Below are 576,716 nucleotides of genomic sequence, written 5' to 3' on the forward strand. Positions count from 1 at the left end.
AGTACCCATGGAATTATTTTGCAGAAGATCAGGATTCTGTCTGGCGTTCTGACCAGTATATATCTCTCAATCAACACTTAAAAATAAATGATCTGGTGATTAACACATTGCTGTTTCCTTTGTGCAAATTGACAGACATGTTTACCTTACTGTTGGGCAGAAACCAGTGTTGTAGCTGTACTGGAGCAGCTTGGCGAGGGTCACAGCTAATTCTGGAGCACAAGTCTTCAGTACTACTGGGTTGTTGTCATGGCTCATAAAGATTGCTGAGCCCAATGCCTACAGCTGTTTCTTGATATCACATGGAGTGAATCGAACTGGATGAAAACTGACATCTGTGAGGAGGGGGTGTTTAGGAAGAAGCCAAGATGGGTCATCCACTCGGCCCTTCTGGATGAAGATGGTTACAAATGGTTCAGCCTTTTCTTTTGCACTGATATGATGTGACTCTACCTTTAAGAATGGAGATATTTGTGGAGCCTCCTCCAACTCATAGAATCAGGAGAATCCCTGCAGTTCAGAAGGAGGCCATTTGGCCCATCGAGTCTGCACTGACCCTCCAAAAGAACACTCTACCCAGGCCCACACCCTCGCCTTATCCCTAGAACCCCAGATAACCTTGAGGGCTCTAAGGGCCAGTTTGGCATGGCCAATCCACCTAACCTGCAAATCTTTGGACCTTGGGTGGAAACCATGAACGCCCGAAAGAAGCCCCCATGGACAGGGGGGGGAACGTGCAAACTCCACACAGTCACCCAAGGCTGGAATTGAACCTGGGTCCCTGGCGCTGTGAGGCAGCAGTTCTAACCACTGTGCCACCATGCCGCCCTGTTGCTTGTTTAATTGTCCACGACCATTCGTGACCAGAGCTGGAAAATGCAAAGATTTTATATGATCGTTTTGGTCATGGGATCACTTAGATCTATCTATTGCATGCTGTTTCAATCTTGTAGCGTGTATTTGGTCCTGCGTCATAGCCTCGCCTCATATTTAAATATGCTTGACATGCTGTCCTGCACTCCTCACGATCCCCTGGCTTGATGGTATTGGTAGAGTGAGGGGAATGTCAGGTCTTGTATTTACAGATTGTGGTTGCCTACAATTCTATTGCTGTTGCTACTGCCCTACCAATCTATACCACTGTGCCAATATGTCTGGTGGGGCTGTCCGTCCAGTGGCACAGGATATAGCCAGAAATAGTGATGGAGAAGCCTGGGACATTGGCTGTAGGTTATGGACGTTCCCAGATGTTAGTGAGGGTGGCTTTCCAGATCGACTGGAACCACATTGCTATGGGTCTGGAGTCCCATGTTGGCCAGACCAGGTGAAAACAGCAGATTTCCCTCCCGAAATGGAGTTAATTAGACAGCTGTATCTGTTTAGATACTCTAGTATGTTTCATGGTCACAATTACTGAGATTAGTTTTTTATTCCAGGTTTATGATTTAATTGAATTTAAATTCTACCAGCTTCCATGGAGGGATTTGAACTCAGGTCTCCAGAGTATTAGTCTGGGCCTTTGGATTATTAGTCCAGTAACATTACCTCTCAGATACTGTTCCCATAAATTCTACATTAATAAACTTAACATGGAAAAACTGCTGATGACATTTTTTGCTCCAGTCCATCAAGCCATTTTTCTTAATAGGAGGAACGATGAGAGCAGCACATGATTGTCTTTTGTGCATTTTGTATATTTGTTTGAAACAAGATCTGTGGATTACACAGTGTCTTCATGCAAATTCCAAGATGTCTAATACCACAGCTGTCATTTGCCAATCAAACGTTTACCTTTTTGGTGAGTGTGCAGCCTCAGCATTGAATCAATAATCCTGGCTCATCACAAGGCATCAATGGCATTGATCTATCTTCATAGATCAGTGAAAATAAGACAGAAAGCCATTGTAAACCTGATCACCTGCTTAGTGGGGCTTTTTCGGGAATGATCAGGAAATCAATGAAAACTCATGCTTTGATATTTTGATCTGTTGGCACAATGAAGAGTGATACAATTATTTTCACTTGCTTTATTCCTTGCTGGAACCGTTCACATGATAAACTCCTGCTCGTGTTGTCTAAAAAGGACATTCAAGTGAAAAATGTGAAATCACACTGATTTATGAGTCAGTCAATGATTCATGGGATATTTTTCTGTTGACTATTTTTTCGGAGGCAGCTGATACGAATAGATGAAGGTGAACACGGAGTACGTGGCACAGGGATTTCAGAAGAACATAATGAAGCATTCATACTAATATCACAGAGTGTGATCTCAATGTGTGTGCGCCTGAATGCCAGAGGAAAGGAAGTGCAGCCATCATAAAATGTTTGTACGTATTGCAATCCTGTGGCTTCGTCTGGAGTGTGGACATCTGACTATTCCTTGTTCAGGATAAAGGCTTACTGGACTATGCTATAAAATTAAATACATGCCACATGTGGCAGGGTTAGATGTCCTGCTCTATGATTTCAAGTGCTAGAAAACATTGCCATTACAGAGTGTGTGAGTTCATCACCATTCCCATGTGAAAACACAGGTTTAAAGCAATCAAAATTCTATTCTGCAAAAAATATTTTCATCATGCTTATTATAAAAATATAAGTATTTCCAGTCCAAATTGCATTAGTGACAAGCCTTCTACAATTGCTCACGATGAACACTATGTGATAGGCAGAAAGATATTGCAATAAAGTACAAATAGATGTTAGCAGTTACAGTGGAACTTCATACATCGCAGTCTTTCTAGCTTCAATGAATCCTGAACACTGGATTCGAACACAAACAACTACTTGTGCTGGGTGATGTCAAGAGAAATAAATAATACATGCTTAGTACGATGAAAACATAATGATATGTATATAATTGGAGCATTTCTCCAAACCAAGCTCAGTTAACTAATTGGTTACACACTGTAATACCATGCATCATATACAGATGGTCCACATTATTCTAGTACCTCTGGTGCAGCAAAATACTTTGATTATCTGCACATTTGTAGAGACAATATTGTAGCAAATTTCAAATGCACCATTTGTAGATGGAAAATAATAGAAGAAACAGCGTTATAATTTTCAAGGATATATATAAATGATATACTATTTTTCATTTTATTGACAACATCCTCAGATTTGAAGGAACATAATGAAAGCGTAACAAGTTGGATTTGTGAAATGGATGACATACAAAAGCAGGCTGCAAGTTAAAATTGCATGATTCTAGCCCATAACTAACAAAGCACACAATGGTCTTCTAAGTTCTGTTTGCTGAGCACAGTCAGCATTTTTGTGATATATATTCCCAGAAAGATTCACTTGTGGTGGCTTGCTTACGTGTGGTCTGTTTGTTCCTGATATGGTACATTCTTGATTGCTGTGCAGCCATACACGCGCATGGCTAAGAGGGAACAGTGACTGCAAAGCTTCTGAAAAATATTTACGTGTATGTGTATAATACTGTAATATCAGTGAATGGAATACAGTTTGCACACTCTTTTGTAACTCTTCTTTTCGTCTTCTCAACATTTTTGTCTCCTCTTTTGATGGGTGAACCTCATATCGGAGTAAGTTCCACTGCCGCCTGCTAAGTGTTCAGTCTTCATGTATGAACCAATATGCGACTATAGCCAAGCCCAATGCTGCTCTCACCTATTCTCCACACCCACACCCACACACACATACATTTTCCAGCTGAAGGGAACAGAAGCTGGCACATATAAGTAACAGCAGGAACCCCAGCTGTTTTTTTCTCTCTTTCCTAGTCTATAGATTCTAGAGCTAATTATAGCTCTCCAATTAGGGACCTGGTGAAGATCTGCTCAGGCAATCGGATCAACCTGGAATGTTCCACTGATATGGCTCAGTGTCAGACCATTGGAAGGAGAATTAGCTTACTTCGGGAAAAGAAATACTTTGAACACATTTGAAGGAATTCACTGCCACCATCCCACTGGAAATATTGACCAGATCCCAACACCTCGGAAGTAAAGAATAATTCAGAATGGAAGTGAACGCAGTTTGGACTGGCAACTGAAATTTACTTATTCACGTTCATAGCATTGTTCGGCGTCTGTGTATTTTACCATTTTCAAGAATGTGCAACCTTTTCTTGGTTTTGCTCTGTTTGGAGAAGGTTTTCTCCACCATTCTGTAAATTCTTTGAATCAGTCTATATGAAAGCTTAATGATATATTGAAATTTGAATGAAGTCACTGTAATATAAGGGTCTCGCAAAGAAAGGTTTCATATGGGACTGGCTACTGTACCTTCCACACTGATATAAAGGAATACATGACCTGAATCTAGAGGGCAGTCTTGGACTGGACAGACATCTGTGTAGCAGCCAGTATGAAGGCGTGATCAATGTCCAGCAATCTCAGCACAACATGGCGGGAATGTCCATCCCTGCCGCCACGTGTTTTGCAGCGGCAGAGGCATCCTGCCATTGGCTGGCGGTTGGACTTTCCAATCTCACCACTGTCAATGGATTTTCCCATTGTTCACAACCTCTGCCACCAGGGAACCCCACGCAGGAAGGTTGCCATTGACAGGACAAGGACATCCCGCCAGCGGGAATGTCCAGAAAATGTCAGCCGCTGTTTTAATTGCAACCGCGTGGGTCACTGCAGAAAGCTAAGCAAAGCTGAAACCAGACACAGAGGACTCCAAGGTGACTCACGAGGTTCGGATACCACACCAAGAGGAAGTACACCCACGCTTCTTGGGCGAGGGGGTCAAAGATCAGGGGCTAGATTCTCTGTCCCGCCAGATTTCTGGTTCAGCACTCCGGCGGGATACTCCATTTCGCTGGCTGGTCAATGGGGTTTCCCATTGTGGGGCAGCCTCCCGCTGTCGGGAAACCCCTGTGCTGCCGGCAAAACGGAGCATCTCGCCGGTGGAGAATCCAGCCCCAGGGATTTTCATTCTGGAACATGAACATCTTGGTTATGTCACAAACGTTAAATTGGACACGGGACACAGTAGGCGGGATTCTCCGCCGGTGGGATTCTCTGTTTTGCCGGCGCCCGGGTGATTCCCGATTGCGTGGGGCTGCCCCACAATGGGAAACCCCATTGACTGACCGGCGTAACGGAGAATCCCGCCGGCGGTTCGAGGCAGAAATGTGGCGTGGCGGGGCGGAGAATGCAGCCCAGTGTTCATGTCCTCTTGGGCAAAGAATCTTGGCTGGCAACCCAACAGCCGGCTACCCAGAACACAACCGTACGCAGCAGGCAGCATCAAACCCCTGGTCAACGGTATTCTGCAGGCGACACACAGGCAGAAAGGCAAAAGAATACGAGAGACCTTTTTCATTGTCCACAACCAAGAAAGTTTCCTTTTAAGCAGAAAAGCCTATGTCAACCTCAACTTTGTACAGGCAATTGATGAGGTCAACAAGGTCTGGGTTCCAAATTTAAAAAGCAGTTCCTGAAACTCTTTACTTGACTGGGGATGACTGAGGACCGGATAGAGGATTACACTGAGGGACGATGCTCTGCCTATGTGCCTGTTCATGGCACAAAAAAAAATACCCCACCCACTCATAAAACAGTGCAGCAACAGTGGTTGAACTATGCAAGACTCGGAAACGCTTCATGAGACCTACAGAACCACATACACAACATCTTACAACAATCATTGGGTCTTATTCTAAGTCAGTGCCACTTTTATTAATCCTTTCCCCCTGCAATCCTACTTTCTTGAATTTCCCTGAGGGCCTCTACATGTGTGAGTTCAGGCACAAAATCATTATTATTATGCCCCATGACCTGTATAAGGACCCTGATGTAACGTTTTAGAGCAAATGAATGGAGCATGCACTAGTCTGCAAAGTCTATCCCACAATGGTGATGGTATATATTCTACTCAAACATGGCAAAGGATCAACATTTTGTAGAGAAACTCAGAAGGTGAGATATGGCAGACAATATTCACCAAATTCCTGACATTTCATTCTTAAAGTATTTATGGAATATATTAAAGATTTGCTCAATAATCCTACCAAAACTTCCATTTCATTGGTCTTTTCAGCATTAATTCTTGAGTATATTGGTTAGCACATGGGAAGTTTAGGAACTGGTAAGCATCATTTCCTTGACAGGCCCATTGCTTTTGATAGATCGGTCCCACTTGTTCACCTTCTGAACATGCCCATCAATCTTTATGGGCTCCCGAAGTATATATCTTTAATTCCCTCAGAATTCTTTCTGACTAAGCTTTTCTTCTTACTGTCTATATCCTACCCTGGTAAACACCGGCTCCTGCTAAAGAGTGTATCTAATTGGTGGAACAATCAGTTTAATTCCACACCAATTGTTTACAGCTCCAATTTAGGTCTTTCAAGCATCCCGATTTCAATTGGACTACCATTGGTGAGGGCCTTCAGCTGCCAAAGCCTTAAGCTCTGAAATTCACTCTTTAAACCCCTATGTCTCTACTTCATTTTCCTATTTCAAAATACTCTCAAAAGCTTACCACTTTGACCTGCAGTGTTCTTTGTGATTCTTGTTCTCAAAATGAATGTTGTAGTGTTCACAAAGACCACAAAAAGCTATGTTCATAAACAAAGCTATCATTTATTCACACTACTTAAATTAAGCTCGACCACTTATTCCTAAAGTAAACAATAATCTAATCTACAATCTATACTCAACTACATAGTCTCGACACTCTATTTAATACTCAACTGAACTCTCTCCAGCTCTCTCCCAGAGATCTGTGAGTCACTGCCTTACATACTTCTGTAACTAGCTCCATCTAGTGGTTATCTATATCATTGCATTAACTCTTTGTTATCGGTACATTTCCTATAATGTCACATGACCAAGCTTTCGGTGACCTGCCCACATATCTCCTCATGTGGCTCCATAACAAATTATTCTTGATGGTGCAGTTTTGAACTATCGTTGCAAATTTTACTATGTTTACATGTCACCGTTGTGACTGGATCATTTCTATTTAAGGCATGATTCTCCGTCCATTCACGGCAGTGGGATTCTCTGGTCCCGTTGCAGTGAATGGGCAATTTGGCTGAACACCAAATTCTCCGCTCTCGCTAGCAGCGGTAGCAGAGCGGACCCGCAACGGAGAATCCCGGCCTTAATGTTTTGTTTGCCGATTGGCGGCCCGCCCATATGGATGAATCATAGATCATAGAATTTGCAGTGCAGAAGGAGGCCATTTGGCCCATCGAGTCTGCACCGGCTCTTGGAAAGAGCACCCTACCCAAGGTCAACACCTCCACCCTATTCCCATAACCCAGTAACTCCACGCAACACTAAGGGCAATTTTGGACACTAAGGGCAATTTTATCATGGCCAATCCACCTAACCTGCACATCTTTGGACTGTGGGAGGAAACCGGAGCACCCGGAGGAAACCCACGCACACACGAGGAGGATGTGCAGACTCCGCACAGACAGTGACCCAAGCCAGAATCGAACCTGGGACCCTGGAGCTGTGAAACAATTGTGCTATCCACAATGCTACCGTGCTGCCCATCCTTTGGTCTTTTGGAACATTCAGAGTTGTGAACTGCTAAAAAATAAGTGACTCTTCATGGAAGTTATAAGAAAGTTTTTAGATCAGGCAGCAACACATTCAAACTCCTGCAGGTTTCAGGGGGTGTCCTTCAAGCTGTGCAATTCTTGTGGAGTTTAGACATTTAGAAATCAAAGTGTTGATACATTCTTGACTGAAGCAAACAAACTGTTTAAGTAGACTAATTTGTGACTAATATTTGTAACAGGAAAGAAAAAAACTGCACTGCATTGTACTTTGGAGAGTGAAAGCTGACAGCATCAATCAGATTGTTTCTGCTTTTGAGTTTTGAAATGGGTTGATGCCAGCGAGGGAACAGAGTTGATCAAAATATTTTATGCCACAAAGCAGGTGCTGATGAGATAGACTTTCAGCTTCACATGTTTTGAGATGTTTATTTTCAAGCTCCCCGCCAAAAGACATGCTTCTCAAAGTAAGCGTTCTGCGCAATGTGCTACTGAAAATGGGGCCAATATAACTGAAGCAAGCAGGGTGGACAAAGGGGGCTGGATTCTCCGCACCCCGATGCCGAAACCGCGGCCAACGCAGGGGCGGAGAATCAAGACTGGCGCCGGTTCCCCGATTCTTCGGGACCTGAAAAGCTGCCTCGGACCTCCCTGGGGCCATTGCCATCCGCCATTCTCCGCCCCTGACCGGCCGAAGTCCCGATGGCGTGGGTCTAATGTGGTCCTGTAGGTCGGGATACTAGCGTGGCGGCTGTGGACTCAGTCCTTTGGCCGATTGGAGAGCAGGGGGGGGGCCTTATACGCGTCCAGGAAATGTTTGGGCGGGTGGACAGGGTTGGGCGGGCGGCCGATCGGGTGGCCTATTTTCAGGGTCCAGCTCCGTGGTCCAGGTCTGCCATGGAGCATGGCGCGGCCGCTGGAGGCCACCGCTGTGCGCAAGCGTGGCCTCCGACCCGGAGGTGTGGGGGTCTGTATTTGCAGCAAAAACTTCAAGGTCTACGCCGGGTCACTGCTGGCCCCCTGCAAGGCTCGGAATATGTGGCCCTTTCATGACAGTTTTTCTGACGTGAAAGTCCACAGTTTTGACGCCGGCGTGGGGACATAGTCCCAATAACGGAGAATCCAGCCCGGGGGTCCAATCCACAATCACATATTTTCGCACCACTGACAATGTTGAATTTCACCTTCCTTGTCTAAGAAGTATCACTTTGCACTTCCACACATCCGTCAGTTGTGGCATTTCAGCGCCACCACTGGAAGAAGGGCAGCATTACAGTTTGACTAATTTATATAGGCAATTTTCAACGTAAGTGTGGCAATTGGAATTTAATATCAGTAATGTTGACATGAAACGTGCATAGATGCACAATTTTAATTATATGCTGAATATGTTGCTTTCATTTATTGCAGTAGAATATTACGTGTTTGTGTTAACTTTCTTTGGATATGAATAAATGGGTGGTACGGTGACACAGTGGTTAGTACTGCTGCCTCACAGCGGTAGGGACCCGGGTTCAATTCCAACTTTGGGTGACTATCTGTGTGGAGTTTCTTCCCGTGTCTGCATGGGTTTCCTCCGGGTGTTACGGCTTCCTCCTACAGTCCAAAGATGCGTAGATTAGGTGGATTGGCCATGTTAAATTAACTCTTAGTGTCCAAAGATATGCAGGTTAGGTGGATTGGTTGTGCTAAATTGCCCTTAATTACGGGGATAGGGCGGGTGAGTTGGCCTGGGTCGGTTCTATATCAGAGGGTCGGTGCAGACTCAATGGGTCAAATGGCCTCATTCTGCACTGTAGGAATTCTATGCTTCTGTTACTTGTACAGGCAGGAAATGGAGAATATTTTTTATTATAACAAAGCAACCCCTATCGTACATTGGTATTTAGATATAACAAGAGCATGGTATTGTGTAATGCACAAACTGCTTGTAAATATACAGCCTTTATATTAAATTATAGTACAGCTTGAGGAATTCAGAAGTTCATTATCGATTTTTACCAAATTCAATTTTTTGAAGCAAGTGCATGAGAGTTTTATCTACTCCTGAAATGACTGAGTGACTCACATTTTCGAAAAAGCAAGAATGGGAGTCAGGGAGATATCATTTGATTCTATTCAGACTGCAGCAGGCATTTCAGTGAGAAAATGTCTTGCCTGATATAGGAAAGAAAAGAAATGTCTTGCTTTATGTTCCAAAATCACTCAAGAGGGCTTTGAAATCTTGTGGAATTCCCAATGCACCAGCATTGATTCAGGCCTCGATTCAAAGCGAGGACTCTCCTGATTACATTTTAGACCTTGGAGATTAACTTAACCGCAGATGTCCCTGGGTTTAAATTACTGCTAATTCACTTTCTATTGTGTGGTAACAGAAAGCTGACGTGGGAAGCCAAGCACTCTGAATTGTTAGCAAGACTCGCCTCTAGTAGTTTCATTTGCAGCTGATCTTTCTGTAAATCTGTATTTCTCTTTCAGTCTATAATTCCCTATTGTTACCCCTTTGCGTGTTCAACTTCAATAGTGGCCCATTGCTACTAGTTGTCAGGCTTCCTGCTAAAAATGGCCATCCATCTTACATCCATCTGGTAGTTGAGACACTGGATGGTCTAAAAAGTGATACATTGGATAGACCGGCTTTGCTGAAAGTTGATAAGTCACCACGGCTGTCTGCAATGCATCCAAGGAGACTGAAGAAAAGGTGGAAATTGTCACCATAATCTTCCGATCGTCTTTTGATCCAGGGGTGGTGCCAGAGGCCTGGATAATTGCAAATGTTGCACCCACGTGCAAAGCAGGGTACAAGCAGTGCCATGGATGCTTTCAAAGGTTTTTCCCCAAAGATGGGGATTTCCCATCGATGTAGGGCTGCCCACAATGGGAAACCCAATTGGCCAACTGGCGGGACGGAGAATCCCTCCCAATGTATTTGTACGTGAGTGTGAAGGTACACTCCTGGAGGCTTCTTAAGTTGAACAAACAAACTTTATTTACACAGTTGCTTCATTAGCTGCATGTTTCGAGCTATTCCATAGAACACTCCTTCTAACTAGGAAAAGCCCTCCGCTGAGAGAGTTCCTGTTCTAGCTGTTGGTTCAGACCACGTGACGCTTCCTCAGTAAGGCTGATCTTAAAGTGACAATCACCACAATCAGTGTGCACATTTTACCCTTGGTGTGAGTCATTCAGTTTAAAATAACTGAGCAGCAAAATTCTATTTTACTCAAAAGGAAAAGGTTTTAGTAAGGACACAAAGAGTCCACTATGAGTAAGAATAAAGAACTTTGATTTATTTACAGTTTTGTTATTTACAACTCTTGGTAGATCCCTACTGAGTCTCTCCATTGACTGATCTTTTATACACAGCTGAATGCCCGCACCCCATAGCGGGGGAGCTCGTACTCCGCGAGAACCACGGGGAAGAAAATCTTCCCGTAATTTCTGTGTGGGATATGACAGTCCTCCCCTCCCTCACCCCCCCCCCCCCCCAAAGTCTGAAGACACCCTTGACGGCCGATGAGGAGGAGAAGGAGGAGCAGGTGAAGGACGTTGGACGCTCTTCAGCTCTGGTGAAACGTCGAATCCCCGGAGCACCGGATCAAGTGGCGGAAACCTCGAAGGGGGCCTGCAGCCGGAATGCCATGGTAGACAATTGGCAGGAGTCAACTGAACAGTTGAATCTGCACCCTGGACCTCAGAAGTCTGCGTCTCCATGTCTGAATCCGAAGATACTATGTCGGGCATGTTGGCGTCACAGCAGGCTGATTCAGCAATGGAGTTGGAGGATCCAGGACAGGATTGTTCTGAGGAATCGCACGAAGGACCAACATCCGCGAGCGAATATGATCCAAATGCCGTCTCATTAGTTCACCCGGACCCGAACTTGGTAAGAGACTGGTCCTATTTGATGGCCGCCAACTCCAAAGAACCAGCGACCATCGTTGGTGAAGTTACGAACAAACACCGTGTCGTCTGGGGTGAAGCGCCGGAGAGGTCGTCATTAAACCGGGCAATGCCCTTGCGACTCCTGGTTATGGCGCACCTTCACACCGATGTCTGGGAGAAGCAAACTAAGTTGGATACGAAGCCGACGGCCCATGAACATATCAACGGGTGCCACCACAGTTATTGAGTGCGGCGTGGTCCTGTACGTTAACAAAAAATGTGCCAGCCTGGTGTACATCGAGCCTGAGGTCTGCTTCTTTAGCCCCCGCTTAACCATCTGCATGGCCCTCTTTGCCAAGCCATTTGTTGCTGGATGGTATGGGGCAGTGCAGATATATCGAATCCCACTGCCCTTCATTAAAGCGACAAATACTTCACTCGTAACAGAAACCCCATTATCTGTTCCGAGCACCTCTAGGATTCCATGGGTCGAAAAAGAAATGCGCAATCGCTCAATGGTGATCAGGAGGTGATCGGCGCCATCTAGTGGACTGCCAGCCACTTGGACTGGGCGTCCACCAGGACGAGCCATATCAAACCCAGGACTAGACCAGCGGAATCAACGTGTCACCTTGTCCAAGGGTGCCCCGGCCACTCCCACTTTCCTAGTTAGAAGGAGTGTTCTATGGAATAGCTCGAAACATGCAGCTAATGAAGCAACTGTGTAAATAAAGTTTGTTTGTTCAACTTAAGAAGCCTCCAGGAGTGTACCTTCACACTCACGTACAAATACATTGGGAGGGATTCTCCGTCCCGCCAGTTGGCCAATTGGGTTTCCCATTGTGGGCAGCCCTACATCGATGGACAAGAGCTTCTGGTGCTCTTGACAGGTGGAGCACTGTTGAGCCAATGTCTCTCCATCCGTGTCCAAACCCGGCCACCAGACATTTAAAAAAAAAAAGATTTAGAGTACCCAATTATTTTTTTTCTAATTAAGGGGCAATTTAGCGTGGCGAATCCCCCTAACCTGCACATTTTTGGGTTGCGGGGGTGAAACCCACGCAGACACGGGGAGAATGCAAACTTCACACGGACAGTGCCCCGAGGCCGGGATCGAAACTGGGTCCTCAGCGCCGTAGGCAGCAGTGCTAACCACTGCACCACCGTGCCACGCCCCTTGGCCACATAACCTCTCGCCAACATCTTCATTTTGGGCATTCCTGGGTGCTCGTTGTGAAGGTCCTTTAACACGGTTTCCTGGGTGTGGGCCATGAGAATCGTCGGGGGTGCCGCTTTCAACAGCCCTCGACCGGCGTGGCGACGATCCCGCGAGCGCCCGAAAATCGGCGGCGGAGAGTCGGCGAGCCGGCGCCGGGGCAGCGTGGCGCGATTCTCGCGCTCCCCCGGGGGTTCTCCGACAGGGCACCAGAGAGCCCGGCCATGAACTGATAAAAATCTAAAAACCACATGCAGAAGAAAGTTTTTTTGAAGTGAACACGGCTTCAAGGTTAGGCAGTTATTCTTTTCCCCACATAGAGGATCTTTATGCTACAGTGGCCGGTGGCTGCACATTTACGAAATTAGACATGAGCAACGCTTATCTGCAGCTGGAGCTCGATAAGTCCTCATGGAAGTATGTCATGATCAATACGCACAAGGGTGTCTATGAGTACACCCAACTGCCCTTTGGAGTATCCACAGCACGCGCAGTCTTTCAGCGCGTAATGGAGAACATCCTGCGCAGTTCCGCGTGTTGCGGTTTACTTAGATGATCAGCTAGTCACGGGGAGCACGGACCAGGAGCATTTATGGAACCTTGAAGAGGTGTTGCAGTGGTTTTCCGATTATGGGGTCGGCCTGCACTGCGCGAAGTGCGCATTTCACACAAAAGAGGTCGTCTACTTGGGGTATCGGGTAGACTGAGACAGTCTGCACCTGGTCACTGTGAAAGTGAGAGCCATCCAACTGCCCCCCCCCCCCGCCCTGAGAGATGCCACAGAGCTTTGCTCTTTTCTTGGATTGGTCAATTATTATGGCAACTTTGTTCCGAATTTGCCGATCGGCCTGGCTCTCCTTCGCTTGCTCATCAAGAAGAGAGTGGAGTAAAGCCCAGGATGAGGCATTTAAAAAAGTGAAATGGCCATTGTCTGCTTCGTGATTGTTGATGCATCTTGATCCTTCAAAGCCATTATACATCACATATGATGCAATCCCAGTGTGGGATTGGGGCAGTCCTATCTGGCCGGATGAGCGATGGCCGTGAATTCGCCTTTGTCTCGCGGACGCTAGCTGTAGCACCAATGGGCCACTCAGTTTAACCAGTGGCGGGGATGTTTCTGGAAAAAATACTTTGAGACAAAAGTAGTGGTTGAGAATGAGAGGGCACAAATTTAAGGTAATTAGCAAAAGAAGCAATGGAGACTGTGGTGAACATATTGCTGCTACAATTCACCACTGTATTGTACTGTACTATGTTGATGCCCTTGTGGGCTCCATCTGTGGCTCCGCCCCCTCGCAGGTGGTATATAGATCTGCAGCCTGTAGGCGGCACTCAGTACAGAGCAGTCGCAGGCAGGCACAGATCTAGCTTATTAAAACCACTATTCATTTCTGCTAATCGTCTCGTGTGAATTGATGGTTGCATCAATTTAATAAGCTAAGATATCGCAATGGAAGCCACCCTCAAACCTGATCGACTGGAACTCGACCCACAGGCAGCTGAAGCAAAAGGAATCTTTTTACACTGGCTCCGCTGCTTTGAGGCCTACCTCGCCGCCTCCTCCTCGCCCGCCGCCACTGAGGCACTAAAGCTGAGTCTCCTCCACGCCCGGGTGAGCCACAGAATCTCTGTACTAATTGAAGATGCGACCACGTACGCAGACGCGGTCGCGATCCTGAAAAGACATTACGTGAGGCCGGTAAACGAAGTGTTCACACGGCATCTCCTCACCACTCGTTGTCAATGCCCCGGGAATCGCTGGAGGAATACCTACGCGACCTGAGGGTACTCGCTCAAAACTGCAACTACAAGGACGTCACGACTTCGCAGCAGATGGAACTCGCCATCCGGGACACCTGTGTAGTTGGAGTCCGGTCCAGCTATGTCAGACAGCGCCTTCTCGAAAAGGGCGCCTCGACCTAGAAGAGACGGTAAAACTATCCACCTCGTTAGAGGTAGCCTTCCAGAGCCTAAATGCTTTCCCCTCCGACCACGCGATTTCCTCGTGGGAGCCGGAGGCGTGACCATCACCCGACCCGAGGGTGTCCCCGGCCTGTGCCGCGTGGCTGCCCGCCCAAACCGGGGGGGCTGCCTTGCTATTTCTGCGGTCAGAACCAGCACCCCAGGCAGCGTTGCCCAGCTCGGAACGCGACTGCGACTGCGGCAAGAAAGGACATTTTGCCAAAGTCTGCTTGGCCCGACCCAAAGTTCCAAAATCGCAGGCCTGACTCACAGACTCACAGGCCCGCAGAACTCGCTGCGCGGCTGTGTGCCTGCCGTAATGCCCCCTTCTGACGCATCATCCGCCACGTGCTATCCGTGGGGGCCGCCATCTTTAACACTACCCGACACGTGTGACTCATGGGGGCCGCCATCTTCAACGCCACCTGACACGTGCGACCGACGGAGGCCGCCATCTTGGCCGCCATCTTCAAGGCCGCCCGAATCGTGCGACCGATGAGGGCCGCCATCTTGGGACCACCTCGCTACCACTGACCACGCCGGCTATCCGCAGCTCGGCGCTGTCACTCTTGACCAGTCATGGCCCAAGCACCCCAAGAACTCCATGATGACCGTTCGGGTCAATGGGCACAAAACGCCCTGTCTGTTTGACTTTGGGAGCACGGAGAGCTTCATCCATCCGGACACGGTAAGGTGCTGTTCCCTCCAGATTTCTCCCGCATCCCAAACAATCTCCCTTGCGTCCGGATCACATTCAGTGCAGATCCGGGGGTACTGGGTGCCGAGTACGCCGATTTTAAACTCCATGTCCTCCCCATCTCTGCGCTCCTCTCTTGTTAGGACTGGATTTCCAGTGCAACCTCAGAAGCCTGACCCTGAAGTTCGGCAGACCCCCACCCCCTCTCACCATATGTAGCCTCGCGACTCTTAAGGTCTCCCCTCCCTCGCTCTGCGCGAACCTCACCTCCGACTGTAAACACGTCGCCACAAGGAGCAGGCGGTACAGTGCCCAGGACAGGACTTTTATCAAGTCGGAGGTCCAGCGGCTCTTGAGGGAGGGGATCATCGAGGCCAGAAATAGCCCTGGAGAGCCCAAGTGGTGGTCGTCAGGATCGGGGAAAAGAACCAGATGGTTGTAGACTACAGCCAGACCATAAATGTTACACGCAACTCGATGCGTACCCCCTTCCCCACATAGCGGACATGGTTGCACACTACTGGGTTTTCTCTACGGTAGATCTGAAGTCCGCATACCACCAGCTTCCGATCCGCCCGGTAGACCGCCACTACACTGCCTTTGAGGCAGACGGCCGCCTCTTCCACTTCCTCAGGATCCCCTTCGGCGTCACCAATGGGGCCTCGGTTTTTCAAAGAACGATGGACCGAATGGTTGACCAGTAAGGGCTGCGTGCCACGTTCCCGTACTTGGATAACGTCACCATCTGCGGCCATGATCAGCAGGACCACGACGCTCACCTTCAGAAGTTCCTCCAAACCGCCCAGGCCCTCAATCTCACCTACAACAAGGAAAAATGCGTTTTCCGCACAACCCGACTAGCCATCCTCGGCTATGTCGTGGAAAACGGAGTTCTAGGGTCCGACTCCGACCGCATGCGCCCCCTCCTGCAACTTCCCCTTCCCCACTGCCCCAAGGCCCTGAAAAGATGCCTGGGGTTTGTTTCATATTATGCCTAGTGGGTCCCCAACTATGCGGACAAAGCCCGCGCACTTATCAAAGCCACCATCTTTCCCCTGACGACTGGGGCCCGCCAGGCCTTCAGCCACATGAAGGCAGACATTACCAAAGCTGCAATGCACGCAGTGGACGAGTCCATCCCCTTCCAGGTGGAGAGCGACGCGTCGGATGTTGCCCTGGCCGCTACCCTTAACCAGGCAGGCAGGCCCCTGGCCTTCTTTTCTCGCACCCTCAACGCCTCCGAGATTCGACACTCCTCTGTCGAAAAGGAAACTCAAGCCATTGTGGAAGCTGTGCGGCATTGCAGGTACTACCTGGCCGGTAGGAGGTTCACCCTCGTCACCGACCAACGATCGGTAGCCTTTATGTTCAACAACACACAGCGGGGCAAGATCAAGAATGATAAAATCTTGAGGTGGAGAATCGAACTCTCCACCTATAATTACGATATTGTGTATCGTCCTGGGAAGCTCAATGTGCCCCCAGGTGCCCTGTCCCGCGGCACATGCGCCAGCACGCAAGATGACTGACTTCGGGCCATGCACAATGACCTCTGTCACCCGGGGGTCACCGGGCTTCTCCACTTCATCAAGGCCCGCAACCTGTCCTACTCCACCGAGGAAGTCAGGGCCATGAGTCCGACCCCCTTGTTGAAAGGGTGCAGCTCCTACATGCGAACCCTCAGTTTGCCTCCGTGGCGCACTGCAACGGCCGACAAGATACAGTCTCCCTCCGGGATCTGGCACCTGCCGGTTTCCCAGCGACCATCACCTACGCCCCACCCCCCTACACCGAACACCGCCCCCACCCCTACACGGCCTTCACCCCCCCGCCCCCCATCGCCGACCCACCGTGATGAAGCTCCAGACGACATGCTCCCGGAGTCAACAAGCCCAACACCCGTGCCCGCAGCGAAGCCAGAGCTGAGGCGATCACAGAGAACGATCAAGGCACCGGACAGACTCGATCTGTGAGCCCACTTCACCCCCGCTGGACTTCAATTTTTTAACAGGGGGTGAATGTGGTGAATGTATTGCTGCTACAATTCACCACTGTATTGTATTGTATTATGTTGATGCCCTTGTGGCCCCCGCCTGTGGCTCCGCCCCCTCGGGGGTGGTATATAGATCTGCAGCCTGTAGGCGGCACTCAGGACAGAGCAGTCGCAGGCAGGCACAGATCTAGCTTATTAAAACCACTGTTCACTTCTCCTAATCGTCTCATGTGAATTGATGGTCACATCAGAGACATGAGAAACCTTTTCACGCAGCGAGTGGTTAGGGTTTGGTATACATTGCCTAAAAGTGTGGTGGAGGCAGATTCAACGGAAGCATTCAAGAGGGGAACTGGGTTATTACCTGAAAAGGAAGAACGTGTGCAGGCTTATGGGGAGAAGGTAAAGGAATGGTACCAGATGATTTGCTCATTCCGAGAACCGGCACAGAAACGGAAGGACGAATGGCCTCCTTCTGTGCTGTAACAGTTCTGATATACTGTGAATTTAGGAAAGCAAGCATATATTTATTCGGGGTAAATCATGTTTAATTAACTTTTTTGAGTTTTTTGGTCAGGAAACTGTGAGGGTTGATGAGGTGTACATGGACCTCCAACAGGTATTTGATAAAGTATCATGTAATAGACCTGCCTGCAAAGGTAAAGGCCACAAAACAAACGGTTGGCTGGATGACAGGAAGAAGAGAGTAGTGGTGAATGGTTGTTTTTCAGACTGGAGGGATCTATGGCCCCAGTGATCATTATTAGAACCGTTATTTTTCTGAATGTATATTAAAGATTTTGGTATCGAACTGATTTTGTTCAAGATTTGAAAATGAAACAAATCTTGGAAGTAGATGTGAACCGTGAAGAGGCTAGTGATAAACTTCAAGAGGACATGGTTGATAAAGCAGATGGGACCACAATTTTACAAATAGGGGCATAGAGTTCAAAAGCAAGATGATGAACCTGTATACATTCCTGGTTTGGCCTTAACTGGAGAATCACTTCAGGAAAGATGTGAAGGCACTAGAAAGGGACCAGTATAAATCTACAAAAATGGTTCCAGGGATGAGGGACTTCAATTACATGGATAGAGTGGTGAAACTGGGGGTATTCTCCTCGGAGAAGAAAAGATTAAGAGGAGATTTGATGAGATTTTCAGAGGGCGACGACTTAAAATGATTGGCAACAGAACTAACGATGGCATAAGGAGAAACGTTTTTTAAACAGCTTTTGTTTAGGATCGGGAACGCTCTACCTGAGAGCGTGGTGAGATTCATCTGGGGCCTTCAAAGGGGAACTGAATGGGAAGTGAAAGAAAATTTGGAGGTCTCAAGGGGAAGAGTCAGGGGAGTGGAACTAGATGAACTGCTCTTCCAGAGGGCCAACATGAACACGGTGGGCCAAAAGGTCTCCTCCTGTGCCATAACCATTCTATCAACCTATATTCCTTTGCTACTATGCGGCTTCTTGTTAACATCCATCTTACAAACAATGATCACCAATGCAGAAGCATGTGTCGTCATTCCATCATTGTGCATGTTTGCATGACAAAATCCAATTCTCTCTCCTAATATTGAACTATTCTAGATAAAATATGATAAAGTGTAATTTTTTGATTATAAAAAAAGATAAAGAAGAATCCCGAAGAAGATTTTCACCCCTGCAGGTTATAGGCAGATGGTCGGGAGAGGCGGAGTGTTTGCTACGAGCACAAAATACACTCGTTTCATTTGAAGCCTGAGGTATTTCAGTTGCTGCCCACCCAAAACTGATGGAAAACAGCAGGTGTTTGGTAGGTAGGTGGCAATTGTGCATCTTTGAGGGGGTGGGAGTGGTGCTGATACTCTGAAATTGCTGTGTCTGTAGAGGCTCATTTTATTGGTATGAGCATTGTGGAGTGAATTATTTTTGTGCAGCCTTCCCACGTTCCGTCTGACTATCACTGTGACTTGATACTTTCTACATTTGTAGCACTAACCTTGTGGAGCCAGTTACATACTTTGATCGTCACTGCTCTGGGTCATGATTCAAACATGTGGCCATTCACAATCGGCTCCATGCATTTCCCTGGCAGAGCAAGTTGCCTAATCTGCACGGTCATGACAAACTTTAGGTCTGCAAAATCTCCAGAGGCTCTTTGCAATTGTTAGTTTCTCAACAGCAAGAGAACAGTGAGGCCGCCAAGGCAGTCTCTCAAAGAAATATCTTGGTTGAAATGCTTTGCAGAGCTGCTGTGTGAGCCTGGTATCTTTCAGTGAATTTTCACAATCCTCAGTGAGCAGTTTGGAATGAAGCATGTTTTTTTTTACAACTTAGCAGTGGCAACATCACGTTACCGTGTGGCCAGATGCAAAATGTTTCCTTTACTTTGTCAAAAAAAGTTGCCTGGATTTTCCAAGTAGCTTTGTATTAACCCCACTCTGAACCTGTTTAAAATAAACGTGTTAATAGAAGTGTTACAATGATGTAGAATTTCACTCAGCTATTCTGCCAATTGGAAATGGTGCCAATGATGGAAATTGGAACTAAAACTATTTTGTTTCCCAGCAATCTTGAAGGCAGAAATTCAGCAGAGCGATACATCTGTAAAATCGGATATTGTTGAGAGATAAGTAATTGAACAATAATATTCTAATATGCTTGATGAGCACCCTATCCACCACCTTAAACAGTCACTTTCTCCAATGTGACAGTGGTGTGTACCAGCTACAAATTGTACTGCAGCAAACCACCAAGGCTTCTTAAACCCACAGCCTCTACCACCTAGAAAGGATAAGGGCAGCAGCTCCAAGTTCCCCTCCAAGTCACACAACATCCGGATTTGGGAATAGACTGCTGCGCTTTCATTGTCGTCAGGCCAACTGGAACGCCTGATTTAACAGTACTGTAGGTTACCTTCATCATATGGACTGCAACGGTTCAAGAACCTGACTCACCACTCCATTCCTGATGGAAATTAGGAATGGGATATACATGCTGGCCTTGCCAGAGATGCCCGCATCCCATGAATGGATTTTTAAAAAAAAATTGTGACAACTTCAAACATTTTTGAAATTATTACACTTGGGTGGTACACTCCCAATGTCTGTTAACCCGGGCCGCTGCAAGTGTAGAATAAAGTCTGTGATTTAATCGTGCAGACGGGAGGGATTCTTTTTTTCACAGCTCAAGTGGCTATCATATCAAAATTTCACACCCTCCTACTGAAATGCAGGTGAGAAAAATATTGATTGTGTGGCCAGGTGCACATTTCACACATTTACCATGGCACGTTAGGAAGATTCTAGTGTCAACTGCTCAGAAGGTAGGCCAGGAGTAAATACAGGTTGGAGTCCAGTGACACGAGTCCAGAATTCTTATTAATGAAAGTGTTTTAATTATAGTCATTGATGCCAGCTTTGCCTGAGAGTTTATACCACAAGTTCAATAGGAATGGAAACTGCAGAAGCTGATGTCAAATATTGGAACAAAACTGCCTTCAATTTTCAGAACTGCTTGTGGTGTGGTGGGCACTGGGGTGTGAGGGCAATACATTCTATTCAGAAATCTTGCTCAGACTGCTTCAGCTAGCTCATTTCCAATTTATCCAAGTTCTGATGAAATGTAATTATTCAAATTTTATCACGTATGAGGCAAATCAAACCTAAACCAATTATTGCAAGGCTGATCTTTCTTCCCGGCTTTCTCAGTCTTCTTTGGAAATATTCAAGTAGATTTTGACCATCCAGCCATTGACGTGCGCTGATTTGCTGTCCGTTCCAGCCGCAATGGAGCCCTGTCACTTTGAGGCCCAGCCTGACTGAAAGTCGGCAGGCATCCTGCCACAGCTCGCCCAAACTGAGGGCTGAAAATTGAGCCTGAAGAAAGCTTCTGCCAGCCAGATAAGTTGTGTGGGAGTGGGGGAAGAGGGATGTGTTTGTTCCCAAGCCAGCCAGCAGTCACTCAGATCATTTTTCCAGGCCTGATAGGGGGACACTTGTTTAAAAATTATTCTTTCATGGTATGCGGCCATCGCTGGTAAAGTCATCACTTGTTGCCCACCCCTAATTGCCCCCAAACTGAGTGACTCACAAGCCATTTCAGAGGGCAGTTAAGAATCAACCACCTTGCTTGCTCCTGAGGGTGTCTTTCATCAATGGAACAAATTAGGATGACCAATTCCTATCTCAAATGGCAATTGGAAAAAGACACTTATTTTTATAGTGAAAGGGACTATTGCCTATGATAGGTGGCCACTTAACATATCCAATGGTAGGTCTCTTTCAAAATGGAGCCAGCCACATCTTTAGATTTGATAGGTTGGGATGATTATTTTTGCTCCCGAGTTTTCTTGGCAAGGTCTCATACTTCACTCCAGATAAACATCTAACTTGGGTTAATAAATGCTGAACTCATTTCTTTGGTTGGGTGGTCCTTTGTTTGACATGATCGGGATGTCACTTTTGGGCATTTGGGTCATCCTCTTGATGACATTAGCGGGCATTTTCTTGATAAATTAGCATACACGTAGATTGTTATCGTCGAGTCCTTGTAGTCTCTGCACAAAAATTGTGAACAAGCAGCTAAGTGTAACCATGATGACCATGTCAGGGATGTTCGAGTCCGCCCTAACTTAGTGGCTCCCAGTGCTGGCCCACATCCTTTTCTCCTGCTGGTCATCACAACACCATCGTACTCTATTAGATGAGCAGCACCGGCCCTTCCAATTCGCCAGTGCTAAAGTGCTTAAAATAGTGCCAGCCATTCTGGGAAACTGCAGCAAATATTCATCCAGCTGGTAAACAACTCACCATCCAGGTGGACAGAATCATGACAAGCATGCAGCATAATAACCCAATAGCTGGGATCTATGTCTCCGAATGCCCTCAAAGTCAGTGGACAGCACTCAACCAAATTCGCAAAGTGGAAGGTGAATCATGACCTGAAGTGCAATTTTATTTTATTCATCGGATGCGAGTGTCTCTGGCTGGGCCAGCATTAATTGCCCATCCCTAATTTCCCTCCAACTGATTAATTAACTTAGCAATTTCAGAGTCAACCACATTACTGTGGGTCTGGGATGACACACGGGCCAGCACATTTCCACCCCTAAAGAGCACGAGTGAACCAGATGGGTTTTTACAACAATCGATAATGATCCCATAGTCATCATTCGACTCTTAATTCTTGATTGCTATTGAACTCAAATTTCACCATCTACCATGGTGGGATTCGAACCAGGGTCTCTGGACTATTCGTGCAGTGACAATACCATTTTGCCATTGCCTCCCAAACTGTGGCAATGAGCCCCAGACTATGGAACACACCTTATCAACCTGCCTGTTAAGATCTGTTGTTGGAAGCATCTCATTCCTCCAACTGGCAAGGGAGGAGGTCATTGACTGGATGGTCAAGCTAGACATCCCATTATCAGCTTTCCCCATCAAATGAAAGTAGTGGTATAGGATGGGAAGGCTACCAACTCTATTCTGAGGTTGATATCAAGGGAAGACATAGAAAATCAGCCTCACACTTGTCTAATCGATAGGACCCTCAAAACCCCCAATTATTTTTCTCGGTGATTCGAATAATTGTACAGCAATATCCCCAAAATTTGTATAATTTCTTGGATTTATTTTCAGTCACATTATAATAATATTTAAAAGCCACTTCCATTTCATGTTAAAATAATAAAGTAGTTTCTGTCTATACCTGGAATCTGTTCTACAGCACATTGTTCTGTTTAAATCAAAGTGATTACTACATATAAACTGTTCCACTCATAACAGTTGCTATGAGGGGCAAGGTCTATAGGGCTGCAGTTTTAATACCACTTTGACATAGAAGGGAAGCAGTTTTTAGGGTGTTCGATGAGTAAAAGACAGCATCATGCCAGAATCAGGTCCAGATCTCCAAGGCTGGAGTGCACTCCAAGGTAACTAGTAGCAAGCCCCCTCCAGGAGTCTGTTCCACACCATAGGGACATGGTGCAGTTTCATGTCCCTCATGGTGTGAAGCCAGGCTCCAAAAGAGCTCACGTGGCTGAGAAGTCTCCCGAGTGCTTCATAACCTTATTGAAGCATGGTTCTGAAGGAAGGTGGGAGCCCACACCCACAATCCCCACAGCATTGAGCTCTGCTCTCTCCTGTTGGGCAGTCTAACTCAAGGCCCAGTTGTTGCCAACTATACATTGCACGGGACAGTGACAGGTCCTGGACTGGTAGTAACTGCAGCTGAACACACATCACAGGTTCTTCATACGCTGCAATGTAACTCAGGAGAAAAGATACACATGCTTTGTTCCAAATCTCATATTTGCAAACAACTTTGTAGAAGGCATCATCATCAGTTCTCTGCCTGAGGATGGCTGTGGAGATTATTCACTGAACCACAGCTATACATATAATACTCTAAGTGTCATGGTTATTACTGCAGAATGGGCAAGGAGGCAGTCTCTGAGTCTATCTCAGCTGGAGTGAAGTTCGAACGCCGTGCTGTTGGTGTCAATTTGAACCGCAATCTAGCCTATTAACCGACACCCCCCCCCCCCCCCCCCCCCCCCACCTTGTAGGAGGCTTAACACTGGAAATAATCAGCAGCCGGTGAGCTTCTGACCTGTCCAAAGAAATGGCCATCAATGTTTCATGGAGATGTCAGCCAAGGCTCATAGATTTCATAGAATTTACAGAGCAGAAGGAGGCCATTCAGCCCATCGAGTCTGCACAGGCCCATGGAAAGATCACCCTATCTAAGCCCACAGCTCCACCCTATCCCCGGACCCCAGTAACTCCATCTAACATTTTTGGACACTAATGGCAATTTAGCATGGCCAATCCACCTAACATGCACATCTTTGGACCGTGGGAGGAAACCGGAGCTTCCGGATGAAACCCACGCACACACGGGGAGAACGTGCAGACTCCGCACAGACAGTGATCCAAGCCGGGAATCAAACCTGGGACCCTGGAGCTGTGAAGCAACTGTGCTAACAGTGCTAACCATGTCACCACTTGTCTCTGAATCAGGAGGTTGTGGGTTCAAGCCCCAGAGATTTTGAGTATAAAATCTAGGCTGATGCTTCGATGCAGGACTGTGGGAGAACTGCATTGTCAGAGACGGGTCACATCAATGCCCTTTCAGATAGGGCAGTATTTCGAAGTGCTGCTTTGCCGCTATTTTGACAAAGAGCAGGAGAGATCACCCCAATGTCCTGGCCAACATTAATCCTCAGCCAGCATCACTAACACAGATTATTTGGTTATCATCTCGGTTAATTGTTGGACCTTTCTGTGAGTAAATTAGCTTGTGTTTCCAACATTACCAAGGTGGCCACAATTTGTAAAGAACTTCATTGGTGCAAAGTATGTTGGGATGTTCTGAGAACATGACAGATGCTATATAAATGCAAGTTCTTTCTTTAGTTGATGAAACAGGCTGCACACAGTGCAGTCACTGGGGTGGATTCTCCATTGCCCGACACCGGCCGAAAAACAGGAACGGCGCCGGTCGGCAGTAGCGAGCTACCCGCACCGACAGTACCATGTAAAACATCAATTTGCGTGCATTTAAATAAGATGGACAGGTTGGAAGCCCGGGGAGTCTCCAGTTCCCCGTGATGCTCCAGTCCTCACAGTCGGGATTCACACGGGAGTGATTTGGTGAAAGTATTTACCAGCGGGGCCCGGGCATCATGGTCAATGACGAGGAACAAGGGGGTAAGCAAACTTTCCAAGCTAGCTGGAGGGTGTATGCCTGGATCTCAGGGAGCAGCGGGGAACAATTTGGTGGTACGTGTGGGGACTGGGGGTGTCCCCCTTGGGATCGGGGAGCTCTGGCTGAGACCCCCATTGCTACTGCATAAAGTCATTTAAACCCTCCCCCTAGCTGCAACTTACAGGCTCTTGGCGGTGAAGACTGCTGACAGTGTCCTGGAAATGCTCTGAGGGCTTCTGGTCATGTGGAATGCCACGTAGCCCACCCATCTTGAAACCCTCATACCCCAGCAGTATCATCAAGGGGGTGGGCGTGGCCATGTCCAGTCGCCGTCCCGCCAGGTTTTGGCACATCTCAGAAGTGCAGCCCCTCCGCAGAGGAAGCAGAGGATTAGCAGAACTCACCCCAAGCAAAGCACACATACACCTTGGCTGCTGGATTCCTCCCTGGCCCTCAGCCCCTCTCAGAGTAAAGCCTCACCAGTGACATTATCAGATAGCCCACCCCTGAAAATCTCGAAATGTCTCCTTGCCCTGCCTGTCCACCGTATACCTGATCCCATCCATCCCACCCCCAGCCAGAAAACCTGACCAGCTCCCGTCACAACCTGTGTGTTAAATGGAGGCTCTACATCACTCTGCAGCCAAGGTCCCAGCAAACGCACACATCCTTCGCTCACCCCCATCTGTCAGCCCTGCCCGCACACCAGGCTCCGCCCTGCCCGCACACCAGGCTCATAGCATGGGGGCGAATAGCTCCGCAGTATGAACGTCTCCACCACACAAGCAGCTGCCACCCTTCTGGTGGGACAGCACAAGGCCCAGCCAGTGAGGAGACTCACAGTCGGCCACACTGGGAGAAACAGGGCAGGGCCACAGAGCCTATCGCTAAGGCCGGTTATGGCAGCCACTGGTACCCTGTTGGCAGGAACGGGTGGTGAGGCTAGAGGCCCCCCATCACCGGCCAGGTACCAGTCACTGATGGAGACAGGGATGCAGTGCTGAATACATCATCTGGAAGGGGCCGGAGGAGGGGAGTGAGATATATTGGAAGTGACGCAGCAGAGCAGTACAACTCAGGGTGACCATGGAACCTGGTGGCATTGGATGGTCAAGGGAAACCTTATTTTGTTGACATTCTCTGTCTCTCTCCCCTCCCCCGCAGAGACATGGGGCACAATCTCTCCCCTCCCCCGCAGAGACATGGGGCACAATGTAATGGACAAATGTTTAAATCTGCTTTGGGTGCATTTAACGGGGTGTTTACTCGGCGACTGCGCCATGGAACAATGTTAGAAGCAGATCGGCAGGTGGTGCAGAAGTGTTTAATTATGGCTATTTACAGTATGTGTGCCATTCCCCCTTACTATCGACTATATACTAGACCCGCACCAACTTAAGTCTCATCTATCTTTCTAACCTTCTGTGGCCTTCTAGGTATTACCACAGACAGCACATTTTTTAAAACTCATGTATGGGATGTGGGCGTCGCTGGTTAGGCCAGCATTTATTGCTCATCCCTATATGCCCGTCAGAAGGTGGTGATGAGTTACCGCAGCCTATGTCAGTGATAGGTTCTGCGGCCCCTGTCCTGTTCCCCCAGTGGGGTCTCCGGTGGATTATTCACTGGTTGGGCCGTCTGTTGTTAGTCAGTAGGGTAGCACCAGGTTGTGCACTGGCGGGGGGGGTCACAGTGTGCCACCAATCACCTTCATACTTCGAGGTTTGTTGTATGATTTTAAGAACTTTGCTTAGTTCCATTCTCTCCCTCAGAGGTCATGGCGCCCAGACCTTGCTTTTCAATACCTGTTGTGAACCACGCCTGCGGCACTTCCGTCTGAGACGGGTGGTGAATCGCGGAGGCCCGGAGCATACAGGGTCAGTCCCGTTAATGATATGTAAACACATGCAAATGATGGATTTACATGCCGACACCAGCACAGTGTAAAGTTTGTGCGGTCCCCAACAGGGTGGGCCCGGAACATGGGGCTGGATTCTTTGATTCTGCGGCTATGTCCGGAGAATGCGTCTGATCTTACAACCAAAACGTTGGCGCCACCCCAGCACCAATGCTCCGCCCAGTGGGGGGCTCGCAGCCGCGCCATGTAAAGTGGCTTTACCTGCCGATATGGACACAGAATGGCTGGGTCCGTGGCCGCGCATGTTGTACAGCGCGGCCGCTGCTGTACATCATGGCGCCGACCGCGCACAGACTCAACCTGCCAAAAACTGCCCCCGTCACCCCCTCGCCACCCCCGGACCAACCCCCACCAGTCCCACCAGTCCCTGCCGAAGCACCCCCCCGGCCACGGAACGGCTCCCCCCCTCCCCGACTGTGGCGCCGCTGGACACAGACCGCAGCCGCCATGGCAGGTTTACGAAAGTTGAGAGGACACGCGACCAACGCCATCGGGAAGTCAGCCCATCGGGGGCAGAGCATCGGGGGAGGGCCTCAGGTGACATCCTAAGGCCGTCTCAATGGCATGCAGCGTCCTCCTCGAGTACGTCGTTTATGAGGGGGCGGAGCATCTGAAAAACAGCGGCGTCTCCATTTCGGCGTAAAAATTGATTCTCCGGTTGATCGCTGAATGCGATTTCGACTTCGGCAATCAGAGAATCCTGCCCGGGGCGTTCAGTTCAGCACCGGGCGTGGATCTCGATTTTGTTGGATGCCCAATTCTCCACCTGATCGCGGATCGCTTTCCTGCCAACACTAAGGGCTTTCAAATGGTCATTGGATAGACATATGGACGATAAGGGAATAGTGTAGATGGGCTTTAGAGTGGTTTCACAGGTCAGCGCAACATTGAGGGCCGAAGGGCCTGTATGCTGTAATGTTCTATGTTCTATGTAGTCGAGCGGCGGAGGATTTAGCACTTAGTCTCCCAACGGAGAATTGTACATTCAGATTCACGTATGAGACTCCAACCTCCAGTTCTCTGACCTGCTGGTAAAGTGGCAATTGGAATTCTATCCAAGATAATTCCCTATTCCCTATCCCCTTTCTATTTTTAAAATGTTTTGTTTTGTGTTCTAATCACACTTGCCTTCTGACATTTTCTTTATATAAATATTGACTTGCTGTAGTAAATGGTGCATGAGGGTACAAGCATACTCTTGAACTTACTCACGGAAAAGCTTTGCAACAACCATTCCCCAGAGATCCAGACATTTTCGTTGGGATGTTAGATTGTTAATATTTCATAAAGAGGTTCCATCTGAACTGACATGGGATCTGAATGACATTTACACTGTTGTCTGGTTAAGGTAATCCTAAAACCCCTTTGTATTGTACACTATTAAGAAGGTCCAGGAAGAACACCTGTAAATAATCACAAGTATAATTTATAAAGGGCTGGACCTTGCACTTAGCACATGCTGAATTCTTGCTGTTGCATTTCTTACTGGACCCATGATCCAGCATTAATCTGTCAGCTGTATAACATATCCTGAACTGGGCAGCACGGTGGCGCAGTGGCTAGCACTGCTGCCTCACGGCGCCAAGGTCCCAGGTTCGGTCCCGGCCCTGGGTCACTATCCGTGTGGAGTTTGCACATTTTCCCCATGTCTGAGTGAGTCTCACCCTCACAACCCAAAAAAGATGTGTGGGCTAGGTGGATTGGTCACGCTAAATTGCCCCTGAATTGGAAAAAAAATAATTGGGTACTCTAAATTTATTTAAAATAATATATTCTGAATTAACCATTTTTTTAAAGATGGAAATACATTAACTGTTGTTAGGTGATACCGGTGAGCACAAATAAACACCCCATCAATGGATATTAGGGGGCCTAATTTGTGAAAGCTTTGTAGAAATTCATGATAACTTGCTGAGAATTTAGAAATTTCCCACAAAAACTCTCCCTCCATAATTGCAAAATGAGCGGGGATAGCGTGGAAGATGCTCAATAATCGGTACGTGATTCAAATAGAGATGCCACTGTTCGTCTCATGAGGCATCACAGCTATGCCTGCCTAGGATAAAATGCTCTTTTCAAGTAATGCATACATTGAAGCTTGGATCCCTATCACGATCCTTTGAGGACTAAGGAACCTTTTCCTTCTGCTGTGAAATCCATCCCTTTCTTCACCCTGAAGTGACTTGCTGTAAAATCTTACGGTTGGCACTGATAGAGCAGACTGAGAACCATGTGTGGAACACATGGACTAGGGCTGCAATTACTGCACACACGGAAGGAATTGGAAACTTCTAATCTCGTATTATTTTTGGACACAGTACAAGATAAATACTCCCTCAGTCCAGAGTGGATTAGTGGAAAGAAGTGCACAAGTGCGCAATGAACGTTTGTGTATGACCCTGCCAATCCAAGCCACAAGCTATAGAGATGACATTTTTTCAGGAAATAGTCAAACGCTTTGACTAACCGTACTGTGATCTGCATGTTGTGCGTATTAATAATGTAGACATAAGACAAGAGCAATGGCAAGCTGTTGTGACAAAAATAGATAAAAAATTTAATGTAGATAATACATATTTCACAAAATTTTCAATACTGTGGGGGAATCAGATCATTTTTGAAAAAAAATGAATTAACATTTGAGCACGTGTGAAATTGGGTTACCTTGTATAGGCTAATGTTTAATGATCATCTGTGCACACTCCAACATGGCAGAACAATAGGAAACGTTGGGAGGGGTCTTCCCTTTGACAGCAAAGTCTAAAATATGGGCTATTAATTGTTTAAGACATAATGCCATAAGATATTCATTAAACTTTCCATTCACCGCGAGATATCTATTGCCAAACTTTATCGGATTTGTTTTAGGAAATAATTTAACCAGTTTAAAAACTGAAAGCCACACTTAAGCTTGCATCCCGTCTGCTGCTTCAAACTCATAGATTGGCTTATCAATGTCCAAAAGTTCATTTATCTCTCTAACTATAATATTTTTTTCTTTTAATTAAAAAAAAGAAATTCCTTTCTTTCCCATGACAGATTTTAACCAGATTATCTTCTGCTGCCTGCCGATGAAAGGTTTTAAGATTCTAATTTTCTTACCATCATAAATAATACTTAAACATACCACCTTTTTTTAAATATATAAAAAAGGTAGAAAACACAGCCATCATTCCTTTTTTTTTTAAGGCATTTACATTTATAGTTTGACAGTCTTTCATACACCACATCAACTGACCAAAACGATTTTCCATTTTGTGGCCTCCATATTATTATCAGTCCCCATACCATTGTGGTGTCATTCTCATTGGTTAAATCCCTTGATGCACAAAGACTTGACTTGAAGTTTACACTGCAACCGGACTGTTCTTTGTGTGTGTTTCCAGTTGCTTAATGCTGCTCACTATCTTTTTCTGATGTCCAGAAAGAGTAACGCCCAGCTTCATTATATCACTGAAAGAGAAGACACACAGTCATGATTTTCCTTTTTTAAACTTTGTTCCTTTTTCCCCCACAACTGAATCAAAAGATTTATGTTCCACTGCATACATTTGTTACATTTCAAATGTGTTCTACGTTCATAGCATAATCCTAAATTAATAGTATTATGGGCCCAGTCATATCAACATGAAAGTGGCAAAATGATTTCAGGGGCATGGAAACACATAAATAACTCTCAAGACTGATGCACACTAAAAGCGGGAGTTATGAGTTTTCCTGTGTCAGGAAATAGTGATCAAATTAAAAAGAACAACAAGGAATCCAATAATTGAGAATGTGTTCCAGTGGTTGTATGTTTAAAGATAACAAAACTATTTTAAAATGGAAATTGTACAAAGATAGATTGGCTGGGTGATGGAATTAAAATTTATGATACGCTGATCAGCCTAGCAACACTGGAAACGGGCGAGATTCTCCGACCCCCCGCCGGGTCAGAGAATCGCCGGGGGCTGGCGTGAATCCCGCCCCCGCCGGTTGCCGAATTCTCCGGCACCGGATATTCGGCAGGGGCGGGAATCGCCCCCCCCCACGATTCTCCGGCCCGGACGGGCCAAATCCCGCTGATAAAATGCCTGTCCTGCCGGCGTAGATTAAACCACCTACCTTTCTGGCGGGACAAGGCGGCGCGGGCGGGCTCCGGGATCCTGGGGGGGGGGCGCGGGGCGATCTGGCCCCGGGGGGTGCCCCCACGGTGACCTGGCCCGCGATCGGGGCCCACCGATCTGCGGGCGGGCCTGTGCCGTGGGGGCACTCTTTTCCTTCCACCTTCGCCACGGTCTCCACCATGGCGGAGGCGGAAGAGACTCCCTCCACTGCGCATGCGCGGGAATGCCGTCAGCGGCCTCTAGCGCTCCCGCGCATACGCCGTCCGGAGATGTCATTTCCGTGCCAGCTGGTGGGGCACCAAAGGCCTTTCCCGCCAGCTGGCGGGGCGGAAATTCGTCCGGCACGGGCCTAGCCCCTTAAGGTTGGGGCTCGGCCCCCCCAAGATGCGGAGCATTCCGCACCTTGGTGGCGGCGCGATGCCTGACTGATTTGCGCCGATTTGGGCGCCAGTTGGCGGATATCGCGCCGATACCGGAGAATTTCGCCCCAGATGTTTACCGAAGACAGTTTGGTAACAGTGGAGATCGTGTCAAGAATTAAAGTAAAGATGGTAAAAGTTCAATAGAGAAGATGGGGATGAACTGCACACTTATATTCCAAAAGGTGAACATGTAATAAAGGTAATTAAGAGTGAATTCTGAGAAGGTTAGTTCAGACAAGGGAAGACCAAAAGAAAAGGAAGGCATATCAGAAGGAAGATCACCCTATGCAAAGGAACTGTTTTGAGATTGTGGTTAAGTGCAGTGAAATCACATGCTTGAGTGATTGGAATGCATTGAGTGGTTGGAATGCACTTACCTCTCTTTGATGTGGTCAATGTTTACAAACATTGGGGTTTCACCATTTAGGTCACTGAATGGTGAAGGGAGATGAATGAGTCAAAGTTGCAGATGGTTTGTAGAAACTGTCAATCACAGACCACTATTAGAAATTTATAAATGGCTTGCAGCCAATTGGCCTGTGGGAGCCAGAGGCAGGCACAGCTGTTCTCTATGGCGGAATAGACACATGGAGTTTCAAGGTAAATGTTATAGCTGTAATTCTTTCCACTGCCCTTGTCTGGACTGCTCTCTAGCTTCCAGACAGGGGTCTATTTTCTGGAGGGGGGGTCCCTCTAGGCAGGGGATGACCCTATTGCAGGGGTTCTTGTGAGGTCTCCCTATCATATGGTTCCTTGTGGGGGTCACCCTATTTCAGGGGTCCCTGGGGAGGTCACCCTATAGCATGGGTTCCTGTGGAGGGTCCCACAATTACAAGGGCCCCTGAGGGGGGTTTCTCCATTACAGGGCCCTTTGTGGGGATGTCCCTATTACAGGGGCCCCTGTGGGGGGTCCCTTATTGCAGGGGTCACTGTGGGGAGTCTCGATATAACAGGGGTCCGTGGGGGGGGTCTGATCACCCCTGTACTTGGGGGTAGGGGGGCGCCCAGGCAATTCAGTGTGTGGGGGATGCTGGGCGCTGCAAGAGTGGGAGGTTCGAGGTTGATTCGCTGTGTAGGGGAGGGGTTCCGGCCCGATCTGTGGTGCGGTGGGGGGTTCGGGATGATTTGGGGTGTGGTGAGGGTGTGGCTGGCGGCGGGACCTTGCTAGTGAGCTGCCCGCTCAAGCTGGGAATCGCTCGTATTCCACGCCGTGCATATATTTGCAGGGCATGGAACACTGAATTGCTTACTGGTTTGAGCTCCCAAGGAGACCGTAAACCAGTTGTAATTCAGCTCCGGCGGGAGGACATAGAGTGGGATTCTCTGGTCCGCCAGCCGGGTTTTACTGGGCGGCGTGCCCTCACCAGCTGCAGGGTTCTCCCTTCCCGCCACCTGCGAATGGGATTTCCCATTGTGGCCATTCCACGCCGCTGGGAATCCCAAGGGCGTGGGTGCGCTGCCGGCACGTCAGAGAATCCTGCCCGTGGAGAATGCCGCTTATAGTCTCCCAAATAGAGATGCCAGCTACGCACAGTTAGCCATTAATGTTGTTGAGTGTATTGTTAGTTGACTTACTTGTGTGTTTTACTGCTTAATGAACATTTATTTTGCTTAAAATCATCACAAACCCGTCAGGGATATCCTTCACTCAACTTAACAGATTTTCTCACATTATTACTTGCAGCACGGTAGCACAGTGGTTAGCACAGTTGCTTCACAGCTCCAGGGTCCTAGGTTCGATTCCCGGCTTGGGTCACTGTCTGTGCGGAGTCTGCACATTCTCCCCGTGTGTGCGTGGGTTTCCTCCGGGTGCTCTGGTTTCCCCCCCACAGTCCAAAGATGTGCAGGTAACGTGGATTGGCTATGCTAAATTGCTCTTAGGTGTCCAAAATTGGACCCTTTGCAGGTCCACCTAAAAATCACGTCAGGCCGATGTGCCACTGTCAATTCCTCTGAGCTCTTTCTGGGGAGACTGGGCCTGACCCCGGTAAAGAGACATCCCTTCGCCCAGAACTCCCACCACCAACACTCGGAAAAAAAGATCGAACATGTGGGCACCTTCTCGCAAGTGGGATTTGTGGAAATGGGAATTTTGCTGGCTCTGCACTGCTGACTTGGGAATGAAAATTAGGCCCTCTGAAGGTATCTCAGTTGTACTTGGTCTGCTGGCGGTGGGATTTTTGATCGGGCCAGCAGCGCACCCCTGCCTGTGGGTTTCCTGGCCGCATGGGGCGGTTTCAATGGGAAATCCCATTGACAAGCGACGGGAGTAGAGAATCCTGCCGCCAGCGAACGGCGTCGCCAAATTCTCCATCCTCGCTAGCAGTGGTACCGGGGTGGACACGCAAAGGAGAATCCCTCCCCTGATCTGGGAATACTGGAAATGTGTGTAACAATGCTATTCACTGAAAATGAGGCGCAGAATAAAATGAGGAAAAAACAAAAACAACCTTGTGCAAAAACATAACAATCATCTGTTTTGGAAATGAACTTATCGTAAGTTATATATGTTTCTTGCATGACTTCTCTTTCGATAATACTGTAATCGGATTCTTTATTGAAAACAAACTCTGCCTTTTGAGCCAGATTGGGAAGGATTACTTCCTTCTAATATAGTACAGCTTGGAGCAGTTGGTATGAGCCTGTTGTTTCCCGGTTACAGTCAGGGACGAAGCTCAAACTGTTCAGTCTTGGCCCAAAGAGACAAGTTTCCAATTTCCATCACTGCTAATAATTCTTAATTTCCAACAGCGGTGTTTATTCCTGCCAAGGGGAACTTTTGGCACTGCAGTAAACTCCCAGGGCTCCCTTTGTGAGCTGCAAGTCCTCAATCAGAAGTTGTTAGGTACAGTAGCAGGCACTTCCTGTTTTGAATTTGCTTGGTCATGACCTGTTTGCCTTTTATTTTTGTTTTATAGACTCGCCAATTAAATTGCCATTCGGTTGTTTTTTTTAAACAATCAAGAAAGATTAAACATTTTTGTACATTAGAAATTCTTACATTTTCTTGACCCATAGTTACAGTTTTGGAAACTAACCGATCACTTACCTATTCGAACAAATCCAACAAGAAAAGTTACAGTTTTACTAAGTCAATGCTGGAGGCGAATATTTTATGCTTAGAAAATTATATTTCATGACATTCTTAATTTTAGCACAATAATGTGTCACTATCTCAGCATGTGCGTTTTCAGTGAGAATTCGATTGTCATCTTATACATTTCCCAATAATCTAGAATGTAGGTCACAAATATAGGTTAAGAAGCAGTAGATTTAGAACTGAGATGAGGAGGAACTACTTCTTGCAGAGGGTGGTAAAATTGTTGAACTCACTTCCCCATAGTGCAGTGGAATCTGAGTCATTGAATCATTTCAAGAAGGAGATAGATATATTTCTGATTTTCAAAAAGCGGGTTCAAGGGATATAGGGAACAGGTAGTGAGGTGGATTTCGAGAACAGGAAGAGATCAGTTATGATCTGATTGAATGGCGGAGCAGGCTCTCGGGACTGATAGGAATACAGGGCAGAAGTAGGCCTATGTTCCTGGTGGCATTAGATCTCAGCCAAGCAACTTGCCCCATTCATCAATACAAATATTAAAGGTAGGCGATGCATTTGCTCTGATTTGAATTCAGGGCTGGACTGAATCAGGTAGGCTGGTTAAATAGGAAGCCCCGATTGCTAGCATAAGACCCAGATTAAAACAATCTCTTCAGAAGGCTGTGAGTTCAAGTCATACTCCAGATACTTGAGCACAAAAATCGAGGCTGACATTCCAATGGAGTAGTAAGGAAATGCTGCACTTTCAGATGACAGACTAAGCTGAGGTCCCATCCTATCTCACAGGTGTAGGTAAAGCAGCCCATAGTACTATTTCTAAGACAGCAGGGGACTTAGCCCCAATATCCTGACCAATTTTTATCAACATCACAAAAATGTATGATTTGGTCATAACATTGCTGCTATAGAGCTTGCTATGCGCAAATTGGCATTTCCCACACTACAACAGTAACTGAACTTCATTGATTATAAAACACTTTGGGACATCCTGTGATCTTGTGAGACAAATCTTTCTTTCTTTCTTGGGTTGATGGCCTACAGTACTTGGCAAAGTGCCCAGCGTACGTGAGTAGAGACCGGTGCTCCAGATCTGCTGAGAAAGATGAAAATGAGGACTTCAGACCGACTGGAAAGATGAAAAGTATTTGCCTCTCGCAAGGAAGTGATATGAAATATTGAAGACCTGCCAGGAAGTCTCAGCATTAGGGCTGGTTGGAGGTACGAGAAGCGTTCAGCCAGCCTGCGTGATATGGGGCTGGATTCTCTCGTCCCCCAGTCGCGTGTCTCACGGTGGCGTGCCATTCGCAGGTGGCGGGATTCTCTACACCCGCCACTTGTCAATGGGATTTCCCATTGAAGTCACCCCATGCTGCCGGGGAACCCACGGGCAGGGGTGCACTGCCGGCGGGAACAGGGAATCTCAACGACCGGAGCATTCCGGCCATTATCTCACACAGTATCAGCCCTGTGCAGCCTACCTTGGAAAGTGCAACCAGCTCCAGGAATGCTACAGTTAGGCACGCACTACAGGAGGCAATGATAAAAGTCCTTGGGAACTGCCCATGCAGGTTCTGAACTCCAACTTGGAGAGACATGTGTCCACCTTGGACCAAAGAGATAGGCACTTTCAAAGAGTTACATTAGATCCAGTGAAGAAACTTGCTGGCCCATTGAGAAACCACCCATCGAGACATAATGCCGGGCCAGGCGACCCAGGTAGAAGCAGCCATAGAGCTGCAACTGGTTACTTGGCCCTCACAGGCTCAGGCATCCAGAATTCATCCAGTATCTCAAGGTCTTCTTGTGGCTGTAACATGAGGAACAGAAGCAGCAGCAGCAGTCTAATGACAGCTTTGCTGGGAGCACTGGGGGATTACCTCAGCGTTAGGAAAGCTGCTTATAAGAAAGGCACATGGATTGACAATTGGATGAAAAAATGAATGGAAAGCAATCATTATAATTGAGTCTGAAATTCATCATCTTTATGACTTTTGGCATTTGACCTGCAGTGTCGTTTTATAGCAGCTTCTGATCTGGATTAACTGTGTATCATTGATTTAGAAGTTAGCTGTATAGTTTTATGTTCTTTAATGCAGGTTTAAGGATCTGGTGAAGAATGTGCCAATTATTCTGTGTATGGACTTCATGCAAGTTGTCAGTGCAGGAGAGTAAACAAGTTATCCAAATTGCTGCATAATTAATATTTCTCACAACTCGTTGCTGCAGATTGCTGATGTCACCCTCTTTCTTCTGCTGCTTTTTTGCCTTGCCCCTAGTCTTCCTAATTTGTTCAGGATTACTGCTGCCTTCTCCAAACGCAGGCCAGGTTGTGCAGTATGCGCTGTAATATTTTTGTTCTTTCGTGGGATTTGGGTGGTGCTGGATATCATCCAGGTCTTGCTGCATTTGGACGAACACTTTCAATAACTGTCAATTCGTGAATGGTGCTAAATATAGCGTAATCAATAGCGGACACCCCACTTCTGATAGTATGAAGGAGAGAAAACCACTTAAAAAACTGTTGATGATGGTTGGGCTTAGGACACTATCCTGAGGAACTCCTGCAGTGATGTCCTGCGACTGAGACAATTAGCCTTCAATAACCACAGCCATCTTTCTTTGTGCCAGGTATGACTCCCACCAGAGGTGAGTTTTCTCCCGATCTCCATTAACTTCAATTTTGCCAAGGCTTCTGAATGCCACATTCGGTCAAATACGCCTTGATGTCAAGGACAGTCACTTCCACCTAACCTTTGGTGTTCAGCTCTTTTGTCCATGTCTGGACCAAGGTTGTAATGAGTTCAGGAGTTGAGTAGCATGAGTGAGCAGGTGTCTGCTATTTAAGTGCCACTTGATAGCACAGTTGATGGTGTTCCATGTATAAGGACAGTAGCCTTCTGCAGTATCCGTCTCAGGCTTTATTTAACTGGTCTTATGATGTCTGCCTCATGACATAGTCACATGTCTACAGGAAGCCAGATATGTCAATCAGACTGGTTACCTTTCAAAACTCAAACATCCCCCTCTTCATTTGACCCCACTTGGGCCATCTGTTCCCTATTCCACATCCATTTGACACACAGCTCACCTTTGTTCTGCCAATGAAACATTCTATTCTCTTTATGTGCCACTATCAGCATCTTTCTTAGCCTTAATCACCCCCATTTACATTCCCTTTGTCTTTCTGTTCACAGCATCTTTGTCAATCTCCACCTATTGCTGGCCCTCTATCCAACGCCACTGCTCCATGTCCGCCTCCCACCCACAACAGTATATATCTGGCCCTATTTCCAGTTCTCTCCAGCTTTGATAAAGTCATCCAGACTTGAAACGTTAGCTTCCTCCTCCCTCCACAGATGCTGTCGGACCTGCTGAGATTGTCCAGTATTTTCTGTTTTTGTTTCAGATTCCAGCATCCGGATTAATTTGCTTTTATTCCTCTTTTCATATCGAACAAAGAAACAGTGAGCAGAAAACACGTTTGTATGTACGATCCTGTGTGACTGTGAGTTGCCCACGTTACTCAATATACACCCACTGTTCTCATTAACATTTATTCTACTAGTCAATTACTGCACATGCATTGCACATAAATCAAGCAGGTCCCTTAATGGTCCCTGTAAACATTGACATTGGTTACACGCGTGGATGATGTTCCCAGCCTGGAATGTTTTTGCCTTGGTGACTTGCTGTTCCATTGCAGTTGTTGAGGACACGTAGATCTCTAGGATTGATGGCAGTTCTGTACTCAGTACAATTGATGAGATCCTTCTCCCCAATGGGCTGATTGCAGTGAAGGAATAGCTTTACTCATTGAGCGTATATGTCTATGATTGCACCTATAATTCGGGTTGAGTTTTTTCAGCCTGCTTTGAATGGCCAACTGGGGAACTGTGGGTCATTCTTTCCTCCTGGTACCTTTGTGCTGCCCCTGAAATTTGTTTAGTCCGATCTCCTACAGCTTGGTTCATTGAAGACTTTAATTTATCGTACTTTTTCACTGGTATATACTCAGGTGGAATCTTACCTTTCACCACTTCCAGTTCAGCTTTGATGTGAACATTCACCTTTGGCTCAGGCATTTCATTGCATTGACGTGGTTTCCCTCTCAAAGAACAAGAAGAAAGAAAAGTACAGCACAGGAACAGGCCCTTCGGCCCTCCAAGCCCGTGCCGACCATGCTGCCCGTCTAAACTAAAATCTTCTACACTTCCTAGGTCCATATCCATCTATTCCCATCCTATTCATGTATTTGTCAAGATGCCCCTTAAATGTCACTATCGTCCCTGCTTCCACCACCTCCTCCGGCAGCGAGTTCCAGGCACCCTCTGTGTAAAAAAACTTGCCTTGTACATCTCCTCTAAACCTTGCCCCTCGCACCGTAAACCTATGCCCCCGAGTAATTGACCCCTCTATCCTGGGGAAAAGCCTCTGAGTATCCACTCTGTCTATGCCCCTTATAATTTTGTAGACCTCTATCAGGTCGCCCCTCAACTTCCGTCATTCCAGTGAGAACAAACCGAGTTTATTCAACCGCTCCTCATAGCTAATGTCCTCCATACCAGGCAACATCCTGGTAAATCTCTTCTGCACCCTCTCTAAAGTAGTGTGGCGACCAGAATTGAACACTGTACTCCAAGTGTGGCCTAACTAAGGTTCTAAACAGCTGCAACATGACTTGCCAATTCTTATACTCAATGCCCCGGCCAATGAAGGCAAACATGCCATATGCCTTCTTGACTACCTTCTCCACCTGTGTTGCCCCTTTCAGTGAACTGTGGACCTGTACACCTAGATCTCTCTGACTTTCAATACTCTTGAGGGTTCTACCATTCACTGTATATTTCCTACCTGCATTAGACCTTCCAAAATGCATTACCTCACATTTGTCCGGATTAAACTCCATCTGCCATCTCTCCACCCAAGTCTCCAAACGATCTAAATCCTGCTGTATCCTCTGACAGTCATTATCACTATCTGCAGTTCCACCAACCTTTGTGTCGTCTGCAAACTTACTAATCAGACCAGTTACATTTTCCTCCAAAACATTTATATATACTACGAACAGCAACGGTCTTCGCTGTGGCCTTCTGTCACCCTCGCTCGGGATTATTTTGTTGCCCTCTGTTGGCACGTTCAGGATTACCAGCCCAAGCTTCAGACTTGCTCCTGCTGAGATGAGTGGCATTTGCATCCCAGTTATAATCTTAAATTCAAGATCTTCCTTCTTGCTCCTGCATTGGGCTGTCAGACTAATTTGTCCTCTTGAAATGTGCATCATGCTATGAGTCTCACATATAGTTTCAATCTTACATTCACGAGTTTCATTTTGGATCTCCATTTTGAGTCACTTCACACAGAATGTTATACCTGTGACGGTTATGTTGCATGACGCACCAGTGACTATCTGACACTTGCTCTCTTGATACGCTCCCTCTCCATGCATCATTATAACAGTCCATTTTGTCTCCTTTATACTTGACTGAACCAACCTGTTGTATCATGTATAACTCTTCATCAGGTTCAACAGCTGAGACCTCATCCATGGCTATCTCCATAGAATCCATAGAATTACTACAGTACAAAAAGAGACCATTCGGCCCATCGGGTCTGCACCGACTCTCTGAAAAGGCATTTCCTCCGCCCTATCCCCATAACTCCACCTAACCTGTACATTTTTGGATACTAACGAGCAATTTTAACTTGGCCAATCCAGCTACCTGCACATCTCTGGACTGTGGGAGAAAACTAGAGCACCCAGAGGAAACCCACGTGGGTACGCGGGGAATATGCAAATTCCAGACAGTCAACCAATGGTCCCTGGCACTCTGAAGCAGTGCCACCGCGCCGCTCCAAAATTGAATTCAAATTTCTTCATTTGCTCTGGTGGCATTTGAACCAGAGTCTCCAGATCACTAGCCCAGTGACAATACCACTATGCCTCCACTTGTTTTGCTTTATTCTTGCCAAACACTTCTGCCAAAACACTCCTTTCACCAAGCTGAACAATCATTCTTTTCCAGTGCATGCTGTTCTCTGCAGTATTTTCATCCTGCGCTTTGTCTGTGATTGCTCTGTTCTTTTGGGTTGAATTGTTACTCAGCATGATGGATCTCCGGATCTGCTCTGCCCGACATATTCTCTAGCTGACGTTTCACAACTTTGGCATTTTGGCACATGGCTATCATTTTCTTTAGCGTCTGTTTATCATCCTTCAGTAGACTCGCTCTCACCAAGGGGACTCTCACACCTAAGACTAATCTATCTTTAATCAGATCATCTTTTGGCTGTCTGAACTCACATGGTTCTGCCAGCTGCATTCACGTACTATTCACTGGCCTCATTTTCACGCTAGCGTTGAATACATAACATTCATATGTAACATTCGCTCGGGATTCAAAACATGAGTTCAAGGCATTCAAAATCTATGCCATCTGTTCTCTTTGCTCATCAGATAGATTTAGGATGGTATAGCAGTCGCTCCTCGGCATTGTTAAAAGTGTACTTACTCTTATCTTTTCAGGCTTGTTAATTTGATGCACTCTCATAGGTTTGCCATTGTAAGTGAAAAAGGTACCAGTTTTCGGCTGGAGATGGGAACGGAAAATTTTCCAGCAGCTGTTTTTACTCACTCAGTGATTTACTTGAAACCTTTGTTTGTGTTCCTTAATTCTTTCATGTCTGCTTTTCCTTAGCCGTTTTGCAATAACTGTCCAGAGTTTGGAACTTTTCTGTGAGCCTTACTTAGCCGTGCTTTTTCCTCTGCAGCCAATATTTCATTTGCAGCCTGCGAGTGCTTTTCTCTTGTCCTTACCTTTCGACCCTTTTATGCAGATTTGGGCCCTTTGGTGTGCCTGGGTTCTCAGCATCTTCTCCGCAACATTTCCAAGGTTCCAAAATCTAGTTATCTTCACTTCTTAACACCATGTTTAATGTACAAGCAATATCTGTCTCAATGAGAGGCTTTATTGAACTGGTCTTAAGATGTCTGCCTCCAGAAGTAGACGCATGGCAAAGTCACATGACTACAGAAATTGAAATGTGTCAATTGGACTGATTACATTTCAGAACCCAAAAAGACAGCACCTTCCCTCACTTTGCTGCTGATCGAAGGAAGGATCGATAGGGCTGATATTGGCCAGGTTGGATTTGTCTTGATTTTTGTGGAGAGGACAGGTCTGGATGATTTTCCATAATGTTAGGTAGATACCCATGTTGTAGCTGTCCTGGAACAGTGTGTCTATGGGGTGCAGCTAGCTCTGGGGCATAAGTCTTCAGTTCTATTACCAGGATGTTCTCAGGCTCCTGGGAGTAGGCCGAGATAGATCACACACCTGGTACTTCTGGCTGAAGATGGATGTAATGCTTCAGCCTTCCACTGATTTTCTGGCTTCCTCATCATTGAGGATAGTGATATTTATGGATGCTTGAATTTCTGCTTTGGCAGACCTCTGGTATGCTCAGTATTCACCATGGTGGTTTTGGTTATACCCGTGTTGTTCAGGCACGAGGAGTGTCATGAGCCATGGGTGCAGGAGCCTCCATTGTCCTGCACTACTACCTTGTCATGTTAGGGAAAATATTAGGGTAATGGTTGAGTTTGTGAGGATAAAGGCATTGTGCCAGCCACCTAGATACCTTTCTGTCATCGGAGACCAGCCGAACATTAATGGAATGGGAGCCTTTTCTATCAGCAAATGTTGCCGACTGGTAACAATCAATAGGCTCCTGGACATGAAGGTATCCAGCGACTACCGCAAATTCCCAAACTTTATGGTGTTCGTGGTCAATGGGCAAGATGATATATCTCGGTCAATTCTAGAGAACAGGGCATTGAAGACCTGCTAGATTTAGCTGTGCTTTCCAGACTGGGAAATGGAACAGAAAGGAACGAGTTCGTGGCAAAGATGTTAAGCTGACTTAGGCAGTCTGGTAGACCATGAGCCCCTGTTCCTGCTGCAGGAGAGGTCACAACAAACTGCCTGGGGAATTACAATCTCTCGACCAATTACTCACCAAGAAACAGAGCAGAATTTTATCAGACCTAAGGGTGACCGTTTAGGAAGCGGGAGAGCTGGGAAAATAGAGGGGAGCCATGTCGGAATGACTCCCCAGCTCAGTCTGAAAATCAAGAATGTTTCTGAGCGGCGGGACTTGGCTGCCCACTGATTGCAAGTGGACAGCCAATTTCTATAACTAAAGGCTCAAGAAAGGCTGATTTTCCCAGGCCGCCGACATTTTAGAACCCTCCCCCACCCCCCCCCCACCCCCGCAAGCTGGAGGGGTTTTCTTTCCATTCACCAGGGTCTGCCTGATTAATGTTTTAAAAAGTGAAGTAATGCTCAGCTTTCTGAGAGTGCCTCCATTTTGAGAAGGCCTTGCATTCTGCGAGCAGCCTGAGCAACAGGCACTTGTCTCAATGGGACAGGTGAGGCTCCAGAAATGTCAGCCCTCTAATTGGATAGGCAGTGTGGTCGACCGGCTCTCTGTTGCCTCCTCAGTCTATTAGCCCTTCATTGTCCTCACCTGGCAAAGTTATGGGAAAAATATCCCTTCACGTCCATTGGACATCTGACTTACCACCCCAACGATGGAAAAATCTCACCCACTAACTCTCCTCACCTGTACATATCATAGAATGAACAGTCCCCTCACTTGCTGTGTTCTTACAGGCACAGCTGTTATTGTCACTGATAACCGAAGCTACTGTTCCTCTTCCTCCAAGTATTCCTCCATCCAAGTGTAACTGTCAGTAGGAAAGCTCACGATAAGAAAGCAAGGGGCGCGATTTACTCATGCCGCGCCGTATGGGAGTATCGCCGTTCGCGCCATTTTTTCCCGTGGCGCCGGTCCTACGCTGGCAGGCGATTCTCCGAGGAGCGGAGAATCGGCGCCATTTGCGCCAACACGTTTGGCGCGGCGCTGGTCGCTGTCGGCGGCCAGGCCACCGATTCTCCAGCCTTGATGGGCCGAGCGGCCACGTGGAAACGGCAGAGTCCCGCCGGTGCCGTTCACACCTGCTCGCAGCCAGCGGGAACTCTACGCGTAGGGTCGGGGGGGGGCGGGGGAAAAGCGCTCCTTCACCGGGGGGCCTCCGATGAGGTCTGGCTCGCGATCGAGGCCCACCGATCAGCGGGCCGGCCACTCCAGCCCCAGCCCAATTTTATTACGCGGCCGGCCCCTGAACTCCCACGCCATGTTGCGTCGGGGCCGGCATGTTGGGGAACCCCCCTGATCATTCGCGGGTAGACGCAGCACGGTAGCACAGTGGTTAGCACAATTGCTTCACAGCTCCAGGGTCCCAGGTTCGATTCCCGGCTGGGTCACTGTCTGTGCGGAGTCTGCACGTTCTCCCCGTGTGTGCGTGGGTTTCCTCCGGGTGCTCCGGTTTCCTCCCACAGTCCAAAGATGTGCAGGTTAGGTGGATTGGCCTTGCTAAATTGCCCTTAGTGTCCAAAATTGTCCTTAGTGTTGGGTAGGGTTGCAGGGTTGTGGGGTTAGGGTGGAGGTGTGGGGCTTGAGTAGGCTGCTCTTTCCAAGAGCCGGTGCAGACTCGATGGGCCGAATGGCCTCCTTCTGCACTTTAAATTCTATTAAAACTGCTCATGCGCGGGTTGGCGCGGCGCCCAGTTGGCGCCGGGAAGGGAGGCTGGAGCGGCGTGAACCGCTCCAACACCCCCCTGTGGGGGCTAAAATCGGTAATGCCCGCGGCCGTTTTGCGCCGTCGTGAAACGCGACGGCGCGAACACTCTGCCTCCATTTTGGAGAATCCCGCCCAAGATTAGCAAGGGAGAAAAAACAGCAAAGAAACGTGAGGCAGTTGTGATCTGGGAGCTGGAAACTGGAGTCCAGATGGCACGATACACATCCTCTGACCCAAGTACCACTTTCTGAGTCACCCTTAACCACTCCAGTTGTCTCTATGAGGCCAGTCCTGCTAGTTTTATTGACAAATTGGCGCTGGACTGGGTGATGGGATTTAGCATTAAAATCACTTTGGGATCCTAATTGCCTCACAGAACAGAAGTTAAGAGGTCCAAATATTTCTCTTGGCGTGTTAAAATGGTGGCCTGTGGGAAGGCAGCAGGAAAGGAGCAATAAGTCTTCTAAAACAATTTAATCACCTACCTAAGCTGTTCTTGCTCAGAGGCCTTGGTTACAAACCCACTTGTAATTCAACAAGTGACTTAATTTGAACTGTCGTAGAATTTAAAGAATGGTGCTGAGATGATGATTTATTTCAAGAGAATTGCCTGGACTTACAGAGTCAATTTAAATCTCTTAGCTGAGTGATACCATTAAGCAGTCAGCACCAAATGTAAGGCAGGTTTTATGACTTGCACTTAGCAAGTGATTCTATTTCATTGATATCTGATGTTCCATCCATGTAATAATAATAACGACCATTTCCTCTGAGCTCAGCATCCTTATAAACAGTATCAGTTCACCAAGAAATCTGATCCCTCGATTTGGATAACCAGAATCTATGGAGAAAAATAGTTCATTCACTCGTTGCACCACAGCCGATTTTCCACATACACGTGGCAACTCAGTCTAAATGCGGCACAGTGGTTAGCACTGCTGCCTCACAGCGTCAGGGTCCCAGGTTCGATTCCCAGCTTGGGTCACTGTCTGTGAGGACTCTGCACATTCTCCCTGTGTCTGCGTGGGTTTCCTCCAGGTGCTCTAGTATCCTCCCACAGTCCAAAGATGTGCAGGTTAGGTGGGTTTAGGGGAAAAGGATGGTGGAAGTGGGCCTGGGTAAGGGTGCTCTTTCGGAGGGTTGGTGCAGATGCGATGAGCCGAATGGCCCCCTTCTGCACTGTAGGAATTCTTTGGGTGTCGCCACAGTCCGGCGTCTGTTTGGGTACATAGAGGGAGAATTCAGATTGACCAATTCACCTAACAGCACGTTTTTCGGGACTTGTGGGAGGACACCGGAGCACCCAGAGGAAACCCACGCAGACGCAAGGAGAACGTGCAGCTCCGCACAGACAGTGCCCCAAACCAGAAATTGAACTGGTGCCCTGGAGCTGTGAAGCAACAGTGCTAACCACTGTGCGACCGTGCTACCCCCCTGCAATAATGATTAGTGTTCTGAAGTGTGCTTGTGCTCTCAAGTGAAGTCTAGCAGTGAATTTGCACTCTACTGAGTATTAAAAATGTCAAACATTTCATGGCTGGGTTGAGATTACCTATTAAACCTCAGGGCTGGTTTAGCTCAGTGGGCTAGACAGCTGGTTTGTTATGCAGAACAAGGCCAGCAGCACGGGTTCAATTCCTGTACCAGCTTACCTGAACAGGCGCCGGAATGTGGTGACTAGGGGCTTTTCACAGTAACTTCATACTTGTGACAATAAAATATTATTATTATTATATTTGGGTGCAGAGAGAAGCAGTGGGCAATGGTTTAATGTACTGCAATTTATATTTAGATCCAATACACGATTAAGTCGAATCCACATTTAATGTGGTAACGCTATATTTTGCTCCATTTGTTTTACAGATGGTTTTCCTTTGCTGCTCAAACTGATGCCATTGGCCGCTCAAGGAAAAACAAAAGAGCAATTGAGAAATTGAACTAATTCCCAACTTCCTTCACCAATGAGAGAACGGACTAGGAAGGTTTCCACATCTGATTCAATGGGGGAGATTTTGAGGATTTTCAGCTGGCAAGTGGTGGGCCACATTTTATTGCTCCACTCCTGTTGACAGTCTCCTCCCCCACTCCAAACCAGAAACCATGGATACCGGACAGGCCACTTATTATTACGGTGGCCGAGAGCTGAGAACTGCTTTGAGACACTCACTGTTCCCCCGCAGGCCACTGATCCGAATAAGGCTCTGGCCTCAAAATAAATGGAGAGAAGGCTAATCAAATGTTACATTCACTTTTGAGAGTTGCTGCCAGTATTTATTAATAAAACTATAGACATTTATGGTAAAATCAATCAGTTGTTTCGCAAGGCAGATTTATTGGGAGATCAAGATGCCATTGAAGAAGAATGCTTTTAAAGAAAAATAATTAAAGAAAAATAATTTTAAAAATCGAAGAGTCAAAAAGAATGCAGTAAGAGTCTGAGGCAGCCCAGACCCACAAAGGCCCTGGGGTTTCATGTTCAATCAAGAAAACAAGTTCCTCTATTTAAGTTTGTATTGATTATGGAAACATACTGTTAGTTGATGTTTTCACAGAACGTAGAGGGTTAAATGTGCCAATCTGAGCTCCTTTATTAGAATTGCAAAGCCCATGGCCGGGATTCTCTGAGCCCGCGCCAGGTCGGAGAATTGCCAGTGACGCCGGAAATTCCTGTCACGCCTCTCCGACACTGGGACGAGATTCCCCAGCGACCGGAGAATCGGCGTCAGTCGCCCGCGCGCGGTCGAGGCGGCGCGTCGATTCTCCCCAGTCGGCCGGCTGAGTTCCTGCCGAGTTCCGCTGCCGTGGCTCCAACCTGGTACCACGCGGCCGCGGTGGCCATCCTGCTGGGGGGGGGGGGGGGGCGATCAGACTCCGGGGAGGCCTGCACGACGGCCAGGCCAGCGATCGGGGGCTACCGATCGGCGGGCGCGCGCGGTCTGGAGGGGGCCAACCTCCTTCCGCACGGGCCCGCTGTGTCGCTATGGGTCACCACGCACATATGCCGGCGCGTAAACGGCCACCACGCACATGCGCCGGCGCGTAAACGGCCACCACGCGCATGCACGGACCCGCGCCGGCAGTGCAGGGCCGCGTATTGGCGCTGGAGCAGCGCGCAGCACTCCTGCGTCGTGCTTGCCCCCTCTAGACCACTGAATCGCTGGGCCAAGAGGCCCGTTGACGCCAGCATGAAATACTCCGGTGTTTACTCCGGCGTCAACACTTGGCTGGGATTTTGGAGAATCCTGGCCCAGGACGCTATCTTAATGTCTCTGCAGGTGTGCACAGCTGCCCTGGTCTTCTGCTTGCATCGGTGAAGAAGCAGTGAAAGGCAGAGCTAATAGGGGAAGATTCTGTGTGTGTGCTTATGTGCATACAAAGTTACAGTGACTGCACTTCAAAAGTGCTTCATTGGTTGCAAAGCGATTGGGAATATACTGAGGATAAGGTTGTGGAAACCTTTATCGCTGTATAAAAATTACAGACCTTCAGATTTTTCAACAGCATCATAGTATTAGGGACTCTATATCCAATAGATTGCTGCCAAAATGTCACCTCTGTAAATGGCCCTAGCCAAAAGATTTCAGTCAATGCCAGTCTACCTGGCTGTTGTACATTTATGTGAATAATCTGGGTATAGATTTGCTTCATTTCATTGGCTGGAAAGTGCTGGAGGTCCACTCTGCACTTGCCCAAAGGTTGAACTTTGATTGGGAATTCATGAACACAAGCCCATCTCACGCTATTGGCAGAGTAAAAATAAGAGAGAGGAATTCAGAACTGAAAAATCTGTCAAATATTCTATTGCATTTACAATGAGAGCTGTTACAATGGTGCAACAGAACGTATTCTTAAATGATGGGTTCATGGAAATCATTCTTTTGCTGCTTATCGCTTAATTACTTTCAAGTGTTCCCATTTATGATATATTTGCACCGTCAAATTCTGCTGCTCTTCTTTCATCGGTGTGCTGGGGAAAAGATCTGGAAAAATCTAAATCTTCTCTCCTGGTTTCAACTTCCTGGATATGGTAGACAACAGGCTTAGCCATTCACTATCACTTCTGGTTGGGCCACATGAAACAATATCAGGCCCTGTGCTCTCTCAGCTACTAAATCTGCTCAATATCCCAGGATCATCCTGCAAAGCAAAGATTATTTCCCTTCTGTTGTCTCCTTAAACCTCTCCCTCCAGTCCCCTCAACAATAAATGCAAAGACTTCTTTGTCACGAAGATTAAGACCATCCAATAAGCTGCCTCCACCCCATCCTACCCTTCCATTAATCCATTGGGACAAACCTCCTTCCTGGCCTAGCTCTGAACTTGTATCTTTTTCTAATTTCTCCCCTATTCTCCTCTTGTCCTCTCGGAGCTCTTCTTGTCCAGGAGACCCACCGCCTGCTCCCTCAACCTTATTCCCACTAAACTGCTGATCCCTCCCTGGTCTGGGTGACAGTCAATATTGTTCATGATTCTCTCTCTTCACACGTTGAGCTTCTATCCTTTAAATCAGTCATCACTCCTCTCCTCAAAACATCAACCCTTGATCTCACCACCCTTGCAAACCTTTTTTCCTCTCCAAATTCCTTGAACGCGTTATCATCTCGCAAATAAAGTCCCATTTTTCACGGAATTACAGGTTGAAATCACTCCAATCCGGTTTTCACCGCCTCCACAGTATTGAAACAAACCAAAATCACAAATGACATTCTGCTTGGCTGTAACAAAGGTAAACCATCCCTCATCCTTCCCAATCTTTCTTTGACATGGTTGAGAACATCATCTCCTTCCAACGTCTCCCACTGTCGCCTGGCTGAGTGGGACTGCTCTCCCATGATTCCATTCTTATCCATCTAATTGTATCCAGAGAATCACTTGCAGTTGCTGCACTTCCTGCTCCTGCATTGTTACCTCTGGTGTCTCCCAAGGATCTATGCCTAGCCTCCTCCTATTTCTCTTCTACATGCTGCCCCGCAATCATCATCTGGAAGCACAGAAATCCTCCGGAATTCACCAGCCGTTTGCTGGCAGTGGGATTCTCTGATCCCGCTGACAGAGCACTCTCGCCCGCAGATTTCCCAGCAGCGTGGGGTGGCTTCAATGGGAAATTTCATTGACAAGTTGCAGGAGTAGGGAAGCCCGCCAGCAGCGAAGAGTGTGGCCTAAACTTTAGTCCTCGCTGGCAGCAGTAGCGGGGCGGACTTGCAACGGAGAATCCAGCCTCACATGTACTCTGACCTCACCAGCTCGCCTTCACCACAATATTTTTCAACTGTTGCTAAATGATCACACTGCTTATCTGAGATTCAATGCTGGCTGTGCAGAAATTCCCTCCAATTAAATATTGGGAAGATTGAAGCCATTGATTTTAGTCCCTGCTCCAAATTATGTTTCTGGCTACTAACTCCAGCCCTCTCCTTGTAACAGTCTGAGATTAAACTAGTTTGTTGAAAGCCTTGGTGCCACATTTTATCCCTTCCACGGTTCCTCAGACACTAGCCATTCACTTAACTACTGAATGCTCTTTAATTTTAGTTTATTCTCTCATGTGATGTGGGCGTTGCTGACAAGACCAGCATTTGCTGCCTATCTCTAATTGCCGAGCTTGCCAAACTATTTCAGAGGTCTGCAAATAGTCAAATATATTGTTGTGGGTCTGGAGTCACAGGTAGACCAGTAGATTTCTTTCCTTAAGTGTGGGTTCTAAACAACGATCAATAATGATTTCATGGTCACCATTACTGATCTAGTTTTTCAATTCCACGTTATTAATCAAATTTAAGTTCCAGCTGCCATGGTGGGAATTGAACCCTTGCCCTCGGAGCATTAGCTTGAGTCTCTGGACTATTAGTCCAGTGACGTTACCACTAAAGCACTGTCACCTCAGTATTTTAAAAGCTATCACAAGAGCAAGGTATCAAATGATTCCAATTTGTTCCAGCACTTCACAACCTTAAGCATTGGCATTGACTTGCCTCAGTATTTCTATCATTAAAGCCAGATAGGGAGCCTCATTAAGATCCAATTGTCTAGAGTTTAGCGCTTCAAGATGCTTGCAAATCCAAAGTTAATATGACACGAGCAGTCGGATGCAGGCATCCCAGCACTGAATTCACATCTGGACCATAGCACATATTTCTACAGCTTGTTTAACTTCTTCAAAATGCTGTACTGTCACTTAAAAAGAAAAAAGTGTCTTACTCTGAGGCCAATTTTGCCACCATGTCGCAGGAGCTGTACCCTGCCCCCATGAAGCTATCCTTGTATGGTCCCATCCGGACACCGTCAAGCCAGTCACCCACGGAGCGGAAGGCTGTAACGTCTGTGTTGCTCCGGTCAAGCAGCAGATTTGATGGCCTAATTGGAAGGAAAGCAGGAAGCCAGGAATAAGTACAGAGCATTGTGTGTGAAAGCAACAACTTGTAACAGCAGGGACTTCCAGGCTGCACGCAGCTTTTCAGCACGGCCATGGAATTTGTCTGTCACTCTAACTTCATCTGTTCAAGCTGTTAGATTACAGCTCGATGGACCACTGTGCAACCGACAAGTTTGAAACTAGCCAGTTTGTGCCTGCATTCTACCGAAGCAAAATGTCCAGATGAGGGCATTAACAATACATGCATGAATTTGAAAATAAAATATGTTTATGCCTCGCTATTGCCTCGTAATGGGCATAACTGCAATATGCAAGTGGATAGACTGGGCCCAGCCAGTGGAATTACCCATTGCCTCCAGCTGGCTACAGTGACTAGCTAATAAAGATGCAAAAACCAACCTGAGGGAGTGCCGCCCTGCCAATATTTTTATTGTTGACTATAGCTGAGCTCTTGACTCTGAAACACATTGTCTGGCAACTTGTCAACTCCAACTGACCTGTTCAACCGAATCTGGAATTTGATACTGGGCCAGAACGGACTGATATTAACCCTGTTCATCTATAGTGGAGGTTAGACGAAAGGCCAAGTAAAATGGACGCAGCAACTTTATTTCCTCTAGTCTTAAATGGGTTGCAGCGCTACTTTGCACATTTAAGTCATGAGTGTTGGTCATCTGATGGAAGCTATAGGGAATTCTATAGGGTAGATTGGCCAAGGTCTCTGCAGCGACGTCCTGGGAGTTAAAATCTCTCCTGCCTCACCCGGAGGAGGGCTGGAGGGTTTAGCACCTGTCTCGGCAATCACCCACATGACACCCACATGTGGGCAGCATGTAGTTTAGTGGTTAGCACTGTGTCTTCACAGTGCCAGGGTCCCAGGTTCGATTCCCTACTGGGTCACTGTCTGTGCGGAGTCTGCACGTTCTCCCAGTGTCTACGTGGGTTTCCACCGGGGGCTCCGGTTTTCTCCCACAGTCCAAAGATGTGCAGGTTAGGTGGATTGGCCATGCTAAATTGCCCTTAGTGTCCAAAAAGGTTAGGAAGGGTTATTGGGTTAGGGGGATAGGGTGGAAGTGAGGGCTTAAGTGGGTCCGTGCAGACTCGATGGGCCAAATGGCCTCCTTCTGCACTGTATGTTCTATGTTCTATGACTCCCACCAAAGTTAGTATTCATTCTTAGGTCACCCACTTTGCAACATATGCGAGTTTCCTATAACCGGCAGTAGACTTTAGCATTGTCGATGCTGCATTCTGCACTTAAAAAAAACTCAAAGACATTTGCTTTAATGAAAAGTAGTTGGCAGTGCTCCCAACTTTGAATCAGATGGCTGTGTGCTGAGGTCACACTGCGACCCAATTTTTATTCTGTGCAAGGGAGTTAAAATCTCGCCACAGAATTTGAACACAAACCTTTAAGGCTGAATCTCCAGTGTGGTACTGAGGGAAAGCCACAATGTCAGTCTTTTGGTCGAGGCCCTGTGTGTCCCCGCATGTGGATGTAAAAGTTATGGTACTATTTTAATGAAAATTAAAGCAAATGTCAATACCGTGGGAGAACTGAATTTCAGATTATTTTGCAATGCATTAAAGGCTTGTGTATTGCTGCAAGTAAATGGGGCAGAATTTATGATGAAAGAAATTTATTCCTTTTATAAACATTTTTTATTCTATTCCAATGCAAAATGTGACATGATAAAGAAGCTAGGATTATCCAAATTAAATGACTGACTGTGAGTTCCTAGTAAATGACGCCACAGGTCTTTGAAATTCACTGAGATACCTTTTCACAACATTCTTCAGTTAACAATGTGGGATCACAAAATAATTTATTCTTATTATTAGATCTCCTGTGGCTCTGTTCATGAGAGATTGAATGACAAGCTGTATTTTAATGACAGGCGTTTACATGCAATATGTAACTTATTATTCTGCTGTAATGTATATAATGCTGCTCACGTGAAGCTCTGTTAAATGTGGACTATCCCTTTAAGACCGTAATACCTTCTGGCAGCAACCATCCTTGGGACAATTGCAGGTTAATTCCTGTGGTGAAGGAAATTTGCAGAATGATGGTGCTTGTAACTGCCTGACTCCTGGCCATTTTGCAGACGTGTCTCAGCAAAATCAATTAACCTTAATTGACCAGAGTAAGAAGTAGCTGTGTATCTTTCTCTTTCGTTTCACACTTTAGACATTCTGAGGTGGGACATCTGCAGCGTGACAGATGCTCAAAATACTTTTCCGTGGACTAACGGGTCTCCCCCATTGGGAGTCCATTGTGGCCCAGTTGGTAGTGCTCTTAACTTTGAATCAGAAGTCTATGTGCTGAAGTCACACTGAGGCTCAATTTGTACTCTGTGCTCGTGAATTAAAATCTCGCCACAGAATTTGAATGCAAACATTTTAGGCTGACTCTTCAGTGCAATACTGAGGGAAAGCCGCACTGTCAGTCTTTTGGATGAGGCCCCGTGTGCCCCCTCAAGCGAACGCAGAAGATATCATGGTACTATTTTGAAGGAAAGCAGGTGAGCTAATCCTGATGGCCTGGCTAATATTTATCCCTCAATTGACATCATAAAAATAGCTTATCTTGTCATTACATTGCTGTGTGTGGGAGCTTGCTGTTCAATGATTGGCGGTCACATTTCCGGCATTATAACTACACTTTATAAGTGCTCCATTGGATACAGAGTGCAATGGGACATCCCGTGGTCATGAAGGTGCTATATAAAAGCAATTATTTTCTTTCTTTGCTCACAGTGAATCAGAGCAGACACTAAAGTGCAAGGGGGCGAAGATGAGCAACAATGAAACGGCAGACCACTATATACCACATCTGATTTTCTTCAGTGACTTCAACGGAAAAGAAAAGCAAGCCATCAACCGGCTTTAAGCCAGTGTTGCACTATTCAACCATGGCAGCTAAAGTGTGACAGGAAGTAAATGCGAGGCTTACAGGAAGCACTAGTATTGACCTCTTAAAAAGGGACTTCAATTGACTGGGATAGAAGGGCGATTGGCTTGTGAGGTTCCGATGCAGGAAAAGCAGAAAACATCTGGCAACAGCAATCACTGCACTGCACAAGATGCAGCTTCTCCTTAACAAAGTGAACAAGTTGCAAATGAGCAATTACCTATATATTATCTGACTGAAGAGACTTAAAAAAGGTCTGCGGAGGTAAAAAGATAATAAAGACTACAGGATGCTCCTCATTTGGGGATTCCAATTACCTTGGCTTTCTGCAGCATTGAAACTTTAGGGTTAATCGATAGTAACCTCTTTCCATGGACTAACGTGACTGCAAATGTTTGGAAAGTTAGTTATTATTGTCTGGAGACAATGGCAGCACGGTGGCACAGTGGTTCGCGTTACTGCCTCACGGCGCCGAGATCCCAGTTTGATCCCGGCTCTGGTCATGTGGAGTTTGCACATTCTCTGATCACTGTCCGTGTGGAGTTTGCACATTCTCCCCGTGTTTGCGTGGGTTTCGCCCCCACAACCCAAAGATGTGCAGGGTAGGTGGATTGGCCACCCTAAATTGCCCCTTAATTAGAAAAAATGGATTGGGTGCTCTAAATTTTTTTTTTAATTGTCTGGAGACAGGACTAAGAAATGATAAAAATCAATGCATGAATTAAACACTTTCCAATTCCCACTCCTGACGTTTTCCAACATGATCTTATGTACTGATCATCCTATTGCAAAAAAAAGGCAAATCCAACATATAAAGGAACCAGAGCTGACTGACTCCATGTGAAAACAGTGGGGTATTCTGAAAAACACCCGCCAATAATCAATCTTTTTTGGAATTTACACTTGATTGTTCCCGAAAGTCAAATCTGAATTAGTTTTAAAGTAATTATTTACATAAATTGATATGTAAATGTGGATTGGTTGTTAAGAGGATAGTTGAAGACAAGAAGTGATTTAAATGTTATTCTTGATGAGTCCCAGAATGTTTGGATACAATTTTGTTCTTTAGGCTATTGATCTCCATCAGCAAATAGTTTGCCTAATTTTGGAGACTTAACATACATGTGGAGGGGGAGGCGATGGTGCAGTGGTATTGTGGCTGGATTAGTAACCAGAGACAGAGGGGTAATCCTGTGGGGAACCGGGTCCGAATCTCACCATGACAAATGATGGAATTTAAACTCAATAAAACACTTGGAATTAAAATTCTAGCGATGACCATGAAACCATTGTCGATTGTCATCCAGTTCACTAATGTCAATAGGGAAGGAAACCTGCTGTCTGGTTGGCATACATGTGACTCCAGACCCACAACAATGTGGCTGATTCCGATATGGCCTAGCAAGCCATTCGGTTGTATTCAGGTGCTACAAAGAAAACACAAAGGAATGAAACTGGATGGACCACCTGGCATTGACCTAGGCACTGGAAAGGACAATGGTAAACGGATCTTTCTTTGAGGTCCTCAACATTGACTCTGGACCCCCCCCCCCCCCCCCCCCCCCCCCCCCCCCCCCCCATGATCTAGGTCATCAGCAGCAGCAGAACTGTACTCCAAACAAAATCTATAACCTCTGGCCTGGCATCTCTGCCAGTCTACCACCAAGCCAGGAGAACATGCCAGGAGCAACACCAGGCACACCTAAAAAAGAGGTGCCAACTTGGTGAAGCTACAACACAGGACTACTTGTGTGCCAAACAACATAAGCAGCAAGTAATAGACAGAGCTAAGCAATTCCATAACCGACGGATCAGATCTAAACTTTACAGTCATGCCACATCCAGCCTTGAATGGTGGTGGACAATTAAACAACTCACTGGAGATGGAGTTTTCACAAATATCCCCGCTTCAATGATGGAAGAGCCCAGCATACCTGTTCAAAAATTAAGGCAAAAGCATTGACAGCAATCTTCAGCCAGAAGTGCTGAGTGGATGATCCATCTCGGCCTTCTCCGGGAGTCCCCAGCATTACAGTTGTCGGTCTTCAGTCAATATGATATAAAAATGGCTGAAGGTACTGGATATTGCAAGGGCTATGGGCCCTGACAAAACAAAATTCTGGCAATAGTCCTGAAGGCTTGGGCACCCCTCTACACCTCCCGCTGCCTTGGGAAAGCAGGCAGCATAATCAGAAAACCATGCCAGGATATTCTCTCTTCCAACATCTTCCATCGGGCAGGTGATACAAAAGTCTGAGAACATGCATTAACAGGTTCAAAAACAGCTTCTTCCCCACTGTTACCAGACTCCTGAATGACCCTCTTATGGATTGAACTGATCTCTCCACACATCGTCTCTACTGAGTAGTACTACACTCTGTATGCTTCACCCGATGTCTATGTCCATGTATTTACATTGTGTATGGTAGCACAGTGAGTAGCACTGTTGTTTCACAGTTCCAGGGTCCCAGGTTTGATTCCCGGCTTGGGTCACTGTCTGTGTGGAGTCTGCACGTGGGTCTGCGTGGGTTTCCTCCCACATGTCCCCAAAGACGTGCTATTAGGTGAATTGGATATTCTGAATTCTGTGTACCCCAACTGGCACCGGAATCTGGCGACTAGGGGCTTTTCACAGTAACTTCATTGCAGTGTTAATATAAGTGTTAATAAAGATTATTATTATTTATCGTCTGTCCTGTTTCTTCGTATATGTAACGATCTGTCTGGACTGTACAATATTTTTCACTGTACCTCGGTACACGTGATAATAAATCAAATCAAACCTTAGCCAAGCTGTTCCAGTACAGCTACAATACTGGCACCTACCCCCAATGTAGAAAAATGCCGAGGTATGTCCTGTATCCGACCCAGCCAATTACCAACCCAACAGTCTACTCTCAATCATCAAGAAAGTGATGGAAGGGGTCATCAACAGTGCTATCAAGCGGCACTTACTCAGCAATAACCTGCTCACAGACGCTCAATCAGCGTTTCATCAGGATCACTCGGCTTCTGACCTCATTACAGCCTTGGTTCAAACATGGACATAAGAGCTGAATGCCAGAGGCGAGGTATGGGTGATTGTCTTTGGCATCAAGGCAGCATTTGACCAAGTATGGCATCAAGGAGCCCTAGCAAGGCTGGAGTCAATGGGACCTATGGGGGAAACGTTCCTTTGGTTGGAGTCATACCTAGCACAAAGGAAGATGGTTGTGGTTGTTGGAGATCAGTCATCTCAGTCCCAGGACATCATAGAATCCCTACAGTGCAGAAGGAGGCCATTTGGTCCATCGGGCCTGCACTGATCCTCTGAAATAGCACCCTCCTAGGCCTAATCCACCACTCTATCCCTGTAACCCAACCTAACCTTGGACACTAAAGAGCAAATCAGCATGGCCAATTGATCCAACCTGCATATCTTTGGACTGTGGGAGGAAACGTGAGCACCTGGAGGAAACCCACGCCAACACAGAAAGAACGTACAAACTCCACACAGCCAGTCACTCAAGGACAGAATTGAATCCAGGTACCTGGTGCTGTGAGGCAGCAGTGCTAACCATTAATCATCGCAGAAGCTCCTCAGGGTAGTGTCCGGGCAAAACCATCTTCAGCTGCTTCATTAATGACCTTCCTTCCATCATAACATCAAAAGTTGGGATGTTCGCAGATGACTGCACATGTTCAGCACCATTCACAACTCCTCAGATACTGAAGTAGTTCATATCCAAATGCAACAAGACCTGGACAATATCCAGGCTTAGGCTGACAAGTGGCAAGTAATATTTACACCACACAAGTGCCAGGAATTGACCATCTCCTATAAGAGAGGATCTAACCACCGCCCCTGGACATTCAATGGCATTACCAACAACTCAAGAAATTGAACACTATCCAGGAGAAAGTGGCCCACTTGATTGCTACCCTTCCACACACATTTACTCCCTCAACCACCGATGACTTGTGTACCACCTACAAGATGTACTGCAGGAAATGAAAAAATGAAATGAAAATCGCTTATTGTCACAAGTAGGTTTCAAATGAAGTTACTGTGAAAAGCCCTTAGTCGCCACATTCCGGCACCTGTTCGGGGAGGCTGGTACGGGAACTCATCGAGGTTCCTTAAACAGCACATTCCAAACCCACAGCCACTGCCACCTAGAAGGACGAGGGCAGCACATACCTGGGAACCCCACCACCTGGAGGTTCCTCTTCAAGTCACTCAACATCCTGACTTGCAAATATATCACCGTTCCTTCACTGTCGCTGGATCAAAATCCTGGAATTTCTTCCCTAATATGCAGCTTGTGAAAATTATATTCAAGTGAGAAGTTAGATGGGAGTTGTGTGTTCTAGTCACGGCTCCTTGACTAGAACACACAACTCCCATCTAACTTCTGCCAGACCTGGGACGGGATTCTCCACAAACTGGCGCGATGTCCGCTACCCGCCGCCAAAAATGGCGCGGATCACTCCAGCGTCGGGCCGCCCCAAAGGTGCGGAGACTGGCTAGGCCCGCGCCGAATGGTTTCCGCTCCGCCGGCTGGCGGGAAAGGCCTTTGGCGCCATGCCAGCCGGCGCCGAAAGGACTTCGCCGGGCGACGCATGCACGGGAGCGTCAACGGCTGCTGACATCATCCCCGCGCATGCGCAGGGGAGGGTGTCTCTTCCGCCTCCGCCATAGTGAAGACCATGGCGAAGGCGGAAGAAAAAGAGTGCCCCCACGGCACAGGCGCGCCCGCGGATCGGTGTGCCCCGATCGCGGGCCAGGCCACCGTGGGGGCACCCCCCAGGGCCAGATCGCCGCGCGCCCCCCCCCCCCCCAGGACCCCAGTGCCCACCCGCGCCGCCTTGTCCCGCCTTTCACAAGGTGGTTTAATCCACACCGGCTGGAGAGGGTTGACAGCGGCGGGACTTCGGCCCATCACAGGCCAGAGAATCGCCGGGGGTGGGCCCGCCGACCGGCGCAATTCCCACTGACCGGCGCGGCGCGATTCCCGCCCCCGCCGAATCTCTGGTGGCGGAGAATTCGGGACACGGCGGGGATGGGATTCACGCCAGCCCCCGGCGATTCTCCGACCCGGTGGGGGGGTCGGAGAATCACGCCCCTGGTATCTGTTTAGTCAGCAATCTTATGTATTTTACAAAAAGGAGAAGCGATCAGTCTTAATTTCAGGCCCTGCATCAAGCATTCCAGCTCAGTTATAGACAACATACATGCAAAACACACATACAAATATGTATTGGTTAACTAATTCAAAGTTGCGACTTAACAAAGAGATCTGCCAGTGATTTTAAAACCTCAGTATTTGCATCTCGTGATTGCTTGATATATCTGTCAGTGGCCCTTAGCTATGAACGTTTAGGTTGTTTTGTTTACCATATATTAAACTGAGCACATATTGGAACATAATCCTATTGTCACACATGATTTCTTTGATGTCTAACTGAATTTAGGTCATCATCGTTTCCATATGCTGTGTCTGTCAGCTTTATATATATTATTTGTTCAGGAGAGGAAGGATTAGTCATGATTCTGATATATACCAGCTCTCCCAGTTGGCTGCGCCGTATCTTTGGCAGCAGACTGGCAGAAACCCCATTCACGTGGTGCTACCAGGATTTCTGCTAAACTTTCACTAATTTGAAGGCCCCTTCCCCCAGCCGGCACTTACCCGAGGAAACTCCTGTACTGCCAGAGTCATCCTGAACCAGATTTTAAGGATTATGCCATGCATTAACTTAACATGTCTCCACGTGAGCTATCAGTAATGAAATGTTAAAATTGGATTGTTTGTCATGTGTTTTGCTTGGAATCTGCCCAATCATTTTTATGGAATTTTATCAGAATACATTGCACTCAACATTACTACAGCAGGGTGTGATTTCAACCCATCAGTGTAATGGTTGACATGGGATTTCACACCATTTGAGTGGTAAGAGCTGAAAATCCCTGCTGCTGTCATTTTGTAACCTTTAAGAAATAGACTCATAATATGAAGATGTGTAAAATATTTGCAGGATTTCTTTGTCAAAAAAATCTCTTACACCGGAGAGTCTTAACCTGAGAAAGTGGGAGAGGGAGCAAACTGCATGATAGCACAGTGGTTAGCACTGTTGCTTCACAGCGCCAGGGCGCCGGGTTTGATTCCCGGCTTGGGCCACTGTCTGTGCGGAGTGTGCACATTCTCCCCATGCCTGCGTGGGTTTCCTCCGGGTGCTCCGGTTTCCTCCCACAAGTCCCGAAAACGTGCTTATGTGAATTGAACTTCGGAATTCTCTCTCGGTGTACCCGAATAGGCGGCGAAGTGTGGCGACTAGGGGATTTTCACAGTAACTTCATTGCAGTGTTAATGTAAGCCTACTTGTGACAATAAAGATTATTATTATTAAACACACAGCAAAACGGAGTGATCACATTAATATCCAAGGAAAATCCTGGTTTGAATCAATTTTATGTTTCCCCTGACACCAGTTTATTTGCAACATGAATACTGGATCCTCCGTCCTCCAGCAAAATCAAGGGAAAATCAAACTTATTTTTTGATTCATAGGACGAGTGGTGTTGGTGTTTTGACACTAAAAGTAAGTTGCTGCTGCTCGTGTCCAATTTATATTTATTTACCTTTGCCGGGACAGTCAGGGCTGGAAATTCCAATCCGCAATGTTATCTACATTCACGTGCTTACAGCAGATGCCTTTCCCCACTATTAACCACCTTATTACCAATAGCTTTATAAACATTTTCGAACAGCAGAGCGACAAATTCCATTCGAACGAGCCAAGGGTTTGCACAGTAACATTGCCTCTTGTAATTTCTAACATTCACTGTTGAAAACGGGAAAATGGATGAAAAATTAAACAGTTATGAATATTTATTCGTAAAAATATGCAAGGGGATCCAGCAAGACAATCTAATTTTTTTTAAATACAGCTTTTTGAATTGGGTGAATGTAAAGAGGGAACTTTGAGACATTGCAAAGTATACAGCTACTTAAATGTTGATGTTACGCATCCAACCCAGGCTTAATTTGTTTGAGCTTATGAATAAGATGTAAAATTATGAGGATGCTCCTCGAGGATACCATCTCCTCCCCCCCCCGCCCCCGCCACCTAAAACCTGAAACCCTGCCCTGGTGATTGCAAAGCTATTGGTTGTTTGTTTCATCCTGAGAAAGGACATCTGGACAATTTAGTAATCCAAAGGAATTTGGATCTGACTGTGAAGAGCCTGTGATGTCTCAGTGCGAGATCTCGGGAACGGTGGTATTCCGGAACAGTTGCACGCATCAGCTTGTGACCTGGATGCCTGTCTGTGGCCTGGACCATGCAATTTATTGGCTGGGTCATGAATCCTATTAATTCATACAGGAACAGACAAATTAGGTGTGTTTTATACTCTGTTGTTGTTGCAGGCTGAGTAGCTGGCTTGCTGTTTCCTACCAGGCCGTTAATGCCTTTCATAAATCACCAATGCTCAGCTTCTGGTGGTGTTGGGGGAGTGAGGGGTTGGGGGGTGGAAGCATAAACCCATTTTCTCGACAAGAATTCTCAGCGGCTACCTGAACAAATCTGCAAGATGTTAAACATTAAAGGTCTTAATGAGCTCAGTCTTCACTTTGAACGTCAAACTTTCACAAGAACTCAGCTTATAAAATGCACCACATCTCCCAGCAATGAAACGAACAGCACAGAATCTACCCTTGCAAGGACACTGTATGCTCCCTATGTGAAGCGAGAAGTGTGGTGTTAGCCATTATGTGTGTGCAGCATTACAAGTACACCACCAGAATCTGGCTCCTTTACTGAGAAACCAAATCCCTGCCCGGATCTTCCAGTCCCGCTGAAAGACAGTTGGCTGGCCCGCTGCGGGCATCCTGCCCTGGCAGGGCTGGAAAACCCCACCCAAGTCCGCAACTGATTACTGATGTTACACCCTTCCACCCAACCCCCATTTAATTGGCTGCAGTTGAAACACTGGGCGGAATCCCCCCCCCCAACGCTGGGTGGGAGAATCGCCCGGGCGCCACGCGAGTCCCGCTATGCCGCCCCAACGCGATTCTCCCAGCCCTCCCAAACCGGCGCGGCGAGAATCACAGCTGGCCGCTGGGAGAATCGCTGCTTGCCGTTGGTAACGGGCGAGCGGCGATTCTCCGGCCCAGATGGGCCGAGTGGCCTGCCCAACATGACAGGTTCCCACCGGCGCCGTCCACACCTGGTCGCTGCCAGCGGGAACAGCGCGGGAATGGTTGGTGGGGGCCTCAAAAGGGGTCTGCCCCGCGATCGGTGCCCACTGATCGGCAGGCCGGCTTCTCTGAAGGAGGGCCTCCTTTCCTCTGCCACCCTGCAAGATTCATCCAACATTTTCTTGCGGGGCGGCCGCGGGGAGGACGGCAACCGCGCATGCGCAGGTGATGTCATTTACGCAGTGCCGGTCGCGTCACTTACACGGCGCCGCTTTTAAGTGGCGCCAAGGCCTGCCGCGTGTAAATGATGCGGCGCCGCTCCTAGCCTCCCGGGGGCGGGAGATTAGGGGGCTGGGAGCGGGCTCCGACGCTGGAGTGAAACACTCCGGTTTTCACTCCGGCGTCGGGACTTAGTCTCCCGATGGGAGAATTGCGCCCACTATGTTCATCTGCCTTTTGGATTTAGCTGGCCACTCTGGCGATTTTACGGGGTCACTGGTGGAATACTCCATACAGACTCTGCATTACAAGCCAACGCTGGGATAAAGGTATTATGGAGGAAGACTTGTCCTTGTCATCATAGAATCCCTACAGTGCAGAAGGAGGCCATTCAGCCCAGTGAGTCTGGACCGACCCTTCGAATGAGCACTCTATCCATGCTCACTCACTTATCCATCACACCCTATCCCCATAACCTAACTTGCATAAGGGGCAATTTATCATGGCCAATCCACCTAACCTGCACATCTTTGGACTGTGGGAGGAAACCAGAGCACCCGGAGTAAACCCACGCAGACACGGGGAGAACAAGCAAATTTCACACAGTCGCCCAAGGACGGAATTGAACCCGAGTCCCTGGTGCTGTGCTACCCACTGGTGCTACTGTATCGCCCTGGCCGTGCTGTCATGGCCAGTACTGGTGTGTCATATTATGAACTTTCATGCACTACGTTTTAATAGTGGACACAATTAAACCCTTAATATGGGGTGGGAGGGCATGGGTGGCCTTTGCACTCGAGGCCGTGTCTGCCCAGCCATGAAACATGTCTGGGCCAGGACGGGCAGGATCCCAGACCAAATCCAGTCACAAAAAGCTAGTATGCAGGTACAGCAAATGATTAGGAATGTAAATGGAATGTTGTAATTTATTGCAAGGAATATAAAAGTAGGGAAGTTATGCTACAATTATACAGTGTTGGGGAGACCACATCTGGAGTACTGTGTACAGTTTTGGTTTCCTTACTTAAGAAAGGACATAACTGCATTAGATGCTGTTCAGAGAGGGTTCACTCATGGGAATGGAGGGGTTAATATTTAATAATCTTTATTGTCATAAGTAGGCTTACATTAACACTGCAATTAAGTTATTGGGAAAAGCCCCTAGTCGCCACATTCCGGCGCCTGTTTGGGTACACGGAGGGAGAATTCAGAATGTCCAAATTACCTAACGGAGCTTGTGGGAGGAAACTGGAGCACCCGGAGGAAACCCACGCAGACACAGGGAGAACGTGCAGACTCTGCACAGTGACCCAAGCCGGGAATCGAACCTGGGACTCTGGCGCTGTGAAGCAACAGTGCTAACCACTGTGCTACCGCGGTTATCTTATGTAGAGGTGGTTCTATTGAAATTCTGAGGGGACTTGACAGGATGGATGCTGAGTGGATGTTTTCCCAGTGGAAGAGACTGGAGCTTGAGGGCACAATTTTAAAATAAGGAGTTACCCATTTAAGAAGGAGGTGGGGCAAATTGTTTTTTAAAATTATTTCAGAGGGTTGTTAGTCTGTGGAATTCTTTCCACAGAGAGCATTGAAGGAAGTGTCACTGAATGTTTGGAAGGTTGAGTTCTTACCAGAGCAGGTTTGAGGGGTTGAATGGCTTACTCCTGCTCATAATCTTTTAGAATGTTTTAGAAGCATTATAAACCAAGTATGAAACTGAGCCACAAAAGAGGCATTAAGTCAGATGACCAAAAGCATGGTCAAGGATGTATGTTTTAAGCATGGTCGTAAAGGAGGAAAGGGAGGTAGAAAACAGAAAGATGTAAGGCAGAAATTCCAGAGTTAGGGCTTATAAACCGGAGGCTTAGCCACCAATAGTGAAGCAAGTACGATTGAGAATTCGCAAGAAGTCAGAAGAGCCCAGATATCTGAGGGTTGTGAGGTTGGAAGACATTACAAATGAGGCCATCTAGGGATTTGAAAACCAGGGTGAGAATTCTAAAATCAAGACGTTGTTCGACCAGGAGCCCATGCAGCTCAGCGAGCACTGGGGTAATAGGGGAAACAGAACTTGCTGCAAGACAAGGGCAGCAGCATGTTGGATGAAGTCAAGTAGTTGGCAGATAGAATGCAGTCAGGACTGAATTGGGATAGTCAAGGCTCGTCAGACTGCTTATTTAACATCCAGTATTGGATGAGCAGAAATTTCCTCTAATTAATTATTGGTAAGACTGAAGTGATTGCTTTTGGTCCCCACTCTAAACTTTGTTCCATAACCACAGACTCCATCGATCACTCTGGCAACAGCCTGAGATTATGTCACTCAACTCACAACCCTTGCTTTCAGATTTGATCTTGAGATGAATTTCCAACCTCTTACTTGTGCCATCTCTAAGACCACCTTTCTCATCCCTGTCTCAGCTCAACTGCTGTTGAAACTGTCATCCACACCTTTAGGATGCAAACGGAGGCCTTTAGTGCAGAGGAAATGGCAAGGTTTTTTTAAAAAAAATATTTTTATTAAAAAGGTTTTTAACAACACAATTTTTCCCCTTACAAACAATAACTCCCCCCCCCCCCGTAACAAAATAACGCAAAATCACCCTGAGCAAGATATATACATGGCAAGATGGTATATTTACATAGCTTTATACACTGGCTCTTGGCTGCACGTGCCATTTCTCCCCACCCTCCATGCCATCTCCCGCTCGTCCATCCCCTCAAACAATCTCTCGTTCCCCCCCCCGCCCCCCAGGGTTGCTGCTGCTGCTGACCGACCTTCCTCTAACGCTCCGCGAGATATTCTAGGAACGGTTGCCTCCGCCTGTAGAACCCCTGCGCAGACCCTCTCAAAGCAAACTTAATCCTCTCCAATTTTATGAACCCCGCCATGTCGTTTATCCAGGCCTCCAGGCTAGGGGGCTTCGCCTCCTTCCACAATAGCAAGACCCTTCGCCGGGCTACTAGGGACGCAAAGGCCAGAATGCCGGCCTCTTTCGCCTCCTGTACTCCCGGCTCATCCACTACCCCAAATATTGCTAGCCCCCAGCTTGGCTTGACCCGGGCTTTCACCACCTGGGATATTACTCCCGCCACTCCTCTCCAGTACCCCTCCAATGCCGGGCATGACCAAAATATATGGACATGGTTCGCCGGGCTCCCTGAACATCTTTCACATCTATCCTCTACCCCAACGAACCTACTCAGCCTCGCCCTCGTCAAATGCGCTCAGTGAACTACCTTAAATTGTATCAGACTGAGCCTGGCACACGAGGAGTTGGTATTAACCCTACCCAGGGCGTCAGCCCATAACCCTTCCTCAATCTCCTCCCCCAGCGCCTCCTCCCATTTACCTTTCAACTCTTCTACTAGCGCTTCCCCCTCTTCTTTCATCTCTTGGTGTATTTCCGACACCTTGCCCTCCCCGACCCATACCCCCGAGATCACCCTATCTTGAACTTCTTGTGCAGGGAGCAACGGAAATTCCCTCACCTGTCGCCTCACAAAAGCCCTCACCTGCATATATCTAAAGGCATTTCCCAGGGGTTACTCAAACTTCTCCTCCAGTGCCCCTAGGCTCACAAATGTCCCGTCAATGAACAGGTCCCCCATTCTTCTAATCCCCGCCCGATGCCAGCTTTGGAACCCCCCGTCCATCTTCCCCGGGACAAGCCGGTGGTTACCCCTAATCGGGGACCACACCGATGCTCCCGTTGCACCCCTGTGCCTTCTCCACTGCCACCACCGGGCTTGTGGTGTATTTTGTCGGCGAGAGCGGCAGCGGTGCCGTTACCAACGCCCCCAGGCTCGTTCCTTTACAGGACGCCATCTCCATCCTCTTCCATGCCGCCCCCTCTCCCTCCATGACCCACTTGCGGATCATCGCCACATTTGCTGCCCAGTAGTAGCTCCCTAGGTTTGGCAAAGCCAACCCTCCTCGGTCCCTATTGCATTCCAGGAACCCTCTCCTAACCCTCGGGTCTTATTTGCCCACACAAACCCCATAATACTCCTACCTACTCTCTTGAAAAAGCCCTTGGTGATCACGATGGGGAGGCACTGAAACACAAAAACCTCGGAAGGACCACCATTTTGACCGACTGCACCCTACCCGCCAGCGAGAGCGGGAGCATGTCCCATCTTTTAAAATCCTCCTCCATTTGCTCCACCAACCTTGTCAAATTCAGTTTATGTAGGGCCCCCCAACTCCTGGCTATCTGGATCCCCAGATACCGAAAACTCCTCTCCGCCCTCCTCAGCGGTAGGTCCCCTATCTCTCTTTCTTGGTCCCCTGCCTGTAATACAAAAAGCTCACTCTTCCCTACATTAAGCTTGTAGCCCGAGAACTCCCCAAACCCCTTCAGAGTCTGCATGATCTCCACCATCCCCTCCATTGGGTCCGCCACGTATAGCAGCAGGTCATCCGCGTAGAGCGATACCCAATGCTCTTCTCCCCCGCGGACTATCCCCCTTCATTTATTAGACTCCCTCAGTGATATGGCCAAGGGTTCGATCGCCCATGCAAACAGGGGGGACAGGGGGCATCCCTGCCTTGTCCCTCGGTACAGCCGAAAGTACCCCGACCTCCGCCGGTTCATCACTACACTCGCCACCGGGGCGCTGTAAAGGAGCTTAACCCATCTGATAAACCCTCCCCCGAACCCAAACCTGCGCAATACCTCCCAGAGGTACTCCCACTCCACTCGGTCAAAGGCTTTTTCCGCGTCCATAGCTGCCACTATCTCCGCCTCTCCCTCCTCCGATGTCATCATTATCACGTTTAAGAGCCGCCGCACATTGGTATTTAACTGCCTGCCCTTTACGAATCCCGTTTGGTCCTCATGAATCACCCCCGGGACACAGTCCTCAATCCTGGTGGCCAATACTTTTGCCAAAAGCTTACCATCCACATTGAGGAGCGAAATCGGCCTGTACGATCCACATTGCAGTGGATCCTTGTCTCGCTTTAGAATCAAGGAGATTGTCGCCTCCGACATTGTCTGGGGCAGGGTTCCCTCCTCTCTGGCCTCCTCACTAGTAGCGGGGCCAGCAGGTCCACATATTTTCTATAGAACTCCACCGGGAACCCGTCCGGCCCCGGGGCCTTCCCCACCTGCATGCTTCCCAAACCCTTATTCAACTCCTCCAACCCAATTGGTGCCCCCAAACCAACCACCTCTTGCTCCTCCACCCTCGGGAACCTCAGTTGGTCCAGGAATCGTCTCATCCCCCCTTCCCCCCCCCCCTGGGGGCTGGGATCTATACAGCTCTTCATAGAAGGCCTTGAATACTTTATTTATTTTCGTTGCACTTCGAACCGTGGCTCCCCTTCCATCTTTGATTCCCCCTATTTCCCTCGCTGCCACCCTCTTACGGAGCTGGTGCGCCAGCATCCAACTAGCCTTTTCCCCGTACTCGTAGGTCGCCCCCTGCGCCTTCCTCCACTGTGCCTCCGGCTTGCCCGTGGTCAGCAGGTCAAACTCCGTCTGGAGCCGTCACCTTTCCCCAAGTAATCTTTCCTCCGGGGCCTCTGCGTATCTCCTGTCCACTCGCAAGATCTCCCCCACTAACCTTTCCCTTTCCATGCCCTCTGTCTTCTCCCTATGAGCCCTGATTGAGATCAGCTCTCCCCTGATCACCGCCTCCCATACCACCCCCACTCGCACCTCCCCGTTGTCGTTGGCCTCCAAGTACCTTTCAATACACCCCCTCATCTTCCCACACACCATCTCATCAGCCAGCAGTCCCACATCCAGCCGCCACAGTGGGCATTGGTCCCTCTCCTCTCCCAGCTCCAGTTCCACCCAGTGCGGGGCATGGTCCGAAACGGCTATAGCCGAATACTCCGTCCCCTCCACCCTCGGGTTGAGCGCCCTACCCAGAACAAAGAAATCTATCCGGGAGTAGGCTTTGTGTACATGGGAGAAGAAAGAAAATTCCCTGGCCTGCGGCCTTGCAAACCTCCATAGGTCCACTCCCCCCATCTGGTCCATAAAACCCCTGAGCACCTTGGCCGCCACCGGCCTCTTTCCCGTCCTTGATCTGGAGCGGTCCAGTGCTGGGTCCATCACTGTATTGAAGTCCCCTCCCATTATCAGTCCTCCTACCTCCAGGTCCGGAATGCGCCCCAACATGCGCTTCATAAATCCAGCATCATCCCAGTTCGGGGCGTATACATTTACCAACACCACCCACGTCCCTTGCAACCTCCCACTCACCATCACATATCTCCCTCCATTATCCGCTATGATAGTCTTGGCCTCAAATGACACATGCTTTCCCACCAGAATTGCCACCCCTCTATTTTTTGCGTCCAATCCCGAGTGAAATACCTGTTTTACCCATCCCTTTCTTAACCTGACCTGGTCCGCCACCTTCAGGTGTGTCTCTTGGAGCATTGCCACGTCTGCCATCAGTCCCTTCAAGTGCGCGAACACTCGAGCCCTCTTCACCGGCCCATTCAGGCCCCTCGCGTTCCACGTTATCAGCCGGATTGGAGGGACTCTCACACCCCCCCCCCCCCCCTCCACCCCCCGCCGACTAGCCATCTCCTTTTCTGGGCCTGTCCCTTGTCCGCGTCTCCCTCACTCTCCAGTCCCCCAACCGGGGGACCCTCGTCCCAACCACCTCTTCTGTGTCCCATTCTCTTTTGGCCAGTGCAGCAGCAACCCTTTTTCCCCCCCTTTCACCCCCTCCCTCCTCCCCTCCCCCCCGCTAGATCCCCGTCTAGCTTTTTTGCTCCCCCCCCATATCCCTCCCGTAAGTCAGCTGAAACCTGCTGACCCCGGCTTCCCCCGCCATCGCTTTGACCCCCCCCGTGTGGGAGTCTCCCAATCAGTGTACATTCGTTTGTTCCCCTTCCCGCCTTTCTTGCCGCGCGCGGGAAAGAAAACCCTGCGCTTTCCAGAGCCTGCCCCGCCCCCTATGGCCAGCTCCTGTCGTGGCCTTGTCCCTCTCCCCCAGGCCATATGGCATTTCCTGCGCGTGGTTGACCCCCTATATACAACAACCATCATACTTCAACCCTCAAACACCCCCCTCCCACACAAACCCTCAATTAGAGTCCAACTTTTCAGTTTGTATAAAGGTCCACGCCTCTTCGGGCGTTTCGAAGTAGTGGTGTTGGCCATTATGTGTAACCCACAGTCGCGCTGGCTGCAACATTCCAAATTTCACTCCTTTCCGATGCAGCACCGCTTTGGCCCGGTTGAAACACGCTCTCCGCTTAGCGACCTCCGTGCACCAGTCCGGGTATATTCTGATCTCTGCATTGTCCCACTTGCTGCTCCGCTCCTTCTTGGCCCATTTCAGGACCCTCTCTCTGTCCGTAAACCGGTGAAACCTCACCACCATCGCCCTTGGCGGCTCATTTGCCTTGGGCTTCCTCGCCAGCACTCGGTGCGCCCCTTCCAGCTCCAGCAATCCCAGGGGGGCCTCCGCACCCATCAGCGTTCCGATCATTGTGCCCGCATGTGCCGCGGCATTGGCCCCCTCCACTCCCTCTGGGAGACCCAGGATCCTCAAATTGTTTCTCCTCGACCTGTTCTCCAGGTCTTCGAGTCTTGCCGCCCACGTCTTGTGTAGCGCCTCGTGCCGCTCCACTCTCTCCGCCAGGCCCACAAGCTCGTCGTCGTTCTCACTCACTTTTTCCTGGATCTCCTGGATCTTCACCTCTTGGGCTTTCTGGGTTGCTCCAAGTCCTTCAATTATTGCCAGCATAGGCGCCACCATCTCCTTGCGCAGCTCCTCGAAGCAGTGCTTGATGAACTCCTGCATCTCCTTTGTCCGTGGGCGCCGCCATTTTGCTTTTTTTCTCTTTCTTCTCCCGCTGCTCCAGGGCCGCTTTTTTCGCCGTTTCGCTGCGGGTCCGGTCCATGCAGGTTAGTAGGGGACCTCTCGCCTTCCTTCCCCACGGGTTGTCTGTATCAAAAGTTCCGTTGGGGCTCCGTTAGCGAGCCCAAACGTCCGTCTTCGCAGGAGCTGCCGAATTGTGCGGCTTAGCTCCGCATCGCCGCAACCGGAAGTCACGAAAATGGCAAGGTTTGACATAAAAATGTAAATAACAAGTGCAGGTGCATATGCCATTTATTTGGATAACATGCTGAAAATTCTTATCAGTGGCAGTCAGTTTTGAAGAGTGGAAATGTAATGTTATTATTACCTTTGCTGTTTCTCTTCCCGCACTTAGTGGGGCACAAGACTTTCATCTCTTCCCAAAGCAAGGTTTGTCCTGGAACAGATCACTAGCCTGTCACCAGAGGCTTATAGCTTGTGGGGTGCCACTCTGCATCAATTATGGCTGTCCGGTAGTCTTTCCACCTGCCATGGTGTGTTGGATGGATTTTGTAGGTTGATAAGCAACCTGTTGTTGGCTGTGTTATGAACGCATCTGCCTTACATCGCACAGGACTTATGAGGTGGGAACGATTGTTTTCCCCATGTCCCTTGCGGAGCACAAGCTCCCTTGATAAAGGGGGGGGGAAACTTATGTTATATATAAGGTCGGCCAGTTTGGCACCGCCCTGTTAAGATCTGGTGGGGAACGAGCAGGAGCTGTGTATCATAGCCTTGTCAATGAACCCAAGTTTCTTTGATACAACTCTATCTGGATTCTCTGTGACATCCTAAGAGCACCTTCCTTGACCCTCAAGTCCTGGGATGGAACGCGAACCCGGAGCTTCTTGCTGAGAGGCAGGAATGCTATTCACTGTGCCACAATACCTCAACTTATTACCTTGAGTTAAGGTTTGCGGTTGTGTGATGCTATTTATTTAGCTCTCTCCTCATTATTTTGATGGTTTGAAAGGTCAGTCTTTTAAGTTTTGTTTCTGATCAATAAAATGGATGTTCCAGTTGAGGATTGGTGAGACTGGAGTGCCATATTATCAGGTGATTGAGATATCTACTCAATTCAAGACTCTGAACCAGAAGGAGGTGCTCACGATATGGTAATTCAGAATTAGCAGCGAGGGCTATTCATCCCTAATTGATACACAGGTTCCCTAAATATATTAGCATAAACAAAAAAGTAGTAATTCCTTGTGAATCAGGAGGCACTGATTTCAACCCCATTTAGATGCCACACAAGCACATTAGGAAGCAGGAGCCTATTGTTTGTGGGTTTATTTCACAAACTGAGCTACATGCAAATGAATAATCGTGTTTGATCATGGCAAGCCTCTGACGCTAAATCACATCGCATTATGCGTTATTCATAACTGATGTACTGCCACACCACCAGACTGCTTATACACCCAAGGGAGACTACTTAAAACTAGCTTCATTTATGGATATACAATAATCCTTAAATCATTTTATTCAAATTACAACAAAAGTAATAGTGGAGTCCAAACAGCAATTTGGGATTTGAGGCTTAATATTTTTATAATATATTAACATTGTTTGAACAATCTGGTGGAAACATAGAAAAGTAATAAAATGGCACAGGAGGATGCCAGTCAGTGTGTCCTGTCTGTGCCCACTGAAGTAAGTTTATAGAATCTAATTCTACTTTCCAGCTCTTGTTCCATAGTCCTCCAGGTTACAACATTTCAAGTACACATCCAAGAACTTATTAAATGCATTGAAAGTTTCTGCCTTTGTGGTGTTTTGTAGCTAAAATGAATATGTCCCGTAACACCTGATGGCAACAGGGAAACAGCAGAGACAATTCTGGAATTGTCTGAAGACCCAGCTCATGATAAAAATATGTTTTAGGGTGGGTGTGATTCACCTCATTGCCACCCACCCCTAAGCCCTTGTCTGCTGCATAACAATGCCTCTTTAATTTTCTCAGAATGAATTATAATGGTGTCGGACAAAGCACGAGTTGCCACTTGTTGCCACTGGATTCAGACTATGAGTGGGTAAATCAAGTGGGTGTTGTTCTGGGTACTATTGAAATAGCCTCTGACGTCCCTGTAGTCTGAGAATGGCCGGCATCGTTCACCTTTTAGCACACCAAAACACAATTGTGTTCAATTGACTGGGACGGAAGCACCAACGGGCCAATCCTGGCCTCGTTGTATTTTTTAAAAAACGGAGTTCACACATGTTTTTTTTTTTAAATGAAAGAACCAATCCTTTGTGTCACCTTGCTGCAGTATTAGCGATGATCTTCAGGCTGCTGGGGTTCCGAATCAACTTGTCCAGGATGCTGACAATCTGTTCAAACTTAGGCCTGTTATTCCTATCCTTCTGCCAACAGTCCAGCATCAGCTGATACAGGGCAGCTGGGCAGTCCATGGGGGGCGGCAACCGATACCCTTCATCAACCGCTTTAATTACCTGAGTGAGCAATCAATAGAGGACAACATCAGTGAATCGCTCTATCACAATAAAATACTACTCTAAGGAATGTGGTCAAATCAAGCAATAATTAAAGGGGAAGTGGGTGCTTATCATGGATTTTAACACAATAGAGACATGAAGCAAGGCTTTGCTGAAACAAGGGCTGGTATGTTAAACCCAGATAAATGTACATTTTAATACTCATTGTGCCACAAATTTGCAGCTAAATAGAACGACCTGGTACAAACCCAAAAGGAGTTTTTCAGGCTTTATGCTATAATGTGAATCGGGTAACAGCAGACGGCCAACTATTGCCACTTTTCCCAATTCAATTCGATGGAAATAAAATTCAGGAGAGATGCAAAAAACCGACTGCCTGCTCACTGCTGCCCATCTCATTGTACAAAGTAAAAATAATTCCCAATCACTCCGGTCATTCATAAAATCACTTCAGTGCAGAAGGAGGCCATTCGGCCTATCGAGTCTGCACCGATCCTTGGAAAGAGCCTAGGACATACCCTAACCTATCCCCATAATCCAGTAACCCACCTAATCTTTTGGACAATAAGGGGCAATTTAGCATGGCCAATCCACCTAACCTGCACATCTTTGGACTGTGGGAAGAAACCGGAGCACCCGATTGGAACCCACGCGGACTTGGGGAGGAAGTGCAAACTCCACACAGACAGTCCCCAAGGCCTGAATTGAACCCGGGACCCTGGTGCTGTGAGGCTGCAATGCTAACAACTGTGCAACCGTGCCGCCCAAAATAAAACCTACTGGAACGAACATTTGTACTTCATTTAAATTTGGAGAAAAAAAAAAAGAATTTGGATGTAGACCCAAGGGACTGCACCTGAAGTTTTAGATTCAGTTCCAAGTTTGACATTTCAATTCACATGATTCAGAGTCTGGATATTTCTGAGCTGATTGCACTTGGAAATCGTACAGAAGAATTTAAACTAAGCCAGGTTTAGTCCAGAGGAGACTTTGGCGCCCATCGCTAGCCATCTCTTGAGCTCTCAGCTGCTGTGAGCAGCGAAGGAGGGGAGTGGCACTGGGCTGATGGAACTGCCTGATGTGAATCTCCTACTGTTTTGTGTGAAAAATGAAATGCAGCCAGTGCTGAGGGTGTGTAATTTAATACGATTGCTGCGAACACAGAATCTGACCAGCTCTCAGCATAAACACACAGATCATATTCAGCTCGGACCATCTTGATGAATGTATTGCATGTGTGTGTGTGTGCGTGCACACCCATATGTTTGTGTTCGCAAAGTGGGTATTGTGCAAATGGTCCTGAGATTACTATTCCATTAAAGGTAGTTTTGATCGCTGTTGATTAAAGGGACAGTGCAGTGGGAAACTTTGGGTCATTTTCCAGGAACTTTGAAAATTGGTCAATCAGATAAAGATGAGGAGGAGCTATGTCCCACAAATTAGGTAGCATATTTTGATTTCTAACACGCCACTTGGAGAAAGTGACGGGCAATCCAAATGTGAATGCTGATGCTTCAACTTACTTTAATGATTTTGTGTGCATGCACCCTGTTGCACATTGCTCTCTATAAAGATTGTGGCCCTGTATACAACTGCAGATGCACGGCATTGGCAGCAAGTGCAGCCTTTTTAGACTGCATCTGAAATTTCTGCTCAGGAGCGTTAAACCAGGAAATTGGATGTACGGTTAAAGGAAATAAATTTACATGGCTATGGGGATAGAATTGGGTAATGGCACTGACTGGATTACTCTGAGGGGACACGGTGGGCAGAATGGCCTCCTTCTGTGCTGTAAATGATTCAACAGTCAGAATTTAATGCTCCCCAACATGTGGGTTATTAAGAAAAGGTGGAGAGTGTAATAACTCCATGGGGCCCATGGGGATATTCTAATTAATCTCCCGATGGGATTCGTGGAATATGAACTTCCCCACTAGTGGGCGGAGGCCTGCCCATCTGAGGCTCATAATTATCTTGTATAAAGGCCGCCCAGGCAGGGACCGGCATGTTGGTGGTCCCAATTGGGACTGATATTGTGCATATTTGACCGTGAACAAACTAGCGTTTACTTGACGACTCAGCCTCCTGGGTCTTGATCGGAGCATGAAATTGCAGGAATGGGATTTCCTCTGGGCTCCTGCCCACTTTGACCCACAGAGATTTTACTTTGGGGTAGGCAAAGCCTCAGATGGGAAGCCCATCTTTGCCCAACTTGAGGCCCTTAAGAGCCCATTAATGGCCATTTAAAGGCTATTTCCCACCCAGCCTCAAATTTTAGCATTATATCTGGCCATATGAATTCTCACAATGTGTGTTACATTTTTTTAAGACATGAATTATTGAAAATTACTAAAACTTAAAAGGCAATACAGCGTGTGTGGGGAGGAGAGCTTTGAACAGAGTGAGACTGGCAGGAGAAAGGGAAACAGAATCAAAGGGCAGTATTTAATGGAGACAATGGAAATCTCGCCCTCTGGCTACAGAGCAGGCAAGCGCCCTTTATTGCCTCCTGTAGGGAAAGCCCGTCGCATTCTGTGCCACTCAGGCATGTAATTGGGCAGGCCTTCTCTGGGATCAAGGGCAGAAGGCCGACAGCTCTTCATTGAACAGCAGCGCCACTGGGGAGCTGTGGCTGCTGCCAGTATGACACCCACATGAGGCCCAGGGTCATCACTGCATACCAGGTCACAGGTGAGTGGTGGCAAGAGGGTTAATGCATAATCATTATTGTCACAAGTAGGCTTACATTAACACTGCAATGAAGTTACTGTGAAAATGCCGTAGTCGCCACACTCCGGCACCTGTTCAGGTTCACAGAGGGAGAATTCAGAATGTCCAATTCACGTAACAACACATCTTTCGGAACTTGTAGGAGGAAACCGCAGCACCCGGAGGAAACCCACGCAGACACGGGGAGAACGTGCAGACTCTGCACAGACAGTGAATCAAGCCGGGAATCGAACCTGGCACGCTGGCGCTGTGAAGCAACAGTGCTACCATGCTGCCCATAATGAGACAAGAGAGTCATGATGGGAATGGAAGAGGAGGCCAAGTTGCAAAAAAAAATAAAAAAAATTTTAACAATGATATGTCGGAGAGCTGATTCTTGCAATTTAAAAGGTAGAGCACATCAAGATTTGGTTTAATCTGCTATCAAACAGTTATTTTGCCAGCAAAGAATATGATGGACGGTGAAAGATCCCAGTTTCCCAAGATTATATCACGTGCTTTGAATTGCAATGAACCCCAGGTTCTGTATGAGCAAGAGATATTGCTCCTTGTGTGCATTATAATCGCATTTACATGCACCTCAGAGTGAAATGCATGGACTATATTCTGTACGATGCAGACATTAGATACATGTAAACAATTTATGATGTTACAATTCTGCTTTGCAGTACCACAACGCTGTGATGTGTTGTCACATCTGGGTATATTTTCCAACCCTCTAGGACTACATAATTTATATGTACTGAATCTTTCTGTGTACTTTTTCAACACGGGCATTAGCCAGGTGGGAACACACACCTCATTTATTTGATGGCACCAAACAACAGTTAAAGCTGCTGAATATTAACTTCCAAGTTGAAATATTGGAATTCTACTGAGATACCCAGGAGGAAATGACCTATGTGGGTGAGCACAAAGACCTTTTCACCCCTGTCAGAAAAAAAAATACATGCAATCCAGAAAAACACTTTAACGCAACTTTGACACTGAAGCGTACTCCCACTCTGCATTTTTCCCCCAGCAACTTGAGGCTAGTATTGCATCATGTGCAGAATTATAGACATTAACTTATGATGTGTTGTATTAACGGACATGAATTCTGCATGCCTTCTTCCCTATAGGATACATTGTTCACTGTTAACTAGTGCTAACTGTTTTTCAGGAATTACAGTGAACAAATTATATATTTCCTCCAACATTACAGCATATAGGTTTCCTGATTTTCATCTTTGCATCCGTGATCATTTTTCCCTGGCCTTTTTCACTCCTATATTACTTTTTCCAATTTGCAATTTTTCTTTCATACAAAGTGTACTTGCCAGTAAAATGTTTGAACTACCCCTTCCGTGCTGCACATTTTTTTTTGTACGCCTTCTCTGTTTCTTACAGTGACACAGAAAAGCCTGGCCACCTGGCATTCCCATGCTTGACTTCCTCACCCAGCGTGACTCATTTACAACAGAAGATACTCACGTCCTGATTGGACATTTCCCAGTAAGGCCTCTCTCCATACGACATCACCTCCCATAGAACAATCCCATAACTCCACACGTCACTGGCTGAGGTGAACTTGCGGTACGCGATGGCTTCTGGCGCCGTCCATCGGATGGGGATTTTTCCACCCTGAAAAAGATTTTATTTTATAACAGTGGTTAGGCGTGAGCGGTACTTTTGGCACCTTGGGGGTCGAGGGGGGAGAAATAAAACTTTCTAACAGATGAAGCCAAGATATTCGGGTTAAAATTGAATTCAACAGAATTAGTAACAAATTATGAACGTCTTTTGCCTGCTGATTTAATCCAGGAATAAATCCATATGGGGGGATTAGAAATACACTTGAGGATAATATTAGCAGCATGATTTAGATCTGATGGTTTGAAGGCAGGTATTCTCTTTACTAGGCTTATTACCAAAAAACCATAGTCACATGCAATTTATTCATGCAGGTATTCCACAGTTGGCCGCATTTCCAGCCAGATCAAAATACCATGGAATATCAAACAGCGAAGATCCTTATGGTATCACTCAGGCATCCTCAGTAGAAGTTCAAATGTTTCCTAAAGTATATTGGTTTCATCGTGCAGCTGTGTTTTGCGCATTGAAGTTAGGACAAGGTCAATCATACAGCTTTTGTGAGCTGCAACCTGCAATTAGGAGCTCAAATCGAAGTTCAAAAGGACACCACCACCAGCCTGTCAAGGTATGGGGAATTTTGCCACTTCTTGGTCTACCCCTTTCTTCTGAACTGAGGCATTGGCTAAAATCTTCCATCCTCACTCATAACTGGGATTTTCCGGTGCCATTGAAAGTGAATGGAGTTTTGGCTGAAACGTCAAATTTTTCCGTTCTAACTCGCGATGTGTCTTGTCCTCTCACCCTTTAGCCGGAATTCTTCGGCAACGCACCCCCACCCACGGGGTACCCAGCGGTGTCGGATGGCTTCAATGGGAAATCCTATTGACCAGCGAGAAGGAAGAGAGAATCCCGCTGCCAGTGAATGGCACGCTGCCGAGAAACACACGGCTGGGGGAACCAGAGAATCTCACCGATTATGTCACTCTCTCTAGCTATAGGCTCCGACCACCAGGGTGCAATCTGTTGTTTGAGAGCTCTTGTCCCATTGCCTTGTCGTGCACAACTGTCACACAATCTGGCCTCTTCTACCATGTAGTGCTGATGATGACCATGCACTTTCCAGACTGGACTCTCATTCCACTTGCAAAGTATCTTTGCTGATACTATCATGACTGACCATTCTATGCAACACCATATTGCCAATTACCCTGACCATCCATCCTTTTGCAGCAATGCACCCAGTTTTGTGGCAGCACTACATGATTGCACACCACCTCTGCGAACTCCATCCAGGCTGCGTTGGTCAAGCAGGAACGTCTTCCATTGCCATACCTCAGGAAGAGCACCTCCCACCGTTTCCGGACAGCCAGGTGGAGAACCTGAAGGGAGGCATCACTGAACTGTGGGGCCATTCGTTGTTTGGAACCTGACATGTTGCTGATGGGAGACGGGGCAGTTGCGGGGAGTGATGGTGAGCCCTGGAAGATGATTGCTGCAGCGGAGAGGGTGGAGTGAGGGGCTTAATTGAGGAAAGCTGCAAAGGGGCTGCAGGCTGTGGTTCAAGAAACAGTAGGCATAATTTTCCTGAGCCCCACCAGCAGGTTCAATGGCAGCCAAGGGGGTAAGAATTCGAAGGCAAGGCCCAAACATTGGCTTTATATCAGTTTGAATTTCCGTTGGGATCTTCCACTGTGGATGCCCACCATGGCGGATAGGGAAACCCCCTGGAGACCAGTGTGAAATTGATTTGCGTCCTGTTGATGGAATGCAGATGAAGGCTCAATCACCCATGCCAGGTTTCTGCAATGCTAATGGGAAAACACATGGGTGCGAAGTGCACCTGGAATAACGTGATGTGCAGATGTTGTGACTTACCTGAACAGTGCCTGGGGTTGCTGCCAGAGTTCATCTGGCAACCCTGGATCCTGGAACACCGCAACAGTGGGTGGGGGGGGGGGGGGGGGGGGGGGGGGGGGAGGCATCTGTAGGTGGACCTTCCAGATTTGTTATCATGAAGGGGGTCCATGTTTCAGCCTTGTATTTTCCTGCAGATCCATTTTCTTTCTCAACAGGTCCACCGTCTGGCCTCAGTGTAGTCCCAGGGATCCATTTTCATTTTCAGGTGGTCCACCTTCTCCCTTCAATAGTGGGTCAGTGCTTTGGGGCACTTGTTCAGTATCATACCCAGATAGGGCTTCATACCCCCCCCACCATATACACACACCTAACCCCTTATGGAAGTTGGCAGGTTTGGGAACAGAGACAGCAGAATGGCGCACAGGCCATTAGGAACATTTCTTTTTGTTGCCCACCTCTATGCTAACCCGATTCGTCGCACAAAAATCCAGACCCAGGTTTCAGCTGGCAAGGGTTCACTTGAGGCTTTGTAAACACGTACTGGGTGTTAATTCTGTTTTCCTGTCGCTGTCTGCCGGTTATACTGGAGATCAGACTTTCAGAGCCTTAAAGCGTGAACTGCCTTTTCTTTTAAAAAGCGGGCCTATCAGATGCAAGGTAATATTTAAATTTTATAATCAGCATGTTGCTTTCCTTGTTAATAGTTTTTTTTTAAATCCCATTAAGGGGCAATTTAGCGTAGCCAATCCACCTACCTGCACATATTTGGGTTCTGGGGCTGAGTCCTACGCAAACATCGGGAGAATGTGCAAACTCCACACGGATAGTGACCCAGGGCCAGGATCGAACCCGAATCCTTCACGCCATGAGGCAGCAGTGCTACCTGCTGCTCCACCATGCCAGCCATTCTCCTGATTTTTCAAAGTGATAAACCGAAACATGGTGTCAAAGCCGAAAGTGCCGCAAACTAAGGCAGAGAAATAGGCTTCCTTTGCCAGCTGTTTTGATGGAAATATTAACCCATTTATTTTCTAAAGCATCTTGATAACTTCATTTAAATGGCGTGCTGAGATTTTTCATAAAGCACGCTGACATTAATACCTGACACAATTTGACTTCAAACACAGAACAGAACTAAAGGCCAGGTGAATCACAAAGTGATGATCAGATGATGTTAAAGTCGGGCCGGAAACAGTGATGGGCAAACTTGGCAGTGAGTGGGCCGCATGAGTGACCCTCCTTCATCCCAGCGAGCCGCAAGATTGAAATCAGACTTGTTCACTAATCATGAATAAGATTAAATACATTTAATACATGCTGAGTTATAGAAAATGCTTAATCAGTTATATGCTAATTGAACACACATCAGCTTCAAATGGTAAAAACAAAAGAAATATTCACATTTTGGACACGGGGGCGCGCACAACTCTCACAGTCGATGTTGTGAGCAATCAGCATGCACGCTACTTGACTTGTCCTTGCTTCACGAGTGTATCACTTCAGTCATACCGGAAGGAAAAAAACTTTGTGGTCAGCAATCAGCTGAATGTGGAAGCCCCGCCCGTGGACAACGGGCAACAAAATGTCTTGTGGGCCACACTCAGGACGCAGAAGGGCCACACATGGCCACCAGGCCACAGGTTGCCCACCCGCTGCCCGAAAGCCTGCGTCATGACAGAATTATTGATGACTCGGGGAGGTAGACTTTTGCAGATTCGTGGTCCTGGGGAAGAATGAGTTTGTGGAATTAAATGCTGCTGGAGCAAACACCTCAGCCTGATGTTTGTGCGGAGAATCCTCTGCCAGCTCTCAAATGTAGAAGATAAAATCACAATACGGCAAGGATAACACAGCTGGATGTCAAACTGACTAAATCAATTTGAATATTTTACAGATCTGCCAACTATTTATTTCTCCTTCTGAAGCAGTTTATTCCTCTTTATTACTGCTCCTCAAAGAATTTCAGCCTAATTTAAACAGAACCACTATTTTACATAGTAATTAGATACAAGGCTATATTTAAATGAGAATGTTATAATCAGTGGTCTGTTTTACTTTTTATAGTTGAAATTCTTTTTTCGCGCAATTCAGGGGCAATTTAGCGTGGCCAATCCACCCACCCTGCACAGCTTTGGGTTGTGGGGGTGAAACCCACGCAGACATGGGGAGAATGTGCCAACTCCATACGGACAGTGACCCAGGGCTGGAATTCGAACCTGGGGCCTCAGCACCGTGAGGTAGCAGTGCTAACCACTGCGCCACCATTCCGCCCCTGCTTGTTAGAGTTTTAACCCATAGACAGCAGGTCCAAAGAAAGCGTCTGTTCATCAGGCCAAACATTTTTTTTAAGCTATTCATTTACACATTGTTGGGCTAATGCTAACATTATGGTAAGAAAGCGGTTCTACTGCCAGGGGTAGATTTATTACTGTAACCTTGGCCCTAAGCTATAAAAATAAATGCTTCGAACAATTTCAATAAAATTTAATTTTTTTTAAAAACGAAGCACATCTTAAGCACTTCCTATTTTCATTTCCCCCAATCTCTCTCTATTTGTTATCGTTTCAACTTTGCTGTTTTTCTTCCAAATTAAACCTATTTTTCTAGCCCCTTTTACACCCCGCTCCAACCCCCGCCTCCCAAAAAAACATCATAATGTATGGTCCAAAAATGTTCATTGCACTAAAGGAAAGGGCAAGGCATTTTTCTCTCAGGGAGTGACAAAATGGAGAGAGAATCAGAAGACAGTGCAGCCTGTATATAAATGTGATCTGTGAGAATGGGGCTTCATGAGTAGCAATGGGTCAGGCACATCCGCAATAACGATCCTCTAACACTTCTCAAGCAGCTAATGAGGCGCTTAACCACAATAAATGTCAAAAACCTCAATAATCCAGCTATGAAGTATGGATCGTTGAAGAATGCGTCTGGCCATGGAGGACGTTAAAAGAAAATAATTCAGTGGCAACGTCCTGGAGGTGCAGGTGAGAACGAGAATGGATTTGTGCAGATGTGTTTTCAGTGGAAGAGACGGGCCATTATCATGCAGGTCGGAAACAGGGCAGTTCATTGTTGCATGGTCAACACCATCTCACCATGCAGAGCATTTGGAAAAAGATCCAGAAAAAGGTGCATGACTTAAAAGAGGGCCTGGCAGAAATGTGACCCTCTTCGGAGCACAGGACATACAGATTTGAAAGGTAGCAACAGTTGTAAAAGATGTTTTGAAACAAAAAGATTCTCCTGCTGCAGATGACACACCAGCAAGGACATGGTAAGTAAATGTGCTGGGAATCAAAATAGCTGGGTGATGTTCATCTTATTGTGGATGTCAGGTTGGCAGGAAGAATGTACTAGACAAAGCCCTTTCCTTGGGCCAAATCACGGTGCTTCAATCTCCATTACCCTTTTGTTTGAAAGCAAAGTTTTTGGATCGAACAGGCTACATCAATATACATTAAAACACTTCAGGGTTTGGAAATCACTGCCACTGAGAACATTGGATAAGAGGTTAGAGCTACTGGTATGCAACAGATATTCATAGAATTTACTGTGCAGAAGGAGGCCATTCGGCCCATCAAGACTGCACTGGCTCTTTGAACGAGCACCCTACCCAAGCCCACACCTCCACCCTATCCCCATAACCAAGTAACCCCACCCAACACTAAGGGCAATTTTGGACACTTAAGGGCAATTTAGCATGGCCAGTCCACCTAACCTACACATTTTTGGACTGTGGGAGGAAAGCGGAGCACCCGGAGGAAACCCATGCACACACGGGGAGAACGTGCAGACTCCACACATACAATGAACCAAGCCGGGAATCGAACCTGGGACCCTGGAGCTGTGAAGCAATTGTGTTAACCACCATGCTACTCTATTCTATGACTTGAAAGCTGTATTCCATCAAAACAGGGACACTGGCCGGAATTCTCCTGCCGTTGGGATTCTTTGGTCCTGTCGGCAGCGCAACCCTGCGTGTGGGTTTCCAGCGGCGTAGGGTGTCTCTAATGGGAAATCCCATTGACAGTGGTGGGAACAGAGAATCCCGCCATCAGTGAACGGCACGCTGCTGAGAAACACGAGGCTGGGGGACCAGAGAATCCAGCCCACTGTTTCTGGACAAGCACAGAAAGTGCAGGTAAATGACAATACAATATCCAAATGAACAAACATGCTTCTTCGATAACAAAGAACATAAGAACTAGAAGCAGGAGTAGGCCATCTGGCCCCTCGAGCCTGCTCCACCATTCAATGAGATCATGGCTGATCTTTTGTGGACGCAGCTCCACTTTCCGGCCCGAACACCATAACCCTTAATCCCTTTATTCTTCACAAAACTATCTATCTTTATCTTAAAAACATTTAATGAAGGAGCCTCTACTGCTTCACTGGGCAAGGAATTCCATAGATTCACAACCCTTTGGGTGAAGAAGTTCCTCCTGAACGCAGTCCTAAATCTACTTCCCCTTATTTTGAGGCTATGCCCCCTAGTTCTGCTTTCGCCCACCAGTGGAAACAACCTGCCCGCATCTATCCTACCTATTCCCCTCATAATTTTATATGTTTCTATAAGATCCCCCCTCATCCTTCTAAATTCCAACAAGTACAGTCCCAGTCTACTCAACCTCTCCTCGTAATCCAACCCCTTCAGCTCTGGGATTAACCTAGTGAATCTCCTCTGCACACCCTCCAGTGCCAGTACGTCCTTTCTCGGGTAAGGAGACCAAAACTGAACACAATACTCCAGGTGTGGCCTCACTAACACCTTATACAATTGCAGCATAACCTCCCTAGTCTTAAACTCCATCCCTCTAGCAATGAAGGACAAAATTCCATTTGCCTTCTTAATCACCTGTTGCACCTGTAAACCAACTTTTTGCGACTCATGCACTAGCACGCCCAGGTCTTTGTGCACAGCAGCATGTTTTAATATTTTATCATTTAAATAATAATCCCTTTTGCTGTTATTCCTACCAAAATGGATAACCTCACATTTGTCAACATTGTATTCCATCTGCCAGACCCTAGCCCATTCACTTAGCCTATCCAAATCCCTCTGCAGACTTCCAGTATCCTCTGCACTTTTTGCTTTACCACTTATCTTAGTGTCGTCTGCAAACTTGGACACATTGCCCTTGGTCTCCAACTCCAAATCATCTATGTAAATTGTGAACAGTTGTGGGCCCAACACTGATACCTGAGGGACACCACTAGCTACTGATTGCCAACCAGAGAAACACCCATTAATCCCCACTCTTTGCTTTCTATTAATTAACCAATCCTCTATCCATGCTACTACTTTCCCCTTAATGCCATGCATCTTTATCTTATGCAGCAACCTTTAGTGTGGCACCTTGTCAAAGGCTTTCTGGAAATCCAGATATACCACATCCATTGGCTCCCCGTTATCTACCGCACTGGTAATGTCCTCAAAAAATTCCACTAAATTAGTTAGGCACGACCTACCCTTTATGAACCCATGCTGCGTCTGCCCAATGGGACAATTTCCATCCAGATGCCTCGCTATTTCTTCCTTGATGATAGATTCCAGCATCTTCCCTACTACCGAAGTTAAGCTCACTGGCCTATAATTACCCGCTTTCTGCCTACCTCCTTTTTTAAACAGTGGTGTCACATTTGCTAATTTCCAATCCGCCGGGACCACCCCAGAGTCTAGTGAATTTTGGTAAATTATCACTAGTGCATTTGCAATTTCCCTAGCCATCTCTTTTAGCACTCTGGATGCATTCCATCAGGGCCAGGAGACTTGTCTACCTTTAGCCCCATTAGCTTGCCCATCACTACCTTCTTGGTGATAACAATCTTCTCAAGGTCCTCACCGGTCATAGCCTTATTTCCATCAGTCACGGGCATGTTATTTGTGTCTTCCACTGTGAAGACCGACCCAAAAAACCTGTTCAGTTCCTCAGCCATTTCTTCTCATCCTCTAAAGGACCAATATTTACCTTAGCCACTCTTTTTTGTTTTATATATTTGTAGAAACTTTTACTATCTGTTTTTATATTCTGAGCAAGTTTACTCTCATAATCTATCTTACTCTTCTTTATAGCTTTTTTAGTAGCTTTCTGTTGCCCAATAAAGATTTCCCAGTCCTCTAGTCTCCCACTAATCTTTGCTACTTTGTATAAAGGAAGCAGAACAGGTGGATAACCAACCACCTGAACCTCAATCAACCCCATCCATATTTGAGGTTACAATCAAATCAGAAACACAAACTACAGGAGAGAACATGGGAACGCAAGGAACAGGATCGATGACCCGTCCACCATTCTATGCGATCTTCAGCCACATTTACCCACCCACTCCCAATATCCCACATTTCACTGAGGGAGCAAAGACCCGTCCAATCCAGTGATCCAATGATGGAGCATTTACAAACCCTTTGGGGTGGAGAATTCCAAAGATTCACAATCCTTTGAATAAAGTAATTTTTCTTTATCTCTAAATGTCTGCCCCCACCCCACCGCCGATAGGAGACAGCAATTGATGATGAACCGCTCAGTGAGGCATGAACATTATTGAGTAAAGAGTAATAGGAGCTTCAAGGAGACGATGAGCTTTGTTCAGATTGCTAGTTTCATGAGCTCCTAAGAGGATTACTTTTTGAAGAGGTTTTTGAACGGCTGTTTGTTTATTTCGACAGTTTTATGTCCATTTAAGAAGATGAAGGGTGGGATTTCCTGGCTCTGGAGTCAATGGACCTTTGGCTGGCTCACCGCATCCATCGTGGCAGCATCCACCACATTGGGACCAGAAAATCCTGACCTATATTTTTTCCAATGTAGTTTCAATGACCGTGTGTTTGAGAATTTCATGTGCCCCGAAGAGATTAGGGTCTTTGAAGGGATTTTTGAATAACTGTTCATTTTCTTAATTTTATAATCAGTTAAGGTGATTAAGGACTTTTCAAGTGGAGTTTGTATGTTTGATTGACAATTTTATGAGCTCCTGAAGAGGTTTATGGTTTATTGAAAAGTTTTTCGAATGGATGTTGGTTTATTTTGATAGTTTCATGAGTATCGCAAAGACTTCCTGATGTCTTGGATTGGATTTGTTTATTGTCACGTGTACCGAGGTACAGTGAAAAGTATTTTTCTGCGAGCAGCTCAACAGATCATTAAGTACATGAGAAGAAAAGGGAATAAAAGAAAATACATAATAGGGCAACACAACATATACAATGTAACTACATAAGCACTGGCATCGGATGAAGCATACAGGGTGTAGTGTTAATGAAATCAGTCCATAAGAGGGTCATTTAGGAGTCTGGTGACAGTGGGGAAGAAGCTGTTTTTGAGTCTGTTCGTGCGTATTTTCAGATTTCTGTATCTCCTGCCCGATGGAAGAAGTTGGAAGAGTGAGTAAGCCGGGTGGGAGGGATCTTTGATTATAGTGCCCGCTTTCCCCAGGCAGCGGGAGGTGTAGATGGAGTCAATGGATGGGAGGCAGGTTCGTGTGATGGACTGGGCGGTGTTCACGACTCTCTGAAGTTTCTTGCGGTCCTGGGCCGAGCAGTTGCCATACCAGGCTGTGATGCAGCCTGATAGGATGCTTTCTATGGTGCATCTGTAAAAGTTGCTAAGAGTCAATGTGGACATGCCGAATTTCCTTAGTTTCCTGAGGAAGTATAGGCGCTGTTGTGCTTTCTTGGTGGTAACGTCGATGTGGGTGGACCAGGACAGATTTTTGGAGATGTGCACCCCATGGAATTTGAAACTGCGAACCATCTCCACCTTGGCCCCGTTGATGCTGACAGGGGTGTGTACAGTACTTTGCTTCCGGAAGTCAATTACCAGCTCTTTAGTTTTGCTGGCATTGAGGGAGAGATTGTTGTCGCTATACCACTCCACTAGGTTCTCTATCTCCCTCCTGTATTCGGACTCATCGTTGTTTGAGATCCGGCCCACTATGGTCGTATCATCAGCAAACTTGTAGATGGAGTTGGAACCAAGTTTTGCCACGCAGTCGTGTGTGTACAGGGAGTAGAGTAGGGGGCTAAGTACGCAGCCTTGCGGGGCGCTGGGGTTGAGGACTATTGTGGAGGAGGTGTTGTTGTTCATTCTTACTGATTGTGGTCTGTTGGTCAGAAAACCGAGGATCCAGTTGCAGAGTGGGGAGCCAAGTCCTAGGTTCTGGAGCTTTGATATGAGCCTGGCTGGGATTATGGTGTTGAAGGCGGAGCTGTAGTCAATAAATAGGAGTCTAATGTAGGAGTCCTTGTTTTCGAGATGCTCCACGGATGAGTGTAGGGCCAGGGAAATGGTGTCTGATGTGGACCGGTTGCAGCGGTATGCGAATTGCAGTGGATCAAGGCGTTCTGGGAGTATGGAGGTGATGCGCTTCATGATCAACCTCTCGAAGCACTTAATTACGACTGAAGTCAGGGCCACTGGTCGGTAGTCATTGAGGCACGTTGCCTGGATCTTCTTTGGTACCGGTATGATGGTGGTCTTCTTGAAGCAGGTGGGGACCTCGGAGTGGAGTAGGGACAGGTTAAAGATGGCCGTGAATACCTCTGCCAGCTGGTCCGCGCAGGCTCTGAGTGCACGACCAGGGATCCCGTCTGGGCCCGTCGCCTTCCGAGGGTTCACTTTCAGGAAGGCCAATCTGACTTCGGAAGCTGTGATGGTGGGTATGGGTGAATTATGGGCTGCTGGGGCACTCGCCAGCGGATTGTTGGTTACCTGCTCGAACCGGGCATAGAATGCATTGAGTTCATCGGGGAGGGGTGCGCTGCTGCCAGAGATACTGTTCGGCTTCGCTTTGTAGCCCGTTATGTTGTTTAGTCCTTGCCACAACCGCCGAGAGTCTGTCTGTGACTCTAGCTTGGTTTGATATTCTCTCTTGGCATTCCGGATGGCTTTGCGGAGGTCGTACCTGGATTTCTTGTATAGGTCAGGGTCGTCTGCCTTGAACGCCTCAGATCTGTCCTTCAGTAGGGAGTCAATCTCGCGATTGAGCCATGATTTCCGGTTGGGGAACGCACCTACTGCTTTCTTTGGCACGCAGTCGTCCACACATTTGCTGATGAAGTCTGTGACGGTGGTGGTATACTCATTTATGTTGGTCGCCGAGTTCTTAAATATGGACCAGTCCACTGTCTCTAAGCAGTCACGTTAAGAGCTCTTCTGTCTCCTCGGACCAGCACTGCACAACCTTCTTCGCTGGATTCTCCCGCTTGAGTTTCTGCTTGTATGCCGGGAGAAGGAGCATCGTCTTATGGTCTGATTTCCCAAAGTGCGGTCGGGGGATGGAACGGTAGGCGCCCTTGATTTTTGAGTAGCAGTGGTCAAGGGTGATGTCGCCCCTGGTGGGACAGGAGATGTGCTGGTGGAATTTTGGCAGTACACTCTTGAGGTTGGCCTTGTTGAAGTCTCCGGCCACGATGAACAAGGCCTCCGGGTGTTCTGTTTCGTAGTTGTTTATTACTGTGTATAGTTCGTCCAGCGCCTTCCTCACTACTGCCTGGGGTGGGATGTAGACCGCTGTGATAATGGCTGAAGTGAACTCACGTGGAAGATAATATGGGCGGCTCGTCAGAGCTCAAATAGGGTTTGAGCTTTGTCCATAGTGGATTCTGGACATGCGGGAATGGGGAGGTATGGAGGAGGCATGGGAAGTATCAACAGAGCATGGGGATGGGCGAGGACTGGATGGAGGTGAGACACAAGGGGGAGGTGCTGAATGCTCATGGACAGAACTGGGTTAATGTTCCAGTGAATGGATACGGGCCTTCTAACTGCCTGCCTCAGCAACTGTCCATCTCTATTCCCAACTCAACTCTGAAGGTGGCAGATCCAACTCCAGCCCATCCTACCAGGAAGAGAGTGTGGGTGGGCATAGTTGGGCAGGAGGCAGGAATATGACGTCCAGAGATCTGCTGACTTGCGATTCTTTCCTTAAAGGGGAATATCTGACCCTATGACGATGGGAATGGACAGTCAATCCCCAGCCATCATTGGGAAAGCTCCCCGATGAAAGGAATGTGTCGAGGATCCCCCCCGATGGAGTTCCCTTCCATTTTCTTGCCACTCCCCTTCCCCCTGCTCCCTGCTCTTCCATTCAAAGCCTGCCACCAATGTTCTGGGAAAATCCAGCATGTGACCATTTCTCAGTGAATTCCTGGTGAGCCTGCACCTCCTCATGTACTGCTCCTCCACTATGTCCATGTAATTTTGAATGGTTTGGTGCATTCTCTCCCCTCTTGTGAACAGAAACAATTCTCTCCTCCTCCCACTTCACTGCAATTAGCCACTACACTCATGCTCTCAAACAGTAACATTCTCAGTACTACTCAATTCTCTCACTGCTCTGGCTAAATTAGGAAAGTTTCTCTGCTGTGACTCAGACAGCGAATGATAAATATAACATTTTAGCCCGAGCTCTGCAGCTATGAAATACCAAATAAGCACATTGGTATAATTTTTAATTATGGTTTTAATAAGTTAATGGACATGATCTACTGGCCTCGTCGCGCCAGACTCAGGACACGACGAAGCCATTGAATCTCACAAGAGGCCTCTCATGAGATTTATGATGCTTGTTACGCCTCGCAAGACTTCCAGGCTGCCAGGATATATCACTGCCAGGGTGCCCAGGTGGCATCTTGCCCACACTGGGGATCAGACCCGGGGGTGTCCTCCCCTTGTGAGGTGGGGTACGAGGAGGGATCGAGGACCCCCTAATTGGTAAGTTGGATTGTTAGGAGGGTCAAGAAGCAGCAATGGAGGGTCCTGAGATCCAGGCGCCATTTTCCTGCACTGGTGAGCTGAGCTCATTTGTGCAGGAAATTAGCCTTAGTGTGGCCTCATTGGGGCGTTCCTCACTGAGGCCAAATAAAGAAGCAAAGTCCCGTTTAATAAACGAGTCCAAAATGGGACTCTATTTCCTTTCCATTAAATTGTGCCCAATTTTTCTTTCTTTAATCTTTTCCAACCTTTCATACTCTTATTGTTGAGGGGCAGGACTGCTGACAACAACTTAGGATGATTCATTAAGCGTTGCTTTCTCCAGCATCCCACCAGTCTTTCCTTTGAAACTACGAATTAGGAGGAGTAGGCCATTCAGTCCCTCAAGCTGCCCTGCCACTCAATAAGATCATGGCTGATCTGATTGTAACCTCAACTCCATATTCCTGCTTACCCTAAATAACCTTTCACCTCCTTGTTAATCAAGAATTTATCTAGCTCTGCCTTAAAAATATTTAAAGATTCTGCTTCCACTGTCTTCTGATGATGAGGAAGTTCCAGAAACTCAGGGCCCTCTGATAGAAAACATTAGTCTTTTGGGTGGCATGGTAGCAGACTTGCTAGCACGGTTGCTTCACAGCTCCAGGATCCCAGTTTCAATTCCCATCTTGGGTCACTGCCTGTGCGGAGTCTGCACATTCTCCAGTGTCTGCGTGGGTTTCCTCTGGGTGCTCCGGTTTCCTCCCACAAATCCTGAAAAATGTGCTTTATAGATGAATTGGGCATTCTGAATGGACGGCAAGGGAGCACAGTGGTTAGCACAGTTGCTTCACAGCTCCAGGGTCCCAGTTTCGATTCCTGGCTTGGCTCACTGTCTGTGCGGAGTCTTCACATTCTCCCAGTGTGTGCATGGGTTTCCTCCGGGTGCTCCGGTTTCCTCCCACAGTCCAAAGATGTGCAGGTTAGGTGGATTGGCAGTGACAAATTGCTCTTAGTGTCCAAAAAAAGGTTAAGTGTGGTTACTGGGTTACGTGGATAGGGTCTGGGCTTAGGTAAGGTGCTCTTTCCAAGGGCCAGTGCAAATTCGATGGGCCAAATGGCCTCCTTCTGCACTGTGAATTCTATGATTCTAAATTCTCCCCGGAGAGTGGCGACAAGAGGATTTTCACAGTAACTTCATTGCAGTGTTAATGTAAGCCTACTTATGACTCTTACTCTGCTAAGCTCTAGTGGCTACAAACCTCACCTCTCCAATCTTTCCCCATAAAGCAATCTTGCCCATTCCTGGTACTAGTCTAGTGAACCTTTTCTGAACTGTTTATAACACATTTACAGCTTTCATTAAATTAGGAGACCAGTACTGTACACAATACTCCAGATGGGGACCTGGATTATCTGTCCTGGACACTTAAGTTCTTCCACCAGTGTAGAATCGGGACTGGTCTCCACTGATGCTGGGAGCGGGGTCCAGAACGGCATCCAGGTGTGAGTCTTTCTCCTTAATCATGCAAATATGTGCATTGGGAGAGCTCGCCAGACTCCCTCAGAATGCCAGTATCAGTCCGCCATATTGATTGGGCAGCCCGATCCCAATATCCGACGGCAGGCCCAATGCCCTCTCACAACGCTAATCCTGCCCAACCACCACAGGAATAATGGGTCATCCCCCCCCACACCATGCACGCATGAGGGTGACACGCCACCCCCTTCACTGACCCCCGCCACAGCACCCCCATCAGTCCCCATCCATCAGAGACCCCCATCAGATGCCTCCATCAGTCGCCCCCATTAGAGGCCCGCCTCAGAGACTCCCTTCCGTCACTCCCATCAGACCCCCTCATCTGTCACCCCTATCAGAGACCCCTGCCTGAAATCTGAAGAGCTGTCCAGACAGTACAGTGGAAGTTCATTGCATATTCACTTCCCCTTCCCTAGTGTCTGCTGCCTCAGAAAAGTGTTTAAAGCAGCACCTGTTGCAAGTGTCAGAGCTTTCCTCAAAAGCCAAGTACACTTAAAAAGGCTTCAAATCCCGTGACAGCCTTCGAAATGCAAAACTCCCATTCAATTTCACACAGCAACACATTGCACTAGCCAGTGATTTACAGCTGTATTGCTCCAAAGTACGGTGCTTGGAGGATTGTTTATCTATCATTCCCTCATCTATCTTTCCCTCATTCCACCCCATTAATTAAATTGAAATGAATGCAAATCGCTGATTTGAATCCTCCTGCCAGCGTGGGGCAGGTATCCCGCTGAAGCCGGCGGTGGCGTTTCGGAGCATCGGAACTGGTTACCCGTTTTCCCGGTGACATTCCATTCTCCACCTGATCAGGAATCCCAATCACATCATCGGGCAATGGAGAATTCACTCCGTGGTCTCACCAATGCCCTTTACAACTGAAGCATAATCTCCCTACTTTTGTGATCGATTCCCCTCACAATAAATGCTAACATTCTATTGGCTTCCCTTCTCCAGTTGGATTAGGGAACAGAGAAATGTTTTGCCATGATTTATTTGTCGCTTCCCTCTTTTCGTCCAGCTCCTGCCTTCCATTTCAGAAGTGGGAACAACTTCCATAAACAAAACAGGCTTTATTTATTTAAACCTGCTCTGAAAGACTTTTCCACAGATAATCAAGAGCTCAAAGGTCAGAAGCCAGTCTGGTAATCTCGATCACATGTTCAGCTCAATGTTCAAGCGTAACATGCCATCAAACGCCACGGGTTATGGAGATAGACTCAAGAAGTTGGGACTCTTTTGCTTGGAGTAAAGGCGGCTGAGAGGAGATATGATAGAGGTATTCAAAATCACAAGGGACCTGGATAGGGCAGATAGGGAGAAATTTCCCATTGGCGGAAAGGTGGAGAACCAGAGTGCACAGATTTAAGACAATTGGTGTAAGAAGCAAAGCCAAATGAGAAAAAAAGAGTATCACACTGCATACAGCCTGGGTCTAGAATGCACTGCCTTAGAGTGTGGTGGAGGCAGGTTCAATCGAGGCATTCAGGAGGGAATTAGATAATATTTTGAAAGGGAAAAATGTGCAGAGTTACAGGAAGAAGGCAGGGGAATGGTACTCGGTGAAATGCTCATCCAGGGAGCCAGCGCAAATACGATAGGCCAAATGGCCTTCTGCTGCCCTGTAACAATTCTGTGATTGTGAGAAAATCAAGAAGGGGTATTGATCGACGAGTAATCTCATCAGTGCCCCAATCTTCAAGCCACTCAGATAAATAAATAAATCTGTGGTATGGATTGATCGGATCTGAGAGAAAAAAAAAGACTTTACACCGCCGTTGTTATATTAGCTCAAGTGGAAGGAAGAATAAGGAATCAACACTACAGAAATAAATCAAAGTGCTAATTATTGTCATCACCTTCATCACTACTAACTTCACTCCAGATGTCATCCTACTTCTATTTAGTTTTTTTTATTTCACCATAACTTTGTTTTGTGCTTTGATAGTTTGAAATTCTCGGCTAACAACTTAACCTTCATTTAATAGCAGACTCAAGAAATTCCGTTCTGTTCTCTTGGAATTAAAGTATTTGTTTCCGCTATCATGCAGAGCGATTTCAACTTGTGAATGGCAGAGTACAACGTTGCAGCTCGAGGCATCTGTAGTGACGACAGACACCTCGGGAAAAGTGATCTCGCTGGCTGCTATGAATATTTGGAGATGTTGTTGGCGTGATACTATTATCGCCTTGCTTAGATCTATGTCCAAATGGAGTGGTAATTGGTTAAGCATTTTTAAAATGACAGGTTGGAACAGTGTGTGTTGGAACAGTATGTGTATCACTCGAGCTTATCCAGAAGTTTCAATTCTTCCTGTCTGCATTTTACAGCAGCGATTCTATCTGAAAGTTATCTGTGGCAAATGTGACAACAATGGATTTCAAATCTGCCCTGCTCATGCATCTTCTTCAATCGAAGCTGAACAATCTGAACTGTTTTGGGGTTCTTGTTTAACATGTGTTGAAAGCATTCAAATGACAGCAAGCTCCACTGCTCTACTGACATCTCTTTGTATTTTTATGTGTATTTCTGACTCCATAAACCTGATATAGGGGAGTGATAGGAGAAGAAAATATTATAAGAAATGTTTAAATCATGCGAAAGGGCAGTTACACAAGAACGTAATACCTTGCTGTTGTATTAATATCATCATTTTTGTCGGTTTCTTTAATATTGCTAGCTGGTAGGCAGAAAGCTCAGAGGTCTCTCCTCCTGCTGACTGAGTGACTGGTTGAGCACACTGTTTTCAACGAGATTCGTGTATACTTGATCGAAAATTATGCTCTAAGTCCTCGTTCCAACATTGAGACCTGACCAAGGACAACTGAGTCATGTGCCAAAAGACAGAGACAAATTGCAAAACTGAGCAATAATGAGGTGCAAGACAACTGTTGGTGATTTACACAAAACCCAATTAACAAATCGTGAGCCCTGAACTGTAACACTTGATCAATGTTATTGATACAGGTATCTGACTAACTGTGCTAGATTCTTTCGGTGATTATCTCTGCTGTACTCATCTGTACATCCTATGTAAATGTTCAGCAACTAATCCAAAAGCCTACAATATGATCTTAAAGATGCTGTGTCATCTTGCAAAATTTTCCTGTAGGAAAAAATCTCCTCTGGGTAGGATTCTACTTGTACACTCTTAGGTTAAAAATATCCTGAAGACTTTGCTGATATAAATTCTCATGAGAATCTTCCCCAAATGAGCCGTACCAAATACAGTGCTTCAATCTAGCACTCATTTTTATAATAATTATGATTGTGAACTGTTTCAAATGGGTGATTTGAGAAAAAGTTTCAACTGCAAGTTTTACTGAAGCAGACTAGAGAGGAAATTGCTGAGGCCTTGACAGAAATCTTTGGATCCTCACTGTCTTCAGGTGACGTCCCGGAGGACTGGAGAATATCCAATGTTGTTCCTTTGTTTAAGAAGGGTAGCAAGGATAATCCAGGGAACTACAGGCCGGTGAGCCTTACGTCAGTGGTAGGGAAATTACTGGAGAGAATACTTCGAGACAGGATCTACTCCCATTTGGAAGCAAATGGACGTATTAGCAAGAGGCAGCATGGTTTTGTGAAGGGGAGGTTGTGTCTCACGACTTGATAAGAGTTTTTCGAAGAGGTCTCAAAGATGGTTGCTGCGGGTAGGGCAGTGGATGTTGTCTTTATGGACTTCAGTAAGGCCTTTGACAAGGTCCCTCATGGCAGACTGGTACAAAAGGTGAAGTCACACGGGATCAGAGGTGAGCTGGCAAGATGGATACAGAACAGGCTAGGTCATAGAAGGCAGAGAGTAGCAATGTAAGGGTGCTTTTCTGATTGGAGGGCTGTGACTAGTGGTGTTCCGCATGGATCAGTGCTGGGACCTTTGCTGTTCGTCGTATATATAAATGATTTGGAGAAAAATGTAACTGGTCTGATGAGTATGTTTGCAGACGACACAAAGGTTGGTGGAATTGCTGCTAGCGATGAGGACTGTCAGAGGATACAGCAGGATTTAGATCATTTGGAGACTTGGGCGGAGAGATGGCAGATGGAGTTTAATCTGGACAAATGTGAGGTAATGCATTTTGGTAGGTCTAATGCAGATAGGGAATATACAGTGAATGTTAGAACCCGCAAGAGTATTGACAGTCAGAGAGATCTAGGTGTACAGGTCCATAGTTCACTGAAAGGGGCAACACAGGTGGAGAAGGTAGTCAAGAAGGCATACGGCATGCTTCCCTTCATTGGCCAGGGCATTGAGTATAAGAATTGGCAAGTCATGTTGCAGCATTATAGAACCTTAGTTAGGCCACACTTGGAGTATAGTGTTCAATTCTGGTCGCCACACTACCAGAAGGATGTGGAGGCTTTAGAGAGGGTGCAGAGGAGATTTACCAGGATGTTGCCTGATATGGAGGGCACTAGTTATGCGGAGCGGTTGAATAAACTCGGTTTGTTCTCACTGGAATGACGGAGGTCGAGGGGCGACCTGATTGAGGTCTACAAAATTATGAGGGGCATAGACAGAGTGGATAGTCAGAGGCTTTTTCCCAGGGTCAATTACTAGGGGGCATATGTTTGAGGTGCGAGGGGCAAGGTTTAGAGGAGATGTACGAGGCAAGTTTTTTTACACAGAGGGTAGTGGGTGCCTGGAACTCGCTACCGGAGGAGGTGGTGGAAGCAGGGATGTTAGTGAAATTTAAGGGGCATCTTGACAAATACATGAATAAGATGGGAATAGAGGGATATAGACCCAGGAAGTGTAGAAGATTTTAGCTTAGACGAGCAGCATGGTCGGCACAGGCTTGGAGGGCCGAAGGGCCCGTTCCTGTGCTGTACTTTGTTCTTTGCAGCCCTTATTCTACTATGTGGAGGAATGAAGGCTGACAACTACTGCTGGTAATGTTCTAGCTTAACGTATTTGTACGACATTCCAACTGGTATTTCACCCAGTTTTCACTCAAATAATGACCAACATGAACTCATTGGGTGGAATCTTCCAGGGTCTGGGGAGACAGGTTTGAAGGCAGGACAGCTAACAAATTCCAAGAGTCGCAACTCAGGTTGCCTCCCTGCTGTATTTCCCCCTCCAAGTGATCTTGCCGTAGGCGGGTGCACAGCACTTGAGAGACTAACTGTGGGCAGGAGGCCGCCGTTGGGATCTTCTAGTTATCAGTTCTGGCTGTCAAACAGGGCTCCTGGTTAGGCCAAAGTTGGGCAGGATCTTGAGGCAGCCTCCTGCCAGCAGTTGGGGGCCAATAACGTCTCTTCTACCCCCCCCCCCCCCCCCCCCCCCACGTATTCCAAATCTATGGGAAACAGAAGGCCAGAGCCATGACCACAAGTAATCCTGTGAAGCTGCAATCATTCTCAATTTTAAAATTTCCAGAAAACTCTTCCACCCTCTCCAGGCAGAGCTGCCAGCCATTCACATCTTCAGATCCCCTGATTGGGCCTCCAGTCTTGGGAATCCACCCACTGTCCCCAATTATATGGTGGAGGGAGAGGTGGTCACTTAGCTACATCTGGGAAAATCACAAGGGACAGATGGAATGCACACAATTGGGGTTGGGTTCTGGAAACCCTCTCAAGATTTCCAAACTTCTCATATGTTTGTGGAGTATTACTGAATCAGTGCTAATATTGTTATTACAGATTAAGAGTAATTATTTCAATGATAGTGTCCCAAGCACAGGATCCATGGAGTTTGCACTGAAGAATTGGCAAAGCAAAACAATGTTCATTAATCTGAGATCTGATGAAGGATATATTTTACTTTTCTTATCCAGATAATTGTTGGAAGGTTATGTAAGCCAGTGGAGTTAATGAAGTTCAAGCAATTTTCTCAGGTCACAGTTCATGTACCTGAACTTTCCCATGGATAACACAAAAGGCTAATTGGTAGTACACTATTATGAAGCATAGGAATTATGTCTGGGTTTGAGGTGATGCACCACGTGATATTGTTATATTCTGATGAAAGGAAAGTAGTAATAGATTTATATCTATGCAGATTGAAAATGTTCATGAAGGAATTAAATATTTTGAAATTTGTGATCCTTGCTACCTCAACACACAAAGGGAAATACACGGGATATTAAACATTTATGTTAAAAAAAAGTTACCTTTGAGCTTTTAGTGAATAGGTCATATGTTATGAAACCTCTTGTGCCATATGTGCAGGAGATGTTCATTGTAATAGAGGGGTACAACATTTAAATATCCAGCCAATGAAGACTAGCTCCACCATTATTAATACAGAACATGACTTTAGGTTGACAAGCTTAAGTGAATGGCCAGCTCAATTGTGCAGTACACAAACAAGCCTGAAAATGGCGCAAAGTAAGAAATAATGCTGGGTACGGTCAGGTTTGAATTTTCAAACGCTGTAAAGAAAGGAAAGACTGAGGATCTCAGGATACCAACAATGTTTAGGCTGCCAATTGTCTGGGCTGGTAGTGGTTTGGTAAGGGAGTGCTGCACTGGACAGAGAGTGGCCTTTCAGGTGAGGAGTGAAACCAAGATATCACCTACCCTCTCAGGTTGATGCTAAATACTCTGTGGCACTATTCGAGGAAGGGCAAGGAAGCTCTTCCTACTGTCCTTCCTAACAATTATCCCGCAACTAACATCTAAAACAGACAATCGGGTCATTAATTTAATTCTATTTGTACTATGCACCGACTGACCACTGCATTTCCTTCATTGCAACAATGATTATTCATCAAAAGTGTTCCAATGGATTTAAATCACTTTAGACCTGGGGTCATTAAAGATGTTAAATGCACATGCAAGTCTTCTTTACGTTTTCTTTCTCTCCGAGAAAGAATGCAAGTGGTCGACCTTTACTGCCCTCTCAAGGGCAATTAGGGATGGGCAACAAATGCTGGCACAGCCAGCGACACCCACCTGCCATGAACAAATTTTTTAAAAGTCAAAGGTGGTGTGATGACTCTTCATTTGAACAATCTGATGCAATAATATTCGCATCTTGTGGCGCAGTGGTAGTGTCCCTACTTTTGAGGCAGAAGCTCCAGGTTCAAGTCTCTGGCACTTGCTAGCCATGGAAGGCGAGTTTATTAAGTGGCCAAACAGGTCGACTATCACCATGTAAATCTTTCCAATACACCTATGGCAATACACCTATGATAAGAGCCTCCTGGTCAGTCAGGGCGCACAGAAGATAATGGCAAACCCACTGCACTACCCTGCCAAACATAACCATGAGCCAACACATGGAAGTCTGTGACTGTCAATGCCCTGTTAGGCATTGGTACCTGAAAAGGGAGAGAGAGATGCAGCAAGGAGGAGGAGATTGTTGCACACTTGCAGCTTGGAAGGATCGACAGAGGAAAGCTTAGGGAGCACACACCACAATGCTATCAATAAATGAGAGGATGACAGGTGAGATTGCAGTGTACAGAGAGAGAGGTTGGGCCTGGAGGTGAGAGAGGAATTGCACAAAGAAGATAAGCTTATTTTGTACTTAAGATTATGTATCAGTTGTGCTTTTGCAGTTGGCATGTAATCTTATTCCTTACAGCAAAGAGACACAGGTCAAAAACACAATCTTTTAGGGCCACATCACTTGAGTGAACCATCAGCTTCTACCCGCTCTATGTCTTGATTATTTATCTAGATATGAAATATTACACTTGTATGTAACAAGAGACAGGATCAATGGCATGAGCTGGGAAGAAGGATGGTTTCTTACCCGTGTTGTGTACGCAGCTTCAGGGTCATCTTCAAGGACCCTGGAGAGCCCAAAATCAGACACTTTACACACCAGGTTGCTGTTGACAAGGATATTGCGAGCAGCTAAGTCCCGATGCACGTAGCCCATGTCAGACAGGTACTTCATACCAGAAGCTATCCCCCGAAGCATGCCGACAAGCTGGATGACTGTGAACTGGGCATCATGCTTCTGAAAGACAATGGATAAAGTTTTTCAGTGAAGTTTGAAGCGTATGAGTAGGATGTTCATTTGAACTGCTGCACCTGATGAGTCATCAGTCTGCTTACCCTGAGAAAACTGTCCAAGGAACCATTTTCCATGTATTCTGTAACAATCATGACAGGCTTACCTAAAGGAAAGAAGCCACAAATAAAAGAAAAATGCAATATGATATATGTTGGAATTAAAATGTATTATCCTGTTGATGGCATTGTGGCAGTTACTGTGCCTTTAACAATAACTACCCTAGAGTACAGTGGATGCTGGGACAGTGAATACATTTAAGGAGGAGTTAGACATATTTTTTAATTGGTAAGGGGTTGAAGGGTTATGGTGAACGGGCAGGATGATGGAGTTAAGGGCAGGATAAGATCAGCCATGATCGAATTGCGGAGCAGACTTGATGGGCTAAATGGCCTAATTCTGCTCCTATATCTTATGAACTTATGAATAAACAATAAAAAAACAAAGTCTCTTTGAAAGCTGGGTCGATTTGCACAGGACTCTTTTATTTGTTAAATCATGCCCATGATTTTAATTACATTTGGCAGAGGGACATTAGCGACATGATGCATTGGTCTCTGGGAAGAAAGCTATGTTAGGGGCTGGTTTAGCATAGTGGACTAAACAGCTGGCTTGTAATGCAGAACAATGCCAGCAACGCGGGTTCAATTCCCGTACCGGCCTCCCCGAACAGGCGCCGGAATGTGGCGACTAAGGGCTTTTCACAGTAACTTCATTGAAGCCTACCTGTGACAATAAGCGATTATTATTATGTCAAGTTAACCACGCTGATTCAAACTCTTCCAGGACTAACTCTGAGGGAAGATTTCCCTAATGCACTCGCATAATCGAACTGCTGGCTTATTATGGGAAAACTGCGCAGGGATGCATGTTCTGCGCAGAACATGTGCATGTTCTGTTCATCAATGGAATTGGATGGGAAAATGAAGATGGTCCTCGAACACAAATTTTCCTGTACTTGCTGTGCCCATGTGTTCCAATACCCACAGGAGCTGGAACATGAGAACCCGACCCGAGATGTCTTATGTCTTCTCAAAACTAGAGCTGTAAAATACCATCTGAATCATCAAACATATACTTTGAAATCAGCAAGTATAATGTTTCCTATGTTCACACTTGGTTTTTTTTTTTCGAGGTGTGTACATTTACTTTACTGGTATTAAGTGACCAGTTCGGTTAACATGTACAACCAACTGAACAAAACAGTAATTGAGTTGAATTGAATTGGATGTTTTTCCACTGTCTTCACCTGTTAACACAAGCCTGGTGGACATGGAGCAACCAAGGAAAGATAAACTTGCAAATCAAATCCCTATAAAGGACAATGAAGAAATGCAGGATTCAGAAGATGAGGCGAGACTTGGAAAAAGTAAACCCAGCATTGGTGCACGAATGAGATCAGTTTGGGACATTCCTTTGTTTTAAATGGCATTCCATGGTAAGTGTTCATGTCAGATCAGTTAGATACGTGAAAGTGTTCAGAATGCATATGGCTTTGGTATTGGCAATGAAGTGGGCAAATGGTATTAATAAATTCTGACATCCTCTATTCCACAGTCAAACATTTCTTTACATGCCATAGGGAAGTTCATTTGCTCACTTGTGTCCAACTGAAGACATAAGGAGAGTTTTTTTTTAAACGTTGGTTGTATAAAAGTCGATCCCTTACTTTTTGTCACCACTCCTTCCAGATGAATGATATTTGGGTGATCAAATTGTCCCATAATGCTTGCCTCACTCAGGAAATCCCGCCTTTGTTTCTCGGTATAACCAACTTTAAGTGTTTTGATGGCTACGGAGATCTCCTTTTTGGAGGGTAGCTTCAGACGTCCACTGCACACTTCTCCAAATTCTCCTGCAGTATAAAAAAAATGACTGTCAGTACTTTCAAAATAAAGCTCAAAATTCCATTCATTTGGCATCATATTAAAAGAGTTATTCAAATCAAGAATTAGTCATGCTTCCTCTGATATACATTTTGATCCAGTTTAAAAACGACTCTCAGACAATGTTGGATAGCTGATGGCACTCCTGCAGTATACTCAAGGTGGCAATTAAAGCCATGTATGGGTAGCTAGTGTGAATGGGGTTGGGCACCAGTACACAAACTGAATCCCTGTTTCAAGATGCCCTCATATTTTGATTTACAGGCTGTCCATAATGCAGCCGAATGTCTGTGCCGTGGCAACTGAATGGGAGACCTTCCTTAAAAACCAAATAATTTTGTTGCTTCACAGCGACAGGGTCCCAGGTTCGATTCCTAGCTTGGGTCACTTCCAGTGCAGAGTTTGCACGTTCTCAGTGTGTCTGCGTGGGTTTCCTCCGGGTGATCTAGTTTCCTCCCACAAGTCCCGAAAGGCATGCTGTTAGGTGAATTGGACATTCTGAATTCTCCCTCTGTGTACCCGAACAGGCACCAGAGTGTGGCGGCAAGGGGATTTTCACAGTAACTTCATTGCTGTGTTAATGTAAGCCTACTTGTGACAATAATAAAAATGATTATTATTACTCCCTCTGTTTCTAGCACTATCTTATGCACATTTACCCTACCCCATAGCACAGACTGGGCAAGCAGATGTCCTCTAGTTCATGCACCCAAAATTCCGGGTGCTAAAAATGCATCAGGAGCGATAAGACTCAAATGACAGAGAATTATGTAAATGGGTTGACCTATCTTTTGTGCACAGATCAATCGGTGCCTGGACAACATTGACATAACTGCTTGCAGTTATGTCATAATATGTGGAATTTAGTACCTGCGCCAACAACTTTATCAATAGATATGGAGGAAGAATCCAGTTCCTTGGCAAACTCATGGACTGCTTGGCTGGGGTCCTCATAAGTGTGTGGATCCACATATGTGCGTAGGCCTGGAAGTTTAACTGTTCACACAAAAGTTGAGAAATATCACACACAGCCATGACATTAACACAACTTAACAATATTCACAACATTGCTGCTTCCACAGATAATCATTGAGGAGAGAACAGATACAAAAGATGTTTGGCAACTTCTCCTGTTGCCTCAAACATTTCCGATTCAGTAGTGTTACTGAATAATTTCAAAAATGCTTTGTAGTACTTATAAAATCATATTTTCCATTTTCCTACTCCTCCATATTTTCATTTCCCACTCCTCCATTTATCATTTTTCCTCAATTCGACTGTGAAAATCGCTCTCTAACCAGTCCACCTAAGGTATATAAGAGCAGACTAGGAAGATTCACTCATCCTCCCTCTACAAAAGCACCTTGTTTTAGTGCAACACCTCTCTAAGACATAGGCATGTATGGTTATACAGGCAATAGTGATTAGGCAGAGCATACTTTTCAGTTTGCTGTGACAAAGACCAATAGGTGGTTCATGTTAAGTCCAATTTAGAGATCTAAAATACAATTTCTATCAATCAATGTTTGATGGAAATATCTTCCAAGTTGCATTTGATCCTTTTTCTATTTCTTCTTCTGTCTCTATCAAGGATTCTGACTGATTCTCCTGGTATTTGTTCCCCTCTCTGGATAGCATACTTACAATAAAACTGTAGGCTTGGATTATTTTTAATCTAACCCTGACAGGGTTATAGAGCAATCATCCCCTTGATCTGTCCAGGCAGTAGAATTCTGCTTCAGTCTGCCAACTGTATGGTGTAACAGAATTTGAGTGAAGGCATGAACTTTATTGCATTCCTGTTTAGGGAGTTTTTCATTGCTGTCAATAGTTAGTCTTCTAGGAAGAAGTCTAGAATCTGTTGCAACTAACCAACCAGCCTGCCGCAAGCAAGAAAAGAGGATGCTGGAAAAGTTCAGTAGGTCTGGCAGCACCTGTAGGGAGAGAGAGCACCGAATTGAGGACGAATCTCTGCTCTCAGTGGTGAATCTTTGGGATTCTTTACCTCATGAAGCTGTGGAGGCCAAGTCCTTGAACATTTCCAAGGCTGACATCGATCAGGCTTTTAACCAATAGGGGAATTAAGGGTTACAGAGATGAGACAGGAATGTGGACTCAAGTGAGTGTTGATCAGCCATGATCTTATTAAATTGATGGAGCAGGCTCAGAAGGCTGAATGGCTGATTCCTGCTCCTATTTCTTATGGTCTGATGGTCAGGGTTAATGTGCGTCTTTTACTTATTGTATTTTACTTACAACCAGTTTACCTGCACATTCATGCCGTTCTGGTGCCTGACTGAAAGATGAAGCTATTGTAATTGCTGCCAGGTGTAATCTGGTTATGCTTGAGGACAGTGTGACAAGGAAAGACTGGAAAGTACTTTAGCTTTGAAAAGGTTGTACAAGAGAGATAATTTGATAGAAATCTATTAAATAATAAATGATATACAAAAAGTAAATTTGAAAAGTTATTTTAAACAAAGTTGCGACACTGGGACATGGGGCACACACTCAAAGTAGTTCAAGATAAGAACTGATAACCAGAAAGTTATTTTTCACACAAAGAGTGAGCAATATATGAAACTGGGTGGCAGGAGGGGTGCAGGAGGAGAATTGTTTTAGGGGCAACTTGATGACATCATGGAATCTATTGATGTTGTCTGGATGGATGAACTATCAAACACGTAAAAATATCCTCAAGCATGATCATGTGATTGTTTTACATTAATTAGTTTTGGTGGTCCAGCATATACTTGCACAAAGATTGCATTCACCTATTAAGACCCTTAAGTAGCCACTTAATAGCCACTTGGAAAGTTCTTTACGCATAGGGTGGTTGGTGCCTGGAATGCATTGCTGGCGAAGGTGTTAGAGGCGGGCACGATAGCGTTATTTAAGATGTATCTAGACAGATACATGAATGGGCAGAGAGCAGAGGGATACAGATACTTAGAAAATAGGCGACAGTTATAGATAGAGGATCTGGATCGGTGCAGGCTTGGAGGGCCGAAGGGCCTGTTCCTGTGTTGTAATTTTTCTTTGTTCTTTGAGGGCCGTATCACACCCAGCCTCATTCTTTAGGCTGGCGGAAGCGGGTGCAGGGAGCTTGGGAATGTGACATTTGTACTTTTCCGCATCTCAGGTGGGATGTGTGGGGTAGGGTGCCTCACTTTGAAAGCACCCTCAGAGATGGGACTCCGGAACCCCTTCCCACTTGGCCAACCCCCTACACTGCTTGCCGCCCCCCCTCCTTACCCCCCTAGATGTATCCTATATCCAGCCCATGGGGCACCTGGAGGGGCGGGATTCTCTGACCCCCCGCTGGGTCGGAGAATCGCCGATGTGAGGTGCGAATCCCGTCCCACCGTCCCGATGCCGGCTGCCGTATTCTCTGCTGCCATTTGTCAGGCGGGGGCAGGATCGCCACCACGCCGGTTGGGGGCCGTTGACAGCGGCAACCCCGGCGATTCTCCGGGCCCCGATAGGCCGAGCGGCCGTCCATTTTTGGTCAGTCCCGCCGGCGTGAATCACTCAACTCACACACTGGCAGGACCTGGTAGGTGAGTATGCGTGGGCGATCTCGGGGGGCGAGGGGGGAGCCCGGCTCTGAGACTTACCTGTTCGAAAGTCCCGCGACATATAGGTCGGGATCCTCCCTTCTGGGGACTAAGTCCCCACACCGGCGGGAAAACTGTCGCCAATGACTCAGGAATTCTCACCTTTCCAGGGAGCTAGGTTGACGGCGGAGGGGTTGGCGCCTCTCCAGCCAGCGGCGAAGGGACAGCGCGGGTTCGCGCATGTGCGGAATGGCCGGTGTGATTCTGCGCATGCGCGGACCGGCCGGGGTATTCTCACGCATAAGCGGGGGGTTCTCTTCTCTGCGCCGGTCCCCGGGCAATATGGCAGAGCACTACAGGGGCCCGGTGCGGAAGGAAGAAGTGCCCCCACGGAAAAAGCCCGCCCGCAGATCAGTTAGCCCCGATCGTGGGCCAGGCCACAATGAGGGCCCCCTGGGGTCGTATCCCCCCGCACCCTCCCCGAGGACCGCCCATGCATACTCACCTGCCAGGTCCCATCGGTGCGTGAGTTGAGAGATTGAGAGATTCACGCCGGCGGGACTGGCCAAAAATGGACGGCCGCTCGGCCCATCGGGGCCCGGAGAATTGCTGGGGGGGGGGGGGGGGCCGCTGGCAACAGCCCCTGACCGGCATGGCAGCGATCCTGCCCCAGCCCGAAGACCGGCGTCGGGGCAGCGGGGCAGGATCCCCCACTGGGGATTCGCCCGCCTGGCGGGGGGGTCGGAGAATCCCGCCCATAGTTCCAGGCAGAGTGCTGTAGGACCACCTCTGGCCACTACAGTACTGTGCCTGGCCGGGTTTAAGAACTAATAGCAAATCTGATTGACCGACAGCTCTCACAGGCGTTTCTTCCTTCCAAGGGCGGACAGAAGTCCTGTCCACTGTCAATCAGTGCTCAAACTAGCATTAAATGGCAGTGGGAGTGTGTGAGTCGCTGCCAACACTTTCAGGAAGGTGAGTGCCAATAGCTCGCCATCCTTAAAATTCTACCCATGGGTTTGCTGTTAGACCTTCATGGCTATATTGGTGCTAATAGTGAGGCCCTATACTTTGTCAAAACTGCCATCTGGTAAAAGTGTTGTCCAATCCTTTCCTGCTGTCTCGTTTCCATGGTAAAGTGTTTCGCAGATCTTCCCGTGCTGTATTAGTCGATCGCAGACTAATTACTGTAACAGGTTACACCGATGTTGGCCAGCAATGATCCAGTTGCATAAAAATTCAATGCCGTGGTTACCCTCATTCAGTGTGGGCAGGGGTTGCTTTGGGATAAATGCTGTTGAGGTTGGAATTGAGGACATGCCATAACTCTTGCAACAGCAAAGGGAAATTTCTTCAACCACTGGCTGGGTCTGAAAACTTTAGCCCTAACCTAAACACCCTGACATTAAAGGGGCAGGTTCAGCTCATTTCACATCACTACCCCTAACACCCCAAACTTTGCACTCTTATCAATTTGAATGGGGAGTAAAATTGGATGGGTCTAAAACGGGTGTCAGATGTGAATTTGCCCTATTTCCACGCAGTAGATTAGGTTATACCCCTTGGTTCCTGGGGCAAGTTCAAGTGTTTGCACCAGTTCTATAGTATCAGTCCATGCACTAAAGGAGTTGTTGTGTTATTCACCCTGGGGTAACACGGACAGCAACACGATGCAGTTAAATGATCAAGCATACACCAAACGTTGGTTCAATAAGATTTATTGAACTTCAGTAACGAAGCACACAGCTGCCTGTGGGTTGACTCTCTACTACTCTCAGTAAACTAACATTAACTATCTAGACCAGACTAGCTCTGATCCACGTGTAGAAGGTGGTGAAAGATTTGTACACCCTGACTGTCACTACAGTTGTCACCTGTGGAAAGAGGCAGAGTGCTGATGCCTCATGTGTTTTATAGTTGGAAGCCCCGCCCCTCTGGTGTTCTGTCTGGTGATTGGTCGTGTTCTGTTCTGTATGTTGATTGGCTCATCTGGGTGTCTGTCACTGCCTGCTTTTACCTCATGATGTGCATGGGTGCATATTATGACATCCCCCCTTTTTAAAAAACATTTGTCGGCTGCTTCGAGCATATACGACATATTTACAAAAGTAACTATATACAATTGGTGAGTGAATGGATATGTACATGTAAGGTGTCTAGCGTGCAGAAACATAACAGTATATGTACAAAGGAACTATTTATAAGTCCAGTCGTTGGGGCTGTCGTCAGATTCTTGTGGACCGCCTGAGAGGTGGAGGCAGGGATGATGGTGTCTTGACCGGTTGGCATGCAGTCAGATTGGTGGCCTCGTGGAGCTAGGTGTCCGGATAAGGCAGAACGACATCTGGGAATGGGAGATCGCTGGGTGGTGGGCAGGCAAGTTTGCGTAGTGCCCTTCTGTTGCGCCTGACAATACATCCTCAGCCATGCGAACCACAAACGACCTGAGAGCAGCCTGTCGAACAACAACAACTGGAGCTGACCAGCCTCCACCAGGCAACTTGATGCGAACAGCGTCCTTCGGAGAGAGCACGGGCAGATCAGTAGCATGAGCATCGTGTGTCAGCTTTTGCCGGGTTCTGATCTGCTGCATCTTTTGCAGCACTGGAAGGTGCTCCAGGTCAGGTACATGAATGGCCGGAATAGTCGTCTGCAGGTTACGATTCATAAGGAGCTGTGCCGGAGACATACCGTTGGACAGAGGGGTTTCCCTGTACGCCAGAAGAGCAAGATTGAAGTCCGAAGCTGAGTCCGCAGCCTTACAGAGCATCTGCTTCATGATGTGGACCCCTTTTTCGACCTTCCCAGTAGATTGCGGGTAATGCGGGCTCGAGGTGATGTGCTGGAAGTGGTATGGCTTTGCGAAGTTGGACCATTCTTGACTATAGAAACAGGGACCGTTGTCGCTCATAACCGTGAGCGGGATTCCATGCCTGGCAAATGCCTCCGTGCAGGCCTTTATGACAGTCTTGGATGTTAGGTCAGACAGTTTCACTACCTCGGGGTAACTGGAGAAGTAATCAATTATCAGGACGTAGTCACGCCCGTTGGCGTGAAAAAGGTGAACTCCGACCTTAGACCACGGAGAGGTCACGATCTCATGCTGCTGGAGCGTTTCTTTGGGCTGAGCAGGCTGGAAGCGCTGGCAGGTCGCGCAATTGAGGACCATGTTTGATATATCCTCATTGATGCCGGGCCAATAGACAGCCTTCCAGGCCCTGCGCCTGCACTTCTCAATACCGAGGTGTCCCTCGTGTATCTGCGTGAGCACCAAGCTCTGGAGGCTGTGCGGAATGACGATGTGATCCAATTTCAGGAGGATCCCCATGACAACAGTTAGGTCATCCTTTACATTTTAGTTCTGGGATCATTGCCCTTTCTGCCAGCCATTCGAGAGGTGATGTATGACCCGCTGCACAAGAGGATCCTTGGCGGTCTCTTCTCAAATGATGACGAGTCGTTTGTGGGATGTCGGGAGGGTGCTGGCACACAGTTGCACCTGTGCCTCAATGTAGTGTATGAAATCTACCTGCTCACATGGCGAGGTGATGGCACGCGACAGGGCATCCGAGATGATTAGCTCCTTTCCAGGTGTATAAACCAGTTCAAAATCATACCTGCAGAGTAGAAGGAGAAAGCGCTGGAGCCTGGGTGTCATGTCATTTAAGTCCTTGTGTATAATGTGCACTAGGGGGTCTGTGGTTCGTCTCTACTTTAAAGGTCGGGAGACTATAGACATAATCGTGGAATTTGACGATGCCCGTGAGAAGGCTCAGGCATTCTTTCTCTATTTGAGCATATCGTTGCTCAGTGGGGGTCATGGCCCTTGACGCATAAGCCACTGGAGCCCAGGACGAGGTGTCGTCCTTCTGGAGGAGCACTGCCCCAATGCCGTCCTGCCTGGCGTCTGTGGAGATTTTAGTCTCCCTCACTGGGTCAAAATAAGCTAGAACAGGAGCGGTGGTTAGCTTCGCTTTCAACTCAAGCAACTCTGCTTGATGTGCGGGTAGCCACTGGAAAGTGGTGGACTTCTTCACCAGATGCCTGAGAGCCGTGGTGTGTGACGCGAGGTTGGGTATGAACTTCCCCCCAAAAAAATTTACCATCCCCAGGAAGCGGAGGACCGCCTTCTTGTCCTCTGGGGTCTTCATTGTGTTGTTGGCCTTGACTTGGTTGCACGCCCTGCTGGGAGATCTGATTACCCAGAAACTTAATTGACGACATGCCAAAGAGCATTTGGTTTTATTTAATTTCAGACCGTTGGCATGTATGCGCCTGAAGACTTGTTGCAGATGAGAAATATGTTCCTCCGGGGTCGTGGACCATAAGATGACGTCGTCAACATAAACCCGCACACTGTCAATGCCCTCTAGCATTTGCTCCATTATTCGATGAAAGATTTCGGAAGCCGAAACAATACCAAACGGCATGCGGTTGTAACAATATCTTCCGAAGGGTGTATTAAACGTGCAGAGCTTCCTGCTGGACTCGTCCAGTTGTATCTGCCAGAAGCCACGCGATGTATCCAGCTTTGTAAAGGATTTGGCATGCACCATCTCAATCGTCAGCTCCTCCCGCTTCGGGATCGGGTAGTGTTGGGATCAATACAAATGCGCAGTTCTCCAGAGGGCTTCTTGACACAGACCATCGAGCTGACCCAGTCAGTTGGTTCCGTCACCGTGGATATTATTCCCTGATCTTGGAGCTCCTGTAGCTGCGCCATTAGACGGTCTTTCAGGGGTGCCGGCACCTGGCGTGGCGCATGGATGACAGGCATGGCATCAGGCCGGAGCAGAATTTTATAGCGGTAGGGCAGTGTACCCATCCCACTGAACACATCTGGGTATTGCAATAGTAGCTCCTCAATGTCGGCCTGAAGAGTGCTGTTGGCAGAGGACATGGCATGTACGCGCTGGACGAGATGGAGTAGCTTGCATGCATGGGCACCAAGCAGAGAAGCCTTGTCGGGCTTGACGATCTCAAACCGCAAAGTGGCCTTGACTGCCTTGTTAGACACATGCAGGTGACAGGACCATAACGCAGTGATGGCATTCCCATTGTAGTCAAGCAGCTGGCAGGCCAGTGGAAGAATTGTTGGCTGCCTTTGGATACGAGCAAGATCTGCTTGGGAGATTTGATTGGCCGAAGCACCGGTGTCCAGCTTGAACCGGATGCTACAATCGCTGACTTGTACTCTGGCGCGCCACTCGTTCCGCATAATCCACATTAAGGGGGGGGGGGGGGGTGTGTTGTTGAATGCGAGGAGGCCTTGTCATGCCTGGTGATGATGCCCACTCTATATGGGGACTCCAGGCAGCCTTCCTCTGGATCCGTGACGGGATCAGGTTCCAAATCCAGCAGCCCTTGCTGCACACTTCGAACGCGTCTGCGTTGGAACTGGGATCGCTGGGCCCCTATCGGAGGTGCAGACCTGCACAAAGTCGCATAATGGCCAAGCTTCTTGCAGTTGAGACATCGCCTGCCTCTTGCAGGGCATTGCCGCTTTAAATGGGCGGTGCTGCAGTTGGGGTACGTCATCACGTCGGCGTTGTGACGCTCGGTGAGTCGTCGCACATGCGCAGTGTAGTCTTCGGCCGCTTAATTCTCCCGACCGTGATGCGCATGCGTGGGCCCCCTGGAAAAGCGGGCAAAATGGCCGCCTTCATTGATGCTCGGGCACCGCATTCGGGCGATGGCCTGTATACGCTCAGCCTCGTGGGAGACAGTTTGGTCCTGCTCTGCTGACTTAAGGCGGGAATAGCGACTTTTCACCTGTTCATGGACTTTGCCTGTCTCGATGGCCACTGGCAGGGTCATATTTTTTACTTTTAGGAGCTGCTCCCGCAGGGCGTCGGAGTGGACGCCAAACACGATCTGATCCCTGATGAGGGAGTCAGTGGTGTTTCCGTAGTTGCAGGATTGCGCTAGAATGCGAAGATGAGTGAGAAAAGACTGGAAAGGCTCGTCCTTACCCTGAAGGCGCTGCTGGAAGACATAATGCTCGAAGCTTTTGTTCGTCTCGACCTCACAGTGACTGTCGAATTTGGCTAAGACGGTCTGGAACTTGGTCTTGTCCTCACTGTTTGCAAAAGTGAGCGAATTGAAGATTTGGATGGCCTGGTCCCCCGCAGTCGACAGTAGCAGCATGATTTTTCAGGCATCGGACGCACTTTCGAGGCCCAAGGCCTCAAGGCATAGACTGAATTTCTGCTTGAAGACCCGCCAGTTGGCGCCAAGGTTCCCAGAGATCCGGAACTGTGGAGGTGCCTGGGTCTTTTCCATGCCGCTGGAAGGCAGTTGCAGGTCGTCAGTGAATTTTCGAAGGTAAATTACTTAGAAGCAGTAGCCACTCCTGGTATCATGTCGTGTTATTCGCCCTGGGGTAGCACAGACTGCAACACGATGCAGTTAAATGATCAAGTATACATCAAACGTAGGCGTTGGTTCAATAAGATTTATTGAACTTCAGTAACGAAGCACACAGCTGCCTGTGGGTTGACTCTCTACTACTCTCAGTAAACTAACATTAACTATCTAGACCAGGCTAGCTCTGATCCACGTGTAGAAGGTGTTGAATAATTTGTACACCCTGACTGTCACTACAGTTGTCACCAGTGGAAAGAGGCAGAGTGCTGATGCTTCATGTGTTTTATAGTTGGAAGCCCCCCTCTGGTGTTCTGTCTGGTGATTGGTCGAGTTCTGTTCTGTATGTTGATTAGCTCACCTGGGTGTCTGTCACTGCCTGCTTTCATGATGTGCATATTATGACAGGAGTCTTTTGCAATGTTACAGCAATAAACAATAGAAGAAAACAATGCTTCAAAGATAAAGCAGTAACTGCTGTGTGAAAAGTCCCCCAAAAATTCAAGCTCACATTGCAATAGCATGAGTGAGCTCTCTGAGCGCATACCGAGGTGAATTCCTCCTTTATATCACTGCTGTAAAGTCAAAGAAAAGGGTGTTCTTGGTGGGTGGCACATTGGCGCAGTGGTTAGTACTGCTGCCTCACAGCACCTGAGTTCAATTCTAGCCTTGGGTGACAGTGTGGAATTTGCACATTCTCCCCATGTCTGCGTGGGTTTCCTCTGGGTGCCCCAGTTTCCTCCCACAATCCAAATAGTGTAGCTCATTTGGATTGGCCATGCTAAATTGCCCCTTGGTGTTCAAAGATATGCAGGTTAGGTGGGGTCACGCAGATTGGGCAGAGAGTGGGCTCAGGTAGGGTGAACTTTCAGAGGGTCGGCGCAGACTCGATGAGCTGAATCGCCCCCTTCTGCACTGCAGGGATTCTATGGAATTCTTGTGTTGAAACAAATATTTGGAATATAATCAGTGCAAGTACCAGCCTCCCCGAACAGGCGCCGGAATGTGGCGACTCGGGACTTTTCACAGTAACTTCATTTGAAACCTACTTGTGACAATAAGCGATTTTCATTTCATTTCATTTCAAGTGATGGAAGGATTGTACTTTTAAAATATTAGTGGATGTACATTTAGCCTGTTTCTATGGCTGAGATTTTCGAGTCATTCCTGCCAACAGGAATGTACGGTCTCGGCGATGGCGACCATCCGCTGCGGGTTCCCTGGTGGTGAAGGGTGTGAACAACAGGGAAGGACCAGAAGGTGTCATCGTTGACCAATGGCTAATGCCTCCGCTGCTGCCAAACACCCCACGGGGATATCCAGCCCTCTGACCTTTCTTGAAAGAGCAATAGGAACTTTCATTTATATTCAAAAAGATCATTGCTCACCTTCAGGATGTCCCAAAACACTTCCTAGCTATTAAAATCTTTTAGACGTGTTACCTCTTTTGGAATGTGAACAAATGCTACATTAGTGAACAGTAAAATCCCAGAAACAGTACAGAAGTAAATGAGATGCTGCCTGACTTGCTGAGTTTTCTTTGTGGTAACTATTTGTAAAATATTTGCAGTTCACTACTTACTGTGACCATTTGGGTAATATATTCTTTTGTCATCAGAAATATGCTTTGATTTGTTATATCCACAGAATCTGCAAAAGGAATCAAAGAAAATCAAACACTTGGATTAATCAAACATTTCATTATTTCACTGCACTGAAAGATTATTTAACTTTCACGGTGCCAAATGTTTCATCAACAAGTGTTCCTTTCATAGAAATTTATAAAGCTCTGAGCATACTCCAAAATGTCAACTCTAGGTATTTTTCCAACACTGCTTGATGTTCCCCTTGTGGTTTACCTTGCCGCTTCCAGTGATTATTACACCATGATTCCATATATCTGCGACAAGACTGAACTGTGATTGATTGTTGGCATAAGACAACATGTCTTGATTCCATTTGTAAGCTCAGACAAGGTTGGGAAGTAATTCTATACCTTCTCCCTGTACTATTTCCTCTTTACCCCTTATATTTAATGTTTGATGAATAATTCTTATCCCTCTGGTTAGAGTAACCCGTGCTCACTTATTAAGACATCTGACTGGTTCTATTGGATTGCAAACCAGTATAAGACCATAAGATACAGGAAAAGAATTAGGCCATTCAGCCCATCGAGTCTGCTCCACTATTCAATCATGGCTGTTACTTTCCTCATCACCCTTCTCCTACCTTCTCCCCATAACCCCTGATCCCCTTATAAATCAAGATCCTATTTATCTCAGTCTTAAGGACACTCAGTGACTCCACAGCCTTCTGTGGCAATGAGTTCCACAGATTCACAGAAAAAGACAATGTGCGGAATTCTCTGAAAATGGGGCTATGTCCCCACGCCCGCGAGAAAACGGGCGCGAAGCACTCTGGACTTTTTTTCTAGAAAGTCCCGAGTGATTCTCCGTTTCGAAGGGGGCTTGCAGGGCCCCGGAATAGTCCACGCAGCTACGGCTGCCAATACGGGGTCCTGCACATACGGCCGCAGGTCCGCGCATGCGCGCGGTGGCCCTGCGCAACATGGCAGACCCACACAGCAAGCTGACCCCAACAATATAGACCCCACCCCAGATCGCGCCCGCCGATCAGTGGCCGCCGATCCTGAGCCTGGCCGTGCTGGAGGCCCCCCCGGTGATGGATCCTCCGCCCCCCCGCCAGATCGCCTGCTGACTGGGTCCATAGCCGCCACTCTGAGCTCCCGCCAAGTGGAGCCATGAGTGAACCATGTCGGCAGGAAATCGGTCAACTGCCGGTGGAGAATCGCCGCGGGGGCCTCTTTCAATGGCCCCCGACTGGCGCCGCGTCGACCCCGCGTGCGCGACTGACAGCGATTCTCCGGTCAGCGGAAAATCGCAGGAAGGCGTTGGACCCGATCGTGGGTCTTGCGCCCCATTCTCCACCCCCGCACCGAGCGCGATTTCGGTGAGGAGGCTCAGAGAATCCCGCCCAATATCCCAGTGGAAGTGGTGGGATGTGTCTTCCGGTGATATCCGGCAGAGCACATAGAATCAGAGGGAGGAGGCTTTATTCAAATATTCCATGCATTCCAGCATTCCTAAGAACTCATCTCGGGTGCCTCCACTAGCCTACCCCTAAGATGGCGAGGGCCACGAAATCTAATGGAGGCTGCCCATTCCCATGGAGCCGGGGCAGGGGGGGGCGGGGAACACATTGTAAGTGTTCAGCTCAGCTCACCAGTTCAGGAGGACAACTCGTGGATCAGGACTCCACTTTTAAAAAGTCAGCCCCTTCTTTCGACCACCTTCTGTGCCACCACCGCAGCCTCAGGACCCCCCCACTTCACCCAACATACCTCTCTTGGGGTCCTCGAGCACCCTTCACTCCAACTCTTATGGGCAAGGCCCACTGGCCTGACCCCTGACACGAGCAACATGGCACCTGGGTACCCTGGCACTGCCAACCTGGCACCTTGGTAGTGCCAAGATGGCAGTGCCAAGGTGCCCAGATGTCAGGGGAGTGCCAGGATACCACTCTGCCCTGTCCACGACCACCAGGGGGAATCAACTCCCCAGCGAGACCCCCATGGTGCTGTATCGACTGGTTCACGACTTTGTGAGCCAGTACCAAACGGCGCCCGGTTGATGCCTCGCTGGCAAGACTGGTGAATCCCAGGCCCCGGGTGAATTGGGCGAGCATATATTTAAATGAGCCTAATAGCTCATTTAGATATGTGAGCCTGGATCTCGCCCAGCGAGAGTGAGATCCAGATCACAACTCGCTCCGAGATCCTGTTGAATCTCACGAGACCTTTTGAGCATCGCGAATTCCGATCAAGGTCTCTCGCGAGATTCAATGACCTCGTCCCGACACCAAGTCAGACGTGACGGGACCACTGAATCAGGCCCAAGTTGCTTTTTGAAGAAGAGATGGAAATTCTCCCTGTCCCCTGCCAAAAATCCATTGCTCTCTGCATTCTCCTGTGCCTCACGCTCCTGAGGTCCAATCAGTTTTCTGTTCCCCGCAGCTCCCATCTGTATTACTCCTGTACGGAGTTCAAATCAGGATTTAGGAATTGGAAAGCCAGTCAGTCTGATAGTTTATGGTTTACAGTGAAGAGGATTCAATGCCAATGCAACTTGTTAATGTAGCACTTCTAATAATAAACTGAGTTTGTCATTAAAATGCAATTTGGGCTGGATTCATTCGGCCCAACCACCAGAAGAATGCCACGGGCGAGCCACGGACAATGGACAAGTCCATCGACCTCGGATGGGATTCGCTGGTCGCCGGGTAGATGCGGCCACAGAATCCCGCCCATAATGTCACTATCTCAACAAAGCCAGTTCTGTGGTTAAATCATTTTTTGGTAGTTCAAAGAGCTTCAGTTTCAAAGGATATTGTTTAAGCCATGGTAAATTACCTCTTCTTCGACATTAACATACCAATCACATGACAGGTCGACTGGTCCTATATTCACTGGAGTTTAGAAGAATGAGAGGGGATCTCATTGAAACGTGTAAAATTCAGACACACTGGATGCAAGAGTGTTTTGTCCTCTGGGTGGGGGTGAGAGGAGGAGGCCTAGTACAAGGGGTCACAGTCTCAGGATATGGGGTATGCCATTGAGATGAGGAAAAACGTCTTCACTCAGAGGTTGGTGAACCTGTGGAATTCTCTGTCACAAAAGGTGGTGGAAGCAAAGCCTCTGAATGTATTTAAGAAAGAAACAGATGGACTTTTAGACTCTAAAGGCGCCAGGGGATAGCGAGAGTGCTGAAGTATGTCAAAGAGATAAAGGATCAGCCATGATAATATTGAATGGCGAAGCAGAGTCTTAGGGCTAAAATGGCCTATTCCTGCTTCTATTTTCTATGTTTCTCTGGCCTGGCATAGATTGGCGGAAAGAAACATGGGGCGAGTTTCTCCGTTGTCCGATGCCGATATGTAATCAGCAATCGGGCGGAGAAAGGATTCCAATGCCGGAATCGGGGCTGGCGCCGGTTTGACGTTGGTTTGCGATTCCCCACCCACTCCGAAATGGCATCATAGTGACGTGCGGCGAGCGCAGTCGCAATGCCGTTGGTGCCTCATCGGCCGGCCTACTCGCGATGCTCTGCGCCCGATGGCCCGAGTTCCCGACGGCACGGGACGCATATCCTCACACAAATCGTGAACCTGGCATGGCGGTTGCGGATCGTGTCCAGTACCGCCACACTCGGCCGGGATCCGTGCTGTTGGCCGGGGGGTGGGGGTCGCTTCTGAGAGGGCAGGGGGGACTGATGGGGGTTTGCCAGGGGGTGGGCTGTGGGGTCGCGGATGGTGGGTCGGGGCCGCGCACGGCCAGCGCCATGTTGTATGGCGCGACCGCTTTAGGTCATCAGCCATGCGTATGCGCGGCCTGGAACCTGGCCATTCTCCATCCTCACTAGCAGCGGGTGCAGGGCGGACTTGCAATGGAGAATCCAGCATTTAGGAGATGCAGATCACCAGGAGGCTAAGTATGTTACATCTACTACTCGCAGACTCGTAAGACATGTGCCGAATACATCACTTCCTGCAAAGGCAGTAGTTTAAGACATTCTTCAAAAGGTACATGCACATCACATCACAACAACAGGTGGGGAGTAAAATTGCTTGGGAAATGGTGGTTTCAACACAGAACATAATGTCCAACTAACCTCCCAATTATAATGTACATCACCACTGTGAGGAGGACGATGGCGACAGCTGCCGATATGGCAATCATGACAACCTGGCTGTTCTCACCAGCGATGGAAAAGGCTGAAATGCAAAGAGATTTTGTTTCAAAACTTGTGTTGCGATGGAACTTGAACAGAACAGAAAGAATACAAACTCTGCAAGAGTGGCTGGCTGAGGAAAATTATATTTCATGTCGAGGGGTTCACATCATATCATAAAGTGCAACAGCATTAATCATTGGCCGAACTCTGTGATGAAATTACAGCAGTGTGATCATTGCCTAAACTCATATTTTGCCAATTGCTCATCCCATCTCTTAGCTGATAGATTCCTCACAATGGGACACTTTTCAATTTAATAAAACTAACGCTCACTTACAGTCAGGATTGGTCTCAAATTCGAACTTGCGGCTGCTGGTCCCGTAACCAGCCGCAGTCCGGGCCCTGATCTGGAACAGGTAGGTCGTCTCAGGTTTCAGCCCATTGATGGTGACATTGATGCCCTTTGATCTCATGATAGTGTAACTGGTCTCCTGCTCCTGCTTCAAGACAAACAAAACAAGGCAAAATAGTTAACTATGGTTCACTTCTGCTTCCGCTCGGAGACCTTTTATCATAATCATTAAAAGAAGGAAAGAACTTCATACTGGACTGTGCCGCCATGTGTGATGGTCAACTGACGATCCTAATCTCCTTCGCGCGTCAGTTTTAGACAACAAGTGTTGAAAACTTGCACTTATCTCTCACTTTTACAATGTCAAAACACCCTGAAGTGCTTCACAGAGAGATGCAATAAAAAAATGGACTTCAAATAGGAGACAAGTGTTTACCGCTGTGAAGGCAAAGGGGAAATCTCACGGTATCTTCCATCCCCGGAGTAAGTAATTGTGCATCCAGGGGCTTTGTACCCTCCTTCGTGGCAGAGTGGGCTTATAGCGTGCAATCCACCATCATACCTGGGTGCCATATTTAAAATGCCTCAAAAATCGCTGGCATTGAAGAAAATCACGTTTAAGAAAGAAGGCGGATCTCCAGAAACACTCTGGAGCTGGACCCCTTCGAAGACACTTAAGCTGGAAGATCCATCTGATAGATGCCCCCGCCCACTGCTGTGGTGTTTCAAGGTCCAGGGTGGCTGGTGGCCTTCATCCCAAACTCCAGAGGCAGCACCAGGCCTTCTTCAGGTTAGTCCCGAATTTTCTGGACTTGCATGTTTTGCTGCTAGCCTTGTGGAGGCATTGGGGGGTGGGGGGGAATATTCTGTTTAGGTCTTCATCAGCGTCCAATTAGCTGGGTTGCAATGGGATGCAAAATGGTTTCACGCTGGCCTCCAGCAGGATTCTTGATCTGCCATGGCGGGCAGCATCAGAAAATCATTCTATAGATTCACGTTGGCATTAAAATTATTTTTGGCCCAGGTTTTACCCCTTTGCCCACTATTGGTCCCTCCAGCAGGGTCATGGGAAAATTCCGCCCATAAATCTTGAAGAGGAATTTGAAAGAGGAAGGCAGGGAGGTGAAGGGGCTTAGGGATAGGGAGGGGGGCTTGTGGATTTTGTGGGCCAGCAAAGCCTGGCCCGAACCACCTTCTCACAATGCCATACACGTGCACTTTATCAGGTATTGGTGGACAGTGATCAATGTCTGGATAGTTAGATGAATGTTCCTCTTCAAGCCTTGTAATACTACTATTGTCAGAGTTGCCCGAACAATAAGATATTTGGAAAATATGCCAAACTTTGAGGTTAGTCCAAATGTAATTGGATGATCCCAGGAATGGTAGGCCTAACATACGATGAACGTCTGAGGATCCTGGGATTATATTCATTGGAGTTTAGGAGGTTGAGGGGAGATCTAATAGAAACTTACAAGATAATGAATGGCTTAGATAGGGTGGACGTAGGGAAGTTGTTTCCATTAGCAGGGGAGACTAGGACCCGGGGGCACAGCCTTAGAATAAAAGGGAGTCACTTTAGAACAGAGATGAGGAGAAATTTCTTCAGCCAGAGAGTGGTGGGTCTGTGGAATTCATTGCCACAGAGACCGGTGGAGGCCGGGCGTTGAGTGTCTTTGAGACAGAAGTTGATAAATTCTTGATTTCTCGAGGAATTAAGGGCTATGGAGAGAGAGCGGGTAAATGGAGTTGAAATCAGCCATGATTGAATGGTGGAGTGGACCCGATGGGCCGAATGGCCTTACTTCCGCTCCTATGTCTTATGGTCTTATGCCATGATGGAAAAGTCAGCACACAACAGTCGGGTTTTCATCTCCTGAACAACAATTTATTTTGTTTATGACTTTAGATATGCACTTCTGGTTACCCTTTCACAAGAGCAACATTATTGACCTTGAGATGGTACAGAGGACAATAACTAAGATAATTACTGGTGCGGGATTTTCAATCGTTCACAGGGGCGGGGTTAGGTGCGAGCTCGCTCTGAAAATAGCGCTTTTGGGCGTGAGCCAATCTTCCAATATCTCAGTGACGCACTGGAATTTATAAAGGGAGGGAGGTGAGCCTGCAACCGGTATGCTTCCAATTAATTTGCTGTTAAGCTCATTGAAGAGCTTGTTAACAGGCTGGAGAAGGACAGAAATAAATTTTCAAAGCTGGTAACAGGAAGAGCAAATGGTCAGGGACACATTAGTGCACAGCTGTCAGAGGCACAACGGGGAGCCATTGCTGATTGCGGCTGATGATGAAAAATCTTGGATAAAAAAGGGTAATCGAACTGAAGTGCTCATGCAGTGGCATGAAGTTGCCCTTGTTTCAACATTGTGGCACTTGAGCAGTGAGTGTTTTGGACACTTGGGTGGACCATGAGCTGCTGGGCCTCTGCTCTCTTGCATGCCCCATTCACCCATGCAACAGCACGCCCAGTGATGGCTGTTAACAGTGCCCTTCAGAACCAACTGCTGCCTCCCCACTGTGTCCACTGCTCCTAAAATGGGCACTGAACCCGCCCATGGATCAATTATCTTTTTCCTTGAAAATTGCTTCACGTGACTGACCTGGTGTGGGGTCAGGCAGGACCCAGAAAGGGCTCCGCTACCAGGTTCCAGAGCCTGGACTGAAAAGTCAGTCCGCTGGTATCAGGAATTTGACTGGTGAAGGACGTTTAAGGAAATTGAGCTTCTTCTGTAACAAGAGACTTTGCAGTGGTTTAAATAAAATTGGAACAACAGTGACCGCACTTCAATAGCACTTCACTTGGTCTAAAAGTGGCTTAGAATATCCTGAGGATTTAAATAGTGCTTTATACATTCTGAAATTCTTCTTTAGACACAATCAGGTGAATAGCTAATATCAGCATATTCATGATGAACCAGTTGGTCAGACTCTTTGCAGTAATTTCTATGAATGTGTAGGTTTCAAATAAATGTCGGGCCCTGCCAAATTGCTGACAGCACAACTCACAGGCATTGGCACTGGAGGCTCAATTCAATCAGGTGCTGCTGAAAATTAAGGAAGCTTTTCCTGTTGCCAATTCTAGGTTAGTCAGGAGCCTTATTTGAATTATTCACTTTCCTTATAGTCAAAACAGTAATCCATTCCCTCGGACTGACATTCCTCACTCAAATTAATACAAAACAATCACCACCTTTAAAAAATTCCTAAAGGATTCCAGATCAAATCTTTTCATTGGGTCCTTCTAAAATTGAACTGCCACAAAGTCTGACAGTTGCATATGTTCAGGAATCACTTTAGCTCCATTCAAGTTACTCTAAGGCTTCAATTTAGGATAACATGTCACTGCATTTTTGAGGGGTTCCTGCACAACCAGAACTGCTGCCCTTGCAGAGGAGATGCAATCCCACTCGGACTCCATTGTATTGTTCAAGGAGCAACAATGAGTTCTCACCATGTTCTGGGCAACATTTCTGCAAAGAAAACAGCAGATTAACCGGAATCACCTCATACGTTGGATGTGCACAAAGGTTTACTTTATTTGCTCTGTAACAATAGTGTCAGCATTTCAGTGAAGCATTTTCAGATAATCCAAGGGCATCAAAAGGTGCCATAGAAAGGAAAATTCTCGATTTCCTGTAATCTGAAGTGTGTGGAAACTCCTTATTCAGTGCTGTCATCATACATCTTTAGAATGTTCCTAGGCTAGCTATCATATGGTGCTTCCCACATTTTGAAATGAAAATCGCTTATTGTCACAAGTAGGCTTCAAATTAAGTTACTGTGAAAAGCCCCTAGTCACCACATTCCAGCGCCTGTTCGGGGAGGCTGGTACGGGAATTGAACCGTGCTGCTGGCCTGCCTTGGTCTGCTTTTAAAGCCAGCCAGTCCTGTGCTAAACCAGCCCCTTTTTTGGTGATATGTTTTAGCTATTGTGACTGTTTGGAGTGTAACATAAACATCACAATTTGCAGCTTCTGTGAACTGCACTTTGTATCTTTAGATGGTAACACTTTACTTTTGTTTCCAGAAATAACAAACAGTAAGATTTAATCTTGAAGAGAATGCACTGAAGGCTTCCGACGTGATTAAACATAATAGCAAGGATGTATAAACCGAATCAAAACACAAAGATTCTGCAACAATCTTGCATGTTTGTTAGCTTCTAATGAACGTAAGCAAGTTGTTTGGAAATTCTTGTCATTTCTATCTTAGATCTCGGGTTTCCTTGCTGATATTGGGAGAAATATGATGCTGCTGTAAGTGATAGCAAGAATAAAATCCGTTTCGCATGTTTTTGGATGCACGATCAATTGCACAAAGACTAAAGTTGGGTACAACTGTGGCTTTATTACAGTCAGATGCGTGGCCTCCTGCTGCAGCTGGCGAAATGGCAGGGCACTGGAGGTCATGCATATTTATACAGTTCTCCGTGGGCAAGGCAGGCGGTAGGAGCTACCGGCAAACCTGTAGTGCAGGTCCTACCTTACATCTCCTATTACAGTGGTTCACCACATTCACCCCCTGTTAAAATGAGTCCGGCGGGGGTGACGTGAAACTATATACAATTAGTGCAATTATGTACAGTGGTAGGGAAAGAAAAGTCCATGTTGACGGTCCGGAGTCCGTCAAAGGTTCAGCTGGTGTTGGTGCTTTGTTGGGAGCGGCGTAACGGTGGCGGCGAAGTCAGTGCTGGCGATGGTGGAGGTGGCACCAATGGCGGTGGTGGCGGTGCTGATGCTGGCCAGTCATCGGGGAACTCCGGGAGCGTGCAGAAGTCCTCTTCGTCCTCTTGTGCGGAAAAGGGGAGGGGGTGGGTGGTCTGGTGGGGTCAATATTGGCGGCGCGGTGGGAGGTGGGGCGCATTGGTTGGGGGGGGGGGGGGGGGTGTTGGGGTGGAACCTGACGGTGCCAGGTCCCCGAGTGAGACAGTATCTTGGCGGCCGTCGGGGAACTCAACGTAGGCATATGGAGGGTTGGCATGGAGCAGGTGAACCCTGTCCACCAAGGGGTCCGCCTTGTGGAGTCGGACGTGCCTACGGAGAAGGACCGGTCCTGGAGCAGCGAGCCAATTCGGGAGCGACACCCCGGATGTGGACTCCCTGGGGAAGGTAAAAACACGTTCATGGGGTGTGTTATTAGTGGCGGTGCACAACAGTGACCGGATGGAGTGCAGAGCGTCAGGGAGGACCCCCTGCCAGCGAGAGGCTGGGAGGTTCCTGGACCATAGGGCCAGCTGGACGGCCCTCCAAACCGTCCCATTCTACTTGCCCATTTCCCCGGGGGTTGTTGCTGGAGGCTATGCCCCTGCTGAGCAGGAACTAACGCAGCTCATCGCTCATGAATATGGATGTAGGCGGGGAAACCGAACAGAGCGAAGATGGTGCTGAGGGCCTTGATGATGGTGGCAGACGTCATATCGGGGCATGGGATGGCGAAGGGCAATCTGGAGTACTCATTGACCACACTGAGAATGTACGTGTTATGGTCGGTGGAGGGGAGGGGACCTTTGAAATCCACGCTGAGGCATTCAAAGGGGTGGGAAGCCTTCACCAGGCACGCACGATCCGGCCGGTAGAAGTGCGGCTTGCACTCCGCACAGACCTGGCAGTCCCAGGTGACTGTCCTTACTTCCTCGATGGAGTAGGGCAGATTGCGAGCTTTGACCAGATGGTACAATCGAGTGACCCCCGGGTGACAAAGGCTGTCGTGCAGGGCCCGGAGTTGGTCCACTTGTGCGCTGGCACATGTACCTCGGGAGAGGGCGTCTGGGGGCTTGTTGAGTTTACTGGGGCGATACAAGATCTCGTAATTATAGGTGGAGAGCTCGATTCTCCACCGCAAGATTTTATCATTTTTGATCTTGCCCCGCTGTGTGTTATTGAACATGAAGGCTACCGACCGTTGGTCCATAAGGAGAGTGAATCTCTTTCCGGCCAGGTAATGCTTCCAATGCTGCACAGCTTCAACGATAGCTTGGGCCTCCTTTTCGACGGATGAGTGTCGAATTTCCGAGGCTGAAGGCTGCGGGAAAAGAATGCCATGGGTCTGCCTGCCTGGTTTAGAGTGGCGACAAGGGCGACGTCTGAAGCGTCGCTTTCTACTTGGAAAGGCAGTGACTCGTCCACTGCGCGCATCCCGGCCTTGGCGATGTCTGCTCTGATGCAGGCGAAAGCGTGTTGTGCCTCGGCTGCGAGGGGGAATTGGGTGGACTGGATGAGTGGGCGGGCCTTGTCCACATAGTTTGGGACCCACTGAGCGTAGTAGGAAAAGAACCCCAGGCAGCGTTTGAGGGCCTTGGGGCAGTGGGGGAGGGCAAGTTCCATGAGGGGGCGCATGCGGTCGGGGTCAGGCCCGAGAAGTCCGTTTTGGACTATATAGCCGAGAATGGCTAACCGGGTCGTGCTGAACACACACTCTTTGTTGTAGGTCAGGTTGAGAAGAGTGGCAGTGCGGAGGAATTTATCGAGGTTGGCATCGTGGCCCTGCTGGTCATGGCCGCAGATGGTGACATTATCGAAGTACGGAAAGGTGGCCCGCAAATCGTACTGATCGACCATTCGGTACATCTCTCTTTGGAAGACCGAGACCCCATTTGTGACACCGAAAGGGACCCTAAGGAAGTGGTAGAGGTGACCGTCTGCCTCGAAGGCAGTGTATGGCCGGTCCGACTTCCGGATGGGGAGCTGGTGTTAGGCGGATTTCAGGTCAATTGTTGAAAAGACCCGGGACTGCGTAATCTGATTGACCATATCAGATATGCGTGGGAGGGGGTACGCATCGAGCTGCGTGTACCGATTGATGGTCTGGCTGTAGTCCACGACCATCCTGTGTTTCTCCCCAGTTTTAGGCACCACCACTTGGGCTCTCCAGGGGCTGTTGCTGGCCTTGATAATACCCTCCTTAAGAGGCCGCTGGACTTCGGACCTGATGTAGGTCTTGTGTGGGTACTTACTGTCTGCTCCTAGTGGCAACGGGCTTGCAATCCGCAGTTAGATTGGCAAAAAGGGAGGGGGGATCGACCTGGAGGGTCGGGAGTCCGCAAACGGTAAGGGCCCGCCGAGTTTGAGGCTCTGGAGGTTGCACTGGAGATCCAGGCCCAACAGGAGTGCAACGCAGAGATTAGGAAGGACATAGAGGCGGAAGTTACTAAATTCTACGCCCTGGACCATGAGGGTGACTGTAGAAAAGCCTCGGATTGGGACAGAGTGGGATCCGGAGGCTAGGGAGATCCTTTGATTGGCAGGGTGGACCGCGAGGGAGCAGCGCCTTACCGTTTCTGGGTGAACGAAGCTTTCGGTGCTCCCGGAGTCCAGCAGGCACGAGGTCGCGTGGCTGTTGATTTTAACCGTCGTCGACGCAGTGGCCAGGTTGTGCGGGCGAGATTGGTCCAGCGTCATCGAAGCGAGCTGCGGGTAGCCATCGGATGCTTCGGGTGGCGAGCGTGTGCGATTCCGAAGTCGGGATGTCCGGAGACCCTGTGGGGGACAAGATGACGGCGCCCATGGTGCGCACATTGCGGGGTCGGGACAAGATGGCGGCGCCCATGGCCGAAGGGGGACAAGATGGCGGCGCCCATTGGTCGCACATGGACCCGGGAGAAGATGGCGGCTCTCATTGTGCGTCTGGTGTGGGGGAGGGGGCAATAGTGGCCGCGATCGCAGCGACTACGCGGGTCTGGCACACCACCGCGAAGTGGCCCTTTTTACTGCAGGCTTTACAAACTGCAGTGCGTGCCGGGCAGTGTTGGCAGGGGTGCTTCTGCTGACCGCAGAAGTAGCAGCGGGGACCCCCGGGGTGCGCGGATCGGCGTGCGGCGCAGGCGTATTGGGAAGGCAGGGCCCCGGCTGAGCTCGACAGCGGGGTCCCGGAGGGGTAGGAAGGAGTAGAAGGGTGGGCAGCACGGCAGGAGGGGTACGATTGTACGTTACGGGATGTGACCGTCATGGAGAACGCCAAGGTTTTCATCTCCGCCAGTTCGAGCGTGGCCCCTTCCAGTAATCGTTCTTGGATGCGGTACGACGCAATCCCAGTCACAAAGTCATCGCGCATGAGGAGATTCGCGTGTTCGGCGGCCATAACGGCCTGACAGTCACAGTCCCGGATGAGTGGAATTAGGGCTCGCCAGAAGTCTTCGCTGGACTCACCAAGTAGTTGCGAGCGGGTGGCAAGTACATGCCTGGTGAAGAGCGTGTTCGCCTTCTGCGCGTGGTGTTCCTTAAGGAGATCCATTGCTTTTGTGAAATTCGTGGTATCTTGGATCAACGGGAACACGCTGGAGCTCAGTCTGGAGTACAGGACGTTTATCTTCTGAGCCTCCGTTGGCTCGGGGTCCACAGCCTTGATGTACGCCTCAAAACATGCTAGCCAGTGAGCTACCGGCGAACCTGTAGTGCAGATCCTACCTTACATCCCCTATTACAGTGGTTCACCACAAGTTGCAATAAAAATTAAATAATTCTGGAGGAGACTAGGGGGTGGGGGAGGGGGCAAAGAGAGAGACGCTGTGGCGAATGCAACTGCTCCTCATGCCCGAGATGTGCCACTGGTTGCCAACCCTCCAGGATCACCCTGGAGTACCCAGGAATTAAATAGTAAACCCTAGCAAATAATCCAGCAGGACAAAAATAATAGGGACATAGAAAAAATCGGTTTGCTATGAAAACAGAATTGGAAATGGGGAAAATGGCATTTTGGCTAGGTGTGTCAGGTTAGAGGTGGGAGGTCAGGTCAAGAAAACTCTTGAAATACATTCAAACAGATTTGGCAAGCCTGGATATTTCTGTGCTCCACAGAGTGAGGCCAGTTTGTTAGCACAGTTCCAACAGAGCTCATAGTTGACATGCGTTGCCAGAGCTGAGGCCAAGAGACAAGAGACTGGATTGTCTGGGCGCACATTGAAGGCACCTCACGCCACTGGGAAACCCGCGGGCGGCAGTGCGCTACCAGCGGGAAAAGAGAATGACCTGATGACCGGAGAATTCCAGCCAAAATGTTCGGCAACAGGAATTTGAAAGAGCCTGCTGGCAATTTTTAAGATAGGTGCCACATCCGCAATGTTGCTGGAGGAGGATGCTATGATTGGGCGTTGGAGATCATGGAAAATGAAGTCCTTTACTGATGGATCAAAGGTCAGCTAGCAAAGTCAAAAATGAACGTGATGGCTGTCATTCCTTGATGTGCCCTTTGCAAATGACACACGTGAGTTCCTAATACCCTATTTAGGCAGGTTAGCCGCATTGTGAGAAGAAACCCAAATTTAGAGAAAAGCACATGAGCAGGTGCAGCCACTTTACATCACTCCAGCAACCCCTACTTCCACGTTGACTATTATTAACATTGTGCTAAATTAGTACTTTTATGATTCCCTCAGAACTGGTGAGCAGGTGGAACTTTCTGATCTATGAATTTACCAATGCAGCATATTGAGGAAATTTTCCCTCATTGAGGTATTTCTGTTAGTGTAGTCGAGTTAATTTTCATAGCAGAAACCTTCATTTAAAGAGCACACATTTTTTTTTTTTTTTTTTAAAAAGGCTTTACATTTATTTTTGGGTTGTAGATGGGTCAAGAAACAAACAAAACAGGAAAATTAAAAAACAAAGCTCCTTCGTCAGCACCTAAAAGATAAAAGGGGCAGCACGGTAGCATTGTGGATAGCACAATTGCTTCACAGCTCCAGGGTCCCAGGTTCGATTCCCGGCTTGGGTCACTGTCTGTGCGGAGTCTGCACATTCTCCCCGTGTGTGCGTGGGTTTCCTCCGGGTGCTCCGGTTTCCTCCCACAGTCCAAAGATGTGCAGGTTAGGTGGATTGGCCATGATAAATTGCCCTTAGTGTCCAAAATTGCCCTTAGTGTTGGGTGGGGTTACTGGGTTATGGGGATAGGGTGGAGGTATGGACCTTGGGTGGGGTGCTCTTTCCAAGAGCCGGTGCAGACTCGATGGGCCAAATGGCCTTCTTCTGCACTGTAAATTCTATTAATGTTCACCAGAACCAATTTATTTAGTTATTCGGTTCTGACGGGCATTGACCTGAAAAGTTAACTTTGGTTATCACTTTGGCTCAGTGGTTAGCTCTCCTTTATGTCAGATGTTGTTGAGGGTTTATTACCCCACTCGGATAGAATGCTTACAGTACAGAAGGAGGCCATTCAGCCATCATGCCCATTCAGGCTCGATGTAAGAGCTACTTCAGCCCGTGTCTCCCTCCTGTCTTCTTCCGTACAAAACTCTGCAACCTTTTTCTTCAGATATTTATCCAATTACCTTTTGGATGCACTTTCTATCCTTGTATCACGTAATATAAAATCTTTGACACCCTCACACATTACTTATTGACCGTTTGGTGTCATCATGATGGTTTCGACCTGGCAGCACGGTGGCGCTGTGGGTTAGCCCTGCTGCCTCACGGCACCGAGGTCCCAGGTTCGATCCCGGCTCTCGTTCACTGTCCGGGTGGAGTTTGTACATTCTCCCCGTGTTTGCGTGGGTTTCGCCCCCAGAACCCAAAGATGTGACAGGTAGGTGGATTGAACAGGCTAAATTGCCCATTAATTGGAAAAAAATGAATTGGTACACAAATTCTTTTTTAAAAATGATGGTTTCGACCTAACAACCTTTGAGCAAGGCAATGAAAAGAGTTACCACTAATTGATGCTGGTGGGCGAAGGGATGACTCACTCCATGAACTGGCTCAGCTGCTCATGGTGAAATGCCATCCAAGCAGTGCGTGTCTAATACAGGAGCAAGAAATACTGCTGGAGAGAGAGAGGGGCAAGAGATGTTAGAAATCCGAAATAAAAAAACAACAGGAAAGGCTGGACATACTCAACAGGTCGGCAACATATGTAGAGAGTCAAGGGAGTGGAGAATTAACGTTTTGGGTCAGTGACCTCTCATCAGAGATCCAAGCAAGTATTAGGAGGAGTGTGTTAGCATTGAGGAGGCGGCCTTGGTATTGACGGGCATCCTGATTTAGTTGGCGTGTTTGAGCAAGTCTCTGCAGAGGCTTAAGCACCAAAGTCTTTGCTCTTGCTCATGTGCAGCACAGTTAGAGATTCTGATGTTAAACCAAGGCTTCATTTGCTTCTCCAACTGGACATTAAATGACCCGTGGCACTACTTCAAAGAAAAGAAGGGAGGTTATCGAAAATGTCCTGGATAATATTTATCCAACAATCAGTAATACTAGAACAGATTATCTGATTATTAATACAATGCTGTATGTGGGAGCTTATTGTCTGCCAATTGGTTGCTAAGTTTCCTACCGGCACGCCTTTGGGTTTTTCTGCCTTATGTTTTGACACGAGTAAAAAAGTGAAGGAGCGGGTCCCCAACGAAGCCTGCTCCACCTGAAATTTAGACTTTTAAAAGATTGGGTCAAGGGGCACCTCAAATTTTTCAAAAAAGGAACACCCCACAAAAACCACTTCCCCCACCCTTTCCCGGACCTCCCCCTCTGCCATGGCAACCCCCCTCCCCAGCAGGGAAACCCCCTGGCCCCCCACCATAGAAATCCCCGGCATTGCCCCTGGTGCCACACCCTATACACCCTAGCACCACTCAATTCTCTGCCCCTCCGCCGTTCCGAGACCCCCCAATAACGGGAGCAGAAACCCCGCCCCCAACTCCCACGGCTGGATACGAGTACCCCTGCAGCATACTAGAAGGTGCCTCAGTTGGGAAAGGAACCAGTCAAAGACTAAAATTTAAATGGTCGGCCAGTGCACTGGAAGAGCCGAACAGAAATGGATACACAGCAATGGGAGTGGAAAGAGGAAAGAGCACAATTGTGAGGTCCATGGGCAGCTTAGTTATGGTAAAACCAAATCTGATACCAAAGCAGAAAATACTGGACAATCTCAGCAGGTCTGACAGCATCTGTGGAGAGAGAAGGGAGCTAATGTTTCGTCAAAGCACCATCCAGATACTTGACATCCAAATAGCAAAGAGTCATCCATATTTGAAACTTTAGCTAACTGAGTTATGGTGAGTGGTTAACCGTTAGACTGTACATTGATAAATTGCAGTTCTTCAAATTACAAGTTATCCCATTGTATTTGTATTGCAATATTAATTGTGAAACCACAGGCAAAGTTATTACCGTCTAATTATATTGCCACGCATAAATTACATGGTAAATGCTACCCTTGAGATCTACAGCTCTCATTTGAATCCTTAAAGCAAGGCCCAGACTGTATAATTAAGGAAACCATCTATGTAGCATAATCTCCAAGAACGTGAGCAGATGCAGTAGAATAAGGCAATTGGAATCATCAAGCTATTAAACGACAATTTGCTTGGCGTTCTTTGAGTGCAATGCATTGTACATGCAAAATTGCACATGCGTTTCCAGAGTATGCATTGATGATTTGACTGCATATGGCATGCAGAGGAGAAATCCTCTCCATTGGGAAGGTACCGGAAGTAGGTCCACTTCTTTCCCACTGATCCCACAACCTCAACACCTAGTCAATGTGTCACTGCCTCATCCGAAGACCATTTTGTGATATCAGATCAACTGTTCTGAACCAAAACATGCTTTGGAAAACTGATCAAAACTAAAGGGCAGCTCGGGCTCTAAAGCGTGTTTGCCATGTGAGAAATTAGTCGCAGGAACTCCAGGAGAAATAGACGCTCCTTGAAATATTCAGAGATCATTTCCAACACCGCTCTGCTAATCACTCCACCTTTTATTCATTTTCCCACCTTCTCGTAGAACTTGACCTCGTAGTCCAATATGATCCCGTTCGGATGTTCTGGCTCTTTCCAAGAGAGAGAAATGCTGTTTCGGGATGTCCACTCCTTCTTAATGACAGTGACCAGAGATGGAGCTGAGAAAGAGCAAAATACAATTAGAGAATAGTTTGCACAAACCTGTGCCAACTGGAATCATTTCTATCCAAAGCAATCTCTAATTGATGGTGTCCCTGTGGCAAGACTGAGCAGCTGGGAACACTGTCTTTGAACACATTTTGGAAATGATAACTTTAACAAAAGATTAGTCTGTATTTTACAATGTTTAAACTCCTTCAAGTGGAGACTACCACAACCGTGAGCAATCTGTCACACTCCTTAACCAAGCGCGCAGTGTGTATCTGAATGAGAAACTCACAAGCCTCGCATATGTCAGCCTAAAGCTTGCCAACATTCTACCTGGTTCAGCAACCAGTCATTTACAATTAAGCAAATTGCTGATATTTATCAACACCGACACACAGAATTATGGTAAAAACCGTGTCTTGCACAGACTCATCCGCACCTTTAATCACATTTATTGTTGTGTTTCTTATTTTTGAAAGGATTGGTAGTCAGACCCAATCCTTGCAATAAGCAGCTACAGCCTGCAATGGCAGAGGAGGTGCTGGGTTTATATTTCAGCAGATGCCGCATCGATCCTTTTAAAAACAGGGTTTTTTTCAGTTTTATGTTCACCGTTCTTCCGCTGAAGGGGTAGCTTCCTGACTGTCAGCAGTTCTCTGCTACAAGAGAGCTTGCCCAAGTTAAATGTTCTTCCTTTGTGACTATTGGCAAGCTAATCAAGTATGGGGCCCAACATTTGTTCAACCAGCATTCACACTTCATATGGAGGCATTTCTGAATGTTGATCAACTGCAGAGATTGCTTTTCCCCCTTCCTAGTCTGGGAACACTAAGCCATTTTGATTATTCCCACAGCTACATTGGCTGACTCAGAAAATACCAGGGACCAAATCTGGGACTTGCTAGACGAGGATGGATCAGTACACAGCATGAAGTGCGTTTCCCCAATAAGCAGTCAGTGGAAGAATAAGACAAATATTATTAATGGAGTCTTTATTATGGGGGTGGTTTAGCACAGGGCTAAATAGCTGGCTTTTAAAGCAGACCAAGGCAGGCCAGCAGCACGGGTTCAATTCCCGTTCCAGCCTTCCCGAACAGGCGCCGGAATGTGGCGACTAGGGGCTTTTCACAGCAACTTCATTTGATGCCTACTTGTGACAATAAGCGATTTTCATTTCATTTTTTTTTATTATACATTCTTTTCAACATTTATTGAAACTAAAATAACCCTAAAATCCTCCATAGCTGCGTGCACACTGCACACAACTTTTCACCCATTGCAGAGGCTTCAGCACAGGAGCAGGTAATCCAGCCCAACAGATCTTGGCTGGTGTTTGTACTCCACATGAGCCATCTCCCTCTCGAATCGCCTCTTTCTACCTTGGTTCAAGATTGTTTTCTCCCTCAAGTATGCATTAAACCTCCTCACAAATGTTTTCTCCTTCAAACACTCCACCAGGCAGAAAGTTTCACATTCTCCCCAATCGGTTGAAAAAAAAAATTCCTTTTAAATTCTTCATTTGACCCGTGAACGATGATCTTGTCTTTGTGACCCTTCGTTCTGGACTCAAACACAGGTTTCTCCGCATCCAACAGATCAAACTTCTTCATAATCTGAAAGAACTTTATCAGGTCTCTTCTCAACTCTTCTCTTTTCCTGAAAAAGAGGGCCCCAGATCTACAATCATTTCTGATATCTCCATTCCATACGTGTGATGGCCCAAAGGCAGGTGCTTGGCTCATTGTCTTTTGATGCTGTATCCTGAGCCGTTTTCTTGGCAGCTTTGCCAGTGTTGTCCATTCTCAGGGGCAGGGGTAAGGAGGCAGGTCCCAGGTCTACCTCAGCTGAAACAGGAATCAAACCTACACTGTTGGGTGTTTTAATCTGGATCACACATCAGCCAACCAAACTAATCAGTCCCCTGGTTTCCTGATATAGTCACATCCTTTCAATTCTGGTAATATCCTTGTAAAGCTAACTTTATAAATTGAGCTCCTTGCATTCCGTCAGCAGGATCTGCACCCTGTTCTATCCTACATTTTTGGTTCCGACGTAGACCACGACAACAAGTTCTTCTCCGTGCTCTTCCAATACTTTTCTATGATGTGGAGATGTTGGCGTTGGACTGGGGTGAGCACCGTAAGAAGTCTTACAACACCAGGTTAAAGTCCAACAGGTTTGTTTCAAACACTAGCTTTCAGAGCACTGCTCCGTAAGGAGCAGTGTTCCGAAAGCTAGTGTTTGAAACAAACCTGTTGGACTTTAACCTGGTGTTGTAAGACTTCTTACAATACTTTTCTAGTTGCTTTAAAATGTCCCTTTGCCTTTCATCCTGAATCTCCTTGCTTCCCTGTTTGGGAAATCATGCATAATGTGTATCCAAATTGTGTGAGACTCCCCGCTGAAAGTCGAATTAAATCTAATAAATTTGTAGCACTAGAAGAGATTGTGATGAGAAATCATCACAGATTAATGCTTTATATCCTTTTTGTGTAAAAGAGCAAAGTGCCTTACAAGTAATCCTGATGTGACAATATTGCACTTGTAACAGTCGGTATGTTGTTTAGTTAATGGTGCAATGAATCATGAAACATACATAGAAACATACATAGAAAATATATGCAGGAGGTGGCCAATTAGCCCTTTATGCCTGATCCACCATTCATTATCAATAAATTCAACACCCTAATCCCGCCTTCCCCCCCAAATTCCTTGATTTCTTTAGCTCCAAGAGCGATATTTAATTCCTTCTTGAAATTACACAATGTTTGGCCTCAAATATTTTCTGTGGTGGTAAACTTCTCAGATTCACCATTCTCTGGGTGAACAAATTTCTCCTTACCTCAGTCCTAAAAGGTTTTCCCCTTATCCTCAAACTATGACCCCTAGTTCTGGGCTCCCCCACCATGAGGAACAATCTTTCTGAATCTACTCTGTCTAATCCGGTTAGAATTTTGGAAGTTTCTACAAGATCCCCTTTCACTGTTCTAAACTCCAATGAATATAATCACAACTGACTTAGTCGCTCCTCATATGACAGTCCCACCATCCCAGGAATCAGCCTAGTAAATTTTTGCTGCACTCCCTCCATAGCAAGAACATTCTTCTTCAGATAAGGACACCAAAACTGCATACAATACTCCAGGTGTAGCCTCACCAATGCCCTGTACCATTGCAGTAAAACATCCCTATTCCTATACTCAAATCCTTTTGCTATGAAGGCCAACATACCATTTGCCTTCTTTACTACCTGTTATATCTGTGTGCTTACTTTCAGCGACTGATGCAAAAGGACACCAAGATCTCGCTGAGTATCCACATCTCTCAATTTACACCCATTCAACTATTCATCTGTCTTCCTTTTTTGCTACTGAAGTGGATAACATCACATTTATCCACATTATACTGCATCTGTCATGCATATGTCCACTCACTCAACCTGTCGAAATTTAGACGCTGAAAGTCTAAATTAACCACATCCATCGGTTCTCCCTGGTCAACTCTACTAGTTACATCTTGAAAGAATTCGAGTAGATTTGTGAAGCACAAGTTCCCTTCCGTAAATCCATGCTGACTTTGTCTGATTATACCACTGCGTTCCAAATGCTGTACTGTGAAATCTTTGATAATGGCCTCTAGCAACTTTCCTACTACTGACGTTAGGCTCACTGGTCTATAGTTCCCGGTTTTCTCTCTATCTCCCTTTTTGAATTGCATGGTTATATTAGCGATCCTCAAAGCAATACTGAAGCAAGCAACACTGGACTGAATTTTACAAGGAACCATGGTCCTTGCTCTTGGGGCTAAAAGATCCATATCTGGGGGTGAGGAGGAAGAGGGTGGAGTGGGGCACTGATGAGACTGCCAAGCAGATGATTGGCTGTTAACAGGCTGGCAGTGAGACTTTCACCCTCAGGGATAGTAGCTCCCTCCTCAGAGCTGACAGGAGTGGCAGCCACTGTTGGGACTGCACTTGGAACTTGATGAAGTGAGTTGTGCTGGGTCATGTTGTCAGTATTTTGGGGTCTCACATTATACCATGTTAGAAAGCCACAGCCAAGGAAGATGGAGGTCAGAGTTTAAGAGACCAAGAAGGGTAGGACGAAGTGGTAACACCTTCGAGGAGCTACTCCCATGTGCCAAGGGGCCCAATAAGGATGGATCAACCCCTGCCCACCACCAGTGGAAAATTGCCCAGGGGAGGTCCTGTACACAAGAAACAGGACAAATCCAACCCAGCCAATTATCACCCTACCATTTTATTCTCCATCATCAGCAAAGTAATGGAAGACATCATTAAAAGTGCTTTCAAGCAGCATTTACTCGGCATAACCAGCTCATGGATGCTCAGTTTGGGTTCTGCCAGGGTCACTCAGCTCCTGACCTCATTACAGCCTTGGTTCAATAATCATAAGGTCAGAAATGGGGATGCTCGCAGATTGCTGCACAATGTTTCGCACCATTCACGACTCCTCAGATAATGAAGAAGTCGATGTCAAAATGCAGCACAACCTGGACAATATCCAGGCTTGGGCTGACAAGTGGCAAGTTACATTTGTGCCACACAAGTGCCAGGCACAGACCATAAGACATAGGAGCGGAAGTAAGGCCATTCGGCCCATCGGGTCCACTCCACCATTCAATCATGGCTGATTTCAATTCCATTTACCCGCTCTCTCTCCATAGCCCTTCATTCCTCGAGAAATCAAGAATTTATCAACTTCTGTCTTAAAGACACTCAACGTCCCGGCCTCCACCGCCCTCTGTGGCAATGAATTCCACAGACCCACCACTCTCTGGCTGAAGAAATTTCTCCTCATCTCTGTTCTAAAGTGACTCCCTTTTATTCTAAGGCTGTGCCCCCAGGTCCTAGTCTCCCCTGCTAATGGAAACAACTTCCCTACGTCCACCCTATCTAAGCCATTCATTATCTTGTAAGTATCTATTAGACCTCCCCTCAACCTCCTAAACTCCAATGAATATAATCCCAGGATCCTCAGACGTTCATCGTATGTTAGGCCTACCATTCTTGGGATCATCCGTGTGAATCTCCGCTGGACCCGCTCCAGTGCCAGTATGTCCTTCCTGAGGTGTGGGGCCCAAAATTGCTCACAGAAATCTAAATGGGGCCTAACTAATGCTTTAAAGCTTCAGAATTACATCCCTGCTTTTATATTCCAAGCCTCTTGAGAGAAATGACAACATTACATTTGCTTTCTTAATTACGGACTCAACCTGCAAGTTTACCTTTAGAGAATCCTGGGCTAGGACTCCCAAGTCCCTTTGCACTTCAGCATTATGAATTTTGTCACCGTTTAGAAAATAGTTCAAGCCTCTATTCTTTTTTCCAAAGTGCAAAACCTCGCACTTGCCCACGGTGAATTTCATCAGCCATCTCTTGGACCACTCTCCTAAACTGTCTAAATCTTTCTTCAGCCTCCGCACCTCCTCAATACTACCTGCCCCTCCACCGATCTTTGTATCATCGGCAAACTTAGCCAGAATGCCCCCAGTCCCGTCATCTAGATCGTTAATATATAGAGAACAGCTGTGGCCCCAACACTGAACCCTGCGGGACACCACTCGTCACTGGTTGCCATTCCGAAAAAGAACCTTTTATCCCAACTCTCTGCCTTCTGCCTGACAGCCAATCGTCAATCCACGTTAGTACCTTGCCTCGAATACCATGGGCCCTTATTTTACTCAGCAGTCTCCCGTGAGGCACGTTATCAAAGGCCTTTTGGAAGTCAAGATAGATAACATCCATTGGCTCTCCTTGGTCTAACCTATTTGTTATCTCTTCAAAGAACTCGAACAGGTTTGTCAGGCACGACCTCCCCTTACTAAATCCATGCTGATTTACCCTAATCCGACCCTGCACTTCCAAGAATTTAGAAATCTCATCCTTAACAATGGATTCTAGAATCTTGCCAACAACCGAGGTTAGGCTAATTGGCCTATAATTTTCCATCTTTTTCCTTGTTCCCTTCTTGAACAGGGGGGGTTACAACAGCGATTTTCCAATCCTCTGGGACTTTCCCTGACTCCAGTGACTTTTGAAAGATCATAACTAACGCCTCCACTATTTCTTCAGCTATCTCCTTTAGAACTCTAGGATGTAGCCCATCTGGGCCCAGAGATTTATCAATTTTTAGACCTCTTAGTTTCTCTAGCACTTTCTCCTTTGTGATGGCTACCATATTCAACACTGCCCCCGGACTCTCCTGAATTGTTGGGATATTACTCATCTGCTACTGTGAAGAATGACGCAAAGTACTTATTTAGTTCCTCAGCTATTTCCTGGTCTCCCATCACAAGATTACCAGCGTCATTTTGGAGCGGCCCAATGTCTACTTTTGCCTCCCGTTTGTTTTTAATGTATTTAAAGAAACTTTTACTATCATTCCTAATGTTACTGGCTAGCCATCCTTCATATTTGATCCTCTCTTTCCTTATTTCTCTCTTTGTTATCCTCCGTTTGTTTTTGTAGCCTTCCCAATCTTCTGACTTCCCACTACTTTTTGCCACATTATAGACTCTTTGCCACATCATAGGCTTTCTCTTTTGCTTTGATGCATTCCCTAACTTCCCTTGTCAGCCATGGCTGCCTAATCCCCCCTCTGATAACCTTTCTTTTCTTTGGGATGAACCTCTATACTGTGTCCTCAATTACTCCCAGAAACTCCTGCCATTGCTGTTCTACTGTCTTTCCCATTAGGCTCTGCTCCCAGTCGATTTTCGTCAGTTCCTCCCTCATGCCCTTGTAGTTACCTTTATTTAACTGCAACACCTTTACATCTGATTCTACCTTCTTTCTTTCAAATTGCAGATTGAATTCTACCATATTATGATCACTGCCTCCGAAGTGCTCCCTTACTTTAAGATCTTTAATCAAGTCTGGCTCATTATATAACACTAAGTCCAGAATGGCCTGTTCCCTCGTGGGCTCCATCACAAGCTGTTCCAAAAAACTGTTCCCTCGTGGGCTCCATCACAAGCTGTTCCTCCTGTAAACATTCAATGAATTCCCTTTCCTTGGGTCCACTGGCAGCATGATTTACCCAGTCCACCTGCATATTGAAGTCCCCCATGATCACTGTGACCTTGCCTTTCTGGCATGCCCTTTCTATTTTGTGGTGCATTTTGTGCCCCTGTTAGGAGGCCTGTACATAACTCCCATTATGGTTTTTTTGCCTTTGTGGTTCCTCAACTCTATCCACACAGACTCCACATCATCTGACCCTATGTCGTTTAGTGCTATTGATTTAATTTCATTCCTAATTAACAAGGCAACCCCGTCCTCTCTGCCCACCTCTGTCTTTTCGATAGGTTGTGAATCCCTGGATGTTTAAATGCCAGTCCTGAACCCCCTGCAACCACGTCTCTGTGATGCCTACCACATCATACCTGCCAGTCACAATCTGGGCCACAAGCTCATCTACCTTGTTCCGTACACTGCGCGCATTTAAATATAGCACCTTTAATTCTCTATTGACCGTCCCTCTTTGTTTTCTTAGTGTGGTGGACCTTGGTTTACTGAGCCTTTCCATACACTGTCTTATTTTGTGGGATGGGGACTATCGTAACCTCTCCCGAGTTGTGTCCATCTCTTTCAAGAGAGAATCCAACCATTGCCCCTTGACATTCAATGACATTACTATCGCTGAATTCTCCACAATCAACATCCTGGGGGGTTACCATTGATCAGGAACTGAACTGGACTAGCCACATTAATACTGTTAATATTAATAGGAAATCCTATTCCTATTATACCCATATCTATCCTAAGTCTGATGTCCCACAATACTCCAAGTATGCATCCTACAACATTGACAGTGTCAGATATTCCAAATGAATATATCTTGTCCAGAGGATTACAGATACAATACCTCAAAGCCGGCACCCTGGGGACTGAAGTCGATCTGAATTTCTGATATTGTCGGATTTAGCGTCGGGTGGTTCGGGGAGTGGGCAGTTTGAGTCAAGCTGGGTCAGCTGAGGGGGGTCAAGGATTGCTTGGAGCATGGAATAGAGCAGGGGTTTTCAAACTCAGGGTCGCGACCTGCAGGTGGGTCGCGGGTGGGTGTCGGGAGGGTCATGGAGCGATCCGTTGTGGCATTCACGATTGCGGGAAGAAGTTCCCAACTGCCGTGACCGGTTTTAAGAATGTCGGCCGCGGGCAGTCCCCGATTGGTTGCGGCGTTTGAGGAGGCGGGTGGCGCGAGGATGGGCTGTGTGCTGGTCACCGCGTGCTGAGCGGTGGCGGGCGGGGGGGTGCTGGGCTGATGGGCGTCCATGTGGATGCAATGTTAACAGTGGTGGCCCCAGCTTGGACATCCGCTCTGGTGCTTGTCCTTTGCACGGTGCTCGGCTCGTCCCCCGCCACTGATCGGCAGTATGCAACTTGCGGATACTTGGTCAATCCATTCAACAGCCAGCGCAACGTCCGTTTGCACTCCCACAACAGAAAGTGCTGGTCGGGAAGTGGTCTGTGACTGGGGTGGGTACACGGAGAGGAAGCCAGGCCAGGTTTCTCGGAATACTGATTAACTGAGGCCAGTCAATGGGGCTGACATATGTGAACACTGGAAGAAACCTACAGTCATCACTTTGTGTCGACACTCTCTGGAAACTAGGAAGTCAGAGCTTTTGGTGAGAATGGACCAGGAGGTGACTTGGATGTTTGGATAGTGCAATGCAGTGGAACCAGTAAGAAATTGTGTGACATTGTGTGTGTTTGACACATTACAAATCTGCCCTAAAATCGGAGTTTGTAAAGTAAAAATAAGATTGTACCTTGTAAAGTAAAAATAAGATTGTACCTTTTTCTGTAGTTGGTTAAATTTCGAAAGAAATGTTAATATATATAAAACAAAGTTTGTGTGTAAATGTAAGGATGTACAAATTCAACTGAAGTTATTTTAATTTTTAGCAATAAAAAGCCATAAATTTGGAAAAATTACATCTTAGGAATAAAGCTTCAAAATTTAAAAAAAGAATGCCGGCTGCGACCGGCCTTTAAATATGAACGATGAGTCTTTCTGCAAGAGAGAGCGGCAGAGAAAAGGCCATGCGTCCGGCACATCAATGCTTTGGGTGCAAAATCAGAGAGGAAATACACGCCAGGATCTCACAATTAAATCTGCTGGAAAGTGCTTCTCGGGAGAGTTCACGGTAGGACAAGGCACTGCTGGTGTGAGTTGTAGCCCGAGCTCCAGGGCCTTTGGTGAACAAAAAATTAAGAAGAAACTGAAATAGGGAAAAAAGGAGCATAAAGATGATTTCTTGAGGTATGGCTTTAATTGTGCCAATGCAAATCAGAATGCAAAGCCCATGTGTGTTATATGCAGGAAAGTACTGACACATGAAATTTAAAAACCTAAAATCTTCAAAGGTATTAGAAGATTCAATGACAAACCTCTTAATTTTTTTCAAAGCATGCAGCAAGAACTTAAATCATCAGCTGAAGTGCTTGGCAGAAATGTAACATTAATGATGAAACAAGAGAGATCGTGAGGACCAAACAGGCCCACCTGTAAGCAATAATGTTGTATCGCGAAGGTCGGCTGACGTGGGATACTAACGTCAGCCGGCATGTCTCGCAAACGTTGACCAGCATGGGTCCCGAAGGTCCGCCGGTTGGTACAAGTGGATCCAGGGGAAAAAAGTTTGAAAAACACTGGAATAGACACAGCACCAATACATTTCCTTGCCAAATTGTCCAGGTTAGTTTGCTGAGGAAACCCCTAAGGCTCCTTAGACAGTACCTTCTAAACCCACAACCGCTACCATCTAAGAGGACAAGGGCAGCAGACACATGGGAACCCCACCCACCTGGAAGTTCCTCTCCAAGTCACTCACCATCCTGACTTGGAAATATGTTTCTGTTCCTTCATTGTCACTGGATCAAAATCTTGGAACTCCCTCCCTAGCAGCACTGTGGGTGTACCTGCACCACATGCCCTGCAGCAGTTCAAGAAGGCAGCTCACCACCACCTTCTCAAGGGTAACTGGGAATGGGCATTAAATGCTGATCTGCCCAGTGACACCCAAATCCTATGAATGAATTAAAAATGTCTTTTTAGATATTTTACTCAATTAAAATTGATGCATGGATTATTACAAATGTGTCCAGTTTTCAGACACTGCTGGGCTTCACTAATTAATTTCTGATATCAGACCAATAAATACTGATGCTTCTATCATCAGCACAACTTGCCTTCTTCTTAGATCTCAAACCATGTGTTATATTGAATGTACGTGCACACTTTGCATTATACGCAGGGCTGAGACAAATCAGATGTGGATAAATTGTCAGCTTGTAGCAGCATTAGAAGCTGATTAACCCACATGTTTCCTTGGGCGGAATGGGAATCAGGAACTTAAGACAAAGTGCTGTAAATTATCTATATGGCATCTGAAGTTCGGAATTCAACTCCAAACTAATTCGAGAATAAGAAAATTCTAGGGTAGGCGGCACTGTGATTAGCACTGCTGTCTCACAGCGCCAGGGACATGGGTTCAATTCTGACCTCGGCTGCCTGTGTGGAGTTTGTACATTCTACCCATGTCTGCGCGGGTTTCCGTGCACCGGTTTTCTCCCACAGTCCAAAGTTTTGCAGGTTAGGTTCGGCTAAATTGCCCCATGGTGTCCAAAAGGTTAAGTGGGTTATGGGAATCGGGCAGGGTATGGGCATGGGTGGAGCGCTTCTTCGGAGGGCCGGTGCAGACTCAATGGGCCAAATGGCCTCCTTCTGCACTGTAAAGAGTCTATGATTCAATGATTCTATGAGTGGTGCTTGGAATTTTGAAGACTCTAAATCTGGAGAGCGAGATTTCCTAAATAAACTCCATTTGAGCTATCGCGGCTACCAAGATCAACCAATTGATGATTTGCACATCTGGATCAGTGGAAATGTGGCATGAGATAAGTTGCTCCACCTGAACAGAGCTCTCCGAAATTTGTAGCATTTTTATTCAAGCCACAACACTTTAATACTTTAATATAGTATTTGTTTGCACAATATACTAATTTAACACCAATATGTGGAACCAGAAACACTTGGCAACATCAATGACCATCGCCACCAAAAGAAAACCATGTTTCACTCAGGATTATGACAAGGTTTAAACATCAACATAAGAGCAAGAGTGCTTTTTGGAAAAATTTAAAATTGAAAGCAATGAGCATGTAAAAAAATGGATAATTCTGGAATTAAGTTTTCTCACGTATGGTGCCTGTCTGGGTGGATATGATTGGAGATTACTTCAAAAGATCAGGAAAACATTGGGCAGAACTTTATGGCTCTGTCGTGGCGGGGTGGAGGGGAGGCACAGAAAACGTGGCGAGCCATTCAAAAGTCCATCAACTTCGGCGGACTGGAAGATCCCACTGACAGGAGGAGCTGTAAAATTCCACCACTTATTCTTTTCTCAACAATCAAAACTAGGACGTAGGTTTAATTAGCAATGTTTCTATTTCTTTGCAGTGCTCAATCTTACAGAGTATGAAGGTTTTTGTTACAACAGAATTCGATACCTGTAATCTGCAACCATTTCCTGGGTAGTTGTGGAAGTAATTGAGAAAACATGAACTGCTTAACATGAGTAAAGTTTTCTCAATATGTTATTTTATCATCCTGGAGAAGTAAGCGATATTTTCGTTGTGCAGGAACATGCTGAGTGCTGGGACAGTGGTTTGTTATTCCTTAATACTAGTGTAGAGCATGCAATCCTTTCCAGACATTTTTCACAGTCAACCGATTTAACAAACAGAACTCAAATCATAGAAGCAATTTACTCAGCACAACATCATCGTAACGATACCTGATTTAAATAAAATTATAATATTTGAACTTTTAAAATTTGCAGTGTTTCTCTTCAGAATTTGAACACTACATTGTTTGATTTGATCAAATCTTGTTCAATCTACTGGTTAGAATGCAACAAATATATTCAACTATTTGACTGATGGACTATATAGTGGCACATCCTGTTCCATGACGGGTATTTCTACATTGCTTACTTCTAACATAAATAAACCGTAATATATGTTAGTTTTTGTTTGTCAAATTAACAAGCCCTCTATAAAGATGTTAAAACATCAGTAATGATGTTTGTTTTCATAGCATATCCCCTTTTTCAGGAAGCGGCACATGTCGCCCTGACACACAGAAATAAAGTGAAGAAATAGGACGTAGGGAACAAAACTTACAAAAGCTGTACTCAACTCAACGGCTATGCGTCTTGAGGCTTACAGAGGAACATAAATCTAAAAGTGCAATTTAAAAATCCAAATTAGAAATCATGTAATTACAAGGTGGCACGGTGGTGCAGTGGTTAGCACTGCTGCCTCATGGCCCCGAGCACCTGGGTTCGATTCCGGCCCTGGGTCACTGTCCATGTGCAGTTTGCACATTCTCCCCGTGTCTGCGTGGGTCTCACCCCCACAACCCAAAGATGTGCAGGGTAGGTGGATTGGCCACATCAAAATTGCCCCTTAATTTGGAAAAATAAAAATAAATAAAAAAGTAAAGAAATCCTAGAATTACTGCCCTTCTTCAGAGATGTTGGGCGCGGTTTAACCACCTCTTTGCACCCGCCGCAGATCGGGGAAGCGCTGGTTAAATAGCGGGGAAGGCCAAAATCGGGCGTGAATCAGTTTGCTATCGAATCGGCCCCCTCCTAATGAAGAGTTCCAGATCGTGCTCAAATATGGCGAGTATAATATTGACCCTCATTTGCATTCTTTTCAATCCCATGAGCAAGATTGAAGTCAAATGCAATGGCCTTTTGAGAATTAACAAACTCCCCAGGGAGAAATCACACAGGTGTTGTTTAGTACTCCTTTAAAAGTGAAATTATCACAATGGCTGCTGAGGGGAACTGAGGAGGTGACCCAGTGCTTGGGTGGGTAAGGGAGGGGGGGGATGGAACACCGTTCGGGGGGGTCGGGCTTTGTCAGGGGGCTGCGGCCTTCCAGGTGGGGCTGTTAATGGCTTTTTGGCTGTGATGCCTTCAAGCCATCTTTAAAAATTGTGGATGCCCATTACAGGGGCAACTACAGCTGCTGCCTGTCCGTCGTACCAAACACTTCCAGGACTGAGCCTTGCTCTTGGTTGAACGCTGAAGGTCATTTTAACTCCCTTTGACTTTGAGAAGCCTCTAGCTTCACAGCTGAAGTGTTTTGCTAATGAGGAATTGGTTTTCTTTGTTGTGAGAGCACTTCTCAGCTCTAGAGTGGCTTCTCATGGGTACACGTGCCATGTCTCAGACGATGATTATTGCATCGCATTTCAATCAAACTTCGAAGCGCAGAAGCATAGAGGCAGCAGTTCGAACACTCAAGAGCTGGGCTTCAGGACCATAGGGTAAGTGTGTAGATCAGGGGAGGACAACTGAGCTCTAGGCCCCAGACCCCTGCCGGAAAGATAAGGTGGGATTAATTGTGGGGGAAGTGAAATGTCAGTTTCCTGATGGAAAGATAAAAATTGGGAATTAAATTGAGTGTGGATTAAATTGTACCCTTGCAAGTCGACAGCAAACAAGAAATGTGTTTTCAGATTCATGACTGGTCAAAGGGTGGTGTGCAGTAGATGAACTAGCCTTCCTGTTGGATTCAGGAGTGAGTAGGAGCTGCTTTCTTGTTTAGAGAACTTTATCGGACCGGGGAGAGGAGGCTGAGATATTGCATTGAGCTCAGGTGACAGCTGTCCAGGCAGGTTGACGCGGGAGTGAGGTGGCTTTGTCGCAGCCCTAAGAAGGGTCATGGGGACAGAAGGAGGGAATGACATGACACAGGGAACATCAATCTTTACCAAAAGCAACTGAAGTATAATAGAGGGGAGGTCAAGTGTGATTGAGGGAGGGTTGAGATTCTGGTTGGTAGGTTCAGGGAGGCAGCTGAATGGTGATGAAGCAGCAGCTCTAGGTTGATCAGGAGCTGATTAAGAGTGATGGTGTGTGGTCTGAGTGTCACAGAAGGCAGGGCTAGGGTGATGGAGGTAGATTGAGGGTGATGCAGGGAAGGTCAAAAGTGACTGAGAGTCAGGGTTGGAGCTTCAGAGATCCAAGTGTGACAAATGGGGATGGTGCGGCCACATCACATCCCAAATCCTTCTTGAAGACGGGCAGAATGAGGCTGTCGGTTTGCAGAGAGTGGCTGCCAGCCCAGGTGCCATTTAAATATGCCAGCATGAGGTAACGACGATATCAGTGACTTCCTGCCCCACCCCTGCAACACAATTGACTGTGGCCCATGACTGTGCATAGAAAACTGTCTGGTGATCATACGATTGCATGTGACCAGCCATCCCGCCTCCCAGCAAAAGTTCCATTCACTTCCAGTCCCACTGTCAGGATACATGGTGCTCCATCAAGATTATGCCCAACCTGTCCATATCTTTTTGCAATCTCTTTATGTCCACCTCACAGCTTACATTCCCACGTAACTTTGTATCAACAGCTAATTTAGATACATTACTCTCTGGGTGCGATTTACCGGCTTTATCCCACCAAAATCGGGACGGGACGTGGCCGGTAGATCCCGGGATTCCCGACCGTCGTTATGCCTCATGAGACCTAACAACATCTCGCGGTCTGCATCCCGCCCACAACGGGTGGGACCCAGACTCACACAACTAAAAGAACTTAAAAGCTCACTTAGTTTTCTGCATCGAAAAAGCATCTATCGGCCTCACCGAGGAGACCCCAGCTGCCGCCATTCAGCACTGGACCCCACAAATGATGACCAGACAGAATAGCACTTGGAGAGATCTCCCAAGTGATTGGAGGCCCCAAGTGGTTGGCCTCGGGGCAGGCTGGCACCTGACACTGCCAGTGCCACCTGGGCACCTTGACACTGTCAACCTGACACCCTGGCAGTGCCACCTGGGTGCCACCCTGACATTACCAGGGTGCCCATGAGGTACTGCCAGTCTGGAAGGGCCAGTGCCAAGGTGCCAGTTTGAATGTAAAATGACCATTGAACAGAGTTCCACATCGAGTTAGATTAACACTGTAAAATTTAACTGTTCTTCAACGGCTTGACCAAGGATAATTTTAAGGACTGCAAATGAATCAAGTGTAGGTCAAGAAAAAGCATAGCATGCCTGGCACATATTCCGTCAAGCTTTGCCGAAACTTTCACCCAGGTCTTAAAACAATCATTAAGCTCCTGATTAACACATTTAATTTGGCACCAAAGCACTCCAAAGATCGTTCGAATATGGGAGATTGCATCCGGAAATTGATCTCCTCAGGGTCCAATTTGTGATGGAGAATATTGTTTACACTACTGAGTGTCCAAAACTAGTTTATACAACACAATGTGCACAATATAGTTAGCTCAGTTAATCCACAGAAAAGCAATTTACTTTGGGCATTTGGATTATTTTGAGCAAAGCTGCTTCTTTGTTCTTCAAGTGGTTGCTGAGACTGCTGTGCGTGAACAAAAATGATAGATCAGTTTGATGTGATTACAGTCCTTCCTTATCTTTATCAAAGATTTCTCCCTCTGGTGAAATAAAATATGCTAATTAAGGGATTAACACTTTGGGGAAGGTAGATAACTAAAGCTAACGACAAGTTTGCAAACACAGTAAATTCTCTCACAGTGGAAATAATGTACTAATACGACAAAAAACCTTATGGATCACCTAATGTTAAACTTATCCATCTTTAGACTTATACCTTTATTAAATAAATGCCTGTTATGCTTATACTTCTAGCATGCCCTTTCTTATATTGATTTTTACCTCTGTAACTCTATCTCTTCTCCAAGCATATGCCAATAAAGTCTATACCTTTAAAAATGAAACACTTTGTTATGTTAAGTTGAATCTTCGGTCTAGTGGCATTCCTTTATTGTAAATACAGGACAGCAGTTTTCCTAATGAATTGCTTTTCATCATGAAATATACCAAAACATTCTTCCAACCTAAGGGTGCATAATTACAATATTTCCTTCACTGCCATCACGCAAAATATTACTGGTCTTTTTTTTGTTATAGGAGCACCACTTGGCTTGGGACACCAGTAATGGAGCCTTAATGTATCAGTGATCTTTCAACTAAACTATGATTTTTATAGGTGATTGCTGGAAGTGGAAAGTGGGGAATTAGAGCATTTGGAAAAGGAAGCTCAACGGGGAACAGGAAGCTTGCCACGACAGTTTATAGGTCAAAGGTTAAATTAGAAGCATTGATCCATAAAGGGCAGTGAGGACACACTGTCCTGTCCTAATCCCTAGATTCGGAAGAGGTTCCATTAGATCGGAAGTCTAAGTGCTTTATTCAAGAAGGAAGGGAGACAGAAAGCAGGAAACTACAGGTCAGTTAACCTCGGGCGAGGTTCAGCAACCCTGTTGCGCCTGGCGCGGAGTCGGGCCTAACGAGTGAATTGCATGCGAGCCCCAAATCAGACTCCGTGCCAGGCCAATCGCGAGTCAACCAACTCGCTCCTCACGGATTGATCTGGATATCGCCCAGCTAGAGCGAGGCCCCGATCTGAATATTTAAATGAGCTTAACAGTTCATTTAAATACTCAGACTCCAGATTCTCCTGGCACCCGGGACTCACCAGCTGCTCCTGCGAGACCTCGCCAGGGCGCCGTTTAGTACTGATCCACACAAACATGAAACAGTCGTAACAGCACCTTGGGGGGGTCTCCCAGGCCATTGGAGGCCCCGGGTGATCGGGGACAAGGCAGATTGGCACCCCTGGCACCGTCAGCCTTGCACTGCTGGAGTGCCCAGCTGGCACTGCTAGGGTGTTGGGCTGGCAGTGCTGTGGTGCCCAGATGCCAGGTTGGCAATGCAAGGGGTAGGGCTATTTCTGTCTCCCTTCCTTCTTGAATAAAGCACTTAGACTTGCTATCTTGCCAAGTAGAGACGGGTGAGGAGGGTTCCCGAGGTCCTCCCCAAGGTTGGGAGGATGAGGTGGGGCCAAAAATGAAGCGGGAGGACCTGAAAGGGGGAGACAAAAGATCGGGGCTGCTGGATAAAATGGTGCCCCGATTTGCGAGGAGCCTTTCCTGCTGGCGGGCAGAAGTGTGGCCTTAGTGGAAAGAATCTCCCTGAAGCCAAAAAATGGCAAAGTGCGCTGTAGCTGCTGAGAAACACCGTTAAACGTGCCATTCAACGGACCTTATCTTCAGCACCTAACATCTGTCATAGGGAAACTATTATTAAGGATGTTACAGCAGGGCACTTGGAAACATTTAAGACAATCAGGCAGAGTCAACATAGTTTGGTGGAAAGGTGGAATTAAAAAGTCCAAAGGTGACCATGAAACCATTTTCGATTGTCATAAAAACTAATCTGGTTCACGAATGTCCTTTAGGGAAGGATATCTGTCATCCTTACCTGGTGTGGCCTACATGTGACTCCAGATCCACAGCAGTGAGGGGGTGGCACAATGGCACAGTGGTTAGCATTGCTGCCTCCTAGCGTCAGAGACCCAGTTTTGATTCCGACCTCGGATGACTGCGTGGAGTTTGCACGTTTTCCCTGTGTCTGTGTGGGTTTCCTCTGGGTGCTCTGGTTTCTTCCCACAGTCCAAAGATATGCAGTTTTAGCAGATTGGCCATGCTAAAATGCTCCCAAGTGTCCAAAGGTTAGGTGGGGTTACAGGGATAGGGCCGAGATTGGATCGGTGTAGGGTGCTCTTTCAAATGGTTGGTGCAGACCTGATGAGCCAAATGGCCTCCTTCTGTATTGTAGGGATTCTATGATTCTATGACTCTTAAATTCCCTCAGGTAATGCTGGGCCAGCCATCGACACTCACATCCCATGAACAAATTTTTTTTAAAGGAAAATCATATTTAACCAGTTTCTTGGGAGTACTTTGAAGGAGTTGCATGTGCTGTGGATAAAGGGAACTGGTAGATGTACTGTACTTAGATCTCTGGAAAGCATTTGATAAGGTGCCACATCAAAGGTTCCAAGACCATAAGTCATAGGAACTTAAGAAGGCTATTTGGCTCACTGAGTCTGCTATACCATTCAATGAGATCATGGTTGATCTGATGTATACCTCAACTCCATTTTCCCACCTTATCCCTATAACCTTTGATTCCCTTACTGATGATTGCAGAAAATAAAAGCTCACAGTGTAGGGGGGGCAACATTTTGGCATGCAGTGAAGATCGGCTAGCGAACAGGAAATAGATTTAGCACTAAATGGGTTTTTTTCTGGTTGGAAGAATGTGACTAGTGATGTGCTACCGGGATCAGTGCTGGGGCCTCAACTTTTTACAATTTATATAAATGATTTGGATGAAGGGACTGAAGGTATGGTTGCTGAATTTGCTGACGACGCAGAGAAAGTAAATTGTGAAGCAGACATAAGGAGGTTACACAGGGACATAGATATGTTAAGTGAGTGGACAAAGATCTGGCAAATAGAGTATAAAGAAGGCAAATTGAAATTGTCCATTTTGGCAGGTAGAATAAAAAAGCTTATTATCTGAATGTAGAGCTCTTGAGGTGCAGAGGGATCTGGGTGTCATGGAGCATGAATCACAAAAGGCTAGTATACAGGTACAGCAAGTAATTAAGAAAGCTCATTTAATTCCGTCATTTGTTGTGAGGGGAATTGATTACAAAAGTAGCGAGGTAATGATTCAGTTGTACAGGGAGTTAGTGAGACCACATCTGGAGTATTGTGTACAGTATTGATTTCCTTATTAAGGAAAGCTGTAAATGCTTTAGAAGCTGTTCAGAGAAGATTTATTAGACTGATACCAGAAATGGGCAAGTTGTCTTTTGAGGAAAGGTTGGAGAGGTTAGATTTATATCCACGAGAGTTTAGAAGAGTAAGAGGCAACTTGATCAAAACCTTTAAGATCTTGAGGGGTATTGACGGAGTGGATGTGGAGAGGATGTTTCCTCTGATGGGAGAATCTAGAACTAGTGGTTACTGCTTAAAAATAAAGGGCCACTCATTTAAGATGGAGATGAGGAGAAACTGTTTCTCTCAGAGGGTTGAGTGTCTCTGGAACTCTTCCTCAAAAGGCAGTGGAGGTAGAGTCTTTGAATATTTTTGAGGCCGAGCTAGATAAATTTGTGATTAACAAGGGGGGGGGGGGGTGAAAGGTTATCGGGGATAGGCAAGGGATTGAGATTACAATCATGTCAGTAATGATCTTTATGAATGGTCGAGCAGGCTCGAGGGGCCGAGTGGCCTACTCCTGCTCCGAATTTGTATGTTTGCATCTCTCTCACTGACAGTTTAGCATAAACCTGAGCAATGTTCGTAGTAACAGCATGTAACAACATTGTTACATTCTGTCTCCAAGTGTTAAAAAAAGCCCTCCAGATAATGAATCTTGCATTAATATAAGGCCTTTCACAACTTCAAGATGTTCCAAAGCATTTCACAGTCAGTAAGGTATTCCTAAAGTGTAGTCATTGTTATAATGCAGGGAAGGCAGGCAGCCAATTTATACACAGCATGCTCACACAAGAAACAGTGAAATAAATGACCAGGTAATCCCCAGAATGGAATAAAGAATGGCCAGAATTGGGGTGAATTCGCTGCTCTTCTTCAGCTGAAGCCATCCTACCTGTTAAATTTTCTTTAACTTACAGAGCCCTTTGGTCCCTCGCCGCTTCATGTATGATGCTAGATTGTGAATGTCAATGGGCTATTTAACTGTGAAGGCATCACAGATCAGACCAATCCTGTTGTCACAAAATAATACGCGGGCTGATGAAAATGCTGCATCTTATACAGTAAGTTCCCTTGTACAAATAAGCTTTCACACCTGTAATCATGGGAATCCTCGCAAAAACATCTGCGAGGTATTAACACTTGAACAGGGCTTCCGAAGGTGCCGTGGGAGTCTGCAATCAGGAACAGAGGGTGAACACGGTCTTGAGTGAAGGGGATTGTTATTGCCTAGGGAAGACGGGTACAGTGATTCATCAACCTTTGTGGCTGTTTTTTTTTGTTAATAGGGAAATGAACTTACAGGAATGGAATTTATAGAATTTTTTTTTTTAATGATTGGTTTGCTTATAGGTAAAGGGAGGTACATAGTGCTTTCATGCTGGTCTGTGCGTGCCTCACTTGAAGCAAAGGCAGTTTTCACCCCTTAATATTAGAGCTAAGTTTGTTTTTGTAATATTACCAAATGATTGGAACTGTATTATATTTCCTCAAGATATAATCATGCATTTTGTCATTTGTTTTCCGTCTTCTAGTTTCCTGAAATAGCTGCTCCTACCATTTATCAGCCATCACCCCTCACCTCCCACCACCTCCCCAACCAGTCTCCAGCAAGTTTCAACTCAAAAAACTATCCCCGCACGTCAGCAAGGGTACAAATTGCAAACCACAAACTTAAAGGACGAATGATCCACCGGGAGGTTTTTTTGTACAGTGGTAGCGTTCGCAGAGATTTGCTACAGGAGGCATTTTTTTTCATGTCCTTACATATTGTGGCTCAATTTCAATTGTATTCACTGGGGTCATATGAATCAGCGAAGGGCACCCAGGGGGCTTATATTAGCTAGAGTAGCAGGGGTTAAGCAAGTTCCTGCCAACCTTATCTGCATCACCAAAGGCACTCGTCACAAAAGGGGGAAATGTTACTGCCAACCTAATCCCTTCAAAAGCAGCCCAAACAGGAACCAGGACCAAATAAATTGCTGCAGTCCTCAAACATACATCGCTTCCATTTACCAATGTACCTCCCCACAACAGCATGCAAACACATGAAAGATTCAGTCTTGATATTCAGAGTGCATCCCTTTTGAAGACACTTTCACAGAGATCAACAGGACATTAGGATAGTCAACAACCAAGTCATTGTCAAAACTCTTCCCATCCTACTCCAGGATTCAAATGCACCAATGTCTTTTTCAAGAGATTTTGCCATTCCCTTGGCCACATGCTGGCTAAAAGAGCATAGCGGTCGCTCCCAGATGTTCTACCTTAAACAAGTCTGAGAGTGTGTCAAAAGATGTCTTCTCACGCATTTTCCCCCAGACACCCTGGTTGTTTTGCTCTTAGGCTATGCTCGATGGTACAGCTCAGATCGGGAACGAGACACGGAAAATTTCACCAATACTTTGATAAATCTTCAGAAAAGAACATTGGTATAGAACAATACAAATAGGCTGATCTAAGAAAAGCTTATTTTACATGTTGATGCAGGGCTTGTGAACTTAGTAGTGTTCTCCAATCGCCCTGAAGGCAACCCATGTTATTTTATCGACTTTGCTTATTGTCATTCCGTGTGGGTAAAACTCACATAGAGTCAGTGCCATGAACTTTGATACAGTTCAAGAGTAAAATGAACAAGATACATTGTGAACCTTGGAAAGGAGGATCTAAAGCATTGGTTATTAATCAGATAAGCTATCAAACCAGCATTTATTATTCCTGTTCTACTTCAGATTTTTGCACATCTTTTTAGCAGACTGTTATATTTTTATTTATAAAGAAACATTTTAGTCTGCCATGCTTCCAGAAGTAAAAATAATCCTTTGTCTTTTCTCTCGCTGGAAATTACAACAGATCTGAAAGTTGCAGGACTGTTTTGATTCTCAGAAGATGTATGCCCTCGCTTGTAAAGGGAACATTTCTAGATCTTCGACTGAAATGTGCCACAGCTGTAATAACAGTCAGTGGAGCACAGACTTACTATATCATGTCATTTGATGGCTTTTAATAATTTGCATTACATTTTATGGGCACCTGTAGGGGAACAATCCATATCAGGCAATAAACCTCTCCTTAGTCACATAGATTAAACATGAAGATTCAACTTCCCAGGAATGCTTATGAATAGATCAAAATAATCAGGAACTTTCAGCCGTTAGTTACCCTTTTTAATGCAGACCACACAAACATGAGCAGTATACTCAATGTTTTCATGCTTTGAGGTGACACGTGAAGGGAAGACCACAGGGAGCTCTCTACGCGTAAGAAGTGAAGTAAAAGCAGCAATTCAGTTCTCCATTGCTCAGGTTTGTCGGTGTTCATTGGGGTTAGGGAAAAAGTCTAATTGGTGAAGCTCAGCTCCTGCAAATACTGGGCCAATATTGTTTTTACCAATGGATTATATACAGGATTACCTATGATGGACAGCTCAGAAACAGGCCATTGGGCCCAACTAGTCCATGCTGATGTTTCTGCTCCTTCCAAATCCCCTTCCTCCCATGTTACCTCATCTAAATCTACCATCGTAATCATCTGTTATCTTCTCCCTCTTCTGCTTGTCCAGCTTCCCCTTAAATGCATCTATACTATTTACTTCAACCACTCCTTGTGGTAGTGAGTTTTACATTCGCACTTTGAGTAAGGAAGTTTCTCCTGAATTCCCTATTGAATTTCTTGGTGACTAACTTTCTAGATAGCCTCTAGTCATAGTCTTCCCCACTAGGGGAAACATTCTCACTGTGTCCATTGCACATCTTACTGTCAAAATAAATAAAATTGGTAAGCACTGGTATCCAAGCCTGAACAATCAGGAGTCAGTGGAGGGCAGAATCTTGTTCTGCCCAACCAAGCTGAATCCTAGAAATTAAAATAGAGATACGATTCAAGAAAACCTTTTGGCTGGAAATCCGGTGGCGAAGCTGGCCTGTCATTGGCCGGTGGTGGGATCTCCCGGTCCCGCCAAAGGTGTTTTCCATGGTGGTACAGTGGTTAGCACCGGTTCCGGCCTTGTGTGAGTTTACACATTCTCCCCATGTCTGCGTGGGTTTTCTCCGGGTGGTCCGGTTTCCTCCAACAGTCTAAAGATGTGCAAGTTAGGTGGATTGGCCATGATAAATTGCCCCTTAAGGTGGGTTTGCAGGACATCAGGGTATTAGACCTGGGATGGTCTTTCCAAGGGTCGGTGCAGACTCGATGGGCCGATTTCTCCTTCTGCAGTGTAAGGATTCTATGATCAGCCGCGCCACTGGGGAGCACACTAGCCAATGGCTGGCTGCCTCTGCTGCTGGAAAAACCCGTGCGGGCTGGTTGGAAAATCCCAGTCTTAATTTCTGTCAGTCTATCCATGGGTAACCCGCAAATTCCACTGTATCAATATAGTCTCTTGGAAACACAGGGCAATAAACGTGCACTCTGCCTTCGCCATAAGGTAAGGCTCACCACAGCCTTCTCAGGAGCAATTAGAGATAGTCAATAAATGCCGTTCTTGGCAAAGGTGCTCACAGCCCAAGACAAATAAAAAAGGTGTCAAATTTTGAATCAAGCAATTTTTTAAAATAAAATTAAAATGGATGAACAGCAGAAAGGTGCTGTTGACTGATGATGGGGTGCCTGTTGTTTCAGCCCACATTCAGCCAAGACTGTGAGCTTGATTTTCCAAGGGAGTCTGCTATACTATTATGAGCGAATTTAGGATCCAGTTCTGTAGGATGGGACTGGTCTTAGTTGCTCATTCCCTCGCTCGCAGTCTAAGACGGAGAGGTTTTCTAAATGATTTGCTGCAGATCTACCACCCACCCACTGAAGGCTAGCAAGGTGGAATGACGGTTGTGCTAAATTCAGACTGACTCTGACACACTGGACCACCTAGACAATCTATGTTCCTCCAATTGAGCATATGCCATCTCCAGCATGAATCTACGTACAATGCAGCTGGCTCAGCTCCACACACGAGCATTCTTTGCAGTCCTTCAGCTGAAGGGTTAAGCCAAATCCCCACTCACTCTTCCAGGGGAATGTCAAAAAATCCCATGGCACATTTCCAGCAGCAGAGGCAGCCCGCCATTGGCTAGTGGGCTCCCCAGTGGCATGCAACTTAATCCCGTGCCGGGAATTCCCGGTCCCACCAGCAGCGGGAATCGGCATGGGCAGGACTGGAGGACGTGGAGAGAAGTCAAAAGTCCGTAAACCTCGGGCGGGAGTTTCCAGTCCCACTGCTCAAATCCAGTGTCCCAGTCAATCCTGCTTCCTAAATCGACATCGCCGCAAAATAGATGACCTGGTCTGGATCGTATTGTAGTTTCGGGATTCTGTATTGTGCAAATTAACAGCGGTGACTTTTAACATTAAAATAGTGATTTCAATTCAAAACTACTTCATTGGTGAGCAAACATTTTGGGATGCCCTGAGGCTGTGAAAGGCGCTATATAAATGCAAGTCTTTCTTTTATTTTCTTTGGTGGCTATTGATCTGAGCCCGTGAACATGTTCTCATGGTTTACCACAGTAACCAACAAAACATTGCTCACCTTGGGGTTGCCTAAGAGCTGGAAACAGTTTTTTTGTTAAAGGTGAAAACGGATCACAGATTGCTACTGACAAATTCCCATACTTGCTCAGTGAATCAATGAAAGCCATTTTTTAAAAGATCTGAGCACACGGAAGTGCCATCACTACATGGATTGCAGTGGTTCTAGAAGACAGCTCACCACCACGTTGCCAAGAGCAGTTGGCTAGAAGAGCTTGCTAGTGAGACCCACATCCAGTGAATTAATAAATAGAACAATAATAAATTCTGCTGCTTTTACAGATAGCGTGCCCCCTTAGATGTGGACATCCAAACATGGGAGCGTGCGTTTTCCAGGGTACCTGGAGCAGGTTCAGATGGCCATGTGGTTAGACTGCTTCCTTGTGGCCAATCCTGCTGAAATTCCCAGGGCCAGATATCATTGTGAATTCCATGCAATTTTCCCAGTTCATTGGCTGAGCGCCGAAAGCTCACACAGTGAGGAGAGGTGGGGTTTCCTCTTTTGTTTCTTGCCCTCCGCACTAAAATGAAAGGTTGTTGTGTGAAGATAGAAAGGCGAGAAAGTGCCTGGGAATGGAAACCATCAGGATTTTATCCTGTTATGTGGGAATAATGTGGGTGCAGCATTTTGAAACTACCATTCGGTACTTGTATTTATATGTTAATAAAGAATGGATGAAGGATAGAAAATTAAACAGTAGTGACTCTCTGGTAAACAAGTGCAATGCAAGAGCCAACTGAAATGAGTAAAAATGTTGCTGCGTTCAACAATGACTGTCCACAAGTAAGTGTGGGGGGTGGGGGAAAGTGTCCAGTTATATACAATTGTAAAAACAGTGCACTGACAAGGAAGGCAATTGAGCAGTTTTTTTAAAGATCCGAGTTTAAAATCATAAGACTACTAACCAAGTAAAGGAAGCATTTTGACTGCAACAATGCTCAACTGGTTTCAATTACTTCAATGTGCATCTTGTACAAAATTTGTGAGATCCAGAATTTCACTCTAAAAGAACTCAAATTGGCAACAAAGTCAGTGGGGAACAAGGTACAATAGATTTCTTATTTGGGGGCTGGTTTAGCACAGTGGGCTAAACAGCTGGCTTGTAATGCAGAACAATGCCAACAGCGCGGTTTCAATTCCCGCACCGGCTTCACCGAACAGGCACCAGAATGTGGCGACTAGAGGCTTTTCACAGTAACTTCATTGAAGCCTACTTGTGACAATAAGTGATTATCATTATTAACGTGTACCCTGATTACAGGATTACAAAGGTAATACATGATTATTAAAGAAGGGACAATGCATTTTCAACGAACTAAAGGAAAGGGGTTTAAAGGTGTATATCCCACCAATTCCTGAAAGAACTTTTAATATTTAGTGGATGGTACCTTGAGATGCTGACACAGCAGTCAAATAAAAAGCAGAGCTTCCTTCGTGGTTATCCAAGTGAAGCCTCCAGGACACCTGGCAAGAAATGCTGGCAAGGTGTAGAATTGTCGACTCGAGTCAGTGATTTGGACTGAAGCCTGACTTGAGTCGCAGTGTTTTTGACCTGTAGCTTGGCTTGGAGAAAATTGACTTGGCGACTTTCCTCAGATTTTTTTTTAAAGAATTGATTTGAAATCCCGGCATGGTACAGCTGACCAACATTTTTGTACAAACCACAGTGCAGGTTTTGTTTTCCTCCTGCCTGATTCCCCCACCCATTGCCACCACTGATTGGCTGCTTTGGAGACAGGACTTTCAGATTCGCAGCAGGTGATTGGCCAAGAGGCTTGTCCTTCACAGTCGAAGATTCCCCGTTCTCTCCTTTCTCACTGACCTCCAGCAAGGAGAGGACTGTTGGCATCAGTGGAAACGCCCAAAGGTGGATGACCAACTCCAACTTTTGACTTAAATAAAGAGTTTGGGGTTGATTCTTGTCGGCACATGCTGCCCATTCCAAACAGGAAAGCTTTCCATGGTCGCCTCTAACCTGACCTTCCTCGGATTATTATTGCTCAGTCAACCCATGGAACAAAGAAAGGCTTCTTCAACTTCCATATTATAAATAACATGGTTTTCATTTTAATCCCCATCAGACTGGCAGAGTAGAGTCAATTGAAGCAAAACGAGTAAATGTTGCTGACTTCCACTTTTTAAAAAACGGCTCAACGTGGGGGAGGGGGGGAGGGGGGGGGGGATCAAAGAAATGATTTGTTTTGGCTCTCTGCCAATCATATCTATCTGGCTGTAACTGTTAAAGTAGGCCACAGACCCGAGGAACGGGGCCAATGTAATCCCAACCAAAGATTCCTGCATGAACTATTTGTCTGATGTATGATGCTCTAAAACACGTCCTCAGAATCTGGTACCCTTCAACTAGCCACGCCTTCAAAGCTCGTGGGCTGGATTCTTCTGCCCCAACCCACCGCAAGATCGCCGCGGGCAGGACACGGATCGTGTAAAGTTCCATTGACCTCGGGGGGGGGGAATTTCCGATCGCCGGGCGAGCGCGGGCGGAGAATCCTGCCCTCATGTAACCTAGCATCCAACTAGTGCTCGTCACACATGCACACTATATCCAATGGCATAATACCAGTGGAGAAAAGTGAAGTCTTCACATTACAAATGCTTGTAACGCACACTAGCTGCATGATATATGTCAGGCTAATGACAAAGGAATTAGGAAATGAGCATTGGTCCCACTGAACAGATAATGAACTTCTTGGGGCATAGATTTAAGACAAATGGCAGAAGGTGTAGAGGGGACATGAGGAGGAACTTTTTCAAACAGTAGTGGGAGTCTGGAATTTGCTGCCCAAGTTGGTGGTGAAGGCAGAGACCCTAAACTCTTTTTAAATGTACCTGGATCTGCACCTTAAGTGCTGTAAACTATAGCGCTATGGACTGGGTGCAGGAAGGTTGGATTAGAAAGGGCACCTGGGTGTCCTTGGGCTGGCATGGACAAGATGGGCCAAATGGCTTCCTTCTGTTCTGTAACTCTATGGTTCAGACACGTCACAGATTCTAAACCACATATGGAGAAATTGGGACAGAAATACAAGTATATAAGAACTTCTTCAAAGACGAAAAAGGGGTTTTAAAGAGAGAATTACAGAACTTAGATTCTCATCAGCGGAATGTACAACTGCCAATAGAGGGTCAATTAAACTTGAGAATGTGCAACAGGCCTGAACTGGAGGAACATACTTAAGCTGGAGGGTTGTGGGTTTGATGGAGATTACAGAGATAGGGAAGGGCAAGGCTACGGAGTGGTTGTAAACAAGGATGAGAATTTTGAAATTAAGGCTTTGTTCAAGCAGAAGCCAATAAGCAAAGGAGTGATGAGTGAATGGTACGGGTGTGAATAGACAGCAGTGTTTTGGGTTGGTTTATGTTTGATTGTGGAAGATGTGAGTATAGTTTGGAGTGCATTGGAATAATCATGTCCAGAGGCAACAAAGGCATAGATGAAGGTTTCAGCAGCAGACCAGTTGAGGCAGGAATGGAGTTGGAAAATGGTATGGAGGCAGCTACAGGCAGTTTTAGCAATAGCAATGGATATATGGTCAGAAGTTTGTCTCTGGTTCAAATATGACACCAAGGTTGTTAACGGTCTGGTTTAACCTCAGGCAGTTACCAATGAGAGGGTTGGAGTTGGTGGTTAGGGAAAGGAGTTTGCGAAAGATCATCCTAACATTTATTCAGAGGAAATTAATGTTCATCCAAAAATGAATGTCGGGCAAACAGACCGACAATTGCATTTGATCTCTTTGGGAAGAAATGAGACAGTCTATGACTGTCTATGACAATAGCAGCTGAGCGAAGAGGTTTAGTAATCTGTAAGCATCTTTATAGTTTATGGTACAAGTTTGTCTCTATGCTGACTCGGAGCCGCTTGAGTTTCGATTCTCTGTTTTTGCCAGTTACGTTTGTGCAAGGACTCCTAAATATGGTTGATGGCGTAATAGCAGTTGCAGACAGTTTGCCTCTGGCAATAGCTAATCTTTTTGGTGTGTCTTATTTCACTTTATACCATTTAAAGCACTCAAAGCTGTGTTTGATGGGACTTTCACAGCAGAGTCCATCATCATTGGCCCTCCAGGACTATGGGGTAAAATTGGACACGGCAGGAACACGAAACATATGTTATGACATTGATTATGTATAAAATGTGTGACTGACCAATGGGCAAAATTCTCCACCACCGGATGTGGCAAAAACCGAGATCGGTGTCGGGCGTACATTCATTTGCAATGCTCTGGCCCCCTGGTGGTGGCAGGATCGAGGTTCGCGCCCGCCCACCCGGAGGATTCAAATGGGTCCCAATGACCTATTTGCATCCACTTAGGCTGCGCACCATATTCTCCGGACCCGCGTGATTCTCTGGTCCTCTGGACCAGGAATCACGTAGGTGGGATTTACTATTGGCATTTCCCAGCTTGGCCCTGATGTGGTGGTCCTTGCAGTGGGCCAAGGGGGTAACTCCTTAAGGGAGTTTCCTCAAAAGTTTGTCCGAGGATTAGCCTCTCTCTCCCCCCAGACCTGCCCAGCCCACCCCCACCAGATCCCCCCCAAACAAGCCCCTCCACATTCCCCAGAGAACCTCTAAAGAAAGGGACGCCCAGAGACTCCCTGAATAGGGAGACCCTAAGGGATTTAAGTGTAGTCAATTTCCAGCTGAGTACTTCAAAATCACTCAAGCATGAAGGGGAGATTGGACTGTATTTCACTCTCTTTGCAGTGGTTGATGTTTGCCAACATAGTGGTCAGAGCACTTATGAGTTACTCAACCATGAAGGACGATGAATGAACCAAGGCTCAGAGCTGTTGGGTGCATGGAAGCTGGCAAACACAGCCCACTCAGGAAAATGAATGAATGGTTTGTGGCTCACCGATCTGAGGGGTTTAAACCAGGAATTGACAGGTGGTACCTCCTCTATCTGAGCCAGCAGGTGTATTGCCCAGGTGAGTGTTACAACTGTATTTTTTTTCACTGTCTCTGTCTGGAAATCTCTCTAGCTTCCAGACAGGGGTCTCTTTTCTGGGGGTTTCTTGGCAGGAGTCTCTTTCCTGGGAGTCTGTGGGGGGTCTCCCTATTTAGGGAGATTTGTGGGGGCTCTCCCTATTTCAGGGGTCCGTGGGGACCCCACTATTTAGGGAGCTTCTGTTGGGGGTGTCCCCCTATTTAGGGGTCTCTGGGGGACGGGGGACGGGTTGGGTCACTCCCCTACTTGGAGGAAGGTGGAGTACCCAGAAAATCCAGGGGTGGGGGGCTGATTTGCAATGCTTTGGGGGGGGGGGCCTAAATTGTGATGTGGGGGGAGTAGCCAGACGCGGGATTCTGCTTTCAAAATGGTGGCCCGATAGCAGAATTCCCTCGTAATCCTCGCCATGCATAAAATAGCATGACGAAGTTCAGTAAATTGCTTCCTGATTTGCGCTCCCAGCGGGGGAGCAAATCAGGTCGCAACTCACCTCCGGCAGGGGAATATCCCAAACAGAAACTTTCACCCAATATTAGTTTCTTTGATTTGAATGAAACCACATTGGCACATTTTAATGGGCAGCAAGCACAATTCGGCTTGTTCTGCATCCCCTACAAGTTAAATTTCACCCCCATGTTTCCCTTATGCAAGAAATCACTTTGCCTTAAATGCTGGTTATGAATGGTCAGGATTAATGCTGGGTAGGGTTACTGCCAGTGCACACATTTGCCTGCACTGAGTGTTCGTGATCAAACGCTCAGACATTTAGTGCAAGGGCACTGTATACTGAAATTGAAAATTGGGTCCAAGAGGTAATGGGATGGGGTCCCCACCCCCCACCCCAGATCCCGTGGTGTGTTTCTCAGCAGCGGGAGGTGGCGGCCACTGTCAATGAGATTTTGCATTGAATCCACCCATGTCCGCCAGGAAACCCACGGCAGGGGTTCGCTGTCGCCGATTTGATGATGGTTGCTGCAATTTGCAACAACCAACAATATACATCAAGCTTTTATGTTAGAAACTCAGCACAGGACTTCCCACAATCATCAAAATCAAAGTCAACAAATGTTTGACCTCATCAAACTTGTCCTTTAGTTGCAACCAGTTGTTAAGCTACAATGTGAAGTAAAATCATTCCAGAACATTACAACAGTGCCAATCCCACACTGGGCATTAAAACAAATTGGGTACTAAAAATTGTCGGGCTGAGTACGAACACATCCCTCTGAGATAAGCTACAAGCACATTTGTTTTACAAGGCAGCAACACCACCCCCTGACTCACAAATCAGACGTTCAAATGATACAAAGCACAAAGGTCTGAGCAAAATTTCATCTGAACACGGAGACGAGTTAAATCCCAATGCAATGTTTTTTATCTCATAAATCTAAGTTTACGGAGGCAGTTTGAAACCTGCAAAGGTGTCGGTATGAATACAAAGCAATGATTTTATCTCATAACCCATTTCCCTCCAGTGCCAAATTCTCAACATAATATTTGGGTGGGAACTATTTGGACCTCTGCCTCCTAAAACACTTCCATGAATGAACTGTGGAGCACCCCGATGTGCTGCCAATCATCTAAACAATAACGGACAACTAGGAATGCAGTAGCTTGAAATTGAAGATTAATTGAAGATACTGAGCCTTATTAAAGACTAAGGTCTTACCTGTCAATCAATGTGCCTTTCCCCAATTATACCCTGCTTTCCCACTTTATGCCTATTGTTGCTAATTGATCACACCCTAAAGGTATTTTGATATTTAGTTCAACATTTTGTTTTAATATTTTCTAATTTTTCCATGCTGCTTGTTTATATGATGGCGGCGCCCTCCAGTCTTTGAGCTGCACAGTCAGGACCTCGGACTCACAAATTTGAACGCTGTTCTTTCTAAATCCGTTTGCAGTTTGGCTACACCTACTGCACACAGAACACAGAGCACCCCCACCAGTACTTGAGCAAATAATCTAGGATGACATCGAAGAACAGTGCAGAGGGAGTGCCACATTCTCAGAGGTGCTGTTTCGCAGATGAGATATTGGCTGGAATTGCCTGGTCGCCAGGATTCACTTATCCCACTGGCAGCGCACCCCGGCGAATGGGTTTCGCAGTGGCGTGGGATGGTTTAAATGGGAAATCTCATTGACTAGCGGCGGGAGTAAAGAATCCCGCCACCAGCGAACGGCGCGCTGCCTAGAAACATGCGGCTGGAGGACTGGAGAATCCCACCCAAGGCTCCTTCTACCTTTTCGATAGGACAGAGAAAGTTGCAGACGCTTCAGCCCACTTCAGTCTGACCTGCCGGTTAGGTGGTCCACCTCAACCTGCTCCTGACGCCACCAGCATCAGAGATGCTAAGCTTCAGCCCATTAAACTCAATCCACATGATATCGAGGGCACTGGATATTGCAAAGGCTATGTGCCTCGACAACATCCTCACAATAGTGCTGAAGACTTGTGCTCCAGAGCTAGGTGTTCCCCTAGCCAAACTCTTTCAGTACAGCTATACACGAGCATTATCCGAGATTGTGGACAATTGCTCAGGTGTATCCTGTCCACAAAACGCAGGACTAATTCAACCCGGCCAATTCCGCCCCATCCGTCTCCGCTCAATCATCAGTAAAGTGATGGAAAGGAACATCAATGGGCACTTACACAGCAAAAACTACTCAGTTTTGGTTCCACCAGGTTCACTCAACTTCTGACCTCACTGCAGCCTTGGTCCAAACATGGACAAAAACGCTGAACTCAAGACGTTAGGTGAGAATGACTGCCCTTGACATCAAGGCAGAATTTGACCCAAGTATGGGATCAAGCAGCAAAACTGATATTAATGGAAATCAGGGGGAAAACTCTCCACTAGTTGGAGTCATACTTAGCACAAAGGAAGATTGTTGTGGCTGTTAAACTTCAATCATTTAAGTCTCAGGACATCACTACAAGGGTTCCTCAGGGTAGCATCCTCGGCCCAATCATCTTCAACTGTTTCATGATTGACCTTCCTCCATCATAAGGTTAGAAATGGGATTGTTCGTTGATGATTACCCGATGTTCAGGATCATTCACAACTCCTCAGATACTGAAGCGATCCCTGCATCAAGATCTGTATAATATCCAAGATCAGGTTCATCTCTGAAAAATAACATTCTCATCACACAAGCTCTAAGCAATCACCACCTCCTACAAGAAAGTCTCTAACCATCTCCCCTTGACATTTAAGGGTATCACTGAATCCCCCACTATCAACATCCTGGGTGGGTTACCATTGGCTAGAAGCTGAACTGGACTAGCCACATAAATACTGTAGATACAGGAGCAGGTCAGAGACTGGGGGCGGGATTGTCCGAACCCCCGCCGGGTCGGAGAATCGCCGGGGGGGGGGGGGGGCGGCGTGAATCCTGCCCCCGCCGTCCTCCAAATTCTCCGGCCCCCAAAAAATCGGCCCACGTGAGTCGAGCCGCCCGCCTCGGAGAATGGCGGGGACCGGCGCGACGCAACGGGCCCCAGGGCTGCCCGAAATCGGCGACCCGCGATGGGCCGAAGTGCCGCCCGTCTTTTGCCAGTCCCGCCGGCGTAAATTGGAGTAGGTCCTTACCGGCGGGACCTGGCGGCGCGGGCGGCCTCTGGGGTTTTTGGGGGGCGGGGGGATCTGGCCCCGGGAGGTGCCCCCATGGTGGCCTGGCCCGCGATCGGGGCCCACCGGTCCGTTGGCGGGCCTGTGCCGTGGCGCAACTCTATCCTTCCGCACCGGAGCCTGTACCGGTCCGACATTCCCGGTGTGGAAATGAAGCCCTCTGCGAATGAGAGGGGATGACGCCAGCACATGCTGGCGTTCCCGCGCATGCGCCAACTCACGCCATCCGGCGGAGGCCCTTCGGTGCCGGTTGGCGTGGCGCCAAGCCCCTTTCCCGCCAGCTGGCGGGGCGCATACCACTCCAGGGCGGGCCTAGCCCTTAAAAGGTGCGGAGGATTCCGGAGTGGTTCACGCCACTCCGTCCTGCCGGAGTTTCCCGCCTCGCCGATTACGGAAGAATCCCGCCCTGGGTATTCGGTGGTGAGTAACTCACCTCTTCACTTCCAAAGCCTGTCCACCATCTGCAAGGCACAGATCAGGAGTATGATGGAATACTCTCCACTTGCCTGGAGAGTACAACTCTAAAGGAGTTGATGCATGGGAACACCACCACCTTCAGGTTGCCCTCCAACCCACGCACCATTGTGACTTGGAGCTATATCGTCGCTCCTTCACTGTCATAGAATCATAGAATTTACAGTGCAGGAGGCCGTTCGGCCCATCGAGTGTGCACCGGCCCTTGGAAAGAGCACCCTACTTAAGGCCGTGCCTCCACCCTATCCCCGTAACCCAGTTACCCCACCTAACCTTTTTGGACACTAAGGGCAATTTATCATGGCCAATCCACCTAACCTGCACATCTTTGGACTGTGGGAGGAAACTGGAGCATCCGGAGGAAACCCACGCACACACGGGGAGAACGTGCAGACTCCGCAAAGACAGTGACCCATGCCGGGAATCGAACCTGGGACCCTGGAGCTGTGAAGGAACTGTGCTAACCACTGTGCTACCATGCTGCCCCGGGTGAAAACTCTGGAATTCCCTTCCTGAACCTACACCACACGGACTGCAGCGGTTCAAGGTGTCTCACTACCACCTTCTAAAGCACAATTAGGGACGGGAAACAAATCCTGGCCTCGCCAGCAATGTCCACATCCAGTGAAAGAATTAAAAAAGAAAGATACTGATCAAGGGCTTCCAGCCAACAGTGAAGGAGACACATCCAAGTTAAACAATTGCTGTTTTTGTGCAAGCCTTTTAGCACAAGCACTATAAATTATTAAAAACAATAAACGTTCCTTTATTTTCATTTTTGCAATTGTATATTTATGTTAAATTGATATATAACTCGTGCTTTCTATTGTATTATTTTATACTTGTTCAATAAACTCAGGTTACTTAATATATCCTTGTGAAAATATTATTTTGCTCTTATCCCTAAAGTGAAACAGATTTTCAGAATTGAAAATACCAGTGTCACCAGTGATGACAGGAATGGATCGACCAAACCATCTTTTGCCCTGAACACTTGTATGGCAAGTGAGCCATCCAATTATTATGCTGCGCCATGCAGACAAGGGAGAATTTAAGTTTGATTTTGTTGCTATGATTTCAGCTGAGGTAGCATCCTGAGGGAACCTGACAGAGTGGATGTGGAAAGGACATTTCCTCTTGTGGGAGACTCAGGGTCACTGTTTCAATATCAAGGGTCATGCATTTAAGACATAGATGAGGGGCGCTATTTAGCCATCACATTATGTCCGACACAATGCCGGGCACAACGGGTGAATCCCGTGAGAGCCCCAAATCGGACTTCACGTCAGGCCGATCGCAAGTCTCCAGACCCGCCCCACCTTGATCGCACGATCTGGATCACTCTCTCGCTGGGCGCGATCCAGATAATTCTATTCAGATGAACTATTAGGCTCATTTAAATACCCGAGGCTGCTTTCATCCGGAGTCAACAGCTGCACCTGGGAGACCTCAACAGGGCGCTGTTTAGCATTGGTTTCCACAAACGTGAACCAGGCATGACTGCACCTTGGGGGGGTTTTGCAGGCCATTAAAGACCCCTGGGTGGTCGGGGATGGGGTGATACCCTGACACTCCCCCAGGCACCAAATGCCTTGGCACTGCCAGCCTGGCAGTGACACCCGATCATGGCACTACCACGGTGCCAGGCTGGCAGTGCCAAGGTGCCTGGGTGCAAGACTGCCACAGCCAGGGGCTGTGCCCAGAGGGGGGGCTTGCCCATTAGAGGAGGGTGAGGGGGGTTTGAGGGGCTCCTAGATTGTTTCGGGGGGCAAGGCAGGTGGGGTGGGGTGCAGAGATCAGGGCTGCCGGTCAAAATGGTGCTCCGATCTATGAGGAGCCGTTCCTGCTGGCGACCAAAGTGTGGCCCCAGCGAGGAGAAACTCCCCGAGGCCCAAAAAACCGGCAAAGTGCTGGTGAATAAAAGGGTGAATCTTGGCGCTGCAGCTGCTGGGAAACACCCTGCCAAACGCTCCCAAAACCGGACTTAGTTTTAAGTTTGCTGAATTGCACCAGAGGAAAAGTCTTTCTCTCAGGGGGTTGTGAATCTTTGGAATTCTCGTCCTAAAACGATGGTTGAAGTAGCGTACTTTAATGTCTGTAAGGCAGAGGTAGATAGATTCTTGATAAACAGGGGGGTGAAAGGTTAAAATCTGATCAGCCATGATCTTATTGATGGGAGAACAGACTTGAGGGGCCGAATGGCTTACGCCTGCTCCAAATTTGTATATTAGTATGTAACAAACAAATGCTACAATTACTCTCAGTGCTCCTAGGAAAAGGGGAGATTGGTCAGATCTCTCACTTATGGGGCTGGATTTTACGGGGCATTGTGGCCCCACCCCAAGGCTAAAAGGTCAGAGGGCAGCCTGCCCAGGGGACCCACTTTGCTTGACACTAGCCTGTGCAGATAACGTTGTCAGGTTACCCACTTGATGTGACCCTCCGCCCCCCCCCCCATCCGCCATGGGTAAAACAGCGACAGAAGCGGGATGGGGCCCTTATGTGGCTGCTGCTGTGATACGGGTCATGTTTGAAGCGGCATCATAGATCAGAGACTAGGTTTACCCGAGAGGTATGGCCAATTGGATGAGGGAGCTGCCAGTACTCAGTAGTCAATGTGGATGAGTATGTACAGGAAAAAAGATTGGGAAAAGATTCCAAAAAATAACGTAAACAGAATATATCCATCATTGGAGTTGCATTTCTTAATTTTGTTTCTTTCTTTTAAAGCTGCAAACAAAGAATAACATTATAGTACCGTAAGGTAATGAATATGGGTTTGTGTTTATGATTAGTACTAATACTAATTATTCTACCCCATTTGTATCTATTTTTGAGATCAATAAATGCTAATGATATCACTGGAATGCTACTGAGGTCTACTGTTACAAGCTAGAAATAATGGGAAGAATAATGCAGTCAGAAAACCAGTGACTGATTCAGGAACAACTATGTTAGTATCATTACTGTAGTTATTTTGGGGGTTATACTGACCCTAAATTGCAAGTTAATTAGGGCATCAAAATTGTGTCACATCCATTAAGCTCAAAAGGCCATCAGAATCAATACCCAATAGTGCCAGTAATACAACATTTACAACAAAGCATGAGAATTTCCTCCCCACCCTCCCCTGTGGCATGTTTTGAAGTGGCAGAGGTGTTGTGCCATTGGTTTTCCCATTGTTTGCACCCTCTGCCACCGGGGAACCTGCCGTCAGCAGGAATAGAAGATCCTGGCAGTGGGAACAGTCAGAAAATTTTGGCCGAAATGTTTGTAATCTCAGTCAAGATCTCCACATCTTAAGAAGCGGTTCATAGAACTATGTAGCATAGGAGGTGGCCATTTGGCTCATTGTGTCTGTTCCAACTCTCATTAGTCCCACTCACCCTCATCTTTCCCCACAGCGTTGCAAATATTCCTGCTTTAAATAAATATCCAAGTCCTTTTTGAAAGTTATGATTGGATCTGCTTCCATTCCCCACTTCCTGGCAGTACATTCCAGATCGAAATAACTCACTGTGTAAGTTAAAAGTCTCTTCACCTCCAACATAGAACATTGAACAGTGCAGCACATTTCAGGCCCTTCGGCCCATGATGTTGTGTCAACCATTTATCCTAATCGAAGATCAACCTAACCTACACCCCTTCAATTTACTGCTGTCCATGTGCCTGTCCAAGAGTCGCTTAAAAGTCCCTAACGATTCTGACTCCACCACCTCCGCTGGCAGTGCATTCCATGCACTCACCACTCTCTGTGTAAAGAAGCTACCTCTGATATCTCCCCTACACCTTCCTCCAATTACCTTAAAATTACGTCCCCTCGTGACAGCCATTTCCGCCCTGGGGAAAAGTCTCTGGCTATCCACTCTATCCAGGCCTCTCATCACCTAGTACACCTCGATCAAGTCACCTCTCTTCCTTCTTCACTCCAGTGAGAAAAGCCCCAGCTCCCTCAACCTTTCTTCATAAGACATGCCCTCCAGTCCAGGCAGCATCCTGGTAAATCTCCACTTCCAGTCCTACTGCCCATCACCATAACTTGTCCCTGGAAACAGTTTCTACTCAACTACGCTCTTGTCCTTTTGATTCCTTTCAACTAAGGAGTAAACAATGCGACTTACCTGCCTGATTGGTGGTGATGGAGACTGCAGCAAACTGCCGGGGCACCGGGCTCATTCCGGACACTCCGTTCACGGCCTCAATCTCAAAGGTGTAGTTGGTGTGCGCCAGCAGGTCGACCACCGTCACCGTGGTGTTGGCCAGGCCCGTCTGCCGAGGCAGGAACTGCACGTTGCTCACGCAAGGCTCGCATTGCCTCGGGCCGCTGGCGCACTTCTTACAGATGACGCTGAAAGTGATGTCCTTGCGGCCCCCTGCGTCGGTCGGCCAGCTCCAGTCCAAAATGACCGATGTCTCGTTGATGTTGGAAAACACATTCCTCGGGATGGAGGGAGGCCCTGGGATTAAATAGGGCAAGGAAAGGACATTTTTTAAAAAGCAAGAGGAAGGTTACTGCAACTCAGCCATCACAATTTATTTGTCTCCAATAAAGCCATTTTCTTTTAAGCTTTGGGCTGGGAGCAGTGGGGAACCTGTACATCATGTGACTCTACAGACCGCAATAATATTTTAATTAAATTTGGCTTACCATAATTACAGCTTAATCCTTTGAGCCCTGAGCCTTGTTGAAAAAGTGTAACTGATGCCCGACTTTATTAACGGAAGAAAATATGACACACGAAAGACATTCATATTCAAACTTCATTTTAAAATGAAATGAACTATTAATCCTTCTCCAATGAATTGTTAGTAGCAGGAGCCCAACAGATCAATGATTAGCCCACGGAATTATGAAGTATGCAGATGCTTTATTGAATTTTTTTCCAACCAATATTTCTTATTTCTATTATATTTGCAAGGCGAGATTACAAACCGTTATCCAATAATGCCTTTGGGCTTATTTTACTTTGATGTCTGACAAGTCAGGTTTTGGGGTCAGTTCTCCGAGAAGCATCGGCACAAAGCTGCTGCATTTCATGTGTCCCTCAGTCCCATTCAATCATGTCACTCTGCTGGCTTTGCACTGCCATGCTTAAAGAGATTTTATACTTTGTCCACACGCAGTTTGGGACTGATAAATTCAATCAGTTATCAAGCAACCAGCACAGTTCACTTCACATTTCATGTGCTTAACAGTTCACCTGAAGCACTCCGCAGAGTTTTTCCGAGGTTCCCTTTGACGGCAGTTCTATCTTAGGAGTTGAAACAACGCTGTGCGATATTAGGAACAGATGTGCCAACGTATTCACATAAAATTCCTGCTTTCAGTTTTAATCCTGAGACGGGTTAACACCTCAGTAAACAGTAGATAGAGAAAACACAAGAAATATGAGGCGGAATAGGACATACAGAGCCTCAAGCTTGCTCTACCATTTAATAAGATTATGGCTGATCCTTGCCCTTAACTCCACGTTCCCGCCTGAATCCCATATCTCTTGATTCCCTTGGAGTCCAACAATCTATCAATCTCAGCCTTGAATGTACTCAACGACAGAGCATCCTCTGGGGGTAAAAAATTCCGAAGATTGACAACCATCTGAGTGAAGGAATTTCTCCTCGTCTTAGTCAGAAATGGCTGTCCCCTTATCTTGAAACTCTAGACTCTGTAGCCAGGGGAAATATTTCCTCAGCATCTACAATGTCAAGTAGTAAAGATCTTTTAGGGGAGATGTCAAATATGACATTGACTAAATATAACTGGATTAGGTACCGAAGTGTTCTGTTTAGGTTAACATTCGTGATAACAGAATTAAATACACAGTCTGCTGCAAAGGAGTAATACACATTGAAGAATTCAATTTACATCATAACCCATTATAATGAGCAGGGTTCAATTTACGGGACATCTGTCATGTTGCAGTTGTCTTTGGTCATGCCCTGTTGTTATACAAACCAATTCATAAAGAATATTTGATAGGTTTATCGGTGTGTTAATGCCTTGGTTCACATTCCAAGATATTTTTCTTTCTTTCGCTGGTGGATTTATCAGCATGCAATTTTGATTTCCCAGGCTAGGGCATACCAGAGAGATTCTTCGGCTGGTCCCAGTCATTCGGGAATGCTCCCCATCATCGATGCTATCAGAGGTTAGACCCTACTCTATAGCAGAAGCAAGATTTGCTCTAAATTACGAAATATTCTGCTCAGCCTTTATTAACCTTGATAAAAAGAGTATTTTCACCAAGAAACGTTCCCTGTAAACTTTCCTACATAGCAGGCCAGATCTCATAGCATTCCATTCTGAACTTTGTATGCTGCAATTAAAATCCATGCATTTAAATGGGGACATGATGACTGGCTATCCAGAGGTACATTATTGCAATGACCATATTTATTTTTATTTGGCTAGTACAGACATTGGTTTGATGATCTGGATTATCTTGATGGAAAGGGTTGATGCGGGATTGGCAAAGTCATGTGCTAATCAGGGTTTATTGGTATCAACACCAAACTCCCAAACTCAGTCATGAAGTTCCATTTGCAATGCTTCATTCTCAGAAAGAGAGAGACCCCTTACCAAAATACCACGTGCATATTAACTTTTCACTCCGTACAATCTTATAACCTGAAGGTTTCCAACTTTGTAACAAATTGTGAGGCAAATTATTTTCAACAAAAGCTGCATTCCTCGGTAGCACAGTGGTTAGCACAGTTTCTTCACAGCTCCAGGTTCGATTCCCGGCTTGGGTGACTGTCTGTGTGGAGTCTGCACGTTCGCCCTGTGTCTGCGTGGGTTTCCTCCAGGTGCTTCGGTTTCCTCCCCAGTTCAAAGATGGCAGGTTAGGTGGATTGACTATGCTAAATTGCCCTTAGGTTAGGTGGGGTTACTGGGTTACGGGGATGAAGTGGAGATGTGGGCTTAAGTGGGGTATTCTTTCCAAGAGGCAGTGCAGACTCGATGGGCCAAATGGCCTCCTTCTGCACTGTAAATTCTATGATTCTATTCACTGCGACTGGATGTTCATAAGTTCATAAGATATAGGAGCAGAATTAGGCCATTTGGCCCATCGAGCTTGCTCCGCAATTCGATCATGGCTGATCTCATCCTGGCCTTAACTCCACCGTCCTGCCCATTCTCCATAACCCTTCAACCATTACCAATTAAAAATGTGTCTCCTTAAATGTGTCCCCATTAAATTTACTTACTGCCCCTGCACCCACCGCACTCTGGGTAGCAAATTCCACAGATTCGCAATCCTTTGGGAGTAGTTTCTCCTCAGCTCTGATTTAAATTTGTTATCTCTTATCTCAAGACTGACCTCTCGTTCTAGAATGCCCCACAAGAGGAAGCATCCTCTCCACGTCTACTTTATCCATATCTTTTGTCATCTTGTATACCTCAATTTGATCTCCCCTCATTCTTCTAAACTCTAGAGAGTATAGGCCTAAACTGTTCAATCTCTCCTCATACGACAAACCCCTCATCTCTGGAATCAATCTAGTGAACCTCCTCTGAACTGCCTCCAATGCCACTACATCTTTCCTCAAATGAGGGGACAGAAACTGTGCACAATACTCCAGGTATAGTCTAACCAATGCGTTGTACAGTTGCAACAACACTTCCTTACCTTTATACTCTATTCTTTTAGCTATAAATGCCAACATTCCATTTGCTTTCTTCATTATCTGCTCTACCTGTATTCTGGTTTTCTGTGACTCATGAACAAGGACCTCCAGATCCCTCTGCACTGGAGCACCCCAAATTCTCTCCCCATTTCTCTGCCCAAAGGGGCAGCACAGTAGCATTGTGGATAGCACAATTGCTTCACAGCTCCAGGGTCCCAGGTTCGATTCCAGCTTGGGTCACTGGCTGTGCGGAGTCTGCACATCGTCCCCGTGTGTGCGTGGGTTTACTCCGGGTGCTCTGGTTTCCTCCCACAGTCCAAAGATGTGCAGGTTAGGTGGATTGGCCATGCTAAATTGCCCTTAGTGTCCAAAATTGCCCATAGTGTTGGGTGGGGTTGCTGGGTTATGGGGATAGGGTGGAGGTGTGGGCCTTGGGTAGGTTGCTCTTTCCAACAGCCGGTGCAGACTCGATGGGCCAAATGGCCTCCTTCTGCACTGTAAATTCTATGAAATCTATGATTTCGATAGTAAGTTGCCTTTTCCGACCAAAATGCATGACCTCACACTTATCTACGTTAAACTCCATCTGCCACATTTTAGTCCACTCTCCTAACCTCTCTATAATAATTTGTAAGGTTCTTATTTCCTCATTGTAACTTACTGTCACACCTATTTTTGTTTTCTCTGCAAATTTGGCTATAGAACCTTCTATCCCTGTATCCAAGTCATTTATACAGATTGTATATATCTGGGGCCAAAGGACTGAACCCTGTGGCACCCCATTAGTTACATCTGGCCATTCAGAAAAAGACCCATTTATCCCGACTCTCTGTCTTCTAACCGTCAGCCAGGCTTCTATCCAAGCAAATAAATTACCCTGAATCCCATGTCATCTAACCTTTTGAATTAACCTTCTGATCAAACGCCTTCCGGAAGTCCAGATATACTACATCTACAGGATCCCCATTATCTGCTTTGCTTGTTATATCTTCAAAGAACTCTAGCAAATTAGTCAAACATGATTTGCCCCTCATAAAACTGACAGTCCAGACTCTCAAGTCCAAAAGAAGAAACATATTAATTTCAGCAGAAGTGAAAAAGGAAGCAAGTACCCCAAATCCAAACCAAGGGCAGAAATTGCAGAGCAGAATCTTCTTGAGGCATCGGGAGTCTTGCCTGCTGGCTGGAGACCTACATTGCCTCTGTTTGGGAAGGACCACAGCAGAACCACAAGACAAATCAGGCAGTTGTGAGCCTTCCCCCAGACCCTTGGGGATAAATTCTCATCAGCCAAGCGACACAGGCCACAGGTAAGTAATGTGGAGTTGCGCGGAGGGGTTTATAGGATGAGTGGTGCAGTGAGAGGGGAGAGAGGTGCAGGGGGGTTGGTGGCAAGGGCAGAGGGATGACTCTCAGCAGGTTCACACCCTCCCCCTCCCTTCCCAATGTCCAGTTCCTTGATCGGGCATTGAGTGCCTTTGATCAAGGAAGCTCACCCTCTCTCCCCCATCACCATCCCCCCATCCTGGCATCTACCTGGAGGTGACAAGCTGGCTGCAAGTTGCCGTACATGCTGCGTGGTGACAGTTCCACCTGCAGCTGGTTAATATACCAGCGGTGGTAGGATGAGGCCCTTGAATGGTCATTAATTGGCCACTGAAGGGCCTCAATTGGTGCTGCAGGTGCTGGGAAAACCCCCGCTAAATGCACCGTTCAACGGACTTTAACTCAAGTCTGCTGAATCACACCCCAGAAATGTTAACTCCGTCTCTCTCTCCACAGTTACTGCCAGACCTGCTGCATATTTCAACATGTTCTGTTTTTATTTCTTCAAACATACAAATTGGGAGGAGTAAGACACTCGGCCCCTTGAGCCTGCTCTGCCATTCAATAAGATCATGGCTGATCTGTTTGCAGCCCCAACTCTACATTCTCACCTACCTTTATAAAGATTCATAACCTTCTAATAAGATTCTTAATGCTTTGATAAAAATGCTATCTCTCATCCAGGAAACACATTGCAAGTATTGATTATAATATCACAGTAATACTGGGATATCGCAAAAGCTGATTTCTTTTTCTGTATGGTTGGAGCCAGAAAATGCTGGGCCGAACAATGTGACAGAGAAGCAAAATGAGAGAGAAAGAGTCGTACTCACTAGTGCATGCCATGGAAATGGGATCTTTGTGTGCCCTGAAGTAATTCCTGTCACAGTCGCAGTACACAGAACCTTCTTCTTGAGCATGGCTGTGAGGAGGGCACTTGGCACACTTAACATTTCCAGCAAAGGCTTTGTAGAACCCAGGTTTGCACGCTGATGGGAAAAGAAAAAATGGGTTTAGGTTAATTTTACATACTGGATATGCAAGACCTTGTAATAAGATGTGCTTTATCTCTAACTGGCAACACTGTTCTCTTTAACTCTGTTTTCCAATTGAGAAATCCAGATGATGGGACAAGGCACAAAGAGTAGAACTAAAAAGTGTAGCATAGAAAACAAAGTTAAGAAAATGATCTGGTCATTATTGCATTGCTGTTTTTGGGAGGTCACTGTGCATTAATTAGCTCCTGTGTTCCCTACACTGTAACAGCGACTACAATTCAAAAGATACTTCATCCGCTGTAAAGTACTTTGAGATGCCTGGTGGTCTAGTAAGGTGCTACATAAATGCAAGTCTTACTTGAAATTCAGATGTTGAATAGGATGGAGGTAAACTTGATTTTTACAGAAGGAAGAACTGAGCAAGGTGAGATGTCCCAGAGTCAAGCTTAGTGTTTGGAAGAATGTGTTAAGTTTTGATAAACATTTGATTTGAATTCTTCCACATTGGAGCTTCTGCTGAACCAAGTATTGATTGAACCATTTGCCATGGCAAGTTATTTGATTCTAGAGTCGAAATATTAAGATTCCAAGATAGAGGCGATGACATTTCTACAGTGTGATGAATGTAAGAAAATGGTGTATATATGGAGTATTTTGTATCGGTTGCAGCAGTAAGGTTTTTAAAAGCCTGGGTTAAGGTATATATATGTTGCAGTAGTATTATTAAAGGACCTAGGTTAAGATATCCAGACCATGGCCAGGATTGTCTGATCCTGCGGCCAAGTTCTGACGCCGGCGTCAAAAGCGGCGGGAGCCACTCCGGCGTCAACGGGCCGCCAGGCCCGGGTATTCACCCCTTCCTAGGGGGCTAGTATGGCGCCGGAGTGGTGTCTCCTGCTCCGACGCTCAGAAGACGGCGTGCCACAGCTGGCGCGGGTCCGCGCATGTGCGCCATGGCTGGCGCGAGTCCGCGCATGCGCGTGGGTTCCCGTCTCTGCGCCAGCCCGCAGGCAATATAGCTGAGCCCTACAAGGGCCCGGCGCGGAGGAATATAGGCACCGCACAGAACTAGCCCGCCCGCCGATTAGTGGGCACCGATCGTGGGCCAAGCCACCATGGAGGCCCCCCCCACCCCTGGAGTTGGTCCCCCCCCCCCCCCAGGACGACCCCCACAGCCAGAACTCCGACGTCCCACCGGGTGGGACCATACGTAACTCACACCGGCGGGACTCGGCCGAACTCGGCGGGCACTCGGCCCGTCAAGGCGCGGAGAATCACCGGTGGAGCAGCTTCCAATGGCCCCCAACCGGCGATCCCGCGTGCGCCCGAAAATACAGATAAGTCTTATAGGTCGCTAATGTATCTGCCTCAACCACCTGACTTGGCAGTGCATTCCAGGCCACCAGCACCCTCTCTGTAAAAAATCTTCCTCTGCACATCTCCACTGAACGTATCCCCCCCTCACCTTGAACTTGTGCCCCCTTGTAATTGTCATTTCTGCCCTGGGGAAAAGCCTCCAACTGTTCATCCTATCTATATCCCTCATAATTTTATAAACTTCTATCAGGTCACCCATCAGCCTCCGTCTCTCTAGGGAGAACAATTCCAGTTTATTCAATCTCTCCCCAGAGCTAATACCCTCCATACCAGGCAACATCCTGGTGAACCTTTTCTGTACACTCTCCAAAGCCTCCACGTCCTTCTGGTAGTGTGATGACCAAATGTGGCCGAACCAACGTTCTATATAACTGTAACATAATTTGCAAGCTTTTATACCGGAAATCCGATGAAGGAAAGCATGCCAGACACTTTCTTTACCACCATTTCCACCTGTGCTGCCACTTTTAAGAATCTGTGGACCTGCACGCCCAGATCTCTCTGTGTCTTTTTGCTCCTGATGGTTCAGCCATTTATTTTATAGCTCACACCTGAATTAGATCTACCAAAATGCATCACCTCGCATTTGTCCAGGTTAAATTTCATCTGCCGTTTCTCCGCCCAATCTTGCAGCCTATCTATATCCTGTTATATTCTCTGACAATCTTCATCACTGTCTGCAATTCCGGCAATCTTAGTATGATCCACAAACTTGCTAATCAGACCCGCTACATTTTCTCCCAAGTCATTTATATATATTACAAACAGCAAAGATCCCAGTACCGATCCCTGCGGAACAATACTAGTATAGACGGAACCTCTGTCCCCTTTATTTAACAGAAAGCTTACATGTCCTCTATACTCTCTGAATTGGAATTTTTGTTGAATTACTGAAGTCAGCATTTAGTCTATGTGACAGTATTCTGTTATATCCTGAAAAACACTTTTTAATTTAAAATCTCTCTCTTTTGTGGTAGCCTTCAGGATATTTGAGGCAGCTATCTTGGCCCTTCATCACCTGTGGTAAAATGAAAAATGCCAGGTTTGAGTTTGATATGCAGTTCCCTTTATGTAATTATATTTTTACTCTCCATACCTTGATTGACAAGTGGAGGTGTTCAATTTAATCTGATTTGTTATAAGAGTTTGATCCATCTGGATATATGGGCCTATAGTCCTTTCACTGTCAGGTTTTGTTTGTGCTAAACATTTGGACAGTTCGTCAAAAGTTGTCACTCTGGATCTTTTCAGTGATGTTTGCGGAATCCAATACAGGCCCAGAAATACAAAAACCTGTACTGAAGGTCAAAAACAGGAAGGTCAAGAAGTCAATATGCCTGTCCCCAGAACAAATCTGTCTCTTTTGTTGTAGCCTTCAGGATACATAGGGCAGGATTCTCCAGTCCCACAGCCCACGTGCTCCTCGGGCCGCGCCATTCACTAACGGCGAGATTTTCTCTTCCTGGCGCTTGGCAATGAGATTTCCCATTGAAGCCTCTCCCCGCCGCTGGGAAATCCATGGGCAGGAGTGAGCTGCCAGCAGGAATAGAGAATTCCAATGGCCGAACAATGTGGAATTGCCGATAGCACTGCATCTCTGGCAATACAGGAGAAAGAAATCTCCTAAAGTGGGTTTCTTTGCAATCAGGGGTACAAGTCCCACCTCATTTACATTATGCTGTGGCAGTCAGAGGGGAAGCTGCCTTCACTCACAGTGTTTGAAAGAACTGCAGCGCAAATCACACTTGGAGGGATCACAGCAACAGCAAGGAACACGTGATCTGCATTTGATTAAATTAAAAACATGCAGTGCAATTAACAGAATTCCTGAAGGGCTGGAGTGTGAACAACACATCTATTCAGTAAATGATCCACTATAATATCTCCGCACCATGCAAATTCTTAGAAACCCTAGTGACCATGGTCACATGGGCGATAAGGCACAAGCTCAATAACTAGGACCTCCATTCAAAATGGATCTTATTCTTCATACATCACCAAAGTCTGTCTTTTTACCATTTAAAGAAAATGTCATTAGTGCCTTGTGTTTCCTGTCAGGAACCCAGCCACACATTGTGAATCTGGTGTGCAATGAGTGTCGTGGTACCCCAAGAAATGTCATTGAGCAGACGGTCCATGTGCTCAAGCAATGCTTCCACTGCATGTGCCATTTGAGAGGATGGTTCCTGAAAGGGTGACCAAATTCAAGGTCACCGTCTGCATGCTCTCTAACTTTAGAATCATAAAGGAGCAGCCCTTACGTTCACCTGGGCATCGAGAAATGCAATAGTCAGAGTAACAGGATGACGAGGACCAGCAGCATGAAGAGGTGGTAGAGCAGGGGCTACATCAACCACTACTGCCTGAGCTCTCAAAGAACAACTCATCCAAGTGCTTAATGTGACTATGCTTCCCATCCTCAGTACACCGATGGTCCAGCAGCTTCTTCACTCACCCCACCAATCTGCTCCCTGTCAGTCCTGTCTCATAGGTCTTGACCTCACTTCATTATAAACATAAATGGCAACGCAAAGTCCAAAATAATAAACAAATTTATCTAACAACTCAATTTAATTAATATCAAATAATTATCAGAAACACATAAAAACGTGGGCAGCACGGTGGCGCACTGGTTAGCTCCCTCACGGCGCCAAGGTGCCAGGTTCGATCCCGGCCCTGGGTCACTGTCCATGTGGAGTTTGCACATTCTCCCAATGTTTGCGTAGTTTCGCCCCCACAACCCAAAGATGTGCAGGGTAGGTGGATTGGACATGATAAATTGCCCCTTAATTGGAAAACATTAATTGGGTAATCTAAATTTAAAAATAAATACTTAAAAATATAATTTTGCAACTTCTTGGTGTCTATCTCCTGTTCTTGTTGTTTGAGCATACTGCTAGTATTTCACCAATTGCTACAACAGCATTAGTAATACAAGGCTCTCCAGATAACTGTGAGAAGCTATTGATCTGGAGGTCCCAGCTGCAGACTGCAGCACTTGAGCGTGCATCCGTGTAGTTTGGCCCAGCTGTCTGTTTGGAAAAGACGTAGAGGAACAGGCTTGAGGCTACCCTGAGTTATTACAATAGGTGCCTGACTCATGGAAAGGCAGCCACTTTCCTGGGACTACATCTCAGCATTGCTGCAGCTCTCGATGGGAACCAATTGCAGCAGTGATGTGGCACTCTGTAAGCCCCGTCAACAGCTGTTCCCAGAACAAAGATGGAGATCATCTGAGATTCCACAGCAGCAGTGTTCGCAGCTGTGCAAGCTTTCAATAGAAGCTCCATCATGCTGAGCACCACTGTTGTGTTCATGGACTTGATCACCGAGTCCATGTGGACAGAATAGTTCCTGCGTTCTGTGCTTTCAGAGGAGCTGTCTGCCATTAATTTCCACCCCTCCAAGTTTAAGGTAGCGCCTGATGTAAGAAGCAAACGTTTCTGTGATCAGCATCGAATAGTTGATGCAGAGCATGATGTTAAATATGATGCTTATTGCTCCAGCATCAACCAAAGTGTTGAGATGATGTAACTGCATTAATTACATCAACCACATCTGAATTATTTTAATAGGAACATAAGAACATAGGAATTAGGAGCAGAAGTAGGCAATTCAGCCCTTCGAGCCTGCTCCCCATTCAATCAGATCATGACTGATCTCTTCCTGGTCTCAAATCCACCTCCCTGCCTGTTCCCCATATCCCCTTGTAGCCATCTGAGATGGCCTCTTCCAGAATACAAAATGTACATTTGCAAAGATTGCAGGAAAAAATTGGACAATGTTAAGAAAGCGGGCAGGCACAGAGCCTGTCTGCATATTGGAGAAACAGCTCCCAGACGAGACTGAAACTGTAGGCCCATTAGCATATGGGATGACCCATCTCCGGGAACAAAGGAAGATACTTAAGTAACCGATCTGGCCCCAGACCTCACGCCGCCAGTTCCCCAAACCGAAAGCAGAAAACAAAGCACGCCAGAGGCCACCTAGGACACGCCCAGCCATCAGGGAACCCACCCCTTTATTGATCAGGATCAATGCGAATGATCAAGAAATGGCCCAATTGATTGGGGCCAAGTTCAAGGCCTGGCCAAAAGCACGCGAAGCCCCTTCGGGTATAAGAAGATGGCTCCAAGAGAGAATCGCTCTCTTGAAATCGGCTCTCACAGCGGAGAGACCTGACCACCAGCTGCACCAGAAGCAAGTAAGTCCAAGGCCAACGCTCGCTACCAGACGGACGGCCTTAGCTGTTCCCCTCTACTACTTCGACCCCAGCAGCCTCAGATCCGAACAACGGCCATTGTTCCTCTGACTGAGTGGGCGCCCGAAGCTAAGTATAGGCTTTAGCAGTAGTGATAGTTTCGCCTGTAGTATTTCGTGCATGAGTATATATTGCTGTGTATGTAAATAAATAGTATTGACTTTGAACGAACTAACTGGTGTACCGACTCTTTGATCAGTATTCGGGTTTGAACCTTGTGGCGGTATCGAAAGATACCTGGCGATTCTAAAGCAAACGTAATTGGAATTAAGGAAGGCAACCATATTGACCGCCATATTTAGAAACAACCAAAGAGAGAACACCCTTAACCCATTTTTAAAACCAGAAATATATGTATTTACTTCTTGAAACCATTTAATGATTCAGACCCCACCGTACTATGGGGCAGCGAGTTCCACAAATTCACCACCCTTTGGGAGAAGTAGTTCCTCCTCATCTCAGTTTTAAATCTATTGCCTTTCAACCTATATCTGTGACCTCTCGTTCTAATTTGCCCCACAAGGGGGAACATTTGGTCTACATTTACTTTATCAATCCCTCTTAGTATTTTATATACGTCACTGCTGCCTATGTCACTGAGGACCCAGGTTCGATCCCGGCCCCGGGTAATTGTCTGTGTGGAGTTTGCACATTCTCCTCGTGTCTGCTTGGATTCTTGCCCCCATTGTACTTCTCTTCCTTTGAGGAATGTATGATTATTTCTTGGTGATTCTGAGATAGGTATCACTTTAGTATGTCAATATTAATTTTCAGCCCAAGTTCATGCCTGGCTACTGCTAGTCTACCTATTAGTTTTGTAATCCTTTGTCTATGCATACTACAAGTGTTCTGTCATCTAGAAATCTAATGATGCTATCATTCGCCACCTCCACTGCAGACCCACCACCACCCACCACCCCACCATGTCCCCACCCCCCCCCTCGAATCTTAACACCAAATTTTGTGTCTTCAAATGTTTCATTGATCATCGCTTCTGCATCGGCGTTGAAGAGGACTGGTGATAAACAACACTCGTGTCGAACTCCCTGGTTGCAGCTCTTGAATACTCTCACAGTTGCTGTTTGTCCCATATGAGTTGTCTCTCTCTCCAGTCCACTCCTCTGTCTCTTAGGACTGTCAAGAGCTTAATCCAGTCAACCCGATCAAATGTTTTAGCAAACCAAAAATGTAATTCCAGTCCAAACTCTAAACAGCACTCACTCATTAATCTTATAATGCCGATTGTTTCTCTCGTGCCTCTTTCCTCCTGGAATCCAAACTCCTCATCGCTGATGTAACCTTTGCCTTCCCGCCCACTCTCTTTGCGTTAACTTAACTCTCAACACAACCTTCGATGCACGGAGAATCGGTAAATTGTAATTGTATCGAAGTCAGAACAATCGGCCTGTCTTTGGCTTCTCAGAGGGATCATTATTGTCTGCATGCAGTCCTTTGAGCAGTCTCCTGAGAAATCAATATCTATACATGGCTTAGTAAAGATTGATGCCAAGCTCTTTCCCACATTTTTAATCAGGTCTGTAGGTATTTCATCAATTCCAGACACTTTTGGAAGTTTTATCTCATTTTTTGTTGCTCTTATCTCACTCTTTGGTATCTGAATCATAGAGTCATAGAATCCCTACAGCGCAGAAGGAGGCCATTCGGTCCATCGCGTCTTCACCGACTTTCCAAAAGAGCACCCTATCCAGGCCCATGTAACCCCACCTGTACATCAAGGGGTAACTTAGCATGCCCAATCCACCTAAGGTACACATCTTTGGACAGTAAGATTCTCTCTGCTACAGCACACGAGGAAAGGAAGAGAAAAAGATGGAGAGAGAGAAAGAGAAATAAAGAGACATTCACTTAAACTAAATAATTACGCGTTTACTGTGGCATGGACCAGGAGAGAATATCTGGTCCAATGAAATCAATGTCAACATTACTTTCTTCTTTTAACTCAATCATTTTGAGTTTTTAATTTCTTGCATACGGTTCTTTAATATGGTCCTTCCATCTTTTTCTTATTTTATCAGAATTTATTCACAAAATACCTTCCTTACTCTTGTTTTCAGTCCTATATGCAGTCATTTTTTGTTCTTTAATAGATGTGTTAGCCCAGGTTGCGGAGTCCACGTCCAATGAAACTATTCCTACTGTGAAACCATGTGAACAAGTACATTCAGCAAGCAACCCACATGATTCACTTCCTGCACCATTGTCCTGAGCAGAGGCCTCTCCTCTCCCACGTGAATGAAACAGTTGGAATTCAAGCATAACTCAAGCAAAAATTGTTTCCAAAATAATTGGCAAAAAATTGACTCTTATGAAGGCAAAATCTGGAAGCAGCTTCCCCAATGGGCAGGGCAGCATGGTGAAAAACATCTCTCTTCTCCGAATTGGCAACTGAAAAGACTAATTATGAAATGCTTTAAGCTTAAAAAAGATAGGGCTTTGTCCTTGATCTCAATTGCAAAAAAGCACCAAAGTGAGCCAAGTAGTGTTTGAGCACAGATGGGGGACTCCTGCTGCCTTTCTCCCCCATCAGCACTAGATTCAACACATTTGGTGACAAAACATTACCTGCCTGCTGCTTATTGTATGTAAAAAGGTGGTGTAGGTGGGCATAGTGTTGTCATGGTAACTGAGCCTCTGAATGGTTGGTTACACTCAATGCTTAAAGGCACATTGCCTTGGTGAAAAAGGTGCTTGAAAATCTTTGAGTGGATTTTCTTTTTGCAAAAGTCCACTGCAGTGAAGAAAATTCTATCGAAATGTTTGTTTTGAGTTATTTGAATGTGATGCCATTGTGACAAACACATCGCCCTCCAAAACAAAGGGTTCAGTGAATACTTCTTCCCCACTAAAGTATTGCATCCTACGTTTTCTTGTTATTCTCTTTGGCTGACAGCACAGAAAACGCTACAGGATAAAGCAGAAAGAAATAGTTTTAGATCAGGCTAAATACTCAAGAGGCTCTGGTCACAAATTTGCGCACAGCAGCTGACAAGAGGCCAGGTGGTGTTATTTTCTATGTGCTGTGTAGAATAAATGTTTTTTAAAAATGAAGCAGGAAAGAGCGGAAAGCATTCCGAGGAGGAATAAAGAGTTCAGATTGCTCTTTTCTCAAGGGAGAGGCTTAGTGATTGGTTTCACACTCAGTTCACTTCCCTCAGCTGTTAGAGTTCTAAGTGATGTTGAAAATGAGCTATTCAGCAGCCCGTCATCCTCCCATGCCCCCACCATGGGACCCCAATCCAGTTATTTCCTCAGGTCGGACCATCATTTCAATTCTACACTGGATCTTGCACTGGATAGCAAGAAAAGGTTCTCATTGGGGATGAACCTGGAGGACCATAATGATACTTTAAAATGTTTTAATGCATTCAATTCCAAGCACTGGGGTGGACACATTTATTATTTCCTTCTTTTCAGAGTGGAGATGCCATGTTCCTGAAAAGTCTTTGGTTATATCTTCATTGGTGAAACGTCTGCTTCTGCAATAACCCATTGAAATGATGGAATAGTTCCATCTTAGGCAGGCTTCACAGCAGGAGCCTTTTGTATAATGTTTCTACGTCCCAATTTTCAGCAGGAAGTTTTCAAAGAGGATTGCCACGAGGCATCATTAGCAATGCAACGACATCATGATGCCGCTCGCCCTGATATTCCTCCATGGGAAAACTTGATTAATGCTGGTATGGGAAGATTTACTAGGCGATAATCCCTTCTGATACATAAATGTCACTCCCCAAATGTCTCAGTTGGTAACAAGAAGCTGTAACTGAGGAATACAGGCTGAAAGGAATGACGCATAATCCTCCTGTTCTGAGCGGAGTTAGCTGACCTTGTGTAACATTGGAGCACAACAGACGGGAACAGAAGTAGTGGATTAGAGAGGGGAAAAACCTTCAAGGGTTTCCACTGCTCCAGTGATTCTTGCTGTAGACGTAAACGTGTGGATACCAGGTGAGGACAGATTGAGTTTGCATGTGAAGCCCTCCACCGTTGATTGACTGTCAAGGGTCACACTGCGGCAAAGAGTACATTGATCTATACAGAATGGTATCAGAACATGAACCAATGCTTTTAGATTAGAAGGAGAAAAAATTGGAAGGACTTTTTTTTAAGTGTCAACAGGGAGTTTTATAAGAGAAAGAATTATGAAACAATTTAGAAATGCAAATGCTGTAATTTGTAACCACAAAAGCATACAGGCTCCTCTTGTATTTAATTTGTTATATTAAGCTGTACAAGTCTGATAGGTTCCAGGTTCACATCCTGGTTTCCGTGGAGTTAGCTGCGTTCAACCAAAGTGGTTGTGGGGACAGGAGGCATGTTGAAATTTTTACACTATTGCCACAGCAGTAAAGGGCCGGAATTCTCCCCTACCTGGTGGGGCGGGGGGTCCCGGCGGGATGGAGTGGCGTGAACCACTCCGGCGTCGGGCCGCCCCAAAGGTGCGGATTTCTCCGCACCTTTAGGGGCCAAGCCCTCACCTTTAGGGGCTAGGTCTGCGCCGGAGTGGTTTGCCCGCCGCTGGCCGGTGGGAATGACCTTTGGCGCCATGCCAGCCGGGGCCGAAGGGACTTCGCTGGCCAGCGGAAGTCCGCGCATGCGTGGGAGCGTCAGCGGCTGCTGACGTCATCCCCGCGCATGCGCAGGGGTGGTCACTTCCGGGTTGGCCATGGAAGGAAAAGAGTGCCCCCACGGCACAGGCCCGCCCGCGGATCGGTGGGCAAAATACCGCGGATGCTGCAAATCTGAAATAAAAACAGAAAGTGCTGGAAAAACTCACTCATTTTGGTCTCGAAACTTTAACTCCGTTTCTCTTACCACAGGTGGTGCCAGCCCGACCTGCGGAGGTTTCCCAACACTTTTTGTTTTGATGACATATTCAATAAATAGGTAACAACTAGTAGCGACAAAATGAATGGGGATGAGAAACATATGAGGGCATCATGGTAGCATTGTGGATAGCACAATTGCTTCACAGCTCCAGGGTCCCAGGTTCGATTCCGGCTTGGGTCACTGTCTGTGCGGAGTCTGCACATCCTCCCCGTGTGTGCGTGGGTTTCCTCCAGGTGCTCCGGTTTCCTCCCACAGTCCAAAGATCTGCAGATTAGGTGGATTGGCCACGATAAATTGCCCTTAGTGTCCAAAATTGCCCTTAGTGTTGGGTGGGGTTACTGGCTTATGGGGATAGGGTGTAGGTGTTGAACTTGGGTAGGGTGCTCTTTCCAAGAGCCGGTGCAGACTCGATGGGCCGAATGGCCTCCTTCTGCACTGTAAATTCTATGATATCAGCCATGATTGAATGGCGGAGCAGACTCGATGGGCTGAATGGTCTAATTCTGCTCCTATGCCTTGTAGTCTTATGGACAAGGAGTGGGATTTTCTGGCCTTTCTGCAGTGGGTTTTCCAGTGGCAGCGGTGGCTCACCCATTGGCCACTGGTGGGATCTTACTGTCTCACCAAAGTCTATGCCATTTTATGTGGTTCGTCTGTCCGGCTGCCGGGGGTCATGTTCTGCGGGACCGACTGGAAAATCCCCCCCCCAACACCACGGAATTTGCAGAGCCATACCACAGTGGGCTAAGCTAAATTCATTGTTGTGTTTCACACTGAATTACCACTCCACATTCCCCAATAGCTGAGAATAAAGTTAATGAAAAGCTCCATCATATAAATTTAAAACCACCTTTCTGAATAGGAGTCCAGTCAACTGCAAATTCTGCTTTCCAAATACCCTATCACAACATGGAATAAAGTTTAATTACTGGCCAACTAGAATAGGTGTACGGGCAGCCAAATCTTTAACTGACGTCTCAGACAGCTAACTCCTGACCTGATATCATATTGGTGCTGTAACCCTAACTTTTAGAATGATGTATCACATGCTGTCTATGAAAGATAGAACACACACGCAAAGACCTACACGACAGTGTTTGACCTGGTGTAAGCTTAGAGCCAGTCGGATTTGCAAGGAAAGCTCTAATCAAAGCTCTAATCATTACCTGAAATTAGTGCCCCAATGGATTGTGACAGACTGGTAACAGTCAGCTTCCGACCTCACACTGATAATAACCTTGTAGTAATTACACAACAGAGTGACCCTCTGTGACTGTGGTAGATCTGAACGACCAGCAGCTATGAAGTTTATGCCAATTACAAGAAGACCTGCCATTCATCCATCAATTCACTCATATTTGATCCGAATCAAATGGCACTATTTGATTTTCATTTAAATGGAGGAAACTGACTCTTGAGTTCCTAAGTGGCATGTGCACTTTCCTTCATGACCTTTGACACAATCAGGTTTGCTTATACAAAAATGCAGAATGCAAAAACACACAATGTAGTATGAGATTGATTACCCTTTTGAGCGCTGAATTTCCCTCACACTTTGCAAGGCGCAAATGTGTTTTCCATCACCTAACAGATACAAGAACGATGCTCAGTATAGTTGTAAAGATGAATAATAATGTGATAATATACTGATGACATGATGTGAGTTGTTGGATTTTTGATTCTTGATTTTCAGAGTCAAGGGTTTAAAAGCCACCTATGACTGACATTTATATCTACCAATGGGTGAATGCCTTTGATAAATGAAAGACTACCAAGACCTCATTCACCCTACACAAATCCAATTTTTATTGGATATTAAGCAGCTCTGAAGGTAGAAAAGGGAACAGGCAGAGCAACTCTGTCATGTTTCTCCGCATACCATTCAGAGAAATATTCATGCAAAGAGCTTTGAGGCATTTCTCTGCACTGAGTAATGGGATGCATGAGTTTGCCTCAATTGTGGTGTGGGAAACATTGTCAGCTGAAACCAAGAAGGGAATTTTTCAAAGTTAAATTTGGCCCTTTCTGCATGTAGTTTCTAATAGTTTAACTAGCGGAAGTGGAAGGTGATATTTACCCTTGTAACGAGTATATATTTTAAGCGATCAATATCACACTGGGGGCTCACACAATTGTTATTTATCTTTATGTGTGGGGAATTGACTTACAATAAAAGGTGTCCTTGAATATAAGCTGTGCAGTCATGCTATTTTATATTACGGTCGGCCATATGGTTCATGTTGTGTTGCGTTCAAATAAACTGCCAATGTTTGGTTGACTTTGGGCTGGTTCAATGTTCATTCCAAATGCTGGAGGGGTAACAAACTCCCAGGTCATATGGTCATGTGGGACTTGCAGCTCGATCATGCAACTGTTGGCAGTGTACGTCTATGTCAAAATGTTGCTGATTTCAGCTATATTATCTTGGGAACGCATCAGGTCTCACAGAAATAAACAGCAAGTTAAAGAAGGTGTTATTCCAGACTGCCCTTGTGCACTCCTTAACATCTGGTCATAGATTCTGCATCAGCAGAGGTCTGGAAGGAGATTACATCCCCACTCTCTTGGTCACATTCCTCGGCAGTCGAGGGACAATAGGAGTAGAGGAAAAAAATAATAATTCCCCAAAAATATAATAAATTATATACATAAACTACATGATTCATACTTCAGGCACCACAGTTTGACTCAGAGGGCGCCTGCTTTTCAGAGACATTGGGCGAAATTCTCCCCCAACGGCGGGATGCCCGCCGACTGGCGCCAAAGCCGGCGCAAATCAGACGGGCATCGCGCCGGCAAAAAGGTGCGGAAGTCTCCGCATCTTTGGCGGCCTAGCCCCAACATTGAGGGGCTAGGAGGGATTTCCGCCCCGCCAGCTGGCGGAAATGGCGTTTGTTGCCCCGCCAGCTGGCGCGGAAATGCGGCGCATGCGCGGGAGCGTCAGCGGCCGCTGTCAGTTTCCCAGCGCATGCGCGGGAGCGTCAGCGGCCGCTGTCAGTTTTCCGCGCATGCGCAGTGGGGAGAGTCACTTCCGCCTCCGCCATGGTGGAGGCCGTGGCGGAGGCGGAAGGGAAAGAGTGCCCCCACGGCACAGGCCCGCCCGCGGATCGGTGGGCCCAGATCGCGGGCCAGGCCACCGTGGGGGCACCCCCCGGGGTCAGATCGCCTCGCGCCCCCCCCAGGACCCTGGAGCCCGCCCACGCCGCCTGGTCCCGCCGGTAAATACCAGGTTTGATTTACGCCGGCGGGACAGGCAATTCCTGGGCGGGACTTCGGCCCATCCGGGCCGGAGAATCCAGCGGGGGGTCCCGCCAACCGGCGCGGCCGGATTCCCGCCCCCGCCCAATCTCCGGGAGCGGAGACTTCGGCGGGGGCGGGGGCGGGATTCACGGCGGCCAACGGCCATTCTCCGACCTGGCGGGGGGTCGGAGAATGACGCCCATTGAGTGTGATTTAACTCAAAAAAAAATCCCATTTTGGGCACGTACGGTGGTGTGTTTATTGGCGCTTTCAATGCTGAGAATGATCCTGCTATCTAATGGGACTCTGCCACTTGGAACGCCCCAACGAGGACGCACTTACTTCATTTCCTGCACCAACAAGCTCAGCTCGTCAGAGCAGGAAGGTGAGTCGCGGATTGAGGTGTCATTTTTATATGCTGCCCGATCTTTCAACTCCCCCTCCCCCTACTGCTCCAATGCTGTCTCTGGACCTCTCCCACTACCCCAACCAATCTCTTAGAGGAGCCTCGAGCCCCTCCTCACCCCACCTCTTAAGGGCACCACCGGACTCAATCCCTGACATGGGCAACCTAGCACCTGAGCACCTTGGCACTGCCAGCCTGGCACCCTGGCAGTGTCTCTGCAGATAGGCATTGCCATCTGGGCACCCAGGCAATGTCAGGGTGGCAGTGCCAAGGTTCCTAAGTACCAGCAGGAGTGCCAGAGTACACCCCTCCCAGAGTGTGACCACCTGGGGGCCTCCAACATCTTGGGTGAGCATCCCAAGTGCTGTCACACCCAGTCCACATGTGTAAATGGCTCCATGGCGAGGTCTCCCAGGCGAGGCCGTTAGTTCCCGGACTTTGGGAGAATCCGACATAAACATGTTTAACTGAGCTGAATGGCTCATTTAAATATGTTAACCTGGATCTTGCCCAGTGAGATCTCAATAGATCTCGCGAGGCGTTTCGAGTGTCATGGCAAGATTTAATGGCCCCACCACGTCACTAAGTCGGTCACGGGGAGGCTATCAGAACACGCCCATTTGCCCACCCATGAAGAATAGCTTAATTCTAATCAATATTTGACATTGGCGACCGGCAAATCGCGTCCGAGGTCAATGGAGTTCTCCATTGTATGTGGCTCGTCTATGGCGTTCTTGCGACGGACAGGGCGGGAGAATCTAGCCCAATAGTTTTAAAGTCTCTGAAGGGGTCTCGGAGCGAAGAATCGTGCGCGTGTGTGTAATGGAGTGTTGGCGCGAATCAGCTGGATTCTCCACCGCCGGGATTCTCCATTGCACTGGCAGCGCACCCACACCTGTGGGTTTCCCGGCGGCATGGGGTGGCCACAATGGGAAATCCCATTGGCAGGTAGCGGGCACGGTGAGGGCGCGCCGCCCAGGAAAACGTGGCTAGCGGACCGAAGAATCTCGCCCCAAGCAAAGAACGTCTCCGTAATGAGTAATTCCGAGGAAGCCCCTGATCAGCCAGTCGGGGAACTGAACTGAATGACCAATCAGGTAAGCCAAAAGCTGTTCCATTGACGAACCACTGTTAGGCCAGATTCAGGCCAGAGACAACATTGCTGCCTCCGCGACCCCAAGTGAATATCCTGCAGCTCCAAACGGGGTCGTGACCCATGGTTTGGAAACCTCTGGCCCATGGCTTTAAAAGGAACATAGCTCCAGAACAATATATTATCTACTAAAGAGTATGTACACCCGAATCTACCTTCCCATCACCTTTCTCAATCATATTCATCGCCTCATCATCACTCACTCTGATTTGTCACACTGTTTGTTCAACATCCAGTACTGCATGAGCAGAAATTTCCCCAGTTTGATGTTAAGAAGTTGTCTTTGGGTTCACCACCAGCTTCATTTCCCTACCAACTACCTCTATCCTTTACCCAGACCACTGTCAGTGGCTGAACCAGGCATTTCACAACCTGGCGTCATATTTGTCCCCTGAATCAGCTCCAAGCCATTTGTCCATAAAATCATCAAAGCTGCCTATTTGCACCTTTATCATATCACCTGATTCCTCCTTTTTGCTGCTGAGTCATTCTTTTGTTACCTCTTAGACTTGATTAATCCAATGCTCTCCGACCATTCCCTTTACCTCATCCAAAACACCACTGATTCGAGCCCAAAGCACACCAAGTCACATTCACTCATCGCCCTGTGCTTACGATATTGGTTCTTGCTCTAGCAATATCGCGGCCAGCTGCAGCAGGAGGCCACACATCTGACTGTAATAAATTGATGCACAATCAATTGCACAAAGACTAAAGTTGGGTACAATTGTGGCTTTATTACATTCAGATGTGTGGCCTCCTGCTGCAGCTGGCGAAATGGCAGGGCACTGGAGGTCATACATATTTATACAGTACGAAGTCTTACAACACCAGGTTAAAGTCCAACAGGTTTGTTTCGATGTCACTAGCTTTCGGAGCGCTGCTCCTTCCTCAGGCGATTCACCTGAGGAAGGAGCAGCGCTCCGAAAGCTAGTGACATCGAAACAAACCTGTTGGACTTTAACCTGGTGTTGTAAGACTTCGTACTGTGCTCACCCCAGTCCAACGCCGGCATCTCCACATCATATTTATACAGTTCTCCGTGGGCGGAGCCAGCCAGCAGGAGCTACCAGCAAACCTGTACTGCAGGTCCTACCTTACATCTCCTATTACAGTGGTTCACCACAATTGTAAAATGTCATCCTTGTTTTCAAACCATTCCATGATCTCGCTCTCCAACCCCAACATGCCCCCCCCCCATCTTCTCTGTAACCTCTTCCAGCCCTGCGTACCTCCAAGATTTCTGCAAATTGGATGGATTGGTTTATTGTCATGTGTATCGAGGTACAGTGAAAAGCATTTTTCTGCGAGCAGCTCAACAGATCATTAAGTACATGAAAATAAAACAAAATAAAAAGAAAATACATAATAGGGCAACACAAGGTAGTACACAATGTAAAGGTTAGTAATAATATTAGTCTTAGAATTACATTTTAAAAGATTAGTACGATATTGAGATAAGTAAAAAGAGGATCGGCTTGGGAGTGCTCGCAGAGAGTCGCCACGCTCTTGCACCATCTTGGCTTCTTGCGCATTGCTCATATTAATTGCTCTGCCATGTTTCATATATACGACGGTAGTATTCATCAGTGTGTGCCCGGTGAGAGTCTTTATTGAACAGGGGTTTTTAAGATGTCTGCCTCCAGAGGTAGCATCATGTTATAATCACATGGCTAGGGAAAGCGAGATGTGGCAATCTAACTGGTTACATTTCAAAACCCAAACACACCATTGGCAGTTGTGCCTTCAACCATCTAGGTCCTAAGCTCTGGGATTACCTTCCTAATCCTCTCCAAATATATACCTCTCTTTCCTCCTTCAAGATGCTCCTTAAAACCTAACTCTGGCCATCTGCCCTCATATGGCTTGGTGTCACATTTTGTTTGATAATGCTCCTATGAAGTTTCTTGGGATGGTTTCAAGGTCCTATAAAAATGCAAGTTGTTGTTATATAATATCCCTGTCCTTATAAAGCAGCATATCCTCTGACTTACCATACTTAGAACAACGGGAGATCAACTCACATTTCAAAAATATCTCCAACATGTTGTTCAAGTTTTACCTTCTTTATTCTTAGTTCCCCAGGCTTAGCACATTCCTAGTTCCCCACCCAGTAACATAAAAGCAAATCCAAACTGTTGCATTTTATAATATCAATTAATATTTCATTTGAAAATTCACACTGGCGAACTCACATAATTTGAGTCTTCAGTTTAATCTCGTTTATTTGAAATCTTCACCATAAAATAGCTCTAGGTAAAAATGGTTGTAGGCAAAGCTACTTTTGTAAACAGGCCGACATCACTCTAAACACACTTAATGATCTAAGTCATCTTGGCTAAATAGGCAATTTCCTGACCCCTACCTCCCCCAATTCTGTCCCGACTGGCTCCTGTTTACTTAAAAACATAATGTAACTGTTTATTTAAAAATTGAGATTTGCTTTTAGTTCCTACAGGAAATCTATTCTTCACATTATGAATGGAACAGAAGCATAGAGGCAATATTCCAAGATTTGCAATAGCACAGAAGTGGATGGTGCATTGTTGTGAATTACTGCATACAGTACTGGGACTGTACAGTGCTGACAGCTGTTTCCTTCCCATGTTATTGCACTGTACAGTGTGATTACAGTATGGGCAACAACGTTGCTTTAGGCCAAAGGAGCAACTTGTTTACCACTTCATTTATCAGGTACAGTTACTTATAACTGAAGTTTCTATCATATTCCTTTCATGGGCACTGACAGTAACTCAGGTGGAAAAGGATCTAAAGTTGTTTCTACCTGGGCACAACCTCAGTCCTGAGCAGCGGTGAATGGCCGGAATACAGCGGTCCAAAGGCCAATCTAAATTCACCCTCAGGTCTCAACACCAGCACATAGATGAACTGTTGTCACCAAACAGGCACCCCGACTCAACACATTCATCCATGCAGAGATTCAGAGTTTTGTCTGTGGGGGGGATGGTGGGGAGGGTAGGCTGGGGAGAAGGTCAGGCTGGCAGTTGTTTTGTGGAGCTAGCAGAAGACAACACTACAATGTCACAATCCTATCAGCTTTTGAGGGTTCTTTTGAGTGGCCACCAATGCTATTTTTTACTAATTCTTGAGATGTTAATGTCACTGGAAGTTGTCCTTAGACCGAGTTCTTTAAGTTGGAGCTTTCACATCTCAAACCAACACATTTAACAATATGAGTCTTAAATGGCCACATTTCTTGAAACTTCTTCTCATTTTAGGTGACTACTGGTATTGCCTAAAAAATGAAGGCTCAAACCAATTTAGCAGTGGCCTGAAAACAGTGGGACCTACCTGGATAACATTCTGGCTTAGCCTGATAGGTGGTGAGTAACATTTGCACCACATAGGTGCCAGGCAATGGCCATCTCAAACAAGAATAAACTACCTCCCCGTTACATTTAATGGCATTACAATCGTTGAATCCCTCACCATCAATTTATTGGGGGGGGGGGGTCACCATTAATCAGAAACTTAACTGGACCAGCTACAAGAGCAGGTCAGATGTTTAAAAATAAGTCAGGTGTGTGATGAAACACACTCCACTTGCCTGGATGGGCGCAAATCCAAAAACACTCAAAAATCTCAACATCTTCCAGCATAAAACAGCCCACTTGATTGGCCCCTCGTCCACTACCTTCAACATTTATTTCCTCCATTAGCACAAAGTGAGAACAGTGTGTACAGAATACCAGAGGCACTGCAGCAACTGGCAAACTCTCCTTGCACAGCACCGTCCAAACCTGCGAACTCTACCATCTAGAAGAGCAAAGGCGGTAGAAGCATGGGAACACCATCACCTGGAAGTTCCCCTTCCAGCCAACACCATCCAGACTTGGGAATATATCGCTGTTCCTTCACTGTCACTTGGTCAAAATCCTAGATCTCCCTCCCTAACAGCACTGTGGGTGTGCCTACACCACATGGACTGCAATAGTTTGAGGCAATGGTTCACCAGCACTTTTGCAAGGGCAATTAGAGCTGGGCTTGCTCGCAATCCTCATGTCCCACGAAAGAATAATTTTTAAAACTAGCTCCACAAATCCTGACACGCAGCTTCTTATGCACAATTTTTGCCTCACTGGCAACTTGCTTTATTTCTCGACAGTGCAACACTCCAATTTAAACTATATGCAAAGAATCTAACAACACAGTGGGAGAGCAAAGTACCACCACAGGAATCCACTCTTAACAACCTTAGAACTCCACTGTGCTTTTTGAAGAACGTATCTCTCTTCGCTTTAAGGATATGAATTCTTTATCATATTAACAGACCAGTTTTATAATTGGCAACATGTTTTAAGTTTAATCACAAGGTCAATTTTGAGGAAAGCGATTTGCTGATATGTTTAGGCACAATTTCTGATGACTGGTACACCATATCCAACTGTTCAGCTAAAGTGCCTACGTTGCATGTAAGTTTGTTGGCCAAATAATAATTTTGTGTACCTTCATGTGAAAAATTAAGCCTTTTATGTCTCTTTGGAGGTTCCTCCCAGATGTCTCAAAGTTTACTTCACCTTACTGGTGTGTTTTGTAAAGGTGCTGGTGCCCAGCACAGAAGACAGGGATAAGCCCCGAACTCTCTTCGTACATTTTTTCTTCTAACAAATCCTTTCACTTCAGTGAAATGTGGAATAGATTCTGCTCTTACCCCCCAAGCCCACATGGCAGTTATCACTCCATTCTTTCATTGATGAGCTGCCTCAGGCAGAGGGGTAGGATTCCATTGCATGTTCCCCAGTTGACTGCCCTCTGTATACAGCTGAGGTACTGAATATCCCAATGGAAATACTGTATGGATATCGGAACTCAACTGGATCCTGTCCTCATTTTAGATCCACATAAATACACTTTGCTGCAGGGGGTAACCTGACAGTGATTAGCTGTGAGAACCCCGGCTGGTGTACACTCTTACTATGATCGTAATACTTCTTCTGGTCCCCCCCCCCCCCCCCACCCCGGTCCAGATGTTGAAGCAGCTTTCGCCTGTCACTTCACCATGTCTCTCATTGCCTAAACTCAGATACACATCCCCACTCTTTGATTCTATTAATGGGGAGGATTTTCTGCTCCCATTTTCAGCAAGCGGGAATGGCGGGAGTCCCGAAATATCTTTACGCTGGATGGATTTCCCCTCCCCCCCCGCTTCCCATCAGTGACATAATGGGGTGCCCACAATGGCAGGGACTTCTTTTGAATACATTTTAATATAATTAGCAGGCCTCCCCGTGGATGGAAAGGTGGAGTCCGTGGTGGGGGGTGGATTACGCGGTAGATGGAGGGGGGGGGGGTACCTTTTTTCTATTTTTATCTTCTTTGCATCGAGGTGCCGACACAAGGATCGCCAGCGTGACATAGTGGGACCACCCCATCACTTTGTTTTGCGTAAGGCCGGGACTTTCGGCCCCGTGACGGAGAGACCCATCGCAGGAAATTCGGCGGCCCAGCCTAAAGTCCATTGACCTTTGGTGGGTCCGGACGATCCCAATGGCAGGTGGGCCTGGAAATTCCTGCCCTCAGGATATGGTTGGAAAAGGAAACAGTGCATCCGACAGGCATCCTTTCCTGCCTGAGTTCACACATACAAGGTAAAATTGTGAAAACTCTGCCTAATGTCTTTTCAGATCTGGACTGAGGAGATCTTCATACATAACCCATCAGTTTCCACTTCTTTCAAACATTTCAGAAAATTTGTTTTGGGCAGGTCCGCCCATTGTCTGTAAATGATACATGATTTGTGACCCCGACTGCTGTTGTTTTCTCTCACCCCTCCACTATCCTACTTTGTTCAGTGTCATTTAAGAAAATAGAACCGTAGAATTCCTACAGTGCAGAAGGAGACCATTCGAGTCTGCACCCACCCTCTGAAAGAACACCCTAGGTGGCCAATCCACCTAACCTGCTCATCTATGGACTGTGGGAAGAAACCGGGTCCGGCACCCGGAGGAAACACGCGCAGACACAGGGAGAATGTACGTCACCCAAGGCCGTAACTAAACCTGAGTGCCAGGCGCTGTGAGGCATTAATGCTAACCACTGTGCCACCGTGCCACCCCTTTACTGATAACTGGTTCCAGTTATGTTGAGGGGTCTACACTAATAATTTAGCTTCAATAAATCTCTTTCCTGCTGCTGGTAGATCTGCTGCAACTTTTCAGCAATATTCTGTTATTATTTCTTCTGTCTTTCTTTCTAAGCAGATCAGACCTAATTAAAGAGCCACACAACAAGTTGAAAAGTGACACATCTGTTGAGAGAAAGAATCAGGAGGGTGTTTCTTCATGGCGATGCTCTGTGTGGGCACATCAAACTAAAAGTCACAACAAGCAGAACAACCTACGCGGTAACAAAATCAAGGACTAATTCAGACCTGTCAATCCTACATAAAGTTCTTTCTCCAGGAATCCTTCTTTTCAAAGCTGAGCCTTGCCTGGTGATATTGCAGATGGCTGCACACCTACTTAATCTACTTTAATTTAGTTCTACATATCTGAGATCACAATAAGCACAGTGTTAAAATCGGCAGATTCATGGGCCGGGATTATCCCCCAATCGGCGGGGCGGGCATACCGGTGCCAAAGAGCGGCGCGAACCACTCCGGCGTCAGGCCGCCCGGAAGTTGCGGAATCTTCCGCACTTCCGGGGGCCAGGCCGGTGCTGGAGTGGTTGGCGCTGAAGGGCCTCCACCGGCCGGCGCGAGTTGGTGCATGCGCGGGAGCGCCAGCGTGTTCTGGTGCATGTGCAGATCCGCTGGCGTGATCCCTCTGCATGTGCAGGGGGTTTCTTCTCCATGCTGCCCATGGCGGAGCTTTACAGAGGCCGGTATGGACCTCTTATTCTTAAAAATTCGGTGACAATTTAGCGTGGCCAATCCACGCTGGCGGGACTGGCCGAAAACGAACGGCCGCTTGGCCTATCGGGGCCCGGAGAATTGCTGGGGGGGGGGGGGGGATCGCTGCCAATGGCCCCCGACCGGCGCGACGTGGTCCCCGCCAATAAACCGTCGCCGGAGAATTCGGCAGCCGGCGGCGGCGCGGGATTCACGCTGCCCCCCCCCCCCCCCGGCGATTCTCCGACCAGGCGGGGGGTCGGAGAATCCCGCCCATGATCTTCTTTCATTGCATTTTTTTCATTACATAAGGAGTACCTAGATTGTCTCTGATTAGCTCTTTTATGATTACTTGCTTTATTGGGAAATTTGGACTCCTGGGATGGAGCAGCAGAGGTGGGGCCATAAAATGCAGCGAGGCGTTCAAGAGTCCATTAGCAACAGCGGAACCGGAAAATCCCGATGTCGGTGGAGTCATGGAATTCCGCCCGCGTTGCCGACATGCCTTCACTCTCTGACAGCACTCGGGAATGGGAAGCCTAAGGGATATAAGGGATGGTAGGAATATCGCAAGGTGAGCCACTCGGAGCGTTCCTTGCAAATCCCTCGCGGCACTGTAAACATCTTAGGGTGCTTGTCCACACAGACAGAGAAATGTTTTCCATTTTTTAAAAATTCGGTGACAATTTAGCGTGGCCAATCCATCTACTCTGCACATCTTTGAGTGCGACCACCACAGACACGGGAGAATGTACAAACTCCACAGGGACAGTGACCCGGGGCCGGGATCGAACCCGGGTCCTTGGTGCTGTGAGGCAGTAGTGCTAATAACTGCACGCCACCAGCAGAGAATTTTTTGTTAAAGTTCTTTTACTCAGGATGTGAGGGATGCTGGAAAGGTCACATCTACTGCCCATCTTTAAATAATCTGGAAAGGGTAATAGTAACCTCCCTTCTTGAAAAGATGTAATCCTTGTGCTGATGGTGCTATCCTGATGGTTTCACCTGAGGAACATCAAGATTTTGACCTGGTAACAGTGAGAGAATGGAAGGACAGTAAAGAATCCCACAGTTTTAAATGAAGAAACAGTGGTGTGTATATGTCCAAGTCAAGGTTATATGTGACTTAAGGATACTCCGAGGAAATGCTTCTACTATTCTTGTAAGCACTGAGAGATATTGTTGAAATAATCTTGGGAAGTACATCCTTATAGATCGTGCCTACCATAGCCACTTGTTGGATGGACTTTGTGTGCAATTTCGGTAGTTTTTTTAAAACATCTATCAGTCTGGTCAGTCTTACTCTCTGGAACTCCCTAAACTAGTCCATTCCTCTATTTACCTCTTCATCTTCAAGAACTTGCTCAAATCCTTCCTCTCATCCTAACCTCTGTCTCTATTTTCTGCTCCTTGTGTCTATTTTTAATGTATTTTTCTTTTTTCCCCTTGTTCCCTTTGCAAAGTTGGTTACAGCCATTGATGTTGTTGGTAAACATGCATTTTTAAAAACTAATTCCTGAACCATACCTTGAGGTGTTGTAGGGAAAGGCAACCCATAAAGCACCATTTGTTCATCACCTGGGCAACCTCCACTCCTTCCCTTTTGAGCACTGTACTCTGGGAAGGATGGCCTCACTGTAGACAATAATAATAATAATCGTTATTGTCACAAGTAGGCTTACATTAACACTGCAATGAAGTTACCGTGGAAAGCCCCTAGTTGCCACATTCCGATGCCTGTTCGGGTACACAGAGGGAGAATTCAAAATGTCCAATTCACCTAACAACACATCTTTCGGGACTTGCTCACATCTATACCACAATTCTCTATAGCTACCTTTTGTCAATTAAGCCAATATTTCTGATTGATTTGTAATTAGCTGAAGATTTGTAGAGCCCTTTATAGGGCACTTCTACAAGATGTCTACATTGCTTTGTAAGTTCACAGAAGCGCGATGCATATAGGAGAAGTTCAATAAAGTGTTCAATAATGCTGAAAGTCATAAACAATAATACAAACCACACATTTCTTCTGAATTACCTGCACAAGGTTAAGGACATTGAGTAAAGAGCTGCATTGATGAGTAAACTATTGAAATAATTTAGTTATTGTGAATAGAAATTTTCTATTGTTACCGACGGTGATGAGAGCAAACGGATTTCCTTGTTTCTTCCCTTGCTGTCTGTAATCAGCAAGTGGGTGGTTTTTTTTAAGGAAAGGGTCTGTGTTTCTTAACCCTTGAATGTGTGGATAATTTGAATAACTAGTAGCAACTTTTTTGTGGGTTTAAATAAAGAGGATTGCTTATTCATGTGTTGACACACGTCACTCATTCCCCCACACTCACATGCAAACTTGAGGAAAAAACAGTTAAAGAGAATACTACACATTTACACGTTATAAAAAAAGAATCACTCATAATTCATGTGATTGGCTTATATTGGGTAACACGCGTGCAGGCCTGAAGAAGAGCAGGTTGTTTACTCCTGAAGTATGGCTCGATGGAACCAATAAGTGAAGTTGTATACTAAGGGCGGGATTCTTTGGTCCTCCAGCCACAGGTTTCCTGGCAATGTGGGGCGGCACCAATGGGAAGCGTCGGGAGTATAGATTCCTGCGTCCAGCGAATGGCGGGCCACGAGAAATACGCATCTGGGGAATCAGAGAACTCAAGAAAGTTTGGTTACCTTACCATGTGGTTTCTCACACCTCCCCTTTTCAAATGCAGGTGGAGTATCCTTTATCTGTAAATCTGAAAACCCACCGAGGAACCGGACTCAACCTTTATGGGAAGTCGAGTTGTTTGTCTGCAGCGTTTACCTTCTGATTTTTGTGCTGAACATGTCAAATAGAAACTTTTTCAGGTACCCTGCATTTAATATTCAGCGAGGTATCTTACTTTTCTAGCTATTTTATTTACTTTAGACTGCAGCTAGCCTAGGCTGAGGCTATTGTAACATAAGTTTATATGTGTTTATATTTGTGGGCAGCACGGTAGCACAGTGGGTAGCACGGTTGCTTCATAGCTCCAGTGTCCCAGGTTCGATTCCCGGTTTGGGTCACTGTCGGTGTGGAGTCTGCACGGTCTCCCTGTGTCAGCGTGGGTTTTCTCCGGTGACTCCGGAGTTTCCTCCACAAGTTCCGAAAGACGTGCTGTTAGGTGAATTGGACATTCTGAATTCTCCCTCTGTGTAACCGAACTGGCGCAGGAATGTGGCGACTAGGGGCTTTTCACAGTAACTTCATTGCAGTGTTAATGTAAGCCTACTTGTGACAAGAAAGATTATTATTATTATATGCAGCATCCAAAATTATCTGAAATCCGAAATGCCATCCGCCCAAGGGTTTTGGAAAAGGATTCTCGACAGGTATGGTGTTGAGCCTATGTTGATTAGCCACAACCCAACTTATTGTTTGCAGACATTCACCTGGGTGTTTGAGACAATCACTATCTTGGGATGGGATTTTGCGCTCCCATTCGCATTGGGTGTAAATGGTGACCGCAGCAGAAAATCCCATCAGGTTTCCAATTCACATTTGATGTAAAAGCATGCCCGCACCCACCTGCCTCCCCCAATAAATTTGACCAACATAAATTATAATAAATTATATAAATTATAAATTGCCAATTATAATAAATTTGAATGTCATTTTCAGGCCTCTATACATGATTATTCCCCCTCCCCCCCATGAGATTATTCATTCACATTGGTGTGAGGGCGCGCCGATGCAAATTATGGCTGGTTTCCCATGACATACACCTGGGTGGGCAGACCCTCCGGAGAGGTTCAGGTGAATGCAACGCTCAGAGGGGAGAGGGACATGCCTGGGCAGTATGGTCCCCTGGCTTTTTCTCCCTAAGTTGCCAACAATACAGCGGAGAGAGCCTCCCTTGGGCCTGGTGGCTTCAATTCCTCCTTTCCCACGTGCTCCAGCAAAAAGGGAAAATTCCACCCTTGGTTTCCTAACAACCTATTCAAGTCAGGAAATACCTACTGGATCGTTTAAGGAGATTGATAACAATACCTCTAGTCTGGAAGGTGTCTTTTTGTTCCTTTGAGACAAAATGGCAGTTTTTGAATCCACAGATCTCGAGTCATGTGACCCACAGCGGCCATCATTTTCATCAGTGTCCATTTTAAAACAAAGAGCCAGTTCCAGAATATTCCACATTGAATAGAGTTTATGTTTTAAATGTATGGGTATGGCATGCCTTCACTGGGCATGACACAATGTTGGGCTGGATTCTCCGATTCTGGGGCTACGTCCCCACGCCGGCGGGGGAACGGTGGCGTTTTAAGCCAGAAAAAATAGCGTGAAACGGCCACCGATTACCTGTTTTGCTGGGGGCTAGCATGCTGGCAGTGTAGAGCACCCGGCTCCAGCTGCCGATATGGCCCAGAGAATCCCGGGTCCATGGCGGACGCTCGCGGACCAGGCCTGCAAAATCATTCCCCCCTATGGCCGGTTGTGCGCCCCGGACCACCCCCCCCCCTCAGTGTCGCCAGCCACTAATAAAGACCCCCCTGCCCGTGGATCGGGCCTCCCCCGACTGTGGCAACGCTGGACTGAGTCTACAGCCGCCACACTGAGTTCCCGACTGATGAGATCAGACGCGACCGACGCCATCGGGAACTCGGTCGGTCGGGGGCGGAGCATTGGGGGTCGGGCCTCAGGCAATGTCCTGAGCCCCCGCTTTGGAGGGGGCGGAGCATCGTGAAAGCGGCACCGCCCCCAATTTGGTCGGGAACTGTGATTCTTCAGTCGATCGCCAAACGCGATTTTGGCGCCGCCGACCAGGGAATCCAGCCCATTAACTTTGACATAGAGCTGTGCCTGATACTGCTTTAATGCATGAAGAGTAATCTGTTTTCAGCTGCCTTCTTCATTTCTCTTGTTTACATTGTGTGCAGCTCCACTTCATCTATCTTTCACATTAAAAAAAATATCAGACAAATTAATAGATGCAATCAAATTAATAGATGCAGCCGGTAGTCATATTAATTCTATGTACACACTGTGCAGTTCTACCCCCGGGAGAGGTGCACATCCTTCTCAAACCCTAGGGGAATTTGGCAAGCCCTCGTCAGTTGAAGAATTTAATAACTGTATGTTTATTGTGTTTGATGATTGCTCTATATCAACTGCAGCAAGGCATTTATGCTCAAATCAATACAGTAGCAATTTCTCATCCAGTCGTTGCAGGATACATTGATCATGGTGCAGCTCGAATATCAACCAAAACTGGATAGATTTCATTTTATTCCTTTTCATACCTTTAACCTGGCAACTCACATCTCGTTCAGTTATTTCACAGGTTGAACAAAATGCTCCAAGTCCTGTGAAAGCAGCACAACCAACTGTGTTTGATGCGCTGTTGGATTTACACTGCATAACTTTGCAGGTTTGTATCAAAAAATTAAAATTGTGTGAAGCATTCTGGCATGCATTTTATATCTGCAGCAACACAGCAAGCAATGTAATTAAACAGAAAACTTTTAAAGAACAGTAGCCCACTTCCTCCATACCTCTCCCTCACTGATTTCACACAAACAGCTCCTTGCTGGTAGCTTTATAATAAAATGTTCTACTTGTTGACCACCCTTAAGCAATGTGCACGGAGTCATGACCAAGTACCGTCTTCAGGTGAAGAGGGTTTGCACAGTGAGAGTTAATTGGACTAGGGTGCACAGGCAAAATTAATTTCTTTTGTTTAAAGTCATACATTCTGTCCTCATTTTTATGTTTCCACTATAAACTCTCTTCTCATTTTTTACGTGTCCAGGACCTGTACAGAAAGGAGGATTTAATTACAGAAGGACAACAATATGCAGTTTTCATTTTAAGTAAGTGGCCACAGTAATTATTCCAGGAAAGATTGGCAGGAAGCATGAATGAATTGTAGTTCCTCCAGCTTTAGAACATGTTATTAGCTTGTCTTGGTGGCTTCCTTACTTTGTGTCAGTGGCTTTATCTCTCCCACTTTCTACTCCACCGCTTCTCTCCATTAAACCCCTCTTTTTTTGTGCCAATTTTTCCATCTTTCCTTATTTCCTTTCAGGTGAGTGTTCGTGGATGGGATGATTGTACCAAGACACAAGGGGCGGGATTCTCTGCAATCGGCGCGATGTCCGCCGACCGGCGCCAAAAGCGGCGCGAATCAGTCCGGCATCGCGCCGCCCCAAAGGTGCGAAATTCTCTGCATCTTGAGGGGCCGAGCCCTCACCTTGAGGGGCTAGGCCCGCGACGGACTGATTTCCGCCCCGCCAGCTGGCGGGAAAGGCCTTTGGTGCCCCGCCAGCTGGCGCGAAACTGACTTTGCCGTGCGGCGCATTCGCGGGAGCGCCAGCGGCCGCTCACTGCATCCCCGCCCATGCGCAGTGGAGGGGGTCTCTTCCGCCTCCGCCATAGTGGAGACCATGGCGAAGGCGGAAGGAAAAGAGTGCCCCCACAGCACAGGCCCGCCCGCGGATCGGTGGGTCCTGATCGCGGGCCAGGCCACCGTGGGGGCACCCCCCGGGGCCAGATCGCCCCGCGCCCCCCCCCAGGACCCCGGAGCACGCCCGCGCCGCCTTGTCCCACCGGTAAGGTAGGTGGTTTAATCCACGCTGGTGGGACAGGCATTCCAGCAGCGGGACTTCGGCCCATCGCGGGCCGGAGAATCGCCGGGGGGGGTGGGCCCGCCAACCGGCGCGGCGCGATTCTCACCCCCGCCGAATATCCGGTGCCGGAGAATTTGGCGACCAGCGGGGGCGGGATTCACGCCAGCACCCGGCAATTCTCCGACCCGGCGGGGGGGTCGGAGAATCCCGCCCAAGGAGTCATCAACAGCTGCGAGCTACCTTTGGGGTCGATGATGTATGGGAAATGTGGCCTTTCTATCTCTCGTGTATCCCCAACACCCTCATTCCAGTCATATCCCCTCCAAGTTCTCTTCTTATCATACAGTCATTCCCATCACTATTTGTATTTCTTCACCTTTGAACTACATGCCCACCCCTTTTATAATGAATGCTCTTGGGGGTGGGATGGCTGGGGCAAAGGACCAATTTTGCACACGTATGTTCCAGACCATTATGCTCTTGGGGATCATGAGAGGATTATACAAAAGCAAAACATTGCAGATGCTAGAAATGTGAAATAAAATTACATATGTGGAAAATACTCAGCAGGTCAGACAGCATCTATGGCGAGTGAGATAGACGGCACGATCCAACGGAGAAACGTTGAAGACCGTTTTTGGGCGCATTTGGCAGGGTGCTTCACGCGGCTCCAGCGCCGAGAATATCCCCGCGATTCAATGGCACTTTGCCGGTTTTCTTTTTGGCCTCGGGGAGATTCTCCCCGTCGAGGCTACACTTTATCAGCCATCCTGTACTGGCAAGCTGGGCTCATCAGAAGGAACGGTGCCTCGCAGATTGGGTGCCATTTTGAAAGACTGTCCCGGTCTCTAGAGCCCCATATCAAGCCTCCCTCGGCTTTCAGGACCACCTCCCTTCTGCCCTCCAACCTTCTCGAGGCCCCTGGAAACCCCCCTCAACCCCCCTCTAATGGGCGTCCCCCCCACCCAGGCCTACCCCTGGCAGTGCCAATCTGACACCTGGGTATTTTGGCATTGCCATCCTGAGACACTGGCAGTGCCCCAAGCACCTTGGCAGTTCCAGGCTGGCACTGTCAGGCTGCACAGGTGGCACTGCCAGGGTGCCAGGCTAGACATGGCAAGATGCCTGGGTGCTGGGGGAGTTCCGAGTTACTACCCTGCCCTGTCCTCGGTCACCTGGGTGTTTCTATGACCTGCGAACCCCGACGCACTCGAGGTGCCATCACACCTGGTCCACGTTTGTGGAAACCAGTGCTAAACGGCGCCCTGCTGAGGTCTCATAGATGCGCCCGTTGACTCCCAGGGACCGGGTGAATGCGGAATCTGCATATTTATATGAGCCGAATGGCTCATTTAAATATGCAGATCTGTATCTGGTCCGTGAGGGCGAGATCCAGATCACGTCAGTCAGAACGAGTCAGTAACTCGCGATCGGCCCGACATGGAGACTGATGTGGGGCTCTCGCGGGATAACACATTGCGCCCGGATCCACTCCAGATCAAAACGGTTGCTGAATCGCGCCCAGAGTCAACACTTCCAGTCAAGACCTTTTGTCAGTATTGACCTGCTGAGTATTTCCAACATTTGCTGTTTTATCCTGACAGTTTTGAAAGAGCATTAGGCTCCTTTGCTATATTAGCGAGGACTCAAAACCTGGTTGAAGACCCCTTCCAGAAATTAGGCAACATCAAGCAAAGCTTTTTAAAAAATAAATTTAGAGTACCCAATTCATTTTTTCCAATTAAGGGGCATTTTAGCATCGCCAATCTACATAGCTTGTACATCTTTGAGTTGTGGGGCGAGACCCACGCAAACACGGGGAGAAGGTGCAAACTCCACACAGACAGTGACCCAGAGCCGGGATCGAACCTGGGACCTCGGTGCTGTGAGGCAGCAGGGCTAATCCACTGCGCCACTGTGCTGCCCTAACATCAAGCAAAGCTGATTCATGGCCTTCGCTGCTCAGGCTTTATGATGGTTCTTGTGGCTCTTTTATTATTCTCAGCACAATGCAGGCACGCTTAATAGCGGTTTAGAATTTGAACTTTTTTTTTTAGTTTAAAGAAAGACAGGAATGTTTTTTCATATTTCTCCCAGTTATATTTCTCAGCCCTATCTCTTTTATCCACTTGCAAATGTTTACTGAGTGCAAAACATAGGCTGAAAAAGATATGTGATAACATAGGCTGACAAAGATATTTTATAGGAATACTGCCAAATGCCCTCTGTCTCTCACAGAAAGACAGAGCAGGTTTTTCCCTCTGGGAACAGGAAATGGAGGTCAGGACTGTTTCCGGCACCTGAACCCGCTTCCAGGAGGTAACAGCCATCGGGCTCCGATTTTAAAGGGGCAGGCACTTATGTCCAGAAGGTTCGCAGTCTTATTTGGAATGGCTGCAGGGCTCTCAATGTAGAAGGAACAATCCTTCTATGGAGAGAGAGCGGGTAAATGGAGTTGAAATCAGCCATGATTGAATGGTGGAGTGGACTCGATGGGCCGAATGGCCTTACTTCCTCTCCTATGTCTTATGGTCTTATGGTCTAATCCGTGGCCTTCTAGCTTGAAAGAACCAGCAGATTGTAGAGGGTAAGTAAGAGAGAGGGTACTTCAAAATGGAGGTGCCCTCCTTCCAAATTCTTTAAACTCAAATATGAAACATCTTGCTGCCAAGGCACCGTTGGGTGCCCTCTGCATGGTGACCTGGAGCTTCGGCACCCAGGCAACTAGGGAGGGTCTTTACATCTGCATGGACTGCTGTCCAACTCCTGGCCATTCACCGGTGAGGTCACCTCCAGGCAGTTAAACTGGCCGCCCACCACCTGTGGGGAAATCGCAGCCCGTCTCCTTTAATTGGCCTCAGTAAGCTCTTACAACAAGCCATGTTGGCGATCTGACCTGTGCAGGAGGGTGAACATGCCACCCCTCCCCACCTTCTCATCTCCAGAAAATGGCCCAGGGTCACCAATGACCCAGGGAGCCAGCAGCCTGGCCTGTGGGACTATAGTACACAGCAGCCCACGAACCCGGCGGGGGATAAAAATCAAGACCACAGCCTCTCTTTCAGTGAACTTAATGATTTGTTCTCAGTGAAGCTTCCAAAATTTGCCCTCTAGCTTTCTTCAAATAAATTCAAAAGTGTTTTGAGCAGAAACTGCTAAAAGCTAAAGAAAATCACCTGGAGTTTGCTGTGGCAATGACAGCAAAACTTAACATTCGTCATCATTGCTCCCCTGAGATTAACAGCACTGTCTGATATTCACACATGCACAGTGAAAATATAGTAGATGTTGTCAGTGAATTAGGTACACTGATGGAGTCCCCGCAGAAGGCAATCAAATAGAATTCATAACTGATGAGAATTGGAAACGTTACACCTTGATGAATGATGTGCACTGAGTTCCTAACAGCATACTAAGTTCAGGATTACTGCTGAGAAAGCATTTTGCCTTGAAAAACTAATGCTATATTTGTGGAACCTTAATGTTCCCCATTATGATTCTGAAAACCCAAATATTTTTACAACAAATTTTAAAATTAGATTCTAATTTTTTTAACCTTGTTTGATATTTTGACCAGGATTCTCTGTTGTATTTCTGCCCCGCTACTGTTCTAGCGTGGGTGGAGAAATTGGCCACACATTTGCTGGTGGTAGGATTCTCTACTCCTGCCGCTTGTCAATGGGATCTCCCATTGAAACCGCCCCATGTCGCTACCCCACGCGGGCGGGGGTGGACTGCTGGTGGGACCAGAGAACCCCACCGCCAGCGAACAGCCGGAGAACCCCACCCTTCATTTTGGACATTAATCCCATGATGGTGATACAATCATTTATTTTGCCCTCTGTAAATTAAGGATAACCAGTGTTTTACTGGTTTACTGTCTGTCAGAGGGCTTCAACGCGATTGGGTTTCTACCTTGCTTGATAACATTGTTGGTACTGGATATATGGAGATGCCCTTGACTTTGCATCAGATTCAAAATTACATTTGGAAAGCTGAAATCCATGCCATAGAGAGTGCTTGATCTTTGCCGCTGATCTTCTTTGAGATCAGTGTGGAGTATTGTTGCATCGCTGCTGTCTGCAAATATCAGGCCACAATATGTGCCAATATTGGAGTTGTTAACACATTCCCTAAAGTCAGATCGGATTTATACATTGAGCACAGCAAAAATGGATCAAAATAAGTTAAAATCTGTTTATATTTTTTGATTTTTAACATGAAATACATTTTTTAGCGATTCAGTTCCATGATTAAAGTAGCTAATAATTGAAGCTGTGTTGTCTGGGTTTATTCCAATGTTATTCCATTTATTTTTAATTTTGAGCATTTTCTATGAGGATTGGTATTACTGATAGTATTACTGATTACTACATTTATGGGATTGAAGGCTGGTAAATCACCAGAGCCTGATAAATCTACATGCCAGAGTACTTAAGGAAGTGGCCCTGCAAATAGTGGATGTATCAGTGGTCATCTTCCAAGATTCTATAGACTGTGGATCAGTTCCTACAGATTGGAGGATAGCTACTGTGACCCCACTATTTAAAAAGAGAGGGAGAGAGAAAACAGGGAATTATTGACCAATAAGCTGGGCGTCGGTTGTGGGGAAAATGCTAGAGTTCATTACAAAAGATTTAATGGCAGAGTACTTGGAAAACAGTGGCAGGATTGGACTGAGTCAGCATGGATTTACAAATCCATGGATTTGTCAGCATGCTGACAAATCTGCTGGAATTCTTTGAGGGTGCAACTAGTAGTTTGACAAGGGAGAGCCAGTGGATATGATTTATTTGGACTCCCCAATTCAAAATTGCCAGTGTTATGCTTGTTGTGCCACAAGACAGAGTTTGCTGCAGGCTCAGACTAAAATATAAAAAGATACTTTTCCCAGATTCATTTATCATTACTCTTTAAGAGCCAGAAAGCTGTATAATCTCATCTCATGCGTCCGGGCCAGGTAGCAAGACGCCACCAATCTTCTGATTAAAGACTTGTTTAAGTGTACACATACAAAGCACTTATGGCGTTGATTTGTGGATAAAAGGCTATGAATCCTGCATCACTTTATTCTTGGTTTCCCTCTTATCATTATTTTTCTCCCCAATTGTCTCTGGGAAGGCACTTCATAGTTAATGGGCTGTTGAAACCCTCTAACATCTCAGGTGAACAATCCTTACGTTGAGCGTGTCAGCAGGAATTTTAATTATGGGAGGGCATCACAGTGAAACTCATCTTATTGCAAGCAGATATACAGCAGGGGTCACTAGACAGCAATCAACAGCAGAAACAATGGCAATTTGTTTCCTTCCTTAGCTTTGGCATTGAGCCCCTTTGTAGTGTCTCCACTACATGTCCGATGAGATCATTTAACTTTCCAGAAGAATGGAGCTGGGATCTTCTGACCATAATCATATTTGGTCTCACTTCACTGCCACAATCAATGGAATAGCACTGTATTCTGCTTAACTCTTCGGAAATAACTGTAGGTTGTTTGGTAATTGGTTAAGCGATCAAAATTGCTACATGCCACTCAATGTCAAGCCCTGAAATAAAACCTCGAATCCATATCCAAAATAAGAATCTCCTTTACTTTTCCAGATCATTAAAAACCAGGATGCTATGAAGATGTCCAAATGATTACTTCAGAGAGGAAATATTCCCATCACTCTCTGAAAGTCTCTAATTAATTCACTCATAGTCCATTTACTTTTAACAACAAGAATGTGAAAATTGAACACCTCGCTCCCCATGGAATGTGGAGAACTAACAGAATTACACTTATCGTTGGATTGAGAATCTCAGCACGTCAAGGAGGATAGAGAGACCTGAGGAGAAAAAACTCACAAACCTCAGCCAGACACATCCGTATATCAGGCACTTGAACCATCAATACTGACTGATGAAATAATACCTTTGCCCCCTTATCAATCAGGCACATTCATCTTGTTTTAACACTGCAATTGTTGTCAGTAAAAACGATCACTATTGGAAATACTTCCTGACTGAATAGCGACAGGGGCAGGAGGATAGAACGGCCACTTTAAGCAACAGCCACTTATTTCTCTCATGAATGCAAATGCAAATGACTGTTCCGATGAATTGTCTTGTGAATTCATCTAAATTGGTATGAGAGGCTGCACAAAATGGCAATGTATTTTTCTCCACTCTGTGGTGCCCTCTCTCAGTCATGGTATTCTGAACATAGGCGAGCACATTAAAACTCTTCAGAAGATCGGCCTATTAGCAGTGTCTAAATGAATACCGTGATAGTGTTCAGTTCTCCAGATGGTATCATACTGATGTTCATATTCTATGATCAAATGTTGCTTGGCAACACTGAAGAGATGAATACGCTGAGTTTTGCTGGAGTGATGTTCAGGGGCTCTTCTGCTAAACCCCAAACGATATATAAGGGGATGGTCTTGCAAAGTGGTACAAAATGAGAAGTGGCAAATCAGCAACAAGGCACTGGAGAGTAACTGGCCCAGTAAATTAATCTTCTTCACCCTCCTCAGTCTTGATAACTATCCGGAGACCAAGTTCCTCTTGTCTTTCGACACAACTGAAATCCTTCATCTCTAGTTATCATTCCGCTAAATCTTTTCTGCATCTTCTTCAAAACCTTTGGCATCCTTCCTAAAGTTGGGTGCACAGAATTGAATGCAATTCTCCAGCTGAGACCTAATCAATGATTTATGCAGGCTCAGCATAACGTCCTTGTTTTACTCCAGAATTATGCAGCCATACATCAATCTCCTTTGTAAAGCCGTCTTTCCTTATAAAAAACTTGCCATTGCGCCCGTCTAATAAATATCACAAAATGTCTGAACCTATTTATAATGAAGCTACAATTGAAATCCTGGATAGTGACTTACGTTGCAGTAAGTGTTTTCACTCTGTGATTGCGAGGTAAAGTTTCACTCCCTCTTTGAGTCCGAAAGACTTTCCCAGCTGCTCTGGAGACAGCTGAGTATCATCCCCCGCAGCTGTCTCGGCAGACAGCAGACAGGTCGCACGATGGTATGCTGATCATTCCAGCCAATGCAGAGAATTCAATAGCCAAGAGGCCACATTAACTGCCAGCTGTACCTCACAACTCAGGGCCAGATGGGAACAATGACATTACAATACATGTGATTACTTTCCGTGCAGTGAATCATGATCTATGGCCTGCAACTGGGATATCCCATTTGGGTTACATCTCCGAAATTACCACGGACATCTTTGTTTGGACACAATTCCCCTGCGTATGATTGGTACAAATAACATTTACCTCGGGCCCATCTGGCAAAGTACAGAAAATCGTTGTGATCAGCCCAAATTTGGGGGCTTTTCCCCCATGCAAGATAACGGAAGCTATTAAGCTGTTCAAGTTGAACTCAGTTGATGAAGTCCTGAAGGTCTTTCACCCGCCCCCATCCCTACTGACTTATCAACATGGATCAGGAGACTGGATTTCCAGTTAATTTGATGAAGACGATCCGCCAACTCCTGCAGCTTCTCCACTGTGTTGACGAGCAGAATAATGTCATCAGCAGAGCGAAAATTTGAAGCGCGCTGCATGCCAATTGATATCCCACCTTTGTACTTTCCCGTAAGTATTTCTATTTGGATGTTGACTAAGTATGGTGAGAGGACACACCCCTGTCTATTGTTCTTTTTGCCACTGGAGCAGGCTGAGAGGTTGCTGGAAACCCCTTGCTGATGATAAAGCTTAGCTAGCAGGTTGATAATGTGATGGTTATCCCATGTCCAACATCGTCAACCAGAGTTTCTGGTGTGAGACCGAATCAAACGCCTTCTCACAATAAATGTAACACGTGTATGTTAGCTGATGTTCTTGGACTTTGCACATTATGATTCAAAGATTAGTGACTTGATCTCGGGTTGCTCTTCCATGTCAACAGCTTGCTCGTCAGCAATCAAACTCCCTGGGCTGGATTCTCCGTCAGCGCACTCACGTCTGTGGATTTCCCACAGTGTGGAGGTACCCACTATGGGAAACCCCATTGGCCGGCTGCGGGATGGAGACTCCTGCGGGACGGAGAATCCTGTCCCCTCACTTTATCTGGATCCATTCCAGGATGACTCGGATTCCGCCATCTTGGGTCACTTATCACACAAGATGCGAAGCCTACCAAAGAGATTCAGGTTAGAGTTAACAAGGGTCAGGACGTTGCAAACTCCCTTGAAAGAGTATGGAGTAGCCACAGCATCGCAATTACAATGAAAATTCATTTTCTGAAAGCCCTTGTGTGGCTGGTGAAACTGCATAACTGTGAAAGCTGCAACATCAAGAAGAGTGAGGAGTATCAGGTAAGAGCATTTAAAATGGGCAAACAGTAGCATTGTGGATAGCACAATTGCTTCACAGCTCCAGGGTCCCAGGTTCGATTCCGGCTTGGGTCACTGTCTGTGCGGAGTCTGCACAACCTCCCTGTGTGTGCGTGGGTTTCCTCCGGGTGCTCCGGTTTCCTCCCACAGTCCAAAGATGTGCAGGTTAGGTGGATTGGCCATGCTAAATTGCCCTCAGTGTCCAAAATAGCCCTTAGTGTTGGGTGGGGTTACTGGGTTATGGGGATAGGGTGGTGATGTGGACCTTGGGTAGGGTGCTCTTTCCAAGAGTCAGTGCAGACTCGATGGGCCGAATGGCCTCCTTCTGCACTGTAAATTCTATGAAAATGTGAGGACTCAGATGGATATTCAGCATGTAATGGACTGCGAAACAGACAAACGAATGGACATTCAAGGGCCAGAATTCTTTGATAATGGAGCTATGTCCCCACGCCCGTGGGAAAACGGGTGCAAATCACTCTGGAGTTTCCTGGAGAACGTCCAGAGTGATTCTCCATTTTGCAGGGGGCTAGCAAGGCCCCGGAGTCCTCCTCGCAGCTCCGGCTGCCGATACGGGGCCCTGCACCTCCGGCCGCGGGTACGCACATGCATGTGATGGCCGCCTGCGGTGGTGGCTTAGCGCAACATGGCGGACACACACCGCCCGCCAGCCCCGACAATATAGGCCCCCCTGAGATTGCGCGCTCCCGCCAATCGATGGCCCCCGATTGCGAGCCACGCCATCCTGGAGGCATCCCCGGTGGTGGATTCCGCGCCCCACCCCCCAATCAGGGCGGCTGCGGACTGAGTCTGCAGCAGCCGTTCAGATCCTGCCAGGTGGAATCATGAGTGAACCACGCCGGCGGGAACTCGGCCAGTTGTCGGCAGAGAATCGCTTCTTTCAATGGTCCCCCGACCGCCACCGTGTCGACCTCACGCGCGTGATTGGCGACGAGTCTCCGGTCCCCGGAGAATTGCTGGAGCGGCGTCGGAACCGATTGCAGGTCTGCCGCCCATTCTCCGCACCGAGCACAATTACGGCCACCCTGGTGGGGGGGCGGGGGGATCCGTCACCGCGGGGGGGGGGGAGCGGGTGACGGGGGACCTTCAGGACAACCAAGCTCACGATCGGTGGACCGTGCGATCTCGGGGGGGGGGGGTCTATGTTGCTATGTTGTCAAGGCTGGCCCGCGGTATGGGCCCGCCATGTTGCGGGGGGACCGCGGCCGGGAGTGCAGGGCCCCATATCGGCAACCGGAGCTGCGAGGAGCACTCCGGGGCCCTGCTAGCCCCCTGCAAAACAGAGATTGCGCCGTTTTTTCATGGGCATGGGGACATAGCCCCGTTATCAGAGAATTCCGCCCGCGATTTCCCATTGTGGCCATTCCACGCTGTCGGGAAACCTGCAGGTGTGGGTGCGCTGCTGGTGAATTGAAGGAACTCGCTGATGGAGAATCCCACAGCACATATTTTGGACACATGATTTGCACCGTTTTGGGCGCAAGTCGGCGGACATCGCGCCGTTTCCGGAGAATTTCACCCATGATGTGAACAGGAAGTGAGTGTTTGGAAAAAGAGGTAAAGGAATGCCAACCACCTGGAAAATGAACACAAGGAAAATGGCATGGATAGATAATATCAGAACATGGGCTGGCCTCACTATGGAACAGGCCATGAGGACAGCGGAGAATAGAAATCACTGGAGAAAGAGAGTTCGTCATGCAATCAACTCTCAGAATGAGCTCGGATTAAAGACAGACAGACATCCCACATGCGAATACAGGCATTACCCACCCTTTTATTCGAAGAGCGATGAAGCCAATAGAAACTGGTAAGGAGAGAAGACAAAGAACTCAGTACAGATAACCTTTCTTTGTGTGATGGGTTAAAGTAAACAATTGCAATGAGAAAATATATGAATCAATCTGCAAATTAGGAAAGATTTTTCAACGAATAAAATTGGATTATCATACTCCCTTGTTCCAGCCATATTAAGCTTTAGCTATGGATGATGTTTGTTTTATGTTCGAGGAAAACAAATAGTAAACAAAAACCACATGCAGTTGTACTATGTCTTCAGCTTAGTCACGATATCCCAGGATGTTTCAGACAAAAGTTAACCTTTTATGGGGGGCTGTTTCACTCTGTTGGCTGGACAGCTGGTTCGTGATGCACAGTGAGGCCAGCAGCGTGGGTTCAATTCCCGTACCGGCTGAGGTTATTCATGAAGGTTCCGCCTGCTCAACCTTGCCCCTCGCCTGGTGATCCTCAGGTTAAATTACCATCAGTCAGCTCTCTTCCTCAAAGGGGAAAGCAGCCTTTGGTCATCTGGGACTATGGCGACTTTACTTCATTTTCAACCTTCAAAAAAAACATTCAAGGATTTCCAATCTTGCCACGTAAAGGAGAACTTCCACAATGACCTGCAAGATTTGTGGTATGAAAACTAAGGTACGATTATGCTGCCATTTGTCTATTGATGTGAAGTGGTTTGGGATCTACATCAGCATGGAAGTGGGAACATAACATGGGAGTATGGTTAGCAATCAAACTCCTAGATGTCCTCGAGTGAGAAAGGTGAAACCATCTCCAATGGGCACTCTTGTCTGAATTTGCATCTTACATCGTATAGTTGTGGCTTGCCACAAGTCCACCTTTTCAAAGTGCCTACATATTTATACACTTTATAAACTCACCTTACTGACAGGTAAAACTTGATGTTCCATTCTGCCATTAAAGGTTGTCCCTCCAGGGACTGGAGATCTCCATGTGACAGTGTGAGATAGACGTAGGTTGTTGGGCCTGCTCAATGGGCATCGCATTGCAAAGAAGACAGTGACCAGCCTGAAACCAGTAGCTATAGAGTAAGTGCACCTTAGAAATTAGGGGTATATTCACATTGTATCTGCTTTCTGAATCTAACTGGCAAGAAGAATAAAGATGTTTGTGCATAAGACACATCGTAAAGCTAAGCAGATTCCAATGTTACAAATCATTTCTAAAACAGACAGAATCTGAATGACGAATTTAGAGCTAGAAATTCAGGAAGCAGATGGTTTTTTTGTTCATTTAATAAAACTAAGCCTTTTCCTGTGCCCCTGAAATGACTTTCATCTCTTAGACATTTTTTTGTGCAGGCCAGTCTAGCACTTATAGTTCTGTCCTGGGGACCAGCGATTCCTCTCCTAAGAGATGTAGTGCTGACCTTCTGGGAATCTTTGGAAAATAATGGGAACATTGTTGACTGCACATTTTAAGCATCCCAAAGTGTTTCAGATAAAAACAGACACCAAGGAAAGTAAGTAGAAATAAGAAGAGGTAACCAAAGAGATAGGTTTGAATAGTGGACTTAAAGGAGGGAGAGTTAGAGGTGCGGAGAGGATTAGGGAAGAAATTCCAGAATTTAGGGACTAGACAGTTGAAGGTACAGCCATCAATGGAGGGCAAAATAAATTGGAGATGCACAAGAGGCCAAAGTTGGAGGAATGCAGAAAATTCAGAGTGTTGTAGAGCTTGGGGAGGTTATAGAGATAGAGGGTGTGATTTACCAGCCTCATCACACCCGACTTGGGACATGACAAGGCTGTTAAATCTCGCGAGAGTCCTCTTACGAGATTTACAATGCCCATTATGCCTCGTGTGATCTAATGAGATCTCGGCTGGGTGCCTTCTAGCATTGGTCTCCATAAACGTGGACCAGGAGAAATTCTCCCGAAACGGCGCAATGTCCGCCGACTGGCGCCCAAAACGGCGGAATGCTCCGCATCTTTGGGGGCCGAGCCCCAACATTGAGGGGCTAGGCCGGCGCCGGAGGAATTTCCGCCCCGCCAGCTGGCGGAAACGGCCTTTGTTGCCCCGCCAGCTGGCGCGGAAGTGACATCCCCGGTCGGCGCATGCGCGGGAGCGTCAGCGGCCGCTGACAGTTTCCCACGCATGCGCAGTGGAGGGAGTCTCTTCCGCCTCCGCCGTGGTGGAGACCGTGGCGGAGGCGGAAGGGAAAGCGTGCCCCCACGGCACAGGCCCGCCCGCGGATCGGTGGGCCCCGATTGCGGGCCAGACCACCGTGGGGGCACCCCCCGGGGCCAGATCGCCCTGCGCCCCCCACAGGACCCCGGAGCCCGCCCACGCCGCCTTGTCCCGCCGTTCAAAAGGTGGTTTAATCCACGCCGGCGGGACAGGCAATTTATCGGCGGGACTTCGGCCCATCCGGGCCGGAGAATCGAGCGGGGGGGCCCGCCAACGGGCACAGCCCGATTCCCGCCCCCGCCGAATCTCCGGTGCCGGAGACTTCGGCAACCGGCGGGATTCACGCCAGCCCCTGGCGTTTCTCCGACCCGGCGGGGGGTCGGAGAATGACGCCCAAGGAGCTGGTCATTGGCTTCAGGAAGCGAAGTGTCGCACACACCCCTGCCTGCATCAATGGTGCCGTGGTGGAGATGGTTGACAGCTTCAAATTCCCAGGACAGATAATTTGTCCTGATCCAGCCACGTCAACCTATGACCAAGAAAGCACAACAGCGCCTATATATCCTCAGGAAACTAAGGGAATTCGGCATGTGCATATTGATTCTTACCAATTTTTTACTGATGCACCATAGAAAGCATCCTATCTGGCTGCATCACAGCCTGGCATGGCAACTGCTCAGCCCTAAACCCTAAGAAACTACAGAAAGTCGTGAACACAGCCCAATCCATCATGCAAACCCGCCTCCCATTCATTGACTCTGTCTACACCTCCCGTTGCTTTGGGAAAGTGGGCAGCATAATCAAAGACCCCTCCCACCCGGGTTATTCCCTCTTCCATCGGACAAAATATACAAAAGTCTGAGAACCATCATGTAAAGATTCAAAAACAGCTTCTTCCCTGCTGTTACCCAACTCCTGAATGAACCTCTTATGGACTGAACTGATCTCTCCATGCACCTTCTCTACTGTGTAGCACTATACTCAGTATGCTTCACCCGATGTCTATGTATTTACATTGTGTATCTATCGAATGCCCGATGTTTTTCAGGTATGGAGCGATCTGCCCTGCGCTGTATGCAGAACAATACTTTTCACTGTACCTCAGTACACGTGAGAATAAATCAAAATCTAAAAGTAACAGAGTCCCGTTGAATAGCGAGATTGTTCTCAATGCTGCAAGCGCTGGGAAACACTCCGCTAAACGCAACCAAAACCCGACTCTGTTCAATTCCATTAAATTGCACCCAGAGAAGGGAAGGTCTATGAAGACATTTGAACTCAATTTTAAAATGGAGTCATCAATGGACCAAAGCCAGTATGTCAGTCAGCATGGGCAATGGGTATGGGGATTTGCTGCAATTAAGGAGTTTTGCATGAGTTCCAGTTTATGTGGGTTGAGAGTAGGCAGCCAGCCAGGTAAGTGTTGGAATGGTCAAGGTGGGAAGTAACAGAAGCATGGATGATGGTTTTAGCAACAGAAGGAAGGGCTGAGATAGGGGCAAAGACCAGGGGCGGGATTCTCCGATCCCCCGCTGGGTCGGAGAATCGCCGGAGAATCGCCGGGGGCGGGGGCATGAATCCCGCCCCACTGCCGGCTGCTGAATTCTCCGACGCTGATTTGGGGGCGGGGGCGGGGATCGTGCCGCGCCTGTTGGGGGCCATTGGCAGCGGCCCCCCTTCGACGATTCTCCGGGCCCCGATGGGCTGAACGGCCGCCCGTTTTGGCCAGTCCTGACGGCGTGGATTAGACAAGGTCCATACTGGTGGGACCTGGCTTGGAGGGCGGCGGAGAAGAAACCCCCTGCACATGCACAGGAAACACGCACCTTCAGGGTCTAGGCCAGCGCTGGAGTGGTTGGCGCCGCGCCAGCCAGCGCCGAAGGACCTCCACCGGCCGGCACAAGTTGGCGCATGCGCAGGAGGGCCAGCGTGTTCTGCCGCATGTGCAGATCCGCTGGCGTGTTTCCTGCGCATGCGCAGGGGGTTTCTTCTCCGCGCCGGCCATCACAGAGGTCGGCGCAGAGGAAAAGAGTGCCCTCACGGCACAGGCCCACTCGCAGATCGGTGGGCCCCGATCGCGGGCCAGGCCACCGTGGGGGCTCCCCCCAGGGCCGGATCCCCCCACGCGTCCCCGAGGATTCCGCACCTTCCGGGCGGCCCAACGGCGGAGTGGTTCACGCCACTCTTTTGCGCCGGTATAGCCTGCCCCGCCGATTGCGGGAGAATCCTGCCCAATATTTTGGGAAGTTGGCAGGCTTGGAGACGGAGCAGAAATGAGATCAGAGGCTTGGCTGAGGGTCAAAGAGTATGCCAAGTTTGTGAACAGACTGGTGGATGAAATGATGCTGCAGCATTTTTAAAATAAATGTATCTTTTTTCCCAATTAAAGGGCAATTTGGTGTGGCAAATCCATCTACCAGTCACATCTTTGGGATGTGGGGGTAAAACCCATGCAGACACGGGGAGAATGCGCAAACTCCACACGGACAGTGGCCCAGAGCCGGGATCGAACTCTGGTCCTCGGTGCCGTGAAGCAGCAGTGCTAACCACTGCGCTACTGTGCCGCTTTAGAATTTCCAACAATGGACTGAATTTTCCCTATGACAGAGAGCTTCCCTGTTATTGTGAAAATGGCAGACATTCATGGAAATTGGAGATCCCGCCCTTGGACACGGCATGAAGGGCGGGAATAGGCCCTGATTGGAATTTGCGAGTGTGTGTTCCACAGAGGCAGCTTCCCATGTAAAATAGCAGCTCCAGTCAGATTTTGGTCTCACATGTGTTTGAAAGGCGACTGGACAGGGTAGCCCAGGTGGGAGGAGGTCTTAACTTTGAGCATTTCTTTGGATAGCCAGGGTACCCCTTTGGAGAGATACAGGTTCCCCTGTGGAATTTTAACCTTGACTTAACTGCCTCAAAATTGGCAAACACTGAATTAAAACAGTCTGTCTTTAACCCAAGAGTGCAGAAGGGTGGGTCGGCTGGACTGGTGGGCCTTTTTCGTTTTGCCCCTACTGACAGCGGCATATTGCGCTTTGTGTGAAGGAAGATACAAGATGGGCATGGCACCCTCACACGCAGAAGCCATAGATAGGAGCCAGTCAACATGAGCAGCCAAAGGCCAGAGAGGGGGCAGAAGATCAAGAGGAAGAGGCAGCACCATGCACACAGGCAGGAGGAGAGTCAGGACAACAAGATACGATCCTGTGGGAAAGGTATACAGACATAGGACATCCTACTGCAATATGATGGAGAACCAGTGCCAAAGACGACTGTGGTTAAACTGTGAGGTGGTGACTGACATATGTCGCTTGGTCCAACAATAATGGAGCTGCAATCCATTGACCCTCACACCCTGCCAGTGGCTGTAAAGGTAACCATTACTCTCAATTCTTCTACCTCAAGTTATTTCCAGGGATCACGAGGAGACTGTCAAGTGTATCCCAATCAATGGCAACAGCAGCACTAAGGTTGTACCTCATGGGCGAGATTCTCCGCCCCCCTGCCGGGTCGGAGAATCGCCGGGGCTGGCGTGAATCCCGCCCCCGCCGGTTGCCGAACTCTCCGGCACCGGAGATTCGGCGGGGGCGGGAATCGCACCGCGCCGGTTGGCGGGGCCCCCCCCCGCGATTCTCCGGCCCGGATGGGCCGAAGTCCCGCTGCGAGGATGCCTGTCCCGCCGGCGTGGATTAACCACCTCTCTTACCGGCAGGACAAGGCGGCGCGGGAGGGCTCCGGGGTCCTGGGGGAGGGCGCGGGGCGATCTGGCCCCGGGAGGTGCCCCCACGGTGGCCTGGCCCGCGATCGGGGCCCACCGATCCGCGGGCGGGCCTGCGCCGTGGGGGCACTCTTTTCCTTCCGCCATCGTCACGGTCTCCACCATGGCGGAGGCGGAAGAGACTCCCTCCACAGCGCATGCGCGGGGATGCCGTGAGCGTCCGCTAACGCTCCCGTGCATGCGCCACCCGGCAATGTCATTTCCACGGCAGCTGGCGGGGCACCAAAGGCCTTTTCCGCCAGCTGGCGGGGGGGAAATCAGTCCGGCGCAGGCCTAGCCCCTCAAGGTTAGGGCTGGGCCCCCCAAGATGCGGAGGATTCCGCACCTTTGGGGCGGTGCGATGCCCGACTGATTTGCACCGTTTTTGGCACCAGTCGGCGGACATCGCGCCGATACCGGAGAATTTCGCCCCATGTCTTGTTCACTCATGTTGGGGATCACATTAATTTCTCTATAGATTTGGCATCTCACATGCAAAGAACCACAGCCTTTGCCCAATTAGTAGGCATCCCTCAGGTGCAAGGTGTTGTTAATTGCATCCATGTTATCATGAAGGCTCCAACTCACAAGTGAGACATCTGTGTCAACCAAATGTCCTTCCAATCATTCAATGTACAGATGTTTTGTGATCACAACAACCTGCTCTTCCTTCATGTGTGTGCATGTTTTTCTGCTAGCTGCCACAACTCCTTCATGCTAAGGAGTTCGCAACTCCCTCAACTATTACAGCCAGATTTGCAGATCCGTGGTTGGCTCCTAGGGAACAAGGTCTAACTTGGCTAATGATCCACTTTATTGCCCCTTGAACTGAGACGGAGTGCAACTGCAACAGCAGCCATGTTGTCACAAGGCCATTGGCATTTTGAAAATTGGTGGCAGGTGCCTCGATCGCTCAGGTGGAACTCTGTAATATGCCCAGCAAGGACTTCCAGAATAGTAGTGTGTGCTGCATGCTATACAGCATTGCACTGAGGGGGGAATCTAGAAATCAATGACGGCAACGTCATGGGCAGAGCTGCAACCTCTAAGGAGGAAGAAGATGAGGTGGAGGCCCCTGCTCATTCTGATGATTCCCAAACAGAGGAGGATGTGGAAATGGTCAATTGCAGAGAATGTGGGAGGAATGACCAAAGACCCAGGGCTGACTCTGTACAGTAGCGAATCATCACCAGGTGTGTCCCTGTACAAAATGGATTTACGTAAGGTCCTCCTATCTGACACTTCCCATCAACCTGTCTCTGGTGATCAACTTCCAAGTAATTTCATTGACACCACATTTACTCAGCCATTGAATCACAGAATTGTTATGGTGCAGAAGGAGGCCATTTGGCCCATCAGGTCTGCACTAATTCTACGAATGAGCATTATGACTTAGTGCCATTCTCCTACCTTTTCCTCATAACCTGCACATTGTTTCTATTTAAATAATCATTTAGTGCCCTCTTGAATGCCTCAATTGAACCTGCCTCCACCACACTTCCAGACAGTGAATACCAGATCAGAGCCACTCGCTGTGTGAAAAAGCTTTTTTGTCACATCACATTTTTCTTTCAAATTTAGGAGCACCTGATTCTTTTTTTCCAATTGAGGGACAAATTAGCGTGGCCAATTCACATACCCTGCACATCTTTTTGGTTAGTGGGGGTGAGACCCACACAGACATAGGGGGCGGGATTCTCTGAAATGGAGGCAGAGTGTTCGCGCCGTCGTGAACGCCGTCGAGGTTCACAACGGCGCGAAATGGCTCCTATCCCGACCGATTCAGCGCCCGATAATGGGCTAGGAGCGGCGCCGCGTCATTTACGCGTGCCAGGCCTTGGCGCCGTGTAAAGGCGGCGCCGTGTACATGACGCGGCCGGCGCCACATAACTGGCGTCACCCGCGCATGCGTGGTTGCCGTCCTCTCCGAGTCCGCCCCGCAAGAAGATGTCAGACGGATCTTGCGGGGCAGCGGAAGAAAGGAGGTCCTCCTTCAGAGAGGCCGGCCCGACGATCGGTGGGCACCGATCGCGGGCCAGACCCCATTTGAGGCACCCCCGGTGCAGGATCCCCCCCCCCCACCCCCCGCAGGCTGCCCCCCCCCCGCACCCCCCCCAGCGTTCCGGCGCTGTTCCTGCCGGCAGCGACCAGTTGTGGACGGCGCCGGGGGGGGGGGGGGAACCTGCCATTTTGGGCTGGCCGCTCGGCCCATCCGGGCCTGAGAATAGCAGGGTTGCCATTTTGGGTGTCTCGGACGATTCTCCGGCCTGCGCCACGAGGAACTCGACGGGGCCGTTCTCGCCGCTTGGGAGAATCGCGGGAGGGCGTCGGACCGGCGTCGCGGGAAATTTGGCGATGCAGGCGATTCTCCCAACCGGCGCGGGAGCGGAGAATCGCGCCCAGGGAGAATGTGCATACTCCACACAGACAGTGTCCCAGGGCCAGGATCGAACCCATCCTGAGACCTAAAGTTGATGGCCACAATACTGAGAGTAACATGACTTAAGACTTTTGACCTTCTCTATGCTGATAGGATTTTATGTGCCAGTAAACGTGCAGATAAGGCATACTGCACAGGATGACCCCACCAATGTGCAACAACAACTCTTGTAAACCTGGTGCACCACCCAATCTAGCCCCAATGAATGGTCCAGTTTCTGAGGTGGGTGTCATGTGTAACATTCCAAGCATTATAAGCCTCTGCTCCCTCACAAGGGATATCCTCTGCCACCTGGAAGGTGGCCAAATTAGTGGAGACAGCAGACGGGCAATATTCCCTGGAGCATACGTGGCCCACTGAGCTACTTATGGTGGTTACATCTAGGCCAATACATGACACTGCTGTATGGATGAGTGCCATCACCTAGTGTGCATGGGCGTCATTCTCCGACCCCCCGCCGGGTTGGAGAAACGCCGGGGGCTGCCGTGAATCCCGCCCCCGCCGGTTGCCGAAGTCTCCGGCACCGGAAATTCGGCGAGGGCGGGAATCGGGCCGCGCCGGTTGGCGGCCCCCCCTGCTCGATTCTCCGGCCCGGAATGGCCGAAGTCCCGCCGATAAATTGCCTGTCCCGCCGGCGTGGATTAAACCACCTTTTGAACGGCGGGACAAGGCGGCGTGGGCGGGCTCCGGGGTCCTGGGGGGGGCGCGGGGCAATCTGGCCATGGGGGGTGCCCCCACAGTGGCCTGGCCCGCAATTGGGGCCCACCGATCCGCAGGCGGGCCTGTGCCGTGGGGGCACTCTTTCCCTTCCGCCTCCGCCACTGTCTCCACCATGGCGGAGGTGGAAGAGACTCCCTCCACTGTGCATGCGTGGGAAACTGTCAGCGGCCGCTGACGCTCCCGCGCATGCGCCGCCCGGGGATGTCATTTCCGCGCCAGCTGGCGGGGCAACAAAGGCCGTTTCCGCCAGCTGGCGGGGTGGAAATTCCTCCGGCATCAGCCTAGCCCCTCAATGTTGGGGCTCGGCCCCCAAAGATGCGGAGCATTCCCCACCTTTGGGGCGGCGCGATGCCCGTCTGATTGGCGCCATTTTGGGTGCCAGTCGGCGGACATCGCGCCGTTTTGGGAGAATTTCGTCCCAGGTTACAATATTTTATTGTTTGAAAATATGACCCAATTCTTTGACCTTTGGGATTCTCTTTTCCCACTGGCAGCGCACCCGCGCCCATGAGTTTCCCAGCAGTGTGGTGCGGTTTCAATGGAAAATCCCATTGACAAGTGGCGGGAAGAGAGACCCCTGCCACCAGGGAATGGTGTGCCACTGAGAAACGCATGGCTCGGGTCTGGAAAATTCTGCCCACGGTCTTTCAACTGACTGGAAATTTTGCAATTTGAACGGAAATAGAGCAAACTGCTTAAACATACAAGGCCACGTTCAAAGTGAAAGTGAGAAAGAAACAAATAACCCTCAGGGGAATGTGAAGAGAGAGACATTTCTGATAATCCAGATACCCATCAAACCCGTAACTGTCTCAGGAAGAAATATTAAAAATGCGGAGTACTGGACATTGAAACAATGAATGCCACAGGCAGACGTACACCAATCCTCTTGGGAGTACACAATGGGTGAAGTATTTCAAGGCAAGACTGCCCAGCCACGAGAAAAATTGCAAGTAACACAGAGGGTGTCAAAATTTAACAGAGGAAGCAAGCTGAAGACTGCTCTTTCCCCCTCTCTCTCTCTTTTGGATTAAGAATATTGTCTGGTTCAAGAAGCCAACTCTACCAGAATCCTACTTGCAAACTAAAATCACGCAATAATTCTTCATCTAACCCCATCCAATAATTCTACACCTGACTGCATCCTAAAAATCTGTTTACCCAAATCAGCTGCAGTATTTAAAATCAATGCCTCAAGGACAATTAAAGGACACAAACTGTATATTATTTTTCCTTCTTTTCATTGGACTCTAGCTCCCTTTATTTCTGATGCTTGTGTGTGGGGTTTATGTGTATGTGTGTGTGTCTGTCTGTCTGTGAGTGGGCCTGAATGACTGCTTGAGGGCCTAATGCTTGATGTTGCATTTTTATTATATTTCCTTGTGTTTAATGGATAATAAATTTGCTGGGTGGGATTCTCTGTTCTGACGGCTTCGTTTTCCAGCGCGCTATGCCCCTGCCAGCAGCCGAGCCAATGGGGTTTCCCATTGTGACCACCCCAACGCCATTGGGAAACCCGCGGGTGTAGGTGCGCTGCTGTCGAGCAGAGGATCCCGCCAACGGAGAATCCCGCCCAATGTTTTCTTGACTCAACTAAGTCTTGTTTGATTAGTTCCTTATTGCTCACAACTTAAAACCATAAAATATAGGAGCAGAATTAGGACATTTGACCCATCAAATCATGGCTGATATGTTTCTCTACCCATTCCCCTGCCTTCCCCCTGTAACCCCTGATCCCCTTTTAATCAAGAACCTATCTATTTCTGTCTTAAAGACACTGAGTGACTTGGCCTCCACAGCATTCTGTGGCAAACAGTTCCACAGCTTCACCATCCTCTGGCTGAAGTAATTCCTCCTCATCTCAGTTTTAAAGGATCGTCCCTTCAGTCTGAGGCTGTATCCTCAGGTTCTAGTCTCTCCTACTAGTGGAGTTATCCTCTCCTCATCGACTCTATCTAGCCCTCTCAGTATTCTGTAAGTTTTAATGAGGTCCCCCCTCATCCTTCTAAACAATATTGAGTATAGACCCAGTATCCTCAAACGCTCCTTATATGGCAAGCCTTCATTCCCAGGATCATTTTTGTGAAATTTCTCTGGACGCCCTCCAAGGCCAATACACCCTTCCTTAGAAGCAGGGCCCAAAACTGCTCACAATGCTCCAGAGCCTTATATAGCCTCAGAAGTAGGTCCCTGTTCTTGTATTCTAGTCCTCAACATGAATGGTAGCTCTGCATTTGCTTTCCCAACTGCCAACTGAACCTGCATGTTAACCTTAAGAGAATCCTGAACTAGGACACCTAAGTCCCTTTGTGCTTCAGATTTATGAAGTCTTTTCCCACTTCGAAAAGAGTCTATGCCTCTATTCTTCCTGCCAAAGTGCATAACCTCACAATTTTCCTCATTGTATTCCATCTGCCACTTTGCCTCCGATTTGCACTGAGAGCAGCAACCAGAGGCAATTCACTACCCCTTCCATGCAAATGTATGATTGGTGGGGATTGCAAGGAATTCCATCGCGAATACTACTATGGGGCCACCATTTTGAGCAGGCAGCCCGATAACGAGGTCTGGCAGCTGGCTGTCCTTCCCCCTCCACAATGCAATTCTGGACTTCCCGCACCACAGGATTTGTTGGTTCAGACTCTCTCCCCCCTATGCCAGTGAGGATGACCCAGCCCCCCACCAGAGATTGCTGTTTCAGGGACCCCCACCAGAAACCTCCACCAGAGACCTCACCAGAGATGCTCACCAGAAACCCCCACCAGAGACCCCCACCAGAGACCGCCACCAGAGACCCCCACAAGAGAGTCCCATACCAGAGACTCTCACCAGAACCCCACACCAGAGACCCCCACCAGAGACCCCCACAAGAGAGTCCCATACCAGAGACTCTCACCAGAACCCCCCACCAGAGACCCCCACAAGAGAGTCCCATACCAGAGACTCTCACCAGAACCCCCCACCACAGACCCCAACCACAGACCCCCATCAGAGACCCCCATCAGAAACCCCCGCCAGAGAGGGTTCTGGTGGGGTTCTGGTGGGGGTCCCATACCAGAGACCCCCACCAGCGACCCCCACCAGAGACCCCCACCAGAGACCCCCACCAGAACCCCCCACCAGAGACCCCCCAAAAAAACCCTCACCAGAGGCCCCCGTCAAAGACCCCCACAACAAAGATCCCCACCAGAGACTCCCCATAATAGAGACCCCTGCCTGGAAGCTAAAGAACAGTCCAGACAGAAACAGTGAAAAAAATCACTGCTTTAAAACTCACCTGTCTCCTACAGCTGCTGCCTCCGGCAGAGAAAGCAGCAGCTATAAATTCCTAGAAAGCAAAAACCACGGATGACATTCTCCGACCCCCCGCCGGGTCGGAGAATCGCCGGGGGCTGCCGTGAATCCCGCCCCCGCCGGTTGGCGAAGTCTCCGGCACCGGATATTCGGCGGGGGCGGGAATCGCGCCACGCCGGTTGGCGGGCACCCCCGCTCGATTCTCCGGCCCAGATGGGCCGAAGTCCCGCCCATAAATTGCCTGTCCCGCCGGCGTAAATTAAATCACCTACCTTACCGGCGGGACAAGGCGGCGTGGGCGGGCTCCAGGGTCCTGGGGGGGCGCGGGGCGATCTGACCCCGGGGGGTGCCCCCACGGTGGCCTGGCCCGCGATCGGGGCCCACCAATCCACGGGCGGGGCTGTGCCGTGGGGGCACTCTTTCCCTTCCGCCTCCGCCACGGTCTCCACCATGGCGGAGGTGGAAGAGACTCCCTCCACTGTGCATGCGTGGGAAACTGTCAGCGGCCGCTGACGCTCCCACGCATGCGCCGCCCGGAGATGTCATTTCTGCGCCAGCTGGCGGGGCAACAAAGGCCGTTTCTGCCAGCTCGCGGGGCGGAAATTCCTCCGGCGTCGGCCTAGCCCCTCAATGTTGGGGCTCGTCCCCCAAAGATGCGGAGCATTCCTCACCTTTGGGGTGGCGCGATGCCCGTCTGATTGGCGCCGTTTTGGGCACCAGTCGGCGGACATCGCGCCGTTTCCGGAGAATTACGCCCCACATCACCAGGGTTTAAACCCCCTTTGATCTGAAAGGCTTTTATTCGCATCAATGAGAAATTGTTTTTCGTAGGCTGTTATCGACAGCTTCCAGATAGCCAGATATCTGGATTATTTAATTTAATTTCCCTTCATTAATGAATGGATATCAAGTACTCTGCTGGGAAACTAACCACAATGTTTATAAACATCGAGCTATGATTGACAGCTCCTAACCACTTCAAAAGCAGTAAAGTGCTTTCTTGAGAAAAATGGTGGCCCGATAGCAGGATTCACTACAGAATCCCTTGCAATCCCCACCGTGCATAGATTTACATGGCAAGAGATAGTGAATCGCCTCTGGGCACCGCTCCCAGTATGAGCGCAAATCAGAGGTGATTCATATCCAGTGGGAGAATATAGGGCGGGATTCTCTCATCCCGGGGCCGGGCTGGAGAATCGCCGCGACTGGCGCGAATCGTGCCATTCCTGCCCCGACGCCGGGACGCGATTCTCCGGAGAGTGGAGAATCAGTGCCATTGGCGCCGGCGTGGTCGGCGCGGCGCCGATCGGGGGCCGTTTTACGGGGGCCCCCACCGGCGATTCTTCGCCTGGGATGGGCCGAGCAAAAAAAAACGAGTCCCGCCATCACCGTTCTAACCTGCTCTTAGCGGCGGGACCTCGGCATGGATGGATCAGGGGGCGGCCTGGTGGGGTGGAGGGCGGGTCCGACCCCGGGGGGGGGCCTCAGCTGTGGCCTGGCCCGCGATCAGGGCCCGCCAATTGGCGGGAAGGCCTCTCGGGCTGGGGGCCTCCTTTGTTCTGCGTCAGCCCCTGTAGCCCAACGCCATGTCGCGTCGGGGCCGACGCGGAGAAGGGAGACAGCGCGCATGCGCGGCAATCGCGCCGGTCCCACTGCGCATGCGCAGACCCGCGGCGCCCATCTGACGAGGGGATCAGCAGCTGGAGCGGCTTGGGTCGCTCCAGTGCCATGCTGGCCCCCTGTAGGGGTCAGAATCGCTGATCCTGAGGCCATGTTGACACCGTCGAGAAACGCGACGACGTTTACGACGGCGTCAACACTTAGTTTCAGGATCAGAGAATCCTGCCCATAATTTCTCAAACAGAAAATTCTGCCCATGGTCTCATGCTTAGTAGGGAGAATCTATCAGAGGCTGCATAGCTGATATAGAATGGCAATAAATCTCAACTGTATTTGTACAGAAATAGATGGTGGTCCAGGTGAATAATACTGTTCCAATTTTCCTGGATGACAGATCTGTCATCTGTACGATATAATGAATCATGGGTGAACAATACAGAATAAAACTCTGCTTGGTTCCCTTCAGGGATCAGGAAGCAGTGTTTTCTTGGAGTTTTTACCTCAAAATTAAAAGAGATGGCAGTCTGCGCATTGACAAATGGGCTTGATGAACTAAATTGCATTTTTGGCATTTAATTTTTTTTCTCTTTGCTCGAGACAACACTTATGGGAAGCATCTTAGACACACACACTCACCACACAGTTGCTGCTGTAACACAAGTTTGAATATAAGTTACCGTGTAGTTATTGATTAATAAACAACGCGACTTTAAAACAATTGATTTGTTGTAAATTATTTATAGGAAGGGCCAGGGGTTGCTCAACTGGGGAATTTTCATTTCCAGAAACAGCTTGCTCCAAAGACTCCATTACAAACGCCAACATACTAGTGGCAGCAACAAGTCAACATTGCAGCATTAAATCCTTCATCTGCTGCAGTACTGTGAACTTGATCAATATTTTGCCTGAATTGGAACTGGAATAAAAATACATTTCAGCCTATTAATGTCATTGTTGACGTGGTGCAATTGGATTATTTGTTAATCCATCACTGCACTCATCCATAATACAGTGGTTACCATGGAATACCTTGCAATGCCCTGCCTCGGAGTTAGACGAGCATGTGAGTAAAAGGTTAAACTTTCTGGCAGGGCTGAGGGCTGACTTAAACGTCTGCACAGGACGCATTTTTTCGAGAAAAGGAAAATACATTTTCTCCCTGACCCGTGGACACCCATTCTGTGTTTTGACTTGTATCCATTTTGAAGATCTCTTCATCCTTATGCTTGATTTCATAACGACACCATTATATGCGTGTTTTTTTTCCCCCTCTGCGCCACGAGTGAAGTGTCCTCAGGGGAAATAAATTAAAATCAGTTTGGCAGAATCACTTTTGTTGCAAAACCTGCAGGAGATCTCCAAGAAAGCTCTGAATAAAAATAACTTAACCCCTCTATTTAGCCTGTGGTTGTTCCTTGAACAAACTTTAATTATCTATGGCTCCAGGACATAATGAATTGGTGTGCTAACATGCTGTGGCTCAACATACTTGGACAAATTCATTAATGTTGGTCAACATTTCTCCCACCGTGGACATTGGGACAAGGCCGAGTAGAAATGAGGACCAGAAGAAAAAGGGAAGGATGTTGGAACCGAGAGAATCTTACAGCACCAATGGAGGCCATTTGGCCCATTGACCTTGTACCGGCTCTTTGAAAGATCTTTCAAATTCGTCCCCTTTACATCCTTTTTTCCATGTACTAGCCCTGTACTCCTGGTTCATTTCAGTGAAGAAACAGTCCTTCTATCAGGCTGATATAATAGTGGAGGGTTGAATTCAATCTGGCCACTCATAAAGTTTTGTTAATCACACTTTTGAATACGCTGCAAACTACTCCATGAGGTTTATCATTCTGTCCAACATTTTTCAACTTCCATGAGAATTACAGTTCAGACTAGCCTGCTGAACAATCTGCGTTACCCTTGAGAAACATGCTGTGGCTGGGGACTGCTCCACTGGGGCTGTTTAGCACTGGGCTAAATCGCTGGCTTTGAATGCAGACCAAGGCAGGCCAGCAGCACGGTTCAATTCCCGTAACAGCCTCCCCGAACAGGCGCCGGAATGTGGCGACTAGGGGCTTTTCACAGTAACTTCATTGAAGCCTACTTGTGACAATAAGCGATTTTCATTTCATTTCATTTCACATGCTGTTGGTAAGGGGTTTCCAAGCCCGAATTGCTCTGAATCATTTCCACGTGGCACAGGATTGCCAACTCTCGTTAGAGATACATATGAAATCCTGCCTTGTCCAGTCAAACAGTCCTTCTTTGCCCCATCTCCATTTGGAACCAATAATGAAAAGTGTTCAAAGAAATTAAAAGCAGCCATACAATTTATTTGATGCCAATAAGGATCTTTTCCTGGAAATCGATCTCTAATTCCTGGGAATTCGGTGACAATTCTTGACTGTTGGTGGGGCAAGCTCGCAATTCCTGTCACTGAGAAAGGAAGCTGACTCGAGAAATATCACAGTAGTCTGTAAATAAAAACATCTTCTAAACGTTTATTCATATATGTGCATTTTAAGAGAAAGATGAGGAGAGAACTTTGCACAGAAAGGTTTTATTTCAGGCTCGCCTGCCCCTTAAATCAGCACATTGTTTTTGCTAATAAATCCAAATATCGATATATGTCCATGCCACAGCAAGACTAAGCAGACACATTTTCAGTGAATTCAGGTAAAGAATTAATAGAGCTGTGTTTATTTGTGAGGAAATCAGTGACAGCCACTGTCATTTGCTGTGTTTTATGGAAAGAAAGTCTGATGCCAGAAATGCCGCTTGTTCACACGAGCTGAGAGAATCAATCATATGAGATACAGCTCAGACGAGATGTCAGCACATTTGATAATGTTCAGCTGCCACAATCGAAACCCCTGCATTGTGCCCCCCCCCTCCCTCCTTCCCTCACAGCTCCTCCAACCCCTCCCCAGCAACCCCCTCCCCCCCCCCCCCCCCCCCCCCCCACCTCCCCACCCACCATTCATCTTCACTAACTAAGCTCAGGATCTGCCAGCATTGCCAATCTGCTCAAAAATATATCAGACCTCATTCAAGAAGTTCATTGAGGGAACAGAAGTATCCATAAATCACATCAGCCCCATGTGAATGTCACATAAATCACCAAACCTTCCAACGAGGCTGTCGATAACGCACAGAGGAATTGAGAGGGGCAAGAACGGATTCTCATTCAAGAATTTATAGAATCATAGAATTTACAGTGCAGTAGGCCATTCGGCCCATCGAGTCTGCACCGGCTCTTGGAAAGAGTACCCTGGTTAAGCCCATGTCTCCACCCTATCCTCGTAACCCAGTAACCCCATCTAACCTTTTGGACATAAAGGGGCAATTTACCATGGCCAATCCACCTAACTTGCACACCTTTGTAATGTGGGAGGAAATCGGAGCACCCGGAGGAAACCCACGCGGACACGGGGAGAAAGTGCAAACTCCACACAGTCACCCGAGGCTCGAATTGAACCTGGGACCCCGGAGCTGTGAGGCAGCAGTGCGAACCACTGTGCCACCATGCTGCCCCTTTTCCCTTGCTTCTATTGGACAAGCTAGCTCTTCAGAGAGCCCAAACATCAGAGAGCTCCGGTGCAGAGGGATCTGGGTATCCTCGTGTATGAATCGCAGAAAACTAGCATGCAGGTACAGCAGGGAATAAGGAAGACAAATTGAATTTCGGCCTTTATGGCTAAAGGAATAGAATATAAAAGTAGGGAAGTGTTGCTGCAACTGTACAAGGCATTGGTGAGGCTGCACCTGGAGTATCGTGTACAGTTTTGGTCCCTTTATTTGAAGAGTGATGTAGGGCGGAATCTACCAGCTGTTCACGCCTGCAGGATATTCCAGTCTCACCGACGGCGCATGGGTTGCCTGGCGACGAGGGGTGCAGTCAATGGGAAATCCCGGTGACAACGGCGGGACCAGAAAATCCCAGTGGAGGGGGCCGCTTCCGGAGCCGAAAAACACGTGGCGGGTTGGTTGGTAAATCCCGGCCATAGTTGCTTTAGAGGCAGTTCAGTGGAGGTTCACGCGATTGATTACAGAGAGAAGGGGTTTGTCTTATGAAGAGAGATTGAGCAGTTTAGGCCTATACTCCCTCGAGTTTCGAAGAATGAGAGGAGGTCTAATTGAGGTATATAAAAAGGTACTGACATAGTAGACGTAGAGCGGATGCTTCCTCTTGTGGAACAATCTAGAACGCGAGGTCTTCGTTTTAGGATAAGGGGTTGCAGATTTGAAACAGAGTTGAGGAGAGATTCCTTCTCTCAAAGGGTTGTGAATCTGTGAAAATCACGACCCAGACTGCACTGGATGCCAGGACATTGAGTAAATTTAAGGAGGAGGTCGATTTATAATTAGTAATGGGTTGAAGGGTTATGGAGAACAGGCAGGAAAGTGGATGTGAGGACGAGAGGAGATCAGCCATGATAGTATTGAATAGTGGAACCAGCTCAAGGGGCTGAATTGCCTACTCCTGCTCCTAGTTCTTATGATCTAAAGGGAATATCTTTGCCCTGATACAGATTGTCTTTCTCGATGGAATACTGATTGTTTATGGAATTGGCTCAATTGGGAGGATTCATGGCTTATCCATGACCTGACTAACAGTTGCAAATAATTTAACTCCTTACCTACTCAGTAGCTTGGAGAATTCCCGTTAATTTAGCTGGAGACGCTTAAGCTTATGGCCCCCCAAGCTTGGAATGGGACAGTAACATCAGTCATTATCCGAATGGTTTTCGCATAACCTCATACCCAGCTGTAAAGCAAACCCTGCCTCTGAATCAATTAATGGTGTAACATTAGCCCTAAGATACGATCAAACTCAGGCCTCAATACTGTTGATGGTGTGTTTGCGTTGCTGAAGTATTTGAGTGAAGGGAGATTCCCAAGATATCTCTATTAAAATGTTTCACTGACAACTGGTACACAAAGTGAAGGGGCTTTTCTTTTCACAAAACTTGAAAAGCAGATGAGCAGGAACACACTGACCCTGGTTCCAGCCCTCCTATTTTTACCCTGAGCCAACTTTGGAGCTCCAGCTGTGGATTCCTAACCCCCCGCAGCCTGACCCTGTTGCCCTGGCAGCATGGGGTATGGCGACAGATGTGATAGGCCCACTATACTGTCTGATGCAATGCCTGTTAACAATACTGACATGACTGAAATTTAGGGTTGCAGGCATGCCCTCCAAATAAAATCTTACATTAAAAGAAAAGTTTTAAAAAATACATATTTTTCCAATTAAGGGGCAATTTAGCCTGGCCAATCCACCTACCTTGCACACCTTTGGGTTGTGGGGGTGAGACCCACTCAGACATGGGGAGAAATGCAAACTCCACACAGAAAGTGACTCGGGCCAGGATTGAACCCAGGTCCTCGGCACCATGAGGCAGCCATTAAAATAAAAGTTAACCCCCTTACACAAAGTTGTACACTAAAACCATGGGTAAACTTTTCCAAAAACATACTTCCAAACATATAGCTTCTTGAAACTTTTTTCAATTCATTGATCTGAATGTTTTCACTCCTCTCTCAGATACATTAAAAGAACAAAAATGGATTTATGGAGTGCCTTACATGAGCTCAGAACATCCCAAAGCATTTTACTGCTTTATAGGATGGGCAGCAGTGGGCCCAAAGATGGATCAGAAAGCTGAAGGGAATCTCACCTCAGCATCTTGGGTGGGCCCAGATGGTTTTTTGTGTTATTCATGCAACCAATTAGCTGCTGTTGGAGCTCCTGACCTTATATATGTTGTGGTGTGCTTGGAAAGGATGGGAGGGGGCGGGGGGGGGGCTGCCCAATCTTCTCTCACCATCCTACCACAAGCCTGCTGGGAGATTACTCTTGTTTACTAGGCGGCCTTGCTAAATGGTGGAGGCCCCAACCACGGGAATTGGCCCTCAATTGGTCACTTAAATGGCACTTGGCCTCTGGGGAAAAACTTCCCTGTCACTGGCAAAATGGTGGAAAGGCAATGGGCATACTTCACCCCCTCTCTCCTTCCCGTTTCTCTGATCCCTCACGCCTCTTGTTGCTCTCCTACAGACCTTGTAAAATTCCAGCCATTATCCTTTCTAATGTAGGAAGCGTGGCAGCAATTTGTCACTTTTTTAAAAAGCTATTCTTTCATGGGATGAGGGTATTGCTGGCAAGGCAATGTTTGTGTCCCTAATTGCCCACAGGGAGGTGGTGGTGAGTCTCCTTTTTGAATCTCTGCAGTCAGTGTGGTGTTAAAAATGGAGTTCCAGGATTTTTCCCCAGTGACAATGAAGAATGGCGATATAGTTCCAAGTCAGGATGGTGTGTGGCTTCCCATGCATCTGCTACCCTTGTTCCTCTGGATGGTGGACACCACAGATTTGGAAAGTGCTGTCGAAGAAGGCGAAATGTTGCTGCAATGCATCTTGCAGATGGCGAATTGTAAGAACCAAACAACAATGAGACAATAAGCAAATAATTTGCTTTAGTGATATTGGTTGAGGCACAAATATTAGCCTGGATCTTTTACATTCAGCCCAGAGAGCAGATGGGATCCCATCTTAAGATTTCACCCAAACAAAGACAGCATCTGACAGTGCAGCACTAGACATTATGAACGGAGCTTTGCCAGAATACAGCTCTCCAGCTCCATAGCCGAGTTTTCTCTCCTGATTCTATAGCACTCTGTGCCCAAAAAACCTGGAGGCATGGTCTTCACCGTCAGTCCTGATAGTGCTGGCAAAACCGGCACCACATAAATCAGGGTGCCTTTTTTAAAGGGTGTTCCGTCTGCGCTAAAATAATCCCCCCCACCACCAATAAATACGAGGAACCCTCCCCCCCCCCCCCCCCCCGCAACAAGCACTGGGACATGTCCCTCATACATCAGGGGAACACCCCGCAATGAAACATACCAGAGGGCCGGCCCGTGAGGAGGGCCAGGATGGCACTGGGCAAGTCCCCACACTCACTGGGGGCTATATTTACCCATCTGCCCCCGCAGTTTACCTCATCTGCTTCACATTTGTAGAAAGTAGTTGTAAACCTTGCCAATGGAATTCTAAATCATAGAATCCTTACAACGCAGGAGGAGGCCATTCGGCCCATCAAGTCTGCATTGAACCTTCGAAAGAGCATGCTACCCTAGAATACTCCCCCACCCACCCTGCCCTATCCCCATAAGCTAACCTGCATAACCTTGGACTCTGAGAGGTAACTTAGAATGCCCAATCCACCTAACCTACCTATCTTTGTTCTGTGGGAGGAAACCGGAGCACCCGGAGGAAACCCACGCAGACACGGGGAGATCATACAAACTTCACACAGTCACCCTGGTCCCTGGTGCTGTGAGGCAGCAGTGCAAACGCCTCTGTCATAGTGCCACCCAAATGTGTGTGTGTGTGGGGGTGGGGGGGGGGGGGGGACATATGGCAGGTAAACTCTTTAAGTTTATTCAAATTTATCAAAATGTATTTAAATGAGGTTCCTGCCCTGGGCAGGGAAAATCGCAAAATTAGATCTTGTTGGCGAGAAACAAAACTTCCGATTCTTGCACGATTTTGCACCCACATCGCCATTTACGCTCACAACAAACATAGGCGCAAAATGTGTTTATTTAGAATCGTTTTGAGCCAAATTCTCCCAGTTCCTGCAGTTCTCCAATGGCCACAAACGGATACCAGGGGCATCATTCTCCGCCAGCGGGAGTCTCCGTTTTGCTGGCGCCCGGGGGTTTCCCGGCGGCGTGGGGCTGCCCCACAATGGGAAACCCCATTGACCGGCCGGTGTTACGGAGACTCCCGCCGACCGGTCGGGGCAGAAATGTGGCGGGGCGGGTAGGAGAATTTCGCCCCAGATGTGATGACCAAGCTGGGGGGCTCGAACGCCATTGTAGCCCCCGGGTGGTCGAGGCCATGGCTTGGTAGTGTCCTGGCATTGCCCCTGACATCCTGGCAGTGCCAACCTGGAAGATCCCACCGGTGGGGCGACCGGAAAATTCCAGCCAACATCTCCAACTTTGGTTCAGTCTTCATTGTTTTGTATTGATGCTTTGGTGAAGCCCTGCGTGACATTCTTCCACATTAAAGCCACACCAGTGATTTGGTATCGCAGGGTTTTAGACAGGTTGAAATTTGTGCTGGGTGAAATATGGGAGGCCAGGAAGGAGTGCATTGGAATGGCTGATTCTGGAGGTGACGAGGGCATGATTAAGGAGTTAAGGTACAATATTTAACAGAGATCAAAATGAAGTGCAATCTGAAATTCAGCTTGGACATGAAGAATGTGCACTTAAGCACTGTTGGCACCCAAGACTCTGAAATCCAGCATTAAACAGCATCTTCAAAACATATAAAGAGAAGGGACAAAAACAAAGTTGACTCCCTTTTGGCTGTTGAAAATGCAATTCGCTGACTGTTCCAGGTGGCACAAAACATGCGACTCTTCCAGCTGGACAAAGCAATTCTCCGTATATACTGGTTCCAATAGGGATGGTGCTAGGAGGCATCTGGTTCGAACCCTAAATCTAGGGAAAGAAACCTGAACAATACCAATTGTAAAAGAATAAAAGTAAAAGCACAAAATGTTGTAAAGTAGTCCTGATAAATGCTCTACATCTAAGTATTAACCTAATTGTTTGTTTCTGATAGATAACAATCGGGCAAATGTATATTATCAGCAGGCTTTGCTTTTGCTGCAGTAGTCATCATTCTTTGCTTTTCCATCAACAATGATCATAGGCTTGCAAGAAGACTTGCACAATAGCACTAATCATCCCAATGGCCAAGCCTCTGTAGTACAACTGTGATACTGGCATATACCCAAGTGCGTGGAATATTGTTCAGTATCTCCTATCCACAAAACAAAATGAACAAGCGAAACCCAATATAATCCTTTATCAACCTCCCACAATCAACAAAGCGATGGAGGATATCATCAATACTGCTATCTCGAGCCCCTAAATCACCAATAATTTATTCATCCACACTGTGCTTGGGTTCTTCCTGAGTCATTTGTCTCCATATCTCCTTATACCTTTGGTGCAGACACAGAAGCAGGAGCTGAATGCCAGAGGATATTATCACACATGACAGCAAAATGAGCCAAGCCAGCTTCCCTTGACCATTCAACTGTACCCACTGTCAAAGGAGAGGCGGTGGCTTAGTGTTATTGTCCCTGGACCTGTAATCCAGATACCTAGGGTAATGCTCTGGTGACCTGGCCTCCATCACGGCAGATGGTGAAATTTGAATTCACAAAACAAAATATGGACTTTTACCCATCTGATTCATTAATGTCCTTTCGGGAGGAAAAGCTGCAGTCCTTACCTGGCCTGGCGTACACGTGACTCCAGATCCACAGCTATGATGTTGTCGTTTTTTATTAAACAAATTCCAATTAAGGGGCAATTTAGCGTGGCCAATCCACCTACCCTGCGCATCTTTGGGTTGTGGGCGTGAGACCCAAGCAGACACGGGGGGAATGTGCAAACTCCACACGGACAGTGACCCGGGGCCCAGATTGAACCCAGTCCTTGGCGCTGTGAGACAGCAGTGCTAACCATTGTGCCACCATGCCCCCCCCATGTGGCTGACTCTTAAATGCCATCTGAAATGGCCCAACAAGCTAATCAGTTCAAGGACAATTAGGGATGGGCAACAAATGCTGGCAATTCCCAAATAATTCAAGATGGACACAGGAGAACGGAAATCTTTTCAAACTGGTTCATGCAGGCCATGTAAACTTTGTCCAGACCAGCACTAATTTCAGGGAAATCAAAATAAGAGGTAGTATAATATTAAGATGGAAAAACATTGTCAACAAAACTTATACAAATCATAAGGATAAAGCCAAGGACAGCTCACTATCATCGCAATAATTTCAGTGAATGTTGGGTTTTCCATGTCAAAAATCACAGGGACAATTGAGCAAAATATATATGTAATCTAGATTTACATTTACAATCTACATCTACAATGTTTAAGCAGAGAAATGGATTTTGTGAATTAGAGTAGGATTATAAGGTTATTCCTGTTTAATTGTATTATTAAAAGTGTCTTTAAAATGAAACATTCAAGTTGCAGTGCCCAAGTTCTTGCTAGATGGAGCAGAGAAAGCTAATTAAAGCACAAGTTAATAGCTGAGGGAGTTAATCAGCTCAAGGTTAACTATTCCAGCTGAGAACCTTTGAGTAACAGTGCACTGGCATTGGTATGCCATTGAGCTGAGATAAGCCAGTTTGACGTATATTTCATGCCGACATGTTTTGCTCTCTTCCTACCTGGTGATGGTTAAGAATTTAAGATTTACCTTCTGAACATTTTGTCTCAGTCCTGCTCTTTTATGCAGGCAGGTTTTTAATTTATGTTTAAGACACAGGGAGAACGTGCAGACACCACATAGACAGTGAAGCTGGGAATTGAACCTGGGACTCTGGAGCTTGAAAAGCCTTCCTCACTCAGGCAAGTTTAAAATTCAAGTGGATCTATTCACTTTTCAGTGAGTCTAGTCAACCTTGATAGGGGTATACGAAATACATAAAGGATAGATTGCATTCCTATTGATGGGTTGAGAATGGTCAGGCATCACTCCTATAAGTTAGACAAGGGAAATAGATTAGATGTTGCATGACTCTTCATATCCCAGAGGATAGTAAACCAACAGAATAATTTGTTGGCAAACGTGGTGCTGACTCTCGGTAAACCTACCTAAATGAATTGGACTTATGGCTGATGGGGAGATATGTCTTATAAAAGGCTGGGTGAAATATTAAGCAATATAAGCATGGTCAATGTGGTCTCCTGGACTAGTTCACATCAGGGTGTTTCTTCCCTCTCAATTAGCCTTGTTTTTATTTGTTTTGGCATCATCCAGGAGATTACATGATTGTTAGTGGGTAGGATATCGCTACATGATCTTTTAGGGGTCAACATGTAGGGCAGGTTTGTTGAATTAGATGACTATTTTTGCCTGCTTTTTTGAAAAGTTTCTAAGCTGCACATACATTTCTAGGGTCGGGAAAACAGGGCCAAGAAGTGCTTGTGTAAAAGAGCAGGGGTGAAATTCTCCGGTATAGGCGCGATGTCCGCCGACTGGCGCCCAAAACGGCGCAAATCAGTCGGGCATCGCGCCGCCCCAAAGGTGCGGAATGCTCCGCACCTTGGGGGGCCGAGCCCCAACCTTAAGGGGCTAGGTCCGCGCCGGACTAATTTCCGCCCCGCCAGCTGGCGGAAAAGGCCTTTGGTGCCCCGCCAGCTGGCGCGGAAATGACATCTCCGGGCGGCGCATGCGCGGGAGCGTTAGCGACCGCTGATGGCATTCCCGCGCATCCGCAGTGGAGGGAGTCTCTTCCGCCTCCGCCATGATGGAGACCGTGGCGAAGGCAGAAGGAAAAGAGTGCCCCCACTGCACAGGCCCGCCCGCGGATCGGTGGGCCCCGATCTCGGGCCAGGCCACCGTGGGGGCACCCCCCCGGGGCCAGATCGCCCCGCCCCCCCCCCCCCGCCCCCCCCCCCCCCCCAGGACCCCGGAGCCCGCCTGCGCCGCTTTGTCCCGCCGGTAAGGTAGGTGGTTTAATCTACGCCGGCGGGACAGGCATTTTAGCAGCGGGACTTCGGCCCATCCGGGCCGGGGAATCGGGGGGCCGCCAACTAGCGCGGCGCGATTCCCGCCCCCGCCGAATATCCGATGCCGGAGAATTCGGCAACCGGCAGGGGCGGGATTCACGCCAGCCCCCGGCGATTCTCCGACCCGGCGGGGGGTCGGAGAATCTCGCCCCAGGTTCTGCATTGAAGTACTTAAACTTGAGGGAGAATAGCCTGCGTGGAGTTTCTCAATGCTGGCAATTAAGGTGACAGTCCATCAACAGTGCGGATGGACAATAAAGACAACCTTGCTAACATCGCCCGAATCCCAGGAACAAAGAATTTTTTTTTTCCTGTGTGCAAAATGCTTCCTCGTTTTTACTTACGTAACAGTTACCACCGTACTTGGAAATTAATTACACATGAAGACCAGTGAGGCATTTTTGAGAGAGGTGATAAAATGACATGCAAATCAAAATATTTTAATTTCAAAAATGTTTTAAAATCAAATCTCCGGTCAATCACAATCTTGCTCAGCAGTACACCAGCAGGATAAATGTTGGTACATGTCCAATGTGTTTCCTCACGAATATGAAGGCCGCCTATAGCTATAAGGAGCATTTGTAAGTACTTTAATCTACATAATTTCCCTTATGGCAGCATAACATTGTTAGATTCATTATCACCTGGTGGACATTTAGAATTGTGTTTTTCGGTATGTGCTGAATTTTCTGAAAGGAATCAGTTGCATTTATATAATGATTTATCATGCCTCTCAGAAAAACCTCAAACTACTTCAAATAAGAGCAGTGACTAGTGTTTTGGAGGCAGACTTCCACAGAGCAAGATGTCACAAACGGTCATTAAGAATTGGATTATATATCTGAAAGACTGCGGGCTAAATCTTGATGGTGCATCAGGGGTCTCGCCTGCCAGTTGGAAAACCAGCGAAAGACCCATGCTGCTTCATTTCGGGAAGGTCTGCCAAACCACATGCCAATCAGGCATTGATGAGGCCTGCGTGGGCCGTATGCTGGAATCAAGACCCCCCGGGGGCAAAAGTGTAGTCTATCAGAGGCCAGCAGCTCTTGCGCTCAGCAGCAGTATATGTGAGGCAATGAATGCTGCTGGAAGAACAGGCACTGGAGTGGGGTAAATAATGGGTGATAGGGAGCAGATGGGGGGAAAGAGGTGGTTTCATGTGGTAGGGGTCATCAGCAGAGGGATGTAGGAGAGTGGGCAGTAAAGGCAGGCACTTGGCTCTAAAGGACACCCCCTTCTTCCTGATATCAAGTACCATGATCGTGCACTGAGTACCTCTGATTGATGGCCCCCACCTCGCCCCCCCCCCCCCCCACACCCCCTCGGCCCCACCCCGAAGATGAAAATATGGCAGCATGGTTTTAGCTGTCATGTACATAGCACGGTGACAGGTCTGCCTGCATGTTGGGTTGCAGTTGTGGGATGAGGCCCTTAAGTGGTGTTTAATTGGTCACTCAAGAATCTCAATTGGCAGTGAGGTGGGAAGGTCGACCATCGCCCTTCGCAACCTCAACAATTCTGGAGGAGATGGGAAGGTGGCGGGCTTCAGTCACACCACCTTCATGCCTAATTAAATGTCCCTCCTACCATCAGAAAGAGCAGAAGATTCTGCCCAGCCTTTGTATAAATAAAACACCAGCCCGGATTATGCTTCATTTCCTACTGTGGAGTTGGAACCAATAACCTTCAAACCTTGACACCAACTACATTTACACACTGAATTGGCAATGCAATTAAAACTAAAATCTGAGTGAGTGATGCTAATGTAAAGCAATTGAAGGAAGTGTTACTGCTAAGACCATCTCTTGTCATTACATTTTAGTCTAGAGCAGTTCCATTCATTGGGTAGATGTTTTAAGACCTACACAAAATGTATTCACTATCGGCGTCCCAACTGAATTAAACCACATGATCGACCATCAATTCACTCGAAGACACGTGGAGAAGTAAACCTTGGTTTTAATCAGCTTAGAACTGAGCCTGCCTGTGACCGGTACAACACTGAAGGTGGCCCCGCAGGGCAGCAGCTCTTATACTTCCTGTAAAGGGGATGGAGCCATGGGCGGAGCCCGTACTTGCCCCAACATTTCCCCTGTGGGTGAAGCCACACAATGGCCCATAGGTAGAGCCCACAGGATTAATAACATAACACAGTGCACTGGTGAATTATCAGTAATTATACATTCACCACACCACATATTGTATGCATGCTAGTTTTTACACATATTAGCACCTTTTCACCTGCATCAAATCTATTTCAGGTTTGGTGCGAATGAAAGTGTGGTGTGGGGTGTGCGACAGATGCACTGTTCGGAGATAGTCCTACTCAATCTTGACAGTTGGTATATATGCAAATATTTAATACCAGATGCCATCTTTGTTTCATTAAAATGCACTGAAATGTGAAAAAGTACACAGTAAAGAGATTTATTTTCTGGTACAGTACAATAAATTCTTCTTTATCAGCACCTTCTAACTATAAGGATGTTATCGACAGCATGTCTCACCCCAGGTCAGAAAAGGTGTATCACAGAAAGTGTCTACTGCATCGCTGCTAACGCAAAACAATTTACCAAATTTATTTCAAAGCAGTTGAACCCTTATGTGGTATTGATCTATATAGACCCAGATTTTAAATTTGATCTCTTGCCTGTGTCGAGTTAGGGTGGAATGGTTCCAATCTCCTTTGGCTAGGAAGCAGTATTATCAATTGTGATTACTATGCAGTGACCCCTGCTGACGCATTTGTATACGTGGATATTTGATGAGAACGTGAATGGATTTTTGACACCATAGCTGTCCATGCTGCCTGCACTCACTATCCAGGCATACATATGAAGAATTGTTTCTTCACCGAAGTATCAGGCAGCTACACAGAAATCCTATACATAGTTACTATATAAGCTGCTGCGAATGAAGGAAATCCAACACAGTTCTAGACTGTGGAGTTTCAGGCATTCTGAATTGAAGAAACAGCCAGGATTATCCCGTTAAGCATATGTCTACAAGGACAGAAATCTGATTCACTTTTTCAATGTGCAACTCGCAATCTGAACTAAATTTTTCATGAAAACTATTCTGTCAAAATAAATTGCAATAATAAATACAATACATACTATAGAGTCACTGCAAACATTGCCACTCTCTAGTTTTAATCTCTGAGATGGTTTTACTGGGGGATTGTTGCTGAATAGGAAATAAAATGCTCCTTGTTTGCAACTCCAAGAATTGGCACAATTAGAAGTGCTGTTTTATTGGATATATTCCTTTGTTTGTTTTGGTGTAACCAAAATGTTTTAACTTTGCGTTCAAGTCTTTAAAGTGCGCAATATGGGTACTCCTTCAACTGTCCTTACTTTCTCGACCATTTCCTACCATTCCTCTGAAAACACCAATCACTGCTGGGTAAGGATGGGGTGCCTGCTGTTCGCCCTTCAGTTCTTCAACTAGATTTCTTGTATTTACGTGCAACCCTTAACCGTGAATGTCGGCAGGAACGCATGTTGAGCCTGAGCTTGTCCTCACCAGCATACTTACCACATGCATCTTGAACAGGGGACATGAGGTAGTAATCAGAGGATAAACAGGGGTCATAAAATAACCTTGCATTTATATAGCTCCTTTCATGATCTCAGCACACCCCAGACATTTTACAGTAAATGAATTATTTTGAATTGCAGTCACTGCCGGCAATACAGTAAGGGTTTAAAGGAGCGTGTTAAAAGATCAGAGGTGCAGGGGGTTAAAAGGGGAATTCAAAAGTTGAGATTCTCGATGACTTTGCTGATGACCAGTAGCTGGGTGAATGCAGTGAATGTAGGGGATGTGGAAGAGGCCAGTGTTGCAGAGAAACGCTGAGTTTTTGGAGGCTGGTAGGGCCTGAGGAAGGTTATGGTGATAGGGAGGAGCAAGACCATTGAGGGATTTGAACACAAGGATAACAATTGTAAAAATCGAGGATTTTGTTAGAAACTAAAATACTTGAGCGTAATCCTGATCCCAGGGTACAGACAAGGCTGAAATATAAATTGTTCCCAAGGCTTTCGAATTTGCTCAGTGTGTAAAACTGGCTCTACATTAAAAGCTCAGAAGCACACAACGTCCAACCTTTATTTTACGATAAATCAAGCACAACGTCGTCACAAATCTGTGATAGGCTGATCCAGGCGATGTTCTTCATCCCGCAGTGAAAACTTGGAAAAGTCATACCTTCAAAGTCTTTCATCAGCACACAGAAACAGGATTGAATATCATTAATCCCAGGAGCCGGCACCCAGGTGACAGAATCTATCTTTAAAAAAAAGTATGAAAGTGCCTCATGTATGCTAGCTTGTAAAACCATGTATAGTTGATACAGGATTAATGGCCTGGAATTAGATGTTGTGAGTATGTTTACTGGATACTCCTGTATTACATTACATGAACAAGCTAAAAAGCAGAGTGCTGTTCCTCCTTCAAGCCAATACTGGGCTCCTAGAGTGCAACAAATTGAATTCTGGATCTACCCACACCTTCTCACAACATAATGTACACTCGGTTCAAAACTTTTAAGTGAAATTACAGTAAATCAGAGTTTCAGAACATGAAAAATACACTATATATAAGAACCATGGTCATCTTAAGGTTTGCTCATTGATTTTTTTTTTCTTCTTTCCAATAAAATGCTGAGTCTTTTCATTTGTACCGCAGTGAGGCCACTTCATCATACAATTGTAAACCTAGCAGGGCCGCTTTTGATCTTATCAGGGCAATGGGAAGGTTCAGACTGAACACTGGTCAGTTAAAATCAAGCTCACAGCTAGTGGAAAGATCATGCGGTTAGACACAATCTTAAACTATCTTCCAGTAATGATTTTCTCTGGTAAAACTCACTGCTTGGCTGCACATGTCTGACTCCAAGACTTAAAGCTGTCACAAAATGCTTCACACCACAGTAAAACCATTAGATGCAGGGCCTAGGTAACTAGTAGACTCTTTACTGTTTTCAACTGCTGTCAATACTTGAAGCTTCCCTTGGAATTACTGTTCCAGAAGAGTGATGGAGTGAACAAGAATGATGTTCTAAACATTGCTTTTGTACATAAACTTCAAACTCAGATACGTTAAAAAGGCAACATTCCGGGCCTATGTCCAAAATTATTAGAATGATGGTTTACATGGTAATATTTGCCTCTGTTTTAATAACTCTTGCATAAAATCTCAATGCACAGTCCTGCATTGGAATCAATAGACATCATCATTTAAAACAAAATAGATTTATCCATTGGGGAACTGCAGGTTTTATAATGCTATTTGGATCAAACATTGGGCGCAGTTCAACCACCGCGTTGCGCCCGGCGCGGATCTGGGCGTGTCGAGTAAATAGCGGGGAAGGCCAAAATCGAGATTTGTACATTATGCGGACTAGTTTGCAATTCACCCTGCTCACTCCCGATGGCAAGTTCTAGATCAAACCCAAAAATGGTGAGCATATCATTAACCCTAATTTGCATTAATTTCAATCTCATTAGTGAGATTGAAGTCGAATGCAGCGGAGTCCCAGGAATTACCCGAGTCGCCACTGAGGAATCACGCGGGTGTCGTTAGTACTCCTTTTTATAAGCATGAAGCTGGCCCAGTGCTCGGGGCGGGGGGTTGGGCTTGGTCGAGGCTGAAGCATTCTAGGTCGGGGGGTTGCCTCTGGGCCGGGGGTGCGAAGGTGATGGGCTTTGCGTCTGCGAGGCCTTCAAGCCCTCTTTAAATATTGTGGAGATCCATAGGAAATGCAAGCTGCAGCCTGTCTATCCCACGAAAGGCTTCTAGGACAGGGCCTTGTTGGGCCTTCAATGCTGGAAGTCAATTTCACTCCCTTTGACTGTGAGCAGCCTCTAGCTTCACAGCTGAAGGCTATTGCAAATGACGAATAGCCTGGTTAGTTGTGAGAGCACTTCACAGCTGCAGGTTGTGTTTGTTGCTTGTTCCTGCTGGTGGCTGCAGATGCCTGGAGGCTGATGTTGCTGTTCCCTTCCTTTTCTGAGGCCGGAAAGAATCACAATTTTTTCGAAGTCCTGGAACATCAGGCCCAGGGGGACGTACGTGTCCAAAAGGCAATCCAGTTTGAAGCAAGAAGACGCTGCAGGACCTGGTGCGCGACATTATTCTAAATGGGCCATCTGTTAATGCTGTTAAAGAAATGCTTTTGCAGATTGCTGATGCTTTTGTTGCTGGTGTGATGAGTGCTGCATGTAACTGGCACGTCACTGCAGGTTAAACACGCTGGAAATCAAGGATGTTGAACTCCAGCGGAATCTATGGATGCCAGGATTTGGCCTGCACAGCTGCGGCTCCTGGATGGAGAATGAGACTGATACAAGTAACGCATTGATGGACAGATCATTTCTATGGCAAAGTTCTGGACATGATAACAGATTCTCAGGCTTTCGGTTGAGGAACCTGTGAGGGGTGATACAGTGTATTTGTTTTTTGTGTGAAAATGAGCTGATATAACTTTGTGACGGTACCAATTTGGAACGGTGACATTTCCTTTTTGTTTAATGGTTAGTGTGGTATGTGGAATTTACATCGTTTATTTCCAAATCTTTGTTACTGTTGACCGATTAATAATCAAAATATTCTCAGCTTTCAAGTGCCTCCTCCAGGGAACACGTGCCATGCCCCAGAGGATGATTCATGCACTGCATCTCAAGGAAACTTTGAAGCCCGAACACTGTGTCTGATCTCGTCAGCGCCATCGAGGCAGCTGCCAACAATTAAACACTAAAGAGCAGGGTTCCAGCATTGGGGATCTTCTCGCAAGAAAGAGGGAGTGTGTAGATCAGGTTAGGGCACCAGAGCATCGTCTCCTTCATATTCCCAACAATCTTGGGATCTTGGGGTCTTGGCTCCCCTGTTGTGGCCAGGGGTAAGTGTGCAGAGCAAGGTTTACCAACACAACTGGCTCGCTAGATGGCATTCTGAGAGAAGGCGGACAGTCATGTAAGGGTGGGAGAAGGGCTTGTGGGGTTTGAGGGTCCCAAGATGCAAGCCCTAACAGATTGTTGGACAATCTCCTTCTCCAATTCCTTCCAGATTAAAAAATGTTTGCTGGTCTGGATCCCACAGAGGCTGCCCTCGCGTTGGCAGCTGAGGCGGGCAAACGCCAGGGAAGGTGGCAGCAGCGACGTCGCAGACTTGAGCGGGAACCGGTGCGGCATTTCTCAAGCTACAGCCCACAGGTGCATCCAGGATGCCTTGTATAGCCAGTAATGACTATATCAACTTTGAGCTGGACCAGGCCCAGCAAGAGTGCCTGAGCTGCAGGAATCTCTGCCATCGCCGGATGCCCCAGGTCCAGGGAGCAAGAGATGGCATGTATGTTGCCTTGCATGCACCGGAGCATCAGGGAGTGCCCTTTATTAACAGGAAGGGGTTCCACTCCCTGAATGTTCAGATCGTATGTGACCAACATCTCTGGATCTTGCAGGTGTGTGCCCGTTATCCAGGGACAGCTACATCTCTCCTGGCTTTTTCAGAGGACCACTCCAGGACGACGGGTTGGCTCTTGGGGGACATGGGGTACCCGTCCTGGCTGATAATGCGGGTGCGGAGGCCTGAGACCGAGGTGGAGACCTGGTATAATGAGGCCTATACTACCACCCGTGCTATCATTGATAAATGATTGGACCGCTCTGGTGGTGCCCTTGGATGCCCCAAGGATGTCTCCTGCTTTGTGGTATTCCGCTGTGCTATCTACAACATGGCATAGAAGCCGGCGACATGCTGGAGAGGAGGAGGAGAGATATACAGCCTCATCTGAGGAGGAGGCGGATCAGGGAAGGCTGGAGGATGGAGCCGTGGAGGACCCGAGGGATGAGCCAGAGGATGGAGGACAGGTGGCGGCAAGGGTCTGACATACCCGGAGGACCAGGGAGGCCCTTCTCCTCACCAGAGTCATATAGGATGAGGCTATGGCCCCTCAGCTCAATGCCTCATCTGCCATTTCCATCCTTCCCCCTCCCCTCATTTCCATCCTACCCCTCCTCAATCCCCACCTCCCATTTCCTTCCTCCCCCCAATCCTCACCCCATCACTTTTCCTCCTTCCCTCCCATTGTCCATCCCCAAACCCCCTTCCCACCCTATTGCACCCTCCAAGGATCTGTGTGACATCACCCCAGGGTGCTGGATCTGTGTCGGCACTATCAGTAGGTCAATGCACAAGACAGTGATGATAACTCACTGTGAAGAAAGTTCTGATGCTAATCAGTTTCTGCAAAAGTCTGACTCAAGTCTTTCTACTGACAATACGTTCACACCCATCCTCTAAACGGGGTCTGCATTGGGGATATTGAATATTGAATCTTGGACCACTGTGCCCGGGGGGGGGGGGGGGGGGGGGGAGGGGGATCAGGGGAGAGCAGAGGACAACAGGGACTGGAGGTGCAGGCAGGCCCGTTGTGAAGATGAACGCGACAGGAGGCTTCACATATATCAGGTGTAACATGTTTTAATAGGGAACAATGGGACATATTCCATTCTCCCTAGCCATAATAACGCCACCCCCCCCCCCCACCCCCCCCCCCCCCCCACCCCCCCCCCCCCCCCACCCCACCCACCCACAGTGCCCATTCAGTGTTCCTCAATGTTCGTGATCTTTCGAGGTCTACTGCTACATCTAGTGTGTCCCCATGTTGCACATCAACGGTGGAGGCAGCCTGCTGTTTTCTGTGCCCTGTGGTCTTTGATATCCTTGGCTGGTGTTCTCTGGAGGGCCTGGAGTAGGAGGACCCAGGCTGACTTATCAGTGTCACAGGCACGCCACGTCCCCTTTTCTGCCCGCTGCCCTTGAGATGCGCCGGTGTCAGGTGGGGGAGGGATTAGTCAGAACTGGAGACTGCTGTTGTCTACTTGACGTAAGGCTGTGGGTTGGTCTCTAGCAGTTCCTCTTCCCTGATGGTGCCCTAGGACCCTGGGGGTCTCCGTGAGACGGAGGGGCAGCTGGAGTGAGCCCCAAAGACCTCTGAATCATCTGGTTCTGCCAGGCCTCGCAGCCCTCCATTATCTGCACCATGGTGTCAACGCCCTCAGCAATGCTCCTCAGTGACTGAGCCACGCCTGGAGTGCCTCGGCAATGTCCACCTGTACCTGAGGCATGTCCCTCAGTGACTGGAACATGATGTCGAGGCCCTGAACCCTGGTTGTCACAGACTGAGCCATACCTTGGACACCACCACTTAAGACGCAGCACCAAGGGCAGCACGGTAGCATAGTGGTTAACACAGTTGCTTCACAGCTCCAGGGTCCCAGGTTCGATTCCTGGCTGGTCACTGTCTGTGCGGAGTCTGCATGTTCTCCCCGTGTCTACATGGGTTTCCTCCGGGTGCTACGGTTTCCTCCCACAGTCTAAAGATGTGCGGGTTAGGTGGATTGGCCATGCTAAATTGTCCTTAGTGTCCAAAAGAGTTAAGTGGGGGCTATTAGGTTAAGGGGATAGGGTAGATACGTGGGCTTGAATAGGGTGCTCTTTGTAAGGGCCGGTGCAGACTCGATGGGCTGAATGGCCTCCTTCTGCACCGTAAATTCTATGATAAGACGCAGACATCGTGCTCCAGAATTTCCACTGCGGTCGCCACCCTAGCAGTGTTGGCCTCTGTGTTAAACATGGTCAGCAACACCTCCTGTGACCGAAGCCTTTGGGAACCTCCAATCGGCTATTCAGTTGCTGGAATGTACCTGACATCCCTTCCTGAATCTCGCAGCTATGTCCTATCATCTGTATCAGCTCTGGGAGAACCTTGTCCAGAGGCTCGGTATCTGACTTGGATCTAGCTGAGTCCTGGGATCCAGCAGACCTCCGACTGCTGCATCCCTTGGATGTTCCTGCCTCCACCTGATGTGCATCAGCCTCCACCTGATATGGTGCTCACCAGATTGTGGCCCCAAAAGCCTGTCCACCAATGTCACCAACCAAGGTGTGGGTCTCTGTGCTGGTGGAAGGGGGGGGGGCTGTTAATAGCTCTGACACATCGCCGGTGGTCTCCTCGGAGCTCCCCTCCGATGTGGTCTCTTGCGTGGCGGGGGGAGAATGACTACGGATGGCCCGGCCTCATCAGATGCAGATGTTGAGAGACAATGGACACATAGTGAGTGGGAGGGAAGGATCACTTTGTCTGACATGAACTACTCACTTGGGACAGGTCAACTCGGCGAAGGGGTGGTGGATCCCCACCTCTCTGGCACAGCTGTTGCTGTCTCCTCAGCCAACCCCGCAATCCAGGGCCCTTTCCTCATAGATGGTGAGGACTCCGATCTCTGGGACTCCAACCCCCAGCTTGGATCTTTCCACTTTATTATGGACTATCATCTCCTGCAGCTCCTGCAGGGACAAAGAGGTGATTGTGAGCTGCACGCTTGATGGGTTGGGGGGTCTAATAACAGGTGGCATGTGTGGGCACCACACCTGGACATGAAGGGGTTGTGCTGGTGGGTGCCAGTGGGTCTGGCCTACATGTGACTCCAGACCCACACAGCGATGTGGTTGACTCTTAACTGCCTCGCACTGAAATGGCCGAGCAAACTACTCAGTTGATGGGCAACAAATGCTGGCCCAGCCAGCGACACCCACATCCCAGGAACGAATTTTAAAGAAAACTGATGCCAGGAGAGAGATGGTAACTTATCCTTGCAGCTTGGTGTCAGTCGTTGGTCTTCTTCTGACATTTGACAGCGGGCCTCCTGGTCATGCTGCCCATACCGACAGCCAATGCCACTGAAATGAAATGAATGAAATGAAAATCGCTTATTGTCACAAGTAGGCTTCAAATGAAGTTACTGTGAAAAGCCCCTAGTCGCCATATTCCGGCGCCTGTTCGGGAAGGCTGGTACTGGAATTGAACCGGCCTGCTGGCCTGCCTTGGTCTGCTTTAAAAGCCTGCTCTTTAGCCCTGTGCTAAACCAGCTCCTACTGCCTCGCCTGGAGGCATTGCTGATCCTGCTGCTGGTCCTCCGACCCCCTCGGAAGAACATGGGGCGAGATTCTCCGACCCCCCGCCAGGTCGGAGAATCGCTGGGGGCTGGCGTGAATCCCGCCCCCGCCGTTGGCGAATTCTCCGGCACCGGAGATTCGGCGGGGGCGGGAATCGCGCCCCGCCGGTTGGCGGCCCCCCCCCCCCCCCCGGCGATTCTCCGGCCCGGAATGGCCGAAGTCCCGCTGCTAGAATGCCTGTCCCGCCGGCGTGGATTAAACCACCTCTCTTACCGGCGGGACAAGGCGGCGCGGGTGGGCTCCGGGGTCCTGAGGGGGGCACGTGGCGATCTGGCCCCGGGGGGTGCCCCCACGGTGGCCTGACCCGCGATCGGGGCCCACCGATCCACGGGCGGGCCTGTGCCGTGGGGGCACTCTTTTCCTTCCGCCTTCGCCACGGTCTCCACCATGGCGGAGGCGGAAGAGACACCCTCCACTGCGCATGCGCGGGGTGCCGTGAGCGGCCGCTAACGCTCCCGTGCATGCGCCGCCCGGCAATGTCATTTCCGCGCCAGCTGGCGGGGCACGTCCGCCAGCTGGCGGGGCGGAAATCAGTCCGGCGCAGGCCTAGCCTCTCAACGTTAGGGCTCGGCCCCCCAAGATGCGGAGGATTCCGCACCTTTGGGGCGGCGCGATGCCCGACTGATTTGCGCCGTTTTTGGCGCCGGTCGGCGGACATCGTGCCGATACCGGAGAATTTTGCCCCTGATGTCCTGTCTCGCCTCCAGTGCATCAAGAAGCCTGGCCAGGTCGGCATTCCCAAAGCGAGGAGCAGGTCTGCGGGCTGCCATGCTTGTGGGTTGACTGGGAGTGAGTGGTGAGGGAACATTTAAAAGCAGCTCCCCCTTGTTAGCAGCGAGGCGCTGAGGCACGCGTCCGGTGAATCAGACAGCCTGTAATGGCGAGATTCACCGCAGGGTTCATTTTTGGCACTAAGTGCCGTTGAATATGGGCTATGACCTTGCCAACATGCCCATCGAGAAACACCCCGCCAAACATGCCCAAAATGAAAACTTCAAAATGTTGCAAATATATGACATTTCCATAAAATCTAATAAAATATCCAAAATGCAGCTATATTTACATGAATATATTAAAGGTACCTCTGTATACTTTTATAATCCTGATTACAACACAATTTTAGGATCATTGTCCAGGGTGTGATACTAAGTTGTATTAAAAGCTAATTCAAACTTTTGTTTTTAATGTATGTAAAGTACAGATTGATACTGATACTGTCTTTTTATTAAAGGCACAGCATGGCAGAATGTTTTGCAAGGTAGATTACTGTGAAAATATACAATAAATGGTTTCAGGACATATTGAGTGAAATTGTAGGACTGATGTACTGCACACCTATCCCCATGTCCACTCTAGGATCTGCTCAAGTGGAATGCACTGAACTTGCCCGCTGCTTGCCCCAGGTTGATTGAGTACAGTTAGTACTATGCCTATTAGGAACAACAAGGATGTGATATTAAGTTGTATTAAAAGCTAATTACAACTTTGCTTATAATGTATGTAAAGTACAGATTGATATTCGTGTTTTTTTATGAAAGGCAGTATGGCAGAACGCTACAGTAACAACCTATTAAAGATAATCAGTCGAGCTTGCAAGGTTTAAGCTTGCTAGAAGCAAAATGCATTCCTACGCAGGGATCCTTTCTCTGCAAACAACAGGAATATGCTCAATCCTTGTAACTTTTTGAATTATCTGGGAGCTTGGTGAGCCTCTGGTTTTCTGTTGTTTTTTTTGCATGGCTGTACCTCAGCCAATCAGAATCAACTTGCCAACCGATCAGCACCCTTTTTTCCAGTAGTATAAATAGTTGTAATTTGTTTGAAATTTGGTATTCCTGGGTTTGTCCTGATGTAGGCAAGATGAAAAACGTTGGCAACATATCTCTCTTTTCAGCAATATTTAAGCATTAGTCAAGGTGGGAGGAATACAGACCCAATCCCATGGGTTTCCAAATTTCTTTCCTCTGCTTTGGGAAATATTCCCTGCTGCTCAGTATAATAAAATGTAACAGAATTCTTTATTTAAAACGTTCTGAGATTCAGCATACTTCTATCAATCTCCTTTACATTCTTAGAAACATACAACACTTCAATCAGTATGCGGCATACAATAAACCTTTGTTAACGTTTTATTTTTCCTCCTATCTTGAGGCTCTCTCAATCCCTGAGTATTTTTAGTTACTCTTCACACATGAACCTCGACAGTAGCTTTTTGAATACAGCACGTATCACATCCAAAAGGATCCTGTTTGGGGCTGAATTTTTTGGATACCAGGGGCTCGACACCCACCATCTGGATACTTTGACAAGCCGGCTGCCATTTTACACCCAAGAGCATTGATTGGCAATAGATGGGACTTCTGTCCTCAGTTGGGGGGGGAAGTCTCAAATTAGAGAGCTGTTGGCCAGTCAGATTGACCGATAGCTTTCCAGTTCATCCATGCACAGCGCTGCAGTGGCCGGAAGAGGCACTGCAGCACTCTGCCTGGGGATGAAGGGCAGAATTCTCCCATTTTGAGATGAACTCCCGTGGCGGTTGTGGAAATGTGGAGTACTTCCCGCTGCGGAGGCCAGCAGAAAAACATGCAAAATCTTGCACCCCGATCCCATTAATTATGCAGCAAGATGTTTTACTCGGTATTCAGTGGTGGACAGGCCTGGATGGTGTGTGGACCACTGTCATATCCGGGTGCCATATTGAAAAGGTGCCCAACACCATTGACCCACTATTGAAGAAAGAAGGTGGACCTCATGAAAATTGAGACAGATCCTCTGGAGCTCTCTGAGACCAGAAGATGGACTTGTTGAGGATGAATATGGATCTCCAGAAACATTCTGAGGCTGGAAGATGGCACTAGTCTCCAGGATACCTAATCTGAAAGGTCCACCTGCAGATTTCATAGAATTTACAGTGCAGAAGGAGGCCATTCAGCCCATCAAGTCTGCACCGGCTCTTGGAAAGAGCACCCCACCCAAGGTCAACACCTCCACCCTATCCCCATAACCCAGCAACCCCACCCAACACTAAGGGCAATTTTGGACACTAAGGGCAATTTATCATGGCCAATCCACCTTACCTGCACAACTTTGGACTGTGGGAGGAAACCGGAGCACCCGGAGGAAACCCACGCACACACAGGGAGGATGTGCAGACACCGCACAGACAGTGACCCAAGCCAGAATTGAACCTGGGACCCTGGAGCTGTGAAGCAATTGTGCTATCCATAATGCTACCGTGCTGCCCCCCTTGCCCCATGCCCCCTCTCTCCACCCACCATTGAGATGTTTCAGGGTTCAGGGGTGCTGGCTGCCTCCATCCTGACCTCCAGAAACAGCTCCAGGCATTGTTCAGGTGAGTCCTGACATCTGCATGCCACATTGTTCCAAACGTATTTCATGTTGGTATGTTGTTCTGCTAGCATTGCGCAGAATCGGGCATTTGGGGTCAGGCTTTCATCTATATCCCATTAGCAGGATGCAACTGAGGTTCACGCCAGCCTCAGGTGGATTTTCAGAGCTGCCATAGTGGGCACCAGCTCAAGATCCCACTGTAAGTTCACATCAGTGTGAAACCGATTTCTGGTCCTCTTACCATTTCTTACCTCCATGCCCGCCATCTAACCCAACGGCAGGGATTGGGTGATTCCACCTGAAGTGTCGGGACATGTAGGCCAGGTAAGTTGTAGGGTGCCAGGGAGAGGGACAGCTGGGACTCCTGGGGAGGTCACAAGCAGAGTGATTGGGTTGTCGGGTGATAGATCGTGAGGGGATGTCTGGAGATGTCCAGTCCATTAGGGGAGGGAGATAGTTTCTACTGGAGATGCCCCGTCCAACTATCTGCCTGAGATTGAGGATTGAAACATTTTCTGTTTCGGACGCTGAGATTTCTGCACCCACTCGCCTAAAAATTGAGGATGGGCGGAAAAAGTCCTTAAACGGCAATTTAAGGATCTTAATTTGTGCAAGGGTGACTTCTCATCCAAGGACCTGCCCACCCCACCGTGAAATCGCATCTGGGTCAGGACAGGCGGGATCGTGGAGACAATTATGTTGCTGCAATTTCACACTCACTCCACTTCAAAGCCCACCTTGGGGTGTTGCGGGGGGGGGTCATAAAATTCAGGCCATGATGTCCGCAGACAGACATTTGTGTAGAGGTCATTGGATGATGAGCAGCAGAGCGAACCAAGGCTGTTTTCTCCAGTGGTGCTGAGATCAATTATCGCACCTCTTGCTGGTTTACAGACGCCATCAACTAACTCAGCACAAACCTGTGACCTTCTGGTCTGCATGAGCTAATATTGCCCCAGGCAGTACCTACGTCCACTGGACCATATGGGGAATATTCAACTTATCACTCACTAATACAATGCCAACATCGGTGGAACTAAATCATCTTTGAAAGATTAACTCTAATGATGTACAGTGTACTATCACCATCTATCTTCATTGAGACATTCAGTTTTGTCTTGCTGACAATAAACTGTCGAGCCTTTCTGTGCTTGAGCATAGACGCAGATTATAATACTCTTGATGAATGCATTGATACAGCTCATTCTTCATAGAAGCATCCAAGATCTGTATAAAGCTAGGAAATACAATACAAAAGTCTTTTAAGTTTTCTTTAAACCAACAATGATGTTTTCAGACGACGAAAGATAAGAAATGCGTTTTTTGAAAGCTGAAGATCTTTCATCCCCCCAAGGATTTTTCTTGCCTTCTGAAAGACTGATTTCAATTGCATCTTTCAATTTAGGCCCTTTTCCTCTGTCACGACAGTTGCAGAGTGATTCTTCTGTATGTGTGTAATGTTTAATATTATTACTGTACTTCCAATTTACCTTGCCTTTAACTCCCCATTTCTCCTGACACTACTCATTGACACTGGGCAGTGGCTCCATAGGTGCCAACCACCTTCTTCAACCTCACTCAAGTCACATTTCGCAAGTATTAGCCTGCATATGAAGGCCAGATTTCCTGTTTCTGTTCTTGCCAGCTGTAATATTTCATCAAATGAAGTGAGTGGAAGGAAAATCACAGGGGGTGCAGAAATTGAATAGCTCTGTTTTAGACTCAAAAAGGTACACAAGGGTAAGAGGTTCATCTGACATCACAAACACGTGCTTTTCAGGATGATAAGTAGCGACCTGGAGCAGGCACCTTCAGTGAGTTTTTTGTTCCCTCTTAGCCAGCATGTACTAAGGCCAATTACGTCCTTACTGACATGAATCAATAGGACAGACCTGCTATTAAACTTCCAACTTACCATCCATATGTGCTGGGAAGGTTTTTATCTGCACTGCTCTTGGCGAATTCCATTCTCCAGGTCCCCCAGCACTGCCATAACACACTCTGGCTGAAAGAACAGCTGCGAGTTTCAGTCACTGCCATTCCTGGACCAGTCCTTAGTGCAAGTGTGACAAATCTCCTTGCACGGTTTCTACCTTGTAAGCAACTACAGTGGACTTTCACTTTCCATCTACTCCTGATGGTATTACTCAAGAAAGGTGACTGAGAGAAAACATAGCACTAACCAATGCCCTTCTGATTGGAAAAACTAGAAAAAATAGGAAATAAGGGTATTGGTCTGAACTGGTCTTGTACACCTTAAAATGCAACACCAGTTCGGACCAGTATTCTTATTTCCCATTTTTACCTTCAAGTTTAGAATTTACAATCAACCTCCTAACTTTTCTTATGATCCGAGTTGATGATATAACTGGATGGGAAGATTCCAGAATGGAATCCTGGCTCAAAGGACTGTATCCTTTACAGTATTTATAAAACATGGAAGAACCGAGGCACAGGACCACTAATTTTACTAAAAAAGGTTATTAAACATGAAAAAATTGGATTGTGCAATTCTCCTTTATTCCTCCCTTAGTTTAACAAATACACACAGATATTACGATTAACACAGATTACGAAATACACCTTAAACTCAATGGTCCTGGTAACTCAAAGTCCCTTTAAACACACAAGTTGGCTGTAGTCAAATACATGCACTCCACTCTGAACCCAAATTAATGTCTGTAGATTTTTCCTCAGAATCTCCCAGATATTTGTAATGTGAGAGGCTCCAAACTCCACTCCCAAAAACATGCTTTAAAATCTTCTTTCACATTAATGCCTTCTATTAGTGGTTTGCATTCCAAAATCCAGTCCAGATTTCCAAATGACTCCATTAAACAAAGCTTCTGCTCCACTTTTAACAGCACCCCCTTTGGGATTTATTTGTCTTCACTGCTGTGCAAACTGTTCACAGTTGCTTTAACTCTCAATTCTCAGACTCCATTAAAATAGCATCAATCTTTTGATTTACCTCTGAAGTCACAGTTGGAACTGAACCAACCCCCACACATACAAGAATTAGAGTATTCAATTACACTAAAAAAAATTAAACTTCATTCTAACAATGGAATTCCAAAGCACAAAATTAAGCATAAATGTGTTATTTATTTAACGAGCAATCAAATAATGCAGCCCGATTCATTACTAAACATTGTTGCTGAAAGATGCTTTGGTACATTGAAAAAGACATGATGGTCTTCAAATGATGTTGAAAAACAGTGGGTAATAAATAAACGCATTTGTGAGAAAATCCCTCTGCTCACTATCTTAAAGAGTTACCAACAGCTGTATTTCATTTTAAATGGCTTAACATCTATGTTAAACTAGCAAACAAATAATTTTGCTAAGCATTTGTGCACTATTATTGTGGATTGCCATTTCAAAGACATTATTCTATCTTGGTTCCTCTACCTCCACTATAGGAATTTGGACATTTTGAGAATGTCTTACCCAACAGGATAGTGCTTCCATCCCTGGTCAATAAGGATAGAAACATCAGTTGTCACTGGCAGAGTGCTTTGATTTGCAGGAACTGTACAACAGACAGTAACACAAGATGACAATGTGCCCCAGTTACACTCTTCAATACCCAGTAGCTTTCCTATTGATCTGGTGTTAAATCTGAGAAGCATTAGCCACACCCATCATGGAGAGGCAGACAGGCTGTCTATCCTGGCACTCTCCCCTTGACTCCAGTAGAGGCCTAATGGCTGACTTTCCAGCCAAGCATTTGTCCAGCTCCTTCAGAACACTGGATCAATGGACAAAAGTGGTTTAAACAAATCAACTATTTCCTCCATGCTGTTTGGAAGAAGCAAACTAATATCCTGCAAAGAAATACACGTGTTATTCCATTCTCATGCTAATGGTTGCAATCTGCTAGATAACGTTTGCTCGAAGCCTCAAAAACATTTTGCTGTTGCCTTGTGCCGTGGTTCCCCAAAGGAACACGATCAACACAATGTTCTGTTTATAATAATAATCTTTATTGTCACAAGTGGGCTTACATTAACATTCAATGAAGTTACTGTGAAAAGCCCCTAGTCGCCACATTCCGGTGCCTGTTCGGGAGGGAGAATTCAGAATGTCCAAATTACCTAACAGTACGTCTTTCAGGACTTGTGGAAGGAAACCAGAGCACCCAGAGGAAACCCACGCAGACACAGGGAGAATGTGCAATCTCCACACAGACAGTGATCCAAGCCAGGAGTCGAACCTGGGACCCTGGAGATGTGAAGCAACCGTGCTACCCACTGTGCTAGCGTGCTGCCTGGTCTGTGAGTTAACACAGGTAAGGTCTAATTAATAATTCACTCTCCCTCAATAAACTTTTGTTGGCTGCTGGGCGATTGCGTGCCTGGCAGTCACTGATTCCTGATATTTGAATTGAAAATTAAATTCAAAATTATTTATGGGTTGAAATGAAAGAAAAACGGAATGTCAAATTTGAAGAACAAATATAACATTTTGAATTGTCTCAATGGCAGTGATAATCCAAAATTTGGATATGGACTGCTTTCCAATCCATTTATTTTAAATAGTGGGGTGATAAGAGGACAGTGATTACTCCAGTATGATTTGCACTGTGGGTGCGTGAGGCTCCCTGTCAGTGGCACAGATTCAAAAATATCTTCCTCCTCTAGACCCACCCCAGCCAAAATGATGGATTTTCAAGTTTCAGGCACAAGGGAACTAAGGTGCTATTGGCCCATGAATGTTGCCAATGACTTGTTGCCCCTTTCTCATGGTTGCTGTAACAGGGGTGAATGATTCCCATGGTCGTGCTGCTGGGTGACCCTGCAATTTGCGATTTTAGACTGCTCCGGGTGGATCTTGTTGTGAATGTGTTCTGTCCTGTGTCCACTGGAAGTAGAACCCAATTACCTGCCCATTTGTGTAGGGCTAGGAAGAGTAGAAAAGCTAATCCAATCTTCTTAAAATCAATCTGACCTTCTGTAGCTTCGGCTCCCCAATCCTTCCTCTGTGAGTGGAGCTCGCCCACTGCCCTCTTCAAACCTACCATCCTTCTCGCTTAGCTTTAACAGAGGCTCTTGCAGGCAACCCCTTGACACTCAGTCTCTGACCGCAACCTGTCATCCCAAACTATGGGTGGCATGGTATCACAGTGGGTAGCACTGTTGCTTCACAGTGCCTGGGTCCCAGGTTCGATTCCCGGCTTGGGTCACTGCCTGTGCGGAGTCTGCACGTTCTCCCCGTGTCTGCGAGGGTTTCCTCCGGGTGCTCCAGTTTCCTCCCACAAGTCCCGAAAGACGTGCTTGTTGGGTGAATTGGTCATTCTGAATTCTCCCTCTGTGTACCCGAACATGCACCTGAGTGTGGCGACGAGGGAATTTTCACAGGAACGTCATTGCAGTGTTATTGTAAGCCTTCTTGTGACAATAATAGAGATTATCATTATTATTATTGCAGCCTGGCTCTCAAAATGGACTGGAACTCCCCCTGCCATTGGCACATTCTCACCCAAAGTCCTCCTGGGGGGAAAATCTTCCTCAGATCTTCCACCAGGTATCATTGAATAAGGCTCAGGGGCAGATTTCATCCATCAGCCCCTTCCTCCAGCCAAACTCTGAGGCGTTCAGAAGTAAATGCCAGTCTATGTGACGTTTGAGCCGACTTATTACTTGGCTGTTGTTGCCTTTGGCTTCAACTAGTTTTCTGCCTTTTATTATAGTAGACGGATCTTTTGCATAGTTATATTCAGCTTAGTAGCATTAACACAACTGCTATTAACCAGCTCGACACCTACAGAATAATTTTATGGGCACATTTACAAAGGCTAATAACAATTTGGTTACATTGAAGAATAAGATCATTTTAGTTGTTCTTATTACATTTAAGTGTGAATTCTAATTTAACTCACTATTAGCTTACAGAACAAATTATCAGCTCTGCACTCCAGCCTAGCTACATCCTTTATTGGAATAGCACTTCACCGCAGCTATTTTCAGCTGTATCTGTGCCCAAAGTAATAGGATCCATGTCAGTGGGTCAGTTACACTGTAATTCAAGCACAGATGTGTGTTTAGCTAAACAGCTGTTTTTTTTTTAACAAATACTAGCCTGCCCTGTGATAACACAATGCACCGCAGGTATGCTCCAAATCTGTCTGTTTCCTCCTCCATTGGAATTGGGCTCTCAGCTCGGGAATTCGCTCCTTCCATCTCTGTAGCTCCTCCAGCGTGAATTTCTTTCCTGGTCTATTTGTATTTCTTTGTCCTACTTTCAGGATTTTCCCTGTTGCTGAAAAATCACTGTTTAGTTTGAAGTGTTGTTCTGGTTTTATATATATATACATGCCTGTTGCCTTATTTGAAGTTACAAACTCATCATCTTAAACGCAACAAATATTGAGGGACTATCACTGCTTTTCAGTGATTTGCTTTCGCCAAATTACTGAAATAAGTGCTGAAAATTCCAGTTTTCCTCGTAAACATGTCCTCGGACACTGGGATCAACTTTGTCGCTGTCCTCTGAACTGTCCCAAAATCTTGCAAATCTTCCTTGTGTTTCAGTTATCAGAATTGATAACCTTGGGCAGGATTCTCCGACCCCGGGCCGGGGCGGAGAATCGGCGGCAGGTGGTGCGATTCACACGACGCTGCTCCGACGCCGGTCCGCCGATTCTCCGGTAACTGGAAAATCGCCGCCATTGGTGCCGGCGTGGTCGGCGCGGTGCCGGTCGGGGGCTGCGGGTGATTCGCCGTGCGCGATGGGCCGAGTAGCCGCCGAGATAGGCAGAGTCCTGCTGGCGCCGTTCACGTGTGGTCCTATCCAGCGAGACCTCGGCGTTCATCCTATGGGAGGGGCGGCCTGGTGGGGGTGGGAGGGGGATCCAACCCCGGGGGGGGAGCCTCCACCATGGCCTGGCCCACGATTGGGGCCTACCGATCGGCGGGCGAGCTTCTCCTGGTGGGGGCCGATGCTCCTCCACGTCGAGCCCCTGTAGCTCTCCGCCATGTTGCATCGGGGCCGGTGCGGTGAAGGCAACTAGCGGCATACGCCGGCCATAGCGCGCATGCGTGGGCCCACGGCGCCCATATCATAAGCTGGAGCTGCGTGAAGCGCTCCAGTGCCATGCTGGCCCCCTGTGCGGCGCAGGATCGCTGCTCCTAGAGGCCTGTTGACGCCGTCGTAAAACGCCACGGCGTTTACGACGGCGTCAACACTTAGCCTCAGGTTCCGAGAATCCCACCCCTTGTGTCAGTGTGGGTTTCCCCCCACAGTCCAAAGATGTGCAGGTTAGGTGGATTGGGGGCAGCACGGTAGCGCAGTGGGTTAGCCCTGCTGCCACGCGGCGCTGAGGTCCCAGGTTCAACCCCGGCTTTGGGTCACTGTCCGTGTGGAGTTTGCATATTCTCCCCATGTTTGCGTGGGTTTCGCCCCCACAACCCAAAAATGTGCAAGGTAGGTGGATTTGCCTTGATAAATTGCCCCTTAATTGGAAAAATGAATTGGGTACTCTAAATTTATTTAAAAAAAGGTTAGGTGGATTGGCCATGATAAAATTGCCGTTCAGTTGTCCAGGGGTGTACAGGTTAGGTGGGATTACACAGGTAGGGCGGGCCTCTTTATTTTGAGGGTTGGTGCAGACTCGATGGGCTGAATGGCCTCCTTCTGCACTGCAGGAATTCTATGGGCATAGTCCAACGGCCACACTACGCCCAAAGAGCAGCTCACCACGGAGCAGTGTGGCCGAGAGAAGCCGGGAGACCCCGATCCCAGGATCTACCCAGCTTGCAATTCCTCGCGAGATCTAATGCAATGTGGTGGGCGCGATCAATTTTTAGCAAATCTGCATATTATATCCAGGCAGCTGGTCTCACTTTAATATGAAGTTTCTCGAGGTAACCAGGGTGTTGGGATCTATCCCCGTCGCCTTGGAGAGTTCGGGCGAGTACCGGCCAGCACTGGTCTCCACAAATGAGCACCGGATGGAACAGCACTTGTGGGGGTCTCCCAGGGCAGAAGAGGCTCTGAGGTCCATGCCTTTTGGGCAAGGTGGTACCCTCATACTGGTGGTGCCACTTGGGCACCCTGGCACTTCCAGCCTGGCACTGCAAAGGTGTCCAGATGGCACTGCCAGGGTGCCAGGTTGGCACTGCCAAAGTGCCCAGGTGGCACTGACAGGGGCACTGTCAGGGTGCCAGATTGGCACTGCCAAAATGCAAAACTGGCATATTTTGTGTGCTGCCGATAGGGCCGAGGGTGCCCTTCCCAGGTATTTTAAAAATGGCGTCCCGACCTCGCTGTACTGAGGTGTTTCGGCGAACGGAGCTCCTTGTGTGGAAAGCGGGGCTACGTACAGCCTCGGTCATGCATTCCCCGCTAAAGTCCCTTATTTAACGCGATTGCCATTTTATAGCCATGTGATTCTCAGCGCTGCGAGCGGCGGGCATCACACGGATAAAAGCGCTCGCTATGGGACTTTGTTCCTATTTAGTTGACTCGCGCCCTATGATTCTATAACTGGATTCAGCGCTCAAGGTGAACATGGCCTCACTCAAGCACTTTATTATTTTAAAATTACTTCACTCAATTTTTGATGTTTGTTTTTAAAACTGGACTTAACAGACATGACCACTGAGCATCAAAATAGTGGTGGTACAGTGGTTAGCATTGCTGCCTTACAGTGCCAGGGACCCTGGTTCAATTCCAACCTTGGGTAACTGTCTGTGTGGATCTTCAACATTCTCCCCATGTCTGCGTGGGTTTCCTCCACGTGCTCCGGTTTCCCACAGCCACAAAGATGTGCAGGTTAGATAGATTGGCCATGCTAAATTACCCCTTAGTGACCAAAAGATATGCAGGTTAGATGGGGTTATGGGGTATTTAGGATCGGGCGGGGAGTGGGCCTGGGTCAGGTGCTATTTCGGAGGGTTAGTGCAAACTCAAGGGGCCGAACGGCCTCTTTCTACACTTGTAGAGATACAATAGGAAAATGGAAAGCATCAAAAAATTTACAATGATCAAATTATTTCCCTTCAGGCAAATGTTTTTATTGTTGTAAATATTATTTTAGCTGACTGCAGACTGATATCGTGGTCAGAAAAGACCTTCTGAACATGTTATTAAGCCTCGGGTTTCTTTCCTTGGTGGGATTGTAGAAGTAATGCTCGTAAAAGAAAAGGGCAGTCAGCACCAGTTGATCAGTGCTGCGGCTGTGCTGCTCTGCTTGTGTAGACCACAGCTTTGGTTTAGTCAAAGCTGTTCACCTCCGTTCTATTGATTGGTCCATCTTCACCTTATTGACTGAACCTCTAACCTATTGGCATTGTCAGGAAGTCAGAGTCGAAATTCTCTTTTTTTCGCTTGCTGCGAGGCACTGTCAACAAGACTTTAACCCACTTGTAGTTGAGGCCCATGAGGCTTACAGCCAAACTACTGACCCTTCCCCTGAGCTGAGTTCCATTTGTCAGTTGCGCATGTTGCAGCTGTCACATATTCTGGGGATCAGCTGGCTTGAAGTGTGAACAGAATAGGCTTATTAGCATAACTATAGCTCAGCCCTGTCCACTTGATTACAAATTCATTCAAATTAATTAATTTTTAATTTTGCGCTATCTCAACAGTTATAAATCAAGTTAGCTGATCGCTTAAATGTTTGGGGAGATATTAAGTGTCTGAGGCGGAAAATGGCAGATCACAGGCTGTGCTTAAACAATCTGTCGCTCTGCTACTGAACAAAGGACAATTATTCCTCATAGACATTAACTCAACCTTATTTTGAAATATCACCTAAATTACTTCTATTGCTTCTGACAAATGCTGCTAAACGCAAAGAAAGGCTTTGATTCACATCAAATAGCTTTCTGCATGCAGAATTAAGCACTAACACTATTAGTGACAGAAAGGTTTGACTTTTTCTGGCTTATTGGCAAAGCAGTCGACTATGACACAATTTACAAAAGCTCATCAGACGAGACAACTGTAGGAAGATTGTATGAGCTACTATTCAATAAATGCATTGAAACCGGTGGCTTAAAAGCAGAAACCAATTGAAATTTCTTTAGATAAAAGGCTGAGCCTTTCAGCTCAAAAATTCATAAATGTGCCTAATAAGATATAAAAAAATGTTGGAAAGAGAGACGGACACTGAGCTTTCACCATTTTGCTTCCTACTCAGGTTCCTTTTCCACTTCTGTAACCGTTTGAATCATTTTACTATTTACGTGAATAAAGCGTTTGCTCTGATTTTGGCCGAGCACGCTAGAGTTCCATGAAAGAGTCGGAAAGGAAATGATTCGCTGCAGCACGGCAAAGAACTCCGTTTGCGCTCTCCCCCACCCCAGGAGAGCCCAATATTGTTCGAAGGCTTGACAAATTAAGTTCAAGCAATAACATGTTTGCAATGAAACTCTATTATTTTTTTTAAAACAATAATTAATGCGCCATTGGTACTCCCCGGAGGCCAGGATTGTACAGCATCACACTGAAAAGTAGTATGGTGTCGCAATTTGGATGCTATGTTGAATCCAGTCTCATTGTGCAAAATGTCTCGCTGAAAATGCACATTTATGGAACAAAGTGTGTTGCAAGCACATTTTATTGAAAACCAGATGTAATAGAATTGGACTCTGAGAGTATCACACGACTGATAGAAGCCTGGCATCCCATCAAAGCCACATTATGGCATGTTATATTCAAAATGACATACACTGAGCTCAATGACAAAAAATTGACAATTTTAAGGCGTTTTCAAAGCTCCAGTTATTCTGTTGCATGGAATACAGCTCCATATCATTCCAACCGATTAAATTAGATATGGACCTGTCATTCATTTTACTGGAGGGGAGGAACGATGAATACTGAGAAAACCAATGCCCGGGTACCTAAAGGATTCAAAAATGATCTTTTTTGTTTTGAACGGACTTGAATTTTGTAGCAATGTAGCAAAGTCGCCATGAAATTTCACTTCAATCCAGACAATTATTTCTCAGTTGGACAGACTGATTCACTTTTGAAATGATTTCTTCAAACTGACCCAGGTTTGCAGAAACAAAAAGCAGCTGATTTATGAAGCTGAATTTCATGCGTCACAAAAGCAACGTTTAATCTTTAACCTGGGATTTAATGCTCACTATTAAACAGTGACTTAAGCCATTTATTCTTCTTCCTCGGGAATATTTTTGAAATTTGTAATGCTATTTAGAATTTGTTCATGCATCTAAAATATCAGATGTTATTTTTATGGACGTGATTGAGTGCTGGGAGACTTGGCGATGGAGGGGAAATGGGAAAAGTCGACCCATTTTTCCTCCATTCCAGAAGGTACTGATTCATTGGTGCAATTCAGTGCACATATGCCAAATTGGTAATAGCTTAAAAAGGCATTGAAGGCCAATTCCTAAACAGGGATCAGAACCTCCACGCATGCAAATGGAGGCGAATGCTTTTGTTCAAGGGGTCCTTTACAAAGTCAGGGAGCCTTCTTTCCAATGCATGTTGCTTGTGTGTGGGAAATGTGGTCTACAGGTGGTCCAACCAAATATATTTTAAAGGAATCACGGAAGGCTGTCACCAAAAAGAGGACCTACCTGGAATTTGAAACGTACTTTGCCAGCGAACACCCTGGGGATGCCCAGGTCTCTGCGGAGCACTGGTCACTTGTAAATATTGGAAGTTCCTTGAGTCATTTTGTGGCCGGGGTCATTCCAATTCCCATTTCTACGCCAAATCCTGAAATGGTGCGGGAGCATATAACCTTCTGTCACAGAGCGTGCCACTGATTGAACCAAGTTAACACATACGGCCTTCAGACCCAGGCCTTCCAATGTGATAGGTCATTTGAGGCAACTTTAGCCTAAAAATGGTCATGGAATTTACTGCATGCATGTTTGACACATTCCGAGCAAATTCTTTTCTCCACTCGCACCTTTAAGAAGTGAAGATTTTGATATAATTATAATGAAAGCTTGCATGGCAACATTGCAGACAGTAATTTGTACCCTAGTGTCACTACAGGGGATTTAGTCTATAAAAGTCCACGCAACTTGGTAACAGGGGTGGGGGAGGGAAATTAAACAATAATGAGTGCTCAAACACAGCTTAATAGTACCCAGTGTGCATTCTTTATGCCACCTATGACAACTGAGTAAGTGATCCCTGGTCATAAAGTTTAATTACCACCGGCTTAAAGTAATTAAACGCAGTAGGTTAATCGGGTTTCCACCTCAGTAATGCCATTCTGTTAAATGGGCACAGGTCCCAGTTCCAACATGGCCCTTTCCAGCTTCACTGGATTAAACTGCTCACTCGTGAATCGCGTGTTTTATTCTAGTAATTAAACGCTGCACTTTCAAGTGGATTAATGCCTTGCCCACCAGCCAAGTCATTTAAAAAAAATTAATTCCAACACATGTGGCATCAGTTTCTGGCTTTTTTTCTTTGTCAAGATTTTAAAACACAGTGAAAGACATAGAAGTGATTTTATAAAAATAATGTAAAAATCCAAACGTCCAAAAGTTCTAAATTTTCTGAAGGATTATGGTTCAAGAAAGCCCCACTGGGCCCTGATTTCATCTCTTCTCCCCCAGTGACCCCTCCCCTCCCCCAAATCCCTCCCTCTACATTTGTTAAGGCACAGTAATAACAGGCTACGGCAGCAATCGTGGAATCCTGTGGTGCCAGGTTTTAGAAACGTATTCCTGGGAATGCCGACATTTTTACAACATGAAAATGAACATGATAAATCACACCTTTGCTGCTAAAATAGCATAACATCACTCAGAGGCAAAGTTGAGTGTTGCAAAAAGATTAAGTTACATTTCAGCATTGCACACCCTTTTTAGTTTGACATTTTTAATACATTGCCTGCACTTTTAACATAATTATCAGATAACCTGTCTGGTCATTCATTCCTGGTTAACTATACATGACCCAGATTTATGAATGTCGCGAATGGGACACCAGTGACGATCAGCAGGGTGAGACCGAAGAGGTTTCCAAATCCCCCTGCAGTGTGATGCGCTGTTTTTGAAGATTCCATTTTGCGAGCTTATCTATGCTTATATTTATAGTCAGTGTTATCTCCAGACTGTAAGTTGTGCCTTATTTATAAGCACAGTTGAAACAGAGCATGCACAAGAAATGCTCTGCTTAAATCTGGTATCCTGTCAACTTCAACTAAAACTTACAATGTACCCATTTACTCATTCATTCATTCAATCTGAATAAATCGACCACAAAATGCCTATTTAACACAGAGTTGATTCGATTTCTGAAATGTGCATCCAGCTTTAGATGTTGTGTGAATCAACTGAGTATATTTAGTGAGCTGACCATTCATGTATGGCAGATAAAGGGAAATCTTGCATTTGAATCACAATTTCCTATCTGTGTGTATGATTTAGGTAAGGAATTCTAAACAATTAAACAGAACGGAAAGGGTTTTGATCTTAATGATTCTACACAATAGGAGTGAATTCGCATTTGGTTGGAATTTGTTGCAATTGCAATGATGAAGATGTCAGGCTAGTGCTATCGAATTTACCAAGCAAAGATCTTATGCAGCCTAAAGCAAGAGAAATATTAAACTACTGGACTCACTGAAACAAACTGGCAGAATGATGTGTTTTCAGTGGGTCTGAAGCACATTGGGAGCCAAGTAACGCAAGAGTTATATTAAAGCACTGTAGCTCACCAGACAGTGGCGATCAAGCCAGCAATCATCCTGCCTATATGACACAGCTACTCACTGCCTTAACCATGGAAAGAGCTGGAGCACTGTAGCACTCCATCAAAAGGGAGAGGAAGAGAGACAGAAACACTGGGCTGGATTCTCCCCAGCCCAGGGCCGAAATCGCGTTTGGCGCATGGGCGGAGAATCGACGTTTACGCCCGAATCGGGCCTGGCGCCGCTCCTGCGATTCACCGGTCCCCGGAGAATCGCTCGCATGCAAATTACGGTCGGGGGGCCATTGCCAAAGGCCCTCCCAGTGATACTCCGGTCCCGACCGGCCAAATTTAAAAATAAATTGAGAGTAACCAATTATTTTTTTTTCAATTAAGGGGCAATTTAGCATGGCCAATTCACCTACTCTGCACATCTTTGGGTTGTGGGGGTGAAACCCATACAGACACGGGGAGAATGTGCAAACTCCACACAGACAGTGACCCGGGTCCAGGATCGAACCCGGGTCCTCAGCGCCGTAGGCAGCAGTGCTAACCACAGGGCCATCGTGCTGCCCTAGATGGTGTGGTTATAACCACGTCTGGCCAGTCAGGACTCTCGCAAGGCGGTTGCGGACTCAGGCCGTGGCCGCCCTGGTGGGGGGCGGGGGGATCAAGCACCGGGGGGGCCTTATGGGTGGCCGGGGCAGCAATTGGGCGGGTCAGATGGAGTAGCGCTGGGCAGATTGGTGGGACTTTGTTTGCTGGTCCAGGTCCGCTGGCTGAGTCCGCCATTGCGTTCGGCACGGCCACTGGAGGCTGCCGCTGTGCGCAGGCGCGGACTCAGAATGGAAATGGAGAGGCCCATCTCCGCAGCTGTAGCTGCGAGAATCACTCCGGGTCCCTGCCAGCCCCTGAAGGTAAGTGAATTGCTTTTTATTTTTGTCAGGAAAGTCTGGAGTGAAACGCCGGCGGTAGGACATAGCCCATTTTTGGAGAATTCAGCTCAGTACTGAGTCATTCTGTCTCAACTTGGGTACTCCTTCTCTAGTTGATCACAATGATACTGGCCGTGAACTAATCCAACACCCAGGACAATCCCATCATTCAATTGAGGAGAAAGAAAGTAGTTTACTCTGGTTACAGAGCAGCATTGGCAAAGGTGATCCCATCTCATCTTCAGCCCTCATCAGGGGCGGAATTCTCCGTGATCAGTGCGATGTCCGCCGACCGGCAGCAAAAACGGCGCAAATCAGTCCGGCATCGTGCCGCCCCAAAGGTACAGAATCCTCCGCATCTTGAGCGGCCGAGCCCTAACCTTGAGGGGCTAGGCCCGCGCCGGACTGACTTCCGCCCCGCCAGCTGGCGGAAAAGGCCTTTGGTGCCCCGCCAGCTGGCGCGGAAATGACTTTGCAGGGCGGCATATGTGCGGGAGCGTCAGCGGCCGCTCACGGCATCCCCACGCATGCGCAGTGGAGGGGGTCTCTTCCGCCTCCGCCATGGTGGAGACCATGGCGAAGGCGGAAGGAAAAGAGTGCCCCCACGGCACAGGGCCGCCCGCGGATCGGTGGGCCCCGATCGCGGGCCAGGCCACCGTGGGGGCACCCCCCCGGGGCCAGATCACCCCGCACCCCCCCCCCCAGGACCCCGGAGCCCGCCCGCGCCGCCTTTCCCGTCGGTAAGGTAAGTGGTTTAATCCACGCCAGCGGGACAGGCATTCCAGCAGCGGGACTTCGGCCCATCCGGGCCGGAGAATCGCCTGGGGGGGGGGGGCCCGCCCGGTGCGATTCCCGCCCCCGCCGAATATCCGGTGCCGGAGAATTCGGCAACCGGCGGGGGCGGGATTCATGCCAGCCCCCGGTGATTCTCCGACCCGGCGGGGGGGGGGTCGGAGAATCCCGCCCCTTAACTGAGAGACAGGCTGGACGCATCAATGGGTCTTTTCCTGTCCATTATTTTCATAGGGCGCGATCCTCCAGCCACGTTGCGCTAGATTCAACGCACTTTTGCGAGATGTTGCAAGGGGAATCCTACCCACAATGGGCAGAATCACGTTCCAGCAAATCTGCATATTAGAGCGAGGCAGTAAGCCTTACTCTATAATCTGCAGATTTGCAAGGTACCTGAGGATTTGGGATTCAATTCCTTCATCTTGGGTACCTCGGATGAGCGCCATTTGGTACTGGTCTCCACAAACGAGGATCAGGTGGAACAGCACTTGTGGGGGTTTCTAAGAGGATCGGGGGCACCTAGCTGTATGCCCTTTGGGAAGGGTGCTGCCCTGGCACTGCTGGTCCCTTAGAAGTGGGGATGGTCCCACTGCACCAAAAGACCTCCCACAATTTGTATCTGGTACTGACTAATATGTAATGAAAGCTGTGGCGCCAATATTTGCATCTTGCAATATTTGTGTTCTTATCACTGCTCTTATCACATCAAAGAAAATAAAAACAATCTTAACAAGTAAAAATTTCATCAATTAACCTACCAATTAACTGCTGTGCTCCGTGGGAAGTGTGGGTGTTTAACACAGCTCTAAGCAAAAGCCTCCTCCTCTTGCTTGGTTTTTTTCAAACAATAAATAATTTATTGTTATTTTGGTTTCATATTATGACAGTAATGAGGGCTTAATACATAGAATTTCCAACAGTGGAACAAATTTTGATTAGTTTGCTTCAAGTGTACCCATAATTGTTATTTTAAATGAGAAAATTATTTTCTTTGCCGAAGTGATTTAGCCTCAGGCTGCCAGTCGCAGTCTGCCCTGAGATAAAAATCCTCTAACGCCATGGAACCTTAGGGGAAAGCATCGAATTGATTAAGGCTGGGACTTGTCTGATGGGCACAAAAGTACTCAATATGGTGGATAGCATGTGCACAACTTTCTGGTTTGGAAGTAAGCTGCACATCATTTTGTTGAAGGCAGAATTTGTTCTATCCATTCATGTGGGCATCACTGGCAGGGCCAGAATTTGTTGCCCATCCCTAATTGCCCTTGAACTGAATGGCTCGCTGGGCCTTTTCAGAGAGTGGTAAACAGTCAACAGCATTGCTGTGGGTCTGGAGTCACATGTAGGCCAGACCAGGTAAAGAGAGTGGATTTCCTTCCCTAAAGGGCATTAGTGAACCAGATGGGTTTTTCGACAATCAACAATGGTTTCATGGATCATCATTAGACTTTTAACCCCAAATTTCTATTAAATTCAAATTTCATCATTTGCCGTGGTGGGATTCAAACTCTGGTCCCTGGGACATTACCCTAGGTCTCTGGAATACTAGTCCAGTGAATGTAATACTACACCTCCACCTCTGCTATGTAGTGTCCTGGGCCCATATGCCTCAAACAGATGTTATAGGCCCTTCACAAATGCAAGTATGTGGCCTGAAGCCTGCCAACGTTGGTGTGCCCTTGAAGGGATCACTGAAAGGGACCACCAAAAAGAGCCATTTTGTTAAAGAATACTTACTCCCCTGAATGTGGAGCCAGGAAGAGCATTGGCTCCAGTGCAGTGCTGAAGATCACTGTTGACTTCTGTTCGGCCCCTCCTGCAGACTGCAGCCTGAAGTCCAATGCCAATTCACCAGTGAGTTGCATGGGGACCCACAGCATTGTCTGCAGTTAGCAAGCCTCATTTAAATGAGGCCTGGTGGGCCTCAGGCGCTATCTATTCCAGGACATGGATCATCACTGGCCATCAGATGCAAAGCTGTTTCTAGGCCAATGACATCAAGGCTGTACGGAGCCATATTCAATTGCAAATAGTTAGCTATTTTAAAAAAAACTATCACTGTATAACAGAAACACCAATAAATGCTTAATGTAGAAGTAGCCTAGAACTATTGTTTTTCATTATTTGAAGCCAGCACATTCCCTTTGAGGATTCCTACAGTTTCTTTGTTGACTTTTGTAGACAATTATTTATCACTATCCTAGTGTGCCAAACATTCTTCAGCATCAGGAGAAGGACATGGCTTCAATTACTCCCTATTGTAACAAAGTACACAGTGAAACCCCAATGGGCCTCAGAAGCCTTCTCTCATTCATATCTCTGTCATTTTCTGCTGAAAGGGGAAATCATCCATCATGGTCACATGCCCTGCTGTCAGCTGGCAAACCCCACGCTGGTCATCAGGTCCTTGGTCAATAGCTCACCAGCAGTGTCTATGCTGAAAAGGGGAGCCCAAGCTACATGCTTTACCGCACAACAACAGTATGTGAAGTAAAATCTCTGCCCAGGCACAGCCTAACATCCTTGCTTACAAGGAATGGATAGAACAAAGTAAGCAACAAGAGTTGTGACAACAAAGGTGGAATGCTTTGATCCTATGAAAGAAAGAAAGCCAGTTTTGTTTCTGAGGTTAACCTTTTGCTCATTATGGAAATCTTCACAAATGATCTACGGCTTTATGTGATCTATAGAGTGTCACATTACAGAGGTCATCTTTCTATTGGCCAGCTCTACATCATGTTGTACTCCTCATTAAGGTACAACTACAAACAGGAAATAGCTTCAGTTTAAATATATTAAGATTGTTATTGTGCCTACCCTTCTCACAATTACAGCATAATTCAAAACTTTGGCGTTATTTTTTTACAGCTTTTTTATTGCATAATTTACTTGAGCTGCACTGTTTATAATGGAAGCATTAGAATCTCACCCTTCCAGTTTAAAGCCAATCTTTTGGAATCATGTGCAATGCACAGTCTTTTGTTCACAAAATGAAGATGCTCAAATCGGGAATTACGTACGAAACGATCTGCGTTCGTTAGTTTGTAAACAAGTTGCAAACTGGTGAATGAATCTTCATTCATATGTGATATAATTCACTGCACACTCATCTGAGCATTTTAGTTTTTTGTTATGGAATGTTCACACCCATTAAAAACATTTCTTACACCATGGGTCATTCTTGTAACATCTTGTAGAATACCTTTAACATGGTGTGGCTAGTGGCAGTGTGAATAGATAAGTGCAGTTTATGATGTAATTTCCAGAATTGATTTTGCATAGAAACATACATAGAAAATAGAAGCAGTGGGAGGCCATTTGGTCCTTCGAGCCTGCTCCGCCATTCATTATGATCATGGCTGATCATCAAGTTCGATACCCTGATCTCGCCTTCCCACTCATATCCCAGGATCCCTTCAGCCCCAAGAGCTACATCCAATTGCTTCTTGAAATATACAACTTTTTGGCCACAACTACTTTCTGTGGTGGTGAATTCCTCAGATTCACCGCTTTCTGGGTGAAGAAATTTCTCCTCACCCCAGTCCTAAAAGGTTCACAGCTTATCCTCAAACTACTTTTGATCAAGCTTTACCTACAACACTGAACAGAAATCTTTGACCAATTTGAAATGTCCGCGGAATCATATATTCACTTCCAGGTGCCCGTAAAACTCAAGTGGGATATTTATTGAAGGGCCACAATTTTAAATACTGAGGTGTTGCATGCACTGCTGACAAAGGAGGGGGGCACAACATACGGGAACAGTTAAAAATCACATTTCACAATATTCTTAAGGAATTAGCACAATCATGTCTTAGCACTGGCCAGTATATGAGTTATCTGTCAATATTCTACAGGTGTACATGTTCTAAAAGTTTTCTTGTTTTTTTAAGTGCATTTCTTTTCATAAGTGGGAGGTAACCCACTGCAGCTGCTGGATATCAGTTGCACAAAATGCATAACACAAAACTGAAACAGTATTGTGGTATCCGTTTGGGCCCCTCGGCAATGGTGTCACATTGCATTCAAGCACATGCCCATTCTGATCGTCACCATTGCATACGTTGCTATTTATTGAAGCTTTAGCCCAAATCTTCACTTCCATCCATATAATGATACAATGTGACCTGCGTGGTGTCTAGGTGGCTAAAGTATTTTTGCAGGCCTATAAAATATGGTAACCTTCCAATATTATCCTAAATAATACAAGCACTGGAACATAGAAACATAGGACTTAGGAGCAGGCGTGGGCCATTCAGCCTGTTCAACCACATCATGGCTGCATTATGGTCTCAACTCCACTTCACGGTCTGCACCCCCCTACTTCCCCCCTCACCTCTCACATTCCCCCCAACCCCATAACCCCCTTGTCTGTCAAAAATCTGTCAAACTCACTGTAGTAGTGTGACCACTTTAAGGGGACGGGTTCCATGTACCACGTGATCAGCTCAGGGCCAATCATGCGGAGCGCGTGAACCCCGACCAATGGGGAGTCTGCGGGGCCCTTGGAGCAGGACCCCAGGCAGCGTGGATCAAGACATGTTGCATAGTGTTCTGTGCCTATTGCTTAAACTGCCTTTAATCAATAAACCCCTTTGTTAACTGCTGGGAGCCTCCAGTTTATGACTGGAGCCACCACATCAGCCATGAATAAATTCAATGACCCAGCCTCCACTGCTTTCTGGGGGGAAAGAATTCCACAGACAAACAGCCCTCTTAGAGAAAATAAATGCCTCCTCATATACATTTTAAAAGGGAGACCTCTTATTCATAAATTGAGTCACCTAATTCTAGTCTCCTCCACACAAGGAAGCACCCTTTGGTATCCCTGTACCTACCAGGTCCCGTCAGAATTTTACAGGCGGGAGTCTCTGGTGTTTCTCAATGGCCCGCCACTCGCGGAATTCTCTACCCCCGTCACTTGTCAATGGAATTTGCCATTGAAGTCACCCCACGCCGCTGGAAAATCCGTGGGTGGGAGTGCGCTGTTAGCAGGAAACGAGAATCCCAATAGCCGGAAAATCTACATATGTCAATAAGATTATCACTTATTCTCATTAACTTCAATGGATAAAATCCCAAACTGTTCAATCTTTCTTCCTGAAATAAACCCTTCAGTTCAGTAATGAGTCAAGTGAACCTTTTTTGAACTGATTCTAAAGTCTTTTTACAAAGAAGGAGACCATAGTATTCCAGTTGTGGTCTTACCAATGTCGCATAGCGTTGCAGTAAAACTTTACTACTTTTATGTTTCAATCCTCTTGCAATAAGCACCAACATTTCATTTGCCTTCTTTCCACTTGCTGTACCTGTAAACTGACTTCTTTGTGATTCTTTTACCGGGATGTCCAGATCCTTCCATACCCCTGAGTTCTGCAACCTTTCTCCATTTAAACAGTAGACTGCGTTTCTATTCTTTCTGCATGTCCATAGATCTATGAAGGCAGCAGGACAGGTTATGGTGGTTTCGAAGGCATATAGGATACTAGCCTTTCTTAACCGAGATATAGAATATAAGAGCAGGGAAGTTATGTTGGAGCTATATAAAGTGCTGGTTAGGCCACAGCTGCATGCAGTTCTGGTCATCACACTATGGAGAGAAAGTGATTGCTTACAAGAGCGGGTGCAGAGGAGATTTAGCAGAATGTTGCCCAGGCTGGAATGTTTCAGATATCAAGAGAGACTTGATATGCTGGGGTTGTTTTCCTTGGAAGGCTGTGAGGGGTGGTGGTGGTGGGGGGGGGGGGGGGGGGGGGGGGGGGGGGGCTGTTTGAAATGGACAATATTATGAGGGGTATTGATAGGGAGGTCAGGAGGAACCTTTCCCCTGAGTGGAGATGTCAGTGGGGGCCATAGATTTAAGGTAAGGGGCGAGGGATTCATTGGAAATGTGAGGAAAAACCTTTTCACCCAGAGGGTGGTGAGAATCTTCATCTCACTGCCTGAAAGGGTGTTAGAGGCAGGAACCCTCAGAACATTTAGGAAGTATTTAGATGAGCACTTGAGCCATAGCATGCAAGGCGAAGGGCCACATGCTGGAAAATAGGATTAGAGTAATTAGATGCTTGTTGGCCAGCGTGGACACAATGAGCTGAAGGGTTTCCTTCCGTGCTTTAAAAACTCTTGACAACTTACTTTCATTCCTATCTTGTTGTCATCGACACATTTAGCTGCCATGAATTCAGTCCCTTCATCCAAATCATGTGGATTGTAAATAGTTGAGGCCCTAGCATTGATCCCTGTGGCAGTCCACTAATTACAGGTTACCAATACGAAAAACATTGATTTGACCATACTCTGTGCTTTCTGTTGGTTGACCAATCCTCTACCTATGCTAATATCTTTAGTCCCCTCCACCATGCACTCTTATCTTGTGTAGTAACCTTTGATGTGACATCTTACCAAATACCATTTAGAAATCCAAGTGCATCACATCTACCGGTTCCCCTTTCTCCACCGTGCTTGTGACTTCCTTTCACTATATTTGACATATCCGAATAAACAATCATTATCACAGGGCGAGTAATGCCAGATATTAATTCTTTCAATAGCAGGATAGATATTTGTGGAGAATGTATTTATTTAACACTAATTCATTTCTTTGTGCTGTATGGCAGTCAGATGTCCCATGATGACACAATTATTTCAAATATGAGTTTGTGAAATAATTGTTTTTATGTTGCATCATAAATATTTAGGAACTGTAATGTCAGTTGTGGGAGATTAGAATATTTGGGATATGGAGCAAGGACAAGGTATTAAGTCACAGATCATCCACAATTTTATAGAATAGCATAAGATACTCAGGGCTTATTCCTGGTCCTAGAATGGGATTTATATTACCTTTCACCTTGCAACACTAATCTATCGCCCTATGTGGCCATTTCATTGTTAATAATCATGTTTGATATTCGGTGGGCGGCACAGTAGCACAGTGGGTAGCACTATTTCTTCACAGCTCCAGGGTCCCAGGTTCAATTCCCGGCTTGGGTCACTGTCTGTGTGGAGTTGCACGTTCTCTCTGTGTCTGCATGGGTTTCCTCCGGGTGCTCCGGTTTCCTCCCACAAGTCCCGAAAGACGTTCTGTTAGATGAATTGGATATTCTGAATTCTCCCTCTGTGTACCCGAACAGGCGCCGGAATGTGGCGACTAGGGACTTTTCACAGTAACTTCATTGCAGTGTTAATGTCAGCCTACTTGTGACATTAAAGATTATTATAAAGATTATGGGCTGGATTCTCCGCAGCCCCGCACCTAAATTGTGTTTGGTGCGGGGGCCAAAATCGGTCCCGACGCCGGTTCGCCGATTCTCCGGGACCCGAGAATCGCTGTTTAGGCGAATTATTCCGCGCGGCTGGGGGGCCATTGCCAGAGGCCAACCGCTCCCAACCTGCTGAGTTCACGATGACATGGAACTAACATGCTATGGCCGGTCGGGACACTTGCGTGGCGGCTGCGGATGCAGTCCGTGGCTGCCCTGGTGGGGGGCGGGAGGATCGGGCACCGGGAGGGGGGTCTTATGGGCGGCCGGGGACAGATCGGGTGGGTCGGATGCAAGGGCGCGCGGCCGATCAGGAGGGCCTACATCTTGCAGCTGCCTCCGCGGTCCGAGTCCACCAAAGCGCTCGGCTCGGCCGCTGCCATGTGCATGCACGGACTCGAAACCGGAAGAGCGGGGGCCCGTATCCGCAGCTAAAGCTGCGTGAATCACTCTGGTTCCCTGCTAGCCCCCTGCAGGGCATTGAATCGGCTCAAACATTGTTCAGGAATCTTCGGAGTGAATCCCACATTCTTGATTGTCACAAATTTCCACTAGAAGTGTCATTAATCGCAGGAAGTCCCTTCTCGAGATTGGAAGTGCAAAAGCTAATGAGATGCAAATCAGGTCCTGCCATCGGGATTCTATTCTGCATGTTCCTCACCTCTGCACTGTACGAATGCTGTTTACTTTTAATAAACTTCCTCAATTGTTGGACCAGAGAGAGCATATTGGCATTCTCAAAGTCTGCCTCAGAAACCTGCAATACAGTCAGGCTTGGATTTCAAGGCTTGAGTTGGTTGACCAACGCTGCACAAACTGCCTAGGCTGTGTTGCGCTCGCCAACAAAGATACATGCCTTACCTTTGTGCTCGGGATCTTTTCTTCGGAGCCTGTTCACAGCTTTCTACTAACTAACATTGAGCTACCCACCCACTGATACAGGGTGCTACTTTCCAAAGGTTTGGGCCAGGCATGCAGATGAGAGCCGAAAGTTAGAATCTCTCTGGTCTCAAGGTGTTTTTGACGGAACAATTTTCCACACACCATTTTACTTACCTACCTCAATAAGGACAGGATTCAGACTTCTAATAGAACATTAGACATTGCCCAAATCCAAATGAGATTGCGCAATTCCTATTCAAATTAGAGGGGCAAAACCCGAACCAGATACCTTTGCATTAATCATACAAGTCTAGACATTTAATTGAGTGAAAGGGAAAAATCATGCCAAGCAGCAGAAGTTACATTGATTTTCGACATTTAATTTAAAAAACCCAGCATCGGAGTCAGAGATCTGAGCTACATTAATTTAGCCTTTCAAAATCTAAGCTGCTTCAAGTTCTACAATTGTGCAGGGACACAGAGTTTATTGCTAATCCAAATTCCATCAATTTTGTCATTCAACTAAATAGGTTTAAATTTATGCTAATCTGAATTCAATCTTCTTGTAACAAAACTAGTTCGAAACTTGATTAATTTGGCTAAGTTTCAGCTGACTGTGGATCGCTTTTATATTCCCGTTTTAGGACCAGAAGACTGGAGTTTCAACGCAATTTAATTGTGTCCATTCTTTCTTCGTAATATTGAGGCCTTGGGTCTGAGTTTGAAATGCTGGAGTCGGCTCACATCGATATCACCAGACCGAAGACTGGTTTGTTTGGTCATAACATCAGCGACACAAGCTCCACATTTAGCATGAATCCAAAAGCTGAACACTACAGATGCTGGAAATCCAAAACAAAATGCTGGGATTACTCAGCAGGTCAGGCAACACATGAGGAGAGCGAAACTGAGGTAATGTTTCAGGTTATGGCTCTTCATCAGAACTGAAGAGAGGTCACCATCCTATTTCTTGCTCCACAGCCGTTGCCTGACCTGCTGATCATTTCCAGCATTTTATGGTTTTATTTAGTATTAACTCTCTGACACTAAACACAGGACAACACCTGGTTTGTCTATTCCAGACCACGCTCAGTCAGTGAATATATTTAAGACAAGTCAATAGATTCTTGGCAAAGCCGAGTTGATGTAAAAGTTCAGCCATGATCTTATTGATTGGTTGACAGTCCTCAGGGGTGGGGTGGGGGGGGGGGGATGAGCAGCAGGGGAGGAAGGGGGGCATATAGAGATCGACTCCTCCTTTTTCTGTGTTAAGTGCTGATTCAGGGTTGACAGATATCTCCCTGCAAACCAAAATATTTCACAGCTGCAAACATCTGGACAGATCCAAACCATTCTTTCTCAGCTTTGCGTTACATCTTGAATTGTTTAGACTAACTGATGCATTGATAGTATTAAGCAATGCCGAACGCTCCTTTGAAAAATGCTCAATAAAGAGGGTAAAGAGCTTCATGGGAAAATGCATGAGAAGACAGACTTGCTTGTTGCAATGTTGTTTTGCCAAGTATTAAATGGTCGCTATGGAAACAGTGTTAACCTTTTGATGGTATCATTTTCATTCACCACTTCGATTTGATTTTAAATATTTTAAAACACCTTTGTGGTCATATACTGGCCTTTTGAGTACTCTGAAGTGTAATGCATGCCTATCTCAAGTAATTTAAAAGACATTATAGGACAAAATAGCATTCTATTTTCTGCAGCCTCACAAAATTACAGTTGAAGTTCAAGTGGGAACTTTAGACTTTCCATTTCATTTCCTTGCTGTTATTTCTTTGAAAATGTGCCAGTGAAAGCACCAGAGGTTACCGCCTCAGCTGTCATTTGTATGTAAGATGATCCATTATTAGTCTCTATTAGGCACGCTCTAGAAGTAGAGCTATAATGGGCCCTTCAAAAACATCCGAGAAAGAATTCTGCCCCTCAAGTGCTGTGGATGTGCCACATTTCTACTTGACAACGGACGCTGCTGTAGCTCAACCACTCAAAAGAGCATTTAAGGGGTCAAGTGGGAAACAAAAGCACTACATTACTGAGGGTTGGGGTTTATGTATTTTGAATGGCTGGTAAGAAATGCCTTACAGAAAATAATCTGAAACTGAGATAACTGTCCGAGGTCACAGCCAGCTGAACCAAATGACAGTCACCTATCACTAGCCTGAAACTGTATGGGCTCTTAACTGGCATTGTTCTTTTAATATTCTGGGGGAATAGATCCCATCTACATTTTCAAATTATCCATTTAAAAAAAAAATGTATTAGGATGGAGTTCTCTAGATCAACCAGTTTTTCAAGGAAGTGTACTGGAGTGGAATAATCCAAAGAGATACTGTTGGAGTATACCCATTTTTTGATAGAGGCAATGAGACCAAAGAGTCCTGAAAAAGATGGAAAGATGGTGTTCTCAGCCTCCATTAAACAACTCAGCAAGGACTGAGAAGAACAAGTGCATAGCTGTACTTCAAAGGGATCGCTGCCAAGGATAAGGAATTATAAAGGAGCAAACACACTCTAAGGTGCTATCTCCTCAATTTACATCATCCCGTGCGCAGCCACTCTCATTTGCTTAACAACTGAAATGAGGCATGCGGTTAAAACATTTTGATAAAACAACTGTTCCACATAAAAAGAATGACATGAGAGTGGGCCTAACCTGTACAGTACTTAGACGACGCTGCTTGTCTTTGAAAACACTATTAGCAACTTGGCCTAAATGCGTTTTACTTGACACTCCAAACATCTGCCGAAGTGTATTTACAATAACGAACATTCATTTTATGATAATACTAAGGAAATGGGACAAGGCTAAAATCGGCCAGATTTTAATGGGTTTTCTGACATGCTTTGACTGAAATTGGAGTGCCTTTATGTGGACAGTTAAAAAAAATACTTTTGCCTTATCAATGTGCCAGTACTTTAGACTAGACAATGGCCCCAGGAACTAATATGTTGAGAATTTACCATTTTACTGAATTTTATAAAGAGATGCTCACAAGGATGTTGGCCAATTTGAATGACACTGGATCAAACTTATGTTCCAATGTACTTGCTTTATTAACTTATGGACTACTTTAAAAAAATAAATGCATTGCCAAATTATGGTATGGGGAGGCAAACGCTTAACCAGCTCACACGAGACACCTGTAGCCCTCAAAACCTCTAATGAGGACCAGTGCTTCATCTCCCCAGGTAGCCTTGAGAACTCAACTTGTACAATTCCTGCGAATGAATAATGTTCCTTTATTTTTTCTGCTAAGTGCACTCAAGCAGGAACGTATGACTTTTGGGATCCCACAATCTGAAATGTGAATAATTGGAGCTCTGTAAAATTACCAAGTGTGACCTAAGATTAGCTGCATTGTTATTAGAAAATTCAATTACACCCCGCCCCCCCCCCCCACCCAATGGCTCGAAAATAATGTCAACGGATTTTTTTTTAAAAACAGAGATGTGTTGAAAAGTTGTTGGAAGCATTAAAATATAATCCATTTTAAAGAGGGATTCCAGCTCAATGAGATTGTGACATGCTACAAATGTCTGTAGATTGTTAGCATTGCCTTGTAAACAAAGGGAATTCTGCAAATCTGTTGAAACTGATAACAGAGTTCCTGAAATGGGTTCAAATACTTTACAAACTGCTGACTGGGAAGTTTTCCCAATTCTAGCCCAACTAATTGTTACCTTGGCACGTGCTTCCTCTTTCTTCATATCCAGCATTGCACAGGCACTTCCCTATTGGCACCAGCCATTCTCCATCAGTGCTGCAATACATCCTGGGTGTGTCCTCCTCCTTGGAATGATTGACACAGGAACCACGCACCTCCACAAGGGACAGCGAGTCCACCCCAGGCACTGTGTCTGGGAACATAGCCAGGTTCCTGGTGATGAAAGGACACTTCTTGAAGAAGACACGCACCGACACCAAAGCAACACAGGCACCAACATCCTGAAAGGCCAAATAGAATCCTTTCTTGTTGATTGGCCCAACCTCGCGGACCTCAGTGTTCAGCTTGAGGATTCGATCACCCAGGTCCATCTGGGTGAAACTCTCGTCTGCAGCAATGGTGTCAATTTTTACAAACTGGCTTTCTCGAAACCTAACAATTTGATCTTCATCAGATTCCATGTAATAGAGGTTGAAAGTTTCTTTACAGGATCCCAGGACCAAAGGGATGCTATTGCAGTCCCTTAAAGTGAACTTAAGCTCGACATAAACTTTCTGAGCAGAGTTCCGTGGAATCCAATTTGTCCGCAGCCAGTTGTTCTGGTTGGGCTCCATCACATTGCAGACCTGGTAGGTGCGGATGGGTATATAGTGCTCATCCACTCCACTGATTTCTTCCCACTGAAAAGAAAATTGAAGAAAAATTACAAAATTGCAAATTTGAAACTTAAAACCTCTTCATGGTACAACCCTTTTCTACTTAATGTTTTCCCAATGCAACTTTCCTGGAACATTAATTATGGCCATATATACCACCAAGAAAGCACAACAGCGCCTATACTTCCTCAGGAAACTAAGGAAATTCGGCATGTCCACATTAACTCTCACCAACCTTTACAGATGCACCATAGAAAACATCCTATCGGGCTGCATCACAGCCTGGTATGGCAACTGCTCGGCCAAGACTGCAAGAAACTTCAGAGAGTCGTGAACACAGCCCAGTCCATCACACGGACATGCCTCCATTAAATCCATCTACACCTCCCGCTGCCTGGGGAAAGCAGGCAGCATAATGAAAGAACCCTCCCACCCGGCTTACTCACTCTTCCAACTTCTTCCATCGGGCAGGAGATACAGAAGTCTGAGAACACGCACGAACAGACTCAAAAACAGCTTCTTCCCCACTGTTACCAGACTCCTAAATGACCCTCCTATGGACTGACCTGATTAACACTACACCCTGTATGCTTCACCCAATGCCGGTGTTTATGTAGTTACATTGTGTACCTTGTGTTACCCTATTATGTATTTCCTTTATTTTATTTTCATGTACTTAATGATCTGTTGAGCTGCTCGCAGAAAAATATTTTTCACTGCACCTCGGTACACGTGACAATAAACAAAATCCAAATCCAATATCCAATTGAACTCCAAAGAAAGAATCCAAAGTTTCCAAACTGGACAGACTGCCAGTAATGCAAAGAAAAATGAGTGCAGTTTGATATTCTGACACAGGTCCATTTAATTAATAGCATGCCATGCTGCATTAATACAGCAGGCTTAAGACAGAGACATTGGCCACAATTTTCTGGGCCCGCTCGCCGTGGGCGCAAATCCCATATTGGCCAGAACCTCTCGCAAGAGGGTCATAACAGGATTTGCCCCCTGCATCCCCCCCCCCCCCCCCCCCCCCCCACCAGCAGCATCATCAGGTTCACACGCAGGGAGGGCAAGAACACCGGATTACCATGGATCTAAACCAATTTACACATTCATGGCAAACGTACCGTGATTCCTTCGAGGATCACTATTGGTCTCCAAAAATGGAGACCAGTTGTGATAATCACACCAAGGACTTGGATGCCATTGTAGCCCCCGGGTGGTCAGTGACATGGCAGGGCAATGCCCAGGCACTGGCCCCTGGCAACCTGGCATTGGCAGGGCTAAAAGGGGGGGGCATGAAGCGGCGGTGCCTGAAGAGGGCAGAGCCCAAGGGGCATGGCCTGAAGGGGTGGGGCTACAGACAGAACTTACAGGCTCAGAGAGTGGGCAATGAAGTGGCAGATGAAATACAATGTGGAAAAATGCGAGGCTAAATGCCTTTGGAAGGAGGAAAGGAGGCTTAGACTATTTTCTAAATGGGGAAATGCTTAGGAAATCAGAAGCACAAAGGGACTTGGGAGTCCTTGTTCATGATTCTCTTAAGATTAACATGGTGGTTCAGTCGGCAGTTAGGAAGGCAAATGCAATGTTAATATTCATGTCAAGAGGGCTGGAACACAAGACCAGGGATGTACCTCTGAGGCTGTATAAGGCTCTGGTCAGACCCCATTTGCAGTATTGTGAGCAGTTTTGGGCCCCGTCTCTAAGGAGGAATGTGCTGGCCTTGGAAAGCGTCCAGAGAAGGTTCACAAAAATGATCCCTGAAATGAAGAGCTTGTCGTATGACGAACGGTTGAGGACTATGGGTCTGTATGCTTTGGAGTTTAGAGGGATGGCAGGGGATTATATTGAAATTTACAGGATGCTGCGAGGCCCGGATAGAGTGGATGTGGAGAGGATGTTTCCACTTGTAGGAAAAACTGGAACCAGAAACCACAATCTCAGATAAAGGGAAACTCCTTTAAAACAGAGATGAGGAGGAATTTCTTCAGCCAGAGGGTGATGTATCTATGGAACTCTTTGCCATAGAAGGCTGTGGAAGCCAAATCACTGAGTGTCTTTGAGACAGAGATGGATAGGTTCCTGATTAATAAGGAGATCATGGGTTATGGGGAGAAGGCAGGAGAATGGAGATGAGAAAGGTATCAGCTATGATTGAATGACGGAGCAGACTCAATGGGGCGAGTGGCCTAATCCTGCTCCTATGTCTTATGGTCTAAGTGTGGGAAGATCTCGACAGAAAGCTTGCCTGCTTGTCTGAGTAGCAACAAGTCGGTTTTCAGTCAGAACCTGACACTGGGAAAATTCCACCCACCATTCCTGCTTGAGCTTCCATTTCACACAACCACCACCAACATCCCTCCCCTACTACAATTCCTGGAGTTTGAAAGATGAAGACTGGGCTGGTGGTGAGGAATGGTTTTTAACTGCCAGCTGCCCGTTTCTCACCAAAGAAATAGATGGCCAGAAGTTGAAATTTGGGAGAGGGGGCAACTCAGCCTGCGATCCACCTGATGCAAATTTCAGAATGAAGCAGGCAGAAGGTTGGCATACTGGGGTCTTCATTCACGTGTTCCACCCATCCAAGGGGCAAGGCAAAAATAGCTCAGGTTGCCTGACACTCACATTCAGTGGGCAGCCTTTCTACCTTGTATGCATTATGGGTGGAAGTTGAAGATCACTCATCAGATAAATCAAGCACTGCAAAAACCAAACAGTGGAATTGGAGAACACTTTTGGAATCCTTTCATTAATTCACAAACTTGCCCGGACCATCACTGCCAACCTTAAATAAATCAACATACCCAAAATATTTAATAGCTCGAAGAGTTTTATACCCTGAGGGGGTGTTTTCATCTGGAGACAGAGTCATGCAATGTGTTCAATGATAATATTGTATGTTTTGGATTCAGCCATTGAAAAATATGCCTTTTGTTGACTTTATTTTGATAAAAAGTGACTGAAAAACAAACCTTGTTATAGCAGATGCTCCTTCTGTACAGTTTCTTTCCCCAGGAGACAATAAGCAAGCTTTCTGATTTCAGGAATCCTTTTGGCATTATTCTTAGTGACGACAGTTGCAAGCATTTATTATTTACTTGCTCCTTCTGAGACAGATTAAACCTGAGGTTTTCCAATCACAACCAGTCTGGGCTGCTCCACAGTCCAAGAAAATATATTTCTTCAAAATTGATATCCCCCAATTTTTTGAACCAAATGCAGGTTTAAAACAAAATCCCCCAAATCTGAAAGCCTAATAATGAAGCTTGCTGGGCTGAATTTTATGGGGAATGGGTGGGTTGGGGATGTGGAGAGGTGAGGTAGGCTGGTGCTGGGTGACTGGGAGGGGGCGTATTGCTCATCTTCCCAAAAGAAATGTTGGATGTCATCCAATCTGCGTTAACCAATGGTCCCGCAGCAATAACACACTGCGTTCAGCATTAATGAGGTGAGAGTGTGAATTCTTAGTGGGAGAAAGTCCCACTCTTCAGAGCTGCTGGCAGTCCCTACAGTGCCGGGACTCAGCAGTGGGGGCTGCTGGGACTGCAAACAGTCGAACAGATGAAGGTAGCCATGGCCTTGGTAGTCAGGTGAGTCCCGTGTTTTGGACAGGGAATAGTTGGGGAGCTGAGGGTGGAGTGAAAGAGGGCCGGGGTGGGGGTACTTTGGTGGCCATGTGGGGTGGGAAAAAGGGGAGATATCATCCTTGTTGGGGGGAGTGGGGGAGGCACGTCCCTTGATAGGCACAGGGCACACCACAAAGGGCGCACGCACCTTCCTTCCAATCTTAAAAGCAGCCGACTATTTACTGCCCGATACCACACGCCTGCCCATACCCGGCCATATGAGAGCATAGACAGCATATTATTTGGGTTATTCGGCTTGGTAACAAGCTCAATTTACTTTTAAATATTTATTTTAAAATGGTGATTGGGCTGCTGATTTTGGTTCGTATCTACCATATTCTAATAGACAACTCAGGATATCTGTGGTGGGCTCATCACCGCGTATACTTACAACCCCTCCCACCCCACCTCCCTCCTCCCGCCAACCTCCCTGCCATACTGAAAACATATCTGGCGGGGAGCTGTAAAATTCAGCCTGCTGTTCCTGACTGTTTTATTACTCGAGACTACGGTACCCGCATTTGCAATGTACCTTGAAAAAGAAATCAGGTCAAAATTTACTAATTGTAATATTGTCCACCCATTATTATTTTGGATGAATTGTTTTGTGTAATTAGGTGTTGCTAATATGTTTACATCATGGAGTTACCTGGCAGCTACATCAGGAATATAATACAGGAAGTTCGTGCACGTAAACATCTAGTGTTATATTTTGACATTTGTTGGTGTCAGAACACTTCAAACTTTGTCCATTTGTTTCAATTAATGTAACACTTCATTATGGCGGTGAGATACCACAGCTGTTATCAGTCTTTAGTACAACTGGATAAGGACAGTGTACAAGTCACTTTGGGCCCTGACTAAAGCTGTGCAACTGCTGGAAGCTGAGAGCACATTAAGACCACTTATTGTGGTCTTGCAGGTTGTGAGTTGCCATTCAAGGAACTGCGTCGCAACTTGCCTGTCTGCATTTGGAATTCCATTCAAGTTTATCATTGCTCGTAGTAAAATAATACCATCATTATTAAAGATGAGAATAGGAGAGATCAGAAACCCAAAAATACGATAATGAACAGTCAATGTGGTTTTCAAAAATGAAAGTTTTGCTTGGCCAAACTCGTTGAATTTTTTGAAGAGAGAGAACAGACAAGGGTATTGTGGTAAATGTAATTTATCTGGATTTTCCAAAAGGCCTTTTATGAGACAGTGCATAGTAGACTAATGTATAAGGTCAGAAAATGCAGACTCAGGGGATATGTAGCAGACAGGGGCGGGATTCTCCAAATCCCCCCGGGTTGGAGAATCACCGTGGGCTGGCGTGAATCCCACCCCCGCCGGTAGTCGAATTCTCCGGCACCGGATATTCGGCGGGGGCGGGAATCGCGGTCAGCGGCCCTCCCCCGGCGATTCTCCGGCACGCGATGGGCCGAAGTCCCGCTGCTGGAATGCCTGTCCTGCCGGCGAGGATCAAACCACCTCTCTTACTGGCGGGACCTGGCGGTGCGGGCGGGCTCCTGGGTCCTGGGAGGAGGCGGGAGACGATCTGGCCCCGGGGGATGCCCCCACGGTGGCCTGGCCCGCAATCGGGACCCGCCGATTGGCGGGCGGCCCTGGGCCGTGGGGGCACTCTTTTCCCTCCGCCTCGGCCACATGGCCAACGCGGAAGAGACATCCCCCTGCGCATATGCGGGGATGATGTCAGCAGCCGCTGACACTCCCGCGCATGCCTTTGGCGCCACGCCAGCCGGGGCCGAAAGGACTCTGCCGGCCGGCGTGGCGCCAAAGGCCTTCCACGCCAGCCGGTGGAGCGGAAACCACTCCAGCGCGGGGCTAGCCCTTCAAGGCCCCTAAAGGTGCGGAGAAATCCGCATCTTTGGGGCAGCCCGACGCTGGAGTGGTTCCCGCCATTCCATCCCGCCGGGATCCCCCGCCCCGCCGGGTAGAGGAGAATCCCGCCCAGGGTTTCTAGTTGGCAAGACAGAAAGCAGAGAACAGGAGTAAAGGGCTGTTGAACAAAGCACACCCAGGAGGTAGGAAGTGGGCTGGGACCACTGCTGTTCACAATTTATACTCATGTTTTAGACTTTAGAAACAAAAATACAATTTCTGAATTTGCAGATGACACCAAATTGGTGGGGGTGGGTGAGGGTGGAGATGTTTGGGTGGTGCTTATTAGTCAATACGGGGGAGAACTGTAAAACATTACAGGCTAGTCCTTTCCATATACAATATTCCAAGCATATTGCAGAGAGGGTATAGAATTGGCAATTGAATTTCAACATAGATTAATGTGAGATTTTGGCATGAAAAATATCAATATTTCATCTTAGAAAATAAGAGGGCTCGGGAGTACAAATGCAAACTTCACTAAAAGTAGCAAAGCCATAAGAAAAAACAAACCAAGCATGAGGTTCTACATTTTGAGCGGTAGAACTGAAAAGTAAAGAAGTTATGTCAAACCTATATCAATCTTTGGTTAGATAACACTTAGGTCGGAATTTTACAGCCCGCCCATGGCGGAGGAGGCTTGCCACTGGCTGATGGTGGGATCTTCCGGTCCTGCCGACGTCAATGGTAATTTGCGTGGCTTGCCGGTCCTGCCACCGGGGACATCATGGCAGGAATCGACTTTGGCGAGACTGGAAGATCCCATTGTTCATGTACTGCATGCAATCTGTGCTTGAAAGGTGAGAGAGGCATTGGAGATAGTGGAAAAATGATTTATCAAGATGACACCAGAAATGCAGAGTTATACCAGCCAGGAGAGGATGGGTTCCTTCTGACTTGAAGTTGAGACTAAGGGTAACCACAGATGTTTTAAAATTATGAAAAGTTTTGATAAAGGGGGCACAAGATTCCATTTGTGGGGAAGATCATAATGTGATGCCATCTATATAAGATAGTCACCAAGAAGCCAAATAATGAATTCAGAAGAATTCAAAAGAACTTGCTATTGCATGGAGTGATTGAAGTGAACAGCATTGAAGAGGAAGCGAGACAAGCAGAAGAGGGAGAAGGGGATAGAGGGCCTTGCTCATAGATGGATGAGGAAAGATGGAAATAGGTTTGAGTGGAGCTTATACACCAGCAAGGTCTGGTTGGATGAATGGCTTGTTTCAGAAGAGTATATCCTTTGTAAGCTAGTCCTTTCCATACACAATATTCCAAGCATATTGGGTATTAAAATTTCCCCCCAAAATGGATGCAGGGATTGTGATGAGCGACACATCACACAAAGCCTGTCACACCTACTAATTATGATAGTGGTGTGAAGCCCAGTATTAACAGTGATGCTGAGTGGGCTGTATGCCTCAGGAGGGGGCCCAGGTTCATGCAAGACTAACAGCGTAGAACGTTCAATTCTGGCTAAAGCAGGTGGCGCATGTCATAGTGGAAGAGTTGATGAACAGAAGGAGGAATCAAAATGGTGCAGCAGCCCAGTGAGCGTGTCACAAGGTTCTCAAATCCAGCGCTGGAGGCCCTGGTACTGGAGGTTGATGGGAAGTCCACTTCCCTCAGGGGGCCAGGAGACCCTCCAGGCAGACACTACAAAGGCAGTGGGAGCTGATTAGACATCATTCGCTCTGGTGTCCTGGGTGGATTGGTGTAAAAAGTTCAATAACCTCACACAAATGGTCAAGGGCAATGATTGCACCTTTGGGGCTTTGCACAGAACTTGGGACCTATCCTTTCCATTGTGGAAATGGTGGCAAAATCCCTGAGAACACTTGCACACCTGACCATGATGTAGTTAGTGTCTGATGATCAATGCCTCAGCTTCCATTGCAACACAAGCAGAAGTCACCCAATGCCTAAGCACTACAGTGGAAGCTCAGACTGAGGCCATGCAGCCTGTTGACATGTAGTCTCAGAGCTCAGGGCCCAAGGGGCTTTCAGTGTCTCACAGCAGTTCACCAATCTGTGCTCCAGCAGAGAATTAGGATCACTGAGGTACTTCTCTCAGACAGTGGCTTTGTGGAAAAGGAACCTATGTCAACAATGGCTCAATTGGTAGCACTCTTTCCTCTGAGTCACAGGGTTTTGGGAAGTCCCACTACTGGGAAGTCATGAGCACAAAAACCAAGGTTGACACTCCAATGCAGTACCAAGGGAATGCTGCACTGTCACAAGTATCACTTCTAAAGTGTCATCTGCTCAAGTGGGTGTAAAAGATCTCCTGGCATCACTTTGAAGCAGAGCACGATGTTACCCACGGTGACTGGCCAATATTTACCCCTCAATCAACATCACAAGAAACAGATTAGCTGGTCCTTATTACATTGCTGCTTGTGAGAATTTGTGGTGTGTAAATTGACTGCTACATTTCTTACATTTAACAAGTGGCAGCTTTTAACGTTGCGCTATATCTCAGCATGGACTGCCGCACAGCCAAAGGCATCCTGCACCAGGCAGAATCTCACTATCCTGATAAAGTAATGTGCACGCTCCATCTGTTCTCTCTAGGCAGACAGAACATAATGAACTCCCCATCAACCTCTCTGATGCACCTGTGGATAGCGAACTGGGAAATTGCACAGATCGCACCTATCGCAGCCTGGAAGAATTCTGATGTGAAGAAATTCAGACCCACGGGTACTTCACAGCCCCTGGCAGCCCTGGACCAAGGCTGCAGATCTGATTGCAAGTCAGAGAAGTCATAGAATTGCTACACTGCAGAAGGAGGCCATTTGGCCCATTGGTTCTACACCCAGGCCCATTCCTCCGTCCTATCTTTGTAACCCCACCTAACCTGCAGATCCCTGGACACAGAGATGGAATGTTAGCATGGCTAATCCAGCTAACCTGCACATCTTTGGACTGTGAGAGGAAACCGGAGCGCCTGGGGGAAACCCATGCAGCCACAGGGAGAACATGCAAATTCCACATAGACAGTCAACCAAGGTTGGAATTGAACACGGGTCCCTGGCGCTGTGAAGCAGCAGCGCTAACCACTGTGCCCTCGTCCACAAGAGGTGCTGGAGTTCTGGGAACACCTCCTTTGTGAAGTGCAGATGTTATGCATGCGGTTAGCCTGCTCTGGGGGGGGGAGGGGGGGGGGTGAAGGGAGGGAGGCTGGTGATGTGTGTGAGGTGGAGGGGAATACATTTCCGGCTGCTGCTCCTTGCTTAGGTGGAGGAAGTGAAGCATTCCCGGAAGATCCTGGTGGATAAGACTTTCTGTTGAGGGACCTTTCCTCTTCCCTCTGTCAGCACTTTTCCTTTTCTTTGATGCCTCTCCTCCATCCTCCTTGCCTGATCCAGCCACTGGCGAATGGTAACTATAACATCCATGAACCCTTGCAGTCACAACCAGCACCTTCTCCACACGCAGCACCACTTGCTGCAGACTTCAGCCAATTTAACCAACTCCTCAAAACATTCAGCTGTTCCACAAACCCAAACAGAGACTGTTCAAATTAGTCATTACCGAACCTGTAAATTGTTAAATGACCCGAAAGTCTTTCTGATTTTGAGTGCATGTATCTGGCCAGTCAGCTCAAGAGGTTTGACAGTGACAATTTCTTTATGAAAGAGCACTCTGGAATAAGGATCGTCTCAGGACTCTATTCCAGTTCTTGGAGATTTATGTGTACTATATGGACCAGAGAAGTTGCTCCACACAATTTGTATCATCATTTGTGAGAAATAAGCTGACAATTCATTAGATGTAATGGCTTATTTGTGGGATCTACAACTGTTCAGTGGGTGAGAGCATCGCCGTTGCCTGGTGAGGGGATTATAATTGCCCCACTTGCCCCTTCAGGTAGGTAGACAAAATAGCAACCTGGGTTCCGGCTATGAGCCGGAAACCTGCTGGAAGTTGCGTATGGGTGTCAGAAGAAGGAATTCAAATTTGCCCACTACAAAGAACAAAGAACATTACAGCACAGGAACAGGCCCTTCGGCCCACCAAGCCTGTGCCGATCCAGATTCCTTATTTGGTCAAATAGCGTACCAGTGATGACTGTTGTAAATAGAATGGGCACCAAAGGAGGGTACCGGAGTGCTGCTACAGCCTACAAGATTTTATCTCACCATGGGATACAGATTTATGGTCGTTTGCAAAAGCAGCAATGGACACATGAGGCAAAATGTTTTCCCACAGCGAATGGTTAAGATCTGGGGTGCACTGCCTGAGACTGTGGTGGGAGCAAGTTCAAACAAGATGAAAAGGAGGCACGTGCAGGATCACAGGTGAAAGGCAGGAGAATGGTACTAGGTGAATTGCTAATTCAGGGGGTCAGCACAGACATGGCGGGCCAAATGGTCTCCTTCAGTTCCGTAACATTTCAGTGATTCTATGATTCTGTGCATCAGTATTTCCCGGAAAAGAAGGAATAAAATGGAAGGGGAAAAAAATCCAGGTCCTTGTCTCTGTCATGGACAGTATTTATGTGTTTTCTTACTGTCCATGATCAGTGCATTCTGTCTGTCAGGGTGTGTGTGTGTTTTCTTACCCTCAAGAGTGATTGTAACAATTTAAGTAATTCCAGCAACAAGCTTTTTGTGAAATTAAAAAAATAAGGAAAGTCACTTGCCTCCGAAGTTTAAAAATTCACTCGACTCAGCCACACTTTCACTCACACAGGTGAGGGGGGACATATACAATGACAATTTATGATTGTCTCAGTCTCTTTCATAGCAGGCCTGCAGTTTCTTAGATGAGCCAATGCTTTAGTTGAAGTGAAGTTCTTGTAAAGCAGGGGGATTTTTAGCAATCTGCAAAGACTCTTGTCAGCAAATTTCTAGGAGGTTGCTTCTCAGGTGAACTTGGAGTCAGTACAGGTTGGAGAGGAGTCTTTCTCGCACCTTCAGGTTAGAGATGTTTATTATATTAGCTGCTTAGTGACTTGCAGCTTGTTCGATAGCTGTCTGATGGATTTCCTTCCACACGACAGTTTCATGTTACTTTAAAAACCAGCAACAAACATGGCTGTTGCGCCATGTGGCGTGTTCCAAGTTCCAAGTCCTTTTCCAAATAAAGTGGATGGCCAAGTTGATTAAAGAGCCTGTGCGCTGACTTTCACATCCGGGGAGTTTGAGACAGATGGTGTCTTTTATCTGAATGACCCATTCAATTTGAAATTACACTTTTGAATTTGTTTCAGGAACAGGCATTGAGTCAGCATCATTTCCTAAAGTTCCCTTTGTCCCCCCGCCACCCCCCCCCCCCCCCCCCCCCCCCCGAGACAGGGGAGGATTTCAATCAACAAGAGAAGTCAGGTGATCCTCAGGCAGTCATTTCTTTGTAGCCTTTTGTGTGTAAGTTCATAATGTACTGGAACATGACACCAAATTCCAAACTATTACATATAGAATGCATATGTAATGTGGGATTCAGAAAAACTATTCAATAAGAATACAATAATGAGGGTTTTATGATTCCTGACATCAGATGGTGAATGGGTTTGTTGCCTCTGACAATTGTTAATTGGTACAGTAGAATTTTAATCCGTTTTCCAATGATTCAGCTTGCCGATGATCTGCCCCAAATGTCACGGTCCTGTTGTATAAGCATGGTCATGAACCACAGCTGCTGACCGAGTCTCCTTCAGTCTGACATAAATGCAAATGACAGACCGAAAATAATTCAATTAATTTGGGTTATTTGCAATGTATTTGTGTTCATCGCTTTGCATTCAGTTGTGCCAGACCACAGTCTAGATATTTGCAGCTATCTGCCAGACAATCACTCTGGCACAATCATTTCCTGCCTTCTTGTGGCAGAATGGGACTTCGCCTGGCTTCATGAGCCAAGCCGACAGAAATAATTGGATAATTACACAACCTGGAAGCTTTCTATCAACTTGTCAACTGCCCCGGAGCCTCGGACACACCATCATACCTACCGTCACAGCCTTCGTCAGATCGGCCTCCTTGAAAGTGAACCCACGGAAAGCAACGGGACCTGACGGAGTCCCTGGTTGTGCACTCACATCCTGCATGGACCAACTGGCGGGTGTGTTCCCGGGCATCTTCAACCTCTCCCTACTCCGTTCTGAGGTTCCCACCTGCTTCAAGAAGACCACCATCATACTGGTGCCAAAGAAGAACCAGGCAACGTATCTCAATGACTACCGTCCGGTGGCCCTGACATTGATCATAATGAAGTGCTTTGAGAGGTTGGCCATGAGACACATCAACGCCCAGAATGCCTTGATCCACTGCAATTCACATACCACCACAACCGGTCCACAGCAGACGCTATCTCCCTGGCCCTACACTCATCTCTGGACCATCGCGACAACAGGACTCCTATGTCAGACTCCTATTCATTGACCACGGCTCCGCCTTCAACACCATAATCCCAGACAAGCTCATATAAAAGCTCCAAAACCTCGGACTTGGCTCCCCCTCTGCAACTGGATCCCCGACTTCCTGACTCATAGACCACAATCAGGAAGAATAAACAACAACACCTCCGCCACGATAGTCACAATACTGGGGCCCCGCATGGCTGCATACATAGCCACCTATTATACTCCCTATTCACACATGACTGTGTGGCAAAATTTGGCTCCATCTCCATCTACACCTTTGCTGATGACACGACCGTAGTGTTCGGATCACGAACAACGATGAGTCAGACTACAGGAGGGAGATAGAGAACTGAGTGGCATGGTGCAATGACAACAATCTCTCCCTCAACCGCAATAAAACTAAGGAGCTGGTCATTAACTTCAGGAAGCAAAGTATCGTACACATCCATCTCTGCATCAATGGTGCCGAGGTGGAGATGATTGTCAACTTCAAACTTCTAGGTGTGAGCTTCACCTACAATCTGTCCTGGTTCACTCACATTGACGCTACGACCAAGAAAGCACAACAGCGCCTATACATCTGCAGGAAACTAAGGAAATTTGACATGTTCACATTGACTCTTACCAATTTTTACAGATGCATCATAGAAAGCATCCTATCTGGCTGCATCACAGCTTAGTATGGCAACTGCTCGGTCCATGACCGTAAGAAACTACAGAGAATCACGAACACAGCCCAGTCCATCATGCAAACCAACCTCCCATCCATTGACTCTGTATACACCTCCCTCTGGCTTGGGAAAGCGGGCAGCCGAGTTATTTTCTCTTCCAACCTCTTCCATTGGGCAAGAGATACAAAATTCTGAGAGCACGCACTAACAGATTCAAAAACAGCTTCTCCCCTGCTGTTACCAGACTCCTGAATGACCCCCTTATGGACTGAACTGATCTCTCCACACATCTTCTCTACTGAGTAGCACTACACTCCGTATGCTTCACCCGATGTCTATATCTATGTATTTACAGTGTGTATCTATCATATGTCCTATGTTATTCATGTATGGAACAATCTGTCTGGACTTTAAGCAGAACAATATTTTTCACTGTATCTCGGTACACGTGCCAATAAACTCAAATCCAATCCAAATCCAAACAAGCAAGGGGCAAGATCGCCCGCTGGGTCACCCAAGGGGAGGATTCCAAAGATTGATGGGGTGTGGTGGGGAGGAGAGAGGGCAGAACACAGAGGGGCTGGTTTAGCTCGCTGGGCTAAATCGTTGGCTTTTAAAGCAGACCAAGGCAGGCCAGCAGCACGGTTCAATTCCCGTACCAGCCTCCCCGAACAGGCGCCGGAATGTGGCGACTAGGGGCTTTTCACAGTAACTTCACTGAAGCCTACTCGTGACAATAAGCGATTTTCATTTCATTTCATTTTCAAGGAGGGCCTGGCCTTCAAGAAAAGCTTGAACAAAAGAATTACAAACATACCTTTCTTGGGTTGACCTGGATGGGAACTGACAGCTGCTTCCCATTCAGGGAATTTAATATTACAGGGGGTCCTGATAACATTGTGAGGGACAAGACATGCAAAGGCTAAAACACACATCAAATTTACAAACATATGAATCAGGAGCAGGAATAGGCCTCTCTATCCTCAAGCCTACTCCATCACTCGATAAGATCTGATTGTAACCTCAATTCCACATTCCTGCCTTCCACCTAATAACCTTTCACTCCCTTGTTCATCAAGAATCTATCTAGCTCTGCCCTAAAATAATTCAAAGGCTTTACTTCCTCTACCTTTTGAGGATGAGAGTTCCAGACACTCACAATCCTCTGAGAAAAAAACATTTCCTCTAATCTTTATCTTAAATAGTTGACCCCCTATTTTTTAACAGTGACTCCTAGTTCTAGATTTTCTCATAAGAGGAAACACAGGGCGATCCAACGGCCATGCTGGGCCCGAAAAGCAGCTCGCCGCGGTGCAGTGTGGCCGATGAAAGCCGGGAGACCCCGCTCCCAGGATCTACCCAGCTTGCCTTGCCTTGCGAGGTCCAACGTGATCTCTCAAGGCGTTGCAAAGGGAATCCCGCCCACAATGGGTGGGATCACTTTTTGCCAAATCTGCAGGTTAGAGCGAGACAGTAAGCCTCAATCCAATGTGCAGATTCCCGAAGTACCTGAGGCTTCGGGATTCAACCCCTTTGCCTCGGAGACCTCGGGCGAGCGTTTAAAATGGAAAATGTTTATTTTTTTGTAATGTCCAGAGAGCTCATCAGAGAATCACAGAATGGCCTTGGCACAGAAGGAGGCCATTTAGCCTGTCCTGTCTCTGTCCGCTCTCTGCAAGAGCAATTCAACTGTTGCCACTCCCCCACTCTTTCCCCGTAACCCTGCACAGTTTCCGATTGTGGTACCAATCGAATTCCCTTTTGAATGCCCCAATTGAACCTGCCTCCACCACACTCTCAGGCAGTGCATTCTGGATCCTAACCACTCGCTGCGTGAAAGAGCCTCTCCTCCAGTCTCCATTGCTTCTTTTGCCATCAACTTAAAGCTGTGCCCCCTGATTCACGATCCTTCCACCAATGGGAACGGCTTCTCCATATCAATTCTGTCCCGACCCCTAATGATTTTGAATACCATTATCAAATCTCAGTCAGTCTTCACTTCTCCAAGGAGAATGGACCCAGCTTCTCCAATCTTCCATGTAATGGAGTCCTTCAACCCTGGAACCATTCTCATGATCCTTCCCTGATATTCTCTCCCATGCCTCCGCATCCTTCCTAAAGTGGAGGAGTAGAAGTTGCTCAGAGAAGCCAGTTCCTGACCTTACAATCCAATAGGTGCTTCTCCAGTGACAAGTACCAAATTTTATTAATTTCATTATTTTCATTTCATTGCAAAAGATAAGCCATCCGTTGGGTCATTTGTGTCTTCACTAAGGTTCAGTTCCATCACTCTCTGCTTCTCTCAAATAACACTGGCAAGTTTTACTTCATGCATATTTCATCATCGGTATTCTACCAGGTCGACATGAAAGGATTATTTGATTGAAATAAAAGTATTTGAAGCACAAATAATGAAACAATCTGTTTGTAGTAATATCACAGCTGTAATTACATTCAGTATAACACTGTGTGATGTCTTTAGAGGGCATTCTCTGACTGTGAATCGCTTAGCAAGCTTGACTTTCATCTTTTGTATAACAGACCTTTAGTCTGCATTTGTTTTGTATTGGAAAGTATGACACAATAAAAGGTCTTCCAGGTGTCACAAATTATATGTAGGGTTCAAGTAAGTGGATATTATGTTTTTTATGTTTCTTTTGAACATCTTCCCGAGTGCCACCCTGGGCTCTGATGTGTGAGCTGCACAATAGTTCATTTAAATAAAACCTGCCAGAACCTCAATCTCCTAACATTGAACTCTCCACTGTTCCCTCCCTGTACCATCACCTCATGAGCTGTTGGGTTAATAGAAATAAAAGGGACCTTCACAGACAATTGAAAGAAACAAATCTCAAATTCTAGTGTTGATTTGAGCCACGTTCTTTCCCGTCTCTGTGCAACCGATTCAGACATAATTAGCTGAGCACTGAAGAACTCATTAAGCTATCAATCAGTTCAACAACAAGCTAGCCTAAGATGGCACATTTCAACCCATAGATGTCCCAACTGCTATCATGATAACATAATATGAAGCAATGTGGAATGGTGCCATCAAATGCTGTTAAAAATAGTCCACTGCACAGAACAGGGACAACAATTTCATGCAGAATTCAGCCGCCTGGAAACGAAAATGGATCAGGTTTCTCATCGTTCTGCGATGGATTTACATACAACCCTCCTCCCCCCCCCCCCCCCCCCCCCCAACTTAACACAGAACAAATAATTGCCTTTTGTTAAATATACAAATGCAAATACAGTAAAGCAATATTTAAATTATGCACGTTACAGCTTGAACTTGATTTGTAATGTTAATTCGTGGGGTGGTATTCGAGCAACCCCACTAACAAGGGGACTCTCATATTGACACAAGTTTGTTTCCCACGCTTGGCCAAGACAGGAAAACTCCAAAGCACACAGGATTCTTCAGACTCCATTTCAGAAATCCCTGGGAGGTCATTTCATACGTTTTACAAAGTCAGAAATAATAAAGCAGTCTCCAAAATTCTCCAACGTTCTTTGAAAGGAAGAGAATTCTTAATGAGTGACCGGTGGTATTATATCATTAAGGATATTGCCCAGACTGTCACCAAAATGCCACTAGATCACTTTCATTTGTTTCAGCTCCTCATGACAACATGGCACTGGGGAAATTTCTTTTTACATTTCAGTACGATTACTGATTTTTTTTTCCCCCACATGATTTCATAGCTACTCTGCCTCACATTTTGTTTTTAATTCATTTGCGCAGTGTGAACGTCACTGGCAAGGTCAGCATTTATTGCCCATCTCTGATTGTCCTTGAGAAGGTGATGGTGAGCTGCCTCCTTAAACTGCTGCAGTCTGTGTTGTGAATGTGTATGGTGGTCAATAGGGGCTCCGTTGAGCATTATGCCCCCAATATTCTTGCCTCCCACTCTCAATCTTTTCCCAGACACTTTACGTACAAAACTTGTTTAAATTATCCTTGATACACCATCAATAACACACGATGAGTGATGAACGTAACTGAGGCTTTAATACACTAAACAGCAAGCCTCCTGCCTCTGGACCCGAAGTGGGTCCGGAGGCGGAGACTTGCCACCTTTATACAGAAGCCCGAGGGGAGGAGCCACAGGCAGAGCCAGCCTGGACAAGCCCAGGCATGCACAATACAATACATATAATGCAATAACGTGGTTTACCACAGTCCTGTAGTTGCCTAGGCCTCAAATCATGTGAACCTGTGCTGCCTCACGGAGCCGAGATCCCAGGTTCAATCCCGGCTCTGGGTCACTGTCCGTGTGGAGTTTGCACATTCTCCCCGTGTTTACATGGTTTTCGCCCCCACAACCCAAAGGTGTGCAGGGTAGGTGGATTGGCAACGCTAAATTGCCCCTTAATTGGAAAAAATGAATTAGGTACTCTAAATTTATTCAAAAAAAAGCATATGAATCTGGATGGTGAGGAGGAGATATCCGAATGATCCTGTTGCACCTTTGCACCAAAGCAAGCCAGCCCCCGGGGTGGGTACCTGTAGTTCTGGATCAGCGTCCAGGCAGCTTCCAGGTTCAAATCGATAGGGAGGCCGCAAAAGAAGGTCATATGTAATTGTACAAGGTTCCCTTTTCTTTCTACATTGCACCATCAGAACCTCTTCTCTGAAGGAGTCCCAGGTCCAGCACAAGCTTCTCCCAAGATACCACAAAGAGGAATAGGGAACAGGAGTAGATCATTTACCCTCTCAAACCTGGTTCTGCCATTTAATGACTAATCTTGGCTGATCTGTGTGGTAACCCCGTCCACTTGCCTTGGCTCCATGTCCTTTATTATACCCTTGTCCAGTAGAATTCTATTGATCACAGATGCATAAGTAAACCATTCAGGTAGATTTTCAGCTTGTGTTAGCCATCAGCGAGAATGGCGACGAGTGTACAAAATCCGGTGAGAATAAGGAAATGCGATTCTTGCTGGTGCGATCGCATTTCCAAATTTTCCGCATCCCCACTGGTGACGTAACAATGTTCCCGCCACGGAAAGTCAGGAACATCATTTAAACATACCATTAGCAAGCACTTCTGACGGAATTCCTCCGCCTCTTCCACCATGAATATTTATTATTTGCCGGCGTGATGTCAATTTACAACAGATATATAAAAGCGATCATCTGGCGATCTCACCTCCAAAGGGGATATCGAAAGTGAGCGCTCAGGTCACCATCACTCTCCAGACTGCCAGTTGCAGAGCGGCCACTGGAGAGGATGCAGGAGACTCAGATAAGTTCAACTGGGGAACAAGGTGAAGGGGTCAGTCCCGGAATCTCGGGGGAGGAGGGGTCGCTCGCCCATCTTAACAGCCCCTCATGGCTGTGAGCCTCTCTGTTAAAAGGGGTCTGGTGGCTGGTGTGCTGACAGCGCTTCCTGTGTTTTCCTTGCTGGACTTGTGGCAATGTCACCACTGAGGCATTGCCCTTCTGGAGGGACAGTTGGAAAGTGGGTGTGGGCAGGTGAATTCACAGGGTCAGCACAGGGGGTAACTGTGAGGTCCTTGGGTGGGATTCCCGTGAGATGCCAGGCTGTATGGGCAGATTGGGGGACTCTGACAAAGGGTGGTTCATAGCTTAATGAGGGCTGACGATGCTCACATAAGGGAGAGAAAAAGTGCTGTCAGGACGAACCCTTAACCCCAGGCTGCACTTTGAAGCCAGAGTGCATGTGATGTCTGGAAATGCAAGTCCAGGCTGTCAGGGTTCAGTGTCTGGGTGGATGGCTGTTCACGTTGGAAGTCGCATTTAATCCACAGTGCATGAAAGCTGGGGAGATGCGGGTGTCCTCTAAAAATAACCTGACTGTAAATTTCAGTCTTCACATGAATCAGCTGTACCCTGCCTGCCACTGGGGGAAGCCAGTTGCTTAATTAACTCCCTGACCCTTCCATGATGATTCAATTGTGCTAACGTAGTCAGCATTGCAATGCATGAGTGTGTGATTGCGTTGCTGCCTCACGGCGCCGATCCCAGGTTCGATCCCAGCTCTGGGTCACTGGCCGTGTGAAGTTGGCACATTCTCCACGTGTTTGCGGGGGTTTCGCCCCCACAACCCAAAGATGTGCAGGTTAGATGGATTGGCCACGCTATATTGCCACTTATTTGGAAAAAATGAATTGGGCACTCTAAATTTTTTTTTTAAACTGAGTGTGCGACTCATTGACACCCACTGATTAACAGTTAGGAAGCATGCGGTCTCCACTGGCACCCTCAAAGCCCATTGGGCACCACAGGGGCTGGGGTGCCTTATTGACCCCTTCAATCATATTTTGGTTTGATGTTTTAGATTTCATTTATGATTCGCTTTTTGTTTAAAGCAGTTTCCCTTTAAGGGACTGTCCCTTTAATTTGTATCTCAGTTTTTTGATTTATTTTACTTGGTTATTTGTGTTCATCAAAATAGTTGGAAGCGTCGCCCCCATGCACTGAACTCCAAGGCTAATAATCATGTCCACATAACAGAGAGGTAGCACAGATGTGGCCACCAATGCAAGGCGTTATAGTGAATGCGCTCTTTGGTCACCCGAGCAGGCAGAATCTCGTTCACCTGTGATGTTAGACCCAAATCCACTTACTGCACTCAATTGCCCTCACTCTTCATCCTTGGGGGAGTTATGTGACTCGCTGAGGATCTCAAGGGTCAAAGTGCTTCTGTCAGGTGGAGTTGAGAGGGACAGCTGTGGAGAAGTGGACATTGTGTGACAGCGGAGGGAGTGAGGCTCATTGGAAAGCACTCACTTAGGGGGATGCGCATGGGTGGATGTCCCAGATTCTGAGAGGACATTGTCAGGACTCCTCATCGCTCATATTGTTGTTCTCTTCCTTTTAGATTTTGATTCTGGAGAATCATGGATCCAGTCGAGCTGGCAATTCTTTTGATTGCTTTCAACCAACAGTGATCAACATGCTACTGCACGCAGCCAGGATCAGCGGCCTGCAGAGGAGGAGGAGAAGGAGGAGACTGGGTTAGTTGATCTTCCGGGAGCAGAGCCACCCATGGAGGAGCTTCGGAGGAGACGCGACCGACCACGTGTCTACCACCATCGAACTTCCTACATCTGGATGTCAGATGTCCAGTGCCGGAGACGACTGCGTCTGTCCTGGAAGATGGTGGACCACCCGTATCAGGTGATGCAGAGTTGGTAGCACATGGACTGGGAGGTCACCTATTACCCATGGCCATGAAAGTTACTGTCGCTCTGAACTTCTATGCCAGCGGTTTCAGAGTTGCATGGGTGATCTGTGCAGCATTACCCAATCTGTCCCACACAAGTGCATGAAGAGGGAGATCACTACTTGTGAGTGTCCATGTTGTACATCAACTTGGACCAGGTGAGCCAGGACACCAGGGCCATGAGCTTTACCTGCACAGCAGACATGCCTCAGATGAAGGGTGTCACTGACTGCATCCTTGTTGTCCTACATTCCACATGGCAGCATGGGGCCGTGTCTGTGAACCTTAAGGGATATCACCCCTCCATGTCCACATCATTTGTGACCACGAAATGCACATTATGCAGGCGTGTGCCATTTTTTAGAGAACGTCCATGACAGTTACATTTTGGGATGATTGCAGATCCAGCAATTTCTGAGGGAGAGCAATGGCTGGAGGGAGGACTCCTCAGGGACAAAAGGCACCCACTCAGGAGGTGGCTGATGATTCCAGTACGGAGGCCTCAAACACCCGCTGAGAGTCGCGAAAATGAGGCTCATGTGGTAATGCGTGCGTTGTTTGAGCGGACTGCTGAAGATGTAGTTCTGGTACCTGGACCAGTCGGGGGGAGCCATCTAATAGAACCCCTAGAGGATGTCCCGCATTATTGTGGTCTCCTGCGCTTTGCACAATTTGGCTCTGCAGTGGGGGGAGCAGCTGGACGAGAAGGAAATGGAGGAGCACCACATCTTCTCAGATGAGGAGGAGGTTGAGGACGGGATGAGGGACAGCCCATGGAGGAAGGAAAGACCTCAGCCGATGGTCAGGGCCCACATGAGGTGAGGGCGAGGGATGCCCTCGTAGCTTCTTTTTGGAGACGACCGAGGCTTGGGTGTGAAAACCTCTCTCACCATGGGGTCGCTATTGTGGTACCTGCGGGATGTCATCGTGTTGATCGGAACGTTTATGGTCAGGGCACTAAAACGTATGGCTGGATGCTGCAGGAGAATGATGATGACTTGCAGTGAGGACAGAGAGCTGAGCGCGATCTGCCACTGAACGGGGTGATCTAGGATTCTAGAGAGGCTGAATGACACATCTCAGCTGCTACTGCCTCCTCTAACAAGGCACGCAGACTCTCACACGTTGTCAGCTCTTGGCATCCTCATAGCTGGAGGACCCTGGCAGACATGAGAGGACCAAGTGTCACTGTGTGGGAGGTTGGAGGGGGGGGAGGTAGGGTGCTGACCTTCCATGGATGGGGGTGGGGTGGGTGGGTGGGGGGGAATTGGGAGGACTGTGCCAACAGTGGCGCAACTTTACTATGTCATCAATGTGGGAGGTGGGAGAGACATAATGCTGCCATTCTCACACTGCTTAGGGATAAAGCACCAAGTTTGCGTGGAGGTTTGCAGAGTATGGCGCCATGACATCGTGGAGGTTCTTTATGGGTGAGTAAAGTGAATTTTAATATGTGAATTTTAATAAGCAAATTAAAAAATGCTGTTGCAATGGTGTCTTATCTCTATTAGCGCCTAGGTTCACCCATGCCCACTAGGTGCCAATCGTTTCTTGCTCTTCTTCATCCTCCTGCTACATTTAGGTGTATCCTCAGGGTCCACAGCGGAGGCTGAGGCACCCTGCTGCTGGCTTCCACGTCCTGTTCCCTGAGATGTCCTTGGCTGGCATACCCTGGGGGGCTGAGACCAAGAGGGTCTGGGCCTACTTTCGGACTGCACGAGTGTTGCAATGCTGCCTTCCTTGCTGTGCAGAGTTGGAGGTGTGTTGCTCACAGGAAAGGGGAGGGTGGTGTCAGATGGGCCGGACACCCCAGGATCTCCTGTGTGGAGGGTTCTGGGCTGGGTAACTGCTGACTCTCTTCTCTTCGGAAGCCTGGGAGCCCCTCGCCTCCTCCATGGAATGCTGTTGGCCTCACTGTGCATCTCAAACCAGCCATCTAGCCAAGTGAGCTAAACCAGTCCCTACTTTTAGCCATGGTTAGACCCCACCTAGAAAACTAGGCACTCCACCTTAGGTGGAATGTTTGGAGTGTAGGCCGTGGAGGAAGTGCCACATAGATTTACTGGAGCAGGGCAGTACGGTGACGCAGTGGTTAGCACTGGGACAGCGGCGCTGAGGACCCGGGTTCGAATCCCAGCCCTGGGTCACCGTCCATATGGAGTTTGCACATTCCCCCCGTGCCTGCGTGGGTTTCACCCCCACAACCCAAAGATGTGCAGGTTAGGTGGATTGGCCACACTAAATTGCCCCTTAATTGTAAAAAAAAAATTGGGTGCTCTAAAATTTAAAGAAAAAGAAAGATTTACTGGAGTGAATCCTGGGTTCCAAAGGCTAAGCTATGGGGAAATATTAAACAAACAAGGGTTGCATTCACTGAACTTCAGCAGGTCAAGGGTTGGTTTGATCAAAGTTTTCAAGTTATTGAGGGAACAGATGAGGTGAAAGGGAGAAGCTATTTCCGCTGATTGGGGAGACTTAGACATAGTTAAAAAATTAGAGCCAAGCGTTTCAGAATGAAATTAGAAAACACTTTCACCAGTGAGAGCACATGCACTATAAAACAGGGAACACCACAGTTCCCGCTCATTCTACCAGGAGATAGCTCAGAGCACAGAGCTCACAGCGTGCCACTCAGACATACACCATGTGCTGAGTGCCTCACTAAGATAGTGCTAGAGCTGGGTCCACAGGTTAGCTGGTGAAGTACGAACCAGAAGTTAATAGTTATTATTGTTATAATAATCCACATAAAGGGTGTGAGAAGTTTAGAACTCTCTTCCACAAGCAGCAATTGATGCAAGGTCAGTTGCTAATCCTAAATCAGAGGTTGATTGTTTTTTTTTGTTAGCTGTAGGTAATAAGGCAAATGGGACAATGATAGGCAAATGGAGTTAGAGATCAGCAATGATCTCACTGAATACTGGAACAGGCTCGTGGGCTAAATGGCCTGTTCCTATATATGTTCAAATGCTGCAGTACACCCAGAAACCCATCAGGGTAACCAAAATCTCTGTCTGGAATGTAACTTCACATAGCCAAACTAAAACTCAACAAGATATTGACAATATAACATGATAACAGAATACAATGCTAAGATTATGCCAAAAAGTGGCCTGGTGGTGCAGCGGTTACCACTGCTGTCTCACAGTGCCTGGAGCCTGGGTTCAATTCCAGCCTTTGGTGAGAATTTGTGTGGAGTTTGCACGTTTTCCCCGTGTGTGCATGGGTTTCCCCCAGGTGTTATGGTTTCGTCCCACAGTCCGATTTCCAGCGATTTGGAGCGGCTGCGGCGGGCTGATGGTGTCCATGGCGTAGGATGGCGGCTCTCTGAAGAGGTGCAGGTAGGTCTCACAGTCACTGGCGAGTTTCCAGACCTGGTATCATGTCGTGTTGGGTGTTCCGATACACAAATGAACCAACACGGTTGTAGATGGTACAACTCTGTTTTATTATTCTGTACAATAATAACTATTAACTTCTGGTTCGTACTTCACCAGCTAACCTGTGGACCCAGCCCTAGCACTATCTTAGTGAGGCACTCAGCACATGGTGTATGTCTGAGTGGCACGCTGTGAGCTCTGTGCTCTGAGCTATCTCCTGGTAGAATGAGCGGGAACTGTGGTGTTCCCTGTTTTATAGTGCATGTGCTCTCACTGGTGATTGGCTGCGATGTTGTGTGTGTGTTGGTTGGTCCGTCTACCTGTCCATCAGTGTGTGTGTGTGATTGCACCATGATATGTTAATATGGATATCATGACATGCAGGTTAGGTAGATCCGCCATGCTGAATTTCGCCTTAGTGTCCAAAAGGTTAGGTGGGGTTACGGGGCTAGATGGAGGGGGGGGGGGGGTCTTTCAGAGGGTCGGTATAGACTCAATGGGCTGAATGGCCTCCTTCTGCACTGTAAGTGTTCTATGATTAATAAAATCCAATAAACTAAATCAAAAACTTATCATTGCTAAGTTTATCTTTGTTAGATTTCCTGAGGCAGTTCTTCCCTGGAATGCCTGCTGATATAAACACTGATAGGCACTACAAACACGCTGGAAATTAATACGATCTGCCACCAATTGATCTCCCTGCTCATCTTCTAGCCTCCAGTATCCTTGCTAACTGCTTTTCAAGTGATTTCCATGAAGCCCGTGTACATTGGAGCTAGCTCTTTGCCCTGTGGATCTGGAAAACAAGCAAAGAAAGCACTCAAGAGGTTCCCTGCGCACACATGCTGCATTGTCACGTGCAATTATTATTCTTGTTTTTAATTCATTGCTTGGAAAACTGGTGCCAGTCGTGTCTCCGTTGGTAGCACTCGTACATCTGAAACAGGAGGTTGTGAGTTCAAGTCCCACTCCAGTGAGTTGAATGCACAATCTAGGCTGGCACTTCAGTGTTGGGCTGAGGGAGTACTGCACTGTTGAAGGGATTGTCTTTCAGCTGCAATGTTAAGCCAAGGCCCCTTCTGCCCTCTCAGTTGGATGTAACAAATGTCATTTCAAAAGTAATTAATTTGTTCTGAAGAGGCTTGGAAGGTTCTGAGGCCATGAAAGGCGGTAAGGAAATGCAAGTTATTTCTTTCTTTTAACATTTCAAGAAATCTTGTGCTTTAGCACCAGAAGGTTCAACTTTATTAGAATTCAACATGGCATACTCCTATTCCCTTGAATGAATAAAAAAATACTTTCGCTTTTGGGTTGCTGTCTGACCAAAAAAATGAGGTAAGCAACTGTGGCAACACCTCAAAACAGACTCTGCCTCCACATGAACTAACTTTACTATTAAATGTTACATTGAACTGTGGGTCTATTAAACACCTTTCAATAACATGATTTCATTCGTACAAACTAAGGTGATTGACTTTAGTTCCGTTGTCTGCTTTCTACGCATTGGAAAGCAGACAACGGAATTAGATCGGGAATTTCTGACTTAAAACTCTGGGCTCTTGAACACAGCACCACTTTGATTTCCATAGCATACCCAATTCTGTAAAGCTGTCGAGAATTGTAAGCAGGGTGAGAAGAAAGACAGGCTTTTAACAATTTACAAGCTATTTCATAAGTCTTGGGTGACGGTGTGCAAGAAAACAGCAATCTCACCTCAGAAATTGGGATTTAAATCTTGTGCAGACTGGAAGGATAAATACACCCTCTTTCTGTTGGTTTCATAGTTCCTAAGATAGTCCATAACATAGCACAAACCCTCCAACCTCAGAACTGTTTGGCAATGGATTGTCATTCACCCTCAGAGCACCAAGGATTATTGGTGTGAGAAATTGATTGTCAAATGCGATTCCTTTTTGGTAATGTATAGATAGTGGACTCGATTCTCTCATCCCCCAGCAGAGCTTTTCTTGGTGGCACGCTGTTTGCTGGTGGTGGGATTATATGATCCTTGTCGATGGGAGTTTCCACTGAAGCCACCCCACGCCACCAGGAAACCCGTGGGAACAGGGAATACCAACAGGCAGAGAATTCCGGCCAGCATTTTAAATTGGGCAAAATATCCGAAGAAGTGAAATTTGGGGCGAGATTCTCCGACCCTCTGCCGGGTCGGAGAATCGGCAGCTGGCGGAAAAGGCCTTTGGTGCCCCGCCAACTGGTGGAAATTCGTCCGGCGCCGACCTAGCCCCTTAAGGTTGGGGCTCGGCCCCCAAGGATGCGGAGCATTCCACACCTTTGGGGTGGCGCGATGCCCATCTGCTTTGCGCCATTTTGGGCGCCAGTCGGCGGACATCGCGCCGTTTCCGGAGAATTGCGCCCCTGGGGCGAGATTCTCCGACCACCCACCGGGTCGGAGAATCGCCGGGGGCTGGCGTGAATCCCGCCCCCCCGCCGGTTGCCAAAGTCTCCGGCACCGGAGAGATTCGGTGGGGGCGGGAATCGCGCCGCGCCGGTTGGCGGGGCCCCCCCCGCGCGATTCTCCGGCCCGGATGGGCCGAAGTCCCGCCGCTAAAATGCCTGTCCCGCCGGCGTAAATTAAACCACCTACCTTACCGGCGGGACAAGGCGGCACGGGCGGGCTCCGGGGTCCTGGGGGGGGCGCGGGGTGATCTGGCCCCAGGGGGTGCCCCCACGGTGGCCTGACCCGCGATCGGGGCCCACCGATCTGCGGGCGGGCCAGTGCCGTGGGGGCACTCTTTCCCTTCCGCCTCCGCCGCGGTCTCCACCATGGCGGAGGCAGAAGTGACTCCCTCCACTGCGCATGTGCGGGAATGCTGTCAGCGGCCGCTAACGCTCCCGCGCATGCACCGCCCGGAGATATTATTTCCGCGCCAGCTGGCGGGGCACCAAAGGCCTTTTCCGCCAGCTGGCGGGGTGGACATTCGTCCGGCGCGGGCCTAGCCCCTTAAGGTTGGGGCTCGGCCCCCAAAGATGCGGAGCATTCCGCACCTTTGGGGCGGCGCGATGCCCGTCTGATTTGCGCCGTTTTGGGCGCCAGTCGGCGGACATCGCGCCGTTTCCGGAGAATTTCGCCCCAGAGATCAAGCCAGAGGAGATGGGTGACTAAAAGCTTGGTCAATGAGGCAAATTTTAGGAAGTGCTGGAAAAAAAGAGAGCGAGATGGAGGAATAGCGGTTCTCCGCTGCCGTGCCGGTTGGGAGAATCGCCGGGGTCGCAAAATTTTCCTGCGACGCTGGTCCGACGCCCTTCACGGAAGCAGCCAGCCCGGCACAATCGCGTCTTGCGCGGCACGGTACAGTGAATCGCCCGTGACAGCCAAAATGGCGATTAACCGGTACCCCCACGATTCTCCGGCCCGGATGGGCCGAGCGGCCTGCCCAAAATGGCGGGTTCCCCCCAGTGCCGTCCACACCTGGTCGCTGCCGGCGGGAACAGTGCGGGAACGCTGGGGGGGTAGCCTGCGGGGGGGTGAGGGGGGATCCTGTACCGGGGGGGGGGGCCTCAAATGGGGTCTGGCCCGCGATCGGTGCCCACCGATCGTCGGGCCGTCCTCTCTGAAGGAGGACCTCCTTTCTTCCGCAGCCCCGCAAGATCCATCAAACATCTTCTTGCGGGGCGGACTCAGAGGCGACGGTAACCACGCATGCGCGGGTTGGCGCCGCCAACCTGCGCATGTGCGGGTGACACCAGTTATGCGGCGCGGCCGCGTCATGTATGCGGCGCCGCCTTTACGTGGCGCCAAGGCCTGGCGCGTGTAAATGCCGCGGCGCCACTCCTAGCCGATTATCGGGCCCTGAATCGGTCGGGATAGGGGCCGTTTCACGCCGTCGTGAATCTCGACGGCGTTCACGATGGCGCGAACACTCTGCTTCCATTTCGGAGAATCCCGCCCAAAGAGTCTCGGGTTGGAGATTGTGGCGATTAGGGCCCAGGTAGCTGAAGGCACAGCTGTCAGTGATAAGGAAAAGAAAGCAGCTCAGACATCAGAGGGCAGAATTGAAGAAATGCATGGTTCTGGGAAAACTGGAGGAGGTCACAGAGATATGGACGCCATGGAGGGACATGAAAACCGTAACGTGAATTTTAAAATCAAGGCACTGGCAAATGGAGAGCCAATGAAGGTCAGTGAGCAGAGGTGTGATGGGTGCATGCGACTTGATGCAAATTTGAATAGTAATGGTCCAAGCGGAGTGCAAGGAACTTTGGAAGTAATCATTTTTCTGTTGTCTAGATGCCAAGAAGGACTGAGACCCCATGAGTAAGATTTCACGAAAATGGGAACAAAAAGGGGAAATGGTGAGAAATGTTGGATTACTAGCTGGGGACTTCCAGGCCTGTGGTCTATAGGTTATATAATCAACGGAAAAGCGAGGGAGGTGAGGAATTCCACAGTTTGGAGTTGGACAAGGATATAGAGTAATGAGGTTGTAGAGAGGGGTGTGTGTGGTGGGGTTGGCACATTTTGACACTGAGTGTTGCAGCATGGGCAGAAAAGTGGAAACATTCAAATTCACCATTCTACAAAAAACATAAGAAAGAAAAGCAACATTCTTTGAATAATTTCCCTAATTCCAAAGCCCCATTATTTTCCCAGCTGGTGCAAAAATGATGCTTCAGCAATAGTTAAAGCATTTGTAAAAAATGGACATGATTTCCATGAGCTTGAAAAAGAATCTCGATGCAAGTTACAGGAGAAAGGAAGCTTTTTGTAACTATCTAGTTGAATGCTTCACAGAAAATCTCTTGGCGAACGAAATATAGACAGATTGGTACAAAAAATGAAATTACTTTCTTGTGTAAATTGATAGTCTGCATCTGAAGAAAAGGTTATTGAGGAAATGCCACTTAAAAGTCAAAGAAAGACTTCCAAATCTCCATGTGAAAACTGCGAAGTGCTTTATAGGTCACTCAGAATTTCATAATCAAAATCACACAGAATAACAGTGAAATTTATTCTCAGAGTCAACACTATTTGAAACATAATGGTCCAGATCATTCGGTCTCTAGATTGTTGGAAATTGAATGTACGACCCAAGACGTACATCAGGACTCCAGAGCTGACTTCCTCCAAACACCCTCTGATTTGCCCTTAAGAAACCCCGAACACCAATTCCGCACCTTGATCCTCCCACTACCACTCCCGGCCACCCAACGATGCCCCGATCAACCAACTGCCCCAACTGACACACTGACTACGCACAACATAACAAACCCTGATCACCCAACTACCCCCAACCACATGACAAAGCCCCTAGATCACCCCCAACAATCCTGACCTGACCCAACTACCTTCCCACCCCCGCACCCCAACCAAGATACCCCCAACTACCTCCGTGATTAGACCCAACTAACCCACATTCTGACTACGTCCTGACATTAATGCTTCCACGACCCACCTACCACCTCATCCATCTTCACCATAATCATCTGCCCATCGCTCGTTGGTTGGTCATCGTGGTGGTTCCTCTAGTATTTTCTCTAAACTCTTGGGGTGGTTTCCTCTGTTTCACCGGCAGCGCACTCACGCTCACGGATTTCCCGACGATGTGGGGCTGCCCACAATGGGAAACCCCATTGGCCGGCTGCCAGGACAGAGAATCCCACTGCCGACGGGGGCACATCGCACCAGCAAACGTGTGCAGCAGGACGGAGACTCCCGGCCTTGGTCTCCGTCTTCTACACATGCCCACAATTAGAGAAACAGGCATTTCCAGCATTCTTGGGTTAAAAGACCAGCAACAAGCAGGACCACAGCAGAGAACCAACCAGTGAACACCTTGCATAGTTTGTGTCGACCCTTCTGTCTCAGTCTGTAATTACTGGTAATCATAATCAAATGTTTCTTTGGACAGGATTAACCTTGGAGGAGAAAGGGATGTAATTATTTTGATCAAACGGTTCCTTTTTGTCCAATGAGATCATGAGGCTCACCGCACACATGTTCCCCTTTTGTTAGGCAGCTTTGACAGAATGGCAAGGAGCAGCTGAGCAAGGTTAAACGGCGCACACATCTCAAAACAATTGGCCACCACCTGCCCACGTTTCCTGGCCTCCTCTCCTGACCCAATGTGACAAGCTGTTACTAAACATCATGGCCTTGAACATAACAACATCTCATTATGTGCAGAGCTGCTGGCATGTAAATGAGGGGCAATGGAAAAGTATGAGAAGTAAGAGATTTCTATCATCCGTGTACAAGCCAGGATCCATGCAGAATGCAAGGACCGTAGCGCTCTGGATCTGAGCAGGCAGGGCTTCATTTTGTGCTTGCAAAATTTAAGTAACAGGGGCCAGTTTAGCTCAGTTGGCTGGACAGCTGGTTTGTGTTGCAGAGCGAGGCTCTGGAAACACATTCCAGATAAGTGTGGAGGGTTACATGATTAACAATTGCCAACCCAGTGACAATAATTTGAACAAGAAAGCCCTGGGTCCAAGTCCCATGATGTTGCAATATACGAACGCCACTTGTGGTAAGTTTATCTTTCTTTGTGGGGATCAGCAGTTCGATGCAGCATCTCACAAAGCAGAGGGTGCCAGCAATAGAAAGGACAATGGACATGGTGTAAACCTGTAGTAATCAGGCCTCCTCCTGTACAAGGAACACAAAAACACACTGGCAGCCCATGAACTTGAACAGCTTAATTGCCTGACTGAAGCATGCTACACACAGAGACACAGGGGAGAAATCAAAGTTGCAGTGGAGATGCAATGAAGCTTTTTCTAACTTTCTCCCCACCCTCTCCCCACCTCTAAGTGTTCTCGCCACCTTTCCGAGCGGCACTACGGGCACTGATGCGACTGGCTCTACTCAAGAAGAGGGCAATAAACTTAGACATTTCAAAAGGTCATTGCCACGCCTAAAAACCACAAAGTAACCGCTTCCAAGTTTCAAGTCCTTCAGTTTATTTAGTGTCAAGATTCAGACTCTTTAACTCTTTAGTGTCAAGATGACTCTTTAACAAGTCATCAGAATTCCCATCATCTCAACACAATAACATGAGTAAACATAACCCAGTTTGAAAATGTTTACAGACCACGTATCCCTGCAAGACAGCAGCAGAATCTAATAAAGCCACTGCAACTTTGAACTTGACTCTCTCAAGTGTCGCACTAATAGTTTAAAAGTATCAATAAATTTCGCTGAGCTTTTGCGAGAGCATCACAGAGACGTAAGGCGATAAACAAATGCATTTTGAGTTTTCTCCTTCTACCTCAGTCACCTTCTGCTGTTTTCATATCGATGCTGTTTTAATTTTGTTTTTGTGAGATCAGAGTCTGAAGGCCAGCTCGTCACATTACACTGCAAAATCTGCTCCCTGATCCAAATCACTGAACTTAGTTATAATGAAATGAATGAAATGAAATGAAAATCGCTTATTGTCACAAGTAGGCTTCAAATGAAGTTACTGTGAAAAGCCCCTAGTCACCACATTCCGGCGCCTGTTCGGGGAGGCTGGTACGGGAATTGAACCGTGCTGCTGGCCTGCCTTGGTCTGCTTTCAAAGCCAGCTCTTTAGCCCTGTGCTAAACCAGCCCCAGCTGAATCAGCAGCAAGCCCCTTTTTTCCCCGAAGGCAGAATCATCGATCCTTAACCGCTGGTTTAACTGTGAACTGGGCAAATGTGAAACCTGTGGTTTTCCTTCCTGGTAAGGTCAAGGTCGCGGAGGATCAGTCCTTCTCTTTAACCCTGAAGGAAGGTCATTCTGTTTCTCTCTCCACAGATGCTGCCAGACCTGCTGGGTTTTTCCAGCACTTTTTGTTTTTATTTCAGTTCATTGGCCTCTTGTTGCTACCTGTGATGTGTACTGCCTGGAGACCAAGACAGTAGCACAGTGGTTAACACTGTTGCTTTACAGCACCAGGGACTCTGGTTCGATTCCCGGCTTTGGTCACTGTCTGTGCGGAGTCTGCACATTCTCCCCGTGTCTGCGTGGGTTTCCTCCGAGTGCTCCTGTTTCCTCCCACAAGTCCCGAAAGACGTGCTTGTTAGGACAATTAGACATTTGGAAATCTCTCTCAGTGTACCCGAACAGGCGCTGGAATGTGGCAACTAGGGGATTTTCACAGTAACTTCATTGCATTGTTAATGTAAGCCTACTTGTGACACTAATAAAAGAAGTTTTAAAAAAGTCCTTGTTGACTATGTACATATCTTAATAGAGTGTAAAGGTAAAGAGAGGGCCTTCGATTAGGTTCTTACATGTTGCCACCCATCTCTAGACTGTCCTTGGATCTGGGTCATGTTGCCTCTTTACATCACCTTGTGGGTAACCCTTTGGGTACCAGGACCTTCTGGTACATCCATGACTCAAAAAACAATTTTTTATAATGAGCACAGGACACTGATACCAAAAGAGGAAATGCTGGAAAATCTCAGCTTGACTGGCAGCATCTGTAAAGAGAGAAAAGAGCGAACGTTTCGAGTCCAGATGACCCTTTGTCAAAGCTGGATTCCAGCATCCGCAGTAATTTGCTTTTATACAGAACACTGATATCTCAGTATGCATTGGTTATATCTCATACATTATGATAGAGACACTGCAAATCCTGACTGGGAGTATGAAGAGCTAGATAAAACTGAAAATGTCACTTTTTGTCTTGACTCTTTCCTTCAGAATGCCCAGACATTCTAAATTAAAGATGGCAGGCAGCTGATTTGTTCCCATATTTCTACCAACAATGCTTTACAATACTAGCCTGGAATGGCTATGCCCTTAATGTTATATCTTCCCAGCATCTACTCAGCATCTCCCTGACCTTGAGCAAGTTGGAGAACTTGCTGTACAGAGAACTGCAGGACCCAATACTTTGATCTTTTTAATTAATTCCAGTTTGATATTGCTGAGAAACAAACGCAAGGGTCGGGATTCTCCAATGGGGCTATTCCCCCACGCCCACGGAGGGGGCAATTTCCCCACGCCCACGGAGGGGGCAATTTCCCCACGCCCACGGAGGGGGCAGTTTCCCCACGCCCACGGAGGGGGCAATTTCCCCACGCCCACGGAGGGGGCAATTTCCCCACGCCCATGGAAGGGGCAATTTCCCCACGCCCACGCAGGGGGCAATTTCCCCACGCCCATGGAGGGGGCAATTTCCCCATGCCCACGGAGGGGGCAATTTCCCCACACCCACGGAGGGGGCAATTTCCCCACGCCCACGGAGGGGGCAATTTCCCCACGTCCACGGAAAAACACGCGGGAATCACTCTGGACTTACCTGGAGAAAGTCCAGTGTGATTCCCTGATTTTAAGGGGGCTAGCAGGGCCCAGGAGTGCACCTCGCAGCTCCGGCTGCTGATACGGGGCCCTGCACTTCCGGTCGGGGGTCTGCGCATGCATACGGCAGCGGCCTGTCATAGAATTAACAGTGCAGAAGGAGGCCATTCGGCCCATCGAGTCTGCACCGGCTCTTGGAAAGGGCACCCTACACAATGTCAACAAATCTACCCTATCCCCATACCCCATAACCCAGTAACCCTACCCAACACGAAGGGCAATTTTAGACGCTAAGGGCAATTTATCATGGCCAATCCACCTAACCTGCACATCTTTGGACTGTGGGAGGAAACCGGAGCACCCAGAGGAAACCCACGCACACACGGGGAGGATGTGCAGACTCTGCACAGACAGTGACCCAAGCCGGAATCGAACCTGGGACCTTGGAACTGTGAAGCAATTGTGCTACCACAATTCTACCTTGCTGCCTGTGTTGGCCGCCCGCGCAAATTGGCTGACCCACACCGCGGACCGGCACCAGAAGATAGGTCCCCCCCCCCCAGATCGCGCACGCCCATGGATCGGTGGCCCCCCATCAATAGTCTGGCCATCCTGGAGGCCCCACCCAATGAATAATCCCCCCCAACCCCCCACCAGGGCGGTCGCAGACTGAGTCCGCACCCACCACGCTATGCCCGCCAGGTGGAACCATGAGAGAGCCACACCGGTGGGAACTCGGCCAGCTTCACTTGGAGAATCGCCGCGGGGGCCTCTTTCAATGGCCCCTGACCGCCGCCGCGTCGACCCGGCGATTCTCCGCGGGAGCGGCGTCGGACTCGACCTCGGGTTTGACGCCTATTCTCCGCCCCCGAGCCGAGCGTGATTTCAGCACAGAGGCTCGGAGAATCCCGCCCTTGTTTTTCGTGTTACACCAACCGTCTCTGTGCAACACTCCTAAACCGGAATAGCATGCATCTGGTACAATTTGAAAATTCCCCTTAGAGTTCTCCAGCAGCATTCTTTAACACTTAGCTCAGAAGAAACACTCCCTATTTCAACAGTGTGACAGTTCCAATCCCCAGATCGGCACTCATAATGACCGTGAGTAAGACTGCCCAATTATTTCCAAATTGTGATTAGTTTTGTGCTTTGCGACTAAGATTTTCATTCCACCGAGGACTTGCAGCCTTTATGAGTGGGATGAATTTCACCCTATCTATCTAAATGATGGATTTGAATTCAGGCCCCTGAGGTGGAAGAAGTGACTTATTGCGGCCATTGTTACAGGAAATGGCCAATTCAATCACTGAGGATTCTGGCTTCAGGGCCATCAGACAGAGTTAGGACAAGTTTTGTTGCCGGCAGGATATGCAGCAAAGTACAGTCGGATTCTACCCAGATAAAAAGAACCAGTCATCCATCTTATTCCCTTGCCAGCTACAGAGATACCACCTTCTGCAGTAGGGAACAACAGACCCTAAAGGCAGAAAGATTTGCTGCCGCTTTTCTTTCAGACACAAGAATGACCGACAGACCATTAACAAATTGTCCGAGAGTTTGCAGCAATCGTACACCTCATTTTGACAGGGACCATTAAGTCTTCCCACTATATTATTTTACTCCAACCATTATCAGAGAGTGATTACATAGAACATAGAACAGTACAGCACAGAACAGGCCGTTCGGCCATCGATGTTGTGCCGAGCATTGTCCGAAACCAAGATCAAGCTATCCCACTCCCTGTCATTCTGGTGTGCTCCATGTGGCTATCCAATAACCGCTTGAAAGTTCCTAAAGTGTCCGACTCCACTATCACAGCAGGCAGTCCATTCCACACCCTAACCACTCTCTGAGTAAAGAACCTACCTCGGACATCCCTCCTATATCTCCCACCCTGAACCTTATAGTTATGCCCCCTTGTAACAGCTACGTCCACCCGAGGAAATAGTCTCTGAACGTCCACTCTATCCCCCTCATTATCTTATAAACCTCTATGAAGTCGCCTCTCATCCTCCTCCGCTCCAAAGAGAAAAGCCCTAGCTCCCTCAACCTTTCCTCATAAGACCTATCCTGCAAACCAGGCAGCATCCTGGTAAATCTCCTTTGCACCCTTTCCATAAGGATGCAGGTGTAAGGGATGAAGACTATACTAAGCTGATAGAACAGGTTAGTGAACATCTGACGTTTGTAGGAAGTACAGAAGGACACCATCACGACTAATAGTAACCGTACCTTTCGCCAGGGATTTTAACAAGATTGTGGCCATGGACATTAAGATCTGGGATAAGCCTAGCCAAAAGGCTAGAAGACTGCGTACCAGAAGTGGTCGCAGAGGACCAGACTGGCTTTGTCAAAGGTAGACCGCTAACCTCGAACATCAGGCGCCTGCTGAAGGTGATAATGACCCCCTCTGGGGAGAGAATATCAGAGGTGATCGTCTCCCTAGACGCAGAAAAGGCCTTCGACAGAGTCGAATGGAAATACCTCATAGAGGTACTGGAGCAGTTCAGGCTTGGAACAGGGTTCATCTCCTGGGTAAAACTCCTATACAACGCTCCCATGGCGAGCGTACGGGCCAACAACACCAACTCTCGATACTTCACAGGGGCACCAGACAAGGATGCCCACTGTCCCCACTGCTGTTCACTCTAGCGATCGAGCCATTAGCAATTGCTCTCAGAGCAGCAAAAAGCTGGAGGGGGATCTAAAGGGGCGGCAGAGTCTCACTCTATGCAGGTGACCTGCTCCTTTACATTACGGATCCACAAAGCAGTATGGACGGAATCATCGCGCCCCTGAAGGAGTTTGGCGCCTTCTCGGGCTACAAACTCAACATGAGCAAAAGCTCGATCTTCCCGGTACACCCACAAGTAGGTGGGGCAGCCCTAACGGGCCTGCCGCTTAAACAAGCCGACACAAATTCCGCTACCTGGGGATCCAAATAGCCCATGATTGGAAAGGGATCCACAAATGGAACCTCACCAGTCTGACAGAGGAAGTAAAAAAGGACCTGCAAAGATGGAGCGCACTCCCTCTCTCTCTTGCGGGGAGAGTACAGACGATCAAAATGAACGTGCTGCCCAGGTACCTCTTCCTACTTAGATCCACCCCGAACTACATCCCCAAGGTCTTTTTCAAAGCACTAGACAAACTAATCATGGCCGCCCTTCCGACCTGGAACCAACTACGGCAGCAATTTGGCCTGACCAAAATGTCGGACAAAGCCCCAATCTGTAATAACCATAGGTTCACACCAGCGCTGACTGATGCCACCTTCAAAAGGTGGAGACAGGACGGAAGGACACTGACAGTCAGGGATCTATACACCGATGGCAGGGTCGCAACACTGGACGAACTGGCAGAGAAACTCCAGCTAGCCAGGGGGAACGAGCTAAGGTACCTGCAACTCAAAAACTTCCTACGAAAGGAAACAAGGACGTATCCACAACCGCCACAACAGACACTACTGGAAGAGTTACTGGACACAGGCATCCTAGATAAAAAGGGAACTGTAGCGACATGTATGAGCAACTGGTAGAAAGGGCCGACACTGTACTGGATGCAACAAGAAAGAAATGGGAGGAAGACCTGGGGATTGAAATAGGGTGGGGACTCTGGAGCGAAGCACTGCATAGGATCAACTCCACCTCCACGTGCGCAAGGCTCAAACTGACGTGACTAAAAGTGGTACATAGAGCCCACTTAATAAGAACCCGAATGAATAGGTTCTTCCCGGAGGTGGAGGACAGATGTGAACGGTGCCAAGGAGGCCCGGCCAACCACGCCCACATGTTCTGGTCTTGCCCCAGACTTGTGGAGTACTGGACAGCCTTCTTTGAGGCAATGTCCAACGTGGTGGGGATGAGGGTGGAGCCATGCCCAAAAGTGGCGGTCTTCAGGGTATCAGACCAGCCAGATCTATTCCTGGGAGGAGGGCGGACGCCCTTGTCTTTGCCTCCCTGATCGCCCACCGTAGAATCCTGTTCGGTTGGAGGTCAGCTGCAGACTGGCTGTCCGACCTCTCAGAATCTCTCTGCAAATGGAGAAAATCAAATTCGCCATCCAGGGGTCAAACGGCGGCTTACACAGAACGTGGGAGCCTTTCACCCAACTGTTCCGGGCCGTGTTTGTGGCCAATTAACAAGCAGAAGAATAGCCAGGTAGCCAAGAATCAGGGGAAAGTAGCCAAGGTGTGAGAGGGAGGGATAGGCGGGTGGAAAACAGCTAAACATAAGAGAAAGGAAAGGCGAACCACAGGAGAAGGGAAGGGGTGAGAAGAGGGAAGACAGAGACAGGGAACAAAAAACAAAGAACAAAGAAACGTACAGCACAGGAACAGGCCCTTCGACCCTCCAAACCCATGCCAACCATGCTGCCCGACTAAACTACAATCTTCTACACTTCCTGGGTCCGTATCCCTCTATTCCCATCCTATTCATGTATTTGTCAAGATGCTCCTTAAATGTCATTATCGTCCCTGCTTCCACCACCTCCTCCGGCAGCGAGTTTCAGGCACCCACTACCCTCTGTGTAAAAAACTTGCCTCGTACATCTACTCTAAACCTTGCCCCTCGCACCTTAAACCTATGCCCCCTAGTAATTGACCCCTCTACCCTGGGGAAAAGCCTCTGACTATCCACTCTGTCTATGCCCCTCATAATTTTGTAGACCTCTATCAGGTCGCCCCTCAACCTCCGCCTTTCCAGTGAGAACAAACCAAGTTTATTCAACTGCTCCTCATAGCTAATGCCCTCCATACCAGGCAACATCCTGGTAAATCTCTTCTACACCCTCTCTAAAGCCTCCACATCCTTCTGGTAGTGTGGCGACCAGAATTGAACACTATACCCCAAGAGTGGCCTAACTAAGATTCTATACCGCTGCAACATGACTTGCTAATTCTTATACTCAATGCCCCGGCCAATGAAGGCAAGCATGCCGTATGCCTTCTTGACTACCTTCTCCACCTGTGTTGCCCCTTTCAGTGATCTGTGCACCTGTACACCTAGATCTCTCTGACTTTCAATACTCTTGAGGGTTCTACCATTCACTGTATATTCCCTACCTGCATTAGACCTTCCAAAATGCATTACCTCACATTTGTCCAGATTAAACTCCATCTGCCATCTCTCCGCCCAAGTCTCCAAACAATCTAAATCCTGCTGTATCCTCTGACAGTCCTCATCGCTATCTGCAATTCCACCAACTTTTGTGTCGTCTGCAAACCTACTAATCAGACCAGTTACATTTTCCTCCAAATCATTTATATATACTACGAACAGCAAAGGTCCCAGCACTGATCGCTGCGGAACACCACTAGTCACAGCCCTCCAATTAGAAAAGCACTTTTCCATTGCTACTGTCTGCCTTCTATGACCTAGCCAGTTCTGTATCCACCTTGCCACCTCACCCCTGATCCTCTGTAACTTCACCTTTTGTACCAGTCTACCATGTGGGAGCTCAGGGACACGTTCACTGTCCCTGGCTCCTTCACGTGCAAGATGTGTGTCCAGTTACAGCTCCTGTTAGACCGCTTGATGGCTCTGGAGCTGCGGATGGACTCACTTTGGAGCATCCGCAATGCTGAGGATGTTGTAGATAGCACATTTAGCGAGTTTGTCACATCCCAGGTGAAAGTTACTGAGGGAGATAGAAAATGGGTGACCAAAAGACAGAGCAAGAGTAGGAAGGCAGTGCAGGTCTCCCCTGCGGTCACCTCCGTGCAAAACAGATATACCGCTTTGGATACTGCTGAGGGAGATGGCTCACCAGGGGAAGGCAGCAGCAGCCAGGTTCATGGCACCATGGCTGGCTCTGCTGCGCAGTTGGGCAGGAAGAAGAATGGCAGGGCTATAGTGATAGGGGACTCAATTGTAAGGGGAATAGACAGCGGTTCTGCGGGCGCAATCGAGACTTCAGGATGGTATGTTGCTTCCCTGGTGCAAGGGTCAAGGATGTCTCGGAGTGGCTGCAGGACATTCTGTGTGTGTGTGTGTGTGTGGGGGGGGGGGGGGGGGGGGGGGGGGGGGGGGGTGAACAGCCAGCTGTCGTGGTGCGCATAGGCACCAACGATATAGGTAAATAATGGGACGAGGTCCTACAAGCTGAATTCAGGGAGTTAGGAGTTAAACTAAAAAGTAGGACCTCAAAGGTAGTAATCTCAGGATTGCTGCCAGTGCCACGAGCTAGTCAGAGTAGGAATATCAGGATAGATAGGATGAATGCGTGGCTCGAGAGATAGTGCAAGAGGGAGGGATTCAAATTCATGGTTGTGAGGGACCCTGGTTGAACCCTGATAGTATATTTTTAGCATCCAGCTAGGAACCTTGTGACGAAGACCTATCCACGGCAGTTTGATAAGAAAATAAGCTGCAGCATACAGTTGTTAGACATACATTATTTCCATTTAAACTCATGTGAGATATCACTTTGGTCCACATAGTGTTGTATTAACTGCTGTTCACTATTTCCCTAGTCTAGGCTGACACTCCAATGCAGCATTGTGGGAGTGCTTCACTAATGGAGATTCCATTTTTGGATGAGGCCCTCTTGAATTGAATGTAATAGATCATATGGCATTATTCGAAGCGAGGTGGGGAAGTTCTGATCAGTATTTATCCCTCAATCAGTAGAGTCCCAGAGTTTTACGGCGCAAAAAGAGGATCTTTGGCGTGTCTGCGCCACCCACCAAGCATCTATCTAATCTAATCCCATTTTCCAACACTTGGTCCATAGCTTTGCATGCTATTGTGTTTCAAGTGCTCATCTAAATGCTTCTTAAATGTTCTGAGGGTTCCCGCCTTTACCATCCTTTCAGGCAGTGAGTTCCAGATTCCCCCAAAAAGGTTTTCCTCAAATCTTGCGCCTTTTACCTTAAATCCATGCCACCTGATTATTGACTGCTCTACTAAAGGTTAAAGTTCCTTCCCATCTACTTTATGGGCGGGATTCTCCAACCCCCTCGCCGGGTCGGAGAATCCCTGGGGGGGGCAGAATGAATCCCGCCCCCCCGCTGCCAAATTCTCCGGCACCGGTTTGAGGGCGGGGGCAGGGGCAGGTTCTCCGGGCCCCGATGGGCCGAGTGGCCATTGTTTCCTGGTCCATCACAGCGGGACCTGGCTTGTCGGCAGTCTAGCGGGGTCATTGGAGGGGCGCAGGGGTTCCAACCGCAGGTGGCCCGTGACCGGGGCCCCCGATCTGCGGTCGGGCCTGTGCCATGGGGGCATTCTTTCCCTCCGCGCCAGCCCCTGTAGAGCTTCGCCATGGCCGGCGCAGAGAAGAACCCCCCTGCACATGCGCAGGAAACATGCCGGCCGGTCTGCGCATGCGCGGAACCACACCGGCGGTTGTGCGCATGCGCCAACTCGTGCCGGCCCTTCGGCACCGGTTGGTGCGGCGACAACTCCTCCGGCGCCGGCATAGCCCCCGGAAGTGTGGAGGATTCTGCAACTTCTGGACAGCCCGACGCCGGACTGGTTCTTGCCGCCGGCGTCGGGTCATCCGGCCAGTTGCGGGTGAATCCCACCCCATGTCTCCCATAATTTTGTACACCTCTATCATGCCCCCCCTCAGCCTTCTCGGCTCTGAGGAACACAACACTATTCTCACCAGCATCTCTTCATAGTTGGAATGCTGCAGCCCAGACAACATCCTGGTGGGGCTGTTTAGCACAGGGCTAAATCGCTGGCTTTGAAAGTAGACCAAGGCAGGCCAGCAGCACGGTTCAATTCCCGTAACAGCCTCCCCGAACAGGCGCCGGAATGTGGCGACTAGGGGCTTTTCACAGTAACTTCATTGAAGCCTACTTGTGACAATAAGCGATTTTCATTTCATCTCCTCTGCAACTTCTCTGGTGCAATCACTACAGTGTGGCGACCAGAACTGCTCACAACACTCTAGCTATGACCTTATACAGTGCCATCATAAGCTACCCTGCTCTTATATTCTGTGCGTCGGCTAATAATGGCAAGTATTTCATATGCCTTTTTAACCACCTTATCTACCTGTCCTGCTGCCTTCAAGTAATTTGGACATGCATCCCAAGGTCCCTCCGAGCGTACTTCCCAGTGTCTACCATTCATTGTGTATTCCCCTGCCTTGTTAGTCCTCCCAAAATGCATCACATCACATTTTCTAGGGTTAAATTCCATTTGTCTCTGTTCTGCCAATCATTTTAAAAATAAATTTAAAGTACCCAATTATTTTATTTATTTTCTCCAATTAAGGGGCAATTTAGCGTGGCCAATCCATCTAACCTGCACATCTTTGGGTTGAGGGGGTGAACACCATGCAGACATGAGGGGAATATGCAAACTCCACACGGACAGTGACCCAGGGCCTGGATTCAAATCCGGGTCCTCACCGCCGCAATCCCAGTGCTAACCACTGTGCCACGTGCCACCCGTTGTTCTGCCCATCTGACCAGCCCGTCTACATCCTGCTGTTATCTAAGACATTCCTGCTCGCTATTTACCACACCACCATTTTTCGAGTCACCAGCAAATTTACTGATCGTACCTCCTACAGTTGGCAAAAGTAGATTATCTGGTCATTATCACTATTCAGTTAATGGTACCTTGCGCTCAAATTAATTGCTGACTTTCCTGCATTACAACAGTGACTTCACTTCAAAAGTGCATCATTGGCTGCAAAATGTTTTGGGCTGTCCTGAGTTTATGAAAGGTGCTACATAAATGCAATTTTTTTTTGTCTGTCAAACCTTGTCCATCATTAAACTAATTCTTTAATTTCAAATAAGACATATCGTAATACTTCTAGATAATTGACTTTGTATTTAGTGTTCGCAATAATAACAGTAATTACCATCAGCAATTGAATATCTGCTATAGGGCGTGCCCGCTGGCACGTCACTTCAAATTATTTGGCCCAGCAATTACAGTCTAGATCCACAGTCGGAAAAGATTACAATCATAGCAACAGCTAATTTTAAATTGTGCTTCAAAGCACGCATCAAAGGTAAATTACTAAAAGTGAAAACAATAGATTTACAAATAATCCCAGAAACAACCCACACAGGTCTATTCTATTATTGAAGTCTCCACTTGAATAACTACACACACTACATTGCAAAGTACACTGCATGTTATTACTCCAGGTTACCTATTTAGTACTGAGCTAAATCCCTATATAATAATAATCTTTATTGCCACAAGTAGGCTCACATTAACACTGCAATGAAGTTACTGTGAAAAGCCCCGAGTCGCCACATTCCGGCGTCTGTTTGGCTACACAGAATGAGAATTTAGAATATCCAATCCAACTAATAGCACGTCTTTCGGGACTTGTGGGAGGAAACCGGAGCATGCGGAGGAAACCCACGCAGCCACGGGGAGAAGGTGCAGACTCCGCACAGACAGTGACCCAAGCAGGGAATCAAACTTGGGACCGTGGAGCTGTGAAGCAACTGTGCTAACCACTGTGCTACCATGCCGCCAACCTAGGCCTGCCCACTGCAGATTTATGGAGAAGTATGTACTGTGGTATAAAATTTTACCAAACATATCATTATTATTTCTATTTACATTATACCCCATACTGTGCTGACTAAGCTTGTAAGTAAAACGCATTATAGGAGGTACTGTTCACAATCGTCTGCCTCTAAAATGGCTCATGAAAACAAAAATGAAAATCGCTTATTGTCACAAGTAGGCTTCAAATGAAGCCACTGTGAAAAGCCCCTAGTCGCCACATTCCAAAGGCTTCCTTTGGCAGAAGAAAGTTACACTTCAAAGGAATCAGTTGCTAAGTCCAAAACATTTGCTAAACGGAGGTATTTTGCACACTGGTAGAAAAGTGTTTCTCTTAAGCAAGGGCTCTACTAAGACAAGTCTGCCTGTCACTGCATTGTGTAGTAGCCGAGACCAATAATTGATGTAATTCCTTGATAAAACAAGATGGTAAATTACTCAAGAAACTGCTGAATAAAATAAAAGTGTGTGATTGAATTGAAAGAAAGGAGAAAATGGGAAAGATCTGCACAATATTTCTGAAAAAGCCCAATGTAAATGAAATGATAACAGCAAAGGTGATAACTCTTTGACATTTATTCTCGTGACCTTTTCAGCATGCCTGCAATTGTGTTTGAGGAGGCAATGTTGGGAATGGATAGAGGGTTGAAAAGTGAAAAATAGAGGACAGCAGTAACTGAGATGATGGGCTCGATCTAACCAAATGGGAACAGAGTCCCACAGTGAGCAGAGTTTGCTGCATGTTTCCCGACGTTCATAGCGGCGAGAAACAGAACGCTATCTAACAAGACTCCAGTTAGACAAGGAACCACAGTGGGGAGTGCGCGGCCAAGGCCGCACTTCGCCCTGTTTTCTGCACTGAGGAGTCCCGCTCACTGGAACTCCTCAGTGCAGGGAGCGATCGGGGTGCCATTTTAAATGGTGTCACGATCTCTCGACCCCTGTACGACACCGATCTCCCACAATGCCCCAACTCAAGGACACCCGCACCCCACCACACATGGCACCCCCAGGCCTGATTCCCATTAGTAAATAAAATGCCAGCTTGACTGTGCCAGCCTGGCACCCTGGCAGTGCCACTGTCAGCTGGCAGTGCCGCTAACAGCTGGCAGTGCCACCTGGGCACCTTGGCAGTGAAGGGTGTCCTTCTGCCAGGGTGTCCGGGTGGCATCAGCAATGCCAGGGTACCACCCTGCCAAGAGGGCATGCATCTGGGGGCTTCCAATCCTTTGGGAGACCCCCACGAGTGCCATTCCACCTGGTCCCTGGTTGTGGGGACCGGTATTGAGTGGTGCTCAGCCAAGGTCTCTGAGGCAAAGGGGCTAAGTTAGATCCCAATGCATCGGTTACCTCAGGGTACTGCATATTAGAGTGAGACTTGCTGTCTCGCTCCAATATGCAGATTTGCCAAAAGGTGATCCTGCCCATGAAGCGAGCTGGGTAGATCATGGGAGCAGAGTCTCCTAGCATTTACTGGCCATGTTGCACCGCGGCATGCTGACTTTTAGGCACCATGTGGCCGACAGATCGGGCTTCCGAACAGAGATGCAGCTGGGAAAAATGTATTATGACCCAAAAAAGAGGATGGGGATCATGATGAAAGATTAAACCGAGCTTGTTGCTTCTGATGCAGGCAACACAAACTCTCCGTGCACTCCTCATTTACATGATTACAGTGTGCAACCATGCTAATTGTGCTACTGTATGGCTGTGCGTCTGAGCACAGGGTGCAAAATTGAGAGATGTGCGGTTGCTCAATGTAGCTGGCGCTATCAAGCTATCCAGCCCTACCAAGCTACCGACACTGCCAAGCTACTGGCACTGCCAAGCTACCGACACTGCCAAGCTACTGGCACTGCCGAGTAACCGACACTGCCAAGCTACTGGCACTACCAAGCTACCGACACTGCCAAGCTACTGGCACTGCCAAGCTACTGGCACTGCCGAGTAACCGACACTGCCAAGCTACCGGCACTACCAAGCTATGGACATTGCCAAGCAACAGAGATGTGGCTGCGAGGGGATCAGGGCTGGGATCTAAATATCCAAGGATATATGTCCTATCGAAAGGACAGGCAGATGGGCAAAGGAGGCGGGGTTGTGTTGTTAGTAAGGAATGAAGTTAAATCGATAGCAAGGAGCGATATAGGATCAGAAGGCATAGAATCTCTGTGGGTAGAGTTGAGGAATCGCAAAGGTAAAAAGACCCTGATGGGAGTTATGTACAGGCCCTCTTGTAGTAGTCAGGATGTGGGGCAGAAAATAAATCAGGAGATAGAAAAGGCATGTTAAAAAGGCAATATTACAATAATCATGGGGACTTCAATACGCAGATGGACTCGGAAAATTAGGTTGGTAGTGGATCCCAAGAAAGGGAATTTGTGGAATGTCTAAGAGATGGTTTTTTGGAGCAGCTTGTGACAGAGCCTACTAGGGAACAGACAATTCTGGATTTGGTGATGTGTAATGAGGCAGACTTGATTAGGTAAGAGAGAGGCAAAAATAGATATTGGACCACTGTAAAATGTGGCTGGAGAAGTAATAATAGGAAACAAAGAAATTGCAGATGAACTGAATAGTTACTTTGCATCAGTCTTCACGGAGGAAGACACCAGTGGGATGCCAGAGCTCCAGGAGAACCAGGGGACAGAGGTGAGTGCAGTGACCTTTACTAAGGAGAAGGTTCTGGGGAAATTGAAAGGTCTGAAGGTAGATACACCACCTGGACCGGATGGACTATACCCCAGGGTCCTAAAAGAGATAGCTGAGGAAATTATGGAAGCATTGGTGATGATCTTTCAGGAATCACTGGAGGTAGGAAGGGTCCCAGAGGACTGGAGAGTGGCTAATATAACACCACTGTTTAAGAAGGGAGGGAGGCAGAAGACGGGAAATGATCGGCGGTTAGTTTAACTTCAGTCATTGGGAAGATTTTAGAGTCTGTTGTTAAAGATGAGGGGCGTCATTCTCCGACCCCCGCCGGGTCGGAGAATGGCCGTTGGCCGCCGTGAATCCCGCCCCCGCCGAAGTCTCCGGTACTGGAGATTGGGCAGGGGCGGGAATCGAGCCGCGCTGGTTGGCGGGACCCCCCGCTCAATTCTCCGGCCCGGATGGGCCGAAGTCCCGCCCAGAAATTGCCTGTCCCGCCGGCGTAAATCAAAGCTGGTATTTACCGGCGGGACCAGGCGGCGTGGGCGGGCTCCGGGGTCCTGGGGGGGTGCGGGGCGATCTGACCCCGGGGGGTGCCCCCACAGTGGCCTGGCCCGCGATCGGGGCCCACCGATCCACGGGCGGGCCTGTGACGTGGGGGCACTCTTTCCCTTCCGCCTCCGCTACGGCCTCCACCATGGCGGAGGCGGAAGAGACTCTCCCCACTGCGCATGCGCGGGAAACTGTCGGCGGCCGCTGACGCTCCCGCGCATGCGCCGCATTTCCGCGCCAGCTGGCGGGGCAACAAACGCCATTTCCGCCAGCTGGCGGGGCAACAAACACCATTTCCGCCAGCTGGCGGGGCGGAAATCCCTCCGGCACCGGCCTAGCCCCTCAATGTTGGGGCTCAGCCCCCAAAGATGCGGAGCATTCCGCACCTTTGGGCCGGCGCGATGCCCGTCTTATTGGCGCCATTTTTGGCGCCAGTCGGCGGACATCGCGCCGTTGGGGGAGAATTTCGCCCGAGATCACAAAGTACTTGGAAGTGCATGGTAAAATAGGACTGAGTCAACACGGCTTTGTCAAAGGGAGGTCGTGTCTGATAAATCTGTTAGATTTCTTTGAGGAGGTAACAAGGAAGTTAGACAAAGGAGAACCAGTGGACGTGATTTATTTAGATTTCCAGAAGGCCTTTGACAAGGTGCCGCATAGGAGACTGTTAAATAAGTTAAAAGCCCATGGTGTTAAGGTAAGATCCTGGCATGGATAGAGGATTGGCTGAAGGCAGAGAGTGGGGATAAAGGGATCCTTTTCAGGATGGCAGCCAGTGACTAGTGGTGTGCCTCAGAAGTCTGTGTTGGGACCACAACGTTTCACAATATACATTAATGATCTGGAAGAAGGAACTGAAGGCACAGTTGCTAAGTTTGCAGATGATGCAAAGATCTGTAGAGGGACAGGTGGTATTGAGAAAGCAAGGAGGCTGCAGAAGGATTTGGACAGGCTAGGAGAGTGGGCAATGAAGTGGGAAATGTAATACAATGTGGAAAAGTGTGAGATTATGCATTTTGGAAGGAGGAATATAGGCATAGACTATTTTCTAAATGGGGAAATGCTTAGGAAATCAGAAGCACAAAGGGAGTTCTCGTTCACGATTCTCTTAAGCTTAACGTGCAGGTTCAGTCGGCAGTTAAGAAGGCAAATGCAACCTTAGCATTCATATCAAGAGGGCTAGAATACAAGACTAGGGAGGTACTTCTGAGGCTGTATAAGGCTCTGGTCAGACCCCATTTGGAGTATTGGGAGCAGTTTTGGGCCCCATATCTAAGGAAGGATGTGTTGGTCTTGGAAAGGGTCCAGAGGAGGTTCACAAGAATGATTCCTGGAATGAAGAACTTGTCATATGAGGAACGTTTGAGGACCCTGGGTCTGAACTCGGAGTTTAGAAGGATGAGGGGGGATGTTATTGAAACTTACAAGATACTGCGAGGTCTGGAGAGAGTGGATGTGGAGAGGATGTTTCCACTTATCGGAGAAACTAGAACCAGAGGACACCATCTCAGACTAAAAGGACGATCCTTTAAAACAGAGATGAGGAGGAATTTCTTCAGTCAGAGTGTGGTGAATCTGTGGAACTCTTTGCCGCAGAAGGCTGTGGAGGCCAAATCACTGAGTGTCTTTAAGACAGAGATAGATAGGTTCTTGCTTAATAAGGGGATCAGGGGTTATGGGGGGAAAGCAGGAGAATGGGGATGAGAAAATATCAGCCATGATTGAATGGCGGAGCAGACCCAATGATCCGAGTGGCCTAATTCTGCTCCTATGTCTTATGGTCTTATCAAGCCCTACCAAGCTACCGACACTGCCAAACTACTGGCACTGCCAAGCTACCGACACTGCCAAACTACTGGTACTGCCAAGCTACCGACACTGCCAAAGTACTGGCACTGCCAAGCTACCGACACTGCCAAGCTACCGGCACACCAAGCTACCGGCACTACCAAGCTACTGACACTGCCAAGCTCTCCAGCCCTCCCAAGCTACCGGCATTACCAAGCTAAGCAGCCAGTCCTACCAAGCTACCGGCACTACCAAGCTCCTGACACTACCAAGCTACTGGCACTATCAAGCTACCAGCACTACCAAGCCATCCAGCCCTACCAAGCTACCATCACTGCCCAGTTCCTGGTAATACCAAGCCTCCGGCACTACCAAGCTACCGGCACTACCAATTTACCGCCACTACCATGCTACTGGCACTACTTAGCTACCAACACTACCAAGCTAGCCAGCCCTACCAAGCTACCGACACTACCAAGCTAATGGCACTACCAAGCTCGCCAGCCCCACCAAACTACCAGCATTACCAAGCTGGCCAGCCCTACCAAGCTACTGATACTACCAAGCTACTGGCACTACCAAGCTGGCCAGCTCTACCAAGATACCGGCAGGACCAAGCCAGCCAGCCCTACCAAGCTACCACTATCATGCTAACTAGCCCTACCAAACTACTGGCACAAAAAAGCTAGCAACGCTACCAAGCTATCTGGCCCTACCAAGCTATCCAGCCGTATCAAGCTCCCAACACTACCAAGCTATCCAGCCGTATCAAGCTCCCAACACTACCAAGCTAGCCAGATGTACCAAGCTACTGGTACCATCAAGCTAATGGCACCAACAAGCTATCGGTGCTACCAAGCTAGCGACATGACCACGCTAGCCGGCACTACCAAGATTGCCAGATCTACCAAGCTAGCCAAACTACCAAGCTAGCTGGCACGACCAACCTAGTGGCATTAACAAGCTATCTGGCACTACCCAGATGGCCGAGACTACCAAGCTAGCCAGCTCTGCCAAGCTACCAACTCTACCAAGCTAATGGCATGACCAAACTACCAACACTACCAAGCTAGCCAACACTACCAAGCTAGCCAGAACTACTAAGCTAGCAACACTACCAAGCTAGCCAAAATTACCAAGCTAGTGACACTATCAAGCTAGCCAAAACTACCAAGGTAGCGGCACCACTGAGCTAGCCAGCTTTACCAAGCTAGTGGCACTACCAGGCTAGCCAGCCCGCCAAGCTAGCCGGCCCTACCAAGCTAGATAGCTCTACCAAGCTAGCCAGCCCTACCAAGGTAGCCAGCTCTACCAAGCTAACCAGCCCTAACAAGGTAGCCAGCTCTACCAGGCTAACCATCCCTAACAAGGTAGCCAGCTCTACCAGGCTAACCAGCCCTAACAAGGTAGCCAGCTCTACCAGGCTAACCAGCCCTACCAAGATAGCCAACCATACCAAGCTAGCCAGCCCTACCAAGGTAGCCAGCCTGACCAAGGTAGCCAGCCCTACCAAGCCAGCCAGTCCTACCAAGCAATCCAGCTCTACTAAGCTAGCCAGCTCTACCAAGCTAACCGGCCCTATTAAGCTAACCAGCTCCACCAAGCTAACCAGCCCTAACAAGCTAACCAGCCCTACCAAGCTAGTGGCACTATTTAAAGGCAAAGCCCAACTCTTAAAGGGGACATGAATTTGTGCTGCAGCAGATGCTGGCAGCTATTCCAGATGTCATTTTGACTCAGGGAAGACACAGGAATGGCAGTGAGCAGATTCCAAGGTTTTCCAATGCAACATTTAGGTGGACAGGGCTGGGGAATTCTTTAATCGATAGAAGGGCATGAGGTTCTCCAAACAAATTCTGAGAATGCAATGGGAACAGATAGCCATGCAGGACAATGCCAGCAATTTACACCCAAGGACCGATTCATTGCTGAATTACCTCACATGAGTGCCCAACAGCACAAACACATCTTTAAATGCTGCATCCTACAAACTGCAGCACAAGCCTCACGCTAAGCACAATGCTCCACACTCTTATCAACCACCTAACAACAATGCCTATCAATCCCACTTTCATAGCTTCATCTCACCTTCACGCACTGCTGCAAGCTACATACCCATGTCTCACAGCAGGTACACACTGCTAGCTATTCAACTGTGGCAGGTACATCACCTAAACACATAGCACCACACTCACACATACACTTTCCTCTCTCCTGCAGGACAAGGTGGCACATAACTGTGGGCAGCAGCAGTCACTGGCAGGGGACAATCATGGCAGTATCGGCTCACCCCTATGGCGGAAATCATGCTTACCAACATTGGAGCAGCCATGGCTGGTACTGTGGTCAGTTTCGGGCTGAAAGGATCAAAGGCTCAGTATCCTCATAGCTAATCACCCTTCTCAGATCCCGCAAGCTGCAGATAGTTTAAACATAAGACCATAAGACATAGGAGCGGAAGTAAGGTCATTCGGCCCATCGGGTCCACTCCATCATTCAATCATGGCTGATTTCAACTCCATTTACCCGCTCTCTCTCCATAGCCCTTAATTCCTCGAGAAATCAAGAATTTATCAACTTCTGTCTTGAAGACACTCAACGTCCCGGCCTCCACCGCCCTCTGTGGCAATGAATTCCACAGACCCACCACTCTCTGGCTGAAGAAATTTCTCCTCATCTCTGTCCTAAAGTGACTCCCTTTTATTCTAAGGCTGTGCCCCCGGGTCCTAGTCTCCCCTGCTAATGGAAACAACTTCCCTACATCCACCCTATCTAAGCCATTCATTATCTTGTAAGTTTCTATTAGATCTCCCCTCAACCTCCTAAACTCCAATGAATATAATCCCAGGATCCTCAGACGTTCATCGTATGTTAGGCCTACCATTCCTGGGATCATCCGTGTGAATCTCCGCTGGACCCGCTCCAGTGCCAGTATGTCCTTCCTGAACCTCCTGTTTTTACTCCCTCCCCACACTGCAACCCTACCTTTGTGCCTTTCGCGCTTCACATGCCCAGGAACTGTAACCTGGCCAGGCAGTGGTGCAGAACTGCAAAGTGCAAGAGGAAGAAGAGATTTGATTGTAATGAAACACCATCACAGGATCTTAGAAATCCAGCCAGCTGCCCGGCACTATACCCACTTCTGAGGAGATTTAGGAGGTACGACTTACATCTGATGAGTCAGCGGGCACGAACCAGCTGCAGCGCGGGCAGGAAGGAAAGGTTGTGCAGCTTTGTGGAGGAAGGGTTCTGGTGCAGAGGACACCGGATGAGGACTATGAAAAAAAAAACTAATGGATTTGTATTGGGCGGCACGGTGGGGCAATGGTTAGCACTGCTGCCTCATGGCGCCAAGGACTCGGGTTCGATCCCAGCCCCCGGCCACTCTCCGTGTGGAGTTTGCACATTCTCCACGTGTCTGTGTGGGTCTCGCCCCCACAACCCAAACATGTGCAGGTTAGGCGGATTGGCCACGCTAAATTGCCCCTTGATGGAAGAAAAATAAATTGGTTACTTCAAATTTTAAAAAAGAAAAAGGGAAAATGGACTTGCACACAGAAATTCATGCAGCATTGGCAGGCCTGCCAGGAAACCTGTGGTCACTGTCAAAGCACATGAGGGATTCCAGCACAAAGTTTGCTCATGGCTTTGTGCGGACTTTGGAGCCCATCCTTTCCAACATGGAAGTGGTGGCCAACTCCACTTTCATGCACACATTCGGACCCGATCACGATGCAGCCTCTGTTCCCCCATGTCACAGCTTCCATGCTGAAGCCAGCAGAGTCTGAGTGCTGCAGTGGTACTTCAGCCTGAATTCATGCCAGCCCAGTTTGCGGCCGTATAACCTCAGGCTATTGACATCATAGCTGCAGATACCAGTGCTCAATGGGTCACACAACAGGACAGCAATTTATCTCCAATTCATTACTAGGCGTCGCTCCAGGGACTATGGTCTCGTGACAACAAAAGCTGCTGTCATAGAAATCATAAAACGGTTACAGCACAGAAGGAGGCCATTCAGCCAATGGGATCTATGCAAGAGCACAGATGGCTCTGCAAGAGTAACTCTGCTATTCCCTCCCTTAAAAACGACAATTGAACCTGCCTCCACCTTACTCTCAGGCAGTGCATTCCAAGTCCTGAGCACTCGCTGTGTAAAAACAGTTTTTCTCATGTCGCATCTAGTTCTTTGGCCAATCACCTTCGAATTGGTGTCCTCTTGACCTACAGTAACAGTGTCTCCCGATCCACACTTCATAATTTTGAACACTTCAAACTAATTTCCCAACAATCTTCACTGAGGAGAACAGATCCAGCTCCTCCAATCTGTTCTTGAATGAAATGTAAAATGAAAATCGCTTATTGTCACAAGTAGGCTTCAATGAAGTTACTGTGAAAATCCCCTAGTCACCACATTCCGGCACCTGTTTGGGGAGACTGGTACGGGAATTGAACCGTGCTTCTGGCCTGCCTTGGTCTGCTTTAAAAGCCAGCTATTTAGCCCAGTGTGCTAATCCAGCCCCTCTTGTTCTTGTCATTGAGGTTCCTCATCCTTGGACCTTCAACGATCTGTGCACATATACCTCAAGGTCTCTCTGCTTCTGCACCCATTTTGAATTGTATGCTCTTGATTATATCGCCTCTCCTTTTTTCTACTAAAATATATCACTTCATACTTCTTTGCATTAAATATCACCTGCCACGTGTCCACCCACTCCGCCAGCCTGTCCACGTCATTACATGTACTCACATCCATCCTGTAATGGTGTGCCCAGCACTGCCACATTACTCTAGCTGTGGCCTCACTAGTGTTTCATATATTTCTAGTATAACTTCCTGCGTCTTATGTTCTGTGCCTCGACTAAAAGGAAAGTATCCCATGTAACTTTGCAACCATGTTATCTACCTATCCTGCTGACTTCAGAGATCTGTGGACATGCAATCCAATATCCCTCTGTTCGTTCAAACTTCTCAGTAACTTACCATTTATTTGGTATTGCCTTTCAAGTATCCTCTCTCCAAAGGCATTGCCTCACATTTCTGCAGATTAAGTTCCATTTGCCACTTTTCTACCCACCTGAATAGTCCATCAATATCTTCCTGTGGTCCACAGCTTTCTTCCTCCCAATCAACCACAGGGTCAATTTTTATACCATTGGATATCTCATTAACTATGCTTCAATAATTTAAGTTTAAATAATTAATATATACCATGAACAGCAAGGGACCATCCACCTGATCAAATCCCCTTCTCCAGCTGTTCAAACTGAACCATATAGTTCAAATCTCCAGTGCACCATTTTACCCTCATATAGTTCAAATCCTCAATGCACTATTTCACCCTGAATTGGATCTCTCAATCCCACACCCTATCCATCGCTTTAATCTATTACTTCCACCTCAACGGTCGCTACATCAACATTTATCTTACTTTAACTCCCAGAGTTTGTTACCCATCTTAGATTTTTTTTCATCGCAACCTTTTATTCCTCCCTCACTGGCCTCTGAACCATTATCTTTCCCATTATAACTGCATTTGCCAGCCTTTATGTATCAAATTCAAGGCCTTAAAAATTCACCATGCCTTGCACCTGCTTGCATCTTTATCCAGCCCTGTGCCTCGGAAGTACATACGTCGGATTTTCTTTTCCGCAGGTCCAATTTCTTGACTCCACCACTGTGGAACAGCTTTCCATCACCTCAACTATGCTCTCTTTCAAAGTCCTTCCCCCAGAGTCCTCCGCTTCCTTTGCTCCCTCTGTTTCTCAGATCATCCTCACAATCTAGCTTTTCAACTAATCTTTTGGTTCCCTCCTTGACAATTCTGTTCCTGTTTGATATCTGTTCTTCGTGAAGCATCTGAATATTAGAAACTATAACCTATTCATCCTGACTGTATTAGAATTACTGATTTAGATAAGTAAAACCAATCAGTGTTAATGTGTATAAGTGCAAGATAATGGTTATTGGGACAGGAAATACCAAATAACATAAAGAGGTGTCATTCAGTGAAGATAAAGAAAAAGAACATTGAGGTATAATTATTGATCATTTACTGAAAGATTCCAGGCAATGCTAAGCTACAATCAATAAAGTTAATGAAATACTAGAATCCATCAAGGTTACCCTAACCTTGCATTGATTACGAGTGAGGACACATCTGGAATATGTTTTGTACTTTTCAATACGCTATCTTCAACAGATCTTTGTAGAAGAGGGAGATGGAGGTTCTAGGCCTCAAGGATCTAAAATATTAGGTGAGACTTTCAAGCATATTTTCATTGGAGGAAAGATACGGATTGGAGAGGTGATCCAGGTTTCTGAATTACTAAGAGTTATATTTGTAGATGAAAGTTAAACTTTTTGACTTTTTCTGCCTGAGATAATACAGATTTAAAATGAACAATGCACAATCTTCAGGTAAAACTGAAGAACAGTAGTAACCTTTCCATTTTCTCTCGAGGCTCCCATCAAAACGCAGTTGATATTGCATCAATTGCGTCCTTCCAACAGAGTTGGATGAAATATTGAAGTATGCAAGTCTGAGGCATAAGGCTGTTTGGGAACTGAGTTGAAGATCATGAAGACAGACACAGACTGAGATAAGCGAACACATTGTCATCAGGAACACTTGCTCCAGTTTTGAAAAGGTTGTGTAGGCCAGGGTAGAGAGTTGGTGGTGGGAGGGGTGCGTTTTGGACTGGAAAACAAAAGGGTCACGCTTCACCGCACACTGTGGAGTTTTGACTCCATTGCATACTCGGTTCTATTCTCATGATCCTTGCCCACGAGTCAGCTGGATTGACAGACTTAGCTCCCAGTCAGGGTGGCAAGGACTGCAATACAACTGCTATGGCGAGCAAGTGGAGGGATGGACTCCGTTTCTTCAGCCCAAGTTGATCCCTGTCATTGAAAGGATGAGGGTGATGGCTCAATCCCACCCACCACTCCCACAACCTGAAGGTAGATTGGGGGTGAGGTCATACTATAGGGAGTCAGGGAAATTACTTGGGAGAGCCCAATTCAAGGGAAGAAGCTAATTTTGGTGGGACAAAGTGGATGCAGCCCCGCTCCTCCGAGGTCACAAGCAGTGCTCTAAGAGACTGGCTTTCTCCACACGGCTGTTCTTGCCTCCTTTCAGCTGTTGTGTTTCCTGAAGCCGTGGAAACCCAGCTGGCTAGGGGTAAATCTGCAGGCTAAATCCTAGCCTGCTAACTTCATCATAATACTTAAATAGCAATCCTAGTAGTGAGTTGATCCCTCACCCCTTGTCCCATTTCTGTTAAATCTGAAACGGGGCTGTTAAGGCCAGTTTTCAGATTTTTGGATCCTTGGCATTTCACCTGATCCTAACCCACCTTAATCCGAACACAACCATTTCATTTTGGGGGGTGAGTGAGGCGGGGTGGGGGGGGGGGGCGGGGGGGGGGGTTGAAATTTGCCCCAACCAATTGCTGCATACTTCAATGGAAATAAAAAATGAGAGTGATGTAATAGGGCCTCTCCATTCACTATTACCAGTTTTGCAGTACCATGCTTAGACAAGAACTTGCCCGAAGGTGAGAGGTACTTTTATTGTGATTTACGGACAAATGAACTAATGGAATTGGGGCAGAAGTTAGCCATTTGGTCCCTCAAGTCTGCGCTGTTATTTAATAAGATCATGGCTTATCTGCTTGTATTTCAAATTTCACCATCTCATCCATTCCTCAATAACCTTTGATTCTCTTGCCGAACAAGAATCAATCTACCTCCGCCTTAAAAATATTAAATGACCTTGCCTCCACCACTTGCTGAGGCAAAGAGTTCCAAAGTAACACAACGCTTTGAAAAGATTCTCTGTCCTAAAAGGGCGACCCTTATTTTTAATTCAGTGCCCCTAGTTCTAAACTCACACACAAGAGGAAACATCTTATCCACATTCTCCTCGTCAAGGCTGTTGAGGATCTTAAAATTTCAATCAAATCACACCTTACTCTTCTCATCCCTTTTGCGCTTAAATGGGATCTTTTGTGTTAATGAGACCATTGTAGATTAAGATATACTTTGTATTCCATGTTAATCTTTAAATCTATATGTATTTGTTAAGCTAAGGGGGCGTAGAGGAGTATATTATCTTTCAACATTTCATGTTTAATAAATATTTTTTCTTGTTAAAATTAATTAACGGTGCTGTGACTCTGTTCCTCCACGTTTTAATTTTAAAAAGTAAAAGTTACGATCTTTTGAGCCAAAGTTCCATTGTGGGATCTTCCTGTCCAGTTATAACATCAACTGGGATTGTAACATGGAATGTGGCGCATTTTGGAAAATTAACACCAATGCCTCCACTACGTTATTGGCCGCCTCGTTTAAGACCTGAGGATAAAGTTCACCAAGACCCTTTAAGCCCATCAGGACTCTTTTTTATCTTCAATATGATGTTTCTGAACAAAGCTTGGTGGCCACGACCAGGTTGGTAATGATTTAAACTCAAAGGTTGTGGGTGGGGTTCTCTGACCCGCTGCACCCTTTTTCTGATCTGGCGCGCCCTCGCCCACAGCAGGATCCTTCGTTGAGCCAGCCCATTGTGAGTGCGCTGCCGGCGAAACAGAAGATCATGCCAATGGAGAATCCAGCCCCGTAGAAATCAAAAGTGTAGAAAATGGTCAGGAATTACACAGTAGTTTCAGAATTGGTCGATACTGTGATTTGTTGAACAATTCACAATACTGTTATTATGAATTGAAAATGATCTGTGTATTTGTGTGTTACGTTTTGGGCTTGCTGTGCTGGAAGCCAAATTCATCGGTGATGAAACAAAATGTGGTTAAACAATGGGCTGGGATCTGTCGCCTGCATGTCATGTTTCTGGAAATAGTTGTGTCGCCTTTAACCATTATTCCATCTCTTAATTACCAAACTATGTTGATATTACAGCTACAAATCATCATATTTACAAAAGAATAACATAATTGACATTATATTATTTGATGCAAATCACGTCTGAAAGAACATACACTTCTTGGCATGTTTGTCAGAGCCTGTAAAACAGAGAGATTAACGGCAGGCTGTTACAGATGATGCACGGATCATGCCAGCTATCTGCATGTGAACTGCGTGTATGTGAGAGACAAATGGTACCATGTGAACTAAATCAGGACTAAACGCAAGGAACAGATGGTGGATATCCAGACAGAATAGTCTCTAAATGAGTAGCAGTATAAATAGGTTCATTTGAAACACTTAGTAAAAGATTTAATCAGCTTCCCGCCGAAGCATGGCTTGTTTCTGTTTAACCATGGCAGACTTTGCCCTTCTATCCACTCTACACATCTGTGTCCATGTCGGATTCTCAAAATTTACTACACAAAGGCCAGATTTGTTTAAAAATAAATGTCCTGCTATTTTTCAGCTCTCCACTTCTGAAGACTCATTCTGAGTACAAAGCTACCAAAGCTACCTTTTGTCCATTTTAGGCATTCCTCACATGCAATCATGTACTGTGCACATGTGGGATATCTGATCATGACAAGCAATGTCTGCTTCTGACATCACACTATACAAGTACACTTTCCAGAGGGGCGACTGGGTACTGACCAGCAGCCGGATTCACTGATGATCTGTCCCTTCCCCAACCTAACATGTGGCACCCATTGCTATGTGTGAGATCAGAAAGTTGTATAGCGGCAAGATTGAAGTTTCAGGCCTGTTGGGGCTCAATATTGACTCTCACATTACAGGGATAATTTTAGGACTTTGCACTGTCAGTGGTAAACAATGCCCACTTTAATTTATGATGTGTCCTTCCAGCAGGTGGGGCTCCCTGCCAGAGATGTAAATTCAGAAAATTGCCCTTTATATTTTCCTGACATTAGGGTAGTCCAAGGGGTGGGAGCTAGGGAGATTATACCAATGGGAAATGGTATAAAATGGGCAATCAGATTGTTCGCATATGATACACTCCACCCTGTTCTCCCTTCCATTGGTGTCAAGTGTATCAGTTGACTAGTTCGATGTCATCCATGGTTAAAATGATTCTCCTGAACTTCAGCTTTATTATCCTACAGATTTTGATCATTTGAGATCAACCACAACATTTGTAGTTTAATGTAAGGTGACGGTGACATTTATGCAATTTTAGTTTGGGATTGAGCTAAATGAATAATTTTAACCTGCATATACAAAGAAAAGGAGTAACTAATCCGAAGTTTGAGTGAAAGGGTAGAAACAAAGCAGCAATGTGTCACGCTGCTGATATTTTGAACATAGACGTTTTTCAAGGCGAACACTTGGCTTTGTGAAACCTTGCCTTAAGCAACCAATTTTAAACAATATCATTTTGGTGCCCTTTTTCTGCCTTAGCCTTGAACCCACACTTCAGTGAGATCAAGAACAGGGGTTTTTGTATGGAATCTAAATCATGAGCCAGATTTAAGTATTTTGTAGGTTGTAGTTCTGCACTTACCCCATGTATTGGGTAGGATATCCAACCCAGCTCCCCTTGAACTGCTTTAGAATCCAGGAGGTTAACTGTGAAAACAAACAACAGTTAATAAACAAATAGTCTCATATTTCTTCACCAAACCTTCTTCAGAATTATAGTCATCCTTGCAAGTTATTCAAGACACTCGGTTTCGAATAAATGCACATCTGATCGGAGTACAAATTTCCCAACTTATTTCCAATTTGTTCCCATACAAAAGTACTGATGCAATGTCTAATAAAAATCCCAAATCCAGTGTAAACTACTTTAAAAAAACATTTTGTAACACTCTGTACATCGAATACCATCAAACAATAGATAAATAGACTCCAATGTTTGCCTTTTGTATTGTACTTTACAGTACAGGCTAGGAAGTTACAATGTTTAAAATGAACTGTAAAGCACATGATTATTGAGTACAATTGGTGGCTGTGCCTACAATTGCTGAGGCACTAAGGTAGGAATTCAATCCCTAAACCGCCCCACCTCTCGATCTTATTCTCCTCTTTAAGATATTTCTTAAAACTTGGCTCTGAGCAAACTTTTGGTAATCTAACATAATACTTCCTTTTGTGAGTTGGTGTCAAAATGCTTTTGATAATGCTCCTGTAAAACGCCTTGCGATGATTTATTGCATTGAAGGCACTATAAAAGCATTTGGGGCACCACGGAGGCACAGTGATTAGCACTAAGGAGTCGGGTTTGATTCCGACCCTGGGTGACTGTGTAGAATTTTCATGTTCTCCCAGCGTCTACATGGGTTTTCTCCCGGTGCTCCGGTTTCCTCCCACAGTCACATAGGTGTGCAGTTTAGGTGGCTTGGTCGTGCTAAATTGCTCCTTCGTGTCCAAAGGTTAGCTGGGGCTATGAGGATGGAGAGAGGTGTGGGCATAGGTAGGGTGCTCTTTCGGAGGGTCAGTGCAGACTTGACGGGCCGAATGGCCACCTTCTGCACTGTAGCAATTCTGTGATTCCATATGTATATTCTTGAAATAATATGCACCAAGATTTTTATTGAACATCAACTGTGGAACTGCATGCCTGCCTCAATCTTAAGAGTATCGTACATGATTGCTATGTTTAATTTGTTTTCTTTGTCTGAGGTTATACGTTACAGGTGAGTCCTGGCAAATACACAAATAATTTGTTATGAATGTGGTGATTAACAGACTGAGAGAAATATCCAGTCGACTGAGTCTATCAGTTTCAAAACAGATATATCTCTTTATAATGTTTATGAGTATGTAACAATTCAGCAGAATGCGCTTCCCTGTCAATAGGAACAGTATTGCCATTCTACCTAAGAAAGAATTGCATTTATATATTTATTTTATCCTCAGTAAGTCCTACAGTGCTTTTCCATTACTTTAGAAGTTTTGTTGTTATATAGTCAAAGCAGCAAGATCCCACGTGCAGCAAATCAATGAATTTACAGTAATTCTATTTTCATCAAATGTTAGATGTGTGTTCTCTGGTGGACAGGACAGCAAAAAACCTCACTCTTTGAATAGTGCCATCAAGTCTTTGACTTCCATTTGAGCTGGCAGACAGGGCCTTGATGTAACGTCTGAAAGATCATCCCCAACAATGCAGCACTCCCTCCGTTCTGCACTGAACAATCCACTTAGGTCTTGAATCATTGAGGTGGGGATATAGGGTTTATCTTCATGACACCATAAAATGGGTAATAGTGAATCCACTGGAAAAGAATATTGGACAGAACACAAAATGACCTGATGATTCACTGTCATCCATATGGCATAACTGCTCACGACTAAAACTTAATTCCCCCCTCTGAAGTTTCTTACCCATCGGGGCAAGTACATCAAGCTGAGCAACTTCAAAGGCTGTGATTGAAATAAGGGCATCACTGGAGTGCATACTGTGAATGTCAAATTCAGAGACTGGGATAAGGGCTGTGAACATCAAAACTGATTGCCAGTGGTACACCAAGGTATTTCTACTCCTTAGATAGGCTTCAATTAAAGCAACCCATATTGAAGTCTCCGAAGTGTTGCCCCATTAATCTGCAATTTTCTCATTAAATTCTGACACCCTGTCACTCTTTTATTCAAACTGCACTTTTCACAGGTTTTATCGAATCAAACTAAGACACAGGTTAAACACCACCGTCATTACAAATTGGAACATCTGCTCAAAGAACTTTCCATCTCTCTAGTTTATCAGAAAGAGATATGCAGATGTCTGAAACCAGACAATATTTATTTGTTTGCATTGTATTTTTAATAGAACCAACCTATTCAGACACAATTCTATATATGTATATAAAGTGTGTTGGTTATTGGGTATTTCCTGGCTACAATTCAACAGAGATGTGATGGAGCAAATGAATTGCTAAGGCTACAGGACTAACTGTTTCTGAATATCAGCAGAAGCTGAGATGAATTACATTCTTTAATGCCCTGCACAGCAGCTGTTATTTTATATAATAGTGTGTGTTAACTACGATTCTAAGTGCAAATGGAATCAGTAACAAATAACGTTACTGTGCTGCTGTGTAGGCAGAAGGGTGTAAGGGAATGATAATGATAGTTAACAGCAAAACTGCAAGACACACAAAGCATTAAAATACAGGTTGTGGCCTCCACAAAATAGAAGAATGGCATTATTTGATCAATAGGCGGTTACAACAGGCTCGCTTTGATGAGGAGTCTTAAGTGTGATATACTTTGGTAGACAGTACTTTGTAGGCCAAGACTAAAGGCCCAATTTAAACTTAAGACTTGCAGGGGTGGTTGATAATGGTGGAGGGTGGGGGTGGATGGTGAAACTGTGCAAACCTTGATAGAATGAGACCCAGGAAATTTTAACTCCAGGCCTTCTTGTAATTCTTCACTCCCACCCAAACATCAGGAAGAAGAAAAATGTTAGAAGGTGAGACACCACCACAAAGGACTGAACAAATGGCCATTGACACAAAAGTCCCTGGTTGGGAGAAAAACCTGGAGCTAGGATTGCCGATTTATCTTTCCTTGTAGGAATCGCAGGAGGATTCCTGCTCCTCCTGGCCCCACAAAGGAAGATTTTAAAAAGACAAAATACTTGCCTTGTTTAGTCATCTTTTGACCCGGCTCTTTTTCCTGCTTGATTGGTCAGATGGAAAAGCCACAATGACTTCCACACACAGTCCTTGGGTTATAATTACAGCTGATGGCATCATTGGAGCCCGATCTGCATATTTAATAAAGGACTTTGGGCCTGTTGTCCCAAACCCATAGACAGGAGAGCAGGAACCCACAGGAATGCTGCAGGTCCTTGTTGGGTAAATACAAATCATGCACCTGAGAAGATGCTCACTGACAGCCTGTGCAGACTTGAAAAATTCAGACCAAGTTGTTTACTTTGAGAGAAAAATGCTATAATACACTATAGTCATGCAAAGGTTATAATAATGTACAGTTTTCATTCTCAGCTCATGTTCTGAGGCAGAGGTCTGAATTTCAATTCGAAATAAATGTCAGTGACAGACTAGAACCCAATACGCAATGAATGGAGGTGGATAATGGTGCAACAAAGAACAAAGAACAAAGAGATCAAATTCATACCTAATGTTTACACTACTTTTGATAGGCATTTGATCATTTAGTCCTGAACATTGTTTTCATAAGATGACATGTAACAGATCAATCAATAAATGGCACATATTAAATTAATGCTGCAGGCCATCGTTATCCCATGCATAAGCTCCAATCATTCCCATTCATGTTTTATCTATATTGTATAATTCAGGTTGGTGTAATTTCAACTAATTAGCTGCTCCGTGCACTTCACGGGATGTGAGCTGCAGGGACACATGTGCCAGTTGATTTGACACAATATTTCATGCTCTTAAAAGTAGCCTCTTTTCCAAATGTAAAAACAATTAAGAACCCCATAATGTAAATTAATCTAGGCTTGTAAAGTTACGTATTACCATTTGGTAACTTTGAATGATTCTGAAAAGGACTTGATTTTTAAAAAATTTCCGGATGCAAGTCTCTTGACTACATGTCACTAGTCATCATGCAGTTGTAATCCCAGTGAAACATAGGACATGACCATAAATCAACTTCCTTTGTGTTGGGAATAGATTTGGAATAATGTTGTACCTCAGCAAAAGTTCAATAATGTGCAGGTTAGGTAGATTGGCCATGACCAATGCGCAGGGTTGCAGGGAGTGGGCCTGGGTAGGGTGTTCTTTCAGAGATGTGGTGCAGATTAAATGGGCCAAATGGCCTCCTTCTGCACTGTAGCGACTATATGGATAAGTGTAGAATTTACTGTTGGTGATATTAATGGGCTGCCACTTATTGAACTTGAGCAGCATTCCATTTTATATTTTAATGGATGTCTTAATACCTTTATAAACAGTTGAGTAAGGTAACTACATTTATAAATGACTACATTGATATTGGAATACAAAGAGAAATGTCATTTGAACATAATTATCAACCAATATCTCCATGGTAGTGATTTTCCAGAATTGGTTATCATAAAACTCTATGACCTCTGGAACCTGGATTTGAATCCAGACCAATTGAAAGCGCTTTGTGCGATTGAACCAAATGGGAACTATGTCCCATAGCGTGCAGGATTCCAGTTAGATATGGGGCGTTAGAGGGGAATACGCAGCCGAGGCCACACTTATTCTTATTTCCTGCACTGAGGTGCCCTTCTCATTCAAACTCCTCAGTTCAGGGAGAGATATGGATGCCATTTTTAAATGGCATCATGATCTCTCGACCCCGAACCTCCCCAAAGCCCCAACTCACCTAAAAGGGCTTTCTCGGCCACCCCCACAGCCCACCTGCACAGGACACCCCCGGGCCCAATCACCACCAAACAAAAATGCCAGTTTGGCACTGCTAGCCTGGCAACTTGACAGTGCCCCTGCCAGCAGGCAGTGATACCTAGACACCTTGGAAGAGCCAGGCTGGTACCCAGGTGGCACTGCCAGAGTGCCACCCACCCCCTGCCCAGTGGGTAAATACCTGGGGGCCTCCGATCCCCTGGGTGACTCCCACAAGTGCCATTCCATCTGGTCCCCGTTTGTGGAGATCAGTACTGAACACCGCGCGCCCATAATCTCCAAGACGAAGGAGCTAGGTCCCAATGCCTTGGCTACCTCAGGGAACTAACTGTCTCGCTCTAATGTGCAGATTTGCTAAGAAGTGATTCATACACATCGCGTTAGATCTTGCGAGGTGTGACTAGCGGGTAGATCCCAGAACGGGGTCTCCTGGCATTTGCCGACCACATTATGCTCCTTTTAGGATGCAGCATGGCTGGTGAATCACGCCCTCACATCTATATCAGTTAGCTATTGGCATTCTACAAATATCACTTTCGGCAATTTCAAGCTCACTCTGTGTGTGTTCTCTTAATATTGTCTGGAATCTGGTACAGATTGGTACTAGGTTGCCAAATTCATACAGAGACCATAAGCATGCTAAGTGGTCATGCTAAACTAACAAAATTAAATCACCAGCTTCCAAAAAGCTGACTCTTCAAGAATGGCCTTTGGTAGAGATTCAATGCCACCTGAAAACAAGGAATTAGATAGAAAATGCAACAGGCCTTTCACCTGCCACAGCTCATGCTTTAATACCCTGAGGAAGGAGCAGCGCTCCGAAAGCTAGTGACATCGAAACAAACCTGTTGGACTTTAACCTGGTGTTGTAAGACTTCTTACTGTGCTCACCCCAGTCCAACGCCGGCATCTCCATATCATGGCTTTAATACCCAGTACTCATATCGCCTTTATTGCAGGAGAATAGTGTACAATATGCAAAAATACAATTTGCAACAGGCAAATTTATGGAGATGGGAGTGGGTGGTGGGGGTGTTGGGCAGAAGGTGGGTGTAAGTTCTGAAGGCACGAGAAAAGTTTTTAAAGCAGGCTTATAAGCATTCCTCCTTTAGATTTTCACCGTGAATGTAGTATTTGCTGCATTTGTGAAAGAAACTGCAATGCTGCCTTCCAGATCACAAGCAGTCTCTTATAGAAATATTAAGCATTCTGGACGTGAAAAGAAAATTGCATAGATTTCTGCACAATTCATTATCCTTAAATTGAGAACCTACACTGGATATCATAGATTATCATAGAATTTACAGTGCAGAAGGAGGCCATTCGGCCCATCGAGTCTGCACCGGCTCTTGGAAAGAGCACCCCACCCAAGGTCAACACCTCCACCCAATCCCCATAACCCAGTAACCCCACCCAACACTAAGGGCAATTTTGGACACTAGGGGCAATTTATCATGGCCAATCCACCTAACCTGCACATCTTTGGACTGTGGAAAGAAACCAGAGGACCCGGAGGAAACCCACGCACACACGGGGAGGATGTGCAGACTCCGCACAGACAGTGACCCAAGCCAGAATCGAACCTGGGACCCTGGAGCTGTGAAGCAATTGTGCTATCCACAATGCTACCGTGCTGCCCACGGTGTCTCAATTTGATGAATTGAGATATATCTTCTCAATTCATCAAATCTACATGGAGTCGCAATAATTCTTATCAGGGATCAATTCTTAATTCACAAGGTACAACTGGTCCACTATTGCATCGTCCCTTTCAGAAACCTGCACAAACCCGCCCTCAACTGGATTCCATCAACAACTTCTTATAGAAACATAGCAACATAGAAAATAGGAGCAGGAGGCCATTTGGCCCTTTGAGCCTGCTCCATTATTCATTATGATCATGGCATATCATCCATCTCAATTGCTTGAGCCTGCTTTCCTCCCATATCCTTTGATCCCCTTTGCTCAAAGTGCTATCTCTAACTGCTTCTTGAAAATATACAATGTTTTGGTCTCAACAACTTCCCGTGGTAACGAATTCCACAGGCCGACCATTCTCTGGGTGAAGAAATTTCTCCTCAAATCTGACCTAAATGGTCTGCTCTGTATCCTCAGACTGTGACCCTTGGTTCTGGACACCCCCACCATCGGGAACATCCTTCCTGCATCTTCCCTGTCTAATCCTGTTAGAATTTTATAGGTTTCAATGAGATCCCCGTCATTCTTCTGAATTCCACAATGATACAATCCTAGCCGATTCAATTTCTCTTCATACGTCTCATATTTATAATGTATGTTATATTTTCGGCTCTTCTTTGAATACTCGGGCTACAATTTTAAATTTGAGGCATTGCTGACAATCCATTGGTTTGAGGATATGTTGCTTTAACTCTGCTTTGAAAAAAATGAATTAACTTACCTTTGTCCAATTCCCAAACTATAAGTTATATTTCAAAAACATGAATTATGAAACTAGATATTCTCAACATTTTCCGCAGGAAGAAATTAAAATGCTACGAAAGCTACATTTCAGAATTATATTCTAATGACGGTTAAATGAGAGAATTAATCTCAAATTTTCTACCTCAAATATTCTGCTTAAAGAGGTTTAAAGTACAAGGCCAGAATTGTTTAACAAATTCTCCTCTCAAAAATTTTAACTGGAGGCATCGACCCATTTAAAAATGAAACATGTTAACATCTGCTTTAAATTGGTACACATTGAATTATTATATGAATGCATCTACTATTATCACTAGTAGTAACTTTTAGAATGTATTCTATTTTGACCCTGTATGTATTGGGAGAAATATTTATAAGAACGTCATTCCTCTCTCAAAGTTACAAATACACCTCCTCGCTTGCTCCAAAAACCAACTCAAATTCAAATTGAATCCAATTCATAATACACGCAAGAGAGACAGGCAAGTTTCAAGCTGACAAGAACAGGCATTGCACCTGATCTTGGGCTTGACCCAACGCTTGATCTTAGCCAAAAGACCAAGAAGCAATGTAGTCCAAGAATCCTGCCTTTAACCCTATATTCAGCATTCAAATTCGACCTTCCAAAATGAATCACTTCACATTTATCTAGGTTGAACTCCATCTGCCACTTCTCACCCCAGCTCTGCATCCTGTCAATGTCCTGTTGTAACCTGCAACAGCCCTCAACACTACCTACAACTCCCCCAATCTTTGTGTCAACGGCAAACTTACTAAACCACCCTTCCACTTCCTCATCTAAGTCATTTATAAAAACCACAAAGGGCAGAGGTCCCAGAACAGATCCCTGCGGGACACCACTGTTCACCCACCTCCAGGCAGAATACTTTCCATCCACTACCACTCGCTGTCTTCTTATGCCAGCAAATTCTGTACCCAGACAGCCAAATTTCCCTGTATCCCATGACCCCTAACTTTCTGAATGAGCCTACCATGGGGAACCTTATCAAATGCCTTACACCACATCCACTGCCCGATCTTCATCAATGTGTCTCGTCACATCCTCAAAGAATTCAATGAGGCTTTTGAGGCATGACCTGCCCTCACAAAGCCATGCTGACTATCTTTAATCAAACTATGTTTTTCTAAATAATCATAAATCCTAACTCTCAGAATCTTTTCCAATATTTTGCTCACCACAGATGTAAGACTGATGGATCTGTAATTCCCAAGGATTTCCCTATTCCCTTTCTTGAACAGGGGAACAACATTCGCCTCCCTCCAATCATCCGGTACTACTCCAGTGGAGAGTGAGGACGCAATGATCATCGCCAATGGCGCAGCAATCTCCTCCCTCACTTCCTGTAGTAACCTTGGGTATATCCCGTCAGGCCCAGTGGACTTATCTATCCTGATGCTTTTCAAAATTTTCAGCACATCCTCCTTCTTAATATCAACCTGTTTGAGTCTATTAACCTGGTTCACACTGTTCTCATGAGCAACAAGGTCCCTCTCTCTAGTGAATACTGAAGCAAAATATTCATTTAGGGCCCCCCCATCTCCTCCGACTCTAGGCACAAGTTCCCTCCACTATCCCTGATCGACCCTACTCTCACTCTGATCATCCTCTTATTTCTCACATACGTGTAGAAAGCCTTGGGGTTTTCCCTAATCCTTTCCGCCAGGGCTTTTTCATGCCCCCTTCTAGCTCTCCTCAGTCTATTTTTGAGTTCCTTCCTGGCTACCTTGTAACCCTCTAGAGCCGTGCCAGATCCTTGCTTCCTCAACCTTACATAAGCTTCCTTCTTCCTCTTGACCAGAAGCTCCACTTCTCTTGTCATCCAAGGCTCCTTCACCTTACCATCCCTTCCTCGTCTCAGTGGGACTAAACTATCCAGCACTCGCAGCAAGTGCTCCTTAAACAACCCCCACATTACTGTTGTGCATTTCCCCAAGAACAATTGTTCCCACTTTATGCTCCTCAGCTCCTTTCTAATAGCAGTATAATTTCCCTTCCCCCAATTAAATACCTTCCCATACTATCTGTTCCTATCCCTCAACATGACTATGGTAAAGGTCAAGGAGTTGTGGTCACTGTCACCGAAATGCTTTCCCACCAAGACATCTGACACCTGGCCTAGTTTGTTGCCGAGCACCAAGTCCAATATGGCCTCCCCCCTAGTCGGCCTGTCTACATATTGAGTCAGGAATCCTTCTTGTACACACCTGACATAATCTGCTCCATCCAAACCATTTGCAGTAAGGAGATTCCAGTCAATATTAGGGACGTTGAAGTCACTCATGAGAAGTCTGTTATTTCTGCACCTTTCCAAGTTCTGCCGCCCAATCTGTTCCTCTATCTCTCTGCTGCTATTGGGGGGTCTATAGAAAACTCCCAATAAAGTGACTGTTCCTTTCTTGTTTCTGACTTCCACCCATACTGACTCAGTCGACAAACCCTCCTCAACTACCTCCTTTTCCGCGCTGTAATGCACTCCCTAATTAAAAGTGCCACAGCCCCTCATCTTTTACCTCCCTCCCTATTCTTCTGAAAACACCTAAACCCTGGAGCATCTAACAACCATTCCTGCCCCTGTGAAATCCATGTCTCAGTAATGGCCACAATATCGTAGTTCCAAATACTGATCCATGCTCTTAAGTTAATCTCCCTTATTCCTGACGCTCCTTGCATTGAAACTGACACACTTTAACCCATTCCACTGAGTGAAACTTTGCCCTATCACCTGTCTATCCTTCCTCACAGGCTTGCTGCATACTATTTCTGCCTGTTCAACAGCTACCCTATCCTCTGATCCATAGCTCTGGTTCCCATCCCCCTGCCAAACTAGTTTAAACCTTCATTTAAACTCATAACCCCACTGAACCTTTGGACACTAAGTGGCAATTTTAACATGGCCAATCCACCTACCCTGCACATCTTTGGACGGTGGGAGGAAACCGGAACACCCGAAGGATGTACACAAAGACACAGGGAGAATGTGCAAACTCCACACAGACAGCCACCCAAGATAGGAATTGAACCTGAGTCCCTGGCTCTATGAGCCAGCAGTGCTAGCCACTGTGCACTGTGCCACTATGCCGTTTTAGGGTCTCTCAGCAAAATTAGATTGATACAAATTTAATTCAGTAACTGGAGTGCTGAAAGAAGGTGAATTAATGTATTCACTTCAGGAGATATTCTCCTCAGCTCAAAAAAGTACCTGCAATCAATGTTGAAGAAAATAAACCATCACTTGAACCAGTGGTACTTAAACCTTTTGGTTAAACGACCCCCATCTGAATTATACACAACTACCTATTACATGCAATATGAAAGTGCTGCTTATAAAACATGTTTTCATAATGCTTTTAGGAAAGATATTTTCTTACAGATTTGAATGATATATCTGCTTCTCTACTGCCGAGTCCGTTCTTGGCAGTAACCTTGACAGTGCAGAAACCCAAGGGGAACCAACTACAGAGAAAGCATTGGGGGAGCAGGAACAGAGAGCAGGAGCCCTGAGGAAACAACACCACAAACCACGGTGAGAACGCAAGCATGCAGAGAGTAGAGCATGGAGAAAGCAGGAGCCCAGAGAGGCCATGAGAGAAACGGGGAGACAGAAGAGGAGCAGATGGGGAACAGAACACATATAAAGTACTAAAGAAGTAGGAGCAATAAGGGAGCATACTGTAATAAAAGCAGAAGCATGCAAAGAGCAGAGTATGGAGAAAGCAGGAGCCCAAAGACAGCACTGTAGCAGCAGGGAAAGAACGGGTGCACAATGGGTATGGAACTCACCTCTGGCTGCTGCTTACTTGTTTCTGCTTGACCAAAGCACTTTGGATAGTCATCCATGTTGCCCATAGCGCCAGGGACCCAGGTTCAATTCTGACCTTGGGTGACTGTGTGGAGTTTGCACATTCTCTCCTTGTCTGCATGGGTTTCCTCCGGGTTCTCCAATTTCTCCCACAGCCCAAAGGTGTGCAGGTTAGGTAGATTGGCCATGCTAAATTGCCTCTTAGTGTCATAAGATGTGAAGGTTAGGTGGGGTTACAGGGATAGGGTGGGGGATTGGGCCTAGATGGGAACTCTTTCATAGGGTCGGGGAAGACTCAATGGGCTGACTGGCCACCTTCTGTACTGTAGGGATCCTATGGATCTATGGCAAGCCCTGCAAACTGAACCCCCTGGATGTTCTTTGCAGATCCCAGCTTTAGAACCACTGACTAAAGCAACAGCTGAGCATGCCCGAGAAAAATTGCCTTGAGTAACATTTAAGTTATTTTTTAAAGTCGTATTTTTTAGTTTTGTCTGACGTCTAACTTCTTTTGTATCTACAATTAAATAAACATTTGTAAATGCAACTGTGAATAGCCAATTATGGTTAAATTTTTTAGTCACAGATTCATGCACCACCAACAATGGAGGAAAATAAAGTTGAATGACCTATAATCCCACTCTCCAACTGATCTGATTGTTTGTGATCTCTAGTTCCACATTCCCATTGATTCCCCGGTTGCTGATTCTTAATCCAGTGAAAAAACTGATTATAAAACAGACACATAGGTTGTTGAAATGCTGACTGTCATCTGAAAATGCTCGTAGTTATTACATAGCAAAATTTAGAATGATTGGCAACAAGGTCTGGCAATGTCACATTAATGAAGTGGAGTGTGTGATTCTGAGTTTGGAACATGATTTGGACTGGAAGCTTCACCTTGCAATTAGCTCCTGCTGTAACTGAAAGCTAGTGCTGTTACGGGAAATAGATACTACCTTGAGTTCATGCAATTAATCTCAATGGCCTGACAATTTCCGCACCATGTCTACTTGGCTCAGTGTTAACGATTGTGGGTCCAAGTCAAAAGGTTGTGGGTTTACGCCACTACAAGACTTGAGTACGTAATCTAGGCTGGCCCTCCTGTGCAGTGCTGAGGGTGTTCAGCACTGTCGGGTGTGCCATCCTTTGACTGCGCTATTAAAACAAGATACTTCTGCTCATTCCAGTGGACTGAATGCTAAAAGATCCTGTGACATTATTACAAAACCATTCGGGAGTTCTTCCAGTGTTTTGGTTAATACTTCTCTTTCAAACAACATAAGCCCCCCCCCCCCCTCAAAAAATACAGGCATGATCCTATTACTGTTTACTAGATGTTGTGCTCTGTGAAAAATTACTGCTACATTTGCCTACATAATATGCCAATTCAAAGTCGGTTGAAGCATTTTAATTGTAGATAGACGAGAGTATTTCCATTATTCACAAGTACACAAAATAAAGTGCTAGAAAAATCCTCACAGAGCTCAGTACAGTTTTGTTGCAATCAGTTTTTACAGAACAATATGTGGCTTTGTTATGTTTGAGCATCAAGTGACCTTCCTTCCTGGCAGTACGTAGCAAAGCCAACTGAGAACACGTACAATCATAGGGAAATAATTCAGTGGAGGAAGTGTTTATGCGTTGATGGATTATCCTCTAACATGTCTCTTATGTTTCCAACCTCTGAGTTATTCGATCTGGTAGTGTCCATATAACAAGCAGAATGAGATCATTCCCAACTATGCAACAGAAACAACTTGCACTCTGCACATAAAGCAACATTTCAGACTGCTTTTTCAAGTATGATCACAAAAAGATCAAGATATAAGATCTGCCCTGATGTTAAACTGCCATAGAATTGATCAGCTTTATGAGTGTATAATTATGAAAAGGGTGGACAGAGATACAGATATAAGAGAACCATCCCAGGGAATTATAAAAGAAGCTTGATGTCAAAGAGGCAACAGAAAAATTCTCGGAAGTTTTCATTTAAAAAATGTTGTTGATGATTGCAATTGCCTCTGTCAGGCACCATTTGTGAGAATTTTCTTTCCCCAAATCTCATCCTGCCTTTTGCAAATTAATGCAGTATCCATAAATGGTTAAAGCCCTCAAGTTAGCTGTTATCCTATTGGACCAATACAAGATATATATAGTCTACCATGATGGCATGACTACTGGGTGATGTAGATTTCAAAAAGGTAAATGAACATGCACAGTTAGTACTCGTGCTGCAAGTGACTTTGTTTGGAAACTTCGGAAAGGCTGGTAAAAGTCTTCTGTGATCCACCACAGACACTTAGCCACCACAAGCAGCTGGCAGGGGAGCATAACAGTTTTAAAGGGTCCTGCAATGTGCTGCATATATTAAACGCACAAAGAAGACATGTTATTTCATTGTAATATGCCCTGAAATAAGAGATGATATTGATGAAGCGCGAATCACATCACATGGTACAGTGGCAGTTTAACGGGAGTTGCATAGTACAACTTTTTTTTATCTCCAGTTCCTGATCCAATCACGTGAACCTGTGGCCCACATGAAGGGCTGAATAATTGTTGCAGTTGACAAATCCAGTCATTCCACGTTTACAGGGTTGTACAGCAACACATTGTGTAATCCTTATTACAGGACTGCCTCTAGAGGCAGAACTACAATACTGACAAGAGTATAAACATATCACTGGAGACACAGAATACTATTATACAAGTGGACTAAACTCAGTGATAGCGGCAATCAGTAAAGGTCACCACCGACACCAGTGGCTGATGGGTTGCAATGATAGCACATGGATCAGCCACACTCTAATAGAAGGAAGAAAGATGCTAGAGGGACTGAATAGCCCTCTCCCAAGATAGGTCCATTCCAACCATTTCCATTCCCATTTTCAAACCAGAAATAGGACTTTTACATTGCAGTTTTCATGATGCTGCTCAATTTTGGCTTAGCCTGATGTGGAGGAAGTTGCTTGGTCAGAAAATTAAACTTTGCTAAGCCTTTATCTTGCAAGTGTGCAGTTCAAGTTGTCAGTTCTTGGAGTCTGCTGTACAAAATGTACACTTTAACAATAAAGACCGCGCCATGTCGTTCAATGGCTTCCACTGAAAGCAAATTTCCAATCTCAGTGGCATTTCCATTTGTGATGCCATCTGAAATTGGTTGTGTGCCGAAATCTGCACGTGACGGTTTGAAATTTCCTGGAAAGTTTTGGCGCAACTTCAGCACAGGGGGCTGAAGGAAAATTTGCGTGCAGCTGATGTATCCCAGTTTCACGTTGAAGCGTCAATGTGAATTTCCTTCATTTTTTCCAAGTGAATGTTGGAACAAACTCAAGGGATTGACTGTTTAGTCCTGTTCCCAACCCTCACTGCAGTCAGTGCTCATACAGTATCACATCGTGAAAATCATTGGTTAGAATCTATTAGGAAATGTAGAGACATCATAGAATTGATACACAGGTAATGTCAGAACATGTTGTGAACATGACGGACAATAGCGCAGTGTGCAGGCGGTGAGTGCAAAGTGATAGGATTGAACTGGCTCCACTTAAACAATGTGTTAATGCTGTGGTTACTACAGCCATCAATCACCCAGTCCACAGCTGGCATTACTAATCTCCAGCCCTATCAGCTCTTAATTATCTGGCTGGCACTCAGCTCCCTCCTTCTGACAATCTCTTCACTCATTTCAATCTATGCATGAAATATAGGTTATCTCACCAGTGATAGTGCGCGCGTGCGTGAATATGGGTTGCATTTTTCACGAGTGTTTAAAAGGCAGAGCTCACTACTGCTGCAGGCATGAGTGAATAATGAATGTGGCCTCTTGTCAGTAAAAGAATAGTGTTGTTGCAAGGTATTTTGCTACAATATTCTATTTATTATACGGCCATTGTCCGGAATAGTTGTAGTACCATGGAATGTGGTTGTGATTGTTAAGTGATTGGTAGCATATGTGAATTGTTCCTTTCACTGCAGTTAATGAGCACTTTATGTCCAAAACCCTATCCTAGCGAAGTGATGATTGGCAGTATATTGTGAAACTGCAGCTTAGGTTTGAAAAACATTCACAAATATCCATCCCATGGATTGGCAAATGCAAAGAAAAGATGAACAACACGTGGAAAACATTAATAACAGTTAATCTCTTCTACTAGCCTAAACCATGATAAGTGAACAACAAAATCAACAGAATAAAAAATATTTCATTTGAGTGGTGGAAAAAACATATGAACTATAATAAGACCATAAGCATAGTTTTGCAATCTTGGTGATGGCATAACATATATTTTATGTTCCAAGACTTTAAATGTGTTATTTCTTCTCTGATATCTTACACTATTTTCCAAGATGTGGAGATGCTGGCGTTGGACTGGGGTGAGCACAGTAAGAAGTCTTACAACACCAGGTTAAAGTCCAACAGGTTTGTTTCGATGTCACTAGCTTTCGGAGCGCTGCTCCTTCCTCAGGTGAATGAAGAGGTATGTTCCAGAAACATATATATAGACAGATTCAAAGATGCCAGACAATGCTTGGAATGCGAGTATTAGCAGGTGATTAAATCTTTCCCGATCCAGAAATGGGGTAACCCCAGGTTAAAGAGGTGTGAAGTGTGTCAAGCCAGGACAGTTGGTAGGATTTCGCAGGCCAGATGGTGGGGGATGAATGTAATGCGACATGAATCCCAGGTCCCAGTTGAGGCCGCACTCATGTGTGCGGAACTTGGCTATAAGTTTCTGCTCGGCGATTCTGCGTTGTCACGGGTCCTGAAGGGTCGCCTTGGAGAACGCTTACCCGGAGATCAGCGGCTGAATGCCCTTGACTGCTGAAGTCTTTAACCTGGGGTTACCCCATCTCTGGATCTGTAAATATTTAATCACCTGCTAATGCTCGCATTCCAAGCATTGTCTGGCATCTTTGAATCTGTCTATATATATGTTTCTGGAACATATCTCTTCATTCACCTGAGGAAGGAGCAGCGCTCCGAAAGCTAGTGACATCGAAACAAACCTGTTGGACTTTAACCTGGTGTTGTAAGATTTCTTACTGTGCTCACCCCAGTCCAACGCCGGCATCTCCACATCATGACTATTTTCCAAGACTGAGATAATCGCACATTTCCTTGAGACATAAGCAGGAAGACTCAATTGACCTTTTCACATTTAAAAAGTTCTTGTGTCCTTACACAATGAGTAAAAGTTGATGATGGCAATTACTTCCAAATTAAAAAATAATATTCTTCCCATACTAAAGGTTACTGCTAAAATTATATCTTAATTTCCTTTTTCCACAAAGAAAATTGACATCTAATTATTGGGAAATTAATCATCTCTCATCATCGTATTGAATCTGCTCTTTTCTTATAATCTGTTTGCCAATTTTATCCCCCCCCCCCCCCATTTTCTAAATGTGCCGACTCTTTTGCCAGCATATAGTTCCATGGGCATAGGGCCTCACTTAGTTTCTCATCAAAGTGGTTATTTTTCATTGAGTGTCAGTAGGCCGTTGAACAATGAAAGCATCAGAGCCACCTCCAATCCTGTCCTTATCCAAGGTCCACACAAATAGACGTGCAGTAGGACTGCAATCAGGAGTGGGAGCTTATTTTGTACCTAGCCCAGGCTGCTGAGGCAGATTGTAGCTCCCCTACCAGTGGTACAGATACCCGCGGCCTTTCTATCTGTATTGCTCAGTCACCCACTGAATAAACTAGCCAGTTATCAGGGAAAAGCTGAGGATGTTTTCACAGTCAGCCCATAAACATTGTAGCAGGTAGTGGAAAGTTTTGATTATTTTTGTGGCACATTTTCCTGCAGCTTAGTTTCCAGAAAATCTGCTTGTGAACTCGATCCATACTGTACCACTTGATAAGGTCACACTGCTGCAATATTAAATACCCTCAACAATTTTTGTGCTCCTTCTAATTTTAATGAAGAATTTTAAAATTGCATTTTTGCAGTACAGATGTTTTGCTGGCACAATTACATCACTGAATGTGTTGCTCCTCACTTGCAAAGTGACAATTCTGTCAAAACAGCCCAATCCATCCTGATTTCATCTACTCAACATAGCCTATTAATATCCACAACATCTCATGTTGATATACCTTAAATTCATACATAAATATATATATATATATATAGAAAGTAGTGTTTTGTAATATAAATCCATTCAGTAACATTTGGGAATATGTAGTTTGCTTCTCTTGGAACCTTTCAACTTTGAAGATTGGACTTGGACTTGGCAGTCCACGTTAGAGGCATTTACACCAAAAGATATACTGAATGGGAAAAATGAATAATAAATTCTTGGAGGGAAATATGAACGTTTCCAATACTAAGCTCAGTCAGATGCTCATGTGTGAGGCTGTGAAGTGTACTGGTGGAGAATTCCATCAGGACGAAAGCTTTAATTTGTGGCCATAATGTAGCACTTGGGAAAGAGAGCATTCCAATACTTCAGGCAGACTAATTAATTGGTGTTTGAATTTTGATTTGGCTCTCATCTTGCTGACTTTCACTCAAAGGAAAACCCTTAAGAGTACGATTAGCATTTGACTAATTCTTTTGTGGCCTGATAGATATTAGACTTGCACAGGCGTGACTCACAATAATGCTGTGTGCACGTATACATTAGTTACCGTGAATAATAGCTGTACAATCTTTACCATATCGATTCTATGATTGCTATAGTTATGCGCCCAATGGTACACACCATATATAAAGTTGTGTACGAAAAACTTTCAAAGTCCAAACTTAGCGATAGCTCTGTCGAAAAAAGAAAGGCTAGTTGAAATTAATTACAACCCTTTTCAATGTACAGCAACGCTAATGTTTAAGTATAACCCATCAAGCTATAATTCATCATTACTATTCGGTTAGAGTTCTACTAACGCGTTAACAAATCCTGCATTATAAATGTGCCCAATTTCTACACTTATCACTTGTGAATGGCATCGAATAGTTTTAACAGTGACTGCCCAAATAATGCCGACACAGCGAGTCCCAGCGTTTTAATACTCGTTCTATTAACCTTCAGTAATCAGTTTGATTCTCTGCATCCGAACTGAAAATATATCATTCACACTTCACTAAGCTAAACGTGAAATAAAATGATTACCTGTTCTACCGGCACAATTATCAAAGTAAAGGAAACAGCACACTTTCATTTTTTTGTTGTGAATTAAGTAAGCAATTTAATAAGCAGTTACCCCCAGACACACACAGACCAAATAAACCTAGGGAATGGTGGCGGCCTTTATTTTTTTTTTTAAATCAAAAAACACGAATTCTGAGTCACAGGGACAATCGGATAGAAAACTCCACTGCTTAACAAAACCTTAATGAAGACCTTTCTGACATTGTTGCAGAACATTAAAGACGCCGGCAACATTTACGAGGCTGTGTGCGGGGTTAACAAGGTCGTCACGCTTTTGTCCTTTTATTAAGATGATGTTGGACGCGGTTTTTTTTAGTTAGACAATCCGAGACTGGCTAAATGCTCATTCGTGTCTCCCCTGAAGATTGTATTCTCCAGTCTGCTTCCCCCACCCCCTTTCCCCGGGGGCCGTCAGCCCAATAAATTGCAGCATTTCATACAGAGCAGGAGCCGGACAAAAGCTCACACTCGCCGCTTTGTCCACTAGATTTCTCTAGTGTTCGTTTAGCATCAAAATAACGAGGCGTTGGTGGCTCTGTCCCTTTCTGTGTGTGTGTGGTTATTTAAACAGTGCTTTGATCAGCGCTGTCAGCTCAGACTCGATAACTGACCCAAGCCGAGTCCAATATAAACGGATTTATCGCTCTATTTCTGCATGAAACCCAATGGCCAAAAGACAGCCTTCATTCAAGCCAGTCTCTTTCCTGTCCACATGTACTGGAGGCTCTATCGCCCACTATTTCTGTCGTTCCTTCCCAGATCCTTGGATCCGGGAGTTACCATCAGTCCAGTTTAAACCTGATTGTCCGTTTCAAACACAACGGCAGCCAATTTGACCGAAGCCTTTATACCTCTCTCCCCTCTAAGTTTCTAACCCTCTTTCGGTAAATACCAGGAATGTATGTGTGTGCAATGTCGCTACAGAGGTAGGACGGGACCATCTTATTATATTGGGAATGTTATTGGTAAGCGTCGCATTTTAAAGACCACATCGATCCATTCATAGCAACCCCCCCCCCCAAAAAAAAACACACACAGGCACTACCCTGTGCTGCTTCATTCAATTCCTCCAAAGCAGTCTAATCTGTTTATTTTGCGGCGTGGGCACTTCCTCGGCCGAATCTACCCAAAACACGATATTATTTTCAACCATGAATGTTTCCCAATAGAAAGTGACAGATGTGTCGTTTGGAGCAATTCCATGTTTAAACTCCGCCTCAAAGCGGACTCAACACGTTTTTCAGTAGACTCCCAACTACCACAGCTAAATGAGAAGGGACCAGCCCGTCGATCTTAACTTTCGAAATTAAAATGATTGGATGCCTTTAATCCTATCTCGGCGATAGACAGAAGTTCCCGCCGAATGGGGAGGTGAAAGGCTTCAGTTTGTCTCACTTTTGGAGAGTACCGCTGACCAGGCCAACTTTCCCAAATCAAAATCCCATTTCATTGTGACTTGTCACTCAGTGGACGGGACAGTTTGTAAAACAGGAGGGCAAAGTGTGCTGCTCTTCAAAATCCTAAACCCCCTTCTACAGTGCGGGGACAACTAATTGAAGCTTCTTTACGATAATCTTAAAAAAAAATAGCTATTCAGAATTGTTTCCACGTTCAATTTAAGTTTGATTCATATTCCGTTTCCAACGCAGAAAAAAATCGATTAGAATCAATTTAAATCAATCTGGAGAAAAAATCTTTTTTTGTTGGTCCCATTAGCTTTCATTTATCTGCGTAATACTGAGTGGGAGTTTGTTTATGCCGATAGACGCGGACTGGGATAGACTTAAAACAAAACATTTCATGTTGAAAGCCTCGACGCGCGCTGTTGTCAGGTTGACAGTGCAGATGTTGAGGTGATTTGTGTGAGCACTGGTTTTGGCGGGATGAGGGGGAGAGTGGGAGGGGGTGGCACGGTGCAGACACGATGGGCCGAGTGGCCTCTTTCTGCGGCCGCCACGGTTCTGTGACTGCTCCGATTCAATTTAACCCCTTGTCACCCAGCACGAGGCACAGACAGAGGTGAGACCCACGGAACTGCGAGACTTCACACCCAGAAAACGCGGCAATGAAGTAACCCTGTAGCTCGAAAAGTGACAGAACTAGTTTCCGATGCCACAGATCTCTCTCCTCTACCTCAGGGAAAGCTCTGCAGTGACCCACACTGGCCAGATTTCGACTAATTGAATCATTATTTCCCGGCTGGGAATAGTCCCAGGTTTTGCTCCATAATAGAATATATATATAATAATAAAGCGGCCTGCCATTTGTATAAAAAAACATATTTCCTCATTGTTGCAAAGCCTCCCCAAACCTCAAAAATGAACAACACATCCGAATATGAATTACACGTCCACTCGAAACGCTGAGAAAAAAAAAACGATTGAGGGAATTCGAACCTTAATGCAGGGAAGATGTTACAGATACTCGCGCGGGTAAAGTGGGATTATAGATCCAATTCAGTGAGATTATTAATGGTCAGGAAGTTTCCGTTAACCGGCGAGAGAAATGAAATCAAGCAGCAAAATGTCCTACCAAAAACTTTGATGTGTATGCGGGAACCGCGGGTTGTGGGTGTTGAGTCAACTGGACGGTGACAATGGGCACCCAAGACCATCCTTAATTAATTAATTAGAAAACCCACTTTGTCTAATATTGGAGCAAACCATTTTATTATTTCGTGAGTTTTACTGATAAGGAGCACGTTTACTTTTCTAGTTAAACTGAAGAGAATTTATATTGATATTTATATCCAATAACAACCGTATAATTGGCAATGTAAACTCGGGTTGTAACGGTGTACCTTACATGTTCTGTGTCAATGCCATGTTTTAGCCTTCGTCATACGGAAGTAAATTGGTTTGTTTTCCGTCATCTTCCTCCCTCTGCCAGCCACAATACATGATTTTATCAACCCCTCGAATTTTATAAAGTGTGTTGACCAGGAACCTTACTCTCTCTTCCCTCCCCCCCCCCCCCCCCCCCAACTCTAAAAATGTATGTGACTCCCAAAGATGAAAGTCTGTGTCTGAGTTGGGCATAATTGTTATTTGTGTGTAAGATCCTGTCCTCTAAATCCTTTTAATGTCAGGGGTTTTGTATAGGGAGTGAATGAGGTGTGGAGGTAAATTCGGCTTTGCTCCTACAGAGGGGCTGGTTTAGCACACTGGGCTAAATCGCTAGCTTTTAAAGCAGGCCAAGGCAGGCCAGCTGCACGGTTCGATTCCCGTACCAGTCTCCCCGAACAGGCGCCGGAATGTGGCTTTTCACAGTAATTGAAGCCTACTCGTGACAATAAGCGATTTTCATTTCAACTGTCTACGTGTGTCAATAGTGAGTTTAAAAACTCACAGGTGAAATATAAAAGCCTTTTTCACCCTTCATTCTGCTGACATCAACACTCCTGCATTTCTCCCTGAACAGTTTGTACTGTAGTTCATGAAGTCATTTCCAAACTCTCAGGCTGCGCGGAATAGAAAGTGAAACCATGGGCTAAAATTCACTAGGAATACAAGCGGTTCAAGGTTAAAGCCAAAATTCAGTTATGTGGAGTATCTTCATGGTTACCACCTCTCAATCTAACCGGCCAATTGTCTTCATATGACAATTAAGAAAAAATAATGATTAGCATATGTAAACCACACAAAAAAAAACACCCAACAATGTAATAGAAAACAAAAGTTCCTGTCAAATTGCTCCGGACTTGGTTTGTAAATTTCTCGACGGCAAACCTCAGTGAGATCAACTACGAAATGGGTTTAAAATTGTGGTCAAACTTTCTGAGCTTGCCTTTGTTAGAAACACTTGGCAAGGTGATGGTAGCAAGGGTTAAACACCATTCAGTTTGTCGTTTGAAAATAAACTTCACAGTTTAAACTTAGTATGGTATGGGGTACAGGAGATGTTCACCGACTCGGACTCTTAACTCTGATGAGATTCCTCCCTTTCCTACGCTTCCCCGCTGGCTGTCGGTATAATCCCCCTCTGTGGATGGATCACCTTACGGGACCCTGTATCAATTCTGAAAATAACAGAAGATTTTTTAAAAATCTGATTGAAATAATTCCCCGCATTCCTGCCGTGTTAACCTTGGAATTCCATCCTATATAAACTTTCTCTCCACATTTTAACCTCTGGGCTCTCTATTAAGATTGATTGCATTTAATGGGTCGTTTCATGGCAATACCTTTTACCGCGTTTAAATATTACAGTGATCACATTATGAGACCGTGCCTGAAGTTGTCTGATGTATTCGCGTTTGATAAATTAATGTTGTTAAATTGCGCCCTTGACCACCTTAAGAGATGATGGGAAGCGCAACCTCTAGCTGCACAGTACCACCCACCCGACGTGTGTGCTAGACCGTCTCTCATACTTCAGTGAGGAATAATGTTCAGATCTCTCTTTCTTTTTAAAATTCTTACCTTCATTTGCAGAATGCCCAATCGATTGTGCCGCGCAGATAACACAGCAGAGGATCAGAGGGAGAATGCAGATCTGGGAACCCAAGGCCATTTTGGAGCTGTGATCGGTTGTGAGTGGAGCATATCTCTGTGAAGCATGCCAGCAATGATCTGAGGGAGCTGTGATCGCCGTGGAAGTTACCATGCACAGCTTTCAGGGTGATGTCAAGTTTGACACTACAGATAAGGAGGAGTCAGCACTGCCTTTCTACTGCCAGCAGAGGGCCGCGGCTGGGTCCTAGAGCCCACCAAGCCTGTGAATTGCAAGCCGTCTGGTTCGGATATTTAAAGTTCAATGGTAAGAGATGCACGTTTTTCTTGCTTTCAGCGGTCACAATCTAATCGTTTTTAAACCTTTTCCATTTGCTAATTTTCAACATAATAACAAATACAGTACTTTATGCTGAAATAATGTGTGCTGGAGGGAGGGGTGGTGAGGTGGGATGGGCCTCTTAACCTCAATATTGTACATGCTGGAAGGTTACTTAAGTCTAATTCCATCCTGCTCAGATACTGTTAAGCCCTTTTTCCCAGAGAAACCCCAGCTCCCCCATTGTAATATGTTCCCCCACTCTGGCCCCTATCTTGTCTCCCAAAGGGTGCTTAACAAAGATATGACTTAGTTAGCTTCTATCATCAAATCTGATCTGGGCGTATTGGGACTCACTTTCCTCAGCTACAATTAGCCACCCAGGATCAGTCTGGAGAGCAACAATCAATAACTGTCTTCGTTTTAGTCTCCTTAAACCCATCTACTCTTCACCTTTCAACAACAAAAGTGAGACACTTCTGTGTACTACTTTGCTTTTTTTTTGCAAAGATTAAAAGCATTCATTGTCTAGCCTCCCTTATCCCTTGCTGACAAATTCAAACCTCCCTCCAATCTCCCTCCTGCGCTGGACCTGAACCTACTTCTTTGTCTACTTTAAACTTTATTGCTCTTCACACCTTCTTTGACGTGTAATGTACCACCTGCTCTCTTAATCCCACTCTCACTAAACCATTGACGACCCAATTTCCCTTCCTGGCTCTCATACTAACAGACACAGTGAATGATTTCTTCATGCTCTGGTACTGACCTCTCCCTTCCAAACATACTGTTATCACACCCCTCCTCAAAACCTATCAATAACTCCACCTCCTTGCAAATTATTACATTACACAGTCTCCAACCTCCATTTCCTGGGCATGATGCCCACTTCTAACTGATTACTCCTCCGTGCAACAATTTGGGATGTTTTCTCACCTTAAAGTCTCCATGCAAACGTTGGTGCTTCCAAAACATTATTGCATATTACCAACTATCCCTTAAGAATATAAATTGTCACTGTTTATCTGTGCCCATTGCTTTACTCTTCCATTTTGAGTTGCTATTTGCCATTCGTCGATAAGTCACTGCAATCAAGCCGATAAATTGTCTATTACAGTGGAGATGAAAGCATGCATTCTTAGGAGTTTTAGGAAATGGTACTCTAGTAGGTCTTAAATTTACACTATTGTCTCTCATTTCCCTTTCCCCCCCGATCCATCTACTCAAAGTAGTAATTAATGTTTAAGCTTGTCATTGTGGAATTGGAATCTGAAGCTGATTAAAGCATTGTTCTGCACTTGGTGCTTTAATCAGCTCACTATCCTGTATTTCAGCTTTTAACACACCAGAGCATTCATTAGAAACATGTCAATGCATAGTTAAGCTACTGGCTAACAATAATTATAAATCAGTGAAGATATCGGGATTGAAGGACAAATCCTGAATTCTTAAAGCAACAACATAAAAAAAAATAGAATAACAAAGTGACTTTCTGTGGATGATTTCCATTCCCAATCCTTAACTCTTAACAAAAACAAAAATAATGATTTAAAGATAAAAGTGAAATTTGGGCATATTTCCTGCATGACAGTAACATAAGATCCACTCTAATATTGGGAATTTCAATTCACTTAATTGATACTTGGTGCTTCTGTACTCTTCAATTCATCATAACACCAACTCGAGCAAACTGACCACCGCCTTAGTTACTCAGTTCTGAAATATTGGCACGCTACATGTATTGCATTGTAACCGGTTAAAATACTTCAAAACTATTTTAGTACAATTCTTTTGGAAAGATTGTAATTTGAAATGAATAAGCACAGGCATTTATATCATTTGCTTAATACTTGATATGGACAGGTTGGTGAACTGGGCAGACATGTGGCAGATGCAATTTAATATAATGAAGTGTGAAGTGATACATTTTGGTCAGAAGAACAAGGAGAGGTCACATTAAATAAAGGGTACAATTCTAAAGGAAATGGAGGAGCAGAGGAACCTGGGGAGATATGTACATAAATCATTGAAGGTGACAGGACAGGTTGAGAAAGCAGCTAATAAATTATACGGAATTCTGCAATTTATACATAGGTGCACAGAGTACAGAAGCAAGTAAATTATGAACCTTCATAAAACACTGGTTCGACCTCAGCGGGAAGGGCGTGAAGGTTTTAGAAAGGGCGCAGAAAAGAACTGTCACAAAGACAATGAGCTGAATGGCCTCCTTCTGTGCGGCACCCATTCTATGATTGGCGTATAGATTCATTCAAAGAAGCTAATAAATACATGAGGAAGAAAGAAGCTGAAGGTTACCCTGACAGTGTGATCACGAAAGGTGGGAGTTGGCTTGAGTGCAACATGAGCATCAACAGAGATAGGGTGGATCAAATGGCCTGTTTCTGTGCTATAAATACCACATAAAGCTGCCAGCAGGGCACACAAATGGTATACAGATCTCACATCCTTAGGCCATTACAGCCAAGGAATTAACTTTCTTCCCTACCCTCTTATCCCCCACCTCCTCCACAAACACTCTCTCTCCTCACACTCTCTCTCTTCCCATCCCCGCGCACTCTCTCTCCCCAACCATTCTCACTCTCTCTCCAATCCCCTCAACCACTCTCTCCAATCCCCTCATACTCTCTCTCTCTCCCCATACCCTCTCACTCTCTCTCTCCAATCTCCTCAACCACTCTCTCCAATCCCCTCACACTCTCTCTCTCCCCATCCCCGCACACTCTCTCTCCAGTGCCCTCAAACATAATCTCTCCAATCCCCTCACACTCTCTCTCTCACACAGTCTTCAATCACCCATTTAATCAGATGGCAGTTGGCTCCGTCGTTCCAGTAGCCTCGCCTGGGCTCTGTTGTCAGATGGGCCCCACACAATACTCCAGCTGCCTCACCTTTACCCCACACCACTACTCCAGCTGCCTCACCTGGTCCCCACACAACTACTCCAGCTGCCTCACCTGAACACCACACCACTACTCCACCTGAACCCCACACCACTACTGCAGCTGCCTCACCTGGATGCCACACCATACTCCAGCTGCCTCACCTGGATGCCACACCATACTCCAGCTGCCTCACCTGGACCCCACACCATACTCCAGCTGCCTCACCTGTACCCCACACCATACTCCAGCTGCCTCACCTGTACCCCACACCATACTTCAGCTGCCTCACCTGTACACCACACCATACTCCAGCTGCCTCACCTAAACCCCACACCATACTCCAGCTGCCTCACCTGTACCCCACACCATACTCCAGCTACCTCACCTGTACACCACACCATACTCCAGCTGCCTCACCTAAACCCCACACAACTACTCCAGCTGCCTCACCTGGAGCCTGCACAACTATTCCAGCTGCCTCACCTGTACCCCACACCATACTCCAGCTGCCTCACCTGTACCCCACACCATACTCCAGCTGCCACACCTAAAACTCACACCACTACTCCAGCTGCCTCTCCTGGAGCCCGCACAACTATTCCAGCTGCCTCACCTGTACCCCACACCACTACTCCAGCTGCCTCACCTGTACACCATACCATACTCCAGCTGCCTCACCTAAACCCCACACCATACTCCAGCTGCCTCACCTGTACCCCACACCATGCTCCAGCTGCCTCACCTGTACACCACACCATACTCCAGCTGCCTCACCTAAACTCCACACCATACTCCAGCTGCCTCACCTGTACCCCACACCATACTCCAGCTACCTCACCTGTACACCACACCATACTCCAGCTGCCTCACCTAAACCCCACATCCCTACTCCAGCTGCCTCACCTGGAGCCTCCACAACTATTCCAGCTGCCTCACCTGTACCCCACACCATACTCCAGCTGCCTCACCTGTACCCCACACCATACTCCAGCTGCCTCACCTAAATCCACACAACTACTCCAGCTGCTTCACCTGTACCCCACACCACTACTCCACTGCCTCACCTGGAGCCCGCACAACTATTCCAGCTGCCCCACCTGTACCCCACACAATTACTCCAGCTGCCTCACCTGTACACCACACCATACTCCAGCTGCCTCACCTGTACCCCACACCATACTCCAGCTGCCTCACCTGTACCCCACACCATACTCCAGCTGCCTCACCTGTACCCAACACCATACTCCAGCTGCCTCACCTGTACCCCACATCATACTCCAGCTGCCTCACCTAAATCCCACACTACTCCGGCTGCCTCATCTGTACCCCATACCATTTTCCAGCTGCCTCACCTGGACTTCGCACAATTACTCCAGCTCCCCCACCTGGAGCCCGCACAACTACTCCAGCTGCCTCACCTGGACCCCACACAACTACTCCAGCTGCCTCACCTGTACCAGAGACTATACTCCAGCTGCCTCACCTGTACCCTACACCACACTCCAGCTGCCTCACCTGTATCCCACACCATACTCCAGCTGCCTCACCTGTACCCTACACCACACTCCAGCTGCCTCACCTGTACCCCACACCATACTCCAGCTGACTCACTTAAATCCCACATCACTACTCCAGCTGCCTCATGTGGAGCAGGCACAACTATTCCAGCTGCCTTACCTGTACCCCACACCATACTCCAGCTGCCTCATCTAAACCCCACACAACTACTCCAGCTGCCTCACCTGGAGCCCACACAACTACTCCAGCTTCCTCACCTGGAGCCCGCACAACTATTCCAGCTGCCTCACCTGTACCCCAAACCATACTCCAGCTGCCTCACCTGTACCCCACACCATATTCCAGCTGCCTCACCTAAACCCCACACAACTACTCCAGCTCCCTCACCAGGAGCCCGCACAACTACACCAGCAGCCTCACTTGCACTCCACACCATATTCCAGCTGCCTCACCTGTACCCCACACCACTACTCCAGCTGCCTCACCTGTACCCCACACCACTACTCCAGCTGCCTCACCTTAACTTCGCACAATCACTCCAGCTCCATCACCTGTACCCCACACCACTACTCCAGCTGCCTCACCTAAACCCCACACAACTACTCCAGCTCCCTCATCTGAACCCCACACAACTACTCCAGCTGCCTCACCTGGAGCCTGCACAACTATTCCAGCTGCCTCACCTGTACCCCACACCATACTCCAGCTGCCTCACCTGTACCCCACACCATACTCCAGCTGCCTCACCTAAACACCAAACAACTACTCCAGCTGCTTCACCTGTACCCCACACCACTACTCCTGCTGCCTCACCTGGAGCCCGCACAACTATTCCAGCTGCCTCACCTGTACCCCACACAACTACTCCAGCTGCCTCACCTGTACCCCACACCATACTCCAGCTGCCTCACCTGTACCCCACACCATACTCCAGCTGCCTCACCTGTACCCCACACCATACTCCAGCTGCCTCACCTGTACCCCGCACCATACTCCAGCTGCCTCACCTGTACTCCACACCATACTCCAGCTGACTCACCTAAATCCCACATCACTACTCCAGCTGCCTCATGTGGAGCAGGCACAACTATTCCAGCTGCCTCACCTGTACCCCACACCATACTCCAGCTGCCTTACCTGTACCCCACACCATACTCCAGCTGCCTCATCTAAACCCCACACAACTACTCCAGCTGCCTCACCTGGAGCCCACACAACTACTCCAGCTTCCTCACCTTGAGCCCGCACAACTATTCCAGCTGCCTCACCTGTACCCCAAACCATACTCCAGCTGCCTCACCTGTACCCTACACCATACTCCAGCTGCCTCACCTAAACCCCACACAACTACTCCAGCTCCCACACCTGGAGCCCGCACAACTACACCAGCAGCCTCACCTGCACTCCACACCATATTCCAGATGCCTCGCCTGTACCCCACACCACTACTCCAGCTGCCTCACCTTAACTTCGCACAATCACTCCAGCTCCATCACCTGTACCCCACACCACTACTCCAGCTGCCTCACCTGAACCCCACACCACTACTCCAGCTCCCTCATCTGCACCCCACACAACTAGTCCAGCTGCCTCACCTGGACCCCACACAACTATTCCAGCTGCCTCACCTGTACCCCACACCATTCTCCAGCTGCCTCACCTGTACCCCACACCATTCTCCAGCTGCCTCACCTGCACACCACACAACAATTCCAGCTGCCTCACCTGCACCCACACAACTACTCCAGCTGCCTCACCTGGAGCCCACACAACTATTCCAGCTGCCTCAACTGTACCCCACACCACTACTCCAGCTGCCTCACCTAAACCCCACACAACTACTCCTGCTCCCTCATCTGCACCCCACACAACTAGTCCAGCTGCCTCACCTGGACCCCACACAACTACTCCAGCTGCCTCACCTGTACCCCACACCATACTCCAGCTGCCTCAGCTGTACCCCACACCATACTCCAGCTGCCTCACCTGTACCTCACACCATTCTCCAGCTGCCTCACCTGGACCCCCACCACTACTACAGCTGCCTCACCTGGACCCCACACAACTACTCCAGCTGCCTCACCTGTACCCCACACCATTCTCCAGCTGCCTCACCTGGACCCCACCCACTACTCCAGCTGCCTCACCTGGTCCCCACACAACTACTCCAGCTCCCTCACCTGCACACCACGCAACTACTCATGCTGCCTCACATGGTCCCCACAGAACTACTCCAGCTGCCTCACCTGTACACCTCACCATACCCCTGCTGCCTCACCTGGACCCCACACCACTACTCCAGCTGCTTCACCTGCACACCATACCACTACTCCAGTTCCCTCACCTGATCCCCACACAACTAGTCCAGCTGCCTCACCTGGACCCCACACCGTACTCCAGCTGCCTCACCTGTACCCCACACCAAACTCCAGCTGCCTCACCTGTAACCCTCACCATACTCCAGCTGCCTCACCTGTACCCCTCATAACTACACCAGTTGCCTCACCTGCACCCCACACAAGTACTCCAGCTGCCTCAGCTCAATCTCGCACAACTACTCCAGCTCCCTCACCTGCACACCATACCACTACTCCAGCTCCCTCACCTGAACCCCCACACCACTACTCCAGCTCCCTCACCTGAACCCCCACACCACTACTCCAGCTCCCTCACCTGCACACCATACCACTACTCCAGCTGCCTCACCTGCACACCATACCACTACTCCTGCTCCCTCACCTGAACCCCCACACCACTACTCCAGCTCCCTCACCTGCACACCATACCACTACTCCAGCTCCCTCACCTGAACCCCCACACCACTACTCCAGCTGCCTCACCTGCACACCATACCACTACTCCAGCTCCCTCATCTGAACCCCCACACCACTACTCCAGCTGCCTCACCTGTACCCCACACCACTACTCCAGCTCCCTCACCTGCACACCATACCACTACTCCAGCTCCCTCACCTGATCCCCACACAACTACTCCAGCTGCCTCACCTGTACCCCACACCATTCCCCAGCTGCCTCACCTGTACCCCGCACCATACTCCAGCTGCCTCACCTGTACCCCACACCATACTCCAGCTGCCTCACCTAAACCCCACACCATACTCCAGCTGCCTCACCTAAACCCCACACCATACTCCAGCTGCCTCACCTAAACTCCACACCATACTCCAGCTGCCTCACCTAAACCCCACACCATACTCCAGCTGCCTCACCTAAACCCCACACCATACTCCAGCTGCCTCACCTATACCCCACAAAACTACTCCAGCTGCCTCACCTAAATTCCACACAACTACTTCAGCTGCCTCACCTGTACCCCACACCATACTCTAGCTGCCTCACCTGTACCCCACACCATACTCTAGCTGCCTCACCTGTACTGCGCACAATTACTCCAGCTGCCTCACCTGTACCCCACACCATACTCTAGCTGCCTCACCTGTACCCCACACCCTACTCTAGCTGCCTCACCTGGACTTCGCACAATTACTCCAGCTGCCTCACCTGTACCCCACACCATACTCCAGCTGCCTCACCTGTACCCCACACCATACTCCAGCTGCCTCACCTGTACCCCATACCATACTCCAGCTGCCTCACCTGAACCCCGCAAAACCAATCCAGCTGTCTCACCTGCACATCACACCACTATGCCAGCTGTCTCACCTGCACACTACACCTCTACTCCAGCTGTATCACCTGGGCCCTGCACCATCGTGCTAGCTGCATCTCCAGGACACTGCATAAAAACACCAACTGCCTCACTAGAACGCTACCCCAACAAACCAGCTGCCTTACCTGAATCCTGCCCCAAGACATGAGCTGCCTCACCTGGACCCCACATCACCACTCCAGGAGCCTCACCTGGACTCCACACCACCACTCCAGGAGCCTCACCTGGGGCTCGCACCACCACTCCAGGAGCCTCACCTGGGGCCCGCACCACCACTCCAGGAGCCTCATCTGGGGCCCGCACGACCACTCCAGGAGCCTCACCTGGGGCCCGCACCACCACTCCAGGAGCCTCACCTGGGGCCCGCACCACCACTCCAGGAGCCTCATCTGGGGCCCGCACCACCACTCCAGAAGCCTCATCTGGGGCCCGCACCACCACTCCAGAACCCTCATCTGGGGCCCGCACCACCACTCCGGGAGCCTCATCTGGACTCCACACCACCACGCCAGGAGCATCACCTGGGGCCCGCACCACCACTCCAGGAGCCTCATCTGGGGCCCGCACCACCACTCCTGGAGCCTCACCTGGGGCCCCGCACCACCACTCCAAGAGCCTCAACTGGGGACCGCACCACCACTCCAGGAGCCTCACCTGGACTCCACACCACCACTCCAGGAGCCTCACCTGGACTCCACACCACCACTCCAGGAGCATCACCTGGTGCCCCGCACCACCACTCCAAGAGCCTCAACTGGGGCCCGCACCACCACTCCAGGAGCCTCCCCTGGGGCCCTCACCACCACCCCAGGAGCCTCACCTGAACCCCGCACCACCACCCCAAGTGCTTCACCTGGGGCCCGCATCATCACTCCAGGAGCCTCACCTGGGGCCCGCACCACCACTAGGGAGCCTCACCTGGGGCCCGCACCACCACCCCAGGAGCCTTACCTAGGGCCCACACCACCACTCCAGGAGCTTCACCTGGGGCCCGCACCACCACTCCAGGAGCCTCACCTGGGCCCGCACCACCACCCCAGGAGCCTCACCTAGGGTCCACACCATCACTCCAGGAGCCTCACCTGGGGCCCGCACCACCACTCCAGGAGACTTACCTGGGGCCCGCACCACCACCCCAGGAGCCTCACCTGGGGCCCGCACCACCACTTCAGGAGCCTCACCTGGGGCCCGCACCACCACCCCAGGAGCCTCACCTGGACTCCGCACCACCACTCCAGGAGACTTACCTGGGGCCCGCACCACCACCCCAGGAGCCTCACCTGGGGCCCGCACCACCACTCCGGGAGCCTCACCTGGGGCCCGCACCACCACTCCAGGAGCCTCACCTGGGGCCCGCACCACCACTCCAGAAGCCTCACCTGAACCCCGCACCACCACTCCGGCTGAATCGCCCTCCGGGCTTTTGAAACTTACCTTCAATACCTACCTTCCTATTCTTTGCTGCCCAACCAATCAGAGGCTGGTTTATCTCTGATTTGCTGCTGGTTAAACAAATGCAGGAAGGAACCAGCCTGTGGTTGGATCAGAGCACTTTTACAGCATTTTTCAAATGTATGTCACTTGAATGTTGATATATGCAGCACGATTCAACCAGAAAAAAATCTGTGTTGGTTTTTGGACACGTTTAACGGGATATTTCTCTGTGGCTGCAGCGCCAAGAATCACTCCGCTATTCAGCAGCACTTTTCTGTTTCTTTTGGCCTCGGGGAGTTTCTCTCCACTGAGGCCGCACTTGGAGTCATTTTCTGTCTGCAAGCTAAAGCCTTTCAGCACCCCCTCCCCTGCCCCCGGTTTTCGTCACCTATCCACCCTAACCTTGGGGAGGTCCCAGGGAACACCCCCTCACCCTCCCATTAACCTGGTAAGGCCCCCTCCCAGGCTAGATCCTGGCAGTGCCACCCTGCCACTGACACCCAACACCCTGGCAGTTCTCACAGTGCCAAGGTACCTGGGCACCAGAGGGAGTGTTACCGTCCCCTTTCCCCAACCACCCAGGGGTCTGTAATGGCCTGGGAGGTCCCCACCCAGGTGCCATTATGACTGGTCCACGTTTGTGGAAACCAGTACTAAATGGTGCACTGACAATGTTTCCCAGGCATGGCCGTTAGGTCCCGGTAGCTGGGAGAAGCCCTCAAACACATATTCAAATGAGCCTAACGAACTATTAAAATATGCAGGTCTGGACCACGCCCAGTGAGGATGAGATTGCGATCGCGACATCTCGTGTGATTTCATTAAATCTCGTGAGGTATTTCAAGAGTCACAAATCTTGCTGGAGGCCTTTCGCGAGAGTCAATGGCCTAATCCCGACACCAAGTCAGAAGCGACGAGGCCGTTGAATTGCGCCCGTGGCTTCTAATTTACAAGTCTGCTTGAAACCAAAGGTATGGAAGCAGAACCCCAGTGCATTCAAGCAGCACCTGAACTGGACTAGTCATATTAATACTGTACCAGGGCAGGTCAAAGGCTAGGAATCCTACAGTGACTAACTCACCTCCTGACCCCCAAAGCCTGTCCACTATCTAGAAGGCACAAGTTAGCAGTGTAATGAAATACTCTCCACTTGCTTGCTGGATGAGTGCAGCTTCAACAACATTCAAGAAGCACGACACCATCCAGGACCATGCTGCCCACTTGATTGCTCCCCCTTCCACAAACATTCAAACCCTCCACCACCAACGAACAGTGGTAGCCTTGTGTACCATCTACAAGATGCCCTGCAGGAAATCGTCAAGATTCCTCAGACAGCACCTTCCAAACATACGACCACTTCCATCTCGAAGAACAAGAGCAGCAGATACCTGGGCCTCCCACCACCTGGAGGTTCCACTCCAAGTCACTCACCACCCTGACTTGGAAATATATCACTGTTCCTTTGCTGCTGGTGGGGTAAAATCTTGGAACTACCTCCCTAACAGCACTGTGAGTATACCTACACCCCAGGGGCTACAGCAGTTCAAGAACACAGCTCACCACCACATTGTGAAGGGAAACTAGGGATGGTCAATAAATGCTGGCCCAGCATGTGATGCCCACATCCCGTAAATGACTTGAAAAAAACTACACCACTGAGGTTAGTTATAAAATTTAAGTAAAAAGAAAACCATCTAGATATTGTAATGAAGTTAAACAGTAAATAGCATTAGAAGGCCTAAAAGGTATTTCAGTTTCCCACGTTCTCTTACATACAACTTGTACCACTACATATTCTGATCATGAAATGAAGGCTGGAATTTAATAAGAGATTCAATACATACTATGAGCTTGTGGAAAAATGCTCATCTTTTAAACAGTAAGCTGCATTTCGAGCCATTTCACTCATTATCCACCTTCTGTGTTTTTATATATTTATTACGGGATAATAAAATAATAATGCTGATTGAAGACAGTGTGGGCATATTATGATCCAATCACTATGGAGTGAAGTTACCATGCCATTCATAATAGGATATAATAAGGAAATAGTTTTGCATAAAAGAAGTGGAATTTCAGAGCTATTGAGACTAAATGCAGTTTACATTTGAGCCGAGGTCATGGGGAAACAATGCTCTCTTTGGTTAATTTCCTTTGCCCCCTTCTATTGACCTTTGTTAGTGACAACTCCTAAACATGGCATGTTGTAAGACTAATTTTCAAATATAGGCCGGCATTTTCTACATGGCTGTTGCTTTGCATCTCATGATGTTGTCATCTCCCAGGTTCCCGATTTGACAAACTTCATATTTGCATCTTCGGTCTCCTCGCTTTCACTTAATGTGTAACATACATTTATTTTAATATAGCCTCCTTCAGCTGGTGGAAGAGCAGTCCAGACTATGTATATGACCATTAAATATCAGGGACATACATGCAAAGCGATGCAGAGTCATTATACCCATCTGTGCATCTGCGTGCATACATCCTGATGTGAAATAGAATGGTGATATAAGCCTGTGGAGCAGCAAAGTGGGAGGGGAGGGGGGAGGCAGTTTGGAAATATTGGAAATAGTGGTGTAATTAACTCATTCCAGTCAAGAAACCCAAAGCATTTTAAAACACACCTTTCATAGCATATTTTCAAAACGTGGTTTCAGGGCTTCTATCTCTCTCCAAGGCATTTGTTATTCTCATTGTAAACTGCTTGAGCTGCCTTTCTTTACTCTCATCTTCTCTAGAGATGAAGCCCACTTGGGAAAAGCAAGGAACATTTTCTGTGTTCTCTGATACCTGGTGGCACTTCATTATAAATAGGCATCGTTTTAAATAGTATTTTTTAAAAAATAAAAGCTTTTTATTCCTCGCGATAATTAGCTGTCACAAATATAAATTAGGTATGAATCACAGAACATCTGTTTTGGATTTTTAACATTGTTGTTTATTTGAATTATTGTATTATTAAATCGCATCATCCGAACAAGTGACAATTTTCTTTTCGATTCAATTTTTACTCATTGCATTGTATCCACAATTCATCAAAACTTTATCATATAGTTTTTTATTTCTTTTTTATTTTCAGTTTGAATTTTCCATGCAGGATTGCACAAATGTTTTCAAAACAAAGAATAAGCTGTTATAATAGTGTCAAGGATATTGAGAGCTTGGCTCCCAGCTCCTAATCAATTTTTTGTCAAAATAGTTCTGTCATTTTAAACATGTCTGGCAGATTGGCCAAGGGTGGGTTTTTTGAGAATGGATTATGACGGCAGATTTAAAATGGAACGAAACAGTACCTGAGAAGAGGGAACCATTTATCATATTGGCTAATGTGGACAGCAGAAAGGGAAGATGTTCGGCAGTTTAGTTGAATGATGATAAGGGTGAGAGAGCTGAGGGTTATCTTGCATTCCAGGATGGTCAAGGTGTAGCAAGTGGTTTTTGCAGTGGAGAACAAGAGCTGATAGCACTTGATGTGGTGCAGCCAGATGTTGCAATGAATGGTTAAACCAGTGCACGAGGCATGTTTAAATCTGCACCCTCTAGACTTAAGGTAGAGATGGTGTGGCCCATATCAAAACAATGGCCAGAGTGGGAGAGAGGTTTACTGGGGATAAAGGCTTCAGTGATGGTGCAAATGTGCAGATTGGTAGAGATTTGAGGCAATCGGAGAGCCTAAAGTTAGATAATTGGGAATTTGGAATTGCCATTATAGGTGACTTGGGGGAGAGGTTGTTCAGAGATGAACACAAGAGAAAATGGAGTTGGGCAAAGTGGGATGCAAGTGATGAGGGATGCAAAGAAATGATGGCCCTGATTTCAGTTAAAACAAGATAAACCGAGAGACCACATGAGATGTGGGGCTCATTTAGTACAGGGCTAAATCGCTGGTTTTTAAAGCAGACCAAGGCAGGCCAGCAGCACGGTTCAATTCCCGTACCAGCCACCCCGAACAGGCGCCGGAATGTGGCGACTAGGGGCTTTTCACAGTAACTTAATTGAAGCCTACTTGTGACAATAAGCGATTTTCATTTCATTTTTTCATTTTCGAGATGTGGGGGTAGCCATGAATTTGGGGAGGAATTGATATGGCAGAGAGACTTTAAGAGAGGATTGGAGGTTCATGACCTCAGTGGAGAGAGACAAAGGTGAGTTCAGATAGGGATTTCAAACATTGAGGATGAAAAGTGGTCAAGTACCAAGGCTGACCATGGAAATCAATAAGGATATCTCAATGAGATACACGCTGTTATTGCTCTATTTTCAAGTTGTGTCATGAGATACATAAATTATGAAAGTACAATCAAACATATTTTGCCAATCCATTTTTGCGCCTTAAATCTTTTGCTTAAAAAATTTCCTTTCAATTAGTAGAAGTTTATGTTCAGTTCTGTTTGTCATTTGATTAAATAAAAAGTTAAGCTCGGCTGAAGAAAAGCCCTGCTATGTATTGCTCATGCGAGGTTCAAACTGTACGGCTTGGCTCTTTGGCTAAAGCAATCTACCAGCCAATGGAGCAAGTGTACATTGATGCACTGATGCTCGATCAATAACTCCAGAAACGCGATTGGATGACAATTGAAGGCTTTATTGGACTAGATGTTTCCCCCCAGCAGCGCAGGTACAGAATGCGGCTGCTAGGGAGACACAGGCTCTTATTCTCCGCCTTACTGGGCGGAACCAGCAGGCAGGCTTCACCAATGATCTGCATGTCTCGGGTACCTCCCACACCAATGGTCTTACAGCCTCAACCTAGGTACCGTAATACCCCTAATACAGACTACCACATGCACTATCAATTACGACGAGACAAGAGTAGAGAGTAATCAAGGCTTTATTAAGCAGAGATATATTGCCTCCTGCAGCTGCTACTAGAAATCATAGAATTTACAATGCAGAAGGAGGCCATTCGGCCCATCGAGTCTGCGCCGGCTCTTGGAAAGAGCACCCTACCCAAGGTCAACACCTGGTAGCAGCTCGGTGTGCATAAACATTTATACTCCGCCTACTGGGCGGAACCAGCAGGCAGGGATCTACCCCCGTGCCTGTAGTACAGGAGCCTTAACGTATTATCTCTAATACACGTATTATACAAACAGTGGTGACTACCACATACATAAGTGAGAATTGGAGAATATTCTTGAAACCGATCGAGTGGATCTACTTTGTTTGTGGAAGAATCTTCTTTTCCATTTGTTTATGGGATGTGGATGTCACTGGTTATGCCAGCATTTGTTGCCCACCCGCTAAGTGCAAGAACTGAGTGGCTGCTAGGCCATCTCAGAGGGCAGTTAAGAACTAACCACAATGCTGTGGAGTCACATGTAAGCTGGACCAGTGAGGGCAGCAGATGTTCTTCCCTAAAGGGCAACCGTGAACCGGATTTACAACAATCAATGATAGATTCATGGGCCAGGATTCTCCTTTTGGAAGATGTTCTCCTGCCGGAGCTGATGCAAATCAGGAAGCGATTCCCTACACTTAGCCATGTAAACTTTTGCATGGGGAGGATTGTGAAGGATTACCTAGGGCAGTGTTTTTCAAACTTTTTTGCTTGGGATCTATTTTTACCAGCCGGCCATCCTTCGGACCCACGCCGCCCGAACTTGACGACCCACCATTTTCACTTGCCTTTAATGTGACAGGTGAGCCTGCTTGGTCCTCACGATCTCACTTGCTTTGTTATTCGATGTTACATTTCTGATCATTTAAAATTTCACTGCACGTGTTGAAAAGAATCAAGGGGTTTGTCCTCGAACTCGCCATGCTTAGTCTTCAAATGTCTTTGAAGTTTTGAGGGTCTTAAACTTCCCTGCTTATTACACACATTGTTGAGAATTCTCTACTGGCTGACGCTGAAATCGCGATTGGGTGGAGAAGGGGTTCTCAAGTTAAATTGTGGCGGGCGCCGATTTGACACCAAATGACAATTTTCCGTCAGCTCGACAGCGGCATCAATGCAGTCCGGAACGCACGTACAGTAAACACTGTTTGCATGTCATTAGTGGGCCCGATCTGGTATTCTCTGTGCCCTCCGCGATGCTCTGCTTCCGATGGGCTGAGTTCCTGATGGCGCGGTTCATTTGTGCTTTTGGAAATAATGAAACCGGCGCCGTGGCTGGTAGGGAGAGAGAGGGGATACAGAAAGTGTCCAAGATCGCCATAGTTTGCTGACAGTTGTGCCTCTGGCAGGGAGAGCTTCGGCCAGGGCTGGGGAGAGTAACGGGGGGTGGCCAGGAGGTGGGCTGTGGGATCGGGGTGGACAGGCACGGAACACCATTGCCGTAGCCGGAAAGGCAGCCATGCACGCCGCTAACAGCCCACTGTGAACTTAGGGCCATGGGTCATATAGGTGTCCCCCCAAACCACCCCTTTAGGTACCCTCTGGTCCCAGCCAACCAATCAGTTGCACGGGCAAGCTTCAGCACAACCAGTGCCATCTTGTTGGCTGGGATGAGTGTGTACGGAGAGTGTAATGTGCACATGCGGCAGCAGCTTGTCAGCCTCCCAAGTGTCAATCATGGACCCAGCGAATCCCACACCGTTTTTCATTGGAATCGATTGTGTTCCACGTGGCTCTGGTGCTGGCCCCTCCACAATTGCTGAATCGGTCCAGGTTCAGCGCCAGTTATGCTGTCGTGAAAGTCCACGAATGCCGCGTCAGCATCAAGACTTCGTCTCAGAAACCGAGAATCCCTCCCATGAACTTTGAATTCTGATTTGCAGTGATACAATTAATAAACCCACACCTCAAGTAATCATCTTTACGCTGCTTTGTCCCTGTTTCCAGCTTCTTCTTCATGGGTTATCCACCAGAGGTCCTGAAGTTCACAGCAGCACTGCTGGCAGCTACAAAATGGAGAAATCTCTCTGGCGGCCAGAACACATGGGGCAGGATTCTGCGCAAATCGTCAGGGCGGGAACAAATGGCGCAAACCCTGGCGGCAACCACTCCGGCGTCGAGCCGCCACAAAGGTGTGGAATTCTCCGCACCTTCGAGGGCTAGGACGGCGCCGGAGTGGTTTGCACCGTGCCGGCGTGAAGGGGCTTGGCGGTACGCCAACCGGCGCCGAAGGGCCTCCGTCAGCCGGCACGAGTTGGCGCATGAGCGGGAGCACGGTGTCATCCCCGCGCATGCGCAGGGGGGGGTTCATCTCCGCGTCGGCCATCGCGGATCGGTACAAGGCTGACACGGAGGAATAGAGTGCCCCCACGGCACAGACCCACTCATGGATCGGTGGGCCCCAATCGCGGGCCAGGCCACCATGGGGGCACCCCCCGGGGCCAGAACGCCCTGCGCCCCCCCCCCCCCCCCCCCCCCCCGAGGCCTCCCAGGGAGCTGGGACCCGCCGGTAGGGACCAACTTTGATGTACGCCGGCGGGGCCCTCGTTAAACAGACGGTACTTCGGCCCATCGCGGCCCGGAGAATTGGGGCGCCCCGGGGCCCATTGCGTTGCGCCGGTCCCCGCCATTCTCCGAGGCAGGCGGCGCGATTCACCCGGGGGCGATTTTTTGGGGGCCGGAGAATTTGGAGGATGGCGGGGGCGGGATTCACGCTGACCCCCGCGATTCTCTAACCCGGTGGGGGGGGGTCGAAGAATCCCGCCTGTGATGTCAGCGTGACCTGCTCTCTGCCGCTGCTCCAGGTAGGAAGACTGCAGTGATTTAAAAACAAAACTGCTCCTGGGTCAGCGCGGTGACATCAGCAGGAGGCGTTCGGCCCCGCTTGGCTCTGGGCCAGTGCACTGCTGAGGGGGCACGCATGTGTGGAACGGCCAGCATTCTAAAAGCCGGTCCTGCATTTGGCAATACTTCCCACGATTGGGAACGCCGCGATGCATGCCTCCGTGATTGGGAACGCAGCAATGCATGGCTCCGTGATCGGGAACGTTGCGATGCATGGCCCCACTACCCTCCTGACATCTGCCTGTGACCCACCCGCAGGTCGCGACCCTGGGTTTGAAAATGACCACCCTAAAGAAATCGCTATTGGGCAGCCATTTTGAGTGGGTGGCCCGATAGTGAGGTCCCACGGCTGACCACCCCTCCGCCCCTCATCAGAATTCAACCCCCACATTGATTATCTGGGTCCACCTACCCCCCAACACAGGGTGATCCGACCCACCCCCTCTCTTCCCCCACAACAGGTGGGGGGGGGATGGGGGCTTCCTGACAGGGGTCTTTCATCTGGAGGTCTTCCTGATAGGGCTCACGTTTCTAGGTGTCCCTCCGATGGACTTTGGGGGCAACTCCCTTAAAGAGCTATCGCCTTGGCCCACCGTGAGGTCCACCCCATCAGGGCCACATTTGTCTGGGCCATTAGTAATTGTCACCCATGTGAATCCGGGTCCAGAGGGCCAGAGAATCATGCGGGCCCAGAAAATACGGTGCTAGATCCGGCGGGACATGAACCTCGATCCCGACGCCAACGGAGAGGCTGGATCATCGGAATCAGATCGGCACCCATTTTCTCCCCGACACTTGATTCTCTACCTCATCAGTAGCTACCAACGGCATGGTGCGGAGGGTCCAGCCCATAGTCACCATTACTGAGACTAACTTTCAAATCCAGGTTCTTAAATTAATTAAATTTAAATTCCACCAACTGCCATGATGGGATTTGAGCCCAAGCCCCCAGAGCATTAGGTTATTACTCTGGGTTATAGTCCAGTGACATTACCACAACATCATTAATTACTCAAAGGCCCATCTCAATAGGATATCTGGGGCGAAATTCTCCCCCAACGGCGCGATGTCCGCCGACTGGCGCCCAAATCGGCGCCAATCAGACAGGCATCGCGCCGCCCCAAAGGTGCGGAATGCTCCGCATCTTTGGGGGCCGAGCCCCAACATTGAGGGGCTAGGCCGACGCCGGAGGGATTTCCGCCCCGCCAGCTGGCGGAAATGGCGTTTGTTGCCCCGCCAGCTGGCGCGGAAATGCGGCGCATGCGCGGGAGCGTCAGCGGCCGCTGACAGTTTCCCGGCGCATGCGCGGGAGCGTCAGCGGCCGCTGAAAGTTTCCCGCGCACGCGCAGTGGGGAGAGTCACTTCCGCCTCCGCCATGGTGGAGGCCGTGGCGGAGGCGGAAGGGAAAGAGTGACCCCACGGCACAGGCCCGCCCGCAGATCGGTGGGCCCCGATCGCGGGCCAGGCCACCGTGGGGGCACCCCCCGGGGTCAGATCGCCCCGCGCGCCCCCCAAGACCCCGGAGCCCGCCCACGCCGCCTGGTCCCGCCGGTAAATACCAGGTTTAATTTACGCCGGTGGGACAGGCAATTTCTGGGCGGGACTTCGGCCCATCTGGGCCGGAGAATTGAGCGGGGGGTCCCGCCAACCGGCGCGGCCCGATTCCCGCCCCCGCCGAATATCTGGTACCGGAGACTTCGGCGGGGGCGGGATTCACGGTGGCCAACGGCCATTCTCCGACCTGGCGGGGGGTCGGAGAATGACGCCCCAGATGTCTATATTTATAATAGTCCTATCATTATTAATTGGGAATTCAAAAGCTATCCTTCAATGACAGAGATTGTTTTGCCAAGGGACTCACTGTGAAGATCAACAGTTCTGATTTTGGTTTTAAAACTGAGAGATTATAATGTTGAATATACATAATTTTCTTTTCTGGTGCAAACATTAGAGTCCTAACTAACAGGTCAAGTTTACAGTACTATTTTGATCTATTAAAACATTGATCCTCATGTGACTCAATTTCCACATTAATTGTCTCATAATAATATTTTTGTTGAAATTATAAATAGACATTTAACTTCCAGGTTAGTCATACAAATGCTTTTTATCCCACGTGTTGAAAAAGGAAGTATCTTTTTTAATAAAATAAAAGATTGCCTGACCATTGAACCAATCAACAATCAAAGGCATCAACATCTGCACAGTTGCTATGACAATTGAACTGTCAACCTTTGATGAAACAGCTGGTGATTAAGCATTACATTTCCGGGACCCCAGCACCTGATTATTCACAACCTATCTGATCGGGGCTATTCACCTCATCATTGATCAACTGTCCTCTTGGTGTTAGCATTAAATGCTGCCTAGATGGAAAACTCTTTAACCTCAGTCACCTCCATGCCAAAACTAATCTGACCACCAAAGACAAGCATGATCTACAGTATGCAGATGCCTGCAATGTTGTTACTCAGTTTGCGTAAGACATGCAAGCCACTATTCTGCATTGTTATGATGACGGAGAAGAAAACATGGAATATATACTTGGAAATATTGAACTTTAAAAAGACTTGCGTTTTATATTTTTAAATGGACCCGAACTCAAAGATTGCTGAGAATGTACAGTTAGCAACTGACAGGGTGTTTGTCTATGGGTCAATGGAGCCCCTCTTTGTGTTTCCAGACAAGGTACTTCTAAAAGTGCCCAAAAACTTATTACCATCTCTGGTAAAGGCAAAGGAACATAATGACTATCTCATCTCAAAGACTCTGAGTGTAATTGCCTAAATGGATTAGTGGATTCTGGGTATCCAGTTGGAATGTATAAAGAGGGGCTTAAAAGCAAGCCGAGAGAGCAACCCTGCCTGCTCTGCTGCTTTGTCTGTATGTGCGCGGTGAGGAAAAACAGCACTGCAGGTGTGTGGTTCAGTAGCAGAAGCAGCGCCCGTGCAAAAAGGAAATAGCCACCTTTTGCAGGTCTAAAAACTCTCCCCGACTGTGGAAGTCAACCAACCAGCAAAAAGGGTTCACAGTTGGAAAAGGAACCAAAATATCGCTACCAAACCGCAGAACACTTGAATTGGAGAATCAACTACTCGCCTGCAGAAGTCAACTATATTAGAATCAATGCATAACAGCCGTATTATGTGCCATCATCTGCTCACAAGTCAAGGACTGTTCCATAACTTTTATTTGTATTTACTTACAATGGGACTCAATTCCTAGCTCTAATCTGTATGAATGTAGATGTGTGTGTTTTACCATTTCTCCTTACCTTTTACTAGTTAATAAACTTACTCTATCCTAACTCAAGAAAACATGACTAAATTAGCTCCTTTTTAAACATAACTATTGGATCTGGACAAGATATTGAAGGGAAAGGGAACCTTGTTAGATTAAACCTTTCTTGCTACCAGCAGAGGGGGAGCCGAATAAAGACAAGGAGCCAACCATCCCTCCTCACCCGGATGTGTGGCAATTTGGGGGTATCCCAGTTGGCAGTGACAAATCGAGGGGTCTCGCCCAGATCAACAACCTCTGGGAACCTCATCTGGGGCTGGTCGTTACAACATATACAAAATTTGACCTGTCCTTGAATGTTGTCAAAGCAAAACTCATATCAACCTGCTTATATTTCACCTCCCATATAAATTGAAGGAGAAACTCTGAAATATGTTGAGCACTCCCCATAGTTCAGCAGTCGTCTTTCTCAAAAAGCTACCATTGATGAGGAGATCAAACACTGGATCAGTTCAACCTTCTACAAATTACAGCAGTGAAGGGTTGACAACACAGTCGACAAAAGCAGTTGTCACCACATTCCTACGCTGCAATGCCACCTTCAATGTGTACCAGTGACGCATATCAGCAATCACATCAGTAATGCCTCTGCTGAGTCCTCCAGACTCAATGGGAGAACTGTGGAACAAATGATGATGTCCTTCTTGGAGCCAAATGTGTAGCATTCAGGCAAAACCCCTGCAAAGTTAACTTTGATGGATTGGGGCGGCCGCATGGCTGTAAATCATTCCGTCTGCCTGCTTCTGTTCTCTCGATTCTCAAATGGCTAACATTCGCGGGAGAACAAAGAAAATGCTTCAAAGACGCTCAGAAAAATATTGTTCCCACTTGTGAAAATATTGAGACCGAGAGGGCACAGATTTAGAGTAATTGGTAAAGGAAGCAAAAACATCATGAGGAAAAACCTTTTACATGCAACAAATGGTTGGGGTCTGGAGTGCACTGCCTGAGATTGGGCTGGAGGCAGGTTCAGGGTTACAGGGAGAAGGCAGGGAGTAGCAGTGGCCAAAATGCTCTTTCGCAGAGCTTGTGGGCCGAATGGCCTCCTTCTGTGATGTGAAAATTCAGTGACTCTCCTTGAAGTGTAGCAGTATTGATCTTAGTGACTGGGAGGAGCTTGTTACCAATCATTCAGAATGATTGCCAATTTGTCCATCAAGCAATATCCCACTAGAAGTTGCAACGCTCTTTCGCAGAGCTTGTGGGCCAAATGGCCTCCTTCTGTGATGTGAAAATTCAGTGACTCTCCTTGAAGTGTAGCAGTATCGATCTTAGTGACTGGGAGGAGCTTGTTACCAATCGTTCAGAATGATTGACAATTTGTCCATCAAGCAATATCTCACTAGAAGTTGCAATGCTTTAATGAGATGGCAGAAAAGGAAGGAAAAGGAAGCAGCTCCTGTACTCTGGATTCCACTACCCCATGGAACATCCTGCTCCATGTTCCTAAAGATCTGTGGGTCAAAGGTCAGTCTGCCATGTCACATGACAACACATAGCAGAAACTCGTGATCCTAAGTAGATCCTTGATGCGAAGGACTGCCGATGACGATTACATTTCACAATAAGTTAATTTAAGTGTCTGTTTTAAAGCAAAGGAGGTGAGATTCCCCACAGGGTCAGATGGAACAGCTCAACATTCATTTTTGTCCCTGCTGAATTTGATGGATTGGGGTGTCCGCATGGCTGTAAATCCCGCCTCCCCCACCCACCGGCAAAAGTCCCTTCTTTATCCTCTTCCTCTTGTTCCTCGCCTTCAAAACAAAACCCTTGGAAATCTGCATTTTGTACTTTGCCAACAGATACCATGGAAATAGAAAAACAACAAAGTGGGCAACAAGTTAGCAGATTATGGCTAGGGAATGGAAGTACCTCCATGTCCGTCACTTCCATAGCGCTACCCGTATGGGCCTGTTTATGGCTATGCCAGTAGCATCATTTTCAGTTAGGTTCATGAAGTGTTCAAGATTGCAGCTCCTCGTATTCTTCCAGATTACACAGGGTTTATTCTTCCCTCTCTGGCTCTTTCTGAATTATTAATTAATTAATAATCGCTTATCGTCACAGGTAGGCTTCAATGAAGTTACTGTGAAAAGCCCCTAGTCGCCACATTACGGAGGCCGGTACAGGAATTGAACCTGTGCTGCTGGCCTTGTTCTGCATTACAAGCCAGCTGTTTAGCCCACTGTGCTAAACCAGCTACAGATGTAGATCATGTAGCCATACTGAAGAATTTTCATCATGATAAAACTCACGGGTGAACAAAATTTTATTGTCAATAAAATACAAAGCGTGACTTCCTGTTGGCAACCGAGCACAGACTTAATAAAATTTGAAGACTTAAATTGAACTTTTTCACACTTGAATCAACCTTATACATACATCTGTATGTATGAAAGTATGTACAAAAGCTTTAGCATCAAAATGTTTATTGCCTGGGTGTAAAGGCAGTGGGTGGATTCTCTGTTTGGGAAACTAAGTGCTGACCCCGGAACTGAATGGCGGGTGTTCCATGGTCCAGATGTAAGCGCCAGTCCCTGAGCAGTCCAGGACATGCTAATGGACCAGCACTCGCACCACGTGGAACTTGTGCAATTCCGACGCACGCCAGCGTGTGATTCGCTGGGGTCGGATATGGCACTCGAGAGCCTGACAAGTTGCATCTGCAAATAATCACCCTGCTCCCCTCACGCTGTCATCCCAGCCAAGAAGATCGCACCCTGGAGAGCGGCCCCGAGGTTTGCAGATGCAGACCTGGAGATATTGCCAGATGCCATGGAGGAGAGGCAGGACTTCCTACTCCCCAGGGTGGAAAGGAGCTGCCACCCATCGATGTCAACCGGGACTGGGTGGAGGTGCCAGAGGCCGTGAGCAGAGTCGCAAGAAGCTGCACAACCTCCTCAGGACGGTCCGGGTGAGTCACCAGCTCCATGCTCTTGGTACCACCCCTGTCCCACACAACGCACACCTATCAACTGCCCCTCCTGCATGTGGCCCCCACTAGGCAGACCTGTAGGCACTGCTGGGTGAGGATGGGGAACTCCCCTGACACCACCCCTGTCCCACACTCCTGTAGGCCCTCCCTCCTAGAGGGTGATTGAATCTCACCCGCCTGCCGTCCGCTGGCACCTCACCCTGCACCACATGTTAACACGTATACGACCCGCCTTGGTTGGGCACCCGGCACACACAGGCGACTAGCTGCGGATCCCCTGTGCTGTCCACATCTCACGCTGTACATTATCTGGCCCCCCCAAAAGGTGGCCAAAAACTGCCGTGAGCGGGAGAAGAACGGAGGGAGCCCGCCGGACCTGCACCCCTCACCGTTACGCAGCAGAAGGCAATTGACCTGGTCAGCGGGGAGATGGAGTAGGCAGTCACAGAGATGGATGCCAGCACGGGACAACCAAGTGATCCCAATGCGTTGCGATGTCCCTGTGTCATGTGAGTCACCCTTCTTCCCCCCCCCCCGCAAACTATACCTACCTGCGATCTCACCATGCGCCCTTATTTGTGTCTTGCAGGGTCACCTTCCAACGAGGCTTGACCAGCTGGAGTCCCCCACCTCCAGCCACAAAACCAAACTCACCTGGCGATGAAGCGGGACCATCCGGGATCCCTCACCTCCAGCCGCAACCCCGTGACACCCCAGAGCACCAGCCCGGGGACGACATCGACTTCTCATTACTGCTGTCACCAACACCCTCCACCATCCCAGAGACACTCATCTGAGTTGGTCATTTTAATGAAAAGGCTCTTGGGAAACTCTCTGGTGTGCATGAACCACATATTGCGGTCACATCAGGTGAAGGTAGGAATTCCCATGGGGGTGAACAATCGGAGGGCGACCTGACCCCAGGGACTAGCTGCTCTCTAGACAGCTCTTGGGCTTCTGGAACGTTTGATCCCATCCAATGTTGGAGGTGCAGGTGCAAGCCGGGGACTACAGGAGGGTTGACAGCAACTATCCAATGCCTGCAGGTGCAGTTGGAGATGTCCAACTGCCTGCAGGAGCAGGAGGCGGTGCCGACAATGCGTGCTACCCAGGCCGACACTGTGATAAACCACATTATTATGTTTATTGTATTATATTCACTGTGCTGTGTTGTACATGCCTGGGCTTGTCCAGGCTGGCTCCGCCTGTGGCTCCTATCCTCGGGGCTTCTGTATCAAAGTGGCAAGTCTCTGCCTTCGGACCCAGTTTGTGTCCAGAGGCAGGAGGCTTGCTGTTTAGTGTATTAAAGCCTCAGTTACATTTATCACTCATCGTCTATTATTGATGGCGTATCAGACACCGAATAGGTTGCATCCGTGGTGGAAGCCTTGGGTACGAGGGTCACGGCCATTGGTCAGGATGTCTAAGGCCTGGGCACAATGAGCGGGTGGTGGTTGAGGAGCAGGACAGGTCAGCCATGTCACAGACAGCCATGAACCAGGGCCACATGGATTTGCTGCAGCACTCCAGCTCGTGGTCCAGTGACTGCGGGCCATGGCTGCGGCATCAAGAGCATTGGCCTGGTGCTGGATGACCCGAGCTAGTCACTGTGGAACCTGGCACGTTCACTGAGTGACATGGCACAGCCTCAGAGGGATATGGCACAGCCCCTGTGCTCCACGGCTGCGAACAATGAGACCCTGGTCGAGACAATAATAATAATCTTTATTATTGTCACAAATATGCTTACTGTGGAGACCATGCCGAAGGCGGAAGGAAAAGTGTGCCCCCATGGCACAGGCCCGCCCGCGGATCGGTGGGCCCTGATCGCCGGCCAGGCCACCGTGGGGGCACCCCCCGGGGCCAGATTGCCCCGCGCCGCCCCCCCCCAGGACCCCGGAGCCCGCCCGCACCGCTGTGTCCCGCCGTCCCAAAGGTGGTTCAATCCACGCCGGCTGGCAAACGGCGCGGCGCGATTCCTGCCCCCGCCGAATATCCGGTGCGGGAGAATTCGGCAACCGGCGGGGGCGGGAATCGCCCGAGTTCACCGACATTCCAAACTGCCTCAGTCCTCTATCTGGAGGGTGTAAGGGATGGGCTGGGAAAGGTGCCGAGGATGTCCCGGTTGGGGTGAGGAGTGGGGATATGCATGTGGGAGACCGGTGATGTGGGGTGCAGGTGTTGGAGGACAGCACAGGCTAGGGTTCACAGGACAGGTGGGGGTATGCCCCGGGGTCGCCCTCGGAGGCGACAGGGGACTGGGCCAGAGATGTGGCTGCGCCATGTGGTGGGGTCTACCTGGTGTGTGACCCATCACCGCTCACCACCTCCAGAAACCCTGCTTCCCCCAACAACCCCGGACCACATCCTCATCCCCGCCTCCCTTGAAGGTTTGTGGGCCCATGTGTTCGACAACCCAGCACGCATGCAGGGACCACCGGGGCGGACAGTGGCCATCATCATCCTCATCCCATGGACCAGACCCGCTGATACTGCCAACCCAGGGCTAACACCCTGTGGTGAAGCTGGTAGGAATCTTGATGGCGGGTGGAGGTGCTGGAGTTGGGGAGGGGGAATGGAGTGCAGGTAGGGAATAAAGGGGAGTGGGTGGGACGTGATGGCTGTGCTGCCAGTGGCCAGGCCACCTAGTCAGCTGACCTGGAGGCGATTAGGTTATCCTGTGCGCAGGTGCCCAGTCACAGACACCGTGCAGTCTCCTGTGCCTGTCTGAACCCCAAGCCCTGCCCTTCCTGGACCTCCTCCTCATCAGACGAGGCCTGGCGTTCCTCCTCCAGTATGTCACCCCCTCTGCTGCGCGATGTTGTGCAGGACGCAGCAGACCACCACGATGTGGGAGACCCTACTAAGGCTGAATTGGAATGCCCCTCTTGAGCGAGCCAGGCACATGAACCGCATCTTTAGAACGACAATACACCACTCGATGAGGCTCCTGATTTCTGTATGGGCGTCGTAGCGGTTCTCCGCTTTGGTCTGGGGCCTCTGGACAGGTGTCATTAGCCATGATCACAGCGGGTAACCCCTCTCACCGAGAGCCAACCCCTCACCCATGGGAGAGCCTCAAATGTGTCAGTAACGTCAAGTGCACCGGGACAAATGCGTTGTGCACGCTGCCCAGGTATCGGGCGCAGACGTGCACGATGTGCAGCCGGTGGTCACACACCAACTGCAAGTTCATGGAGTGGAAGCCCCTCTGGTTAATAAATGGGACCCCATCATGTGCCGGTGCTCGCAAGGGAGCATTTGCAAAATTGATCATCCCCTGGGCCTGGGTCATGCCTGCGATAGCAGCGAATCCCGTTGCCTGGGCAACCTAGTGGGCTCAGTCCATATTTAAGTTTATATGGTGCGCCACCTGGGCATATAGAGCATCCGTGATGGTGCGGATCCATCTGTGCACAGAGGTTTGCGGGATCCCAGACAGGTCCCCACTCGGTACATGGAAGGACCCAGTGGAGTTGAAGTTCAGGACAACCATCACCTTGACGGCCACAGGGAGTGGGTGTCCTCTCCCATATCCCTGCGGATCCAGGTGCGCCGTAATCCAGCAGAGATGTAACAAGATCTTCCTGCTTAGCCGCAGTCGATGGCAACAGGCTCAGTCCGACAGGTCCTCGAATGACAGGCGCTGCCGGTACACATGAGGCTTGATGCGGCTCCTGCTTCCCACCTCTTCCTCAGCCTGTTGGACGGCCGGCTCTCAATCCTCACTGGCTGGCCCCTGCTGTTCTTCTGCAGGGTCCTCCCCGAGCATCTCCTGCCAGTGCAGCTCAGTACGTCCACAACGGACGCCGCAGCCAGGCAGATGCCACCCATTCCTGGCTGGATTCCGAAATCCATTGTCTGCAGGGGGTTAAGGACAGACATGTTAGCCTGGTGAGTACTCCCATGACCATCCAGGTCCAGTGGGTTACACGCTGGCCCTGGCTTGAACTGCAGCCCCTGCCCCTGCATTTTCCCCAACCCCACCCACAGCCATCCCCCCCAAAACTCTGTCTTCCGCACTGCACCCCGACACCACCGGTGCCTGGCACCGAGAAGCCTCTAACCCCAACACCCGTCTCTGTGGCAGGGGTACCAGTCGGTGGTGCTACCCATGTCAGCGATACGCTCTGCGGCCCATGTCCTGCACCCTCCTGTGGGTCTACTGTTGGTGTCCTCCTTGGGTTGGTCACGTGATACCCCACCAGCTGGGTGGCACCTGGTTGTGGGGTGGGGGTGAGGGTCACCATTTGCCACCGACTGGCGCCATGCTTGGTGGCATGAGTGGAGGCAGGGCCCACAGTTGGGGCTGGGCGAGGGTGGGGGCACTTGTTGGGACCATTGCTACGATGTGACTCGTGGGTCCTGTGTGAAACGCATGGATTGTGCCTACCTGTCCGGGGGCAGGAGGATGCGAGCAATAGGCAGGCAGAGCTTGGTGATGGCCAGTGGTTCCGTGGGTTGGGCAAGCTGATAATGCCACTGGTGGGGCATCAGACCTGAGAAGGGGAGTGTGCCAGGGTGGGTGACAAAGGCCATGGGCATACAGAGCATCCGTGACCTCCCGGATGCACCTGTGGGCTGCAGATTGTGAAATGCCACACAACTCCCTGCTCGAGCCCTGGAATGATCCGGTTGCATAGAGTTTCAGGGGTGTGGTGACCTTCATGGCTGCTGGTAGCCAGTGTCCTCCTCCTCCACAGGGTGCCATGTTGCCAAAGACATGAGATGTAGTCTCCTGTGGTATATGCTGACACCTTGGGCCGTCGCCGGTCTCCCTCTCTGGGTTCTTCCTCGGCCTGATGCGTCACTGTGTCTTCAGGGTGTGTGGCGGCCCCCTGCACATAGGGTGCGGCCTCCAGCTTGCGTTGTCGCTGCTGCTGCCTTTTTTGGCATCTGCCTACCTTGGCGCGAGAGTAGCCTTTGAAGGAATTGGCGAAGGAGAGAGACCAACAATCAATTAGGGCTTCAATCCCGGGGCCCATAAATCCTAAATCCCCTTACTGTGACCCTCCTTCATTCGCTCAGAGTGCCATCCAGTGAGCTAGATTTGCTGCACACCGTGCTCTGTACACTCACCCCCGGCCACATCAGGAGCTCCTAAACCCCAAATCCCTGACCTCTGCTGGGAGGCTGTGCTCCGGTGCCATCCTCTGATCCACATATTTACCCTTTGGTTGCGAGAAGATCCCCAATGCTGAAGCCCTGCTCTTTGGTGTTTGATTGTTGGGAGCTGCCTCTATGGCGCTGATGCTTCTAGAGATCAGACACAGTGTGTTCGAGCTACAAAGTTTCCTTGAGATGTAGTGCATTAATCATCCTCTAGGGCATGGCACATGTTCTCTGCAGGAAGCACTTGCAAGTTGAGAATATTTTGTTTATTAACCAGTTAACAGTAATAAAGATTTGAAAATCAACTACATGACATTCCACATGTCACACTAACCAGTAAACAACAAGAAAACATCACCGTTCCATATTGGTACCAATACAAAACTATATCAGCTCATTTTCACACAAAAAACAACCACTCAGTACCACCCCTCGCAGGTTCTTCAAGAGAAATGGAGGATAAGCCTGAGAATGTGTTATCATGTCCAGAATCTTGTCGTAGAAATAATCTGTCCATCAATGTGTTACTTGTTCCACGAATCAGTGCCATTCTTCGTCCAGGAGCTGCAACTGTGCAGGACCCTCCCACATGGCCCAATCTCATCGAAACCAAATCCTGGCATCCACATATTCCACTGGCGCTCAAGATGCAGCTGAACATCTTTCACTTCCAGCATGTTTAACCTGTGATGATGTGTCAGTTACATGCAGCACTCACCACACCAGCAACAATAGCATCAGTAATCTGTGAAAGCATTTCTTCAACAGCATTAGCAGATGGCCCGTTTGGATTAATGTCGCGCACCAGGTCCCGCAGCATCATCTTGTTTCAAACTGGATTGCCTTCTGGACTCATACATCTCTCTGAGTGCAGTGATCCAGGACTCAGGTATCTTAGAACAAATTGTCCTTCTTTCCAGCTGCCATAAAGGAAGGAAACAGCAACAGCAGTCTCCAGGCATCCGCAGCCACCAGCAGGAGCAAGCAGCAAACCCAACCTGCAGCTGTGAAGTGCTCTCACAATTAACAAGCCTAATTAGTCATTTGCAATAGACTTCAGCTGTGAAACTAGAAGCTGCTCACAGTCAAAGGAAGTGGAATTGACTTTCCGTATTGAAGATATTGAAGATATCGAAGATATTCCGTATTGAAGAGCAAGGCTCTATCCTGGAAGTGTTTGGTGGGGCAGACAAGCTGAAGCTGTGGTTCCCCGTATGTTATCCACAATACTTAAAGGTAGTTTGAAGACCTCATAGAAGGAAAGCCCCTTGCCCTACCAGGCCCTGGGGAGACCCCCGACCTAGAAGGCTTTAGCCCCCGACTGAGGGGTTTTCCCCTGCCCCCAAGTGTTGGGCCAGCAGCTCTGCTACCTGTGAGCTGCATGCTGGAAAATGGCCACTCACCTCCTCAGTCCCCTCAGCAGCCATTTCGCCAGCTTCACATTTTAAAAAAGGAGTATTAAATGACACCCACGTGATTTCTCACTGGCAAGTCGGGTAATTCCCGGGAGACCATGGTATTCGACTTTAATCTCGCTAATGAGATTGAAATTAAGGCAAATAAGGGTTAATGATATGCTCACCATTTTTGGGCGTGATCCGAAACTGGCCATTACGAGCAGGCCGAGTGCGAATCTCGATTTTGTCCCTTCCCATTATTTACTCAGCGTGCCTACGTTAAGTGATGGGATATAACTTCACTGAATTAAAGAATGAAACTTATTCCAGCTTTCGAGTGTAATTGGGTAAATTGGCCATGCACTGCTGTGTTAAAATAGCACTGCTCTTTTGCTGCACAACAATCGTTATTGAATATAATATTATAAGGACACAATTCTGGCAAATAATAAACCCTTAACTGAAAGTTCTATGCAATCAGCATGTGACAGAATCCCAGAATCTTTACAGTGCAGAAGGAGGACATTCAGCCCATCAAGTCTTCATGGACTTTCTGAAAGAGCGTTCCATCTAGTCCCATTCGCCTGCCTTATCCCTGTAACCCTGCACACTCTTTCTGTTCAGATAGCAATTCAATTCCCCTTTGACTATCTCGATCGGATCTACGACCACCACTCTCTCAGGAAGTTCATTCCAGACTCCAACCACGCTCTCGGTGAAAAATTAATTCTCACATCACTTCAACTCCAGCCAGCTGTCGTGTTGCACATAGGCACCAACGATATAGGTAAAAAAACGGGATGAGGTCCTACAAGCTGAATTCAGGGAGTTAGGAGTTAAACTAAAAAGTAGGACCTCAAAAGTAGTAATCTCAGGATTGCTACCAGTGCCACAAGCTAGTCAGAGTAGGAATGTCAGGATAGATAGGATGAATGCGTGGCTTGAGAGATGGTTCAAGATGGAGTCAAATTCCTGGGATGTTGGAACTGGTTCTGGGGGAGGTGGGACCAGTACAAACCGGACGGTCTGCACCCGGGCAGGACTGGAACCAATGTCCTAGGGGGGGTGTTTGCTAGAGCTGTTGGGGAGATTTTAAACTAATGTGGCAGGGGGATGGGATCCGATGTAGGAAGTCGGAGGGAAGTAAAACGGGGCCAGAAACAAAAAGCAGTAAGGGGGAAAGTGTGAGGCAGAGAAGCCATAGTCAAAAATCAAAAAGGGCCACAATACAGGGTACAGTGACTGAGGAGAGTGTGAAAAGGGAGGTGGCCAAAGCAGGATGGAGGGTGTTATACCTAAATGCGCGCAGTATATGAAACAAGGTAAATGAGCTTGTTGCGCACATTGAAATTGGCTGGTACGATGTTGTGAGCATCACAGAGACGTGGCTGCACGGGGATCAGGGCTGGAATCTAAATATCCAAGGATATATGTCCTATCGAAAGGACAAGCAGATGGGCAAAGGGGGCAGAGTTGCATTGTTAGTAAGGAATGAAGTTAAATCGATAGCAAGGAGCAATATAGGATTAGAAAGCATAGAATCTCTGTGGGTAGAATTGAGGAATCGCAAAGTTAAAAAGACCCTGATGGGAGTTATGTACAGGCCCCCTAGCAGTAGTCAGGATGTGGGGCAGAAAATAAATCAGGAGATAGAAAAGGCTTGCAAAAAAGGCAATATTACAATAATCATGGGAGACTTCAATATACGGGTGGACTGGGAAAATCAGGTTGGTAGCGGATCCCAAGAAAAGGAATTTGTGGAATGTCTAAGAGATGGTTTTTTGGAGCAGCTTGTGACAGAGCCTACTAGGGAACAGACAATTCTGGATTTGGTGATGTGTAATGAGGCAGACTTGATTAGGGAACTTAAGGTAAAGGAACCCTTAGGGAGCAGTGACCACAGTATTATAGAATTTACCCTGCAGTTTGAGAGGGAGAAACTGCAATCAGATGTAACAGTATTACAATTAAATAAGGGTAACTACAAAGACATGAGGGAGGAGCTGGCCAGAGTTGATTGGAGAAGGAGCCTAGCAGGGAAGACAGTGGAACAGCAATGGCAGGAGTTTTTGGGGGTTATTAGGGAGGCACAACAGAAATTCATCCCAAGGAGGAGGAAACATGCTAAGGGGAGGATAAGGCATCCATGGCTGACGAGGGATGTCAAGGACAGCATAAAGTATAAAGAAAAAGCATACAAAGTGGCGAGCATTAGTGGGAAACCACAGCATTGGGAAGCCTTTAAAAGCCAGCAGAGGCCAACTAAAAAAGCAATAAGGGGGGAGAAGATGAAGTACGAATGCAAGCTAGCTGGTAATATAAAGGAAGATAGGAAGAGATTTTTTTCAATATATAAAAGGTAAGAGAGAGGCAAAAATAGACATTGGACCACTAGAAAATGTGGCTGGAGAAGTAATAAAAGGAAACATAGAAATGGCAGATGAACTGAATAGATACTTTGCATCAGTCTTCATGGTGGAAGACACCAGTGGGATGCCAAAGCTCCAGGAGAACTAGGGGGCAGAGGAGAGTGCAGTGACCATTACTAAGGAGAAGGTTCTGGGGAAACCGAATGGTCTGAAGGTGGATAAGTCACCTGGAACGAATGGACTACACCCCAGGGTCCTAAAAGAGATAGCTGATGAAATTGTGGAGGCATTAGTGATGATCTTTCAGGAATCACTGGAGGCAGGAAGGGTCCCAGAGGACTGGAAGGTGGCTAATGTAACACCACTGTTTAAGAAGGGAGGGAGGTAGAAGATGGGAAATTATAGGCTGGTTAGCCTGACTTCGGTCATTGGTAAGATTTTAGAGTCTGTCATTAAAGATGAGATCGCGAAGCACTTGGAAGTGCATGGTAAAGTAGGACTGAGGCTTTGTCAAAGGGAGGTCGTGTCTGACAAATCTGTTAGAGTTCTTTGAGGAGGTAACAAGCAAGTTAGACAAAGGAGAACCAGTGGACGTGATTTATTTAGATTTCCAGAAGGCCTTTGACAAGGTGCCACATAGGAGACTTAAATAGGTTAAAAGCACATGGTGTTAAGGGTAACATCCTGGCATGGATAGAGGATTGGCTGACTGGCAGAGGGCAGAGAGTGGGGATAAAGGGGTCTTTTTCAGGATGGCAGCTGGTGACTCGTGGTGTGCCTCAGGTGTCTGTGCTGGGACCACAACTTTTCACAATATACATTAATGATCTGGAAGAAGGTACTAAAGGCACTGTTGCTAAGTTTGCAGATGATACAAAGATCTGTAGAGGGACAGGTAGTATTGAGGAAGCAAGGGGGCTGCAGAAGGACTTGGACAAGCTAGGAGAGTGGGCAATGAAGTGGGAAATGAAATACAATGTGGAAAAGTGGGAGGTTATGCACTTTGGAAGGAGGAATCTAGGCATAGACTATTTTCTAAATGGGGAAATGCTTCGGAAAGCAGAAGTACAAAGGGACTTGGGAGTTCTTGTTCACGATTCTCTTAAGGTTAATGTGCAGGTTCAGTCGGCAGTTAAGAAGGCAAATGCAATGTTAGCATTCATGTCAAGAGGGCTAGAATACAAGGCCAGGGATGTACCTCTGAGGCTGTATAGGCTCTGGTCAGACCCCATTTGGAGTATTGGGAGCAGTTTTGGGCCCCATATCTAAGGAAGGATGTGCTGGTCTTGGAAAGGGTCCAGAGGAGGTTCACAAGAATGATCCCTGGAATGAAGAACTTGTCGTATGAGGAACGTTTGAGGACTCTGGGTCTGTACTTGTTGGAGTTTAGAAGGATGAGAGGGTATCTTATTGAAATGTACAAGATACTGTGAGGCCTGGATAGAGTGGATGTGGAGAGGATGTTTCCACTTGTCGGAAAAACTAGAACCAGTGGACACCATCTCAGATTAAAGGGACGATCCTTTAAAACAGAGATGAGGAGGAATTTTTTCAGTCAGAGGGTGGTGAATCTGTGGAACTCTTTGCCGCAGAAGGCTGTGGAGGCCAATTCACTGAGTGTCTTTAAGACAGAGATAGATAGGTTCTTGATTAATAAGGGGATCAAGGGTTATGGGGAGAAGGCAGGAGAATGGGGATGAGAAAATATCAGCCATGATTGAATGGCAGAGCAGACTCGATGGGCCGAGTGGTCTAATTCTGCTCCTATGTCTTATGGTCTTATGGTCTAACTCCTTTTGCCCATTATTTTAAATCAGTGCCCTCTAGTTCTTGATGTACTCTTGAGTGGGAACAGCTTATCTCTATTTACCCTGACCATATCGCTCAGGATCTTGAATACCTCCAGCAAGCCTCCTCTCAGCTATCTTTCCTCTGAAGAAAACAGCACCAACTCTCCAATCTATCCTCATAGCTTTATCCTTGGAATCACTCTTGTGAATCACCTCTGTACTTTCTCCAATGCCTTCAGATCCTTCATCATGGTGCCCAAAACTGGACATGGTTCTCCAGATGGATTTAGAACCATAGAAAAATTACAGCATAAAAGGAGGCCTTTCAGCCCATTTTGTCCATCCTAGCCTGAGGACACCCAGGTTCCCTTTCTGATCTCACCTCCCTGTACCCAGTCCATAGCCTTGTAGTTTATAGCACTTAAATAGCACATTTAAGTGCTATCCAGGTCCTTTTAAAAGAGTTTTGGGTCTCTGCCTTCACCACCAACTTGGGCAGTGAATTCCATACTACCCTCGGCATAAAAAAGCCCTTCCTCATGTCCCCTCTACACCTTCTGCCACTTATCTAATCATTTGCAAGTACTTTTTGCCATTAAGTTATGTATTATTTTGTTGGAAGTCCACTTTGTAATAGCCAAAGACTGCCTCGGGATAGGACACCAGGATCCAGGGGAAGTAGATTTGTCCTCTGTGGATAGACTGCCATTTGCACTTCTTAACCAGAGGGGACTCGATGGTGTCTGAAGGGCCGTACAACCACCTGAGTTCCGAGTATAGAACCAATCAAGGGAAAAAAACGGGATGAAAACTAACGTGTGTGTGTGATTGTTAGCACAGATGATTACAGATTCCTTTCAACAGAGTTGGACAGTGATTCACAAGAAGGTTTGTTTTGGGGGGTACCTACTTTTTCTTATCCTTAATTATTCTACAATCCTGTTGGATAGCTTATATTAAAAATGGATTGAAATGAACAGTCCTGCTGAGAGAAGTGCTGGTCACTGTTCCTACCAACCTCCACCAGCTGGCTACCATTGAAATTTAACAGCATTTCAACAATGAAATAAAAGCAAAATACTGTGGATGCTGGAAATCTGAAATAAAAACTGCAAATTGCTGGAAATGCTCAGCAAAACCGGCAGCATCTAGAGGGCCAGAGATTTTCCTGTGGGCCTCAGGACACCCTATTGTCAGGCTAAAAACGAGGGCCAGAATCCCTCGCTGTGTGCAAAAGTCACTTAGCTGGCATTATCCCTGGATCATCCAGTGATCAGGCTCGGTGGGAACAGGTGCTCTTGAAGCAGAAGGAGTGGCACAGTGACACAGTGGTTAGCACTGCTGCCTCACAGCTCCAGGGTCCCGGATTCAATTCCTACCTCGGGTGACTGTCTGTGTGGAGTTTGCACTTTCTCCCCGTGTCAGCGTGGGTTTCATCCGGGTGCTCCGGTTTCCTCCCACTGTCCAAAGATGTGCAGGTTAGGTGGATTGACCATGCTAAATTGCCCTTAGTGTTCAAAAGGTTAGGTGGGTTACAGGGATAGGGTGGAGGCGTGGGTTTAAGCAGGGCACTCTTTCCAAGGGCTGGTGCAGACACGTTGGGCTGAATGACCTCCTTCTGCACTGTAAATTCAATGACCAATAGGAGGACTTTCAGCTTGAAAACAGGAGCAGGATGTCAGTGAGGAGGGAGTCACAAAATGGAAGTGCCCTCTACTTGACTTTTTCAGGTGTCAAATAAAAAAGTCTTCACAGCGAGACTAACACTGTGGGGGGAAGCTCACCCAGTGCGACCTGTAGCTCCTGCTGCTCCCAGTCAGCCAGGGAGGACTATTCAGCCGATTTGGAGTGTTGATCCCCATCCCGCCCTCCCCACTAGTCTGCTGCCAAGAGGCTGTCTCCAGACAACTATATTTTTCCTGCCCTCACCTTCATGGGGATGACCTGGAGGCCAACCTGAAAATCCTTAGTAGCCTCCCTCAATAGGCTTTAAATGCCCATTAACAATCTCAGCTGACAACCTTCCTCTTGTGGGTATATAGCGTTAGGAAAACAAAAGTAGTTTTACGGTATTTATATTTGTATTTGTACACATTAGAAATAAGGTATAGATTTAAGTGTGTTTAATTCAATATTTCTGCACCTGGAAGGGTAAAACGTATAGTTATATTCATGCTGGACAAATGTGTTTGTATGTGCGGGGGTTGGTTAAGTTTCAACTGTGTTTCTATTGTGCTTAGAGAGGGCTATGGCATGAATAATATATAAACCAGCAGTAGTAGCTTAGCAACTGGGGCCTTGTAAGTAGAGAAGCTTTTAAGTTTTAGTTCTATTAATTTGATTGCAATTGAAGATAGGTAATGAGAGAGAAGGCAGCTTTCACAGCTCTGCTGGAATCAATTTGTTTTAGAAGGCTAAAGAGGGAACATCTTTCTTGCTAGAGGAAAAGCCATACCATGGAGTAATGGTTAAGAAAACAGTTTCTGGTAATCTAAAATCCAGCTGGTTAAGGAAACTAGAGAAATGAAGAGAAGTGTCCAAGAGATCTGGAGTTAAGTGGACAGAGACCAAGGTATGGTTCAGAAGAATTAAAGGAAAAGTAAACAAAGTGTTCTGAGTTAAAGAGACAATTGCAGTAACCAGATTTAAAGTGGGATAGCAGCCTTCAAAAGTAAATCAAACGTCTGATGCCATTTTAATACAATCTAGGAAGCAGGAGTTAAAGAAATTGTGAGCAGTTCGCACAGCAGCCAAGGCAAATACATCCTAAAAAGATTGGTGCGAAATCCTCAACTGGATTCGCTGTTAAAAGTCTTCCTGTCCAGTTATAACATCAACTAGATCATAACAAAAGCCCTACTGCCACCACTCCCCCTATCCCATTTCTGGAAAATTGGCCCATGAGCAGATGGGAGTCAGAGAACTGTCAGCAGTGTGAAATTCCACATCTGCCCACCTCTGCCCTCGACCTTAACAGCTAAAAGCCCTCCCCTCCCTTGAGATAATGGCCAGGATTTTGTCAGGCCGCCAAGGGAGGCGGTGGTGGTAGTGGGGCGGGGAGGTGTGGGGGGGGGGATTGAGGGGCGGCGGCGTCTTGCCCATGGTCAGAGAAATGTCAGGGAACTCCCGACAGTTCAGAGGCCGGCAGCTGGTCATTGTCATCAGCACTGGGGAGACTGATGGCCGCAGGCGGCATTACACCTACCAGATGTCCAGGGTCATTGTGGGATATCAGGTTAAAGAAGAGTGAGCATGGGTTAGGGGCCACAGGAGAGAGGTTCAGAGAAAAGGGCAATGGGTGGCTTAAAGTGTTTACCCCTTCCTCAATGCTGGGCCCCTCGACTGGGCACAGTGCCTGACATTGAGCGAACACGCCATCTCACCCCACTCCCAAGCCCTCGAGGCTGCTGGGAAACTGACAGGCCTTCCAAGGGCACCACAAAGCTGTGCAGTCCCAATAAATCCGTGAACCACCACAAAATTGTCATCGGATCAGGGATAATGGGTGTCAAGAGACTCAATAATTAGGCCATTAATTGACATCCCCTACTGGTGGCTGGAAGTCCCGGGTCAGCCCATCCGAATGAAGGTTTTGACTGCTACTGGAAGACTGATGCAGGACGTCTCTCATGATGAAGTGGGCCCAACCTCCGAGTTTGCCACCGCAACCGGCTGGATTAAACCCAACCCAATGTTTCAAGTCTCTCATCGGAACAATGATAATGATATTTGAATAAACACCTGCTTAGAAAAGAGACAAGCTCTGGAAAAAACTACCCTTATCAAAAATGACTGTTAAAGCATTTAATTGCACAATTATCTTTTCCAAAAGGCCTTTAATCTGCCCAATTATGTTTTTTGTTGTTACGGCACTCGATAAAGATATTTTTCACAAGCTCATTATTATTCTTCAAACTACTTGATTGCTTGTGGAAAATAATTACATCACGTACTAAAAGTTAAAGGGCACTTTTCAGAGTCAGCTTACAACTAAAACGACAATTGTCAACTCACATGAATCATTAAGTTGTAAGGGGGTGAGTGGGACATAGCAGATGTATTTTAAATTTATGTCTCCACAGTACTTATCAAACAGATTTTTCACTTAGTCAGTACAAAGTATTTTGGTGTTTGGTGAAAAACGCACTCCAACAGTGAACACTTTCACAAAACAATAAGAACAGGAAATACAAGAAATACACAACAGATTTCTCAGGGTTGGTAAAGATCCAAAATGGGGTAAGTTTTTGGGTGTTTTTCGCATGTTATTTTATTGTTTAGTTTTTGCACAATATTCCAGTTACACCACAGTGACTGCAGGCACAGCAGGGTGGTAGAGAAGGGATTTGTACAAGACAAGCCGTTATAACCGCCATAAAATTGAACTCCTGCTAACAAGGGAAAATTGACCTGTCCGAGCGTGTTTGTGCCGGTGAGGTGTCTGTGTTCAAAAATAGGAAATAAATGTAATGAAGCAATTAAGCAAAAGAAACAGAGCAAAGAGACTCGATCAGCCAAATCCAATAGGACCTGTGAAGTGTAACATCTGACAGAGATAAATTACCACCGACTTACCAACATCAAAGGATGCACTTAATAAAAGACAATATCAAGATTTACCATATTAAAAAGGATAATATTAGAATGATTATAAACAAGGCTTATCAGTTTAATTGTCCTATTTTTCAATGCCATCAGTTAAAGCCATTGTACAGTGAAAATTGCTGTGGCAGAAGTTGCATATGTTCCAAGACACAAAATTCATTTGACATCCCTTGTTTTGTCAGTTCAGTTCTTGTTTCCTTTCTTGAATCTATCCAGGTTTCTCTTGGCTTGTAAAGGCCCTGAACACTCGCTTACTTTATGTTTTTTTTTACCAATTTCAATTCTTGAGTTATTCTTCCACTGTCCCTTCACTGTGCCTTCAAGGCGCGTCCTCTCGATGTGGTGGAGTCACTATGACGACAATCTAATTATGATATGTAGGCGGAAGTGTTATTAAATATGGAAAGAATTCTGTTAAACCAATTATCAGGTGCTGTTTGTCCCTACACTATACTGCCTGCATATGGATTATACATGTGTCTTTCATAGAACAAATAAAGAAACTGAAACAGCTGCAAGTTATGTACCCCTGCCAACTGCACTCTCCCATTTTGTACTTCAAAGTATGTAGTTTATCTTTTGCAACATCACACAGGGTAATCTCAGAATATTCTTAAAGAGGCATTATCAATATTTTGGTATCAATACCAGGGGCGTCATTGTCCGACCCCCCCCGCCGGGTCGGAGAATGGCCATTGGCCGCCGTGAATCCCGCCCCCGCCCCCGCCGAAGTCTCCGCTCCCGGAGATTGGGCGGGGGCGGGAATCCGGCCGCGCCGGTTGGCGGGACCCCCCGCTGGATTCTCCGGCCCGGGTGGGCCGAAGTCCCGCCCAGGAATTGCCTGTCCCGCTGACGTAAATCAAACCTGGTATTTACCCGCGGGACCAGGCGGCGTGGGCGGGCTCCGGGGTCCTGGGGGGGGGCGCGGGGCAATCTGACTCCGGGGGGTGCCCCCACGGTGGCCTGGCCCGCGATCGGGGCCCACCGATCCGCGGGCGGGCCTGTGCCGTGGGGGCACTCTTTCCCTTCCGCCTCCGCTACGGCCTCCACCATGGCGGAGGCGGAAGAGACTCTCCCCACTGCGCATGCGCGGGAAGCTGACAGCGGCCGCTGACGCTCCCGCGCATGCGCTGGGAAACTGACAGCGGCCGCTGACGCTCCCGCGCATGCACCGCATTTCCGCGCTAGCTGGCGGGGAAACAAACGCCATTTCCGCCAGCTGGCGGGGCGGAAATCCCTCCGGCGTCGGCCTAGCCCCTCAATGTTGGGGCTAGGCCGCCAAAGATGCGGAGCCTTCCGCACCTTTGGGCCGGCGCGATGCCCGTCTGATTGGCGCCGGCTTTGGCGCCAGTCGGCGGACATCCCGCTGTTGGGGGAGAATTTCGCCCCTGATACCAAATCTTAATGCTGGACATTTTACAAGACAATCCAACAAAAGGCTATCCTGGTTCATTATCAAACTCCCCAGTGTCCTGACTGCTTTTCTCCAAGTTTCTCAGATATCCTGCTCTTGTGCCCACACTTTCTCTTGCCAGAGTCCATTCCCCTTTACCCCTTACTCACCTCTCACATGCTCCGATTGGCCGTCAAAATGCTATGACTGGCCAATCAAGGATCACATGGAGGTGTCAATGTCCACGTGCAGCCTAATGGAGGTAACTGTTTGGATGAATTTGCCCTTTACCAAACCGTGTGAAAATCGCAGTCACCCTCTTTGAACTGTTTGGCTTGGGGCAAAGAATCAGTTCTGAAGGAGAATCGTTCCGAAGGTAACTTTGAATGCCAAATGTTTATGAGATAATGAAGGCGATGGTGCTGGCGGAGGTCTTGTGGCCTACCTTTGAGTCAGAAGCGCTGGGTTCAAGCGTGCAAATTCCCTGGTTAGACATACTATAGAAGGCAATGGCAAGCCAGTGCGGTACTTTGCCAAGGATTAATCATGGACCAATTCAATGGAAGTTCACGGTCGCCAAAAACCCCTTCGCACATGGGGCGAAATTCTCCGTTATCGGCGGAACGTCCGCCGATCGGCGCAAAAAACGGCGCAAATCCGACTTGCGACACGTCGGAAAAATGGGTCGATAGTCTCCGGCCCGAAATGGGCTAGCAGCGACGTAACGGGATCCGCGCTTGCGCAGTGGTTCACGCCGTGCAGCGTCATACGCGCCGCACGGTGTGACGGCTCATAAGGCCGCGCTGCTCCCCCCCACCCAACCGGAACACCCGACCGCAACACCCGACTGGATGGCTGGCCGTCGCTCAGCCCCGAGGTTCGAGTCACGCGATGTGGAGGCGCTCCTGGACGCGGTGGAGCAGAGGAGGAATGCCCTGTATCCTGGGCACGGCCGCAGAGTTGCCCCACGCCACAGCCGGCGTCTGTGGAGGGAAGTGGCAGAGGCCGTCACCGCTGTGGCCCTGACACCACGGACAGGCACCCAGTGCCACAAGAAGGTGAACGACCTCGTCAGAGCAGGCAGGGTGAGCCTCCCCATATCCCCACTCCCCATATCCCCCCTCCCCCATATCCCCCCTCCCCCATATCCCCCCTCCCCCATATCCCCTCTATCCCCCCTCCCCCATATCCCCCCTCCCCCATATCCTCCCCATATCCCCCCTCCCCCATATCCCCCCTCCCCCATATCCTCCTCCCCCATATCCCCCCTCCCCCATATCCCGCATATCCCCCCTCCCCCATATCCCCCATATCCCCCCTCCCCCATATCCCCCCTCCCCCATATCCCCCCGCCCCCATATCCCCATATCCCCCCTCCCCATATCCCCCCTCCCCCACATCCCCCCTCCCCCATATCCCCCATATCCCCCCTCCCCCATATCCCACCTCCCCATTTCCCCCCTCCCCCATATCCCCCATATCCCCCCTCCCCCATATCCCCCTCCCCCATATCCCCCCTCCCCCATATCCCCCATATCCCCCTCCCCCATATCCCCCCTCCCCCATATCCCCTATATCCCCCCTCCCCCATATCCCCCCTCCCCCATAACCCCCATATCCCCCCTCCCCCATATCCCCCCTCCCCCATATCCCCCTCCCCCATATCCCCCATATCCCCCCTCCCCGATATCCCCCCTCCCCCAAATCCCCCCTCCCCCATATCCCCCCTCCCCCATATCCCCCATATCCCCCATATACCCCCTCCCCCATATCCCCATATCCCCCTCCCCATATCCCCCCTCCCCCATATCCCCCCTCCCCATATCCCCCTCCCCATATCCCCCCTCCCCGTATCCCCCATATCCCCCATATCCCCCTCTCCCCCATATCCCCCCTCCCCCATATCCCCCATCCCCCATATCCCCCATATCCCCCCTCCCCCATATCCCCACTCCCCCATATCCCCCATATCCCCCCTCCCCCATATCCCCCCTCCCCATATCCCCCATATCCCCCCTCCCCCATATCCCCCATATCCCCCCTCCCCCATATCCCCCCTCCCCCATATCCCCCCTCCCCCATATCCCCCCTCCCCATATCCCCCCTCCCCCATATCCCTCATATCCCCCCTCCCCCATATTCCCCTTCCCCCATATCCCCCATATCCCCCCTCCCCCATATCCCCCTCCCCCATATCCCCCATATCCCCCCTCCCCCATATCCCCCATATCCCCCCTCCCCCAGATCCCCCCTCCCCCATATCCCCCCTCCCCCATATCCCCCCTCCCCCAGATCCCCCCTCCCCCTATCCCCCATATCCCCCCTCTCCCATATCACCCATATCCCCCCTCCCCATATCCCCCTCCCCCATATCCCCCCTCCCCCATATCCCCCCCTCCCCCATATCCCCAAGTGAATCCAGCCCTAACCTTAACCTCTGCAATGCACGCGCAACCGATGGCGTGCATTCATATACCTGCCTAACACTGTTGCCTTTTACCCCTGCCCCCCCCACCCCACAGGAGAAGCGCGCACACAACAATAGGGAGCATGTGAGGGCTGGAGGAGGGCCCGCTGATGAGAGGCCACTGACCGTACACGAGGAAAGGGCCCTGGAACTGGCTGGTGGACCTGAGGACCGGGAGGTTGCTGATGCAGAGGTCGGGGGCGTACTAGCGAGTGAGCCACCGACAGCCCGTCCCCATATCCCCCCTCCCCTATATCCCCCTCCCCCGTATCACCTGATCACTGCCTGATGTCTAACCATGCATACTTCATTGTGTATCGCAGGACCAAACGTCCAGGTACCCATCCCCGCAGATGCAGACCGCCCGCAGGAAGCCCCCTCGGAGACCACAGGAGACGGAGAGACCCGCACCCTCCAGCATGCGACGCCCGCAGGATCCCCCTCGGAGACCACAGGAGACGGAGAGACCCGCACCCTCCAGCATGCGACGCCCGCAGGATGCCCCTCGGAGACCACGGGAGACGGAGAGACCCGGACCCTCCAGCATGCGACGCCCGCAGGATGCCCCTCGGAGACCACGGGAGACGGAGAGACCCGGACCCTCCAGCATGCGACGCCCGCAGGATGCCCCTCGCACACCAAGGGAGACGGAGAGACCTGGAGCAATAGGGAGACGACACCCCCGTCACGTGCGGGAGCGATCACCCAGCGACGAGGGGGGCAGCCACAGGCCCCCGTCACATCCGAGCCAGGACACCACTACCCAGGACACCACTACCCAGGACACCACTACCCAGGACACCCCTACCCGGGACAGCACTACCCAGGAAGACGAAATACCGGACAGTGACTCAGAGTGGATGGGTGGAGACGAACCCCCACCCCAAAGTGCCATGGACTCAGAGTGGGACGAAGAGCACGACACAACGCCACTGCTGTCACCAACACCCTCCACCATCGCAGAAACACTCACCACGGTTGGGCACTTTAGTGATGAGGTGTCTGGTACACTCACTGGTGCGCACAACACAGCCGTCCCAGTACAGCAGGTGGAGGTAGGAGCAGCAGAGTGACCGGGCGGTCGGAGGGCAGCCGAGCCCAAGGGAACATCTGCCGCCCAGATGGATCCCGGGTTCCTGCAGTTACCACACCCACACATAGATCCGATGCAACCACCGACCCGGAGACGAGCGAAGATGGTGACGGGTGGCTTGCGGCGGCTGCGGTCGCAGGTGGAGGAGTCCACCCGCGTCCAGGAGCTGGGAGTGGTGCCGGTCATGTGTGCCACCCAGGCCGACACCGCACGAGTGGCGTCCGCGGTGGAGGCAATGGGTGCGACGGTGTCAGACATGGGGAACGGTTTGCGAGGCCTGGGGCCTTCCGTGCAGGCGGCGTCTGTGGCCCAGGAAATGGCTGCCCTCTCACAGGAGGCGATGAGCCAGTGCCAGCGCCAGATGGCAGAGGCGCTCAACGCCATAGCCCAGTCTCAGCAGGCCATGGCCCAGTCTCTGCAGGCCATGGCCCAGTCTCTGCAGGCCATCGCTGAGGGCATCGGCGCCAGTGGCCATGTGCGAACTGGCGTCGGACTGTCACAGACAGGGTTTGCCAACCCCCTGGGCTCCATGGCTGCAAACCTGCAGACCCCTGCCGATACCAGCACGGGCCTCCAGGACTGGCAGCGCCAGTTGTCGGGGGGGCGTCGGATGGCCAGTCCGTTCGCATCCCCCACCCATGTAGAGGCCTGGGGGCCATCGGGCACCCCGAGGGAGGAGGAGGTGGTGTGGTCCGTCCCGGCTCCCTCTGTAGGGGAGGTCCCGGTACAACGCGACACCTCGGACTCCCCCCCTTCCGTCCCAGGTGCATCGGGTGGGCAACGGGCAGGACAGGCTGGCAGCTCGCCATCCCAGTCGCCCGGGCCGCAGCCTGGCCCATCTAGGCCAGGACGCCCCAGGAAACGGCCGCCAAAGGGATCCAGTGTCAGAGGGCAGGAATCACAGGAGTCCACCTCCAGTTCTGCTGTACCGTCTGGGGAACCACGTAGACGTAGTCAAAGGGCCCGTAAGGCCAAACAATTAGACACTGAGTAAGTTGGCACGGGTGCAGGGCACAGATGAGTTTTAGGGGCTAGGGCACGTGCATGAACTCCTTTGGTTATTAAAGTCAATGTTACACCTACCGAAGCTGCCTTTGTGCTCTGTCCAAAGTGTGCGGGGGTGTCATGTACGTTGAGCGCAAGTGTGTGTGTGAGGGCTGGTCGTACCTCAGCCCCAGGTGAGTCTGCCCCCTTCCCCCTGGGCCGCCATCAACATCCCCCGGGCAGAGGACGGGACCGTGCGCTGCAGTGTCACAGCCGCATGCAGGGATGGTCCGGGTGGATGGTGGCACTGTGGCCATGGGTCAGACATAGTCCAACGATGTAGAGCCAGGAGCTCATCGCAGGGCGGGTTGTCATCATCCTCCATGGCCTGCGATAGACACGCGTCCACCCGCAACTGTGTGAGCCCGGCCCGTTGTGCCGCAGGTGGATCGGCAATGGGGTGGGGGGGGGGGGGGGGGGTGGTGTGCATGCGGGTGGGGTGGGGGGGTTGGGGAGGGGGGTGAGGGTGCTGGGTGGGTGGATGGGTGTGGGGTGTGGGTGGTCGGCTGTTGCCATGGTGTGCGGTCTGTGGCCATACTACCCGATTCCCACGCCCATCTAGTCAGTGAAGCAGGCGTCTATCAGTCTGTCCCGTGCCCGCTGGGCCAGCCGGTAACGGTGGACAGCCACCCGCCTGTGTCTACCCCGTCTGCCCTGACCATTGCCCCCATCCCTCTCATCTGGGGAGGACTGGGCCTCTTCCTGCTGCTCCTCCACTCCGCCCTCCTCTGCCTGCGGCACATCGCCCCTCTGCTGGGCTATGTTGTGCAGGACGCAGCACACCACAATGATGCGGCCGACCCTATCTGACCGATCCTGGAGGGCGCCCCCAGAGAGGTCCAGGCACCTGAAACGCATCTTCAGCACGCCAAAGCACCTCTCGATCACTCCCCTTGTCGCTACATGGGCATCATTGTCATCAGCCACGTCATCAGCGTCACCATAGGCGTCATCAGCCACGATCGCAATGGGTAGCCCCTGTCGCCCAGCAACCAGCCCCTCAGCCGGGGATGGCGTCCCTCGTACATGCCGGGGATGGATGACCGCGACAACATGAATGAGTCGTGTACACTGCCTGGGTGACGGGCGCAGACGTGCAGGATCATCATGCGGTGGTCGCAGACCACCTGTACGTTCATCGAATAGGTCCCCTTCCTATTAGTGAACATGGCCCTGTTATCTGCAGGTGGCCGCACGGCGACGTGCATCCCATCGATCGCGCCCTGGACAATGGGGAGCCCGGCCACGGCAGAGAAGCCCACGGCTCGGGCATCTTGGCTGGCCCGGTCCACGGGGAAGCGGATGTAGCGGTGCGCCATGGCATATAGGGCATCTGTCACTGCCCGGATGCACCGGTGCACCGATGTCTGCGATATGCCGGACAGGTCCCCACTCGGTGCCTGGAATGACCCCGTTGCATAAAAGTTCAGGGCCACCGTAACCTTGACGGACACGGGGAGAGGGTGTCCCCCGCCAGTGCCACGCGGTGACAGGTGTGCCAGCAGGTGGCAGATGTGTGCCACGGTTTCCCGGCTCATCCGGAGTCTCCTCCTGCATTCCCGGTCCGTGAGGTCCTGGTATGACTGCCGGGGCCGGTACACACGGGGCGCCCTCGGGTGCCTCCGTTGCCGTGGGGCCGCGACGTCCTCCTCCCCCTCCTCGTCCTGTCGGTCAGGTGTCCCTCCAGCCTGGGCGGCTGCCGCCTGCCCCACTGCAGCAGCCTGCGCCGCCTCTCTGGCACGCTCCTCCTCCTCCTCCTCCTCCTCATCCAGGGGAACATAGACATGAGCGGCTGCCACCACGGCGGCCAACATCGCTGGATGGTCTGAAAACATGACGGCCTGGTGGGGGGGGGGAGGGGAACGACGACATGTCATCATTGCCCATATCCCCTCCTCCCCCCAGCCAGGTGGCATGGACCGCATGGGTCCAACTGTTGGAGGCTGGCACCTGGCCAGGTGGACCAACTCACTTGCCCTCCCATCCCCCTCCTCTGCATGGACCCCCCCCCCCCAACCTCCACCCCGGCACGGCACGGACCCCCCCCAACCTCCACCCCGGCACGGACCCGCCCCCCAACCTCCACCCCGGCACGGACCCCCCCCAACCTCCACCCCAGCACGGACCCCCCCCAACCTCAACCCCGGCACGGACACCCCCCCCCAACCTCCACCCCAGCACGGACCACCCCCAACCTCCACCCCAGCATGTACCCCCCCCAACCCCCAACCTCCACCCCGGCACGGACCCCCCCCAACCTCCACCCCAGCACGGACCCCCCCCCCAACCTCCACCCCAGCACGGACCCCCCCCCCCAACCTCCACCCCGGCACGGACCCCCCCAACCTCCACCCCAGCACGGAACCCCCCCAACCTCCACCCCAGCACGGACCCCCCCCCCCAACCTCCACCCCAGCACGGACCCCTCCCCCCCAACTTCCACCCCGGCACGGACCCCCCCCCCCAACCTCCACCCCAGCTCGGACCCCCCCCCAACCTCCACCCCAGCACGGACCCCCCCCCCCAACCTCCACCCCGGCACGGCATGGACCCCCCCCAACCTCCACCCCGGCACGGACCCCCCCCCCCAACCTCCACCCCGGCACAGACCCCCCCCCAACCTCCACCCCGGCACGGACCCCCCCCCCAACCTCCACCCCGGCACGGACCCCCCCCCCAACCTCCACCCCAGCACGGAACCCCCCCAACCTCCGCCCCAGCACGGACCCCCCCCCAACCTCCACCCCGGCACGGCCCCCCCCCCCCAACCTCCACCCCGGCACGGACCCCCCCCCCAACCTCCACCCCGGCACGGACCCCCCCCAACCTCCACCCCGGCACGGACCCCCTCCCGGCACTCCCCCGGAGCGCAGCCTACTCTAACCACCCCCCGCCCACCCCGCCGTACACACACACACACACAACCCGAGACACACCTCTCCTCACGCATTCAGACTGCGGCCACGCCATTGCCTGCCCAGAGCCAACCCCCCAGGCCGTCACTCACCTCCACGCTGGTCGGCGTGAGCCTGGAGCACCGGGTCACGCCGATGAAAAGGCGGTTTAATTTACGTCGACGTGAACGGTCATCACGTCGACGGGACTTCGGCCCATCCGGAAGGGAGAATATCGGCAGGCCGAAAATCGGCTGCCTTGCGCAGACCCGTGACATTCTCCGCGGCAGCGGCGCCATTAACGCCCTGCCGACTTTTCTCCCTTCGGAGACTTCGGCAACCGGCGGGGGCAGGATTCACGGCGGCGAACGGCCATTCTCCGACCCTCTGGGGGGTCGGAGAATGACGCCCATGATATCTCGAGGAGGAAGAATGCTTGGGATAATGTATAGGAATCACTGGGTTGAATTAACAGGTGATAATGGGGGTGATTTATCCCCATGACCTGCTGTAAATTAGCTCCATGACCTCCCACATATTAACACTCCGGCTTCCCATAACTTAACCCCATGATAACCTGCGAGCTGTGAGGAAATCAGCCTCTGGGTGATAGCAAACGTTTGACAGCAGTATCCACCAACCGCAAACTACACTGAAGAGGTAGACAGACAGCGCCATTTAAAAAAAAAAATTTAGAGTACCCAATTAATTTTTTCCATTAAGGGGCAATTTAACATGGCCAATAGACCTACCCTGCACATCTTTGGGGTGTGAGGGTGAGACCCACGCAAACAAGGGGAGAATGTGCAAACTCCACACGGAAAGTGACCCAGAGCCTGGTTTGAACCTGGGACCTCAGCGCCGTGAGGCAGCAGTGCTAACCACTGTGCCACCTTGCTGCCCTGACAGTGTCATTTCTATTAAACAGCACTAAGGAAGGTGGCAGGGAGCGCTGGTCACCCAACACGTCAATCATCACAGAGCCTCACCTACCCAAAGCCTTTTCAATGTGTCACAGTTTTGATTTTAAAATTCTGGTCACCCTGTCAATAGTTTTGCAAGCTACGACTTTCGGTGGCGGCTATGAAGGAGTAGGTCACACATGTGGTGGCTCCCGCTCGGGTCGGACCTTTGGACCTTTCCCCCCGATTTTCTATTGGACTTGATTTGGAAAATTGATGGTCGAGGCAATTGTTGATTGGATCCCCACATCGGTGCATGGAGAGGCGGACTAGAAGTGCTCGCAAAGGAAGAAACAGATGACCAGGAAAGGCTTGGGCCGAAGCTGCAGCGGGGGAAAGCATGGCGGATGACCGGAGTCCTGGCTTGTCGGCCCAGCGGTCAACGGAGCAGCTGATGCAATTTATCCAGGAGGGCTTCGCCAAGCAGAAGCAGGACTGCTTGGACCCCATTAAAGAATCAATTGCGCGGCTGGAGCTCAGATTGGATGCCCAAGATCGGGCGATCCAGTAAGTAGAGAAGGCGCTGACTGAGCAGGAGGAACATCAAACTGTGGTGGAGTTGGAGGTGGGGATGCTGAGAGACCAGCAGAAAAGGCTCCTGGAGAAGGTGGAGGACCTAAAGAATAGATGCCACCGGCAGAACCTGAGAATCGTCGGTCTCCCGGAGGGGTCCGAAGGAGCGGACGCTGGGGCAGACATAGCGGGCATGTTCGAGAAGTTGCTGGGGATGGGATATTTTCCCGACCCTTGGAGGTGGACAGGGCTCACAGAGCGCTCGCGTGGAAGCCGCGAGTGGGGTACCCCCCCTGAGGGCAAAGTTGGTGAGATTCCCCAGGGACTTGGACAAGGGGTCTATTTTACAGTGGGACAGGCAGACACGGAGTTGTAAATGGGAGAACAGTATCCTGCGGATCTAACAGGACCTGAGTGCAGAGGTGGCCAGGAGAAGAGCGGGGTTCAACCAGATAAAGTCGACCCTTTTTAAGAAAAAGGTGAAGTTTGGACTGCTGTATCCGGCCTGTTTCTGGGTCACATACGAGGAGCAACATTTTCATTTTGAGTCACCCGAGGAAGCGATGGACTTCGCGAAAAGGAAAGGACTGGTGGCAGACTGAAGACTTTGAACTTTGCTGCAAAGTTCACGTTAAAAAAAATTCTTGTTTTTCATTTTTCGGACGTTACTTGTAATGCCTTCTGTATTGATTTGGGGCCAGTTGCAGAGCTGAGCTTACATTTGCACTGATGGGGCATGGAGGTGTGTTTGTCAGATGCTGGATCTTCTGTTTGATCTTTTCTTTGCTTATTTTTTTTTCTAGGGCAATTGTGTTGGGACTGGTTTTTCGTTTGAGTAGGTGTGTATGAGGTGGGGGGAGGGGGGAGGGAACAATAGGTAGGAGAATATCTGGCACCATGGGCGGGGGTCACCAAGCTAGCTGGGCAGGCTAGCTCACGGAAGCGCAGTGGGGGGGGGGTGAGCAAATGTTTTGCTTGTCGAAGGGGTCAGTTTACATTGTGCTGTTATTGGGGGGTGGGGGGGTGGGGGAGATGTTCTGCAGACCGGGGAGGCACTGTTGCTGAGGGACAGAAAGGAGGTTGGGAGCGGAGGCTGCCTGAGGGCGGGCCGGTGGAGGCATGGGGCACGGGCTGGAGACTGGCCCAAGAAAGGTGATGGCTGATCGGCGAAGTGGGGGGCGATGAGCCCCCCCACTAGGCTGATCACCCGGAATGTAAGAGGACTAAATGGGCAGGTTAAGAGGGCACGCATGTTCGTGCACCTGAGGGGATTGAAGGCGGACATGGTAATGTTACAGGAGGCGCACCATAGAGCAGCTGATCAGATCAGGTTAAGGAAGGGATGGGTTGGACAAGTTTTTCACTCGGGGCTGGACTCGAAGACTAGAGGGATCGCGATCCTGATTAACAAGCGAGTGGTGTTTGAGGCGGGAAGAATAGTTACGGATGTGTGAGGCCGGTAAATTATGGTCAGTGGGAAACTGGAGGGGGTGCAGGTGGGGGTGCAGGTGGTACTACTAAATGTGTATGCGCCAAATTGGGATGATGTGGTGTTTATAAAGAGGACGCTGGGGAAGATCCCGGACCTGGATTTGCATAAGTTGGTCATGGTGGGGGGGACTTTAAGTTATTGACCCTAGTTTAGCCCAGTCGAACTCAAAGACGGGCAGGGTGCCAGCAATGGCTAAGGAGCTAAAGGGGTTTATAGAGCAGATGGGGGGTGTGGACCCATGGAGATTTGGGCAGTCGAGAGTGAAGGTGTTTTCCTTCTACTCGCACCTGCATAAAGTGTAATCCCAGATTGATTTCTTTATTTTGAACAGGGCTCTACTGATGGGGGGTGGTGGGGTATTCAGCGATCACATCTCAGATCATTCCCGCACTGGGCTGACCTACAGGTTAGCAAGGAGAGTAGCCAGCGCCCACTCTGGAGGCTGGACGTGGGACTTTTAGCTGCCGAAGAGGTGAGCGGGCGGCTGAGGAAATGTATTCAGAACTACCTGGAAGTCAACAACACGGGTGAAGTTTCGGCAGCGGTGATCTGGGAGGCATTGAAGGCGGTGGTTAGAGGGGAGCTGATCTCAATACGGGCCCACAGGGAGAAGGTAGACAGAGCAGAGACGGACCGACTGATAAACGAGATAATGCAGGTCGACGGAAGATATGCGGAGACCCCAGAAGCAGGGCTTTTAAGGGAACGACGGAGGCTACAGGCGGAGTTTGGCGTGTTAACTACAGGCAGGGCGATAGAGCAGCTCAGGAAGGCAAGGGGGCAATCCATGAGCATGGGGAGAAGGCCAGCAGAATGCTTGCACGGCAGGTTAGAAAGAGGGAGGCAGCCAGGGAGATAGGGAAAATAAAGGATGGGGCCGGGAGCCTGGTTGGGGACTCAGCAGGGGTGAATAAGGCATTCAAGGAGTTTTACAGTCGGCTGTATGGGTCGGAACCCCCAGCGGGGCCAGAGGAGATGAGGCACTTCTTAGGGGGGCTGAATTTCCCGCAGATGGATGGGGGGTGGGGGGGAGGGGGGGGGGGGGGGTGGGGGGGAGGGGGGGGGTTGGTAGAATGGCTGGGGGCCCCGATCGGGTTGGAAGAGGTAGTGGAGGGTCTGAAGGCCATGCAGTCGGGTCAAGCCCCGGGGCCAGACGGGTACCCAGTGGAGTTATATAAAATGTTCTCTGGGATTGATCCTGAAGCGGGACAAGAACCCAGAGCTATGTGGGTCCTATAGGCGATATCCCTATTGAATGTGGACGCCAAACTGCTGGCCAAAATCTTGTCCTCTAGGATTGAGGATTGTATTCCGGACGTTACTGGGGAGGACCAGACGGGGTTTGTTCAGGGAAGGCAGTTGGTGGCCAATGTAAGAAGGTTGTTAAATGTGATCATGATCCCCCGGAAGGTAGGGAGCTGGAGGTAGTGGTCGCAATGGACGCAGAGAAGGCTTTTGATCGGGTAGAATGGGAATTTTTGTGGGAGGTACTGAGACGGTTCGGATTTGGGCGGGACTTTATTGACTGGGTCAGGTTGCTGTATCAGGCTCCTGTTGTGAGCTTGCAGATGAATAGGACAACATTGGACTATTTTAGGCTGCATCGGGAGACGAGACAGGGATGCCCTCTCTCCCCACTGTTGTTCGCGTTAGCCACAGAGCCGCTGGCAATTGCGCTGAGAGCCTCAAGGGGCTGGACGGGGCTGGTCCGGGGGGAGTGGAACACAGAGTCTCGCTTTATGCAGACGACATGCTCCTGTATGTATCGGACCCATTAGAGTGGATGGAAGAAATTGTGAGGATTCGGGGGAATTCCGCCGGTTTTCGGGCAAATGAAAATGAAAATCGCTTATTGTCACAAGTAGGCTTCAAATTAAGTTACTGTGAAAAGCCCCTAGTAAGATGTTTATGGTCCAGGCAAGGGGGCAGGAGAGGCAACTGGGGAACTGCCGTTTAGAGTGGTCGGGGGAAGCTTTCAGTACCTAGGCATCCGGGTGGCGCGGGAATGGGAACGGCTACACAAGCTAAATCTGGCCCGACTAGTGGACTAAATGAAGGACGATTTTCGGAGATGGGAGGGGCTTCCGTTGCCACTAGTTGGGAGGGTGCAGACAGTGAAAATGACAGTCCTCCCGAGATTCCTGTTTGTGTTTCAGTGTCTCCCCATCTTTATTCCGCGGTCGTTTTTTAAACAGGTCAATAAGGTAATCACTGGCTTTGTATGGGCGGGCAAGCCCCCACGAGTAAAAAAGGGGATGCTTGAGCGGAGCTGGGGGCAGGGCGGGCTGGCGCTGCCAAACTCAGTAATTACTATTGGGCGGCGAACATAGCCATGATCAGGAAGTGGGTGGTGGGGGGAGGGTCAGTATGGGAGCGTGTAAAGGCGACCTCATGTAAGGGCACCAGCTTGGGGGCGTTGATAACAGCGCCTCTGCCATTCCCGCTGGTACGGTACTCCACCAGCCCCGTGGTGGTGGCGGCCCTGAGAGTCTGGGCACAATGGAGGAGACATGTGGGAGCGGAGGGAGCATCGGTGTGGTCTCCAATCTGTAATAATCACCGATTTGCCCCGGGAAGGATGGATGGAGGGTTTTGGAGATGGCAGAGGGCAGGAATTGAGAGGATGGGGGATATGTTTATAGAAGGGAGCTTTCCTAGCCTGAGGGAGCTGGAGGAGAAATTTGGATTAGCGAGGGGAAACACATTTAGGTACCTGCAGGTACGGGACTTTCTACGTAGACAGGTCTCAACCTTCCTGCTCCTACCACCAAGGGGGATATAGGACAGGGTAGTTTCTAGAGTGTGGATGGGAGAAGGGAGGGTCTCTGACATTTACAAAGAACTCATGGGGTCGGAGGAAACGCAGACTGAGGAGCTGAAGCGCAAGTGGGAAGTGGAGTTGGGAGGAGAGATAGAGGATGGTCTCTGGGTGGACGCGTTGAGTAGAGTCAACGCGTCCACAACATATGCCAGGCTCAGCTTGATACAATTCAAGGTTGTTCCCAGGCTCATATGACAGTGGCCCGGATGAGCAGGTTCTTTGGGGTAGAAGATAGATGCGCAAGGTGTGCGGGAGGGCCAGTGAACTATGTCCACATGTTCTGGACATGCCCAAGCTGAGGGGATTCGGGCAGTGGTTTGCAGATGCCATGTCCATTGTGTTAAAAACAAGGGTGGCACCGAGTCCAGGGGTGGCGATTTTCAGAATGTCGGAAGATCCGGGAATCCAGGAGGAGAAAGAGGCAGATGTTCTTGCCTTTGCCTCCCTGGTAGCCCGGAGATGGATATTATTAGTTTGGAGGGACTCAAAGCCCCCGAAGTCGGAGACCTGGCTGTCTGACATGGCTAGCTTTCTCTGCTTGGAGAAAATCAAGTTCGCCCTGAGAGGGTCAATGTGATGGTTCGCCCAGAGGTGCAACCGTTCGTCGACTTCTTTGCAGAAAATTCACCGTCAGCAGAAGGGGGGCTGGGGGGTTAGCTTAGTTTAGAGTAGGGGGTTAGTATAGGTGGGACCTGTAAGGGAGGAAGACGGCCTTTACACTATGTTTATATTGTCATGTACATTGTTTATTTTGTTGTTGTTGTAAAACCATAAATACCTCAATAAAATGTTTATGAAAAAAACATATAGTTTTGCAAGCTGAAGAAAAAGGTTCAAATATGAAAAACACAGGTCCGGATTTTTCATTCAACCTGCCGCATGTTGCCTGGCACCAGGGGTAGCCTGCCATTGGCCGGTGGCAGGATCTATTGGTCGCGCCCTTGTCAACAGGGTTTCCCATTGAATGCACACCTTGCTGCCGGGAAACCTGTGGCGGGGGGGTGTGGGCGGGGGGCGTCAGCAGGATCGGAAGATCCCAACTCCCACAGAGCATTTTGCGGAGGTGTTTGGGGGTGGGTGGACTCACATCCCCTCCTGATCTGGACCAAGCCCACCGGACACTCCGACAGAACCCCACAATGAACGACCTCGAGCAGTGATCATGAAATGGCCATTCGATTTGTTTTTTAAAGAGCTAGTCACTGTCAGTTGTTAAGGGGATTTCGTTTAGTTTTGGGGGTATAAGTTAATTTGTGCTTTTGATTGTATGACATGTTCTTTGATATTGTAACTTGGGTTAATGGTTTTATATTGTTCTGTTTGTAATAAAAAAAATGCCAATAAACATATTTTAAAAAAGGAAAGTCAAAAGGAAAGGCTTAAATTACTTGGCACTTATCAGCCCAAGCCTGAAGACGGTCCTGGGTTTGTTGCATATGGACACAGACAGCTTCAGTATCTGTAAGAGTTGTGAATAGTGGTGAACATTGTGCAATCATCAACAAGTATCCCCACTTTAGACCTTATTGTGGAGGGAAGGTCATTGATGAAACAAATCAAATATTTGGGCTGAGGACACTACTCCAAAGTTGTCCTGCCGTAATATTCTGGAACTAATTGACCTACAACCACCACAACCATCTTCCTTTGTGCCAGTTATGATTCCAACCAGCAAAAGGTTTTCCTCCGATTCCCATTGACTCCAGTTTAGCTATGGCTCCTTGATGCCACACTCGGTCAAAAGCTGCCTTGATATCAAGGGCAGTCACTCTCACCTCACCACGGCATTCAGCATTTTTGTCCATGTTTGAACCAAAGTTATAATGAGGTCAGGAGTTGAGTGGCCCTGGAAGTACCCAAACTGAGTGTTCGTGAGCAGATTATTGCTGAATAAGTGCCTCTTGATGGCACTGTCGAAGACCCCTTCCATCACTTTATTCATGATCAAGAGTAGGCTGATAGGGCAATAATTGGCCATTGGATTTGACCTTTTTGTAGACAAGACATACCTGGGCAACTTTCCATATTGCCGAGTGGATAGCAGTGTTATAACTGTACTGGAACAGCTTATATCATGTGGGCTGAATCGAACTGGCTGAAGACTGGAATCTGTCATGCTGGGGACCACAGGGGGGAGGCTGAGATGGATTATCCACTTGGTACTTTTGGCTGAAGGTGGTTGCAAAGTATTTGTTCACTGCCACCACCATTGCTATTCCTTATCTGCCAATTGTGGCTCATTCTATGCTAACCCATGGGTGTTCATTATCTCTGACCTCCAGGGTATCTACAGGTGCTTAATAAAGTTGGGTGAGTTAGCAGAATGAATCCTGGTGCAGTGATGTATTAGCTTTATTGAGGATACCTGGCGTACTTATTGAATACCAGTACAGAAGAGAAAAATGTCATAATGCTGGATCCAAGAAGCACCTTCTTGCACTGCAATATATTGTACATCATATTTTTCTGGTTGAGTGGAGGGAGTGCCTACTGCCTGAGATCTCATCTAGTTCTGATCTCGATCCTTTCAGATAATTTTAAGCCTATACCCTCCGCCAAGTTGCCAGGCCAGCCATTTTTAAGGTGGATGGCATTCTACCGCATATGGCACTGCCCAATCAATATGGCCTCTGCTGATCATGGAATCAAGCAGCTCACGTTCTCGTGGCTCCAATTTCTCCTGAATTTTATCACACAAATTCCTGCCCCATGCTTCTGTGCAGGAACACAGTAGCTGTTGAAGAAATGCTGCTCAGCTGCTTAATAGGTGCGAATACTCCAATGCACTGCTTTCTCTTTGGGCACTAACTTGAAAAATCTGGGCAGGATAAGAAAACCAACAGCAATACTGGGAGCTGAAGTGCAGGCAAGATTTCTTGCGAAAACTGTGAGAAGCATTGGGTGGCACAGTGGCGCAATGGTTAGCACTTCAGCCCACGGCACCGAGGACTCGGGTTCGATCCCGGCCCCGGGTCACTGTCCGTGCGGAGCTTGCACATTCTCCCCGTGCCTGCGTTGGTTTCACCCCCACAACCCAAAGATGTGCAGGTTAGGTGGATTGGCCACACTAAATTGCCCTTTAATTGGAAAAAAATAATTGGGTATTCTAAATTTATTTTTAAAAAACAACAATGAGAAGCTTAACTAGCCCCTGATTGAACACAGCTAAAGTAATTTCCAAGCTATCGTTTTTTTCCCAGTTTTTAATTGCATTAAAAAAATACTCTCGCACCCCTCTCCTCAATCATTTATGTCAGAGGATTGGACAAGCTGAACTGACACTGCACGAGAGAATGATTGTCTTTGCACTGTGTCCACATTGAAGGCAATGGTATATATGTGCCTGTGCTTTGTTTACAGCGCCAGATTGCTTTAATCCCCATCTTTAAAGAGTAGTAGCTCACATAAAGCTGCAAAAACTGAGAGAAAGCTAACCAAGGTTAATCTATAAACAAGGAGTTTTTATCACCTTGGATTATTGGAAAAGAAGTGAAAAAGAAAGTAATTGCTTAGATTTACATGAGGGTAAGTACAAAACATGCACAGCACTCACTGTTACACTAAATGTTCCCATTAGTTAAAATGTAATGAGCCTGAGAAAAAGCATTGAAATAATATTTGAAATGGCAGAGGTAAAACCAGTCCACTGTTTTCTTGATTTCTATCAGTTGTTTATTTTTTTTCTGCCAACACTCGATTTGTGCGGAACTTGAATATCGCTGATAAAGGAGGCATTTTGGAGAAGCTTTTCATCCTCATCAGGACAAATTCAAAAATGCCAAATTTCAAATGGCCACAGTGTAAACTCGAAAGGAAAAGGGTACTGTTTGGTTGGAGATTCGGCTCTGATTGGTGATTGGACAAGCTGTTGCCACGGTGAAAGCAACAGGGAACTATGGGCTGTCTGAGATCCCTGGTAATTCGAAAAAATCTCAAGGCTTGAACATATTCCTTTTGTTTGCATAGAACAGATCCCTGTGTATGAATGCATATCGCTTCTAGCAAGTGTAAATGAGTTATACTATGAGTTTCATTGATTATTGCAAATTGTTTTTTAATGTAGCTATGAGCACACTAAATTTTTTTCAGCAAGAGCTTCACAATCGTAAAATCGCATCTAACAGACATTTTGAGCATTATTGAAAAAATACATTTCGTCAAAGCTTTTCATCTTGCACTCATCAGGGCAAACATCGACTTTATACTGTGTGAGACGAGAGTGCTGATTGGTTGGCAAGTGAACTCTGATTGGTAGCAATGTTGCCATGGAGAATGCACCAGTTAATGGTGACTGATAGCAAGTCCCTTCCACTGTTCGCAATTGGCAAGGTACAGACCATATCAAACCAGCCTTTTGCAAAACTCAAAGCGCAGGGCGAGATTCTCTTGCCTTCCGTGGTGTGTTTCTCGGTGGTGGGAAGCGACGCGCCACTGATTGGCAGCGGGATCTTCTGGTCCCACTGCTAATCTACCCCACGTCTCCAGGAAACTCGCAGCAGGAATGCATTGTTGGCAGGAGGGGAAGATCCAACCGGCGTGAACAGCCAGAATATCTCGCCCACAGTGTCCAACATTAGATGTGATTCCGTGATCAGACAACGTAGTCTAAATAATACTCAATGTGCTAAGAATTACACTGACAACCAATTTAAGATTATCAATCAGGCATGCAGTGTTGCATTTGTGTGTACTGGAAGCTACATATATTAAATACACAGGATCCTGATCTTTGAAGACAGAAAGAACATGTACAGACATTGTACCTGTTTCAGCTAAACAAAATAAGTGACAGCCATTCGTTGGTTCATTCCTCAGGGCAATGCCTTGACCAATCAGAGTCACGTTGCCTGGTTTAAATTTTTAAACACTGCTTAGCAGTTAACTGTCAGTCACCATTAACTGATGCATTCTTCAGAGCAATGCCTCCATCAATCAGAGTCCACTTGCCAACCAATCAGCACTCTCTTCTCAGACAGTATAAAGTTGTTGTTTGCCTTGACATTGCATTCACCTTACTCCACCACCGATGAACTGCAGAACTCACACTGCCTCCTTAGGCAGAACGTTCCAAAACCACAACCACAATCACTATCATCTAGAGGGAGAAGGATAGCAGACACATGGGAACACCAACAGCTGGAACCTCCCCTCCAAGTCATTCACTATCCTGACTTGGGAATATTCTTCACTGTCACTGGGTCAAAATCCTGGAACTCCCTCTCGAACAGCACTGTGGTTGTACCTACACCACATGGACTGTAGCAGTTCAAGAAGGTCGCTTACCACCACCTTCTCAAGGGCATTTAAGGATTTAAATGCTGGTCTAACCACATTACATAAATTAATTTGTTTTTAAATCCAGCCTCTGGCCTTTCACCTACGTTTCTCATTGAAAAGATATATCCTGGGAACTTCCTCAGGGGCTCTCCATATCAGCCAAAACAATGTTGGTGTAAACCCCAGATAAACCATGCAACTGGGATTCCCGTGACCTTCTGCCAAAGGCTGACTATGAGACCCGAAGGAAATTGCTGCCATGTTCTACTATCTTTTTTTGCAGCTCCATTTCACAAGACATTATGCTTTAAATGATGTAAAATCCAATGAAAATGAAATAACTGGACACAATTAATATCTAAATTGTATTGCATTAGTGCAAGGAAAAATCTAAAGGGTGAGTTCAGTCACTACTTGAGGAAAATAGGCAGAAACACAGTTAAAACTGGCTAGGTGAATTGACCACTGAAGTGTCAAATAGAGAGCGTGAGTCAGCGACCCTATTGCATCCGGCGTGGATCCGGGCGCAATGGGTGAATTGAGTGAGAGCCCCAAATCGGGCACCGTACTGGGTCGATCGTGAGTCACCCGACTCACTCCACCCGGCGCAATCAGGATCTCTCCCTCGCTGGGCAAGATCCGGTTCTGCCACTAAGTTCATTTAAATACCTGGGAGCCGGGTGAATACAGGTGAGTCAATGGCTGCAGCAGGCCGTCTTTTAGTGAACCAGGCGTAACGGCACCTAGAGGGTTTCGCAGGCCAGTAGAGACCGTCAGGTGATCGGGGACAGGGCAGGGTGGTACCCTGGCACTCCCCTTGGTACCTGGTCATCTTGGCCCTGCCAACCCGAGCACCATGGCAGTGCCACTCTGGCATTGCTAGGATGCCTAGTTGGCACTGTGATGATGCCAGGGACCTTGCCAGGGTGTCAGGCTGGGAGTGCCAGTTGTCAGGCCCGGAGGGCCTTGCCCATTGGAGGAGTTGAGGGAGGGTTCCAGCGGCCTGGTCATGGTTGTGGAGGTGAAAGCGTTGGCCCAATAAGTGGGAGATCAGGGCTGCTGGTCAAAATGACACCCCGATCTGTGAGCAGCTGTTCCCGCTGGTAAGATCAGCGTGCCAGCAGCAAATTAACTAAAATGTGACCTTGGCGGAGAGAAACTCCCCAAGGCCAAAAGACCAGCAAAGGGCTGTTGAATTGATTTTGATTTAATTAGAATCGATTTATTATTGTCACATGTATTAGTATACAGTGAAAAGTATGTTTCTTGCATGCTGTACAAACAATACATACCGTACATAGGGAAGGAAGGAGAGACTGCAGAATATAATGTTACAGTTACAGAATGTTACAGAATTAATGTTCCAGAATTGCTGGGCGTTTCTCAGCACGAAAGGCACCTAAAGGCGAACTCTAACATTTGTCTACTGTCTTGTGCCCAGAATCTTCAATTTCAACATGAAACCAGGGAAGATTTCTTTAAATTTACAGATTGAGGCCAGATGATGCCATCAGGCCCAACTGTAACCTTAAGTATTTCTTGATCGGGGAAGCTGTTACGGCTTTACAGTCAAGTGAGGACAGTAGGAAGCAGATCTAGAACTGGAGAGTCCCAAACATGTAGATTTTATTGCTTCTGTGTGGGGTCACGAGGAGCAGGATCTTAAGCCACACTACCCTGCTCCCATCTTTTCTCTCACAAGACTCTCCCCAAATCCCTTATCGGCGATTTACCTGAGGGCGTGTGAGCCAGTTGCTCCCACACATTGCCAGCAGACTCTCCCCATTCATTGCTGGCAGACAGTTGACTGGGATCATCCAATCAGACATGGCTTTCAAAGCCCTCATGCTACTACTGAGGTGGGGGAGGGGACACCCAACCTAATTTCCACTCCAGGTTAAAAATGCCGTTTAACTTTCCATTTGGAGACCCACTCATTCTAAGCGACATTTACATTTCCCTCTAGGTGGTTAGATTGCTTTTTAGCTCAAAGGCTGACTTGCATCAAAGGAGATCTTCCCTTCATATTTACATGTCAATAAACAAACTTCCACTGGAAGCTACCAGTAAAGCAAAATTCTCTTCAATTATTTGTTGAGACTATTTGACAATGAAGTGCTTTGAGTCAATATTCCTCACCTCCAGCCTTTTGCTGTTATTAAAAAAGCAAGGAAGGAACAGGATGCAGCTTAGGAAGTGTAGAAGATTGTAGTTTAGTCGGGCAGTACGGTCGGCTCGGGCTTGGAGGGCCGAAGGGCCGAAGGGCCTGTTCCTGTGCTGTACATTTCTTTGTTCTTTGTTCTTTGTTCTTTATTGGAAAAAGGAAGAACCAGGCACATACTTTACAGTGCAGAAGGAGGCCATTCAGCCCATCGGGTCTGCACCGGCCCTTGGAAAGAGCATTTAAGCCCACGCCTCCACCTTGTCCACGTAACCCAGTAACCCCACCTATCCTTTTGGACACTAAGGGGCAATTTAGCGCAGCCAATCCACCTAACCTGCACATCTTTGGATTGTGGGAGGAATCCGGAGCACCGGGAGAAAACCTATGCAGACACGGGGAGAAAGTGCAAACTTCACACAGACAGACACCCGAGGCCGAAATTGCACCTGGGACTCTGGAACACTGAGGCAGCAGTGCTAACCACTGTACCACCATGCCACCCCAAAATGACCCTCCAAATTATCCAAAGGGAAGAAAGGAAAAAGATAAATAGGAGATGCAGCATTTACAAATTCTCAAAGGGGCAGTGGGGAGACATTACAAAGTGAGTTTCACAAAGAGCACCCTATCTAATTCCTCCAAACTTCAACGATCCTTTATTAAACCTGCAACTTGTGTGAATTAAAGCTATCTGGAAGAATCAATAGTGGGCTGTGTCATTTATGATTTATATTCTAAGTCATGTAATCCATTTCTGGATCAACATATATGGTGGACTGATCTATTTTTAACAATCACATGTCATTGCAAAAGTGGAGAATTGTTGAGTGAGTCCCATTATATGTTCAGGACTATTGGATCAAATGAGCCCCCCCATCAACCCATCCACTCACTGAGCACGATTCAGCGACCGTATTGTTCCTGGCATGGATCTGGGCACGCCGGGTGAACAGCAGGAGAGGGAATGAACCATTTTGTGATTCACTCGGCCCGCTCCCAATGGTGAGTTCTGGATCTCAACCCAAAATGGCGAGAATATCATTGACCCTAATTTGCATTCATTTCAATCTCTTCAACAAGATTGAAGTTGAATGCAGCGGCCTCCCAGAATGACTCAACTCCCCAGCAGGAAGCCACGTGGATGTCATTTAATTCCCCTTTTCAAAAATGTGAAGCTGGAGCAATGGCTACTGAGGGGAAGTGAGGAGTGAGTAGCCAGCTCCATTTTCCGGCATGCAGCTCACTGTTGCCCAAGCGCTTGGGGTGGGGGGGTGGGGCATGTTGGGGGTGGGTGGGGGGGGGGGGGGGGGTTGGACTTGGTTGGGGGGCTGAAGCATTCTTGGTCGAGGGTCATCCCTGGGCCAGGGGGGGTGGGGTGAGAGGCTTTGCATCTGTGAGGCCTTCAAGTCATCCTTAAATATTATGCAGAACCATAACAGGGGCAACCACAGCTGCAGCCTATCTGTCCCACCAAACACTTCCAGGACAGAGCCCTGCTGTGGCTTCTCTGCTGAAAGTCAATTTCACCCCCTTTGACAATTTCAAATGAGGAATAATCCTTGTTAGTTGTGATAGCACTTCACACTCCTGAACTCTCAAGTACCTCCTCGAAGGCCATGTCCCAGAGGATGATTGGTGACCTGCATGTCCAGCAAACCTTTTTGCCTGAACAGTGTGCCTGAACTCTAGGAGCATCAGTGATGCACGATCAATTGCACAAAGTCTAAGGTTGGGTACAACTGTGGCTTTATTGCAGTCAGATGCGTGGCCTCCTCCTGTAGCTGGCGAATTGGCAGCTAAATGGAGGACATGCATTTTTATACTCCTCCTACTGGGCGGAGCCAGCCGGCAGGGGCTACCGGCGAACCTGTAGTACAGATCCTACCTTACATCCCCTAATACAGATGTACAGTGGTTCACCACATTCACCCCCTGTTAAAAATTAGTCCGGCGGGGGTGGTGTGGAACTATATACAGTGTTGAACATTATTTACTGTGTCGTAGAAACAACATGAAGAGAGAGAAAAAAAATGTGTCCATTTTGAAGGTCCAGTTAAAGGTTCAATCTGTCTGGAGCCTTGATGTTCTGCTGGGAGCGACGGCGGTGCAGACTGTGCTGGCCTGCTGTTAGATGACTCCGGGTGCATGCCAAAATCTTCATCATCTTCTTGCATGGGCAGGGGAAGGAGGGATGGGCCTGGTGCGGAAAATGATGGAAGCGCCGGGGAAGGGGAGGATGGCGCTGGGGTGGGGGAGGAACCTGACGGTGCCAGGTCCCTGAGGGAGACCGTATCTTGGCGGCCGTCGGGGTACGCAACGTAGCATACTGGGGGTTGGCGTGGAGCAAGAGTACCCTATCCACCAATGGATCCGCCTTGTGGAGTCGGACGTGCCTACGGAGCAGGAGCGGTCCTGGAGCTGCGAGCCAAGTCGGGAGCGACACCCCGGATGTGGACTTCCTGGGAAAGGTAAAAAGACGTTCATGGGGTGTGTTATTCGTAGCGGTGCACAATAGTGACCAGATGGAGTGCAGAGCATCAGGGAGGACCTCCTGCCAGCGAGAGGCTGGAAGGTTCCTGGACCGTAGGGCCAGCTGGACGGCCCTCCAAACCGTCCCGTTCTCCCTTTCTACCTGCCCGATTCCCCGGGGGTTGTAGCTGGTCGTTCTGCTGGAGGCAATACCACTGCTGAGCAGGAACTGACGCAGCTCATCACTCATGAATGAGGATCCCCTGTCCCTGTGGATGTAGGCGGGGAAACCAAACAGAGCGAAGATTGTGTTGAGGGACTTGATGACGATGGCGGACGTCATATCCGGGCATGGGATGGCGAAGGGGAACCTGGTGTACTCATCTCACCCCACTGAGAATATACGTGTTACGGTCGGTGGAGGGGAGGGGCCCTTTGGAATCCACGCTGAGGCATTCAAAGGGGCGGGAGGCCTTCACCAGGCGCGCACGGTCCGGCCGGTAGAAGTGCGGCTTCCACTCCGCACAGACCTGGCAGTCCCTGGTGACTGTCGGAGTAGGGCAGATTGCGAGCCTTGATGAGATGGTACAGTCGTGTGACCCCCAGATGACAAAGGCTGTCGTGTAGGGCCCGGAGTTGGTCCACTTGTGCGCTGGCACATGTACCGCAGAAATAGCATCGTGGACCCCCGGGGTGCACGGTTTTGCATGTGGCACAGGCGTATTGGCTAGGCAGGGCCCCAGCTGAGGCGGTCGTCTGCGGGGTCCAGGGGGGATAGGAGCAGTGGGCCGCATGGCTGGAGGGGTAGGCCTGAACATTACGGGAGGCGACCGTCATGGAGAATGCTAATTTTTTTGTCTCCGCTAGGTCGAGTGTGGCCCCTTCCAGCAATCGTTGTCGAATGAGGTCCGACCCAATCCCCGTTACGAAAGCATCGCGCATGAGAAGATTAGAATATTCAGCGGCCGTAACGGCCTGGCAGTTACAGTCCCGGATGAGTGGGATTAGGGCCCGCCAGAAGTCTTCGATGGACTCAGCAGTGAGTTGAGAGCGAGTGGCGAGTACGTGCCTGGCGAAGAGTGTGTTCGCTTTCTGCGCGTAGTTCTCTTTGAGGAGTGCCATGGCTTCCGCATGGGTCGGGGCGCACTGGATCAGCGGGAACACGCTTGAGCTCAACCTGGAATACAGGACCTGTATCTTCTGAGCCTCCGTCGGTGGGGTGGTCGCTGAGTTAATGTAGGCCTCGACGCAAGCTAGCCAGTGATTAAAGTCCTTTCTGGTGTCGGTCGATTGTCGATCCAGCTGCAGCCGACCTGGTTTGATACGGATGTCCATCCTGTAGAAAATCTGACTGCAATAAATTGATGCATGATAAAGTGCACAAAGATTAAGGTTGGGTACAACTGTGGCTTTATTGCAGTCAGATGCGTGGCCTCCTGCTGCAGCTGGCGAAATGGCAGCTAAATGGAGGACATGCATATTTATACACCTCCTACTGGGTGGAGCCAGCCGCAGGAGCTATCGGCGAACCTATAGTACAGATCCTACCTTACATCCCCTAATACAGGTGTACAGCGGTTCACCACAATCAGCATCATAGAGGCAGCTTCCAACCATCAAACACTAAAGAGCAGGGCTTCAGCACTGAGGATCCTCATCTGGCCAAAGAGTAAGTGGGTGGATGAGCGGAGTGCAGCTGAGCACAGTCCCTCTAATGTTCCTGGCCAAGGTCTGGGGTCTAGGGGCTCCTGTGGTGGCTGGGCAAGGTTTTCCAGCACACCTGGCTCACTGGATGGCATCCTGAGAGAAGGTGGGACAGTCATTGTAAGGGTGGTGGAGGCTTGGGGGATTTGAGGGTTCCAGAATGGAAGCCCTAACAGCTTGTCGGTCTCTCTCCTTCTCCAATTCCTTCCAATTAAAAAAATGTTTGCTAGTGTGGATCCTGCGAAGGCTGCCTTCGCTGTGCTTGTGACAGCTGAGGCGGATAGATGCCATCGAAAGCAACAACGCCAACACAGGCTGGAGGCAGCACCTCATGTGCAGGTGGCCGAACAGGCAGGGGGGGCTGTGTGTGTGGGCAGGCCCACTGTGAAGATTAACGTGACGGAGGCTTCACATGTTCCGTGGTCTTGTGGTTCTTCTAGATGCGTGCTGAGGGTGCACATCAGAGGTGGAGGTGGAGGCAGCCTGCTTTCATCCACGCCCCGTGGCCTTTGATGCCCTTGGCGGATGTCCTCTGGGTGGCCTGCAGCCAGAGGTTCCCGGCCAACTTACCAATGTCACAGCCGTTACTGTGTCATCTTGGTCTGCACATTGCCCGTGACTTGCCTCAGTAATGTCCACCTGTGTCTGGGACATGTCCATCAGTGACTGGGACATGATATCGAGGCATTCAGCCATGGTCATCACAGACTGTTCCATGCCTTGTACATCACCACTCAAGTCCCGGACATCGTGCCCCAGGTTTTCCACTGTGGCCGCTGCCCTAGCAATGTTGACCTCGGTGCATCACATTGCCGGCACCATCTTCTGCACCTGAAGGCTTTGGGACTCCTCCAATTGGCCTTGCCGTCACTGGAATGTCGCTGACACCCCCTCCTGAGTGTCATGCCTCTGGCCTATCATCTGCATCAGCCCTGGGCGAACCTTGTCCAGAGGTTCAGTATCTGTCTATGATCCAGCTCTGTCCTGGGATTCACAGGACCTCTGACTGCTGTCTCTTTTGGATGTTTCTGCCTCAACCTGATGTGCATCAGCAGCTGAGTGGTGCCCACGAGATAATGCCCCCGAAGCCTGTCCACAGATATCGCCCACTCAGGTGTGTGTCTCTGCGCTGGGGAAGGGTGCGGGTGATAGCTGTGCTGCATCGCCAGTGTTCTCCTCCAAGGTGTTCTCTTGGATGGCGGGGGTTGGAGGTGCAGCAGAAGGGACTCTCGATGGGCTGGTCTCATCAGATGGTGATCCTGCAAGACAATGGACATGTGGTCAGTGAAAGGGAAAGGTTCATTTTATGGGACATTAGTTATTTGGGTATAGGGGCAGTGGATCCTCACCTCTCTAGCGCAGGCCAACTTCAGTGCTCTCTCCTCCGGCAACCCCACGATCTCCAGGGTCAATTCCTCATATGGGATGAGGACTCGGATCTCTGGGACTCTTTCCCGTGTCATCGCCCCTTCCCTCTTATTATGGGCTATCTACTCCTGCGGGGGACAAAGAGCGGATATTGTGAGCTGCAAGCTTGAGGGGTCAGGGGGGTCTATAGCAGGTGGCATGTGTGGGCACCGCACCTAGACAAGAAGGGGTTGTGCTGGTGGGTGCCAGGTGGCTCTGAGGAACAGTTTTGAAGATCGGATGTTGGGGAGTTGCGAGATGCCATTCAGTGGATTGGAGAGGAAGAACGGTGGGGGTGAGGGGGTGGGAGGAGGCTGTTGGGAAATTGAGAGGTGGCTTATTCTTGCAGCTCATTGGAGGTTTTTTGTCAACTTCTGACATTGGACATCGATCTCCTGGTCAAGCTGCCTGCGCTCACTGCAGCTACCACTGCCTCCCAGGTGGCATTGCTGCCCCTGCTGGTTCTCGGAAGCCCTCGGGGAAACAGTGTGCCATGCCGCTCATCAACGGCGTTGAGAAGCCTGGTCAGGTTGACATCGCCAAAGTGAGGAACAGGTCTGCGTGCTACCACGCTTGTGTGTTGACTGGGCATGAGTGGTGAGGGAGTGCTTAACAGTAGCTCACCCTTGTTAGCGGGAGCAGGTGATTCACGAGTCAGGCGAATCAGATGAAGAGGGAGCCAAGAATGGTGGGGTTCACGTGAGGGCTCATTTTTGGCACATAGTGCCATTGGATACAGGCCGCGATCCCGCCAACACAGCCGCCAAGAAACACCCCACCAAAGGTGCCCAAAAGCAAATTTTACCTTTTGTCTGCTGAATCGCATCTACAGTCCCCAATATGACTGCTGCAAACCAGCTTGTCAAATGTTGGACATGTATTATTGTCACTGCTGAATCAGACAGTAACATTGTACACCCAAAACTGTCAGCTCACCAATTTCTCTGTCTTGCCCAAAAAGGCACCCAGAGGCACTATAGCAAGAAAATTGTTGCTGGAAAACTGAATCTCTGCACTGTGTACCAGCAGATCACTTCCAGATCTTCATAAGTTATGCATCCCATCTCACCAGTGTCACATTTGCTTCCGCAAGTACTTGCTGCATCTCAGCACAAACTGTAAAATCTTCAGCATCAGTGTCCTTCCTTGTGATGAACAAATAGACTACAAACACAAAAAGAAAAGATTTTACCGAAGATTTGTACAAGTCCCTGGATAATTGACACAGCCTCTGGTGCAATTAGCTGTGATGGAACTAACATCTGTATTTGTTTTATGCTGCCCCATTAATATAACTTACCCATTGTATAACCACGTTAGTCTTTCATGTTTCATTTAGAAAGCAGCAGTAGTTTTTCTTATTTATCTGCCACACTAAAACACACTAAAACAATCAGGGATTCTGCAGGGATATGGTTTGATTAATCTGCCTAGACAGCAATTAACCATGGCTTTAATTTCTTGGGCAATCTAACACTAATGCTGACATTTTCAGCTCTTTCTTTCTGGGCTAATTGGGTTAGGTTTGGCTAACACGGGAAGAATATTAACAAAGCTGAAGCAAAACACTTTGGTTGTTCAGCTGAAGGAAATTCAAATGGTTCTTTTACATTCTGTGCGTAAAGGGGAGGGATTGGCTTGGGTGGTGGGGCTGTCGGGGTGTTGGGGGGAGCCTTGCACTGGTGACTTGCTTTGTGATCCAAGATGACTTCATGCATTCACTTTTATAATCGCAACGCCTGGTTTAGTTTCCACTTTAATTCTGACTTTGAGAATACAAACTATAAACATTGAGCTGTGCTCTGAATGGTTAAACTTACATTTTATTTACCGAGGGATCACCAAACAGAGTTAGGCCACAGTTTTTCTCAGACTAACAGTAATCTAAGAATTAGTACATATTATTTAATGAATGATATATGTGGGATTTTTTTTCTCAGTGACAACAAGGACTACATTTTTTGAAAAATTACTGAACTGGCTGTAAAGCACTTTGGCAATGGCACTGCATAGACAAGGCAACAGCATTTCATATAATAATCTTTATTCGTGTCACATGTAGGCTGACATTAGCACGGCAATGAGGTTACTGTGAAAATCTCCTAGTCGCCACACTCGATACACAGCGCCTGTTCGGGTACACAGAGGGAGAATTCAGAATGTCCAATTCACCTAACAAGCACGTCTTTCTGGACTTGTGGGAGGAAACCGGAGCACCTGGAGGAAACCCACGCAGTCACGGGAAGAATGTGCAAACTCCGCACAGACAGTGACCCAAGTTTGGAGTCAAACCCGGGTCCCTGGCGCTGTGAAGCAACAGTGCTAACCACTGTACTATTGTGCCTGCCATATTGCCAGCCACAGGACATTAGTTTCACTTTTCCCCCTTCCTCAATTATTCTTAATCTGCTGAGTTTAAAATCTGAGCCAGACCACCAGGGTGAGGCACTTTCCCCAGCAAAGGAACAGAAATTAGTCAGCCTATCATTTTTTGAGAACTTACTGGAACTTGATTCAAGATTCTTGAGACTTACAAACGTGAATACCCTGCTCACTCAGAAACAGAAGGATCCGAGGGAAATCAACTGGGAAAAGTAAACAAAATGAAACTGTACAGTGAAGATACAGAGAATGGGGAACACATCAAGCCTGCAGGATGATATGATAAAGAAATTTAAGAGATTGACAAAAATCTACCTAACTTTGTCACTAATGATTAATCCAATCTTTATTTCAAAAGGCTATTCAGATTACACGACTATTCAGTGGGCGGGATCTTCCGGCCTCATTACACTTACGCTCAAGCGAAACGAGGCTGGTGAATAGCAGAACAGGCCAATAATGGGAACTGCGCCAGCCGCCAAACAGTTTGCGATGCAACTGGCCCGCTCCCCTAGGCAAAATCGGGATCCTGCCGTAGAGTGGCGAGAAACCAATTATCACCACTTAAGCCCCATTTCCATACAATTAACGAGAACCGCCCGTATCAAACGGCTTCCCAGCATTCAGCGGCCTCCCCAGCAAGTGGTCACGCTGGCGCCGATTAGTACTCCCTTTAAAAAACATGAACCTGACGGAAGGGCTCCTGTGGTGAGCCAAAAGGTGAGTAGCCATCTTTGCTCACAGGCAAAGAGCCCAGGGGTGCTGGGCTTGCTGCCTCTGTGATCGATGGGGGATGGGGGCACCTCGGCTGGGAGTGGGGTGACCCTGCGCTGGGGTGGGCTGCCATGGGAGGGTGAGGGGGATTGCTGGGTGGGAAACTGGAGGAGGGGGCCAACTGCCTCTTGAACCACCATGCCAACCCCTGGATCATGTGTACCCATTCCAGAGGCAACCCTTGTCCCTGCCCGTCTGCCCCACCCATAACTGCCACCTACTGCCGAGACCTCTGGCTGCACGTCTGAAGGCTATAGCCTCTAGTGAATTGGTAGTCGTGGTTTAGTGAGCACTTCACACAACCCAAGTGTATTCCCGTAGGTGGGTGGGCCATTTAGCATGCGGGAGTTATTGCCTAGCATCCCAATCAGACTGTAATGCCTGGACAATGTGCCAGAACACTGCGGGAGGCAACACCACACACATTCAGCAGCCAACATCCGAACACCCAGGGGATGGGCACAGTTCCGGGGACATGTCCACAGCCAGAGGATGGATCAGTGCCACAGGGAGGAGGCCAGCGCCCAGTCCGGTTGATGTTCTGAACGGGTGTCCGGGGTACAGGGTCTGGGACCAGACGAGGGGGGGCCCGCTGCAGCCTGGAGTATGTGGACAGGCGTTATGGGTAGGCTGGTGGGGGGGGAATCAATGGGGGAATGGAGGGTCCCGGGGTGGGAGCCACCATTGTTTATCGGTCTAACACCCTCTGCTAATGCCTAATAGATATTAAACGCTATGGTTGGAATTTTGGATGCATAGGTTGCCCTCGTGGTGCTGGTGCTACGCGATACTGCCAGATGCTGGAGAAAGTGGCAGCAGCAGCATCTACAGATGCTCGAGACAGTGGCCCATGTGCCCGACCCCGCCCCACACACTGAAGACCCAGCAGTCCATCAGGCTAAGGAAGGACCCAGAGGGAAAGTCCCGTGACGGCCCAGGGTGTACCGGAGTCGTTGGAACTTTGAACAAATAATGGACAGCATGTGCCGCAGGAGGCTCTGCCTCAACAAGGAGATGGTGTGACACCTTTGCCATCCGAGAGCGGGGCATGTCCCGCGAACCTCATCAAGATCAGCCTGGTACTGGGTAACATTCCCCAGCGAGGCAGTCATGCTGTCGAGACCCTCAGCTATGGCCGTCACTGACTGCATGATGCCTTGGACACCTTCACTCATGGTGCCAACGTCGTGCACCAGGCTCTCCACTGCGTTCGCTACCCTTGCAGTGTTGGCCTCGGTGCCTCTCATTGCCGGTGTTATCCTGCGCCGAAGCCTCTGGGACCCCTCCAATCGGCTATGGATCTTCTGGAGTGATGTTGACATCGCCCTCTGAATGTCCTGGCTGCTCCCTATTGTCTCCCTATTGTTCAGAGGCTCAGCCTCAAGCTGGGACCCAGCTGGGTCCAGGGATCCAGTAGATCTCCGAACATTGTCACGCCTGGGGGTTCCTGCCTCCAACAGATGTGCATCATCAGCAGTGTGGTGCTCACCAGATTGTGCCCCAGAAGCCTGCCCATTAAGTTTTCCCACCGAGGTGTGTGTATCTGCGCTGGTGGAGGGTGGGGATGATAGCAGTGCCGTGACTATCGCAGTTGCATTCTTGGAGCTCTCCTCCAAGGTGTTCTCCTCGGAGTCAGGCGAGGGTGCCGCCCAGGATGGGCCGGTGTTGTCGGCTGCTGGACCTGTGGGAGAATGGATATGTGGTCAGTGAGAGGGCTGGGTCGGTCAGGAAGGCAATCACTGCTGACATTTGACAGGTCCTCCAGGTGGAGCCCGGTGGTTCCTCACCTCTGCAGCATCCGCCAGCCTCCGCGTGGGTGACCGCCTATCCTCAGCCACCCCGCCACCTCCAGGGCATGCTCATCGAAGGACGTGACGATTCTTAAGTACGCCACTCCACCGCTAGCCTGGGCCCTTTCCCGCATATTAAGGGAGAGCTTTTCCTCAGGAGACACAGAGAGGGCATCGTTAGCCACACCTGTGGTTCACAGTTGTTGGGAGGGTGGGTGTGAAGGGAGAGTTGGGGTGGAAGAAGGGTTGAAGGGATGGGTGTAGGGAGGATTGAAGAGGTGGGTGGAGGGAGTGCTGAAGGGGGAGGGGGCTGGAGGGAGGGTTGGGGGTTGCCTGGGGGGATGCTTTCTTGGGGTTGGGGAGGGGGGTGGGTCGTTGGTGTCTACCTATTTGTGCTGCCCGGTATAGGTCATTGACCTTCTTCCGACACTGGAGGCCAGTCCTCCTGGTTACACTGCCGAGCTGACTGACACCGCCATCTCATCCCAGGAAGCCCCGGCTGCCTTGTGGTGTCATAATATCCACTCATGTATATAATATAATGAATATAATGGCAGCAATCCCGCCTTTCCAAGTGCCGGCGTCCCCCCCTCCACCTCTGAGGCGATCAACAAGAATTCATCGCCCGCCACAAAGACTAAATCTATAGATTTAAATCTTGTAAATTTTGTTCAGTTTGCTCTGCATCTGCACGATAGACACCTCCCCATGTACATATGTTCATTCACTCACCACCTGTATATAATCATGCATGTATATATATCGCCACGTTCCAAAATTTACTTCAAAAAGGGGAGATGTCATAATATCCACTCATGTATATAATGAGGTGCAGACAGGCAGTGATTGACACACAGGATAACCAATGAACACACAGGACACATAACAACCAATCACCAGACAGGACACCACCACTATAAAGCACACAGGGCATTAAGACTCTCCCTCTCTCTACAGGACACAGATACTGAGATAGTAAGAGTGCACAAGCCAGTGAGCTCTATCACCATGAGGTAGAGAGTTAGTCTGGTCAAGCCAGTAGGAGGTTATCAGTTAGATTGATAGAGTGTCAACTCACAGCAGACTATGTACAGCAATCAGGAAGTTCAATAAAACAGTGTTGGACCATCTCCTGTGTCAGAAGCCTGTTTCTAGTTTCACTGCAACCAGTCGCAGTCAATGTTGAACCAACTTACTTAACACATCATGTGGCTCACCCTCTGGGACCCTCGGACGAACAGGACAGCCCTCCTGGCCTCCACCGCGTCCAGGAGCCTCCCAGGTCAGCATCCCCAAATCTTGGGGCTGGCCTCCTCTGCACCATTGTTGCGAGCTGGCTGGGGTTGGCAGAGCAAGCGCAGCTGAAGTGCTGCTCAACTTTGTTAGCGGGGAACTAGCGAATAACGTTGCCGGCCTCGCTGGGCCGAGTGCCGGGAAACTTGCGACAATTCCAGCTCGCTAGCACACTTAGAAATCTTTCTGGAGAATCACGCACAGTATATCTTGATATTTGCCGGGCTTTGTAAATTCGAAAGCACCTGGGCGGGATTCTCCCTTTGGGGGACTAAGTCTTCACGCCCGCCAGAAAACGGGCGAGAATCATTCTGGGCTTTTCCCTCGAACGTCCAGGGTGATTCCCCGTTTTCGAGGGGGCCAGCAGGACCCCAGCGTGCATCCCGGCTGCCAGCGGGACCCTGCTGTACAGACCGCGCGGCTGTGCATGCGCACGGTGGCCGCATGCGGGTCCATGCATGCGGGTGGCGGCCCACCTTGGTGCGGGCACCGCCGACATGTTGGAGCCACATAGCGGGCCCGCAGAGAGGAAGATAGGTCGCTCCCAGATCGCGATGGCCAGCCGATTGATAGCCCCACCCCCCCCAAGTGTCCGATGTCCACGGCCCCCCACCATAACGCCCACATCAGCCGCGACTCCAATTTCCCATCGGGTGGAACCACATTAGAACCACGCCGGCGGGACTCGGCGGGCACACGGCCCGGTGAGTGCGGAGAATCACCGGGGGGAGGGGCCTTTACCAATGGCCCCCAACCGGCGCTGCGTCGATCGCGCGCGCATGAATGGCGGCGATTCTCCGGTCGCCGGAGAATCACTTGTTGGCGTGGGAGCCTATTTTAGGTAATTCTCCGCCACCTGCTGAAATCGCGCTCGGAGAATCCCACCCCCGGGGCGTCAATCTCCGACCCCCCAGCGGGTCGGAGAATGGCCGTTGGCCGCCGTGAATCCCGCCCTCGCCGGTTGCCGAAGTCTCCGGTACCGGATATTCGGCGGGGGCGGGAATCGGGTCGCGCCGGTTGGCGGGCCCCCCCACTCGATTCTCCGGCCCGGATGGGCCGAAGTCCCGCCGATAAATTGCCTGTCCCGCCGGCGTAAATTAGAGTACCGATTTACCGGCGCAACAAGGCAGCGTGGGCGGGCTCCGGGGTCCTGGGGGGGGCGCGGGGTGATCTGACCCCGGGGGTGCCCCCACGGTGGCTTGGCCCGCGATCGGGGCCCACCGATCCGCGGGCGGGCCTGTGCCGTGAGGGCACTCTTTCACTTCCGCCTCCGCCACGGCCTCCACCATGGCGGAGGCGGAAGTGATCTCCCCACTGCGCACGCGCGGGAAACTGTCAGCGGCCGCTGACGCTCCCGCGCATGCGCCGGGAAACTGTCAGCGGCCGCTGACGCTCCCGCGCATGCGCCGCATTTCCGCGCCAGCTGGCGGGGCAACAAACGCCATTTCTGCCAGCTGGCGGGGCGGAAATCCCTCCGGCGTCGGCCTAGCCCCTCAATGTTGGGGCTAGGCCGCCAAAGATGCGGAGCATTCCGCACCTTTGGGCCGGCGCGATGCCCATCTGATTGGCGCCGTTTTTGGCGCCAGTCGGCGGATATCGCGCCGTTGGGGGAGAATTTCGCCCCTGTTTTCCACAGGAGGCTTGCATTATAAAGTACAGTTATTCGCTGTTCTTAAATTGAGGCCCAGTTGCAGAATGGCATCCTGCCCCTATGAGTGAAACCTGTTCAATTGATAACGCACTCCTACTTGCTCTCTTGGGCCAGTGTTACTATTGCACCCAACTACATAATCATCCCCTGCACGCTTTAATAGTTCTGCATGGTATTTGGCCAATTTCTAAACCAGGCCATCCAACTCAAATGACGTCAGTTTGCATTACATATACAAATAGAAGAAAACAGAGTTTGTCTGGGTGCGTAGTTTGTTTTCTACAAATAATTTTTTGAACTATTATTTGTTGGGATTACTTTTATTCCTGAGTAAATATAGACCTCTGCAGTAATACCAACTTTATCAGTATATTTTCCTGCTGCAAAATATAAAATTTAATATAAGGGATGACAATTAGAAAAATCATGTTCCAGCAGATTAATGCTTCAGTTCTTTGTCAGGATGAGAAACAGATTGACTTTTGTACAGAATTGTATTTGCCAGACAGGGGGCGAAATTCTCCCCAAACGGCTCCGGGGTCCTGGGGGGGGCCGCGGGGCGATCTGACCCCGGGGGGTGCCCCCACGGTGGCCTGGCCCGCGATCGGGGCCCACCGATCCGTGGGCGGGCCTGTGCCGTGGCGGCACTCTTTCCTCCCGCCTCTGCAACGGTCTCCACCATGGCGGAGGCGGAAGAGACTCTCCCCACTGTGCATATATTTTTTTCCAATTAAGGGGCAATTTAGCATGGCCAATCCACCTAGCCTGCACATTTTTGGGTTGTGGGGGCGAAAACCATGCAAACACGGGGAGAATGTGCAAACTCCACATGGACTGTGACCCAGAGCTGGGATCGAACCTGGAACCTTGGCGCCGTGAGGCAGCAATGCTAACCACTGCGCCACCGTGCTGCCCTAGACCATTGTATCTGTGAGTTATCCAATTAGCTAACTGGCTCATTAAAACAGATAATGTTGGAAATTCTCAGCAGGCTTGGCAGCATCTAAGGAGAAAGAAATAGAGAATATGGTTAATCCAAAAAAATAGTCCATTCCGGGCGGGATTACGGGGCGTTCCCAGATCCTGCTATCTAACGACACTTTTTTTCTGGGGAATGCCCCACCGGGGCTGCTCTTTGCCGCATTTCCTGCACTGAGGAGCTCCCCCTTGAAAAAATTCCATTCACATCAGCGTGAAGGCAGACGCGAGTGAACCACGACGGGTCTCCCAAGGTTGTCACCTGGTGAGCAGAGCTCCCAGAGGAGCTCAGGTGAAACGTAGCCCAGTGGGGAGAGAATGATGCCTGGGCATGGCCCGCATACTCTTGGGGGAGCAGTCCAGTGGGCAATGCCGTGGAGCAGCACCAGGGCGGCCTTGGGCTTTGTGGGGGTGGGAGGGGGTTGCGTGGTGGTGGAGGCTCCAAGGGAACCTTTGTGCACTGGGGTGGTGTTTAAAAACGGTGCTTCAATCTTCAGAAAACAAAGTTACTGATCGGATGGGCTCAATCAGAGCCTACCATACCAGCATGATGTCGTGTGATCCATCCATTTTCTTTCTATAAGTCCTGAAAGTGCCGCGGAGAAAGCCACCGTTGGTACCGGCGGCTTCAATGACATTTTTCCTGCCTGCTAGTGACCTTTGTTGATATTCTGGAAAATTGGGTCCATTACTTTTTCGCAATAAAGGAAATGTCCGATACTCTCCTGTAACCGTCAACGCATAGCAACCGCAAAGCATGTGAGCACATTTACCTTCTGACTAAATCAGTCTCCACAAATACCAATGATGCACAAATGAATAAAGTGAAACTAATTTAAGGTGCAATTTAATTTTGAAAAACACCTTTGTGGTCTCAAGTTTTGTGTTCATGGCAATGGAGCTGGACATGGAAAAAGCTTGGGTTGTATTTCAGAGCTCCCTCTGTTTGACCAAGAGGTTTCTGTATAGGCCATCTGTAGGTGCAGCTTTGTCATCTGACGGTGGGAGGGTTTCACCACTGAAGAGCTTCCTTTGCTGTGTGATTGCTTATGTTTCCCATGCACACCACTGACAATGCAGGGGCCATTTTAAAATTCTATTTTCTATTGGGTTATGCTGATATATCACAAAGGGCCATCTTAATCCTTGGGAGTTCAACTGAGGGACAATTGCAATTCAGCGACTGCCGTAATAACCTGGTGTTTGACTTGGCAATCAGGCTCAATACTAGACTGCAGTGCACGAGGAATGCAGAACTACATTTGCTGCCAAGATACTGTAACCTTGGGGGAAATAGCACAGAAGCAGCTGGTTGGGGGAAAATGGAGAAAAGAAAGTGATCCTACCAGGACGTGTTGTCTGATAACCAGTCTTCATGAAGCTGGAGATAAGATCACATTGGGAGATTGCTGTAATACAGCCTTGGCTCTGCAATTTCAGGTTCTAATATCTCCTTCATTTTGGCAACCAATTGGTGGTAGGAAAGGATTAAAGGGATTAAGACTTCCATCAGAATGTTGTCTGTCAACCCCATTGGTTTGCAGCCTAATACTGGTGTATGGCCATTTTCCTTAAGCTTTTATTTGATAGCGCTGCATTGCCCCCTGTTGCAGTGGAGCATTTCAGTCAAGCAATGAAACCATGTTGGATTCCCCATCATTCATTTCTTGCCTCATGAATAGTAAACAACGGTTACGCTGGTGAAAATGCAGAAGTCACTTCAAAACATTGCAGTGACCACTGGTTTACAGCATGAATGTGCAAAGAACTAGATGTGGCATATTCTTGATTTTAAAGAAATGGTCCAACAGATATGGGGCGTCATTCTCCGACCCCCCAGAGGGTCGGAGAATGGCCGTTGGCCGCCGTGAATCCCGCCCCCGCCGGTTGCCGAAGTCTCCGAAGGGAGAAAAGTCGGCGGGGCGTTAATGGCGCCGCTGACGTCGGAGAATGGCACGGGTCTGCGCAAGGCAGCCGATTTTGGGCCTGCCGACATTCTCCCTTCCGGATGGGCCAAAGTCCCGTCGACGTGATGACCGTTCACGTCAACGTAAATCAAACCTCCTTTTCATCGGCGTGACCCGGTGCTCCAGGCTCACGCCGACCAGCGTGGAGGTGAGTGACGGCCTGGGGGGTTGGCCGCTGGGCAGGCGATGGCGTGGCCGCAGTCTGAATGTGTGGGGAGAGGTGTGTCTCGGGTTGTGTGCGTGTCTGTGCGGCGGGGGGGTGGTTAGAGTGGGCTGGGCTCCGGGGGAGTGCCGGGAGGGGAATCCGTGCCGGGGAGGAGGATGGGGGGTCCGTGCCGGGGAGGAAGTTGGGGTCCGTGCCAGGGAGGGGGATGGGGGGGGGGGGGTCCGTGCCGGGGAGGATGGGGGGGTCCGTGCCGGGGAGGGGGATGGGGGGTCCGTGCCGGGGAGGGGGATGGGGGGGGTTCCGTGCCGGGGAGGAGGTTGGGGTCCGTGCCGGGGAGGGGGTTGGGGGGTCCGTGCCGGGAGGGGGATGGGGAGGGGGTCCGTGCCGGGGAGGGGGCTGGGGGGGGGGTCCATGCCGGGGAGGAGGGTGGGGGGGTCTGTGCCGGGGAGGGGGGTGGGGGGTCCATGCCGGGGATGGGGATGGGGGGGGGTCTGTGCCGGGGAGGAGGTTGGGGTCCGTGCCGGAGAGGAGGATGGGGAGGTCCGTGCTGGGGAGTGGGATGGGGGGTCCGTGCCGGGGAGGGGGATGGGGGGTCCGTGCCGGTGAGGGGGATGGGGGGGGGTCCGTGCCGGGGAGGAGGTTGGGGTCCGTGCCGGGGAGGAGGATGGGGTCCGTGCCGGGGAGGAGGATGGGTGGGTCCGTGCCGGGGAGGGGGATGTGGGGTCCGTGCCGGGGAGGGGGATGGGGTCCGTGCCGGGGAGGAGGATGGGGGGGTCCGTGCCGGGGAGGAGGATGGGGGGGGGGTCCGTGCCGGGGAGGGGGATGGGGGGGGGTCCGTGCCAGGGAGGAGGTTGGGGTCCGTGCCGGGGAGGAGGATGGGGGGGTCCGTGCCGGGGAGGGGGATGAGGGGTCCGTGCCGGGGAGGGGGATGGGGTCCGTGCCGGGAGGAGGATGGGGGGGTCCGTGCCGGGGAGGGGGATGGGGGGGGTCCGTGCCGGGGAGGAGGTTGGGGTCCGTGCCGGGGAGGAGGATGGGGGGGTCCGTGCCGGGGAGGAGGTTGGGGTCCGTGCCGGGGAGGGGGATGGGGGGGGGGTCCGTGCCGGGGTGGAGGTTGGGGTCCGTGCCGGGGAGGAGGATGGGGGGGGGGGGGTCCGTGCCGGGGAGGATGATGGTGGGGCAAGTGAGTTGGTCCACTTGGCCAGGTGCCAGCCTCCAACAGTTGGACCCATGCGGTCCATGCCACCTGGCTGGGGGGAAGGAGGGGATATGGGCAATGATGACATGTCGTCGTTCACCCCCCCCCCCCCCCCCCCCCCCGCCCCCCACCAGGCCGTCATGTTTTCCGATCATCCAGCGATGTTGGCCGCCGTGGCGGCAGCCGCTAATGTCCATGTTGCCCTGGATGAGGAGGAGCGTGCCAGAGAGGCGGCGCAGGCTGCCGCAGAGGGGCAGGCGGCAGCCGCCCAGGCTGGAGGGACACCTGACCGACAGGACGAGGAGGGGGAGGAGGACGTCGCGGCCCCACGGCAACGGAGGCACCCGAGGGCGCCCCGTGTGAACCGGCCCCGGCTGTCATACCAGGACCTCACGGACCGGGAATGCAGGAGGAGACTCCGGATGAGGCGGGAAACCGTGGCACACATCTGCCACCTGCTGGCACACCTGTCACCGCGTGGCACTGGCGGGGGACACCCTCTCCCCGTGTCCGTCAAGGTTACGGTTGCCCTGAACGTTTATGCAACGGAGTCATTCCAGGCACCAAGTGTGGACCTGTCCGGCATATCGCAGACATCGGTGCATCGGTGCATCCGGGCAGTGACAGATGCCCTATATGCCATGACACACCGCTACATCCGCTTCCCTGTGGACCTGGCCAGCCAAGATGCCCGGGCCGTGGGCTTCTCTGCCGTGGCCGGGTTCCCCATGGTCCAGGGCGCGATCGATGGGATGCACATCGCCGTGCGGCCACCTGCAGATAACAGGGCCATGTTTGCCAATTGGAAGGGGACCTATTCGATGAACATACAGGTGGTCTACGACCACCGCATGATGATCCTGCAAGTCTGCGCCCGTTACCCAGGCAGTGTACACGACTCATACGTGTTGTCGCGGTCATCCATCCCCGGCATGTACGAGGGACGCCATCCCCGGCTGAGGGGCTGGTTGCTGGGCGACAGGGGCTACCCATTGCGATCGTGGCTGATGACGCCTGTAGGTTGGCCCCGCAATGAGGCGGAGAACCGCTACAATGATGCCCATGTAGCGACAAGGGGAGTGATAGAGAGGTGCTTTGGCGTGCTGAAGGTGCGTTTCAGGTGCCTGGACCTCTCTGGGGGCGCCCTCCAGTATCGGTCAGATAGGGTCGGCCGCATCATTGTGGTGTGCTGCGTCCTGCACAACATAGCCCAACAGAGGGGCGATGTGCCGCAGGCAGAGGAGGGCGGAGTGGAGGAGCAGCAGGAAGAGGCGCAGTCCTCCCCAGATGAGGGGGATGGGGGCAATGGTCAGGGCAGACGGGCTAGACACGGGCGGGTGGCTGTCCACCGTTACCGGCTGCGCCAGCGGGCACGGGACAGACTGTTAGCCGCCCGCTTCACTGACTAGATGGGCGTGGGAATCGGGTAGTATGGCCACAGACCGCACACCATGGCAACAGCCGTCCACCCACACCCCGGCCCAGGGGGAAGGGGCAGATTCACCTGGGGCTGAGGTAAGACCACCCCTCACACACACACTTGCGCTCAACGTAAATGACACCCCCGCACCTTTGGACAGAGCACAAAGGCATCTTTGGTAGGTGTAACATTGACTTTAATAACCAAAGGAGTTCATGCACGTGCCCTAGCCCCTAAAACTCATCTGTGCCCTGCACCCGTGCCAACTTACTCGGTGTCTAATTGTTTGGCCTTACGGGCCCTTTGACTACGTCTACGTGGTTCCCCAGACGGTACAGCAGAACTGGAGGTGGACTCCTGTGGTTCCTGCCCTCTGATACTGGATCCCTTTGGCGGCCGTTTCCTGGGGCGTCCTGGCCTAGATGGGCCAGGCTGCGGCCCGGGCGACTGGGATGGCGAGCTGCCAGCCTGTCCTGCCCGTTGCCCACCCGATGCACCTGGGACGGAAGGGGGGAGTCCGAGGTGTCGCGGTGTACCGGGACCTCCCCTACAGAGGGAGCCGGGACGGACCACACCACCTCCTCCTCCCTCGGGGTGCCCGATGGCCCCCAGGCCTCTACATGGGTGGGGGATGCGAACGGACTGGCCATCCGACGCCCCCCGGCTTCTGGCGCTGCCAGTCCTGGAAGCCCGTGCTGGTATCGACAGGGGTCTGCAGGTTTGCAGCCATGGAGCCCAGGGGGTTGGCAAACCCTGTCTGTGACAGTGCGACGCCGGCTCGCACATGGCCACTGGCGCCGATGCCCTCAGCGATGGCCTGCAGAGACTGGGCCATGGCCTGCAGAGACTGGGCTATGGCCTGCTGAGACTGGGCCATGGTGTTGAGCGCCTCTGCCATCTGGCGCTGGCACTGGCTCATGGCCTCCTGTGGGAGGGCAGCCATGTCCTGGGCCACAGACGCCGCCTGCACGGAAAGCCCCAGGCCTCGCAAACCGTTCCCCATGTCTGACACCGTCGCACCCATTGCCTCCACCGCGGACGCCACCCGTGCGGTGTCGGCCTGGGTGACACGCATGACCGGCACCACTTCCAGCTCCTGGACGCGGGTGGACTCCTCCACCTGCGACTGCAGCCGCCGCAAGCCGGCCGTCACCCTCTTCGCTCGTCTCCGGATCGGTGGTTGCATCGATCTATGTGTGGGTGTGGAAACTCCAGGAACCCGGGATCCATCTGGGCGGCAGATGTTCGCTTGGGCTGGGCTGCCCTCCGACCGCCCGGCCCCTCTGCTGCTCCTACCTCCACCTGCTGTACCAGGACAGCTGTGTTGTGCGCACCAGTGAGTGTACTCATCACTAAAGTGCCCAACCGAGGTGAGTGTTTCTGCGATGGTGGAGGGTGTTGGTGACAGCAATGGCGTTGTGTCTTGCTCTTCGTCCCACTCTGAGTCCATGGCACTTTGGGGTGGGGGTTCGTCTCCACCCATCCACTCTGAGTCACTGTCCGGTATTTTGTTTTCCTGGGTAGTGCTGTCATAGAATCATAGAATCATAGAAGTTTACAGCATGGAAACAGGCCCTTCGGCCCAACCAGTCCATGCCGCCCAGTTTTTTACCATTAAGCTAGTCCCAGTTGCCCGCACTTGGCCCATAACCCTCTATACCCATCTTACCCATGTAACCATCTAAATGCTTTTTGAAAGACACAATTTTACCCGCTTCTACTACTACCTCTGGCAGCCCATTCCAGACACTCACTACCCTCTGAGTGAAGAAATTGCCCCTCTGGGCCCTTCTGAATCTCTCCCCTCTCACCTTAAACCTATGCCCTCTAGTTTTAGACTCCCCTACCTTTGGGAAAAGATGTTGACTATCTACCTTATCTATGCCCCTCATTATTTTATAGACCTCTATAAGATCACCCCTAAGCCTCCTACGCTCCAGGGAAAAAAGTCCCAGTCTATCCAGCCTCTCCTTATAACTCAAACCATCAAGTCCCGGCAACATCCTAGTAAATCTTTTCTGCACTCTTTCTAGTTTAATAATATCCTTTCTATAATAGGGTGACCAGAACTGCACACAGTATTCCAAGTGTGGCCGTACCAATGTCTTGTACAACTTCAACAAGACGTCCCAACTCCTATATTCAATGTTCTGACCAATGAAACCAAGCATGCCAAATGCCTTCTTCACCACCCTGTCCACCTGCGACTCCACCTTCAAGGAGCTATGAACCTGTACTCCTAGATCTCTTTGTTCTATAACTCTCCCCAACGCCATACCATTAACTGAGTAGGTCCTGGCCTGATTCGATCTGCCAAAATGCATCACCTCACATTTATCTAAATTAAACTCCATCTGCCATTCGTCGGCCCACTGGCCTAATTGATCAAGATCCCGTTGCAATCCTAGATAACCTTCTTCACTATCCACTGTTCCACCAATCTTGGTGTCATCTGCAAACTTACTAACCATGCCTCCTAAATTCTCATCCAAATCATTAATATAAATCACAAATAACAGTGGACCCAGCACCGATCCCTGAGGCACACCACTGGTCACAGGCCTCCAGTTTGAAAAACAACCCTCTACAACCACCCTCTGCCTTCTGTCGTCCAGCCAATTTTGAATCCAATTGGCAACCTCACCCTGGATCCCGTGAGCTTTAACCTTCTGCAACAACCTACCATGCGGTACCTTGTCAAAGGCTTTGCTAAAGTCCATGTCCTGGGTAGGGGTGTCCTGGGTAGTGGTGTCCTGGGTAGTGGTGACCTGGGTAGTGGTGTCCTAGGTAGTGGTGGCCTGGGTAGTGGTGTCCTGGCTCGGATGTGACGGGGGCCTGTGGCTGCCCCCCTCGTCGCTGGGTGGCACACGCCTGCGTCGTCGCTACCGCACGTGACGGGGGTGTCCCCTCCCTGTTGCTCCAGGTCTCTCCGTCTCCCGTGGTGTGCGAGGGGCATCGTGTGGGCGTTGCATGCCGGAGGGTCCGGGTCTCTCCGTCTCCCGTGGAGTGCGAGGGGCATCCTGCGGGCGTCGCATGCCAGAGGGTCCGGGTCTCTCCGTCTCCCGTGGTGTGCGAGGGGCATCCTGCGGGCATCGCATGCCGGAGGGTCCGGGTCTCTCCGTCTCCCGTGGTGTGCGAGGGGCATCCTGCGGGCGGTCTGCATCTGCGGGGATGGGTGCCTCGACGTTTGCTCCTGTGATACACAATGAAGCATGCATGGTTAGACACGCAGCCAGTGATCAGGTGATATGGGGGAGTGGGATATGGGGGAGGGGGGATATGGGGATGGGCTGTCGGTGGCTCACTTGCTAGTACACCCCCGACCTCTGCATCAGCAACCTCCCGGTCCTCAGGTCCGCCAGCCAGTTCCAGGGCCCTTTCCTCATATTCGGTCAGTGGCCTCTCATCAGCGGGGCCTCCTCCAGTCCTCACATGCTCCCTGGTGTTGTGTGCGTGCTTCTCCTGTGGCGGGGGGGTGGGTGGGGGTGGTGGCAGGGGTAAAAGGCAACAGTGTTAGGCAGGTATATGAATGCACGCCATCGGTTGCGCGTGCATTGCAGAGGTTAAGGTTAGGGCTGGATTCACTTGGGGATATGGGGGATATGGGGGAGGGGGGATATGGGGGAGGGGGGATATGGGGGAGGGGGGATATGGGGGAGGGGAGATATGGGGGATATGGGGGAGGGGGGATATGGGGGAGGGGATATGGGGGAAGGGGGGCTATGGGGGAGGGGGGATATGGGCGAGGGGGATATGGGGGAGGGGGATATGGGGGAGGGGGGATATGGGTAGGGGGATATGGGGGAGGGGGGATATGGGGAGGGGGGATATGGGGGAGGGGGGATATGGGGAGGGGGATATGGGGAGGGGGGATATGGGGGAGGGGGGATATGGGGGAGGGGGGATATGGGGAGGGGGATATGGGGGAGGGGGATATGGGGAGGGGGGATATGGGGGATATGGGGAGGGGGATATGGGGAGGGGGGATATGGGGATATGGGGGAGGGGGATATGGGGAGGGGGGATATGGGGAGGGGGGATAAGGGGAGGGGGATATGGGGGAGGGGGATATGGGGGAGGGGGATATGGGGAGAGGGATATGGGGGAGGGGGGATATGGGGGGGGAATATGGGGGTTATGGATATCGGGCAGGGGGGGGAGGCTCACCCTGGCTGCTCTGACGAGGTTGTTCACCTTCTTGTGGCACTGGGTGCCTGTCCGTGGTGTCAGGGCCGCAGCGGTGATGGCCTCTGCCACCTCCCTCCACAGACGCCGGCTGTGGCGTGGGGCAACTCTGCGGCCGTGCCCGGGATACAGGGCGTCCCTCCTCTGCTCCACTGCGTCCAGGAGCGCCTCCACATCCCGTGACTGGAACCTCGGCGTGTATGACGCTGCACGGCGTGAACCACGTGTGCAAGCGCGGATCCCGTCACGTCGCTGCTAGCCCATTTCGGGCCGGAGTCTTTTGAACCATTTTTCCGACGTGACGCAAGTCAGATGTGCGCCGTTTTTTGCGCCGATCGGCGGACTTTGCGCCGATAACGGAGAATTTCGCCCCTGGTGTTCTGTTTAACTTAGTTTACATTCCCAGATTCACAGACCAAAATTTGCATCTTCAGCAAGAATGATGTGAATGTTCATAAATTGTATGAATAAATTACTGGACCCAAAATGATGTGCAATCCCATTGGACTCTCAGAAAGGCAGCAACAAACCTAGCTGAAAATATCTGGGGCGGGATTCCCTGACCCCCCGCCGGGTCGGAGAATCGCCGGGGGCTGGCGTGAATCCCGCCCCTGCCGTTTGCCGAATTCTCTGGCACCGGATATTCGGCGGGCGTGGGAATCGCGCCGCGCCGGTTGGCGGGCCCCCCCCCCGGCGATTCTCCGGCCCGCGATGGGCCGAAGTCCCGCTGCTGGAATGCCTGTCCCGCCGGCGAGAATCAAACCACCTCTCTTACCGGCGGGACAAGGCGGCGGGGGCGGGCTCTGGGGTCCTGGGGGCGGTGCGCGAGGCGATCTGATCCCGGGGGGTGCCCCCATGGTGGCCTGGCCCGCGATCAGGGCCCACCGATCCGCGGGCGGGCCTGTGCCGTGGGGGCACTCTTTTCCTTCCGCCTTCGCCATGGTCTCCACTATGGCGGAGGCAGAAGAGACCCCCTCCACTGCGCATGCGCGGGGATGCCATGAGCGGCCGCGGACGCTCCCACGCATGCGCCGCACGGCAAAATCATTTCCGCGCCAGCTGGCGGGGCACCAAAGGCCTTTCCCGCCAGCTGGCGGGGCGGAAATCAGTCCGGCGCGGGCCTAGCCCTTCAAGGTGAGGGCTCGGCCCCTCAAGATGCGGAGAATTCTGCACCTTTGGGGTGGCGCGATGCCGGACTGATTCGCGCCGTTTTTGGCGCCGGTCGGCGGACATCGCGCCGATTGCGGAGAATCCCGCTGCTGATGTCTGGTTGCACTGTTCCTGCACGTTTCCTTGCTTTCTGGCCTTTCTTGTGAGGCATACAGTTCCCCTGAAAATCTTAATTGAGAGGCAGGTACCAGTGGGTTGGGCTGAATATACCAGAAGTTCCCACTTTCACAGTTGTTTCAGGGCACCGTGGTCATTGAAGCTGGTACATTCTGGTGAGATGGGGGGGGGAGCAGACTCCTTGTGGGGCCTACATTGAGGATCCATGTTAGCAACCCAAAGAACTGCAACTTATTTTGAAGTATCTTCAAGTGGCTGAAGGTGGTCTGCACTGCAGGAACTCAGCAAAGCTCCTGAGGCAGCAACATCCATACCCACAACTGCTACATAGAAGGACAAGGGCAGCAGCAAAATGGGAAGACCACCCCTTGGAAGTTCTCCTCCAAACAACTCACCATCCTGATTGGAACTAGTGCCATTCCTTCACTGTTGCTGGTCAAAATCCTGGAACTCCCTCCCTACAATCCCGCTGCTGATGTCTGGTTGCACTGTGCCTACACTTCAGGCACTGCAGCGGTTCAAGAAGAGCAATTAGGGATGGGCAATAAATGCTGTCCTCACCAGTGAGGCTCACATCCCATGATTGAATAAAAAAAAGGGCCTTGGAAAGCTACCTGGGCAGGTGGCTGTTATCAGGACTTCAACCTGCCTGCCATAAGACCATATAACATAGGAGCAGAATTGGGCAACTGGCCCATCGAGTCTGCTCTGCCATTCAATTATGGCGGATGTTTTTCTCATCCCCATTCTCCTGCCATCTCCCCATAACCCCTGATCCCCTTATTAATCAGGAACCTACCTCTGTCTTAAAGACACTCAGTGATTTTCCCTCCTGAGCCCTCTGCGGCAAAGAGTTCCACAGATTGGGGCATAGCAGCACAGTGGTTAGCACGGTTGCTTCACAGCTCCAGGGTCCCAGGTTCGATTCCCGGCTTGGGTCACTGTCTGCAGAGTCTGCACGTTCTCCCCGTGTCTGCTTGGGTCTCTTCCGGGTGCTCCAGTTTCCTCCCACAGTTCAAAGATGTGCAGATTAGGTGGATTGGCCATGCTAAATTCCCCCAGTTAGGTGGGGTTACGGGGATAGGGTGGAGGTGTGGGCTTGGGTGGGGTGCTCCTTCCAAGAGCCAGTACAGACTCGATGGGCCGAATGGCCTCCTTCTGCACTGTAAATTCTATGATAGATTCACCACCCTCTGGCTGAAGAAATTCCTCCTCATCTCTGTTTTAAACGATCGTCCCTTTAGTCTGAGATTGTTTCCTCTGGTTCTAGTTTTTCCTCCAAGTAGAAACATCCTTTCCACGTCCACTCTATCCAGGCCTCACAGTATCCTGTAAATTTCAATAAGCTCCCCCTTCATCCTTCTAAACTCCAATGAGTACAAACCCAGAGTCCTCAACTGTTCCTCATATCAGAAGTTCTTCATTTCAGGGATCATTCTTGTGAACCTCCTCTGGACCTTTCCAAGGCCAGCACATCCTTCCTTAGATACGGGGCCCCAAACTGCTCACAATACCCCAAATGGGGTCTGACCAGAGCCTTATGCTGCCTCTGAAGTACATCCCTGGTCTTGTATTATAGCCCTCTCGACATGATTGCTAGCATTGCATTTGCCTTTCTGGGAATGAACCTGCCCCATGTAAATTAAATGCTCTCCCAGTTGACTTCACAAATTCCAGTGGGGCAGTACTGAGGGAAACCTGTGGGTGCACAGCTCACAAACATGATGGCTTAAGATCAAGAAGAAAATGCAACACATGCAAGGGAACTGTGAACAAATAAATAATGTGGAATCTTGGAACTCTTTAGCATGGTCCATCCCTGTTCCTATATTCCTAATAGATTTGGTGCTTTGAAGTTATATTTGGATTATGTATCGAAATGCTTGATAGGAACAGGGGGATATAATGCTAATTACGCCAGTGAGAGTGGCCCTAATGATTTCAGTGAATTATATTAGCCCTTATAGTGTATGCATCTTCATCAATTGTAATTTATTGGTCACCTGGAAGATCGTGTCCCATTTCCAGGCCCATTAGGTTTTCTGTTTATGTAACAACATTTTAGAACTTTGTATGTTTTGGTGTCCTTTTTGTGTGAGCACCTGTCATGTAACTGTTACTTTGTTGTGACAGAAGTCTGTTTAGATGAGCGCTGGCAAGGTTCCTCTGCTTGAACATCATTTGATTATGTTGTGTAATTGGCCTTGTTTTTAAGGAAGTGTTTGAGAGTGTAATTGGCCCTCGTTGTGGCTGTATTCCAGTGCAAAGTGGACCGGATTTTCTTCCCGATTCTGTGGACCTTCAGAAATGGAGGGTGGGGACCAGGTGTGGAAGTCCCATCACCATTTCTGACCAAAACTATTTTAACCCGTGGAGGATAGAGTGTGATTTACACAGGCGCAAATCAAAAATCTGGTGGTTCATTTAAAATGAGTGGAGTGCTTAAATGCTTGCTGCTGCAAGTGCGTTACCCTCAGTGTGTGAGGTGTAAAATTGGAAGAGGAGATCTGTGTGGCCCGCAGGGGTAATCCTTGCCTCGGGCAGTCGTGGGAGACAGAACTAGACTGCCAAGCTTGCTGGGTGAAGAGTATGGCGTGAAGGAAGGAAGTTTAAAAAATGGGCGAACCCGCTTCCCATGGGTGGGCCACAGAGGAAGGCAGTGGCAGCAGCATATGGTTAGAGCCAGGGTACCTGGCCAGGAGTTGACAGAACCAGCACAAAGCACAAGAAGGAGGTGGAGTGGGAGGAGATTTTGCCCTGATTAAAGAGTGTACCATCTCCAAAGAAGTTATTTTGACATGAGTGAGAGGCAGTGTAGGCGAAGATCCTGAACGTCAAGAGAAGTGGTTTGAGACATCTATACCATATTGGAGGGGATTCTTGCATCACAACCAGCCGAACCTTGTGCTTGCCTATTGCACTTAGGTTATTGTGGCTCACAGTTTCTATGCGGCCGGCTCCTTTTGGAGTCTGCTGTCGAAATCTGGAGCAGCCTTCAACAATGCATCACCACTGTCACCGATGCACCCTTTACTCGGATAGGAGAACACATCAACCTCCTGAGGCGTGTCGTATCGCAGTCACAGAGGACACCAAGCTTCACCTCCATAGCTAGCTTTCCACAAGGTAAAGGAGTGGTAGATTGTACCCATATCATTATAAGGGCACTATTCATGTGAACAGGAACTCATTCCACTGTATCAAATCAATAAGGCCTTCCTGCATATATGTGCTGCTTTCACCTTAACTATTTTATTCTGAGGCATCCATGCCTGCCGCTGGGTTACAGCCCAGATCCCAGGTCTATGGTTAGGTTCTGAGGGAGGAAGGGGGTGGCTGCCTACTCTCTTGAGGGATCTGGAGACAGTGCCCCAACGTTTCTGTAGCAACAGCCACTTGCAGATGAGGACGGTCATCGACCAGGCTATTGGCCTGGTGCAAATGTGGTTCACACGCCTTGACTGCTCAGGAGGAGCATTCCAGTACTCACCTGCAAGGATGTCAAGTTAGTGATTGTTTGCTGCATGCTTCATAATATAGCGCAGCAAAGGGACATTCACGTGAGGGGCCAGAGGCTGGCAAAATGGTTACACAATCGGAGGAGAGGAAGAGAAGGGTAAGGAGGACCCCATTGATTCCAGTGGAGGTGACAGCGAGGAGGATTGTGACACTAAAGGACATTCCTGAGATGTATTCCTGGATACCCATGACTAGATCCATACAGGATGCCATGAATGGACAAAGAAATGTTGGAATTGTCCCATCCACACCTCTTGGCGGACTGCTGTCTCTGAACATTTGGATAAAGACCCAGGGCGGGATTCTCTGTCCTGTTAGCCCTGCTTTCTGACACAGCATGCCCCCGCCGGCAGCAGGATCCTCTATTCCGGCAGCCTGCCAATAAAGTTTCCCATTGTGGTCTCGCCCACGGCGTCGGAAAACCCGTGGGCGTGGGTGCGCTGCTGGCAAAGCAGAGGATACCACCGCGGAGAATCCCACAGCTAGTCTTCCAAAGCCTCACATTCATGGTCACACGCTCGACACTCTGATCATCACTAAGAGGTGAACTGCTGACTTCAGTCTCCATTACCACTGCAAAGTGAATGCAGTTTAACATGCCGATTTACATACTACAACATGTAAATGATTCAGTATATATCATCACATATATTGCCTCATATAGCCTCGGGTCACTGTCTGTGTAGAGTTTGCACTTTCTGCCTATATCTGGGTAGGTTTCTTCCGCTTGCTTCGGTTTCCTCCCACAGTCCAAAGATGTGCATGTTAGATAGATTGGCCATGCTAAATTGCCCTTTAGTGTCCAAAAGGTGGGCTTACTGGGTGACGAGGATAGAGTAGGGGTGTGGGCCTAGGTAAGGGGCTTTTTCCAAGGGTTGGTGCAGACTCGATGGGCCGAATGGCCTCTTACTGCATTACAGGAATTCTATGATCACAAGAGGCAATGCATGTTAAGGTGTAATAAAGTAATTGGAGCAGTGTTGACAGGTAACCTGGTGTTTTTTTGTTACCTGGTAATTGTAGCTTTACTGTAGATCACCACACCTGTACCAGAAAGTACACAGTATATTCACAACATGCATTAAAGTACCTGTTAACATAGTTATAGTGAAGGATACCACTGTAAACACCACTGATTGATGATGTGTTGGGTGTTCTGGATCACATACAGGTCACCAACACTTGAAATAGTGCAACACTATTTTATTGAATCATTAACTGTTTAAACTTACTTAGACTGTGGGTTAATACGAAACTAGCTTTAACTAAAGACCTTTGCCTTGTCCTAACCAGTCGATGCGCTCAGCACATGGTGAATGTCTGTGTTGCAGGCTGTGAGCTCTGTCCTCCTAGCTAGCTGCTACTCGAATGAGCCGGAACTCTAATGCCCCCTGTCTTTATAGTGCGTGTGCTCTCACTGGTGATTGGCTGCAGTGTTGTGTGTGTTGATTGGTCCCATTGTGTGTCCATCAGTGTGTGTCTGCACCATGATATACTTGTGTATATTATGACAATTGAGATGATGTGGCACCATGACTCATCAACACTTCTCAGTGAGCCATAGCACTGCATGTTGTAGATGCCACATACCTCATTGTCATCTCTCCAGCTATACGGCATGGAGGAGCACGGCAGCTGGCCTCGTTTTGCAATCATCCATTGGGAAATTACCTGAACCTGTGGCCTCTGCATTTATGTTGTTGTCACTGCGACGTGTACTGCTGACCATGCCTCTCGCGAAGGGGCCAGGGAAGCTGAGAGTACCAAAATGGTCTCAAATACCTCCTCCTCCTCCCCCAGCCCTAGGTTGGCTTACAGTTGGGTTGGCTGGAGCTGGCTGCTGGGGCACATCAGGCATCCCTTCCAGCCACTGCCCCTAGTGGGAATCTCCCATTGTGGGCCTGCAGCCCCTCGTTTAATTCATGGAGACCCACACTCTGAACAGCCTAATCCAGGCTACTGAGTGAGCCCTAAATGCTTTGAAGGGTGGCACATTACTCTTGAATGCTCTCAATGTGATGTGCATTCGCCTTCCATGAGATTAGCGATTTTCCCATGGCTGGAGGTCATCCGATCGAGCCTCTGAGACATTGTTGAGCTCATCACCCTGATGGACGCCACCACTCAAAAGTGCGCAAACTCTCGTTTTCTCAGGAAACTCTATGAGATGCCAGTGATGTGCCCTATTATGTATTTTCTGCCCTATTATGTATTTTCTTTTATTCCCTTTACTTTTCATCTACGTAATAATCTGTTGAACAGCTCGCAGAAAAATACTTTTCACTGTTCCTTGGTACACGTGACAATAAACAAAATGAAATCAAATCAAATTTGCTGCTGCTGCTCCAAGTATTGTGCCCCAGTAAATGACTCCTGAGGCCTTACCTCAATGCCTACAGGATCAACATCATGACTCCCCTCCCCCATTCGAGGTGGCACAGCTACCTGCCTGCAGACCTCCCTGGAAGGTTGCTGCCACCCCGAAGACGTCCTCCAGATGCCTGCATTTTCCCCAAACTCTCTTGCGGACCCAGATGGCGACTGGAAAATCCCAGTCAGCTTCCAAGGATTAACTTTAAGTGGCCGTTTACCAAGGTCAATTGGTGACCCTCTACTTCCAGGCAGGTAATTATGCCACCTGACCACCCTTGCTCCCCCCCCCCCCCCCCCCCCTCAATCCCACCTCCTTGAAAATGGCCTGATGGGTAGATGGAGCCAGGGAACCAGCACATCAGCCATGATGCAATATCTAGCACTGCCTGACGGTGTGCCAACCTCAGGCAGGATCCAAAAGTCCTGTCTGTCATAATATACACCAGTATATCATGGTGCAGACACACACACTGATGGACACACAGCAAGACCAATCAACACACACAACACCGCAGCCAATCACCAGTTAGAGCACACTCACTATATAGACAGAGGGCATCAGAGTTCCCGCTCATTCGGGATGCAGCCTCTCAGAAGGACAGAGCTTACAGCTTACAGCACAGATTTGCACCATGTGCTGAGTGCATAGACTGGTTAGGACAGGCATAGATCTTTAGTTTAATCTAACATCGTGTTAACCCACAGTGAAAGTATGTTCAACAGTTTCCAACTTAATAAAATAGTGTTGTACTATTTAAAGTGGTGGTGGCCTGTGTGTGTTCCACGGATCCACAGCACCAACACATCACTGTCCAACATTTTCAAAGGATGTTCTATTGATTCTAACTCTCTCAACTGATTTTATTATCTTTTTAAAATATTTTTTTCCAATTAACAGACAATTTAGCGTGGCCAATCTTCCCATCCTGCACATCTTTGGGTTGTGGGGGTGAGACTCACGCAGAGATGAGGAGAATGTGCAAACTCCACATGGACAGCGACCCAGGGCCAGATTGAACCATGAGGCAGCAGTGCTAACCACTGCACCGCCTGATTTTATTAATTTAAGCATGCCAATGGGCAAATATAAGCCTTGTGTGTGAAAGACTACCACCCGTGTTTATTTTATATTTTAAGAGAATGGTGCTACAGTGCATGAGAAATCATATCCAAGCCATTCAGTAATCCAGCCATAATGGGGAAATAAATCAGTGTGTTTGTGTGGGCCATTTCCCATTTGTTTTGTGTTAACTGTTTCCCAGTTGCCTTATCAAGTTTTTACCTCACTTGTCGTATATGATTTTGATCGGTCCATACCATTAGATTCTGTGACTCCAGCTGTAAACCGAGATAGTCTGGCTGCGAATCATTGTGAATCCCGTACCTCTGGGCAGGCAAGTATTACCGTGTGTGATTTTCAGCTATTAACTACCAACTTCACCTGACAGTGTGAAAGGAGAGCCACCATTACTCACACGCTAACAATCACTGGCTTCATTTACCCCTAAACTCACAACATTCCATTTATGACACTTCTGTCGTGTTCACCAATTCATTGTCAAGTCAGATAATCACTCTTTGTATTCCAATGGTTTAGTGAGCAGCTAATGTGGTTTTGTAGTTCGGTCCTTGAACTAGATATTGCAACATGAATCTGTTAATTGGTGAATTTTCTGCTTTGCTTTATTAGGCTTCCATCAGAGAAGTTCTTAATGAAGTCAGCGGCAGGAGGTCTCAGCAGAACAGACATTTAGTCATCTCAGTTCTAGTCTGTTCAGGCAGAAAGGTAAGGCAATGAGGTCTCAGCCCTCTTCTGTCATGTGTTGACTTATTCACACAATTAGTGTGTAGCTGACTATCTACAGTGGTCTTATCTGTAATTATATGGCATTAGTAACATCTTAATGATGCAAGCAACTCCCTTCTTTTCATTCTTTTTGACTAAATTCTGCATTCCTTCCACACCATTTTCCAAGTGCGAATAGACCAGTAAACCCACAGTGATGCGCTTGCGGTCAATCTGATTGTAAAGGGTTATGTGACAATCCTGCGATGCAATTCCTTTTTCAGGATGGAGATGAATTGGTGATGTGTTAATGCAAAGCTGTGCACACGACAAACGAGATACTCAGATCATGGCCCGTGTGTAATGCAGCAGACCTATAATTACGCTGCAAATGATTTCATTCAGTGTATTGTGACAGGTTTGTTCATGATCCCTGTCTCATTACTCCTGCAGGTTTTGAGATCTCAAACACTGTCAGTGGTGTGATCTCTCCATTATCCTGGTTCGGTAGCTATTAAAGACTCCTTCAGTGCTGCACCCCGAATGTTCTCACTCCCTGCGGAGCTTGGAGAGTTCACTCCCCACTTTCCTGGTCTTTACATTGAATCGTCCATTGCCATGAAATCTTCCAGCAAACAAGCATTGACACAGGAGACAGAGGGTCACGTATGTACAGACAATGTCTTGCAATTAGCAAATAACGCTAAGAAAATTGCAAATAAAGCTTTCTTAGTGTATACTGTGGTAAGGACTGACTAGGCTCTATGTATGTCCAATAAGTTCTATTATATTTTAAGCAATTGCTTAACTTGATTGAAAAACCTAGAAGATTAAAGCGAGAATACAGTGAATAGCACAGACAGGCATCTTTTGGGATGTGTTGTTAGCAAGGGCACATTTTGGGACATGGTTTCCACAGTTCTTTAAGAAGAATAAAGTGTATGCGAATTAAAGACCTCGATAGTACAAACAACTTGGGTGTTTTGTTCCATCATTTTCTCTGCTTGCACAAAACTAAAAGGGACACTTTGAGTTTTTTGGTTCCGTTCCTTTATTGTTTCAAATCATTATTCAAAATACAATGAAGACTGATCATGATGAAGGAGCAATTTACAAAGATTAACATGCACACCAGAAAACACACAAGACCTGAATGTCAACTAGATAATATTACAATAATTGCAGCTACCTTAAGATTCAGCATATGCTTGGGTAAATCCAGAATATGTTCCGTGTATTTTCAATGCACATTGTCTGGGTACTGCATTTGATTCTTTCCCCGTTTATCCACTTCCTTGTTGAATATTCTCGAAATACAAATTATATGTTTGAAACTTTTTGAGTTTAAAAAGAAAATCTGGACAATGGCCGTGTTGTTGGAAGTTGATGTTTTGTTCAGGTGGGATGTCACAGCAGATTATTTTAGTCCCTGTTAAATATGGATTAAAGGCGGATGGAGGCAATTTTATGTTGGTGCTACTCTCAATTGCAAACCTATCACACCCCGTCCCCCTTTTCCCCTCAAGTACTGCCCTCCTCCATTTCCTTTTGATACTCTGCTACAAGTTCCTTAAAGACCCGCAGAAGGCCAATACCATTCACTTCTGTATTTCTCATGCTTCCAAAGGCTGGGCAATTGGGATTTAAAATGCGGTTGAAGGTTCACCCCTTGGTATTTAATGTGCTGATAGCAGCAGAGCAGGTGTCAAGGTTCCAATGTTAAAGTCACATTAAACAGCCAGGTTTGCCCATCTGAGTTCATCGTGTAGCCATCTGAGATGGCCACCTGCAAAGGACCATGGGAATTGTGTCCAACCCAGGACTCAGACAGAGACAGAGCTTCTGTGTATTTGCAACCCAGATAGCTAGACCTGATCAAAACCCCGCTCGTTTGCATTCTAATGGCCCATTTACCCAGAACAATAGGACTGCACTCAAGAAACCGATACAGCCACAGACTGATCGGCGCCACTCCCTTTACTCAGAAAACCCAACTGCCAAGGTCAATGACTGCTAAGGACCGCCCAGCCACCAAGGCACCCGCCCCTTTATTGGCCAAAATCCAAGGCAGTGATCGAAGCCTGTCGAATTATTGGGTCCAAGATTAAGGACCGTCCATAAGAGCGCAAAATCCCAGAGGGATAAAAGAGGACACAGCCTTGTGTTCTGACTCTTTTGGACCCGGCCTGTGCCAGCCTCCTTTGAATCCGGCCTGTGCCAGCCCAACTGCAGCATAACGACCAGACAGCCAAGTCCAAGACCAACGATCGCTACCTGGCTGATAAGCCCAGCAGAGACAGAGCCACTTCTTCAAACCAGCCACGTGATCAAGATAAAGGTCTAATCCACTTGCATAGTGCCGGTCGCCTGAGGTTAAGTATAGGATATTGTAGTTTATAGGTGTAGTTTAACTTGTAGTATATTGTGCTTGCATGTCGAAGTAACCCTTATGTGTAAATAAACCATCTTTGAACTTGAACTGACTAACTTGTGTGGTCATTTGACCGATATACGGGAAAACCTTGTGGTTCAGTAAGAGAAATAGAAACACCCACAGTATTGGCGACGCTATTGGGACATAACATCATATCATAAAAAGAGCATCAGTATTATATTGACGACTCTAAAGAGCAACATTATTATAGTATTCCATTAAATTGGCAAAATTATTGGCGACCTCTGACGGGACTCGATTTAGAAGTGATTTTGTCACTCCGAGAGAACCCACAAAACTTTGAAATCCAATTGCGAGAGAAAGAAAGAACCAAAAGTGCAAGCCCATGTCGACCAAATCACCGAATTTCGGAAGTGTGTACTAACCTGCATGTGTACTAACAGGGATATAAGGTAAACTCGTTAGATTGTGTCAAAACTGTCGAGGGAATTGTGAACCGGAAAATAGCTTAGGCCACACCCGCAGTTCAAATTGCCACCTTACCCCCCTGTCCCAAATTAACGATAGGAAGCAGAGATTAACTGTAGGAAACAAGAGATTCATAAGAACATAAGAACTAGGAACAGGAGTAGGCCATCTGGCCCCTCGAGCCTGCTCCACCATTTAATGAGATCATGGCTGATCTTTGTGGACTCAGCTCCACTCTCCGACCCGTACACCATATCCCCGAATCCCTTTGTTCTTTAGAAAGGTATCTATCTTTTTCTTAAAAACGTTTAAAGAAGGAGCCTCAACTGCTTCATTGGGCAAGGAATTCCAGAGATTCACAACCCTTTGGGTGAAGAAGTTCCTCCTACACTCCGTCCTAAATCTACTTCCCCTTATTTTGAGGCTATGCCCCCTAGTTCTGCTTTCCCTGACCAGTGGAAACAACCTGCCCGCATCTATCCTATCTATTCCCTTCATAATTTTATATGTTTCAATAAGATCCCCCCGCATCCTTCTAAACTCCAATGAGTACAGTCCCAGTCTACTCAACCTCTCGTCATAATCTAATCCCCTCAACTCTGGGATCAACCTAGTGAATCCCCTCTGCACTCCCTCCAGTGCCAATATGTCCTTTCTCAGGTAAGGAGACCAAAACTGAACACAATACTCCAGATGCGGCCTCACCAACACCCTATACAATTGCAGCATAACCTCCCTAGTCTTGAACTCCATCCCTCTAGCAACGAAAGACAAAACTCGATTTGCCTTCTTAATCACCTGTTGCACCTGCGCATCAACATTTTGCGACTCGTGCACCAGCACACCCAGGTCCCTCTGCACAGCAGCATGTTTTAACATCTTACCGTTTAAATAATAATCGATTCTGCTGTTATTCCTCCCAAAATGGATAGCCTCACAATTGGCAACATTGAATTCCATCTGCCAGACCCTAGCCCATTCACCTAACCTATCCAAATCCTTCTGCAGACTTCCGGTATCCTCTGCACTTTTTGCTTTACCACTCATCTTAGTGTCGTCTGCAAACTTTGACACATTGCACTTGGTCCCCAACTCCAAATCGTCTATGTAAATTGTGAACGACTGCGGGCCCAACACTGATCCTTGAGGGACCCCACTAGTTGCAGGTTGCCAACCAGAGAAACACCCATTTATCCCCACTCTCTGCTTTCTGTTAGTTAACCAATCCTCTACCCATGCTACCACTTTACCCTCAATGCCATGCATCTTTAGTTTATGCAGCAACCTTTTGTGTGACACCTTGTCAAAAGCTTTCTGGAAATCCAGATATACCATATCCATTGGCTCCCCGTTATCTACTGCACTGGAAACGTCCTCAAAAAATTCTACCAAATTAGTCAGACACGACCTACCCTTTGTGAACCCATGCTGCGTCTGCCCAATGGGACAATTTCCCTCCAGGTGCCCCGCTATTTCCTCCTTAATGATAGCTTCCAGCATTTTCCCTACAACCGAAGTTAAGCTTACCGGCCTATAATTACCCGCTTTCTGCTGACCTCCTTTTTTAAACAGTGGTGTCACGTTTGCTACTTTCCAATCCTCTGGGACCACCCCAGAGTCTAGTGAATTTTGATAAATTATCACTAGTGCGTTTACAATTTCCCTAGCCATCTCTTTTAACACTCTGGGATGCATCCCATCAGGGCCAGGAGACTTGTCTACCTTTAGCCCCATTAGCTTGCCCAATACTGCCTCCTTAGTGATTACAATCATCTCAAGGTCCTCACCTATCATATCTTTATTTCCATCAGTCACTGGCATGTTATTTGTGTCCTCCACTGTGAAGACTGACCCAAAAAACCTGTTCAGCTTCTCAGCCATTTCCCCGTCTCCTATTATTAAATCTCCCTTCTCATCTTCCAAAGGACCAATATTTACCTTAGCCATTCTTTTTTGTCTTATATATTTGGAGAAGCTTTTACTATCTGCTTTTATGTTCTGAGCCAGTTTACTTTCATAGTCTACCTTACTCTTCTTTATAGCTTTTTTAGTAGCTTTCTGTTGTCCCCTAAAGACTTCCCAGTCCTCTAATCTCCCACTAATTTTTGCCACTTTGTATGTTTTTTCCTTCAATTTGATACTCTCCCTCACCTCCTTAGATATCCACGGTCGATTTTCCCCCTTTCCACCGTCTTTCTTTTTTGTCGGTATGAACCTTTTCTGAACACTGTGAAAGGTCGCTCGGAAGGTTCTCCACTGTTCCTCAACTGCTTCACCATGAAGTCTTTGCTCCCAGTCTACCTTAGCTAGTTCTTCTCTCATCCCATTGTAATCGCCTTTGTTTAAGCACAAAACACTAGTGTTTGATTTTACCTTGTCATCCTCCAACTGTATTTTAAATTCCACCATATTGTAGTCGCTCCTTCCAAGAGGATACTGAACTATGAGATCATTAATCAATCCTGCCTCATTACACAGGACCAGATCTAGGACCGCTTGTTCCCTTGTAGGTTCCATTACATACTGTTCCAGGAAATTATCCTGGGCACATTCTATAAACTCCTCCTCAAGGCTGCCTTTACCAACCTGGTTAAACCAATCGATATGCAAATTAAAATCTCCCATGATAACCGCTGTGCCACTTCTACATGCATCCGTTATTTCTTTGCTTATTGCCTGCCCTACCATCCTGTTACTATTTGGTGGCCCATAGACTACTCCTATCAGTGACCTTTTTGCCTTACTATTCCTGATTTCCACCCAAATTGATTCAACCTTGTCCTCCATAGCACCAATATCATCCCTTACTATTGCCCGGATGCCATCCTTAAACAACAAAGCTACACCACTGCCCTTACCGTCCATTCTATCCTTTCGTATAGTCTGATACCTTGGATATTTAACTCCCATTCGTGACCACCTTTTAACCATGTTTCAGTAATGGCCACTAAATCATAGTCATTCACGATGATTTGCGCCATCAACTCATTTACCTTATTTCGTATACTACGAGCATTCAGGTAAAGTACACTTATGCTGTTTTTTATGTCTTTGTTATGAATCCTAACACCTTGATCAGTAACTTTTCGCAAATTATTTTTCCTCTTACCCTTTCTCCTAATTTTCCTTGTCTTTGAACCCATATCTCTACATAATAACCTGTCACGTAACCTGCTGCCTTGATACCATTAACCATTATACTGTCCATAGCTTTACACTTCCCTTCCCCCCAACTTGCTAGTTTAAAGTCCTTGTGACCAACCTATTTATCCTATTCGCTAGAACACTGGTCCCAGAATGGTTCAGGTGAAGACCGTCCCAACGGTACAGGTCCCTCCTGCCCCAGTACTGATGCCAATGCCACATGAAATGGAATCCCTCTTTCCCGCACCACTCCTTTAGCCACGTGTTAACTTCCCTAATTTTCTCAACCCTATGCCAATTGGCACGTGGCTTGGGTAGTAATCCAGAGATTATAACCCTGGAGGACCTGTTCTTTAATTTAGTCCCTAGTGTTTGATAATCCCCAAACAGATACTCTTTCCTAGTCTTACCTATGTTGTTAGTCCCAACGTGGATCACAACAACTGGATCCTCCCCCTCCCTCTCCAAAATCCTTTCAAGCCGATCAGAAATGTCCCTCACCCTGGCACCGGGCAGGCAACATACCATGTGGGACTCTCAATCTGGCTTACAAAGGATGCCATCAATCCCCCTAATTATAGAATCCCCTACAACTACCACTTGTCTTTTTGCTCCCCCCTCTTGAATGGCTTCCTGTACAACGGTGCAGTGGTCAGTCAATGCATCCTCCCTACAGCCAGATTCGAGGTAGGAAAAGAGATATTAGCAGCAATGGCAACAAAATCAGTCGGGCATCGCGCCGCCCCAAAGGTGCAGAATCCTCCGCATCTTGGGGGGCCGAGCCCTAACCTTGACGGGCTAGGCCCGCGCCGGACTGATTTCCGCCCCGCCAGCTGGCAGAAGTGCCCCACCAGCTGGCGCGGAAATGACATTGCCGGGCGGCGCATGCGCGGGAGCGTTAGCGGCCGCTCACGGCATCCCCGCGCATGCGCTGTGGAGGGAGTCTCTTCGGCCTCCGCCATGGTGGAGACCGTGGCGAAGGCGGAAGGAAAAGAGTACCCCCACGGCACAGGCCTGCCCGCGGATCGGTGGGCCCCGATCGCGGGCCAGGCCACCGTGGGGGCATCCCCGCGCCCCCCCCCCAGGACCCCGGAGCCCGCCTGCGCCGCCCTGTTCTGCCGGTAAGGTAGGTGGTTTAATCCACGCCGGCGGGACAGGCATTCTAGCAGCGGGACTTCAGCCCATCCTGGCCGGAGAATCGCGCGGGGGGGGGGGGCCGCCACCGCGATTCCCGCCCCCGGCGAATCTCCGGTGCCGGAGAATTCGGCAACCGGCGGGGGCGGGATTCACGCCAGCCCCCGGCGATTCTCCGACCCGGCGGGGGGTCGGAGAATCTCGCCCATGTTCTTTATGTGCATTTGTTTATTTGTGCTGGAACTAGTTGATTTACATTATTTTAATTCAATGAAAAATTGTCTCGATGTGAGTTTAACAGAGTACTCTTGCATCATGTTTTATATCCGTTTGACATGGATAAATGCTGATTAAGAAAATGTCAGAGGGGAGAGTATCAATGGAAGATAAAAATGAAGAAAATAATGCAAACCCATGATTTTCCTTCCAGGAGCATTAACTGCATTGGCTGAAGGTTGAACAGTTACTCATGCCTGACATTGTGAAATTCACATACAACTTTTGCGGATGTTAGCAGTGATCTGGTGGAAGTTTTGTGCCATTTGCAGGGAGCCAGTAATTAAGACTATGATGTGTTATTCCTTTAATTCATTCATGGGATGTGGGTGTCGCTGGCTAGGCCAACATTTATTGCCCATCTCTATTTGCCCTTGAGAAGGTGGTAGTGAGCTGCCTTCTTGAACCGCTGCAGTCCATGTGGTGTAGGTACACCCACAGTGCTGTTAGGTAGGGAAGCCCGGGATTTTGACCCATTGCCAGTGATGGAAAAACGCTGATGAAGAAGCAATTGATCATCTGGAGCCATGGATGGGTACAGTCTGGATGACGTAACTTGTCCAGACACTTATCATACACATCTGCAGCGATCTTTGTTTCACTGTTTGTAAATGTTGCACTGATAAAGTTGAAGAACATTAGTACTGTTCATTCTGATCAGCTAGCTGTCACCTTCAAGCACTTCCAAATCAGCTTTGACTGAGTAAAGAAAGGCTCATTTACCTCCGTGATCCATCTCAGAACTAATTCAACTAACTGTCCACGCTGCACCATTGTGATATGTTTCATTTTCTTGCACCAGGCATGTTGTAGCCTCAGGTTGTGAATTTAATGCCAATTAGTGGCTAATTAGGGCAGTTTTGTACTATGAACCCATTCCCATTAAGAACTGATTTGAACCAGCCTTCGAAGCAGCTGCTTTTGCACATGTGTGTGTGGACACATGTGTTTTTGCTTTTTGTACCATGTATATCTGCAGTAAAAACTTTATTTCCGCTGGGTTTTTATTTGATGGCAGTACCAGTTCAGATCTGTTACGTTTATTGGTTCTCACTTGATCAGGATATTAATAATCTGGATGACCTGGTGACAGACAGGCCGCCTGGATTCACCAGCTCTGCATCACAATAACTCCTCTGCTCCTCATTAGACTCTCAGGATATTAATACTAAGAATCGCCTCGCAGACAGAACAGATTGGGGAACAGATTGCTTGGACGAATTATTTGCGCTTTTGTTTCGGATTGTAAGAAGTAATGAGTGAACATAAATTTGTTCCCTCCTTTGGTTTTTCTTTTATGTTAACCCATTCCCTTCAAAATGCTTCATTTAACAATGACAGAAAGGCACGTGCAGTGTTTAACGGTCAGAAGCAGTCAATCAATTTACATCTGGTGTTGCGTACCTTGCTTTGAGGCCAACTGCTATCGCCTGTGTTGATGAACACAATGGAGTGGGTAGATTGTACACCCACCAGAGCACACCACTTGATATATGAGAGTAGGAACTGGTGATTATTTGTCCGCTATATTCTGAATGGTTAGAACAGCATGTATAATGTACATGATACCATTCCACATAATGTACACTAAAGTGGCCCACTGACTAATGCTGATAAGTGTGTGATAACAGAAAGGTAATGATTGCTCCCCATGGTGATCAGCCATTTCAATGTCACTTGCACTGATTGGGTGAAAATTGTACAGAACAATAGAAGTAAAAAAGGATATGGCATTTGAAGATAGCTTCATTGAGTTTGACCCCTGTAGATCTTGGGCAGTGCACCCACATGCTCGGGGCTTGACTTCTGCCACTGACCTCCAAGACTATGTGCTCCCACCTCCTTTGGACAGAGCATCTGGAGGGTCTTCTTCATCCCTGTGGATACAGCACAACTCTCCTGCTTTACCAAAACCTCCAGTGCACAGTCTGCAGTCCTTGAAGCCTACTTACTCTCCTGTTTTGCCACTTCTCACCCTCTAGATTATCTTCAAACGTGACTCTCAGATTCTTCCCCACAATGAAGCTCCCCCCCCCACCCAACACTTTAAGGAGGCAGAGATTAATTTTAAGCAGTGCAGGCTAACTTTAAGTGGTACGAGCCCCTCAGGATTTTAGCCCACTGCGGATGTTTCTAGTCAATGAACAGCAAAGTTAGCATGCTGCCTACATTGTAAGAAATGGACATTGATTAATAGTAAATCATAATCCCCGAACCATTTTTGAGGTTAGCCAACTCGAGTGTCAATAGGCCGCAACTGCCATGGAGTGATAATCAACGTTGGATTGCCACTCCATACCCACTTACCTAGACAGTTCAGGGGGATCAGGTTGGGGGCGGGGTGGGGGGGTGGGGGTGGGGAGAGGGGGGGGGCGGAGTCCAGACAATTTAAGGAGATCAGGCCAGGGTACATCCAGCCAGTTCAGTGGGGTCAGTTTGGGTGGGAGGGCGCAGTTAGACTGGGGTGGAAAACAGGTCAGGTCAGAATTGGGCCCGTAGGTGGGTGGGGTGGAGGGGGAATTCCATGTGGACGAGGTTTTGGAGAAATCCCATGGGGTGCCAGTGTAGGGTGGAGATTAATGTGGGGGTGTTATTAGTCGGGAGTCCTCTGGGGGGGTTTCGGATTGTGGGGGGCTGTCCTGTGCAGGGATCAGTTTTGTTTTTTAAAATAGTCACCCAAAATTTAGAAGAAGTTTTAATTCCCCTAACCTTTTCGGAGTAACTATTAATGTAACCATGGTGGGGACTTCCCATGGTGGTATGTAGGGGGAAGATGTGCACGAGGTGGCTCTCATTAGGGTTTTGTACTTTTAGTCCTTTTCGCCCAGTTGCTGGGGGTATTTTTGTTTAAAATCGATGGTATAATGTGCCTGCACAAGGGAAATGCCCAGAAGGACAAGGGCAAAAAAACCTGAAGGCATCAACGGAATCGGAGTCTTCTTGGGGCTGTTTGGTGGAGAAAATGGCGGAGGCTGCTTCTGAGACTCAGCCACTCCGCTAACAGCCAAGGTGCTCACCGGCATCTTGACGGCGGAATTCAAGAAGCAATGGCGAGTTGTGTCGGGGGACTTCCGTAAGGTGATGGAAGATGGCCTGGCTCTCATTCGCTCGGTGTTGAATAAAACCAACAAAAGGATAAAAGCGCATGGTGCTGCGACGCAGGACATGGAGGTGACTCTCTCTCTCGAGACTTGGCGACGAGATTGCTTCTCTGGAAGCGAAGGTGTTGCTGATGGCCGGTGTGAATAAAGTACTGAAGGCCAAAGTGGATGATTTGGAGAATCGTTCCAGGAGCAAATAGTCGAAACGTGGGGTTGCCAGGGGAAATGGAAGGCCCAACTCCCACAGAACACTTTTTGGAAGTTGTTTGGGAAGATGGTGGGGGAGGGTCTATTTACATCACCACCCGAGCTGGATCGAACTCACCGACAATCCGACAGAAGCCCACCCCAACGAACCACCACGAGTGGTTATTCTGAAGTTTCACAGCTTCCAGGAAAAGGAATGAGTCTTGAGATGGGCTAAGGAATATCGCGACTATAAATGGGAAGGCCACACCATCAGCCTTTATCAAGATGGTACAGAGCTGGCAAGAAAGCAGGCGGCGTTTAACAAAGCCACCCTGCATGCCATCTATGAGGGGCGGAGAAAGAGTGGATAGTCAGAGGCTTTTTCCCAGGGTCGAGGGGTCAGTTATTAGGGGGCATAGGTTTAAGGTGCGAGGGGTAAGGTTCAGAGGAGATGTACGAGGCAAGTTTTTTACACGGAGGGTAGTGGGTGCCTGGAACTCGCTGCCGGAGAAGGTGGTGGAAGCAGGAACAATAGTGACGTTTAAGGGGCATCTTGACAAATACATGAATAGGATGGGAATAGAGGGATACGGACCCCGGAAGTGTAGAAGATTTTAGTTTAGACGGGCAGCATGGTCGGCGAAGGCTTGGAGGGCCGAAGGGCCTGTTCCTGTGCTGTACTTTTCTTTGTTCTTTGTTCTGTATAAGAGTGGAGTTTGGGGTGATGATCCTGGGATAGTTTGCTGATAGTGACTACAGATTTTTCTTGATGTTTTGCTGGTGGGTTTGGCAGCCACCTTGGCCTTAGTAGTTGTTGGATGACTGTTCTTGATGGAAATGGCTGACTCAAGATCGAAGTGGAGGGGGCAGTGGGAGTCCCCAATCGATTGGTCACCTGGAATGTAAGGATGTTGAAAAGCCCATTGAAAAGGTCCAGAGTATTAGATCTCCTTAAAAGTTTGAATGCTGATGTGGTGTTTCTGCAGGAGACTCATTTGCAGGTGAAGGATCATGAAAGGTTACAGAAGAGGTGGAGGGTTGGGTGGGACAAGTATTTCACTTGGGCTTTGATGGTAGGGCCCGGGGAGGAGGGGGAGGCATACTTTGATCAATAAAAGGGTTAAATTTTCGACTGCTAAGATCTTTACAGATCCTAATGGCAGATATGTGATTGTTAGTGGGGCCTTGGCAGGCACCTCGGTGGTCCTGATTAATGTCTAAGCCCCAAATTGAGATGAAATGTATGTATTTTAGCAACAAATTGTTAGCCTCCATTCCTGATTTGGACTTGCATCAGCTAATCTTGGAGGGTGGGGAGGGGGGGGGGGGGTGATTTAATCTGTGTTCTACATCTTAGGATAGATTGATCCTGGCCCAAATCTCTGACTCCACCAAGTGTGGCAAAGGTGTTGTTGGCTTTCATGGAGCAGATGCGGGAGAAAGATCCAGACCGTTTTGTGCACCCGAAGGTTTTTCTTTTTTCTCCCATGTCCATCACGTATTGACTTATTTGTGGTGGGTAGGTCTCCCCTCCCTTGGGTGATGAGGGCTGGGTATTCGGTGACTGTGATTTCAGACCATGCCACCACACATTTTGTGGATTTGATGCAAGAGTCAGGTCCCTCACAACGCCTGCCATGGAGATTGGATGCAGCGTTGTTGGAGGGCAAAAGATTTTGAGAACGTATGTCCTCTGCCATTTGAGAATATATGAAATTTAATAGAAGTGAGTCTATCTCACATTCTACGTTGTGAGAAGCCCTGAAGGTGGTCATGAGGGGGTGGGGAGATAATTTCCTACAAAGCACACATGGAGAGAACTGCGAGCATGGAGCGGCAGAGGCTGGTGGACTCTATCCTTGAGATAGACCATCAGCACTCGCTTGACCCTATCCAGAGTTGCTTGCGAGTAGGAAAAAGTTGCAGACACAATTTGAATTTCTATCAACAGGTAAGGTGGTGAGCCAACTGCGATGTTCGAGCGGGATATTTTATGAACACAGGGAGAAGGTCAGTTGCCTGTTAGCTCATCAGCTGAGATGGCAGGCTGCACCAGAGGGTGCCAATCTTTGTATCATCCGCAAAATTTAAAGTACCCAATTCTTTATTTTTCAATTAAGGGGCAATGTAGTGCCCTCTTTTATTTAGGCAGGTAAGACCCCAAGGATCTGAAGGGTATTCCTCCAGAGAAATAGATAGCCAGTTGGTTTAGTTTTACCCAATTTGTTATTTCATTATTGGACGGCCAACATTGGGAAAGTGTTGGTGTAGTTTAAAGATTCCAATTCCATATGGGGACAAATGGAGGTGACTTCTTGTAGAAGCTCTAGTTTGGGTGTTTTAGTAACTGCCACACTTCCATTCTCTCTTCGAATCTGGTGGTGGTGTCCACCTGAGAATCTGGAGACAGTTCAGCCACCTTTTAAATTGAGCTCCATGTCGTTGTTGGTCCCTATCTCTAGTAAACATCTCTTTGTGCCAGTGGACTTAGACCTGACATTTAGGTCATGTGGGGGGGGGGGGGTGGGGTGGTGGAAGAGGTTGGAGAGGTTTGGGGACCTGTTCACGGAGGTAGATTTGCCAACTTTGGGGAGCTGTCGAAAACATTTCTACTGCCTGGGATTAATCTGTTTAGATATTTCCAGATTCTCGATTTTTTTGTGTAATGCTTTTCATTCTTTTCCATTGGCACCACCGTCCTCCCTGTTGAAGAGGATTTTATCTTTGGAGGGGTCTGGTGGGGCGAGTATTTTGGGTATTTATGGCCAGTTCCTATCAGCAGAGTTGGCTCCTTTGAAAGAGGTGAAGATGAAATGGGAGGGTTAACTGGGTCCTATTCTGGCTGAGGAGGTGTGGAGCAAGGCTCTTCGTAGGGTCAACTCCATGTCCTCCTGCGCTCGGAATAGTTTGATCCATTTCAAGGTGCTGCACAGGGCTCATTTGACCAAGGCGAGACTGGGTGGGTTTTTTCAGGGGTGGAGGACAGGTGTGAGCTTTGTTCTAAGGGCCTGCTAACCATACCCATATGGCCTGGTCGTGTCCCAAGTTATTACGTTTTTGGATCTCCATCTTCACTCACCATGTCAGGGATTCTTAATGTCGAACTGGAGTCATGTCCGCTGGTAGTCATTTTCAGGGTATAGGACTCGTTGGTGCTGCAGATGGGGGTGAAGATGAATGTCTTTGCCTTTGCCTCATTAGTAGCCTGGAGGTGAGTTCTTCTTGGCTGGAGGTCTCCTAATCCGCCCGGTGTCTCGGCTTGGTTGGGTGACCTCATGGAGTTCCTACACTTGGAAAGACAAATACACCATCAGGGGATCAGTAGAAGGGTCCTACTTAAGTTGGCACCCATTCATTTCCTTTTTCAAAGAGTTAGTCACCGTCAGTTGTTCAGGGTTTTTTTAGTTTAATGTCAGGGGGTTAAGATTGGATGTTCTTGATTGATGATTGTGTTCTTTTTACATTGTAACTTGAAGCATTTGTTTTGTATTATTATGTTATTTTGTCTATAATGAAAAGTTTTCAATAAAAATATATTTTTTAAAGATGTAACCCTGGCGGAACCATGTGAAGTTAGTGATTTAAATCACATTTTCAGATTGTTCAGAGGAAGTTCCAGCGGTCCTCTTCGTACTTCTGCGCATTTAGCGCGCAAATGCATGTCTGGAAGTTCCGAGAGGAATTTCCCAGTGCATCTTTGGGGTATCCCCAAATCAGGGAGCCAAGAAATTACATTGAATATAAGGGCAGGGAGGTTATGATAGGGCTGTATAAAATACTTGTTAGGCCACAGATAGTGTTGTGTGCAGTTCTGGGGCGTCATTCTCCGACCCCCCAGCGGGTCGGAGAATGGCCATTGGCCGCCGTGAATCCCGCCCCCGCCGGTTGCTGAAGTCTCCGAAGGGAGAAAAGTCGGCGGGCCGTTAATGGCGCCGCTGACTTCGGAGAATGGCACGGGTCTGCGCAAGGCAGCCGATTTTCGGCCTGCCGATATTCTCCCTTCCGGATGGGCCGAAGTCCCGTCGACACGATGGCCGTTCACGTCGACGTAAATCAAACCTCCTTTTCATCGGCGTGAACCTATGCTCCAGGTTCACGCCGACCAGCGTGGAGGTGAGTGACGGCCTGGGGGGTTGGCCGCAGGGCAGGCGATGGCGTGGCCGCAGTCTGAATGTGTGGGGAGAGGTGTGTCTCGGGTTGTGTGTGTGTGTGTGCGGCGGGGGGGGGGGTGGTTAGAGTGGGCTGGGCTCCGGGGGAGTGCCGGGAGGGGGATCCGTGCCGGGGAGGAGGATGGGGGGGGTCCGTGCCGGGGAGGAGGTTGGGGTCCGTGCCGGGGAGGGGGATGGGGGGTCCGTGCCGGGGAGGAGGTTGGGGGGGTCCGTGCCAGGGAGGAGGTTGGGGTCCGTGCCAGGGAGGGGGATGGGGGGTCCGTGCCGGGGAGGAGGTTGGGGGGGTCCGTACCGGGGAGGAGGATGGGGGGGTCCGTGCCGGGGAAGAGGTTGGGGTCCGTGCCGGGGAGGAGGTTGGGGGGGTCCGTGCCGGGGAGGGGGATGGGGGGTCCGTGCCGGGGAGGAGGTTGGGGTCCGTGCCGGGGAGGAGGTTGGGTGGGTCCGTGCCGGGGAGGGGGATGGGGGGTCCGTGCCGGGGAGGAGGTTGGGGTCCGTGCCGGGGAGGGGGATGGGGGGTCCGTGCTGGGGAGGAGGATGGGGGGGTCCGTGCCGGGGAGGAGGTTGGGGGGGTCCGTGCCAGGGAGAAGGATGGGGGGGGTCCGTGCTGGGGAGGAGGTTGGGGTCCGTGCCGGGGAGGAGGTTGGGGGGGTCCGTGCCGGGGAGGAGGATGGGGGGGTGGTTAGAGTGGGCTGGGCACCGGGGGAGTGCCGGGAAGGGGGTCCGTGCCGGGGAGGAGGATGGGGGGGGTCCGTGCCGGGGAGGAGGTTGGGGTCCGTGCCGGGGAGGGGGATGGGGGGTCCGTGCCGGGGAGGAGGTTGGGGGGGTCCGTGCCGGGGAGGAGGTTGGGGTCCGTGCCAGGGAGGGGGATGGGGGGTCCGTGCCGGGGAGGAGTTTGGGGGGGTCCGTGCCGGGGAGGAGGATGGGGGGGGTCCGTGCCGGGGAGGAGATTGGGGTCCGTTCCGGGGAGGAGGTTGGGGGGGGTCCGTGCCGGGGAGGGGGATGGGGTCCGTGCCGGGGAGGAGGTTGGGTGGGTCCGTGCCGGGGAGGGGGATGGGGGGTCCGTGCCAGGGAGGAGGTTGGGGTCCGTGCCGGGGAGGGGGATGGGGGGTCCGTGCCGGGGAGGAGGATGGGGGGGGTCCGTGCCAGGGAGGAGGTTGGGGGGGTCCGTGCCAGGGAGAAGGATGGGGGGGTCCGTGCTGGGGAGGAGGTTGGGGTCCGTGCTGGGGAGGAGGTTGGGGGGGTCCGTGCCGGGGAGGAGGATGGGGGGGTCCGTGCCGGGGAGGAGGTTGGGGTCCGTGCCTGGGAGGAGGTTGGGGTCCGTGCCGGGGAGGGGGATGGGGGGTCCGTGCCGGGGAGGAGGATGGGGGGGGTCCGTGCCAGGGAGGAGGTTGGGGGGGTCCGTGCCAGGGAGAAGGATGGGGGGGTCCGTGCTGGGGAGGAGGTTGGGGTCCGTGCTGGGGAGGAGGTTGGGGGGGTCCGTGCCGGGGAGGAGGATGGGGGGGTCCGTGCCGGGGAGGAGGTTGGGGTCCGTGCCTGGGAGGAGGTTGGGGGGGGGTCCGTGCCGGGGAGGGGGATGGGGGGGTCCGTGCCGGGGAGGAGGATGGGGGGGTCCGTGCCGGGGAGGAGGTTGGGGGGGGGTCCGTGCCGGGGAGGAGGATGGGGGGGTCCGTGCCGGGGAGGAGGTTGGGGTCCGTGCCGGGGAGGAGGTTGGGTGGGTCCGTGCCGGGGAGGGGGATGGGGGGTCCGTGCCAGGGAGGAGGTTGGGGTCCGTGCCGGGGAGGGGGATGGGGGGTCCGTGCCGGGGAGGAGGATGGGGGGGGTCCGTGCCAGGGAGGAGGTTGGGGGGGTCCGTGCCAGGGAGAAGGATGGGGGGGTCCGTGCTGGGGAGGAGGTTGGGGTCCGTGCTGGGGAGGAGGTTGGGGGGGTCCGTGCCGGGGAGGAGGATGGGGGGGTCCGTGCCGGGGAGGAGGTTGGGGTCCGTGCCTGGGAGGAGGTTGGGGTCCGTGCCGGGGAGGGGGATGGGGGGTCCGTGCCGGGGAGGAGGATGGGGGGGGTCCGTGCCAGGGAGGAGGTTGGGGGGGTCCGTGCCAGGGAGAAGGATGGGGGGGTCCGTGCTGGGGAGGAGGTTGGGGTCCGTGCTGGGGAGGAGGTTGGGGGGGTCCGTGCCGGGGAGGAGGATGGGGGGGTCCGTGCCGGGGAGGAGGTTGGGGTCCGTGCCTGGGAGGAGGTTGGGGGGGGGTCCGTGCCGGGGAGGGGGATGGGGGGGTCCGTGCCGGGGAGGAGGATGGGGGGGTCCGTGCCGGGGAGGAGGTTGGGGGGGGGTCCGTGCCGGGGAGGAGGATGGGGGGGTCCGTGCCGGGGAGGAGGTTGGGGTCCGTGCCGGGGAGGAGGTTGGGGGGGTCCGTGCCGGGGAGGGGGATGGGGGGTCCGTGCCGGGGAGGAGGTTGGGGTCCCTGCCGGGGAGGAGGTTGGGGGGTCCGTGCCGGGGAGGGGGATGGGGGGGGGGTCCGTGCCGGGGAGGGGGATGGGGGGTCCGTGCCGGGGAGGAGGTTGGGGTCCGTGCCGAGGAGGAGGTTGTGGTCCGTGCCGGGGAGGGGGATGGGGGGGGTCCGTGCCGCGGAGGGGGATGGGGGATCCGTGCCGGGGAGGAGGTTGGGGTCCGTGCCGGGGAGGAGGTTGGGGTCCGTGCCGGGGAGGAGGTTGGGGTCCGTGCCGGGGAGGGGGATGGGGGGGGGGGGTGTGTCCGTGCTGGGGAGGGGGGGTGCGAGGGCAAGTGCGTTGGTCCACCTGGCCAGGTGCCAGCCTCCAACAGTTGGACCCATGTGGTCCATGCCACCTGTCTGGGGGAAGGAGGGGATATGGGCAATGATGACATGTCGCCCCCCCGCCCCAGGCCGTCAGGTTTTCCGATCATCCAGCGATGTTGGCCGCCGTGGCGGCAGCCGCTAATGACCATGTTGCCCTGGATGAGGAGGAGGAGGAGGAGGAGCGTGCCAGAGAGGCGGCGCAGGCTGCCGCAGAGGGGCAGGCGGCAGCCGCCCAGGCTGGAGGGACACCTGACCGACAGGACGAGGAGGGGGAGGAGGACGTCGCGGCCCCACGGCAACGGAGGGACCCGAGGGCACCCCGTGTGTACCGGCCCCGGCAGTCATACCAGGACCTCACGGACCGGGAATGCAGGAGGAGACTCCGGATGAGGCGGGAAACCGTGGCACACATCTGCCACCTGCTGGCGCACCTGTCACCGCGTGGCACTGGCGGGGGACACCCTCTCCCCGTGTCCGTCAAGGTTACGGTGGCCCTGAACGTTTATGCAACGGGGTCATTCCAGGCACCGAGTGGGGACCTGTCCGGCATATCGCAGACATCGGTGCATCGGTGCATCCGGGCAGTGACAGATGCCATATATGCCATGGCGCACCGCTACATCCGCTTCCCTGTGGACCGGGCCAGCCAAGATGCCCAGGCCGTGGGCTTCTCTGCTGTGGCCGGGCTCTCCATGGTCCAGGGCGCGATTGATGGGATGCACGTCACCGTAAGACCACCCCTCACACACACACTTGCGCTCAACGTACATGACACCCCCGCACGCTTTGGACAGAGCACAAAGGCAGCTTCTGTAGGTGTAACATTGACTTTAATAACCAAAGGAGTTCATGCACGTGCCCTAGCACCTAAAACTCATCTGTGCCCTGCACCCGTGCCAACTTACTCAGTGTCTAATTGTTTGGCCTTACGGGCCCTTTGACTACGTCTACGTGGTTCCCCAGACGGTACAGCAGAACTGGAGGTGGACTCCTGTGATTCCTGCCCTCTGACACTGGATCCCTTCGGCGGCCGTTTCCTGGGGCGTCCTGGCCTCGATGGGCCAGGCTGCGGCCCGGGCGACTGGGATGGCGAGCTGCCAGCCTGTCCTGCCCGTTGCCCACCCGATGCACCTGGGACGGAAGGGGGTGAGTCCGAGGTGTCGCGGTGTTCCCGGACCTCCCCTACAGGGGGAGTCGGGATGGACCACACCACCTCCTCCTCCCTCGGGGTGCCCGATGGCCCCCAGGCCTCTAAATGGGTGGGGGATGCGAACGGACTGGCCATCCGACGCCCCCCCGACATCTGGCGCTGTTGTCCTGGAGGCCCGTGCTGGTATCGACAGGGGTCTGCAGGTTTGCAGCTATGGAGCCCAGGGGGTTGGCAAACCCTGTCTGTGACTGTGCGACGCCGGCTCGCACATGGCCACTGGCGCCGATGCCCTCAGCGATGGCCTGCAGAGACTGGGCCATGACCTGCAGAGACTGGGCTATGGTGTTGAGCGCCTCTGCCATCTGGCGCTGGCACTGGCTCATGGCCTCCTGTGAGAGGGCAGCCATGTCCTGGGCCACAGACGCCGCCTGCACGGAAGGCCCCAGGCCTCGCAAACCGTTCCCCATGTCTGACACCGTCGCAACCATTGCCTCCACCGCGGACACCACCCGTGCGGTGTCGGCCTGGGTGGCACGTATGACCGGCACCACTTCCAGCTCCTGGACGCGGGTGGACTCCTCCACCTGCGACTGCAGCCGCCGCAAGCCGGCCGTCACCCTCTTCGCTCGTCTCCGGGTCGGTGGTTGCATCGGATCTATGTGTGGGTGTGGAAACTCCAGGAACCAAGGATCCATCTGGGCGGCAGATGTTCGCTTGGGCTGGGCGGCCCTCCGACCGCCCGGCCCCTCTGCTGCTCCTACCTCCACCTGCTGTACCGGGACGGCTGTGTTGTGCGCACCAGTGAGTGTACCAGACGCCTCATCACTAAAGTGCCCAACCGAGGTGAGTGTTTCTGCGATGGTGGAGGGTGTTGGTGACAGCAGTGGCGTTGTGTCGTGCTCTTCGTCCCACTCTGAGTCCATGGCACTTTGGGGTGGGGGTTCGTCTCCACCCATCCACTCTGAGTCACTGTCCGGTATTTCGTCTTCCTGGGTAGTGCTGTCCCGGGTAGGGGTGTCCTGGGCAGTGCTGTCCCGGGTAGTGGTGACCTGGGTAGTGGTGACCTGGGTAGTGGTGTCCTGAGTAGTGGTGTCCTGGGTAGTGGTGTCCTGGGTAGTGGTGTCCTGGGTAGTGGTGTCCTGGCTCGGATGTGACGGGGGCCTGTGGCTGCCCCCTCGTCGCTGGGTGGTTGCTCCAGGTCTCTCCGTCTCCCGTGGCCTCCGTGGGGCATCCTGCGGGCGCCGCATGCTAGAGGGTCCGGGTCTCTCTGTCTCCCATGGCCTCTGAGGGGCATCCTGCGGGCGGCGCATGCTAGAGGGTCCGGGTCTCTCTGTCTCCCGTGGCCTCCGTGGGGCATCCTGCGGGCGCCGCATGCTAGAGGGTCCGGGTCTCTCTGTCTCCCATGGCCTCCGAGGGGCATCCTGCGGGCGCCGCATGCTAGAGGGTCCGGGTCTCTCTGTCTCCCGTGGCTTCCGAGGGGCATCCTGCGGGCGGTCTGCATCTGCGGGGATGGGTGCCTGGACGTTTGCTCCTGCGATACACAATGAAGCATGCATGGTTAGACACGCAGGCAGTGATCAGGTGATATGGGGGAGGGGGATATAGGGGAGGGGGGATATGGGGACGGGCTGTCGGTGGCTCACTTGCTAGTACGCCCCCGACCTCTGCGTCAGCAACCTCCCGGTCGTCAGATCCGCCAGCCAGTTCCAGGGCCCTTTCCTCGTGTTCGGTCAGTGGCCTCTCATCAGCGGGGCCTCCTCCAGTCCTCACATGCTCCCTATTGTTGTGTGCGCGCTTCTCCTGTGGGGGGTGGGGGTGGGGGGGGGGGGGGGGTGGGGGGGTGGGGGTGGTGGCAGGGGTAAAAGGCAACAGTGTTAGACAGGTATATGAAAGCTCGCCATCGGTTGCGCGTGCATTGCAGAGGTTAAGGTTAGGGCTGGATTCACTTGGGGATATGGGGGATATGGGGGAGGGGTGATATGGGGGATATGGGGGAGGGGTGAAAAGGGGGAGGAGGGATATGGGGAGGGGGGATATGCGGGAGGGGGGGATATGGGGGAGGGGGGATATGGGGAGGGGGGATATGGGGGAGGGGGGATATGGGGGAGGGGGGATATGGGGGAAGGAGGATATGGGGAGGGGGGATATGGGGGAGGGGGGGAAATGGGGGGATATGGGGGAGGCTCACTCTGCCTGCTCTGATGAGGTCGTTCACCTACTTGTGGCACTGGATGCCTGTCCGTGGTGTCAGGGCCACAGCGGTGACGGCCTCTTCCACTTCCCTCCACAGACGCCGGCTGTGGCGTGGGGCAACTCTGCGGCCGTGCCCAGGATACAGGGCGTCCCTCCACTGCTCCACTGCATCCAGGAGCGCCTCCATATCCCGTGACTCGAACCTCGGGGCTGAGCGGCGGCCAGCCATCCAGTCGGGTGTTCCGGTCGGGTGGGGGGGAGCAGCGCGGCCTTATGAGCCGTCACGCCATGCGGCGCGTATGACGCTGCACGGCGTCAACCACGTGCGCAAGCGCGGATCCCGTTACGTCGCTGCTAGCCCATTTCGGGCCGGAGACTTTCGACCCATTTTTCCGACGTGACGCAAGTCGGATTTGCGCCGTTTTTTGCACCAATAACGGAGAATTTCGCCCCATGTATACTATAGGAATGATTTGATTGCACTAAAAAGGGTGCTGAGTTGATTTACCAGGATGTTGCCTGGACTGAAAAGTTTCAGCAATGAAGAGAGGCTGGATAGGCTGGGGTTGTCTGCCTTAGAACAGAGAAGGCTGAACAAGGATCTGGTTCGAGATTCTCCGACCCCCCCACCGGGCCGGAGAATCGCTGGGGGTTGGCGTGAAGCATGCCCCCGCCGGTTGCCGAATTCTCCACCACCGGATATTCGGCGGGGGCAGGGATTGCGCCGAGCCGGTTGGCGGCACCCCCCCCCCCCCCCCCCAGAATCCTCCTGCCCGAATGGGCCGAAGTCCCGCCGCTAAAATGCCTGTCCCGCCGGCGTAGATTAAAGCACCTGCCTTACCGGCGGGACAAGACGGCGCGGGCGGGCTCCGGGGTCCTGGGGGGAGTGTGGGGCGCGGGGCGATCTGGCCCCGGGGGGTGCCCCCACGGTGGCCTGGCCCGCGATCGGGGCCCACTGATCCGCGGGCGGGCCTGTGCCGTGGGGGCACTCTTTTCCTTCCACCTTCGCCACGGTCTCCACCATGGCGGAGGTGGAAGAGACTCCCTCCACTGCGCATGCGCGGGAATACCGTCAGCGTCCGCTGATGCTCCCGCGGATGCGCCGCCCGGAGATGTCATTTCTGCGCCAGCTGGGGGGGCACCAAAGGCCTTTTCCGCCAGCTGGCGGGGCGGAAATTAGTCCGGCGTGGGCCTAGCCCCTTAAGGTTGGGGCTCGGCCCCCAAAGATGCGGAGCATTCCGCACCATTGGGGCGGCGCGATGCCCGACTGATTTGCGCCGTCTTGGGCGCCAGTCGGCGGACATCGCGCCGTTTCCGGAGAATTTCGCCCCTGATTGAGGTATACAAAATTATTCAGGGCATAGATAGGGTAGCTAGGAAGTATGTTTTCTCTTTAGTAAAGGGGTCAATTATCAGGCAGACATAGATTTAAGGTAAGGGGCACAAGATTTAGAGAGGATTTGAGGAAAAGCTTTTTCACCCAGGGGTTGGTGAGAATTTGGAACTCACTTCCTGAATGGGTGGTAGAAGCAGAAGCCCTCACAACCTTTAAGAAGCATTTAGATGAACACATGAAGTGCCATCGCATACAAGGCTATGAGCCAAGTGCTGAAAAATGGCATTAGAGTAGATAGGTGCTCGATGGCTGGCGAAGACACAATGGGCTGAAGGGCCTATTTCTGCCTTGTTAAACTCTACGAATCTATCTATGTTTCACAAAACAGCATTTGGTTTGTGAAAAGGTGCATTCCTTTCCATTTCTTCATTAACTTGAAGTGATTGACAGATGCTGGGATGGTTCTTTTGAACTTACCACAGGGTCTTCACTTTTAGAAATCAAATCTCCTAGATATATAGATTCATCCAGCTGCTCTATTTTTATGGTAATCTGAGGGTTTTCCAGTCTACTGGACACATTTAAGACTTTTGTCTAATTGCATTGATATTTAAGCAAATCTGTTTGCTTGCTTCATAGATTGCACTTGCACCAGAAGGTCGTCTGTACTTTCAGCAATAACATTAACATTAATATTCTTTGGTTGCGTACAGAATGGCTTTTTAAAATGTTACCCCTATGTTTATGTCATTTAACAAGATCTTGATAAAATATTGCAGAGTCTTGGAGCCAGCATATTGTTTTGTCTAATTTTAAAAATCTATTTTAAACCCAACAGATAGCCTGCCATTTATTGGGATACTGGCAGAAATTCTCCGGAAGTTGCGATGCACTTTCCCCGCAGGCAGCGCACCCCTACCCGCGGGTTTCCCGGTGAGGTGGGGTGGCTTCAATGGAAAATATCATTGATAAAGCGGCGGGAGTATAGAATCCCGCCGCCAGCGAACGGCGCACTGACGAGAAACAAGTGGCTGGGGGACCGGAGATCCAGCCTCCTGTTGTTGCAAAGGTTTTACTGCATAAATTTTCCATACTTTTTTCACACTTTCTCAAACTGTCTGTTGCCTTCTTACAATCCTGTTTCTTACAATCTATTTCTATTAAGTCTCTTGAACTCCCTTCTTCGCCCTCTACCTCTTACCTTAAAGGTAGCACAGTGGTTAGCAATGTTGCTTCACAGCGCCAGGGTCCCAGGTTCGATTCCCGGCTTACATCACTGTCTGTGCGGAGTCTGCACGTTCTCCCCGTGTCTGCGTGGGTTTCCTCCGGTTGCTCCGGATTCCTCCCACAAGTCTTGAAAGACGTGCTGTTCGGTAAATTGGACATTCTGAATTCTCCCTCTGTGTACCCGAACAGGCGGCGGAGTGTGGCGACTAGGGGCTTTTCACAGTAACTTAATTGCACAAGCCTACTTGTGACAATAAAGATTATAATTATTATAAATCTATGCCACCTGGTTATTGACTCCTCTACGAATGGAAAAAGCACCTTCCTATCCACCCTATCTATGTCCCTCATAATCGTATACACCTCTATAGATCCCCTCTCAACCTTCCCTGCTCCAAGCAAAAGAGCCCCAGCCTATCCAATCTTTCCTCATAGCTCAGACCCTCCAGCCCAGAAAGCATCCCAGTAAACCACCTCTCCAGTGCAATCGCATCCTTCCTATAATGTTCCTGTTCAGTCCAATCCTCTCATATAAAACATAAATGGCAATAACTTGTGTTCACATCCTGGACCCTAATAGAAGAAGAGCTCAGAGTATTTAGGAAATAGAGGGAGTAGGTAGTGAGTGGGAAATGGGACAATTAGACAGTGAAAGATACTAAAGAGTTCTAAGAGGCTTAGGAAGAAAGTGGGAAAATTAAGGCATCTTGAATTGAATCCTGTGAACTAAGATTTTTTCTTTGCAGTGTACTTGCTGTGAACCTTAGGAAGTAATCATCAATGGGATTTCACAAAATTCTCGGTCATACAACTTGCAACACAAGAGAAATCCACAAGACTCTCCAGTAATGCAAGTCCAAATTACAGCCTGCAAATGAACATAAGCATTTCTCTGCAGTATTCAGCTGTGATACCAGTACTCCACTTCCTATTGCTTGTCGAAGACTGGGTTACAGGAGGGACTCACAACAGATGTACCAATTAATATATTTCCTCAGCGTTTGATAATAGGATACAAAGCTCTGTGATGTGAAAGACTTTGATGTTGTCGCAGAAAAAGAAAAGAAGCTTTCTGGCTGCAATCCAACTTGTATTGAAAAAATGAAAATGAGTTCTAATGTCGGAAACAGAGCTCAGAAGACAATTACTTTTGTTTGCAGATTTAGAAATGAAAAGGGATTAAAATGAAAGGAGACCGGTAGTGACACTAACACCAATCGATACTTCCCAACATTTGTACGCCTAATATGGCTAACCACACTATCAGTTGGCATAAAGAAGGAGCACTCGTATTGTCACGACTTGCCAACTGTTAGCCAGTCTGAAAATCTTTCCCCTGCATTACTATTCTCGACAGAAAAGAGTGAGAAGTTACAAAATTAGTGAAAAACCTTTTTTTTATTCATTCAAGGGATGTGGGTTTCACTGGCTAGGCCAGCATTTATTATTCATCCCTAATTGCCCTTGAGAAGATGGTGGCGAGGTGCCTTCTTGAGTCACTGCAGTCCACATCATGTATGTGCACCCACAGTGCTGTTAGGGAGGGTGTTCTGAGAATTTGACCCAGTGACAGTGAAGGAACAGTGATATATTAGCAAGTCAGGGTGATGAGTGGCTTGGAGGGAAGCTTGCAGGTGGTCGTGTTCCCAGGTATCTGTCCTTCTTGATGGCAGTGGTCGTGGTTTTGGAATGTGCTGCCTAAGGAGCCCTGGTGAGTTCCTGCTGTGCATCTTGTAGCTGGTACACGCAGCTGCTGCTGTTTGGTTCGTTGGTGGTGAACGGATTGAATGTTTGTGGTAGGGGTGCAAATCAAGCGGGCTGCTTTGTCCTGGGTTGTGTTGAGCTTCTCATGTGTTGTTGGAGCTGCACTCATCCAGGCAAGTGGGGAGTATTCCATCACACCCCTGACTTGTGCTTTGTAGATGGTGAACAGGCTTTTGGGAGTCAGGAGGTGAGTTAGTCACCACAGGATTCCTAGCCTCTGATCTGCCCTGATAGCCACAGTATTAATGTGGCTAGTCCAGTTCAGTTTCTAGTCAATGGTAACCCCAGGATGATGATGTTAGTGACTGTGTCAATTCACAAACCCGGGGCGGGATTCTCCACTCCCACGCCGAAGTGGCCGCGCCGTCGTGAACGCCATCGAGGTTCACGACGGCGCGTAACCGCCCCGGTCCCAACCAATTCAGGCCCTGACAATGGGCCAGTATCGGGGCCGCGTCATCTACATGCGCCAGGCCTTGTCGCCCGCGTAAAAGCGGCGCCGCATAGATGACGCGGCCGTCGCCGCATAACGGACTTCATCGGCGCATGCGCGGGTTGGCCGGTGCAAACCCGCGCATGCGTGGTTGCCGTCCTCTCTAAGTCCGCCCCGCAAGAAGATGGGGGACGGATCTTGCGGGGCCGCGGAAGGAAGGAGGTCCTCCTTCAGAGAGGACGGCCCGACGATCGGTGGGCACCGATCGCGGGCCACCCCACATTCCAGGTGAAGCCCGGTGCAGGATCCCCCCTCCCCCCCCCCCACAGGCCGCCCCCCCAGCGTTCACGCACCGCCCATGACTGCAGCGACCAGGTGTGGACGGTGCCGGGGGGAACCCGCCGGTTTGGCCTGGCCGCTCGGCCCATCCGGGCCTCAGAATAGCGGGGGTGCCGGAGAATCGCCATTTTCGGTGTCTCCGGCGATTCTCCGGCCTGCGGCCCGCGAAACTCGACCTGGCCGTTCCCGCTGCTTGGGAGAATCGCGTGAGGGCGTCGGACTGGCGTCCCTGGAAATTTTGGCGGCCCAGGCGATTCTCCCAACCGGCGTGGGAGTGGAGAATCGCGCCCCCTATTTCCTAATTCCCTCTGCTCTGACTTCAGACAAGATATTTAACCATTGGCTGATCTTACCTATTATTCCTTCATGGATGTGGACATCACTGGCATGGTTTCCATTTATTGTGCATCCCTAATTGCCTGACCTGTCAATTTATTCATTGGTGCGGTAACACAACTGCCTCACAACTCCAGGGACCTGGGTTCAAATTCAGCCTTGGTTGACTGTATGTATGTGGAGTTTGCCCTTTCTCCCCGTGTGTCCGGGGTTTCCTCCGGGTGCTTCGGTTTCCTCCCACAGTCCAAAGATGTGCAGGTTAGTCGGGGTTATGGGGATACGGGGGATAAGATGGGGGAGTGGGCCTAGTTAGGATGCTTTTTCAAATGTTCAGTGCAGTCTTTTAGAAGGAGGCTGAATGGCCTCCTGCACTGTAGGAATTCCATGGTTTTAAGATTCCAAAACAGTCAAATTAATCACTGATTCATGTCTTTTTTAAAATAAATTTAGTGTACCCAATTCATTTTTTTCCAATTAAGGGACAATTTAGCGTGTTCAATCCACCTACCTTGCACATCTTTGGGTTGTGGGGCGAAACCCAGGCAAACACGAGGAGAATGTGCAAACTCCACACGGACAGTGACCCAGAGCCGGGATCAAACCTGGGACCTCAGCGCTGCTGAGGCAGCAGGGCTAACCCACTGCACCACTGTATTGCCCGATTCATGGGCGTCATTCTCCGAACCCCCGCCGGGTCGGAGAATGGCCGTTGGCCGCCGTGAATCCCGCCCCCGCCCCCGCCGAAGTCTCCAGTACCGGAGATTGGGCGGGGGCGGGAATCGGGCCGCGCCGGTTGGTGGGACCCCCCGCTCAATTCTCCGGCCCGGATGGGCCGAAGTCCCGCCCAGAAATTGCCTGTCCCGCCGGCGTAAATCAAAGCTGGTATTTACCGGCGGGACCAGGCGGCGTGGGCGGGCTCCGGGGTCCTGGGGGGGGCGCGGGGCGATCTGACCTCGGGGGGAGCCCCCATGGTGGCCTGGCCCGCGATCGGGGCCCACCGATCCGCGGGCGGGCCTGTGCCATGGGGGCACTCTTTCCCTTCCGCCTCCGCCACGGCCTCCACCATGGCGGAGGCGGAAGAGACTCTCCCCACTGCGCATGCGCGGGAAACTGTCGGCGGCCGCTGACGCTCCCGCGCATGCGCCGCATTTCCACGCCAGCTGGCGGGGCAACAAACGCCATTTCCGCCAGCTGGCGGGGCAACAAACGCCATTTCCGCCAGCTGGCGGGGCGGAAATCCCTCCGGCGTCGGCCTAGCCCCTCAATGTTGGGGCTCGGCCCCCAAAGATGCGGAGCATTCTGCACCTTTGGGCCGACGCGATGCCCGTCTGATTGGCGCCGTTTTTGGCGCCAGTCGGCGGACATCGCGCCGTTGGGGGAGAATTTCGCCCCATGTTTTTTCATTGGCATTCATTGGTTAGTACACTTTTCTTTTTCCAGTATCTGCACAGCATTGCTAAAATCCAATAGAGCATCCAGTACAAACAAACAGAGCATTTGGTTAAAAGGATGGAAGCTTTATCAAGGTTGAGAAGAATAAAGCAGTTTCCATATGTATGCTTTACCTTTTCAATATTAATTTCCAAATCCTTCCATGGACTTGCGCCTCCATATCTCTGTAATCTTCTGATCCACAATCCTTTGAGATACTGAACAACTCTAATACTGTGCTCCTGAGCAACCCCAATTTTAATTTTGTCGGCATTGGTCAGCGTGCTTTTAGATACCTTGGCCCTAAGTTCCAGAATTCCCTCCCAAATCTGTCTGTCAGTCTATCTTCCTCCTTTATTGCACCACTTAAAACCCACCTCTATGACAAAGATTTTGGTCGTCTGCCCCATATCTCCATACATGGCTCAGTGTCGTATTGTGTTTCATACTATCTCTGTCAAACCTCTTGGGACGTTTTATTATTTTAAAAGCGCTATTTAAATACCAGCCATTGTTAGTCTTGTTGTGGCATTGGTATTCAACTTGGAAAAATGCTGTTCATGCTTTACAAAGTTTCCAGTTTATATAGTGAGATTAGAGGTAGAAATCATATTCATCTTCAATAATTGAGTGAAATTAATGCAAAAAGAGACATGGGGATTTATTTTGGTGAAAGGTTGAAAACAGGTGCTAATTAGACACGCCTGTTTGAATGTCTGGATTTCGAACACAATTTTGTGCGTAATTACTGATTACCATTACTTGAGTTTGCCCGAGGCGCGAAAGCAGGCACCTGCATGTTTAGCTCAACAGACCTGATTAGAAGTAATTTTCGTGGGGCAGTGTATGTGGATTGCATGCACCCCACTTCCTCAGAAGCTGTAGAGTGCTCTGGCTGCCACACTACAGCAAGCTTCAGGCTGACCCAGGGACTGAGGGAGAGGGTCGATAGGTCCTTGGAATTGCCACTATGGGCTCCAGTTGAGGCGCAGAGGAGAGGGAATGGCTTATCACAGCAGGGAGTGAAGGACTCCACCTTGCCCTCTTTGCTGTCCCTTACTCTTCTGTCCCTCTGTCCTGCAGTTGCTGTTGCTGCTCTGGTTGTCCTCGTCTCATCCTCCAATTCCTCCCCCTCGACAATGGATCATTTGGGGCCATTCAAATCAATGGGGCTCATTTAGCACAGTGGGCTAAACAGCTGGCTTGTAATGCAGAACAATGCCAGCAGCATGGGTTCAATTCCCGTACCGGCCTCCCCAAACAGGTGCCGGAATGTGGCTTTTCACTGTAACTTCATTGAAGCCTACTTGTGACAATAAGCGATTATTATTATTATTAACTTCAGTGTGATGTCCATGACTAAGGGCGCGACTTAATTAAAAGGGAACAAAGTTGCATAGCGAGCATGTTTAGCCACGTGTTTCCCAGTGCTCGCAGGTGATGTCTATAAAACGCCACCCCCATTAAATTCAGTAAATTATATGGAAATCAGGTTCACGCCCATTATGTCACCAGTGATGGGGAAGTTCTCAAACTGAGGTCGCGCTGGACCAAATCCCATTTCTAGCCACTCATGAGATTTAGGGGCCATTACAGAAGTTGCGACTGCGGCTAACGGGGTCACTAGATCAAGGCCAAGATTTTTGATGGACAAGGGAGTCAAGAGTTAAGGGGGGAAACAAAAAAGAGGAGTTTTGAGACCCCAACCAAATCAGCCATCATCTTCTCGAATGGCCGAGTAGAATTGAAGGGCTGAATGGCCAACTCCTGCACCTCTGATCCTATGTGATAAGGACTGGAAATCCTGAAGGATGGGTTATCATCCTAAACTCAGGAATATTGGGCTGGATTCCTCTATGTCCCCACGCCGGCGTCAAAACTGTGGAGTTTTACTCCTGAAAATCCTGGATTAAAGGAACACGAATTCCCAGCCCTGCAGGAGGTTAGCAGGGTTCCGGAGTAAATCTCGCAGCTTTTGCTGCAGATACGTGCACACACACTTCCGAGTCAGAGGCCGCACATGCGCGCGGCGGTGGCCTCCAGCCGCTGTGCTGTGTTCCATGGCAGACTCGGACCGCGGAGGTAGATCCACAAAGGAGACCCCCCCCCCCCGCCCCGATCGGCTGGGCGCCTGACCCTCAACCCCCGCATGAACATTCTCCCCAGCCGCTTATAAGGACCTCCCGGCCTCCGGATCGCCTGCCCCCCGCGGCCGCGGACTGAATCCACAGCTGCCACGCAAGTATCCCGACCGGCTGGACCAGGTTAGATACACGCCGTCGGGACTTCGGCTGGTCAGAGGCGGAGGATGTTGGAGCGGGCCTCTGGCAATGGCCCCAGGCGGTGCGCCGTACTCCCCAGTGACGCCGATTTTGGTGCCCGGAGAATCGGCGAACCAGCAGCGGTCCGATTTCTGCGTCCTTCCCACCTACTTTAGTATTTTCAGCAAATTTGGCTAGAGTACATTCTATCCCTGCATCCAAGTCATTAATATGGATAGTTGGGGCCTGAAGACTGAACCCTGTGGCACGCCACTAGTTACAGCTTGCCAACCAGAAAAAGACCCATTTATCTCCAGTGACTGCTTTCTGTTGATTAGCCAATCCTCTATCCAAGCTAATATATTACCCCAACCCCATGGGATCGTACTTTGTGTATTAACATTTTGTGCAACACCTTATCAAATGCCTTCTGGAAGTCCAGATACAGTACATCTACAGGACCCCCTATTATCCAATTTGCTTCTTACATCTTTGAAGAACTCCAGCAAATTAGACAAACATGATTTACCCTTCATAAAATCGTGCTGACTCTGATTAATTGTTTTTGACTTTCCAAATGTCCCATTCCTACTTCCTCAATAATGGATTCCAACTGTTTCCGAACAACAAGCATTAAACTAACTGGTCTATAGATTCCAACTGTCTGCCTGTCTCCCTTTTTAAACATGGGCATTACATTAGCCTTTTCCCAATCACTGGGAGCTTTTTAGAACCCAAGGAATTTGGGGATATTATAACCAATGCATCCACCATCTCTGCTGCCACTGCCTTTAAGACCCTAGAATGTAGACCATCAGGACCTGAGGACTTGTCTGCCTTGAATCGCAGTAGCCCGCTCAGTTCTTTTTCCCTAGTGATGGCGATTGTTTTAAGTCCCTCCTTTTCAACAACCTCTACATTACCTGTTACTATTGGGATGGCTCTTGTGTCCTCTGGTGTGAAAACCAAGGCAAAATCTTGATTTAGTGTTTCTACCATATCTGTGTTCCCCATTATTAACTCCCCAGTCTCGTCCTCTAAGTCCTCTTAGCTACTCTCTTCCTTTTTATATACTTCTAGAATCTTTTGCTATCCGTTTTTGTGTTTTGCACCAGATTTCTTTCAGAATTTACATTTGCTCTTTTTATTACCTTTTTTAATAATCCTCTGTTGATATTTGAAAGTTTCCCAATCCTTCAGCCTGCCACTGACTTTTGCAGTATGGCAGCATTAACTTTTGCCTATACGTTAACTTTAACCTCTTTGTCCTTGCTTAACAACAGATGCATTTTCCCCCTTTGGATACCAAAACTGCACACAATACCCCAGATATCTCACCAAAGCACTGAACAGCTGCAGTCAAACCTCCCTACTTTGATTTTCAATTCCCCTTGCAATAAATACCGACATTTCATTTGCCTTTCAAGTCACTTGCTGTGCCTGCATGCTAACTTTACATGGACCGGAATTCTCTGGCCATTTGCTGACCACAGGATTCGCTGGTTCCGCCGGCAGCGCACCATTGCCCACGGGTTTCCCAGCGGGGTTAGACCCCCCATTAACAGCAGAGGGAGAAGAGAATCCTGTCACCAGCAAACGGAGTGGCGCCTACCGCTGCCAGGAAACACGCAGCTGCGAAGCCGGAGAATCCCACCGAGATTCACATACCAGGACACCCAGAACCCTTTGTACCACTGAGCTCTGAAATCTTGAGTATTGTGATTTTCTATTCTTCCTGATAAAGTGGACAAGTCTACAAAATACTCAATCTGTCCACTCGCTCAACTTGTCTGTATCCCTCTGCAGACAACCAACTTTCCTCATCGGCAAAGTTAGCTATGGATTGTAATTGCCTGTTATCTCAAAAGGAAGAATGTGCAGGGTTTTGGGGAGATTGGAACTAGGTAAGTTGTTTATTCAGGGAGCCGATGCAGGCATGATGTGCCAAGATGTCCTCCTTCTGTGGCGTACAAATGCCGTGATCTGTGAAAATAGTTCCATGGGATCTTTCACATTCACCTGAGCAGGCAGATGGAGCCTCAAGCTAATGTCTCACGTAATAGACTGCACCTCCAACAGTGCAGCAGTTACTCAGTACTGCAGTGGAGTTTTAACCTTGATTTTTGTGCGCAGGCCCTGAAGTGGAACTCGAATCTGGAACTGTGTGCCTTAGTGGGGAGAAGCTTACCAACTGAGCCACAACTGCCAGCACGCATAACTTCACGAATAGAATAGTGGAAACTAATGCTCACTAATAGCGTGCCTCAGGTTCAACCTTCAAAGAGTATTCACTACGGTAATTATGCTACACCAGTTCTGTGTAAACATTCTCGTATTTCAGCTGTCAATGTTTCAGATCATGAGTCTAAAAGGTGGTCCTTGTTAGTGGAAGCAAAGCTGCTGAAGACAAAGTTATTGTAACCCTTAATTAGTACTTGTCATCAGTTTTGGACTTTAGTGAATCCTAAATAAAGATCCCCGATTGTCAGAAGTGATTGGACGAGAGGGGAGAAATAAAAGAACATCAGAAAAACTAAAGAAAAATTAGTTGCTGTGAAAAAAACATATACAGTAAAATAAGATTCAAATACAAAATATCATCTTGCCTTTCACTGTTTGAAAACCTTGCAGAAAATCAGAAAAGGTTAAACAATATTTTGAATTATTTGTAGAAGCTATTTTTCAGGTGAAAAGGGCAGAAAACATTTGAAGGCATTCATCATTCATCTTGCGATGAAGCATTAGACATTTAAAATCATTTCCCCTCGTTGAATAAAGAAATCCTGGCGTTGGGTGTAACGATGAGTAACTGTGAGAAGGACACCAGGCTTAAACGCAATGTGACATGTGAAAGGCAGCAAGCTTTTTCACACGTGTGGAGTAACTGGAAGAAACAATTGATGACTATGCAACTGAATTGAGTTATTCACAGTAGGGTGTGAATTTGGGGAATTTGCAGAATCGCTAACAAAGAACAGAATAATTTGTGGAACACCAGATAATTATCTGGGAGAAAGACAGCTGGGAGAGCCAGAGTAGCACCGATTTGTAGGTCAGCTGAAAACATAAAAGTCTGAGCAGTGAGGAAAATGAAAACATTTAGGCACTGTTCAAGTAAGAGATGAAGAAACAAGGAATGGAGAAATGGACTGCAGACTCATCCATTGAGGACACAGCTATTGCATTCGACTCCAATTATACGACCTGTACCAGTTCACAGATTAGGGAAAGTAATTTATTAACAAATCCATCGGCAAGTGAAATCTCTGAAAAAAATACAGATTTTGCGAGATTAAGCACTGGATTTACCTTTAATTCAGGCAGCTAAAGAAATTCAGTTCACTAAATTGAGTAAAATCAGCAGTAACGGCTACCACCTCAATTTCCAAAACAGTATGTGCCTCCTAATTCAACACTGTAGCTCTTTAATGTCCACCTGGAGTTGGTCCTTCTGAACTTTCCATAATTGCTGGCGCAACCTAATCTTAATTTTCATTGCCATAATTAAAAGTGTCACTTTGAGCACAATAGAGGTGTCCCGGAGACAGTTTGTTTGCTGGATCTAAAGGTTTGCCTTCCTCGGTGTGCTTAATGATTTCGCTCTTTGGAGCTTCTTTCAAGATGTTCGCTGTCTCATTTAGTCAGCTCTGTGAAAGCACATTTGTCGACTGGGTTTCTTGATGAGTGGATCCGTCAATTCCTGAGAGGAAGTGGTTGACGATATGGAAGGGGCTTGGTTGGGAGCATTGCAGAAGATGTTTGCTTGTACAATGTCAATGCCCAAACGTATCAGGGTTTACAGAGCTGAAACGTTTTATCTTCCTGTGCAGGTTGGTACTTTAAAAGGCTATGGGCGAGATTCTCCAACCAACGACGCCGGAATCGCGAAACACGATTGGATGGAGAATTGCGCATGAGATGAAAAATGTGGCCGGCACCGGACACCCAATGGAATGCCATGCTCCGGAGCCTTGACAACGGCGTGAACGCGTTCTACTCTGCACGTACAGTAAACGCCATTGGCATATCATTAACGGGCCCAGCCCAGTATTCTCTGGGGCCGCCGCGACGCTTCGCATTTGCCAGGAGGAATTATAGATGGCGAGGTTCACTTGTAGTTTTAAAAGTGGGCAAACAGATGCTGTGGCTGCTGAGGGAGAGAGAGGGGGTAGGACATATTCCCAGAGGTGCAACCGTGGGCTGACAGTCTTGTGGCTGGCACAACTGGCTGGGTGGGGGTACCCTGCCAGGGCCGGGGGGTGGGGGGGGAGTAGCGGGGGGCTTGTGGGGGAGGCGTCCAGGGGATGGGCCGTGGGGTAGGGGTCACCCCCCCCCCCAGTTACAGGGATGTCCAAGCATGGACCGCCATTGCTGCGGCCTGCAAGGCAGCCATCTTGCTGCGCACCCCACTGACCGCCCACGGTGGTCCATGGTTTCGCAGAGTGGAACCAGCCAAATGGGTGCCCCACCTCCACGCCACTCTGCTCGTCACTCTCCTCGCCACCCACAACTGGGAACCACCCGCCGGCGGGGCATTACACAGCCCTCCCAAGGGGGATGCCCACCGTGACCTCGACAGGAGGGTGCTGGACGGAGGCCATAGAGCATACCACTGGCATGGGTAGAGCCAGCCATCAGTACCCCTGCCCGCAGGGATGGGTGCTGGGGCCAGAGGCTCTATCAGTGCCAAGCACCGATGGGGCAAAGGGTGCTGTGTGGAGGGAAGAGTGCCAGGGGGAACAGCCAGCGGTGGGTGTGGGTATGGGTGAGGGGTCGGATGGGGAAATGCGAGGCAAGACTGCAGTGCAGGGCAGGGCATCTGTGTAGCCCGTTGGACTTGGTTGGGCACAGGAGTACGCACCATGCTAACATGTCTGCCTTTCACTCCCTGCAGACAATGGATTTTGGAATCGAACCAGGGATGCTTGCCTATATCCGAGCTGCTGCAGCCCAGGGAGGGTCTCCCACATTGTGGTGGCCTGCTGCATCCTCCAAAACATTGTTTAGCAGAGGGACGGCATGCTGGGTGGGCTGCTAGCAGACTGCTGGTGGCTAGTGTTCAGTCTCCTTCCAGTTATGGGGGCGGGGGGGGGGGCTGTGGGACAGGAGTTGGCACAGTGCTACCTACTCACCCTGGCTGCCCTGCTTCTGGCACTGCTGTCTGGACCTGCAGTGGGGCCTATGGCACTCTCGGCCTCTGCCACCTGCGCCCAGGCCTAGTGTACCGAGGCGGGTGGCAGCCTCCTTTCCACCCCAGGGAACAGGGTGGCCCGCCTGTCCTCCACAGTGTCCAGCAGGGTCTTGAGCTCTGCGTCCCCAATCCGGGGTGCCGCTCTTCTTGCTGCCACCTTGTTGGCTGGAGTAGGTGGGTGTGGGGAGTGGAGTGCTAATATGCAGCTGCAGCTTGTAAGCCCCTCGAATTCCAATCCCAACCCCCATCGAATCAGACATCATTTTTCATTGGAATCGATCGAGCTCCAAGTGGCGACAGTGCTAACCCATTAACGGATCATGAATTGCTCTGGGACCAGTGCCAATTTAGTTTTCGTAGAAGTCCACCAATTCAGTCCCGGCGTCAACAGCCAGGCTGCGCCCAAAAGCAGCCTGGACACCCAGGCACTGCCATCCTGGCACCCTGGCACTACCAGCCTGGTACCCTGGTACTACTACCTGGGTGCCAGCCTGGCACTGCCAAAGTGCCCAGATTTCACTGCCAGCTGGAAGGGGCACTGTCTGGGTGCCAGGTTGGCACTGCCAAGGTACCAAGCTGGCATTTCTGTGTGCTGGCAATTGGGCGGGAGGGGTTGGAGGGGTGCAGGGGGGGAGCAGGAGAACCTCCTATAGTGCGTTGGGGCTTGGGGGGGGGTCGGATGTTGCGTCGGGGCCTCAGAGATCGGGACACCATTTAGAAATGGAGTCCCAATCTCTCATTCTACTGAGGAGTTCCGGCGAGTGGAACTCCTCGGTGTAGAAAACGGGACCATGTGCAGCCTTACAGAGAATGCCGCCACTGGCAAATGGCTGGAGAATTCCAGTCTTTTATTTTAGAGGGTCACTAAGAATGCAAATAAATATGGTCAGAGAGAAATTGAGTTATCTATAAGCACAGGGATTCATTTGCTTTTAAGGATAAAAAATGGTTTAAGGATTGATAGATTTCACTTACTTTATCAATGTTTGCTTTAAATTTGGTGATGTAATTTAGCAACATTCCATTGACAATCATGCCCTCGCAATCCATCATTTAGACAATCAGTTAGATCTAGAGTGTACTAATTAAAACTCTGCAAGAATTATTTTGTCTGCTGAGGTTAAGGTGTTGAATATAAAATTATTTTAAACCTTACCTGTTCCGTCTTGGATTTCCGTGCACCTTTAAATAAAAACATTTAAACTAACTTAAAATATGTAATATATCCTTTCTTCAGAGTGGCTATTCTTGTTAACGTTTTAAGCAAAACCGCCAAATTCAATGGGTTTTGTCCGATTATGTTTTTATGCCGTGAATTTGCGTTTACTGGTAATTCGATTGAGGGACAATTGTCAAGAAACAGAGACAGTTTTAAATAATTTATATTTGTATGTGTGGTATTAGAAATAAGACATATTTTTCAGTAAGTTTAATTTTGTGCTTCTGTATTTGAAAGGGTTAATGACTTCATAGATTATCATAGAATTTACAGTGCAGAAGGAGGCCATTCGGCCCATCGGGTCCGCACCGGCTCTTGGAAAGAGCACCCTACCCAAGGTCAACACCTCCACCCTATCCCCATAACTCAGTAACTCCACCCAACACTAAGGGCAATTTTGGACACTAAGGGCAATTTATCATGGCTAATACACCTGATCGGCACATCTTTGGACTGTGGGAGGAAACCGGAGCACCCGGAGGAAACCCATGCACACACGAGGAGGATGCGCAGACTCCGCACAGACAGTGACCCAAGCCAGAATTGAACCTGGGACCCTGGAGCTGTGAAGCAATTGTGCTATCCACAGTGCTACCGTGCTGCCCACTTGACTTCAGATTGATTCAGATGCCTGCATGGTAATGAAAGTTTACGACATGAAAGCAAAATTAGACTGTTGCTTAGCAACCAGGAGCCACCCTGGGATGGAAAGAACTTTTGAGTTTGTTCCAGGAAAAGCTGGAAGCAGGACAAGGGAACTGCAGAGAGTGCATTTCATAGAAATACATAGAAAAATACAGCACAGAACAGGCCCTTCGGCCCACGATGTTGTGCTGAACCTTTGTCCTAGATTAATCATAGATTATCCTTGAATTTACAGTGCAGAAGGAGGCCACTCGGCCCATCGAGTCCGCACCGGCTCCCGGAAACAGCACCCTACCCAAAGTCAACACCTCCACCCAACACTAAGGGCAATTTTGGACACTAAGGGCAATTTATCATGGCCAATCCACCTAACCTGCACATCTTTGGACTGAAAGAACAAGAGTAAATCCTAGAAACCAGCGAGTGGGGACAAAAGTAACTCTCAGGGAGACAGTTACTTTCAAGGAACAAAGAACAAGAATTTGAACAAGATGCTGTTCAGTGAAGTTAAAGTAAAAAGCAGAGAAAAGACTCAGTTAAAGAGATAGCAGGAACCAGGGGCGAAATTCTCCCCCAACGGCGGGATGTCCGCCGACTGGCGCCAAAGATGGCGCCAATCAGACGGGCATCGCGTCGGCCCAAAGGTGCGGAATGCTCTGCATCTTTGGCGGCCTAGCCCCAACATTGAGGGGCTAGGCCGACGCCGGAGGGATTTCCGCCCCGCCAGCTGGCGGAAATGGCGTTTGTTGCCCCGCCAGCTGGCGCGGAAATGCGGCGCATGCGCGGGAGCGTCAGCGGCCGCTGTCAGTTTCCCGCGCATGCGCAGTGGGGAGAGTCTCTTCCGCCTCCGCCATGGTGGAGGCCGTGGCGGAGGCGGAAGGGAAAGAGTGCCCCCACGGCACAGGCCCGCCCGCGGATCGCTGGGCCCCGATCGCGGGCCAGGCCACCGTGGGGGCACCCCCGGGGTCTGATTGCCCCGCGCTCCCCCCCAGGACCCCGGAGCCCGCCCACGCCGCCTGGTCCCGCTGGTAAATACCAGGTTTGATTTACGTCGGTGGGACAGGCAATTTCTGGGCGGGACTTCGGCCCATCCGGGCCGGAGAATCCAGCGAGGGGTCCCGCCAACCGGCGCGGCCCGATTCCCGCCCCCGCCCAATCTCCGGTACCGGAGACTTCGGTGGGGGCGGGATTCACGGCGGCCAACGGCCATTCTCCGACCCGGCGGGGGGTCGGAGAATGATGCCCCAGATTTGAAGTCAGCTCGGTGACAAGCCAGACATCCTAATTGATCAAACATTTGGTGGCACCTTAGTACAGCCGGTATAGCAGTGATGTCCTTTTGGCATGGCTGTGTTCCTAAGAGGTTGCATAGAAGCTTGAATGCACATGATGATCCAGGGCAGAGAAATACCGAAAGGAGAGGTTCGAATCCTGGAGGGTGATTCTTGGTGAAGCTAACAAGAAAAAACATCATGCGGGAGAAAATCCTTGTTCTTCAAGAGTGGAGATCGGAAACCCTCATGTGAAAGTCAGAGTTCCAGTGAGACCAGGTGGTTCATTGGGGGGATTTGATGAGAAATCCACAGAAGTTGTCACGGGTGGCACCTGTCACTTGGCTTCAGAGTGTGGTGTGTCTGACCACAGTTTTCCTATTGGGTTACGTGGACTGTGCACTTACTGAGAACATTAAAGTATAAGATGATTTTGTAACTTGTGTTACTGTAACTGTAAAGGTTAGCTGGAGTGAAGGAGTACTGTATTATAGTTGATCTTTTCTTTTCAATGAATGTTTTGTTCTTTTGTTAGAAGTTCATCAACAGTCCTGTGAGTCTGGTCATTCATGTATTCTAAACAAAAAATAAACACTAGGATCTATCAAGCCAGATCCATCCTGGGATCTGACTTATCCAGTTATAGCATAGCTGGAGTGGTAACACAATCAAAACTAATTTTAACAGCATCCATTGAGAGAAAGGTTTGTTAAGAGACTGAAGGAAAACCCCAAACAATTTTTCGATTTGCAAAACTGTGAGGAAAGGTTACTCACCCCTGGAGTGATGACACTGACTAATAAGTATCATTTATGTTAAAACAAACTTTAATTTAAATGCAGAATTAACCACATTAACGTCAAAGAAATAGCTTTACAATTATCAGTTAAACAATTGTTAAATAAAAGGAAAAACTTAAACAGTACTATCTACATCTGCCACTAATTCCTGTTGCAGGGATTCTCTTTTGTAAACCCTGTCTGTTCCCTTTTACTCCTTGTAATTTCTGGGTTTTTTGCTATTACCATTTTTTGTCCATGGATGATTAATGCCTTTTCTGGACAAGCAGCTTACCTTTAATATAAAACAGGAGACTTCAGCAGGATGTGCTGCTAGTCTGACATTAGTAATGACCTGGATTAATTGGTATGGCTGGTGACCAAAGAGCTGCCCCTATAAGCCAGGTTCTTTTTGAGGACAGGCAGCGATTGGCTCTGCTACCTCTTGAATGTTCCTCAGTGACTAGGTCCTTTATTTTCATTTTATTTTGACTTGGAAGCCTGGAAAGAGGCAGCCTGATTCTCTCTGTCTCATCTAATGGATCCTTTCGAAAGATCCGAGGTAAAAATCTCTCTGCACAGCCAGACTGAACTGACCAAAGTCAAGCCACCAACTGCAGGAAGGGTTCAGATGTTTAAAACCATTTTAGAAACTTGTGTGGGGGAACTCTATTCTTATCTCAGTAAGGCTGTTGGTCATTCTGGTGGAGTTGGAAATAAGGAAGAATTAAACAAGCCTGAGACTGTTCCTTTGAATGAAGGCCCAGGTTAATAAAAGTTATAGTGCCTCGCCAGAGGAAAACCAATTGTTTGGGAGGACTGGCTGAATGCAGCTGCCAGAAGACGATCCCTAACACTACAGAGGGGGCTTTGATCCCTAAGCATCCTGGGAGGACAGCTGGCTGAAACGACTTCAACATCGGAAGCAAGAACACACATATTTCATCTTATTATTTTCACCCCCCACTGTGTGAGCCTGTCCCATATGTGTTTGGGTAGGAAGTGGGACGGCAAAAGGGGGGAATAGTAGATTAGCTGGCCATTATTCTGTTATAATTACTGCATATTTCACCTTTATTTCTGTTATAAATAAACTGTCATTGTTCAACTTGCAGACCTGGTGGCTATAACATATTGAACAGTCAAGGGACCAAAGATCCTTCAAATATTATACAGATTATTGGTTAATTCAATTGTATTGGGACTCCAGGGTCTGTGGGGCTGGAATCAACCGTGCACTAGCCCACCGTGTCGTAACATGATTAAGCTACCCAATACAGTGCAAATGCCACTTATTATTAAAGTTAACAAACAGGTTACTTGCTTAACTGTGCAGACCTTTGGAGAGAGTTCCTTTCAAGAGTAGTTCCAGTACACTTCTGCTCAACCTAACAGAACTTGGCAAAACTATTGTTCAACATAAAATCCTATAACAGATTGCAAAATTACAGAAAGACCTGGCTGCTTCCATCAATTACATCGTCTGCACACCGTAAGGTGGTCAATTAAAGGGTTCTACTGAAGATGGCGACAATTTATTTTCTAGTTCAAGGAGTTGATCACTGTTAGCTGCTGGGGCGGGGGGGGGGGGGGGGTTCCTACAGTGAGGGAGGGGGGATTATGTTAATGGGTTGGGGGCGTTCTATTTTTCTTTTTTTGTTGTTGATAGGTTGGTGATATGTGATTTGGCTTGTTGTTTTCTTGCATTGTTTTACTGTTATTACTATTTTTCTATTTTTGTATTTTATAAACTGAAAAAAGTTAATAAAAATATATTTTTAAAGAAATTACATCATCCATATCTCACTAAGTTCCATGAACAGCTTAGCTAGGATAAAATACAATCCCTGATTAATTCTACATTCCAGGGAATCTCCAGCAATCAAAGCTCTATTCCATTAGCCCTTTATCTTTTAACCAAGTAATTGGTTAAAATCAATAATTATCTCACCTTTTACGACTTCTTAATTATAACTTTAGTAGACACACTGTCTGAATGCATTTTAAACCAGAAATTTAAATAACATTACTGTCACAGTGCATAAAATATGATATATAACAATTTCTACATTCATCGCAAGTTTCAGTTCGATCAAGTTGACTTTACTTCTATTGGTGCGGACAAGGGAGAGATGTTAGGAATGGCTCCCTTTCTATTATTACCTACCCACTTACCGGGGACACAAGTTTCAAAAAAGATTGTTTTAACTTCTGAGTGCTCAGGAACAGACAAGTAATAGATTTTGTAACTTTTACAAGAAAGATAATTATTTATTGTTCAATACCTGAGAATACATGTCTACACACATGCACAGACACACACACATGCTCAGGAAAGGATTGCCATTGTAAAAGGAGCATGCCTTTATATTTTATGATTTCAAAAGATCTTTGTTACAAATGCTTTCTCTGGGGTGAAAACTTGAAACGATACAGGCCTCTAATCCTTTTTATCCGCTGAAGTAAAGCTCCAGTAGTTTAGAAGGATTTGCTGTTCTTTTATGTTCATAGTCGCAAAGTTCTCTTATTGCACTCCAATTAAGGTGCAATAGTGGAACCCTGGTATGGTTCCTCAGAGAGAGAGTTCAAAGCCTCTCAGGAACTGGAGCTGCAGCTCTGGTGCCCTTGAGCTGCATGGTGGTAAATGGAAAGGTCTACTTCACTCCTCACTTCCCCTCAGTAGCCATTGCGCCAGCTTCACATTTTTGAAAAGGAGTACTAAACAATACCCCTATGACTTCCCGCTGGGGAGTTGGGCAATTCCCAGGAGGCCACTGCATTCGACTTCAATCTCGTTAATGAACGGCGTTCAAAAGGCATCTTGACAAACACATGGATAGGATGGGTATAGAGGGATACGGCACAAGGAAGTGCTGAGGGTTTTGGTAAAGGTTGGTATCATGACCGGTACAGGCTTGGAGGGTTGAAGGGCCTGTTCCTGCGCTGTATTGTTCTTTGTTCTTTGTTCTTTGAAATGAATGCAAATTAGGCTTAATAAGGTTCTCGCAATTCTTGAGTGAGATCTGGAACTCGCCATCAGGAGCAGGTCGGGTGAATCGCAAAATTGTTCGCGCCTGGCAGGAATCTCGATTCTGTCCTCTCCCACTATTCAACCAAGGGCCCAGATCCACACTGGGCACAACGCAGTGACTGAATCGCATCCGTTATCACAGGAAGAGTCATTTGCATTTTAATGATTTTTCCAGGCATGAAAATTCGCTCAGTATTTTTAAACATCAATGTGTTGGCAAGAAAAAAGGTTCACCTGACCTCTCAACTCCATTTTGTGTTGTATGACAGTGCCCATTTCAGGTTTATACTCGATAAGTTTGTATTGTGTAAGCAGGACACTCTCTCCACAGATGCTGCCTGTTTCCAATTCAGACTTCCAGCAACCACATTATTTTGCTTTTGTTGAAACTCAACGCACACCGGATCACAATGGCTTACCTACATTTGACCATTGAAACTTCAGTTCCCAGAAATGACAGGACATTTTCGTTATTGTCATCCAGTCTCTTGTTTCTATCTCGTTTCTTATATACTACATATGAATTGGTTTGTTTTCAATATGGTAAATGCTTACCGGATTTTCCTTCTCTTTTGTGTAGAATCCTTTATTGTAAGATTAACTTCATGTGATATAAAGGAGCATGATCCAAGCATTGTGATGATGGTACTCATAATAGGCCTATAGACAGCCTGATCTTAAGACAGTTGTTACAAGTATTTTTGTGCACAGTACAAGGCTACTGTTTTGTGGATATGTAGACGTGATGGCATAAATCATCACTGTTGAAATGATAATGCAAGAAATTTTGACGCTAACCTAATGATTCTGATCATAAGAGATCAATAACAAGCAAAATAGTAAACATCACACCCTCACAAGCTTCATGAACGATGCTGCTTTTTCCTTGAGTCTTGCAAGATAATTCAGTCGGTGAATCAACAAGGGAAGCCATAGATCATCACCATGGAAGCAGCCGTTTTGGCAAGGAATCAGTCAATCTTGGCAGGAAAGATTCACTGGCATTAAAAAGACAATATCCTTTCTGTTGAGCCGAACCAGCAGGATTTAGAAAGTGAAAACAGGTCAGAGCAAAACAGCATCTTACAGCATTGTCAGAAAGTTTGAAGGAGAGATCAACCCTAATTAAAGCTAATGGGCCACTTACCATTCTACATTCTACTCCATTTTTGCCTCCGACCATCTGTTTGACATCAATGGTGCCAGAAACTACAGACAAAATAACTTGCTTCCATGAAGATTAGGGCTTAATCATGTACATTTTGTTTTTGCGCGATTTCGGTGCAATTCTTGTCAGGATTCCCTTGTTGCATTCTTTGTTGTGGTAAGGGGTTTCCTGTTCTAAGCACTACTGTGGTGAGGGCTCTCATGATAAACATATTGCTTTGGTCAATAGCTTCCTGTTGTAAATGCAATTGTGGTCAGGGGATCCTGTTGCGGTGAAAGAATTCCGATAGTCAATTTTGTTATGGTCAAAGATTTTTTTCTTGACATCTAGTTGTAACTTTTGCTACGAGTAATTGTTGCAGATAACCTTTTCACAGATGTCATTGATTATTTGATTGATCACAAAAAAGATAATGGAACAATAAATGCTGTCACATTTAAACATAAGTTGAAGCTAAAGACACATTATAGATTTTAATACAGAATAATGAAATGTTCAGTAAACAGGATGTGCAATTTTTTATTTAATGGTGAATTTAAGGTACCTTCTTGCCTTTGATCACAGTTTAGTGCAGACATTGGGATGTGCAACCAGTGTCGCTTTTACAAAAGAAAAAAGTGCATTGTTTATGTTGAACTTTGATTTATTCTGTTGAACAATGCTAATATAAATGAGTGTTAATTTTATTTAAACATTATATTCCGAATTAGTTTCAATTTCAGGTGCAGAGATTTCAATTTTGCCTGCCACCCTTCCAAAAAAGCAAACAAGTGCAGACCATGGGCTTGTAAAACTGGAATAAAGGAACTTGATGCACAGTTAGTTGAGAATGTTGTGCATTCCATCTCTAATATTGGCCCAAAACACATTGGGAGAGGGGATTCATTTCCAGTTGGATTTTCCTGCGGAAATTCATACCTGTGGAATGAAACTCTCTTCTCCATCAGACTCTCTTGGGCAGCTTTCTGTCTTGTGAGATGATGGTGTGTGTGGTGTGTGCCTTGGTGGTCTACTCTATATTAAGCATTGCCTGGTGTGGCCTAGGTAACCGGCACAATCGCTGCCCCATTCTCTGCAGGTGAGGACAGTGGGCAAAAACGCTGCAGGTCTTGCTGGTCTCTGTTTTCTCTGTGCCCTGTTCTCAGCCAGCTGGGCTTCCTGCTTCACCTCGCCTCTTCAATGTCCTTTCCCTGTTACCTGTGCCAACGTCCACGATCTTAGTGTCTTGCTTGCAGGTGTCTTTATAACGGATGTATGGACGTCTAGAAAGTTATGACCCAGTAGCCAAAGGTCTTTGGGTATACGACTGTTATAACCTGCCTACTTACCATTGGCTGGTGACTAATGACTATCCCACAATCCTGTGGGAGTATGAGCTTCCCCAATGAGGGGGGCGGAGAAACCACTAGTAAACTCCTAGAAGAAAAAAGCTGGCCAGATCAGGAACCAGCAGGAAGGAGTATGTAGCAAGGGAAGTTACTGCTACTGTTATGTATATATGTTATAGTAAATAAATGTTATTACTTTGTATCCTTAAAACTCGTGCTGGATTCTTCGTGGCCCTTACAAAACTGGCGAAGAAAGTTAAAGTGAATAGCTGTCTACACTGCTGAAGCCACCTCCCTGGATTTTTGTTGGATACAGGTTGGAAGTTGTTTTCTATTATACAATGCCTCTGTACGGACGTTTGGATGTTTTTGATGCTGCGCTGGAAAGCTGGAACCAGTACACACAACGGATGCGTTACTATTTCCGGGCAAACAATATCACCGAAAACGAGCGCCAGGTGGTCATATTGCTCACCGCCTGCGGCCCGCATACGTTTGGGGTGATTAGGAGCCTTACGTATCCAGCTGCGCTGGACACCAAAACGTTTGATGAACTTGTGAATATAGTGGGGCAACATTTTAACCCAACCCCGTCCACGATAGTCCAGCGTTACCGGTTTAATACCGCTGAGAGGACCCCTGGAGAATCCCTTGCCGATTTTCTATCCAGGCTACGCAGGATTGCGGAGTACTGTGACTATGGTGAGACCTTGTCAAAAATGTTACGCGACCGTTTGGTTTGCGGTATTAACAATGCGGCCACCCAGAGAAAGTTGTTAGCGGAGCCAACATTGACTTTTCAACAGGGCATTCAAATAGTATTGTCCCGAGAGAGCGCAGAGCGAGGAGTACAGGAGCTACAGGGAATGGAAGTGCATGCCTTGGGGCGCAACCCCTTCCGTCCGAAAACGTTCCCCCGCACTCCTGCGGTACCTTGGGCGAGGCAACGTCCGGACCGACGCCAGTGGCCGTCGGACATTCCTCCCCGAAGGGAGCCTTCTCCAGAGCCAATGGATGAGGAGCCATGTCCGTGTCAGACTTGTAGGCGCCGACCCCGTCGCGGACGGCGGTCCTAGGGGCGCCAGAGGCGCCGTCGTTCCGACCGAAACTGGGACCAGCCCAGGAGCCGTAACTGGGACCAGCCCAGAGGCCGTACCTTCCATGTGAATGAACCTGCGGCGACAACTCCTGAGGACGTGGAGACGGAGGACGACTGGCTGCAGCTGCATTGTGTGGCAGCTCCCCGTGTGGCCCCCATTAAGGTGACAGTACGGGTCAATGGCCACCCGCTTGAGATGGAGTTGGACACTGGCGCAGCGGTCTCCGTGATCGCCGAGAGGACATTCGACCGCATCAAGCAGGGTATACAGACCCTTACATTAACCGACTCACAGGCCAGGTTGGCCACCTACACGGGGGAACCACTGGACATTGCTGGAACTACAATGACCCCTGTTGTCTATGGACGCCAGGAGGGGCGTTTCCCACTTATCGTGGTGCGCGGCCATGGGCCCAGCCAGTTGGGTCGGGACTGGTTGCGCCATTTGCGGTTGCAATGGCAGCACATTCTCCAAACAGTTTCTGAAGGGTTGACTGAGGTGCTAGGACGATACCCAGATGTATGCCAGCCTGGTTTGGGGAAAATAAAAGGGGCCGTAGCCCGTATCCAAGTTGAACCAGGAGCCACGCCGCGCTATTTCTGGGCGCGCTCAGTGCCTTACACCTTGCTCGAGAAGGTAGAAGTGAAGCTCACTCGTTTGGAGAGTTTGGGTATTATCAGGCCCGTCCATTTTGCTGACTGGACAGCACCAATTGTACCTGTAATGAAGCCAGATGTCACAGTTCGCTTGTGTGGCGACTATAAACTTACAGTAAATACAGTTTCCCGACTCGACCGATATCCAATGCCTCGCATAGAGGATCTCTACGCGAAACTTGCAGGTGGACTCTCGATCACAAAATTAGATATGAGTCACGCCTACCTGCAGTTGGAGCTGGACCCTGCCTCCCGACCATATGTAACGATTAATACACACCGGGGCCTGTATGAATATACACGGTTGCCCTTTGGAGTATCCTCTGCCTGCGCAATTTTTCAACGTGTTATGGAGGGCATTTTGAGAGGTTTACCACGTGTGGCTGTCTACCTAGATGACGTGTTGATTACAGGGACGTCGGAGCAAGAGCATTTGGAAAATCTGGAGGCTGTCCTTAAACGCCTTTCGGAGGCTGGAGTCCGTTTACGTCGCACAAAGTGCGTATTTCAGGCAAAGGAAGTAGTCTACCTAGGTTATCGGATGGACTGCGAAGGTCTGCACCCCGTCACAGAGAAGGTGCATGCAATTCAACATGCCCCCGCCCCGACTGACACTTCACATCTTCGTTCTTTTCTCGGTCTCGTAAACTATTACGGGAAGTTCCTCCCCAATCTGGCAACTACGCTGGCCCCTTTGCACCTTCTGCTAAGGAAAAATCACACCTGGGTTTGGGGTCAGCCGCAAGAAACCGCTTTCCGGCGGGTAAAGCAACAATTGTCGTCGTCTGGGTTACTAACCCACTATGATCCTGAAAAGCCTTTGCTCGTCACATGTGATGCATCCCCGTATGGTATTGGGGCCGTCCTGTCCCACAAGATGGAGAACGGGGCCGAGCGACCAATAGCTTTCGCCTCCCGCACTGTGACTGCAGCGGAGAAAAAGTACACGCAGATCGAGAAGGAGGGCCTGGCAGTGGTTTTTGTGATGAAACGCTTCCACCAGTATGTGTACGGCCGCCATTTCACCATCGTGACTGATCATAAGCCCCTGCTGGGACTTTTCAGAGAGGATAAGCCAATACCGCCCATTGCTTCTGCACGGATCCAGCGCTGGGCTTTGTTGCTTGCTGCATACGAGTATTCTCTGGAGCACAAACCAGGTATGCAGATAGCAAATGCCGACGCACTGAGCCGATTGCCTTTATCGACCGGCCCCATGTCGACCCCCACGACCGGTGAGGTAGTTGCAACCCTAAATTTTATGGACACCTTGCCTGTCACGGCATCACAGATCCGTGAGTGGACCCAGGCGGAGCCAGTCCTGTCAAAGGTTCGGCACATAGTCCTGTATGGTGGGCAGCATAGACAGCTCCCAGGCGAGTTGCGGGCATTTTCCTCCAAGCTGTCAGAATTCAGCGTGGAAGATGGCATCCTCTTGTGGGGGACGCGTGTGATTGTCCCGGAAAAAGGCCAGGAGCTGATACTAACAGACTTTCACAATGGGCATCCAGGCGTGACCAAAATGAAAATGTTGGCCCGGAGTTATGCCTGGTGGCCAGGCCTCGACACCGACATTGAGAAGGTGGCCCAAAACTGCTCCATTTGCCAGGAGCATCAGAAGCTTCCGCCGGCCGCGTCCCTACATCACTGGGAATGGCCAGGGCGGCCTTGGGCACGCTTGCATGCAGATTTCGCAGGCCCTTTTCAAGGATCCATGTTCCTTCTACTAATTGACGCTCAGTCCAAATGGCTAGAGGTGCATAAGATGCAGGGGACAATGTCCTGCGCAACAATTGAAAAGATGCGTTTATCGTTTAGTACGCATGGCCTCCCCGAGGTGCTGGTCACGGATAACGGCACTCCATTCACGAGTGAGGAGTTTGCGAGGTTCACGAAGATTGAACGACATCCGCCATATCCGCACTGCCCCTTACCACCCGGCTTCAAATGGGTTAGCAGAGCGCGCAGTGCAGACATTCAAAAGAGGCCTAAAGAAGCAGTCTTCCGGATCAATGGACACGAGACTGGCTCGCATTTTGTTTACGTACAGGACCACCACCCATGCAGTGACTGGGGTAGCTCCCGCAGAACTCCTAATGGGCCGGAGACTTCGCACCCGCCTTAGTATGGTTTTCCCGGACATTGGCGCAAAAATACGCCGCACACAAGAACGGCAGGGACAGGGATTTTCTCGGCATCGGCCGATTCGACAGTTTGCGCCCGGTGACCCAGTGTTCGTTCAGAATTTTGCTGGTGGTGCTCAATGGGTTCCTGGTGTAATCCTTCGCCAAACGGGCCCTATATCTTACCAAGTGCAAGCCCAGGGTCGTCTCCAGCGAAAACATGTAGACCACGTTCGGTCCAGAAGACTATCCCCTCAAAAGATTCCCCGTCCCGGAGCTCATTTCAACAGCCGCAGAGACCAGAGACAAGGGAAGGTAGTCCTCACAATCTTCCACTGGTGCCTCACTCGAAGCCTGCGCAGGTCGTTACGGGACCAAATGGAGATAGAGACGCTGACATGACGGAGGCAGCAAACTCTGACTCCGAGATGGAGACACAGGATGCATCAGAGGGGGAATCCTCGGGTCCACGGGCCGTGGATGTACAACCGTTGCGCCGTTCATCACGGAAGCGGCGGTCTCCGTCTCATTACACGCCGCCTGATCCAACGCCACGTGCAAATGGTGTCCGGCCTGCGGCCAAACGAGTCCGACGCCCTCCTTCGCCAGGGTCTTCGGTGGATTCCTTGGACTTTGGGGGGGAGGGATGTTATAACCTGCCTACTTACCATTGGCTGGGGACTAATGACTATCCCACAATCCTGTGGGAGTATGAGCTTCCCCAATGAGGGGGACGGAGAAACCACTAGTAAACTCCTAGTATAAATAAAGCTGGCCAGTTCAGGAACCAGCAGGAAGGAGTATGTAGCAAGGGAAGTTACTGCTACTGTTATGTATATATGTTATAGTAAATAAATGTTATTACTTTGTACCCTTAAAACTTGCGCTGGATTCTTCGTGGCCCTTACAAAAACGACCATCGTCCATCCAATGAACATGGCTGAGCCAGTGCAAATGTCGGGGCTGAGGAATAAGTCAGATATGAAATTAAATTGGGAGGTAAAATCAAGTTCTCACTGGGTTGGACTAGTTGAGCAAGGTTTCTGTCCTCCCAGCTCACTTAACAGCTTCTTTGCAATTATGATGTCTCTTTAGTTCTGAACAGAACTTCTTATAAAACTCACAACCTGAGGAGTTTTGGGGGCTACTTTAGAAACAGGTAATCCTGCCCACCCGAAACACAAATCATTAATTTAGGGGCGGGTTCTCCAGGACTGTTGATTGGAATGAACAGATCAGTATTACGACAATGAATCTGAATTATCATTCTGTGGTCCTCACAGGTAAAGCTCCATGTCAAAGGGCAAACTTCATAACAAGAACCCTTGAGTCTAGCTGAATGATTTGGCTTGATTGTACATAACAACACTTGCGGGTAATATATCTAAACCATCCCAGAATCTATTGAATTTTATTTTGTGCGTTTTGCATTTGTAACATTATACATGTTGTCGTGTTACGTTACTTCATGAAACCCAGGCTGCTACTTGATGCAGTCTTAACTCAAGGATGCTCCAGACTTTGAAATGAGTTCAACGTGTTTATTGAACTATTAACACAGTTCTCAAATGAGTTCGACTCTCTGCTAATCTAACTGTAGTAACTCCGTCTAACTGTACTAGCTTGCTCTAAGCCACGTGCTGGGGTGTGATGCTGCTGATCAACCCTGTCTAACTCTCTAAATGTCTGTCTGTGGAAAGAGGCAGAGCCTGTGTGTGCCCCCTTGTGTTAATGCCACCTCTGGGTGTCCTGATCACCCATTGGTTGTGTCCTGTTCTAATGACCCATTGGTTGTATGTCTGCATGTCATGACAGCTCTGGTGTTCCCTCTAGTGGAATCGCCGGGGGGGGGCGGTGTGAAATCCGCCCCCCTGCCCCGCCGCCGGCTGCCGAATTCCCGGGCGCCGGGTTTTTGGCGGGGGCGGGAATCGTGCCGTGCTGGTTGGGGGCCATTGGCAGTGAACCCCCAGCGATTCTCCGCTCCGTAATGGGCCGAGCGGCCGCCCATTTTCGGCCTGTCCAGCTGGCGTAAATTATGCAAGGTCCTTACCGGCGGGACCTGGCTCTGCGGGCGGCCTGCGGAGTCCTCGGGGGGGGAGGGGAGGGGGGGATCTGGCCCTGGGGGGGGGGCCCCCACGGTGGCGTGGCCCGCGATCTGGGCCCATCGATCCGCGGGCGGGTCTGTGCCGTGGGGGCACTCTTTCCCTCTGCGCCGGCCGCTGTGAAGCTCCGCGATGGCCGGCGCGGAAAGAAACCCCCTGCACATGCGCTGGGATCACGCCAGCGGTTCTGCGCATGTGCCAGAACACGCTGGCCGGCGGAGGCCCTTCAGCGCTGGTTGGCGTGGGGCCAACCCCTCCAGCATCAGCCTAGCCCCCGAAGGTGCGGAGGATTCCGCACCTTCCCGGCGGCCCGACGCCGGAGTGGTTCACTCCACTCTTTCGTGCCGGTACGGCCCGCCCCGCCGGTTAGCGGAGAATCTCACCCCAGCTGTCTCGCCAATTGTGTTAAACCAGCCCCCTGGGCCGATAGTATATAGCCCTTCATTGTTCAAGCCTATAAAGATTCAATATTGCTGTCAAATAATATTGGTGGATTTACATTTCTATGTGCGGTTTATGACCTTTCACACATTTCTGATTGTGTGAATTAGACCTCCTAATTTCTAAGTATTGATTTAAGATTTTTTGTTGGATGTAGGTGGGAGTGAGTGCAGGAGCATGATAAAACCCATCTTGAAAAGTCTCGTTCTCTTTCCCTGAGAATATCATTGTGTGATGCCTGGGCTACTCACCAGCTTGAATGTTTAGTATGTTTCCACGGTTAAGCACTAAAACCAGATGTGTAATTGTTTACCTGATAGCTTAATCTATTCATAGAAATCCCATTTCTGAATACAACACCATAACTTGTCCCAATGCCCTCGGGGAGGGAGGAGAAAATTGGCCAGGATTCCCTCTCCTGAGTGTTATCCAATCACCCCTTGCTGGAAGCATGCATGTGTGGACGTGTGAATTGGGCTCAGCTGTGATTTGTTTTGCGGTCAAATAGGCTGCAAATAATATGCTGTCTAGGCTGAACAATGGCCGCTTACGTGAAATATAAGGAAGTGACTGGCGGCCATTAGTGTGCATCAAATCAAGAGATCAATGCCGTTAGGAGAGGGGAAAGATGGGTGGCACGGTGGTCAGTACTGCTGTCTCACCATTCTGAGGACCTGGGTTCGATCCTGGCCCCGGGTAACTGTCTGTGTGTAGTTTGCACATTCTCCCCCGTGTCTGCATGGGTCTCACCCCCACAACCCAAATATGTGCAGGGTAGGTGGATTGCCACACTAAATTGGCCCTTAAATGAAAAAAAAATTAAAAAGGAGAGGAGAAAGACTGCAGAAAAACTAACCGAGAAATTGTTACCAAGAAAATGTCCAATCTCACTCGTGAATTTCACTATTTCCAGATTTTGAAGTTAAGACACATCGTTGAGGAGCAAAGAGGCATCTGATCCATATTATACATAAACCAGAAGTTCTTGTTGCTGACATGGAAGTGACCAAAATTAGTGTGCTTCATTCCTTAGGGGTGGCACAGTGTTTAGCACTGCTGTCTCACTGTGCTGAGAACCCAGGTTCATTTCCAGCCTCGGGTGACTGTCTGTGAGGAGATTGCACGTTCTCCCCATGTCTGCGTGGGTTTCCTCCAGGTGCTCCAGTTTCCTCCCACAGTCCAAAGATGTGCAGGTAATTGGATTGATCACGCTAAATTGCCCCTTAGTGTCCAAAGGTTAAGTGGGGTTACTGGGTTACAGGGCGAGGATGGAGGTGTGAGCTTAAGTAGGGTGCTTTTTCAAGGGCCGGTGTAGACCTGATGGGCTGAATGGCCTCCTTCTGCACTGTTCTTGAGAAGAAAAAGCTTTGTTCAATATCTCATAGGAAGTTGCTGTTTAAAAATATTTTGGAAGTTTGAAAGAGATGTTGAAGATTTTTATCGGGCTGGTTTTCAAAGTTCCCAACTGACCTGAGAACTGTGTGTGCATATATAGCTTTAAATATCCTAAGAGTCGCCTTGTGATTACAGTACAGGTTACGGGTTATGTACGGAACTGGAGAAATTCCTGAATGAAAGAAGCCTTGCATTCTATCAAATGTACTGCTTTACAATTATTACAATGAAGGGAAAACACGCGGCACTGTTCTGTTGAGCTTTGTAATGTGATGTTATTCTAATGTTCTTGATATGGTTAAAATGCAGCATAGATTGAGGATGCATAGTTCACCAGCTCCTCATTATAATGTTCTGTGACAAATCATGACTGCAAAATTATTATACATCCTTCATACTCTCAAATGGTGAATAATTTCTTTGTAACATCCTTTTTCATTGGATTCTAAAGGATAACCTTATACAGTGTCAGCACTGCATTAGGCATTGCATTGCAATCAGTGTAACTGAATATTTAATTGTCCAATAATCTATCACACATTCTCGCAAGAAATGAAAAATTGCCACTTCTCAAAACAGGATAGTGGCACTTTCTCACTTTGCGTGAATCACAAGTGAGGCGGCTGTTGGCACCTATGGAGATGGCACAATTTGCAAACTGATCCTAATTTGCTATTAATTGTCAATCTCTCTGACAGAATCACAGAATGCAAACAAAAGCATGCCCCAAAGGCAGATAGGGAGGGGTCTTTTTTCAGAGTTAAAGCAGAGATTGATAGATTTTTCTTGGGCAAGGATATTAAGAGTTACGGAGCCGAAGCGGACATGTGGAATTAAGATACAGACCAACCATTATCTAATGAAATTCTGGAACAGGCTCGAGGTGCTAAATAGCTAATGCCTATTCCTGCTTGTATTCCTATGTTCCAACGATGCAGGTGAAGTGCATTGATGTAGTAATGGGATCTAACCTACAGTGGGACATATTGACACTGATTTCCCAAAGAGGCCAGTTTCCCATTGTTTCAACATCATTAACACCTCTCACCTTCATTAGTATAAACACACGCCCCTTTTTTTAGAAAATTCATAACAGTATCAATAAAAAGTGACAAAAGTTGGAATCTTAAAGTGTCAACAGCATTTCTGGAAAGTTGCAGCAGATCAGTATGAATCTCAGAGAAAGGTACATGAACAATGACACTCGCTTACACCTGAAACCTTAAATTACCTTTTTTCTTTTAGATACAGACCGAGCTACTCTTCAGTTTCAGCATTTAAGTTTCATTACAGCAAGAGAATTGCTGATGGTATTAGTTTCTATGCCCTTCACTCAACTCAGTTCTCACCAGAACCTATGCAGAGGGAACCTGTGGGAAACCTGGAAAAAAAATGAAAATACTAGAAAAACTCAGCAGGTCTGGCCCCAGGACGTTGATAGTGGGACGGCCCTGTGGCACAGTTGTTGGCACTGCTGCCACACAACTCCAGGGTCCCGGGTTCAATTCTGACCTTGGGTGACTGTGTGGAGTTTGCACGTGCTCCCCATGTCCGTGTGCGTTTCTTCCGGGTGCTCCGGTTTCCTCCCACAGTCCAAAGATGCGCAGGTTAGGTGGATTGGCCATGCTAAATTGCCCTTGGTGTCCAAAAAGGTTAGGTGGGGTTACGGGGATAGGGTGGAGGCATGGGCTTGGATAGGGTGCTCTTCCCCAAGGGCTTGTGCAGACTCGATGAGCCGAATAGCCTCCTTCTGCACTGTAAATTCTAATACAGGAGGAACAGAGTTAACGAGCGCGATTCAACCACCGCGCTGTATCCGACGTGCATCTGGGGGCATCAGGTAAATTGCGGGAAAGGCCAAAACCAAAATTTGTACCGAGCGCGAACCAGTTGGCAATTCACCCAGCCCGCTCCCAATGATGAGATCCGGATCTCGCCCAAAAATGATGAGCATATCATTAACCCACATTTGCTTTCATTTCAATATCATTAGCGAGATTGAAGTCGAATTCCTGGAATTACCCGACTAGCCAGCGAGAAATCACATGGGTGTGAAGCTGGTTGCAATGGGTACCAGAGGAGGTAACTGAGAGGGGGGGTGGATCCCCACAGGTGGGTTGGGCTTGGGCGGGGGGCTGAAGCATTCCAGTTCAGGACTCAACCCTGGGCCGGGGGAGGGTGAGGGGCTTTGCATATGTGAAGCCTTCAAGCCATCTTTAAATATTGTGGAGACCCATAACAGGAGCAACCATAGCTGTCTGTCCTACCAAAATCTCCAGGACAGAGCCCTGCTGTATCTTCAATGCTGAAATTCAATTTCACTCTCTTTGGCTGTGAGTAGCCTCTAGTTTCACAGCTGAAGGCCATTGCAAATGACAAATTTGGCTTGTTAGTTGTGAGAGACCTTCAGAGCTGCAGGTTGTGTTTGCTGCTTGCTCCTGCTGGTGGCTTCAAATGCCTGGAGGCTGCTGGTGCTGTTTCCTTCCTTTTCTGTAGCCGGGAAGAAGGACAATTTTTCCTAAGATACCTGGGTCCTGGAAAGCCGGGCTCAGGGGAATGTATGAGTCCAGGAGGCAATCCGGTTTGAAGCAAGATGATGCTGCAGAACCTTGTGCACGACGTTACTCCAAATGGGCCACCTGATCACGGCGTTGAAGAAATGCTTTCGCAGATTGCTGCTGCTGTTGTTGCTGGTGTGGTGAGTGCTGCATGTAACTGGCATGTTACCATGTGTTAAACGCGCTGGAAGTCAAGGATGATCACCGGAGCATGGCCTCCCTAATATTCCTGGCTGAGGTCTGGGGTCTGGGGTCTAAGGGCTCCTGATGTTACCTGGGGTGAGTGTGCTGAGCAAGGTTTGCCAGTACAAGTGGCTTGGTGGTCCAGGGGGCAATCAATGGCATGCATGTTGCCTTGTGTGCACCGGCGCATCACGGAGTGCCATTCATTAACAGGATGTTTAGATTGTGTGCGACCTCCACCTCCATATCATGCACATATGTGCATGTTCCCCAAGGAGCATGCATGACAGCTACATCCTGGAACACTTGGAGATTCCAGGCATCTTCGAGGACCACTCTAGGATGACGGGTTGGTTCTTGGGGGACCTCTTCAGATCCTGGCTGGTGATGCTGGTGTAGCGGCCTGAGTAGGAGACCCGATATAATGAGGCCTAGGTTGCCACCCATGGTGTCATTGAACGGTGCATCGGACTGCACAAAATTAAGTTTTGATGCCTGGACAGCTCTGGTGGTGCATAGCAGTACGTCTCCCTAATCTGTGGGGGGGGGGGTTGGGAATTTGAAAGGTGGCAGGCGGAACTGGTGCCAGGAGAGAGGTGGTAACTTACTCTTGCAGCTCAGTGAAGGTCATTGGTCTTCTTCCGACATTGGACGGCGGTCCTCCTGGTCATGCTACCCGCACTGATGACTGCTGCACTGCCTCCCAGATGCTATTGCGGACCCCGATGCTGGTTTTCCAACCTCCGCAGGGGAACAGGATGCCCGCCTCTCTTCAACAGCGTCAAGAAGCATGGTCAAAGCGAAGAGCAGGCTTGCACACCGCCAAGCTGTGTGTTAACTGGGAGTGAGTGGTGAGGGAGCATTCAAAAGTAGCTCCCTCTTGTTACAGCAAATCGCCGAGGTGTGAGTCTGGTGAATCAGACGGCGAGACAGCCAGTACGGGAAGATTCACCCGGGGGTTCATTTTCAGCACTCAGTACCCTTGAATATGGTCTGTAATCTCACCAGCGTGGCCATCGAGGAACAGCCCGGCAAACGCGTCCAAAATGACACTTAGAAATGTTTCTGTTGAATTCCGCCCAACATTTTGAGTCCAACATGATCTTCCTCTGTGATAAAATTGTACAATTCATACTCACTCCCACTGCTACACTGAGATTCATTATTTTGAACTGTGAGCCCATGGCATTAGGCGTGGGGCAGGCAACCAATCCAATAAATCAGTGAGGGAAACCTCTTCCGAGAGCTTTGATCTTTTTGACACAGATCTTAAAAATAGAGCTTGGCCATTTATGCCAGGAAGCATTTCTTTACTCCAAGACTACTGGAAATCTGGAACTTTCTCTCCTAAATAGTTGTTGAGACTTAGTGGGGGGGGGGGGGGGGGGGGGGGGCGGCGGTTAATTTCAAGATGGTTTATGGAACCAAGGCCTCAGTTGTGCTACAGATCAATCATGATCCCATTGAATAGCATAACAGGAAGGGCAGCATGGTGGCACAGTGGTAAACACTGCTGCCTCAGAGCACATTCGCCTGCTTAATCAGCTGTTGCACCTGTAAACCAACTTTTTGCGACTCATGCACTAGGGCACCGAGGTCCCTCTGCACAGCAGCATGTTTTAATATATAATCATTTAAATAACAATCCCTTTTGCTGTTATTCCTACCAAAATTGGTAACCTCACATTTGTCAACATTGTATTCCATCTGCCAGACGCTCGCCCATTCACTTAAACTATCCAAATCCCTCTGCAGACTTCCAGTATCCTCTGCACATTTTGCTTTACCACTCATCTTAGTGCCGTCTGCAAACTTGGACACATTGCACTTGGTCCCCAACTCCAAATCATCTATGTAGCCCAGCTCAAACTGGAGAAACAGCATCTCATCTTCTGATTAGGCACGTTACAGCCTTCCAGACTTAACATTGAGTTCAACAACTTCAGACTGTGAACTCTCTCCTCCACCTTCACCCCATTATTATTTCTATCAATTTATTTTTGACTCTGGCAAAATGCCAGGCGAAACACTAACTCTGGTGAAACGCCATCCTTGCTTTGGCAAAATGCCATATTACCTTTAAGTCTAGGTCCATGGCATCTCTTCTTCAGGTATTGCCTTAAGTTTCAGAAGTGTCTACCACTCCAGACCAATTCATAGGCTAGCAGCTCTCAGAGGCAGGATTTCCCCCTGCCCCCAAAGTCTCAGCCTGAGAAAGCTAATGTCCTAAGAGCTGTTAAATTATTCCAAACCAACTTGGCTAAACGCTGGTCCAAGATTTTATGCCACGGTGGGTGGTGTCTGACACCTACCACCCCGACATAAAATTCTAGTAAATGGTTAGCACTGCGGCCTCACGGCGCCGAGGTACCTGGGGCGGAATTCTCCCCCCCATGCCGGTGGGAGAATCGCCGGGGCGCCGCGCGAGTCCCGCCACGCTGCCCGACACCCGCACACGATTCTCCCACCAACCCCAAACCAGCGCCGCGAGAATCACACCGCCGTTTGCAAAAGTCGAGCGGCGATTCTCCGGCCCGGATGGACTGAGCGGCCGCCCCAACACGACAGGTTCCCGCCGGCGTGCGTGCCGGGGAGGGGACGGGGAGGTGCGTGCCGGGGAGGGGGACGGGGAGGTGCGTGCCGGGGAGGGGGACGGGGGAGGTGCGTGCCGGGGAGGGGGACGGGGACGGGGGGGGGTCCGTGCCGGGGAGGGGGGCGGGGAGGTGCATGCCGGGGAGGGGGACGGGGCGGTCCGTGCCAGGGAGGGGGACGGGGGGGGGGGGTCCGTGCCGGGGAGGGACGCGGGGGGGGTCCCTGCCGGGGAGGGGGGTTGCGAGGGCAAGTGAGTTGGTCCACCTGGCTAGGTGCCAGCCTCCAACAGTCGGACCCATGCGGATATGGGGGAGGGGGGATATGGGGGAGGGGGGATATGGGGAGGGGGGATATGGGGGATATGGGGAGGGGGATATGGGGGAGGGGGGATACGGGGGAGGGGGGTATGGGGGAGGGGGGATATGGGGGATATGGGGAGGGGGGATATGGGGGAGGGGGGATATGGGGGATATGAGGGAAGGGGGATATGGGGAGGGGGATATGGGGGAGGGGGGATATGGGGGAGGGGGGATATGAGGAGGGGGATATGGGGAAGGGGATATGGGGGAAGGGGGATATGGGATATGGGGGAGGGGGGATATGGGGAGGGGGATATGGGGAGGGGGGATATGGGGAGGGGGGATATGGGGAGGGGGGATATGGGGAGGGGGATATGGGGAGGGGGGATATGGGGGATATGGGGAGGGGGATATGGGGGAGGGGGGATATGGGGGAGGGGGGATATGCGGGAGGGGGGAATATGGGGGAGGGGGGATATGAGGAGAGGGGATATGGGGAGGGGGGATATGGATATCGGGCAGGGAGGGGGGACTCACCCTGGCTGCCCTGACGAGGTCGTTCACCTTCTTGTGGCACTGGGTGCCTGTCCGTGGTGTCAGGGCCACAGCGGTGACGGCCTCTGCCACCTCCCTCCACAGACGCCGGCTGTGGCGTGGGGCGACTCTGCTGCCGTGTCCGGGATACAGGGCGTCCCTCCTCTGCTCCACTGCGTCCAGGAGCGCCTCAATGTCGCGGGACTGGAACCTCGGGGCTGAGCGGCGGGCAGCCATCCGGTCGGGTCTTCTGGTCTGGTGGGGGAGCAGCGCGTCTTATGAGTCGCCACGCCGTGCGACGTGCATGACGCCGCACGGCGTGAGCCAGCGCGGATAGCGTCACATCGCTGCTAGCCCATTCCGGACCGGAGACTTAGCGTCGTTTGGGGCGGCGCGATGCAGGTGGGATTTGCGCCTTTTTTGGCGCCGGTCGGCGGACATCGCTCCGATAACGGAGAATTTCACCCCTGGTCGCTGCTGGCGGGATCTGCGTGGGAACACTGGGGGGGGGGGCAGCCTGTGGGGGGGGGTGGGGGGAGGGGGGTTCCTGCACCGGGTGGGGCCTCCGATGGTGTCTGGCCCGCGATCGATGCCCACCGATCGGCAGGCTGGCCTCTCTAAAGGAGGACCACCTTTCCCCCGCCGCCCCGCAAGATCCATCCACCATCTTCTTGCGGGGTGGCCTCAGGGAGGACGGCAACCGCGCATGCGCAGGTGACGTCATTCACACGACGCTGGCCGCGTCACAGACGCGGCGACGCTTTTTACGCAGCGCCAAGGCTCAGCCTGTGTAAAATACGCGACGCCGCTCCTAGCCCCACGGGGGCGGGAGAATAGGGGGCTGGGGGCGGGAGACTAAGGGGCTGGGTGAGGTCTTCGACGCCGGAGTGAAACACTCCGGTTTTCACTCCGCCGTCAGGACGTTGGATGTCATTCTCCGACCCCCCGCCGGGTTGGAGAATCGCCGGTGGCTGCCGTGAATCCCGCCCCCGCCGGTTGCCGAAGTCTCCGGTACCGGATATTCGGCGGGGGCGGGAATCGGGCCGCGCCGGTTGGCGGGCCCCCCCGCTCGATTCTCTGGCCCGGATGGCCCGAAGTCCTGCCGATAAATTGCCTGTCCCGCCGGCGTGGATTAAACCACCTTTTGAACGGCGGGACAAGGCGGCGTGGGCGGGCTCCGGGGTCCTGGGGGGGTCGCGGGGCGATCTGACCTCGGGGGGAGCCCCCATGGTGGCCTGGCTCGCGATCGGGGCCCACCGATCCGCGGGCGGGCCTGTGCCGTGGGGGCACTCTTTCCCTTCCGCCTCCGCCACGGTCTCCACCATGGCGGAGGCGGAAGAGACTCCCTCCACTGCGCATGCGTGGGACACTGTCAGCGGCCGCTACGCTCCCGCGCATGCGCCGCCCGGGGATGTCATTTTCGCGCCAGCTGGCGGGGCAACAAAGGCCGTTTCCGCCAGCTGGCGGGGCGGAAATTCCTCCGGCATCGGCCTAGCCCCTCAATGTTGGGGCTCGGCCCCCAAAGATGCGGAGCATTCCGCACCTTTGGGGCGGCGCGGTGCCCGTCTGATTGGCGCCGTTTTGGGCGCCGGCCGGCGGACATCGCGCCATTTCGGGAGAATTTCGCCCTTTGTCTACATTTCGGAGAATTGCACCACGGGTCTGGGTCACTGTCTGTGTGGAGTTTGCACATTCTCCCCATGTTTGCGTGGGTTTCGCCCCCACAACCCAAAAGATGTGCAAGCAAGGTGGATTGGCCATGCTAAATTGCCCCTTAATTGGAAAAAAATGAATTGGGTACTCTAAATTTACAAAATAAAATAAATTAAATTCCAGCAAATATTTCAGTACAATGATGTTTCATCAGAACATGTTTATTTGGATCGTCCACATTATTCCAATTTTGACCAACATGACTTTAATGTTATTATATATGTTCAATATGTAAAACATTGGCAGGGATTCATAGAAGTTATCGAGCCAATGACGATGGAACATTTTGAACATAGAATCATAGAATCCCTCTACAGTGCAGGAGGAGGCCATTCAGCCCATCAAGTCTGCACCGGCCCTCCGAAGGACCACCCACCCAAGCCCATGCCCCATTCACGTAGCCGCACCTAACCTTTTGGACACTAAGCGGCAATTTTAGCATGTCCAATCCACCTAATCTGCACATCTTTGGGACCGTGGGAGGAAACTGGATCATTCTGAAGGAAACCCACGCAGACACAGGGAGAAAATGCAAACTCCACTTAGAGAGTCTCCCAAGGCTGGAATTGAGGCCGGGCCCCTGGTGCTGTGAGGCCAGCAGTGCTAACCATTGTGACACCGTGCCGCATAAGCACTATGCCTTTTGATTAACACCATTAGATAAGCATACCCCACTGCAGAATTGGACCTGGAGTCAAAGCCGTAATGCAAGGATTGTATTATTTGGAGAGTGATTCATCACCACAGATTTCTCAGATACATACTAATTCGATTCTGAGAATTCCTTGGTCACTTACCTTAAAATGTACAATGTCCGCCACCGGAGATTCGGCATGGGCGGGAATCGCACCGCGCCGGTCGGCGGAAATCCCCCGGCGATTCTCCGGTCGGCGATGGGCTGAGGTCCCGCCGCTGTCAACCCACGCCAGCCGGTGTGGATTGAACCACCTTTCGAACGGCGGGACAAGGCGGCTCGGGCAGGCTCCGGGGTCCTGGGGGGGGCGCGGGGTGATCGGGCCCCGGGGGGTGCCCCCACGGTGGCCTGGCCCGCGATCAGGGCCCACCGATCCACGGGCGGGCCTGTGCCGTGGGGGCACTCTTTTCCTTCCGCCTTCGCCATGGTCTCCACTATGGCGGAGGTGGAAGAGGCCCCCTCCACTGCGCATGCAAGGGGATGCCGTGAGCGGCCGCTGACGCTCCCGCGCATGCGCCACACGGCAAAGCTATTTCCGCGCCAGCTGGCGGGGCACCAAAGGCCTTTCCCGCCAGCTGGCGAGGCGGAAATTAGTCCGGCGCGGGCCTAGCCCCTCAAGGTGAGGGCTCGGCCCCTCAAGATGTGGAGAATTCCGCACCTTTGGGGCGGCGCGATGCCGGACTGATTTGCAACATTTTTGGCGCCAGTTGGCGGACATCGCGCCGATTGCGGAGAATCCCGCTCAAGGTTCAAGGAAACTGAACCCTGCTTCTTCACAGTAATTTGTCATGTGCTGTTTAAAACTATCGTCATTGAGATAAGCCCAAATATAATTTCTCTCATTCCGGTGCCATGTAAAACAAACTGAAATTCATGTTAATTTATAATCCATTTTCGCTCTCGTCTGTCTATTCTTTTGTCCATAACTAACTGTTGCTGACCTGACCTTCTCCATTCATCAGGAGTGATATGCTGCTTTTTCCCTTTTTTAGCCATTATCATTTGAAAATCAATGATATGCAGGGATAAGCAAAGACCTTTTGGCCTATCTAATCCATTCCTCGCACATATCAGTGATCATGGACTGTTACATGTCGTGAATTATTACTGTTATTTTAATTTTTAAGTTTTCCAATTAAGGGCCACTCCACCTACCCTGAACATCTTTGGGTTGTGGGGGTGAGAACCATGCAGACACGAGGAGATTGTGTAAACTCCACACGGAGAGTGACCCGGGGCAGGGTTCGAACCCGGGTCCTCGGCGCCGTGCGGTAGCAGTTCTAACCACTGCGCTACCGTCCCACTGCTGGTGGGAGTAGGAATTCCTGCCCAAAGTTTACAGACTATTGGCTGGTCTCCAAGTTTTCTGGTCTCATTCACAACAGGGAATCCCCCCGAAAACCACAGCCAGTTAACATTTCAAGCCGAATATGACTTCAGAACCATTTTATATCTGTTTTTATTTCCAGCATCTGCAGAATTTTGCTTTTATGAGCTTTTACGTAACTTGGCTAAAAAACTAACAAGCAAACCAGTTAGAGCAACAAGCACCATTGCTGATTTAGGAATGGCAATTCGGTTATAGCCTCTGGAAGGATTGTTATTAAATTGTGAGAAGTGTTGCTAACTTTTGGTTGGTTCAATTGGCTCTGTTTTATAGCCTTTGCTCTAGAGTCGCCAGGTATCTTTATGATACCGCCACGAGGTTCAAGTTCAAGTAATGATCAATAACTCAACACACCAATTAGTAAGATTCAAATCAATTCACATTTATTATACACAGTAAATCGCTACTCATGCATAAACTCTACTTTCTAGGCTATTTCTACAACTAACAGGCCTATACTTAGCTTCGGACTGGCCCACCAGGTCAGGGGAACAAATGGCCTTTTGTTCGGGTTCTGAAACTGCGGGATTCAAAGCTGGTATGGATTGGTCGCTAGGAGCCCCTATCTCGTAGTGAGCGTTGACTTAAGACTTACTTCGTTGGAGCGGCAGCTGGACATGTCACTCTCAAGGGTTGCTTCGCGTTGCTGAGTGACCCTGTCAAGAAGGACGATTTGAACTTGGGGGCTTTACTTTATAGTCCCCAGGGGCTTCCCGCCTTTCGGGGCAGACCCCGTACCTGGGGCGAAATTCTCCCCCAACGGCGCGATGTCCGCCGACTGGCGCCAAACACGGCGCCAATCAGACGGGCATCGCGCCGGCCCAAAGGTGCGGAATGCTCCGCATCTTTGGCGGCCTAGCCCCAACATTGAGGGGCTAGGCTGACGCCGGAGGGATTTCCGCCCCGCCAGCTGGCGGAAATGGCGTTTGTTTCCCCGCCAGCTGGCGCGGAAATGCGGCGCATGCGCGGGAGCGTCAGCGGCCGCTGAAAGTTTCCCGTGCATGCGCAGTGGGGAGAGTCTCTTCCGCCTCTGCCATGGTGGAGGCCGTAGCGGAGGCGGAAGGGAAAGAGTGCCCCCACGGCACGATCGCGGGCCAGGCCACCATGGGGGCACCCCCCGGGGTCAGATCGCCCCGCGCCCCCCCCCCCCAGGACCCCGCCCACGCCGCCTGGTCCGGCCGGTAAATACCAGGTTTGATTTACGCCGGCGGGACGGGCAATTTCTGGGCGGGCCTTTGGCCCATCCGGGCCGGAGAATTGAACGGGAGGTCCCGCCAACCGGCGCGGCCCGATTCCCGCCCCCGCCCAATCTCCGGTACCGGAGACTTTGGCGGGGGCGGGATTCACGGCGGCCAGCGGCCATTCTCCGACCCGGCGGGGGGTCGGAGAATGACGCCCCTGGTTTCAAGTGATTGGACTTTGTTCCAATTGCTTGGTTCGATTTCTCCAATACTGGAGCGGTTCCCTGATTGATGGGTGGTCTTTAGGTGTCTGTTAACCTTTTTTGTGTCGGCTCCTGCTGGCGCCGAGGAGTCTGCCTTGGCCTTGTTTACCTTAAATGTTTTGATTGTTCCCGGGGATCTCTCATTAGTATGTAGATGGCTGCTACATTATTATGCCGATGGTTGCTGGTATCGATGCTGTCTGGGCTTCTGCAGAGCCTAATACTTAGTAAACTTGCACCTGCTAGTTTCTACCTGTGTTGGCTGAATTTCCCTTCAGTCTTTGCTGTTCTCCATTTTACTCCCAGACAGGACCTCGAGGGTTGTAATCTCGGGATTACTCCCTGTGCCACGTGCCAGTGAGGCTAGAAATAGGAAGATAGAGCAGACAAACACGTGGCTAAACAGCTGGTGTAGGAGGGAGGGTTTCTGTTATCTGGACCACTGGGAGCTCTTCCGGGGCAGGTGTGACCTGTATAAGATGGACGGGTTGCATCTAAACCGGAGAGGCATAAATATCCTGGCCGCGAGGTTTGCTAGTGTCACACGGGAGGGTTTAAACTAGTATGGCAGGGGGGTGGGCACGGGAGCAATAGGTCAGAAGGTGAGAGCATTGAGGGAGAACTAGGGAATAGGGACAGTGTGGCTCTGAGGCAGCGCAGACGGGGAGAAGTTGCTGAACACAGCGGGTCTGGTGGCCTGAAGTGCATATGTTTTAATGCAAGGAGCATTACGGGTAAGGCAGATGAACTTAGAGCTTGGATTACTACTTGGAACTATGATGTTGTTGCCATTACAGAGACCTGGTTGAGGGAAGGGCAGGATTGGCAGCTAAACGTTCCAGGATTTAGATGTTTCAGGCGGGATAGAGGGGGATGTAAAAGGGGAGGTGGAGTTGCGCTACTTGTTCAGGAGAGTATCACAGCTATACAGCGAGAGGACACCTCAGAGGGCAGTGAGGCTATATGGGTAGAGATCAGGAATAAGAAGGGTGCAGTCACAATGTTGGGGGTATACTACAGGCCTCCCAACAGCCAGCGGGAGATAGAGGAGCAGATAGGTAGACAGATTTTGGAAAAGAGTAAAAACAACAGGGTTGTGGTGATGGGAGACTTCAACTTCCCCAATATTGACTGGGACTCACTTAGTGCCAGGGGCTTAGACGGGGCAGAGTTTGTAAGGAGCATCCAGGAGGGCTTCTTAAAACAATATGTAAACAGTCCAACTAGGGAAGGGGCGGTACTGGACCTGGTATTGGGGAATGAGCCCGGCCAGGTGGTAGATGTTTCAGTAGGGGAGCATTTCGGTAACAGTGACCACAATTCAGTAAGTTTTAAAGTACTGGTGGACAAGGATAAGAGTGGTCCGAGGATGAATGTGCTAAATTGGGGGAAGGCTAATTATAACAATATTAGGCGGGAACTGAAGAACATAGATTGGGGGCGGATGTTTGAGGGCAAATCAACATCTGACATGTGGGAGGCTTTCAAGTGTCAGTTGAAAGGAATACAGGACAGGCATGTTCCTGTGAGGAAGAAAGATAAATACGGCAATTTTCGGGAACCTTGGATGACGAGTGATATTGTAGGCCTCGTCAAAAAGAAAAAGGAGGCATTTGTCAGGGCTAAAAGGCTGGGAACAGACGAAGCCTGTGTGGCATATAAGGAAAGTAGGAAGGAACTTAAGCAAGGAGTCAGGAGGGCTAGAAGGGGTCATGAAAAGTCATTGGCAAATAGGGTTAAGGAAAATCCCAAGGCTTTTTACACTTACATAAAAAGCAAGAGGGTAGCCAGGGAAAGGGTTGGCCCACTGAAGGATAGGCAAGGGAATCTATGTGTGGAGCCAGAGGAAATGGGTGAGGTACTAAATGAATACTTTGCATCAGTATTCACCAAAGAGAAGGAATTGGTAGATGTTGAGTCTGGAGAAGGGGGTGTAGATAGCCTGGGTCACATTGTGATCCAAAAAGACGAGGTGTTGGGTGTCTTAAAAAATATTAAGGTAGATAAGTCCCCAGGGCCGGATGGGATCTACCCCAGAATACTGAAGGAGGCTGGAGAGGAAATTGCTGAGGCCTTGACAGAAATCTTTGGATCCTCGCTGTCTTCAGGGGATGTCCCGGAGGACTGGAGAATAGCCAATGTTGTTCCTCTGTTTAAGAAGGGTGGCAGGGATAATCCCGGGAACTACAGGCCGGTGAGCCTTACTTCAGTGGTAGGGAAATTACTGGAGAGAATTCTTCGAGACAGGATCTACTCCCATTTGGAAGCAAATGGACGTATTAGTGAGAGGCAGCACGGTTTTGTGAAGGGGAGGTCGTGTCTCACTAACTTGATAGAGTTTTTCGAGGAGGTCACTAAGATGATTGATGCAGGTAGGGCAGTAGATGTTGTCTATATGGACTTCAGTAAGGCCTTTGACAAGGTCCCTCATGGTAGACTAGTACAAAAGGTGAAGTCACGCGGGATCAGGGGTGAACTGGCAAGGTGGATACAGAACTGGCTAGGCCATAGAAGGCAGAGGGTAGCAATGGAGGGATGCTTTTCTAATTGGAGGGCTGTGACCAGTGGTGTTCCACAGGGATCAGTGCTGGGACCTTTGCTCTTTGTAGTATATATAAATGATTTGGAGGAAAATGTAACTGGTCTGATTAGTAAGTTTGCAGACGACACAAAGGTTGGTGGAATTGCGGATAGCGATGAGGACTGTCTGAGGATACAGCAGGATTTAGATTGTCTGGAGACTTGGGCGGAGAGATGGCAGATGGAGTTTAACCTGGACAAATGTGAGGTAATGCATTTTGGAAGGGCTAATGCAGGTAGGGAATATACAGTGAATGGTAGAACCCTCAAGAGTATTGAAAGTCAAAGAGATCTAGGAGTACAGGTCCACAGATCACTGAAAGGGGCTACACAGGTGGAGAAGGTAGTCAAGAAGGCATACGGCATGCTTGCCTTCATTGGCCGGGGCATTGAGTATAAGAATTGGCAAGTCATGTTGCAGCTGTATAGAACCTTAGTTAGGCCACACTTGGAGTATAGTGTTCAATTCTGGTCGCCACACTACCAGAAGGATGTGGAGGCTTTAGAGAGGGTGCAGAAGAGATTTACCAGAATGTTGCCTGGTATGGAGGGCATAAGCTATGAGGAGCGATTGAATAAACTCGGTTTGTTCTCACTGGAACGAAGGAGGTTGAGGGGCGACCTGATAGAGGTATACAAAATTATGAGGGGCATAGACAGAGTGGATAGTCAGAGGCTTTTCCCCAGGGTAGAGGGGTCAATTACTAGGGGGCATAGGTTTAAGGTGAGAGGGGCAAAGTTTAGAGTAGATGTACGAGGCAAGTTTTTTACGCAGAGGGTAGTGGGTGCCTGGAACTCACTACCGGAGGAGGTAGTGGAGGCAGGGACGATAGGGACATTTAAGGGGCATCTTGACAAATATATGAATAGGATGGGAATAGAAGGATACGGACCCAGGAAGTGTAGAAGATTGTAGTTTAGTCGGGCAGTATGGTCGGCACGGGCTTGGAGGGCCGAAGGGCCTGTTCCTGTGCTGTACATTTCTTTGTTCTTTGTTCTTTGTTTGAATTGGCCAACCCAGGTGGCTACAGAAGCATGGCAACATTTTTTATAAAGAAGTTCCAACTCCATCCCATTTCCTCTATCAATAGAAAAGATTAGACTAATTAAAAGAAAAACCTCATGCGACATGCAGGAAGTGTTATTAATTCTGGGCTGCCATTTTTGATGGCTTATTGGCAAGTACAGTCGATAAATGCACCGCTTCCTATTCAGATTTAACAGAACGATTTGTAGGTGTAATATTCAGACATCACATGGCACCGACTTTGTCCTTTAGTGTCACTCTTAGTTTGCGCAAACATCGCCTGAAGTAAGTAAAGGTTATACTTAGCAACAAGAATAATTTCAGCAAAATATTTAGAGTTATTCACAGTTTTATGAGTTTCACATCTAAAATTCTACCCTGCTTTTCGTGATAAACACGTTAATCTTCGTTCTGGGTGGAAAGAGGGCAAAGCTGAACAGCAAACAAATGGTGAGGCCTGAGGAGATAGTCTGAATCATTCTTCTGTTCACAGCTTCTCAGCAGTGTGAAAACTCTTGGCATTAACAGCTGTTCCTGGGTGTTAGGAATCAGGGGATGGATTGCTGGCAGTTGAGGTCAGCAGTCTTGCTGAACATTAAAAAATAAAATTGAAAAATCGTATCTTCCGACGGAGAGAAGAAAAATCATTCTTAGTGGCAAAGAATCTCGGCCGGGCTTCCTGTTTAATTGCCAAATTAATTGGCAAGAATTGAAGGCAGGTTCATATCTGTTGCAGGTAATTCTATTCAAAATACAGTGTTATACATTCACCGCTTTTCCCTTTGTTCATTTTTCTGTGTCATCCTTTCAGATTTTACAGGCGACTAGAGCTCGCATGTATGCAACATGCACATTTTAAAAAACATTGTTCCATGGCTGCTATTTATCACCCTGGTTAATAACAAACACAAGCATGTGCAATAAACTTGATTATAATCTCACATTTAATCTCTTGCTGCCTTTTGGAATATCAGGCCGAATAACATTTAGCAGAATGCAAGGCCGTGTCTAAATTAAGGGGCAGCCTAAGATTTCTAATTGAACAGAGACAATAAGGTTCAAAGAGATTTATTATCGCATTCATACATCAAAACATTTCCTCACCATTTTGGTGTCATTCAGCAGTTTCTGCTCTGCTATTGTTCCTGTAAATTATCTTGTATTACAAATTTCAACTTTTAGTTCTTTTGTGAATATTCAGAAAACTTTAAAAAAAATGAACATATCTGCTCGAAATATTAAGTATTTTCTTTTATTTCCTTTTCTTTTCATGTACCTAATGATCTGTTGAGCTGCTCGCAGAAAAATACTTTCCACTATACCTTGGTACACATGATAATAAACAAAAATCCAAATCTGGGATTGGAGTCGCCATTGGGATTGCCGGAGATAATGGAGTGCATTGGCAGTCGGGGAAGGCACTGAGTCCGGATGGCTTTCCGTTAGAATTTTATAAACATTTCTCGGCGGGGGGGGGGGGTGAGTCCGGATGGCTTTCCGTTAGAATTTTATAAACATTTCTCGGCGGGGGGGGGGTGGTGGAGTTGCTGACCACGCTGGCGCAGGCATCGATCTCTTCGATCCCGAAGGAGGATAAGGACCCAGTGGAGTGTGCGTCTTATAGACCCATCTTCCTGCTCAATACCAAATCTGCTGGCTAAGGAGCTGGTGAGGCAGCTGGAGGGGTGAGTGCCCGAGGTGGTCTCTGAGGACCAAACAGGTTTTGTTAAGGGATGGCAGTTGTCGAGCAATATCAGGAGACTGCCGAATGTGGTAATGAGTCCGTCTAGTGTTAAAGCTCTGAAAGTTATTATATCAGTGGCCGCGGAGAAGGCTTTGACCTGGTAGAATGGAGGTACCTGTTTGAGATCCTGGGCGGTTTGAGTTTGGGCCAACATTAATTTTGTGGGTGTGTTTACTGTTTGCCGCCCCTGCGACAAATGTGAGGATGAACACGATGAGTTTGGGATATTTTAGGTTACATCGGGGCATGAGACAGTGATGCCCGCTGCCCCCGTTGTTGTTTGCGCTGGCTATTGAGCCTTTGGCTATTGCGCTCTGGGCATCAAGAGAGTGGAAGGGGAGTGAGGAGAGGTAGGGAGTACAGGGGGTCATTGTACGCAGATGATCTGTTGTTATATGTTTTAAATCTGCTGGAGTGTACGGGGAAAATAATCAACCTAGTAGGGAAGTTTGGCGCCTTTTCTGGGTGTAAATTGAATGTGGCAAAGAGTGAGGTATTCCCGGTGAACGCCCAGGGAAGGATTGCTAATTTGGGAGCCTTGCCATCTAAGCTGGCCAAAATAAGGTTTTGGTATCTGGGAATTCAGTCGGCCCATGACTGGGCCACGATGCATAAGTGGAACTTGGCCAGTTTAGTAAAGAGGGTAAAAGGGGATTTGAAGAGGTGGGATGCTCTGCCACTATCCTTGGCAGAGAAGGTACAGACTGTAAAGATGAACATTCTCCCGAGGTTTTTATTTGTTTTCCAGTACCATCCAATATTCCTTCCAAAGGCGCTCTTTCAGAGGGTAGATATGCTAATCTCGGAATTTGTATGGGCAGGTAAGGTGCCCAGGATTCAGAGGCTTTTTTTGCAGAGAGGAGGCGGCTGGGGAGCTGGCACTCCCAAATTTGCTATATATGGGTGGCACGATAGCTCACTAGTTAGCACTGTTGCTTCACAGTGCCAGGGTCCCAGGTTCGATTCCTGGCTTGGGCCCCTGTTTTAAGCGGAGTCTGCATGCTCTCCCTGTGTCTGCATGGGTTTCCTCCGGGTGCTCCGGTTTCCTCCCACAAGTCCTGAAGGACGTGCTGTTAGGTGAATTGGACATTCTGAATTCTCCCCCAGCTTACCCGAACAGGTGCCAGAATGTGGCGACTAGGGGCTTTTCACAATCACTTCATTGCAGTGTGAATGTAAACCTACTTGTGACAATAAAGATTATTGTTATTAATTATTATTACTATTGGGCAACAAATGTGGAGAAGGTGTGATGGTAGTGGGGGAGGGGGGTTGGACTTGGTGCAGTTGGAGGAGGTCTCCTGTGTGCGGGGTGTGTTTAAGTGCCCTGGCGAAGGCCCCCCTCCCATTCTCCCCAGGTAGGTGTAGCTATACCAATAGCCAGGTTGCGGTGTCGTCCCTCAAGCTATGGAACCAGCTGAGGCAAAACTTTGGAGTGGGATGTATGCCAATACTAGATCCAATATGTGGAAATCATGGGCGGGAATCTCCCAGCCCACGCCGGGTCGGAGAATCGCCAGGCCAGGCGCGAATCACGCGATGCCGCTCCAACGCCAGTCCGCCGATTCTCCAGTGAGCGGAGAATCGGCACCATTGGCGTGGGCGTGGTCGGGGCGGCGCCGGTCAGGAGCTGCTCTAAGCGGCCCCTCCTGGTGATTCTCCGCCCGGGATGGGTCGTGTGGCTGCCCAAAAAAGCCCGAGTCCCGCCGGCGCTGTTCACACCTGGGGCGAAATTCTCCGTTATTGGCGCAAAGTCCGCCGATCGGCGACAAAAACGGCGCAAATCTGACCTTCATCACGCCGCCCCAAACGTCGCAAAGTCTCCGGCCCGGAATGTGCTAGCAGCGACGTGATGGGATCCGCGCTTGCTCACCTAGGTTCACGCCGTGCAGCGTCATACACACCGCACGGCGTGACGGCTCATCAGGACGCGCTGCTCCCCCCCACCCGACCGGAACACCCGACCGGATGGCCGCCCGCCGCTCAGCCCCGAGGTTCGAGTCACGCGATGTGGAGGCGCTCCTGGACGCAGTGGAGCAGAGGAGGGACACCCTGTATCCCGGGCACGGCCGCAGAGTTGCCCCACGCCACAGCCGGCGTCTGTGGAGGGAGGTGGCAGAGGCCGTCACCGCTGTGGTCCTGACACCACGGACAGGCACCCAGTGCCACAAGAAGGTGAACGACCTCGTCAGAGCAGCCAGGGTGAGTCTCCCCCCCCTGCCCGATATCCATATCCCCCATATCCCCCTCCCCCATATCCCCCCTCCCCCATATCTCCCTTATCCCCCTCCCCATATCCCCCCTCCCCCACATCCCCCCTCCCCCATATCCCCCCTCCCCCATATCCGCCTTGCCCCATTTCCCCAAGTGAATCCAGCCCTAACCTTAACCTCTGCAATACATGCGCAACCGATGGCGTGCATTCATATACCTGTCTAACACTGTTGCCTTTTACCCCTGCCACCCCCCCCCCCCCCCACAGGAGAAACGCGCACACAACACCAGGGAGCATGTGAGGACTGGAGGAGGCCCCACTGATGAGAGACCACTGACCGAACATGAGGGAAGGGCCTGGAACTGGCTGGCAGACCTGAGGACCGGGAGGTTGCTGATGCAGAGGTCGGGGGCCCACCAGCAAGTGAGCCACCGACAGCCCGTCCCCATATCCCCCCTCCCCCATATCACCTGATCACTGCCTGCGTGTCTAACCATGCATGCGTCATTGAGTATCGCAGGAGCAAACGTCGAGGCACCCATCCCCGCAGGTGCAGACCGCCCGCATGATGCCCCTCGGAGGCCATGGGAGACGCAGAGACCCGGACCCTCCGGCATGCGACGCCCGCATGATGCCCCTCGGAGACCACTGGAGACGGAGAGACCCGGACCACCCGGCATGCGACGCCCGCAGGATGCCTCTCGGAGACCACTGGAGACGGAGAGACCCGGACCCTCCGGCATGCGACGCCCGCAGGATGTCCCTTGGAGACCACTGGAGATGGAGAGGACCTGGAGCAACAGGGAGACGACGCCCCCGTCTCGTGCGGGGTGCGACGACGCAGGCGTGTGCCACCCAGCGACGAGAGGAGCAGCCACAGGTCCCCGTCACAGCCGAGCCAGGACACTTCGGAGACTTCGGCGGGCGGCGGGGGCGGAATTCATGGCGGCCAACGGCCATTCTCTGACCCGCTGGGGGGTCGGAGAATTCCGCCCTGGTCTTACCCGGTGGGACCTCAGCTTCCATCCTGTCTGGGGCTTGCCTGGTGGGAGGGGGGGCCCGACCCCGGGGGGCCTCCACCATGGCCTGGCTGGCGATCGGGTCCTACCTGATCGGCAGGCCGGCCTCTCGTGGTAGGGGCCTATTTTGCTAAGTGCTGGCCCTTTAAGCCCTACGCCATGTTGCGCCAGGGCTGGCGCGGAGAAGGAGGCTACCGCGCATGCGTGCTGGTCACAGCGCGCATGCGCAGACAGAGGCGCCCATTTGATGCCAGTATCGGCAGCTGGAGCAGCGTGGGTCGCTCCAGTGCCGTGCTGGCCTCCCGTAGGGCAGAGGATCGCAACACTTAGCAGTCCGATGACGTCGTCGTTAAACTCTCCAGTTTTTACGACTGCGTCAACACTCTGCCTTCAGATGAGAGAATCCCGACATGCAAATTGCAGGAGCTGGCATAGGGAAGAGTAGAACGGGTAAAGGACCTATTTGTAGAAGGAAGGTTCGTGAGGCTGGAGGAGTTGCAGGAGAAGTTCCAACTGCCAAAGGAGAGTGAATTTCAGGGTCACACTGGTGCGGGATTTCGTACCTCAGCTGTCAAAATGTACTCTACTGGATAAGTTGCTAACTCAGGATGAGCTGGGGGGAAGGGAAGATTGCAGATATTTATGGGTAGTTGTTGGAAACGGAGAGGGCGCCAGTGGAGGAGGTAAGACAGAAAGGGAGGAGGAGCTGGAGGGGGCGAGGCCTGAAGTGAAATTATGCACCAGGTGAATTCGACATCATCCTGTGCCTGATACAGTTTAAGGTGGTGCACAAGGCCATATGACTCGGGCTTCCATGAGTAGGTTCTTCCTGGAGGTTGAGGACAAATGTAAGAGGTGTGTAAGGGGCATGGAATCATGTTCAAATGTTTTGGTCTTCCTGAAGTTGGGGGGATTCTGGGCATAGGTTTTTGAGACACTGTAAGAGATGTGGGGGTGAGGATAACGCGGGGTCTAAGCGGTGTTTTGGAGCTGCCAGAGCTACTGAAAGGGAAGGGGGCCAATGTTGGCCTTCACCACTCTGATTCCCCTTTGGCAAATGCTACTGGGATGGAGGTTGGCGGGGGCCACTGAAGATAACGCCATGGTTGGGAGATGGGGATTCTCTCAGGCCCGGGCCGGTTCGGAGAATCGCCGGGCCGGATGCAATTCGGTGACTGGAGAATCGGCGCCATTGGCGCCAGCACGGTCGGCGCGTCCCCTCCCCCCCTCCCGGCAATTCTCCGCCCAAGGTGAGCCGAGTGGCCGCCAAGAAAGCCAGAGTCCCGCCGGCGCCGTTCACATGTGGTCTTACCCGGCGAAACCTTGGCGTCCATCCTGTGGGGGGCGGCCTGGTGGGAGGGGAGGGGGTTCCGACCCCGGGAGGGGGCCTCCACCGTGGCCTGGCCCATGATCGGGGCCTACCGATCGGCGGGCTGGCCTCTCCTGGTGGGGGCCTCTTTTACTCCGCGCCGGCCCCTGTATCCCTACGCCTGTTGCGTCGGGGCAGGTGCGGAGAAGGAAGCTACCGCGCATGTGTGACTTCGCGCCGGGAACAGTGCGCATGTGCGCATCCGCGCCGGGAGCAGCGCGCATACGCCGACCAGTGGCGCACGTTTGACTCCGGTATCGGCAGCTGGAGTGGAGTGAGTCGCTCCAGTGCCGTGCTGGCCTCGTGTAGGGCAGAGGATGACTACACTTAGCGGTCCGATGACGCCGTCGTTAAATTCTCCGGCTTTTACGATGGCGTCAACACTCTGCCGTCAGAAGGGAGAATCCCGCCCATGGTGTAGTTCTTCCAACTGGGAAAGAGAATAAGTTCGGCCTTAGAGGGTCAGAAGAATGCTTTTATGTAAGTTGGAGGCTCTTTCTGTCTCTAAGGATCTATTTGTCGCCAGCAGGTTGGGGGGGGGGGGGGGGGGGGGGGGGGGGGGGGGCGGTGGGGGGGGGGAATGTAGAGCGGGGTGGCATTTGTTTGGGTGGCGGGGGTCGTGTCAGTTAAGGGGAAAAAAAGGGGCAAATAGGCAAACTGTTGGTAACTTGGCTGTATCTTTTGTTGATTGTTTGATTTATTGACTGTGGTTGGAATAAAATATATATTTTTAAAATGTGATCTCCATCTAGGTAAAGTATTATATACTTTTCACGATAGAATCATGTAATATTAGCCCTTAGTGTTGGGTGGGGTTACTGGGTTATGGGGATAGGGTGGAGGTGTTGACCTTGGGTAGGGTGCTCTTTCCAAGAGCTGGTGCAGACTCGATGGGCAGAATGGCCTCCTTCTGCACTGTAAATTCTATGATAATCTATGAAACAAGTATATACAATGTTGCATTTCAATTTTATTCTGTGGAAAATGAGGAATTTCTTATAAGCTTTCCCAGAAACTGAACTGGACTAGCCATATAAACACTGTGGCTACAAGAGCAGATCAGAGTCTAGGGATCCTGCAGCGAGTAACTCACCTTCTGAGTCCCCAAAGCCTATCCACCATCAGGAGTTGTAATGCAATACTCTCCACTTGCATGATGAGTGCATCTCCGACAACACGCAAGAGTCTCTAACACAAAGCAACCCACTTGATCAGCACCTCAACCTCCACCTTAACCATTCACTCCCTCCACCAACAACTGCACAGTGGCATCTACAGCATGCATTGCAGGCAACTTGCCAAAGCTACTCTGACAGCATCTTCCAAACCCATGAACAAGGACTTAGAAACACCACCAACTCCAAGAGTCCCTCCAAATCATGCAGCATCCTGGTGCGTCATTCTCCGACCCCCCGCCGGGTCGGAGAATGGCCATTGGCCGCCGTGAATCCCGCCCCCGCCGAAGTCTCCGGTACCGGAGATTGGGCGGGGGCGGGAATCGGGCCGCGCCGGTTGGCGGGACCCCCCGCTCAATTCTCCGGCCCGGATGGGCCGAAGTCCCGCCGATAAATTGCCTGTCCCGCCGGCGTAAATCAAAGCTGGTATTTACCGGCGGGACCAGGCGGCGTGGGCGGGCTCCGGGGTCCTGGGGGGGGGGGGGGGGCGATCTGACCCCGGGGGGGTGCCCCCACGGTGGGCCTGGCCCGCGATCGGGGCCCACCGATCCGCGGGCGGGCCTGTGCCGTGGGGGGCACTCTTTCCCTTCCGCCTCAGCCACGGCCTCCACCATGGCGGAGGCGGAAGAGACTCTCCCCACTGCGCATGCGCGGGAAACTGTCGGCGGCCGCTGACGCTCCCGCGCATGCGCCGCATTTTCCCACGCCAGCTGACGGGGCAACAAACGCTATTTCCGCCAGCTGGCAGGGCGGAAATCTCTCCGGCGTCGGCCTAGCCCCTCAATGTTGGGGCTCGGCCCCCAAAGATGCGGAGCATTCCGCACCTTTGGGCCGGCGCGATGCCCGTCTGATTGGTGCCGTTTTTGGCGCCAGTCGGCGGACATCGCGCCGTTGGGGGAGAATTTTGCCCCTGATGTGGAATTATGGGCGAAATTCTCCGTTATCGGCGGAAACTCCGCCGATCGGCGCAAAAAACGGCGCAAATCCCACTTGCGTCACGTCATAAAAATGGGCCGATAGTCTGCGGCCCGAAATGGCTAGCAGCGACGTAACGGGATCCGCGCTTGCGCAGTGGTTCACCGCCGTGCAGCGTCATACGCGCTGCACGGCGTGACGGCTCATAAGGCCGGCGCAGCTCCCCCCCACCCGACCGGAACAGCCGACCGCAAACACCCAACTTGATGGCTGGCCGTCGCTCAGGTCCCCGAGGTTCGAGTCACGCGATGTGGAGGCGCTCCTGGATGCGGTGGAGCAGAGGAGGGACGCCCTGTATCCCGGGCACGGCCGCAGAGTTGCCCCACGCCACAGCCGGCGTCTGTGGAGGGAGGTGGCAGAGGCCGTCACCGCTGTGGCCCTAACACCACGGACAGGCACCCAGTGCCACAAGAAGGTGAACGACCTCGTCAGAGCAGGCAGGGTGAGCGTCCCCCATATCCCCCATATCTCCTCTCCCCCAAATCCCCCCCTCCCCATATCCCCCCTCCCCCATATCCCCCCTCCCCCATATCTCCCATATCCCCCCTCCCCCATATCCCCCCCTCCCCCATATCCCCCCTCCCCCATATCCCCTCTCCCCCATATCCCCCATATCCCCCCTCCCCCATATCCCCCCTCCCCCATATCCCCCATATCCCCCCTCCCCCATATCCCCCATATTCCCCCCTCCCCCATATACCCCCTCCCCCATATCCCCCATATCCCCCCCTCCCCCCATATCCCCCATATTCCCCCCTCCCCATATCCCCCCTCCCCCATATCCCCCCTATCCCCCCTCCCATATCCCCCATATCCCCCCTCCCCCATATCCCCATATTCCCCCCTCCCCCATATCCCCCACTCCCCCATATCCCCCCTCCCCCATATTCCCCCATATCCCCCCCTCCCCCATATCCCCTCCCCCATATCCCCCCTCCCCCATATCCCCCCTCCCCCATATCCCCCCTCCCCCATATTCCCCCCCCTCCCCCATATCCCCATTCCCCCCTCCCCCATATCCCTTCCCCTATCCCCCCCTCCCCCATATCCTCCCCCCCTCCCACATATCCCCCTCCCCCATATCCCCCATATCCCCCCTCCCCCATATCCCCCCCTCCCCATATCCCCCATATCCCCAAGTGAATCCAGCCCTAACCTTAACCTCTGCAATGCACGCGCAACCGATGGCGTGCATTCATATACCTGCCTAACACTGTTGCCTTTTACCCCTGCCACCACCCCACCCCCCCAGGAGAAGCGTGCACACAACAATAGGGAGCATGTGAGGACTGGAGGAGGGCCCGCTGATGAGAGGCCACTGACCGTACACGAGGAAAGGGCCCTGGAACTGGCTGGCGGACCTGAGGACCGGGAGGTTGCTGATGCAGAGGTCGGGGCCCCACGAGCAAGTGAGCCACCAACAGCCCGTCCCCATATCCCCCCTCCCCTATATCCCCCTCCGCCGTATCACCTGATCACTGCCTGATGTCTAACCATGCATGCTTCATTGTGTATCGCAGGACCAAACGTCCAGGCACCCATCCCCGCAGATGCAGACCGCCCGCAGGATGCCCCTCGGAGACCACGGGAGACGGAGAGACCCGCACCCTCCAGCATGCGACGCCCGCAGGATGCCCCTCGGAGACCACGGGAGACAGAGAGACCCGCACCCTCCAGCATGCGACGCCCGCAGGATGCCCCTCGGAGACCACGGGAGACGGAGAGACCCGAACCCTCCAGCATGCGACGCCCCGCAGGATGCCCCTCGGAGACCACGGGAGACGGAGAGACCCGAACCCTCCAGCATGCGACGCCCGCAGGATGCCCCTCGGAGACCACGGGAGACGGAGAGACCCGAACCCTCCAGCATGCGACGCCCGCAGGATGCCCCTCGGAGACCACGGGAGACGGAGAGACCCGAACCCTCCAGCATGCGACGCCCGCAGGATGCCCCTCGGAGACCACGGGAGACGGAGAGACCTGGAGCATCAGGGAGACGACACCCCCGTCACGTGCGGAAGCGACCACCCAGCGATGAGGGGGGCAGCCACAGGCCCCCGTCACATCCGAGCCAGGACACCACTACCCAGGACACCACTATCCAGGACACCCCTACCCGGGACACCACTACCCAGGACACCCCTACCTGGGACACCACTACCCGGGACAGCACTACCCGGGACAGCACTACCCGGGACAGCACTACCCGGGACAGCACTACCCAGGACACCCCTACCCGGGAAGACGAAATACCGGACAGTGACTCAGAGTGGATGGGTGGAGACGAACCCCCACCCCAAAGTGCCATGGACTCAGAGTGGGACGAAGAGCACGACACAACACCACTGCTGTCACCAACACCCTCCACCATCGCAGAAACACTCACCACGGTTGGGCACTTTAGTGATGAGGCGTCTGGTACACTCACTGGTGCGCACAACACAGCCGTCCCGGTACAGCAGGTGGAGGTAGGAGCAGCAGAGGGACCGGGCGGTCGGAGGGAAGCCCAGGCCAAGCGAACATCTGCCGCCCAGATGGATCCCGGGTTCCTGCAGTTACCACACCCACACATAGATCCGATGCAACCACCGACACGGAGACGAGCGAATAGGGTGACGGGTGGCTTGCGGCGGCTGCGGTCGCAGGTGGAGGAGTCCACCCGCGTCCAGGAGCTGGGAGTGGTCCCGGTCATGCGTGCCACCCAGGCTGACACCGCACGGGTGGCGTCCGCGGTGGAGGCAATGGGTGCGACGGTGTCAGACATGGGGAACGGTTTGCGAGGCCTGGGGCCTTCCGTGCAGGCGGCGTCTGTGGCCCAGGAAATGGCTGCCCTCTCACAGGAGGCCATGAGCCAGTGCCAGCGCCAGATGGCAGAGGCGCTCAACGCCATAGCCCAGTCTCAGCAGGCCATGGCCCAGTCTCAGCAGGCCATAGCCCAGTCTCTGCAGGCCATGGCCCAGTCTCTGCAGGCCATGGCCCAGTCTCAGCAAGCCATCGCTGAGGGCATCGGTGCCAGTGGCCATGTGCGAGCTGGCGTCGCACTGTCGAAGACAGGGTTCGACAACCCCCTGGGCTCCATGGCTGCAAACCTGCAGACCCCTGTCGATACCAGCACGGGCCTCCAGGACTGGCAGCGCCAGATGTCGGGGGCGCGTCGGATGGCCAGTCCGTTCGCATCCCCCACCCATGTAGAGGCCTGGGGGCCATCGGGCACCCCGAGGGAGGAGGAGGTGGTGTGGTCCGTCCCGGCTCCCTCTGTAGGGGAGGTCCTGGTACACCGCGACACCTCGGACTCCCCCCCTTCCGTCCCAGGTGCATCGGGTGGGCAACGGGCAGGACAGGCTGGCAGCTCGCCATCCCAGTCGCCCGGGCCGCAGCCTGGCCCATCTAGGCCAGGACGCCCCAGGAAACGGCCGCCAAAGGGATCCAGTGTCAGAGGGCAGGAATCACAGGAGTCCACCTCCAGTTCTGCTGTACCGTCTGGGGAACCACGTCGACGTAGTCAAAGGGCCCGTAAGGCCAAACAATTAGACACTGAGTAAGTTGGCACGGGTGCAGGGCACAGATGAGTTTGAGGCGCTAGGGCACGTGCATGAACTCCTTTGGTTATTAAAGTCAATGTTACACCTACCGAAACTGCCTTTGTGCTCTGTCCAAAGTGTGCGGGGGTGTCATGTACGTTGAGCGCAAGTGTGTGTGTGAGGGGTGGTCTTACCTCAGCCCCAGGTGAGTCTGCCCCCTTCCCCCTGGGCCGCCATCAACATCCCCCGGGCAGAGGACGGGACCGTGCGCTGCAGTGTCACAGCCGCATGCAGGGATGGTCCGGGTGGATGGTGGTACTGTGGCCATGGGTCAGACATAGTCCAACGATGTAGAGCCAGGAGCTCATCGGAGGCGGGTTGTCATCATTCTCCATGGCCTGCGATAGACACGCGTCCACCCGCAACTGGGTGAGCCCGGCCCGTTGTGCCGCCGGTGGATCGGCAATTGGGAGTGGGGGGGTGGTGTGCATGCGGGTGGGGTGTGTGGGGTTGGGGAGGGGGGTGAGGGTGCTGGGTGGGTGGATGGGTGGGGGGTGTGGGTGGTCGGCTGTTGTCATGGTGTGCGGTCTGTGGCCATACTACCCGATTCCCACGCCCATCTAGTCAGTGAAGCGGGCGTCTATCAGTCTGTCCCGTGCCCGCTGGGCCAGCCGGTAACGGTGGACAGCCACCCGTCTGTGTCTACCCCGTCTGCCCTGACCATTGCCCCCATCCCCCTCATCTGGGGAGGACTGGGCCTCTTCCTGCTGCTCCTCCACTCCGCCCTCCTCTGCCTGCGGCACATCGCCCCTCTGCTGGGCTATGTTGTGCAGGACGCAGCACACCACAATGATGCGGCCGACCCTATCTGACCGATACTGGAGGGCGCCCCCAGAGAGGTCCAGGCACCTGAAACGCATCTTCAGCACGCCAAAGCACCTCTCGATCACTCCCCTTGTCGCTACATGGGCATCATTGTAGCGGTTCTCCGCCTCATTGCGTGGCCTCCGTATAGGCGTCATCAGCCACGATCGCAATGGGTAGCCCCTGTCGCCCAGCAACCAGCCCCTCAGCCGGGGATGGCGTCCCTCGTACATGCCGGGGATGGATGACCGCGACAACACGAATGAGTCGTGTACACTGCCTGGGTGACGGGCGCAGACGTGCAGGATCATCATGCGGTGGTCGCAGACCACCTGTACGTTCATCGAATAGGTCCCCTTCCTATTAGTGAACACGGCCCTGTTATCTGCAGGTGGCCGCACGGCGACGTGCATCCCATCGATCGCGCCCTGGACCATGGGGAACCCGGCAATGGCAGAGAAGCCCACGGCCCGGGCATCTTGGCTGGCCCGGTCCACGGGGAAGCGGATGTAGCGGTGCGCCATGGCATAAAGGGCATCTGTCACTTACCGGATGCACCGATGCACCGATGTCTGCGATATGCCGGACAGGTCCCCACTCGGTGCCTGGAATGACCCCGTTGCATAAAAGTTCAGGGCCACCGTAACCTTGACGGACACGGGGAGAGGGTGTCCCCCGCCAGTGCCACGCGGTGACAGGTGTGCCAGCAGGTGGCAGATGTGTGCCACGGTTTCCCGGCTCATCCGGAATCTCCTCCTGCATTCCCGGTCCGTGAGGTCCTGGTATGACTGCCGGGGCCGGTACACACGGGGCGCCCTCGGGTGCCTCCGTTGCCGTGGGGCCGCGACGTCCTCCTCCCCCTCCTCGTCCTGTCGGTCAGGTGTCCCTCCAGCCTGGGCGGCTGCCGCCTGCCCCTCTGCGGCAGCCTGGGCCGCCTCTCTGGCACGCTCCTCCTCCTCCTCCTCCTCCTCATCCAGGGCAACATAGACATGAGCGGCTGCCACCACGGCGGCCAACATCGCTGGATGGTCTGAAAACATGACGGCCTGGTGGGGGGGGGGAGGGGAACGACGACATGTCATCATTGCCCATATCCCCTCCTCCCCCCAGCCAGGTGGCATGGACCGCATGGGTCCAACTGTTGGAGGCTGGCACCTGGCCAGGTGGACCAACTCATTTGCCCTCCCATCACCCACCCCAGCACGGACCCCCCCCCCCCCAACCTCCACCCCGGCACGGACCCCCTCCCCAACACCCACCCCAGCACGGACCCCCCCCCAACCTCCACCCCGGCACGGACCCCCTCCCCAACCCCCAACCTCCACCCCGGCACGGACCCCCCTCCCCAACACCCACCCCAGCACGGACCCCCCCCAACCTCCACCCCGGCACGGACCTCCTCCGCAACCCCCAACCTCCACCCCAGCACGGACCCCCCCCCCAACCTCCACCCCGGCACGGACCCCCTCCCCAACCCCCAACCTCCACCCCGGCACGGACCCCCTCCCCAACCCCCAACCTCCACCCCAGCACGGACCCCCCCCCAACCTCCACCCCGGCACGGACCCCCTCCCCAACCTCCACCCCGGCACGGACCCCCTCCCGAACCTCCACCCCGGCACGGACCCCCTCCACAACCTCCACCCCGGCACGGACCCCCTCCCCAACACCCACCCCAGCACGGACCCCCCCCCCAACCTCCACCCCGGCACGGACCCCCTCCCGAACCCCCAACCTCCACCCCCGGCACGGACCCCCCTCCCCAACACCCACCCCAGCACGGACCCCCCCCCAACCTCCACCCCGGCACGGACCCCCTCCCCAACCCCCAACCTCCACCCCGGCACGGACCCCCTCCCCAACACCCACCCCAGCACGGACCCCCCCCAACCTCCACCCCGGCACGGACCCCCTCCCCAACCCCCAACCTCCACCCCGGCACGGACCCCCCTCCCCAACCCCCAACCTCCACCCCAGCACGGACCCCCCCCCAACCTCCACCCCGGCACGGACCCCCCTCCCCAACCTCCACCCCGGCACGGACCCCCTCCCCAACCTCCACCCCGGCACGGACCCCCTCCCCAACCTCCACCCCGGCACGGACCCCCTCCCCAGCCTCCACCCCGGCACGGACCCCCTCCCCAACCCCCAACCTCCACCCCAGCACGGACCCCCCCCCCAACCTCCACCCCGGTACGGACCCCCTCCACAACCCCCAACCTCCACCCCGGCACGGACCCCCTCCCGGCACTCCCCCGGAGCCCAGCCTACTCTAACCACCCCCCCCCCCCCGCCGCACACACACACAAGCCGAGACAACACCTCCCCTCAGGCAATCAGTCTGCGGCCACGCCATTTCCTGCCCAGAGCCAACCCCCCAGGCCGTCACTCACCTCCTCGCTGGTCGGCGTGAGCCTGGAGCACCGGGTCACGCCGATGAAAAGGAGGTTTGATTCACGTCGACGTGAACGGGCATCACGTCGACGGGACTTCGGCCCATCCGGAAGGGAGAATATTGGCAGGCCGAAAATCGGCTGCCTTGCGCAGACCCGTGACATTCTCCGCGGCAGCGGCGCCATTAACGCCCCGCCGACTTTTCTCCCTTCGGAGACTTCGGCGGGGGGCGGGATTCACGGCGGCCAACGGCCATTCTCCGACCCGGCGGGGGGTCGGAGAATGACGCCCTATATCACTGTTCCTCCAGTGTTGCTGAGTTGAAATCCTGGAATCCCTTTCCTAACAGCAATGTGGGTGTACCTTACACATAAAATAATATTTTATTAGTGTAACAAGTAGGCTTACATTAACACTGCAATGAAGTTACTGTGAAAAGCCCCTAGTCGCTACATTCCAGCGCCTGTTCGGGTACACGGAGGGGAGAATTCAGAATGTCCAATTCACCTAACAAGCATTTCTTTTGGGACTTGTGGGAGGAAACCGGAGCACCCGGAGAAATCCCACGCAGATACAGGGAGAACATGCAGACTCCACACAGACAGTGACCCAAGCCGGGAATTGAACCCGGGACCCTGGCACTGTGAAGCAACAGTGCTAACCACTGTGCTACCATGACGCCCCACGTACTGCAGCGGTTCAAATAGACGGCTCAACACCAACTTCCCAAGGGCAATTAGGAATGGGAAATAAATGCTGGCCTAGCCAGCAATGCTGAAATCTCAACAATAAATACACACAAAATAAATCCACTTCACGATATCCATTAGGAGCAGATTTGGCACGCAACCATTATTTGCTATATCGAGCAAGTTAAGCCAATTGACATTTTTAATTTGAGATGGTAATGCTCTTTTTCTTCCCCCAGCCAAATCAGGCAATAATAAAGTCTTTATTTACATTTGTCTGGTTTTGATAATGATACACCATCATAAAACAATAGGAAAATGTTGAGCAATGACTGAGGTTACTTAAAGTATCAAGGAAAGCGGGGCGTGGCCCTGGCCAGATCTGTCACAAATTAACAATACTAGTTAATAGCAGTGACCACAGGAGAAGGAAGTGCTGTCAAAGTAACCTTGGTATGTTGCTGCTGGGCATTCTGCAAATAATACATGCTGGCAAGTGATGGAGGGAACGGATATTAAGTCCAAAGGTAGAGATTCTAAACAGTGAATTGCTCAATCTTATATGGTTTTCAGCTTTTTGAACATCATTGTGCTCCCACCCATCCAGGCAAGTGGTCAGTATTCCACTAGATTCTGGGCCAGAGCTCTATGAATGGTGAAGAAACTTTGAAGAATCAAGAGGTGATCCACGTGTCACAGAGTACCCAAACTTTGCACTGCATTTGTTTTGCCACTTACAGTGCGGATTATGGTTGGTCTAGCTAAGCTGCTGGTCAATGATAACCTTCAAGACGTCAATGGTTAGGGATTCAGCAACAGTGATATCTTACTCGCAACGCAAGTCAAATATATCATTGCAGAATTCAACAAATTTTGCATGAGTGTAATGCACGATTAATGCCAGGGCCCACAAGCAGGGAAATCATATGCATTGTTGTGCATGATGTGCACAAAATTGTCCTCTTGAATATAGTCGAGGTTCATAGAACCATGGAATCCCTACAGTACAGAAAGAGGTCATTTGGGCCATCAAGTCTGTACCGACCCTCTGAAAGAGATACCCACTACCCTTCCCTATCCCCATAACTCCACCAAATCTGCACATCATTGGACACTAAGGGGCAATTTAGCATGACCAATCCACCTAACCCTCATATCTTTGGACACTAAGGGGCAATTTAGCATGGCCAATCCACCTAACCCACACACCTTTGGACACTAAGGGCAATTTAGCATGGCCAAGGCACCTAACCTGCACATCTTTGGACTGTGGGAGGAAACCGGAACACCCGGAGGAAACACATGCAGACACAGGGAGAATATACAAACTCCACACAGACTGTCACCCAAGATCGGAATTGAACCCGGGTCCCTGGCGCTGTGAGGCAGCAGTGCTAACCACTGTGCCACAGTGCTGTCCCGTTCAGTCAATGAAAAATGCTACTCACTTCCCCGCCAGTGTCTTACTTACAGCAGTTGTTAAATTATTTTCTTCTGCTTTGTCTTCCTTCCTATCTATATCTCCCCTTTCTCACCTTTATCTCATCGCCCCGCAATCTTGAGGCTTTTAAAACCACACGTCATATCAACTAATCACTACTTCCCGATTTACTTTGTCTTTCTCCCTATTCTTTTCAGTCTTGGCAATGTCCCGCAAGATGGGCCTTGGCCCTTCACCTTGTCTGAATAAAATACAATTGTGTAATCATAGTTTTGTGGCATCATTCCATTTCCTCTGATTATCATTCATGGATTTTGTGGAGCACAAGAATAACATTGACCCTAAAGAGAGTTATTGCTGTTCCATTTACTCGGTATTTTGCTTTAGGGACATGATTAGCAACAAGCAGTGGACAAAGGCAGTATGTTCCATTCTTTACAGATGTCATCTTTGCTGGCAAGCAGTGATAAAAGTGTTCTGAGAACCATCCAAAACCCTGAATCGCTTTTACTTCCCTCTGCTTTCTTTAAGTTAGCACATTTTCCCATGATATCGCTCTCCGTGTGCAAGGCAGGGCAAGGGAGAGCTGCTGAGTATCAATGTGCGGCAGGGAGATGGGGTCAGCTGCAGGGAAAGCCTTTCACAAACAGTGCCTGAACTCTATTACTAATGCAAATCCACTCTGTAAGTGACAATTGTTTCAAGGATATAATGGATCCTAAGGAATTCCTCCAGAGCTAGGCAGACCCTTTTCACTGTTTGCCCTTTGTCTGCATCTTAGCAAATTCTCCAGGCTGTTTAAACTCTATCCATTGTCCAATAGCTTCATTGATTTCCCTCCCTGCCACAAGCGCACAATACTGGGATATGAACATCTTTGTTACTGCTTTTGTACTGTATATCAGAGTAATGTTTCAGCAGATGGAGGACTGGCTCCAAGGGAAAGGACCTGTACTACATGGTGCAGAATGAATTGCAGGATTTACATATAATTTTTTCCCCCCGCTATCTCTGAGTGCTTTCTATCTCAAAGGATGTTTTCAGTAGAAAGTGACAGAAAAAGGAAGAGATTTAGATGTTCTTTGACAACTTAATAAACTAGTAACTGGATTTTTTTAAAGCAAGATGGAAACATGCTGGAGATGCACTAATCTTGTGGCTAGAATTATGGCCACAACTTTTGAACTGTAGCTTTAAGCTACAGACCGGACTTGTGGGCACTTCTTTCAAATCAAATACAAGGTGAAGATATAATAGCATTCCCGTAATTGATAGTGGCAGTAAAGTAGACATCCACAGATATACATCTATTTTAGCAATGCAGTCTCTTCCTCATTTGGAAGGTTTTTACTTAATTCACAAGGTCTTCAATTGTAATTTGAATATTCTTAGCATCTAAATTGGGTAAAGTTAATCAGATTAAACTTGGGTACACAGAACATATTTGCACTCACAACACAAAGAAGAGTTTAGCAAAGGGAGGATTGTAACAGGCTTCAAGAAATGTAGACATATTAGTGGAAGGGGAAGACAAGTAAACAACACAATTTAATATGTGAAACATGAGGAAAAGCAAGATACAGAAGCCAGGGAATTGAAAGATGCTGAAGAATATGAGTGAATAGAGAAACTCGGGGAGTCGAATGAATAATTCCTTGAAATGGCAGGTTCAGACGTGAGGCCAATACCGTTCGAATGGTTTTCTGTGCTAGCTCATGTTGAACCTCCTGATGTTCGCAGGGGAAACGTCCTTCTCAAGGAACACCATCCAATGACAGCTAAGGAGCATTCCCATTGACACAGGGGCTCAGCAAAAAAGCCACACACTCGTCTGAAATCTTGCAGCTCCTACTGGAACACACACTATTAGCAGCGTCAACTCTTGATGGCTCACTTTCTGGTTGACAGCAAGCTTCACCAACTACCACCTGGTAACAACCTTCCACAAAAAATTTGCAGTCCCCTGGATCGCTCGAGGATGGGTCAGGAAAGATATAGTCACCTGCTCCATAAGGTGAAGGCAACGAACAGTTCAAATTGTCAGTGTGGCCATCCGAGTCAGACCATTCCCCACATACTGAACCTCGTGCCCTGGAAGATCCATTTCTGGTGGCAGCACAGCTGTTCACACTGCATCAGATGATGTCATTGACTGGATTGGTAATCTTGATATTGAACAATAATTTCTTCCCCAACTTTATGAACATCTAGGGCACGATCCAATGGCCATGCTGCATCTGAAAAGCAGCTCACGGTGGCGCAGCGTGGCCGATAAATGCCGGGAGACCCTGGGCGTCATTCTCCGACCCCCCACCGGGTCGGAGAATGGCCGTTGGCCGCCGTGAATCCCGCCCCCGCCCCCGCCGAAGTCTCCGAAGGGAGAAAGGTCGGCGGGGCGTTAATGGTGCCGCTGCCGCGGAGAATGTCACGGGTCTGCGCAAGGCAGCCGATTTTCGGCCTGCCGATATTCTCCCTTCCGGATGGGCCGAAGTCCCGTCGACGTGATGACCGTTCACGTCGACGTGAATCAAACCTCCTTTTCATCGGCGTGACCCGGTGCTCCAGGCTCACGCCGACCAGCGAGGAGGTGAGTGACGGCCTGGGGGGTTGGCTCTGGGCAGGAAATGGCGTGGCCGCAGACTGATTGCGTGAGGAGAGGTGTGTCTCGGCTTGTGTGTGTGTGCGGCGGGGGGGGGGGGGGGGTGGTTAGAGTAGGCTGGGCTCCGGGGGAGTGCCGGGAGGGGGTCCGTGCTGAGGTGGAGGTTTGGGGGGGGTCCGTGCCGGGGTGGAGGTTGGGGGTTGGGGGGGGGGTCCGTGCTGGGGTGGAGGTTGGGGAGGGGGTCCGTGCTGGGGTGGAGGTTGGGGGGGGGTCCGTGCCGGGGTGGAGGTTGGGGGTTGGGGGGGGGGGTCCGTGCTGGGGTGGAGGTTGGGGAGGGGGTCCGTGCTGGGGTGGAGGTTGGGGGGGTCCGTGCCGGGGTGGAGGTTGGGGGTTGGGGTCCGTGCTGGGGTGGAGGTTGGGGGTTGGGGAGGGGGTCCGTGCCGGGGTGGAGGTTGGGGGGGGGGGTCCGTGCTGGGGTGGAGGTTGGGGGGGGGGTCCGTGCTGGGGTGGAGGTTGGGGGTTGGGGAGGGGGTCCGTGCCGGGGTGGAGGTTGGGGGGGGGGGTCCGTGCTGGGGTGGAGGTTGGGGGGGGTCCGTGCCGGGGTGGAGGTTGGGGGTTGGGGTCCGTGCTGGGGTGGAGGTTGGGGGTTGGGGAGGGGGTCCGTGCCGGGGTGGAGGTTGGGGGGGGGGTCCGTGCTGGGGTGGAGGTTGGGGGGGGGTCCGTGCTGGGGTGGAGGTTGGGGGTTGGGGAGGGGGTCCGTGCCGGGGTGGAGGTTGGGGGGGGGGTCCGTGCTGGGGTGGAGGTTGGGGGTTGGGGGGGTTCCGTGCTGGGGTGGAGGTTGGGGAGGGGGTCCGTGCCGGGGTGGAGGTTGGGGGGGGGTCCGTGCTGGGGTGGAGGTTGGGGGGGGGTCCGTGCTGGGGTGGAGGTTGTGGGTTGGGGAGGGGGTCCGTGCCGGGGTGGAGGTTGGGGGTTGGGGAGGGGGTCCGTGCTGGGGTGGAGGTTGGGGAGGGGGTCCGTGCTGGGGTGGAGGTTGGGGGGGGGGTCCGTGCTGGGGTGGAGGTTGGGGGTTGGGGAGGGGGTCCGTGCCGGGGTGGAGGTTGGGGGGGGGGTCCGTGCTGGGGTGGAGGTTGGGGGTTGGGGAGGGGGTCCGTGCCGGGGTGGAGGTTGGGGAGGGGGTCCGTGCTGGGGTGGAGGTTGGGGGTTGGGGGGGTCCGTGCTGGGGTGGGTGATGGGAGGGCAAATGAGTTGGTCCACCTGGCCAGGTGCCAGCCTCCAACAGTTGGACCCATGCGGTCCATGCCACCTGGCTGGGGGGAGGAGGGGATATGGGCAATGATGACATGTCGTCGTTCCCCTCCCCCCCACCAGGCCGTCATGTTTTCAGACCATCCAGCGATGTTGGCCGCCGTGGTGGCAGCCGCTCATGTTGCCCTGGATGAGGAGGAGGAGGAGGAGGAGGAGCGTGCCAGAGAGGCGGCGCAGGCTGCCGCAGAGGGGCAGGCGGGAGCCGCCCAGGCTGGAGGGACACCTGACCGACAGGACGAGGAGGGGGAGGAGGACGTCGCGGCCCCACGGCAACGGAGGCACCCGAGGGCGCCCCGTGTGTACCGGCCCCGGCAGTCATACCAGGACCTCACGGACCGGGAATGCAGGAGGAGACTCCGGATGAGCCGGGAAACCGTGGCACACATCTGCCACCTGCTGGCACACCTGTCACCGCGTGCCACTGGCGGGGGACACCCTCTCCCCGTGTCCGTCAAGGTTACGGTGGCCCTGAACTTTTATGCAACGGGGTCATTCCAGGCACCGAGTGGGGACCTGTCCGGAATATCGCAGACATCGGTGCATCGGTGCATCCGGGCAGTGACAGATGCCCTTTATGCCATGGCGCACCGCTACATCCGCTTCCCCGTGGACCGGGCCAGCCAAGATGCCCCGGGCCGTGGGCTTCTCTGCCGTTGCCGGGTTCCCCATGGTCCAGGGCGCGATCGATGGGATGCACGTCGCCGTGCGGCCACCTGCAGAGAACAGGGCCGTGTTCACTAATAGGAAGGGGACCTATTCAATGAACGTACAGGTGGTCTGCGACCACCGCATGATGATCCTGCACGTCTGCGCCCGTCACCCAGGCTGTGTACACGACTCATTCGTGTTGTCGCGGTCATCCATCCCCGGCATGTACGAGGGACGCCATCCCCGGCTGAGGGGCTGGTTGCTGGGCGACAGGGGCTACCCATTGCGATCGTGGCTGATGACGCCTATACGGAGGCCACGCAATGAGGCGGAGAACCGCTACAATGATGCCCATGTAGCGACAAGGGGAGTGATCGAGAGGTGCTTTGGCATGCTGAAGATGCGTTTCAGGTGCCTGGACCTCTCTGGGGCACCTTCCAGTATCGGTCAGATAGGGTCGGCCGCATCATTGTGGTGTGCTGCGTCCTGCACAACATAGCCCAGCAGAGGGGCGATGTGCCGCAGGCAGAGGAGGGCGGAGTGGAGGAGCAGCAGGAAGAGGCACAGTCCTCCCAGATGAGGGGGATGGGGGCAATGGTCAGGGCAGACGGGGTAGACACAGGCGGGTGGCTGTCCACCGTTACCGGCTGGCCCAGCGGGCACGGGACAGACTGATAGACGCCCGCTTCACTGACTAGATGGGCGTGGGAATCGGGTAGTATGGCCACAGACCGCACACCATGACAACAGCCGACCACCCACACCCCCCACCCATCCACCCACCCAGCACCCTCACCCCCCCTCCCCAACCCCACACACCCCACCCGCATGCACACCACCCCCCCCCCCCCCCAATTGCCGATCCACCGGCGGCACAACGGGCCGGGCTCACCCAGTTGCGGGTGGACGCGTGTCTATCGCAGGCCATGGAGAATGATGACAACCCGCCTCCGATGAGCTCCTGGCTCTACATCGTTGGACTATGTCTGACCCATGGCCACAGTACCACCATCCACCCGGACCATCCCTGCATGCGGCTGTGACACTGCAGCGCACGGTCCCGTCCTCTGCCCGGGGGATGTTGATGGCGGCCCAGGGGGAAGGGGGCAGACTCACCTGGGGCTGAGGTAAGACCACCCGTCACACACACACTTGCGCTCAACGTACATGACACCCCGCACACTTTGGACAGAGCACAAAGGCAGCTTCGGTAGGTGTAACATTGACTTTAATAACCAAAGGAGATCATGCACGTGCCCTAGCCCCTAAAACTCATCTGTGCCCTGCACCGTGCCAACTTACTCAGTGTCTAATTGTTTGGCCTTACGGGCCCTTTGACTACGTCTACGTGGTTCCCCAGACGGTACAGCAGAACTGGAGGTGGACTCCTGTGATTCCTGCCCTCTGACACTGGATCCCTTTGGCGGCCGTTTCCTGGGGCGTCCTGGCCTAGATGGGCCAGGCTGCGGCCCGGGCGACTGGGATGGCGAGCTGCCAGCCTGTCCTGCCCGTTGCCCACCCGATGCACCTGGGACGGAAGGGGGGGAGTCCGAGGTGTCGCGGTGTACCGGGACCTCCCCTACAGAGGGAGCCGGGACGGACCACACCACCTCCTCCCCCCTCGGGGTGCCCGATGGCCCCCAGGCCTCTACATGGGTGGGGGATGCGAACGGACTGGCCATCCGACGCGCCCCCGACATCTGGCGCTGCCAGTCCTGGAGGCCCGTGCTGGTATCGACAGGGGTCTGCAGGTTTGCAGCCATGGAGCCCAGGGGGTTGTCGAACCCTGTCTGTGACAGTGCGACGCCGGCTCGCACATGGCCACTGGCGCCGATGCCCTCAGCGATGGCCTGCTGAGACTGGGCCATGGCCTGCAGAGACTGGGCCATGGCCTGCAGAGACTGGGCTATGGCCTGCTGAGACTGGGCTATGGCCTGCTGAGACTGGGCCATGGCCTGCTGAGACTGGGCCATGGCCTGCTGAGACTGGGCTATGGCGTTGAACGCCTCTGCCATCTGGCGCTGGCACTGGCTCTTGGCCTCCTGTGAGAGGGCAGCCATTTCCTGGGCCCTTTCCTCGTGTACGGTCAGTGGCCTGTCATCAGCGGGACCTCCTCCAGTCCTCACATGCTCCCTATTGTTGTGTGCGCGCTTCTCCTGTGGGGGGGGGGGGGGTGGTGGCAGGGGTAAAAGGCAACAGTGTTAGGCAGGTATATGAATGCACGCCATCGGTTGCGCGTGCATTGCAGAGGTTAAGGTTAGGGCTGGATTCACTTGGGGATATGGGGAGGGGGGGATATGGGGGAGGGGGGATATGGGGGAGGGGGGATATGGGGGAGGGGGGGGATATGGGGGAGGGGGGGATATGGGGGAGGGGGGATATGGGGGATATGGGGGAGGGGGATATGGGGGAGGGGGGATATGGGGGAGGGGGGATATGGGGGATATGGGGGAGGGGGGGGATATGGGGGAGGGGGGTATGGGGGAGGGGGGATATGGGGGAGGAGGGATATGGGGGAGGGGAGGATATGGGGGGATATGGGGGAGGGGGTATATGGGGGAGGGGGGGATATGGGGGATATGGGGAGGGGGGATATGGGGGAGGGGGGATATGGGGAGGGGGGATATGGGGGAGGGGAGGATATGGGGAGGGGGGATATGGGGAAGGGGGGATATGGGGGAGGGGGGGATATGGGGGAGGGGGGGATATGGGGGAGGGGGGATATGGGGGAGGGGAGATATGGGGAGGGGGGATATGGGGGAGGGGGAATATGGGGGAGGGGGGATATGGGGGATATGGGGGAGGGGGATATGGGGAGGGGGGATATGGGGGAGGGGGGATATGGGGGAGGGGGATATGGGGAGGGGGATATGGGGAGGGGGGATATGGGGGAGGGGGGATATGGGGGAGGGGGGATATGGGGGATATGGGGGAGGGGGGATATTTGGGAGGGGTGGTATGGGGGAGGGGGGATATGGGGGAGGGGGGTATGGGAGGGGGGATATGGGGGAGGGGGATATGGGGAGGGGGGATATGGGGGAGGGGGGATATGGGGGAGGGGGGATATGGGGAGGGGGGATATGGGGGATATGGGGGAGGGGGGGATATGGGGGAGGGGGAGGGGGATATGGGGGAGGGGGGAGGGGGGGATATGGGGGATATGGGGGAGGGGGGATATGGGGAGGGGGGATATGGGGGAGGGGAGGATATGGGGGAGGGGGGGTATGGGGGATATGGGGAGGCTCACCCTGCCTGCTCTGACGAGGTTGTTCACCTTCTTGTGGCACTGGGTGCCTGTCCGTGGTGTTAGGGCCACAGCGGTGACGGCCTCTGCCACTTCCCTCCACAGACGCCGGCTGTGGCGTGGGGAAACTCTGCGGCCGTGCCCGGGATACAGGGCGTCCCTCCTCTGCTCCACCGCGTCCAGGCGCGCCTCCACATCGCGTGACTCGAACCTCGGGGCTGAGCGACGGCTAGCCATCCAGTCGGGTGTTGCGGTCGGGTGTTCCGGTCGGGTGGGGGGAGAGCTGCGCGGCCTTATGAGCCGTCACGCCGTGCAGCGCGTATGACGCTGCATGGCGTGAACCATTGCGCAAGCGCTGATCCCGTCACGTCGCTGCTAGCCCATTTCGGGCCGGAGACTATCGGCCCATTTTTATGACGTGACGCAAGTGGGATTTGCGCCGTTTTTTGCGCCGATCGGCGGTCTTTCCGCCGATAACGGAGAATTTCGCCCCCTGTTCCCGGGATCTCTGCTCTCACAATGTCTCATGAGATCCAACACGATCTCGCAGGACATTACAATGTAAATCCCACCCATTGGGATCACTTTTTGGCAAATCATAACAGAGCGAGACAGCGAGTCTCACTCGAACGTGCAGATTCCCGAGGTACCTGAGGCTTCGGGATTTATCGCCTGTGCCTCAGAGACTTAGGGCGAGCGACATTCAATACTGGTTCCCCACAAACGGGGACCAGATGGAATGACACTTGTGGGGGTCTCCCAGGGGGTCGGAGCTCCCAGCTGCATACCCTTTGGGCAAGGTAGTGCCCTGGCACTGTTGGTGCCACCTGGGCACCCTGGCAGTGTCACCTGGCACTTTGGCAGTGCCAGCTTGGCACCCTGACAGTGCCACCAGGGCATGAGCCTGACATTGCCCAGGTGGCACTAGCAGCTGGAATGGGGGTGCCAGGTTGGCACTGTGTCAGCCCAGGTGCCCAGATGGCAATTTTTGCATGCGCACGATTAGGCCAGGTGTGTCCTGCATGGGTGTTGGGGGCCTACAGGGGGCGCTGGTACCCTCCCATTGTGTGTTCGGGCTGGAAGGATGTCGGGGCCTCAGAAATTGTTATGAAATTTTTAAATGGTGTCCCGATCTCTCGCTACACTGAGGAGTTCCGGCGAGCAGAGCTTCGCAGTGCACAAAATGGGGCTGTGTGGCCTCGGCCATGCATTTCCCGCTGAGGCCCCTTATACAACGCAAGTCACATTGTATAAGGGACTTTGTTCCCAATTAATTGAATTGCGCCCACATAGAGCACTTAAGGTTTTAATATTCACGCCACACAAGTGTCAGGCAATGGCTATCCCCAACAAGAGAGGACCTAACCATCACTTCTTGACATTCAATGGCATTACCATTGCTAAATTCCCCACATCAACATCCTGCGATTACCATTGACCAGAACTGAACTGAACTAGCCATATAAACACTGTGGTTCCCAGAGCTGGTCAAAGGTTAGGAATCCTGCGGTGAGTAACCCACCTCTTGACACCCTTTGGATAGTCAGAGGCTTTTCCCCAGGGTAGAGGGGTCAATTACTAGGGGGCATAGGTTTAAGGTGAGAGGGGCAAGGTTTAGAGTAGATGTACGAGGCAAGTTTTTTACGCAGAGGGTAGTGGGTACCTGGAACTCGCTACCGGAGGAGGTAGTGGAAGCAGGGACGATAGGGACATTTAAGAGGCATCTTGACAAATATATGAATAGGATGGGAATAGAAGGATACGGACCCAGGAAGTGTAGAAGATTGTAGTTTAGTCGGGCAGTATGGTCGGCACGGGCTTGGAGGGCCGAAGGGCCTGTTCCTGTGCTGTACATTTCTTTGTTCTTTTGTTCTTTTGACTCCCCAAAACCATTTCACCATCTACAAGACACAAGTTAGGAATATGATGGAATACGCTCCAATTGCCTGGATGAGTGCAGCACTAACAACATTAAAGAAGTTTGACACAATCCAGGGCAAAGCAGCCCGCTAGATTGCTCCTCCTTCCACAAACATTCACCACCAATGAACAGTGGCAGCCATGTGTACCATCTACAAGATGTACAGCAGGAACTCACCAATGTTCCTTGGACAGAATCATTCAAACCCATGACCACTATCATCTAGAAGGACAGGAGCAGCACATACTTGGGAACCCCACCGCATTATACATTAATGATCTGGAAGAAGGAACTGAAGGCACTATTGCTAAGTTTGCAGATGATACAAAGATCTGTCGAGGGACAGGTAGTATTGAGGAAGCAAGGGGGCTGCAGAAGGACTTGGACAAACTAGGAGAGTGGGCAACGAAGTGGCAAATTAAATACAATGTGGAAAAGTGTGAGGTTATGCACTTTGGAAGGAGGCATTTAGGCATCGACTATTTTCTAAATGGGGAAATGCTCAGGAAATCAGAAGCACAAAGGGACTTGTTCATGATTCTCTTAAGGTTAATGTGCAGGTTCAGTCGGCAGTTAAGAAGGCAAATGCAATGTTAGCATTCATGTCAAGAGGGCTAGAATACAAGATCAGGGATGTACTTCTGAGGCTGTATAAGGCTCTGGTCAGACCCCATTTGGAGTATTGTGAGCAGTTTTGGGCCCCGTATCTAAGGAAGGATGTGCTGGCCTTGGAAAGGGTCCAGAGGAGGTTCACAAGAATGATCCCTGGAATGAAGAACTTGTCATATGAGGAACGGTTGAGGACCCTGGGTCTGTACTCATTGGAGTTTAGAAGGATGAGGGGGGATCTTATTGAAACTTACAGGATACTGCGAGGCCTGGATAGAGTGGACGTGGAGAGGATGTTTCCACTTGTAGGAAAATCTAGAACCAGAGGACACCATCTCAGACGAAAGGGATGATCCTTTTAAACTGAGATGAGGAGGAATTTCTTCAGTCAGAGGGTGGCGAACCTGTGGAACTCTTTGCCGCAGAAGGCTGTGGAGGCAAATCACCGAGTGTCTTTAAGACAGAGATAGATAGGTTCTTGATTAATAAGGGGATCAGGGGTTATGGGGAGAAGGCAGGAGAATGGGGATGAGAAAATATCGGCCATGATTGAATGGCGGAGCAGACTCGATGGGCCGAATATCCTCCTTCTGCACCATCGGGATTCTATGATAAATCGCAGATAATTTTCCTCTGAATTTTCTGCCTTTATTTCCTCTCAACCATCTCATAAGACCCCCCCCCCCCCCAACTCCACCCCACAGTACCCCTCGCCCTCACCTTATCACAGTATTATTCAGTGATATGACCAGCCCTGATCCTTCCCCCATTTCCCTTACAATCCCTGTATCCCCAACTCCATTTCTTCTGAAAAAGTTATCCAGCAGGTTCCTTCGCCAATTTGCTAACCTAACTATTTTAAACTGGCTGATGCCCATGTTTTAATAAGGGAATTATTCAGAACACATTAAGTGTTCATAAAATAACATCACTGATGGTAATTGTTCTGGATTGCTTTTCAGATTACTTTGTCAATTCTCAAACATCTTTCTGTCAATACCCTAATCTACGGAACTCTTGATTCTAATTGGGTTCCTCTGGTGTACCAAGGTTTTATAATAAAAGTTTTGGAAATAGAAATCAACAGTCAATTGCTTAAATTTAAACTGTGAGGTGAGCACTTCAGATAATAGCTAATATTGGGTACTTGGGTGACAATTTTCCAAAGTAAAATTGAGAAAAAGTCCAAATCAGTTGTTCTTGTTGCAACCATTTTATTTATCCTTAATGCAAATTAGCTGCAAATTCCTACTAATTTAGTAATATGTCGCCTAGGCTACACATTTGTCTCTTGCTACAGCGCCAGACACACACGTTATGTTCTGCATGCTGCTGTTACTGGTCTGTACTGAGTATTTTTGACTTTCTGCCAGAATTCCAAAGCATAATCCCTTTTTCTATGAAAACCAGCTCCGAGTCTAGCAGCACATTTGATTGCAAATCTCTCTCTTTTTTTCTCCCAGTTACACCATGCAGTTTGTGTCCATGCAGACTCGTCTCAGCCTGGAATAGGCACAACTGGGGGTAATGTAATTTGGGTCCAAAGTCAGGCTGATGCAAAGCATTTGAGACCACTTGCTTTATGTTGGGAGTGCAGTTGGACCTGAGTATTAAAAACTTCAAATTCCGCCTTTGGCAGATGGTCCCATCAACCCTCCCCAAAAGTTAAAATGTAACCAGCAATTTGGAAAACACTGAGCCCAACTCTGTGTGTTGGCTCCAATTGTCTCCAGCAGACAGCAATTCAAGGCCGTCAGTGTACTGCTGCACATTCCTGTATACAGATAGCAGTCAGAGATCAGTACCTGTCTGGTACTGAGTAATGCATGAGTTGATAAAACAAGTAAAAATTGTTATTTTGAAAGGGACATTACCTTGAACTGCTGACGGCTAAAATGCCTTTTATGACACCAATTTTAATAAAAGTGAAACTGATCGTAAAGAATTGCGTTGCTGTTGACAACCTTATTTTAATTCCAATTTGCTCAATGGTCTATTTTAAAATGATCATTCCCATTTAACGTTTTTTGAAAGCACTTATTCCACTAAAAGATTCAGTGCATGTGCCCAAGTGAATATTCTTGACAAGCGAATTCTGAAGAAATCTAGCTATTCACTGTTTAAGAATTGAAGGCATTCATTTTTTCCCCCAAACCCTCCCCCTCCCGCACCCACACCCGCACTCCCAGTTCACCTCCCCCCCATTCAGCAGCCAGAAAGTTCAAATGAAAATCTGTTGTACACACCACTGAGTAGCGAAAATGTCACCTTTTCCACTTCTCTTAATCCTTCGAATGAATAAGTCCCAAAGGGAACCACTGTTCATTCCTATAAATACTTGGATTTATCTTTTCTCTCTCTGCATCCCAATTTTCTCTTGGTTTGTAGCCTTTTTTTCAGCATCACAAATTGGTTTAGGATTCTCATGGGTCCTATTTGTACTACACACAGAGCTTGGCATTTTTCATCAAAATTTAAAATAAGCAAATCCCTTGAGGGGGCAGGGAGGCTTGTTAGCTATTGTGCGTAGACACACAGGCCCGTGTTCTAAAGCCACGAAAGGTCATTTCTAGCTTTATAAAGAGATTTATAAGGTAAAGTCTGCTGATTATGTGCTTGGTCGCAATGTAACCAGCTGTCCTGTGAAAGTGCTATCTCTGTAAAGCAATGAGCCTTTCCCAGTGTCACTCTCCAGGTCTGAGCAGTTGTAACAGACTTGACCAGTACATTTGGAACTTTCATTTGAAGTCCGCATGCGTGGAAAAATGTCCCTACCACAACTTGGGATCAACAGCTTCACATGAGGAACCAGCTCGAACAGTTGCCAGAATACGACCGCGATTACACTAGAAAAGGACATCATTAGCTGGAAAGTGGTTTGGGCACTCTGGGGTTGTGAAAGGCAATCTTTGAATGTGAGTCCTTTCTTTTTCCTCTCCCCTCTCATGTGTCTCCTTTCAACCTTGAGGATTTCAAGCCAGCATTACCTTTCCTCACTTCTGGGGCTGAATTCTCCGCACCCAGACGCCAAAATCACGGCCGGCGCCGGGGCGGAGAATCCATTTCCCCGCATGGAATTGGGACCGGTGCAGGTTCCCCGATAATCCGGGCCCCGAAAAGTGCCGTGCCACATATCACCTACCTGAGGCCATTGCTGGAGGCCTGCCCCGCATGCGCGGCCTCCGAATCGGAAGTGCGGGGGCCCGTATCTACAGCACAAGCTGCTAGTTTTACGCTGGTTCACTGCTAGCCCCCTGCAGGGCTAGGAATATGTGGCCCTTTCACGGCAGTTTTTCTGGCGTGAGAGTCCACAGTTTTTACGACGGCGTGGGGACATAGTCCCAAAAACAGAAAATCCAGCCCCTGGTCTTTCTCTGATACCAGGGTGGAATTTTACAATGGGCTTTGGAATCCTGATATCAGGACTAAACGGGGATCCCAAGATATAACCCTTGCTGGGAGTCAGACCACGCTGTGATGTGGAAGGAGGGGAGCCTCCTAATTGGCTCACTCCAAGCATACCATCCAATTAAGGATGGGAGGCAGGTCTTCGATACTGCCAGCCTACTCAGAGGACCCGTAGCTCTGACATCATGGCTGTGTCAACATGAGAGGTGAGCACTGCTGGGGCAGGTTGGAAATAGGGTTAGGAGAGGACATTTCAAAATGGAGGTGCCTTCATTGGCGATTAGGAAAGGGATTAAGTTTAAAATACATGGGGCAAAACAGGCAGACTACTCAGATTGGAAGGGCGACCCCTCCTGTTGATCATGGCGGTGGGGAGGGTGGTGGGAGGTGAGGAGGATGCAGCCTTCCCTGACCGTGACCTTCTTTTCACTTTATAACCTCCGTTTCCAATACCACTCAGGCCGACATTGGGAGACCAACTCCATGAACCAGGCAACATTGGTATGCAGTGGGAACTGCTCCACCATTGGCAAAATGCTGGCGGACTGGAATTATACTAGTAATAACTTCAAACGAAAAAGGCCACAGCTTACATTACACACCTCCAAGTCCGGGGACCTACGGAGAAGCCAGTTTGGGTTGGAGCAGCGGGTTTTAAACTACCGGAATACATTTCCCATTGGGCGAGCTACCGCCCGCTTAACAGGGGAATTCATATTCCATAAATCCCAAAGGGAGATCTATTGGCAACCCCCCATGTCCTTCGTGGCCACCATAACAATCACCAAGGAGGTATTGTGACTCAGTACACAGAGCCCCTGCCTCTAAGCCAGACGCTCCGGCTGTAACTCCCGCTCCAGGTTAATAATCCTTCCAACATTTCCCAACTATTCCCAGACAGGAAAAGAATGCATGTGAAGATATTAGTGAGTTCAGTTGGCTGACTGCCTCCAAGCATTTACAGGTCCACTCCAGGAAAACCTGCTCTGGGGATCAATGCCTTTTCCCTGCACTGTTTCCGCGGATTGTGCCTTGATAATCAAAAGTGAATGTAGCTGATCAATTATCTATACAGATTCAGTATGATAACCATAAGTAAATTCCATTGATTTCAGGGTGAAGTTCAGTTTTTAGTGTCTGTTTTTAATCCTTCTTCTACAATGATTCTACAATCACTCTTCTACAACAGTGTAGAGGCCTACCAGCCATCCCAGGTTTCTTTCTTCTCCTGTAGTTGGACTATTAACACACGTTTTCCCTAATGAGCACACCTTTGCACTTATCTGTTTTGAATTTCAGTAGCCACACTCTTTTCAGTTGCATATAGGTCCTTCCATAATTGTTCAGCTAGTTCACTAGACCATTATTCTTCACTAGTTAACATCAATTATCAATTTGCTGAACTTACATTCTTTTCTTTTTTATTATTCATTCACATGATGTAGTCATCGTTGGCTAGACCTGCACTTATTGTCCATTCCTAATTATCTTTGAGAAGATGGTGGAGACGCCTTCTTGAACCGGTGTAGTCCACAGTGCTGTCAGGGAGGGAGTTCCAGGATTTTGACCCAGTGACAATGAAGGAGCTACCCTCACCCTCCCCCATAATCTCTCTCATCATCTCATCCCTCCTCCCTCCCATCCTCTCACCCTCCCTCTCTCCCACCCTCTCACACGCCTTTGCCTACCTTTACCCGCCCCCATCTGCCTTCCACTCACCTTCTCACCCGTCCTCTCTCTCAGCTTCTCACCCGCCCTCCCTCCCACCCTCCAGCGCACCTGCCCTCACTCTCACCCGCCCTCCCTCCCACCTTCCAACGCTGCTACCCTCCATCTCACCTGCCCTCCCTCTCACCTGCCCACCCTCTCAATTGCCCTCATCCGCAATCACCTACCATCTCCCATCTTCTGCCCATCTCCCTTACCCATCCTCCAATAACATCATTCACACACATACTCACGGAATCAGCGGAAGCAATGTGGAAGAATCCAGGAGAAACACAATCCAGGCCAGCAGGGACACAACCTGGGCCAGCAAGTACACAGCCCAAATCAGCAGGGACACAGCCCAGGGCAGCGGGTACACAGTCCGAGCCAGCAGGTACACAGTCCGAGGCAGCAGGTACACAGTCCAGGCCAGTAGAGGCACAGCCCGAGGCAGCTCATACACAGCCCGAGGCAGCAGGTACACAGTCTGAGCCAGCAGGTACACGGCCCGGGCCTGCAGGGACGCAGTCCGAGTCAGCAGGTAGACAGCCCGAGCCAGCAAGAACAGAGCCCGAGCCAGCAGGGACGCACCTCGAGCCAGCAGGTACACAGCCCGAGCCGGCAGGTACACAGCCTGAGGCAGCAGGTATACAGCCCGAGGCAGCAGGTACACAGTCCGAGCCAGCAGGTACACAGCCCGAGTCGGCAGAAACAGAGCCCGAACCAGCAGGAACACAGCTCGAGCCAGCAGGTACACAGCCCGAGGCAGCAGGGACACAGCCCGAGGCAGCAGGTACACAGCCCAAGGCAGCGGGTACACAGTCCGAGCCAGCAGGTACACAGTCTGAGCCAGCAGGTACACAGCCTGGGGCAGCAGGTATACAGCCCGAGGCAGCAGGTACACAGTCTGAGCTAGCGGGTACACAGCCCGAGGCAGCGGGTACACAGTCCGAGCCAGCAGGTACACAGTCCGAGCCAGCAGGTACACAGCCCGTGGCAGCAGATACACAGTCCGAGCCAGCAGGTACACAGCCCGAGGCAGCACATACACAGTCCGTGGCAGCAGGTACACAGTCCGAGCCAGCAGGTACACAGCCCGAGGCAGCACATACACAGTCCGTGGCAGCAGGTACACAGTCCAAGCCAGCAGGGACACAGCCCAAGGCAGCAGGTACACAGTCCGAGCCAGCAGGTACACAGCCCGAGGCTGCAGGGACACAGCCCGAGGCTTCAGGGACACAGCCCGAGGCAGTGGGTACACAGTCCGAGCCAACAGGTACACAGCCTAAGGCAGCAGGCAGCAGGTACACAGCCCGAGCCAACAGGAACACAGCCCAAGACAGCAGGGCCACAGCCCAAGACAGCAGGGCCACAGCCCGGGCCAACAGGTAGACAGCCCGAGCCAGCAGGTACACAGCCCGAGCCAGCAGGTACACAGCCCGAGCCAGCAGGTACACAGCCCGAGGCAGCAGGTACACAGACCAAGCCAGCAGGTACACAGCCCGGGCCAGCAGGGATGCAGCTCGAACCAGCAGGTACACAGCCCGAGGCAGCAGGAACACATCCCGAGCTGGCAGAAACAGAGCCCAAACCAGCAGAAACACAGCCCGAGCCGACAGGGACACAGCCCGAGCCAAGAGGAACACAGCCTGAGCCAGCAGGAACACAGCCTGAGCCAGCAGGAACACAGCTTGAGCCAGCAGGAACACAGCCCGAGGCAGCAGGAACACAGCCCGAGGCAGCAGGAACACAGCCTGAGCCAGCAGGAACACAGCCTGAGCCAGCAGGAACACAGATTGAGCCAGCAGGTACACAGCCCGAGGCAGCAGGAACACAGCCCGAGGCAGCAGGAACACAGCCCGAGGCAGCAGGAACACAGCCCGAGGCAGCAGGATCGCAGCCCGAGTCAGCAGGAACGCAGCCCGAGTCAGCAGGGACACAACCCGGACCAGCAGATACACAGTCCGAGCCAGGAGGTACACAGCCTGAGGCAGCAGGAACACTGCCCGAGGCAGCAGGAACACTGCCCGAGGCAGCAGGGACATATCCAGGGCCAGCAGGAACACAGCCCGAGGTAGTAGGGACACAAACCAAGCCAGCAGGGTCACAGCCCGAGCCAACAGGTACACAATCCGGGCCAGCGGGTAGAAAGCCAGAGCCAGCAGGGACACAACCTGGGCCAGCAGGTACACAATCTTAGCAAGCAGGGACACAGCCCGTGGTAGTAGGGACACAAACCAAGCCAGCAGGGTCACAGCCCGAGCCAACAGGTACACAGTCCGGGCCAGCAGGTAGACTGCCAGAGCCAGCAGGGACACAGCCCCTGCCAGCAGATACACAGTCTTAGCAAGCAGGGACACAGTCCGGGCCTGCATACACACAATCCAAGGCATCAGGGGCACAGCTCGGGCCAGCAGATACACAGTCTGAGCCACCACGAATACAGCCCGAGGCTGCAGAGAAGCAATCTGAGCCAGCAGGGATACAGCCCGAGGCAGCAGGTACACATCCCGGGCAAGCAGATACGCAGTCCGAGCCAGTAGGGACACAGTCCGAGCCAGCAGGGACACAGCCTGAGCCATCAGGGACGCAGTCCGAGCCAGCAGGGACGCAGCCTGGGTCAGCAGGGACGCAGCCTGGGCCAGCAGGGACGCAGCCTGGGTCAGCAGGGACGCAGCCCGGGCAAGCAGTGTCACAGCCTGGGTCAGCAGTGTCACAGCCTGGGTCAGGAGTGTCACAGCCTGGGTCAGCAGGGACGCAGCCTGGGTCAGCAGGGACGCAGCCCGGGTCAGCAGTGTCACAGCCCGGGTCAGCAGTGTCACAGCCTGGGTCAGCAGGGACACAGCCTGGGTCAGCAGTGTCACAGCCTGGGTCAGCAGTGACACAGCCTGGGTCAGCAGTGCCACAGCCTGGGTCAGCAGGGACACAGCCTGGGTCAGCAGGGACACAGCCTGGGTCAGCAGTGTCACAGCCTGGGTCAGCATGTTTCCAGCCCGAGCCAGCGGGAACATAGTCTGAGGCAGCAGTTACACAGCCCACGCCACCAGGGACAGAGTCCGAGGCACCAGGGACACAGTCCGAGCCAGCAGGGACACAGCCCGAGCTACCAGGGACACAGTCCGAGGCACCAGGGACACAGTCCGAGCCAGCAGGGACACAGTCCGAGCCACCAGGGACACAGTCCGAGCCAGCAGGGACACAGCCCGAGCTACCCTACCTAGCTCGCCACACTACCAGAAGGATCGCCACACTGCCAGAAGGATGTGGAGGCTTTAGAGAGGTTGCAGAAGAGATTTACCAGAATGTTGCCTGGTATGGAGGGCATAAGCTATGAGGAGCGATTGAATAAACTCGGTTTGTTCTCACTGGAACGAAGGAGGTTGAGGGGCGACCTGATAGAGGTATACAAAATTATGAGGGGCATAGACAGAGTGGATAGTCAGAGGCTTTTCCCCAGGGTAGAGGGGTCAATTACTAGGGGGCATAGGTTTAAGGTGAGAGGGGCAAAGTTTAGAGTAGATGTACGAGGCAAGTTTTTTACGCAGAGGGTAGTGGGTGCCTGGAACTCACTACCGGAGGAGGTAGTGGAAGCAGGGACGATAGGGACATTTAAGGGGCATCTTGACAAATATATGAATAGGATGGGAATAGAAGGATACGGACCCAGGAAGTGTAGAAGATTGTAGTTTAGTCGGGCAGTATGGTCGGCACAGGCTTGGAGGGCCGAAGGGCCTGTTCCTGTGCTGTACATTTCTTTGTTCTTTGTTCTTTGTACCAGGGACACAGTCCGAGCCACCAGGGACACAGTCCGAGCCAGCAGGTACACAGTCCGGGCCAGCAGGTACACAGTCCGAGGCAGCAGGTACACAGTCCGGGCCAGTAGGGGCACAGCCCGAGGCAGCTCATACACAGCCCGAGGCAGCAGGTACACAGTCTGAGCCAGCAGGTACACGGCCCGGACCTGCAGGGACGCAGTCCGAGTCAGCAGGTAGACAGCCCGAGCCAGCAAGAACAGAGCCCGAGCCAGCAGGGACGCACCTCGAGCCAGCAGGTACACAGCCCGAGACGGCAGAAACAGAGCCCGAACCAGCAGGAACACAGCTCGAGCCAGCAGGTACACAGCCTGAGGCAGCAGGGACACAGCCCGAGGCAGCAGGTACACAGCCCAAGGCAGCGGGTACACAGTCCGAGCCAGCAGGTACACAGTCCGAGCCAGCAGGTACACAGTCCGAGCCAGCAGGTACACAGCCCGAGCCGGCAGAAACAGAGCCCGAACCAGCAGGAACACAGCTCGAGCCAGCAGGTACACAGCCCGAGGCAGCAGGGACACAGCCCGAGGCAGCAGGTACACAGCCCAAGGCAGCGGGTACACAGTCCGAGCCAGCAGGTACACAGTCTGAGCCAGCAGGTACACAGCCTGAGGCAGCAGGTATACAGCCCGAGGCAGCAGGTACACAGTCTGAGCTAGCGGGTACACAGCCCGAGGCAGCGGGTACACAGTCCGAGCCAGCAGGTACACATGCCGAGCCAGCAGGTACACAGCCCGTGGCAGCAGGTACACAGTCCGAGCCAGCAGGTACACAGCCCGAGGCAGCACATACACAGTCCATGGCAGCAGGAACACAGTCCAAGCCAGCAGGGACACAGCCCGAGGCAGCAGGTACACAGTCCGAGCCAGCAGGTACACAGCCCGAGGCTGCAGGGACACAGCCCGAGGCAGTGGGTACACAGTCCGAGCCAACAGGTACACAGCCTAAGGCAGCAGGCAGCAGGTACACAGCCCGAGCCAACAGGAACACAGCCCAAGACAGCAGGGCCACAGCCCAAGACAGCAGGGCCACAGCCCGGGCCAACAGGTAGACAGCCCGAGCCAGCAGGTACACAGCCCGAGCCAGCAGGTACACAGCCCGAGCCAGCAGGTACACAGCCCGAGGCAGCAGGTACACAGACCAAGCCAGCAGGCACACAGCCCGGGCCAGCAGGGATGCAGCTCGAACCAGCAGGTACACAGCCCGAGGCAGCAGGAACACATCCCGAGCTGGCAGAAACAGAGCCCAAACCAGCAGGAACACAGCTCCAGCCAGCAGGTACACAAACCGAGCAGGCAGAAACACAGCCCGAGCCGACAGGAACACAGCCCGAGCCAAGAGGAACACAGCCTGAGCCAGCAGGAACACAGCCTGAGCCAGCAGGAACACATCTCGAGCCAGCAGGTACACAGCCCGAGGCAGCAGGAACACAGCCCGAGGCAGCAGGAACACAGCCCGAGGCAGCAGGAACACAGCCTGAGCCAGCAGGAACACAGCCTGAGCCAGCAGGAACACAGCTTGAGCCAGCAGGTACACAGCCCGAGGCAGCAGGAACACAGCCCGAGGCAGCAGGAACACAGCCCGAGGCAGCAGGAACACAGCCCGAGGCAGCAGGATCGCAGCTCGAGTCAGCAGGAACGCAGCCCGAGTCAGCAGGGACACAACCCGGACCAGCAGATACACAGTCCGAGCCAGGAGGTACACAGCCCGAGGCAGCAGGGACACATCCAGGGCCAGCAGGTACACAGCCCGAGCCAGCAGGAACACAGCCCGAGCCAGTAGGGACACAACCCGTGCCAGCAGGCACACAGCCCGAGCCAGCAGGAACACAGCCCGAGGTAGTAGGGACACAAACCAAGCCAGCAGGGTCACAGCCCGAGCCAACAGGTACACAATCCGGGCCAGCGGGTAGAAAGCCAGAGCCAGCAGGGACACAACCTGGGCCAGCAGGTACACAATCTTAGCAAGCAGGGACACAGCCCGTGGTAGTAGGGACACAAACCAAGCCAGCAGGGTCACAGCCCGAGCCAACAGGTACACAGTCCGGGCCAGCAGGTAGACTGCCAGAGCCAGCAGGGACACAGCCCCTGCCAGCAGATACACAGTCTTAGCAAGCAGGGACACAGTCCGGGCCTGCATACACACAATCCAAGGCATCAGGGGCACAGCTCGGGCCAGCAGATACACAGTCTGAGCCACCACGAATACAGCCCGAGGCTGCAGAGAAGCAATCTGAGCCAGCAGGGATACAGCCCGAGGCAGCAGGTACACATCCCGGGCAAGCAGATACGCAGTCCGAGCCAGTAGGGACACAGTCCGAGCCAGCAGGGACACAGCCTGAGCCATCAGGGACGCAGTCCGAGCCAGCAGGGACGCAGCCTGGGTCAGCAGGGACGCAGCCCGGGCCGGCAGAAGCAGAGCCCGAGCCAGCAGGGACGCAGCTCGAACCTGCAGGTACACAGCCCGAGGCAGCAGGAACACATCCCGAGCTGGCAGAAACAGAGCCCAAACCAGCAGGAACACAGCTTGAGCCAGCAGGTACACAGCCCGAGCCGGCAGAAACACAGCCTGAGCTGACAGGAACACAGCCCGAGCCAAGAAGAACACAGCCTGAGCCAGCAGGAACACAGCCTGAGCGAGCAGGAACACAGCCTGAGCCAGCAGGAACGCAGCCCGAGTCATCAGGAATGCAGCCCTAGTCAGCAGGGACACAGCCCGGACCAGCAGATACACAGTCCGAGCCAGGAGGTACACAGTCCAAGCCAGCAGGAACAAAGTCCGAGCCAGCAGGGACACAGCCCGAGCCAGCAGGAACACAATCCGAGCCAGCAGGAACACAGCGTGAGCCACGAGGAACAGAGTCCAAGCCACCAGGGACACAGCCAGAATCAGCAGGGACACATCCCGGGGCCAGCAAATACACAGTTTGAGCCAGCAGGTACACTGCCCAAGGCAGCAGGAACACCGTCCGAGGCAGCAGGGACACATCCAGGGCCAGCAGGTACACAGCCCGAGCCAGTAGGGACACAACCCAGGCCAGCAGGCACACAGCCCGAGCCAGCAGAACACAGCCCGAGGTAGTAGGGACACAAACCAAGCCAGCCGGGACACAGCCCGAGCCAACAGGTACAGAATCCGGGCCAGCGGGTAGACAGCCAGAGCCAGCAGGGGCACAACCTGGGCCAGCAGGTACACAATCCAAGCCAGGAGGAACACAGCTCGTGGTAGTAGGGACACAATCCAAGCCAGCAGGGTCACAGCCCGAGCCAACAGGTACACAGTCCGGGCCAGCAAGTAGATAGCCAGAGCCAGCAGGGACACAGCCCCTGCCAGCATATACACAGTCTTAGCCAGCAGGGACACAGTCCGGGCCTGCATACACACAATCCAAGGCATCAGGGGCACAGCTCGGGCCAGAGATACACAGTCTTGCCAGCAGGGACATAGCCCGAGCCAGCAAGTAACACAGCCTGAGGCACCAGGTACACAGCCCGAGGCAACAGTACACAGTCCGAACCTGCAGGTACACAGCCCGAGCCAACAGATACACAGTCTGAGCCACCACGAATACAGCCCGAGGCTGCAGAGAAGCAATCTGAGCCAGCAGGGATACAGCCCGAGGCAGCAGGTACACATCCCGGGCAAGCAGATACGCAGTCCGAGCCAGTAGGGACACAGTCCGAGCCAGCAGGGACGCAGCCCGAGCCATCAGGGACGCAGTCCGAGCCAGCAGGGACGCAGCATGGGTCAGCAGGGACGCAGCCCGGGCCAGCAGGGACGCAGCCTGGGTCAGCAGGGACGCAGCCCAGGGCAGCAGTGTCACAGCCTGGGTCAGCAGGGACGCAGCCCGGGGCAGCAGTGTCACAGCCTGGGTCAGCAGGGACGCAGCCCGGGCCAGCAGATACGCAGTCCGAGCCAGTAGGGACACAGTCCGAGCCAGCAGGGACGCAGTCCGAGCCAGCAGGGATGCAGCCTGGGTCAGCAGGGACACAGCCCGGGCCAGCAGTGTCACAGCCTGGGTCAGCAGTGTCACAGCCTGGGTCAGCAGGGACGCAGCCCAGGCCAGCAGGAGCAGAGCCCGAGCCAGCAGGGACGCAGCTCGAACCTGCAGGTACACAACCCGAGGCAGCAGGAACACATCCCGAGCTGGCAGAAACAGAGCCCAAACCAGCAGGAACACAGCTTGAGCCAGCAGGTACACAGCCCGAGTTGGCAGAAACAGAGCCTGAGCTGACAGGAACACAGCCCGAGCCAAGAGGAACACAGCCTGAGCCAGCAGGAACACAGCCTGAGCGAGCAGGAACGCAGCCCGAGTCAGCAGGAACGCAGCCCTAGTCAGCAGGGACACAGCCCGGACCAGCAGATACACAGTCCGAGCCAGGAGGTACACAGTCCAAGCCAGCAGGAACACAGTCCGAGCCAGCAGGGACACAGCCCGAGCCAGCAGGAACAAAGTCCGAGCCAGCAGGAACACAATCCGAGCCAGCAGGAACACAGTCCAAGCCAGCAGGAACACAGTCCGAGCCAGCAGGGACACAGCCCGAGCCAGCAGGAACAAAGTCCGAGCCAGCAGGAACACAATCCGAGCCAGCAGGAACACAGCGGGAGCCACGAGGAACAGAGTCCAAGCCACCAGGGACACAGCCAGAATCAGGAGGGACACATCCCGGGGCCAGCAAATACACAGTCTGTGCCAGCAGGTACACTGCCCGAGGCAGCAGGAACAAAGTCCGAGGTAGCAGGGACACATCCAGGGCCAGCAGGCACACAGCCCGAGCCAGCAGGAACACAGCCCGAGGTAGTAGGGACACAAACCAAGCCAGCTGGGACACAGCCCGAGCCAACAGGTACACAATCCGGGCCAGCGGGTAGACAGCCAGAGCCAGCAGGGACACAACCTGGGCCAGCAGGTACACAATCCAAGCCAGGAGGAACACAGCTCGTGGTAGTAGGGACACAATCCAAGCCAGCAGGGTCACAGCCCGAGCCAACAGGTACACAGTCCGGGCCAGCAGGTAGATATCCAGACCCAGCAGGGACACAGGACCTGCCAGCAGATACACAGTCTTAGCCAGCAGGGACACAGTCCGGGCCTGCATACACACAATCCAAGGCATCAGGGGCACAGCTCGGGCCAGCAGATACACAGTCTTGCCAGCAGGGAAATAGCCCGAGCCAGCAAGTAACACAGCCTGAGGCACCAGGTACACAGCCCGAGGCAACAGAACACAGTCCGAACCAGCAGGTACACAGCCCGAGGCAACAGTACACAGTCCGAACCAACAGGTACACAGCCCGAGCCAACAGATACACAGTCTGAGCCACCACGAATACAGCCTGAGGCTGCAGAGAAGCAATCTGAGCCAGCAGGGATACAGCCCGAGGCAGCAGGTACACATCCCGGGCAAGCAGATCCGCAGTCCGAGCCAGTAGGGACACAGTCCGAGCCAGCAGGGACGCAGCCTGGGTCGGCAGGGATGCAGCCCGGGCCGGCAGTGTCACAGCCTGGGACAGCAGTGTCACAGCCTGGGTCAGCAGTGTCACAGCCTGGGTCAGCAGTGTCAAAGCCTGGGTCAGCAGTGTCATAGCCTGAGGCAGCAGTGTCACAGCCTGGGCCAGCAGTGTCACAGCCTGGGTCAGCAGTGTCACAGCCTGGGTCGGCAGGGTCACAGCCTGGGTCAGCAGGGACGCAGCCTGGGTCAGCAGTGTCACAGCCCGGGTCAGCAGTGTCACAGCCTGGGTGAGCAGGGACGCAGCCTGGGTCAGAAGGGATGCAGCCCGGGCCGGCAGTGTCACAGCCTGGGTCAGCAGGGACACAGCCTGGGTCAGCAGGGACACAGCCTGGGTCAGCAGTGTCACAGCCTGGGTCAGCAGGGACGCAGCCCGGGGCAGCAGTGTCACAGCCTGGGTCAGCAGTGTCACAGCCTGGGTCAGCAGTGTCACAGCCTGGGTCAGCAGTGCCACAGCCTGGGTCAGCAGTGTCACAGCCTGGGTCAGCAGTGTCACAGCCTGGGTCAGCAGGGACGCAGCCTGGGTCAGCAGGGGCACAGCCTGGGTCAGCAGTGTCACAGCCTGGGTCAGCAGGGACACAGCCTGGGTCAGCAGGGACGCAGTCCGGGTCAGCAGGGACGCAGCCCGGGTCAGCAGGGACGCAGCCCGGGGCAGCAGTGTCACAGCCTGGGTCAGCAGTGTCACAGCCTGGGTCAGCAGGGATGCAGCCCGGGTCGGCAGGGACACAGCCTGGGTCAGCAGGGACGCAGCCCGGGGCAGCAGTGTCACAGCCCGGGGCAGCAGTGTCACAGCCTGGGTCAGCAGGGACGCAGCCCGGGTCGGCAGGGACACAGCCTGGGTCAGCAGTGTCACAGCCTGGGTCAGCACGGATGCAGCCCGGGGCAGCAGTGTCACAGCCTGGGTCAGCAGTGTCACAGCCTGGGTCAGCAGGGACACAGCCTGGGTCAGCAGTGTCACAGCCCGGGGCAGCAGTGTCACAGCCTGGGGCAGCAGTGTCACAGCCTGGGTCAGCAGAGACGCAGCCCGGGTCAGCAGCGACGCAGCCCGGGTCAGCAGGGACGCAGCCCGGCTCAGCAGGGACGCAGTCCGAGCCAGCAGGGACGCAGCCTGAGGCAGCAGTGTCACAGCCTGAGGCAGCAGGGACACAGCCTGGGTCAGCAGTGTCACAGCCTGGGTCAGCAGTGTCACAGCCTGAGGCAGCAGGGACGCAGCTCGGGTCAGCAGGGACGCAGCCCGGGTCAGCAGGGACACAGCCTGGGTAAGCAGTGTCACAGCCTGAGGCAGCAGTGTCACAGCCTGAGGCAGCAGGGACGCAGCCCGGGTCAGCAGGGACGCAGCCCGGGTCAGCAGGGACGCAGCCCGGGGCAGCAGTGTCACAGCCTGGGTCAGCAGTGTCACAGCCTGGGTCAGCAGGGACGCAGCCTGGGTCAGCAGTGTCACAACCTGGGTCAGCAGGGACGCAGTCCGGGTCAGCAGGGACGCAGCCCGGGTCAGCAGGGACGCAGCCCGGGTCAGCAGGGACGCAGCCCGGGTCAGCAGTGTCACAGCCTGGGTCAGCAGGGACGCAGCCCGGGTCAGCAGGGACGCAGTCCGAGCCAGCAGGGACGCAGCCTGAGGCAGCAATGTCACAGCCTGAGGCAGCAGGGACACAGCCTGGGTCAGCAGTGTCACAGCCTGGGTCAGCAGGGACGCAGCCCGGGTCAGCAGGGACGCAGCCCGGGTCAGCAGTGTCACAGCCTGGGTCAGCAGGGACGCAGCCCGGGTCAGCAGGGACGCAGCCCGGGTCAGCAGGGACGCAGCCCGGGTCAGCAGTGTCACAGCCTGGGTCAGCAGGGACGCAGCCCGGGTCAGCAGGGACGCAGCCCGGGTCAGCAGGGACCCAGCCCGGGTCAGCAGGGACGCAGCCTGAGGCAGCAGTGTCACAGCCTGGGTCAGTAGGGAGGCAACCCGGGCCGGCAGTGTCACAGCCTGGGTCAGCAGTGTCACAGCCTGGGTCAGCAGTGTCACAGCCTGGGTCGGCAGTGTCACAGCCTGGGTCAGCAGGGACGTAGCCTGGGTCAGCAGGGTCACAGCCCGGGGCAGCAGTGTCACAGCCTGGGTCAGCAGTGTCACAGCCTGGGTCAGCAGGGACACAGCCTGGGCCAGCAGGGACACAGCCTGGGTCAGCAGGGAGGCAGCCCGGGCCGGCAGTGTCACAGCCTGGGTCAGCAGTGTCACAGCCTGGGTCAGCAGGGACACAGCCCGGGTCAGCAGGGACGCAGCCTGGGTCAGCAGTGTCACAGCCTGGGTCAGCAGGGGCACAGCCTGAGGCAGCAGTGTCACAGCCTCGGTCTGCAGGGACACAGCCTGGGTCGGCAGGGACACCGCCTGAGGCAGCAGTCTCACAGCCCGGGTCTGCAGGGACACAGCCCGGGTCAGCAGGGAGGCAGCCCGGGTCAGCAGGGACGCAGCCTGGGTCAGCAGGGACGCAGCCTGGGTCAGCAGTGTCACAGCCTGGGTCAGCAGTGTCACAGCCTGGGTCAGCAGTGACACAGCCCGGGCCGGCAGTGTCACAGCCTGGGTCAGCAGTGTCACAGCCTGGGTTAGCAGGGACACAGCCTGGGTCAGCAGTGTCACAGCCTGGGTCAGCAGGGACACAGCCCGGGTCAGCAGGGACGCAGCCCAGGTCAGCAGTGTCACAGCCTGGGTCAGCAGGGACGCAGTCCGGGTCAGCAGGGACACAGCCCGGGTCAGCAGGGACGCAGCCCAGGTCAGCAGTGTCACAGCCCGGGTCAGCAGGGACGCAGTCCGGGTCAGCAGGGACGCAGCACGGGTCAGCAGGGACGCAGCCCGGGTCAGCAGGGACGCAGCCCGGGGCAGCAGTGTCGCAGCCTGGGTCAGCAGTGTCACAGCCTGGGTCAGCAGGGACGCAGCCCGCGTCAGCAGTGTCACAGCCTGGGTCAGCAGGGACACAGCCTGGGTCAGCAGGGACACAGCCCGGGTCAGCAGTGTCACAGCCTGGGGCAGCAGGGACACAGCCTGGGTCAGCAGGGACGCAGCCCGGGTCAGCAGTGTCACAGCCTGGGGCAGCAGGGACGCAGCCCGGGTCAGCAGTGTCACAGCCTGGGGCAGCAGGGACACAGCCTGGGTCAGCAGTGTCACAGCCTGGGTCGGCAGTGTCACAGCCTGGGTCAGCAGTGTCACAGCCTGGGTCAGCAGTGTCACAGCCTGGGGCAGCAGTGTCACAGCCTGGGGCAGCAGGGACACAGCCTGGGTCAGCAGTGTCACAGCCTGGGTCGGCAGTGTCACAGCCTGGGTCAGCAGTGTCACAGCCTGGGTCAGCAGGGACCCAGCCTGGGTCAGCAGGGACGCAGCCCGGGTCAGCAGTGTTACAGCCTGGGTCTGCAGTGTCACAGCCTGGGTCAGCAGGGACGCAGCCTGGGTCAGCAGTGTCACAGCCTGGGTCAGCAGGGACGCAGCCTGGGTCAGCAGGGGCACAGCCTGGGTCAGCAGGGACACAGCCTGGGTCAGCAGGGATGCAGCCTGGGTCAGCAGTGTCACAGCCTGGGTCAGCAGTGTCACAGCCTGGGTCAGCAGTGACACAGCCTGGGTCAGCAGGGACACAGCCCGGGTCAGCAGTGTCACAGCCTGGGTCAGCAGTGACACAGCCTGGGTCAGCAGTGTCACAGCCTGGGTCAGCAGTGTCACAGCCTGGGTCAGCAGTGTCACAGCCTGGGTCAGCAGGGACGCAGCCCGGGTCAGCAGGGATGCAGCCTGGGTCAGCAGTGTCACAGCCTGGGTCAGCAGTGACACAGCCTGGGTCAGCAGGGACACAGCCCGGGTCAGCAGTGTCACAGCCTGGGTCAGCAGTGACACAGCCTGGGTCAGCAGGGATGCAGCCTGGGTCAGCAGTGTCACAGCCTGGGTCAGCAGTGTCACAGCCTGGGTCAGCAGTGACACAGCCTGAGTCAGCAGGGACACAGCCCGGGTCAGCAGTGTCACAGCCTGGGTCAGCAGTGACACAGCCTGGGTCAGCAGGGACGCAGCCCGGGTCAGCAGGGACGCAGTCCGAGCCAGCAGGGACGCAGCCTGAGGCAGCAGGGACACAGCCTGGGTCAGCAGTGTGACAGCCTGGGTCAGCAGGGACGCAGCCCGGGTCAGCAGGGACGCAGCCCGGGTCAGCAGGGACGCAGCCCGGGTCAGCAATGTCACAGCCTGGGTCAGCAGGGACGCAGCCCGGGTCAGCAGGGACGCAGCCCGGGTCAGCAGGGACCCAGCCCGGGTCAGCAGGGACGCAGCCTGAGGCAGCAGTGTCACAGCCTGAGGCAGCAGGGACACAGCCTGGGTCAGTAGGGAGGCAACCCGGGCCGGCAGTGTCACAGCCTGGGTCAGCAGTGTCACAGCCTGGGTCAGCAGTGTCACAGCCTGGGTCAGCAGTGTCACAGACTGGGTCAGCAGGGACGCAGCCTGTGCCGGCAGGGACACAGCCTGGGTCAGCATGGACACAGCCTGGGCCAGCAGGGACACAGCCTGGGCCAGCAGGGAGGCAGCCCGGGCTGGCAGTGTCACAGCCTGGGTCAGCAGTGTCACAGCCTGGGTCAGCAGGGACACAGCCTGGGTCAGCAGTGTCACAGCCCGGGTCAGCAGGGACACAGCCTGAGGCAGCAGTGTCACAGCCTCGGTCTGCAGGGACACAGCCTGGGTCGGCAGGGACACAGCCTGAGGCAGCAGTGTCACAGCCTGGGTCAGCAGGGACACAGCCTGAGGCAGCAGTGTCACAGCCTCGGTCTGCAGGGACACAGCCTGGGTCGGCAGGGACACAGCCTGAGGCAGCAGTGTCACCGCCCGGGTCTGCAGGGACACAGCCCGGGTCAGCAGGGAGGCAGCCTGGGTCAGCAGGGAGGCAGCCCGGGGCAGCAGTGTCACAGCCCGGGTCAGCAGTGTCACAGACTGGGTCAGCAGTGTCACAGCCTGGGTCAGCACGGACGCAGCCTGGGTCAGCAGTGTCACAGTCTGGGTCAGCAGTGTCACAGCCCGGGTCAGCAGGGACACAGCCTGGGTCAGCAGTGTCACAGCCTGGGTCAGCAGGGACACAGCCCGGGTCAGCAGGGACACAGCCTGGGTCAGCAGTGTCACAGCCTGGGTCAGCAGTGTCACAGCCTGGGTCAGCAGTGTCACAGCCCGGTTCAGCAGTGTCACAGCCAGGGTCAGCAGGGACACAGCCCGGGTCAGCAGGGACACAGCCTGGGTCAGCAGTGTCACAGCCTGGGTCAGAAGGGACACAGCCATGGTCAGCAGTGTCACAGCCTGGGTCAGCAGGGACGCAGCCCGGGTCTGCAGTGTCACAGCCCGGGTCAGCAGGGACGCAGCCCGGGTCTGCAGTGTCACAGCCTGGGTCAGCAGGGACGCAGCCTGGGTCTGCAGTGTCACAGCCTGGGTCAGCAGGGACACAGCCCGGGTCAGCAGGGACACAGCCTGGGTCAGCAGTGTCACAGCCTGGGTCAGCAGTGTCACAGCCTTGGTCAGCAGTGTCACAGCCAGGGTCAGCAGGGACACAGCCCGGGTCAGCAGGGTCACAGCCTGGGCCAGCAGGGACACAGCCTGGGCCAGCAGGGAGGCAGCCCGGGCCGGCAGTGTCACAGCCTGGGTCAGCAGTGTCACAGTCTGGGTCAGCAGTGTCACAGCCCGGCTCAGCAGGGACACAGCCCGGGTCAGCAGGGACACAGCCTGGGTCAGCAGTGTCACAGCCTGGGTCAGCAGTGTCACAGCCTGGGTCAGCAGTGTGACAGCCTGGGTCAGCAGGGTCACAGCCTGGGTCAGCAGGGACGCAGCCTTGGTCAGCAGGGGCACAGCCTGGGTCAGCAGGGACGCAGCCCGGGTCAGCAGTGTTACAGCCTGGGTCTGCAGTGTCACAGCCTGGGTCAGCAGGGACGCAGCCTGGGTCAGCAGTGTCACAGCCTGGGTCAGCAGGGATGCAGCCTGGATCAGCAGGGGCACAGCCTGGGTCAGCAGGGACGCAGCCCGGGTCAGCAGTGTTACAGCCCGGGTCTGCAGTGTCACAGCCTGGGTCAGCAGGGACACAGCCTGGGTCAGCAGTGTCACAGCCTGGGTCAGCAGGGATGCAGCCTGGATCAGCAGGGGCACAGCCTGGGTCAGCAGGGACGCAGCCCGGGTCAGCAGTGTTACAGCCTGGGTCTGCAGTGTCACAGCCTGGGTCAGCAGGGACGCAGCCCGGGTCAGCAGTGTTACAGCCTGGGTCTGCAGTGTCACAGGCAGGGTCAGCAGGGACACAGCCTGGGTCAGCAGGGACGCAGCCTGGGTCAGCAGTGTCACAGCCTGGGTCAGCAGGGGCACAGCCTGGGTCAGCAGGGACGCAGCCTGGGTCAGCAGTGTCACAGCCTGGGTCAGCAGGGTCACAGCCTGGGTCAGCAGGGACACAGCCTGGGTCAGCAGTGTCACAGCCTGGGTCAGCAGTGTCACAGCCTGGGTCAGCAGTGTCACAGCCCAGGTCAGCAGTGTCACAGCCTGGGTCAGCAGGGACACAGCCCGGGTCAGCAGGGACACAGCCTGGGTCAGCAGTGTCACAGCCTGGGTCAGCAGTGTCACAGCCTGGGTCAGCAGTGTCACAGCCCGGGTCAGCAGTGTCACAGCCTGGGTCAGCAGGGACACAGCCTGGGTCAGCAGTGTCACAGCCTGGGTCAGCAGGGACGCAGCCCGGGTCAGCAGTGTTACAGCCTGGGTCTGCAGTGTCACAGCCTGGGTCAGCAGTGTCACAGCCTGGGTCAGCAGGGACACAGCCTGGGTCAGCAGTGTCACAGCCAGGGTCAGCAGGGACACAGCCTGGGTCAGCAGGGACGCAGCCTGGGTCAGCAGGGGCACAGCCTGGGTCAGCAGGGACGCAGCCCGGGTCAGCAGTGTTAAAGCCTGGGTCTGCAGTGTCACAGCCTGGGTCAGCAGGGACGCAGCCTGGGTCAGCAGTGTCACAGCCTGGGTCAGCAGGGACACAGCCTGGGTCAGCAGTGTCACAGCCTGGGTCAGCAGTGTCACAGCCTGGGTCAGCAGGGATGCAGCCTGGGTCAGCAGGGGCACAGCCTGGGTCAGCAGGGACGCAGCCCGGGTCAGCAGTGTTACAGCCTGCGTCTGCAGTGTCACAGCCTGGCTCAGCAGGGACGCAGCCTGGGTCAGCAGTGTTACAGCCTGGGTCAGCAGGGTCACAGCCTGGGTCAGCAGGGACGCAGCCTGGGTCAGCAGGGGCACAGCCTGGGTCAGCAGGGACACAGCCTGGGTCAGCAGGGACACAGCCTGGGTCAGCAGTGTCACAGCCTGGGTCAGCAGGGTCACAGCCTGGGTCAGCAGGGACGCAGCCTGGGTCAGCAGGGGCACTGCCTGGGTCAGCAGGGACGCTGCCCGGGTCAGCAGTGTTACAGCCTGGGTCAGCAGGGACGCAGCCTGGGTCAGCAGTGTCACAGCCTGGGTCAGCAGGGACGCAGCTTGGGTCAGCAGGGGCACAGCCTTAGTCAGCAGGGACGCAGACTGGATCAGCAGTGTCACAGCCTGGGTCAGCAGGGCCACAGCCTGGGTCAGCAGGGACGCAGCCTGGGTCAGCAGTGTCACAGCCTGGGTCAGCAGGGACGCAGCTTGGGTCAGCAGGGGCACAGCCTTAGTCAGCAGGGACGCAGACTGGATCAGCAGTGTCACAGCCTGGGTCAGCAGGGCCACAGCCTGGGTCAGCAGGGATGCAGCCTGGGTCAGCAGTGTCACAGCCTGGGTCAGCAGTGTCACAGCCTGGGGCAGCAGTGTCACAGCCTGAGGCAGCAGTGTCACAGCCTGGGTCAGCAGGGACGCAGCCTGGGTCAGCAGTGTCACAGCCTGGGTCAGCAGGGATGCAGCCTGGGTCAGCAGTGTCATAGCCTGGGTCAGCAGTGTCACAGCCTGGGTCAGCAGGGAGGCAGACCGGGTCAGCAAGGACACAGCCTGGGTCAGCAGTGTCACAGCCTGGGTCAGCAGGGAGGCAGCCTGGGTCAGCAGTGTCACAGCCTGGGTCAGCAGGGACACAGCCCGGGTCAGCAGTGTCACAGCCTGGATCAGCAGTTTCACAGCCTGGGTCAGCAGTGTCACAGCCTGAGGCAGCAGGGACACAGCCTGGGTCAGCAGTGTCACAGCCTGGGTCAGCAGTGTCACAGCCTGGGTCAGCAGTGTCACAGCCTAGGTCAGCAGTGTCACAGCCTGGGTCAGCAGTGTCACAGCCTGGGTCAGCAGTGTCACAGCCTGGGCCAGCAGTGTCACCGCCCGGGTCAGCAGTGTCACAGCCTGGGTCAGCAGTGTCACAGCCTGGGCCAGCAGTGTCACAGCCCGGGTCAGCAGTGTCACAGCCTGGGTCAGCATTTCACAGCCTGGGTCAGCAGGGAGGCAGCCTGGGTCAGCAGTGTCACAGCCTGGGTCAGCAGTGTCACAGCCTGGGTCAGCAGTGTCACAGCCTGGGTCAGCAGGGACACAGCCCGGGTCAGCAGTGTCACAGCCTGAGGCAGCAGGGACACAGCCTGGGTCAGCAGTGTCACAGCCTGAGGCAGCAGTGTCACAGCCTGGGTCAGCATGTTTCCAGCCCGAGCCAGCGGGAACATAGCCTGAGGCAGCAGTTACACAGCCCACGCCACCAGGGACACAGTCCGAGCCAGCAGGGACACAGCCCGAGCTACCAGGGACACAGTCCGAGGCACCAGGCACACAGTCCGAGCCACCAGGGACACAGTCCGAGCCACCAGGGACACAGTCCCAGCCACCAGGGACACAGTCCGAGCCAGCAGGGACGCAGCCTGGGTCAGCAGTGTCACAGCCTGGGTCAGCAGGGACGCAGCCTGGGCCGGCAGGGACACAGCCTGGGCCAGCAGGGACACAGCCTGGGCCAGCAGGGACACAGCCTGGGCCAGCAGGGACACAGCCTGGGCCAGCAGGGAGGCAGCCCGCACCGGCAGTGTCACAGCCTGGGTCAGCAGTGTCACAGCCTGGGCCAGCAGTGTCACAGCCTGGGTCAGCAGTGTCACAGCCTGGGCCAGCAGTGTCACAGCCTGGGTCACCAGGGACGCAGCCCGGGTCAGCAGTGTTACAGCCTGGGTCTGCAGTGTCACAGCCTGGGTCAGCAGGGACGCAGCCTGGGTCAGCAGTGTCACAGCCTGGGTCAGCAGGGACGCAGCCTGGGTCAGCAGCGATGCAGCCCGGGCCAGCAGTGTCACAGCCTGGGTCAGCAGGGACACAGCCTGGGTCAGCAGGGAGGCAGCCTGGGTCAGCAGTGTCACAGCCTGGGTCAGCAGGGACGCAGCCTGAGGCAGCAGTGTCACAGCCTGAGGCAGCAGGGACACAGCCTGGGTCAGTAGGGAGGCAACCCGGGCCGGCAGTGTCACAGCCCAGGTCAGCAGTGTCACAGCCTGGGTCAGCAGGGACACAGCCCGGGTCAGCAGGGACACAGCCTGGGTCAGCAGTGTCACAGCCTGGGTCAGCAGTGTCACAGCCTGGGTCAGCAGTGTCACAGCCCGGGTCAGCAGTGTCACAGCCTGGGTCAGCAGGGACACAGCCTGGGTCAGCAGTGTCACAGCCTGGGTCAGCAGGGACGCAGCCCGGGTCAGCAGTGTTACAGCCTGGGTCTGCAGTGTCACAGCCTGGGTCAGCAGTGTCACAGCCTGGGTCAGCAGGGACACAGCCTGGGTCAGCAGTGTCACAGCCAGGGTCAGCAGGGACACAGCCTGGGTCAGCAGGGACGCAGCCTGGGTCAGCAGGGGCACAGCCTGGGTCAGCAGGGACGCAGCCCGGGTCAGCAGTGTTAAAGCCTGGGTCTGCAGTGTCACAGCCTGGGTCAGCAGGGACGCAGCCTGGGTCAGCAGTGTCACAGCCTGGGTCAGCAGGGACACAGCCTGGGTCAGCAGTGTCACAGCCTGGGTCAGCAGTGTCACAGCCTGGGTCAGCAGGGATGCAGCCTGGGTCAGCAGGGGCACAGCCTGGGTCAGCAGGGACGCAGCCCGGGTCAGCAGTGTTACAGCCTGCGTCTGCAGTGTCACAGCCTGGCTCAGCAGGGACGCAGCCTGGGTCAGCAGTGTTACAGCCTGGGTCAGCAGGGTCACAGCCTGGGTCAGCAGGGACGCAGCCTGGGTCAGCAGGGGCACAGCCTGGGTCAGCAGGGACACAGCCTGGGTCAGCAGGGACACAGCCTGGGTCAGCAGTGTCACAGCCTGGGTCAGCAGGGTCACAGCCTGGGTCAGCAGGGACGCAGCCTGGGTCAGCAGGGGCACAGCCTGGGTCAGCAGGGACGCTGCCCGGGTCAGCAGTGTTACAGCCTGGGTCAGCAGGGACGCAGCCTGGGTCAGCAGTGTCACAGCCTGGGTCAGCAGGGACGCAGCTTGGGTCAGCAGGGGCACAGCCTTAGTCAGCAGGGACGCAGACTGGATCAGCAGTGTCACAGCCTGGGTCAGCAGGGCCACAGCCTGGGTCAGCAGGGATGCAGCCTGGGTCAGCAGTGTCACAGCCTGGGTCAGCAGTGTCACAGCCTGGGGCAGCAGTGTCACAGCCTGAGGCAGCAGTGTCACAGCCTGGGTCAGCAGGGACGCAGCCTGGGTCAGCAGTGTCACAGCCTGGGTCAGCAGGGATGCAGCCTGGGTCAGCAGTGTCATAGCCTGGGTCAGCAGTGTCACAGCCTGGGTCAGCAGGGAGGCAGACCGGGTCAGCAAGGACACAGCCTGGGTCAGCAGTGTCACAGCCTGGGTCAGCAGGGAGGCAGCCTGGGTCAGCAGTGTCACAGCCTGGGTCAGCAGGGACACAGCCCGGGTCAGCAGTGTCACAGCCTGGATCAGCAGTTTCACAGCCTGGGTCAGCAGTGTCACAGCCTGAGGCAGCAGGGACACAGCCTGGGTCAGCAGTGTCACAGCCTGGGTCAGCAGTGTCACAGCCTGGGTCAGCAGTGTCACAGCCTAGGTCAGCAGTGTCACAGCCTGGGTCAGCAGTGTCACAGCCTGGGTCAGCAGTGTCACAGCCTGGGCCAGCAGTGTCACCGCCCGGGTCAGCAGTGTCACAGCCTGGGTCAGCAGTGTCACAGCCTGGGCCAGCAGTGTCACAGCCCGGGTCAGCAGTGTCACAGCCTGGATCAGCATTTCACAGCCTGGGTCAGCAGGGAGGCAGCCTGGGTCAGCAGTGTCACAGCCTGGGTCAGCAGTGTCACAGCCTGGGTCAGCAGTGTCACAGCCTGGGTCAGCAGGGACACAGCCCGGGTCAGCAGTGTCACAGCCTGAGGCAGCAGGGACACAGCCTGGGTCAGCAGTGTCACAGCCTGAGGCAGCAGTGTCACAGCCTGGGTCAGCATGTTTCCAGCCCGAGCCAGCGGGAACATAGCCTGAGGCAGCAGTTACACAGCCCACGCCACCAGGGACACAGTCCGAGCCAGCAGGGACACAGCCCGAGCTACCAGGGACACAGTCCGAGGCACCAGGCACACAGTCCGAGCCACCAGGGACACAGTCCGAGCCACCAGGGACACAGTCCCAGCCACCAGGGACACAGTCCGAGCCAGCAGGGACGCAGCCTGGGTCAGCAGTGTCACAGCCTGGGTCAGCAGGGACGCAGCCTGGGCCGGCAGGGACACAGCCTGGGCCAGCAGGGACACAGCCTGGGCCAGCAGGGACACAGCCTGGGCCAGCAGGGACACAGCCTGGGCCAGCAGGGAGGCAGCCCGCACCGGCAGTGTCACAGCCTGGGTCAGCAGTGTCACAGCCTGGGCCAGCAGTGTCACAGCCTGGGTCAGCAGTGTCACAGCCTGGGCCAGCAGTGTCACAGCCTGGGTCACCAGGGACGCAGCCCGGGTCAGCAGTGTTACAGCCTGGGTCTGCAGTGTCACAGCCTGGGTCAGCAGGGACGCAGCCTGGGTCAGCAGTGTCACAGCCTGGGTCAGCAGGGACGCAGCCTGGGTCAGCAGCGATGCAGCCCGGGCCAGCAGTGTCACAGCCTGGGTCAGCAGGGACACAGCCTGGGTCAGCAGGGAGGCAGCCTGGGTCAGCAGTGTCACAGCCTGGGTCAGCAGGGACGCAGCCTGAGGCAGCAGTGTCACAGCCTGAGGCAGCAGGGACACAGCCTGGGTCAGTAGGGAGGCAACCCGGGCCGGCAGTGTCACAGCCTGGGTCAGCAGTGTCACAGCCTGGGTCAGCAGTGTCACAGCCTGGGTCGGCAGTGTCACAGCCTGGGTCAGCAGTGTCACAGCCTGGGTCAGCAGGGACGCAGCCTGGGTCAGCAGTGTCACAGCCTGGGTCAGCAGTGTCACAGCCTGGGCCGGCAGGGACACAGCCTGGGCCAGCAGGGACACAGCCTGGGCCAGCAGGGACACAGCCTGGGCCAGCAGGGACACAGCCTGGGCCAGCAGGGAGGCAGCCCGGGCCGGCAGTGTCACAGCCTGGGTCAGCAGTGTCACAGCCTGGGTCAGCAGTGTCACAGCCTGGGTCAGCAGTGTCACAGACTGGGTCAGCAGGGACACAGCCTGAGGCAGCAGTGTCACAGCCTGGGTCAGCAGGGACACAGCCTGGGCCAGCAGGGACACAGCCTGGGCCAGCAGGTAGGCAGCCCGGGCCGGCAGTGTCACAGCCTGGGTCAGCAGTGTCACAGCCTGGGTCAGCAGTGTCACAGCCTGGGTCAGCAGGGACACAGCCTGAGGCAGCAGTGTCACAGCCTGGGTCTGCAGGGACACAGCCTGGTTCGGCAGGGACACAGCCTGAGGCAGCAGCGTCACAGCCCGGGTCTGCAGGGACACAGCCCGGGTCAGCAGGGAGGCAGCCTGGGTCAGCAGGGAGGCAGCCCGTGGCAGCAGTGTCACAGCCCGGGTCAGCAGTGTCACAGCCTGGGTCAGCAGTGTCACAGCCTGGGTCAGCAGTGTCACAGCCTGGGTCAGCAGGGACACAGCCTGGGTCAACAGTGTCACAGCCCGGGTCAGCAGTGTCACAGCCTGGGTCAGCAGGGATACCGCCCGTGTCAGCAGGGACCACAGCCTGGGTCAGCAGTGTCACAGCCTGGGTCAGCAGTGTCACAGCCCGGGTCAGCAGTGTCACAGCCTGGGTCAGCAGTGTCACAGCCTGGGTCAGCAGTGTCACAGCCTGGGTCAGCAGGGACACAGCCTGGGTCAGCAGTGTCACAGCCTGGGTCAGCAGGGACGCAGCCCGGGTCAGCAGTGTTACAGCCTGGTCTCCAGTGTCAGAGCCTGGGTCAGCAGGGACGCAGCCTGGGTCAGCAGTGTCACAGCCTGGGTCAGCAGGGACACAGCCTTGGTCAGCAGTGTCACAGCCTGGGTCAGCAGTGTCACAGCCTGGGTCAGCAGGGTCACAGCCTGGGTCAGCAGGGACGCAGCCTGGGTCAGCAGGGGCACAGCCTGGGTCAGCAGGGACGCAGCCTGGGTCAGCAGTGTCACAGCCTGGGTCAGCAGGGTCACAGCCTGGGTCAGCAGGGACACAGCCTGGGTCAGCAGTGTCACAGCCTGGGTCAGCAGGGACACAGCCTGGGTCAGCAGTGTCACAGCCTGGGTCAGCAGGGGCACAGCCTGGGTCAGCAGGGACGCAGCCTGAGTCAGCAGTGTCATAGCCTGGGTCAGCAGGGTCACAGCATGGGTCAGCAGGGACACAGCCTGGGTCAGCAGTGTCACAGCCTGGGTCAGCAGTGTCACAGCCTGGGTCAGCAGGGACACAGCCCGGGTCAGCAGTGTCACAGCCTGAGGCAGCAGGGACACAGCCTGGGTCAGCATGTTTCCAGCCCGAGCCAGCGGGAACATAGCCTGAGGCAGCAGTTACACAGCCCACGCCACCAGGGACACAGTCCGAGCCAGCAGGGACACAGCCCGAGCTACCAGGGACACAGTCCGAGGCACCAGGGACACAGTCCGAGCCACCAGGGACACAGTCCGAGCCACCAGGGACACAGTCCCAGCCACCAGGGACACAGTCCGAGCCAGCAGGGACGCAGCCTGGGTCAGCAGTGTCACAGCCTGGGTCAGCAGGGACGCAGCCTGGGCCGGCAGGGACACAGCCTGGGCCAGCAGGGACACAGCCTGGGCCAGCAGGGACACAGCCTGGGCCAGCAGGGACACAGCCTGGGCCAGCAGGGAGGCAGCCCGGGCCGGCAGTGTCACAGCCTGGGTCAGCAGGGACACAGCCTGGGTCAGCAGTGTCACAGCTTGGGTCAGCAGGGATGCAGCCTGGGTCAGCAGTGTCACAGCCTGAGGCAGCAGGGACACAGCCTGGGTCAGTAGGGAGGCAACCCGGGCCGGCAGTGTCACAACCTGGGTCA

At 49.5% G+C, this 576,716-nt stretch overlaps 1 protein-coding gene and 1 long non-coding RNA gene across 3 annotated transcripts; one reads left to right on the forward strand and one right to left on the reverse strand.

Moving 5' to 3' along the window:
* Window positions 1-29,405: 29,405 nt before the first annotated feature.
* Window positions 29,406-359,321, reverse strand: epha3 (eph receptor A3). Of its 2 annotated transcripts, none has more exons than XM_072513451.1 (17): window positions 359,101-359,321; window positions 336,428-336,492; window positions 278,491-279,154; window positions 172,254-172,409; window positions 166,590-166,925; window positions 129,082-129,206; window positions 116,343-116,502; window positions 115,943-116,045; window positions 111,838-111,905; window positions 101,206-101,331; window positions 100,119-100,304; window positions 98,494-98,555; window positions 98,186-98,395; window positions 76,287-76,436; window positions 71,887-72,080; window positions 50,303-50,458; window positions 29,406-30,325 (listed from the first exon to the last, which is right to left on the reverse strand). In XM_072513451.1, exons 1-17 carry the CDS (start codon window positions 359,282-359,284, stop codon window positions 30,220-30,222), a joined length of 3,051 nt encoding a protein of 1,016 aa, XP_072369552.1. In that variant the 5' UTR covers window positions 359,285-359,321; the 3' UTR covers window positions 29,406-30,219. The 2 variants fall into 2 exon arrangements, with proteins under 2 accessions (XP_072369552.1, XP_072369551.1); XM_072513450.1 differs by having other exon boundaries at window positions 116,343-116,505.
* On the forward strand, window positions 359,280-487,005 carry LOC140427791 (uncharacterized). Its single transcript, XR_011948633.1, has 4 exons — window positions 359,280-359,437; window positions 452,561-452,656; window positions 484,943-485,105; window positions 486,640-487,005. It is a non-coding gene; the product is annotated as an uncharacterized lncRNA (long non-coding RNA).
* The last annotated feature ends 89,711 nt before the right edge of the window (window positions 487,006-576,716 follow it).

This window comes from Scyliorhinus torazame, chromosome 8, assembly GCF_047496885.1.
Source record: "Scyliorhinus torazame isolate Kashiwa2021f chromosome 8, sScyTor2.1, whole genome shotgun sequence".
Taxonomy (NCBI): Eukaryota; Metazoa; Chordata; class Chondrichthyes; order Carcharhiniformes; family Scyliorhinidae; genus Scyliorhinus; species Scyliorhinus torazame.

Excerpts from the sequence above, each read along its gene's own strand:
- epha3 (XM_072513450.1), bottom strand. The coding sequence starts at position 359,284 with ATGGTAACTTCCACGGCGATCACAGCTCCCTCAGATCATTGCTGGCAT. Across the intron at positions 100,305-101,205 it reads TGATAAAGTTGTTGGCGCAG|GAGAATTTGGAGAAGTGTGC; the intron begins GTACTAAATTCC and ends TTTATACTGCAG. Across the intron at positions 72,081-76,286 it reads GGGAAATGTCCAATCAGGAC|GTAATTAAAGCGGTTGATGA; the intron begins GTGAGTATCTTC and ends TTGCTCACTCAG.